The sequence below is a fragment of the Mesoplodon bidens genome (assembly GCF_964165515.1).
Source record: "Mesoplodon bidens genome assembly, contig: HAP1_SCAFFOLD_136, whole genome shotgun sequence".
Taxonomy (NCBI): Eukaryota; Metazoa; Chordata; class Mammalia; order Artiodactyla; family Ziphiidae; genus Mesoplodon; species Mesoplodon bidens.
In genome coordinates, this window is record NW_027671796.1 from 360,200 (window position 1) to 936,915 (window position 576,716).

General features: G+C 42.8%; 1 long non-coding RNA gene across 1 annotated transcript; it reads left to right on the forward strand.

Moving 5' to 3' along the window:
- Positions 1 to 15,406: 15,406 nt before the first annotated feature.
- Positions 15,407 to 430,998, forward strand: LOC308611045. The gene is made up of 2 exons (XR_014014762.1): positions 15,407 to 15,690; positions 430,890 to 430,998. It is a non-coding gene; the product is annotated as an uncharacterized lncRNA (long non-coding RNA).
- The last annotated feature ends 145,718 nt before the right edge of the window (positions 430,999 to 576,716 follow it).

The following is a 576,716-nucleotide window of genomic DNA, read 5'->3' on the forward strand; positions in this document are numbered from 1 at the left end:
CTGCTGACGGGGCAGAGAATATGGAGTCAGGCACAGCTGCAGGGGCTATTGCTGCCTGGAGTGCTGTTTATATTGACCTCAACCCAGGCACACCTGGGGAGGGCTTGCCGGCAGGGTCAGGCTGCCCAGGTCAGCTAATCCTCAGCCCTCAGGGAATCACATTGCAGAAAATGGACCTCGCTAAGACAGAATATTCGCCAAGGAAAAAAAGGACACAATGCCATTTGCAGCACCGTAGATGAGTCTAGAGGTAATCACGTGACTTGGAGTAAGTCAGAAAGTGAAAGACACATATCATATCATATCACTTATAGGTGTTACCTATAAATTGATACCAGGGCAGATATTTCCACGGAGAAGGGCAATCACAGATTCATTAAACAAACTTATGGTTCACCAAAGGAAAGGTGTGAGGATTGAATTCATTACGATATTGGGGTTAACAGACATATACAAACACAGTAGACGTATATAATCACCAAAGACCTACGGAGTACCAAGAGAAGACTACTCAACATTCTGTCATAACGTACATGGGAAAAGGATCCCAGGAAGAACAGGCATATGTATATGTGTAAAAGAACCACCTCTTGCACACCTACAACAAGCTAAACGTTGTACTCAAACTTGCTGTAATAAAAAATAAAAAATTAAATTAAAAACACGAAAAAGAAGTAGTGAGACAAACTTGAGGGGCTTTCTCCTGGCACATTCCGTTCTACATTCCAAACTAGAACGCGAGTTCCATTGAGGCTCTGCTGCCCTAGTAACCAGATTTGGTAAGGGAGAACTGCTGCCACCTTGTGGCCGTTTCACACAACAGCAGCTTTAATCCCAGCGCTAATGGTCAGTGGATATTCCAAATCATTACAGGCCTGTAAATGACACCTGCCCTGAAAACAAATCCTGGGGTCATATATCGACCAAAAAAGTCAAAAGACGTCCATATTTCAAAACGACAGTTTCAAGAGGCATATTTCACGCACATTAGTGTTCTGCTTCTTTTGCTTGCTTTCTTTCTTTGTTAAAAAAACGGGAATGGAAAAAGGCAACCCTCAGAATGGGCGAAAACGTTCACAAACGAATCAATGGACAAAGGTTTAATCTCCAATATATATAAACAGCTCATGCAGCTTAATATTAATAAAACAAACAACCCAATACAAAAATGGGCAGAAGATCTAAATAGACGTTTCTTCAAAGAAGACACAGAGATGGCCAAGACGCACATGACAAGCTGCTCAACATCACTAATTATTAGAGAAATGCAAACCAAAACTACAGTGAGGTAAGACCTCACACCTGTTAGAATCGGCATCATCAGATAATCTACAAACAACAAATTCTGGGGAGGGTGTGGACAAAAGGAACCCTCTTCCGCTATTGGTGGGAATGTAAATTGATACAGTCGCTATGGAGAACAGTATGGAGGTTCTTTTAAAAAACTAAAAAGAGAATTACCATAGGATCCAGCAATCCCACTTCTGGGCATTTACCCAGAGAAAACCATAAATCACAGAGACACATTCACCACAATGTTCATTGCAGCACTATTTACAATAGCCAGGTAATGGAAGCAACCTAAATGCCCACAGACAGACGAATGGATAAAGATGTGGTACATATATAAAATGGAATATTACTCAGCTATAAAAAGGAATGAAACTGGGTCATTTGTAGAGAAGTTGATGGATCTAGAGACTGTCATACAGAGTGAAGTAAGTCAGAAAGAGAAAAACAAATATTGTATATTAATGCCTATATGTGGAACCTAGAAAAATGGTACAGATGAACTGGTTTGCAGGGCAGAAATAGAGACACAGAGGTAGAGAACAAACGTATGGACACAAAGTGTGGGAAGCCATGGGGTGGTGGTGGTGGGATGAGTTGGGAGATTGGGATTGACCTGTATACATGTCTATGCATAAAATAGATAACTAATAATAACCTACTGTATAAAAAAATAAATAAAATTAAATTTCAAAATTTTTAAAAATAAAATGTAAAAATAAAACAGAAAAAAGGTTCTTCCATTCACACTGATGTATTTATAAGAATGAATTATTTCCATGCTTATATCCATAAATACATAAAAGGGGAATAAAATCTAACTTGAAACAAAAAAGAAAAAAAAAGCTGAACCTAACAGTTATACAGAGGGAAACACAACCAAGGCACTTGCTCCAGTGGTAAACAATTCTGAAATCGGTCAGAGGTGGGGAATCATCCCCCATACAGCCAGCAGCCCCGCCCGCCCACGCAAGGAGCGTCCTTATTGCTAAGCTGTGGGACCGTGGCGAGGCCTCTGTGAGTAAACGTGAGCTGAGCCCCAGGCCAGCTGCTGCTGAACTGTTCCCACCCTTCCCAGGTGAAACACCTGAATATGTACAAGGGCTTGAAAGCCTAGAGGAACGGCCGTGGAGCCACACCAGCGACAGCACGCAGGCCAACTTGGTGCCTGCAGGTCAGCCAGGATGGTCCTGGCCACGGGCGCTCTTCTGGAAGCTTTCCATTGCCCTGCCTGAGATACCCCTCCTGTCCCGGCCCCCACTCCTTTTTTTCCTTCCTCACCTCAGCCCGGAGAGATATTCCAGTGGAAGTTATGGGTGACACATCCTCTTCTTTACAGGTGGCAGCCTGGCAACTCCTGCAGAAAGTCCAGCAGAGCCCCACTCACACCGGGCCACCCACAAAGCCGTGGACCCTCACACCCTCCCACCAGCACAGCCCCGAGACTGCTGACGGTGCAGAGAATATGGAGTCAGGCACAGCTGCAGGGGCTATTGCTGCCTGGAGTGCTGTTTATATTGACCTCAACACAGGCACACCTGGGGAGGGCTTGCCGGCAGGGTCAGGCTGCCCAGGTCAGCTAATCCTCAGCCCTCAGGGAATCACATTGCAGAAAATGGACCTCGCTAAGACAGAATATTCGCCAAGGAAAAAAAGGACACAATGCCATTTGCAGCACCGTAGATGAGTCTAGAGGTAATCACGTGACTTGGAGTAAGTCAGAAAGTGAAAGACACATATCATATCATATCACTTATAGGTGTTACCTATAAATTGATACCAGGGCAGATATTTCCACGGAGAAGGGCAATCACAGATTCATTAAACAAACTTATGGTTCACCAAAGGAAAGGTGTGAGGATTGAATTCATTACGATATTGGGGTTAACAGACATATACAAACACAGTAGACGTATATAATCACCAAAGACCTACGGAGTACCAAGAGAAGACTACTCAACATTCTGTCATAACGTACATGGGAAAAGGATCCCAGGAAGAACAGACATATGTATATGTGTAAAAGAACCACCTCTTGCACACCTACAACAAGCTAAACGGTGTACTCAAACTTGCTGCAATAAAAAATAAAAAATTAAATTAAAAACACGAACAAGAAGTAGTGAGACAAACTTGAGGGTCTTTCTCCTGGCACATTCCTTTCTACATTCCAATCTAGAAGGCGACTTCCATTGAGGCTCTGCTGCCCTAGTAACCAGATTTGGTAAGGGAGAACTGCTGCCACCTTGTGGCCTTTTCATACAACAGCAGGTTTAATCCCAGCGCTAATGGTCAGTGGATATTCCAAATCATTACAGGCCTGTAAATGACACCTGCCCTGAAAACAAATCCTGGGGTCATATATCGACCAAAAAATTCCAAAGACGTCCATATTTCAAAACGACAGTTTCAAGAGGCATATTTCACGCACATTAGTGTTCTGCTTCTTTTGCTTGCTTTCTTTCTTTGTTAAAAAAACGGGAATGGAAAAAGGCAACCCTCAGAATGGGCGAAAACATTCACAAACGAATCAATGGACAAAGGTTTAATCTCCAATATATATAAACAGCTCATGCAGCTTAATATTAATAAAACAAACAACCCAATACAAAAATGGGCAGAAGATCTAAATAGACGTTTCTTCAAAGAAGACACAGAGATGGCCAAGACGCACATGACAAGCTGCTCAACATCACTAATTATTAGAGAAATGCAAACCAAAACTACAATGAGGTAAGACCTCACACCTGTTACAATCGGCATCATCAGATAATCTACAAACAACAAATTCTGGGGAGGGTGTGGACAAAAGGAACCCTCTTCCGCTATTGGTGGGAATGTAAATTGATAGTCACTACGGAGAACAGTATGGAGGTTCCTTTAAAAAACTAAAAAGAGAATTACCATAGGATCCAGCAATCCCACTTCTGGGCATTTACCCAGAGAAAACCATAAATCACAGAGACACATTCAGCACAATGTTCATTGCAGCACTATTTACAATAGCCAGGTAATGGAAGCAACCTAAATGTCCACAGACAGACGAATGGATAAAGATGTGGTACATATATAAAATGGAATATTACTCAGCCATAAAAAGGAATGAAACTGGGTCATTTGTAGAGAAGTTGATGGATCTAGAGACTGTCATACAGAGTGAAGTAAGTCAGAAAGAGAAAAACAAATATTGTATATTAATGCCTATATGTGGAACCTAGAAAAATGGTACAGATGAACTGGTTTGCAGGGCAGAAATAGAGACACAGAGGTAGAGAACAAACGTATGGACACAAAGTGGGGGAAGCCATGGCGTGGTGGTGGTGGGATGAGTTGGGAGATTGGGATTGACCTGTATACATGTCTATGCATAAAATAGATAACTATTAATAACCTACTGTATAAAAAAATAAATAAAATTAAATTTCAAAAATTTTAAAAACAAAATGTAAAAATAAAACAGAAAAAATGTTCTTCCATTCACACTGATGTATTTATGAGAATGAATTATTTCCATGCTTATATCCATAAATACATAAAAGAGGAATAAAATCTAACTTGAACCAAAAAAGAAAAAAAAACTGAACCTAACAGTTATACAGAGGAAAACACTACCAAGGCACTTGCTCCAGTGGTAAACAATTCTGAAATTGGTCAGAGGTGGGGAATCATCTCCCATAGAGCCAGCAGCCCCGCCCGCCCACGCAAGGAGCGTCCTTATTGCAAAGCTGTGGGACCGTGGCGAGGCCTCTGTGAGTAAACGTGAGCTGAGCCCCAGGCCAGCTGCTGCTGAACTGTTCCCACCCTTCCCAGGTGAAACACCTGAATATGTACAAGGGCTTGAAAGCCTAGAGGAAGGGCCGTGGAGCCACACCAGCGACAGCACGCAGGCCAACTTGGTGCCTGCAGGGCAGCCAGGATGGTCCTGGCCACGGGCGCTCTTCTGGAAGCTTTCCATTTCCCTGCCTGAGATACCCCTCCTGTCCCGGCCCCCACTCCTTTTTTTCCTTCCTCACCTCAGCCTGCAGAGATATTCCAGTGGAAGTTATGGGTGACACATCCTCTTCTTTACAGGTGGCAGCCTGGCAACTCCTGCAGAAAGTCCAGCAGAGCCCCACTCACACCGGGCCACCCACAAAGCCGTGGACCCTCACACCCTCCCACCAGCACAGCCCCGAGACTGCTCACGGGGCAGAGAATATGGAGTCAGGCACAGCTGCAGGGGCTATTGCTGCCTGGAGTGCTGTTTATATTGACCTCAACCCAGGCACACCTGGGGAGGGCTTGCCGGCAGGGTCAGGCTGCCCAGGTCAGCTAATCCTCAGCCCTCAGGGAATCACATTGCAGAAAATGGACCTCGCTAAGACAGAATATTCGCCAAGGAAAAAAAGGACACAATGCCATTTGCAGCACCGTAGATGAGTCTAGAGGTAATCACGTGACTTGGAGTAAGTCAGAAAGTGAAAGACACATATCATATCATATCACTTATAGGTGTTACCTATAAATTGATACCAGGGCAGATATTTCCACGGAGAAGGGCAATCACAGATTCATTAAACAAACTTATGGTTCACCAAAGGAAAGGTGTGAGGATTGAATTCATTACGATATTGGGGTTAACAGACATATACAAACACAGTAGACGTATATAATCACCAAAGACCTACGGAGTACCAAGAGAAGACTACTCAACATTCTGTCATAACGTACATGGGAAAAGGATCCCAGGAAGAACAGGCATATGTATATGTGTAAAAGAACCACCTCTTGCACACCTACAACAAGCTAAACGTTGTACTCAAACTTGCTGTAATAAAAAATAAAAAATTAAATTAAAAACACGAAAAAGAAGTAGTGAGACAAACTTGAGGGGCTTTCTCCTGGCACATTCCGTTCTACATTCCAAACTAGAACGCGAGTTCCATTGAGGCTCTGCTGCCCTAGTAACCAGATTTGGTAAGGGAGAACTGCTGCCACCTTGTGGCCGTTTCACACAACAGCAGCTTTAATCCCAGCGCTAATGGTCAGTGGATATTCCAAATCATTACAGGCCTGTAAATGACACCTGCCCTGAAAACAAATCCTGGGGTCATATATCGACCAAAAAAGTCAAAAGACGTCCATATTTCAAAACGACAGTTTCAAGAGGCATATTTCACGCACATTAGTGTTCTGCTTCTTTTGCTTGCTTTCTTTCTTTGTTAAAAAAACGGGAATGGAAAAAGGCAACCCTCAGAATGGGCGAAAACGTTCACAAACGAATCAATGGACAAAGGTTTAATCTCCAATATATATAAACAGCTCATGCAGCTTAATATTAATAAAACAAACAACCCAATACAAAAATGGGCAGAAGATCTAAATAGACGTTTCTTCAAAGAAGACACAGAGATGGCCAAGACGCACATGACAAGCTGCTCAACATCACTAATTATTAGAGAAATGCAAACCAAAACTACAGTGAGGTAAGACCTCACACCTGTTAGAATCGGCATCATCAGATAATCTACAAACAACAAATTCTGGGGAGGGTGTGGACAAAAGGAACCCTCTTCCGCTATTGGTGGGAATGTAAATTGATAGTCACTACGGAGAACAGTATGGAGGTTCCTTTAAAAAACTAAAAAGAGAATTACCATAGGATCCAGCAATCCCACTTCTGGGCATTTACCCAGAGAAAACCATAAATCACAGAGACACATTCAGCACAATGTTCATTGCAGCACTATTTACAATAGCCAGGTAATGGAAGCAACCTAAATGTCCACAGACAGACGAATGGATAAAGATGTGGTACATATATAAAATGGAATATTACTCAGCCATAAAAAGGAATGAAACTGGGTCATTTGTAGAGAAGTTGATGGATCTAGAGACTGTCATACAGAGTGAAGTAAGTCAGAAAGAGAAAAACAAATATTGTATATTAATGCCTATATGTGGAACCTAGAAAAATGGTACAGATGAACTGGTTTGCAGGGCAGAAATAGAGACACAGAGGTAGAGAACAAACGTATGGACACAAAGTGGGGGAAGCCATGGCGTGGTGGTGGTGGGATGAGTTGGGAGATTGGGATTGACCTGTATACATGTCTATGCATAAAATAGATAACTATTAATAACCTACTGTATAAAAAAATAAATAAAATTAAATTTCAAAAATTTTAAAAACAAAATGTAAAAATAAAACAGAAAAAATGTTCTTCCATTCACACTGATGTATTTATGAGAATGAATTATTTCCATGCTTATATCCATAAATACATAAAAGAGGAATAAAATCTAACTTGAACCAAAAAAGAAAAAAAAACTGAACCTAACAGTTATACAGAGGAAAACACTACCAAGGCACTTGCTCCAGTGGTAAACAATTCTGAAATTGGTCAGAGGTGGGGAATCATCTCCCATAGAGCCAGCAGCCCCGCCCGCCCACGCAAGGAGCGTCCTTATTGCAAAGCTGTGGGACCGTGGCGAGGCCTCTGTGAGTAAACGTGAGCTGAGCCCCAGGCCAGCTGCTGCTGAACTGTTCCCACCCTTCCCAGGTGAAACACCTGAATATGTACAAGGGCTTGAAAGCCTAGAGGAAGGGCCGTGGAGCCACACCAGCGACAGCACGCAGGCCAACTTGGTGCCTGCAGGGCAGCCAGGATGGTCCTGGCCACGGGCGCTCTTCTGGAAGCTTTCCATTTCCCTGCCTGAGATACCCCTCCTGTCCCGGCCCCCACTCCTTTTTTTCCTTCCTCACCTCAGCCTGCAGAGATATTCCAGTGGAAGTTATGGGTGACACATCCTCTTCTTTACAGGTGGCAGCCTGGCAACTCCTGCAGAAAGTCCAGCAGAGCCCCACTCACACCGGGCCACCCACAAAGCCGTGGACCCTCACACCCTCCCACCAGCACAGCCCCGAGACTGCTCACGGGGCAGAGAATATGGAGTCAGGCACAGCTGCAGGGGCTATTGCTGCCTGGAGTGCTGTTTATATTGACCTCAACCCAGGCACACCTGGGGAGGGCTTGCCGGCAGGGTCAGGCTGCCCAGGTCAGCTAATCCTCAGCCCTCAGGGAATCACATTGCAGAAAATGGACCTCGCTAAGACAGAATATTCGCCAAGGAAAAAAAGGACACAATGCCATTTGCAGCACCGTAGATGAGTCTAGAGGTAATCACGTGACTTGGAGTAAGTCAGAAAGTGAAAGACACATATCATATCATATCACTTATAGGTGTTACCTATAAATTGATACCAGGGCAGATATTTCCACGGAGAAGGGCAATCACAGATTCATTAAACAAACTTATGGTTCACCAAAGGAAAGGTGTGAGGATTGAATTCATTACGATATTGGGGTTAACAGACATATACAAACACAGTAGACGTATATAATCACCAAAGACCTACGGAGTACCAAGAGAAGACTACTCAACATTCTGTCATAACGTACATGGGAAAAGGATCCCAGGAAGAACAGGCATATGTATATGTGTAAAAGAACCACCTCTTGCACACCTACAACAAGCTAAACGTTGTACTCAAACTTGCTGTAATAAAAAATAAAAAATTAAATTAAAAACACGAAAAAGAAGTAGTGAGACAAACTTGAGGGGCTTTCTCCTGGCACATTCCGTTCTACATTCCAAACTAGAACGCGAGTTCCATTGAGGCTCTGCTGCCCTAGTAACCAGATTTGGTAAGGGAGAACTGCTGCCACCTTGTGGCCGTTTCACACAACAGCAGCTTTAATCCCAGCGCTAATGGTCAGTGGATATTCCAAATCATTACAGGCCTGTAAATGACACCTGCCCTGAAAACAAATCCTGGGGTCATATATCGACCAAAAAAGTCAAAAGACGTCCATATTTCAAAACGACAGTTTCAAGAGGCATATTTCACGCACATTAGTGTTCTGCTTCTTTTGCTTGCTTTCTTTCTTTGTTAAAAAAACGGGAATGGAAAAAGGCAACCCTCAGAATGGGCGAAAACGTTCACAAACGAATCAATGGACAAAGGTTTAATCTCCAATATATATAAACAGCTCATGCAGCTTAATATTAATAAAACAAACAACCCAATACAAAAATGGGCAGAAGATCTAAATAGACGTTTCTTCAAAGAAGACACAGAGATGGCCAAGACGCACATGACAAGCTGCTCAACATCACTAATTATTAGAGAAATGCAAACCAAAACTACAGTGAGGTAAGACCTCACACCTGTTAGAATCGGCATCATCAGATAATCTACAAACAACAAATTCTGGGGAGGGTGTGGACAAAAGGAACCCTCTTCCGCTATTGGTGGGAATGTAAATTGATACAGTCGCTATGGAGAACAGTATGGAGGTTCTTTTAAAAAACTAAAAAGAGAATTACCATAGGATCCAGCAATCCCACTTCTGGGCATTTACCCAGAGAAAACCATAAATCACAGAGACACATTCACCACAATGTTCATTGCAGCACTATTTACAATAGCCAGGTAATGGAAGCAACCTAAATGCCCACAGACAGACGAATGGATAAAGATGTGGTACATATATAAAATGGAATATTACTCAGCTATAAAAAGGAATGAAACTGGGTCATTTGTAGAGAAGTTGATGGATCTAGAGACTGTCATACAGAGTGAAGTAAGTCAGAAAGAGAAAAACAAATATTGTATATTAATGCCTATATGTGGAACCTAGAAAAATGGTACAGATGAACTGGTTTGCAGGGCAGAAATAGAGACACAGAGGTAGAGAACAAACGTATGGACACAAAGTGTGGGAAGCCATGGGGTGGTGGTGGTGGGATGAGTTGGGAGATTGGGATTGACCTGTATACATGTCTATGCATAAAATAGATAACTAATAATAACCTACTGTATAAAAAAATAAATAAAATTAAATTTCAAAATTTTTAAAAATAAAATGTAAAAATAAAACAGAAAAAAGGTTCTTCCATTCACACTGATGTATTTATAAGAATGAATTATTTCCATGCTTATATCCATAAATACATAAAAGGGGAATAAAATCTAACTTGAAACAAAAAAGAAAAAAAAAGCTGAACCTAACAGTTATACAGAGGGAAACACAACCAAGGCACTTGCTCCAGTGGTAAACAATTCTGAAATCGGTCAGAGGTGGGGAATCATCCCCCATACAGCCAGCAGCCCCGCCCGCCCACGCAAGGAGCGTCCTTATTGCTAAGCTGTGGGACCGTGGCGAGGCCTCTGTGAGTAAACGTGAGCTGAGCCCCAGGCCAGCTGCTGCTGAACTGTTCCCACCCTTCCCAGGTGAAACACCTGAATATGTACAAGGGCTTGAAAGCCTAGAGGAACGGCCGTGGAGCCACACCAGCGACAGCACGCAGGCCAACTTGGTGCCTGCAGGTCAGCCAGGATGGTCCTGGCCACGGGCGCTCTTCTGGAAGCTTTCCATTGCCCTGCCTGAGATACCCCTCCTGTCCCGGCCCCCACTCCTTTTTTTCCTTCCTCACCTCAGCCCGGAGAGATATTCCAGTGGAAGTTATGGGTGACACATCCTCTTCTTTACAGGTGGCAGCCTGGCAACTCCTGCAGAAAGTCCAGCAGAGCCCCACTCACACCGGGCCACCCACAAAGCCGTGGACCCTCACACCCTCCCACCAGCACAGCCCCGAGACTGCTGACGGTGCAGAGAATATGGAGTCAGGCACAGCTGCAGGGGCTATTGCTGCCTGGAGTGCTGTTTATATTGACCTCAACACAGGCACACCTGGGGAGGGCTTGCCGGCAGGGTCAGGCTGCCCAGGTCAGCTAATCCTCAGCCCTCAGGGAATCACATTGCAGAAAATGGACCTCGCTAAGACAGAATATTCGCCAAGGAAAAAAAGGACACAATGCCATTTGCAGCACCGTAGATGAGTCTAGAGGTAATCACGTGACTTGGAGTAAGTCAGAAAGTGAAAGACACATATCATATCATATCACTTATAGGTGTTACCTATAAATTGATACCAGGGCAGATATTTCCACGGAGAAGGGCAATCACAGATTCATTAAACAAACTTATGGTTCACCAAAGGAAAGGTGTGAGGATTGAATTCATTACGATATTGGGGTTAACAGACATATACAAACACAGTAGACGTATATAATCACCAAAGACCTACGGAGTACCAAGAGAAGACTACTCAACATTCTGTCATAACGTACATGGGAAAAGGATCCCAGGAAGAACAGACATATGTATATGTGTAAAAGAACCACCTCTTGCACACCTACAACAAGCTAAACGGTGTACTCAAACTTGCTGCAATAAAAAATAAAAAATTAAATTAAAAACACGAACAAGAAGTAGTGAGACAAACTTGAGGGTCTTTCTCCTGGCACATTCCTTTCTACATTCCAATCTAGAAGGCGACTTCCATTGAGGCTCTGCTGCCCTAGTAACCAGATTTGGTAAGGGAGAACTGCTGCCACCTTGTGGCCTTTTCATACAACAGCAGGTTTAATCCCAGCGCTAATGGTCAGTGGATATTCCAAATCATTACAGGCCTGTAAATGACACCTGCCCTGAAAACAAATCCTGGGGTCATATATCGACCAAAAAATTCCAAAGACGTCCATATTTCAAAACGACAGTTTCAAGAGGCATATTTCACGCACATTAGTGTTCTGCTTCTTTTGCTTGCTTTCTTTCTTTGTTAAAAAAACGGGAATGGAAAAAGGCAACCCTCAGAATGGGCGAAAACATTCACAAACGAATCAATGGACAAAGGTTTAATCTCCAATATATATAAACAGCTCATGCAGCTTAATATTAATAAAACAAACAACCCAATACAAAAATGGGCAGAAGATCTAAATAGACGTTTCTTCAAAGAAGACACAGAGATGGCCAAGACGCACATGACAAGCTGCTCAACATCACTAATTATTAGAGAAATGCAAACCAAAACTACAATGAGGTAAGACCTCACACCTGTTACAATCGGCATCATCAGATAATCTACAAACAACAAATTCTGGGGAGGGTGTGGACAAAAGGAACCCTCTTCCGCTATTGGTGGGAATGTAAATTGATAGTCACTACGGAGAACAGTATGGAGGTTCCTTTAAAAAACTAAAAAGAGAATTACCATAGGATCCAGCAATCCCACTTCTGGGCATTTACCCAGAGAAAACCATAAATCACAGAGACACATTCAGCACAATGTTCATTGCAGCACTATTTACAATAGCCAGGTAATGGAAGCAACCTAAATGTCCACAGACAGACGAATGGATAAAGATGTGGTACATATATAAAATGGAATATTACTCAGCCATAAAAAGGAATGAAACTGGGTCATTTGTAGAGAAGTTGATGGATCTAGAGACTGTCATACAGAGTGAAGTAAGTCAGAAAGAGAAAAACAAATATTGTATATTAATGCCTATATGTGGAACCTAGAAAAATGGTACAGATGAACTGGTTTGCAGGGCAGAAATAGAGACACAGAGGTAGAGAACAAACGTATGGACACAAAGTGGGGGAAGCCATGGCGTGGTGGTGGTGGGATGAGTTGGGAGATTGGGATTGACCTGTATACATGTCTATGCATAAAATAGATAACTATTAATAACCTACTGTATAAAAAAATAAATAAAATTAAATTTCAAAAATTTTAAAAACAAAATGTAAAAATAAAACAGAAAAAATGTTCTTCCATTCACACTGATGTATTTATGAGAATGAATTATTTCCATGCTTATATCCATAAATACATAAAAGAGGAATAAAATCTAACTTGAACCAAAAAAGAAAAAAAAACTGAACCTAACAGTTATACAGAGGAAAACACTACCAAGGCACTTGCTCCAGTGGTAAACAATTCTGAAATTGGTCAGAGGTGGGGAATCATCTCCCATAGAGCCAGCAGCCCCGCCCGCCCACGCAAGGAGCGTCCTTATTGCAAAGCTGTGGGACCGTGGCGAGGCCTCTGTGAGTAAACGTGAGCTGAGCCCCAGGCCAGCTGCTGCTGAACTGTTCCCACCCTTCCCAGGTGAAACACCTGAATATGTACAAGGGCTTGAAAGCCTAGAGGAAGGGCCGTGGAGCCACACCAGCGACAGCACGCAGGCCAACTTGGTGCCTGCAGGGCAGCCAGGATGGTCCTGGCCACGGGCGCTCTTCTGGAAGCTTTCCATTTCCCTGCCTGAGATACCCCTCCTGTCCCGGCCCCCACTCCTTTTTTTCCTTCCTCACCTCAGCCTGCAGAGATATTCCAGTGGAAGTTATGGGTGACACATCCTCTTCTTTACAGGTGGCAGCCTGGCAACTCCTGCAGAAAGTCCAGCAGAGCCCCACTCACACCGGGCCACCCACAAAGCCGTGGACCCTCACACCCTCCCACCAGCACAGCCCCGAGACTGCTCACGGGGCAGAGAATATGGAGTCAGGCACAGCTGCAGGGGCTATTGCTGCCTGGAGTGCTGTTTATATTGACCTCAACCCAGGCACACCTGGGGAGGGCTTGCCGGCAGGGTCAGGCTGCCCAGGTCAGCTAATCCTCAGCCCTCAGGGAATCACATTGCAGAAAATGGACCTCGCTAAGACAGAATATTCGCCAAGGAAAAAAAGGACACAATGCCATTTGCAGCACCGTAGATGAGTCTAGAGGTAATCACGTGACTTGGAGTAAGTCAGAAAGTGAAAGACACATATCATATCATATCACTTATAGGTGTTACCTATAAATTGCTACCAGGGCAGATATTTCCACGGAGAAGGGCAATCACAGATTCATTAAACAAACTTATGGTTCACCAAAGGAAAGGTGTGAGGATTGAATTCATTACGATATTGGGGTTAACAGACATATACAAACACAGTAGACGTATATAATCACCAAAGACCTACGGAGTACCAAGAGAAGACTACTCAACATTCTGTCATAACGTACATGGGAAAAGGATCCCAGGAAGAACAGACATATGTATATGTGTAAAAGAACCACCTCTTGCACACCTACAACAAGCTAAACGTTGTACTCAAACTTGCTGCAATAAAAAATAAAAAAATTAAATTAAAAACACGAACAAGAAGTAGTGAGGCAAACTAGAGGGTCTTTCTCCTGGCACATTCCTTTCTACATTCCAATCTAGAAGGGGACTTCCATTGAGGCTCTGCTGCCCTAGTAACCAGATTTGGTAAGGGAGAACTGCTGCCACCTTGTGGCCTTTTCATACAACAGCAGGTTTAATCCCAGCGCTAATGGTCAGTGGATATTCCAAATCATTACAGGCCTGTAAATGACACCTGCCCTGAAAACAAATCCTGGGGTCATATATCGACCAAAAAAGTCAAAAGACGTCCATATTTCAAAACGACAGTTTCAAGAGGCATATTTCACGCACATTAGTGTTCTGCTTCTTTTGCTTGCTTTCTTTCTTTGTTAAAAAAACGGGAATGGAAAAAGGCAACCCTCAGAATGGGCGAAAACGTTCACAAACGAATCAATGGACAAAGGTTTAATCTCCAATATATATAAACAGCTCATGCAGCTTAATATGAATAAAACAAACAACCCAATACAAAAATGGGCAGAAGATCTAAATAGACGTTTCTTCAAAGAAGACACAGAGATGGCCAAGACGCACATGACAAGCTGCTCAACATCACTAATTATTAGAGAAATGCAAACCAAAACTACAATGAGGTAAGACCTCACACCTGTTACAATCGGCATCATCAGATAATCTACAAACAACAAATTCTGGGGAGGGTGTGGACAAAAGGAACCCTCTTCCGCTATTGGTGGGAATGTAAATTGATAGTCACTATGGAGAACAGTATGGAGGTTCCTTTAAAAAACTAAAAAGAGAATTACCATAGGATCCAGCAATCCCACTTCTGGGCATTTACCCAGAGAAAACCATAAATCACAGAGACACATTCACCACAATGTTCATTGCAGCACTATTTACAATAGCCAGGTAATGGAAGCAACCTAAATGCCCACAGACAGACGAATGGATAAAGATGTGGTACATATATAAAATGGAATATTACTCAGCCATAAAAAGGAATGAAACTGGGTCATTTGTAGAGAAGTTGATGGATCTAGAGACTGTCATACAGAGTGAAGTAAGTCAGAAAGAGAAAAACAAATATTGTATATTAATGCCTATATGTGGAACCTAGAAAAATGGTACAGATGAACTGGTTTGCAGGGCAGAAATAGAGACACAGAGGTAGAGAACAAACGTATGGACACAAAGTGGGGGAAGCCATGGGGTGGTGGTGGTGGGATGAGTTGGGAGATTGGGATTGACCTGTATACATGTCTATGCATAAAATAGATAACTAATAATAACCTACTGTATAAAAAAATAAATAAAATTAAATTTCAAAATTTTAAAAAAATAAAATGTAAAAATAAAACAGAAAAAAAGTTCTTCCATTCACACTGATGTATTTATAAGAATGAATTATTTCCATGCTTATATCCATAAATACATAAAAGGGGAATAAAATCTAACTTGAACCAAAAAAGAAAAAAAAAAGCTGAACCTAACAGTTATACAGAGGGAAACACAACCAAGGCACTTTCTCCAGTGGTAAACAATTCTGAAATTGGTCAGAGGTGGGGAATCATCCCCCATACAGCCAGCAGCCCCGCCCGCCCACGCAAGGAGCGTCCTTATTGCTAAGCTGTGGGACCGTGGCGAGGCCTCTGTGAGTAAACGTGAGCTGAGCCCCAGGCCAGCTGCTGCTGAACTGTTCCCACCCTTCCCAGGTGAAACACCTGAATATGTACAAGGGCTTGAAAGCCTAGAGGAAGGGCCGTGGAGCCACACCAGCGACAGCACGCAGGCCAACTTGGTGCCTGCAGGTCAGCCAGGATGGTCCTGGCCACGGGCGCTCTTCTGGAAGCTTTCCATTGCCCTGCCTGAGATACCCCTCCTGTCCCGGCCCCCACTCCTTTTTTTCCTTCCTCACCTCAGCCCGGAGAGATATTCCAGTGGAAGTTATGGGTGACACATCCTCTTCTTTACAGGTGGCAGCCTGGCAACTCCTGCAGAAAGTCCAGCAGAGCCCCACTCACATCGGGCCACCCACAAAGCCGTGGACCCTCACACCCTCCCACCAGCACAGCCCCGAGACTGCTGACGGGGCAGAGAATATGGAGTCAGGCACAGCTGCAGGGGCTATTGCTGCCTGGAGTGCTGTTTATATTGACCTCAACCCAGGCACACCTGGGGAGGGCTTTCCGGCAGGGTCAGGCTGCCCAGGTCAGCTAATCCTCAGCCCTCAGGGAATCACATTGCAGAAAATGGACCTCGCTAAGACAGAATATTCGCCAAGGAAAAAAAGGACACAATGCCATTTGCAGCACCGTAGATGAGTCTAGAGGTAATCACGTGACTTGGAGTAAGTCAGAAGGTGAAAGACACATATCATATCATATCACTTATAGGTGTTACCTATAAATTGATACCAGGGCAGATATTTCCACGGAGAAGGGCAATCACAGATTCATTAAACAAACTTATGGTTCACCAAAGGAAAGGTGTGAGGATTGAATTCATTACGATATTGGGGTTAACAGACATATACAAACACAGTAGACGTATATAATCACCAAAGACCTACGGAGTACCAAGAGAAGACTACTCAACATTCTGTCATAACGTACATGGGAAAAGGATCCCAGGAAGAACAGACATATGTATATGTGTAAAAGAACCACCTCTTGCACACCTACAACAAGCTAAACGTTGTACTCAAACTTGCTGCAATAAAAAATAAAAAATTAAATTAAAAACACGAACAAGAAGTAGTGAGACAAACTAGAGGGTCTTTCTCCTGGCACATTCCTTTCTACATTCCAGTCTAGAAGGCGACTTCCATTGAGGCTCTGCTGCCCTAGTAACCAGATTTGGTAAGGGAGAACTGCTGCCACCTTGTGGCCTTTTCATACAACAGCAGGTTTAATCCCAGCGCTAATGGTCAGTGGATATTCCAAATCATTACAGGCCTGTAAATGACACCTGCCCTGAAATCAAATCCTGGGGTCATATATCGACCAAAAAATTCCAAAGACGTCCATATTTCAAAACGACAGTTTCAAGAGGCATATTTCACGCACATTAGTGTTCTGCTTCTTTTGCTTGCTTTCTTTCTTTGTTAAAAAAACGAGAATGGAAAAAGGCAACCCTCAGAATGGGCGAAAACATTCACAAACGAATCAATGGACAAAGGTTTAATCTCCAATATATATAAACAGCTCATGCAGCTTAATATTAATAAAACAAACAACCCAATACAAAAATGGGCAGAAGATCTAAATAGACGTTTCTTCAAAGAAGACACAGAGATGGCCAAGACGCACATGACAAGCTGCTCAACATCACTAATTATTAGAGAAATGCAAACCAAAACTACAATGAGGTAAGACCTCACACCTGTTACAATCGGCATCATCAGATAATCTACAAACAACAAATTCTGGGGAGGGTGTGGACAAAAGGAACCCTCTTCCGCTATTGGTGGGAATGTAAATTGATACAGTCACTATGGAGAACAGTATGGAGGTTCCTTTAAAAAACTGAAAAGAGAATTACCATAGGATCCAGCAATCCCACTTCTGGGCATTTACCCAGAGAAAACCATAAATCACAGAGACACATTCACCACAATGTTCATTGCAGCACTATTTACAATAGCCAGGTAATGGAAGCAACCTAAATGCCCACAGACAGACGAATGGATAAAGATGTGGTACATATATAAAATGGAATATTACTCAGCCATAAAAAGGAATGAAACTGGGTCATTTGTAGAGAAGTTGATGGATCTAGAGACTGTCATACAGAGTGAAGTAAGTCAGAAAGTGAAAAACAAATATTGTATATTAATGCCTATATGTGGAACCTAGAAAAATGGTACAGATGAACTGGTTTGCAGGGCAGAAATAGAGACACAGAGGTAGAGAACAAACGTATGGACACAAAGTGGGGGAAGCCATGGGGTGGTGGTGGTGGGATGAGTTGGGAGATTGGGATTGACCTGTATACATGTCTATGCATAAAATAGATAACTAATAATAACCTACTGTATAAAAAAATAAATAAAATTAAATTTCAAAATTTTTAAAAATGAAATGTAAAAATAAAACAGAAAAAAAGTTCTTCCATTCACACTGATGTATTTATAAGAATGAATTATTTCCATGCTTATATCCATAAATACATAAAAGGGGAATAAAATCTAACTTGAACCAAAAAAGAAAAAAAAAAGCTGAACCTAACAGTTATACAGAGGGAAACACAACCAAGGCACTTGCTCCAGTGGTAAACAATTCTGAAATCGGTCAGAGGTGGGGAATCATCCCCCATACAGCCAGCAGCCCCGCCCGCCCACGCAAGGAGCGTCCTTATTGCTAAGCTGTGGGACCGTGGCGAGGCCTCTGTGAGTAAACGTGAGCTGAGCCCCAGGCCAGCTGCTGCTGAACTGTTCCCACCCTTCCCAGGTGAAACACCTGAATATGTACAAGGGCTTGAAAGCCTAGAGGAAGGGCCGTGGAACCACACCAGCGACAGCACGCAGGCCAACTTGGTGCCTGCAGGTCAGCCAGGATGGTCCTGGCCACGGGCGCTCTTCTGGAAGCTTTCCATTGCCCTGCCTGAGATACCCCTCCTGTCCCGGCCCCCACTCCTTTTTTTCCTTCCTCACCTCAGCCCGGAGAGATATTCCAGTGGAAGTTATGGGTGACACATCCTCTTCTTTACAGGTGGCAGCCTGGCAACTCCTGCAGAAAGTCCAGCAGAGCCCCACTCACATCGGGCCACCCACAAAGCCGTGGACCCTCACACCCTCCCACCAGCACAGCCCCGAGACTGCTGACGGGGCAGAGAATATGGAGTCAGGCACAGCTGCAGGGGCTATTGCTGCCTGGAGTGCTGTTTATATTGACCTCAACCCAGGCACACCTGGGGAGGGCTTGCCGGCAGGGTCAGGCTGCCCAGGTCAGCTAATCCTCAGCCCTCAGGGAATCACATTGCAGAAAATGGACCTCGCTAAGACAGAATATTCGCCAAGGAAAAAAAGGACACAATGCCATTTGCAGCACCGTAGATGAGTCTAGAGGTAATCACGTGACTTGGAGTAAGTCAGAAAGTGAAAGACACATATCATATCATATCACTTATAGGTGTTACCTATAAATTGCTACCAGGGCAGATATTTCCACGGAGAAGGGCAATCACAGATTCATTAAACAAACTTATGGTTCACCAAAGGAAAGGTGTGAGGATTGAATTCATTACGATATTGGGGTTAACAGACATATACAAACACAGTAGACGTATATAATCACCAAAGACCTACGGAGTACCAAGAGAAGACTACTCAACATTCTGTCATAACGTACATGGGAAAAGGATCCCAGGAAGAACAGACATATGTATATGTGTAAAAGAACCACCTCTTGCACACCTACAACAAGCTAAACGGTGTACTCAAACTTGCTGCAATAAAAAATAAAAAATTAAATTAAAAACACGAACAAGAAGTAGTGAGACAAACTTGAGGGTCTTTCTCCTGGCACATTCCTTTCTACATTCCAATCTAGAAGGCGACTTCCATTGAGGCTCTGCTGCCCTAGTAACCAGATTTGGTAAGGGAGAACTGCTGCCACCTTGTGGCCTTTTTATACAACAGCAGGTTTAATCCCAGCGCTAATGGTCAGTGGATATTCCAAATCATTACAGGCCTGTAAATGACACCTGCCCTGAAAACAAATCCTGGGGTCATATATCGACCAAAAAATTCCAAAGACGTCCATATTTCAAAACGACAGTTTCAAGAGGCATATTTCACGCACATTAGTGTTCTGCTTCTTTTGCTTGCTTTCTTTCTTTGTTAAAAAAACGGGAATGGAAAAAGGCAACCCTCAGAATGGGCGAAAACGTTCACAAACGAATCAATGGACAAAGGTTTAATCTCCAATATATATATAAACAGCTCATGCAGCTTAATATTAATAAAACAAACAACCCAATACAAAAATGGGCAGAAGATCTAAATAGACGTTTCTTCAAAGAAGACACAGAGATGGCCAAGACGCACATGACAAGCTGCTCAACATCACTAATTATTAGAGAAATGCAAACCAAAACTACAGTGAGGTAAGACCTCACACCTGTTAGAATCGGCATCATCAGATAATCTACAAACAACAAATTCTGGGGAGGGTGTGGACAAAAGGAACACTCTTCCGCTATTGGTGGGAATGTAAATTGATAGTCACTATGGAGAACAGTATGGAGGTTCCTTTAAAAAACTAAAAAGAGAATTACCATAGGATCCAGCAATCCCACTTCTGGGCATTTACCCAGAGAAAACCATAAATCACAGAGACACATTCAGCACAATGTTCATTGCAGCACTATTTACAATAGCCAGGTAATGGAAGCAACCTAAATGCCCACAGACAGACGAATGGATAAAGATGTGGTACATATATAAAATGGAATATTACTCAGCCATAAAAAGGAATGAAACTGGGTCATTTGTAGAGAAGTTGATGGATCTAGAGACTGTCATACAGAGTGAAGTAAGTCAGAAAGAGAAAAACAAATATTGTATATTAATGCCTATATGTGGAACCTAGAAAAATGGTACAGATGAACTGGTTTGCAGGGCAGAAATAGAGACACAGAGGTAGAGAACTAACGTATGGACACAAAGTGGGGGAAGCCATGGGGTGGTGGTGGTGGGATGAGTTGGGAGATTGGGATTGACCTGTATACATGTCTATGCATAAAATAGATAACTAATAATAACCTACTGTATAAAAAAATAAATAAAATTAAATTTCAAAATTTTTAAAAATGAAATGTAAAAATAAAACAGAAAAAAAGTTCTTCCATTCACACTGATGTATTTATAAGAATGAATTATTTCCATGCTTATATCCATAAATACATAAAAGGGGAATAAAATCTAACTTGAACCAAAAAAGAAAAAAAAAAGCTGAAACTAACAGTTATACAGAGGGAAACACAACCAAGGCACTTGCTCCAGTGGTAAACAATTCTGAAATTGGTCAGAGGTGGGGAATCATCCCCCATACAGCCAGCAGCCCCGCCCGCCCACACAAGGAGCGTCCTTATTGCTAAGCTGTGGGACCGTGGCGAGGCCTCTGTGAGTAAACGTGAGCTGAGCCCCAGGCCAGCTGCTGCTGAACTGTTCCCACCCTTCCCAGGTGAAACACCTGAATATGTACAAGGGCTCGAAAGCCTAGAGGAAGGGCCGTGGAGCCACACCAGCGACAGCACGCAGGCCAACTTGGTGCCTGCAGGTCAGCCAGGATGGTCCTGGTCACGGGCGCTCTTCTGGAAGCTTTCCATTGCCCTGCCTGAGATACCCCTCCTGTCCCGGCCCCCACTCCTTTTTTTCCTTCCTCACCTCAGCCCGGAGAGATATTCCAGTGGAAGTTATGGGTGACACATCCTCTTCTTTACAGGTGGCAGCCTGGCAACTCCTGCAGAAAGTCCAGCAGAGCCCCACTCACACCGGGCCACCCACAAAGCCGTGGACCCTCACACCCTCCCACCAGCACAGCCCCGAGACTGCTGACGGGGCAGAGAATATGGAGTCAGGCACAGCTGCAGGGGCTATTGCTGCCTGGAGTGCTGTTTATATTGACCTCAACCCAGGCACAACTGGGGAGGGCTTTCCGGCAGGGTCAGGCTGCCCAGGTCAGCTAATCCTCAGCCCTCAGGGAATCATATTGCAGAAAATGGACCTCGCTAAGACAGAATATTCGCCAAGGAAAAAAAGGACACAATGCCATTTGCAGCACCGTAGATGAGTCTAGAGGTAATCACGTGACTTGGAGTAAGTCAGAAGGTGAAAGACACATATCATATCATATCACTTATAGGTGTTACCTATAAATTGATACCAGGGCAGATATTTCCACGGAGAAGGGCAATCACAGATTCATTAAACAAACTTATGGTTCACCAAAGGAAAGGTGTGAGGATTGAATTCATTACGATATTGGGGTTAACAGACATATACAAACACAGTAGACGTATATAATCACCAAAGACCTACGGAGTACCAAGAGAAGACTACTCAACATTCTGTCATAACGTACATGGGAAAAGGATCCCAGGAAGAACAGACATATGTATATGTGTAAAAGAACCACCTCTTGCACACCTACAACAAGCTAAACGTTGTACTCAAACTTGCTGCAATAAAAAATAAAAAATTAAATTAAAAACACGAACAAGAAGTAGTGAGACAAACTAGAGGGTCTTTCTCCTGGCACATTCCTTTCTACATTCCAATCTAGAACGCGACTTCCATTGAGGCTCTGCTGCCCTAGTAACCAGATTTGGTAAGGGAGAACTGCTGCCACCTTGTGGCCTTTTCATACAACAGCAGGTTTAATCCCAGCGCTAATGGTCAGTGGATATTCCAAATCATTACAGGCCTGTAAATGACACCTGCCCTGAAATCAAATCCTGGGGTCATATATCGACCAAAAAAGTCAAAAGACGTCCATATTTCAAAACGACAGTTTCAAGAGGCATATTTCACGCACATTAGTGTTCTGCTTCTTTTGCTTGCTTTCTTTCTTTGTTAAAAAAACGGGAATGGAAAAAGGAAACCCTCAGAATGCGCGAAAACGTTCACAAACGAATCAATGGACAAAGGTTTAATCTCCAATATATATATAAACAGCTCATGCAGCTTAATATTAATAAAACAAACAACCCAATACAAAAATGGGCAGAAGATCTAAATAGACGTTTCTTCAAAGAAGACACAGAGATGGCCAAGACGCACATGACAAGCTGCTCAACATCACTAATTATTAGAGAAATGCAAACCAAAACTACAGTGAGGTAAGACCTCACACCTGTTAGAATCGGCATCATCAGATAATCTACAAACATCAAATTCTGGGGAGGGTGTGGACAAAAGGAACCCTCTTCCGCTATTGGTGGGAATGTAAATTGATACAGTCACTATGGAGAACAGTATGGAGGTTCCTTTAAAAAACTAAAAAGAGAATTACCATAGGATCCAGCAATCCCACTTCTGGGCATTTACCCAGAGAAAACCAGAAATCACAGAGACACATTCACCACAATGTTCATTGCAGCACTATTTACAATAGCCAGGTAATGGAAGCAACCTAAATGCCCACAGACAGACGAATGGATAAAGATGTGGTACATATATAAAATGGAATATTACTCAGCCATAAAAAGGAATGAAACTGGGTCATTTGTAGAGAAGTTGATGGATCTAGAGACTGTCATACAGAGTGAAGTAAGTCAGAAAGAGAAAAACAAATATTGTATATTAAAGCCTATATGTGGAACCTAGAAAAATGGTACAGATGAACTGGTTTGCAGGGCAGAAATAGAGACACAGAGGTAGAGAACAAACGTATGGACACAAAGTGGGGGAAGCCATGGGGTGGTGGTGGTGGGATGAGTTGGGAGATTGGGATTGACCTGTATACATGTCTATGCATAAAATAGATAACTAATAATAACCTACTGTATAAAAAAATAAATTTCAAAATTTTTAAAAATAAAATGTAAAAATAAAACAGAAAAAAAGTTCTTCCATTCACACTGATGTATTTATAAGAATGAATTATTTCCATGCTTATATCCATAAATACATAAAAGGGGAATAAAATCTAACTTGAACCAAAAAAGAAAAAAAAAACCTGAACCTAACAGTTATACAGAGGGAAACACAACCAAGGCACTTGCTCCAGTGGTAAAGAATTCTGAAATCGGTCAGAGGTGGGGAATCATCCCCCATACAGCCAGCAGCCCCGCCCGCCCACGCAAGGAGCGTCCTTATTGCTAAGCTGTGGGACCGTGGCGAGGCCTCTGTGACTAAACGTGAGCTGAGCCCCAGGCCAGCTGCTGCTGAACTGTTCCCACCCTTCCCAGGTGAAACACCTGAATATGTACAAGGACTTGAAAGCCTAGAGGAAGGGCCGTGGAGCCACACCAGCGACAGCACGCAGGCCAACTTGGTGCCTGCAGGTCAGCCAGGATGGTCCTGGCCACGGGCGCTCTTCTGGAAGCTTTCCATTGCCCTGCCTGAGATACCCCTCCTGTCCCGGCCCCCACTCCTTTTTTTCCTTCCTCACCTCAGCCCGGAGAGATATTCCAGTGGAAGTTATGGGTGACACATCCTCTTCTTTACAGGTGGCAGCCTGGCAACTCCTGCAGAAAGTCCAGCAGAGCCCCACTCACACCGGGCCACCCACAAAGCCGTGGACCCTCACACCCTCCCACCAGCACAGCCCCGAGACTGCTGACGGGGCAGAGAATATGGAGTCAGGCACAGCTGCAGGGGCTATTGCTGCCTGGAGTGTTGTTTATATTGACCTCAACCCAGGCACACCTGGGGAGGGCTTGCCGGCAGGGTCAGGCTGCCCATGTCAGCTAATCCTCAGCCCTCAGGGAATCACATTGCAGAAAATGGACCTCGCTAAGACAGAATATTCGCCAAGGAAAAAAAGGACACAATGCCATTTGCAGCACCGTAGATGAGTCTAGAGGGAATCACGTGACTTGGAGTAAGTCAGAAAGTGAAAGACACATATCATATCACTTATAGGTGTTACCTATAAATTGATACCAGGGCAGATATTTCCACGGAGAAGGGCAATCACAGATTCATTAAACAAACTTATGGTTCACCAAAGGAAAGGTGTGAGGATTGAATTCATTACGATATTGGGGTTAACAGACATATACAAACACAGTAGACGTATATAATCACCAAAGACCTACGGAGTACCAAGAGAAGACTACTCAACATTCTGTCATAACGTACATGGGAAAAGGATCCCAGGAAGAACAGACATATGTATATGTGTAAAAGAACCACCTCTTGCACACCTACAACAAGCTAAACGTTGTACTCAAACTTGCTGCAATAAAAAGTAAAAAATTAAATTAAAAACACGAACAAGAAGTAGTGAGACAAACTAGAGGGTCTTTCTCCTGGCACATTCCTTTCTACATTCCAATCTAGAACAGGACTTCCATTGAGGCTCTGCTGCCCTAGTAACCAGATTTGGTAAGGGAGAACTGCTGCCACCTTGTGGCCTTTTCATACAACAGCAGGTTTAATCCCAGCGCTAATGGTCAGTGGATATTCCAAATCATTACAGGCCTGTAAATGACACCTGCCCTGAAATCAAATCCTGGGGTCATATATCGACCAAAAAAGTCAAAAGACGTCCATATTTCAAAACGACAGTTTCAAGAGGCGTATTTCACGCACATTAGTGTTCTGCTTCTTTTGCTTGCTTTCTTTCTTTGTTAAAAAAACGGGAATGGAAAAAGGCAACCCTCAGAATGGGCGAAAACGTTCACAAACGAATCAATGGACAAAGGTTTAATCTCCAATATATATAAACAGCTCATGCAGCTTAATATTAATAAAACAAACAACCCAATACAAAAATGGGCAGAAGATCTAAATAGACGTTTCTTCAAAGAAGACACAGAGATGGCCAAGACGCACATGACAAGCTGCTCAACGTCACTAATTATTAGAGAAGTGCAAACCAAAACTACAATGAGGTAAGACCTCACACCTGTTAGAATCGGCATCATCAGATAATCTACAAACAACAAATTCTGGGGAGGGTGTGGACAAAAGGAACCCTCTTCCGCTATTGGTGGGAATGTAAATTGATACAGTCACTATGGAGAACAGTATGGAGGTTCCTTTAAAAAACTAAAAAGAGAATTACCATAGGATCCAGCAATCCCACTTCTGGGCATTTACCCAGAGAAAACCAGAAATCACAGAGACACATTCACCACAATGTTCATTGCAGCACTATTTACAATAGCCAGGTAATGGAAGCAACCTAAATGCCCACAGACAGACGAATGGATAAAGATGTGGTACATATATAAAATGGAATATTACTCAGCCATAAAAAGGAATGAAACTGGGTCATTTGTAGAGAAGTTGATGGATCTAGAGACTGTCATACAGAGTGAAGTAAGTCAGAAAGAGAAAAACAAATATTGTATATTAAAGCCTATATGTGGAACCTAGAAAAATGGTACAGATGAACTGGTTTGCAGGGCAGAAATAGAGACACAGAGGTAGAGAACAAACGTATGGACACAAAGTGGGGGAAGCCATGGGGTGGTGGTGGTGGGATGAGTTGGGAGATTGGGATTGACCTGTATACATGTCTATGCATAAAATAGATAACTAATAATAACCTACTGTATAAAAAAATAAATAAAATTAAATTTCAAAATTTTTAAAAATAAAATGTAAAAATAAAACAGAAAAAAAGTTCTTCCATTCACACTGATGTATTTATAAGAATGAATTATTTCCATGCTTATATCCATAAATACATAAAAGGGGAATAAAATCTAACTTGAACCAAAAAAGAAAAAAAAAGCTGAACCTAACAGTTATACAGAGGGAAACACAACCAAGGCACTTGCTCCAGTGGTAAACAATTCTGAAATTGGTCAGAGGTGGGGAATCATCCCCCATACAGCCAGCAGCCCCGCCCGCCCACGCAAGGAGCGTCCTTATTGCTAAGCTGTGGGACCGTGGCGAGGCCTCTGTGAGTAATCGTGAGCTGAGCCCCAGGCCAGCTGCTGCTGAACTGTTCCCACCCTTCCCAGGTGAAACACCTGAATATGTACAAGGGCTTTAAAGCCTAGAGGAAGGGCCGTGGAGCCACACCAGCGACAGCACGCAGGCCAACTTGGTGCCTGCAGGTCAGCCAGGATGGTCCTGGCCACGGGCGCTCTTCTGGAAGCTTTCCATTGCCCTGCCTGAGATACCCCTCCTGTCCCGGCCCCCACTCCTTTTTTTCCTTCCTCACCTCAGCCCGGAGAGATATTCCAGTGGAAGTTATGGGTGACACATCCTCTTCTTTACAGGTGGCAGCCTGGCAACTCCTGCAGAAAGTCCAGCAGAGCCCCACTCACACCGGGCCACCCACAAAGCCGTGGACCCTCACACCCTCCCACCAGCACAGCCCCGAGACTGCTGACGGGGCAGAGAATATGGAGTCAGGCACAGCTGCAGGGGCTATTGCTGCCTGGAGTGCTGTTTATATTGACCTCAACCCAGGCACACCTGGGGAGGGCTTGCCGGCAGGTTCAGGCTGCCCAGGTCAGCTAATCCTCAGCCCTCAGGGAATCACATTGCAGAAAATGGACCTCGCTAAGACAGAATATTCGCCAAGGAAAAAAAGGACACAATGCCATTTGCAGCACCGTAGATGAGTCTAGAGGTAATCACGTGACTTGGAGTAAGTCAGAAAGTGAAAGACACATATCATATCATATCACTTATAGGTGTTACCTATAAATTGATACCAGGGCAGATATTTCCACGGAGAAGGGCAATCACAGATTCATTAAACAAACTTATGGTTCACCAAAGGAAAGGTGTGAGGATTGAATTCATTACGATATTGGGGTTAACAGACATATACAAACACAGTAGACGTATATAATCACCAAAGACCTACGGAGTACCAAGAGAAGACTACTCAACATTCTGTCATAACGTACATGGGAAAAGGATCCCAGGAAGAACAGACATATGTATATGTGTAAAAGAACCACCTCTCGCACACCTACAACAAGCTAAACGTTGTACTCAAACTTGCTGCAATAAAAAATAAAAAATTAAATTAAAAACACGAACAAGAAGTAGTGAGACAAACTAGAGGGTCTTTCTCCTGGCACATTCCTTTCTACATTCCAATCTAGAACGCGACTTCCATTGAGGCTCTGCTGCCCTAGTAACCAGATTTGGTAAGGGAGAACTGCTGCCACCTTGTGGCCTTTTCATACAACAGCAGGTTTAATCCCAGCGCTAATGGTCAGTGGATATTCCAAATCATTACAGGCCTGTAAATGACACCTGCCCTGAAATAAAATCCTGGGGTCATATATCGACCAAAAAAGTCAAAAGACGTCCATATTTCAAAACGACAGTTTCAAGAGGCATATTTCACGCACATTAGTGTTCTGCTTCTTTTGCTTGCTTTCTTTCTTTGTTAAAAAAACGGGAATGGAAAAAGGCAACCCTCAGAATGGGCGAAAACGTTCACAAACGAATCAATGGACAAAGGTTTAATCTCCAATATATATATAAACAGCTCATGCAGCTTAATATTAATAAAACAAACAACCCAATACAAAAATGGGCAGAAGATCTAAATAGACGTTTCTTCAAAGAAGACACAGAGATGGCCAAGACGCACATGACAAGCTGCTCAACATCACTAATTATTAGAGAAATGCAAACCAAAACTACAATGAGGTAAGACCTCACACCTGTTACAATCGGCATCATCAGATAATCTACAAACAACAAATTCTGGGGAGGGTGTGGACAAAAGGAACCCTCTTCCGCTATTGGTGGGAATGTAAATTGATACAGTCACTATGGAGAACAGTATGGAGGTTCCTTTAAAAAACTAAAAAGAGAATTACCATAGGATCCAGCAATCCCACTTCTGGGCATTTACCCAGAGAAAACCAGAAATCACAGAGACACATTCACCACAATGTTCATTGCAGCACTATGTACAATAGCCAGGTAATGGAAGCAACCTAAATGCCCACAGACAGACGAATGGATAAAGATGTGGTACATATATAAAATGGAATATTACTCAGCCATAAAAAGGAATGAAACTGGGTCATTTGTAGAGAAGTTGATGGATCTAGAGACTGTCATACAGAGTGAAGTAAGTCAGAAAGAGAAAAACAAATATTGTATATTAAAGCCTATATGTGGAACCTAGAAAAATGGTACAGATGAACTGGTTTGCAGGGCAGAAATAGAGACACAGAGGTAGAGAACAAACGTATGGACACAAAGTGGGGGAAGCCATGGGGTGGTGGTGGTGGGATGAGTTGGGAGATTGGGATTGACCTGTATACATGTCTATGCATAAAATAGATAACTAATAATAACCTACTGTATAAAAAAATAAATAAAATTAAATTTCAAAATTTTTAAAAATAAAATGTAAAAATAAAACAGAAAAAAAGTTCTTCCATTCACACTGATGTATTTATAAGAATGAATTATTTCCATGCTTATATCCATAAATACATAAAAGGGGAATAAAATCTAACTTGAACCAAAAAAGAAAAAAAAAACCTGAACCTAACAGTTATACAGAGGGAAACACAACCAAGGCACTTGCTCCAGTGGTAAAGAATTCTGAAATCGGTCAGAGGTGGGGAATCATCCCCCATACAGCCAGCAGCTCCGCCCGCCCACGCAAGGAGCGTCCTTATTGCTAAGCTGTGGGACCGTGGCGAGGCCTCTGTGAGTAAACGTGAGCTGAGCCCCAGGCCAGCTGCTGCTGAACTGTTCCCACCCTTCCCAGGTGAAACACCTGAATATGTACAAGGGCTCGAAAGCCTAGAGGAAGGGCCGTGGAGCCACACCAGCGACAGCACGCAGGCCAACTTGGTGCCTGCAGGTCAGCCAGGATGGTCCTGGCCACGGGCGCTCTTCTGGAAGCTTTCCATTGCCCTGCCTGAGATACCCCTCCTGTCCCGGCCCCCACTCCTTTTTTTCCTTCCTCACCTCAGCCCGGAGAGATATTCCAGTGGAAGTTATGGGTGACACATCCTCTTCTTTACAGGTGGCAGCCTGGCAACTCCTGCAGAAAGTCCAGCAGAGCCCCACTCACACCGGGCCACCCACAAAGCCGTGGACCCTCACACCCTCCCACCAGCACAGCCCCGAGACTGCTGACAGGGCAGAGAATATGGAGTCAGGCACAGCTGCAGGGGCTATTGCTGCCTGGAGTGTTGTTTATATTGACCTCAACACAGGCACACCTGGGGAGGGCTTGCCGGCAGGGTCAGGCTGCCCATGTCAGCTAATCCTCAGCCCTCAGGGAATCACATTGCAGAAAATGGACCTCGCTAAGACAGAATATTCGCCAAGGAAAAAAAGGACACAATGCCATTTGCAGCACCGTAGATGAGTCTAGAGGTAATCACGTGACTTGGAGTAAGTCAGAAAGTGAAAGACACATATCATATCACTTATAGGTGTTACCTATAAATTGATACCAGGGCAGATATTTCCACGGAGAAGGGCAATCACAGATTCATTAAACAAACTTATGGTTCACCAAAGGAAAGGTGTGAGGATTGAATTCATTATGATATTGGGGTTAACAGACATATACAAACACAGTAGACGTATATAATCACCAAAGACCTACGGAGTACCAAGAGAAGACTACTCAACATTCTGTCATAACGTACATGGGAAAAGGATCCCAGGAAGAACAGACATATGTATATGTGTAAAAGAACCACCTCTTGCACACCTACAACAAGCTAAACGTTGTACTCAAACTTGCTGCAATAAAAAATAAAAAATTAAATTAAAAACACGAACAAGAAGTAGTGAGACAAACTAGAGGGTCTTTCTCCTGGCACATTCCTTTCTACATTCCAATCTAGAACGCGACTTCCATTGAGGCTCCGCTGCCCTAGTAACCAGATTTGGTAAGGGAGAACTGCTGCCACCTTGTGGCCGTTTCACACAACAGCAGCTTTAATCCCAGCGCTAATGGTCAGTGGTATTCCAAATCATTACAGGCCTGTAAATGACACCTGCCCTGAAATCAAATCCTGGGGTCATATATCGACCAAAAAAGTCAAAAGACGTCCATATTTCAAAACGACCGTTTCAAGAGGCATATTTCACGCACATTAGTGTTCTGCTTCTTTTGCTTGCTTTCTTTCTTTGTTCAAAAAACGGGAATGGAAAAAGGCAACCCACAGAATGGGCGAAAACGTTCACAAACGAATCAATGGACAAAGGTTTAATCTCCAATATATATAAACAGCTCATGCAGCTTAATATTAATAAAACAAACAACCCAATACAAAAATGGGCAGAAGATCTAAATAGACGTTTCTTCAAAGAAGACACAGAGATGGCCAAGACGCACATGACAAGCTGCTCAACGTCACTAATTATTAGAGAAGTGCAAACCAAAACTACAATGAGGTAAGACCTCACACCTGTTAGAATCGGCATCATCAGATAATCTACAAACAACAAATTCTGGGGAGGGTGTGGACAAAAGGAACCCTCTACCGCTCTTGGTGGGAATGTAAATTGATACAGTCACTATGGAGAACAGTATGGAGGTTCCTTTAAAAAACTAAAAAGAGAATTACCATAGGATCCAGCAATCCCACTTCTGGGCATTTACCCAGAGAAAACCATAAATCACAGAGACACATTCACCACAATGTTCATTGCAGCACTATTTACAATAGCCAGGTAATGGAAGCAACCTAAATGCCCACAGACAGACGAATGGATAAAGATGTGGTACATATATAAAATGGAATATTACTCAGCCATAAAAAGGAATGAAACTGGGTCATTTGTAGAGAAGTTGATGGATCTAGAGACTGTCATACAGAGTGAAGTAAGTCAGAAAGAGAAAAACAAATATTGTATATTAAAGCCTATATGTGGAACCTAGAAAAATGGTACAGATGAACTGGTTTGCAGGGCAGAAATAGAGACACAGAGGTAGAGAACAAACGTATGGACACAAAGTGGGGGAAGCCATGGGGTGGTGGTGGTGGGATGAGTTGGGAGATTGGGATTGACCTGTATACATGTCTATGCATAAAATAGATAACTAATAATAACCTACTGTATAAAAAAATAAATAAAATTAAATTTCAAAATTTTTAAAAATAAAATGTAAAAATAAAACAGAAAAAAAGTTCTTCCATTCACACTGATGTATTTATAAGAATGAATTATTTCCATGCTTATATCCATAAATACATAAAAGGGGAATAAAATCTAACTTGAACCAAAAAAGAAAAAAAAAACCTGAACCTAACAGTTATACAGAGGGAAACACAACCAAGGCACTTGCTCCAGTGGTAAAGAATTCTGAAATCGGTCAGAGGTGGGGAATCATCCCCCATACAGCCAGCAGCTCCGCCCGCCCACGCAAGGAGCGTCCTTATTGCTAAGCTGTGGGACCGTGGCGAGGCCTCTGTGAGTAAACGTGAGCTGAGCCCCAGGCCAGCTGCTGCTGAACTGTTCCCACCCTTCCCAGGTGAAACACCTGAATATGTACAAGGGCTCGAAAGCCTAGAGGAAGGGCCGTGGAGCCACACCAGCGACAGCACGCAGGCCAACTTGGTGCCTGCAGGTCAGCCAGGATGGTCCTGGCCACGGGCGCTCTTCTGGAAGCTTTCCATTGCCCTGCCTGAGATACCCCTCCTGTCCCGGCCCCCACTCCTTTTTTTCCTTCCTCACCTCAGCCCGGAGAGATATTCCAGTGGAAGTTATGGGTGACACATCCTCTTCTTTACAGGTGGCAGCCTGGCAACTCCTGCAGAAAGTCCAGCAGAGCCCCACTCACACCGGGCCACCCACAAAGCCGTGGACCCTCACACCCTCCCACCAGCACAGCCCCGAGACTGCTGACGGGGCAGAGAATATGGAGTCAGGCACAGCTGCAGGGGCTATTGCTGCCTGGAGTGTTGTTTATATTGACCTCAACACAGGCACACCTGGGGAGGGCTTGCCGGCAGGGTCAGGCTGCCCATGTCAGCTAATCCTCAGCCCTCAGGGAATCACATTGCAGAAAATGGACCTCGCTAAGACAGAATATTCGCCAAGGAAAAAATGACACAATGCCATTTGCAGCACCGTAGATGAGTCTAGAGGTAATCACGTGACTTGGAGTAAGTCAGAAAGTGAAAGACACATATCATATCACTTATAGGTGTTACCTATAAATTGATACCAGGGCAGATATTTCCACGGAGAAGGGCAATCACAGATTCATTAAACAAACTTATGGTTCACCAAAGGAAAGGTGTGAGGATTGAATTCATTATGATATTGGGGTTAACAGACATATACAAACACAGTAGACGTATATAATCACCAAAGACCTACGGAGTACCAAGAGAAGACTACTCAACATTCTGTCATAACGTACATGGGAAAAGGATCCCAGGAAGAACAGACATATGTATATGTGTAAAAGAACCACCTCTTGCACACCTACAACAAGCTAAACGTTGTACTCAAACTTGCTGCAATAAAAAATAAAAAATTAAATTAAAAACACGAACAAGAAGTAGTGAGACAAACTAGAGGGTCTTTCTCCTGGCACATTCCTTTCTACATTCCAATCTAGAACGCGACTTCCATTGAGGCTCCGCTGCCCTAGTAACCAGATTTGGTAAGGGAGAACTGCTGCCACCTTGTGGCCGTTTCACACAACAGCAGCTTTAATCCCAGCGCTAATGGTCAGTGGTATTCCAAATCATTACAGGCCTGTAAATGACACCTGCCCTGAAATCAAATCCTGGGGTCATATATCGACCAAAAAAGTCAAAAGACGTCCATATTTCAAAACGACCGTTTCAAGAGGCATATTTCACGCACATTAGTGTTCTGCTTCTTTTGCTTGCTTTCTTTCTTTGTTCAAAAAACGGGAATGGAAAAAGGCAACCCACAGAATGGGCGAAAACGTTCACAAACGAATCAATGGACAAAGGTTTAATCTCCAGTATATATAAACAGCTCATGCAGCTTAATATTAATAAAACAAACAACCCAATACAAAAATGGGCAGAAGATCTAAATAGACGTTTCTTCAAAGAAGACACAGAGATGGCCAAGACGCACATGACAAGCTGCTCAACGTCACTAATTATTAGAGAAGTGCAAACCAAAACTACAATGAGGTAAGACCTCACACCTGTTAGAATCGGCATCATCAGATAATCTACAAACAACAAATTCTGGGGAGGGTGTGGACAAAAGGAACCCTCTTCCGCTATTGGTGGGAATGTAAATTGATACAGTCACTATGGAGAACAGTATGGAGGTTCCTTTAAAAAACTAAAAAGAGAATTACCATAGGATCCAGCAATCCCACTTCTGGGCATTTACCCAGAGAAAACCATAAATCACAGAGACACATTCACCACAATGTTCATTGCAGCACTATTTACAATAGCCAGGTAATGGAAGCAACCTAAATGCCCACAGACAGACGAATGGATAAAGATGTGGTACATATATAAAATGGAATATTACTCAGCCATAAAAAGGAATGAAACTGGGTCATTTGTAGAGAAGTTGATGGATCTAGAGACTGTCATACAGAGTGAAGTAAGTCAGAAAGAGAAAAACAAATATTGTATATTAATGCCTATATGTGGAACCTAGAAAAATGGGACAGATGAACTGGTTTGCAGGGCAGAAATAGAGACACAGAGGTAGAGAACAAACGTATGGACACAAAGTGGGGGAAGCCATGGGGTGGTGGTGGTGGGATGAGTTGGGAGATTGGGATTGACCTGTATACATGTCTATGCATAAAATAGATAACTAATAATAACCTACTGTATAAAAAAATAAATAAAATTAAATTTCAAAATTTTTAAAAATAAAATGTAAAAATAAAACAGAAAAAAAGTTCTTCCATTCACACTGATGTATTTATAAGAATGAATTATTTCCATGCTTATATCCATAAATACATAAAAGGGGAATAAAATCTAACTTGAACCAAAAAAGAAAAAAAAAAACCTGAACCTAACAGTTATACAGAGGGAAACACAACCAAGGCACTTGCTCCAGTGGTAAAGAATTCTGAAATCGGTCAGAGGTGGGGAATCATCCCCCATACAGCCAGCAGCCCCGCCCGCCCACGCAAGGAGCGTCCTTATTGCTAAGCTGTGGGACCGTGGCGAGGCCTCTGTGAGTAAACGTGAGCTGAGCCCCAGGCCAGCTGCTGCTGAACTGTTCCCACCCTTCCCAGGTGAAACACCTGAATATGTACAAGGGCTTGAAAGCCTAGAGGAAGGGCCGTGGAGCCACACCAGCGACAGCACGCAGGCCAACTTGGTGCCTGCAGGTCAGCCAGGATGGTCCTGGCCACGGGCGCTCTTCTGGAAGCTTTCCATTGCCCTGCCTGAGATACCCCTCCTGTCCCGGCCCCCACTCCTTTTTTTCCTTCCTCACCTCAGCCCGGAGAGATATTCCAGTGGAAGTTATGGGTGACACATCCTCTTCTTTACAGGTGGCAGCCTGGCAACTCCTGCAGAAAGTCCAGCAGAGCCCCACTCACACCGGGCCACCCACAAAGCCGTGGACCCTCACACCCTCCCACCAGCACAGCCCCGAGACTGCTGACGGGGCAGAGAATATGGAGTCAGGCACAGCTGCAGGGGCTATTGCTGCCTGGAGTGTTGTTTATATTGACCTCAACCCAGGCACACCTGGGGAGGGCTTGCCGGCAGGGTCAGGCTGCCCATGTCAGCTAATCCTCAGCCCTCAGGGAATCACATTGCAGAAAATGGACCTCGCTAAGACAGAATATTCGCCAAGGATAAAAAGGACACAATGCCATTTGCAGCACCGTAGATGAGTCTAGAGGTAATCACGTGACTTGGAGTAAGTCAGAAAGTGAAAGACACATATCATATCACTTATAGGTGTTACCTATAAATTGATACCAGGGCAGATATTTCCACGGAGAAGGGCAATCACAGATTCATTAAACAAACTTATGGTTCACCAAAGGAAAGGTGTGAGGATTGAATTCATTACGATATTGGTGTTAACAGACATATACAAACACAGTAGACGTATATAATCACCAAAGACCTACGGAGTACCAAGAGAAGACTACTAAACATTCTGTCATAACGTACATGGGAAAAGGATCCCAGGAATAACAGACATATGTATATGTGTAAAAGAACCACCTCTTGCACACCTACAACAAGCTAAACGTTGTACTCAAACTTGCTGCAATAAAAAATAAAAAATTAAATTAAAAACACGAACAAGAAGTAGTGAGACAAACTAGAGGGTCTTTCTCCTGGCACATTCCTTTCTACATTCCAATCTAGAACGCGACTTCCATTGAGGCTCTGCTGCCCTAGTAACCAGATTTGGTAAGGGAGAACTGCTGCCACCTTGTGGCCTTTTCATACAACAGCAGGTTTAATCCCAGCGCTAATGGTCAGTGGATATTCCAAATCATTACAGGCCTGTACATGACACCTGCCCTGAAATCAAATCCTGGGGTCATATATCGACCAAAAAAGTCAAAAGACGTCCATATTTCAAAACGACAGTTTCAAGAGGCATATTTCACGCACATTAGTGTTCTGCTTCTTTTGCTTGCTTTCTTTCTTTGTTAAAAAAACGGGAATGGAAAAAGGCAACCCTCAGAATGGGCGAAAACGTTCACAAACGAATCAATGGACAAAGGTTTAATCTCCAATATATATATAAACAGCTCATGCAGCTTAACATTAATAAAACAAACAAGCCAATACAAAAATGGGCAGAAGATCTAAATAGACGTTTCTTCAAAGAAGACACAGAGATGGCCAAGACGCACATGACAAGCTGCTCAACATCACTAATTATTAGAGAAATGCAAACCAAAACTACAATGAGGTAAGACCTCACACCTGTTAGAATCGGCATCATCAGATAATCTACAAACAACAAATTCTGGGGAGGGTGTGGACAAAAGGAACCCTCTTCCGCTATTGGTGGGAATGTAAATTGATACAGTCACTATGGAGAACAGTATGGAGGTTCCTTTAAAAAACTAAAAAGAGAATTACCATAGGATCCAGCAATCCCACTTCTGGGCATTTACCCAGAGAAAACCAGAAATCACAGAGACACATTCACCACAATGTTCATTGCAGCACTATTTACAATAGCCAGGTAATGGAAGCAACCTAAATGCCCACAGACAGACGAATGGATAAAGATGTGGTACATATATAAAATGGAATATTACTCAGCCATAAAAAGGAATGAAACTGGGTCATTTGTAGAGAAGTTGATGGATCTAGAGACTGTCATACAGAGTGAAGTAAGTCAGAAAGAGAAAAACAAATATTGTATATTAAAGCCTATATGTGGAACCTAGAAAAATGGTACAGATGAACTGGTTTGCAGGGCAGAAATAGAGACACAGAGGTAGAGAACAAACGTATGGACACAAAGTGGGGGAAGCCATGGGGTGGTTGTGGTGGGATAAGTTGGGAGATTGGGATTGACCTGTATACATGTCTATGCATAAAATAGATAACTAATAATAACCTACTGTATAAAAAAATAAATAAAATTAAATTTCAAAATTTTTAAAAATAAAATGTAAAAATAAAACAGAAAAAAAGTTCTTCCATTCACACTGATGTATTTATAAGAATGAATTATTTCCATGCTTATATCCATAAATACATAAAAGGGGAATAAAATCTAACTTGAACCAAAAAAGAAAAAAAAACCTGAACCTAACAGTTATACAGAGGGAAACACAACCAAGGCACTTGCTCCAGGGGTAAAGAATTCTGAAATTGGTCAGAGGTGGGGAATCATCCCCCATACAGCCAGCAGCCCCGACCGCCAACGCAAGGAGCGTCCTTATTGCAAAGCTGTGGGACCGTGGCGAGGCCTCTGTGAGTAAACGTGAGCTGAGCCCCAGGCCAGCTGCTGCTGAACTGTTCCCACCCTTCCCAGGTGAAACACCTGAATATGTACAAGGGCTTGAAAGCCTAGAGGAAGGGCCGTGGAGCCACACCAGCGACAGCACGCAGGCCAACTTGGTGCCTGCAGGTCAGCCAGGATGGTCCTGGCCACGGGCGCTCTTCTGGAAGCTTTCCATTGCCCTGCCTGAGATACCCCTCCTGTCCCGGCCCCCACTCCTTTTTTTCCTTCCTCACCTCAGCCCGGAGAGATATTCCAGTGGAAGTTATGGGTGACACATCCTCTTCTTTACAGGTGGCAGCCTGGCAACTCCTGCAGAAAGTCCAGCAGAGCCCCACTCACACCGGGCCACCCACAAAGCCGTGGACCCTCACACCCTCCCACCAGCACAGCCCCGAGACTGCTGACGGGGCAGAGAATATGGAGTCAGGCACAGCTGCAGGGGCTATTGCTGCCTGGAGTGCTGTTTATATTGACCTCAACCCAGGCACACCTGGGGAGGGCTTGCCGGCAGGGTCAGGCTGCCCAGGTCAGCTAATCCTCAGCCCTCAGGGAATCACATTGCAGAAAATGGACCTCGCTAAGACAGAATATTCGCCAAGGAAAAAAAGGACACAATGCCATTTGCAGCACCGTAGATGAGTCTAGAGGTAATCACGTGACTTGGAGTAAGTCAGAAAGTGAAAGACACATATCATATCATATCACTTATAGGTGTTACCTATAAATTGATACCAGGGCAGATATTTCCACGGAGAAGGGCAATCACAGATTCATTAAACAAACTTATGGTTCACCAAAGGAAAGGTGTGAGGATTGAATTCATTACGATATTGGGGTTAACAGACATATACAAACACAGTAGACGTATATAATCACCAAAGACCTACGGAGTACCAAGAGAAGACTACTCAACATTCTGTCATAACGTACATGGGAAAAGGATCCCAGGAAGAACAGACATATGTATATGTGTAAAAGAACCACCTCTCGCACACCTACAACAAGCTAAACGTTGTACTCAAACTTGCTGCAATAAAAAATAAAAAATTAAATTAAAAACACGAACAAGAAGTAGTGAGACAAACTAGAGGGTCTTTCTCCTGGCACATTCCTTTCTACATTCCAATCTAGAACACGACTTCCATTGAGGCTCTGCTGCCCTAGTAACCAGATTTGGTAAGGGAGAACTGCTGCCACCTTGTGGCCGTTTCACACAACAGCAGCTTTAATCCCAGCGCTAATGGTCAGTGGTATTCCAAATCATTACAGGCCTGTAAATGACACCTGCCCTGAAATCAAATCCTGGGGTCATATATCGACCAAAAAAGTCAAAAGACGTCCATATTTCAAAACGACAGTTTCAAGAGGCATATTTCACGCACATTAGTGTTCTGCTTCTTTTGCTTGCTTTCTTTCTTTGTTAAAAAAACGGGAATGGAAAAAGGCAACCCTCAGAATGGGCGAAAACGTTCACAAACGAATCAATGGACAAAGGTTTAATCTCCAATATATATAAACAGCTCATGCAGCTTAATATTAATAAAACAAACAACCCAATACAAAAATGGGCAGAAGATCTAAATAGACGTTTCTTCAAAGAAGACACAGAGATGGCCAAGACGCACATGACAAGCTGCTCAACGTCACTAATTATTAGAGAAGTGCAAACCAAAACTACAATGAGGTAAGACCTCACACCTGTTAGAATCGGCATCATCAGATAATCTACAAACAACAAATTCTGGGGAGGGTGTGGACAAAAGGAACCCTCTTCCGCTATTGGTGGGAATGTAAATTGATACAGTCACTATGGAGAACAGTATGGAGGTTCCTTTAAAAAACTAAAAAGAGAATTACCATAGGATCCAGCAATCCCACTTCTGGGCATTTACCCAGAGAAAACCAGAAATCACAGAGACACATTCACCACAATGTTCATTGCAGCACTATTTACAATAGCCAGGTAATGGAAGCAACCTAAATGCCCACAGACAGACGAATGGATAAAGATGTGGTACATATATAAAATGGAATATTACTCAGCCATAAAAAGGAATGAAACTGGGTCATTTGTAGAGAAGTTGATGGATCTAGAGACTGTCATACAGAGTGAAGTAAGTCAGAAAGAGAAAAACAAATATTGTATATTAAAGCCTATATGTGGAACCTAGAAAAATGGTACAGATGAACTGGTTTGCAGGGCAGAAATAGAGACACAGAGGTAGAGAACAAACGTATGGACACAAAGTGGGGGAAGCCATGGGGTGGTTGTGGTGGGATAAGTTGGGAGATTGGGATTGACCTGTATACATGTCTATGCATAAAATAGATAACTAATAATAACCTACTGTATAAAAAAATAAATAAAATTAAATTTCAAAATTTTTAAAAATAAAATGTAAAAATAAAACAGAAAAAAAGTTCTTCCATTCACACTGATGTATTTATAAGAATGAATTATTTCCATGCTTATATCCATAAATACATAAAAGGGGAATAAAATCTAACTTGAACCAAAAAAGAAAAAAAAACCTGAACCTAACAGTTATACAGAGGGAAACACAACCAAGGCACTTGCTCCAGGGGTAAAGAATTCTGAAATTGGTCAGAGGTGGGGAATCATCCCCCATACAGCCAGCAGCCCCGACCGCCAACGCAAGGAGCGTCCTTATTGCAAAGCTGTGGGACCGTGGCGAGGCCTCTGTGAGTAAACGTGAGCTGAGCCCCAGGCCAGCTGCTGCTGAACTGTTCCCACCCTTCCCAGGTGAAACACCTGAATATGTACAAGGGCTTGAAAGCCTAGAGGAAGGGCCGTGGAGCCACACCAGCGACAGCACGCAGGCCAACTTGGTGCCTGCAGGTCAGCCAGGATGGTCCTGGCCACGGGCGCTCTTCTGGAAGCTTTCCATTGCCCTGCCTGAGATACCCCTCCTGTCCCGGCCCCCACTCCTTTTTTTCCTTCCTCACCTCAGCCCGGAGAGATATTCCAGTGGAAGTTATGGGTGACACATCCTCTTCTTTACAGGTGGCAGCCTGGCAACTCCTGCAGAAAGTCCAGCAGAGCCCCACTCACACCGGGCCACCCACAAAGCCGTGGACCCTCACACCCTCCCACCAGCACAGCCCCGAGACTGCTGACGGGGCAGAGAATATGGAGTCAGGCACAGCTGCAGGGGCTATTGCTGCCTGGAGTGCTGTTTATATTGACCTCAACCCAGGCACACCTGGGGAGGGCTTGCCGGCAGGGTCAGGCTGCCCAGGTCAGCTAATCCTCAGCCCTCAGGGAATCACATTGCAGAAAATGGACCTCGCTAAGACAGAATATTCGCCAAGGAAAAAAAGGACACAATGCCATTTGCAGCACCGTAGATGAGTCTAGAGGTAATCACGTGACTTGGAGTAAGTCAGAAAGTGAAAGACACATATCATATCATATCACTTATAGGTGTTACCTATAAATTGATACCAGGGCAGATATTTCCACGGAGAAGGGCAATCACAGATTCATTAAACAAACTTATGGTTCACCAAAGGAAAGGTGTGAGGATTGAATTCATTACGATATTGGGGTTAACAGACATATACAAACACAGTAGACGTATATAATCACCAAAGACCTACGGAGTACCAAGAGAAGACTACTCAACATTCTGTCATAACGTACATGGGAAAAGGATCCCAGGAAGAACAGACATATGTATATGTGTAAAAGAACCACCTCTCGCACACCTACAACAAGCTAAACGTTGTACTCAAACTTGCTGCAATAAAAAATAAAAAATTAAATTAAAAACACGAACAAGAAGTAGTGAGACAAACTAGAGGGTCTTTCTCCTGGCACATTCCTTTCTACATTCCAATCTAGAACACGACTTCCATTGAGGCTCTGCTGCCCTAGTAACCAGATTTGGTAAGGGAGAACTGCTGCCACCTTGTGGCCGTTTCACACAACAGCAGCTTTAATCCCAGCGCTAATGGTCAGTGGTATTCCAAATCATTACAGGCCTGTAAATGACACCTGCCCTGAAATCAAATCCTGGGGTCATATATCGACCAAAAAAGTCAAAAGACGTCCATATTTCAAAACGACAGTTTCAAGAGGCATATTTCACGCACATTAGTGTTCTGCTTCTTTTGCTTGCTTTCTTTCTTTGTTAAAAAAACGGGAATGGAAAAAGGCAACCCTCAGAATGGGCGAAAACGTTCACAAACGAATCAATGGACAAAGGTTTAATCTCCAATATATATAAACAGCTCATGCAGCTTAATATTAATAAAACAAACAACCCAATACAAAAATGGGCAGAAGATCTAAATAGACGTTTCTTCAAAGAAGACACAGAGATGGCCAAGACGCACATGACAAGCTGCTCAACGTCACTAATTATTAGAGAAGTGCAAACCAAAACTACAATGAGGTAAGACCTCACACCTGTTAGAATCGGCATCATCAGATAATCTACAAACAACAAATTCTGGGGAGGGTGTGGACAAAAGGAACCCTCTTCCGCTATTGGTGGGAATGTAAATTGATACAGTCACTATGGAGAACAGTATGGAGGTTCCTTTAAAAAACTAAAAAGAGAATTACCATAGGATCCAGCAATCCCACTTCTGGGCATTTACCCAGAGAAAACCATAAATCACAGAGACACATTCACCACAATGTTCATTGCAGCACTATTTACAATAGCCAGGTAATGGAAGCAACCTAAATGCCCACAGACAGGCGAATGGATAAAGATGTGGTACATATATAAAATGGAATATTACTCAGCCATAAAAAGGAATGAAACTGGGTCATTTGTAGAGAAGTTGATGGATCTAGAGACTGTCATACAGAGTGAAGTAAGTCAGAAAGAGAAAAACAAATATTGTATATTAAAGCCTATATGTGGAACCTAGAAAAATGGTACAGATGAACTGGTTTGCAGGGCAGAAATAGAGACACAGAGGTAGAGAACAAACGTATGGACACAAAGTGGGGGAAGCCATGGGGTGGTTGTGGTGGGATAAGTTGGGAGATTGGGATTGACCTGTATACATGTCTATGCATAAAATAGATAACTAATAATAACCTACTGTATAAAAAAATAAATAAAATTAAATTTCAAAATTTTTAAAAATAAAATGTAAAAATAAAACAGAAAAAAAGTTCTTCCATTCACACTGATGTATTTATAAGAATGAATTATTTCCATGCTTATATCCATAAATACATAAAAGGGGAATAAAATCTAACTTGAACCAAAAAAGAAAAAAAAACCTGAACCTAACAGTTATACAGAGGGAAACACAACCAAGGCACTTGCTCCAGGGGTAAAGAATTCTGAAATTGGTCAGAGGTGGGGAATCATCCCCCATACAGCCAGCAGCCCCGACCGCCAACGCAAGGAGCGTCCTTATTGCAAAGCTGTGGGACCGTGGCGAGGCCTCTGTGAGTAAACGTGAGCTGAGCCCCAGGCCAGCTGCTGCTGAACTGTTCCCACCCTTCCCAGGTGAAACACCTGAATATGTACAAGGGCTTGAAAGCCTAGAGGAAGGGCCGTGGAGCCACACCAGCGACAGCACGCAGGCCAACTTGGTGCCTGCAGGTCAGCCAGGATGGTCCTGGCCACGGGCGCTCTTCTGGAAGCTTTCCATTGCCCTGCCTGAGATACCCCTCCTGTCCCGGCCCCCACTCCTTTTTTTCCTTCCTCACCTCAGCCCGGAGAGATATTCCAGTGGAAGTTATGGGTGACACATCCTCTTCTTTACAGGTGGCAGCCTGGCAACTCCTGCAGAAAGTCCAGCAGAGCCCCACTCACACCGGGCCACCCACAAAGCCGTGGACCCTCACACCCTCCCACCAGCACAGCCCCGAGACTGCTGACGGGGCAGAGAATATGGAGTCAGGCACAGCTGCAGGGGCTATTGCTGCCTGGAGTGCTGTTTATATTGACCTCAAGCCAGGCACACCTGGGGAGGGCTTGCCGGCAGGGTCAGGCTGCCCAGGTCAGCTAATCCTCAGCCCTCAGGGAATCACATTGCAGAAAATGGACCTCGCTAAGACAGAATATTCGCCAAGGAAAAAAAGGACACAATGCCATTTGCAGCACCGTAGATGAGTCTAGAGGTAATCACGTGACTTGGAGTAAGTCAGAAAGTGAAAGACACATATCATATCATATCACTTATAGGTGTTACCTATAAATTGATACCAGGGCAGATATTTCCACGGAGAAGGGCAATCACAGATTCATTAAACAAACTTATGGTTCACCAAAGGAAAGGTGTGAGGATTGAATTCATTACGATATTGGGGTTAACAGACATATACAAACACAGTAGACGTATATAATCACCAAAGACCTACGGAGTACCAAGAGAAGACTACTCAACATTCTGTCATAACGTACATGGGAAAAGGATCCCAGGAAGAACAGACATATGTATATGTGTAAAAGAACCACCTCTCGCACACCTACAACAAGCTAAACGTTGTACTCAAACTTGCTGCAATAAAAAATAAAAAATTAAATTAAAAACACGAACAAGAAGTAGTGAGACAAACTAGAGGGTCTTTCTCCTGGCACATTCCTTTCTACATTCCAATCTAGAACACGACTTCCATTGAGGCTCTGCTGCCCTAGTAACCAGATTTGGTAAGGGAGAACTGCTGCCACCTTGTGGCCGTTTCACACAACAGCAGCTTTAATCCCAGCGCTAATGGTCAGTGGTATTCCAAATCATTACAGGCCTGTAAATGACACCTGCCCTGAAATCAAATCCTGGGGTCATATATCGACCAAAAAAGTCAAAAGACGTCCATATTTCAAAACGACAGTTTCAAGAGGCATATTTCACGCACATTAGTGTTCTGCTTCTTTTGCTTGCTTTCTTTCTTTGTTAAAAAAACGGGAATGGAAAAAGGCAACCCTCAGAATGGGCGAAAACGTTCACAAACGAATCAATGGACAAAGGTTTAATCTCCAATATATATAAACAGCTCATGCAGCTTAATATTAATAAAACAAACAACCCAATACAAAAATGGGCAGAAGATCTAAATAGACGTTTCTTCAAAGAAGACACAGAGATGGCCAAGACGCACATGACAAGCTGCTCAACGTCACTAATTATTAGAGAAGTGCAAACCAAAACTACAATGAGGTAAGACCTCACACCTGTTAGAATCGGCATCATCAGATAATCTACAAACAACAAATTCTGGGGAGGGTGTGGACAAAAGGAACCCTCTTCCGCTATTGGTGGGAATGTAAATTGATACAGTCACTATGGAGAACAGTATGGAGGTTCCTTTAAAAAACTAAAAAGAGAATTACCATAGGATCCAGCAATCCCACTTCTGGGCATTTACCCAGAGAAAACCATAAATCACAGAGACACATTCACCACAATGTTCATTGCAGCACTATGTACAATAGCCAGGTAATGGAAGCAACCTAAATGCCCACAGACAGGCGAATGGATAAAGATGTGGTACATATATAAAATGGAATATTACTCAGCCATAAAAAGGAATGAAACTGGGTCATTTGTAGAGAAGTTGATGGATCTAGAGACTGTCATACAGAGTGAAGTAAGTCAGAAAGAGAAAAACAAATATTGTATATTAATGCCTATATGTGGAACCTAGAAAAATGGTACAGATGAACTGGTTTGCAGGGCAGAAATAGAGACACAGAGGTAGAGAACAAACGTATGGACACAAAGTGGGGGAAGCCATGGGGTGGTGGTGGTGGGATGAGTTGGGAGATTGGGATTGACCTGTATACATGTCTATGCATAAAATAGATAACTAATAATAACCTACTGTATAAAAAAATAAATAAAATTAAATTTCAAAATTTTTAAAAATAAAATGTAAAAATAAAACAGAAAAAAAGTTCTTCCATTCACACTGATGTATTTATAAGAATGAATTATTTCCATGCTTATATCCATAAATACATAAAAGGGGAATAAAATCTAACTTGAACCAAAAAAGAAAAAAAAAAACCTGAACTTAACAGTTATACAGAGGGAAACACAACCAAGGCACTTGCTCCAGTGGTAAAGAATTCTGAAATCGGTCAGAGGTGGGGAATCATCCCCCATACAGCCAGCAGCCCCGCCCGCCCACGCAAGGAGCGTCCTTATTGCTAAGCTGTGGGACCGTGGCGAGGCCTCTGTGAGTAAACGTGAGCTGAGCCCCAGGCCAGCTGCTGCTGAACTGTTCCCACCCTTCCCAGGTGAAACACCTGAATATGTACAAGGGCTTGAAAGCCTAGAGGAAGGGCCGTGGAGCCACACCAGCGACAGCACGCAGGCCAACTTGGTGCCTGCAGGTCAGCCAGGATGGTCCTGGCCACGGGCGCTCTTCTGGAAGCTTTCCATTGCCCTGCCTGAGATACCCCTCCTGTCCCGGCCCCCACTCCTTTTTTTCCTTCCTCACCTCAGCCCGGAGAGATATTCCAGTGGAAGTTATGGGTGACACATCCTCTTCTTTACAGGTGGCAGCCTGGCAACTCCTGCAGAAAGTCCAGCAGAGCCCCACTCACACCGGGCCACCCACAAAGCCGTGGACCCTCACACCCTCCCACCAGCACAGCCCCGAGACTGCTGACGGGGCAGAGAATATGGAGTCAGGCACAGCTGCAGGGGCTATTGCTGCCTGGAGTGCTGTTTATATTGACCTCAACCCAGGCACACCTGGGGAGGGCTTGCCGGCAGGGTCAGGCTGCCCAGGTCAGCTAATCCTCAGCCCTCAGGGAATCACATTGCAGAAAATGGACCTCGCTAAGACAGAATATTCGCCAAGGAAAAAAAGGACACAATGCCATTTGCAGCACCGTAGATGAGTCTAGAGGTAATCACGTGACTTGGAGTAAGTCAGAAAGTGAAAGACACATATCATATCATATCACTTATAGGTGTTACCTATAAATTGATACCAGGGCAGATATATCCACGGAGAAGGGCAATCACAGATTCATTAAACAAACTTATGGTTCACCAAAGGAAAGGTGTGAGGATTGAATTCATTACGATATTGGGGTTAACAGACATATACAAACACAGTAGACGTATATAATCACCAAAGACCTACGGAGTACCAAGAGAAGACTACTCAACATTCTGTCATAACGTACATGGGAAAAGGATCCCAGGAAGAACAGACATATGTATATGTGTAAAAGAACCACCTCTTGCACACCTACAACAAGCTAAACGTTGTACTCAAACTTGCTGCAATAAAAAATAAAAAATTAAATTAAAAACACGAACAAGAAGTAGTGAGACAAACTAGAGGGTCTTTCTCCTGGCACATTCCTTTCTACATTCCAATCTAGAACACGACTTCCATTGAGGCTCTGCTGCCCTAGTAACCAGATTTGGTAAGGGAGAACTGCTGCCACCTTGTGGCCGTTTCACACAACAGCAGCTTTAATCCCAGCGCTAATGGTCAGTGGTATTCCAAATCATTACAGGCCTGTAAATGACACCTGCCCTGAAATCAAATCCTAGGGTCATATATCGACCAAAAAAGTGAAAAGACGTCCATATTTCAAAACGACAGTTTCAAGAGGCATATTTCACGCACATTAGTGTTCTGCTTCTTTTGCTTGCTTTCTTTCTTTGTTAAAAAAACGGGAATGGAAAAAGGCAACCCTCAGAATGGGCGAAAACTTTCACAAACGAATCAATGGACAAAGGTTTAATCTCCAATATATATAAACAGCTCATGCAGCTTAATATTAATAAAACAAACAACCCAATACAAAAATGGGCAGAAGATCTAAATAGACGTTTCTTCAAAGAAGACACAGAGATGGCCAAGACGCACATGACAAGCTGCTCAACGTCACTAATTATTAGAGAAGTGCAAACCAAAACTACAATGAGGTAAGACCTCACACCTGTTAGAATCGGCATCATCAGATAATCTACAAACAACAAATTCTGGGGAGGGTGTGGACAAAAGGAACCCTCTTCCGCTATTGGTGGGAATGTAAATTGATACAGTCACTATGGAGAACAGTATGGAGGTTCCTTTAAAAAACTAAAAAGAGAATTACCATAGGATCCAGCAATCCCACTTCTGGGCATTTACCCAGAGAAAACCATAAATCACAGAGACACATTCACCACAATGTTCATTGCAGCACTATTTACAATAGCCAGGTAATGGAAGCAACCTAAATGCCCACAGACAGACGAATGGATAAAGATGTGGTACATATATAAAATGGAATATTACTCAGCCATAAAAAGGAATGAAACTGGGTCATTTGTAGAGAAGTTGATGGATCTAGAGACTGTCATACAGAGTGAAGTAAGTCAGAAAGAGAAAAACAAATATTGTATATTAATGCCTATATGTGGAACCTAGAAAAATGGTACAGATGAACTGGTTTGCAGGGCAGAAATAGAGACACAGAGGTAGAGAACAAACGTATGGACACAAAGTGGGGGAAGCCATGGGGTGGTGGTGGTGGGATGAGTTGGGAGATTGGGATTGACCTGTATACATGTCTATGCATAAAATAGATAACTAATAATAACCTACTGTATAAAAAAATAAATAAAATTAAATTTCAAAATTTTTAAAAATAAAATGTAAAAATAAAACAGAAAAAAAGTTCTTCCATTCACACTGATGTATTTATAAGAATGAATTATTTCCATGCTTATATCCATAAATACATAAAAGGGGAATAAAATCTAACTTGAACCAAAAAAGAAAAAAAAAGCTGAACCTAACAGTTATACAGAGGGAAACACTACCAAGGCACTTGCTCCAGTTGTAAAGAATTCTGAAATCGGTCAGAGGTGGGGAATCATCCCCCATACAGCCAGCAGCCCCGCCCGCCCACGCAAGGAGCGTCCTTATTGCTAAGCTGTGGGACCGTGGCGAGGCCTCTGTGAGTAAACGTGAGCTGAGCCCCAGGCCAGCTGCTGCTGAACTGTTCCCACCCTTCCCAGGTGAAACACCTGAATATGTACAAGGGCTTGAATGCCTAGAGGAAGGGCCGTGGAGCCACACCAGCAACAGCACGCAGGCCAACTTGGTGCCTGCAGGTCAGCCAGGATGGTCCTGGCCACGGGCGCTCTTCTGGAAGCTTTCCATTGCCCTGCCTGAGATACCCCTCCTGTCCCGGCCCCCACTCCTTTTTTTCCTTCCTCACCTCAGCCCGGAGAGATATTCCAGTGGAAGTTATGGGTGACACATCCTCTTCTTTACAGGTGGCAGCCTGGCAACTCCTGCAGAAAGTCCAGCAGAGCCCCACTCACACCGGGCCACCCACAAAGCCGTGGACCCTCACACCCTCCCACCAGCACAGCCCCGAGACTGCTGACGGGGCAGAGAATATGGAGTCAGGCAGAGCTGCAGGGGCTATTGCTGCCTGGAGTGCTGTTTATATTGACCTCAACCCAGGCACACCTGGGGAGGGCTTGCCGGCAGGGTCAGGCTGCCCAGGTCAGCTAATCCTCAGCCCTCAGGGAATCACATTGCAGAAAATGGACCTCGCTAAGACAGAATATTCGCCAAGGAAAAAAAGGACACAATGCCATTTGCAGCACCGTAGATGAGTCTAGAGGTAATCACGTGACTTGGAGTAAGTCAGAAAGTGAAAGACACATATCATATCACTTATAGGTGTTACCTATAAATTGATACCAGGGCAGATATTTCCACGGAGAAGGGCAATCACAGATTCATTAAACAAACTTATGGTTCACCAAAGGAAAGGTGTGAGGATTGAATTCATTACGATATTGGGGTTAACAGACTTATACAAACACAGTAGACGTATATAATCACCAAAGACATACGGAGTACCAAGAGAAGACTACTCAACATTCTGTCATAACGTACATGGGAAAAGGATCCCAGGAAGAACAGACATATGTATATGTGTAAAAGAACCACCTCTTGCACACCTACAACAAGCTAAACGTTGTACTCAAACTTGCTGCAATAAAAAATAAAAAATTAAATTAAAAACACGAACAAGAAGTAGTGAGACAAACTAGAGGGTCTTTCTCCTGGCACATTCCTTTCTACATTCCAATCTAGAACGCGACTTCCATTGAGGCTCTGCTGCCCTAGTAACCAGATTTGGTATGGGAGAACTGCTGCCACCTTGTGGCCTTTTCATACAACAGCAGGTTTAATCCCAGCGCTAATGGTCAGTGGATATTCCAAATCATTACAGGCCTGTAAATGACACCTGCCCTGAAATCAAATCCTGGGGTCATATATCGACCAAAAAAGTCAAAAGACGTCCATATTTCAAAACGACAGTTTCAAGAGGCATATTTCACGCACATTAGTGTTCTGCTTCTTTTGCTTGCTTTCTTTCTTTGTTAAAAAAACGGGAATGGAAAAAGGCAACCCTCAGAATGGGCGAAAACGTTCACAAACGAATCAATGGACAAAGGTTTAATCTCCAATATATATAAACAGCTCATGCAGCTTAATATGAATAAAACAAACAACCCAATACAAAAATGGGCAGAAGATCTAAATAGACGTTTCTTCAAAGAAGACACAGAGATGGCCAAGACGCACATGACAAGCTGCTCAACGTCACTAATTATTAGAGAAGTGCAAACCAAAACTACAATGAGGTAAGACCTCACACCTGTTAGAATCGGCATCATCAGATAATCTACAAACAACAAATTCTGGGGAGGGTGTGGACAAAAGGAACCCTCTTCCGCTATTGGTGGGAATGTAAATTGATACAGTCACTATGGAGAACAGTATGGAGGTTCCTTTAAAAAACTAAAAAGAGAATTACCATAGGATCCAGCAATCCCACTTCTGGGCATTTACCCAGAGAAAACCATAAATCACAGAGACACATTCACCACAATGTTCATTGCAGCACTATTTACAATAGCCAGGTAATGGAAGCAACCTAAATGCCCACAGACAGACGAATGGATAAAGATGTGGTACATATATAAAATGGAATATTACTCAGCCATAAAAAGGAATGAAACTGGGTCATTTGTAGAGAAGTTGATGGATCTAGAGACTGTCATACAGAGTGAAGTAAGTCAGAAAGAGAAAAACAAATATTGTATATTAATGCCTATATGTGGAACCTAGAAAAATGGTACAGATGAACTGGTCTGCAGGGCAGAAATAGAGATACAGAGGTAGAGAACAAACGTATGGACACAAAGTGGGGGAAGCCATGGGGTGGTGGTGGTGGGATGAGTTGGGAGATTGGGATTGACCTGTATACATGTCTATGCATAAAATAGATAACTAATAATAACCTACTGTATAAAAAAATAAATAAAATTAAATTTCAAAAATTTTAAAAATAAAATGTAAAAATAAAACAGAAAAAAAGTTCTTCCATTCACACTGATGTATTTATAAGAATGAATTATTTCCATGCTTATATCCATAAATACATAAAAGGGGAATAAAATCTAACTTGAACCAAAAAAGAAAAAAAAAGCTGAACCTAACAGTTATACAGAGGGAAACACTACCAAGGCACTTGCTCCAGTTGTAAGGAATTCTGAAATTGGTCAGAGGTGGGGAATCATCCCCCATACAGCCAGCAGCCCCGCCCGCCCACGCAAGGAGCGTCCTTATTGCTAAGCTGTGGGACCGTGGCGAGGCCTCTGTGAGTAAACGTGAGCTGAGCCCCAGGCCAGCTGCTGCTGAACTGTTCCCACCCTTCCCAGGTGAAACACCTGAATATGTACAAGGGCTTGAAAGCCTAGAGGAAGGGCCGTGGAGCCACACCAGCGACAGCACGCAGGCCAACTTGGTGCCTGCAGGTCAGCCAGGATGGTCCTGGCCACGGGCGCTCTTCTGGAAGCTTTCCATTGCCCTGCCTGAGATACCCCTCCTGTCCCGGCCCCCACTCCTTTTTTTCCTTCCTCACCTCAGCCCGGAGAGATATTCCAGTGGAAGTTATGGGTGACACATCCTCTTCTTTACAGGTGGCAGCCTGGCAACTCCTGCAGAAAGTCCAGCAGAGCCCCACTCACACCGGGCCACCCACAAAGCCGTGGACCCTCACACCCTCCCACCAGCACAGCCCCGAGACTGCTGACGGGGCAGAGAATATGGAGTCAGGCACAGCTGCAGGGGCTATTGCTGCCTGGAGTGCTGTTTATATTGACCTCAACCCAGGCACACCTGGGGAGGGCTTGCCGGCAGGGTCAGGCTGCCCAGGTCAGCTAATCCTCAGCCCTCAGGGAATCACATTGCAGAAAATGGACCTCGCTAAGACAGAATATTCGCCAAGGAAAAAAAGGACACAATGCCATTTGCAGCACCGTAGATGAGTCTAGAGGTAATCACGTGACTTGGAGTAAGTCAGAAACTGAAAGACACATATCATATCACTTATAGGTGTTACCTATAAATTGATACCAGGGCAGATATTTCCACGGAGAAGGGCAATCACAGATTCATTAAACAAACTTATGGTTCACCAAAGGAAAGGTGTGAGGATTGAATTCATTACGATATTGGGGTTAACAGACTTATACAAACACAGTAGACGTATATAATCACCAAAGACATACGGAGTACCAAGAGAAGACTACTCAACATTCTGTCATAACGTACATGGGAAAAGGATCCCAGGAAGAACAGACATATGTATATGTGTAAAAGAACCACCTCTTGCACACCTACAACAAGCTAAACGTTGTACTCAAACTTGCTGCAATAAAAAATAAAAAATTAAATTAAAAACACGAACAAGAAGTAGTGAGACAAACTAGAGGGTCTTTCTCCTGGCACATTCCTTTCTACATTCCAATCTAGAACGCGACTTCCATTGAGGCTCTGCTGCCCTAGTAACCAGATTTGGTATGGGAGAACTGCTGCCACCTTGTGGCCTTTTCATACAACAGCAGGTTTAATCCCAGCGCTAATGGTCAGTGGATATTCCAAATCATTACAGGCCTGTAAATGACACCTGCCCTGAAATCAAATCCTGGGGTCATATATCGACCAAAAAATTCCAAAGACGTCCATATTTCAAAACGACAGTTTCAAGAGGCATATTTCACGCACATTAGTGTTCTGCTTCTTTTGCTTGCTTTCTTTCTTTGTTAAAAAAACGGGAATGGAAAAAGGCAACCCTCAGAATGGGCGAAAACGTTCACAAACGAATCAATGGACAAAGGTTTAATCTCCAATATATATAAACAGCTCATGCAGCTTAATATGAATAAAACAAACAACCCAATACAAAAATGGGCAGAAGATCTAAATAGACGTTTCTTCAAAGAAGACACAGAGATGGCCAAGACGCACATGAAAAGCTGCTCAACAGCACTAATTATTAGAGAAATGCAAATCAAAACTACAATGAGGTATCACCTCACACTGTTAGAATCAGCATCATCAGAAAATCTACAGACAACAAATTCTGGGGAGGGTGTGGACAAAAGGAGCCCTCTCCCACTATTGGTGGGAATGTAAATTGATACAGTCACTATGGAGAACAGTATGGAGTTTCGTTAAAAAAAAAAACTAGAAATAGAATTACCATCTGATCCAGCAATCCCACTTCTGGGCATATACCCAAAGAACACCATAAATCAAAAAGGCACATTCACCACAATGTTCATTGCAGCACTATTTACAATAGCCAGGTAATGGAAGCAACCTAAATGCCCACAGACAGATGAATGGATAAAGATGTGGTACATGTATAAAATGGAATATTACTCAGCCATAAAACGGAATGAAACTGGGTCATTTGTAGAGACATCGATGGATCTAGAGACTGTCATACAGAATGAAGTAAGTCAGAAAGAGGAAAACAAATATTGTATATTAATGCATATATGTGGAACCTAAAAACTGGTACAGATGAACTGGTTTGCAGGGAAGAAATAGAGACAGAGGTAGAGAACAAACGTATGGACACCAAGTGTGGGAAGCCATGGTGTGGTGGTGGTGGGATGAGTTGGGAGATTGGGATTGACCTGCATACATGTATATGCATAAAATACATAACTAATAATAACCTGCTGTATAAAAAAATAAATAAAATTAAATTTCAAAATTAAAAAAAATAATATTTAAAAATAATACAGAAAAAAGTTCTTCCCTTCACACAGATGTATTTACAGGAATGAATTATTTCCATGCTTATATCTATAAATACATAAAAGAGGAATAAAATCTAACTTGAACCATAAAAGAAAAAAAAAACCTGAACCCACCAGTTATACAGAGGAAAACCCTATCAGGGCACTTGCTCCAGCGGTAAACAATTCTGAAATGGGTCTGAGGTGGGGAATCATCTCCCATACAGCCAGCAACCCACACCCCACGCAAGGAGCGTCCTCATTGCAAAGCTGGGGGATCGTGCAGAGGCATCTCTGAATAAAGGTGAGCTGAGCCCCAGGCCAGCTGCTGCTGAACTGTTCCCACCCTTCCCAGGTAAAACACCTGAATATGTACAAGGGCTTGAAAGACTAGAGGAAGGGCCATGGAGCCACACCAGCAACAGCACGCAGGCCAACTTGATGCCTGCAGGCCAGCCAGGGTGGTCCTGCCCCCGGGCGCTCTTCCGGAAGCTTTCCATTGTCCTGCCTGAGATACCCCACCTGTCCCGGCCCCCACTGCTTTTTTCCTTCCTCACCTCTGTCCGGAGAGAAATTCCAGCGGAAGGTATGGGTGACACATCCTCTTCTTTACAGGTGGCAGCCTGGCAACTCCTGCAGAAAGGCCAGCAGAACCCCACTCACACCGGGCCACCAACAAAGCTGTGGCCCCTCATTCCCTCCCACCAGCACCGCCCCGAGACTGCTGACGGGGCAGAGAATATGGAGTCAGGAACAGCTTCAGGGGCTATTGCTGCCTGGAGCGCTGTTTATATTGACCTCAACCAGGCACACCTGGGGAGGGCTGGGCGGCAGGGTAAGGCTGCCCAGGTCAGCTAATCCACAACACTCAGGCAATCACATTGTTGAAAACGGACCTCGCTAAGGCAGAAGAGAAGCCAAGGAAAAAAAGAACACAATGCCATTTGCACCACCGTAGATGAGTCTAGAGGTAATCACGTGACTTGCAGTAAGTCAGAAAGTGAAAGACACATATCATATCATATCACTTATAGGTGTTACCTAAAAATGGATACCAGGGCAGATATTTCCACCGAGAAGGGCAATCAGAGATTCATTAAACAAACTTATGGTTCACCAATGGAAAGGTGTGAGGATTGGTTTCATTACGATATCGGGGTTAACAGACTTATACAAACACAGGTGACATATATAATCACCAAAGACCTACGGAATACCAAAAGACTCCTCAACATTCTGTCATAACGTACATGAGAAAAGGATCCCAGGAAAAACAGACATGTGTATATGTGTAAAAGAACCACATCTTCCACACCTCCAACAAGCCAAACATTGTAATCAAACTTGCTGTAATAAAAAATAAAAATTAAATTAAAAACACGAACAAGAAGTAGGGAGACAAACTTGAGGGGCTTTCTCCTGGCACATTCCATTCTAAATTCCAATCTAGAACACGACTTCCATTGAGGCTCTCTTGCCCTAGTAACCAGAATTGGTAAGGGAGAACTGCTGCCACCTTGTGGCCGTTTCACACAACAGCAGCTTTAATCCCAGCGCTAATGGTCAGTTGATATTCAAAATCATTGCAGGCCCGTAAATGACACCTGCCCTGAAAACAAATGCTGGGGTCACATATCGACCAAAAAATTCAAAGGACGTCCATATTTCAAAACGACCATTTCAAAAGGCATATTTTATGCACATTAGTTTTCTGCTTCTTTTTCTTTCTTTCTTTTTTGGTTAAAAAAACGGGAATGGAAAAAGGCATCCCTCAGAAGGGGCGAAAAGTTGCAAACGAATCAATGGACAAAGGTTTAATCTCCAATATATATAAACAGCTCATGCAGCTTAATATTAAAAAAAACAAACAACCCAATACAAAAATGGGCAGAAGATCTAAAGATACGTTTCTTCAAAGAAGACACAGAGATGGCCAAGACGCACATGAAAAGCTGCTCAACAGCACTAATTATTAGAGAAATGCAAATCAAAACTACAATGAGGTATCACCTCACACTGTTAGAATCGGCATCATCAGAAAATCTACAGACAACAAATTCTGGGGAGGGTGTGGACAAAAGGAGCCCTCTTCCACTATTGGTGGGAATGTAAATTGATACAGTCACTATGGAGAACAGTATGGAGTTTCGTTAAAAAAAAAACTAGAAATAGAATTACCATCTGATCCAGCAATCCCACTTCTGGGCATATACCCAAAGAACACCATAAATCAAAAAGGCACATTCACCACAATGTTCATTGCAGCACTATTTACAATAGCCAGGTAATGGAAGCAACCTAAATGCCCACAGACAGATGAATGGATAAAGATGTGGTACATGTATAAAATGGAATATTACTCAGCCATAAAACGGAATGAAACTGGGTCATTTGTAGAGACATCGATGGATCTAGAGACTGTCATACAGAATGAAGTAAGTCAGAAAGAGGAAAACAAATATTGTATATTAATGCATATATGTGGAACCTAAAAACTGGTACAGATGAACTGGTTTGCAGGGAAGAAATAGAGACAGAGGTAGAGAACAAACGTATGGACACCAAGTGTGGGAAGCCATGGTGTGGTGGTGGTGGGATGAGTTGGGAGATTGGGATTGACCTGCATACATGTATATGCATAAAATACATAACTAATAATAACCTGCTGTATAAAAAAATAAATAAAATTAAATTTCAAAATTAAAAAAAATAATATTTAAAAATAATACAGAAAAAAGTTCTTCCCTTCACACAGATGTATTTACAGGAATGAATTATTTCCATGCTTATATCTATAAATACATAAAAGAGGAATAAAATCTAACTTGAACCATAAAAGAAAAAAAAAACCTGAACCCACCAGTTATACAGAGGAAAACCCTATCAGGGCACTTGCTCCAGCGGTAAACAATTCTGAAATGGGTCTGAGGTGGGGAATCATCTCCCATACAGCCAGCAACCCACACCCCACGCAAGGAGCGTCCTCATTGCAAAGCTGGGGGATCGTGCAGAGGCATCTCTGAATAAAGGTGAGCTGAGCCCCAGGCCAGCTGCTGCTGAACTGTTCCCACCCTTCCCAGGTAAAACACCTGAATATGTACAAGGGCTTGAAAGACTAGAGGAAGGGCCATGGAGCCACACCACCAACAGCACGCAGGCCAACTTGGTGCCTGCAGGCCAGCCAGGGTGGTCCTGCCCCCGGGCGCTCTTCCGGAAGCTTTCCATTGTCCTGCCTGAGATACCCCACCTGTCCCGGCCCCCACTGCTTTTTTCCTTCCTCACCTCTGTCCGGAGAGAAATTCCAGCGGAAGGTATGGGTGACACATCCTCTTCTTTACAGGTGGCAGCCTGGCAACTCCTGCAGAAAGGCCAGCAGAACCCCACTCACACCGGGCCACCAACAAAGCTGTGGCCCCTCATTCCCTCCCACCAGCACCGCCCCGAGACTGCTGACGGGGCAGAGAATATGGAGTCAGGAACAGCTTCAGGGGCTATTGCTGCCTGGAGCGCTGTTTATATTGACCTCAACCAGGCACACCTGGGGAGGGCTGGGCGGCAGGGTAAGGCTGCCCAGGTCAGCTAATCCACAACACTCAGGCAATCACATTGTTGAAAACGGACCTCGCTAAGGCAGAAGAGAAGCCAAGGAAAAAAAGAACACAATGCCATTTGCACCACCGTAGATGAGTCTAGAGGTAATCACGTGACTTGCAGTAAGTCAGAAAGTGAAAGACACATATCATATCATATCACTTATAGGTGTTACCTAAAAATGGATACCAGGGCAGATATTTCCACCGAGAAGGGCAATCAGAGATTCATTAAACAAACTTATGGTTCACCAATGGAAAGGTGTGAGGATTGGTTTCATTACGATATCGGGGTTAACAGACTTATACAAACACAGGTGACATATATAATCACCAAAGACCTACGGAATACCAAAAGACTCCTCAACATTCTGTCATAACGTACATGAGAAAAGGATCCCAGGAAAAACAGACATGTGTATATGTGTAAAAGAACCACATCTTCCACACCTCCAACAAGCCAAACATTGTAATCAAACTTGCTGTAATAAAAAATAAAAATTAAATTAAAAACACGAACAAGAAGTAGGGAGACAAACTTGAGGGGCTTTCTCCTGGCACATTCCATTCTAAATTCCAATCTAGAACACGACTTCCATTGAGGCTCTCTTGCCCTAGTAACCAGAATTGGTAAGGGAGAACTGCTGCCACCTTGTGGCCGTTTCACACAACAGCAGCTTTAATCCCAGCGCTAATGGTCAGTTGATATTCAAAATCATTGCAGGCCCGTAAATGACACCTGCCCTGAAAACAAATGCTGGGGTCACATATCGACCAAAAAATTCAAAGGACGTCCATATTTCAAAACGACCATTTCAAAAGGCATATTTTATGCACATTAGTTTTCTGCTTCTTTTTCTTTCTTTCCTTTTTGGTTAAAAAAACGGGAATGGAAAAAGGCATCCCTCAGAAGGGGCGAAAAGTTGCAAACGAATCAATGGACAAAGGTTTAATCTCCAATATATATAAACAGCTCATGCAGCTTAATATTAAAAAAAACAAACAACCCAATACAAAAATGGGCAGAAGATCTAAAGATACGTTTCTTCAAAGAAGACACAGAGATGGCCAAGACGCACATGAAAAGCTGCTCAACAGCACTAATTATTAGAGAAATGCAAATCAAAACTACAATGAGGTATCACCTCACACTGTTAGAATCGGCATCATCAGAAAATCTACAGACAACAAATTCTGGGGAGGGTGTGGACAAAAGGAGCCCTCTCCCACTATTGGTGGGAATGTAAATTGATACAGTCACTATGGAGAACAGTATGGAGTTTCGTTAAAAAAAAAAACTAGAAATAGAATTACCATCTGATCCAGCAATCCCACTTCTGGGCATATACCCAAAGAACACCATAAATCAAAAAGGCACATTCACCACAATGTTCATTGCAGCACTATTTACAATAGCCAGGTAATGGAAGCAACCTAAATGCCCACAGACAGATGAATGGATAAAGATGTGGTACATGTATAAAATGGAATATTACTCAGCCATAAAACGGAATGAAACTGGGTCATTTGTAGAGACATCGATGGATCTAGAGACTGTCATACAGAATGAAGTAAGTCAGAAAGAGGAAAACAAATATTGTATATTAATGCATATATGTGGAACCTAAAAACTGGTACAGATGAACTGGTTTGCAGGGAAGAAATAGAGACAGAGGTAGAGAACAAACGTATGGACACCAAGTGTGGGAAGCCATGGTGTGGTGGTGGTGGGATGAGTTGGGAGATTGGGATTGACCTGCATACATGTATATGCATAAAATACATAACTAATAATAACCTGCTGTATAAAAAAATAAATAAAATTAAATTTCAAAATTAAAAAAAATAATATTTAAAAATAATACAGAAAAAAGTTCTTCCCTTCACACAGATGTATTTACAGGAATGAATTATTTCCATGCTTATATCTATAAATACATAAAAGAGGAATAAAATCTAACTTGAACCATAAAAGAAAAAAAAAACCTGAACCCACCAGTTATACAGAGGAAAACCCTATCAGGGCACTTGCTCCAGCGGTAAACAATTCTGAAATGGGTCTGAGGTGGGGAATCATCTCCCATACAGCCAGCAACCCACACCCCACGCAAGGAGCGTCCTCATTGCAAAGCTGGGGGATCGTGCAGAGGCATCTCTGAATAAAGGTGAGCTGAGCCCCAGGCCAGCTGCTGCTGAACTGTTCCCACCCTTCCCAGGTAAAACACCTGAATATGTACAAGGGCTTGAAAGACTAGAGGAAGGGCCATGGAGCCACACCAGCAACAGCACGCAGGCCAACTTGATGCCTGCAGGCCAGCCAGGGTGGTCCTGCCCCCGGGCGCTCTTCCGGAAGCTTTCCATTGTCCTGCCTGAGATACCCCACCTGTCCCGGCCCCCACTGCTTTTTTCCTTCCTCACCTCTGTCCGGAGAGAAATTCCAGCGGAAGGTATGGGTGACACATCCTCTTCTTTACAGGTGGCAGCCTGGCAACTCCTGCAGAAAGGCCAGCAGAACCCCACTCACACCGGGCCACCAACAAAGCTGTGGCCCCTCATTCCCTCCCACCAGCACCGCCCCGAGACTGCTGACGGGGCAGAGAATATGGAGTCAGGAACAGCTTCAGGGGCTATTGCTGCCTGGAGCGCTGTTTATATTGACCTCAACCAGGCACACCTGGGGAGGGCTGGGCGGCAGGGTAAGGCTGCCCAGGTCAGCTAATCCACAACACTCAGGCAATCACATTGTTGAAAACGGACCTCGCTAAGGCAGAAGAGAAGCCAAGGAAAAAAAGAACACAATGCCATTTGCACCACCGTAGATGAGTCTAGAGGTAATCACGTGACTTGCAGTAAGTCAGAAAGTGAAAGACACATATCATATCATATCACTTATAGGTGTTACCTAAAAATGGATACCAGGGCAGATATTTCCACCGAGAAGGGCAATCAGAGATTCATTAAACAAACTTATGGTTCACCAATGGAAAGGTGTGAGGATTGGTTTCATTACGATATCGGGGTTAACAGACTTATACAAACACAGGTGACATATATAATCACCAAAGACCTACGGAATACCAAAAGACTCCTCAACATTCTGTCATAACGTACATGAGAAAAGGATCCCAGGAAAAACAGACATGTGTATATGTGTAAAAGAACCACATCTTCCACACCTCCAACAAGCCAAACATTGTAATCAAACTTGCTGTAATAAAAAATAAAAATTAAATTAAAAACACGAACAAGAAGTAGGGAGACAAACTTGAGGGGCTTTCTCCTGGCACATTCCATTCTAAATTCCAATCTAGAACACGACTTCCATTGAGGCTCTCTTGCCCTAGTAACCAGAATTGGTAAGGGAGAACTGCTGCCACCTTGTGGCCGTTTCACACAACAGCAGCTTTAATCCCAGCGCTAATGGTCAGTTGATATTCAAAATCATTGCAGGCCCGTAAATGACACCTGCCCTGAAAACAAATCCTGGGGTCACATATCGACCAAAAAATTCAAAGGACGTCCATATTTCAAAACGACCATTTCAAAAGGCATATTTTATGCACATTAGTTTTCTGCTTCTTTTTCTTTCTTTCTTTTTTGGTTAAAAAAACGGGAATGGAAAAAGGCATCCCTCAGAAGGGGCGAAAAGTTGCAAACGAATCAATGGACAAAGGTTTAATCTCCAATATATATAAACAGCTCATGCAGCTTAATATTAAAAAAAACAAACAACCCAATACAAAAATGGGCAGAAGATCTAAAGATACGTTTCTTCAAAGAAGACACAGAGATGGCCAAGACGCACATGAAAAGCTGCTCAACAGCACTAATTATTAGAGAAATGCAAATCAAAACTACAATGAGGTATCACCTCACACTCTTAGAATCGGCATCATCAGAAAATCTACAGACAACAAATTCTGGGGAGGGTGTGGACAAAAGGAGCCCTCTCCCACTATTGGTGGGAATGTAAATTGATACAGTCACTATGGAGAACAGTATGGAGTTTCGTTAAAAAAAAAAACTAGAAATAGAATTACCATCTGATCCAGCAATCCCACTTCTGGGCATATACCCAAAGAACACCATAAATCAAAAAGGCACATTCACCACAATGTTCATTGCAGCACTATTTACAATAGCCAGGTAATGGAAGCAACCTAAATGCCCACAGACAGATGAATGGATAAAGATGTGGTACATGTATAAAATGGAATATTACTCAGCCATAAAACGGAATGAAACTGGGTCATTTGTAGAGACATCGATGGATCTAGAGACTGTCATACAGAATGAAGTAAGTCAGAAAGAGGAAAACAAATATTGTATATTAATGCATATATGTGGAACCTAAAAACTGGTACAGATGAACTGGTTTGCAGGGAAGAAATAGAGACAGAGGTAGAGAACAAACGTATGGACACCAAGTGTGGGAAGCCATGGTGTGGTGGTGGTGGGATGAGTTGGGAGATTGGGATTGACCTGCATACATGTATATGCATAAAATACATAACTAATAATAACCTGCTGTATAAAAAAATAAATAAAATTAAATTTCAAAATTAAAAAAATAATATTTAAAAATAATACAGAAAAAAGTTCTTCCCTTCACACAGATGTATTTACAGGAATGAATTATTTCCATGCTTATATCTATAAATACATAAAAGAGGAATAAAATCTAACTTGAACCATAAAAGAAAAAAAAAACCTGAACCCACCAGTTATACAGAGGAAAACCCTATCAGGGCACTTGCTCCAGCGGTAAACAATTCTGAAATGGGTCTGAGGTGGGGAATCATCTCCCATACAGCCAGCAACCCACACCCCACGCAAGGAGCGTCCTCATTGCAAAGCTGGGGGATCGTGCAGAGGCATCTCTGAATAAAGGTGAGCTGAGCCCCAGGCCAGCTGCTGCTGAACTGTTCCCACCCTTCCCAGGTAAAACACCTGAATATGTACAAGGGCTTGAAAGACTAGAGGAAGGGCCATGGAGCCACACCAGCAACAGCACGCAGGCCAACTTGGTGCCTGCAGGCCAGCCAGGGTGGTCCTGCCCCCGGGCGCTCTTCCGGAAGCTTTCCATTGTCCTGCCTGAGATACCCCACCTGTCCCGGCCCCCACTGCTTTTTTCCTTCCTCACCTCTGTCCGGAGAGAAATTCCAGCGGAAGGTATGGGTGACACATCCTCTTCTTTACAGGTGGCAGCCTGGCAACTCCTGCAGAAAGGCCAGCAGAACCCCACTCACACCGGGCCACCAACAAAGCTGTGGCCCCTCATTCCCTCCCACCAGCACCGCCCCGAGACTGCTGACGGGGCAGAGAATATGGAGTCAGGAACAGCTTCAGGGGCTATTGCTGCCTGGAGCGCTGTTTATATTGACCTCAACCAGGCACACCTGGGGAGGGCTGGGCGGCAGGGTAAGGCTGCCCAGGTCAGCTAATCCACAACACTCAGGCAATCACATTGTTGAAAACGGACCTCGCTAAGGCAGAAGAGAAGCCAAGGAAAAAAAGAACACAATGCCATTTGCACCACCGTAGATGAGTCTAGAGGTAATCACGTGACTTGCAGTAAGTCAGAAAGTGAAAGACACATATCATATCATATCACTTATAGGTGTTACCTAAAAATGGATACCAGGGCAGATATTTCCACCGAGAAGGGCAATCAGAGATTCATTAAACAAACTTATGGTTCACCAATGGAAAGGTGTGAGGATTGGTTTCATTACGATATCGGGGTTAACAGACTTATACAAACACAGGTGACATATATAATCACCAAAGACCTACGGAATACCAAAAGACTACTCAACATTCTGTCATAACGTACATGAGAAAAGGATCCCAGGAAAAACAGACATGTGTATATGTGTAAAAGAACCACATCTTCCACACCTCCAACAAGCCAAACATTGTAATCAAACTTGCTGTAATAAAAAATAAAAATTAAATTAAAAACACGAACAAGAAGTAGGGAGACAAACTTGAGGGGCTTTCTCCTGGCACATTCCATTCTAAATTCCAATCTAGAACACGACTTCCATTGAGGCTCTCTTGCCCTAGTAACCAGAATTGGTAAGGGAGAACTGCTGCCACCTTGTGGCCGTTTCACACAACAGCAGCTTTAATCCCAGCGCTAATGGTCAGTTGATATTCAAAATCATTGCAGGCCCGTAAATGACACCTGCCCTGAAAACAAATGCTGGGGTCACATATCGACCAAAAAATTCAAAGGACGTCCATATTTCAAAACGACCATTTCAAAAGGCATATTTTATGCACATTAGTTTTCTGCTTCTTTTTCTTTCTTTCTTTTTTGGTTAAAAAAACGGGAATGGAAAAAGGCATCCCTCAGAAGGGGCGAAAAGTTGCAAACGAATCAATGGACAAAGGTTTAATCTCCAATATATATAAACAGCTCATGCAGCTTAATATTAAAAAAAACAAACAACCCAATACAAAAATGGGCAGAAGATCTAAAGATACGTTTCTTCAAAGAAGACACAGAGATGGCCAAGACGCACATGAAAAGCTGCTCAACAGCACTAATTATTAGAGAAATGCAAATCAAAACTACAATGAGGTATCACCTCACACTGTTAGAATCGGCATCATCAGAAAATCTACAGACAACAAATTCTGGGGAGGGTGTGGACAAAAGGAGCCCTCTCCCACTATTGGTGGGAATGTAAATTGATACAGTCACTATGGAGAACAGTATGGAGTTTCGTTAAAAAAAAAACTAGAAATAGAATTACCATCTGATCCAGCAATCCCACTTCTGGGCATATACCCAAAGAACACCATAAATCAAAAAGGCACATTCACTACAATGTTCATTGCAGCACTATTTACAATAGCCAGGTAATGGAAGCAACCTAAATGCCCACAGACAGATGAATGGATAAAGATGTGGTACATGTATAAAATGGAATATTACTCAGCCATAAAACGGAATGAAACTGGGTCATTTGTAGAGACATCGATGGATCTAGAGACTGTCATACAGAATGAAGTAAGTCAGAAAGAGGAAAACAAATATTGTATATTAATGCATATATGTGGAACCTAAAAACTGGTACAGATGAACTGGTTTGCAGGGAAGAAATAGAGACAGAGGTAGAGAACAAACGTATGGACACCAAGTGTGGGAAGCCATGGTGTGGTGGTGGTGGGATGAGTTGGGAGATTGGGATTGACCTGCATACATGTATATGCATAAAATACATAACTAATAATAACCTGCTGTATAAAAAAATAAATAAAATTAAATTTCAAAATTAAAAAAATAATATTTAAAAATAATACAGAAAAAAGTTCTTCCCTTCACACAGATGTATTTACAGGAATGAATTATTTCCATGCTTATATCTATAAATACATAAAAGAGGAATAAAATCTAACTTGAACCATAAAAGAAAAAAAAAACCTGAACCCACCAGTTATACAGAGGAAAACCCTATCAGGGCACTTGCTCCAGCGGTAAACAATTCTGAAATGGGTCTGAGGTGGGGAATCATCTCCCATACAGCCAGCAACCCACACCCCACGCAAGGAGCGTCCTCATTGCAAAGCTGGGGGATCGTGCAGAGGCATCTCTGAATAAAGGTGAGCTGAGCCCCAGGCCAGCTGCTGCTGAACTGTTCCCACCCTTCCCAGGTAAAACACCTGAATATGTACAAGGGCTTGAAAGACTAGAGGAAGGGCCATGGAGCCACACCAGCAACAGCACGCAGGCCAACTTGGTGCCTGCAGGCCAGCCAGGGTGGTCCTGCCCCCGGGCGCTCTTCCGGAAGCTTTCCATTGTCCTGCCTGAGATACCCCACCTGTCCCGGCCCCCACTGCTTTTTTCCTTCCTCACCTCTGTCCGGAGAGAAATTCCAGCGGAAGGTATGGGTGACACATCCTCTTCTTTACAGGTGGCAGCCTGGCAACTCCTGCAGAAAGGCCAGCAGAACCCCACTCACACCGGGCCACCAACAAAGCTGTGGCCCCTCATTCCCTCCCACCAGCACCGCCCCGAGACTGCTGACGGGGCAGAGAATATGGAGTCAGGAACAGCTTCAGGGGCTATTGCTGCCTGGAGCGCTGTTTATATTGACCTCAACCAGGCACACCTGGGGAGGGCTGGGCGGCAGGGTAAGGCTGCCCAGGTCAGCTAATCCACAACACTCAGGCAATCACATTGTTGAAAACGGACCTCGCTAAGGCAGAAGAGAAGCCAAGGAAAAAAAGAACACAATGCCATTTGCACCACCGTAGATGAGTCTAGAGGTAATCACGTGACTTGCAGTAAGTCAGAAAGTGAAAGACACATATCATATCATATCACTTATAGGTGTTACCTAAAAATGGATACCAGGGCAGATATTTCCACCGAGAAGGGCAATCAGAGATTCATTAAACAAACTTATGGTTCACCAATGGAAAGGTGTGAGGATTGGTTTCATTACGATATCGGGGTTAACAGACTTATACAAACACAGGTGACATATATAATCACCAAAGACCTACGGAATACCAAAAGACTACTCAACATTCTGTCATAACGTACATGAGAAAAGGATCCCAGGAAAAACAGACATGTGTATATGTGTAAAAGAACCACATCTTCCACACCTCCAACAAGCCAAACATTGTAATCAAACTTGCTGTAATAAAAAATAAAAATTAAATTAAAAACACGAACAAGAAGTAGGGAGACAAACTTGAGGGGCTTTCTCCTGGCACATTCCATTCTAAATTCCAATCTAGAACACGACTTCCATTGAGGCTCTCTTGCCCTAGTAACCAGAATTGGTAAGGGAGAACTGCTGCCACCTTGTGGCCGTTTCACACAACAGCAGCTTTAATCCCAGCGCTAATGGTCAGTTGATATTCAAAATCATTGCAGGCCCGTAAATGACACCTGCCCTGAAAACAAATGCTGGGGTCACATATCGACCAAAAAATTCAAAGGACGTCCATATTTCAAAACGACCATTTCAAAAGGCATATTTTATGCACATTAGTTTTCTGCTTCTTTTTCTTTCTTTCTTTTTTGGTTAAAAAAACGGGAATGGAAAAAGGCATCCCTCAGAAGGGGCGAAAAGTTGCAAACGAATCAATGGACAAAGGTTTAATCTCCAATATATATAAACAGCTCATGCAGCTTAATATTAAAAAAAACAAACAACCCAATACAAAAATGGGCAGAAGATCTAAAGATACGTTTCTTCAAAGAAGACACAGAGATGGCCAAGACGCACATGAAAAGCTGCTCAACAGCACTAATTATTAGAGAAATGCAAATCAAAACTACAATGAGGTATCACCTCACACTGTTAGAATCGGCATCATCAGAAAATCTACAGACAACAAATTCTGGGGAGGGTGTGGACAAAAGGAGCCCTCTTCCACTATTGGTGGGAATGTAAATTGATACAGTCACTATGGAGAACAGTATGGAGTTTCGTTAAAAAAAAAACTAGAAATAGAATTACCATCTGATCCAGCAATCCCACTTCTGGGCATATACCCAAAGAACACCATAAATCAAAAAGGCACATTCACTACAATGTTCATTGCAGCACTATTTACAATAGCCAGGTAATGGAAGCAACCTAAATGCCCACAGACAGATGAATGGATAAAGATGTGGTACATGTATAAAATGGAATATTACTCAGCCATAAAACGGAATGAAACTGGGTCATTTGTAGAGACATCGATGGATCTAGAGACTGTCATACAGAATGAAGTAAGTCAGAAAGAGGAAAACAAATATTGTATATTAATGCATATATGTGGAACCTAAAAACTGGTACAGATGAACTGGTTTGCAGGGAAGAAATAGAGACAGAGGTAGAGAACAAACGTATGGACACCAAGTGTGGGAAGCCATGGTGTGGTGGTGGTGGGATGAGTTGGGAGATTGGGATTGACCTGCATACATGTATATGCATAAAATACATAACTAATAATAACCTGCTGTATAAAAAAATAAATAAAATTAAATTTCAAAATTAAAAAAAATAATATTTAAAAATAATACAGAAAAAAGTTCTTCCCTTCACACAGATGTATTTACAGGAATGAATTATTTCCATGCTTATATCTATAAATACATAAAAGAGGAATAAAATCTAACTTGAACCATAAAAGAAAAAAAAAACCTGAACCCACCAGTTATACAGAGGAAAACCCTATCAGGGCACTTGCTCCAGCGGTAAACAATTCTGAAATGGGTCTGAGGTGGGGAATCATCTCCCATACAGCCAGCAACCCACACCCCACGCAAGGAGCGTCCTCATTGCAAAGCTGGGGGATCGTGCAGAGGCATCTCTGAATAAAGGTGAGCTGAGCCCCAGGCCAGCTGCTGCTGAACTGTTCCCACCCTTCCCAGGTAAAACACCTGAATATGTACAAGGGCTTGAAAGACTAGAGGAAGGGCCATGGAGCCACACCAGCAACAGCACGCAGGCCAACTTGGTGCCTGCAGGCCAGCCAGGGTGGTCCTGCCCCCGGGCGCTCTTCCGGAAGCTTTCCATTGTCCTGCCTGAGATACCCCACCTGTCCCGGCCCCCACTGCTTTTTTCCTTCCTCACCTCTGTCCGGAGAGAAATTCCAGCGGAAGGTATGGGTGACACATCCTCTTCTTTACAGGTGGCAGCCTGGCAACTCCTGCAGAAAGGCCAGCAGAACCCCACTCACACCGGGCCACCAACAAAGCTGTGGCCCCTCATTCCCTCCCACCAGCACCGCCCCGAGACTGCTGACGGGGCAGAGAATATGGAGTCAGGAACAGCTTCAGGGGCTATTGCTGCCTGGAGCGCTGTTTATATTGACCTCAACCAGGCACACCTGGGGAGGGCTGGGCGGCAGGGTAAGGCTGCCCAGGTCAGCTAATCCACAACACTCAGGCAATCACATTGTTGAAAACGGACCTCGCTAAGGCAGAAGAGAAGCCAAGGAAAAAAAGAACACAATGCCATTTGCACCACCGTAGATGAGTCTAGAGGTAATCACGTGACTTGCAGTAAGTCAGAAAGTGAAAGACACATATCATATCATATCACTTATAGGTGTTACCTAAAAATGGATACCAGGACAGATATTTCCACCGAGAAGGGCAATCAGAGATTCATTAAACAAACTTATGGTTCACCAATGGAAAGGTGTGAGGATTGGTTTCATTACGATATCGGGGTTAACAGACTTATACAAACACAGGTGACATATATAATCACCAAAGACCTACGGAATACCAAAAGACTACTCAACATTCTGTCATAACGTACATGAGAAAAGGATCCCAGGAAAAACAGACATGTGTATATGTGTAAAAGAACCACATCTTCCACACCTCCAACAAGCCAAACATTGTAATCAAACTTGCTGTAATAAAAAATAAAAATTAAATTAAAAACACGAACAAGAAGTAGGGAGACAAACTTGAGGGGCTTTCTCCTGGCACATTCCATTCTAACTTCCAATCTAGAACACGACTTCCATTGAGGCTCTCTTGCCCTAGTAACCAGAATTGGTAAGGGAGAACTGCTGCCACCTTGTGGCCGTTTCACACAACAGCAGCTTTAATCCCAGCGCTAATGGTCAGTTGATATTCAAAATCATTGCAGGCCCGTAAATGACACCTGCCCTGAAAACAAATGCTGGGGTCACATATCGACCAAAAAATTCAAAGGACGTCCATATTTCAAAACGACCATTTCAAAAGGCATATTTTATGCACATTAGTTTTCTGCTTCTTTTTCTTTCTTTCTTTTTTGGTTAAAAAAACGGGAATGGAAAAAGGCATCCCTCAGAAGGGGCGAAAAGTTGCAAACGAATCAATGGACAAAGGTTTAATCTCCAATATATATAAACAGCTCATGCAGCTTAATATTAAAAAAAACAAACAACCCAATACAAAAATGGGCAGAAGATCTAAAGATACGTTTCTTCAAAGAAGACACAGAGATGGCCAAGACGCACATGAAAAGCTGCTCAACAGCACTAATTATTAGAGAAATGCAAATCAAAACTACAATGAGGTATCACCTCACACTGTTAGAATCGGCATCATCAGAAAATCTACAAACAACAAATTCTGGGGAGGGTGTGGACAAAAGGAGCCCTCTTCCACTATTGGTGGGAATGTAAATTGATACAGTCACTATGGAGAACAGTATGGAGTTTCGTTAAAAAAAAAAAACTAGAAATAGAATTACCATCTGATCCAGCAATCCCACTTCTGGGCATATACCCAAAGAACACCATAAATCAAAAAGGCACATTCACCACAATGTTCATTGCAGCACTATTTACAATAGCCAGGTAATGGAAGCAACCTAAATGCCCACAGACAGATGAATGGATAAAGATGTGGTACATGTATAAAATGGAATATTACTCAGCCATAAAACGGAATGAAACTGGGTCATTTGTAGAGACATCGATGGATCTAGAGACTGTCATACAGAATGAAGTAAGTCAGAAAGAGGAAAACAAATATTGTATATTAATGCATATATGTGGAACCTAAAAACTGGTACAGATGAACTGGTTTGCAGGGAAGAAATAGAGACAGAGGTAGAGAACAAACGTATGGACACCAAGTGTGGGAAGCCATGGTGTGGTGGTGGTGGGATGAGTTGGGAGATTGGGATTGACCTGCATACATGTATATGCATAAAATACATAACTAATAATAACCTGCTGTATAAAAAAATAAATAAAATTAAATTTCAAAATTAAAAAAATAATATTTAAAAATAATACAGAAAAAAGTTCTTCCCTTCACACAGATGTATTTACAGGAATGAATTATTTCCATGCTTATATCTATAAATACATAAAAGAGGAATAAAATCTAACTTGAACCATAAAAGAAAAAAAAACCTGAACCCACCAGTTATACAGAGGAAAACCCTATCAGGGCACTTGCTCCAGCGGTAAACAATTCTGAAATGGGTCTGAGGTGGGGAATCATCTCCCATACAGCCAGCAACCCACACCCCACGCAAGGAGCGTCCTCATTGCAAAGCTGGGGGATCGTGCAGAGGCATCTCTGAATAAAGGTGAGCTGAGCCCCAGGCCAGCTGCTGCTGAACTGTTCCCACCCTTCCCAGGTAAAACACCTGAATATGTACAAGGGCTTGAAAGACTAGAGGAAGGGCCATGGAGCCACACCAGCAACAGCACGCAGGCCAACTTGGTGCCTGCAGGCCAGCCAGGGTGGTCCTGCCCCCGGGCGCTCTTCCGGAAGCTTTCCATTGTCCTGCCTGAGATACCCCACCTGTCCCGGCCCCCACTGCTTTTTTCCTTCCTCACCTCTGTCCGGAGAGAAATTCCAGCGGAAGGTATGGGTGACACATCCTCTTCTTTACAGGTGGCAGCCTGGCAACTCCTGCAGAAAGGCCAGCAGAACCCCACTCACACCGGGCCACCAACAAAGCTGTGGCCCCTCATTCCCTCCCACCAGCACCGCCCCGAGACTGCTGACGGGGCAGAGAATATGGAGTCAGGAACAGCTTCAGGGGCTATTGCTGCCTGGAGCGCTGTTTATATTGACCTCAACCAGGCACACCTGGGGAGGGCTGGGCGGCAGGGTAAGGCTGCCCAGGTCAGCTAATCCACAACACTCAGGCAATCACATTGTTGAAAACGGACCTCGCTAAGGCAGAAGAGAAGCCAAGGAAAAAAAGAACACAATGCCATTTGCACCACCGTAGATGAGTCTAGAGGTAATCACGTGACTTGCAGTAAGTCAGAAAGTGAAAGACACATATCATATCATATCACTTATAGGTGTTACCTAAAAATGGATACCAGGGCAGATATTTCCACCGAGAAGGGCAATCAGAGATTCATTAAACAAACTTATGGTTCACCAATGGAAAGGTGTGAGGATTGGTTTCATTACGATATCGGGGTTAACAGACTTATACAAACACAGGTGACATATATAATCACCAAAGACCTATGGAATACCAAAAGACTACTCAACATTCTGTCATAACGTACATGAGAAAAGGATCCCAGGAAAAACAGACATGTGTATATGTGTAAAAGAACCACATCTTCCACACCTCCAACAAGCCAAACATTGTAATCAAACTTGCTGTAATAAAAAATAAAAATTAAATTAAAAACACGAACAAGAAGTAGGGAGACAAACTTGAGGGGCTTTCTCCTGGCACATTCCATTCTAACTTCCAATCTAGAACACGACTTCCATTGAGGCTCTCTTGCCCTAGTAACCAGAATTGGTAAGGGAGAACTGCTGCCACCTTGTGGCCGTTTCACACAACAGCAGCTTTAATCCCAGCGCTAATGGTCAGTTGATATTCAAAATCATTGCAGGCCCGTAAATGACACCTGCCCTGAAAACAAATGCTGGGGTCACATATCGACCAAAAAATTCAAAGGACGTCCATATTTCAAAACGACCATTTCAAAAGGCATATTTTATGCACATTAGTTTTCTGCTTCTTTTTCTTTCTTTCTTTTTTGGTTAAAAAAACGGGAATGGAAAAAGGCATCCCTCAGAAGGGGCGAAAAGTTGCAAACGAATCAATGGACAAAGGTTTAATCTCCAATATATATAAACAGCTCATGCAGCTTAATATTAAAAAAAACAAACAACCCAATACAAAAATGGGCAGAAGATCTAAAGATACGTTTCTTCAAAGAAGACACAGAGATGGCCAAGACGCACATGAAAAGCTGCTCAACAGCACTAATTATTAGAGAAATGCAAATCAAAACTACAATGAGGTATCACCTCACACTGTTAGAATCGGCATCATCAGAAAATCTACAGACAACAAATTCTGGGGAGGGTGTGGACAAAAGGAGCCCTCTCCCACTATTGGTGGGAATGTAAATTGATACAGTCACTATGGAGAACAGTATGGAGTTTCGTTAAAAAAAAAAACTAGAAATAGAATTACCATCTGATCCAGCAATCCCACTTCTGGGCATATACCCAAAGAACGCCATAAATCAAAAAGGCACATTCACCACAATGTTCATTGCAGCACTATTTACAATAGCCAGGTAATGGAAGCAACCTAAATGCCCACAGACAGATGAATGGATAAAGATGTGGTACATGTATAAAATGGAATATTACTCAGCCATAAAACGGAATGAAACTGGGTCATTTGTAGAGACATCGATGGATCTAGAGACTGTCATACAGAATGAAGTAAGTCAGAAAGAGTAAAACAAATATTGTATATTAATGCATATATGTGGAACCTAAAAACTGGTACAGATGAACTGGTTTGCAGGGAAGAAATAGAGACAGAGGTAGAGAACAAACGTATGGACACCAAGTGTGGGAAGCCATTGTGTGGTGGTGGTGGGATGAGTTGGGAGATTGGGATTGACCTGCATACATGTATATGCATAAAATACATAACTAATAATAACCTGCTGTATAAAAAAATAAATAAAATTAAATTTCAAAATTAAAAAAAATAATATTTAAAAATAATACAGAAAAAAGTTCTTCCCTTCACACAGATGTATTTACAGGAATGAATTATTTCCATGCTTATATCTATAAATACATAAAAGAGGAATAAAATCTAACTTGAACCATAAAAGAAAAAAAAATCTGAACCCACCAGTTATACAGAGGGAAACCCTATCAGGGCACTTGCTCCAGCGGTAAACAATTCTGAAATGGGTCTGAGGTGGGGAATCATCTCCCATACAGCCAGCAACCCACACCCCACGCAAGGAGCGTCCTCATTGCAAAGCTGGGGGATCGTGCAGAGGCATCTCTGAATAAAGGTGAGCTGAGCCCCAGGCCAGCTGCTGCTGAACTGTTCCCACCCTTCCCAGGTAAAACACCTGAATATGTACAAGGGCTTGAAAGACTAGAGGAAGGGCCATGGAGCCACACCAGCAACAGCACGCAGGCCAACTTGGTGCCTGCAGGCCAGCCAGGGTGGTCCTGCCCCCGGGCGCTCTTCCGGAAGCTTTCCATTGTCCTGCCTGAGATACCCCACCTGTCCCGGCCCCCACTGCTTTTTTCCTTCCTCACCTCTGTCCGGAGAGAAATTCCAGCGGAAGGTATGGGTGACACATCCTCTTCTTTACAGGTGGCAGCCTGGCAACTCCTGCAGAAAGGCCAGCAGAACCCCACTCACACCGGGCCACCAACAAAGCTGTGGCCCCTCATTCCCTCCCACCAGCACCGCCCCGAGACTGCTGACGGGGCAGAGAATATGGAGTCAGGAACAGCTTCAGGGGCTATTGCTGCCTGGAGCGCTGTTTATATTGACCTCAACCAGGCACACCTGGGGAGGGCTGGGCGGCAGGGTAAGGCTGCCCAGGTCAGCTAATCCACAACACTCAGGCAATCACATTGTTGAAAACGGACCTCGCTAAGGCAGAAGAGAAGCCAAGGAAAAAAAGAACACAATGCCATTTGCACCACCGTAGATGAGTCTAGAGGTAATCACGTGACTTGCAGTAAGTCAGAAAGTGAAAGACACATATCATATCATATCACTTATAGGTGTTACCTAAAAATGGATACCAGGGCAGATATTTCCACCGAGAAGGGCAATCAGAGATTCATTAAACAAACTTATGGTTCACCAATGGAAAGGTGTGAGGATTGGTTTCATTACGATATCGGGGTTAACAGACTTATACAAACACAGGTGACATATATAATCACCAAAGACCTACGGAATACCAAAAGACTACTCAACATTCTGTCATAACGTACATGAGAAAAGGATCCCAGGAAAAACAGACATGTGTATATGTGTAAAAGAACCACATCTTCCACACCTCCAACAAGCCAAACATTGTAATCAAACTTGCTGTAATAAAAAATAAAAATTAAATTAAAAACACGAACAAGAAGTAGGGAGACAAACTTGAGGGGCTTTCTCCTGGCACATTCCATTCTAAATTCCAATCTAGAACACGACTTCCATTGAGGCTCTCTTGCCCTAGTAACCAGAACTGGTAAGGGAGAACTGCTGCCACCTTGTGGCCGTTTCACACAACAGCAGCTTTAATCCCAGCGCTAATGGTCAGTTGATATTCAAAATCATTGCAGGCCCGTAAATGACACCTGCCCTGAAAACAAATGCTGGGGTCACATATCGACCAAAAATTTCAAAGGACGTCCATATTTCAAAACGACCATTTCAAAAGGCATATTTTATGCACATTAGTTTTCTGCTTCTTTTTCTTTCTTTCTTTTTTGGTTAAAAAAACGGGAATGGAAAAAGGCATCCCTCAGAAGGGGCGAAAAGTTGCAAACGAATCAATGGACAAAGGTTTAATCTCCAATATATATAAACAGCTCATGCAGCTTAATATTAAAAAAAACAAACAACCCAATACAAAAATGGGCAGAAGATCTAAAGATACGTTTCTTCAAAGAAGACACAGAGATGGCCAAGACGCACATGAAAAGCTGCTCAACAGCACTAATTATTAGAGAAATGCAAATCAAAACTACAATGAGGTATCACCTCACTCTCTTAGAATCGGCATCATCAGAAAATCTACAGACAACAAATTCTGGGGAGGGTGTGGACAAAAGGAGCCCTCTTCCACTATTGGTGGGAATGTAAATTGATACAGTCACTATGGAGAACAGTATGGAGTTTCGTTAAAAAAAAAACTAGAAATAGAATTACCATCTGATCCAGCAATCCCACTTCTGGGCATATACCCAAAGAACACCATAAATGAAAAAGGCACATTCACTACAATGTTCATTGCAGCACTATTTACAATAGCCAGGTAATGGAAGCAACCTAAATGCCCACAGACAGATGAATGGATAAAGATGTGGTACATGTATAAAATGGAATATTACTCAGCCATAAAACGGAATGAAACTGGGTCATTTGTAGAGACATCGATGGATCTAGAGACTGTCATACAGAATGAAGTAAGTCAGAAAGAGGAAAACAAATATTGTATATTAATGCATATATGTGGAACCTAAAAACTGGTACAGATGAACTGGTTTGCAGGGAAGAAATAGAGACAGAGGTAGAGAACAAACGTATGGACACCAAGTGTGGGAAGCCATGGTGTGGTGGTGGTGGGATGAGTTGGGAGATTGGGATTGACCTGCATACATGTATATGCATAAAATACATAACTAATAATAACCTGCTGTATAAAAAAATAAATAAAATTAAATTTCAAAATTAAAAAAAATAATATTTAAAAATAATACAGAAAAAAGTTCTTCCCTTCACACAGATGTATTTACAGGAATGAATTATTTCCATGCTTATATCTATAAATACATAAAAGAGGAATAAAATCTAACTTGAACCATAAAAGAAAAAAAAAAACCTGAACCCACCAGTTATACAGAGGAAAACCCTATCAGGGCACTTGCTCCAGCGGTAAACAATTCTGAAATGTGTCTGAGGTGGGGAATCATCTCCCATACAGCCAGCAACCCACACCCCACGCAAGGAGCGTCCTCATTGCAAAGCTGGGGGATCGTGCAGAGGCATCTCTGAATAAAGGTGAGCTGAGCCCCAGGCCAGCTGCTGCTGAACTGTTCCCACCCTTCCCAGGTAAAACACCTGAATATGTACAAGGGCTTGAAAGACTAGAGGAAGGGCCATGGAGCCACACCAGCAACAGCACGCAGGCCAACTTGGTGCCTGCAGGCCAGCCAGGGTGGTCCTGCCCCCGGGCGCTCTTCCGGAAGCTTTCCATTGTCCTGCCTGAGATACCCCACCTGTCCCGGCCCCCACTGCTTTTTTCCTTCCTCACCTCTGTCCGGAGAGAAATTCCAGCGGAAGGTATGGGTGACACATCCTCTTCTTTACAGGTGGCAGCCTGGCAACTCCTGCAGAAAGGCCAGCAGAACCCCACTCACACCGGGCCACCAACAAAGCTGTGGCCCCTCATTCCCTCCCACCAGCACCGCCCCGAGACTGCTGACGGGGCAGAGAATATGGAGTCAGGAACAGCTTCAGGGGCTATTGCTGCCTGGAGCGCTGTTTATATTGACCTCAACCAGGCACACCTGGGGAGGGCTGGGCGGCAGGGTAAGGCTGCCCAGGTCAGCTAATCCACAACACTCAGGCAATCACATTGTTGAAAACGGACCTCGCTAAGGCAGAAGAGAAGCCAAGGAAAAAAAGAACACAATGCCATTTGCACCACCGTAGATGAGTCTAGAGGTAATCACGTGACTTGCAGTAAGTCAGAAAGTGAAAGACACATATCATATCATATCACTTATAGGTGTTACCTAAAAATGGATACCAGGGCAGATATTTCCACCGAGAAGGGCAATCAGAGATTCATTAAACAAACTTATGGTTCACCAATGGAAAGGTGTGAGGATTGGTTTCATTACGATATCGGGGTTAACAGACTTATACAAACACAGGTGACATATATAATCACCAAAGACCTACGGAATACCAAAAGACTACTCAACATTCTGTCATAACGTACATGAGAAAAGGATCCCAGGAAAAACAGACATGTGTATATGTGTAAAAGAACCAACCACATCTTCCACACCTCCAACAAGCCAAACATTGTAATCAAACTTGCTGTAATAAAAAATAAAAATTAAATTAAAAACACGAACAAGAAGTAGGGAGACAAACTTGAGGGGCTTTCTCCTGGCACATTCCATTCTAAATTCCAATCTAGAACACGACTTCCATGAGGCTCTCTTGCCCTAGTAACCAGAATTGGTAAGGGAGAACTGCTGCCACCTAGTGGCCGTTTCACACAACAGCAGCTTTAATCCCAGCGCTAATGGTCAGTTGATATTCAAAATCATTGCAGGCCCGTAAATGACACCTGCCCTGAAAACAAATGCTGGGGTCACATATCGACCAAAAAATTCAAAGGACGTCCATATTTCAAAACGACCATTTCAAAAGGCATATTTTATGCACATTAGTTTTCTGCTTCTTTTTCTTTCTTTCTTTTTTGGTTAAAAAAACGGGAATGGAAAAAGGCATCCCTCAGAAGGGGCGAAAACTTGCAAACGAATCAATGGACAAAGGTTTAATCTCCAATATATATAAACAGCTCATGCAGCTTAATATTAAAAAAAACAAACAACCCAATACAAAAATGGGCAGAAGATCTAAAGATACGTTTCTTCAAAGAAGACACAGAGATGGCCAAGACGCACATGAAAAGCTGCTCAACAGCACTAATTATTAGAGAAATGCAAATCAAAACTACAATGAGGTATCACCTCACACTGTTAGAATCGGCATCATCAGAAAATCTACAGACAACAAATTCTGGGGAGGGTGTGGACAAAAGGAGCCCTCTTCCACTATTGGTGGGAATGTAAATTGATACAGTCACTATGGAGAACAGTATGGAGTTTCGTTAAAAAAAAAACTAGAAATAGAATTACCATCTGATCCAGCAATCCCACTTCTGGGCATATACCCAAAGAACACCATAAATCAAAAAGGCACATTCACCACAATGTTCATTGCAGCACTATTTACAATAGCCAGGTAATGGAAGCAACCTAAATGCCCACAGACAGATGAATGGATAAAGATGTGGTACATGTATAAAATGGAATATTACTCAGCCATAAAACGGAATGAAACTGGGTCATTTGTAGAGACATCGATGGATCTAGAGACTGTCATACAGAATGAAGTAAGTCAGAAAGAGGAAAACAAATATTGTATATTAATGCATATATGTGGAACCTAAAAACTGGTACAGATGAACTGGTTTGCAGGGAAGAAATAGAGACAGAGGTAGAGAACAAACGTATGGACACCAAGTGTGGGAAGCCATGGTGTGGTGGTGGTGGGATGAGTTGGGAGATTGGGATTGACCTGCATACATGTATATGCATAAAATACATAACTAATAATAACCTGCTGTATAAAAAAATAAATAAAATTAAATTTCAAAATTAAAAAAAATAATATTTAAAAATAATACAGAAAAAAGTTCTTCCCTTCACACAGATGTATTTACAGGAATGAATTATTTCCATGCTTATATCTATAAATACATAAAAGAGGAATAAAATCTAACTTGAACCATAAAAGAAAAAAAAAACCTGAACCCACCAGTTATACAGAGGAAAACCCTATCAGGGCACTTGCTCCAGCGGTAAACAATTCTGAAATGGGTCTGAGGTGGGGAATCATCTCCCATACAGCCAGCAACCCACACCCCACGCAAGGAGCGTACTCATTGCAAAGCTGGGGGATCGTGCAGAGGCATCTCTGAATAAAGGTGAGCTGAGCCCCAGGCCAGCTGCTGCTGAACTGTTCCCACCCTTCCCAGGTAAAACACCTGAATATGTACAAGGGCTTGAAAGACTAGAGGAAGGGCCATGGAGCCACACCAGCAACAGCACGCAGGCCAACTTGGTGCCTGCAGGCCAGCCAGGGTGGTCCTGCCCCCGGGCGCTCTTCCGGAAGCTTTCCATTGTCCTGCCTGAGATACCCCACCTGTCCCGGCCCCCACTGCTTTTTTCCTTCCTCACCTCTGTCCGGAGAGAAATTCCAGCGGAAGGTATGGGTGACACATCCTCTTCTTTACAGGTGGCAGCCTGGCAACTCCTGCAGAAAGGCCAGCAGAACCCCACTCACACCGGGCCACCAACAAAGCTGTGGCCCCTCATTCCCTCCCACCAGCACCGCCCCGAGACTGCTGACGGGGCAGAGAATATGGAGTCAGGAACAGCTTCAGGGGCTATTGCTGCCTGGAGCGCTGTTTATATTGACCTCAACCAGGCACACCTGGGGAGGGCTGGGCGGCAGGGTAAGGCTGCCCAGGTCAGCTAATCCACAACACTCAGGCAATCACATTGTTGAAAACGGACCTCGCTAAGGCAGAAGAGAAGCCAAGGAAAAAAAGAACACAATGCCATTTGCACCACCGTAGATGAGTCTAGAGGTAATCACGTGACTTGCAGTAAGTCAGAAAGTGAAAGACACATATCATATCATATCACTTATAGGTGTTACCTAAAAATGGATACCAGGGCAGATATTTCCACCGAGAAGGGCAATCAGAGATTCATTAAACAAACTTATGGTTCACCAATGGAAAGGTGTGAGGATTGGTTTCATTACGATATCGGGGTTAACAGACTTATACAAACACAGGTGACATATATAATCACCAAAGACCTACGGAATACCAAAAGACTACTCAACATTCTGTCATAACGTACATGAGAAAAGGATCCCAGGAAAAACAGACATGTGTATATGTGTAAAAGAACCACATCTTCCACACCTCCAACAAGCCAAACATTGTAATCAAACTTGCTGTAATAAAAAATAAAAATTAAATTAAAAACACGAACAAGAAGTAGGGAGACAAACTTGAGGGGCTTTCTCCTGGCACATTCCATTCTAAATTCCAATCTAGAACACGACTTCCATTGAGGCTCTCTTGCCCTAGTAACCAGAATTGGTAAGGGAGAACTGCTGCCACCTTGTGGCCGTTTCACACAACAGCAGCTTTAATCCCAGCGCTAATGGTCAGTTGATATTCAAAATCATTGCAGGCCCGTAAATGACACCTGCCCTGAAAACAAATGCTGGGGTCACATATCGACCAAAAATTTCAAAGGACGTCCATATTTCAAAACGACCATTTCAAAAGGCATATTTTATGCACATTAGTTTTCTGCTTCTTTTTCTTTCTTTCTTTTTTGGTTAAAAAAACGGGAATGGAAAAAGGCATCCCTCAGAAGGGGCGAAAAGTTGCAAACGAATCAATGGACAAAGGTTTAATCTCCAATATATATAAACAGCTCATGCAGCTTAATATTAAAAAAACAAACAACCCAATACAAAAATGGGCAGAAGATCTAAAGATACGTTTCTTCAAAGAAGACACAGAGATGGCCAAGACGCACATGAAAAGCTGCTCAACAGCACTAATTATTAGAGAAATGCAAATCAAAACTACAATGAGGTATCACCTCACACTGTTAGAATCGGCATCATCAGAAAATCTACAGACAACAAATTCTGGGGAGGGTGTGGACAAAAGGAGCCCTCTTCCACTATTGGTGGGAATGTAAATTGATACAGTCACTATGGAGAACAGTATGGAGTTTCGTTAAAAAAAAAACTAGAAATAGAATTACCATCTGATCCAGCAATCCCACTTCTGGGCATATACCCAAAGAACACCATAAATGAAAAAGGCACATTCACTACAATGTTCATTGCAGCACTATTTACAATAGCCAGGTAATGGAAGCAACCTAAATGCCCACAGACAGATGAATGGATAAAGATGTGGTACATGTATAAAATGGAATATTACTCAGCCATAAAACGGAATGAAACTGGGTCATTTGTAGAGACATCGATGGATCTAGAGACTGTCATACAGAATGAAGTAAGTCAGAAAGAGGAAAACAAATATTGTATATTAATGCATATATGTGGAACCTAAAAACTGGTACAGATGAACTGGTTTGCAGGGAAGAAATAGAGACAGAGGTAGAGAACAAACGTATGGACACCAAGTGTGGGAAGCCATGGTGTGGTGGTGGTGGGATGAGTTGGGAGATTGGGATTGACCTGCATACATGTATATGCATAAAATACATAACTAATAATAACCTGCTGTATAAAAAAATAAATAAAATTAAATTTCAAAATTAAAAAAAATAATATTTAAAAATAATACAGAAAAAAGTTCTTCCCTTCACACAGATGTATTTACAGGAATGAATTATTTCCATGCTTATATCTATAAATACATAAAAGAGGAATAAAATCTAACTTGAACCATAAAAGAAAAAAAAAAACCTGAACCCACCAGTTATACAGAGGAAAACCCTATCAGGGCACTTGCTCCAGCGGTAAACAATTCTGAAATGGGTCTGAGGTGGGGAATCATCTCCCATACAGCCAGCAACCCACACCCCACGCAAGGAGCGTCCTCATTGCAAAGCTGGGGGATCGTGCAGAGGCATCTCTGAATAAAGGTGAGCTGAGCCCCAGGCCAGCTGCTGCTGAACTGTTCCCACCCTTCCCAGGTAAAACACCTGAATATGTACAAGGGCTTGAAAGACTAGAGGAAGGGCCATGGAGCCACACCAGCAACAGCACGCAGGCCAACTTGGTGCCTGCAGGCCAGCCAGGGTGGTCCTGCCCCCGGGCGCTCTTCCGGAAGCTTTCCATTGTCCTGCCTGAGATACCCCACCTGTCCCGGCCCCCACTGCTTTTTTCCTTCCTCACCTCTGTCCGGAGAGAAATTCCAGCGGAAGGTATGGGTGACACATCCTCTTCTTTACAGGTGGCAGCCTGGCAACTCCTGCAGAAAGGCCAGCAGAACCCCACTCACACCGGGCCACCAACAAAGCTGTGGCCCCTCATTCCCTCCCACCAGCACCGCCCCGAGACTGCTGACGGGGCAGAGAATATGGACTCAGGAACAGCTTCAGGGGCTATTGCTGCCTGGAGCGCTGTTTATATTGACCTCAACCAGGCACACCTGGGGAGGGCTGGGCGGCAGGGTAAGGCTGCCCAGGTCAGCTAATCCACAACACTCAGGCAATCACATTGTTGAAAACGGACCTCGCTAAGGCAGAAGAGAAGCCAAGGAAAAAAAGAACACAATGCCATTTGCACCACCGTAGATGAGTCTAGAGGTAATCACGTGACTTGCAGTAAGTCAGAAAGTGAAAGACACATATCATATCATATCACTTATAGGTGTTACCTAAAAATGGATACCAGGGCAGATATTTCCACCGAGAAGGGCAATCAGAGATTCATTAAACAAACTTATGGTTCACCAATGGAAAGGTGTGAGGATTGGTTTCATTACGATATCGGGGTTAACAGACTTATACAAACACAGGTGACATATATAATCACCAAAGACCTACGGAATACCAAAAGACTACTCAACATTCTGTCATAACGTACATGAGAAAAGGATCCCAGGAAAAACAGACATGTGTATATGTGTAAAAGAACCAACCACATCTTCCACACCTCCAACAAGCCAAACATTGTAATCAAACTTGCTGTAATAAAAAATAAAAATTAAATTAAAAACACGAACAAGAAGTAGGGAGACAAACTTGAGGGGCTTTCTCCTGGCACATTCCATTCTAAATTCCAATCTAGAACACGACTTCCATGAGGCTCTCTTGCCCTAGTAACCAGAATTGGTAAGGGAGAACTGCTGCCACCTTGTGGCCGTTTCACACAACAGCAGCTTTAATCCCAGCGCTAATGGTCAGTTGATATTCAAAATCATTGCAGGCCCGTAAATGACACCTGCCCTGAAAACAAATGCTGGGGTCACATATCGACCAAAAATTTCAAAGGACGTCCATATTTCAAAACGACCATTTCAAAAGGCATATTTTATGCACATTAGTTTTCTGCTTCTTTTTCTTTCTTTCTTTTTTGGTTAAAAAAACGGGAATGGAAAAAGGCATCCCTCAGAAGGGGCGAAAAGTTGCAAACGAATCAATGGACAAAGGTTTAATCTCCAATATATATAAACAGCTCATGCAGCTTAATATTAAAAAAAACAAACAACCCAATACAAAAATGGGCAGAAGATCTAAAGATACGTTTCTTCAAAGAAGACACAGAGATGGCCAAGACGCACATGAAAAGCTGCTCAACAGCACTAATTATTAGAGAAATGCAAATCAAAACTACAATGAGGTATCACCTCACACTCTTAGAATCGGCATCATCAGAAAATCTACAGACAACAAATTCTGGGGAGGGTGTGGACAAAAGGAGCCCTCTTCCACTATTGGTGGGAATGTAAATTGATACAGTCACTATGGAGAACAGTATGGAGTTTCGTTAAAAAAAAAAAACTAGAAATAGAATTACCATCTGATCCAGCAATCCCACTTCTGGGCATATACCCAAAGAACACCATAAATCAAAAAGGCACATTCACCACAATGTTCATTGCAGCACTATTTACAATAGCCAGGTAATGGAAGCAACCTAAATGCCCACAGACAGATGAATGGATAAAGATGTGGTACATGTATAAAATGGAATATTACTCAGCCATAAAACGGAATGAAACTGGGTCATTTGTAGAGACATCGATGGATCTAGAGACTGTCATACAGAATGAAGTAAGTCAGAAAGAGGAAAACAAATATTGTATATTAATGCATATATGTGGAACCTAAAAACTGGTACAGATGAACTGGTTTGCAGGGAAGAAATAGAGACAGAGGTAGAGAACAAACGTATGGACACCAAGTGTGGGAAGCCATGGTGTGGTGGTGGTGGGATGAGTTGGGAGATTGGGATTGACCTGCATACATGTATATGCATAAAATACATAACTAATAATAACCTGCTGTATAAAAAAATAAATAAAATTAAATTTCAAAATTAAAAAAAATAATATTTAAAAATAATACAGAAAAAAGTTCTTCCCTTCACACAGATGTATTTACAGGAATGAATTATTTCCATGCTTATATCTATAAATACATAAAAGAGGAATAAAATCTAACTTGAACCATAAAAGAAAAAAAAAACCTGAACCCACCAGTTATACAGAGGAAAACCCTATCAGGGCACTTGCTCCAGCGGTAAACAATTCTGAAATGGGTCTGAGGTGGGGAATCATCTCCCATACAGCCAGCAACCCACACCCCACGCAAGGAGCGTCCTCATTGCAAAGCTGGGGGATCGTGCAGAGGCATCTCTGAATAAAGGTGAGCTGAGCCCCAGGCCAGCTGCTGCTGAACTGTTCCCACCCTTCCCAGGTAAAACACCTGAATATGTACAAGGGCTTGAAAGACTAGAGGAAGGGCCATGGAGCCACACCAGCAACAGCACGCAGGCCAACTTGGTGCCTGCAGGCCAGCCAGGGTGGTCCTGCCCCCGGGCGCTCTTCCGGAAGCTTTCCATTGTCCTGCCTGAGATACCCCACCTGTCCCGGCCCCCACTGCTTTTTTCCTTCCTCACCTCTGTCCGGAGAGAAATTCCAGCGGAAGGTATGGGTGACACATCCTCTTCTTTACAGGTGGCAGCCTGGCAACTCCTGCAGAAAGGCCAGCAGAACCCCACTCACACCGGGCCACCAACAAAGCTGTGGCCCCTCATTCCCTCCCACCAGCACCGCCCCGAGACTGCTGACGGGGCAGAGAATATGGAGTCAGGAACAGCTTCAGGGGCTATTGCTGCCTGGAGCGCTGTTTATATTGACCTCAACCAGGCACACCTGGGGAGGGCTGGGCGGCAGGGTAAGGCTGCCCAGGTCAGCTAATCCACAACACTCAGGCAATCACATTGTTGAAAACGGACCTCGCTAGGGCAGAAGAGAAGCCAAGGAAAAAAAGAACACAATGCCATTTGCACCACCGTAGATGAGTCTAGAGGTAATCACGTGACTTGCAGTAAGTCAGAAAGTGAAAGACACATATCATATCATATCACTTATAGGTGTTACCTAAAAATGGATACCAGGGCAGATATTTCCACCGAGAAGGGCAATCAGAGATTCATTAAACAAACTTATGGTTCACCAATGGAAAGGTGTGAGGATTGGTTTCATTACGATATCGGGGTTAACAGACTTATACAAACACAGGTGACATATATAATCACCAAAGACCTACGGAATACCAAAAGACTACTCAACATTCTGTCATAACGTACATGAGAAAAGGATCCCAGGAAAAACAGACATGTGTATATGTGTAAAAGAACCACATCTTCCACACCTCCAACAAGCCAAACATTGTAATCAAACTTGCTGTAATAAAAAATAAAAAATAAATTAAAAACACGAACAAGAAGTAGGGAGACAAACTTGAGGGGCTTTCTCCTGGCACATTCCATTCTAAATTCCAATCTAGAACACGACTTCCATTGAGGCTCTCTTGCCCTAGTAACCAGAATTGGTAAGGGAGAACTGCTGCCACCTTGTGGCCGTTTCACACAACAGCAGCTTTAATCCCAGCGCTAATGGTCAGTTGATATTCAAAATCATTGCAGGCCCGTAAATGACACCTGCCCTGAAAACAAATGCTGGGGTCACATATCGACCAAAAAATTCAAAGGACGTCCATATTTCAAAACGACCATTTCAAAAGGCATATTTTATGCACATTAGTTTTCTGCTTCTTTTTCTTTCTTTCTTTTTTGGTTAAAAAAACGGGAATGGAAAAAGGCATCCCTCAGAAGGGGCGAAAAGTTGCAAACGAATCAATGGACAAAGGTTTAATCTCCAATATATATAAACAGCTCATGCAGCTTAATATTAAAAAAAACAAACAACCCAATACAAAAATGGGCAGAAGATCTAAAGATACGTTTCTTCAAAGAAGACACAGAGATGGCCAAGACGCACATGAAAAGCTGCTCAACAGCACTAATTATTAGAGAAATGCAAATCAAAACTACAATGAGGTATCACCTCACACTCTTAGAATCGGCATCATCAGAAAATCTACAGACAACAAATTCTGGGGAGGGTGTGGACAAAAGGAGCCCTCTCCCACTATTGGTGGGAATGTAAATTGATACAGTCACTATGGAGAACAGTATGGAGTTTCGTTAAAAAAAAAAACTAGAAATAGAATTACCATCTGATCCAGCAATCCCACTTCTGGGCATATACCCAAAGAACACCATAAATCAAAAAGGCACATTCACCACAATGTTCATTGCAGCACTATTTACAATAGCCAGGTAATGGAAGCAACCTAAATGCCCACAGACAGATGAATGGATAAAGATGTGGTACATGTATAAAATGGAATATTACTCAGCCATAAAACGGAATGAAACTGGGTCATTTGTAGAGACATCGATGGATCTAGAGACTGTCATACAGAATGAAGTAAGTCAGAAAGAGGAAAACAAATATTGTATATTAATGCATATATGTGGAACCTAAAAACTGGTACAGATGAACTGGTTTGCAGGGAAGAAATAGAGACAGAGGTAGAGAACAAACGTATGGACACCAAGTGTGGGAAGCCATGGTGTGGTGGTGGTGGGATGAGTTGGGAGATTGGGATTGACCTGCATACATGTATATGCATAAAATACATAACTAATAATAACCTGCTGTATAAAAAAATAAATAAAATTAAATTTCAAAATTAAAAAAAATAATATTTAAAAATAATACAGAAAAAAGTTCTTCCCTTCACACAGATGTATTTACAGGAATGAATTATTTCCATGCTTATATCTATAAATACATAAAAGAGGAATAAAATCTAACTTGAACCATAAAAGAAAAAAAAAAACCTGAACCCACCAGTTATACAGAGGAAAACCCTATCAGGGCACTTGCTCCAGCGGTAAACAATTCTGAAATGTGTCTGAGGTGGGGAATCATCTCCCATACAGCCAGCAACCCACACCCCACGCAAGGAGCGTCCTCATTGCAAAGCTGGGGGATCGTGCAGAGGCATCTCTGAATAAAGGTGAGCTGAGCCCCAGGCCAGCTGCTGCTGAACTGTTCCCACCCTTCCCAGGTAAAACACCTGAATATGTACAAGGGCTTGAAAGACTAGAGGAAGGGCCATGGAGCCACACCAGCAACAGCACGCAGGCCAACTTGGTGCCTGCAGGCCAGCCAGGGTGGTCCTGCCCCCGGGCGCTCTTCCGGAAGCTTTCCATTGTCCTGCCTGAGATACCCCACCTGTCCCGGCCCCCACTGCTTTTTTCCTTCCTCACCTCTGTCCGGAGAGAAATTCCAGCGGAAGGTATGGGTGACACATCCTCTTCTTTACAGGTGGCAGCCTGGCAACTCCTGCAGAAAGGCCAGCAGAACCCCACTCACACCGGGCCACCAACAAAGCTGTGGCCCCTCATTCCCTCCCACCAGCACCGCCCCGAGACTGCTGACGGGGCAGAGAATATGGAGTCAGGAACAGCTTCAGGGGCTATTGCTGCCTGGAGCGCTGTTTATATTGACCTCAACCAGGCACACCTGGGGAGGGCTGGGCGGCAGGGTAAGGCTGCCCAGGTCAGCTAATCCACAACACTCAGGCAATCACATTGTTGAAAACGGACCTCGCTAGGGCAGAAGAGAAGCCAAGGAAAAAAAGAACACAATGCCATTTGCACCACCGTAGATGAGTCTAGAGGTAATCACGTGACTTGCAGTAAGTCAGAAAGTGAAAGACACATATCATATCATATCACTTATAGGTGTTACCTAAAAATGGATACCAGGGCAGATATTTCCACCGAGAAGGGCAATCAGAGATTCATTAAACAAACTTATGGTTCACCAATGGAAAGGTGTGAGGATTGGTTTCATTACGATATCGGGGTTAACAGACTTATACAAACACAGGTGACATATATAATCACCAAAGACCTACGGAATACCAAAAGACTACTCAACATTCTGTCATAACGTACATGAGAAAAGGATCCCAGGAAAAACAGACATGTGTATATGTGTAAAAGAACCACATCTTCCACACCTCCAACAAGCCAAACATTGTAATCAAACTTGCTGTAATAAAAAATAAAAAATAAATTAAAAACACGAACAAGAAGTAGGGAGACAAACTTGAGGGGCTTTCTCCTGGCACATTCCATTCTAAATTCCAATCTAGAACACGACTTCCATTGAGGCTCTCTTGCCCTAGTAACCAGAATTGGTAAGGGAGAACTGCTGCCACCTTGTGGCCGTTTCACACAACAGCAGCTTTAATCCCAGCGCTAATGGTCAGTTGATATTCAAAATCATTGCAGGCCCGTAAATGACACCTGCCCTGAAAACAAATGCTGGGGTCACATATCGACCAAAAAATTCAAAGGACGTCCATATTTCAAAACGACCATTTCAAAAGGCATATTTTATGCACATTAGTTTTCTGCTTCTTTTTCTTTCTTTCTTTTTTGGTTAAAAAAACGGGAATGGAAAAAGGCATCCCTCAGAAGGGGCGAAAAGTTGCAAACGAATCAATGGACAAAGGTTTAATCTCCAATATATATAAACAGCTCATGCAGCTTAATATTAAAAAAAACAAACAACCCAATACAAAAATGGGCAGAAGATCTAAAGATACGTTTCTTCAAAGAAGACACAGAGATGGCCAAGACGCACATGAAAAGCTGCTCAACAGCACTAATTATTAGAGAAATGCAAATCAAAACTACAATGAGGTATCACCTCACTCTCTTAGAATCGGCATCATCAGAAAATCTACAGACAACAAATTCTGGGGAGGGTGTGGACAAAAGGAGCCCTCTCCCACTATTGGTGGGAATGTAAATTGATACAGTCACTATGGAGAACAGTATGGAGTTTCGTTAAAAAAAAAAACTAGAAATAGAATTACCATCTGATCCAGCAATCCCACTTCTGGGCATATACCCAAAGAACACCATAAATCAAAAAGGCACATTCACCACAATGTTCATTGCAGCACTATTTACAATAGCCAGGTAATGGAAGCAACCTAAATGCCCACAGACAGATGAATGGATAAAGATGTGGTACATGTATAAAATGGAATATTACTCAGCCATAAAACGGAATGAAACTGGGTCATTTGTAGAGACATCGATGGATCTAGAGACTGTCATACAGAATGAAGTAAGTCAGAAAGAGGAAAACAAATATTGTATATTAATGCATATATGTGGAACCTAAAAACTGGTACAGATGAACTGGTTTGCAGGGAAGAAATAGAGACAGAGGTAGAGAACAAACGTATGGACACCAAGTGTGGGAAGCCATGGTGTGGTGGTGGTGGGATGAGTTGGGAGATTGGGATTGACCTGCATACATGTATATGCATAAAATACATAACTAATAATAACCTGCTGTATAAAAAAATAAATAAAATTAAATTTCAAAATTAAAAAAATAATATTTAAAAATAATACAGAAAAAAGTTCTTCCCTTCACACAGATGTATTTACAGGAATGAATTATTTCCATGCTTATATCTATAAATACATAAAAGAGGAATAAAATCTAACTTGAACCATAAAAGAAAAAAAAAACCTGAACCCACCAGTTATACAGAGGAAAACCCTATCAGGGCACTTGCTCCAGCGGTAAACAATTCTGAAATGGGTCTGAGGTGGGGAATCATCTCCCATACAGCCAGCAACCCACAACCCATGCAAGGAGCGTCCTCATTGCAAAGCTGGGGGATCGTGCAGAGGCATCTCTGAATAAAGGTGAGCTGAGCCCCAGGCCAGCTGCTGCTGAACTGTTCCCACCCTTCCCAGGTAAAACACCTGAATATGTACAAGGGCTTGAAAGACTAGAGGAAGGGCCATGGAGCCACACCAGCAACAGCACGCAGGCCAACTTGGTGCCTGCAGGCCAGCCAGGGTGGTCCTGCCCCCGGGCGCTCTTCCGGAAGCTTTCCATTGTCCTGCCTGAGATACCCCACCTGTCCCGGCCCCCACTGCTTTTTTCCTTCCTCACCTCTGTCCGGAGAGAAATTCCAGCGGAAGGTATGGGTGACACATCCTCTTCTTTACAGGTGGCAGCCTGGCAACTCCTGCAGAAAGGCCAGCAGAACCCCACTCACACCGGGCCACCAACAATGCTGTGGCCCCTCATTCCCTCCCACCAGCACCGCCCCGAGACTGCTGACGGGGCAGAGAATATGGAGTCAGGAACAGCTTCAGGGGCTATTGCTGCCTGGAGCGCTGTTTATATTGACCTCAACCAGGCACACCTGGGGAGGGCTGGGCGGCAGGGTAAGGCTGCCCAGGTCAGCTAATCCACAACACTCAGGCAATCACATTGTTGAAAACGGACCTCGCTAAGGCAGAAGAGAAGCCAAGGAAAAAAAGAACACAATGCCATTTGCACCACCGTAGATGAGTCTAGAGGTAATCACGTGACTTGCAGTAAGTCAGAAAGTGAAAGACACATATCATATCATATCACTTATAGGTGTTACCTAAAAATGGATACCAGGGCAGATATTTCCACCGAGAAGGGCAATCAGAGATTCATTAAACAAACTTATGGTTCACCAATGGAAAGGTGTGAGGATTGGTTTCATTACGATATCGGGGTTAACAGACTTATACAAACACAGGTGACATATATAATCACCAAAGACCTACGGAATACCAAAAGACTACTCAACATTCTGTCATAACGTACATGAGAAAAGGATCCCAGGAAAAACAGACATGTGTATATGTGTAAAAGAACCACATCTTCCACACCTCCAACAAGCCAAACATTGTAATCAAACTTGCTGTAATAAAAAATAAAAAATAAATTAAAAACACGAACAAGAAGTAGGGAGACAAACTTGAGGGGCTTTCTCCTGGCACATTCCATTCTAAATTCCAATCTAGAACACGACTTCCATTGAGGCTCTCTTGCCCTAGTAACCAGAATTGGTAAGGGAGAACTGCTGCCACCTTGTGGCCGTTTCACACAACAGCAGCTTTAATCCCAGCGCTAATGGTCAGTTGATATTCAAAATCATTGCAGGCCCGTAAATGACACCTGCCCTGAAAACAAATGCTGGGGTCACATATCGACCAAAAAATTCAAAGGACGTCCATATTTCAAAACGACCATTTCAAAAGGCATATTTTATGCACATTAGTTTTCTGCTTCTTTTTCTTTCTTTCTTTTTTGGTTAAAAAAACGGGAATGGAAAAAGGCATCCCTCAGAAGGGGCGAAAAGTTGCAAACGAATCAATGGACAAAGGTTTAATCTCCAATATATATAAACAGCTCATGCAGCTTAATATTAAAAAAAACAAACAACCCAATACAAAAATGGGCAGAAGATCTAAAGATACGTTTCTTCAAAGAAGACACAGAGATGGCCAAGACGCACATGAAAAGCTGCTCAACAGCACTAATTATTAGAGAAATGCAAATCAAAACTACAATGAGGTATCACCTCACACTGTTAGAATCGGCATCATCAGAAAATCTACAGACAACAAATTCTGGGGAGGGTGTGGACAAAAGGAGCCCTCTTCCACTATTGGTGGGAATGTAAATTGATACAGTCACTATGGAGAACAGTATGGAGTTTCGTTAAAAAAAAAACTAGAAATAGAATTACCATCTGATCCAGCAATCCCACTTCTGGGCATATACCCAAAGAACACCATAAATCAAAAAGGCACATTCACCACAATGTTCATTGCAGCACTATTTACAATAGCCAGGTAATGGAAGCAACCTAAATGCCCACAGACAGATGAATGGATAAAGATGTGGTACATGTATAAAATGGAATATTACTCAGCCATAAAACGGAATGAAACTGGGTCATTTGTAGAGACATCGATGGATCTAGAGACTGTCATACAGAATGAAGTAAGTCAGAAAGAGGAAAACAAATATTGTATATTAATGCATATATGTGGAACCTAAAAACTGGTACAGATGAACTGGTTTGCAGGGAAGAAATAGAGACAGAGGTAGAGAACAAACGTATGGACACCAAGTGTGGGAAGCCATGGTGTGGTGGTGGTGGGATGAGTTGGGAGATTGGGATTGACCTGCATACATGTATATGCATAAAATACATAACTAATAATAACCTGCTGTATAAAAAAATAAATAAAATTAAATTTCAAAATTAAAAAAAATAATATTTAAAAATAATACAGAAAAAAGTTCTTCCCTTCACACAGATGTATTTACAGGAATGAATTATTTCCATGCTTATATCTATAAATACATAAAAGAGGAATAAAATCTAACTTGAACCATAAAAGAAAAAAAAAACCTGAACCCACCAGTTATACAGAGGAAAACCCTATCAGGGCACTTGCTCCAGCGGTAAACAATTCTGAAATGGGTCTGAGGTGGGGAATCATCTCCCATACAGCCAGCAACCCACACCCCACGCAAGGAGCGTCCTCATTGCAAAGCTGGGGGATCGTGCAGAGGCATCTCTGAATAAAGGTGAGCTGAGCCCCAGGCCAGCTGCTGCTGAACTGTTCCCACCCTTCCCAGGTAAAACACCTGAATATGTACAAGGGCTTGAAAGACTAGAGGAAGGGCCATGGAGCCACACCAGCAACAGCACGCAGGCCAACTTGGTGCCTGCAGGCCAGCCAGGGTGGTCCTGCCCCCGGGCGCTCTTCCGGAAGCTTTCCATTGTCCTGCCTGAGATACCCCACCTGTCCCGGCCCCCACTGCTTTTTTCCTTCCTCACCTCTGTCCGGAGAGAAATTCCAGCGGAAGGTATGGGTGACACATCCTCTTCTTTACAGGTGGCAGCCTGGCAACTCCTGCAGAAAGGCCAGCAGAACCCCACTCACACCGGGCCACCAACAAAGCTGTGGCCCCTCATTCCCTCCCACCAGCACCGCCCCGAGACTGCTGACGGGGCAGAGAATATGGAGTCAGGAACAGCTTCAGGGGCTATTGCTGCCTGGAGCGCTGTTTATATTGACCTCAACCAGGCACACCTGGGGAGGGCTGGGCGGCAGGGTAAGGCTGCCCAGGTCAGCTAATCCACAACACTCAGGCAATCACATTGTTGAAAACGGACCTCGCTAGGGCAGAAGAGAAGCCAAGGAAAAAAAGAACACAATGCCATTTGCACCACCGTAGATGAGTCTAGAGGTAATCACGTGACTTGCAGTAAGTCAGAAAGTGAAAGACACATATCATATCATATCACTTATAGGTGTTACCTAAAAATGGATACCAGGGCAGATATTTCCACCGAGAAGGGCAATCAGAGATTCATTAAACAAACTTATGGTTCACCAATGGAAAGGTGTGAGGATTGGTTTCATTACGATATCGGGGTTAACAGACTTATACAAACACAGGTGACATATATAATCACCAAAGACCTACGGAATACCAAAAGACTACTCAACATTCTGTCATAACGTACATGAGAAAAGGATCCCAGGAAAAACAGACATGTGTATATGTGTAAAAGAACCACATCTTCCACACCTCCAACAAGCCAAACATTGTAATCAAACTTGCTGTAATAAAAAATAAAAAATAAATTAAAAACACGAACAAGAAGTAGGGAGACAAACTTGAGGGGCTTTCTCCTGGCACATTCCATTCTAAATTCCAATCTAGAACACGACTTCCATTGAGGCTCTCTTGCCCTAGTAACCAGAATTGGTAAGGGAGAACTGCTGCCACCTTGTGGCCGTTTCACACAACAGCAGCTTTAATCCCAGCGCTAATGGTCAGTTGATATTCAAAATCATTGCAGGCCCGTAAATGACACCTGCCCTGAAAACAAATGCTGGGGTCACATATCGACCAAAAAATTCAAAGGACGTCCATATTTCAAAACGACCATTTCAAAAGGCATATTTTATGCACATTAGTTTTCTGCTTCTTTTTCTTTCTTTCTTTTTTGGTTAAAAAAACGGGAATGGAAAAAGGCATCCCTCAGAAGGGGCGAAAAGTTGCAAACGAATCAATGGACAAAGGTTTAATCTCCAATATATATAAACAGCTCATGCAGCTTAATATTAAAAAAAACAAACAACCCAATACAAAAATGGGCAGAAGATCTAAAGATACGTTTCTTCAAAGAAGACACAGAGATGGCCAAGACGCACATGAAAAGCTGCTCAACAGCACTAATTATTAGAGAAATGCAAATCAAAACTACAATGAGGTATCACCTCACACTGTTAGAATCGGCATCATCAGAAAATCTTCAGACAACAAATTCTGGGGAGGGTGTGGACAAAAGGAGCCCTCTTCCACTATTGGTGGGAATGTAAATTGATACAGTCACTATGGAGAACAGTATGGAGTTTCGTTAAAAAAAAAACTAGAAATAGAATTACCATCTGATCCAGCAATCCCACTTCTGGGCATATACCCAAAGAACACCATAAATCAAAAAGGCACATTCACCACAATGTTCATTGCAGCACTATTTACAATAGCCAGGTAATGGAAGCAACCTAAATGCCCACAGACAGATGAATGGATAAAGATGTGGTACATGTATAAAATGGAATATTACTCAGCCATAAAACGGAATGAAACTGGGTCATTTGTAGAGACATCGATGGATCTAGAGACTGTCATACAGAATGAAGTAAGTCAGAAAGAGGAAAACAAATATTGTATATTAATGCATATATGTGGAACCTAAAAACTGGTACAGATGAACTGGTTTGCAGGGAAGAAATAGAGACAGAGGTAGAGAACAAACGTATGGACACCAAGTGTGGGAAGCCATGGTGTGGTGGTGGTGGGATGAGTTGGGAGATTGGGATTGACCTGCATACATGTATATGCATAAAATACATAACTAATAATAACCTGCTGTATAAAAAAATAAATAAAATTAAATTTCAAAATTAAAAAAAATAATATTTAAAAATAATACAGAAAAAAGTTCTTCCCTTCACACAGGTGTATTTACAGGAATGAATTATTTCCATGCTTATATCTATAAATACATAAAAGAGGAATAAAATCTAACTTGAACCATAAAAGAAAAAAAAAACCTGAACCCACCAGTTATACAGAGGAAAACCCTATCAGGGCACTTGCTCCAGCGGTAAACAATTCTGAAATGGGTCTGAGGTGGGGAATCATCTCCCATACAGCCAGCAACCCACACCCCACGCAAGGAGCGTCCTCATTGCAAAGCTGGGGGATCGTGCAGAGGCATCTCTGAATAAAGGTGAGCTGAGCCCCAGGCCAGCTGCTGCTGAACTGTTCCCACCCTTCCCAGGTAAAACACCTGAATATGTACAAGGGCTTGAAAGACTAGAGGAAGGGCCATGGAGCCACACCAGCAACAGCACGCAGGCCAACTTGGTGCCTGCAGGCCAGCCAGGGTGGTCCTGCCCCCGGGCGCTCTTCCGGAAGCTTTCCATTGTCCTGCCTGAGATACCCCACCTGTCCCGGCCCCCACTGCTTTTTTCCTTCCTCACCTCTGTCCGGAGAGAAATTCCAGCGGAAGGTATGGGTGACACATCCTCTTCTTTACAGGTGGCAGCCTGGCAACTCCTGCAGAAAGGCCAGCAGAACCCCACTCACACCGGGCCACCAACAAAGCTGTGGCCCCTCATTCCCTCCCACCAGCACCGCCCCGAGACTGCTGACGGGGCAGAGAATATGGAGTCAGGAACAGCTTCAGGGGCTATTGCTGCCTGGAGCGCTGTTTATATTGACCTCAACCAGGCACACCTGGGGAGGGCTGGGCGGCAGGGTAAGGCTGCCCAGGTCAGCTAATCCACAACACTCAGGCAATCACATTGTTGAAAACGGACCTCGCTAAGGCAGAAGAGAAGCCAAGGAAAAAAAGAACACAATGCCATTTGCACCACCGTAGATGAGTCTAGAGGTAATCACGTGACTTGCAGTAAGTCAGAAAGTGAAAGACACATATCATATCATATCACTTATAGGTGTTACCTAAAAATGGATACCAGGGCAGATATTTCCACCGAGAAGGGCAATCAGAGATTCATTAAACAAACTTATGGTTCACCAATGGAAAGGTGTGAGGATTGGTTTCATTACGATATCGGGGTTAACAGACTTATACAAACACAGGTGACATATATAATCACCAAAGACCTACGGAATACCAAAAGACTACTCAACATTCTGTCATAACGTACATGAGAAAAGGATCCCAGGAAAAACAGACATGTGTATATGTGTAAAAGAACCAACCACATCTTCCACACCTCCAACAAGCCAAACATTGTAATCAAACTTGCTGTAATAAAAAATAAAAAATAAATTAAAAACACGAACAAGAAGTAGGGAGACAAACTTGAGGGGCTTTCTCCTGGCACATTCCATTCTAAATTCCAATCTAGAACACGACTTCCATTGAGGCTCTCTTGCCCTAGTAACCAGAATTGGTAAGGGAGAACTGCTGCCACCTTGTGGCCGTTTCACACAACAGCAGCTTTAATCCCAGCGCTAATGGTCAGTTGATATTCAAAATCATTGCAGGCCCGTAAATGACACCTGCCCTGAAAACAAATGCTGGGGTCACATATCGACCAAAAATTTCAAAGGACGTCCATATTTCAAAACGACCATTTCAAAAGGCATATTTTATGCACATTAGTTTTCTGCTTCTTTTTCTTTCTTTCCTTTTTGGTTAAAAAAACGGGAATGGAAAAAGGCATCCCTCAGAAGGGGCGAAAAGTTGCAAACGAATCAATGGACAAAGGTTTAATCTCCAATATATATAAACAGCTCATGCAGCTTAATATTAAAAAAAACAAACAACCCAATACAAAAATGGGCAGAAGATCTAAAGATACGTTTCTTCAAAGAAGACACAGAGATGGCCAAGACGCACATGAAAAGCTGCTCAACAGCACTAATTATTAGAGAAATGCAAATCAAAACTACAATGAGGTATCACCTCACACTGTTAGAATCGGCATCATCAGAAAATCTACAGACAACAAATTCTGGGGAGGGTGTGGACAAAAGGAGCCCTCTTCCACTATTGGTGGGAATGTAAATTGATACAGTCACTATGGAGAACAGTATGGAGTTTCGTTAAAAAAAAAACTAGAAATAGAATTACCATCTGATCCAGCAATCCCACTTCTGGGCATATACCCAAAGAACACCATAAATCAAAAAGGCACATTCACCACAATGTTCATTGCAGCACTATTTACAATAGCCAGGTAATGGAAGCAACCTAAATGCCCACAGACAGATGAATGGATAAAGATGTGGTACATGTATAAAATGGAATATTACTCAGCCATAAAACGGAATGAAACTGGGTCATTTGTAGAGACATCGATGGATCTAGAGACTGTCATACAGAATGAAGTAAGTCAGAAAGAGGAAAACAAATATTGTATATTAATGCATATATGTGGAACCTAAAAACTGGTACAGATGAACTGGTTTGCAGGGAAGAAATAGAGACAGAGGTAGAGAACAAACGTATGGACACCAAGTGTGGGAAGCCATGGTGTGGTGGTGGTGGGATGAGTTGGGAGATTGGGATTGACCTGCATACATGTATATGCATAAAATACATAACTAATAATAACCTGCTGTATAAAAAAATAAATAAAATTAAATTTCAAAATTAAAAAAAATAATATTTAAAAATAATACAGAAAAAAGTTCTTCCCTTCACACAGATGTATTTACAGGAATGAATTATTTCCATGCTTATATCTATAAATACATAAAAGAGGAATAAAATCTAACTTGAACCATAAAAGAAAAAAAAAAACCTGAACCCACCAGTTATACAGAGGAAAACCCTATCAGGGCACTTGCTCCAGCGGTAAACAATTCTGAAATGGGTCTGAGGTGGGGAATCATCTCCCATACAGCCAGCAACCCACACCCCACGCAAGGAGCGTCCTCATTGCAAAGCTGGGGGATCGTGCAGAGGCATCTCTGAATAAAGGTGAGCTGAGCCCCAGGCCAGCTGCTGCTGAACTGTTCCCACCCTTCCCAGGTAAAACACCTGAATATGTACAAGGGCTTGAAAGACTAGAGGAAGGGCCATGGAGCCACACCAGCAACAGCACGCAGGCCAACTTGGTGCCTGCAGGCCAGCCAGGGTGGTCCTGCCCCCGGGCGCTCTTCCGGAAGCTTTCCATTGTCCTGCCTGAGATACCCCACCTGTCCCGGCCCCCACTGCTTTTTTCCTTCCTCACCTCTGTCCGGAGAGAAATTCCAGCGGAAGGTATGGGTGACACATCCTCTTCTTTACAGGTGGCAGCCTGGCAACTCCTGCAGAAAGGCCAGCAGAACCCCACTCACACCGGGCCACCAACAAAGCTGTGGCCCCTCATTCCCTCCCACCAGCACCGCCCCGAGACTGCTGACGGGGCAGAGAATATGGAGTCAGGAACAGCTTCAGGGGCTATTGCTGCCTGGAGCGCTGTTTATATTGACCTCAACCAGGCACACCTGGGGAGGGCTGGGCGGCAGGGTAAGGCTGCCCAGGTCAGCTAATCCACAACACTCAGGCAATCACATTGTTGAAAACGGACCTCGCTAAGGCAGAAGAGAAGCCAAGGAAAAAAAGAACACAATGCCATTTGCACCACCGTAGATGAGTCTAGAGGTAATCACGTGACTTGCAGTAAGGCAGAAAGTGAAAGACACATATCATATCATATCACTTATAGGTGTTACCTAAAAATGGATACCAGGGCAGATATTTCCACCGAGAAGGGCAATCAGAGATTCATTAAACAAACTTATGGTTCACCAATGGAAAGGTGTGAGGATTGGTTTCATTACGATATCGGGGTTAACAGACTTATACAAACACAGGTGACATATATAATCACCAAAGACCTACGGAATACCAAAAGACTACTCAACATTCTGTCATAACGTACATGAGAAAAGGATCCCAGGAAAAACAGACATGTGTATATGTGTAAAAGAACCAACCACATCTTCCACACCTCCAACAAGCCAAACATTGTAATCAAACTTGCTGTAATAAAAAATAAAAATTAAATTAAAAACACGAACAAGAAGTAGGGAGACAAACTTGAGGGGCTTTCTCCTGGCACATTCCATTCTAAATTCCAATCTAGAACACGACTTCCATTGAGGCTCTCTTGCCCTAGTAACCAGAATTGGTAAGGGAGAACTGCTGCCACCTTGTGGCCGTTTCACACAACAGCAGCTTTAATCCCAGCGCTAATGGTCAGTTGATATTCAAAATCATTGCAGGCCCGTAAATGACACCTGCCCTGAAAACAAATGCTGGGGTCACATATCGACCAAAAATTTCAAAGGACGTCCATATTTCAAAACGACCATTTCAAAAGGCATATTTTATGCACATTAGTTTTCTGCTTCTTTTTCTTTCTTTCCTTTTTGGTTAAAAAAACGGGAATGGAAAAAGGCATCCCTCAGAAGGGGCGAAAAGTTGCAAACGAATCAATGGACAAAGGTTTAATCTCCAATATATATAAACAGCTCATGCAGCTTAATATTAAAAAAAACAAACAACCCAATACAAAAATGGGCAGAAGATCTAAAGATACGTTTCTTCAAAGAAGACACAGAGATGGCCAAGACGCACATGAAAAGCTGCTCAACAGCACTAATTATTAGAGAAATGCAAATCAAAACTACAATGAGGTATCACCTCACACTGTTAGAATCGGCATCATCAGAAAATCTACAGACAACAAATTCTGGGGAGGGTGTGGACAAAAGGAGCCCTCTTCCACTATTGGTGGGAATGTAAATTGATACAGTCACTATGGAGAACAGTATGGAGTTTCGTTAAAAAAAAAACTAGAAATAGAATTACCATCTGATCCAGCAATCCCACTTCTGGGCATATACCCAAAGAACACCATAAATCAAAAAGGCACATTCACCACAATGTTCATTGCAGCACTATTTACAATAGCCAGGTAATGGAAGCAACCTAAATGCCCACAGACAGATGAATGGATAAAGATGTGGTACATGTATAAAATGGAATATTACTCAGCCATAAAACGGAATGAAACTGGGTCATTTGTAGAGACATCGATGGATCTAGAGACTGTCATACAGAATGAAGTAAGTCAGAAAGAGGAAAACAAATATTGTATATTAATGCATATATGTGGAACCTAAAAACTGGTACAGATGAACTGGTTTGCAGGGAAGAAATAGAGACAGAGGTAGAGAACAAACGTATGGACACCAAGTGTGGGAAGCCATGGTGTGGTGGTGGTGGGATGAGTTGGGAGATTGGGATTGACCTGCATACATGTATATGCATAAAATACATAACTAATAATAACCTGCTGTATAAAAAAATAAATAAAATTAAATTTCAAAATTAAAAAAAATAATATTTAAAAATAATACAGAAAAAAGTTCTTCCCTTCACACAGATGTATTTACAGGAATGAATTATTTCCATGCTTATATCTATAAATACATAAAAGAGGAATAAAATCTAACTTGAACCATAAAAGAAAAAAAAAACCTGAACCCACCAGTTATACAGAGGAAAACCCTATCAGGGCACTTGCTCCAGCGGTAAACAATTCTGAAATGGGTCTGAGGTGGGGAATCATCTCCCATACAGCCAGCAACCCACACCCCACGCAAGGAGCGTCCTCATTGCAAAGCTGGGGGATCGTGCAGAGGCATCTCTGAATAAAGGTGAGCTGAGCCCCAGGCCAGCTGCTGCTGAACTGTTCCCACCCTTCCCAGGTAAAACACCTGAATATGTACAAGGGCTTGAAAGACTAGAGGAAGGGCCATGGAGCCACACCAGCAACAGCACGCAGGCCAACTTGGTGCCTGCAGGCCAGCCAGGGTGGTCCTGCCCCCGGGCGCTCTTCCGGAAGCTTTCCATTGTCCTGCCTGAGATACCCCACCTGTCCCGGCCCCCACTGCTTTTTTCCTTCCTCACCTCTGTCCGGAGAGAAATTCCAGCGGAAGGTATGGGTGACACATCCTCTTCTTTACAGGTGGCAGCCTGGCAACTCCTGCAGAAAGGCCAGCAGAACCCCACTCACACCGGGCCACCAACAAAGCTGTGGCCCCTCATTCCCTCCCACCAGCACCGCCCCGAGACTGCTGACGGGGCAGAGAATATGGAGTCAGGAACAGCTTCAGGGGCTATTGCTGCCTGGAGCGCTGTTTATATTGACCTCAACCAGGCACACCTGGGGAGGGCTGGGCGGCAGGGTAAGGCTGCCCAGGTCAGCTAATCCACAACACTCAGGCAATCACATTGTTGAAAACGGACCTCGCTAAGGCAGAAGAGAAGCCAAGGAAAAAAAGAACACAATGCCATTTGCACCACCGTAGATGAGTCTAGAGGTAATCACGTGACTTGCAGTAAGTCAGAAAGTGAAAGACACATATCATATCATATCACTTATAGGTGTTACCTAAAAATGGATACCAGGGCAGATATTTCCACCGAGAAGGGCAATCAGAGATTCATTAAACAAACTTATGGTTCACCAATGGAAAGGTGTGAGGATTGGTTTCATTACGATATCGGGGTTAACAGACTTATACAAACACAGGTGACATATATAATCACCAAAGACCTACGGAATACCAAAAGACTACTCAACATTCTGTCATAACGTACATGAGAAAAGGATCCCAGGAAAAACAGACATGTGTATATGTGTAAAAGAACCACATCTTCCACACCTCCAACAAGCCAAACATTGTAATCAAACTTGCTGTAATAAAAAATAAAAATTAAATTAAAAACACGAACAAGAAGTAGGGAGACAAACTTGAGGGGCTTTCTCCTGGCACATTCCATTCTAAATTCCAATCTAGAACACGACTTCCATTGAGGCTCTCTTGCCCTAGTAACCAGAATTGGTAAGGGAGAACTGCTGCCACCTTGTGGCCGTTTCACACAACAGCAGCTTTAATCCCAGCGCTAATGGTCAGTTGATATTCAAAATCATTGCAGGCCCGTAAATGACACCTGCCCTGAAAACAAATGCTGGGGTCACATATCGACCAAAAATTTCAAAGGACGTCCATATTTCAAAACGACCATTTCAAAAGGCATATTTTATGCACATTAGTTTTCTGCTTCTTTTTCTTTCTTTCTTTTTTGGTTAAAAAAACGGGAATGGAAAAAGGCATCCCTCAGAAGGGGCGAAAAGTTGCAAACGAATCAATGGACAAAGGTTTAATCTCCAATATATATAAACAGCTCATGCAGCTTAATATTAAAAAAAACAAACAACCCAATACAAAAATGGGCAGAAGATCTAAAGATACGTTTCTTCAAAGAAGACACAGAGATGGCCAAGACGCACATGAAAAGCTGCTCAACAGCACTAATTATTAGAGAAATGCAAATCAAAACTACAATGAGGTATCACCTCACACTCTTAGAATCAGCATCATCAGAAAATCTACAAACAACAAATTCTGGGGAGGGTGTGGACAAAAGGAGCCCTCTCCCACTATTGGTGGGAATGTAAATTGATACAGTCACTATGGAGAACAGTATGGAGTTTCGTTAAAAAAAAAAACTAGAAATAGAATTACCATCTGATCCAGCAATCCCACTTCTGGGCATATACCCAAAGAACACCATAAATCAAAAAGGCACATTCACCACAATGTTCATTGCAGCACTATTTACAATAGCCAGGTAATGGAAGCAACCTAAATGCCCACAGACAGATGAATGGATAAAGATGTGGTACATGTATAAAATGGAATATTACTCAGCCATAAAACGGAATGAAACTGGGTCATTTGTAGAGACATCGATGGATCTAGAGACTGTCATACAGAATGAAGTAAGTCAGAAAGAGGAAAACAAATATTGTATATTAATGCATATATGTGGAACCTAAAAACTGGTACAGATGAACTGGTTTGCAGGGAAGAAATAGAGACAGAGGTAGAGAACAAACGTATGGACACCAAGTGTGGGAAGCCATGGTGTGGTGGTGGTGGGATGAGTTGGGAGATTGGGATTGACCTGCATACATGTATATGCATAAAATACATAACTAATAATAACCTGCTGTATAAAAAAAATAAATAAAATTAAATTTCAAAATTAAAAAAAATAATATTTAAAAATAATACAGAAAAAAGTTCTTCCCTTCACACAGATGTATTTACAGGAATGAATTATTTCCATGCTTATATCTATAAATACATAAAAGAGGAATAAAATCTAACTTGAACCATAAAAGAAAAAAAAAACCTGAACCCACCAGTTATACAGAGGAAAACCCTATCAGGGCACTTGCTCCAGCGGTAAACAATTCTGAAATGGGTCTGAGGTGGGGAATCATCTCCCATACAGCCAGCAACCCACACCCCACGCAAGGAGCGTCCTCATTGCAAAGCTGGGGGATCGTGCAGAGGCATCTCTGAATAAAGGTGAGCTGAGCCCCAGGACAGCTGCTGCTGAACTGTTCCCACCCTTCCCAGGTAAAACACCTGAATATGTACAAGGGCTTGAAAGACTAGAGGAAGGGCCATGGAGCCACACCAGCAACAGCACGCAGGCCAACTTGGTGCCTGCAGGCCAGCCAGGGTGGTCCTGCCCCCGGACGCTCTTCCGGAAGCTTTCCATTGTCCTGCCTGAGATACCCCACCTGTCCCGGCCCCCACTGCTTTTTTCCTTCCTCACCTCTGTCCGGAGAGAAATTCCAGCGGAAGGTATGGGTGACACATCCTCTTCTTTACAGGTGGCAGCCTGGCAACTCCTGCAGAAAGGCCAGCAGAACCCCACTCACACCGGGCCACCAACAAAGCTGTGGCCCCTCATTCCCTCCCACCAGCACCGCCCCGAGACTGCTGACGGGGCAGAGAATATGGAGTCAGGAACAGCTTCAGGGGCTATTGCTGCCTGGAGCGCTGTTTATATTGACCTCAACCAGGCACACCTGGGGAGGGCTGGGCGGCAGGGTAAGGCTGCCCAGGTCAGCTAATCCACAACACTCAGGCAATCACATTGTTGAAAACGGACCTCGCTAAGGCAGAAGAGAAGCCAAGGAAAAAAAGAACACAATGCCATTTGCACCACCGTAGATGAGTCTAGAGGTAATCACGTGACTTGCAGTAAGGCAGAAAGTGAAAGACACATATCATATCATATCACTTATAGGTGTTATCTAAAAATGGATACCAGGGCAGATATTTCCACCGAGAAGGGCAATCAGAGATTCATTAAACAAACTTATGGTTCACCAATGGAAAGGTGTGAGGATTGGTTTCATTACGATATCGGGGTTAACAGACTTATACAAACACAGGTGACATATATAATCACCAAAGACCTACGGAATACCAAAAGACTACTCAACATTCTGTCATAACGTACATGAGAAAAGGATCCCAGGAAAAACAGACATGTGTATATGTGTAAAAGAACCACATCTTCCACACCTCCAACAAGCCAAACATTGTAATCAAACTTGCTGTAATAAAAAATAAAAATTAAATTAAAAACACGAACAAGAAGTAGGGAGACAAACTTGAGGGGCTTTCTCCTGGCACATTCCATTCTAAATTCCAATCTAGAACACGACTTCCATTGAGGCTCTCTTGCCCTAGTAACCAGAATTGGTAAGGGAGAACTGCTGCCACCTTGTGGCCATTTCACACAACAGCAGCTTTAATCCCAGCGCTAATGGTCAGTTGATATTCAAAATCATTGCAGGCCCGTAAATGACACCTGCCCTGAAAACAAATGCTGGGGTCACATATCGACCAAAAAATTCAAAGGACGTCCATATTTCAAAACGACCATTTCAAAAGGCATATTTTATGCACATTAGTTTTCTGCTTCTTTTACTTTCTTTCTTTTTTGGTTAAAAAAACGGGAATGGAAAAAGGCATCCCTCAGAAGGGGCGAAAAGTTGCAAACGAATCAATGGACAAAGGTTTAATCTCCAATATATATAAACAGCTCATGCAGCTTAATATTAAAAAAAACAAACAACCCAATACAAAAATGGGCAGAAGATCTAAAGATACGTTTCTTCAAAGAAGACACAGAGATGGCCAAGACGCACATGAAAAGCTGCTCAACAGCACTAATTATTAGAGAAATGCAAATCAAAACTACAATGAGGTATCACCTCACACTGTTAGAATCAGCATCATCAGAAAATCTACAAACAACAAATTCTGGGGAGGGTGTGGACAAAAGGAGCCCTCTCCCACTATTGGTGGGAATGTAAATTGATACAGTCACTATGGAGAACAGTATGGAGTTTCGTTAAAAAAAAAAACTAGAAATAGAATTACCATCTGATCCAGCAATCCCACTTCTGGGCATATACCCAAAGAACACCATAAATCAAAAAGGCACATTCACCACAATGTTCATTGCAGCACTATTTACAATAGCCAGGTAATGGAAGCAACCTAAATGCCCACAGACAGATGAATGGATAAAGATGTGGTACATGTATAAAATGGAATATTACTCAGCCATAAAACGGAATGAAACTGGGTCATTTGTAGAGACATCGATGGATCTAGAGACTGTCATACAGAATGAAGTAAGTCAGAAAGAGGAAAACAAATATTGTATATTAATGCATATATGTGGAACCTAAAAACTGGTACAGATGAACTGGTTTGCAGGGAAGAAATAGAGACAGAGGTAGAGAACAAACGTATGGACACCAAGTGTGGGAAGCCATGGTGTGGTGGTGGTGGGATGAGTTGGGAGATTGGGATTGACCTGCATACATGTATATGCATAAAATACATAACTAATAATAACCTGCTGTATAAAAAAATAAATAAAATTAAATTTCAAAATTAAAAAAAATAATATTTAAAAATAATACAGAAAAAAGTTCTTCCCTTCACACAGATGTATTTACAGGAATGAATTATTTCCATGCTTATATCTATAAATACATAAAAGAGGAATAAAATCTAACTTGAACCATAAAAGAAAAAAAAAACCTGAACCCACCAGTTATACAGAGGAAAACCCTATCAGGGCACTTGCTCCAGCGGTAAACAATTCTGAAATGGGTCTGAGGTGGGGAATCATCTCCCATACAGCCAGCAACCCACACCCCACGCAAGGAGCGTCCTCATTGCAAAGCTGGGGGATCGTGCAGAGGCATCTCTGAATAAAGGTGAGCTGAGCCCCAGGCCAGCTGCTGCTGAACTGTTCCCACCCTTCCCAGGTAAAACACCTGAATATGTACAAGGGCTTGAAAGACTAGAGGAAGGGCCATGGAGCCACACCAGCAACAGCACGCAGGCCAACTTGGTGCCTGCAGGCCAGCCAGGGTGGTCCTGCCCCCGGGCGCTCTTCCAGAAGCTTTCCATTGTCCTGCCTGAGATACCCCACCTGTCCCGGGCCCCACTGCTTTTTTCCTTCCTCACCTCTGTCCGGAGAGAAATTCCAGCGGAAGGTATGGGTGACACATCCTCTTCTTTACAGGTGGCAGCCTGGCAACTCCTGCAGAAAGGCCAGCAGAACCCCACTCACACCGGGCCACCAACAAAGCTGTGGCCCCTCATTCCCTCCCACCAGCACCGCCCCGAGACTGCTGACGGGGCAGAGAATATGGAGTCAGGAACAGCTTCAGGGGCTATTGCTGCCTGGAGCGCTGTTTATATTGACCTCAACCAGGCACACCTGGGGAGGGCTGGGCGGCAGGGTAAGGCTGCCCAGGTCAGCTAATCCACAACACTCAGGCAATCACATTGTTGAAAACGGACCTCGCTAAGGCAGAAGAGAAGCCAAGGAAAAAAAGAACACAATGCCATTTGCACCACCGTAGATGAGTCTAGAGGTAATCACGTGACTTGCAGTAAGTCAGAAAGTGAAAGACACATATCATATCATATCACTTATAGGTGTTACCTAAAAATGGATACCAGGGCAGATATTTCCACCGAGAAGGGCAATCAGAGATTCATTAAACAAACTTATGGTTCACCAATGGAAAGGTGTGAGGATTGGTTTCATTACGATATCGGGGTTGACAGACTTATACAAACACAGGTGACATATATAATCACCAAAGACCTACGGAATACCAAAAGACTACTCAACATTCTGTCATAACGTACATGAGAAAAGGATCCCAGGAAAAACAGACATGTGTATATGTGTAAAAGAACCACATCTTCCACACCTCCAACAAGCCAAACATTGTAATCAAACTTGCTGTAATAAAAAATAAAAATTAAATTAAAAACACGAACAAGAAGTAGGGAGACAAACTTGAGGGGCTTTCTCCTGGCACATTCCATTCTAAATTCCAATCTAGAACACGACTTCCATTGAGGCTCTCTTGCCCTAGTAACCAGAATTGGTAAGGGAGAACTGCTGCCACCTTGTGGCCGTTTCACACAACAGCAGCTTTAATCCCAGCGCTAATGGTCAGTTGATATTCAAAATCATTGCAGGCCCGTAAATGACACCTGCCCTGAAAACAAATGCTGGGGTCACATATCGACCAAAAAATTCAAAGGACGTCCATATTTCAAAACGACCATTTCAAAAGGCATATTTTATGCACATTAGTTTTCTGCTTCTTTTACTTTCTTTCTTTTTTGGTTAAAAAAACGGGAATGGAAAAAGGCATCCCTCAGAAGGGGCGAAAAGTTGCAAACGAATCAATGGACAAAGGTTTAATCTCCAATATATATAAACAGCTCATGCAGCTTAATATTAAAAAAAACAAACAACCCAATACAAAAATGGGCAGAAGATCTAAAGATACGTTTCTTCAAAGAAGACACAGAGATGGCCAAGACGCACATGAAAAGCTGCTCAACAGCACTAATTATTAGAGAAATGCAAATCAAAACTACAATGAGGTATCACCTCACACTGTTAGAATCAGCATCATCAGAAAATCTACAAACAACAAATTCTGGGGAGGGTGTGGACAAAAGGAGCCCTCTCCCACTATTGGTGGGAATGTAAATTGATACAGTCACTATGGAGAACAGTATGGAGTTTCGTTAAAAAAAAAAACTAGAAATAGAATTACCATCTGATCCAGCAATCCCACTTCTGGGCATATACCCAAAGAACACCATAAATCAAAAAGGCACATTCACCACAATGTTCATTGCAGCACTATTTACAATAGCCAGGTAATGGAAGCAACCTAAATGCCCACAGACAGATGAATGGATAAAGATGTGGTACATGTATAAAATGGAATATTACTCAGCCATAAAACGGAATGAAACTGGGTCATTTGTAGAGACATCGATGGATCTAGAGACTGTCATACAGAATGAAGTAAGTCAGAAAGAGGAAAACAAATATTGTATATTAATGCATATATGTGGAACCTAAAAACTGGTACAGATGAACTGGTTTGCAGGGAAGAAATAGAGACAGAGGTAGAGAACAAACGTATGGACACCAAGTGTGGGAAGCCATGGTGTGGTGGTGGTGGGATGAGTTGGGAGATTGGGATTGACCTGCATACATGTATATGCATAAAATACATAACTAATAATAACCTGCTGTATAAAAAAATAAATAAAATTAAATTTCAAAATTAAAAAAAATAATATTTAAAAATAATACAGAAAAAAGTTCTTCCCTTCACACAGATGTATTTACAGGAATGAATTATTTCCATGCTTATATCTATAAATACATAAAAGAGGAATAAAATCTAACTTGAACCATAAAAGAAAAAAAAAACCTGAACCCACCAGTTATACAGAGGAAAACCCTATCAGGGCACTTGCTCCAGCGGTAAACAATTCTGAAATGGGTCTGAGGTGGGGAATCATCTCCCATACAGCCAGCAACCCACACCCCACGCAAGGAGCGTCCTCATTGCAAAGCTGGGGGATCGTGCAGAGGCATCTCTGAATAAAGGTGAGCTGAGCCCCAGGCCAGCTGCTGCTGAACTGTTCCCACCCTTCCCAGGTAAAACACCTGAATATGTACAAGGGCTTGAAAGACTAGAGGAAGGGCCATGGAGCCACACCAGCAACAGCACGCAGGCCAACTTGGTGCCTGCAGGCCAGCCAGGGTGGTCCTGCCCCCGGGCGCTCTTCCAGAAGCTTTCCATTGTCCTGCCTGAGATACCCCACCTGTCCCGGGCCCCACTGCTTTTTTCCTTCCTCACCTCTGTCCGGAGAGAAATTCCAGCGGAAGGTATGGGTGACACATCCTCTTCTTTACAGGTGGCAGCCTGGCAACTCCTGCAGAAAGGCCAGCAGAACCCCACTCACACCGGGCCACCAACAAAGCTGTGGCCCCTCATTCCCTCCCACCAGCACCGCCCCGAGACTGCTGACGGGGCAGAGAATATGGAGTCAGGAACAGCTTCAGGGGCTATTGCTGCCTGGAGCGCTGTTTATATTGACCTCAACCAGGCACACCTGGGGAGGGCTGGGCGGCAGGGTAAGGCTGCCCAGGTCAGCTAATCCACAACACTCAGGCAATCACATTGTTGAAAACGGACCTCGCTAAGGCAGAAGAGAAGCCAAGGAAAAAAAGAACACAATGCCATTTGCACCACCGTAGATGAGTCTAGAGGTAATCACGTGACTTGCAGTAAGTCAGAAAGTGAAAGACACATATCATATCATATCACTTATAGGTGTTACCTAAAAATGGATACCAGGGCAGATATTTCCACCGAGAAGGGCAATCAGAGATTCATTAAACAAACTTATGGTTCACCAATGGAAAGGTGTGAGGATTGGTTTCATTACGATATCGGGGTTGACAGACTTATACAAACACAGGTGACATATATAATCACCAAAGACCTACGGAATACCAAAAGACTACTCAACATTCTGTCATAACGTACATGAGAAAAGGATCCCAGGAAAAACAGACATGTGTATATGTGTAAAAGATCCACATCTTCCACACCTCCAACAAGCCAAACATTGTAATCAAACTTGCTGTAATAAAAAATAAAAATTAAATTAAAAACACGAACAAGAAGTAGGGAGACAAACTTGAGGGGCTTTCTCCTGGCACATTCCATTCTAAATTCCAATCTAGAACACGACTTCCATTGAGGCTCTCTTGCCCTAGTAACCAGAATTGGTAAGGGAGAACTGCTGCCACCTTGTGGCCGTTTCACACAACAGCAGCTTTAATCCCAGCGCTAATGGTCAGTTGATATTCAAAATCATTGCAGGCCCGTAAATGACACCTGCCCTGAAAACAAATGCTGGGGTCACATATCGACCAAAAAATTCAAAGGACGTCCATATTTCAAAACGACCATTTCAAAAGGCATATTTTATGCACATTAGTTTTCTGCTTCTTTTTCTTTCTTTCTTTTTTGGTTAAAAAAACGGGAATGGAAAAAGGCATCCCTCAGAAGGGGCGAAAAGTTGCAAACGAATCAATGGACAAAGGTTTAATCTCCAATATATATAAACAGCTCATGCAGCTTAATATTAAAAAAAACAAACAACCCAATACAAAAATGGGCAGAAGATCTAAAGATACGTTTCTTCAAAGAAGACACAGAGATGGCCAAGACGCACATGAAAAGCTGCTCAACAGCACTAATTATTAGAGAAATGCAAACCAAAACTACAATGAGGTATCACCTCACACTCTTAGAATCGGCATCATCAGAAAATCTACAGACAACAAATTCTGGGGAGGGTGTGGACAAAAGGAGCCCTCTCCCACTATTGGTGGGAATGTAAATTGATACAGTCACTATGGAGAAAAGTATGGAGTTTCGTTAAAAAAAAAACTAGAAATAGAATTACCATCTGATCCAGCAATCCCACTTCTGGGCATATACCCAAAGAACACCATAAATCAAAAAGGCACATTCACCACAATGTTCATTGCAGCACTATTTACAATAGCCAGGTAATGGAAGCAACCTAAATGCCCACAGACAGATGAATGGATAAAGATGTGGTACATGTATAAAATGGAATATTACTCAGCCATAAAACGGAATGAAACTGGGTCATTTGTAGAGACATCGATGGATCTAGAGACTGTCATACAGAATGAAGTAAGTCAGAAAGAGGAAAACAAATATTGTATATTAATGCATATATGTGGAACCTAAAAACTGGTACAGATGAACTGGTTTGCAGGGAAGAAATAGAGACAGAGGTAGAGAACAAACGTATGGACACCAAGTGTGGGAAGCCATGGTGTGGTGGTGGTGGGATGAGTTGGGAGATTGGGATTGACCTGCATACATGTATATGCATAAAATACATAACTAATAATAACCTGCTGTATAAAAAAATAAATAAAATTAAATTTCAAAATTAAAAAAATAATATTTAAAAATAATACAGAAAAAAGTTCTTCCCTTCACACAGATGTATTTACAGGAATGAATTATTTCCATGCTTATATCTATAAATACATAAAAGAGGAATAAAATCTAACTTGAACCATAAAAGAAAAAAAAAACCTGAACCCACCAGTTATACAGAGGAAAACCCTATCAGGGCACTTGCTCCAGCGGTAAACAATTCTGAAATGGGTCTGAGGTGGGGAATCATCTCCCATACAGCCAGCAACCCACACCCCACGCAAGGAGCGTCCTCATTGCAAAGCTGGGGGATCGTGCAGAGGCATCTCTGAATAAAGGTGAGCTGAGCCCCAGGCCAGCTGCTGCTGAACTGTTCCCACCCTTCCCAGGTAAAACACCTGAATATGTACAAGGGCTTGAAAGACTAGAGGAAGGGCCATGGAGCCACACCAGCAACAGCACGCAGGCCAACTTGGTGCCTGCAGGCCAGCCAGGGTGGTCCTGCCCCCGGACGCTCTTCCGGAAGCTTTCCATTGTCCTGCCTGAGATACCCCACCTGTCCCGGCCCCCACTGCTTTTTTCCTTCCTCACCTCTGTCCGGAGAGAAATTCCAGCGGAAGGTATGGGTGACACATCCTCTTCTTTACAGGTGGCAGCCTGGCAACTCCTGCAGAAAGGCCAGCAGAACCCCACTCACACCGGGCCACCAACAAAGCTGTGGCCCCTCATTCCCTCCCACCAGCACCGCCCCGAGACTGCTGACGGGGCAGAGAATATGGAGTCAGGAACAGCTTCAGGGGCTATTGCTGCCTGGAGCGCTGTTTATATTGACCTCAACCAGGCACACCTGGGGAGGGCTGGGCGGCAGGGTAAGGCTGCCCAGGTCAGCTAATCCACAACACTCAGGCAATCACATTGTTGAAAACGGACCTCGCTAAGGCAGAAGAGAAGCCAAGGAAAAAAAGAACACAATGCCATTTGCACCACCGTAGATGAGTCTAGAGGTAATCACGTGACTTGCAGTAAGTCAGAAAGTGAAAGACACATATCATATCATATCACTTATAGGTGTTATCTAAAAATGGATACCAGGGCAGATATTTCCACCGAGAAGGGCAATCAGAGATTCATTAAACAAACTTATGGTTCACCAATGGAAAGGTGTGAGGATTGGTTTCATTACGATATCGGGGTTAACAGACTTATACAAACACAGGTGACATATATAATCACCAAAGACCTACGGAATACCAAAAGACTACTCAACATTCTGTCATAACGTACATGAGAAAAGGATCCCAGGAAAAACAGACATGTGTATATGTGTAAAAGAACCACATCTTCCACACCTCCAACAAGCCAAACATTGTAATCAAACTTGCTGTAATAAAAAATAAAAATTAAATTAAAAACACGAACAAGAAGTAGGGAGACAAACTTGAGGGGCTTTCTCCTGGCACATTCCATTCTAAATTCCAATCTAGAACACGACTTCCATTGAGGCTCTCTTGCCCTAGTAACCAGAATTGGTAAGGGAGAACTGCTGCCACCTTGTGGCCGTTTCACACAACAGCAGCTTTAATCCCAGCGCTAATGGTCAGTTGATATTCAAAATCATTGCAGGCCCGTAAATGACACCTGCCCTGAAAACAAATGCTGGGGTCACATATCGACCAAAAAATTCAAAGGACGTCCATATTTCAAAACGACCATTTCAAAAGGCATATTTTATGCACATTAGTTTTCTGCTTCTTTTACTTTCTTTCTTTTTTGGTTAAAAAAACGGGAATGGAAAAAGGCATCCCTCAGAAGGGGCGAAAAGTTGCAAACGAATCAATGGACAAAGGTTTAATCTCCAATATATATAAACAGCTCATGCAGCTTAATATTAAAAAAAACAAACAACCCAATACAAAAATGGGCAGAAGATCTAAAGATACGTTTCTTCAAAGAAGACACAGAGATGGCCAAGACGCACATGAAAAGCTGCTCAACAGCACTAATTATTAGAGAAATGCAAATCAAAACTACAATGAGGTATCACCTCACACTGTTAGAATCAGCATCATCAGAAAATCTACAAACAACAAATTCTGGGGAGGGTGTGGACAAAAGGAGCCCTCTCCCACTATTGGTGGGAATGTAAATTGATACAGTCACTATGGAGAACAGTATGGAGTTTCGTTAAAAAAAAAAACTAGAAATAGAATTACCATCTGATCCAGCAATCCCACTTCTGGGCATATACCCAAAGAACACCATAAATCAAAAAGGCACATTCACCACAATGTTCATTGCAGCACTATTTACAATAGCCAGGTAATGGAAGCAACCTAAATGCCCACAGACAGATGAATGGATAAAGATGTGGTACATGTATAAAATGGAATATTACTCAGCCATAAAACGGAATGAAACTGGGTCATTTGTAGAGACATCGATGGATCTAGAGACTGTCATACAGAATGAAGTAAGTCAGAAAGAGGAAAACAAATATTGTATATTAATGCATATATGTGGAACCTAAAAACTGGTACAGATGAACTGGTTTGCAGGGAAGAAATAGAGACAGAGGTAGAGAACAAACGTATGGACACCAAGTGTGGGAAGCCATGGTGTGGTGGTGGTGGGATGAGTTGGGAGATTGGGATTGACCTGCATACATGTATATGCATAAAATACATAACTAATAATAACCTGCTGTATAAAAAAATAAATAAAATTAAATTTCAAAATTAAAAAAAATAATATTTAAAAATAATACAGAAAAAAGTTCTTCCCTTCACACAGATGTATTTACAGGAATGAATTATTTCCATGCTTATATCTATAAATACATAAAAGAGGAATAAAATCTAACTTGAACCATAAAAGAAAAAAAAAAACCTGAACCCACCAGTTATACAGAGGAAAACCCTATCAGGGCACTTGCTCCAGCGGTAAACAATTCTGAAATGGGTCTGAGGTGGGGAATCATCTCCCATACAGCCAGCAACCCACACCCCACGCAAGGAGCGTCCTCATTGCAAAGCTGGGGGATCGTGCAGAGGCATCTCTGAATAAAGGTGAGCTGAGCCCCAGGCCAGCTGCTGCTGAACTGTTCCCACCCTTCCCAGGTAAAACACCTGAATATGTACAAGGGCTTGAAAGACTAGAGGAAGGGCCATGGAGCCACACCAGCAACAGCACGCAGGCCAACTTGGTGCCTGCAGGCCAGCCAGGGTGGTCCTGCCCCCGGGCGCTCTTCCGGAAGCTTTCCATTGTCCTGCCTGAGATACCCCACCTGTCCCGGCCCCCACTGCTTTTTTCCTTCCTCACCTCTGTCCGGAGAGAAATTCCAGCGGAAGGTATGGGTGACACATCCTCTTCTTTACAGGTGGCAGCCTGGCAACTCCTGCAGAAAGGCCAGCAGAACCCCACTCACACCGGGCCACCAACAAAGCTGTGGCCCCTCATTCCCTCCCACCAGCACCGCCCCGAGACTGCTGACGGGGCAGAGAATATGGAGTCAGGAACAGCTTCAGGGGCTATTGCTGCCTGGAGCGCTGTTTATATTGACCTCAACCAGGCACACCTGGGGAGGGCTGGGCGGCAGGGTAAGGCTGCCCAGGTCAGCTAATCCACAACACTCAGGCAATCACATTGTTGAAAACGGACCTCGCTAAGGCAGAAGAGAAGCCAAGGAAAAAAAGAACACAATGCCATTTGCACCACCGTAGATGAGTCTAGAGGTAATCACGTGACTTGCAGTAAGTCAGAAAGTGAAAGACACATATCATATCATATCACTTATAGGTGTTACCTAAAAATGGATACCAGGGCAGATATTTCCACCGAGAAGGGCAATCAGAGATTCATTAAACAAACTTATGGTTCACCAATGGAAAGGTGTGAGGATTGGTTTCATTACGATATCGGGGTTGACAGACTTATACAAACACAGGTGACATATATAATCACCAAAGACCTACGGAATACCAAAAGACTACTCAACATTCTGTCATAACGTACATGAGAAAAGGATCCCAGGAAAAACAGACATGTGTATATGTGTAAAAGAACCACATCTTCCACACCTCCAACAAGCCAAACATTGTAATCAAACTTGCTGTAATAAAAAATAAAAATTAAATTAAAAACACGAACAAGAAGTAGGGAGACAAACTTGAGGGGCTTTCTCCTGGCACATTCCATTCTAAATTCCAATCTAGAACACGACTTCCATTGAGGCTCTCTTGCCCTAGTAACCAGAATTGGTAAGGGAGAACTGCTGCCACCTTGTGGCCGTTTCACACAACAGCAGCTTTAATCCCAGCGCTAATGGTCAGTTGATATTCAAAATCATTGCAGGCCCGTAAATGACACCTGCCCTGAAAACAAATGCTGGGGTCACATATCGACCAAAAAATTCAAAGGACGTCCATATTTCAAAACGACCATTTCAAAAGGCATATTTTATGCACATTAGTTTTCTGCTTCTTTTTCTTTCTTTCTTTTTTGGTTAAAAAAACGGGAATGGAAAAAGGCATCCCTCAGAAGGGGCGAAAAGTTGCAAACGAATCAATGGACAAAGGTTTAATCTCCAATATATATAAACAGCTCATGCAGCTTAATATTAAAAAAAACAAACAACCCAATACAAAAATGGGCAGAAGATCTAAAGATACGTTTCTTCAAAGAAGACACAGAGATGGCCAAGACGCACATGAAAAGCTGCTCAACAGCACTAATTATTAGAGAAATGCAAATCAAAACTACAATGAGGTATCACCTCACACTCTTAGAATCGGCATCATCAGAAAATCTACAGACAACAAATTCTGGGGAGGGTGTGGACAAAAGGAGCCCTCTCCCACTATTGGTGGGAATGTAAATTGATACAGTCACTATGGAGAACAGTATGGAGTTTCGTTAAAAAAAAAAACTAGAAATAGAATTACCATCTGATCCAGCAATCCCACTTCTGGGCATATACCCAAAGAACACCATAAATCAAAAAGGCACATTCACCACAATGTTCATTGCAGCACTATTTACAATAGCCAGGTAATGGAAGCAACCTAAATGCCCACAGACAGATGAATGGATAAAGATGTGGTACATGTATAAAATGGAATATTACTCAGCCATAAAACGGAATGAAACTGGGTCATTTGTAGAGACATCGATGGATCTAGAGACTGTCATACAGAATGAAGTAAGTCAGAAAGAGGAAAACAAATATTGTATATTAATGCATATATGTGGAACCTAAAAACTGGTACAGATGAACTGGTTTGCAGGGAAGAAATAGAGACAGAGGTAGAGAACAAACGTATGGACACCAAGTGTGGGAAGCCATGGTGTGGTGGTGGTGGGATGAGTTGGGAGATTGGGATTGACCTGCATACATGTATATGCATAAAATACATAACTAATAATAACCTGCTGTATAAAAAAATAAATAAAATTAAATTTCAAAATTAAAAAAAATAATATTTAAAAATAATACAGAAAAAAGTTCTTCCCTTCACACAGATGTATTTACAGGAATGAATTATTTCCATGCTTATATCTATAAATACATAAAAGAGGAATAAAATCTAACTTGAACCATAAAAGAAAAAAAAAACCTGAACCCACCAGTTATACAGAGGAAAACCCTATCAGGGCACTTGCTCCAGCGGTAAACAATTCTGAAATGGGTCTGAGGTGGGGAATCATCTCCCATACAGCCAGCAACCCACACCCCACGCAAGGAGCGTCCTCATTGCAAAGCTGGGGGATCGTGCAGAGGCATCTCTGAATAAAGGTGAGCTGAGCCCCAGGCCAGCTGCTGCTGAACTGTTCCCACCCTTCCCAGGTAAAACACCTGAATATGTACAAGGGCTTGAAAGACTAGAGGAAGGGCCATGGAGCCACACCAGCAACAGCACGCAGGCCAACTTGGTGCCTGCAGGCCAGCCAGGGTGGTCCTGCCCCCGGACGCTCTTCCGGAAGCTTTCCATTGTCCTGCCTGAGATACCCCACCTGTCCCGGCCCCCACTGCTTTTTTCCTTCCTCACCTCTGTCCGGAGAGAAATTCCAGCGGAAGGTATGGGTGACACATCCTCTTCTTTACAGGTGGCAGCCTGGCAACTCCTGCAGAAAGGCCAGCAGAACCCCACTCACACCGGGCCACCAACAAAGCTGTGGCCCCTCATTCCCTCCCACCAGCACCGCCCCGAGACTGCTGACGGGGCAGAGAATATGGAGTCAGGAACAGCTTCAGGGGCTATTGCTGCCTGGAGCGCTGTTTATATTGACCTCAACCAGGCACACCTGGGGAGGGCTGGGCGGCAGGGTAAGGCTGCCCAGGTCAGCTAATCCACAACACTCAGGCAATCACATTGTTGAAAACGGACCTCGCTAAGGCAGAAGAGAAGCCAAGGAAAAAAAGAACACAATGCCATTTGCACCACCGTAGATGAGTCTAGAGGTAATCACGTGACTTGCAGTAAGTCAGAAAGTGAAAGACACATATCATATCATATCACTTATAGGTGTTATCTAAAAATGGATACCAGGGCAGATATTTCCACCGAGAAGGGCAATCAGAGATTCATTAAACAAACTTATGGTTCACCAATGGAAAGGTGTGAGGATTGGTTTCATTACGATATCGGGGTTAACAGACTTATACAAACACAGGTGACATATATAATCACCAAAGACCTACGGAATACCAAAAGACTACTCAACATTCTGTCATAACGTACATGAGAAAAGGATCCCAGGAAAAACAGACATGTGTATATGTGTAAAAGAACCACATCTTCCACACCTCCAACAAGCCAAACATTGTAATCAAACTTGCTGTAATAAAAAATAAAAATTAAATTAAAAACACGAACAAGAAGTAGGGAGACAAACTTGAGGGGCTTTCTCCTGGCACATTCCATTCTAAATTCCAATCTAGAACACGACTTCCATTGAGGCTCTCTTGCCCTAGTAACCAGAATTGGTAAGGGAGAACTGCTGCCACCTTGTGGCCGTTTCACACAACAGCAGCTTTAATCCCAGCGCTAATGGTCAGTTGATATTCAAAATCATTGCAGGCCCGTAAATGACACCTGCCCTGAAAACAAATGCTGGGGTCACATATCGACCAAAAATTTCAAAGGACGTCCATATTTCAAAACGACCATTTCAAAAGGCATATTTTATGCACATTAGTTTTCTGCTTCTTTTTCTTTCTTTCCTTTTTGGTTAAAAAAACGGGAATGGAAAAAGGCATCCCTCAGAAGGGGCGAAAAGTTGCAAACGAATCAATGGACAAAGGTTTAATCTCCAATATATATAAACAGCTCATGCAGCTTAATATTAAAAAAAACAAACAACCCAATACAAAAATGGGCAGAAGATCTAAAGATACGTTTCTTCAAAGAAGACACAGAGATGGCCAAGACGCACATGAAAAGCTGCTCAACAGCACTAATTATTAGAGAAATGCAAATCAAAACTACAATGAGGTATCACCTCACACTCTTAGAATCGGCATCATCAGAAAATCTACAGACAACAAATTCTGGGGAGGGTGTGGACAAAAGGAGCCCTCTTCCACTATTGGTGGGAATGTAAATTGATACAGTCACTATGGAGAACAGTATGGAGTTTCGTTAAAAAAAAAACTAGAAATAGAATTACCATCTGATCCAGCAATCCCACTTCTGGGCATATACCCAAAGAACACCATAAATCAAAAAGGCACATTCACCACAATGTTCATTGCAGCACTATTTACAATAGCCAGGTAATGGAAGCAACCTAAATGCCCACAGACAGATGAATGGATAAAGATGTGGTACATGTATAAAATGGAATATTACTCAGCCATAAAACGGAATGAAACTGGGTCATTTGTAGAGACATCGATGGATCTAGAGACTGTCATACAGAATGAAGTAAGTCAGAAAGAGGAAAACAAATATTGTATATTAATGCATATATGTGGAACCTAAAAACTGGTACAGATGAACTGGTTTGCAGGGAAGAAATAGAGACAGAGGTAGAGAACAAACGTATGGACACCAAGTGTGGGAAGCCATGGTGTGGTGGTGGTGGGATGAGTTGGGAGATTGGGATTGACCTGCATACATGTATATGCATAAAATACATAACTAATAATAACCTGCTGTATAAAAAAATAAATAAAATTAAATTTCAAAATTAAAAAAAATAATATTTAAAAATAATACAGAAAAAAGTTCTTCCCTTCACACAGATGTATTTACAGGAATGAATTATTTCCATGCTTATATCTATAAATACATAAAAGAGGAATAAAATCTAACTTGAACCATAAAAGAAAAAAAAAAACCTGAACCCACCAGTTATACAGAGGAAAACCCTATCAGGGCACTTGCTCCAGCGGTAAACAATTCTGAAATGGGTCTGAGGTGGGGAATCATCTCCCATACAGCCAGCAACCCACACCCCACGCAAGGAGCGTCCTCATTGCAAAGCTGGGGGATCGTGCAGAGGCATCTCTGAATAAAGGTGAGCTGAGCCCCAGGCCAGCTGCTGCTGAACTGTTCCCACCCTTCCCAGGTAAAACACCTGAATATGTACAAGGGCTTGAAAGACTAGAGGAAGGGCCATGGAGCCACACCAGCAACAGCACGCAGGCCAACTTGGTGCCTGCAGGCCAGCCAGGGTGGTCCTGCCCCCGGGCGCTCTTCCGGAAGCTTTCCATTGTCCTGCCTGAGATACCCCACCTGTCCCGGCCCCCACTGCTTTTTTCCTTCCTCACCTCTGTCCGGAGAGAAATTCCAGCGGAAGGTATGGGTGACACATCCTCTTCTTTACAGGTGGCAGCCTGGCAACTCCTGCAGAAAGGCCAGCAGAACCCCACTCACACCGGGCCACCAACAAAGCTGTGGCCCCTCATTCCCTCCCACCAGCACCGCCCCGAGACTGCTGACGGGGCAGAGAATATGGAGTCAGGAACAGCTTCAGGGGCTATTGCTGCCTGGAGCGCTGTTTATATTGACCTCAACCAGGCACACCTGGGGAGGGCTGGGCGGCAGGGTAAGGCTGCCCAGGTCAGCTAATCCACAACACTCAGGCAATCACATTGTTGAAAACGGACCTCGCTAAGGCAGAAGAGAAGCCAAGGAAAAAAAGAACACAATGCCATTTGCACCACCGTAGATGAGTCTAGAGGTAATCACGTGACTTGCAGTAAGTCAGAAAGTGAAAGACACATATCATATCATATCACTTATAGGTGTTACCTAAAAATGGATACCAGGGCAGATATTTCCACCGAGAAGGGCAATCAGAGATTCATTAAACAAACTTATGGTTCACCAATGGAAAGGTGTGAGGATTGGTTTCATTACGATATCGGGGTTAACAGACTTATACAAACACAGGTGACATATATAATCACCAAAGACCTACGGAATACCAAAAGACTACTCAACATTCTGTCATAACGTACATGAGAAAAGGATCCCAGGAAAAACAGACATGTGTATATGTGTAAAAGAACCAACCACATCTTCCACACCTCCAACAAGCCAAACATTGTAATCAAACTTGCTGTAATAAAAAATAAAAAATAAATTAAAAACACGAACAAGAAGTAGGGAGACAAACTTGAGGGGCTTTCTCCTGGCACATTCCATTCTAAATTCCAATCTAGAACACGACTTCCATTGAGGCTCTCTTGCCCTAGTAACCAGAATTGGTAAGGGAGAACTGCTGCCACCTTGTGGCCGTTTCACACAACAGCAGCTTTAATCCCAGCGCTAATGGTCAGTTGATATTCAAAATCATTGCAGGCCCGTAAATGACACCTGCCCTGAAAACAAATGCTGGGGTCACATATCGACCAAAAATTTCAAAGGACGTCCATATTTCAAAACGACCATTTCAAAAGGCATATTTTATGCACATTAGTTTTCTGCTTCTTTTTCTTTCTTTCCTTTTTGGTTAAAAAAACGGGAATGGAAAAAGGCATCCCTCAGAAGGGGCGAAAAGTTGCAAACGAATCAATGGACAAAGGTTTAATCTCCAATATATATAAACAGCTCATGCAGCTTAATATTAAAAAAAACAAACAACCCAATACAAAAATGGGCAGAAGATCTAAAGATACGTTTCTTCAAAGAAGACACAGAGATGGCCAAGACGCACATGAAAAGCTGCTCAACAGCACTAATTATTAGAGAAATGCAAATCAAAACTACAATGAGGTATCACCTCACACTGTTAGAATCGGCATCATCAGAAAATCTACAGACAACAAATTCTGGGGAGGGTGTGGACAAAAGGAGCCCTCTTCCACTATTGGTGGGAATGTAAATTGATACAGTCACTATGGAGAACAGTATGGAGTTTCGTTAAAAAAAAAACTAGAAATAGAATTACCATCTGATCCAGCAATCCCACTTCTGGGCATATACCCAAAGAACACCATAAATCAAAAAGGCACATTCACCACAATGTTCATTGCAGCACTATTTACAATAGCCAGGTAATGGAAGCAACCTAAATGCCCACAGACAGATGAATGGATAAAGATGTGGTACATGTATAAAATGGAATATTACTCAGCCATAAAACGGAATGAAACTGGGTCATTTGTAGAGACATCGATGGATCTAGAGACTGTCATACAGAATGAAGTAAGTCAGAAAGAGGAAAACAAATATTGTATATTAATGCATATATGTGGAACCTAAAAACTGGTACAGATGAACTGGTTTGCAGGGAAGAAATAGAGACAGAGGTAGAGAACAAACGTATGGACACCAAGTGTGGGAAGCCATGGTGTGGTGGTGGTGGGATGAGTTGGGAGATTGGGATTGACCTGCATACATGTATATGCATAAAATACATAACTAATAATAACCTGCTGTATAAAAAAATAAATAAAATTAAATTTCAAAATTAAAAAAAATAATATTTAAAAATAATACAGAAAAAAGTTCTTCCCTTCACACAGATGTATTTACAGGAATGAATTATTTCCATGCTTATATCTATAAATACATAAAAGAGGAATAAAATCTAACTTGAACCATAAAAGAAAAAAAAAACCTGAACCCACCAGTTATACAGAGGAAAACCCTATCAGGGCACTTGCTCCAGCGGTAAACAATTCTGAAATGGGTCTGAGGTGGGGAATCATCTCCCATACAGCCAGCAACCCACACCCCACGCAAGGAGCGTCCTCATTGCAAAGCTGGGGGATCGTGCAGAGGCATCTCTGAATAAAGGTGAGCTGAGCCCCAGGCCAGCTGCTGCTGAACTGTTCCCACCCTTCCCAGGTAAAACACCTGAATATGTACAAGGGCTTGAAAGACTAGAGGAAGGGCCATGGAGCCACACCAGCAACAGCACGCAGGCCAACTTGGTGCCTGCAGGCCAGCCAGGGTGGTCCTGCCCCCGGGCGCTCTTCCGGAAGCTTTCCATTGTCCTGCCTGAGATACCCCACCTGTCCCGGCCCCCACTGCTTTTTTCCTTCCTCACCTCTGTCCGGAGAGAAATTCCAGCGGAAGGTATGGGTGACACATCCTCTTCTTTACAGGTGGCAGCCTGGCAACTCCTGCAGAAAGGCCAGCAGAACCCCACTCACACCGGGCCACCAACAAAGCTGTGGCCCCTCATTCCCTCCCACCAGCACCGCCCCGAGACTGCTGACGGGGCAGAGAATATGGAGTCAGGAACAGCTTCAGGGGCTATTGCTGCCTGGAGCGCTGTTTATATTGACCTCAACCAGGCACACCTGGGGAGGGCTGGGCGGCAGGGTAAGGCTGCCCAGGTCAGCTAATCCACAACACTCAGGCAATCACATTGTTGAAAACGGACCTCGCTAAGGCAGAAGAGAAGCCAAGGAAAAAAAGAACACAATGCCATTTGCACCACCGTAGATGAGTCTAGAGGTAATCACGTGACTTGCAGTAAGTCAGAAAGTGAAAGACACATATCATATCATATCACTTATAGGTGTTACCTAAAAATGGATACCAGGGCAGATATTTCCACCGAGAAGGGCAATCAGAGATTCATTAAACAAACTTATGGTTCACCAATGGAAAGGTGTGAGGATTGGTTTCATTACGATATCGGGGTTAACAGACTTATACAAACACAGGTGACATATATAATCACCAAAGACCTACGGAATACCAAAAGACTACTCAACATTCTGTCATAACGTACATGAGAAAAGGATCCCAGGAAAAACAGACATGTGTATATGTGTAAAAGAACCAACCACATCTTCCACACCTCCAACAAGCCAAACATTGTAATCAAACTTGCTGTAATAAAAAATAAAAATTAAATTAAAAACACGAACAAGAAGTAGGGAGACAAACTTGAGGGGCTTTCTCCTGGCACATTCCATTCTAAATTCCAATCTAGAACACGACTTCCATTGAGGCTCTCTTGCCCTAGTAACCAGAATTGGTAAGGGAGAACTGCTGCCACCTTGTGGCCGTTTCACACAACAGCAGCTTTAATCCCAGCGCTAATGGTCAGTTGATATTCAAAATCATTGCAGGCCCGTAAATGACACCTGCCCTGAAAACAAATGCTGGGGTCACATATCGACCAAAAAATTCAAAGGACGTCCATATTTCAAAACGACCATTTCAAAAGGCATATTTTATGCACATTAGTTTTCTGCTTCTTTTACTTTCTTTCTTTTTTGGTTAAAAAAACGGGAATGGAAAAAGGCATCCCTCAGAAGGGGCGAAAAGTTGCAAACGAATCAATGGACAAAGGTTTAATCTCCAATATATATAAACAGCTCATGCAGCTTAATATTAAAAAAAACAAACAACCCAATACAAAAATGGGCAGAAGATCTAAAGATACGTTTCTTCAAAGAAGACACAGAGATGGCCAAGACGCACATGAAAAGCTGCTCAACAGCACTAATTATTAGAGAAATGCAAATCAAAACTACAATGAGGTATCACCTCACACTGTTAGAATCAGCATCATCAGAAAATCTACAAACAACAAATTCTGGGGAGGGTGTGGACAAAAGGAGCCCTCTCCCACTATTGGTGGGAATGTAAATTGATACAGTCACTATGGAGAACAGTATGGAGTTTCGTTAAAAAAAAAAACTAGAAATAGAATTACCATCTGATCCAGCAATCCCACTTCTGGGCATATACCCAAAGAACACCATAAATCAAAAAGGCACATTCACCACAATGTTCATTGCAGCACTATTTACAATAGCCAGGTAATGGAAGCAACCTAAATGCCCACAGACAGATGAATGGATAAAGATGTGGTACATGTATAAAATGGAATATTACTCAGCCATAAAACGGAATGAAACTGGGTCATTTGTAGAGACATCGATGGATCTAGAGACTGTCATACAGAATGAAGTAAGTCAGAAAGAGGAAAACAAATATTGTATATTAATGCATATATGTGGAACCTAAAAACTGGTACAGATGAACTGGTTTGCAGGGAAGAAATAGAGACAGAGGTAGAGAACAAACGTATGGACACCAAGTGTGGGAAGCCATGGTGTGGTGGTGGTGGGATGAGTTGGGAGATTGGGATTGACCTGCATACATGTATATGCATAAAATACATAACTAATAATAACCTGCTGTATAAAAAAATAAATAAAATTAAATTTCAAAATTAAAAAAAATAATATTTAAAAATAATACAGAAAAAAGTTCTTCCCTTCACACAGATGTATTTACAGGAATGAATTATTTCCATGCTTATATCTATAAATACATAAAAGAGGAATAAAATCTAACTTGAACCATAAAAGAAAAAAAAAACCTGAACCCACCAGTTATACAGAGGAAAACCCTATCAGGGCACTTGCTCCAGCGGTAAACAATTCTGAAATGGGTCTGAGGTGGGGAATCATCTCCCATACAGCCAGCAACCCACACCCCACGCAAGGAGCGTCCTCATTGCAAAGCTGGGGGATCGTGCAGAGGCATCTCTGAATAAAGGTGAGCTGAGCCCCAGGCCAGCTGCTGCTGAACTGTTCCCACCCTTCCCAGGTAAAACACCTGAATATGTACAAGGGCTTGAAAGACTAGAGGAAGGGCCATGGAGCCACACCAGCAACAGCACGCAGGCCAACTTGGTGCCTGCAGGCCAGCCAGGGTGGTCCTGCCCCCGGGCGCTCTTCCGGAAGCTTTCCATTGTCCTGCCTGAGATACCCCACCTGTCCCGGCCCCCACTGCTTTTTTCCTTCCTCACCTCTGTCCGGAGAGAAATTCCAGCGGAAGGTATGGGTGACACATCCTCTTCTTTACAGGTGGCAGCCTGGCAACTCCTGCAGAAAGGCCAGCAGAACCCCACTCACACCGGGCCACCAACAAAGCTGTGGCCCCTCATTCCCTCCCACCAGCACCGCCCCGAGACTGCTGACGGGGCAGAGAATATGGAGTCAGGAACAGCTTCAGGGGCTATTGCTGCCTGGAGCGCTGTTTATATTGACCTCAACCAGGCACACCTGGGGAGGGCTGGGCGGCAGGGTAAGGCTGCCCAGGTCAGCTAATCCACAACACTCAGGCAATCACATTGTTGAAAACGGACCTCGCTAAGGCAGAAGAGAAGCCAAGGAAAAAAAGAACACAATGCCATTTGCACCACCGTAGATGAGTCTAGAGGTAATCACGTGACTTGCAGTAAGTCAGAAAGTGAAAGACACATATCATATCATATCACTTATAGGTGTTACCTAAAAATGGATACCAGGGCAGATATTTCCACCGAGAAGGGCAATCAGAGATTCATTAAACAAACTTATGGTTCACCAATGGAAAGGTGTGAGGATTGGTTTCATTACGATATCGGGGTTGACAGACTTATACAAACACAGGTGACATATATAATCACCAAAGACCTACGGAATACCAAAAGACTACTCAACATTCTGTCATAACGTACATGAGAAAAGGATCCCAGGAAAAACAGACATGTGTATATGTGTAAAAGAACCACATCTTCCACACCTCCAACAAGCCAAACATTGTAATCAAACTTGCTGTAATAAAAAATAAAAAATAAATTAAAAACACGAACAAGAAGTAGGGAGACAAACTTGAGGGGCTTTCTCCTGGCACATTCCATTCTAAATTCCAATCTAGAACACGACTTCCATTGAGGCTCTCTTGCCCTAGTAACCAGAATTGGTAAGGGAGAACTGCTGCCACCTTGTGGCCGTTTCACACAACAGCAGCTTTAATCCCAGCGCTAATGGTCAGTTGATATTCAAAATCATTGCAGGCCCGTAAATGACACCTGCCCTGAAAACAAATGCTGGGGTCACATATCGACCAAAAAATTCAAAGGACGTCCATATTTCAAAACGACCATTTCAAAAGGCATATTTTATGCACATTAGTTTTCTGCTTCTTTTTCTTTCTTTCTTTTTTGGTTAAAAAAACGGGAATGGAAAAAGGCATCCCTCAGAAGGGGCGAAAAGTTGCAAACGAATCAATGGACAAAGGTTTAATCTCCAATATATATAAACAGCTCATGCAGCTTAATATTAAAAAAAACAAACAACCCAATACAAAAATGGGCAGAAGATCTAAAGATACGTTTCTTCAAAGAAGACACAGAGATGGCCAAGACGCACATGAAAAGCTGCTCAACAGCACTAATTATTAGAGAAATGCAAATCAAAACTAAAATGAGGTATCACCTCACACTCTTAGAATCGGCATCATCAGAAAATCTACAGACAACAAATTCTGGGGAGGGTGTGGACAAAAGGAGCCCTCTCCCACTATTGGTGGGAATGTAAATTGATACAGTCACTATGGAGAACAGTATGGAGTTTCGTTAAAAAAAAAAACTAGAAATAGAATTACCATCTGATACAGCAATCCCACTTCTGGGCATATACCCAAAGAACACCATAAATCAAAAAGGCACATTCACCACAATGTTCATTGCAGCACTATTTACAATAGCCAGGTAATGGAAGCAACCTAAATGCCCACAGACAGATGAATGGATAAAGATGTGGTACATGTATAAAATGGAATATTACTCAGCCATAAAACGGAATGAAACTGGGTCATTTGTAGAGACATCGATGGATCTAGAGACTGTCATACAGAATGAAGTAAGTCAGAAAGAGGAAAACAAATATTGTATATTAATGCATATATGTGGAACCTAAAAACTGGTACAGATGAACTGGTTTGCAGGGAAGAAATAGAGACAGAGGTAGAGAACAAACGTATGGACACCAAGTGTGGGAAGCCATGGTGTGGTGGTGGTGGGATGAGTTGGGAGATTGGGATTGACCTGCATACATGTATATGCATAAAATACATAACTAATAATAACCTGCTGTATAAAAAAATAAATAAAATTAAATTTCAAAATTAAAAAAAATAATATTTAAAAATAATACAGAAAAAAGTTCTTCCCTTCACACAGATGTATTTACAGGAATGAATTATTTCCATGCTTATATCTATAAATACATAAAAGAGGAATAAAATCTAACTTGAACCATAAAAGAAAAAAAAAACCTGAACCCACCAGTTATACAGAGGAAAACCCTATCAGGGCACTTGCTCCAGCGGTAAACAATTCTGAAATGGGTCTGAGGTGGGGAATCATCTCCCATACAGCCAGCAACCCACACCCCACGCAAGGAGCGTCCTCATTGCAAAGCTGGGGGATCGTGCAGAGGCATCTCTGAATAAAGGTGAGCTGAGCCCCAGGCCAGCTGCTGCTGAACTGTTCCCACCCTTCCCAGGTAAAACACCTGAATATGTACAAGGGCTTGAAAGACTAGAGGAAGGGCCATGGAGCCACACCAGCAACAGCACGCAGGCCAACTTGGTGCCTGCAGGCCAGCCAGGGTGGTCCTGCCCCCGGGCGCTCTTCCGGAAGCTTTCCATTGTCCTGCCTGAGATACCCCACCTGTCCCGGCCCCCACTGCTTTTTTCCTTCCTCACCTCTGTCCGGAGAGAAATTCCAGCGGAAGGTATGGGTGACACATCCTCTTCTTTACAGGTGGCAGCCTGGCAACTCCTGCAGAAAGGCCAGCAGAACCCCACTCACACCGGGCCACCAACAAAGCTGTGGCCCCTCATTCCCTCCCACCAGCACCGCCCCGAGACTGCTGACGGGGCAGAGAATATGGAGTCAGGAACAGCTTCAGGGGCTATTGCTGCCTGGAGCGCTGTTTATATTGACCTCAACCAGGCACACCTGGGGAGGGCTGGGCGGCAGGGTAAGGCTGCCCAGGTCAGCTAATCCACAACACTCAGGCAATCACATTGTTGAAAACGGACCTCGCTAAGGCAGAAGAGAAGCCAAGGAAAAAAAGAACACAATGCCATTTGCACCACCGTAGATGAGTCTAGAGGTAATCACGTGACTTGCAGTAAGTCAGAAAGTGAAAGACACATATCATATCATATCACTTATAGGTGTTACCTAAAAATGGATACCAGGGCAGATATTTCCACCGAGAAGGGCAATCAGAGATTCATTAAACAAACTTATGGTTCACCAATGGAAAGGTGTGAGGATTGGTTTCATTACGATATCGGGGTTAACAGACTTATACAAACACAGGTGACATATATAATCACCAAAGACCTACGGAATACCAAAAGACTACTCAACATTCTGTCATAACGTACATGAGAAAAGGATCCCAGGAAAAACAGACATGTGTATATGTGTAAAAGAACCAACCACATCTTCCACACCTCCAACAAGCCAAACATTGTAATCAAACTTGCTGTAATAAAAAATAAAAAATAAATTAAAAACACGAACAAGAAGTAGGGAGACAAACTTGAGGGGCTTTCTCCTGGCACATTCCATTCTAAATTCCAATCTAGAACACGACTTCCATTGAGGCTCTCTTGCCCTAGTAACCAGAATTGGTAAGGGAGAACTGCTGCCACCTTGTGGCCGTTTCACACAACAGCAGCTTTAATCCCAGCGCTAATGGTCAGTTGATATTCAAAATCATTGCAGGCCCGTAAATGACACCTGCCCTGAAAACAAATGCTGGGGTCACATATCGACCAAAAATTTCAAAGGACGTCCATATTTCAAAACGACCATTTCAAAAGGCATATTTTATGCACATTAGTTTTCTGCTTCTTTTTCTTTCTTTCCTTTTTGGTTAAAAAAACGGGAATGGAAAAAGGCATCCCTCAGAAGGGGCGAAAAGTTGCAAACGAATCAATGGACAAAGGTTTAATCTCCAATATATATAAACAGCTCATGCAGCTTAATATTAAAAAAAACAAACAACCCAATACAAAAATGGGCAGAAGATCTAAAGATACGTTTCTTCAAAGAAGACACAGAGATGGCCAAGACGCACATGAAAAGCTGCTCAACAGCACTAATTATTAGAGAAATGCAAATCAAAACTACAATGAGGTATCACCTCACACTGTTAGAATCGGCATCATCAGAAAATCTACAGACAACAAATTCTGGGGAGGGTGTGGACAAAAGGAGCCCTCTTCCACTATTGGTGGGAATGTAAATTGATACAGTCACTATGGAGAACAGTATGGAGTTTCGTTAAAAAAAAAACTAGAAATAGAATTACCATCTGATCCAGCAATCCCACTTCTGGGCATATACCCAAAGAACACCATAAATCAAAAAGGCACATTCACCACAATGTTCATTGCAGCACTATTTACAATAGCCAGGTAATGGAAGCAACCTAAATGCCCACAGACAGATGAATGGATAAAGATGTGGTACATGTATAAAATGGAATATTACTCAGCCATAAAACGGAATGAAACTGGGTCATTTGTAGAGACATCGATGGATCTAGAGACTGTCATACAGAATGAAGTAAGTCAGAAAGAGGAAAACAAATATTGTATATTAATGCATATATGTGGAACCTAAAAACTGGTACAGATGAACTGGTTTGCAGGGAAGAAATAGAGACAGAGGTAGAGAACAAACGTATGGACACCAAGTGTGGGAAGCCATGGTGTGGTGGTGGTGGGATGAGTTGGGAGATTGGGATTGACCTGCATACATGTATATGCATAAAATACATAACTAATAATAACCTGCTGTATAAAAAAATAAATAAAATTAAATTTCAAAATTAAAAAAAATAATATTTAAAAATAATACAGAAAAAAGTTCTTCCCTTCACACAGATGTATTTACAGGAATGAATTATTTCCATGCTTATATCTATAAATACATAAAAGAGGAATAAAATCTAACTTGAACCATAAAAGAAAAAAAAAAACCTGAACCCACCAGTTATACAGAGGAAAACCCTATCAGGGCACTTGCTCCAGCGGTAAACAATTCTGAAATGGGTCTGAGGTGGGGAATCATCTCCCATACAGCCAGCAACCCACACCCCACGCAAGGAGCGTCCTCATTGCAAAGCTGGGGGATCGTGCAGAGGCATCTCTGAATAAAGGTGAGCTGAGCCCCAGGCCAGCTGCTGCTGAACTGTTCCCACCCTTCCCAGGTAAAACACCTGAATATGTACAAGGGCTTGAAAGACTAGAGGAAGGGCCATGGAGCCACACCAGCAACAGCACGCAGGCCAACTTGGTGCCTGCAGGCCAGCCAGGGTGGTCCTGCCCCCGGGCGCTCTTCCGGAAGCTTTCCATTGTCCTGCCTGAGATACCCCACCTGTCCCGGCCCCCACTGCTTTTTTCCTTCCTCACCTCTGTCCGGAGAGAAATTCCAGCGGAAGGTATGGGTGACACATCCTCTTCTTTACAGGTGGCAGCCTGGCAACTCCTGCAGAAAGGCCAGCAGAACCCCACTCACACCGGGCCACCAACAAAGCTGTGGCCCCTCATTCCCTCCCACCAGCACCGCCCCGAGACTGCTGACGGGGCAGAGAATATGGAGTCAGGAACAGCTTCAGGGGCTATTGCTGCCTGGAGCGCTGTTTATATTGACCTCAACCAGGCACACCTGGGGAGGGCTGGGCGGCAGGGTAAGGCTGCCCAGGTCAGCTAATCCACAACACTCAGGCAATCACATTGTTGAAAACGGACCTCGCTAAGGCAGAAGAGAAGCCAAGGAAAAAAAGAACACAATGCCATTTGCACCACCGTAGATGAGTCTAGAGGTAATCACGTGACTTGCAGTAAGTCAGAAAGTGAAAGACACATATCATATCATATCACTTATAGGTGTTACCTAAAAATGGATACCAGGGCAGATATTTCCACCGAGAAGGGCAATCAGAGATTCATTAAACAAACTTATGGTTCACCAATGGAAAGGTGTGAGGATTGGTTTCATTACGATATCGGGGTTAACAGACTTATACAAACACAGGTGACATATATAATCACCAAAGACCTACGGAATACCAAAAGACTACTCAACATTCTGTCATAACGTACATGAGAAAAGGATCCCAGGAAAAACAGACATGTGTATATGTGTAAAAGAACCAACCACATCTTCCACACCTCCAACAAGCCAAACATTGTAATCAAACTTGCTGTAATAAAAAATAAAAATTAAATTAAAAACACGAACAAGAAGTAGGGAGACAAACTTGAGGGGCTTTCTCCTGGCACATTCCATTCTAAATTCCAATCTAGAACACGACTTCCATTGAGGCTCTCTTGCCCTAGTAACCAGAATTGGTAAGGGAGAACTGCTGCCACCTTGTGGCCGTTTCACACAACAGCAGCTTTAATCCCAGCGCTAATGGTCAGTTGATATTCAAAATCATTGCAGGCCCGTAAATGACACCTGCCCTGAAAACAAATGCTGGGGTCACATATCGACCAAAAAATTCAAAGGACGTCCATATTTCAAAACGACCATTTCAAAAGGCATATTTTATGCACATTAGTTTTCTGCTTCTTTTTCTTTCTTTCCTTTTTGGTTAAAAAAACGGGAATGGAAAAAGGCATCCCTCAGAAGGGGCGAAAAGTTGCAAACGAATCAATGGACAAAGGTTTAATCTCCAATATATATAAACAGCTCATGCAGCTTAATATTAAAAAAAACAAACAACCCAATACAAAAATGGGCAGAAGATCTAAAGATACGTTTCTTCAAAGAAGACACAGAGATGGCCAAGACGCACATGAAAAGCTGCTCAACAGCACTAATTATTAGAGAAATGCAAATCAAAACTACAATGAGGTATCACCTCACACTGTTAGAATCGGCATCATCAGAAAATCTACAGACAACAAATTCTGGGGAGGGTGTGGACAAAAGGAGCCCTCTTCCACTATTGGTGGGAATGTAAATTGATACAGTCACTATGGAGAACAGTATGGAGTTTCGTTAAAAAAAAAACTAGAAATAGAATTACCATCTGATCCAGCAATCCCACTTCTGGGCATATACCCAAAGAACACCATAAATCAAAAAGGCACATTCACCACAATGTTCATTGCAGCACTATTTACAATAGCCAGGTAATGGAAGCAACCTAAATGCCCACAGACAGATGAATGGATAAAGATGTGGTACATGTATAAAATGGAATATTACTCAGCCATAAAACGGAATGAAACTGGGTCATTTGTAGAGACATCGATGGATCTAGAGACTGTCATACAGAATGAAGTAAGTCAGAAAGAGGAAAACAAATATTGTATATTAATGCATATATGTGGAACCTAAAAACTGGTACAGATGAACTGGTTTGCAGGGAAGAAATAGAGACAGAGGTAGAGAACAAACGTATGGACACCAAGTGTGGGAAGCCATGGTGTGGTGGTGGTGGGATGAGTTGGGAGATTGGGATTGACCTGCATACATGTATATGCATAAAATACATAACTAATAATAACCTGCTGTATAAAAAAATAAATAAAATTAAATTTCAAAATTAAAAAAAATAATATTTAAAAATAATACAGAAAAAAGTTCTTCCCTTCACACAGATGTATTTACAGGAATGAATTATTTCCATGCTTATATCTATAAATACATAAAAGAGGAATAAAATCTAACTTGAACCATAAAAGAAAAAAAAAAACCTGAACCCACCAGTTATACAGAGGAAAACCCTATCAGGGCACTTGCTCCAGCGGTAAACAATTCTGAAATGGGTCTGAGGTGGGGAATCATCTCCCATACAGCCAGCAACCCACACCCCACGCAAGGAGCGTCCTCATTGCAAAGCTGGGGGATCGTGCAGAGGCATCTCTGAATAAAGGTGAGCTGAGCCCCAGGCCAGCTGCTGCTGAACTGTTCCCACCCTTCCCAGGTAAAACACCTGAATATGTACAAGGGCTTGAAAGACTAGAGGAAGGGCCATGGAGCCACACCAGCAACAGCACGCAGGCCAACTTGGTGCCTGCAGGCCAGCCAGGGTGGTCCTGCCCCCGGGCGCTCTTCCGGAAGCTTTCCATTGTCCTGCCTGAGATACCCCACCTGTCCCGGCCCCCACTGCTTTTTTCCTTCCTCACCTCTGTCCGGAGAGAAATTCCAGCGGAAGGTATGGGTGACACATCCTCTTCTTTACAGGTGGCAGCCTGGCAACTCCTGCAGAAAGGCCAGCAGAACCCCACTCACACCGGGCCACCAACAAAGCTGTGGCCCCTCATTCCCTCCCACCAGCACCGCCCCGAGACTGCTGACGGGGCAGAGAATATGGAGTCAGGAACAGCTTCAGGGGCTATTGCTGCCTGGAGCGCTGTTTATATTGACCTCAACCAGGCACACCTGGGGAGGGCTGGGCGGCAGGGTAAGGCTGCCCAGGTCAGCTAATCCACAACACTCAGGCAATCACATTGTTGAAAACGGACCTCGCTAAGGCAGAAGAGAAGCCAAGGAAAAAAAGAACACAATGCCATTTGCACCACCGTAGATGAGTCTAGAGGTAATCACGTGACTTGCAGTAAGTCAGAAAGTGAAAGACACATATCATATCATATCACTTATAGGTGTTACCTAAAAATGGATACCAGGGCAGATATTTCCACCGAGAAGGGCAATCAGAGATTCATTAAACAAACTTATGGTTCACCAATGGAAAGGTGTGAGGATTGGTTTCATTACGATATCGGGGTTAACAGACTTATACAAACACAGGTGACATATATAATCACCAAAGACCTACGGAATACCAAAAGACTACTCAACATTCTGTCATAACGTACATGAGAAAAGGATCCCAGGAAAAACAGACATGTGTATATGTGTAAAAGAACCAACCACATCTTCCACACCTCCAACAAGCCAAACATTGTAATCAAACTTGCTGTAATAAAAAATAAAAATTAAATTAAAAACACGAACAAGAAGTAGGGAGACAAACTTGAGGGGCTTTCTCCTGGCACATTCCATTCTAAATTCCAATCTAGAACACGACTTCCATTGAGGCTCTCTTGCCCTAGTAACCAGAATTGGTAAGGGAGAACTGCTGCCACCTTGTGGCCGTTTCACACAACAGCAGCTTTAATCCCAGCGCTAATGGTCAGTTGATATTCAAAATCATTGCAGGCCCGTAAATGACACCTGCCCTGAAAACAAATGCTGGGGTCACATATCGACCAAAAAATTCAAAGGACGTCCATATTTCAAAACGACCATTTCAAAAGGCATATTTTATGCACATTAGTTTTCTGCTTCTTTTTCTTTCTTTCTTTTTTGGTTAAAAAAACGGGAATGGAAAAAGGCATCCCTCAGAAGGGGCGAAAAGTTGCAAACGAATCAATGGACAAAGGTTTAATCTCCAATATATATAAACAGCTCATGCAGCTTAATATTAAAAAAAACAAACAACCCAATACAAAAATGGGCAGAAGATCTAAAGATACGTTTCTTCAAAGAAGACACAGAGATGGCCAAGACGCACATGAAAAGCTGCTCAACAGCACTAATTATTAGAGAAATGCAAATCAAAACTACAATGAGGTATCACCTCACACTGTTAGAATCGGCATCATCAGAAAATCTACAGACAACAAATTCTGGGGAGGGTGTGGACAAAAGGAGCCCTCTTCCACTATTGGTGGGAATGTAAATTGATACAGTCACTATGGAGAACAGTATGGAGTTTCGTTAAAAAAAAAACTAGAAATAGAATTACCATCTGATCCAGCAATCCCACTTCTGGGCATATACCCAAAGAACACCATAAATCAAAAAGGCACATTCACCACAATGTTCATTGCAGCACTATTTACAATAGCCAGGTAATGGAAGCAACCTAAATGCCCACAGACAGATGAATGGATAAAGATGTGGTACATGTATAAAATGGAATATTACTCAGCCATAAAACGGAATGAAACTGGGTCATTTGTAGAGACATCGATGGATCTAGAGACTGTCATACAGAATGAAGTAAGTCAGAAAGAGGAAAACAAATATTGTATATTAATGCATATATGTGGAACCTAAAAACTGGTACAGATGAACTGGTTTGCAGGGAAGAAATAGAGACAGAGGTAGAGAACAAACGTATGGACACCAAGTGTGGGAAGCCATGGTGTGGTGGTGGTGGGATGAGTTGGGAGATTGGGATTGACCTGCATACATGTATATGCATAAAATACATAACTAATAATAACCTGCTGTATAAAAAAATAAATAAAATTAAATTTCAAAATTAAAAAAAATAATATTTAAAAATAATACAGAAAAAAGTTCTTCCCTTCACACAGATGTATTTACAGGAATGAATTATTTCCATGCTTATATCTATAAATACATAAAAGAGGAATAAAATCTAACTTGAACCATAAAAGAAAAAAAAAAACCTGAACCCACCAGTTATACAGAGGAAAACCCTATCAGGGCACTTGCTCCAGCGGTAAACAATTCTGAAATGGGTCTGAGGTGGGGAATCATCTCCCATACAGCCAGCAACCCACACCCCACGCAAGGAGCGTCCTCATTGCAAAGCTGGGGGATCGTGCAGAGGCATCTCTGAATAAAGGTGAGCTGAGCCCCAGGCCAGCTGCTGCTGAACTGTTCCCACCCTTCCCAGGTAAAACACCTGAATATGTACAAGGGCTTGAAAGACTAGAGGAAGGGCCATGGAGCCACACCAGCAACAGCACGCAGGCCAACTTGGTGCCTGCAGGCCAGCCAGGGTGGTCCTGCCCCCGGGCGCTCTTCCGGAAGCTTTCCATTGTCCTGCCTGAGATACCCCACCTGTCCCGGCCCCCACTGCTTTTTTCCTTCCTCACCTCTGTCCGGAGAGAAATTCCAGCGGAAGGTATGGGTGACACATCCTCTTCTTTACAGGTGGCAGCCTGGCAACTCCTGCAGAAAGGCCAGCAGAACCCCACTCACACCGGGCCACCAACAAAGCTGTGGCCCCTCATTCCCTCCCACCAGCACCGCCCCGAGACTGCTGACGGGGCAGAGAATATGGAGTCAGGAACAGCTTCAGGGGCTATTGCTGCCTGGAGCGCTGTTTATATTGACCTCAACCAGGCACACCTGGGGAGGGCTGGGCGGCAGGGTAAGGCTGCCCAGGTCAGCTAATCCACAACACTCAGGCAATCACATTGTTGAAAACGGACCTCGCTAAGGCAGAAGAGAAGCCAAGGAAAAAAAGAACACAATGCCATTTGCACCACCGTAGATGAGTCTAGAGGTAATCACGTGACTTGCAGTAAGTCAGAAAGTGAAAGACACATATCATATCATATCACTTATAGGTGTTACCTAAAAATGGATACCAGGGCAGATATTTCCACCGAGAAGGGCAATCAGAGATTCATTAAACAAACTTATGGTTCACCAATGGAAAGGTGTGAGGATTGGTTTCATTACGATATCGGGGTTAACAGACTTATACAAACACAGGTGACATATATAATCACCAAAGACCTACGGAATACCAAAAGACTACTCAACATTCTGTCATAACGTACATGAGAAAAGGATCCCAGGAAAAACAGACATGTGTATATGTGTAAAAGAACCACATCTTCCACACCTCCAACAAGCCAAACATTGTAATCAAACTTGCTGTAATAAAAAATAAAAATTAAATTAAAAACACGAACAAGAAGTAGGGAGACAAACTTGAGGGGCTTTCTCCTGGCACATTCCATTCTAAATTCCAATCTAGAACACGACTTCCATTGAGGCTCTCTTGCCCTAGTAACCAGAATTGGTAAGGGAGAACTGCTGCCACCTTGTGGCCGTTTCACACAACAGCAGCTTTAATCCCAGCGCTAATGGTCAGTTGATATTCAAAATCATTGCAGGCCCGTAAATGACACCTGCCCTGAAAACAAATGCTGGGGTCACATATCGACCAAAAAATTCAAAGGACGTCCATATTTCAAAACGACCATTTCAAAAGGCATATTTTATGCACATTAGTTTTCTGCTTCTTTTTCTTTCTTTCTTTTTTGGTTAAAAAAACGGGAATGGAAAAAGGCATCCCTCAGAAGGGGCGAAAAGTTGCAAACGAATCAATGGACAAAGGTTTAATCTCCAATATATATAAACAGCTCATGCAGCTTAATATTAAAAAAAACAAACAACCCAATACAAAAATGGGCAGAAGATCTAAAGATACGTTTCTTCAAAGAAGACACAGAGATGGCCAAGACGCACATGAAAAGCTGCTCAACAGCACTAATTATTAGAGAAATGCAAATCAAAACTACAATGAGGTATCACCTCACACTGTTAGAATCAGCATCATCAGAAAATCTACAAACAACAAATTCTGGGGAGGGTGTGGACAAAAGGAGCCCTCTCCCACTATTGGTGGGAATGTAAATTGATACAGTCACTATGGAGAACAGTATGGAGTTTCGTTAAAAAAAAAAACTAGAAATAGAATTACCATCTGATCCAGCAATCCCACTTCTGGGCATATACCCAAAGAACACCATAAATCAAAAAGGCACATTCACCACAATGTTCATTGCAGCACTATTTACAATAGCCAGGTAATGGAAGCAACCTAAATGCCCACAGACAGATGAATGGATAAAGATGTGGTACATGTATAAAATGGAATATTACTCAGCCATAAAACGGAATGAAACTGGGTCATTTGTAGAGACATCGATGGATCTAGAGACTGTCATACAGAATGAAGTAAGTCAGAAAGAGGAAAACAAATATTGTATATTAATGCATATATGTGGAACCTAAAAACTGGTACAGATGAACTGGTTTGCAGGGAAGAAATAGAGACAGAGGTAGAGAACAAACGTATGGACACCAAGTGTGGGAAGCCATGGTGTGGTGGTGGTGGGATGAGTTGGGAGATTGGGATTGACCTGCATACATGTATATGCATAAAATACATAACTAATAATAACCTGCTGTATAAAAAAATAAATAAAATTAAATTTCAAAATTAAAAAAAATAATATTTAAAAATAATACAGAAAAAAGTTCTTCCCTTCACACAGATGTATTTACAGGAATGAATTATTTCCATGCTTATATCTATAAATACATAAAAGAGGAATAAAATCTAACTTGAACCATAAAAGAAAAAAAAAACCTGAACCCACCAGTTATACAGAGGAAAACCCTATCAGGGCACTTGCTCCAGCGGTAAACAATTCTGAAATGGGTCTGAGGTGGGGAATCATCTCCCATACAGCCAGCAACCCACACCCCACGCAAGGAGCGTCCTCATTGCAAAGCTGGGGGATCGTGCAGAGGCATCTCTGAATAAAGGTGAGCTGAGCCCCAGGCCAGCTGCTGCTGAACTGTTCCCACCCTTCCCAGGTAAAACACCTGAATATGTACAAGGGCTTGAAAGACTAGAGGAAGGGCCATGGAGCCACACCAGCAACAGCACGCAGGCCAACTTGGTGCCTGCAGGCCAGCCAGGGTGGTCCTGCCCCCGGGCGCTCTTCCAGAAGCTTTCCATTGTCCTGCCTGAGATACCCCACCTGTCCCGGCCCCCACTGCTTTTTTCCTTCCTCACCTCTGTCCGGAGAGAAATTCCAGCGGAAGGTATGGGTGACACATCCTCTTCTTTACAGGTGGCAGCCTGGCAACTCCTGCAGAAAGGCCAGCAGAACCCCACTCACACCGGGCCACCAACAAAGCTGTGGCCCCTCATTCCCTCCCACCAGCACCGCCCCGAGACTGCTGACGGGGCAGAGAATATGGAGTCAGGAACAGCTTCAGGGGCTATTGCTGCCTGGAGCGCTGTTTATATTGACCTCAACCAGGCACACCTGGGGAGGGCTGGGCGGCAGGGTAAGGCTGCCCAGGTCAGCTAATCCACAACACTCAGGCAATCACATTGTTGAAAACGGACCTCGCTAAGGCAGAAGAGAAGCCAAGGAAAAAAAGAACACAATGCCATTTGCACCACCGTAGATGAGTCTAGAGGTAATCACGTGACTTGCAGTAAGTCAGAAAGTGAAAGACACATATCATATCATATCACTTATAGGTGTTACCTAAAAATGGATACCAGGGCAGATATTTCCACCGAGAAGGGCAATCAGAGATTCATTAAACAAACTTATGGTTCACCAATGGAAAGGTGTGAGGATTGGTTTCATTACGATATCGGGGTTGACAGACTTATACAAACACAGGTGACATATATAATCACCAAAGACCTACGGAATACCAAAAGACTACTCAACATTCTGTCATAACGTACATGAGAAAAGGATCCCAGGAAAAACAGACATGTGTATATGTGTAAAAGAACCACATCTTCCACACCTCCAACAAGCCAAACATTGTAATCAAACTTGCTGTAATAAAAAATAAAAAATAAATTAAAAACACGAACAAGAAGTAGGGAGACAAACTTGAGGGGCTTTCTCCTGGCACATTCCATTCTAAATTCCAATCTAGAACACGACTTCCATTGAGGCTCTCTTGCCCTAGTAACCAGAATTGGTAAGGGAGAACTGCTGCCACCTTGTGGCCGTTTCACACAACAGCAGCTTTAATCCCAGCGCTAATGGTCAGTTGATATTCAAAATCATTGCAGGCCCGTAAATGACACCTGCCCTGAAAACAAATGCTGGGGTCACATATCGACCAAAAAATTCAAAGGACGTCCATATTTCAAAACGACCATTTCAAAAGGCATATTTTATGCACATTAGTTTTCTGCTTCTTTTTCTTTCTTGCTTTTTTGGTTAAAAAAACGGGAATGGAAAAAGGCATCCCTCAGAAGGGGCGAAAAGTTGCAAACGAATCAATGGACAAAGGTTTAATCTCCAATATATATAAACAGCTCATGCAGCTTAATATTAAAAAAAACAAACAACCCAATACAAAAATGGGCAGAAGATCTAAAGATACGTTTCTTCAAAGAAGACACAGAGATGGCCAAGACGCACATGAAAAGCTGCTCAACAGCACTAATTATTAGAGAAATGCAAATCAAAACTACAATGAGGTATCACCTCACACTCTTAGAATCGGCATCATCAGAAAATCTACAGACAACAAATTCTGGGGAGGGTGTGGACAAAAGGAGCCCTCTCCCACTATTGGTGGGAATGTAAATTGATACAGTCACTATGGAGAACAGTATGGAGTTTCGTTAAAAAAAAAAACTAGAAATAGAATTACCATCTGATCCAGCAATCCCACTTCTGGGCATATACCCAAAGAACACCATAAATCAAAAAGGCACATTCACTACAATGTTCATTGCAGCACTATTTACAATAGCCAGGTAATGGAAGCAACCTAAATGCCCACAGACAGATGAATGGATAAAGATGTGGTACATGTATAAAATGGAATATTACTCAGCCATAAAACGGAATGAAACTGGGTCACTTGTAGAGACATCGATGGATCTAGAGACTGTCATACAGAATGAAGTAAGTCAGAAAGAGGAAAACAAATATTGTATATTAATGCATATATGTGGAACCTAAAAACTGGTACAGATGAACTGGTTTGCAGGGAAGAAATAGAGACAGAGGTAGAGAACAAACGTATGGACACCAAGTGTGGGAAGCCATGGTGTGGTGGTGGTGGGATGAGTTGGGAGATTGGGATTGACCTGCATACATGTATATGCATAAAATACATAACTAATAATAACCTGCTGTATAAAAAAATAAATAAAATTAAATTTCAAAATTAAAAAAAATAATATTTAAAAATAATACAGAAAAAAGTTCTTCCCTTCACACAGATGTATTTACAGGAATGAATTATTTCCATGCTTATATCTATAAATACATAAAAGAGGAATAAAATCTAACTTGAACCATAAAAGAAAAAAAAAAACCTGAACCCACCAGTTATACAGAGGAAAACCCTATCAGGGCACTTGCTCCAGCGGTAAACAATTCTGAAATGGGTCTGAGGTGGGGAATCATCTCCCATACAGCCAGCAACCCACACCCCACGCAAGGAGCGTCCTCATTGCAAAGCTGGGGGATCGTGCAGAGGCATCTCTGAATAAAGGTGAGCTGAGCCCCAGGCCAGCTGCTGCTGAACTGTTCCCACCCTTCCCAGGTAAAACACCTGAATATGTACAAGGGCTTGAAAGACTAGAGGAAGGGCCATGGAGCCACACCAGCAACAGCACGCAGGCCAACTTGGTGCCTGCAGGCCAGCCAGGGTGGTCCTGCCCCCGGGCGCTCTTCCGGAAGCTTTCCATTGTCCTGCCTGAGATACCCCACCTGTCCCGGCCCCCACTGCTTTTTTCCTTCCTCACCTCTGTCCGGAGAGAAATTCCAGCGGAAGGTATGGGTGACACATCCTCTTCTTTACAGGTGGCAGCCTGGCAACTCCTGCAGAAAGGCCAGCAGAACCCCACTCACACCGGGCCACCAACAAAGCTGTGGCCCCTCATTCCCTCCCACCAGCACCGCCCCGAGACTGCTGACGGGGCAGAGAATATGGAGTCAGGAACAGCTTCAGGGGCTATTGCTGCCTGGAGCGCTGTTTATATTGACCTCAACCAGGCACACCTGGGGAGGGCTGGGCGGCAGGGTAAGGCTGCCCAGGTCAGCTAATCCACAACACTCAGGCAATCACATTGTTGAAAACGGACCTCGCTAAGGCAGAAGAGAAGCCAAGGAAAAAAAGAACACAATGCCATTTGCACCACCGTAGATGAGTCTAGAGGTAATCACGTGACTTGCAGTAAGTCAGAAAGTGAAAGACACATATCATATCATATCACTTATAGGTGTTACCTAAAAATGGATACCAGGGCAGATATTTCCACCGAGAAGGGCAATCAGAGATTCATTAAACAAACTTATGGTTCACCAATGGAAAGGTGTGAGGATTGGTTTCATTACGATATCGGGGTTAACAGACTTATACAAACACAGGTGACATATATAATCACCAAAGACCTACGGAATACCAAAAGACTACTCAACATTCTGTCATAACGTACATGAGAAAAGGATCCCAGGAAAAACAGACATGTGTATATGTGTAAAAGAACCAACCACATCTTCCACACCTCCAACAAGCCAAACATTGTAATCAAACTTGCTGTAATAAAAAATAAAAATTAAATTAAAAACACGAACAAGAAGTAGGGAGACAAACTTGAGGGGCTTTCTCCTGGCACATTCCATTCTAAATTCCAATCTAGAACACGACTTCCATTGAGGCTCTCTTGCCCTAGTAACCAGAATTGGTAAGGGAGAACTGCTGCCACCTTGTGGCCGTTTCACACAACAGCAGCTTTAATCCCAGCGCTAATGGTCAGTTGATATTCAAAATCATTGCAGGCCCGTAAATGACACCTGCCCTGAAAACAAATGCTGGGGTCACATATCGACCAAAAAATTCAAAGGACGTCCATATTTCAAAACGACCATTTCAAAAGGCATATTTTATGCACATTAGTTTTCTGCTTCTTTTTCTTTCTTTCTTTTTTGGTTAAAAAAACGGGAATGGAAAAAGGCATCCCTCAGAAGGGGCGAAAAGTTGCAAACGAATCAATGGACAAAGGTTTAATCTCCAATATATATAAACAGCTCATGCAGCTTAATATTAAAAAAAACAAACAACCCAATACAAAAATGGGCAGAAGATCTAAAGATACGTTTCTTCAAAGAAGACACAGAGATGGCCAAGACGCACATGAAAAGCTGCTCAACAGCACTAATTATTAGAGAAATGCAAATCAAAACTACAATGAGGTATCACCTCACACTGTTAGAATCGGCATCATCAGAAAATCTACAGACAACAAATTCTGGGGAGGGTGTGGACAAAAGGAGCCCTCTTCCACTATTGGTGGGAATGTAAATTGATACAGTCACTATGGAGAACAGTATGGAGTTTCGTTAAAAAAAAAACTAGAAATAGAATTACCATCTGATCCAGCAATCCCACTTCTGGGCATATACCCAAAGAACACCATAAATCAAAAAGGCACATTCACTACAATGTTCATTGCAGCACTATTTACAATAGCCAGGTAATGGAAGCAACCTAAATGCCCACAGACAGATGAATGGATAAAGATGTGGTACATGTATAAAATGGAATATTACTCAGCCATAAAACGGAATGAAACTGGGTCACTTGTAGAGACATCGATGGATCTAGAGACTGTCATACAGAATGAAGTAAGTCAGAAAGAGGAAAACAAATATTGTATATTAATGCATATATGTGGAACCTAAAAACTGGTACAGATGAACTGGTTTGCAGGGAAGAAATAGAGACAGAGGTAGAGAACAAACGTATGGACACCAAGTGTGGGAAGCCATGGTGTGGTGGTGGTGGGATGAGTTGGGAGATTGGGATTGACCTGCATACATGTATATGCATAAAATACATAACTAATAATAACCTGCTGTATAAAAAAATAAATAAAATTAAATTTCAAAATTAAAAAAAATAATATTTAAAAATAATACAGAAAAAAGTTCTTCCCTTCACACAGATGTATTTACAGGAATGAATTATTTCCATGCTTATATCTATAAATACATAAAAGAGGAATAAAATCTAACTTGAACCATAAAAGAAAAAAAAAAACCTGAACCCACCAGTTATACAGAGGAAAACCCTATCAGGGCACTTGCTCCAGCGGTAAACAATTCTGAAATGGGTCTGAGGTGGGGAATCATCTCCCATACAGCCAGCAACCCACACCCCACGCAAGGAGCGTCCTCATTGCAAAGCTGGGGGATCGTGCAGAGGCATCTCTGAATAAAGGTGAGCTGAGCCCCAGGCCAGCTGCTGCTGAACTGTTCCCACCCTTCCCAGGTAAAACACCTGAATATGTACAAGGGCTTGAAAGACTAGAGGAAGGGCCATGGAGCCACACCAGCAACAGCACGCAGGCCAACTTGGTGCCTGCAGGCCAGCCAGGGTGGTCCTGCCCCCGGGCGCTCTTCCGGAAGCTTTCCATTGTCCTGCCTGAGATACCCCACCTGTCCCGGCCCCCACTGCTTTTTTCCTTCCTCACCTCTGTCCGGAGAGAAATTCCAGCGGAAGGTATGGGTGACACATCCTCTTCTTTACAGGTGGCAGCCTGGCAACTCCTGCAGAAAGGCCAGCAGAACCCCACTCACACCGGGCCACCAACAAAGCTGTGGCCCCTCATTCCCTCCCACCAGCACCGCCCCGAGACTGCTGACGGGGCAGAGAATATGGAGTCAGGAACAGCTTCAGGGGCTATTGCTGCCTGGAGCGCTGTTTATATTGACCTCAACCAGGCACACCTGGGGAGGGCTGGGCGGCAGGGTAAGGCTGCCCAGGTCAGCTAATCCACAACACTCAGGCAATCACATTGTTGAAAACGGACCTCGCTAAGGCAGAAGAGAAGCCAAGGAAAAAAAGAACACAATGCCATTTGCACCACCGTAGATGAGTCTAGAGGTAATCACGTGACTTGCAGTAAGTCAGAAAGTGAAAGACACATATCATATCATATCACTTATAGGTGTTACCTAAAAATGGATACCAGGGCAGATATTTCCACCGAGAAGGGCAATCAGAGATTCATTAAACAAACTTATGGTTCACCAATGGAAAGGTGTGAGGATTGGTTTCATTACGATATCGGGGTTAACAGACTTATACAAACACAGGTGACATATATAATCACCAAAGACCTACGGAATACCAAAAGACTACTCAACATTCTGTCATAACGTACATGAGAAAAGGATCCCAGGAAAAACAGACATGTGTATATGTGTAACAGAACCACATCTTCCACACCTCCAACAAGCCAAACATTGTAATCAAACTTGCTGTAATAAAAAATAAAAATTAAATTAAAAACACGAACAAGAAGTAGGGAGACAAACTTGAGGGGCTTTCTCCTGGCACATTCCATTCTAAATTCCAATCTAGAACACGACTTCCATTGAGGCTCTCTTGCCCTAGTAACCAGAATTGGTAAGGGAGAACTGCTGCCACCTTGTGGCCGTTTCACACAACAGCAGCTTTAATCCCAGCGCTAATGGTCAGTTGATATTCAAAATCATTGCAGGCCCGTAAATGACACCTGCCCTGAAAACAAATGCTGGGGTCACATATCGACCAAAAAATTCAAAGGACGTCCATATTTCAAAACGACCATTTCAAAAGGCATATTTTATGCACATTAGTTTTCTGCTTCTTTTTCTTTCTTTCTTTTTTGGTTAAAAAAACGGGAATGGAAAAAGGCATCCCTCAGAAGGGGCGAAAAGTTGCAAACGAATCAATGGACAAAGGTTTAATCTCCAATATATATAAACAGCTCATGCAGCTTAATATTAAAAAAAACAAACAACCCAATACAAAAATGGGCAGAAGATCTAAAGATACGTTTCTTCAAAGAAGACACAGAGATGGCCAAGACGCACATGAAAAGCTGCTCAACAGCACTAATTATTAGAGAAATGCAAATCAAAACTACAATGAGGTATCACCTCACACTGTTAGAATCGGCATCATCAGAAAATCTACAGACAACAAATTCTGGGGAGGGTGTGGACAAAAGGAGCCCTCTTCCACTATTGGTGGGAATGTAAATTGATACAGTCACTATGGAGAACAGTATGGAGTTTCGTTAAAAAAAAAACTAGAAATAGAATTACCATCTGATCCAGCAATCCCACTTCTGGGCATATACCCAAAGAACACCATAAATCAAAAAGGCACATTCACTACAATGTTCATTGCAGCACTATTTACAATAGCCAGGTAATGGAAGCAACCTAAATGCCCACAGACAGATGAATGGATAAAGATGTGGTACATGTATAAAATGGAATATTACTCAGCCATAAAACGGAATGAAACTGGGTCACTTGTAGAGACATCGATGGATCTAGAGACTGTCATACAGAATGAAGTAAGTCAGAAAGAGGAAAACAAATATTGTATATTAATGCATATATGTGGAACCTAAAAACTGGTACAGATGAACTGGTTTGCAGGGAAGAAATAGAGACAGAGGTAGAGAACAAACGTATGGACACCAAGTGTGGGAAGCCATGGTGTGGTGGTGGTGGGATGAGTTGGGAGATTGGGATTGACCTGCATACATGTATATGCATAAAATACATAACTAATAATAACCTGCTGTATAAAAAAATAAATAAAATTAAATTTCAAAATTAAAAAAAATAATTTTTAAAAATAATACAGAAAAAAGTTCTTCCCTTCACACAGATGTATTTACAGGAATGAATTATTTCCATGCTTATATCTATAAATACATAAAAGAGGAATAAAATCTAACTTGAACCATAAAAGAAAAAAAAAAACCTGAACCCACCAGTTATACAGAGGAAAACCCTATCAGGGCACTTGCTCCAGCGGTAAACAATTCTGAAATGGGTCTGAGGTGGGGAATCATCTCCCATACAGCCAGCAACCCACACCCCACGCAAGGAGCGTCCTCATTGCAAAGCTGGGGGATCGTGCAGAGGCATCTCTGAATAAAGGTGAGCTGAGCCCCAGGCCAGCTGCTGCTGAACTGTTCCCACCCTTCCCAGGTAAAACACCTGAATATGTACAAGGGCTTGAAAGACTAGAGGAAGGGCCATGGAGCCACACCAGCAACAGCACGCAGGCCAACTTGGTGCCTGCAGGCCAGCCAGGGTGGTCCTGCCCCCGGGCGCTCTTCCGGAAGCTTTCCATTGTCCTGCCTGAGATACCCCACCTGTCCCGGCCCCCACTGCTTTTTTCCTTCCTCACCTCTGTCCGGAGAGAAATTCCAGCGGAAGGTATGGGTGACACATCCTCTTCTTTACAGGTGGCAGCCTGGCAACTCCTGCAGAAAGGCCAGCAGAACCCCACTCACACCGGGCCACCAACAAAGCTGTGGCCCCTCATTCCCTCCCACCAGCACCGCCCCGAGACTGCTGACGGGGCAGAGAATATGGAGTCAGGAACAGCTTCAGGGGCTATTGCTGCCTGGAGCGCTGTTTATATTGACCTCAACCAGGCACACCTGGGGAGGGCTGGGCGGCAGGGTAAGGCTGCCCAGGTCAGCTAATCCACAACACTCAGGCAATCACATTGTTGAAAACGGACCTCGCTAAGGCAGAAGAGAAGCCAAGGAAAAAAAGAACACAATGCCATTTGCACCACCGTAGATGAGTCTAGAGGTAATCACGTGACTTGCAGTAAGTCAGAAAGTGAAAGACACATATCATATCATATCACTTATAGGTGTTACCTAAAAATGGATACCAGGGCAGATATTTCCACCGAGAAGGGCAATCAGAGATTCATTAAACAAACTTATGGTTCACCAATGGAAAGGTGTGAGGATTGGTTTCATTACGATATCGGGGTTAACAGACTTATACAAACACAGGTGACATATATAATCACCAAAGACCTACGGAATACCAAAAGACTACTCAACATTCTGTCATAACGTACATGAGAAAAGGATCCCAGGAAAAACAGACATGTGTATATGTGTAAAAGAACCAACCACATCTTCCACACCTCCAACAAGCCAAACATTGTAATCAAACTTGCTGTAATAAAAAATAAAAATTAAATTAAAAACACGAACAAGAAGTAGGGAGACAAACTTGAGGGGCTTTCTCCTGGCACATTCCATTCTAAATTCCAATCTAGAACACGACTTCCATTGAGGCTCTCTTGCCCTAGTAACCAGAATTGGTAAGGGAGAACTGCTGCCACCTTGTGGCCGTTTCACACAACAGCAGCTTTAATCCCAGCGCTAATGGTCAGTTGATATTCAAAATCATTGCAGGCCCGTAAATGACACCTGCCCTGAAAACAAATGCTGGGGTCACATATCGACCAAAAAATTCAAAGGACGTCCATATTTCAAAACGACCATTTCAAAAGGCATATTTTATGCACATTAGTTTTCTGCTTCTTTTTCTTTCTTTCTTTTTTGGTTAAAAAAACGGGAATGGAAAAAGGCATCCCTCAGAAGGGGCGAAAAGTTGCAAACGAATCAATGGACAAAGGTTTAATCTCCAATATATATAAACAGCTCATGCAGCTTAATATTAAAAAAAACAAACAACCCAATACAAAAATGGGCAGAAGATCTAAAGATACGTTTCTTCAAAGAAGACACAGAGATGGCCAAGACGCACATGAAAAGCTGCTCAACAGCACTAATTATTAGAGAAATGCAAATCAAAACTACAATGAGGTATCACCTCACACTGTTAGAATCGGCATCATCAGAAAATCTACAGACAACAAATTCTGGGGAGGGTGTGGACAAAAGGAGCCCTCTTCCACTATTGGTGGGAATGTAAATTGATACAGTCACTATGGAGAACAGTATGGAGTTTCGTTAAAAAAAAAACTAGAAATAGAATTACCATCTGATCCAGCAATCCCACTTCTGGGCATATACCCAAAGAACACCATAAATCAAAAAGGCACATTCACTACAATGTTCATTGCAGCACTATTTACAATAGCCAGGTAATGGAAGCAACCTAAATGCCCACAGACAGATGAATGGATAAAGATGTGGTACATGTATAAAATGGAATATTACTCAGCCATAAAACGGAATGAAACTGGGTCACTTGTAGAGACATCGATGGATCTAGAGACTGTCATACAGAATGAAGTAAGTCAGAAAGAGGAAAACAAATATTGTATATTAATGCATATATGTGGAACCTAAAAACTGGTACAGATGAACTGGTTTGCAGGGAAGAAATAGAGACAGAGGTAGAGAACAAACGTATGGACACCAAGTGTGGGAAGCCATGGTGTGGTGGTGGTGGGATGAGTTGGGAGATTGGGATTGACCTGCATACATGTATATGCATAAAATACATAACTAATAATAACCTGCTGTATAAAAAAATAAATAAAATTAAATTTCAAAATTAAAAAAAATAATATTTAAAAATAATACAGAAAAAAGTTCTTCCCTTCACACAGATGTATTTACAGGAATGAATTATTTCCATGCTTATATCTATAAATACATAAAAGAGGAATAAAATCTAACTTGAACCATAAAAGAAAAAAAAAAACCTGAACCCACCAGTTATACAGAGGAAAACCCTATCAGGGCACTTGCTCCAGCGGTAAACAATTCTGAAATGGGTCTGAGGTGGGGAATCATCTCCCATACAGCCAGCAACCCACACCCCACGCAAGGAGCGTCCTCATTGCAAAGCTGGGGGATCGTGCAGAGGCATCTCTGAATAAAGGTGAGCTGAGCCCCAGGCCAGCTGCTGCTGAACTGTTCCCACCCTTCCCAGGTAAAACACCTGAATATGTACAAGGGCTTGAAAGACTAGAGGAAGGGCCATGGAGCCACACCAGCAACAGCACGCAGGCCAACTTGGTGCCTGCAGGCCAGCCAGGGTGGTCCTGCCCCCGGGCGCTCTTCCGGAAGCTTTCCATTGTCCTGCCTGAGATACCCCACCTGTCCCGGCCCCCACTGCTTTTTTCCTTCCTCACCTCTGTCCGGAGAGAAATTCCAGCGGAAGGTATGGGTGACACATCCTCTTCTTTACAGGTGGCAGCCTGGCAACTCCTGCAGAAAGGCCAGCAGAACCCCACTCACACCGGGCCACCAACAAAGCTGTGGCCCCTCATTCCCTCCCACCAGCACCGCCCCGAGACTGCTGACGGGGCAGAGAATATGGAGTCAGGAACAGCTTCAGGGGCTATTGCTGCCTGGAGCGCTGTTTATATTGACCTCAACCAGGCACACCTGGGGAGGGCTGGGCGGCAGGGTAAGGCTGCCCAGGTCAGCTAATCCACAACACTCAGGCAATCACATTGTTGAAAACGGACCTCGCTAAGGCAGAAGAGAAGCCAAGGAAAAAAAGAACACAATGCCATTTGCACCACCGTAGATGAGTCTAGAGGTAATCACGTGACTTGCAGTAAGTCAGAAAGTGAAAGACACATATCATATCATATCACTTATAGGTGTTACCTAAAAATGGATACCAGGGCAGATATTTCCACCGAGAAGGGCAATCAGAGATTCATTAAACAAACTTATGGTTCACCAATGGAAAGGTGTGAGGATTGGTTTCATTACGATATCGGGGTTAACAGACTTATACAAACACAGGTGACATATATAATCACCAAAGACCTACGGAATACCAAAAGACTACTCAACATTCTGTCATAACGTACATGAGAAAAGGATCCCAGGAAAAACAGACATGTGTATATGTGTAAAAGAACCACATCATCCACACCTCCAACAAGCCAAACATTGTAATCAAACTTGCTGTAATAAAAAATAAAAATTAAATTAAAAACACGAACAAGAAGTAGGGAGACAAACTTGAGGGGCTTTCTCCTGGCACATTCCATTCTAAATTCCAATCTAGAACACGACTTCCATTGAGGCTCTCTTGCCCTAGTAACCAGAATTGGTAAGGGAGAACTGCTGCCACCTTGTGGCCGTTTCACACAACAGCAGCTTTAATCCCAGCGCTAATGGTCAGTTGATATTCAAAATCATTGCAGGCCCGTAAATGACACCTGCCCTGAAAACAAATGCTGGGGTCACATATCGACCAAAAAATTCAAAGGACGTCCATATTTCAAAACGACCATTTCAAAAGGCATATTTTATGCACATTAGTTTTCTGCTTCTTTTTCTTTCTTTCTTTTTTGGTTAAAAAAACGGGAATGGAAAAAGGCATCCCTCAGAAGGGGCGAAAAGTTGCAAACGAATCAATGGACAAAGGTTTAATCTCCAATATATATAAACAGCTCATGCAGCTTAATATTAAAAAAAACAAACAACCCAATACAAAAATGGGCAGAAGATCTAAAGATACGTTTCTTCAAAGAAGACACAGAGATGGCCAAGACGCACATGAAAAGCTGCTCAACAGCACTAATTATTAGAGAAATGCAAATCAAAACTACAATGAGGTATCACCTCACACTGTTAGAATCGGCATCATCAGAAAATCTACAGACAACAAATTCTGGGGAGGGTGTGGACAAAAGGAGCCCTCTTCCACTATTGGTGGGAATGTAAATTGATACAGTCACTATGGAGAACAGTATGGAGTTTCGTTAAAAAAAAAACTAGAAATAGAATTACCATCTGATCCAGCAATCCCACTTCTGGGCATATACCCAAAGAACACCATAAATCAAAAAGGCACATTCACTACAATGTTCATTGCAGCACTATTTACAATAGCCAGGTAATGGAAGCAACCTAAATGCCCACAGACAGATGAATGGATAAAGATGTGGTACATGTATAAAATGGAATATTACTCAGCCATAAAACGGAATGAAACTGGGTCACTTGTAGAGACATCGATGGATCTAGAGACTGTCATACAGAATGAAGTAAGTCAGAAAGAGGAAAACAAATATTGTATATTAATGCATATATGTGGAACCTAAAAACTGGTACAGATGAACTGGTTTGCAGGGAAGAAATAGAGACAGAGGTAGAGAACAAACGTATGGACACCAAGTGTGGGAAGCCATGGTGTGGTGGTGGTGGGATGAGTTGGGAGATTGGGATTGACCTGCATACATGTATATGCATAAAATACATAACTAATAATAACCTGCTGTATAAAAAAATAAATAAAATTAAATTTCAAAATTAAAAAAAATAATATTTAAAAATAATACAGAAAAAAGTTCTTCCCTTCACACAGATGTATTTACAGGAATGAATTATTTCCATGCTTATATCTATAAATACATAAAAGAGGAATAAAATCTAACTTGAACCATAAAAGAAAAAAAAAAACCTGAACCCACCAGTTATACAGAGGAAAACCCTATCAGGGCACTTGCTCCAGCGGTAAACAATTCTGAAATGGGTCTGAGGTGGGGAATCATCTCCCATACAGCCAGCAACCCACACCCCACGCAAGGAGCGTCCTCATTGCAAAGCTGGGGGATCGTGCAGAGGCATCTCTGAATAAAGGTGAGCTGAGCCCCAGGCCAGCTGCTGCTGAACTGTTCCCACCCTTCCCAGGTAAAACACCTGAATATGTACAAGGGCTTGAAAGACTAGAGGAAGGGCCATGGAGCCACACCAGCAACAGCACGCAGGCCAACTTGGTGCCTGCAGGCCAGCCAGGGTGGTCCTGCCCCCGGGCGCTCTTCCGGAAGCTTTCCATTGTCCTGCCTGAGATACCCCACCTGTCCCGGCCCCCACTGCTTTTTTCCTTCCTCACCTCTGTCCGGAGAGAAATTCCAGCGGAAGGTATGGGTGACACATCCTCTTCTTTACAGGTGGCAGCCTGGCAACTCCTGCAGAAAGGCCAGCAGAACCCCACTCACACCGGGCCACCAACAAAGCTGTGGCCCCTCATTCCCTCCCACCAGCACCGCCCCGAGACTGCTGACGGGGCAGAGAATATGGAGTCAGGAACAGCTTCAGGGGCTATTGCTGCCTGGAGCGCTGTTTATATTGACCTCAACCAGGCACACCTGGGGAGGGCTGGGCGGCAGGGTAAGGCTGCCCAGGTCAGCTAATCCACAACACTCAGGCAATCACATTGTTGAAAACGGACCTCGCTAAGGCAGAAGAGAAGCCAAGGAAAAAAAGAACACAATGCCATTTGCACCACCGTAGATGAGTCTAGAGGTAATCACGTGACTTGCAGTAAGTCAGAAAGTGAAAGACACATATCATATCATATCACTTATAGGTGTTACCTAAAAATGGATACCAGGGCAGATATTTCCACCGAGAAGGGCAATCAGAGATTCATTAAACAAACTTATGGTTCACCAATGGAAAGGTGTGAGGATTGGTTTCATTACGATATCGGGGTTAACAGACTTATACAAACACAGGTGACATATATAATCACCAAAGACCTACGGAATACCAAAAGACTACTCAACATTCTGTCATAACGTACATGAGAAAAGGATCCCAGGAAAAACAGACATGTGTATATGTGTAAAAGAACCACATCTTCCACACCTCCAACAAGCCAAACATTGTAATCAAACTTGCTGTAATAAAAAATAAAAATTAAATTAAAAACACGAACAAGAAGTAGGGAGACAAACTTGAGGGGCTTTCTCCTGGCACATTCCATTCTAAATTCCAATCTAGAACACGACTTCCATTGAGGCTCTCTTGCCCTAGTAACCAGAACTGGTAAGGGAGAACTGCTGCCACCTTGTGGCCGTTTCACACAACAGCAGCTTTAATCCCAGCGCTAATGGTCAGTTGATATTCAAAATCATTGCAGGCCCGTAAATGACACCTGCCCTGAAAACAAATGCTGGGGTCACATATCGACCAAAAAATTCAAAGGACGTCCATATTTCAAAACGACCATTTCAAAAGGCATATTTTATGCACATTAGTTTTCTGCTTCTTTTTCTTTCTTTCTTTTTTGGTTAAAAAAACGGGAATGGAAAAAGGCATCCCTCAGAAGGGGCGAAAAGTTGCAAACGAATCAATGGACAAAGGTTTAATCTCCAATATATATAAACAGCTCATGCAGCTTAATATTAAAAAAAACAAACAACCCAATACAAAAATGGGCAGAAGATCTAAAGATACGTTTCTTCAAAGAAGACACAGAGATGGCCAAGACGCACATGAAAAGCTGCTCAACAGCACTAATTATTAGAGAAATGCAAATCAAAACTACAATGAGGTATCACCTCACACTGTTAGAATCGGCATCATCAGAAAATCTACAGACAACAAATTCTGGGGAGGGTGTGGACAAAAGGAGCCCTCTTCCACTATTGGTGGGAATGTAAATTGATACAGTCACTATGGAGAACAGTATGGAGTTTCGTTAAAAAAAAAACTAGAAATAGAATTACCATCTGATCCAGCAATCCCACTTCTGGGCATATACCCAAAGAACACCATAAATCAAAAAGGCACATTCACTACAATGTTCATTGCAGCACTATTTACAATAGCCAGGTAATGGAAGCAACCTAAATGCCCACAGACAGATGAATGGATAAAGATGTGGTACATGTATAAAATGGAATATTACTCAGCCATAAAACGGAATGAAACTGGGTCACTTGTAGAGACATCGATGGATCTAGAGACTGTCATACAGAATGAAGTAAGTCAGAAAGAGGAAAACAAATATTGTATATTAATGCATATATGTGGAACCTAAAAACTGGTACAGATGAACTGGTTTGCAGGGAAGAAATAGAGACAGAGGTAGAGAACAAACGTATGGACACCAAGTGTGGGAAGCCATGGTGTGGTGGTGGTGGGATGAGTTGGGAGATTGGGATTGACCTGCATACATGTATATGCATAAAATACATAACTAATAATAACCTGCTGTATAAAAAAATAAATAAAATTAAATTTCAAAATTAAAAAAAATAATATTTAAAAATAATACAGAAAAAAGTTCTTCCCTTCACACAGATGTATTTACAGGAATGAATTATTTCCATGCTTATATCTATAAATACATAAAAGAGGAATAAAATCTAACTTGAACCATAAAAGAAAAAAAAAAACCTGAACCCACCAGTTATACAGAGGAAAACCCTATCAGGGCACTTGCTCCAGCGGTAAACAATTCTGAAATGGGTCTGAGGTGGGGAATCATCTCCCATACAGCCAGCAACCCACACCCCACGCAAGGAGCGTCCTCATTGCAAAGCTGGGGGATCGTGCAGAGGCATCTCTGAATAAAGGTGAGCTGAGCCCCAGGCCAGCTGCTGCTGAACTGTTCCCACCCTTCCCAGGTAAAACACCTGAATATGTACAAGGGCTTGAAAGACTAGAGGAAGGGCCATGGAGCCACACCAGCAACAGCACGCAGGCCAACTTGGTGCCTGCAGGCCAGCCAGGGTGGTCCTGCCCCCGGGCGCTCTTCCGGAAGCTTTCCATTGTCCTGCCTGAGATACCCCACCTGTCCCGGCCCCCACTGCTTTTTTCCTTCCTCACCTCTGTCCGGAGAGAAATTCCAGCGGAAGGTATGGGTGACACATCCTCTTCTTTACAGGTGGCAGCCTGGCAACTCCTGCAGAAAGGCCAGCAGAACCCCACTCACACCGGGCCACCAACAAAGCTGTGGCCCCTCATTCCCTCCCACCAGCACCGCCCCGAGACTGCTGACGGGGCAGAGAATATGGAGTCAGGAACAGCTTCAGGGGCTATTGCTGCCTGGAGCGCTGTTTATATTGACCTCAACCAGGCACACCTGGGGAGGGCTGGGCGGCAGGGTAAGGCTGCCCAGGTCAGCTAATCCACAACACTCAGGCAATCACATTGTTGAAAACGGACCTCGCTAAGGCAGAAGAGAAGCCAAGGAAAAAAAGAACACAATGCCATTTGCACCACCGTAGATGAGTCTAGAGGTAATCACGTGACTTGCAGTAAGTCAGAAAGTGAAAGACACATATCATATCATATCACTTATAGGTGTTACCTAAAAATGGATACCAGGGCAGATATTTCCACCGAGAAGGGCAATCAGAGATTCATTAAACAAACTTATGGTTCACCAATGGAAAGGTGTGAGGATTGGTTTCATTACGATATCGGGGTTAACAGACTTATACAAACACAGGTGACATATATAATCACCAAAGACCTACGGAATACCAAAAGACTACTCAACATTCTGTCATAACGTACATGAGAAAAGGATCCCAGGAAAAACAGACATGTGTATATGTGTAAAAGAACCACATCATCCACACCTCCAACAAGCCAAACATTGTAATCAAACTTGCTGTAATAAAAAATAAAAATTAAATTAAAAACACGAACAAGAAGTAGGGAGACAAACTTGAGGGGCTTTCTCCTGGCACATTCCATTCTAAATTCCAATCTAGAACACGACTTCCATTGAGGCTCTCTTGCCCTAGTAACCAGAATTGGTAAGGGAGAACTGCTGCCACCTTGTGGCCGTTTCACACAACAGCAGCTTTAATCCCAGCGCTAATGGTCAGTTGATATTCAAAATCATTGCAGGCCCGTAAATGACACCTGCCCTGAAAACAAATGCTGGGGTCACATATCGACCAAAAAATTCAAAGGACGTCCATATTTCAAAACGACCATTTCAAAAGGCATATTTTATGCACATTAGTTTTCTGCTTCTTTTTCTTTCTTTCTTTTTTGGTTAAAAAAACGGGAATGGAAAAAGGCATCCCTCAGAAGGGGCGAAAAGTTGCAAACGAATCAATGGACAAAGGTTTAATCTCCAATATATATAAACAGCTCATGCAGCTTAATATTAAAAAAAACAAACAACCCAATACAAAAATGGGCAGAAGATCTAAAGATACGTTTCTTCAAAGAAGACACAGAGATGGCCAAGACGCACATGAAAAGCTGCTCAACAGCACTAATTATTAGAGAAATGCAAATCAAAACTACAATGAGGTATCACCTCACACTGTTAGAATCGGCATCATCAGAAAATCTACAGACAACAAATTCTGGGGAGGGTGTGGACAAAAGGAGCCCTCTTCCACTATTGGTGGGAATGTAAATTGATACAGTCACTATGGAGAACAGTATGGAGTTTCGTTAAAAAAAAAACTAGAAATAGAATTACCATCTGATCCAGCAATCCCACTTCTGGGCATATACCCAAAGAACACCATAAATCAAAAAGGCACATTCACTACAATGTTCATTGCAGCACTATTTACAATAGCCAGGTAATGGAAGCAACCTAAATGCCCACAGACAGATGAATGGATAAAGATGTGGTACATGTATAAAATGGAATATTACTCAGCCATAAAACGGAATGAAACTGGGTCACTTGTAGAGACATCGATGGATCTAGAGACTGTCATACAGAATGAAGTAAGTCAGAAAGAGGAAAACAAATATTGTATATTAATGCATATATGTGGAACCTAAAAACTGGTACAGATGAACTGGTTTGCAGGGAAGAAATAGAGACAGAGGTAGAGAACAAACGTATGGACACCAAGTGTGGGAAGCCATGGTGTGGTGGTGGTGGGATGAGTTGGGAGATTGGGATTGACCTGCATACATGTATATGCATAAAATACATAACTAATAATAACCTGCTGTATAAAAAAATAAATAAAATTAAATTTCAAAATTAAAAAAAATAATATTTAAAAATAATACAGAAAAAAGTTCTTCCCTTCACACAGATGTATTTACAGGAATGAATTATTTCCATGCTTATATCTATAAATACATAAAAGAGGAATAAAATCTAACTTGAACCATAAAAGAAAAAAAAAAACCTGAACCCACCAGTTATACAGAGGAAAACCCTATCAGGGCACTTGCTCCAGCGGTAAACAATTCTGAAATGGGTCTGAGGTGGGGAATCATCTCCCATACAGCCAGCAACCCACACCCCACGCAAGGAGCGTCCTCATTGCAAAGCTGGGGGATCGTGCAGAGGCATCTCTGAATAAAGGTGAGCTGAGCCCCAGGCCAGCTGCTGCTGAACTGTTCCCACCCTTCCCAGGTAAAACACCTGAATATGTACAAGGGCTTGAAAGACTAGAGGAAGGGCCATGGAGCCACACCAGCAACAGCACGCAGGCCAACTTGGTGCCTGCAGGCCAGCCAGGGTGGTCCTGCCCCCGGGCGCTCTTCCGGAAGCTTTCCATTGTCCTGCCTGAGATACCCCACCTGTCCCGGCCCCCACTGCTTTTTTCCTTCCTCACCTCTGTCCGGAGAGAAATTCCAGCGGAAGGTATGGGTGACACATCCTCTTCTTTACAGGTGGCAGCCTGGCAACTCCTGCAGAAAGGCCAGCAGAACCCCACTCACACCGGGCCACCAACAAAGCTGTGGCCCCTCATTCCCTCCCACCAGCACTGCCCCGAGACTGCTGACGGGGCAGAGAATATGGAGTCAGGAACAGCTTCAGGGGCTATTGCTGCCTGGAGCGCTGTTTATATTGACCTCAACCAGGCACACCTGGGGAGGGCTGGGCGGCAGGGTAAGGCTGCCCAGGTCAGCTAATCCACAACACTCAGGCAATCACATTGTTGAAAACGGACCTCGCTAAGGCAGAAGAGAAGCCAAGGAAAAAAAGAACACAATGCCATTTGCACCACCGTAGATGAGTCTAGAGGTAATCACGTGACTTGCAGTAAGTCAGAAAGTGAAAGACACATATCATATCATATCACTTATAGGTGTTACCTAAAAATGGATACCAGGGCAGATATTTCCACCGAGAAGGGCAATCAGAGATTCATTAAACAAACTTATGGTTCACCAATGGAAAGGTGTGAGGATTGGTTTCATTACGATATCGGGGTTAACAGACTTATACAAACACAGGTGACATATATAATCACCAAAGACCTACGGAATACCAAAAGACTACTCAACATTCTGTCATAACGTACATGAGAAAAGGATCCCAGGAAAAACAGACATGTGTATATGTGTAAAAGAACCACATCTTCCACACCTCCAACAAGCCAAACATTGTAATCAAACTTGCTGTAATAAAAAATAAAAATTAAATTAAAAACACGAACAAGAAGTAGGGAGACAAACTTGAGGGGCTTTCTCCTGGCACATTCCATTCTAAATTCCAATCTAGAACACGACTTCCATTGAGGCTCTCTTGCCCTAGTAACCAGAACTGGTAAGGGAGAACTGCTGCCACCTTGTGGCCGTTTCACACAACAGCAGCTTTAATCCCAGCGCTAATGGTCAGTTGATATTCAAAATCATTGCAGGCCCGTAAATGACACCTGCCCTGAAAACAAATGCTGGGGTCACATATCGACCAAAAAATTCAAAGGACGTCCATATTTCAAAACGACCATTTCAAAAGGCATATTTTATGCACATTAGTTTTCTGCTTCTTTTTCTTTCTTTCTTTTTTGGTTAAAAAAACGGGAATGGAAAAAGGCATCCCTCAGAAGGGGCGAAAAGTTGCAAACGAATCAATGGACAAAGGTTTAATCTCCAATATATATAAACAGCTCATGCAGCTTAATATTAAAAAAAACAAACAACCCAATACAAAAATGGGCAGAAGATCTAAAGATACGTTTCTTCAAAGAAGACACAGAGATGGCCAAGACGCACATGAAAAGCTGCTCAACAGCACTAATTATTAGAGAAATGCAAATCAAAACTACAATGAGGTATCACCTCACACTGTTAGAATCGGCATCATCAGAAAATCTACAGACAACAAATTCTGGGGAGGGTGTGGACAAAAGGAGCCCTCTTCCACTATTGGTGGGAATGTAAATTGATACAGTCACTATGGAGAACAGTATGGAGTTTCGTTAAAAAAAAAACTAGAAATAGAATTACCATCTGATCCAGCAATCCCACTTCTGGGCATATACCCAAAGAACACCATAAATCAAAAAGGCACATTCACTACAATGTTCATTGCAGCACTATTTACAATAGCCAGGTAATGGAAGCAACCTAAATGCCCACAGACAGATGAATGGATAAAGATGTGGTACATGTATAAAATGGAATATTACTCAGCCATAAAACGGAATGAAACTGGGTCACTTGTAGAGACATCGATGGATCTAGAGACTGTCATACAGAATGAAGTAAGTCAGAAAGAGGAAAACAAATATTGTATATTAATGCATATATGTGGAACCTAAAAACTGGTACAGATGAACTGGTTTGCAGGGAAGAAATAGAGACAGAGGTAGAGAACAAACGTATGGACACCAAGTGTGGGAAGCCATGGTGTGGTGGTGGTGGGATGAGTTGGGAGATTGGGATTGACCTGCATACATGTATATGCATAAAATACATAACTAATAATAACCTGCTGTATAAAAAAATAAATAAAATTAAATTTCAAAATTAAAAAAAATAATATTTAAAAATAATACAGAAAAAAGTTCTTCCCTTCACACAGATGTATTTACAGGAATGAATTATTTCCATGCTTATATCTATAAATACATAAAAGAGGAATAAAATCTAACTTGAACCATAAAAGAAAAAAAAAAACCTGAACCCACCAGTTATACAGAGGAAAACCCTATCAGGGCACTTGCTCCAGCGGTAAACAATTCTGAAATGGGTCTGAGGTGGGGAATCATCTCCCATACAGCCAGCAACCCACACCCCACGCAAGGAGCGTCCTCATTGCAAAGCTGGGGGATCGTGCAGAGGCATCTCTGAATAAAGGTGAGCTGAGCCCCAGGCCAGCTGCTGCTGAACTGTTCCCACCCTTCCCAGGTAAAACACCTGAATATGTACAAGGGCTTGAAAGACTAGAGGAAGGGCCATGGAGCCACACCAGCAACAGCACGCAGGCCAACTTGGTGCCTGCAGGCCAGCCAGGGTGGTCCTGCCCCCGGGCGCTCTTCCGGAAGCTTTCCATTGTCCTGCCTGAGATACCCCACCTGTCCCGGCCCCCACTGCTTTTTTCCTTCCTCACCTCTGTCCGGAGAGAAATTCCAGCGGAAGGTATGGGTGACACATCCTCTTCTTTACAGGTGGCAGCCTGGCAACTCCTGCAGAAAGGCCAGCAGAACCCCACTCACACCGGGCCACCAACAAAGCTGTGGCCCCTCATTCCCTCCCACCAGCACCGCCCCGAGACTGCTGACGGGGCAGAGAATATGGAGTCAGGAACAGCTTCAGGGGCTATTGCTGCCTGGAGCGCTGTTTATATTGACCTCAACCAGGCACACCTGGGGAGGGCTGGGCGGCAGGGTAAGGCTGCCCAGGTCAGCTAATCCACAACACTCAGGCAATCACATTGTTGAAAACGGACCTCGCTAAGGCAGAAGAGAAGCCAAGGAAAAAAAGAACACAATGCCATTTGCACCACCGTAGATGAGTCTAGAGGTAATCACGTGACTTGCAGTAAGTCAGAAAGTGAAAGACACATATCATATCATATCACTTATAGGTGTTACCTAAAAATGGATACCAGGGCAGATATTTCCACCGAGAAGGGCAATCAGAGATTCATTAAACAAACTTATGGTTCACCAATGGAAAGGTGTGAGGATTGGTTTCATTACGATATCGGGGTTAACAGACTTATACAAACACAGGTGACATATATAATCACCAAAGACCTACGGAATACCAAAAGACTACTCAACATTCTGTCATAACGTACATGAGAAAAGGATCCCAGGAAAAACAGACATGTGTATATGTGTAAAAGAACCACATCTTCCACACCTCCAACAAGCCAAACATTGTAATCAAACTTGCTGTAATAAAAAATAAAAAATAAATTAAAAACACGAACAAGAAGTAGGGAGACAAACTTGAGGGGCTTTCTCCTGGCACATTCCATTCTAAATTCCAATCTAGAACACGACTTCCATTGAGGCTCTCTTGCCCTAGTAACCAGAATTGGTAAGGGAGAACTGCTGCCACCTTGTGGCCGTTTCACACAACAGCAGCTTTAATCCCAGCGCTAATGGTCAGTTGATATTCAAAATCATTGCAGGCCCGTAAATGACACCTGCCCTGAAAACAAATGCTGGGGTCACATATCGACCAAAAAATTCAAAGGACGTCCATATTTCAAAACGACCATTTCAAAAGGCATATTTTATGCACATTAGTTTTCTGCTTCTTTTTCTTTCTTTCTTTTTTGGTTAAAAAAACGGGAATGGAAAAAGGCATCCCTCAGAAGGGGCGAAAAGTTGCAAACGAATCAATGGACAAAGGTTTAATCTCCAATATATATAAACAGCTCATGCAGCTTAATATTAAAAAAAACAAACAACCCAATACAAAAATGGGCAGAAGATCTAAAGATACGTTTCTTCAAAGAAGACACAGAGATGGCCAAGACGCACATGAAAAGCTGCTCAACAGCACTAATTATTAGAGAAATGCAAATCAAAACTACAATGAGGTATCACCTCACACTGTTAGAATCGGCATCATCAGAAAATCTACAGACAACAAATTCTGGGGAGGGTGTGGACAAAAGGAGCCCTCTTCCACTATTGGTGGGAATGTAAATTGATACAGTCACTATGGAGAACAGTATGGAGTTTCGTTAAAAAAAAAACTAGAAATAGAATTACCATCTGATCCAGCAATCCCACTTCTGGGCATATACCCAAAGAACACCATAAATCAAAAAGGCACATTCACCACAATGTTCATTGCAGCACTATTTACAATAGCCAGGTAATGGAAGCAACCTAAATGCCCACAGACAGATGAATGGATAAAGATGTGGTACATGTATAAAATGGAATATTACTCAGCCATAAAACGGAATGAAACTGGGTCATTTGTAGAGACATCGATGGATCTAGAGACTGTCATACAGAATGAAGTAAGTCAGAAAGAGGAAAACAAATATTGTATATTAATGCATATATGTGGAACCTAAAAACTGGTACAGATGAACTGGTTTGCAGGGAAGAAATAGAGACAGAGGTAGAGAACAAACGTATGGACACCAAGTGTGGGAAGCCATGGTGTGGTGGTGGTGGGATGAGTTGGGAGATTGGGATTGACCTGCATACATGTATATGCATAAAATACATAACTAATAATAACCTGCTGTATAAAAAAATAAATAAAATTAAATTTCAAAATTAAAAAAAATAATATTTAAAAATAATACAGAAAAAAGTTCTTCCCTTCACACAGGTGTATTTACAGGAATGAATTATTTCCATGCTTATATCTATAAATACATAAAAGAGGAATAAAATCTAACTTGAACCATAAAAGAAAAAAAAAACCTGAACCCACCAGTTATACAGAGGAAAACCCTATCAGGGCACTTGCTCCAGCGGTAAACAATTCTGAAATGGGTCTGAGGTGGGGAATCATCTCCCATACAGCCAGCAACCCACACCCCACGCAAGGAGCGTCCTCATTGCAAAGCTGGGGGATCGTGCAGAGGCATCTCTGAATAAAGGTGAGCTGAGCCCCAGGCCAGCTGCTGCTGAACTGTTCCCACCCTTCCCAGGTAAAACACCTGAATATGTACAAGGGCTTGAAAGACTAGAGGAAGGGCCATGGAGCCACACCAGCAACAGCACGCAGGCCAACTTGGTGCCTGCAGGCCAGCCAGGGTGGTCCTGCCCCCGGGCGCTCTTCCGGAAGCTTTCCATTGTCCTGCCTGAGATACCCCACCTGTCCCGGCCCCCACTGCTTTTTTCCTTCCTCACCTCTGTCCGGAGAGAAATTCCAGCGGAAGGTATGGGTGACACATCCTCTTCTTTACAGGTGGCAGCCTGGCAACTCCTGCAGAAAGGCCAGCAGAACCCCACTCACACCGGGCCACCAACAAAGCTGTGGCCCCTCATTCCCTCCCACCAGCACCGCCCCGAGACTGCTGACGGGGCAGAGAATATGGAGTCAGGAACAGCTTCAGGGGCTATTGCTGCCTGGAGCGCTGTTTATATTGACCTCAACCAGGCACACCTGGGGAGGGCTGGGCGGCAGGGTAAGGCTGCCCAGGTCAGCTAATCCACAACACTCAGGCAATCACATTGTTGAAAACGGACCTCGCTAAGGCAGAAGAGAAGCCAAGGAAAAAAAGAACACAATGCCATTTGCACCACCGTAGATGAGTCTAGAGGTAATCACGTGACTTGCAGTAAGTCAGAAAGTGAAAGACACATATCATATCATATCACTTATAGGTGTTACCTAAAAATGGATACCAGGGCAGATATTTCCACCGAGAAGGGCAATCAGAGATTCATTAAACAAACTTATGGTTCACCAATGGAAAGGTGTGAGGATTGGTTTCATTACGATATCGGGGTTAACAGACTTATACAAACACAGGTGACATATATAATCACCAAAGACCTACGGAATACCAAAAGACTACTCAACATTCTGTCATAACGTACATGAGAAAAGGATCCCAGGAAAAACAGACATGTGTATATGTGTAAAAGAACCACATCATCCACACCTCCAACAAGCCAAACATTGTAATCAAACTTGCTGTAATAAAAAATAAAAATTAAATTAAAAACACGAACAAGAAGTAGGGAGACAAACTTGAGGGGCTTTCTCCTGGCACATTCCATTCTAAATTCCAATCTAGAACACGACTTCCATTGAGGCTCTCTTGCCCTAGTAACCAGAATTGGTAAGGGAGAACTGCTGCCACCTTGTGGCCGTTTCACACAACAGCAGCTTTAATCCCAGCGCTAATGGTCAGTTGATATTCAAAATCATTGCAGGCCCGTAAATGACACCTGCCCTGAAAACAAATGCTGGGGTCACATATCGACCAAAAAATTCAAAGGACGTCCATATTTCAAAACGACCATTTCAAAAGGCATATTTTATGCACATTAGTTTTCTGCTTCTTTTTCTTTCTTTCTTTTTTGGTTAAAAAAACGGGAATGGAAAAAGGCATCCCTCAGAAGGGGCGAAAAGTTGCAAACGAATCAATGGACAAAGGTTTAATCTCCAATATATATAAACAGCTCATGCAGCTTAATATTAAAAAAAACAAACAACCCAATACAAAAATGGGCAGAAGATCTAAAGATACGTTTCTTCAAAGAAGACACAGAGATGGCCAAGACGCACATGAAAAGCTGCTCAACAGCACTAATTATTAGAGAAATGCAAATCAAAACTACAATGAGGTATCACCTCACACTGTTAGAATCGGCATCATCAGAAAATCTACAGACAACAAATTCTGGGGAGGGTGTGGACAAAAGGAGCCCTCTTCCACTATTGGTGGGAATGTAAATTGATACAGTCACTATGGAGAACAGTATGGAGTTTCGTTAAAAAAAAAACTAGAAATAGAATTACCATCTGATCCAGCAATCCCACTTCTGGGCATATACCCAAAGAACACCATAAATCAAAAAGGCACATTCACTACAATGTTCATTGCAGCACTATTTACAATAGCCAGGTAATGGAAGCAACCTAAATGCCCACAGACAGATGAATGGATAAAGATGTGGTACATGTATAAAATGGAATATTACTCAGCCATAAAACGGAATGAAACTGGGTCACTTGTAGAGACATCGATGGATCTAGAGACTGTCATACAGAATGAAGTAAGTCAGAAAGAGGAAAACAAATATTGTATATTAATGCATATATGTGGAACCTAAAAACTGGTACAGATGAACTGGTTTGCAGGGAAGAAATAGAGACAGAGGTAGAGAACAAACGTATGGACACCAAGTGTGGGAAGCCATGGTGTGGTGGTGGTGGGATGAGTTGGGAGATTGGGATTGACCTGCATACATGTATATGCATAAAATACATAACTAATAATAACCTGCTGTATAAAAAAATAAATAAAATTAAATTTCAAAATTAAAAAAAATAATATTTAAAAATAATACAGAAAAAAGTTCTTCCCTTCACACAGATGTATTTACAGGAATGAATTATTTCCATGCTTATATCTATAAATACATAAAAGAGGAATAAAATCTAACTTGAACCATAAAAGAAAAAAAAAAACCTGAACCCACCAGTTATACAGAGGAAAACCCTATCAGGGCACTTGCTCCAGCGGTAAACAATTCTGAAATGGGTCTGAGGTGGGGAATCATCTCCCATACAGCCAGCAACCCACACCCCACGCAAGGAGCGTCCTCATTGCAAAGCTGGGGGATCGTGCAGAGGCATCTCTGAATAAAGGTGAGCTGAGCCCCAGGCCAGCTGCTGCTGAACTGTTCCCACCCTTCCCAGGTAAAACACCTGAATATGTACAAGGGCTTGAAAGACTAGAGGAAGGGCCATGGAGCCACACCAGCAACAGCACGCAGGCCAACTTGGTGCCTGCAGGCCAGCCAGGGTGGTCCTGCCCCCGGGCGCTCTTCCGGAAGCTTTCCATTGTCCTGCCTGAGATACCCCACCTGTCCCGGCCCCCACTGCTTTTTTCCTTCCTCACCTCTGTCCGGAGAGAAATTCCAGCGGAAGGTATGGGTGACACATCCTCTTCTTTACAGGTGGCAGCCTGGCAACTCCTGCAGAAAGGCCAGCAGAACCCCACTCACACCGGGCCACCAACAAAGCTGTGGCCCCTCATTCCCTCCCACCAGCACCGCCCCGAGACTGCTGACGGGGCAGAGAATATGGAGTCAGGAACAGCTTCAGGGGCTATTGCTGCCTGGAGCGCTGTTTATATTGACCTCAACCAGGCACACCTGGGGAGGGCTGGGCGGCAGGGTAAGGCTGCCCAGGTCAGCTAATCCACAACACTCAGGCAATCACATTGTTGAAAACGGACCTCGCTAAGGCAGAAGAGAAGCCAAGGAAAAAAAGAACACAATGCCATTTGCACCACCGTAGATGAGTCTAGAGGTAATCACGTGACTTGCAGTAAGTCAGAAAGTGAAAGACACATATCATATCATATCACTTATAGGTGTTACCTAAAAATGGATACCAGGGCAGATATTTCCACCGAGAAGGGCAATCAGAGATTCATTAAACAAACTTATGGTTCACCAATGGAAAGGTGTGAGGATTGGTTTCATTACGATATCGGGGTTAACAGACTTATACAAACACAGGTGACATATATAATCACCAAAGACCTACGGAATACCAAAAGACTACTCAACATTCTGTCATAACGTACATGAGAAAAGGATCCCAGGAAAAACAGACATGTGTATATGTGTAAAAGAACCACATCTTCCACACCTCCAACAAGCCAAACATTGTAATCAAACTTGCTGTAATAAAAAATAAAAAATAAATTAAAAACACGAACAAGAAGTAGGGAGACAAACTTGAGGGGCTTTCTCCTGGCACATTCCATTCTAAATTCCAATCTAGAACACGACTTCCATTGAGGCTCTCTTGCCCTAGTAACCAGAATTGGTAAGGGAGAACTGCTGCCACCTTGTGGCCGTTTCACACAACAGCAGCTTTAATCCCAGCGCTAATGGTCAGTTGATATTCAAAATCATTGCAGGCCCGTAAATGACACCTGCCCTGAAAACAAATGCTGGGGTCACATATCGACCAAAAAATTCAAAGGACGTCCATATTTCAAAACGACCATTTCAAAAGGCATATTTTATGCACATTAGTTTTCTGCTTCTTTTTCTTTCTTTCTTTTTTGGTTAAAAAAACGGGAATGGAAAAAGGCATCCCTCAGAAGGGGCGAAAAGTTGCAAACGAATCAATGGACAAAGGTTTAATCTCCAATATATATAAACAGCTCATGCAGCTTAATATTAAAAAAAACAAACAACCCAATACAAAAATGGGCAGAAGATCTAAAGATACGTTTCTTCAAAGAAGACACAGAGATGGCCAAGACGCACATGAAAAGCTGCTCAACAGCACTAATTATTAGAGAAATGCAAATCAAAACTACAATGAGGTATCACCTCACACTGTTAGAATCGGCATCATCAGAAAATCTACAGACAACAAATTCTGGGGAGGGTGTGGACAAAAGGAGCCCTCTTCCACTATTGGTGGGAATGTAAATTGATACAGTCACTATGGAGAACAGTATGGAGTTTCGTTAAAAAAAAAACTAGAAATAGAATTACCATCTGATCCAGCAATCCCACTTCTGGGCATATACCCAAAGAACACCATAAATCAAAAAGGCACATTCACCACAATGTTCATTGCAGCACTATTTACAATAGCCAGGTAATGGAAGCAACCTAAATGCCCACAGACAGATGAATGGATAAAGATGTGGTACATGTATAAAATGGAATATTACTCAGCCATAAAACGGAATGAAACTGGGTCATTTGTAGAGACATCGATGGATCTAGAGACTGTCATACAGAATGAAGTAAGTCAGAAAGAGGAAAACAAATATTGTATATTAATGCATATATGTGGAACCTAAAAACTGGTACAGATGAACTGGTTTGCAGGGAAGAAATAGAGACAGAGGTAGAGAACAAACGTATGGACACCAAGTGTGGGAAGCCATGGTGTGGTGGTGGTGGGATGAGTTGGGAGATTGGGATTGACCTGCATACATGTATATGCATAAAATACATAACTAATAATAACCTGCTGTATAAAAAAATAAATAAAATTAAATTTCAAAATTAAAAAAAATAATATTTAAAAATAATACAGAAAAAAGTTCTTCCCTTCACACAGGTGTATTTACAGGAATGAATTATTTCCATGCTTATATCTATAAATACATAAAAGAGGAATAAAATCTAACTTGAAACATAAAAGAAAAAAAAAACCTGAACCCACCAGTTATACAGAGGAAAACCCTATCAGGGCACTTGCTCCAGCGGTAAACAATTCTGAAATGGGTCTGAGGTGGGGAATCATCTCCCATACAGCCAGCAACCCACACCCCACGCAAGGAGCGTCCTCATTGCAAAGCTGGGGGATCGTGCAGAGGCATCTCTGAATAAAGGTGAGCTGAGCCCCAGGCCAGCTGCTGCTGAACTGTTCCCACCCTTCCCAGGTAAAACACCTGAATATGTACAAGGGCTTGAAAGACTAGAGGAAGGGCCATGGAGCCACACCAGCAACAGCACGCAGGCCAACTTGGTGCCTGCAGGCCAGCCAGGGTGGTCCTGCCCCCGGGCGCTCTTCCGGAAGCTTTCCATTGTCCTGCCTGAGATACCCCACCTGTCCCGGCCCCCACTGCTTTTTTCCTTCCTCACCTCTGTCCGGAGAGAAATTCCAGCGGAAGGTATGGGTGACACATCCTCTTCTTTACAGGTGGCAGCCTGGCAACTCCTGCAGAAAGGCCAGCAGAACCCCACTCACACCGGGCCACCAACAAAGCTGTGGCCCCTCATTCCCTCCCACCAGCACCGCCCCGAGACTGCTGACGGGGCAGAGAATATGGAGTCAGGAACAGCTTCAGGGGCTATTGCTGCCTGGAGCGCTGTTTATATTGACCTCAACCAGGCACACCTGGGGAGGGCTGGGCGGCAGGGTAAGGCTGCCCAGGTCAGCTAATCCACAACACTCAGGCAATCACATTGTTGAAAACGGACCTCGCTAAGGCAGAAGAGAAGCCAAGGAAAAAAAGAACACAATGCCATTTGCACCACCGTAGATGAGTCTAGAGGTAATCACGTGACTTGCAGTAAGTCAGAAAGTGAAAGACACATATCATATCATATCACTTATAGGTGTTACCTAAAAATGGATACCAGGGCAGATATTTCCACCGAGAAGGGCAATCAGAGATTCATTAAACAAACTTATGGTTCACCAATGGAAAGGTGTGAGGATTGGTTTCATTACGATATCGGGGTTAACAGACTTATACAAACACAGGTGACATATATAATCACCAAAGACCTACGGAATACCAAAAGACTACTCAACATTCTGTCATAACGTACATGAGAAAAGGATCCCAGGAAAAACAGACATGTGTATATGTGTAAAAGAACCACATCATCCACACCTCCAACAAGCCAAACATTGTAATCAAACTTGCTGTAATAAAAAATAAAAATTAAATTAAAAACACGAACAAGAAGTAGGGAGACAAACTTGAGGGGCTTTCTCCTGGCACATTCCATTCTAAATTCCAATCTAGAACACGACTTCCATTGAGGCTCTCTTGCCCTAGTAACCAGAATTGGTAAGGGAGAACTGCTGCCACCTTGTGGCCGTTTCACACAACAGCAGCTTTAATCCCAGCGCTAATGGTCAGTTGATATTCAAAATCATTGCAGGCCCGTAAATGACACCTGCCCTGAAAACAAATGCTGGGGTCACATATCGACCAAAAAATTCAAAGGACGTCCATATTTCAAAACGACCATTTCAAAAGGCATATTTTATGCACATTAGTTTTCTGCTTCTTTTTCTTTCTTTCTTTTTTGGTTAAAAAGACGGGAATGGAAAAAGGCATCCCTCAGAAGGGGCGAAAAGTTGCAAACAAATCAATGGACAAAGGTTTAATCTCCAATATATATAAACAGCTCATGCAGCTTAATATTAAAAAAAACAAACAACCCAATACAAAAATGGGCAGAAGATCTAAAGATACGTTTCTTCAAAGAAGACACAGAGATGGCCAAGACGCACATGAAAAGCTGCTCAACAGCACTAATTATTAGAGAAATGCAAATCAAAACTACAATGAGGTATCACCTCACACTGTTAGAATCGGCATCATCAGAAAATCTACAGACAACAAATTCTGGGGAGGGTGTGGACAAAAGGAGCCCTCTTCCACTATTGGTGGGAATGTAAATTGATACAGTCACTATGGAGAACAGTATGGAGTTTCGTTAAAAAAAAAACTAGAAATAGAATTACCATCTGATCCAGCAATCCCACTTCTGGGCATATACCCAAAGAACACCATAAATCAAAAAGGCACATTCACTACAATGTTCATTGCAGCACTATTTACAATAGCCAGGTAATGGAAGCAACCTAAATGCCCACAGACAGATGAATGGATAAAGATGTGGTACATGTATAAAATGGAATATTACTCAGCCATAAAACGGAATGAAACTGGGTCACTTGTAGAGACATCGATGGATCTAGAGACTGTCATACAGAATGAAGTAAGTCAGAAAGAGGAAAACAAATATTGTATATTAATGCATATATGTGGAACCTAAAAACTGGTACAGATGAACTGGTTTGCAGGGAAGAAATAGAGACAGAGGTAGAGAACAAACGTATGGACACCAAGTGTGGGAAGCCATGGTGTGGTGGTGGTGGGATGAGTTGGGAGATTGGGATTGACCTGCATACATGTATATGCATAAAATACATAACTAATAATAACCTGCTGTATAAAAAAATAAATAATATTAAATTTCAAAATTAAAAAAAATAATATTTAAAAATAATACAGAAAAAAGTTCTTCCCTTCACACAGATGTATTTACAGGAATGAATTATTTCCATGCTTATATCTATAAATACATAAAAGAGGAATAAAATCTAACTTGAACCATAAAAGAAAAAAAAAAACCTGAACCCACCAGTTATACAGAGGAAAACCCTATCAGGGCACTTGCTCCAGCGGTAAACAATTCTGAAATGGGTCTGAGGTGGGGAATCATCTCCCATACAGCCAGCAACCCACACCCCACGCAAGGAGCGTCCTCATTGCAAAGCTGGGGGATCGTGCAGAGGCATCTCTGAATAAAGGTGAGCTGAGCCCCAGGCCAGCTGCTGCTGAACTGTTCCCACCCTTCCCAGGTAAAACACCTGAATATGTACAAGGGCTTGAAAGACTAGAGGAAGGGCCATGGAGCCACACCAGCAACAGCACGCAGGCCAACTTGGTGCCTGCAGGCCAGCCAGGGTGGTCCTGCCCCCGGGCGCTCTTCCGGAAGCTTTCCATTGTCCTGCCTGAGATACCCCACCTGTCCCGGCCCCCACTGCTTTTTTCCTTCCTCACCTCTGTCCGGAGAGAAATTCCAGCGGAAGGTATGGGTGACACATCCTCTTCTTTACAGGTGGCAGCCTGGCAACTCCTGCAGAAAGGCCAGCAGAACCCCACTCACACCGGGCCACCAACAAAGCTGTGGCCCCTCATTCCCTCCCACCAGCACCGCCCCGAGACTGCTGACGGGGCAGAGAATATGGAGTCAGGAACAGCTTCAGGGGCTATTGCTGCCTGGAGCGCTGTTTATATTGACCTCAACCAGGCACACCTGGGGAGGGCTGGGCGGCAGGGTAAGGCTGCCCAGGTCAGCTAATCCACAACACTCAGGCAATCACATTGTTGAAAACGGACCTCGCTAAGGCAGAAGAGAAGCCAAGGAAAAAAAGAACACAATGCCATTTGCACCACCGTAGATGAGTCTAGAGGTAATCACGTGACTTGCAGTAAGTCAGAAAGTGAAAGACACATATCATATCATATCACTTATAGGTGTTACCTAAAAATGGATACCAGGGCAGATATTTCCACCGAGAAGGGCAATCAGAGATTCATTAAACAAACTTATGGTTCACCAATGGAAAGGTGTGAGGATTGGTTTCATTACGATATCGGGGTTAACAGACTTATACAAACACAGGTGACATATATAATCACCAAAGACCTACGGAATACCAAAACACTACTCAACATTCTGTCATAACGTACATGAGAAAAGGATCCCAGGAAAAACAGACATGTGTATATGTGTAAAAGAACCAACCACATCTTCCACACCTCCAACAAGCCAAACATTGTAATCAAACTTGCTGTAATAAAAAATAAAAATTAAATTAAAAACACGAACAAGAAGTAGGGAGACAAACTTGAGGGGCTTTCTCCTGGCACATTCCATTCTAAATTCCAATCTAGAACACGACTTCCATTGAGGCTCTCTTGCCCTAGTAACCAGAATTGGTAAGGGAGAACTGCTGCCACCTTGTGGCCGTTTCACACAACAGCAGCTTTAATCCCAGCGCTAATGGTCAGTTGATATTCAAAATCATTGCAGGCCCGTAAATGACACCTGCCCTGAAAACAAATGCTGGGGTCACATATCGACCAAAAAATTCAAAGGACGTCCATATTTCAAAACGACCATTTCAAAAGGCATATTTTATGCACATTAGTTTTCTGCTTCTTTTTCTTTCTTTCTTTTTTGGTTAAAAAAACGGGAATGGAAAAAGGCATCCCTCAGAAGGGGCGAAAAGTTGCAAACGAATCAATGGACAAAGGTTTAATCTCCAATATATATAAACAGCTCATGCAGCTTAATATTAAAAAAAACAAACAACCCAATACAAAAATGGGCAGAAGATCTAAAGATACGTTTCTTCAAAGAAGACACAGAGATGGCCAAGACGCACATGAAAAGCTGCTCAACAGCACTAATTATTAGAGAAATGCAAATCAAAACTACAATGAGGTATCACCTCACACTGTTAGAATCGGCATCATCAGAAAATCTACAGACAACAAATTCTGGGGAGGGTGTGGACAAAAGGAGCCCTCTTCCACTATTGGTGGGAATGTAAATTGATACAGTCACTATGGAGAACAGTATGGAGTTTCGTTAAAAAAAAAACTAGAAATAGAATTACCATCTGATCCAGCAATCCCACTTCTGGGCATATACCCAAAGAACACCATAAATCAAAAAGGCACATTCACCACAATGTTCATTGCAGCACTATTTACAATAGCCAGGTAATGGAAGCAACCTAAATGCCCACAGACAGATGAATGGATAAAGATGTGGTACATGTATAAAATGGAATATTACTCAGCCATAAAACGGAATGAAACTGGGTCATTTGTAGAGACATCGATGGATCTAGAGACTGTCATACAGAATGAAGTAAGTCAGAAAGAGGAAAACAAATATTGTATATTAATGCATATATGTGGAACCTAAAAACTGGTACAGATGAACTGGTTTGCAGGGAAGAAATAGAGACAGAGGTAGAGAACAAACGTATGGACACCAAGTGTGGGAAGCCATGGTGTGGTGGTGGTGGGATGAGTTGGGAGATTGGGATTGACCTGCATACATGTATATGCATAAAATACATAACTAATAATAACCTGCTGTATAAAAAAATAAATAAAATTAAATTTCAAAATTAAAAAAAATAATATTTAAAAATAATACAGAAAAAAGTTCTTCCCTTCACACAGATGTATTTACAGGAATGAATTATTTCCATGCTTATATCTATAAATACATAAAAGAGGAATAAAATCTAACTTGAACCATAAAAGAAAAAAAAAAACCTGAACCCACCAGTTATACAGAGGAAAACCCTATCAGGGCACTTGCTCCAGTGGTAAACAATTCTGAAATGGGTCTGAGGTGGGGAATCATCTCCCATACAGCCAGCAACCCACACCCCACGCAAGGAGCATCCTCATTGCAAAGCTGGGGGATCGTGCAGAGGCATCTCTGAATAAAGGTGAGCTGAGCCCCAGGCCAGCTGCTGCTGAACTGTTCCCACCCTTCCCAGGTAAAACACCTGAATATGTACAAGGGCTTGAAAGACTAGAGGAAGGGCCATGGAGCCACACCAGCAACAGCACGCAGGCCAACTTGGTGCCTGCAGGCCAGCCAGGGTGGTCCTGCCCCCGGGCGCTCTTCCGGAAGCTTTCCATTGTCCTGCCTGAGATACCCCACCTGTCCCGGCCCCCACTGCTTTTTTCCTTCCTCACCTCTGTCCGGAGAGAAATTCCAGCGGAAGGTATGGGTGACACATCCTCTTCTTTACAGGTGGCAGCCTGGCAACTCCTGCAGAAAGGCCAGCAGAACCCCACTCACACCGGGCCACCAACAAAGCTGTGGCCCCTCATTCCCTCCCACCAGCACCGCCCCGAGACTGCTGACGGGGCAGAGAATATGGAGTCAGGAACAGCTTCAGGGGCTATTGCTGCCTGGAGCGCTGTTTATATTGACCTCAACCAGGCACACCTGGGGAGGGCTGGGCGGCAGGGTAAGGCTGCCCAGGTCAGCTAATCCACAACACTCAGGCAATCACATTGTTGAAAACGGACCTCGCTAAGGCAGAAGAGAAGCCAAGGAAAAAAAGAACACAATGCCATTTGCACCACCGTAGATGAGTCTAGAGGTAATCACGTGACTTGCAGTAAGTCAGAAAGTGAAAGACACATATCATATCATATCACTTATAGGTGTTACCTAAAAATGGATACCAGGGCAGATATTTCCACCGAGAAGGGCAATCAGAGATTCATTAAACAAACTTATGGTTCACCAATGGAAAGGTGTGAGGATTGGTTTCATTACGATATCGGGGTTAACAGACTTATACAAACACAGGTGACATATATAATCACCAAAGACCTACGGAATACCAAAAGACTACTCAACATTCTGTCATAACGTACATGAGAAAAGGATCCCAGGAAAAACAGACATGTGTATATGTGTAAAAGAACCACATCATCCACACCTCCAACAAGCCAAACATTGTAATCAAACTTGCTGTAATAAAAAATAAAAATTAAATTAAAAACACGAACAAGAAGTAGGGAGACAAACTTGAGGGGCTTTCTCCTGGCACATTCCATTCTAAATTCCAATCTAGAACACGACTTCCATTGAGGCTCTCTTGCCCTAGTAACCAGAATTGGTAAGGGAGAACTGCTGCCACCTTGTGGCCGTTTCACACAACAGCAGCTTTAATCCCAGCGCTAATGGTCAGTTGATATTCAAAATCATTGCAGGCCCGTAAATGACACCTGCCCTGAAAACAAATGCTGGGGTCACATATCGACCAAAAAATTCAAAGGACGTCCATATTTCAAAACGACCATTTCAAAAGGCATATTTTATGCACATTAGTTTTCTGCTTCTTTTTCTTTCTTTCTTTTTTGGTTAAAAAAACGGGAATGGAAAAAGGCATCCCTCAGAAGGGGCGAAAAGTTGCAAACGAATCAATGGACAAAGGTTTAATCTCCAATATATATAAACAGCTCATGCAGCTTAATATTAAAAAAAACAAACAACCCAATACAAAAATGGGCAGAAGATCTAAAGATACGTTTCTTCAAAGAAGACACAGAGATGGCCAAGACGCACATGAAAAGCTGCTCAACAGCACTAATTATTAGAGAAATGCAAATCAAAACTACAATGAGGTATCACCTCACACTGTTAGAATCGGCATCATCAGAAAATCTACAGACAACAAATTCTGGGGAGGGTGTGGACAAAAGGAGCCCTCTTCCACTATTGGTGGGAATGTAAATTGATACAGTCACTATGGAGAACAGTATGGAGTTTCGTTAAAAAAAAAACTAGAAATAGAATTACCATCTGATCCAGCAATCCCACTTCTGGGCATATACCCAAAGAACACCATAAATCAAAAAGGCACATTCACTACAATGTTCATTGCAGCACTATTTACAATAGCCAGGTAATGGAAGCAACCTAAATGCCCACAGACAGATGAATGGATAAAGATGTGGTACATGTATAAAATGGAATATTACTCAGCCATAAAACGGAATGAAACTGGGTCACTTGTAGAGACATCGATGGATCTAGAGACTGTCATACAGAATGAAGTAAGTCAGAAAGAGGAAAACAAATATTGTATATTAATGCATATATGTGGAACCTAAAAACTGGTACAGATGAACTGGTTTGCAGGGAAGAAATAGAGACAGAGGTAGAGAACAAACGTATGGACACCAAGTGTGGGAAGCCATGGTGTGGTGGTGGTGGGATGAGTTGGGAGATTGGGATTGACCTGCATACATGTATATGCATAAAATACATAACTAATAATAACCTGCTGTATAAAAAAATAAATAAAATTAAATTTCAAAATTAAAAAAAATAATATTTAAAAATACTACAGAAAAAAGTTCTTCCCTTCACACAGATGTATTTACAGGAATGAATTATTTCCATGCTTATATATATAAATACATAAAAGAGGAATAAAATCTAACTTGAACCATAAAAGAAAAAAAAAAACCTGAACCCACCAGTTATACAGAGGAAAACCCTATCAGGGCACTTGCTCCAGCGGTAAACAATTCTGAAATGGGTCTGAGGTGGGGAATCATCTCCCATACAGCCAGCAACCCACACCCCACGCAAGGAGCGTCCTCATTGCAAAGCTGGGGGATCGTGCAGAGGCATCTCTGAATAAAGGTGAGCTGAGCCCCAGGCCAGCTGCTGCTGAACTGTTCCCACCCTTCCCAGGTAAAACACCTGAATATGTACAAGGGCTTGAAAGACTAGAGGAAGGGCCATGGAGCCACACCAGCAACAGCACGCAGGCCAACTTGGTGCCTGCAGGCCAGCCAGGGTGGTCCTGCCCCCGGGCGCTCTTCCGGAAGCTTTCCATTGTCCTGCCTGAGATACCCCACCTGTCCCGGCCCCCACTGCTTTTTTCCTTCCTCACCTCTGTCCGGAGAGAAATTCCAGCAGAAGGTATGGGTGACACATCCTCTTCTTTACAGGTGGTAGCCTGGCAACTCCTGCAGAAAGGCCAGCAGAACCCCACTCACACCGGGCCACCAACAAAGCTGTGGCCCCTCATTCCCTCCCACCAGCACCGCCCCGAGACTGCTGACGGGGCAGAGAATATGGAGTCAGGAACAGCTTCAGGGGCTATTGCTGCCTGGAGCGCTGTTTATATTGACCTCAACCAGGCACACCTGGGGAGGGCTGGGCGGCAGGGTAAGGCTGCCCAGGTCAGCTAATCCACAACACTCAGGCAATCACATTGTTGAAAACGGACCTCGCTAAGGCAGAAGAGAAGCCAAGGAAAAAAAGAACACAATGCCATTTGCACCACCGTAGATGAGTCTAGAGGTAATCACGTGACTTGCAGTAAGTCAGAAAGTGAAAGACACATATCATATCATATCACTTATAGGTGTTACCTAAAAATGGATACCAGGGCAGATATTTCCACCGAGAAGGGCAATCAGAGATTCATTAAACAAACTTATGGTTCACCAATGGAAAGGTGTGAGGATTGGTTTCATTACGATATCGGGGTTAACAGACTTATACAAACACAGGTGACATATATAATCACCAAAGACCTACGGAATACCAAAACACTACTCAACATTCTGTCATAACGTACATGAGAAAAGGATCCCAGGAAAAACAGACATGTGTATATGTGTAAAAGAACCAACCACATCTTCCACACCTCCAACAAGCCAAACATTGTAATCAAACTTGCTGTAATAAAAAATAAAAATTAAATTAAAAACACGAACAAGAAGTAGGGAGACAAACTTGAGGGGCTTTCTCCTGGCACATTCCATTCTAAATTCCAATCTAGAACACGACTTCCATTGAGGCTCTCTTGCCCTAGTAACCAGAATTGGTAAGGGAGAACTGCTGCCACCTTGTGGCCGTTTCACACAACAGCAGCTTTAATCCCAGCGCTAATGGTCAGTTGATATTCAAAATCATTGCAGGCCCGTAAATGACACCTGCCCTGAAAACAAATGCTGGGGTCACATATCGACCAAAAAATTCAAAGGACCTCCATATTTCAAAACGACCATTTCAAAAGGCATATTTTATGCACATTAGTTTTCTGCTTCTTTTTCTTTCTTTCTTTTTTGGTTAAAAAAACGGGAATGGAAAAAGGCATCCCTCAGAAGGGGCGAAAAGTTGCAAACGAATCAATGGACAAAGGTTTAATCTCCAATATATATAAACAGCTCATGCAGCTTAATATTAAAAAAAACAAACAACCCAATACAAAAATGGGCAGAAGATCTAAAGATACGTTTCTTCAAAGAAGACACAGAGATGGCCAAGACGCACATGAAAAGCTGCTCAACAGCACTAATTATTAGAGAAATGCAAATCAAAACTACAATGAGGTATCACCTCACACTGTTAGAATCGGCATCATCAGAAAATCTACAAACAACAAATTCTGGGGAGGGTGTGGACAAAAGGAGCCCTCTTCCACTATTGGTGGGAATGTAAATTGATACAGTCACTATGGAGAACAGTATGGAGTTTCGTTAAAAAAAAAACTAGAAATAGAATTACCATCTGATCCAGCAATCCCACTTCTGGGCATATACCCAAAGAACACCATAAATCAAAAAGGCACATTCACCACAATGTTCATTGCAGCACTATTTACAATAGCCAGGTAATGGAAGCAACCTAAATGCCCACAGACAGATGAATGGATAAAGATGTGGTACATGTATAAAATGGAATATTACTCAGCCATAAAACGGAATGAAACTGGGTCATTTGTAGAGACATCGATGGATCTAGAGACTGTCATACAGAATGAAGTAAGTCAGAAAGAGGAAAACAAATATTGTATATTAATGCATATATGTGGAACCTAAAAACTGGTACAGATGAACTGGTTTGCAGGGAAGAAATAGAGACAGAGGTAGAGAACAAACGTATGGACACCAAGTGTGGGAAGCCATGGTGTGGTGGTGGTGGGATGAGTTGGGAGATTGGGATTGACCTGCATACATGTATATGCATAAAATACATAACTAATAATAACCTGCTGTATAAAAAAATAAATAAAATTAAATTTCAAAATTAAAAAAAATAATATTTAAAAATAATACAGAAAAAAGTTCTTCCCTTCACACAGATGTATTTACAGGAATGAATTATTTCCATGCTTATATCTATAAATACATAAAAGAGGAATAAAATCTAACTTGAACCATAAAAGAAAAAAAAAAACCTGAACCCACCAGTTATACAGAGGAAAACCCTATCAGGGCACTTGCTCCAGTGGTAAACAATTCTGAAATGGGTCTGAGGTGGGGAATCATCTCCCATACAGCCAGCAACCCACACCCCACGCAAGGAGCATCCTCATTGCAAAGCTGGGGGATCGTGCAGAGGCATCTCTGAATAAAGGTGAGCTGAGCCCCAGGCCAGCTGCTGCTGAACTGTTCCCACCCTTCCCAGGTAAAACACCTGAATATGTACAAGGGCTTGAAAGACTAGAGGAAGGGCCATGGAGCCACACCAGCAACAGCACGCAGGCCAACTTGGTGCCTGCAGGCCAGCCAGGGTGGTCCTGCCCCCGGGCGCTCTTCCGGAAGCTTTCCATTGTCCTGCCTGAGATACCCCACCTGTCCCGGCCCCCACTGCTTTTTTCCTTCCTCACCTCTGTCCGGAGAGAAATTCCAGCGGAAGGTATGGGTGACACATCCTCTTCTTTACAGGTGGCAGCCTGGCAACTCCTGCAGAAAGGCCAGCAGAACCCCACTCACACCGGGCCACCAACAAAGCTGTGGCCCCTCATTCCCTCCCACCAGCACCGCCCCGAGACTGCTGACGGGGCAGAGAATATGGAGTCAGGAACAGCTTCAGGGGCTATTGCTGCCTGGAGCGCTGTTTATATTGACCTCAACCAGGCACACCTGGGGAGGGCTGGGCGGCAGGGTAAGGCTGCCCAGGTCAGCTAATCCACAACACTCAGGCAATCACATTGTTGAAAACGGACCTCGCTAAGGCAGAAGAGAAGCCAAGGAAAAAAAGAACACAATGCCATTTGCACCACCGTAGATGAGTCTAGAGGTAATCACGTGACTTGCAGTAAGTCAGAAAGTGAAAGACACATATCATATCATATCACTTATAGGTGTTACCTAAAAATGGATACCAGGGCAGATATTTCCACCGAGAAGGGCAATCAGAGATTCATTAAACAAACTTATGGTTCACCAATGGAAAGGTGTGAGGATTGGTTTCATTACGATATCGGGGTTAACAGACTTATACAAACACAGGTGACATATATAATCACCAAAGACCTACGGAATACCAAAAGACTACTCAACATTCTGTCATAACGTACATGAGAAAAGGATCCCAGGAAAAACAGACATGTGTATATGTGTAAAAGAACCACATCATCCACACCTCCAACAAGCCAAACATTGTAATCAAACTTGCTGTAATAAAAAATAAAAATTAAATTAAAAACACGAACAAGAAGTAGGGAGACAAACTTGAGGGGCTTTCTCCTGGCACATTCCATTCTAAATTCCAATCTAGAACACGACTTCCATTGAGGCTCTCTTGCCCTAGTAACCAGAATTGGTAAGGGAGAACTGCTGCCACCTTGTGGCCGTTTCACACAACAGCAGCTTTAATCCCAGCGCTAATGGTCAGTTGATATTCAAAATCATTGCAGGCCCGTAAATGACACCTGCCCTGAAAACAAATGCTGGGGTCACATATCGACCAAAAAATTCAAAGGACGTCCATATTTCAAAACGACCATTTCAAAAGGCATATTTTATGCACATTAGTTTTCTGCTTCTTTTTCTTTCTTTCTTTTTTGGTTAAAAAAACGGGAATGGAAAAAGGCATCCCTCAGAAGGGGCGAAAAGTTGCAAACGAATCAATGGACAAAGGTTTAATCTCCAATATATATAAACAGCTCATGCAGCTTAATATTAAAAAAAACAAACAACCCAATACAAAAATGGGCAGAAGATCTAAAGATACGTTTCTTCAAAGAAGACACAGAGATGGCCAAGACGCACATGAAAAGCTGCTCAACAGCACTAATTATTAGAGAAATGCAAATCAAAACTACAATGAGGTATCACCTCACACTGTTAGAATCGGCATCATCAGAAAATCTACAGACAACAAATTCTGGGGAGGGTGTGGACAAAAGGAGCCCTCTTCCACTATTGGTGGGAATGTAAATTGATACAGTCACTATGGAGAACAGTATGGAGTTTCGTTAAAAAAAAAACTAGAAATAGAATTACCATCTGATCCAGCAATCCCACTTCTGGGCATATACCCAAAGAACACCATAAATCAAAAAGGCACATTCACTACAATGTTCATTGCAGCACTATTTACAATAGCCAGGTAATGGAAGCAACCTAAATGCCCACAGACAGATGAATGGATAAAGATGTGGTACATGTATAAAATGGAATATTACTCAGCCATAAAACGGAATGAAACTGGGTCACTTGTAGAGACATCGATGGATCTAGAGACTGTCATACAGAATGAAGTAAGTCAGAAAGAGGAAAACAAATATTGTATATTAATGCATATATGTGGAACCTAAAAACTGGTACAGATGAACTGGTTTGCAGGGAAGAAATAGAGACAGAGGTAGAGAACAAACGTATGGACACCAAGTGTGGGAAGCCATGGTGTGGTGGTGGTGGGATGAGTTGGGAGATTGGGATTGACCTGCATACATGTATATGCATAAAATACATAACTAATAATAACCTGCTGTATAAAAAAATAAATAAAATTAAATTTCAAAATTAAAAAAAATAATATTTAAAAATAATACAGAAAAAAGTTCTTCCCTTCACACAGATGTATTTACAGGAATGAATTATTTCCATGCTTATATCTATAAATACATAAAAGAGGAATAAAATCTAACTTGAACCATAAAAGAAAAAAAAAAACCTGAACCCACCAGTTATACAGAGGAAAACCCTATCAGGGCACTTGCTCCAGCGGTAAACAATTCTGAAATGGGTCTGAGGTGGGGAATCATCTCCCATACAGCCAGCAACCCACACCCCACGCAAGGAGCGTCCTCATTGCAAAGCTGGGGGATCGTGCAGAGGCATCTCTGAATAAAGGTGAGCTGAGCCCCAGGCCAGCTGCTGCTGAACTGTTCCCACCCTTCCCAGGTAAAACACCTGAATATGTACAAGGGCTTGAAAGACTAGAGGAAGGGCCATGGAGCCACACCAGCAACAGCACGCAGGCCAACTTGGTGCCTGCAGGCCAGCCAGGGTGGTCCTGCCCCCGGGCGCTCTTCCGGAAGCTTTCCATTGTCCTGCCTGAGATACCCCACCTGTCCCGGCCCCCACTGCTTTTTTCCTTCCTCACCTCTGTCCGGAGAGAAATTCCAGCAGAAGGTATGGGTGACACATCCTCTTCTTTACAGGTGGTAGCCTGGCAACTCCTGCAGAAAGGCCAGCAGAACCCCACTCACACCGGGCCACCAACAAAGCTGTGGCCCCTCATTCCCTCCCACCAGCACCGCCCCGAGACTGCTGACGGGGCAGAGAATATGGAGTCAGGAACAGCTTCAGGGGCTATTGCTGCCTGGAGCGCTGTTTATATTGACCTCAACCAGGCACACCTGGGGAGGGCTGGGCGGCAGGGTAAGGCTGCCCAGGTCAGCTAATCCACAACACTCAGGCAATCACATTGTTGAAAACGGACCTCGCTAAGGCAGAAGAGAAGCCAAGGAAAAAAAGAACACAATGCCATTTGCACCACCGTAGATGAGTCTAGAGGTAATCACGTGACTTGCAGTAAGTCAGAAAGTGAAAGACACATATCATATCATATCACATATAGGTGTTACCTAAAAATGGATACCAGGGCAGATATTTCCACCGAGAAGGGCAATCAGAGATTCATTAAACAAACTTATGGTTCACCAATGGAAAGGTGTGAGGATTGGTTTCATTACGATATCGGGGTTAACAGACTTATACAAACACAGGTGACATATATAATCACCAAAGACCTACGGAATACCAAAAGACTACTCAACATTCTGTCATAACGTACATGAGAAAAGGATCCCAGGAAAAACAGACATGTGTATATGTGTAAAAGAACCAACCACATCTTCCACACCTCCAACAAGCCAAACATTGTAATCAAACTTGCTGTAATAAAAAATAAAAATTAAATTAAAAACACGAACAAGAAGTAGGGAGACAAACTTGAGGGGCTTTCTCCTGGCACATTCCATTCTAAATTCCAATCTAGAACACGACTTCCATTGAGGCTCTCTTGCCCTAGTAACCAGAATTGGTAAGGGAGAACTGCTGCCACCTTGTGGCCGTTTCACACAACAGCAGCTTTAATCCCAGCGCTAATGGTCAGTTGATATTCAAAATCATTGCAGGCCCGTAAATGACACCTGCCCTGAAAACAAATGCTGGGGTCACATATCGACCAAAAAATTCAAAGGACCTCCATATTTCAAAACGACCATTTCAAAAGGCATATTTTATGCACATTAGTTTTCTGCTTCTTTTTCTTTCTTTCTTTTTTGGTTAAAAAAACGGGAATGGAAAAAGGCATCCCTCAGAAGGGGCGAAAAGTTGCAAACGAATCAATGGACAAAGGTTTAATCTCCAATATATATAAACAGCTCATGCAGCTTAATATTAAAAAAAACAAACAACCCAATACAAAAATGGGCAGAAGATCTAAAGATACGTTTCTTCAAAGAAGACACAGAGATGGCCAAGACGCACATGAAAAGCTGCTCAACAGCACTAATTATTAGAGAAATGCAAATCAAAACTACAATGAGGTATCACCTCACACTGTTAGAATCGGCATCATCAGAAAATCTACAAACAACAAATTCTGGGGAGGGTGTGGACAAAAGGAGCCCTCTTCCACTATTGGTGGGAATGTAAATTGATACAGTCACTATGGAGAACAGTATGGAGTTTCGTTAAAAAAAAAACTAGAAATAGAATTACCATCTGATCCAGCAATCCCACTTCTGGGCATATACCCAAAGAACACCATAAATCAAAAAGGCACATTCACCACAATGTTCATTGCAGCACTATTTACAATAGCCAGGTAATGGAAGCAACCTAAATGCCCACAGACAGATGAATGGATAAAGATGTGGTACATGTATAAAATGGAATATTACTCAGCCATAAAACGGAATGAAACTGGGTCATTTGTAGAGACATCGATGGATCTAGAGACTGTCATACAGAATGAAGTAAGTCAGAAAGAGGAAAACAAATATTGTATATTAATGCATATATGTGGAACCTAAAAACTGGTACAGATGAACTGGTTTGCAGGGAAGAAATAGAGACAGAGGTAGAGAACAAACGTATGGACACCAAGTGTGGGAAGCCATGGTGTGGTGGTGGTGGGATGAGTTGGGAGATTGGGATTGACCTGCATACATGTATATGCATAAAATACATAACTAATAATAACCTGCTGTATAAAAAAATAAATTAAATTAAATTTCAAAATTAAAAAAAATAATATTTAAAAATAATACAGAAAAAAGTTCTTCCCTTCACACAGATGTATTTACAGGAATGAATTATTTCCATGCTTATATCTATAAATACATAAAAGAGGAATAAAATCTAACTTGAACCATAAAAGAAAAAAAAAAACCTGAACCCACCAGTTATACAGAGGAAAACCCTATCAGGGCACTTGCTCCAGTGGTAAACAATTCTGAAATGGGTCTGAGGTGGGGAATCATCTCCCATACAGCCAGCAACCCACACCCCACGCAAGGAGCATCCTCATTGCAAAGCTGGGGGATCGTGCAGAGGCATCTCTGAATAAAGGTGAGCTGAGCCCCAGGCCAGCTGCTGCTGAACTGTTCCCACCCTTCCCAGGTAAAACACCTGAATATGTACAAGGGCTTGAAAGACTAGAGGAAGGGCCATGGAGCCACACCAGCAACAGCACGCAGGCCAACTTGGTGCCTGCAGGCCAGCCAGGGTGGTCCTGCCCCCGGGCGCTCTTCCGGAAGCTTTCCATTGTCCTGCCTGAGATACCCCACCTGTCCCGGCCCCCACTGCTTTTTTCCTTCCTCACCTCTGTCCGGAGAGAAATTCCAGCGGAAGGTATGGGTGACACATCCTCTTCTTTACAGGTGGCAGCCTGGCAACTCCTGCAGAAAGGCCAGCAGAACCCCACTCACACCGGGCCACCAACAAAGCTGTGGCCCCTCATTCCCTCCCACCAGCACCGCCCCGAGACTGCTGACGGGGCAGAGAATATGGAGTCAGGAACAGCTTCAGGGGCTATTGCTGCCTGGAGCGCTGTTTATATTGACCTCAACCAGGCACACCTGGGGAGGGCTGGGCGGCAGGGTAAGGCTGCCCAGGTCAGCTAATCCACAACACTCAGGCAATCACATTGTTGAAAACGGACCTCGCTAAGGCAGAAGAGAAGCCAAGGAAAAAAAGAACACAATGCCATTTGCACCACCGTAGATGAGTCTAGAGGTAATCACGTGACTTGCAGTAAGTCAGAAAGTGAAAGACACATATCATATCATATCACTTATAGGTGTCACCTAAAAATGGATACCAGGGCAGATATTTCCACCGAGAAGGGCAATCAGAGATTCATTAAACAAACTTATGGTTCACCAATGGAAAGGTGTGAGGATTGGTTTCATTACGATATCGGGGTTAACAGACTTATACAAACACAGGTGACATATATAATCACCAAAGACCTACGGAATACCAAAAGACTACTCAACATTCTGTCATAACGTACATGAGAAAAGGATCCCAGGAAAAACAGACATGTGTATATGTGTAAAAGAACCAACCACATCTTCCACACCTCCAACAAGCCAAACATTGTAATCAAACTTGCTGTAATAAAAAATAAAAATTAAATTAAAAACACGAACAAGAAGTAGGGAGACAAACTTGAGGGGCTTTCTCCTGGCACATTCCATTCTAAATTCCAATCTAGAACACGACTTCCATTGAGGCTCTCTTGCCCTAGTAACCAGAATTGGTAAGGGAGAACTGCTGCCACCTTGTGGCCGTTTCACACAACAGCAGCTTTAATCCCAGCGCTAATGGTCAGTTGATATTCAAAATCATTGCAGGCCCGTAAATGACACCTGCCCTGAAAACAAATGCTGGGGTCACATATCGACCAAAAAATTCAAAGGACCTCCATATTTCAAAACGACCATTTCAAAAGGCATATTTTATGCACATTAGTTTTCTGCTTCTTTTTCTTTCTTTCTTTTTTGGTTAAAAAAACGGGAATGGAAAAAGGCATCCCTCAGAAGGGGCGAAAAGTTGCAAACGAATCAATGGACAAAGGTTTAATCTCCAATATATATAAACAGCTCATGCAGCTTAATATTAAAAAAAACAAACAACCCAATACAAAAATGGGCAGAAGATCTAAAGATACGTTTCTTCAAAGAAGACACAGAGATGGCCAAGACGCACATGAAAAGCTGCTCAACAGCACTAATTATTAGAGAAATGCAAATCAAAACTACAATGAGGTATCACCTCACACTGTTAGAATCGGCATCATCAGAAAATCTACAAACAACAAATTCTGGGGAGGGTGTGGACAAAAGGAGCCCTCTTCCACTATTGGTGGGAATGTAAATTGATACAGTCACTATGGAGAACAGTATGGAGTTTCGTTAAAAAAAAAAACTAGAAATAGAATTACCATCTGATCCAGCAATCCCACTTCTGGGCATATACCCAAAGAACACCATAAATCAAAAAGGCACATTCACCACAATGTTCATTGCAGCACTATTTACAATAGCCAGGTAATGGAAGCAACCTAAATGCCCACAGACAGATGAATGGATAAAGATGTGGTACATGTATAAAATGGAATATTACTCAGCCATAAAACGGAATGAAACTGGGTCATTTGTAGAGACATCGATGGATCTAGAGACTGTCATACAGAATGAAGTAAGTCAGAAAGAGGAAAACAAATATTGTATATTAATGCATATATGTGGAACCTAAAAACTGGTACAGATGAACTGGTTTGCAGGGAAGAAATAGAGACAGAGGTAGAGAACAAACGTATGGACACCAAGTGTGGGAAGCCATGGTGTGGTGGTGGTGGGATGAGTTGGGAGATTGGGATTGACCTGCATACATGTATATGCATAAAATACATAACTAATAATAACCTGCTGTATAAAAAAATAAATAAAATTAAATTTCAAAATTAAAAAAAATAATATTTAAAAATAATACAGAAAAAAGTTCTTCCCTTCACACAGATGTATTTACAGGAATGAATTATTTCCATGCTTATATCTATAAATACATAAAAGAGGAATAAAATCTAACCTGAACCATAAAAGAAAAAAAAAAAACCTGAACCCACCAGTTATACAGAGGAAAACCCTATCAGGGCACTTGCTCCAGCGGTAAACAATTCTGAAATGGGTCTGAGGTGGGGAATCATCTCCCATACAGCCAGCAACCCACACCCCACGCAAGGAGCGTCCTCATTGCAAAGCTGGGGGATCGTGCAGAGGCATCTCTGAATAAAGGTGAGCTGAGCCCCAGGCCAGCTGCTGCTGAACTGTTCCCACCCTTCCCAGGTAAAACACCTGAATATGTACAAGGGCTTGAAAGACTAGAGGAAGGGCCATGGAGCCACACCAGCAACAGCACGCAGGCCAACTTGGTGCCTGCAGGCCAGCCAGGGTGGTCCTGCCCCCGGGCGCTCTTCCGGAAGCTTTCCATTGTCCTGCCTGAGATACCCCACCTGTCCCGGCCCCCACTGCTTTTTTCCTTCCTCACCTCTGTCCGGAGAGAAATTCCAGCGGAAGGTATGGGTGACACATCCTCTTCTTTACAGGTGGCAGCCTGGCAACTCCTGCAGAAAGGCCAGCAGAACCCCACTCACACCGGGCCACCAACAAAGCTGTGGCCCCTCATTCCCTCCCACCAGCACCGCCCCGAGACTGCTGACGGGGCAGAGAATATGGAGTCAGGAACAGCTTCAGGGGCTATTGCTGCCTGGAGCGCTGTTTATATTGACCTCAACCAGGCACACCTGGGGAGGGCTGGGCGGCAGGGTAAGGCTGCCCAGGTCAGCTAATCCACAACACTCAGGCAATCACATTGTTGAAAACGGACCTCGCTAAGGCAGAAGAGAAGCCAAGGAAAAAAAGAACACAATGCCATTTGCACCACCGTAGATGAGTCTAGAGGTAATCACGTGACTTGCAGTAAGTCAGAAAGTGAAAGACACATATCATATCATATCACTTATAGGTGTTACCTAAAAATGGATACCAGGGCAGATATTTCCACCGAGAAGGGCAATCAGAGATTCATTAAACAAACTTATGGTTCACCAATGGAAAGGTGTGAGGATTGGTTTCATTACGATATCGGGGTTAACAGACTTATACAAACACAGGTGACATATATAATCACCAAAGACCTACGGAATACCAAAAGACTACTCAACATTCTGTCATAACGTACATGAGAAAAGGATCCCAGGAAAAACAGACATGTGTATATGTGTAAAAGAACCAACCACATCTTCCACACCTCCAACAAGCCAAACATTGTAATCAAACTTGCTGTAATAAAAAATAAAAATTAAATTAAAAACACGAACAAGAAGTAGGGAGACAAACTTGAGGGGCTTTCTCCTGGCACATTCCATTCTAAATTCCAATCTAGAACACGACTTCCATTGAGGCTCTCTTGCCCTAGTAACCAGAATTGGTAAGGGAGAACTGCTGCCACCTTGTGGCCGTTTCACACAACAGCAGCTTTAATCCCAGCGCTAATGGTCAGTTGATATTCAAAATCATTGCAGGCCCGTAAATGACACCTGCCCTGAAAACAAATGCTGGGGTCACATATCGACCAAAAAATTCAAAGGACGTCCATATTTCAAAACGACCATTTCAAAAGGCATATTTTATGCACATTAGTTTTCTGCTTCTTTTTCTTTCTTTCTTTTTTGGTTAAAAAAACGGGAATGGAAAAAGGCATCCCTCAGAAGGGGCGAAAAGTTGCAAACGAATCAATGGACAAAGGTTTAATCTCCAATATATATAAACAGCTCATGCAGCTTAATATTAAAAAAAACAAACAACCCAATACAAAAATGGGCAGAAGATCTAAAGATACGTTTCTTCAAAGAAGACACAGAGATGGCCAAGACGCACATGAAAAGCTGCTCAACAGCACTAATTATTAGAGAAATGCAAATCAAAACTACAATGAGGTATCACCTCACACTGTTAGAATCGGCATCATCAGAAAATCTACAGACAACAAATTCTGGGGAGGGTGTGGACAAAAGGAGCCCTCTCCCACTATTGGTGGGAATGTAAATTGATACAGTCACTATGGAGAACAGTATGGAGTTTCGTTAAAAAAAAAAACTAGAAATAGAATTACCATCTGATCCAGCAATCCCACTTCTGGGCATATACCCAAAGAACACCATAAATCAAAAAGGCACATTCACCACAATGTTCATTGCAGCACTATTTACAATAGCCAGGTAATGGAAGCAACCTAAATGCCCACAGACAGACGAATGGATAAAGATGTGGTACATATATAAAATGGAATATTACTCAGCCATTAAAAGGAATGAAACTGAGTCATTTGTAGAGAAGTTGATGGATCTAGAGACTGTCATACAGAGTGAAGTAAGTCAGAAAGAGAAAAACAAATATTGTATATTAATGCCTATATGTGGAACCTAGAAAAATGCTACAGATGAACTGGTTTGCAGGGCAGAAATAGAGACACAGAGGTAAAGAACAAACGTATGGACACAAAGTGGGGGAAGCCATGGGGTGGTGGTGGTGGGATGAGTTGGGAGATTGGGATTGACCTGTATACATGTCTATGCATAAAATAGATAACTAATAATAACCTAGTGTATAAAAAAATAAATAAAATTAAATTTCAAAATTTTTAAAAATAAAATGTCAAAATAAAACAGAAAAAAGTTCTTCCATTCACACTGATGTATTTATAAGAATGAATTATTTCTATGCTTATATCTATAAATACATAAAAGAGGAATAAAATCTAACTTGAACCCAAAAAGAAAAAAAAAATCTGAACCTAACATTTATACAGAGGAAAACACTACCAAGGCACTTGCTCCAGTGGTAAACAATTCTGAAATTGGTCAGAGGTGGGGAATCATCTCCCATACAGCCAGCAGCCCCACCCGCCCACGCAAGGAGCGTCCTTATTGCAAAGCTGGGGGACCGTGCCGAGGCCTCTGTGAGTAAACGTGAGCTGAGCCCCAGGCCAGCTGCTGCTGAACTGTTCCCACCCTTCCCAGGTGAAACACCTGAATATGTACAAGGGCTTGAAAGCCTAGAGGAAGGGCCGTGGAGCCACACCAGCGAAAGCACGCAGGCCAACTTGGTGCCTGCAGGTCAGCCAGGATGGTCCTGGCCACGGGCGTTCTCCTGGAAGCTTTCCATTGCCCTGCCTGAGATACCCCTCCTGTCCCGGCCCCCACTCCTTTTTTTCCTTACTCACCTCAGCCCGGAGAGATACTCCAGTGGAAGTTATGGGTGACACATCCTCTTCTTTACAGGTGGCAGCCTGGCAACTCCTGCAGAAAGTCCAGCAGAGCCCCACTCACACCGGGCCACCCACAAAGCCGTGGACCCTCACACCCTCCCACCAGCACAGCCGCGAGACTGCTGACGGGGCAGAGAATATGGAGTCAGGCACAGCTGCAGGGACTATTGCTGCCTGGAGTGCTGTTTATATTGACCTCAACCCAGGCACACCTGGGGAGGGCTTGCCGGCAGGGTCAGGCTGCCCAGGTCAGCTAATCCTCAGCCCTCAAGGAATCACATTGCAGAAAATGGACCTCGCTAAGACAGAATATTAGCCAAGGAAAAAAAGCACACAATGCCATTTGCAGCACCGTAGATGAGTCCAGAGGTAATCACGTGACTTGGAGTAAGTCAGAAAGGGAAAGACACATATCATATCATATCACTTATAGGTGTTACCTATAAATGGATACCAGGGCAGATATTTCCACGGAGAAGGGCAATCACAGATTCATTAAACAAACTTATGGTTCACCAAAGGAAAGGTGTGAGGATTGGTTTCATTACAATATCGGGGTTAACAGACATATACAAACACAGTAGACGTATATAATCACCAAAGACCTACGGAGTACCAAGAGAAGGCTACTCAACATTCTGTCATAACGAACATGGGAAAAGGATCCCAGGAAGAACAGACATATGTATATGTGTAAAAGAACCACCTCTTGCACACCTACAACAAGCTAAACGTTGTACTCAAACTTGCTGCAATAAAAAATAAAAAATTAAATTAAAAACACGAACAAGAATTAGTGAGAAAAACTTGAGGGGCTTTCTCCTGGTACATTCCGTTCTACATTCCAATCTAGAACGCGACTTCCATTGAGGCCCTGCTGCCCTAGTAACCAGATTTGGTAAGGGAGAACTGCTGCCACCTTGTGGCCGTTTCACACAACAGCAGCTTTAATCCCAGCGCTAATGGTCAGTGGATATTCCAAATCATTACAGGCCTGTAAATGACACCTGCCCTGAAAACAAATCCTGGGGTCATATATCGACCAAAAAATTCAAAAGACGTCCATATTTCAAAACGACAGTTTCAAGAGGCATATTTCACGCACATTAGTGTTCTGCTTCTTTTGATTTCTTTCTTTCTTTGTTAAAAAAACGGGAATGGAAAAAGGCAACCCTCAGAATGGGCGAAAACGTTCACAAACGAATCAATGGACAAAGGTTTAATCTCCAATATATATAAACAGCTCATGCAGTTTAATATTAATAAAACAAACAAACCAATACAAAAATGGGCAGAAGATCTAAATAGACGTTTCTTCAAAGAAGACACAGAGATGGCCAAGACGCACATGAAAAGCTGCTCAACATCACTAATAATTAGAGAAATGCAAATCAAAACTACAATGAGGTAAGACCCCACACCTGTTAGAATCGGCATCATCCGATAATCTACAAACAACAAATTCTGGGGAGGGTGTGGACAAAAGGAACCCTCTTCCGCTATTTGTGGGAATGTAAATTGATACAGTCACTATGGAGAACAGTATGGAGGTTCCTTTTAAAAACTAAAAACAGAATTACAATAGGATCCAGCAATCCCACTTCTGGGCATATACCCAGAGAAAACCATAAATCACAAAGACACATTCACCACAATGTTCATTGCAGCACTATTTACAATAGCCAGGTAATGGAAGCAACCTAAATGCCCACAGACAGACGAATGGATAAAGATGTGGTACATATATAAAATGGAATATTACTCAGCCATAAAAAGGAATGAAACTGGGTCATTTGTAGAGAAGTTGATGGATCTAGAGACTGTCATACAGAGTGAAGTAAGTCAGAAAGAGAAAAACAAATATTGTATATTAATGCCTATATGTGGAACCTAGAAAAATGCTACAGATGAACTGGTTTGCAGGGCAGAAATAGAGACACAGAGGTAGAGAACAAACGTATGGACACAAAGTGGGGGAAGCCATGGGGTGGTGGTGGTGGGATGAGTTGGGAGATTGGGATTGACCTGTATACATGTCTATGCATAAAATAGATAACTAATAATAAATTACTGTATAAAAAAATAAATAAAATTAAATTTCAAAAAATTTAAAAATAAAATGTAAAAATAAAACAGAAAAAATTTTCTTCCATTCACACTGATGTATTTATAAGAATGAATTCTTTCCATGCTTATATCCATAAATACATAAAAGAGGAATAAAATCTAACTTGAACCAAAAAAGAAAAAAAAAAAACTGAACCTTACAGTTATACAGAGGAAAACACTACCAAGGCACTTGCTCCAGTGGTAAACAATTCCGAAATTGGTCAGAGGTGGGGAATCATCTCCCATAGAGCCAGCAGCCCCGCCCGCCCACGCAAGGAGCGTCCTTGTTGCAAAGCTGGGGGACCGTGCCGAGGCCTCTGTGAGTAAACGTGAGCTGAGCCCCAGGCCAGCTGCTGCTGAACTGTTCCCACCCTTCCCAGGTGAAACACCTGAATATGTACAAGGGCTTGAAAGCCTAGAGGAAGGGCCGTGGAGCCACACCAGCGACAGCACGCAGGCCACCTTGGTGCCTGCATGTCAGCCAGGATGGTCCTGGCCACGGGCGCTCTTCTGGAAGCTTTCCATTGCCCTGCCTGAGATACCCCTCCTGTCCCGGCCCCCACTCCTTTTTTTCCTTCCTCACCTCAGCCCGGAGAGATATTCCAGTGGAAGTTATGGGTGACACATCCTCTTCTTTACAGTTGGCAGCCTGGCAACTCCTGCAGAAAGTCCAGCAGAGCCCCACTCACACCGGGCCACCCACAAAGCCGTGGACCCTCACACCCTCCCACCAGCACAGCCCCGAGACTGCTGACGGGGCAGAGAATATGGAGTCTGGCACAGCTGAAGGGGCTATTGCTGCCTGGAGTGCTGTTTATATTGACCTCAACCCAGGCACACCTGGGGAGGGCTTGCCGGCAGGGTCAGGCTGCCCAGGTCAGCTAATACTCAGCCCTCAGGGAATCACACTGCAGAAAATGGACCTCGCTAAGACAGAATATTCGCCATGGAAAAGAAGCACACAATGCCATTTGCAGCACCGTAGATGAGTCTAGAGGTAATCACGTGACTTGGAGTAAGTCAGAAAGTGAAAGACACATATCATATCATATCACTTATAGGTGTTAACTATAAATTGATACCAGGGCAGATATTTCCACGGAGAAGGGCAATCACAGATTCATTAAACAAACTTATGGTTCACCAAAGGAAAGGTGTGAGGATTGAATTCATTACGATATTGGGGTTAACAGACATATACAAACACAGTAGACATATATAATCACCAAAGACCTACGGAGTACCAAGAGGAGACTACTCAACATTCTGTCATAACGTACATGGGAAAAGGATCCCAGGAAGAACACACATATGTATATGTGTAAAAGAACCACCTCTTGCACACCTACAACAAGCTAAACGTTGTACTCAAACTGGCTGTAATAAAAAATAAAAAATTAAATTAAAAACACGAACAAGAATTAGTGAGAAAAACTTGAGGGGCTTTCTCCTAGTACATTCCGTTCTACATTCCAATCTAGAACGCGACTTCCATTGAGGCTCTGCTGCCCTAGTAACCAGAATTGGTAAGGGAGAACTGCTGCCACCTTGTGGCCGTTTCACACAACAGCAGCTTTAATCCCAGCGCTAATGGTCAGTGGATATTCCAAATCATTACAGGCCTGTAAATGACACCTGCCCTGAAAACAAATCCTGGGGTCTTATATCGACCAAAAAATTCAAAAGACGTCCATATTTCAAAACGACAGTTTCAAGGGGCATATTTCACGCGCATTAGTGTTCTGATTCTTTTGATTTCTTTCTTTCTTTGTTAAAAAAACGGGAATGGAAAAAGGTAACCCTCAGAAGGGGCGAAAACGTTCACAAACGAATCAATGGACAAAGGTTTCATCTCCAATATATATATACAGCACATGCCGCTTAATATTAATACAACAAACAACCCAATACAAAAATGGGCAGAAGATCTAAATAGACGTTTCTTCAAGGAAGACCCAGAGATGGCCAAGACGCACATGAAAAGCTGCTCAACATCACTAATTATTAGAGAAATGCAAATCAAAACTACAATGAGGTAAGACCTCACACCTGTTAGAATCGGCATCATCAGATAATCTACAAACAACAAATTCTGGGGAGGGTGTGGACAAAAGGAACCCTCTTCCGCTATTGGTGGGAATGTAAATTGATACAGTCACTATGGAGAACAGTATGGAGGTTCCTTTAAAAAACTAAAAAGAGAATTACCATAGGATCCAGCAATCCACTTCTGGGCATATACCCAGAGAAAACCATAAATCACAGAGACACATTCACCACAATGTTCATTGCAGCACTATTTACAATAGCCAGGTAATGGAAGCAACCTAAATGCCCACAGACAGACGAATGGATAAAGATGTGGTACATATATAAAATGGAATATTACTCAGCCATAAAAAGGAATGAAACTGAGTCATTTGTAGAGAAGTTGATGGATCTACAGACTGTCATACAGAGTGAAGTAAGTCAGAAAGAGAAAAACAAATATTGTATATTAATGCCTATATGTGGAACCTAGAAAAATGCTACAGATGAACTGGTTTGCAGGGCAGAAATAGAGACACAGAGGTAGAGAACAAACGTATCGACACAAAGTGGGGGAAGCCATGGGGTGGTGGTGGTGGGATGAGTTGGGAGATTGGGATTGACCTGTATACATGTCTATGCATTAAATAGATAACTAAAAATAACCTAATGTATAAAAAAAATAAATAAAATTATATTTCAAAATTTTTAAAAATAAAATGTAAAAATAAAACAGAAAAAAAGTTCTTCCATTCACACTGATGTATTTATAAGAATGAATTATTTCCATGCTTATATCCATAAATACATAAAAGAGGAATAAAATCTACCTTGAACCAAAAAAGAAAAAAAAAACTGAACCTAACAGTTATACAGAGGAAAACACTACCAAGGCACTTGCTCCAGTGGTAAACAATTCTGAAATTGGTCAGAGGTGGGGAATCATCTCCCATAGAGCCAGCAGCCCCGCCCGCCCACGCAAGGAGCGTCCTTATTGCAAAGCTGGGGGACCGTGCCGAGGCCTCTGTGAGTAAACGTGAGCTGAGCCCCAGGCCAGCTGCTGCTGAACTGTTCCCACCCTTCCCAGGTGAAACACCTGAATATGTACAAGGGCTTGAAAGCCTAGAGGAAGGGCCGTGGAGCCACACCAGCGACAGCACGCAGGCCACCTTGGTGCCTGCAGGTCAGCCAGGATGGTCCTGGTCACGGGCGCTCTTCTGGAAGCTTTCCATTGCCCTGCCTGAGATACCCCTCCTGTCCCGGCCCCCACTCCTTTTTTTCCTTCCTCACCTCAGCCCAGAGAGATATTCCAGTGGAAGTTATGGGTGACACATCCTCTTCTTTACAGGTGGCAGCCTGGCAACTCCTGCAGAAAGTCCAGCAGATCCCCACTCACACCGGGCCACCCACAAAGCCGTGGACCCTCCCACCCTCCCACCAGCACAGCCCCGAGACTGCTGACAGGGCAGAGAATATGGAGTCAGGCACAGCTGCAGGGGCTATTGCTGCCTGGAGTGCTGTTTATATTGACCTCAACCCAGGCACACCTGGGGAGGGCTTGCCGGCAGGGTCAGGCTGCCCAGGTCAGCTAATCCTCAGCCCTCAAGGAATCACATTGCAGAAAATGGACCTCGCTAAGACAGAATATTCGCCAAGGAAAAGAAGCACACAATGCCATTTGCAGCACCGTAGATGAGTCTAGAGGTAATCACGTGACTTGGAGTAAGTCAGAAAGTGAAAGACACATATCATATCATATCACTTATAGGTGTTACCTATAAATCGATACCAGGGCAGATATTTCCACGGAGAAGGGCAATCACAGATTAATTAAACAAACTTATGGTTCACCAAAGGAAAGGTGTGAGGATTGAATTCATTACGATATTGGGGTTAACAGACATATACAAACACAGTAGACATATATAATCACCAAAGACCTACGGAGTACCAAGAGAAGACAACTCAACATTCTGTCATAACGTACATGGGAAAAGGATCCCAGGAAGAACAGACATATGTATATGTGTAAAAGAACCACCTCTTGCACACCTACAACAAGCTAAACGTTGTACTCAAACTGGCTGTAATAAAAAATAAAAAATTAAATTAAAAACACGAACAAGAATTAGTGAGAAAAACTTGAGGGGCTTTCTCCTGGTACATTCCGTTCTACATTCCAATCTAGAACGCGACTTCCATTGAGGCTCTGCTGCCCTAGTAACCAGATTTGGTAAGGGAGAACTGCTGCCACCTTGTGGCCGTTTCACACAACAGCAGCTTTAATCCCAGCGCTAATGGTCAGTGGATATTCCAAATCATTACAGGCCTGTAAATGACACCTGCCCTGAAAACAAATCCTGGGGTCATATATCGACCAAAAAATTCAAAAGACGTCCATATTTCAAAACGACAGTTATAAGAGGCATATTTCACGCACATTAGTGTTCTGATTCTTTTGCTTTCTTTCTTTCTTTGTTAAAAAAACGGGAATGGAAAAAGGTAACCCTCAGAAGGGGCGAAAACTTTCACAAACGAATCAATGGACAAAGGTTTAATCTCCAATATATATATACAGCTCATGCAGCTTAATATTAATACAACAAACAACCCAATACAAAAATGGGCAGAAGATCTAAATAGACGTTTCTTCAAAGAAGACACAGAGATGGCCAAGACGCACATGAAAAGCTGCTCAACATCACTAATTATTAGAGAAATGCAAATCAAAAGTACAATGAGGTAAGACCTCACACCTGTTAGAATCGGCATCATCAGATAATCTACAAGCAACAAATTCTGGGGAGGGTGTGGACAAAAGGAACCCTCTTCCGCTATTGGTGGGAATGTAAATTGATACAGTCACTATGGAGAACAGTATGGAGGTTCCTTTAAAAAACTAAAAAGAGAATTACCATAGGATCCAGCAATCCCACTTCTGGGCATATACCCAGAGAAAACGATAAATCACAGAGACACATTCACCACAATGTTCATGGCAGCACTACTTACAATAGCCAGGTAATGGAAGCAACCTAAATGCCCACAGACAGACGAATGGATAAAGATGTGGTACATATATAAAATGGAATATTACTCAGCCATAAAAAGGAATGAAACTGAGTCATTTGTAGAGAAGTTGATGTATCTAGAGACTGTCATACAGAGTGAAGTAAGTTAGAAAGAGAAAAACAAATATTGTATATTAATGCCTATATGTGGAACCTAGAAAAATGCTACAGATGAACTGGTTTGCAGGGCAGAAATAGAGACACATAGGTAGAGAACAAACGTACCGACACAAAGTGGGGGAAGCCATGGGGTGGTGGTGCTGGGATGAGTTGGGAGATTGGGATTGACCTGTATACATGTCTATGCATAAAATAGATAACTAATAATAACCTAGTGTATAAAAAAATAAATAAAATTAAATTTCAAAATTTTTAAAAATAAAATGTAAAAATAAAACAGAAAAAAAGTTCTTCCATTCACACTGATGTATTTATAAGAATGAATTATTTCCATGCTTATATCTATAAATACATAAAAGAGGAATAAAATCTAACTTGAACCAAAAAAGAAAAAAAAACAAACTGAACCTAACAGTTATACAGAGGAAAACACTACCAAGGCATTTGCTCCAGTGGTAAACAATTCTGAAATTGGTCAGAGGTGGGGAATCATCTCCCATAGAGCCAGCAGCCCCGCCCGCCCACGCAAGGAGCGTCCTTATTGCAAAGCTGGGGGACCGTGCCAAGGCCTCTGTGAGTAAACGTGAGCTGAGCCCCAGGCCAGCTGCTGCTGAACTGTTCCCACCCTTCCCAGGTGAAACACCTGAATATGTACAAGGGCATGAAAGCCTAGAGGAAGGGCCGTGGAGCCACACCAGCGACAGCACGCAGGCCACCTTGGTGCCTGCAGGTCAGCCAGGATGGTCATGGCCACGGGCGCTCTTCTGGAAGCTTTCCATTGCCCTGCCTGAGATACCCCTCCTGTCAAGGCCCCCACTCCTATTTTTCCTTCCTCACCTCAGCCCGGAGAGATATTCCTGTGGAAGTTATGGGTGACACATCCTCTTCTTTACAGGTGGCAGCCTGGCAACTCCTGCAGAAAGTCCAGCAGAGCCCCACTCACACCGGGCCACCCACAAAGCCGTGGACCCTCACACCCTCCCACCAGCACAGCCCCGAGACTGCTGACGGGGCAGAGAATATGGAGTCAGGCACAGCTGCAGGGGCTATTGCTGCCTGGAGTGCTGTTTATATTGACCTCAACCCAGGCACACCTGGGGAGGGCTTGCCGGCAGGGTCAGGCTGCCCAGGTCAGCTAATCCTCAGCCCTCAGGGAATCACATTGCAGAAAATGGACCTCGCTAAGACAGAATATTCGCCAAGGAAAAGAAGCACACAATGCCATTTGCAGCACCGTAGATGAGTCTAGAGGTAATCACGTGACTTGGAGTAAGTCAGAAAGTGAAAGACACATCTCATATCATATCACTTATAGGTGTTACCTATAAATTGATACCAGGGCAGATATTTCCACGGAGAAGGGCAATCACAGATTCATTAAACAAACTTATGGTTCACCAAAGGAAAGGTGTGAGGATTGCATTCATTACGATATTGGGGTTAACAGACATATACAATCACAGTAGACATATATAATCACCAAAGACCTACGGAGTACCAAGAGAAGACTACTCAACATTCTGTCATAACGTACATGGGAAAAGGATCCCAGGGAGAACAGACATATGTATATGTGTAACAGAACAACCTCTTGCACACCTACTACAAGCTAAACGTTGTACTCAAATTGCTGTAATAAAAAATAAAAAATTAAATTAAAAACACGAACAAGAAGTAGTGAGACAAACTTGAGGGGCTTTCTCCTGGCACATTCCGTTCTACATTCCAATCTAGAAAGCGACTTCCATTGAGGCTCTGCTGCCCTAGTAACCAGATTTGGTAAGGGAGAACTGCTGCCACCTTGTGGCCGTTTCACACAACAGCAGCTTTAATCCCAGCGCTAATGGTCAGTGGATATTCCAAATCATTACAGGCCTGTAAATGACACCTGCCCTGAAAACAAATCCTGGGGTCATATATCGACCAAAAAATTCAAAAGACGTCCATATTTCAAAACGACAGTTTCAATAGGCATATTTCACGCACATTAGTGTTCTGCTTCTTTTGATTTCTTTCTTTCTTTGTTAAAAAAACGGGAATGGAAAAAGGCAACCCTCAGAATGGGTGAAAACTTTCACAAACGAATCAATGGACAAAGGTTTAATCTCCAATATATATAAACAGCTCATGCAGCTTAATATTAATAAAACAAACAACCCAATACAAAAATGGGCAGAAGATCTAAATAGACGTTTCTTCAAAGAAGACACAGAGATGGCCAAGACGCACATGATAAGCTGCTCAACATCACTAATTATTAGAGAATTGCAAATCAAAACTACAATGATGTAAGACCTCACACCTGTTAGAATCGGCATCATCAGATAATCTACAAACAACAAATTCTGGGGAGGGTGTGGACAAAAGGAACCCTCTTCCGCTATTGGTGGGAATGTAAATTGATACAGTCACTATGGAGAACAGTATGGAGGTTACTTTATAAAACTAAAAACAGTATTACAATAGGATCCAGCAATCCCACTTCTGGGCATATACCCAGAGAAAACCATAAATCACAAAGACACATTCACCACAATGTTCATTGCAGCACTATTTACAATAGCCAGGTAATGGAAGCAACCTAAATGCCCACAGACAGACGAATGGATAAAGATGTGGTACATATATAAAATGGAATATTACTCAGCCATAAAAAGGAATGAAACTGGGTCATTTGTAGAGAAGTTGATGGATTTAGAGGCGGTCATACAGAGTGAAGTAAGTCAGAAATAGAAAAACAAATACTGTATATTAATGCCTATATGTGGAACCTAGAAAAATGCTACAGATGAACTGGTTTGCAGGGCAGAAATAGAGACACAGAGGTAGAGAACAAACGTATGGACACAAAGTGGGGGAAGCCATGGGGTGGTGGTGGTGGGATGAGTGGGAGATTGGGATTGACCTGTATACATGTCTATGCATAAAATAGATATCTAATAATAACCTACTGTATAAAAAAATAAATAAAATTAAATTTCAAAAATTTTAAAAATAAAATGTAAAAATAAAACAGAAAAAATGTTCTTCCATTCACACTGATGTATTTATAAGAATGAATTATTTCCATGCTTATATCCATAAATACATAAAAGAGGAATAAAATCTAACTTGAACCAAAAAAGAAAAAAAAAAACTGAACCTAACAGTTATACAGAGGAAAACACTACCAAGGCCCTTGCTCCAGTGGTAAACAATTCTGAAATTGGTCAGAGGTGGGGAATCATCTCCCATAGAGCCAGCAGCCCCGCCCGCCCACGCAAGGAGCGTCCTTATTGCAAAGCTGGGGGACCGTGCCGAGGCCTCTGTGAGTAAACGTGAGCTGAGCCCCAGGCCAGCTGCTGCTGAACTGTTCCCACCCTTCCCAGGTGAAACACCTGAATATGTACAAGGGCTTGAAAGCCTAGAGGAAGGGCCGTGGAGCCACACCAGCGACAGCACATAGCCCAACTTGGTGCCTGCAGGTCAGCCAGGATGGTCCTGGCCACGGGCGCTCTTCTGGAAGCTTTCCATTGCCCTGCCTGAGATACCCCTCCTGTCCCGGCCCCCACTCCTTTTTTTCCTTCCTCACCTCAGCCCGGAGAGATATTCCAGTGGAAGTTATGGGTGACACATCCTCTTCTTTACAGGTGGCAGCCTGGCAACTCCTGCAGAAAGTCCAGCAGAGCCCCACTCACACCGGGCCACCCACAAAGCCGTGGACCCTCACACCCTCCCACCAGCACAGCCCCGAGACTGCTGACGGGGCAGAGAATATGGAGTCAGGCACAGCTGCAGGGGCTATTGCTGCCTGGAGTGCTGTTTATATTGACCTCAACCCAGGCACACCTGGGGAGGGCTTGCCGGCAGGGTCAGGCTGCCCAGGTCAGCTAATCCTCAGCCCTCAGGGAATCACATTGCAGAAAATGGACCTCGCTAAGACAGAATATTCGCCAAGGAAAAGAAGCACACAATGCCATTTGCAGCACCGTAGATGAGTCTAGAGGTAATCACGTGACTTGGAGTAAGTCAGAAAGTGAAAGACACATCTCATATCATATCACTTATAGGTGTTACCTATAAATTGATACCAGGGCAGATATTTCCACGGAGAAGGGCAATCACAGATTCATTAAACAAACTTATGGTTCACCAAAGGAAAGGTGTGAGGATTGGATTCATTACGATATCGGGGTTAACAGACATATACAAACACAGGTGACATATATAATCACCAAAGACCTACGGAGTACCAAGAGAAGACTACTCAACATACTGTCATAAGGTACATGGGAAAAGGATCCCAGGGAGAACAGACATATGTATATGTGTAAAAGAACCACCTCTTGCACACCTACAACAAGCTAAACGTTGTACTCAAACTTGCTGTAATAAAAAATAAAAAATTAAATTAAAAACACGAACAAGAAGTAGTGAGACAAACTTGAGGGGCTTTCTCCTGGCACATTCCGTTCTACATTCCAATCTAGAACGCGACTTCCATTGAGGCTCTGCTGCCCTAGTAACCAGATTTGGTAAGGGAGAACTGCTGCCACCTTGTGGCCGTTTCACACAACAGCAGCTTTAATCCCAGCGCTAATGGTCAGTGGATATTCCAAATCATTACAGGCCTGTAAATGACACCTGCCCTGAAAACAAATCCTGGGGTCATATATCGACCAAAAAATTCAAAAGACGTCCATATTTCAAAACGACAGTTTCAAGAGGCATATTTAACGCACATTAGTGTTCTGATTCTTTTGCTTTCTTTCTTTCTTTGTTAAAAAAACGGGAATGGAAAAAGGCAACCCTCAGAATGGGTGAATACTTTCACAAACGAATCAATGGACAAAGGTTTAATCTCCAATATATATAAACAGCTCATGCAGCTTAATATTAATATAACAAACAACCCAATACAAAAATGGGCAGAAGATCTAAATAGACGTTTCTTCAAAGAAGACACAGAGATGGCCAAGACGCAAATGAAAAGCTGCTCAACATCACTAATATTAGAGAATTGCAAATCAAAACTACAATGAGGTAAGACCTCACACCTGTTAGAATCGGCATCATCAGATAATCTACAAACAACAAATTCTGGGGAGGGTGTGGAATAAAGGAACCCTCTTCCGCTATTGGTGGGAATGTAAATTGATACAGTCACTATGGAGAACAGTATGGAGGTTCCTTTAAAAAACTAAAAAGAGAATTACCATAGGATCCAGCAATCCCACTTCTGGGCATATACCCAGAGAAAACGATAAATCACAGAGACACATTCACCACAATGTTCATGGCAGCACTACTTACAATAGCCAGGTAATGGAAGCAACCTAAATGCCCACAGACAGACGAATGGATAAAGATGTGGTACATATATAAAATGGAATATTACTCAGCCATAAAAAGGAATGAAACTGAGTCATTTGTAGAGAAGTTGATGTATCTAGAGACTGTCATACAGAGTGAAGTAAGTTAGAAAGAGAAAAACAAATATTGTATATTAATGCCTATATGTGGAACCTAGAAAAATGCTACAGATGAACTGGTTTGCAGGGCAGAAATAGAGACACATAGGTAGAGAACAAACGTACCGACACAAAGTGGGGGAAGCCATGGGGTGGTGGTGGTGGGATGAGTTGGGAGATTGGGATTGACCTGTATACATGTCTATGCATAAAATAGATAACTAATAATAACCTAGTGTATAAAAAAATAAATAAAATTAAATTTCAAAATTTTTAAAAATAAAATGTAAAAATAAAACAGAAAAAAAGTTCTTCCATTCACACTGATGTATTTATAAGAATGAATTATTTCCATGCTTATATCTATAAATACATAAAAGAGGAATAAAATCTAAATTGAACCAAAAAAGAAAAAAAAAACAAACTGAACCTAACAGTTATACAGAGGAAAACACTACCAAGGCACTTGCTCCAGTGGTAAACAATTCTGAAATTGGTCAGAAGTGGGGAATCATCTCCCATAGAGCCAGCAGCCCCGCCCGCCCACGCAAGGAGCGTCCTTATTGCAAAGCTGGGGGACCGTGCCAAGGCCTCTGTGAGTAAACGTGAGCTGAGCCCCAGGCCAGCTGCTGCTGAACTGTTCCCACCCTTCCCAGGTGAAACACCTGAATATGTACAAGGGCTTGAAAGCCTAGAGGAAGGGCCGTGGAGCCACACCAGCGACAGCACGCAGGCCACCTTGGTGCCTGCAGGTCAGCCAGGATGGTCCTGGCCACGGGCGCTCTTCTGGAAGCTTTCCATTGCCCTGCCTGAGATACCCCTCCTGTCCCGGCCCCCACTCCTTTTTTTCCTTCCTCACCTCAGCCCGGAGAGATATTCCAGTGGAAGTTATGGGTGACACATCCTCTTCTTTACAGGTGGCAGCCTGGCAACACCTGCAGAAAGTCCAGCAGAGCCCCAATCACACCGGGCCACCCACAAAGCCGTGGAACCTCACACCCTCCCACCAGCACAGCCCCGAGACTGCTGACGGGGCAGAGAATATGGAGTCAGGCACAGCTGCAGGGGCTATTGCTGCCTGGAGTGCTGTTTATATTGACCTCAACCCAGGCACACCTGGGGAGGGCTTGCCGGCAGGGTCAGGCTGCCCAGGTCAGCTAATCCTCAGCCCTCAGGGAATCACATTGCAGAAAATGGACCTCGCTAAGACAGAATATTCGCCAAGGGAAAGAAGCACACAATGCCATTTTCAGCACCGTAGATGAGTCTAGAGGTAATCACGTGACTTGGAGTAAGTCAGAAAGTGAAAGACACATCTCATATCATATCACTTATAGGTGTTACCTATAAATTGATACCAGGGCAGATATTTCCACGGAGAAGGGCAATCACAGATTCATTAAACAAACTTATGGTTCACCAAAGGAAAGCTGTGAGGATTGAATTCATTATGATATTGGGGTTAACAGACATATACAAACACAGTAGACGTATATAATCACCAAAGACCTACGGAGTACCAAGAGAAGACTACTCAACATTCTGTCATAACGAACATGGGGAAAGGATCCCAGGAAGAACAGACATATGTATATGTGTAAAAGAACCACCTCTTGCACACCTACAACAAGCTAAACGTTGTACTCAAACTTGCTGTAATAAAAAATAAAAAATTAAATTAAAAACACGAACAAGAAGTAGTGAGACAAACTTGAGGGGCTTTCTCCTGGCACATTCCGTTCTACATTCCAATCTAGAACGCGACTTCCATTGAGGCTCTGCTGCCCTAGTAACCAGATTTGGTAAGGGAGAACTGCTGCCACCTTGTGGCCGTTTCACACAACAGCAGCTTTAATCCCAGCGCTAATGGTCAGTGGATATTCCAAATCATTACAGGCCTGTAAATGACACCTGCCCTGAAAACAAATCCTGGGGTCATATATCGACCAAAAAATTCAAAAGACGTCCATATTTCAAAACGACAGTTTCAAGAGGCATATTTCACGCACATTAGTGTTCTGATTCTTTTGCTTTCTTTCTTTCTTTGTTAAAAAAACGGGAATGGAAAAAGGTAACCCTCAGAAGGGGCGAAAACGTTCACAAACGAATCAATGGACAAAGGTTTAATCTCCAATATATATATACAGCTCATGCAGCTTAATATTAATACAACAAACAACCCAATACAAAAATGGGCAGAAGATCTAAATAGACGTTTCTTCAAAGAAGACACAGAGATGGCCAAGACGCACATGAAAAGCTGCTCAACATCACTAATTATTAGAGAAATGCAAATCAAAACTACAGTGAGGTAAGACCTCACACCTGTTAGAATCGGCATCATCAGATAATCTACAAACAACAAATTCTGGGGAGGGTGTGGACAAAAGGAACCCTCTTCCGCTATTGGTGGGAATGTAAATTGATACAGTCACTATGGAGAACAGTATGGAGGTTCCTTTAAAAAACTAAAAAGAGAATTAACATAGGATCCAGCAATCCCACTTCTGGGCATATACCCAGAGAAAACCATAAATCACAGAGACACATTCACCACAATGTTCATTGCAGCACTATTTACAATAGCCAGGTAATGGAAGCAACCTAAATGCCCACAGACAGACGAATGGATAAAGATGTGGTACATATATAAAATGGAATATTACTCAGCCATAAAAAGGAACGAAACTGAGTCATTTGTAGAGAAGTTGATGGATCTAGAGACTGTCATACAGAGTGAAGTAAGTCAGAAAGAGAAAAACAAATATTGTATATTAATGCCTATATGTGGAACCTAGAAAAATGCTACAGATGAACTGGTTTGCAGGGCAGAAATAGAGACACAGAGGTAGAGAACAAACGTATGGACACAAAGTGGGGGAAGCCATGGGGTGGTGGTGGTGGGATGAGTTGGGAGATTGGGATTGACCTGTATACATGTCTATGCATAAAATAGATAACTAATAATAACCTAGTGTATAAAAAAATAAATAATATTAAATTTCAAAATTTTTAAAAACAAAATGTAAAAATAAAACAGAAAAAAAGTTCTTCCATTCACACTGATGTATTTATAAGAATGAATTATTTCCATGCTTATATCTATAAATACATAAAAGAGGAATAAAATCTAACTTGAACCAAAAAAGAAAAAAATAAAACTGAACCTAACAGTTATACAGAGGAAAACACTACCAAGGCACTTGCTCCAGTGGTAAACAATTCTGAAATTGGTCAGAGGTGGGGAATCATCTCCCATACAGCCAGCAGCCCCACCCGCCCACGCAAGGAGCGTCCTTATTGCAAAGCTGGGGGACCGTGCCGAGGCCTCTGTGAGTAAACGTGAGCTGAGCCCCAGGCCAGCTGCTGCTGAACTGTTCCCACCCTTCCCAGGTGAAACACCTGAATATGTACAAGGGCTTGAAAGCCTAGAGGAAGGGCCGTGGAGCCACACCAGCGACAGCACGCAGGCCACCTTGGTGCCTGCAGGTCAGCCAAGATGGTCCTGGCCACGGGCGCTCTTCTGGAAGCTTTCCATTGCCCTGCCTGAGATACCCCTCCTGTCCCGGCCCCCACTCCTTTTTTTTCCTTACTCACCTCAGCCCGGAGAGATACTCCAGTGGAAGTTATGGGTGACACATCCTCTTCTTTACAGGTGGCAGCCTGGCAACTCCTGCAGAAAGTCCAGCAGAGCCCCACTCACACCGGGCCACCCACAAAGCCGTGGACCCTCACACCCTCCCACCAGCACAGCCCCGAGACTGCTGACGGGGCAGAGAATATGGAGTCAGGCACAGCTGCAGGGGCTATTGCTGCCTGGAGTGCTGTTTATATTGACCTCAACCCAGGCACACCTGGGGAGGGCTTGCCGGCAGGGTCAGGCTGCCCAGGTCAGCTAATCCTCAGCCCTCAGGGAATCACATTGCAGAAAATGGACCTCGCTAAGACAGAATATTCGCCAAGGAAAAGAAGCACACAATGCCATTTGCAGCACCGTAGATGAGTCTAGAGGTAATCACGTGACTTGGAGTAAGTCAGAAAGTGAAAGACACATATCATATCATATCACTTATAGGTGTTACCTATAAATTGATACCAGGGCAGATATTTCCACGGAGAAGGGCAATCAAAGATTCATTAAACAAACTTATGGTTCACCAAAGGAAAGGTGTGAGGATTGAATTCATTATGATATTGGGGTTAACAGACATATACAAACACAGTAGACATATATAATCACCAAAGACCTACGGAGTACCAAGAGAAGACTACTCAACATTCTGTCATAACGAACATGGGAAAAGGATCCCAGGAAGAACAGACATATGTATATGTGTAAAAGAACCACCTCTTGCACACCTACAACAAGCTAAACGTTGTACTCAAACTTGCTGTAATAAAAAATAAAAAATTAAATTAAAAACACGAACAAGAAGTAGTGAGACAAACTTGAGGGGCTTTCTCCTGGCACATTCCGTTCTACATTCCAATCTAGAACGCGACTTCCATTGAGGCTCTGCTGCCCTAGTAACCAGATTTGGTAAGGGAGAACTGCTGCCACCTTGTGGCCGTTTCACACAACAGCAGCTTTAATCCCAGCGCTAATGGTCAGTGGATATTCCAAATCATTACAGGCCTGTAAATGACACCTGCCCTGAAAACAAATCCTGGGGTCATATATCGACCAAAAAATTCAAAAGACGTCCATATTTCAAAACGACAGTTTCAAGAGGCATATTTCACGCACATTAGTGTTCTGATTCTTTTGCTTTCTTTCTTTCTTTGTTAAAAAAACGGGAATGGAAAAAGGTAACCCTCAGAAGGGGCGAAAACGTTCACAAACGAATCAATGGACAAAGGTTTAATCTCCAATATATATATACAGCTCATGCAGCTTAATATTAATACAACAAACAACCCAATACAAAAATGGGCAGAAGATCTAAATAGACGTTTCTTCAAAGAAGACACAGAGATGGCCAAGACGCACATGAAAAGCTGCTCAACATCACTAATTATTAGAGAAATGCAAATCAAAACTACAGTGAGGTAAGACCTCACACCTGTTAGAATCGGCATCATCAGATAATCTACAAACAACAAATTCTGGGGAGGGTGTGGACAAAAGGAACCCTCTTCCGCTATTGGTGGGAATGTAAATTGATACAGTCACTATGGAGAACAGTATGGAGTTTCGTTAAAAAAAAAAACTAGAAATAGAATTACCATCTGATCCAGCAATCCCACTTCTGGGCATATACCCAAAGAACACCATAAATCAAAAAGGCACATTCACCACAATGTTCATTGCAGCACTATTTACAATAGCCAGGTAATGGAAGCAACCTAAATGCCCACAGACAGACGAATGGATAAAGATGTGGTACATATATAAAATGGAATATTACTCAGCCAGAAAAAGGAATGAAACTGGGTCATTTTTAGAGAAGTTGTTGGATCTAGAGACTGTCATACAGAGTGAAGTAAGTCAGAAAGAGAAAAACAAATATTGTATATTAATGCCTATATGTGGAACCTAGAAAAATGCTACAGATGAACTGGTTTGCAGGGCAGAAATAGAGACACAGAGGTAGAGAACAAACGTATGGACACAAAGTGGGGGAAGCCATGGGGTGGTGGTGGTGGGATGAGTTGGGAGATTGGGATTGACCTGTATACATGTATATGCATAAAATAGATAACTAATAATAACCTAGTGTATAAAAAAATAAATAATATTAAATTTCAAAATTTTTAAAAACAAAATGTAAAAATAAAACAGAAAAAAAGTTCTTCCATTCACACTGATGTAGTTCTAAGAATGAATTATTTCCATGCTTATATCCATAAATACATAAAAGAGGAATAAAATCTAACTTGAACCAAAAAAGAAAAAAAAAAACTGAACCTAACAGTTATACAGAGGAAAACACTACCAAGGCACTTGTTCCAGTGGTAAACAATTCTGAAATTGGTCAGAGGTGGGGAATCATCTCCCATACAGCCAGCAGCCCCGCCCACCCACGCAAGGAGCGTCCTTATTGCAAAGCTGGGGGACCGTGCCGAGGCCTCTGTGAGTAAACGTGAGCTGAGCCACAGGCCAGCTGCTGCTGAACTGTTCCCACCCTTCCCAGGTGAAACACCTGAATATGTACAAGGGCTTGAAAGCCTAGAGGAAGGGCCGTGGAGCCACACCAGCGACAGTACGCAGGCCACCTTGGTGCCTGCAGGTCAGCCAGGATGGTCCTGGCCACGGGCGCTCTTCTGGAAGCTTTCCATTGCCCTGCCTGAGATACCCCTCCTGTCCCGGCCCCCACTCCTTTTTTTTCCTTACTCACCTCAGCCCGGAGAGATATTCCAGTGGAAGTTATGGGTGACACATCCTCTTCTTTACAGGTGGCAGCCTGGCAACTCCTGCAGAAAGTCCAGCAGAGCCCCACTCACACCGGGCCACCCACAAAGCCGTGGACACTCACACCCTCCCACCAGCACAGCCCCGAGACTGCTGACGGGGCAGAGAATATGGAGTCAGGCACAGCTGCAGGGGCTATTGCTGCCTGGAGTGCTGTTTATATTGACCTCAACCCAGGCACACCTGGGGAGGGCTTGCCGGCAGGGTCAGGCTGCCCAGGTCAGCTTATCCTCAGCCCTCAGGGAATCACATTGCAGAAAATGGACCTCGCTAAGACAGAATATTCGCCAAGGAAAAGAAGCACACAATGCCATTTGCAGCACCGTAGATGAGTCTAGAGGTAATCACGTGACTTGGAGTAAGTCAGAAAGTGAAAGACACATATCATATCATATCACTTATAGGTGTTACCTATAAATTGATACCAGGGCAGATATTTCCACGGAGAAGGGCAATCACAGATTCATTAAACAAACTTATGGTTCACCAAAGGAAAGGTGTGAGGATTGAATTCATTACGATATTGGTGTTAACAGACATATACAAACACAGTAGACATATATAATCACCAAAGACCTATGGAGTACCAAGAGAAGACTACTCAACATTCTGTCATAACGTATATGGGAAAAGGATCCCAGGAAGAACAGACATATGTATATGTGTAAAAGAACCACCTCTTGCACACCTACAACAAGCTAAACGTTGTACTCAAACTTGCTGTAATAAAAAATAAAAAAATTAAATTAAAAACACGAACAAGTAGTAGTGAGACAAACTTGAGGGGCTTTCTCCTGGCACATTCTGTTCTACATTCCAATCTAGAACGCGACTTCCATTGAGGCTCTGCTGCCCTAGTAACCAGATTTGGTAAGGGAGAACTGCTGCCACCTTGTGGCCGTTTCACACAACAGCAGCTTTAATCCCAGCGCTAATGGTCAGTGGATATTCCAAATCATTACAGGCCTGTAAATGACACCTGCCCTGAAAACAAATCCTGGGGTCATATATCGACCAAAAAATTCAAAAGACGTCCATATTTCAAAACGACAGTTTCAAGAGGCATATTTCACGCACATTAGTGTTCTGATTCTTTTGCTTTCTTTCTTTCTTTGTTAAAAAAACGGGAATGGAAAAAGGTAACCTTCAGAAGGGGCGAAAACGTTCACAAACGAATCAATGGACAAAGGTTTAATCTCCAATATATATATACAGCTCATGCAGCTTAATATTAATACAACAAACAACCCAATACAAAAATGGGCAGAAGATCTAAATAGACGTTTCTTCAAAGAAGACACAGAGATGGCCAAGACGCACATGAAAAGCTGCTCAACATCACTAATTATTAGAGAAATGCAAATCAAAACTACAATGAGGTAAGACCTCACACCTGTTAGAATCGGCATCATCAGATAATCTACAAACAACAAATTCTGGGGAGGGTGTGGACAAAAGGAACCCTCTTCCGCTATTGGTGGGAATGTAAATTGATACAGTCACTATGGAGAACAGTATGGAGGTTCCTTTAAAAAACTAAAAAGAGAATTACCATAGGATCCAGCAATCCCACTTCTGGGCATATACCCGGAGAAAACCATAAATCACAGAGACACATCCACCACAATGTTCATTGCAGCACTATTTACAATAGCCAGGTAATGGAATCAACCAAAATGCCCACAGACAGACGAATGGATAAATATGTGGTACATATATAAAATGGAATATTACTCAGCCATAAAAAGGAATGAATCTGAGTCATTTGTAGAGGAGTTGATGGATCTAGAGACTGTCATACAGAGTGAAGTAAGTCAGAAAGAGAAAAACAAATATTGTATATTAATGCCTATATGTGGAACCTAGAAAAATGCTACAGATGAACTGTTTTGCAAGGCAGAAATAGAGACACAGAGGTAGAGAACAAACGTATGGACACAAAGTGGGGGAAGCCATGGGGTGGTGGTGGTGGGATGAGTTGGGTGATTGGGATTGACCTGTATACATGTCTATGCATAAAATAGATAACTAATAATAACCTAGTGTATAAAAAATAAATAAAATTAAATTTCAAAATTTTTAAAAATAAAATGTAAAAATAAAACAGAAAAAAAGTTCTTCCATTCACACTGATGTATTTATAAGAATGAATTATTTCCATGCTTATATCTATAAATACATAAAAGAGGAATAAAATCTAACTTGAACCAAGAAAGAAAAAAAAAACTGAACCTAACAGTCATACAGAGGAAAACACTACCAAGGCACTTGCTCCAGTGGTAAACAATTCTGAAATTGGTCAGAGGTGGGAAATCATCTCCCATACAGCCAGCAGCCCCGACCGCCCACACAAGGAGCGTCCTTATTGCAAAGCTGGGGGACCGTGCCGAGGCCTCTGTGAGTAAACGTGAGCTGAGCCCCAGGCCAGCTGCTGCTGAACTGTTCCCACCCTTCCCAGGTGAAACACCTGAATATGTACAAGGGCTTGAAAGCCTAGAGGAAGGGCCGTGGAGCCACACCAGCGAAAGCACGCAGTCCAACTTGGTGCCTGCAGGTCAGCCAGGATGGTCCTGGCCACGGGCGCTCTTCTGGAAGCTTTCCATTGCCCTGCCTGAGATACCCCTCCTGTCCCGGCCCCCACTCCTTTTTTTCCTTACTCACCTCAGCCCGGAGAGATACTCCAGTGGAAGTTATGGGTGACACATCCTCTTCTTTAGAGGTGGCAGCCTGGCAACTCCTGCAGAAAGTCCAGCAGAGCCCCACTCACACCGGGCCACCCACAAAGCCGTGGATCCTCACACCCTCCCACCAGCACAGCCCCGAGACTGCTGACGGGGCAGAGAATATGGAGTCAGGCACAGCTGCAGGGGCTATTGCTGCCTGGAGTGCTGTTTATATTGACCTCAACCCAGGCACACCTGGGGAGGGCTTGCCGGCAGGGTCAGGCTGCCCAGGTCAGCTAATCCTCAGCCCTCAGGGAATCACATTGCAGAAAATGGACCTCGCTAAGACAGAATATTCGCCAACGAAAAGAAGCACACAATGCCATTTGCAGCACCGTAGAAGAGTCTAGAGGTAATCACGTGACTTGGAGTAAGTCAGAAAGTGAAAGACACATATCATATCATATCACTTATAGGTGTTACCTATAAATTGATACCAGGGCAGATATTTCCACGGAGAAGGGCAATCACAGATTCATTAAACAAACTTATGGTTCACCAAAGGAAAGGTGTGAGGATTGAATTCATTACGATATTGAGGTTAACAGACATATACAAACACAGTAGACATATATAATCACCAAAGACCTACGGAGTACCAAGAGAAGACTACTCAACATTCTGTCATAACGAACATGGGAAAAGGATCCCAGGAAGAACAGACATATGTATATGTGTAAAAGAACCACCTCTTGCACACCTACAACAAGCTAAACGTTGTACTCAAACTTGCTGTAATAAAAAATAAAAAATTAAATTAAAAACACGAACAAGAAGTAGTGAGACAAACTTGAGGGGCTTTCTCCTGGCACATTCCGTTCTACATTCCAATCTAGAACGCGACTTCCATTGAGGCTCTGCTGCCCTAGTAACCAGATTTGGTAAGGGAGAACTGCTGCCACCTTGTGGCCGTTTCACACAACAGCAGCTTTAATCCCAGCGCTAATGGTCAGTGGATATTCCAAATCATTACAGGCCTGTAAATGACACCTGCCCTGAAAACAAATCCTGGGGTCATATATCGACCAAAAAATTCAAAAGACGTCCATATTTCAAAACGACAGTTTCAAGAGGCATATTTCACGCACATTAGTGTTCTGATTCTTTTGCTTTCTTTCTTTCTTTGTTAAAAAAACGGGAATGGAAAAAGGTAACCCTCAGAAGGGGCGAAAACGTTCACAAACGAATCAATGGACAAAGGTTTAATCTCCAATATATATATACAGCTCATGCAGCTTAATATTAATACAACAAACAACCCAATACAAAAATGGGCAGAAGATCTAAATAGACGTTTCTTCAAAGAAGACACAGAGATGGCCAAGACGCACATGAAAAGCTGCTCAACATCACTAATTATTAGAGAAATGCAAATCAAAACTACAGTGAGGTAAGACCTCACACCTGTTAGAATCGGCATCATCAGATAATCTACAAACAACAAATTCTGGGGAGGGTGTGGACAAAAGGAACCCTCTTCCGCTATTGGTGGGAATGTAAATTGATACAGTCACTATGGAGAACAGTATGGAGTTTCGTTAAAAAAAAAAACTAGAAATAGAATTACCATCTGATCCAGCAATCCCACTTCTGGGCATATACCCAAAGAACACCATAAATCAAAAAGGCACATTCACCACAATGTTCATTGCAGCACTATTTACAATAGCCAGGTAATGGAAGCAACCTAAATGCCCACAGACAGACGAATGGATAAAGATGTGGTACATATATAAAATGGAATATTACTCAGCCAGAAAAAGGAATGAAACTGGGTCATTTTTAGAGAAGTTGTTGGATCTAGAGACTGTCATACAGAGTGAAGTAAGTCAGAAAGAGAAAAACAAATATTGTATATTAATGCCTATATGTGGAACCTAGAAAAATGCTACAGATGAACTGGTTTGCAGGGCAGAAATAGAGACACAGAGGTAGAGAACAAACGTATGGACACAAAGTGGGGGAAGCCATGGGGTGGTGGTGGTGGGATGAGTTGGGAGATTGGGATTGACCTGTATACATGTATATGCATAAAATAGATAACTAATAATAACCTAGTGTATAAAAAAATAAATAATATTAAATTTCAAAATTTTTAAAAACAAAATGTAAAAATAAAACAGAAAAAAAGTTCTTCCATTCACACTGATGTAGTTCTAAGAATGAATTATTTCCATGCTTATATCCATAAATACATAAAAGAGGAATAAAATCTAACTTGAACCAAAAAAGAAAAAAAAAAACTGAACCTAACAGTTATACAGAGGAAAACACTACCAAGGCACTTGCTCCAGTGGTAAACAATTCTGAAATTGGTCAGAGGTGGGGAATCATCTCCCATACAGCCAGCAGCCCCGCCCACCCACGCAAGGAGCGTCCTTATTGCAAAGCTGGGGGACCGTGCCGAGGCCTCTGTGAGTAAACGTGAGCTGAGCCACAGGCCAGCTGCTGCTGAACTGTTCCCACCCTTCCCAGGTGAAACACCTGAATATGTACAAGGGCTTGAAAGCCTAGAGGAAGGGCCGTGGAGCCACACCAGCGACAGTATGCAGGCCACCTTGGTGCCTGCAGGTCAGCCAGGATGGTCCTGGCCACGGGCGCTCTTCTGGAAGCTTTCCATTGCCCTGCCTGAGATACCCCTCCTGTCCCGGCCCCCACTCCTTTTTTTTCCTTACTCACCTCAGCCCGGAGAGATATTCCAGTGGAAGTTATGGGTGACACATCCTCTTCTTTACAGGTGGCAGCCTGGCAACTCCTGCAGAAAGTCCAGCAGAGCCCCACTCACACCGGGCCACCCACAAAGCCGTGGACACTCACACCCTCCCACCAGCACAGCCCCGAGACTGCTGACGGGGCAGAGAATATGGAGTCAGGCACAGCTGCAGGGGCTATTGCTGCCTGGAGTGCTGTTTATATTGACCTCAACCCAGGCACACCTGGGGAGGGCTTGCCGGCAGGGTCAGGCTGCCCAGGTCAGCTTATCCTCAGCCCTCAGGGAATCACATTGCAGAAAATGGACCTCGCTAAGACAGAATATTCGCCAAGGAAAAGAAGCACACAATGCCATTTGCAGCACCGTAGATGAGTCTAGAGGTAATCACGTGACTTGGAGTAAGTCAGAAAGTGAAAGACACATATCATATCATATCACTTATAGGTGTTACCTATAAATTGATACCAGGGCAGATATTTCCACGGAGAAGGGCAATCACAGATTCATTAAACAAACTTATGGTTCACCAAAGGAAAGGTGTGAGGATTGAATTCATTACGATATTGGTGTTAACAGACATATACAAACACAGTAGACATATATAATCACCAAAGACCTATGGAGTACCAAGAGAAGACTACTCAACATTCTGTCATAACGTATATGGGAAAAGGATCCCAGGAAGAACAGACATATGTATATGTGTAAAAGAACCACCTCTTGCACACCTACAACAAGCTAAACGTTGTACTCAAACTGGCTGTAATAAAAAATAAAAAATTAAATTAAAAACACGAACAAGAATTAGTGAGAAAAACTTGAGGGGCTTTCTCCTGGTACATTCCGTTCTACATTCCAATCTAGAACGCGACTTCCATTGAGGCTCTGCTGCCCTAGTAACCAGATTTGGTAAGGGAGAACTGCTGCCACCTTGTGGCCGTTTCACACAACAGCAGCTTTAATCCCAGCGCTAATGGTCAGTGGATATTCCAAATCATTACAGGCCTGTAAATGACACCTGCCCTGAAAACAAATCCTGGGGTCATATATCGACCAAAAAATTCAAAAGACGTCCATATTTCAAAACGACAGTTTCAAGAGGCATATTTCACGCACATTAGTGTTCTGATTCTTTTGCTTTCTTTCTTTCTTTGTTAAAAAAACGGGAATGGAAAAAGGTAACCTTCAGAAGGGGCGAAAACGTTCACAAACGAATCAATGGACAAAGGTTTAATCTCCAATATATATATACAGCTCATGCAGCTTAATATTAATACAACAAACAACCCAATACAAAAATGGGCAGAAGATCTAAATAGACGTTTCTTCAAAGAAGACACAGAGATGGCCAAGACGCACATGAAAAGCTGCTCAACATCACTAATTATTAGAGAAATGCAAATCAAAACTTCAATGAGGTAAGACCTCACACCTGTTAGAATCGGCATCATCAGATAATCTACAAACAACAAATTCTGGGGAGGGTGTGGACAAAAGGAACCCTCTTCCGCTATTGGTGGGAATGTAAATTGATACAGTCACTATGGAGAACAGTATGGAGGTTACTTTATAAAACTAAAAACAGTATTACAATAGGATCCAGCAATCCCACTTCTGGGCATATACCCAGAGAAAACCATAAATCACAAAGACACATCCACCACAATGTTCATTGCAGCACTATTTACACTAGCCAGGTAATGGAAGCAAACTAAATACCCACAGACAGACGAATGGATAAAGATGTGGTACATATATAAAATGGAATATTACTCAGCCATAAAAAGGAATGAAACTGGGTCATTTGTACAGAAGTTGATGGATTTAGAGACTGTCATACAGAGTGAAGTAAGTCAGAAAGAGAAAAACAAATACTGTATATTAATGACTATATGTGGAACCTAGAAAAATGCTACAGATGAACTGGTTTGCAGGGCAGAAATAGAGACACAGAGGTAGAGAACAAACGTATGGACACAAAGTGGGGGAAGCCATGGGGTGGTGGTGGTGGGATGAGTGCGAGATTGGGATTGACCTGTATACATGTCTATGCATAAAATAGATATCTAATAATAACCTACTGTATAAAAAAATAAATAAAATTAAATTTCAAAAATTTTAAAAATAAAATGTAAAAATAAAACAGAAAAAATGTTCTTCCATTCACACTGATGTATTTATAAGAATGAATTATTTCCATGCTTATATCCATAAATACATAAAAGAGGAATAAAATCTAACTTGAACCAAAAAAGAAAAAAAATACTGAACCTAACAGTTATACAGAGGAAAACACTACCAAGGCCCTTGCTCCAGTGGTAAACAATTCTGAAATTGGTCAGAGGTGGGGAATCATCTCCCATAGAGCCAGCAGCCCCGCCCGCCCACGCAAGGAGCGTCCTTATTGCAAAGCTGGGGGACCGTGCCGAGGCCTCTGTGAGTAAACGTGAGCTGAGCCCCAGGCCAGCTGCTGCTGAACTGTTCCCACCCTTCCCAGGTGAAACACCTGAATATGTACAAGGACTTGAAAGCCTAGAGGAAGGGCCGTGGAGCCACTCCAGCGACAGCACACAGCCCAACTTGGTGCCTGCATGTCAGCCAGGATGGTCCTGGCCACGGGCGCTCTTCTGGAAGCTTTCCATTGCCCTGCCTGAGATACACCTCCTGTCCCGGCCCCCACTCCTTTTTTTCCTTCCTCACCTCAGCCCGGAGAGATATTCCAGTGGAAGTTATGGGTGACACATCCTCTTCTTTACAGGTGGCAGCCTGGCAACTCCTGCAGAAAGTCCAGCAGAGCCCCACTCACACCGGGCCACCCACAAAGCCGTGGACCCTCACACCCTCCCACCAGCACAGCCCCGAGACTGCTGACGGGGCAGAGAATATGGAGTCAGGCACAGCTGCAGGGGCTATTGCTGCCTGGAGTGCTGTTTATATTGACCTCAACCCAGGCACACCTGGGGAGGGCTTGCCGGCAGGGTCAGGCTGCCCAGGTCAGCTAATCCTCAGCCCTCAGGGAATCACATTGCAGAAAATGGACCTCGCTAAGACAGAATATTCGCCAAGGAAAAGGAGCACACAATGCCATTTGCAGCACCGTAGATGAGTCTAGAGGTAATCACGTGACTTGGAGTAAGTCAGAAAGTGAAAGACACATCTCATATCATATCACTTATAGGTGTTACCTATAAATTGATACCAGGGCAGATATTTCCACGGAGGAGGGCAATCAAAGATTCATTAAACAAACTTATGGTTCACCAAAGGAAAGCTGTGAGGATTGAATTCATTATGATATTGGGGTTAACAGACATATACAAACACAGTAGACGTATATAATCACCAAAGACCTACGGAGTACCAAGAGAAGACTACTCAACATTCTGTCATAACGAACATGGGGAAAGGATCCCAGGAAGAACAGACATATGTATATGTGTAAAAGAACCACCTCTTGCACACCTACAACAAGCTAAACGTTGTACTCAAACTTGCTGTAATAAAAAATAAAAAATTAAATTAAAAACACGAACAAGAAGTAGTGAGACAAACTTGAGGGGCTTTCTCCTGGCACATTCCGTTCTACATTCCAATCTAGAACGCGACTTCCATTGAGGCTCTGCTGCCCTAGTAACCAGATTTGGTAAGGGAGAACTGCTGCCACCTTGTTGCCGTTTCACACAACAGCAGCTTTAATCCCAGCGCTAATGGTCAGTGGATATTCCAAATCATTACAGGCCTGTAAATGACACCTGCCCTGAAAACAAATCCTGGGGTCATATATCGACCAAAAAATTCAAAAGACGTCCATATTTCAAAACGACAGTTTCAAGAGGCATATTTCACGCACATTAGTGTTCTGATTCTTTTGCTTTCTTTCTTTCTTTGTTAAAAAAACGGGAATGGAAAAAGGTAACCCTCAGAAGGGGCGAAAACGTTCACAAACGAATCAATGGACAAAGGTTTAATCTCCAATATATATATACAGCTCATGCAGCTTAATATTAATACAACAAACAACCCAATACAAAAATGGGCAGAAGATCTAAATAGACGTTTCTTCAAAGAAGACACAGAGATGGCCAAGACGCACATGAAAAGCTGCTCAACATCACTAATTATTAGAGAAATGCAAATCAAAACTACAGTGAGGTAAGACCTCACACCTGTTAGAATCGGCATCATCAGATAATCTACAAACAACAAATTCTGGGGAGGGTGTGGACAAAAGGAACCCTCTTCCGCTATTGGTGGGAATGTAAATTGATACAGTCACTATGGAGAACAGTATGGAGGTTCCTTTAAAAAACTAAAAAGAGAATTAACATAGGATCCAGCAATCCCACTTCTGGGCATATACCCAGAGAAAACCATAAATCACAGAGACACATTCACCACAATGTTCATTGCAGCACTATTTACAATAGCCAGGTAATGGAAGCAACCTAAATGCCCACAGACAGACGAATGGATAAAGATGTGGTACATATATAAAATGGAATATTACTCAGCCATAAAAAGGAACGAAACTGAGTCATTTGTAGAGAAGTTGATGGATCTAGAGACTGTCATACAGAGTGAAGTAAGTCAGAAAGAGAAAAACAAATATTGTATATTAATGCCTATATGTGGAACCTAGAAAAATGCTACAGATGAACTGGTTTGCAGGGCAGAAATAGAGACACAGAGGTAGAGAACAAACGTATGGACACAAAGTGGGGGAAGCCATGGGGTGGTGGTGGTGGGATGAGTTGGGAGATTGGGATTGACCTGTATACATGTCTATGCATAAAATAGATAACTAATAATAACCTAGTGTATAAAAAAATAAATAATATTAAATTTCAAAATTTTTAAAAACAAAATGTAAAAATAAAACAGAAAAAAAGTTCTTCCATTCACACTGATGTATTTATAAGAATGAATTATTTCCATGCTTATATCTATAAATACATAAAAGAGGAATAAAATCTAACTTGAACCAAAAAAGAAAAAAATAAAACTGAACCTAACAGTTATACAGAGGAAAACACTACCAAGGCACTTGCTCCAGTGGTAAACAATTCTGAAATTGGTCAGAGGTGGGGAATCATCTCCCATACAGCCAGCAGCCCCACCCGCCCACGCAAGGAGCGTCCTTATTGCAAAGCTGGGGGACCGTGCCGAGGCCTCTGTGAGTAAACGTGAGCTGAGCCCCAGGCCAGCTGCTGCTGAACTGTTCCCACCCTTCCCAGGTGAAACACCTGAATATGTACAAGGGCTTGAAAGCCTAGAGGAAGGGCCGTGGAGCCACACCAGCGACAGCACGCAGGCTACCTTGGTGCCTGCAGGTCAGCCAAGATGGTCCTGGCCACGGGCGCTCTTCTGGAAGCTTTCCATTGCCCTGCCTGAGATACCCCTCCTGTCCCGGCCCCCACTCCTTTTTTTTCCTTACTCACCTCAGCCCGGAGAGATACTCCAGTGGAAGTTATGGGTGACACATCCTCTTCTTTACAGGTGGCAGCCTGGCAACTCCTGCAGAAAGTCCAGCAGAGCCCCACTCACACCGGGCCACCCACAAAGCCGTGGACCCTCACACCCTCCCACCAGCACAGCCCCGAGACTGCTGACGGGGCAGAGAATATGGAGTCAGGCACAGCTGCAGGGGCTATTGCTGCCTGGAGTGCTGTTTATATTGACCTCAACCCAGGCACACCTGGGGAGGGCTTGCCGGCAGGGTCAGGCTGCCCAGGTCAGCTAATCCTCAGCCCTCAGGGAATCACATTGCAGAAAATGGACCTCGCTAAGACAGAATATTCGCCAAGGAAAAGAAGCACACAATGCCATTTGCAGCACCGTAGATGAGTCTAGAGGTAATCACGTGACTTGGAGTAAGTCAGAAAGTGAAAGACACATATCATATCATATCACTTATAGGTGTTACCTATAAATTGATACCAGGGCAGATATTTCCACGGAGAAGGGCAATCAAAGATTCATTAAACAAACTTATGGTTCACCAAAGGAAAGGTGTGAGGATTGAATTCATTATGATATTGGGGTTAACAGACATATACAAACACAGTAGACATATATAATCACCAAAGACCTACGGAGTACCAAGAGAAGACTACTCAACATTCTGTCATAACGAACATGGGAAAAGGATCCCAGGAAGAACAGACATATGTATATGTGTAAAAGAACCACCTCTTGCACACCTACAACAAGCTAAACGTTGTACTCAAACTTGCTGTAATAAAAAATAAAAAATTAAATTAAAAACACGAACAAGAAGTAGTGAGACAAACTTGAGGGGCTTTCTCCTGGCACATTCCGTTCTACATTCCAATCTAGAACGCGACTTCCATTGAGGCTCTGCTGCCCTAGTAACCAGATTTGGTAAGGGAGAACTGCTGCCACCTTGTGGCCGTTTCACACAACAGCAGCTTTAATCCCAGCGCTAATGGTCAGTGGATATTCCAAATCATTACAGGCCTGTAAATGACACCTGCCCTGAAAACAAATCCTGGGGTCATATATCGACCAAAAAATTCAAAAGACGTCCATATTTCAAAACGACAGTTTCAAGAGGCATATTTCACGCACATTAGTGTTCTGATTCTTTTGCTTTCTTTCTTTCTTTGTTAAAAAAACGGGAATGGAAAAAGGTAACCCTCAGAAGGGGCGAAAACGTTCACAAACGAATCAATGGACAAAGGTTTAATCTCCAATATATATATACAGCTCATGCAGCTTAATATTAATACAACAAACAACCCAATACAAAAATGGGCAGAAGATCTAAATAGACGTTTCTTCAAAGAAGACACAGAGATGGCCAAGACGCACATGAAAAGCTGCTCAACATCACTAATTATTAGAGAAATGCAAATCAAAACTACAGTGAGGTAAGACCTCACACCTGTTAGAATCGGCATCATCAGATAATCTACAAACAACAAATTCTGGGGAGGGTGTGGACAAAAGGAACCCTCTTCCGCTATTGGTGGGAATGTAAATTGATACAGTCACTATGGAGAACAGTATGGAGGTTCCTTTAAAAAACTAAAAAGAGAATTAACATAGGATCCAGCAATCCCACTTCTGGGCATATACCCAGAGAAAACCATAAATCACAGAGACACATTCACCACAATGTTCATTGCAGCACTATTTACAATAGCCAGGTAATGGAAGCAACCTAAATGCCCACAGACAGACGAATGGATAAAGATGTGGTACATATATAAAATGGAATATTACTCAGCCATAAAAAGGAACGAAACTGAGTCATTTGTAGAGAAGTTGATGGATCTAGAGACTGTCATACAGAGTGAAGTAAGTCAGAAAGAGAAAAACAAATATTGTATATTAATGCCTATATGTGGAACCTAGAAAAATGCTACAGATGAACTGGTTTGCAGGGCAGAAATAGAGACACAGAGGTAGAGAACAAACGTATGGACACAAAGTGGGGGAAGCAATGGGGTGGTGGTGGTGGGATGAGTTGGGAGATTGGGATTGACCTGTATACATGTATATGCATAAAATAGATAACTAATAATAACCTAGTGTATAAAAAAATAAATAATATTAAATTTCAAAATTTTCAAAAACAAAATGTAAAAATAAAACAGAAAAAAAGTTCTTCCATTCACACTGATGTATTTATAAGAATGAATTATTTCCATGCTTATATCTATAAATACATAAAAGAGGAATAAAATCTAACTTGAACCAAAAAAGAAAAAAATAAAACTGAACCTAACAGTTATACAGAGGAAAACACTACCAAGGCACTTGCTCCAGTGGTAAACAATTCTGAAATTGGTCAGAGGTGGGGAATCATCTCCCATAGAGCCAGCAGCCCCACCCGCCCACGCAAGGAGCGTCCTTATTGCAAAGCTGGGGGACCGTGCCGAGGCCTCTGTGAGTAAACGTGAGCTGAGCCCCAGGCCAGCTGCTGCTGAACTGTTCCCACCCTTCCCAGGTGAAACACCTGAATATGTACAAGGGCTTGAAAGCCTAGAGGAAGGGCCGTGGAGCCACACCAGCGACAGCACGCAGGCCACCTTGGTGCCTGCAGGTCAGCCAGGATGGTCCTGGCCACGGGCGCTCTTCTGGAAGCTTTCCATTGCCCTGCCTGAGATACCCCTCCTGTCCCGGCCCCCACTCCTTTTTTTTCCTTACTCACCTCAGCCCGGAGAGATACTCCAGTGGAAGTTATGGGTGACACATCCTCTTCTTTAGAGGTGGCAGCCTGGCAACTCCTGCAGAAAGTCCAGCAGAGCCCCACTCACACCGGGCCACCCACAAAGCCGTGGACCCTCACACCCTCCCACCAGCACAGCCCCGAGACTGCTGACGGGGCAGAGAATATGGAGTCAGGCACAGCTGCAGGGGCTATTGCTGCCTGGAGTGCTGTTTATATTGACCTCAACCCAGGCACACCTGGGGAGGGCTTGCCGGCAGGGTCAGGCTGCCCAGGTCAGCTAATCCTCAGCCCTCAGGGAATCACATTGCAGAAAATGGACCTCGCTAAGACAGAATATTCGCCAAGGAAAAGAAGCACACAATGCCATTTGCAGCACCGTAGATGAGTCTAGAGGTAATCACGTGACTTGGAGTAAGTCAGAAAGTGAAAGACACATATCATATCATATCACTTATAGGTGTTACCTATAAATTGATACCAGGGCAGATATTTCCACGGAGAAGGGCAATCAAAGATTCATTAAACAAACTTATGGTTCACCAAAGGAAAGGTGTGAGGATTGAATTCATTATGATATTGGGGTTAACAGACATATACAAACACAGTAGACATATATAATCACCAAAGACCTACGGAGTACCAAGAGAAGACTACTCAACATTCTGTCATAACGAACATGGGAAAAGGATCCCAGGAAGAACAGACATATGTATATGTGTAAAAGAACCACCTCTTGCACACCTACAACAAGCTAAACGTTGTACTCAAACTTGCTGTAATAAAAAATAAAAAATTAAATTAAAAACACGAACAAGAAGTAGTGAGACAAACTTGAGGGGCTTTCTCCTGGCACATTCCGTTCTACATTCCAATCTAGAACGCGACTTCCATTGAGGCTCTGCTGCCCTAGTAACCAGATTTGGTAAGGGAGAACTGCTGCCACCTTATTGCCGTTTCACACAACAGCAGCTTTAATCCCAGCGCTAATGGTCAGTGGATATTCCAAATCATTACAGGCCTGTAAATGACACCTGCCCTGAAAACAAATCCTGGGGTCATATATCGACCCAAAAATTCAAAATACGTCCATATTGCAAAACGACAGTTTCAAGAGGCATATTTCACGCATATTAGTGTTCTGATTCTTTTGCTTTCTTTCTTTCTTTGTTAAAAAAACGGGAATGGAAAAAGGTAACCCTGAGAAGGGGCGAAAACGTTCACAAACGAATCAATGGACAAAGGTTTAATCTCCAATATATATATACAGCTCATGCAGCTTAATATTAATACAACAAACAACCCAATACAAAAATGGGCAGAAGATCTAAATAGACGTTTCTTCAAAGAAGACACAGAGATGGCCAAGACGCACATGAAAAGCTGCTCAACATCACTAATTATTAGAGAAATGCAAATCAAAACTACAGTGATGTAAGTCCTCACACCTGTTAGAATCGGCATCATCAGATAATCTACAAACAACAAATTCTGGGGAGGGTGTGGACAAAAGGAACCCACTTCCGCTATTGGTGGGAATGTAAATTGATACAGTCACTATGGAGAACAGTATGGAGGTTCCTTTAAAAAACTAAAAAGAGAATTACCATAGGATCCAGCAATCCCACTTCTGGGCATATACCCAGAGAAAACCATAAATCACAGAGACACATTCACCACAATGTTCATTGCAGCACTATTTACAATAGCCAGGTAATGGAAGCAACCTAAATGCCCACAGACAGACGAATGGATAAAGATGTGGTACATATATAAAATGGAATATTACTCAGCCATAAAAAGGAACGAAACTGAGTCATTTGTAGAGAAGTTGATGGATCTAGAGACTGTCATACAGAGTGAAGTAAGTCAGAAAGAGAAAAACAAATATTGTATATTAATGCCTATATGTGGAACCTAGAAAAATGCTACAGATGAACTGGTTTGCAGGGCAGAAATAGAGACACAGAGGTAGAGAACAAACGTATGGACACAAAGTGGGGGAAGCCATGAGGTGGTGGTGGTGGGATGAGTTGGGAGATTGGGATTGACCTGTATACATGTATATGCATAAAATAGATAACTAATAATAACCTAGTGTATAAAAAAATAAATAATATTAAATTTCAAAATTTTTAAAAACAAAATGTAAAAATAAAACAGAAAAAAATTTCTTCCATTCACACTGATGTATTTATAAGAATGAATTATTTCCATGCTTATATCTATAAATACATAAAAGAGGAATAAAATCTAACTTGAACCAAAAAAGAAAAAACAAAAAAACTGAACCTAACAGTTATACAGAGGAAAACACTACCAAGGCACTTGCTCCAGTGGTAAACAATTCTGAAATTGGTCAGAGGTGGGGAATCATCTCCCATAGAGCCAGCAGCCCCACCCGCCCACGCAAGGAGCGTCCTTATTGCAAAGCTGGGGGACCGTGCCGAGGCCTCTGTGAGTAAACGTGAGCTGAGCCCCAGGCCAGCTGCTGCTGAACTGTTCCCACCCTTCCCAGGTGAAACACCTGAATATATACAAGGGCTTGAAAGCCTAGAGGAAGGGCCGTGGAGCCACACCAGCGACAGCACGCAGGCCACCTTGGTGCCTGCAGGTCAGCCAGGATGGTCCTGGCCACGGGCGCTCTTCTGGAAGCTTTCCATTGCCCTGCCTGAGATACCCCTCCTGTCCCGGCCCCCACTCCTTTTTTTTCCTTACTCACCTCAGCCCGGAGAGATACTCCAGTGGAAGTTATGGGTGACACATCCTCTTCTTTAGAGGTGGCAGCCTGGCAACTCCTGCAGAAAGTCCAGCAGAGCCCCACTCACACCGGGCCACCCACAAAGCCGTGGACCCTCACACCCTCCCACCAGCACAGCCCCGAGACTGCTGACGGGGCAGAGAATATGGAGTCAGGCACAGCTGCAGGGGCTATTGCTGCCTGGAGTGCTGTTTATATTGACCTCAACCCAGGCACACCTGGGGAGGGCTTGCCAGCAGGGTCAGGCTGCCCAGGTCAGCTAATCCTCAGCCCTCAGGGAATCACATTGCAGAAAATGGACCTCGCTAAGACAGAATATTCGCCAAGGAAAAGAAGCACACAATGCCATTTGCAGGACCGTAGATGAGTCTAGAGGTAATCACGTGACTTGGAGTAAGTCAGAAAGTGAAAGACACATATCATATCATATCACTTATAGGTGTTACCTATAAATTGATACCAGGGCAGATATTTCCACGGAGAAGGGCAATCAAAGATTCATTAAACAAACTTATGGTTCACCAAAGGAAAGGTGTGAGGATTGAATTCATTATGATATTGGGGTTAACAGACATATACAAACACAGTAGACGTATATAATCACCAAAGACCTACGGAGTACCAAGAGAAGACTACTCAACATTCTGTCATAACGAACATGGGAAAAGGATCCCAGGAAAAACAGACATATGTATATGTGTAAAAGAACCACCTCTTGCACACCTACAACAAGCTAAACGTTGTACTCAAACTTGCTGTAATAAAAAATAAAAAATTAAATTAAAAACACGAACAAGAATTAGTGAGACAAACTTGAGGGGCTTTCTCCTGGCACATTCCGTTCTACATTCCAATCTAGAACGCGACTTCCATTGAGGCTCTGCTGCCCTAGTAACCAGATTTGGTAAGGGAGAACTGCTGCCACCTTGTGGCCGTTTCACACAACAGCAGCTTTAATCCCAGCGCTAATGGTCAGTGGATATTCCAAATCATTACAGGCCTGTAAATGACACCTGCCCTGAAAACAAATCCTGGGGTCATATATCGACCAAAAAATTCAAAAGACGTCCATATTTCAAAACGACAGTTTCAAGAGGCATATTTCACGCACATTAGTGTTCTGCTTCTTTTGATTTCTTTCTTTCTTTGTTAAAAAAACGGGAATGGAAGAAGGCAACACTCAGAATGGGGGAAAGCTTTCACAAACGAATCAATGGACAAAGGTTTAATCTCCAATATATATAAACAGCTCATTCAGCTTAATATTAATACAACAAACAACCCAATACAAAAATGGGCAGAAGATCTAAATAGACGTTTCTTCAAAGAAGACACAGAGATGGCCAAGACGCACATGCAAAGCTGCTCAACATCACTAATTATTAGAGAAATGCAAATCAAAACTACAATGAGGTAAGACGTCACACCTGTTAGAATCGGCATCATCAGATAATCTACAAACAACAAATTCTGGGGAGGGTGTGGACAAAAGGAACCCTCTTCCGCTATTGGTGGGAATGTAAATTGATACAGTCACTATGGAGAACAGTATGGAGGTTCCTTTAAAAAGCTAAAAACAGAATTACAATAGGATCCAGCAATCCCACTTCTGGGCATATACCCAGAGAAAACCATAAATCACAAAGACACATTCACCACAATGTTCATTGCAGCACTATTTACAATAGCCAGGTAATGGAAGCAACCTAAATGCCCACAGACAGACGAATGGATAAAGATGTGGTACATATATAAAATGGAATATTACTCAGCCATAAAAAGGAATGAAACTGGGTCATTTGTAGAGAAGTTGTTGGATCTAGAGACTGTCATACAGAGTGAAGTCAGTCAGAAAGAGAAAAACAAATATTGTATATTAATGCCTATATGTGGAACCTAGAAAAATGCTACAGATGAACTGGTTTGCAGGGCAGAAATAGAGACACAGAGGTAGAGAACAAACGTATGGACACAAAGTGGGGGAAGCCATGGGGTGGTGGTGGTGGGATGAGTTGGGAGATTGGGATTGACCTGTATACATGTCTATGCATAAAATAGATAACTAAGAATAACCTGCTGTATAAAAATAAATAAATAAAATTAAATTTCAAAAATTTTAAAAATAAAATGTAAAAATAAAACAGAAAAAATGTTCTTCCATTCACACTGATGTATTTATAAGAATGAATTATTTCCATGCTTATATCCATAAATACATAAAAGAGGAATAAAATCTAACTTGAACCAAAAAAGAAAAAAAAAAAACTGAACCTAACCGTTATACAGAGGAAAACACTACCAAGGCACTTGCTCCAGTGGTAAACAATTCTGAAATTGGTCAGAGGTGGGGAATCATCTCCCATAGAGCCAGCAGCCCCGCCCGCCCACGCAAGGAGCGTCCTTATTGCAAAGCTGGGGGACCGTGCCGAGGCCTCTGTGAGTAAACGTGAGCTGAGCCCCAGGCCAGCTGCTGCTGAACTGTTCCCACCCTTCCCAGGTGAAACACCTGAATATGTACAAGGGCTTGAAAGCCTAGAGGAAGAGCCATGGAGCCACACAGGCGACAGCACGCAGGCCACCTTGGTGCCTGCAGGTCAGCCAGGATGGTCCTGGCCACGGGCGCTCTTCTGGAAGCTTTCCATTGCCCTGCCTGAGATACCCCTCCTGTCCCGGCCCCCACTCCTTTTTTTTCCTTACTCACCTCAGCCCGGAGAGATACTCCAGTGGAAGTTATGGGTGACACATCCTCTTCTTTAGAGGTGGCAGCCTGGCAACTCCTGCAGAAAGTCCAGCAGAGCCCCACTCACACCGGGCCACCCACAAAGCCGTGGAACCTCACACCCTCCCACCAGCACAGCCCCGAGACTGCTGACGGGGCAGAGAATATGGAGTCAGGCACAGCTGCAGGGGCTATTGCTGCCTGGAGTGCTGTTTATATTGACCTCAACCCAGGCACACCTGGGGAGGGCTTGCCGGCAGGGTCAGGCTGCCCAGGTCAGCTAATCCTCAGCCCTCAGGGAATCACATTGCAGAAAATGGACCTCGCTAAGACAGAATATTCGCCAAGGAAAAGAAGCACACAATGCCATTTGCAGCACCGTAGATGAGTCTAGAGGTAATCACGTGACTTGGAGTAAGTCAGAAAGTGAAAGACACATATCATATCATATCACTTATAGGTGTTACCTATAAATTGATACCAGGGCAGATATTTCCACGGAGAAGGGCAATCAAAGATTCATTAAACAAACTTATGGTTCACCAAAGGAAAGGTGTGAGGATTGAATTCATTATGATATTGGGGTTAACAGACATATACAAACACAGTAGACGTATATAATCACCAAAGACCTACGGAGTACCAAGAGAAGACTACTCAACATTCTGTCATAACGAACATGGGAAAAGGATCCCAGGAAGAACAGACATATGTATATGTGTAAAAGAACCACCTCTTGCACACCTACAACAAGCTAAACGTTGTACTCAAACTTGCTGTAATAAAAAATAAAAAATTAAATTAAAAACACGAACAAGAATTAGTGAGAAAAACATGAGGGGCTTTCTCCTGGCACATTCCGTTCTACATTCCAATCTAGAACGCGACTTCCATTGAGGCTCTGCTGCCCTAGTAACCAGATTTGGTAAGGGAGAACTGCTGCCACCTTGTGGCCGTTTCACACAACAGCAGCTTTAATCCCAGCGCTAATGGTCAGTGGATATTCCAAATCATTACAGGCCTGTAAATGACACCTGCCCTGAAAACAAATCCTGGGGACATATATCGACCAAAAAATTCAAAAGACGTCCATATTTCAAAACGACAGTTTCAAGAGGCATATTTCACGCACATTAGTGTTCTGCTTCTTTTGATTTCTTTCTTTCTTTGTTAAAAAAACGGGAATGGAAGAAGGCAACCCTCAGAATGGGGGAAAACTTTCACAAACGAATTAATGGACAAAGGTTTAATCTCCAATATATATAAACAGCTCATTCAACTTAATATTAATACAATAAACAACCCAATACAAAAATGGGCAGAAGATCTAAATAGACGTTTCTTCAAAGAAGACACAGAGATGGCCAAGACGCACATGAAAAGCTGCTCAACATCACTAATTATTAGAGAAATGCAAATCAAAACTACAATGAGGTAAGACCTCACACCTGTTAGAATCGGCATCATCAGATAATCTACAAACAACAAATTCTGGGGAGGGTGTGGACAAAAGGAACTCTCTTCTGCTATTGGTGGGAATGTAAATTGATACAGTCACTATGGAGAACAGTATGGAGGTTCCTTGAAAAAACTAAAAACAGCATTACAATAGGATCCAGCAATCCCACTTCTGGGCATATACCCAGAGAAAACCATAAATCACAAAGACACATTCACCACAATGTTCATTGCAGCACTATTTACAATAGCCAGGTAATGGAAGCAACCTAAATGCCCACAGACAGACGCATGGATAAAGATGTGGTACATATATAAAATGGAATATTACTCAGCCATAAAAAGGAATGAAACTGGGTCATTTGTAGAGAAGTTGTTGGATCTAGAGACTGTCATACAGAGTGAAGTCAGTCAGAAAGAGAAAAACAAATATTGTATATTAATGCCTATATGTGGAACCTAGAAAAATGCTACAGATGAACTGGTTTGCAGGGCAGAAATAGAGACACAGAGGTAGAGAACAAACGTATGGACACAAAGTGGGAGAAGCCATGGGGTGGTGGTGGTGGGTTGAGTTGGGATATTGGGATTGACCTGTATACATGTATATGCATAAAATAGATAACTAATAATAACCTAGTTTATTAAAAAATAAATAAAATTAAATTTCAAAATTTTTAAAAATAAAATGTAAAAATAAAACTGAAAAAAAGTTCTTCCATTCACACTGATGTATTTATAAGAATGAATTATTTCCATGCTTATATCTATAAATACATAAAAGAGGAATAAAATCTAACTTGAACCCAAAAAGGAAAAAAAAAACTGAACCTAACAGTTATACAGAGGAAAACACTACCAAGGCACTTGCTCCAGTGGAAAACAATTCTGAAATTGGTCAGAGGTGGGGAATCATCTCCCATAGAGCCAGCAGCCCCACCCGCCCACGCAAGGAGCGTCCTTATTGCAAAGCTGGGGGACCGTGCTGAGGCCTCTGTGAGTAAACTTGAGATGAGCCCCAGGCCAGCTGCTGCTGAACTGTTCCCACCCTTCCCAGGTGAAACACCTGAATATGTACAAGGGCTTGAAAGCCTAGAGGAAGGGCCGTGGAGCCACACCAGCGAAAGCACGCAGGCCAACTTGGTGCCTGCATGTCAGCCAGGATGGTCCTGGCCACGGGCGCTCTTCTGGAAGCTTGCCATTGCCCTGCCTGAGATACCCCTCCTGTCCCGGCCCCCACTCCTTTTTTTTCCTTACTCACCTCAGCCCGGAGAGATACTCCAGTGGAAGTTATGGGTGACACATCCTCTTCTTTACAGGTGGCAGCCTGGCAACTCCTGCAGAAAGTCCAGCAGAGCCCCACTCACACCGGGCCACCCACAAAGCCGTGGACCCTCACACCCTCCCACCAGCACAGCCCCGAGACTGCTGACGGGGCAGAGAATATGGAGTCAGGCACAGCTGCAGGGGCTATTGCTGCCTGGAGTGCTGTTTCTATTGACCTCAAACCAGGCACACCTGGGGAGGGCTTGCCGGCAGGGTCAGGCTGCCCAGGTCAGCTAATCCTCAGCCCTCAGGGAATCACATTGCAGAAAATGGACCTCGCTAAGACAGAATATTAGCCTAGGAAAAAAAGCACACAATGCCATTTGCAGCACCGTAGATGAGTCTAGAGGTAATCACGTGACTTGGAGTAAGTCAGAAAGTGAAAGACACATATCATATCATATCACTTATAGGTGTTACCTATAAATTGATACCAGGGCAGATATTTCCACGGAGAAGGGCAATCACAGATTCATTAAACAAACTTATGGTTCACCAAAAGAAAGGTGTTAGGATTGAATTCATTATGATATTGGGGTTAACAGACATATACAAACACAGTAGACGTATATAATCACCAAAGACCTACGGAGTACCGAGAAGACTACTCAACATTCTGTCATAACGTACATGGGAAAAGGATCCCAGGAAGAACAGACATATGTATATGTGTAAAAGAACCACCTCTTGCACACCTACAACAAGCTAAACGTTGTACTCAAACTTGCTGTAATAAAAAATAAAAAATTAAATTAAAAACACGAACAAGAAGTAGTGAGACAAACTTGAGGGGCTTTCTCCTGGCACATTCCTTTCTACATTCCAATCTAGAACGCGACTTCCATTGAGGCTCTGCTGCCCTAGTAACCAGATTTGGTAAGGGAGAACTGCTGCCACCTTGTGGCCGTTTCACACAACAGCAGCTTTAATCCCAGCGCTAATGGTCAGTGGATATTCCAAATCATTACAGGCCTGTAAATGACACCTGCCCTGAAAACAAATCCTGGGGTCATATATCGACCAAAAAATTCAAAAGACGTCCATATTTCAAAACGACAGTTTCAAGAGGCATATTTCACGCACATTAGTGTTCTGATTCTTTTGCTTTCTTTCTTTCTTTGTTAAAAAAACGGGAATGGAAAAAGGTAACCCTCAGAAGGGGCGAAAACGTTCACAAACGAATCAATGGACAAAGGTTTAATCTCCAATATATATATACAGCTCATGCAGCTTAATATTAATACAACAAACAACCCAATACAAAAATGGGCAGAAGATCTAAATAGACGTTTCTTCAAAGAAGACACAGAGATGGCCAAGACGCACATGAAAAGTTGCTCAACATCACTAATTATTAGAGAAATGCAAATCAAAACTACAATGAGGTAAGACCTCACACCTGTTAGAATCGGCATCATCAGATAATCTACAAACAACAAATTCTGGGGAGGGTGTGGACAAAAGGAACCCTCTTCCGCTATTGGTGGGAATGTAAATTGATACAGTCACTATGGAGAACAGTATGGAGGTTCCTTTAAAAAACTAAAAAGAGAATTACCATAGGATCCAGCAATCCCACTTCTGGGCATATACCCAAAGAAAACCATAAATCACAGAGACACATTCACCACAATGTTCATTGCAGCACTATTTACAATAGACAGGTAATGGAAGCAACCTAAATGCCCACAGACAGACGAATGGATAAAGATGTGGAACATATATAAAATGGAATATTACTCAGCCATAAAAAGGAATGAAACTGAGTCATTTGTAGAGAAGTTGATGGATCTAGAGACTGTCATACAGAGTGAAGTAAGTCAGAAAGAGAAAAACAAATATTGTATATTAATTCCTATATGTGGAACCTTGAAAAATGCTACAGATGAACTGGTTTGCAGGGCAGAAATAGAGACACAGAGGTGGAGAACAAACGTATGGACACAAAGTGGGGGAAGCCATGGGGTGGTGGTGGTGGGATGAGTTGGGAGATTGGGATTGACCTGTATACATGTCTATGCATAAAATAGATAACTAATAATAACCTAGTGTATAAAAAAATAAATAAAATTAAATTTCAAAATTTTTAAAAATAAAATGTAAAAATAAAACTGAAAAAAAGTTCTTCCATTCACACTGATGTATTTATAAGAATGAATTATTTCCATGCTTATATCTATAAATACATAAAAGAGGAATAAAATCTAACTTGAACCAAAAAAGGAAAAAAAAACTGAACCTAACAGTTATACAGAGGAAAACACTACCAAGGCACTTGCTCCAGTGGTAAACAATTCTGAAATTGGTCAGAGGTGGGGAATCATCTCCCATAGAGCCAGCAGCCCCACCCGCCCACGCAAGGAGCGTCCTTATTGCAAAGCTGGGGGACCGTGCCGAGGCCTCTGTGAGTAAACGTGAGCTGAGCCCCAGGCCAGCTGCTGCTGAACTGTTCCCACCCTTCCCAGGTGAAACACCTGAATATGTACAAGGGTTTGAAAGCCTAGAGGAAGGGCCGTGGAGCCACACCGGCGAAAGCACGCAGGCCAACTTGGTGCCTGCAGGTCAGCCAGGATGGTCCTGGCCACGGGCGCTCTTCTGGAAGCTTTCCATTGCCCTGCCTGAGATACACCTCCTGTCACGGCCCCCACTCCTGTTTTTTCCTTACTCACCTCAGCCCGGAGAGATACTCCAGTGGAAGTTATGGGTGACACATCCTCTTCTTTACAGGTGGCAGCCTGGCAACTCCTGCAGAAAGTCCAGCAGAGCCCCACTCACACCGGGCCACCCACAAAGCCGTGGACCCTCACAGCCTCCCACCAGCACAGCCCCGAGACTGCTGATGGGGCAGAAAATATGGAGTCAGGCACAGCTGCAGGGGCTATTGCTGCCTGGAGTGCTGTTTATATTGACCTCAACCCAGGCACACCTGGGGAGGTCTTTCCGGCAGGGTCAGGCTGCCCAGGTCAGCTAATCCTCAGCCCTCAGGGAATCACATTGCAGAAAATGGACCTCGCTAAGACAGAATATTCGCCAAGGAAAAAAAGCACACAATGCCATTTGCAGCACCGTAGATGAGTCTAGAGGTAATCACGTGACTTGGAGTAGGTCAGAAAGTGAAAGACACATATCATATCATATCACCTATAGGTGTTACCTATAAATTGATACCAGGGCAGATATTTCCACGGAGAAGGGCAATCACAGATTCATTAAACAAACTTATGGTTCACCAAAGGAAAGGTGTGAGGATTGAATTCATTACGATATTGGGGTTAACAGACATATACAAACACAGTAGACGTATATAATCACCAAAGACCTACGGAGTACCAAGAGAAGACTACTCAACATTCTGTCATAACGAACATGGGAAAAGGATCCCAGGAAGAACAGACATATGTATATGTGTAAAAGAACCACCTCTTGCACACCTACAACAAGCTAAACGTTGTACTCAAACTTGCTGTAATAAAAAATAAAAAATTAAATTAAAAACACGAACAAGAATTAGTGAGAAAAACTTGAGGGGCTTTCTCCTGGTACATTCCGTTCTACATTCCAATATAGAACGCGACTTCCATTGAGGCTCTGCTGCCCTAGTAACCAGATTTGGTAAGGGAGAACTGCTGCCACCTTGTGGCCGTTTCACACAACAGCAGCTTTAATCCCAGCGCTAATGGTCAGTGGATATTCCAAATCATTACAGGCCTGTAAATGACACCTGCCCTGAAAACAAATCTGGGGTCATATATCGAGCAAAAAATTCAAAAGACGTCCATATTTCAAAACGACAGTTTCTAGAGGCATATTTCACGCACATTAGTGTTCTGCTTCTTTTGATTTCTTTCTTTCTTTGTTAAAAAAACGGGAATGGAAAAAGGCAACCCTCAGAATGGGCGAAAACTTTCTCAAACGAATCAATGGACAAAGGTTTAATCTCCAATATATATAAACAGCTCATGCAGCTTAATATTAATAAAACAAACAACCCAATACAAAAATGGGCAGAAGATCTAAATAGACGTTTCTTCAAAGAAGACACAGAGATGGCCAAGACGCACATGAAAAGCTGCTCAACATCACTAATTATTAGAGAAATGCAAATCAAAACTACAATGAGGTAAGACCTCACACCTGTTAGAATCGGCATCATCAGATAATCTACAAACAACAAATTCTGGGGAGGGTGTGGACAAAAGGAACCCTCTTCCGCTATTGGTGGGAATGTAAATTGATACAGTCACTATGGAGAACAGTATGGAGGTTCCTTTAAAAAACTAAAAAGAGAATTACCATAGGATCCAGCAATCCCACTTCTGGGCATATACCCAGAGAAAACCATAAATCACAAAGACACATTCACCACAATGTTCATTGCAGCACTATTTACAATAGCCGATAATGGAAGCAACCTAAATGCCCACAGACAGACGAATGGATAAAGATGTGGTACATATATAAAATGGAATATTACTCAGCCATAAAAAGGAATGAAACTGGGTCATTTGTAGAGAAGTTGATGGATCTAGAGACTGTCATACAGAGTGAAGTAAGTCAGAAAGAGAAAAACAAATATTGTATATTAATGCCTATATGTGGAACCTAGAAATATGCTACAGATGAACTGGTTTGCAGGGCAGAAATAGAGACACAGAGGTAGAGAACAAACGTATCGACACAAAGTGTGGGAAGCCATGGGGTGGTGGTGGTGGGATGAGTTGGGAGATTGGGATTGACCTGTATACATGTCTATGCATAAAATAGATAACTAAGAATAACCTACTGTATAAAAAAAAATAAATAAAATTAAATTTCAAAAATTTTAATAATAAAATGTAAAAATAAAACAGAAAAAAAGTTCTTCCATTCACACTGATGTATTTATAAGAATGAATTATTTCCATGCTTATATATATAAATACATAAAAGAGGAATAAAATCTAACTTGAACCAAAAAAGAAAAAAAAAAACTGAACCTAACACTTATACAGAGGAAAACACTACCAAGGCACTTGCTCCAGTGGTAAACAATTCTGAAATTGGTCAGAGGTGGGGAATCACCTCCCATACAGCCAGCAGCCCCACCTGCCCACGCAAGGAGCTTCCTTATTGCAAAGCTGGGGGACCGTGCCGAGGCCTCTGTGAGTAAACGTGAGCTGAGCCCCAGGCCAGCTGCTGCTGAACTGTTCCCACCCTTCCCAGGTGAAACACCTGAATATGTACAAGGGCTTGAAAGCCTAGAGGAAGGGCCGTGGAGCCACACCAGCGACAGCACACAGGCCACCTTGGTGCCTGCAGGTCAGCCAGGATGGTCCTGGCCACGGGCGCTCTTCTGGAAGCTTTCCATTGCCCTGCCTGAGATACCCCTCCTGTCCCGGCCCCCACTCCTTTTTTTTCCTTACTCACCTCAGCCCGGAGAGATACTCCAGTGGAAGTTATGGGTGACACATCCTCTTCTTTAGAGGTGGCAGCCTGGCAAATCCTGCAGAAAGTCCAGCAGAGCCCCACTCACACCGGGCCACCCACAAAGCCGTGGACCCTCACACCCTCCCACCAGCACAGCCCCGAGACTGCTGACGGGGCAGAAAATATGGAGTCAGGCACAGCTGCAGGGGCTATTGCTGCCTGGAGTGCTGTTTATATTGACTTCAACCCAGGCACACCTGGGGAGGGCTTGCCGGCAGGGTCAGGCTGCCCAGGTCAGCTAATCCTCAGCCTTCAGGGAATCACATTGCAGAAAATGGACCTCGCTAAGAGAGAATATTCGCCAAGGAAAAAAAGCACACAATGCCATTTGCAGCACCGTGGATGAGTCTAGAGGTAATCACGTGACTTGGAGTAGGTCAGAAAGTGAAAGACACATATCATATCATATCACCTATAGGTGTTACCTATAAATTGATAACAGGGCAGATATTTCCACGGAGAAGGGCAATCACAGATTCATTAAACAAACTTATGGTTCACCAAAGGAAAGGTGTGAGGATTGAATTCATTACGATATTGGGGTTAACAGACATATACAAACACAGTAGACGTATATAATCACCAAAGACCTACGGAGTACCAAGAGAAGACTACTCAACATTCTGTCATAACGAACATGGGAAAAGGATCCCAGGAAGAACAGACATATGTATATGTGTAAAAGAACCACCTCTTGCACACCTACAACAAGCTAAACGTTGTACTCAAACTTGCTGTAATAAAAAATAAAAAATTAAATTAAAAACATGAACAAGAATTAGTGAGAAAAACTTGAGGGGCTTTCTCCTGGTACATTCCGTTCTACATTCCAATATAGAACGCGACTTCCATTGAGGCTCTGCTGCCCTAGTAACCAGATTTGGTAAGGGAGAACTGCTGCCACCTTGTGGCCGTTTCACACAACAGCAGCTTTAATCCCAGCGCTAATGGTCAGTGGATATTCCAAATCATTACAGGCCTGTAAATGACACCTGCCCTGAAAACGAATCCTGGGGTCATATATCGACCAAAAAATTCAAAAGACGTCCATATTTCAAAACGACAGTTTCAAGAGGCATATTTCACGCACATTAGTGTTCTGCTTCTTTTGATTTCTTTCTTTCTTTGTTAAAAAAACGGGAATGGAAAAAGGCAACCCTCAGAATGGGCGAAAACTTTCTCAAACGAATCAATGGACAAAGGTTTAATCTCCAATATATATAAACAGCTCATGCAGCTTAATATTAATATAACAAACAACCCAATACAAAAATGGGCAGAAGATCTAAATAGACGTTTCTTCAAAGAAGACACAGAGATGGCCAAGACGCACATGAAAAGCTGCTCAACATCACTAATTATTAGAGAAATGCAAATCAAAACTACAATGAGGTAAGACCTCACACCTGTTAGAATCGGCATCATCAGATAATCTACAAACAACAAATTCTGGGGAGGGTGTGGACAAAAGGAACCCTCTTCCGCTATTGGTGGGAATGTAAATTGATACAGTCACTATGGAGAACAGTATGGAGGTTCCTTTAAAAAACTAAAAAGAGAATTACCATAGGATCCAGCAATCCCACTTCTGGGCATATACCCAGAGAAAACCATAAATCACAATGACACATTCACCACAATGTTCATTGCAGCACTATTTACAATAGCCGGTAATGGAAGCAACCTAAATGCCCACAGACAGACGAATGGATAAAGATGTGGTACATATATAAAATGGAATATTACTCAGCCATAAAAAGGAATGAAACTGGGTCATTTGTAGAGAAGTTGATGGATCTAGAGACTGTCATACAGAGTGAAGTAAGTCAGAAAGAGAAAAACAAATATTGTATATTAATGCCTATATGTGGAACCTAGAAAAATGCTACAGATGAACTAGTTTGCAGGGCAGAAATAGAGACACAGAGGTAGAGAACAAACGTATCGACACAAAGTGGGGGAAGCCATGGGGTGGTGGTGGTGGGATGAGTTGGGAGATTGGGATTGACCTGTATACATGTCTATGCATAAAATAGATAACTAAGAATAACCTACTGTATAAAAAAAAATAAATAAAATTAAATTTCAAAAATTTTAAAAATAAAATGTAAAAATAAAAAAGAAAAAAAGTTCTTCCATTCACACTGATGTATTTATAAAAATGAAATATTTCCATGCTTATATATATAAATACAAAATACAGGAATAAAATCTAACTTGAACCAAAAAAGAAAAAAAAAAACTGAACCTAACACTTATACAGAGGAAAACACTACCAAGGCACTTCCTCCAGTGGTAAAAAATTCTGAAATTGGTCAGAGGTGGGGAATCATATCCCATACAGCCAGCAGCCCCACCTGCCCACGCAAGGAGCGTCCTTAATGCAAAGCTCGGGGTCCGTGCCGAGGCCTCTGTGAGTAAACGTGAGCTGAGCCCCAGGCCAGCTGCTGCTGAACTGTTCTCACCCTTCCCAGGTGAAACACCTGAATATGTACAAGGGCTTGGAAGCCTAGAGGAAGGGCCGTGGAGCCACACCAGCGAAAGCACGCAGGCCAACTTGGTGCCTGCAGGTCAGCCAGGATGGTCCTGGCCACGGGCGCTCTTCTGGAAGCTTTCCATTGCCCTGCCTGAGATACCCCTCCTGTCCCGGCCCCCACTCCTTTTTTTCCTTCCTCACCTCAGCCCGGAGAGATATTCCAGTGGAAGTTATGGGTGACACATCCTCTTCTTTACAGGTGGCAGCCTGGCAACTCCTGCAGAAAGTCCATCAGAGCCCCACTCACACCGGGCCACCCACAAAGCCGTGGACCCTCACACCCTCCCACCAGCACAGCCCTGAGACTGCTGACGGGGCAGAGAATAATGAGTCAGGCACAGCTGCAGGGGCTATTGCTGCCTGGAGTGCTGTTTATATTGACCTCAACCCAGGCACACCTGGGGAGGGCTTGCCGGCAAGGTCAGGCGGCCCAGGTCAGCTAATCCTCAGCCCTCAGGGAATCACATTGCAGAAAATGGACCTCGCTAAGACAGAATATTCGCCAAGGAAAAGAAGCACACAATGCCATTTGCAGCACCGTAGATGAGTCTAGAGGTAATCACGTGACTTGGAGTAAGTCAGAAAGTGAAAGACACATATCATATCATATCACTTATAGGTGTTACCTATAAATTGATACCAGGGCAGATATTTCCACGGAGAAGGGCAATCACAGATTCATTAAACAAACTTATGGTTCACCGAAGGAAAGGTGTGAGGATTGAATTAATTACGATATTGGGGTTAACAGACATATACAAACACAGTAGACATATATAATCACCAAAAACCTACGGAGTACCAAGAGAAGACAACTCAACATTCTGTCCTAACGTACATGGGAAAAGGATCCCAGAAAGAACAGACATATGTATATGTGTAAAAGAACCTCCTCTTGCACACCTACAACAAGCTAAACGTTGTACTCAAACTTGCTGTAATAAAAAATAAAAAATTAAATTAAAAACACGAACAAGAATTAGTGAGAAAAACTTGAGGGGCTTTCTCCTGGTACATTCCGTTCTACATTCCAATCTAGAACGCGACTTCCATTGAGGCTCTGCTGCCCTAGTAACCAGATTTGGTAAGGGAGAACTGCTGCCACCTTGTGGCCGTTTCACACAACAGCAGCTTTAATCCCAGCGCTAATGGTCAGTGGATATTCCAAATCATTACAGGCCTGTAAATGACACCTGCCCTGAAAACAAATCCTGGGGTCATATATCGACCAAAAAATTCAAAAGACGTCCATATTTCAAAACGACAGTTTCAAGAGGCATATTTCACGCACATTAGTGTTCTGATTCTTTTGCTTTCTTTCTTTCTTTGTTAAAAAAACGGGAATGGAAAAAGGTAACCCTCAGAAGGGGCGAAAACGTTCACAAACGAATCAATGGACAAAGGTTTAATCTCCAATATATATATACAGCCCATGCAGCTTAATATTTTTTTTTTCTTTTTGCGGTCTGCGGGCCTCTCACTGTTGTGGCCTGTCCCTTTGCGGAGCACAGGCTCCGGACGCGCAGGCCCAGAGGCCATGGCTCACGGGCCCAGCCGCTCCGCGGCATATGGGATCCTCCCAGACCGGGGCACGAACCCGTATCCCCTGAATCGGCAGGCGGACTCTCAAACACTGTGCCACCAGGGAGGCCCCAGCTTAATATTAATACAACAAACAACCCAATACAAAAATGGGCAGAAGATCTAAATAGACGTTTCTTCAAAGAAGACACAGAGATGGCCAAGACGCACATGAAAAGCTGCTCAACATCACTAATTATTAGAGAAATGCAAATCAAAACTACAATGAGGTAAGACCTCACACCTGTTAGAATCGGCATCATCAGATAATCTACAAACAACAAATTCTGGGGAGGGTGTGGACAAAAGGAACCATCTCCGGCTATTGATGGGAATGTAAATGGATACAGTCACTATGGAGAACAGTATGGAGGTTCCTTTAAAAAACTAAAAAGAGAATTACCATAGGATCCAGCAATCCCACTTCTGGGCATATACCCAGAGAAAACCATAAATCACAGAGACACATTCACCACAATGTTCATTGCAGCACTATTTACAATAGCCAGGTAATGGAAGCAACCTAAATGCCCACAGACAGACGAATGGATAAAGATGTGGTACATATATAAAATGGAATATTACTCAGCCATAAAAAGGAATGAAACTGAGTCATTTGTAGAGAAGTTGATGGATCTAGAGACTGTCATACAGAGTGAAGTAAGTCAGAAAGAGAAAAACAAATATTGTATATTAATGCCTATATAAGGAACCTAGAAAAATGCTACAGATGAACTGGTTTGCAGGGCAGAAATAGAGACACAGAGGTAGAGAACAAACGTATGGACACAAAGTGGGGGAAGCCATGGGGTGGTGGTGGTGGGATGAGTTGGGAGATTGGGATTGACCTGTATACATGTCTATGCATAAAATAGATAACTAATAATAACCTACTGTATAAAAAAATAAATAAAATTAAATTTCAAATATTTTAAAAATAAAATGTAAAAATAAAACAGAAAAAAAGTTCTTCCATTCACACTGATGTATTTATAATAATGAATTATTTCCATGCTTATATCCATAAATACATAAAAGAGGAATAAAATCTAACTTGAACAAAAAAAGAAAAAAAAAACTGAACCTAACAGTTATACAGAGGAAAACACTACCAAGGCACTTGCTCCAGTGGTAAACAATTCTGAAATTGGTCAGAGGTGGGGAATCATCTCCCATACAGCCAGCAGCCCCGCCCGCCCACGCAAGGAGCGTCCTTATTGCAAAGCTGGGGGACCGTGCTGAGGCCTCTGTGAGTAAACGTGAGCTGAGCCCCAGGCCAGCTGCTGCTGAACTGTTCCCACCCTTCCCAGGTGAAACACCTGAATATGTACAAGGGCTTGAAAGCCTAGAGGAAGGGCCGTGGAGCCACACCAGCGACAGCACGCAGGCCACCTTGGTGCCTGCAGGTCAGCCAGGATGGTCCTGGCCACGGGCGCTCTTCTGGAAGCTTTCCATTGCCCTGCCTGAGATACCCCTCCTGTCCCGGCCCCCACTCCTTTTTTTCCTTCCTCACCTCAGCCCGGAGAGATATTCCAGTGGAAGTTATGGGTGACACATCCTCTTCTTTACAGGTGGCAGCCTGGCAACTCCTGCAGAAAGTCCAGCAGAGCCCCACTCACACCGGGCCACCCACAAAGCCGTGGACCCTCACACCCTCCCACCAGCACAGCCCTGAGACTGTTGACGGGGCAGAGAATAATGAGTCAGGCACAGCTGCAAGGGCTCTTGCTGCCTGGAGTGCTGTTTATATTGACCTCAACCCAGGCACCCCTGGGGAGGGCTTGCCGGCAGGGTCAGGCTGCCCAGGTCAGCTAATCCTCAGCCCTCAGGGAATCACATTGCAGAAAATGGACCTCGCTAAGACAGAATATTCGCCAAGGAAAAGAAGCACACAATGCCATTTGCAGCACCGTAGATGAGTCTAGAGGTAATCACGTGACTTGTAGTAAGTCAGAAAGTGAAAGACATATATCATATCATATCACTTATAGGTGTTACCTATAAATTGATACCAGGGCAGATATTTCCACGGAGAAGGGCAATCACAGATTCATTAAACAAACTTATGGTTCACCAAAGGAAAGGTGTGAGGATTGAATTCATTACGATATTGGGGTTAACAGACATATACAAACACAGTAGACGTATATAATCACCAAAGACCTACGGAGTACCAAGAGAAGACTACTCAACATTCTGTCATAACGAACATGGGAAAAGGATCCCAGGAAGAACAGACATATGTATATGTGTAAAAGAACCACCTCTTGCACACCTACAACAAGCTAAACGTTGTACTCAAACTTGCTGTAATAAAAAATAAAAAATTAAATTAAAAACACGAACAAGAATTAGTGAGAAAAACTTGAGGGGCTTTCTCCTGGTACATTCCGTTCTACATTCCAATCTAGAACGCGACTTCCATTGATGCTCTGCTGCCCTAGTAACCAGATTTGGTAAGGGAGAACTGCTGCCACCTTGTGGCCGTTTCACACAACAGCAGCTTTAATCCCAGCGCTAATGGTCAGTGGATATTCCAAATCATTACAGGCCTGTAAATGACACCTGCCCTGAAAACAAATCCTGGGGTCATATATCGAGCAAAAAATTCAAAAGACGTCCATATTTCAAAACGACAGTTTCTAGAGGCATATTTCACGCACATTAGTGTTCTGCTTCTTTTGATTTCTTTCTTTCTTTGTTAAAAAAACGGGAATGGAAAAAGGCAACCCTCAGAATGGGCGAAAACTTTCTCAAACGAATCAATGGACAAAGGTTTAATCTCCAATATATATAAACAGCTCATGCAGCTTAATATTAATAAAACAAACAACCCAATACAAAAATGGGCAGAAGATCTAAATAGACGTTTCTTCAAAGAAGACACAGAGATGGCCAAGACGCACATGAAAAGCTGCTCAACATCACTAATTATTCGAGAAATGCAAATCAAAACTACAATGAGGTAAGACCTCACACCTGTTAGAATCGGCATCATCAGATAATCTACAAACAACAAATTCTGGGGAGGCTGTGGACAAAAGGAACCCTCTTCCGCTATTGGTGGGAATGTAAATTGATACAGTCACTATGGAGAACAGTATGGAGGTTCCTTTAAAAAACTAAAAAGAGAATTACCATAGGATCCAGCAATCCCACTTCTGGGCATATACCCAGAGAAAACCATAAATCACAAAGACACATTCACCACAATGTTCATTGCAGCACTATTTACAATAGCCGATAATGGAAGCAACCTAAATGCCCACAGACAGACGAATGGATAAAGATGTGGTACATATATAAAATGGAATATTACTCAGCCATAAAAAGGAATGAAACTGGGTCATTTGTAGAGAAGTTGATGGATCTAGAGACTGTCATACAGAGTGAAGTAAGTCAGAAAGAGAAAAACAAATATTGTATATTAATGCCTATATGGGGAACCTAGAAAAATGCTACAGATGAACTGGTTTGCAGGGCAGAAATAGAGACACAGAGGTAGAGAACAAACGTATCAACACAAAGTGTGGGAAGCCATGGGGTGGTGGTGGTGGGATGAGTTGGGAGATTGGGATTGACCTGTATACATGTCTATGCATAAAATAGATAACTAAGAATAACCTACTGTATAAAAAAAAATAAATAAAATTAAATTTCAAAAATTTTAATAATAAAATGTAAAAATAAAACAGAAAAAAGTTCTTCCATTCACACTGATGTATTTATAAGAATGAATTATTTCCATGCTTATATATATAAATACATAAAAGAGGAATAAAATCTAACTTGAACCAAAAAAGAAAAAAAAAACTGAACCTAACACTTATACAGAGGAAAAAACTACCAAGGCACTTGCTCCAGTGGTAAACAATTCTGAAATTGGTCAGAGGTGGGGAATCACCTCCCATACAGCCAGCAGCCCCACCTGCCCACGCAAGGAGCTTCCTTATTGCAAAGCTGGGGGACCGTGCCGAGGCCTCTGTGAGTAAACGTGAGCTGAGCCCCAGGCCAGCTGCTGCTGAACTGTTCCCACCCTTCCCAGGTGAAACACCTGAATATGTACAAGGGCTTGAAAGCCTAGAGGAAGGGCCGTGGAGCCACACCAGCGACAGCACACAGGCCACCTTGGTGCCTGCAGGTCAGCCAGGATGGTCCTGGCCACGGGCGCTCTTCTGGAAGCTTTCCATTGCCCTGCCTGAGATACCCCTCCTGTCCCGGCCCCCACTCCTTTTTTTTCCTTACTCACCTCAGCCCGGAGAGATACTCCAGTGGAAGTTATGGGTGACACATCCTCTTCTTTAGAGGTGGCAGCCTGGCAAATCCTGCAGAAAGTCCAGCAGAGCCCCACTCACACCGGGCCACCCACAAAGCCGTGGACCCTCACACCCTCCCACCAGCACAGCCCCGAGACTGCTGACGGGGCAGAAAATATGGAGTCAGGCACAGCTGCAGGGGCTATTGCTGCCTGGAGTGCTGTTTATATTGGCTTCAACCCAGGCACACCTGGGGAGGGCTTGCCGGCAGGGTCAGGCTGCCCAGGTCAGCTAATCCTCAGCCTTCAGGGAATCACATTGCAGAAAATGGACCTCGCTAAGAGAGAATATTCGCCAAGGAAAAAAAGCACACAATGCCATTTGCAGCACCGTGGATGAGTCTAGAGGTAATCACGTGACTAGGAGTAGGTCAGAAAGTGAAAGACACATATCATATCATATCACCTATAGGTGTTACCTATAAATTGATACCAGGGCAGATATTTCCACGGAGAAGGGCAATCACAGATTCATTAAACAAACTTATGGTTCACCAAAGGAAAGGTGTGAGGATTGAATTCATTACGATATTGGGGTTAACAGACATATACAAACACAGTAGACGTATATAATCACCAAAGACCTACGGAGTACCAAGAGAAGACTACTCAACATTCTGTCATAACGAACATGGGAAAAGGATCCCAGGAAGAACAGACATATGTATATGTGTAAAAGAACCACCTCTTGCACACCTACAACAAGCTAAACGTTGTACTCAAACTTGCTGTAATAAAAAATAAAAAATTAAATTAAAAACACGAACAAGAATTAGTGAGAAAAACTTGAGGGGCTTTCTCCTGGTACATTCCGTTCTACATTCCAATATAGAACGCGACTTCCATTGAGGCTCTGCTGCCCTAGTAACCAGATTTGGTAAGGGAGAACTGCTGCCACCTTGTGGCCGTTTCACACAACAGCAGCTTTAATCCCAGCGCTAATGGTCAGTGGATATTCCAAATCATTACAGGCCTGTAAATGACACCTGCCCTGAAAACGAATCCTGGGGTCATATATCGACCAAAAAATTCAAAAGACGTCCATATTTCAAAACGACAGTTTCAAGAGGCATATTTCACGCACATTAGTGTTCTGCTTCTTTTGATTTCTTTCTTTCTTTGTTAAAAAAACGGGAATGGAAAAAGGCAACCCTCAGAATGGGCGAAAACTTTCTCAAACGAATCAATGGACAAAGGTTTAATCTCCAATATATATAAACAGCTCATGCAGCTTAATATTAATATAACAAACAACCCAATACAAAAATGGGCAGAAGATCTAAATAGACGTTTCTTCAAAGAAGACACAGAGATGGCCAAGACGCACATGAAAAGCTGCTCAACATCACTAATTATTAGAGAAATGCAAATCAAAACTACAATGAGGTAAGACCTCACACCTGTTAGAATCGGCATCATCAGATAATCTACAAACAACAAATTCTGGGGAGGGTGTGGACAAAAGGAACCCTCTTCCGCTATTGGTGGGAATGTAAATTGATACAGTCACTATGGAGAACAGTATGGAGGTTCCTTTAAATAACTAAAAAGAGAATTACCATAGGATCCAGCAATCCCACTTCTGGGCATATACCCAGAGAAAACCATAAATCACAAAGACACATTCACCACAATGTTCATTGCAGCACTATTTACAATAGCCGGTAATGGAAGCAACCTAAATGCCCACAGACAGACGAATGGATAAAGATGTGGTACATATATAAAATGGAATATTACTCAGCCATAAAAAGGAATGAAACTGGGTCATTTGTAGAGAAGTTGATGGATCTAGAGACTGTCATACAGAGTGAAGTAAGTCAGAAAGAGAAAAACAAATATTGTATATTAATGCCTATATGTGGAACCTAGAAAAATGCTACAGATGAACTGGTTTGCAGGGCAGAAATAGAGACACAGAGGTAGAGAACAAACGTATGGACACAAAGTGGGGGAAGCCATGGGGTGGTGGTGGTGGGTTGAGTTGGGAGATTGGGATTGACCTCTTTACATGTCTATGCATAAAATAGATAACTAAGAATAACCTACTGTATAAAAAAAAATAAATAAAATTAAATTTCAAAAATTTTAAAAATAAAATGTAAAAATAAAACAGAAAAAAAGTTCTTCCATTCACACTGATGTATTTATAAAAATGAAATATTTCCAAGCTTATATATATAAATACAAAAAAGAGGAATAAAATCTAACTTGAACCAAAAAAGAAAAAAAAAACTGAACCTAACACTTATACAGAGGAAAACACTACCAAGGCACTTCCTCCAGTGGTAAACAATTCTGAAATTGGTCAGAGGTGGGGAATCATTTCCCATACAGCCAGCAGCCCCACCTGCCCACGCAAGGAGCGTCCTTATTGCAAAGCTCGGGGTCCGTGCCGAGGCCTCTGTGAGTAAACGTGAGCTGAGCCCCAGGCCAGCTGCTGCTGAACTGTTCTCACCCTTCCCAGGTGAAACACCTGAATATGTACAAGGGCTTGAAAGCCTAGAGGAAGGGCCGTGGAGCCACACCAGCGAAAGCACGCAGGCCAACTTGGTGCCTGCAGGTCAGCCAGGATGGTCCTGGCCACGGGCGCTCTTCTGGAAGCTTTCCATTGCCCTGCCTGAGATACCCCTCCTGTCCCGGCCCCCACTCCTTTTTTTCCTTCCTCACCTCAGCCCGGAGAGATATTCCAGTGGAAGTTATGGGTGACACATCCTCTTCTTTACAGGTGGCAGCCTGGCAACTCCTGCAGAAAGTCCATCAGAGCCCCACTCACACCGGGCCACCCACAAAGCCGTGGACCCTCACACCCTCCCACCAGCACAGCCCTGAGACTGCTGACGGGGCAGAGAATAATGAGTCAGGCACAGCTGCAGGGGCTATTGCTGCCTGGAGAGCTGTTTATGTTGACCTCAACCCAGGCACACCTGGGGAGGGCTTGCCGGCAGGGTCAGGCTGCCCAGGTCAGCTAATCCTCAGCCCTCAGGGAATCACATTGCAGAAAATGGACCTCGCTAAGACAGAATATTCGCCAAGGAAAAGAAGCACACAATGCCATTTGCAGCACCGTAGATGAGTCTAGAGGTAATCACGTGACTTGGAGTAAGTCAGAAAGTGAAAGACACATATCATATCATATCACTTATATGTGTTACCTATAAATTGATACCAGGGCAGATATTTCCACGGAGAAGGGCAATCACAGATTCATTAAACAAACTTATGGTTCACCGAAGGAAAGGTGTGAGGATTGAATTAATTACGATATTGGGGTTAACAGACATATACAAACACAGTAGACATATATAATCACCAAAAACCTACGGAGTACCAAGAGAAGACAACTCAACATTCTGTCATAACGTACATGGGAAAAGGATCCCAGAAAGAACAGACATATGTATATGTGTAAAAGAACCTCCTCTTGCACACCTACAACAAGCTAAACGTTGTACTCAAACTGGCTGTAATAAAAAATAAAAAATTAAATTAAAAACACGAACAAGAATTAGTGAGAAAAACTTGAGGGGCTTTCTCCTGGTACATTCCGTTCTACATTCCAATCTAGAACGCGACTTCCATTGAGGCTCTGCTGCCCTAGTAACCAGATTTGGTAAGGGAGAACTGCTGCCACCTTGTGGCCGTTTCACACAACAGCAGCTTTAATCCCAGCGCTAATGGTCAGTGGATATTCCAAATCATTACAGGCCTGTAAATGACACCTGCCCTGAAAACAAATCCTGGGGTCATATATCGACCAAAAAATTCAAAAGACGTCCATATTTCAAAACGAGAGTTTCAAGAGGAATATTTCACGCACATTAGTGTTCTGATTCTTTTGCTTTCTTTCTTTCTTTGTTAAAAAAACGGGAATGGAAAAAGGTAACCCTCAGAAGGGGCGAAAACGTTCACAAACGAATCAATGGACAAAGGTTTAATCTCCAATATATATATACAGCCCATGCAGCTTAATATTTTTTTTTTCTTTTTGCGGTATGCGGGCCTCTTACTGTTGTGGCCTGTCCCGTTGCGGAGCACAGGCTCCGGACGCGCAGGCCCAGAGGCCATGGCTCACGGGCCCAGCCGCTCCGCGGCATATGGGATCCTCCCAGACCGGGGCACGAACCCGTATCCCCTGAATCGGCAGGCGGACTCTCAAACACTGTGCCACCAGGGAGGCCCCAGCTTAATATTAATACAACAAACAACCCAATACAAAAATGGGCAGAAGATCTAAATAGACGTTTCTTCAAAGAAGACACAGAGATGGCCAAGACGCACATGAAAAGCTGCTCAACATCACTAATTATTAGAGAAATGCAAATCAAAACTACAATGAGGTAAGACCTCACACCTGTTAGAATCGGCATCATCAGATAATCTACAAACAACAAATTCTGGGGAGGGTGTGGACAAAAGGAAGCCTCTTCCGCTATTGGTGGGAATGTAAATGGATACAGTCACTATGGAGAACAGTATGGAGGTTCCTTGAAAAAACTAAAAACAGAATTACAATAGGATACAGCAATCCCACTTCTGGGCATATACCCAGAGAAAACCATAAATCACAAAGACACATTCACCACAATGTTCATTGCAGCAGTATTTACAATAGCCAGGTAATGGAAGCAACCTAAATGCCCACAGACAGACGAATGGATAAAGATGTGGTACATATATAAAATGGAATATTACTCAGCCATAAAAAGGAATGAAAGTGGGTCATTTGTAGAGAAGTTGATGCATCTAGAGACTGTCATACAGAGTGAAGTAAGTCAGAAAGAGAAAAACAAATATTGTATATTAATGCCTATATGTGGAACCTAGAAAAATGCTACAGATGAACTGGTTTGCAGGGCAGAAATAGAGACACAGAGGTAGAGAACAAACGTATGGACACAAAGTGGGGGAAGCCATGGGGTGGTGGTGGTGGGATGAGTTGGGAGATTGGGATTGACCTGTATACATGTATATGCATAAAATAGATAACTACTAATAACCTAGTGTATAAAAAAATAAATAAAATTAAATTTCAAAATTTTTAAAAATAAAATGTAAAAATAAAACAGAAAAAAAGTTCTTCCATTCACACTGATGTATTTATAAGAATGAATTATTTCCATGCTTATATCTATAAATACATAAAAGAGGAATAAAATCTAACTTGAACCACAAAAGAAAAAAAAAAACTGAACCTAACAGTTATACAGAGGAAAACACTACCAAGGCACTTGCTCCAGTGGTAAACAATTCTGAAATTGGTCAGAGGTGGGGAATCATCTCCCATAGAGCCAGCAGCCCCGCCCGCCCACGCAAGGAGCGTCCTTATTGCAAAGCTGGGGGACCGTGCCGAGGCCTCTGTGAGTAAACGTGAGCTGAGCCCCAGGCCAGCTGCTGCTGAACTGTTCTCACCCTTCCCAGGTGAAACACCTGAATATGTACAAGGGCTTGAAGGCCTAGAGGAAGGGCCGTGGAGCCACACCAGCGAAAGCACGCAGGCCAACTTGGTGCCTGCAGGTCAGCCAGGATGGTCCTGGCCACGGGCGCTCTTCTGGAAGCTTTCCATTGCCCTGCCTGAGATACCCCTCCTGTCCCGGCCCCCACTCCTTTTTTTCCTTCCTCACCTCAGCCCGGAGAGATATTCCAGTGGAAGTTATGGGTGACACATCCTCTTCTTTACAGGTGGCAGCCTGGCAACTCCTGCAGAAAGTCCATCAGAAACCCCCTCACACCGGGCCACCCACAAAGCCGTGGACCCTCACACCCTCCCACCAGCACAGCCCTGAGACTGCTGACGGGGCAGAGACTAATGAGTCAGGCACAGCTGCAGGGGCTATTGCTGCCTGGAGAGCTGTTTATATTGACCTCAACCCAGGCACACCTGGGGAGGGCTTGCCGGCAGGGTCAGGCTGCCCAGGTCAGCTAATCCTCAGCCCTCAGGGAATCACATTGCAGAAAATGGACCTCGCTAAGACAGAATATTCGCCAAGGAAAAGAAGCACACAATGCCATTTGCAGCACCGTAGATGAGTCTAGAGGTAATCACGTGACTTGGAGTAAGTCAGAAAGTGAAAGACACATATCATATCATATCACTTATATGTGTTCCCTATAAATTGATACCAGGGCAGATATTTCCACGGAGAAGGGCAATCACAGATTCATTAAACAAACTTATGGTTCACCGAAGGAAAGGTGTGAGGATTGAATTAATTACGATATTGGGGTTAACAGACATATACAAACACAGTAGACATATATAATCACCAAAAACCTACGGAGTACCAAGAGAAGACAACTCAACATTCTGTCATAACGTACATGGGAAAAGGATCCCAGAAAGAACAGACATATGTATATGTGTAAAAGAACCTCCTCTTGCACACCTACAACAAGCTAAACGTTGTACTCAAACTGGCTGTAATAAAAAATAAAAAATTAAATTAAAAACACGAACAAGAATTAGTGAGAAAAACTTGAGGGGCTTTCTCCTGGTACATTCCGTTCTACATTCCAATCTAGAACGCGACTTCCATTGAGGCTCTGCTGCCCTAGTAACCAGATTTGGTAAGGGAGAACTGCTGCCACCTTGTGGCCGTTTCACACAACAGCAGCTTTAATCCCAGCGCTAATGGTCAGTGGATATTCCAAATCATTACAGGCCTGTAAATGACACCTGCCCTGAAAACAAATCCTGGGGTCATATATCGACCAAAAAATTCAAAAGACGTCCATATTTCAAAACGAGAGTTTCAAGAGGAATATTTCACGCACATTAGTGTTCTGATTCTTTTGCTTTCTTTCTTTCTTTGTTAAAAAAACGGGAATGGAAAAAGGTAACCCTCAGAAGGGGCGAAAACGTTCACAAACGAATCAATGGACAAAGGTTTAATCTCCAATATATATATACAGCCCATGCAGCTTAATATTTTTTTTTTCTTTTTGCGGTATGCGGGCCTCTTACTTTTGTGGCCTGTCCCGTTGCGGAGCACAGGCTCCGGACGCGCAGGCCCAGAGGCCATGGCTCATGGGCCCAGCCGCTCCGCGGCATATGGGATCCTCCCAGACCGGGGCACGAACCCGTATCCCCTGAATCGGCAGGCGGACTCTCAAACACTGTGCCACCAGGGAGGCCCCAGCTTAATATTAATACAACAAACAACCCAATACAAAAATGGGCAGAAGATCTAAATAGACGTTTCTTCAAAGAAGACACAGAGATGGCCAAGACGCACATGAAAAGCTGCTCAACATCACTAATTATTAGAGAAATGCAAATCAAAACTACAATGAGGTAAGACCTCACACCTGTTAGAATCGGCATCATCAGATAATCTACAAACAACAAATTCTGGGGAGGGTGTGGACAAAAGGAAGCCTCTTCCGCTATTGGTGGGAATGTAAATGGATACAGTCACTATGGAGAACAGTATGGAGGTTCCTTGAAAAAACTAAAAACAGAATTACAATAGGATACAGCAATCCCACTTCTGGGCATATACCCAGAGAAAACCATAAATCACAAAGACACATTCACCACAATGTTCATTGCAGCAGTATTTACAATAGCCAGGTAATGGAAGCAACCTAAATGCCCACAGACAGACGAATGGATAAAGATGTGGTACATATATAAAATGGAATATTACTCAGCCATAAAAAGGAATGAAAGTGGGTCATTTGTAGAGAAGTTGATGGATCTAGAGACTGTCATACAGAGTGAAGTAAGTCAGAAAGAGAAAAACAAATATTGTATATTAATGCCTATATGTGGAACCTAGAAAAATGCTACAGATGAACTGGTTTGCAGGGCAGAAATAGAGACACAGAGGTAGAGAACAAACGTATGGACACAAAGTGGGGGAAGCCATGGGGTGGTGGTGGTGGGATGAGTTGGGAGATTGGGATTGACCTGTATACATGTATATGCATAAAATAGATAACTACTAATAACCTAGTGTATAAAAAAATAAATAAAATTAAATTTCAAAATTTTTAAAAATAAAATGTAAAAATAAAACAGAAAAAAAGTTCTTCCATTCACACTGATGTATTTATAAGAATGAATTATTTCCATGCTTATATCTATAAATACATAAAAGAGGAATAAAATCTAACTTGAACCACAAAAGAAAAAAAAAAACTGAACCTAACAGTTATACAGAGGAAAACACTACCAAGGCACTTGCTCCAGTGGTAAACAATTCTGAAATTGGTCAGAGGTGGGGAATCATCTCCCATAGAGCCAGCAGCCCCGCCCGCCCACGCAAGGAGCGTCCTTATTGCAAAGCTGGGGGACCGTGCCGAGGCCTCTGTGAGTAAACGTGAGCTGAGCCCCAGGCCAGCTGCTGCTGAACTGTTCCCACCCTTCCCAGGTGAAACACCTGAATATGTACAAGGGCATGAAAGCCTAGAGGAAGGGCCGTGGTGCCACACCAGCGACAGCACGCAGGCCACCTTGGTGCCTGCAGGTCAGCCAGGATGGTCCTGGCCACGGGCGCTCTTCTGGAAGCTTTCCATTGCCCTGCCTGAGATACCCCTCCTGTCCCGGCCCCCACTCCTTTTTTTCCTTCCTCACCTCAGCCCGGAGAGATATTCCAGTGGAAGTTATGGGTGACACATCCTCTTCTTTACAGGTGGCAGCCTGGCAACTCCTGCAGAAAATCCAGCAGAGCCCCACTCACACCGGGCCACCCACAAAGCCGTGGACCCTCACACCCTCCCACCAGCACAGCCCCGAGACTGCTGACGGGGCAGAGAATATGGAGTCAGACACAGATGCAGGGGCTATTGCTGCCTGGAGTGCTGTTTATATTGACCTCAACCCAGGCACACCTGGGGAGGGCTTGCCGGCAGGGTCAGGCTGCCCAGGTCAGCTAATCCTCAGCCCTCAGGGAATCACATTGCAGAAAATGGACCTCGCTAAGACAGAATATTCGCCAAGGAAAAGAAGCACACAATGCCATTTGCAGCACCGTAGATGAGTCTAGAGGTAATCACGTGACTTGGAGTAAGTCAGAAAGTGAAAGACACATATCATATCATATCACTTATAGGTGTTACCTAAAAATTGATACCAGGGCAGATATTTCCACGGAGAAGGGCAATCACAGATTCATTAAACAAACTTATGGTTCACCAAAGGAAAGGTGTGAGGATTGAATTCATTACGATATTGGGGTTAACAGACATATACAAACACAGTAGACATATATAATCACCAAAGACCTACGGAGTACCAAGAGAAGACTACTCAACATTCTGTCATAACGAACATGGGAAAAGGATGCCAGGAAGAACAGACATATGTATATGTGTAAAAGAACCACCTCTTGCACACCTACAACAAGCTAAACGTTGTACTCAAACTTGCTGTAATAAAAAATAAAAAATTAAATTAAAAACACGAACAAGAAATAGTGAGACAAACTTGAGGGGCTTTCTCCTGGTACATTCCGTTCTACATTCCAATCTAGAACGCGACTTCCATTGAGGCTCTGCTGCCCTACTAACCAGATTTGGTAAGGGAGAACTGCTGCCACCTTGTGGCCGTTTCACACAACAGCAGCTTTAATCCCAGCGCTAATGGTCAGTGGATATTCCAAATCATTACAGGCCTGTAAATGACACCTGCCCTGAAAACGAATCCTGGGGTCATATATCGACCAAAAAATTCAAAAGACGTCCATATTTCAAAACGACAGTTTCAAGAGGCATATTTCACGCACATTAGTGTTCTGCTTCTTTTGATTTCTTTCTTTCTTTGTTAAAAAAACGGGAATGGAAAAAGGCAACCCTCAGAATGGGCGAAAACTTTCTCAAACGAATCAATGGACAAAGGTTTAATCTCCAATATATATAAACAGCTCATGCAGCTTAATATTAATATAACAAACAACCCAATACAAAAATGGGCAGAAGATCTAAATAGACGTTTCTTCAAAGAAGACACAGAGATGGCCAAGACGCACATGAAAAGCTGCTCAACATCACTAATTATTAGAGAAATGCAAATCAAAACTACAATGAGGTAAGACCTCACACCTGTTAGAATCGGCATCATCAGATAATCTACAAACAACAAATTCTGGGGAGGGTGTGGACAAAAGGAACCCTCTTCCGCTATTGGTGGGAATGTAAATTGATACAGTCACTATGGAGAACAGTATGGAGGTTCCTTTAAAAAACTAAAAAGAGAATTACCATAGGATCCAGCAATCCCACTTCTGGGCATATACCCAGAGAAAACCATAAATCACAATGACACATTCACCACAATGTTCATTGCAGCACTATTTACAATAGCCGGTAATGGAAGCAACCTAAATGCCCACAGACAGACGAATGGATAAAGATGTGGTACATATATAAAATGGAATATTACTCAGCCATAAAAAGGAATGAAACTGGGTCATTTGTAGAGAAGTTGATGGATCTAGAGACTGTCATACAGAGTGAAGTAAGTCAGAAAGAGAAAAACAAATATTGTATATTAATGCCTATATGTGGAACCTAGAAAAATGCTACAGATGAACTAGTTTGCAGGGCAGAAATAGAGACACAGAGGTAGAGAACAAACGTATCGACACAAAGTGGGGGAAGCCATGGGGTGGTGGTGGTGGGATGAGTTGGGAGATTGGGATTGACCTGTATACATGTCTATGCATAAAATAGATAACTAAGAATAACCTACTGTATAAAAAAAAATAAATAAAATTAAATTTCAAAAATTTTAAAAATAAAATGTAAAAATAAAAAAGAAAAAAAGTTCTTCCATTCACACTGATGTATTTATAAAAATGAAATATTTCCATGCTTATATATATAAATACAAAATACAGGAATAAAATCTAACTTGAACCAAAAAAGAAAAAAAAAAACTGAACCTAACACTTATACAGAGGAAAACACTACCAAGGCACTTCCTCCAGTGGTAAAAAATTCTGAAATTGGTCAGAGGTGGGGAATCATATCCCATACAGCCAGCAGCCCCACCTGCCCACGCAAGGAGCGTCCTTAATGCAAAGCTCGGGGTCCGTGCCGAGGCCTCTGTGAGTAAACGTGAGCTGAGCCCCAGGCCAGCTGCTGCTGAACTGTTCTCACCCTTCCCAGGTGAAACACCTGAATATGTACAAGGGCTTGGAAGCCTAGAGGAAGGGCCGTGGAGCCACACCAGCGAAAGCACGCAGGCCAACTTGGTGCCTGCAGGTCAGCCAGGATGGTCCTGGCCACGGGCGCTCTTCTGGAAGCTTTCCATTGCCCTGCCTGAGATACCCCTCCTGTCCCGGCCCCCACTCCTTTTTTTCCTTCCTCACCTCAGCCCGGAGAGATATTCCAGTGGAAGTTATGGGTGACACATCCTCTTCTTTACAGGTGGCAGCCTGGCAACTCCTGCAGAAAGTCCATCAGAGCCCCACTCACACCGGGCCACCCACAAAGCCGTGGACCCTCACACCCTCCCACCAGCACAGCCCTGAGACTGCTGACGGGGCAGAGAATAATGAGTCAGGCACAGCTGCAGGGGCTATTGCTGCCTGGAGTGCTGTTTATATTGACCTCAACCCAGGCACACCTGGGGAGGGCTTGCCGGCAAGGTCAGGCGGCCCAGGTCAGCTAATCCTCAGCCCTCAGGGAATCACATTGCAGAAAATGGACCTCGCTAAGACAGAATATTCGCCAAGGAAAAGAAGCACACAATGCCATTTGCAGCACCGTAGATGAGTCTAGAGGTAATCACGTGACTTGGAGTAAGTCAGAAAGTGAAAGACACATATCATATCATATCACTTATAGGTGTTACCTATAAATTGATACCAGGGCAGATATTTCCACGGAGAAGGGCAATCACAGATTCATTAAACAAACTTATGGTTCACCGAAGGAAAGGTGTGAGGATTGAATTAATTACGATATTGGGGTTAACAGACATATACAAACACAGTAGACATATATAATCACCAAAAACCTACGGAGTACCAAGAGAAGACAACTCAACATTCTGTCCTAACGTACATGGGAAAAGGATCCCAGAAAGAACAGACATATGTATATGTGTAAAAGAACCTCCTCTTGCACACCTACAACAAGCTAAACGTTGTACTCAAACTTGCTGTAATAAAAAATAAAAAATTAAATTAAAAACACGAACAAGAATTAGTGAGAAAAACTTGAGGGGCTTTCTCCTGGTACATTCCGTTCTACATTCCAATCTAGAACGCGACTTCCATTGAGGCTCTGCTGCCCTAGTAACCAGATTTGGTAAGGGAGAACTGCTGCCACCTTGTGGCCGTTTCACACAACAGCAGCTTTAATCCCAGCGCTAATGGTCAGTGGATATTCCAAATCATTACAGGCCTGTAAATGACACCTGCCCTGAAAACAAATCCTGGGGTCATATATCGACCAAAAAATTCAAAAGACGTCCATATTTCAAAACGACAGTTTCAAGAGGCATATTTCACGCACATTAGTGTTCTGATTCTTTTGCTTTCTTTCTTTCTTTGTTAAAAAAACGGGAATGGAAAAAGGTAACCCTCAGAAGGGGCGAAAACGTTCACAAACGAATCAATGGACAAAGGTTTAATCTCCAATATATATATACAGCCCATGCAGCTTAATATTTTTTTTTTCTTTTTGCGGTCTGCGGGCCTCTCACTGTTGTGGCCTGTCCCTTTGCGGAGCACAGGCTCCGGACGCGCAGGCCCAGAGGCCATGGCTCACGGGCCCAGCCGCTCCGCGGCATATGGGATCCTCCCAGACCGGGGCACGAACCCGTATCCCCTGAATCGGCAGGCGGACTCTCAAACACTGTGCCACCAGGGAGGCCCCAGCTTAATATTAATACAACAAACAACCCAATACAAAAATGGGCAGAAGATCTAAATAGACGTTTCTTCAAAGAAGACACAGAGATGGCCAAGACGCACATGAAAAGCTGCTCAACATCACTAATTATTAGAGAAATGCAAATCAAAACTACAATGAGGTAAGACCTCACACCTGTTAGAATCGGCATCATCAGATAATCTACAAACAACAAATTCTGGGGAGGGTGTGGACAAAAGGAACCATCTCCGGCTATTGATGGGAATGTAAATGGATACAGTCACTATGGAGAACAGTATGGAGGTTCCTTTAAAAAACTAAAAAGAGAATTACCATAGGATCCAGCAATCCCACTTCTGGGCATATACCCAGAGAAAACCATAAATCACAGAGACACATTCACCACAATGTTCATTGCAGCACTATTTACAATAGCCAGGTAATGGAAGCAACCTAAATGCCCACAGACAGACGAATGGATAAAGATGTGGTACATATATAAAATGGAATATTACTCAGCCATAAAAAGGAATGAAACTGAGTCATTTGTAGAGAAGTTGATGGATCTAGAGACTGTCATACAGAGTGAAGTAAGTCAGAAAGAGAAAAACAAATATTGTATATTAATGCCTATATAAGGAACCTAGAAAAATGCTACAGATGAACTGGTTTGCAGGGCAGAAATAGAGACACAGAGGTAGAGAACAAACGTATGGACACAAAGTGGGGGAAGCCATGGGGTGGTGGTGGTGGGATGAGTTGGGAGATTGGGATTGACCTGTATACATGTCTATGCATAAAATAGATAACTAATAATAACCTACTGTATAAAAAAATAAATAAAATTAAATTTCAAATATTTTAAAAATAAAATGTAAAAATAAAACAGAAAAAAAGTTCTTCCATTCACACTGATGTATTTATAATAATGAATTATTTCCATGCTTATATCCATAAATACATAAAAGAGGAATAAAATCTAACTTGAACAAAAAAAGAAAAAAAAAACTGAACCTAACAGTTATACAGAGGAAAACACTACCAAGGCACTTGCTCCAGTGGTAAACAATTCTGAAATTGGTCAGAGGTGGGGAATCATCTCCCATACAGCCAGCAGCCCCGCCCGCCCACGCAAGGAGCGTCCTTATTGCAAAGCTGGGGGACCGTGCTGAGGCCTCTGTGAGTAAACGTGAGCTGAGCCCCAGGCCAGCTGCTGCTGAACTGTTCCCACCCTTCCCAGGTGAAACACCTGAATATGTACAAGGGCTTGAAAGCCTAGAGGAAGGGCCGTGGAGCCACACCAGCGACAGCACGCAGGCCACCTTGGTGCCTGCAGGTCAGCCAGGATGGTCCTGGCCACGGGCGCTCTTCTGGAAGCTTTCCATTGCCCTGCCTGAGATACCCCTCCTGTCCCGGCCCCCACTCCTTTTTTTCCTTCCTCACCTCAGCCCGGAGAGATATTCCAGTGGAAGTTATGGGTGACACATCCTCTTCTTTACAGGTGGCAGCCTGGCAACTCCTGCAGAAAGTCCAGCAGAGCCCCACTCACACCGGGCCACCCACAAAGCCGTGGACCCTCACACCCTCCCACCAGCACAGCCCTGAGACTGTTGACGGGGCAGAGAATAATGAGTCAGGCACAGCTGCAAGGGCTCTTGCTGCCTGGAGTGCTGTTTATATTGACCTCAACCCAGGCACCCCTGGGGAGGGCTTGCCGGCAGGGTCAGGCTGCCCAGGTCAGCTAATCCTCAGCCCTCAGGGAATCACATTGCAGAAAATGGACCTCGCTAAGACAGAATATTCGCCAAGGAAAAGAAGCACACAATGCCATTTGCAGCACCGTAGATGAGTCTAGAGGTAATCACGTGACTTGTAGTAAGTCAGAAAGTGAAAGACATATATCATATCATATCACTTATAGGTGTTACCTATAAATTGATACCAGGGCAGATATTTCCACGGAGAAGGGCAATCACAGATTCATTAAACAAACTTATGGTTCACCAAAGGAAAGGTGTGAGGATTGAATTCATTACGATATTGGGGTTAACAGACATATACAAACACAGTAGACGTATATAATCACCAAAGACCTACGGAGTACCAAGAGAAGACTACTCAACATTCTGTCATAACGAACATGGGAAAAGGATCCCAGGAAGAACAGACATATGTATATGTGTAAAAGAACCACCTCTTGCACACCTACAACAAGCTAAACGTTGTACTCAAACTTGCTGTAATAAAAAATAAAAAATTAAATTAAAAACACGAACAAGAATTAGTGAGAAAAACTTGAGGGGCTTTCTCCTGGTACATTCCGTTCTACATTCCAATCTAGAACGCGACTTCCATTGATGCTCTGCTGCCCTAGTAACCAGATTTGGTAAGGGAGAACTGCTGCCACCTTGTGGCCGTTTCACACAACAGCAGCTTTAATCCCAGCGCTAATGGTCAGTGGATATTCCAAATCATTACAGGCCTGTAAATGACACCTGCCCTGAAAACAAATCCTGGGGTCATATATCGAGCAAAAAATTCAAAAGACGTCCATATTTCAAAACGACAGTTTCTAGAGGCATATTTCACGCACATTAGTGTTCTGCTTCTTTTGATTTCTTTCTTTCTTTGTTAAAAAAACGGGAATGGAAAAAGGCAACCCTCAGAATGGGCGAAAACTTTCTCAAACGAATCAATGGACAAAGGTTTAATCTCCAATATATATAAACAGCTCATGCAGCTTAATATTAATAAAACAAACAACCCAATACAAAAATGGGCAGAAGATCTAAATAGACGTTTCTTCAAAGAAGACACAGAGATGGCCAAGACGCACATGAAAAGCTGCTCAACATCACTAATTATTCGAGAAATGCAAATCAAAACTACAATGAGGTAAGACCTCACACCTGTTAGAATCGGCATCATCAGATAATCTACAAACAACAAATTCTGGGGAGGCTGTGGACAAAAGGAACCCTCTTCCGCTATTGGTGGGAATGTAAATTGATACAGTCACTATGGAGAACAGTATGGAGGTTCCTTTAAAAAACTAAAAAGAGAATTACCATAGGATCCAGCAATCCCACTTCTGGGCATATACCCAGAGAAAACCATAAATCACAAAGACACATTCACCACAATGTTCATTGCAGCACTATTTACAATAGCCGATAATGGAAGCAACCTAAATGCCCACAGACAGACGAATGGATAAAGATGTGGTACATATATAAAATGGAATATTACTCAGCCATAAAAAGGAATGAAACTGGGTCATTTGTAGAGAAGTTGATGGATCTAGAGACTGTCATACAGAGTGAAGTAAGTCAGAAAGAGAAAAACAAATATTGTATATTAATGCCTATATGGGGAACCTAGAAAAATGCTACAGATGAACTGGTTTGCAGGGCAGAAATAGAGACACAGAGGTAGAGAACAAACGTATCAACACAAAGTGTGGGAAGCCATGGGGTGGTGGTGGTGGGATGAGTTGGGAGATTGGGATTGACCTGTATACATGTCTATGCATAAAATAGATAACTAAGAATAACCTACTGTATAAAAAAAAATAAATAAAATTAAATTTCAAAAATTTTAATAATAAAATGTAAAAATAAAACAGAAAAAAGTTCTTCCATTCACACTGATGTATTTATAAGAATGAATTATTTCCATGCTTATATATATAAATACATAAAAGAGGAATAAAATCTAACTTGAACCAAAAAAGAAAAAAAAAACTGAACCTAACACTTATACAGAGGAAAAAACTACCAAGGCACTTGCTCCAGTGGTAAACAATTCTGAAATTGGTCAGAGGTGGGGAATCACCTCCCATACAGCCAGCAGCCCCACCTGCCCACGCAAGGAGCTTCCTTATTGCAAAGCTGGGGGACCGTGCCGAGGCCTCTGTGAGTAAACGTGAGCTGAGCCCCAGGCCAGCTGCTGCTGAACTGTTCCCACCCTTCCCAGGTGAAACACCTGAATATGTACAAGGGCTTGAAAGCCTAGAGGAAGGGCCGTGGAGCCACACCAGCGACAGCACACAGGCCACCTTGGTGCCTGCAGGTCAGCCAGGATGGTCCTGGCCACGGGCGCTCTTCTGGAAGCTTTCCATTGCCCTGCCTGAGATACCCCTCCTGTCCCGGCCCCCACTCCTTTTTTTTCCTTACTCACCTCAGCCCGGAGAGATACTCCAGTGGAAGTTATGGGTGACACATCCTCTTCTTTAGAGGTGGCAGCCTGGCAAATCCTGCAGAAAGTCCAGCAGAGCCCCACTCACACCGGGCCACCCACAAAGCCGTGGACCCTCACACCCTCCCACCAGCACAGCCCCGAGACTGCTGACGGGGCAGAAAATATGGAGTCAGGCACAGCTGCAGGGGCTATTGCTGCCTGGAGTGCTGTTTATATTGGCTTCAACCCAGGCACACCTGGGGAGGGCTTGCCGGCAGGGTCAGGCTGCCCAGGTCAGCTAATCCTCAGCCTTCAGGGAATCACATTGCAGAAAATGGACCTCGCTAAGAGAGAATATTCGCCAAGGAAAAAAAGCACACAATGCCATTTGCAGCACCGTGGATGAGTCTAGAGGTAATCACGTGACTAGGAGTAGGTCAGAAAGTGAAAGACACATATCATATCATATCACCTATAGGTGTTACCTATAAATTGATACCAGGGCAGATATTTCCACGGAGAAGGGCAATCACAGATTCATTAAACAAACTTATGGTTCACCAAAGGAAAGGTGTGAGGATTGAATTCATTACGATATTGGGGTTAACAGACATATACAAACACAGTAGACGTATATAATCACCAAAGACCTACGGAGTACCAAGAGAAGACTACTCAACATTCTGTCATAACGAACATGGGAAAAGGATCCCAGGAAGAACAGACATATGTATATGTGTAAAAGAACCACCTCTTGCACACCTACAACAAGCTAAACGTTGTACTCAAACTTGCTGTAATAAAAAATAAAAAATTAAATTAAAAACACGAACAAGAATTAGTGAGAAAAACTTGAGGGGCTTTCTCCTGGTACATTCCGTTCTACATTCCAATATAGAACGCGACTTCCATTGAGGCTCTGCTGCCCTAGTAACCAGATTTGGTAAGGGAGAACTGCTGCCACCTTGTGGCCGTTTCACACAACAGCAGCTTTAATCCCAGCGCTAATGGTCAGTGGATATTCCAAATCATTACAGGCCTGTAAATGACACCTGCCCTGAAAACGAATCCTGGGGTCATATATCGACCAAAAAATTCAAAAGACGTCCATATTTCAAAACGACAGTTTCAAGAGGCATATTTCACGCACATTAGTGTTCTGCTTCTTTTGATTTCTTTCTTTCTTTGTTAAAAAAACGGGAATGGAAAAAGGCAACCCTCAGAATGGGCGAAAACTTTCTCAAACGAATCAATGGACAAAGGTTTAATCTCCAATATATATAAACAGCTCATGCAGCTTAATATTAATATAACAAACAACCCAATACAAAAATGGGCAGAAGATCTAAATAGACGTTTCTTCAAAGAAGACACAGAGATGGCCAAGACGCACATGAAAAGCTGCTCAACATCACTAATTATTAGAGAAATGCAAATCAAAACTACAATGAGGTAAGACCTCACACCTGTTAGAATCGGCATCATCAGATAATCTACAAACAACAAATTCTGGGGAGGGTGTGGACAAAAGGAACCCTCTTCCGCTATTGGTGGGAATGTAAATTGATACAGTCACTATGGAGAACAGTATGGAGGTTCCTTTAAATAACTAAAAAGAGAATTACCATAGGATCCAGCAATCCCACTTCTGGGCATATACCCAGAGAAAACCATAAATCACAAAGACACATTCACCACAATGTTCATTGCAGCACTATTTACAATAGCCGGTAATGGAAGCAACCTAAATGCCCACAGACAGACGAATGGATAAAGATGTGGTACATATATAAAATGGAATATTACTCAGCCATAAAAAGGAATGAAACTGGGTCATTTGTAGAGAAGTTGATGGATCTAGAGACTGTCATACAGAGTGAAGTAAGTCAGAAAGAGAAAAACAAATATTGTATATTAATGCCTATATGTGGAACCTAGAAAAATGCTACAGATGAACTGGTTTGCAGGGCAGAAATAGAGACACAGAGGTAGAGAACAAACGTATGGACACAAAGTGGGGGAAGCCATGGGGTGGTGGTGGTGGGTTGAGTTGGGAGATTGGGATTGACCTCTTTACATGTCTATGCATAAAATAGATAACTAAGAATAACCTACTGTATAAAAAAAAATAAATAAAATTAAATTTCAAAAATTTTAAAAATAAAATGTAAAAATAAAACAGAAAAAAAGTTCTTCCATTCACACTGATGTATTTATAAAAATGAAATATTTCCAAGCTTATATATATAAATACAAAAAAGAGGAATAAAATCTAACTTGAACCAAAAAAGAAAAAAAAAACTGAACCTAACACTTATACAGAGGAAAACACTACCAAGGCACTTCCTCCAGTGGTAAACAATTCTGAAATTGGTCAGAGGTGGGGAATCATTTCCCATACAGCCAGCAGCCCCACCTGCCCACGCAAGGAGCGTCCTTATTGCAAAGCTCGGGGTCCGTGCCGAGGCCTCTGTGAGTAAACGTGAGCTGAGCCCCAGGCCAGCTGCTGCTGAACTGTTCTCACCCTTCCCAGGTGAAACACCTGAATATGTACAAGGGCTTGAAAGCCTAGAGGAAGGGCCGTGGAGCCACACCAGCGAAAGCACGCAGGCCAACTTGGTGCCTGCAGGTCAGCCAGGATGGTCCTGGCCACGGGCGCTCTTCTGGAAGCTTTCCATTGCCCTGCCTGAGATACCCCTCCTGTCCCGGCCCCCACTCCTTTTTTTCCTTCCTCACCTCAGCCCGGAGAGATATTCCAGTGGAAGTTATGGGTGACACATCCTCTTCTTTACAGGTGGCAGCCTGGCAACTCCTGCAGAAAGTCCATCAGAGCCCCACTCACACCGGGCCACCCACAAAGCCGTGGACCCTCACACCCTCCCACCAGCACAGCCCTGAGACTGCTGACGGGGCAGAGAATAATGAGTCAGGCACAGCTGCAGGGGCTATTGCTGCCTGGAGAGCTGTTTATGTTGACCTCAACCCAGGCACACCTGGGGAGGGCTTGCCGGCAGGGTCAGGCTGCCCAGGTCAGCTAATCCTCAGCCCTCAGGGAATCACATTGCAGAAAATGGACCTCGCTAAGACAGAATATTCGCCAAGGAAAAGAAGCACACAATGCCATTTGCAGCACCGTAGATGAGTCTAGAGGTAATCACGTGACTTGGAGTAAGTCAGAAAGTGAAAGACACATATCATATCATATCACTTATATGTGTTACCTATAAATTGATACCAGGGCAGATATTTCCACGGAGAAGGGCAATCACAGATTCATTAAACAAACTTATGGTTCACCGAAGGAAAGGTGTGAGGATTGAATTAATTACGATATTGGGGTTAACAGACATATACAAACACAGTAGACATATATAATCACCAAAAACCTACGGAGTACCAAGAGAAGACAACTCAACATTCTGTCATAACGTACATGGGAAAAGGATCCCAGAAAGAACAGACATATGTATATGTGTAAAAGAACCTCCTCTTGCACACCTACAACAAGCTAAACGTTGTACTCAAACTGGCTGTAATAAAAAATAAAAAATTAAATTAAAAACACGAACAAGAATTAGTGAGAAAAACTTGAGGGGCTTTCTCCTGGTACATTCCGTTCTACATTCCAATCTAGAACGCGACTTCCATTGAGGCTCTGCTGCCCTAGTAACCAGATTTGGTAAGGGAGAACTGCTGCCACCTTGTGGCCGTTTCACACAACAGCAGCTTTAATCCCAGCGCTAATGGTCAGTGGATATTCCAAATCATTACAGGCCTGTAAATGACACCTGCCCTGAAAACAAATCCTGGGGTCATATATCGACCAAAAAATTCAAAAGACGTCCATATTTCAAAACGAGAGTTTCAAGAGGAATATTTCACGCACATTAGTGTTCTGATTCTTTTGCTTTCTTTCTTTCTTTGTTAAAAAAACGGGAATGGAAAAAGGTAACCCTCAGAAGGGGCGAAAACGTTCACAAACGAATCAATGGACAAAGGTTTAATCTCCAATATATATATACAGCCCATGCAGCTTAATATTTTTTTTTTCTTTTTGCGGTATGCGGGCCTCTTACTGTTGTGGCCTGTCCCGTTGCGGAGCACAGGCTCCGGACGCGCAGGCCCAGAGGCCATGGCTCACGGGCCCAGCCGCTCCGCGGCATATGGGATCCTCCCAGACCGGGGCACGAACCCGTATCCCCTGAATCGGCAGGCGGACTCTCAAACACTGTGCCACCAGGGAGGCCCCAGCTTAATATTAATACAACAAACAACCCAATACAAAAATGGGCAGAAGATCTAAATAGACGTTTCTTCAAAGAAGACACAGAGATGGCCAAGACGCACATGAAAAGCTGCTCAACATCACTAATTATTAGAGAAATGCAAATCAAAACTACAATGAGGTAAGACCTCACACCTGTTAGAATCGGCATCATCAGATAATCTACAAACAACAAATTCTGGGGAGGGTGTGGACAAAAGGAAGCCTCTTCCGCTATTGGTGGGAATGTAAATGGATACAGTCACTATGGAGAACAGTATGGAGGTTCCTTGAAAAAACTAAAAACAGAATTACAATAGGATACAGCAATCCCACTTCTGGGCATATACCCAGAGAAAACCATAAATCACAAAGACACATTCACCACAATGTTCATTGCAGCAGTATTTACAATAGCCAGGTAATGGAAGCAACCTAAATGCCCACAGACAGACGAATGGATAAAGATGTGGTACATATATAAAATGGAATATTACTCAGCCATAAAAAGGAATGAAAGTGGGTCATTTGTAGAGAAGTTGATGCATCTAGAGACTGTCATACAGAGTGAAGTAAGTCAGAAAGAGAAAAACAAATATTGTATATTAATGCCTATATGTGGAACCTAGAAAAATGCTACAGATGAACTGGTTTGCAGGGCAGAAATAGAGACACAGAGGTAGAGAACAAACGTATGGACACAAAGTGGGGGAAGCCATGGGGTGGTGGTGGTGGGATGAGTTGGGAGATTGGGATTGACCTGTATACATGTATATGCATAAAATAGATAACTACTAATAACCTAGTGTATAAAAAAATAAATAAAATTAAATTTCAAAATTTTTAAAAATAAAATGTAAAAATAAAACAGAAAAAAAGTTCTTCCATTCACACTGATGTATTTATAAGAATGAATTATTTCCATGCTTATATCTATAAATACATAAAAGAGGAATAAAATCTAACTTGAACCACAAAAGAAAAAAAAAAACTGAACCTAACAGTTATACAGAGGAAAACACTACCAAGGCACTTGCTCCAGTGGTAAACAATTCTGAAATTGGTCAGAGGTGGGGAATCATCTCCCATAGAGCCAGCAGCCCCGCCCGCCCACGCAAGGAGCGTCCTTATTGCAAAGCTGGGGGACCGTGCCGAGGCCTCTGTGAGTAAACGTGAGCTGAGCCCCAGGCCAGCTGCTGCTGAACTGTTCTCACCCTTCCCAGGTGAAACACCTGAATATGTACAAGGGCTTGAAGGCCTAGAGGAAGGGCCGTGGAGCCACACCAGCGAAAGCACGCAGGCCAACTTGGTGCCTGCAGGTCAGCCAGGATGGTCCTGGCCACGGGCGCTCTTCTGGAAGCTTTCCATTGCCCTGCCTGAGATACCCCTCCTGTCCCGGCCCCCACTCCTTTTTTTCCTTCCTCACCTCAGCCCGGAGAGATATTCCAGTGGAAGTTATGGGTGACACATCCTCTTCTTTACAGGTGGCAGCCTGGCAACTCCTGCAGAAAGTCCATCAGAAACCCCCTCACACCGGGCCACCCACAAAGCCGTGGACCCTCACACCCTCCCACCAGCACAGCCCTGAGACTGCTGACGGGGCAGAGACTAATGAGTCAGGCACAGCTGCAGGGGCTATTGCTGCCTGGAGAGCTGTTTATATTGACCTCAACCCAGGCACACCTGGGGAGGGCTTGCCGGCAGGGTCAGGCTGCCCAGGTCAGCTAATCCTCAGCCCTCAGGGAATCACATTGCAGAAAATGGACCTCGCTAAGACAGAATATTCGCCAAGGAAAAGAAGCACACAATGCCATTTGCAGCACCGTAGATGAGTCTAGAGGTAATCACGTGACTTGGAGTAAGTCAGAAAGTGAAAGACACATATCATATCATATCACTTATATGTGTTCCCTATAAATTGATACCAGGGCAGATATTTCCACGGAGAAGGGCAATCACAGATTCATTAAACAAACTTATGGTTCACCGAAGGAAAGGTGTGAGGATTGAATTAATTACGATATTGGGGTTAACAGACATATACAAACACAGTAGACATATATAATCACCAAAAACCTACGGAGTACCAAGAGAAGACAACTCAACATTCTGTCATAACGTACATGGGAAAAGGATCCCAGAAAGAACAGACATATGTATATGTGTAAAAGAACCTCCTCTTGCACACCTACAACAAGCTAAACGTTGTACTCAAACTGGCTGTAATAAAAAATAAAAAATTAAATTAAAAACACGAACAAGAATTAGTGAGAAAAACTTGAGGGGCTTTCTCCTGGTACATTCCGTTCTACATTCCAATCTAGAACGCGACTTCCATTGAGGCTCTGCTGCCCTAGTAACCAGATTTGGTAAGGGAGAACTGCTGCCACCTTGTGGCCGTTTCACACAACAGCAGCTTTAATCCCAGCGCTAATGGTCAGTGGATATTCCAAATCATTACAGGCCTGTAAATGACACCTGCCCTGAAAACAAATCCTGGGGTCATATATCGACCAAAAAATTCAAAAGACGTCCATATTTCAAAACGAGAGTTTCAAGAGGAATATTTCACGCACATTAGTGTTCTGATTCTTTTGCTTTCTTTCTTTCTTTGTTAAAAAAACGGGAATGGAAAAAGGTAACCCTCAGAAGGGGCGAAAACGTTCACAAACGAATCAATGGACAAAGGTTTAATCTCCAATATATATATACAGCCCATGCAGCTTAATATTTTTTTTTTCTTTTTGCGGTATGCGGGCCTCTTACTTTTGTGGCCTGTCCCGTTGCGGAGCACAGGCTCCGGACGCGCAGGCCCAGAGGCCATGGCTCATGGGCCCAGCCGCTCCGCGGCATATGGGATCCTCCCAGACCGGGGCACGAACCCGTATCCCCTGAATCGGCAGGCGGACTCTCAAACACTGTGCCACCAGGGAGGCCCCAGCTTAATATTAATACAACAAACAACCCAATACAAAAATGGGCAGAAGATCTAAATAGACGTTTCTTCAAAGAAGACACAGAGATGGCCAAGACGCACATGAAAAGCTGCTCAACATCACTAATTATTAGAGAAATGCAAATCAAAACTACAATGAGGTAAGACCTCACACCTGTTAGAATCGGCATCATCAGATAATCTACAAACAACAAATTCTGGGGAGGGTGTGGACAAAAGGAAGCCTCTTCCGCTATTGGTGGGAATGTAAATGGATACAGTCACTATGGAGAACAGTATGGAGGTTCCTTGAAAAAACTAAAAACAGAATTACAATAGGATACAGCAATCCCACTTCTGGGCATATACCCAGAGAAAACCATAAATCACAAAGACACATTCACCACAATGTTCATTGCAGCAGTATTTACAATAGCCAGGTAATGGAAGCAACCTAAATGCCCACAGACAGACGAATGGATAAAGATGTGGTACATATATAAAATGGAATATTACTCAGCCATAAAAAGGAATGAAAGTGGGTCATTTGTAGAGAAGTTGATGGATCTAGAGACTGTCATACAGAGTGAAGTAAGTCAGAAAGAGAAAAACAAATATTGTATATTAATGCCTATATGTGGAACCTAGAAAAATGCTACAGATGAACTGGTTTGCAGGGCAGAAATAGAGACACAGAGGTAGAGAACAAACGTATGGACACAAAGTGGGGGAAGCCATGGGGTGGTGGTGGTGGGATGAGTTGGGAGATTGGGATTGACCTGTATACATGTATATGCATAAAATAGATAACTACTAATAACCTAGTGTATAAAAAAATAAATAAAATTAAATTTCAAAATTTTTAAAAATAAAATGTAAAAATAAAACAGAAAAAAAGTTCTTCCATTCACACTGATGTATTTATAAGAATGAATTATTTCCATGCTTATATCTATAAATACATAAAAGAGGAATAAAATCTAACTTGAACCACAAAAGAAAAAAAAAAACTGAACCTAACAGTTATACAGAGGAAAACACTACCAAGGCACTTGCTCCAGTGGTAAACAATTCTGAAATTGGTCAGAGGTGGGGAATCATCTCCCATAGAGCCAGCAGCCCCGCCCGCCCACGCAAGGAGCGTCCTTATTGCAAAGCTGGGGGACCGTGCCGAGGCCTCTGTGAGTAAACGTGAGCTGAGCCCCAGGCCAGCTGCTGCTGAACTGTTCCCACCCTTCCCAGGTGAAACACCTGAATATGTACAAGGGCATGAAAGCCTAGAGGAAGGGCCGTGGTGCCACACCAGCGACAGCACGCAGGCCACCTTGGTGCCTGCAGGTCAGCCAGGATGGTCCTGGCCACGGGCGCTCTTCTGGAAGCTTTCCATTGCCCTGCCTGAGATACCCCTCCTGTCCCGGCCCCCACTCCTTTTTTTCCTTCCTCACCTCAGCCCGGAGAGATATTCCAGTGGAAGTTATGGGTGACACATCCTCTTCTTTACAGGTGGCAGCCTGGCAACTCCTGCAGAAAATCCAGCAGAGCCCCACTCACACCGGGCCACCCACAAAGCCGTGGACCCTCACACCCTCCCACCAGCACAGCCCCGAGACTGCTGACGGGGCAGAGAATATGGAGTCAGACACAGATGCAGGGGCTATTGCTGCCTGGAGTGCTGTTTATATTGACCTCAACCCAGGCACACCTGGGGAGGGCTTGCCGGCAGGGTCAGGCTGCCCAGGTCAGCTAATCCTCAGCCCTCAGGGAATCACATTGCAGAAAATGGACCTCGCTAAGACAGAATATTCGCCAAGGAAAAGAAGCACACAATGCCATTTGCAGCACCGTAGATGAGTCTAGAGGTAATCACGTGACTTGGAGTAAGTCAGAAAGTGAAAGACACATATCATATCATATCACTTATAGGTGTTACCTAAAAATTGATACCAGGGCAGATATTTCCACGGAGAAGGGCAATCACAGATTCATTAAACAAACTTATGGTTCACCAAAGGAAAGGTGTGAGGATTGAATTCATTACGATATTGGGGTTAACAGACATATACAAACACAGTAGACATATATAATCACCAAAGACCTACGGAGTACCAAGAGAAGACTACTCAACATTCTGTCATAACGAACATGGGAAAAGGATGCCAGGAAGAACAGACATATGTATATGTGTAAAAGAACCACCTCTTGCACACCTACAACAAGCTAAACGTTGTACTCAAACTTGCTGTAATAAAAAATAAAAAATTAAATTAAAAACACGAACAAGAAATAGTGAGACAAACTTGAGGGGCTTTCTCCTGGTACATTCCGTTCTACATTCCAATCTAGAACGCGACTTCCATTGAGGCTCTGCTGCCCTACTAACCAGATTTGGTAAGGGAGAACTGCTGCCACCTTGTGGCCGTTTCACACAACAGCAGCTTTAATCCCAGCGCTAATGGTCAGTGGATATTCCAAATCATTACAGGCCTGTAAATGACACCTGCCCTGAAAACAAATCCTGGGGTCATATATCGACCAAAAAATTCAAAAGACGTCCATATTTCAAAACGACAGTTTCAAGAGGCATATTTCACGCACATTAGTGTTCTGCTTCTTTTGCTTTCTTTCTTTCTTTGTTAAAAAAACGGGAATGGAAAAAGGCAACCCTCAGAAGGGGCGAAAACTTTCACAAACGAATCAATGGACAAAGGTTTAATCTCCAATATATATATACAGCTCATGCAGCTTAATATTAATAAAACAAACAAGCCAATACAAAAATGGGCAGAAGATCTAAATAGACGTTTCTTCAAAGAAGACACAGAGATGGCCAAGACGCACATGAAAAGCTGCTCAACATCACTAATTATTAGAGAAATGCAAATCAAAACTACAATGAGGTAAGACCTCACACCTGTTAGAATCGGCATCATCAGATAATCTACAAACAACAAATTCTGGGGAGGGTGTGGACAAAAGGAACCCTCTTCCGCTATTGGTGGGAATGTAAATGGATACAGTCACTATGGAGAACAGTATGGAGGTTCCTTTAAAAAACTAAAAACAGAATTACAATAGGATCCAGCAATCCCACTTCTGGGCATATACCCAGAGAAAACCATAAATCACAAAGACACATTCACCACAATGTTCATTGCAGCACTATTTACAATAGCCAGGTAATGGAAGCAACCTAAATGCCCACAGACAGACGAATGGATAAAGATGTGGTACATATATAAAATGGAATATTACTCAGCCATAAAAAGGAATGAAACTGGGTCATTTGTAGAGAAGTTGATGGATCTAGAGACTGTCATACAGAGTGAAGTAAGTCAGAAAGAGAAAAACAAATATTGTATATTAATGCCTATATGTGGAACCTAGAAAAATGCTACAGATGAACTGGTTTGCAGGGCAGAAATAGAGACACAGAGGTAGAGAACAAACGTATGGACACAAAGTGGGGGAAGCCATGGGGTGGTGGTGGTGGGATGTGTTGGGAGATTGGGATTGACCTGTATACATGTCTATGCATAAAATAGATAACTAATAATAACCTACTGTATAAAAAAAATAAATAAAATTAAATTTCAAAAATTTTAAAAATAAAATGTAAAAATAAAACAGAAAAAATGTTCTTCCATTCACACTGATGTATTTATAAGAATGAATTATTTCCATGCTTATATCCATAAATACATAAAAGAGGAATAAAATCTAACTTGAACCAAAAAAGATAAAAAAAACTGAACCTAACAGTTATACAGAGGCAAACACTACCAAGGCACTTGCTCCAGTGGTAGACAATTCTGAAATTGGTCAGAGGTGGGGAATCATCTCCCATAGAGCCAGCAGCCCCGCCCACCCACGCAAGGAGCGTCCTTATTGCAAAGCTGGGGGACCGTGCCGAGGCCTCTGTGAGTAAACGTGAGCTGAGCCCCAGGCCAGCTGCTGCTGAACTGTTCCCACCCTTCCCAGGTGAAACACCTGAATATGTACAAGGGCATGAAAGCCTAGAGGAAGGGCCGTGGTGCCACACCAGCGACAGCACGCAGGCCACCTTGGTGCCTGCAGGTCAGCCAGGATGGTCCTGGCCACGGGCGCTCTTCTGGAAGCTTTCCATTGCCCTGCCTGAGATACCCCTCCTGTCCCGGCCCCCACTCCTTTTTTTCCTTCCTCACCTCAGCCCGGAGAGATATTCCAGTGGAAGTTATGGGTGACACATCCTCTTCTTTACAGGTGGCAGCCTGGCAACTCCTGCAGAAAGTCCAGCAGAGCCCCACTCACACCGGGCCACCCACAAAGCCGTGGACCCTCACACCCTCCCACCAGCACAGCCCCGAGACTGCTGACGGGGCAGAGAATATGGAGTCAGGCACAGCTGCAGGGGCTATTGCTGCCTGGAGTGCTGTTTATATTGACCTCAACCCAGGCACACCTGGGGAGGGCTTGCCGGCAGGGTCAGGCTGCCCAGGTCAGCTAATCCTCAGCCCTCAGGGAATCACATTGCAGAAAATGGACCTCGCTAAGACAGAATATTCGCCAAGGAAAAGAAGCACACAATGCCATTTGCAGCACCGTAGATGAGTCTAGAGGTAATCACGTGACTTGGAGTAAGTCAGAAAGTGAAAGACACATATCATATCATATCACTTATAGGTGTTACCTATAAATTGATACCAGGGCAGATATTTCCACGGAGAAGGGCAATCACAGATTCATTAAACAAACTTATGGTTCACCAAAGGAAAGGTGTGAGGATTGAATTCATTACGATATTGGGGTTAACAGACATATACAAACACAGTAGACATATATAATCACCAAAGACCTACGGAGTACCAAGAGAAGACTACTAACATTCTGTCATAACGTACATGGGAAAAGGATCCCAGGAAGAACAGACATATGTATATGTGTAAAAGAACCACCTCTTGCACACCTACAACAAGCTAAACGTTGTAATCAAACTTGCTGTAATAAAAAATAAAAAATTAAATTAAAAACACGAACAAGAATTAGTGAGAAAAACTTGAGGGGCTTTCTCCTGGTACATTCCGTTCAACATTCCAATCTAGAACGCGACTTCCATTGAGGCTCTGCTGCCCTAGTAACCAGATTTGGTAAGGGAGAACTGCTGCCACCTTGTGGCCGTTTCACACAACAGCAGCTTTAATCCCAGCGCTAATGGTCAGTGGATATTCCAAATCATTACAGGCCTGTAAATGACACCTGCCCTGAAAACAAATCCTGGGGTCATATACCGTGCAAAAAATTCAATAGACGTCCATATTTCAAAACGACAGTTTCAAGAGGCATATTTCACGCACATTAGTGTTCTGATTCTTTTGCTTTTTTTCTTTCTTTGTTAAAAATATGGGAATGGAAAAAGGTAACCCTCAGAAGGGGCGAAAACGTTCACAAACGAATCAATGGACAAAGGTTTAATCTCCAATATATATATACAGCTCATGCAGCTTAATATTAATAAAACAAACAACCCAATACAAAAATGGGCAGAAGATCTAAATAGACGTTTCTTCAAAGAAGACACAGAGATGGCCAAGACGCACATGAAAAGCTGCTCAACATCACTAATTATTAGAGAAATGCAAATCAAAACTACAATTAGGTAAGACCTCACACCTGTTAGAATCGGCATCATCAGATAATCTACAAACAACAAATTCTGTGGAGGGTGTGGACAAAAGGAACCCTCTTCCGCTATTGGTGGGAATGTAAATGGATACAGTCACTATGGAGAACAGTATGGAGGTTCCTTTAAAAAACTAAAAACAGAATTACAATAGGATCCAGCAATCCCACTTCTGGGCATATACCCAGAGAAAACCATAAATCACAAAGACACATTCACCACAATGTTCATTGCAGCACTATTTACAATAGCCAGGTAATGGAAGCAACCTAAATGGTCACAGACAGACGAATGGATAAAGATGTGGTACATATATAAAATGGAATATTACTCAGCCATAAAAAGGAATGAAACTGGGTCATTTGTAGAGAAGTTGATGGATCTAGAGACTGTCATACAGAGTGAAGTAAGTCAGAAAGAGAAAAACAAATATTGTATATTAATGCCTATATGTGGAACCTAGAAAAATGCTACAGATGAACTGGTTTGCAGGGCAGAAATAGAGACACAGAGGTAGAGAACAAACGTATGGACACAAAGTGGGGGAAGCCATGGGGTGGTGGTGGTGGGATGTGTTGGGAGATTGGGATTGACCTGTATACATGTCTATGCATAAAATAGATAACTAAAAATAACCTACTGTATAAAAAAAAATAAAATTAAATATCAAAAATTTTAAAAATAAAATGTAAAAATGAAACAGAAAAAATGTTCTTCCATTCACACTGATGTATTTATAAGAATGAATTATTTCCATGCTTATATCCATAAATACATAAAAGAGGAATAAAATCTAACTTGAACCAAAAAAGATAAAAAAAACTGAACCTAACAGTTATACAGAGGCAAACACTACCAAGGCACTTGCTCCAGTGGTAAACAATTCTGAAATTGGTCAGAGGTGGGGAATCATCTCCCATAGAGCCAGCAGCCCCGCCCGCCCACGCAAGGAGCGTCCTTATTGCAAAGCTGGGGGACCGTGCCGAGGCCTCTGTGAGTAAACGTGAGCTGAGCCCCAGGCCAGCTGCTGCTGAACTGTTCCCACCCTTCCCAGGTGAAACACCTGAATATGTACAAGGGCATGAAAGCCTAGAGGAAGGGCCGTGGTGCCACACCAGCGACAGCACGCAGGCCACCTTGGTGCCTGCAGGTCAGCCAGGATGGTCCTGGCCACGGGCGCTCTTCTGGAAGCTTTCCATTGCCCTGCCTGAGATACCCCTCCTGTCCCGGCCCCCACTCCTTTTTTTCCTTCCTCACCTCAGCCCGGAGAGATATTCCAGTGGAAGTTATGGGTGACACATCCTCTTCTTTACAGGTGGCAGCCTGGCAACTCCTGCAGAAAGTCCAGCAGAGCCCCACTCACACCGGGCCACCCACAAAGCCGTGGACCCTCACACCCTCCCACCAGCACAGCCCCGAGACTGCTGACGGGGCAGAGAATATGGAGTCAGGCACAGCTGCAGGGGCTATTGCTGCCTGGAGTGCTGTTTATATTGACCTCAACCCAGGCACACCTGGGGAGGGCTTGCCGGCAGGGTCAGGCTGCCCAGGTCAGCTAATCCTCAGCCCTCAGGGAATCACATTGCAGAAAATGGACCTCGCTAAGACAGAATATTCGCCAAGGAAAAGAAGCACACAATGCCATTTGCAGCACCGTAGATGAGTCTAGAGTTAATCACGTGACTTGGAGTAAGTCAGAAAGTGAAAGACACATATCATATCATATCACTTATAGGTGTTACCTATAAATTGATACCAGGGCAGATATTTCCACGGAGAAGGGCAATCACAGATTCATTAAACAAACTTATGGTTCACCAAAGGAAAGGTGTGAGGATTGAATTCATTACGATATTGGGGTTAACAGACATATACAAACACAGTAGACATATATAATCACCAAAGACCTACGGAGTACCAAGAGAAGACTACTCAACATTGTGTCATAACGAACATGGGAAAAGGATCCCAGGAAGAACAGACATATGTATATGTGTAAAAGAACCACCTCTTGCACACCTACAACAAGCTAAACGTTGTACTCAAACTTGCTGTAATAAAAAATAAAAAATTAAATTAAAAACACGAACAAGAATTAGGAGAAAACCTTGAGGGGCTTTCTCCTGGTACATTCCGTTCTACATTCCAATCTAGAACGCGACTTCCATTGAGGCTCTGCTGCCCTAGTAACCAGATTTGGTAAGGGAGAACTGCTGCCACCTTGTGGCCGTTTCACACAACAGCAGCTTTAATCACAGCGCTAATGGTCAGTGGATATTCCAAATCATTACAGGCCTGTAAATGACACCTGCCCTGAAAACAAATCCTGGGGTCATATATCGACCAAAAAATTCAAAAGACGTCCATATTTCAAAACGACAGTTTCAAGAGGCATATTTCACGCACATTAGTGTTCTGCTTCTTTTGCTTTCTTTCTTTCTTTGTTAAAAAAACGGGAATGGAAAAATGCAACCCTCAGAATGGGCGAAAACTTTCACAAACGAATCAATGGACAAAGGTTTAATCTCCAATATATATAAACAGCTCATGCAGCTTAATATTAATAAAACAAACAACCCAATACAAAAATGGGCAGAAGATCTAAATAGACGTTTCTTCAAAGAAGACACAGAGATGGCCAAGACGCACATGAAAAGCTGCTCAACATCACTAATTATTAGAGAAATGCAAATCAAAACTACAATGAGGTAAGACCTCACACCTGTTAGAATCGGCATCATCAGATAATCTACAAACAACAAATTCTGGGGAGGGTGTGGACAAAAGGAACCCTCTTCCGCTATTGGTGGGAATGTAAATTGATACAGTCAAAATGGAGAACAGTATGGAGGTTCCTTTAAAAAACTAAAAACAGAATTACAATAGGATCCAGCAATCCCACTTCTGGGCATATACCCAGAGAAAACCATAAATCACAAAGACACATTCACCACAATGTTCATTGCAGCACTATTTACAGTAGCCAGGTAATGGAAGCAAACTAAATGGCCACAGACAGACGAATGGATAAAGATGTAGTACATATATAAAATGGAATATTACTCAGCCATAAAAAGGAATGAAACTGGGTCATTTGTAGAGAAGTTGATGGATCTAGAGACTGTCATACAGAGTGAAGTAAGTCAGAAAGAGAAAAACAAATATTGTATATTAATGCCTATATGTGGAACCTAGAAAAATGCTACAGATGAACTGGTTTGCAGGGCAGAAATAGAGACACACAGGTAGAGAACAAACGTATGGACACAAAGTGGGGGAAGCCATGGGGCGGTGGTGGTGGGATGAGTTGGGAGATTGGGATTGACCTGTATACATGTCTATGCATAAAATAGATAACTAATAATAACCTACTGTATAAAAAAATAAATAAAATTAAATTTCAAAAATTTTAAAAATAAAATGTAAAAATAAAACAGAAAAAAATTTCTTCAAATCACACTGATGTATTTATAAGAATGAATTATTTCCATGCTTATATCTATAAATACATAAAAGAGGAATAAAATCTAACTTGAACCAAAAAAGAAAAAAAAAAAACTGAACCTAACAGTTATACAGAGGAAAACACTACCAAGGCACTTGCTCCAGTGGTAAACAATTCTGAAATTGGTCAGAGGTGGGGAATCATCTCCCATAGAGCCAGCAGCCCCGCCCGCCCACGCAAGGAGCGTCCTTATTGCAAAGCTGGGGGACCGTGCCGAGGCCTCTGTGAGTAAACGTGAGCTGAGCCCCAGGCCAGCTGCTGCTGAACTGTTCCCACCCTTCCCAGGTGAAACACCTGAATATGTACAAGGGCTTGAAAGCCTAGAGGAAGAGCCATGGAGCCACACAGGCGACAGCACGCAGGCCACCTTGGTGCCTGCAGGTCAGCCAGGATGGTCCTGGCCACGGGCGCTCTTCTGGAAGCTTTCCATTGCCCTGCCTGAGATACCCCTCCTGTCCCGGCCCCCACTCCTTTTTTTCCTTCCTCACCTCAGCCCGGAGAGATATTCCAGTGGAAGTTATGGGTGACACATCCTCTTCTTTACAGGTGGCAGCCTGGCAACTCCTGCAGAAAGTCCAGCAGAGCCCCACTCACACCGGGCCACCCACAAAGCCGTGGACCCTCACACCCTCCCACCAGCACAGCCCCGAGGCTGCTGACGGGGCAGAGAATATGGAGTCAGGCACAGCTGCAGGGGCTATTGCTGCCTGGAGTGCTGTTTATATTGACCTCAACCCAGGCACACCTGGGGAGGGCTTGCCGGCAGGGTCAGGCTGCCCAGGTCAGCTAATCCTCAGCCCTCAGGGAATCACATTGCAGAAAATGGACCTCGCTAAGACAGAATATTCGCCAAGGAAAAGAAGCACACAATGCCATTTGCAGCACCGTAGATGAGTCTAGAGGTAATCACGTGACTTGGAGTAAGTCAGAAAGTGAAAGACACATATCATATCATATCACTTATAGGTGTTACCTATAAATTGATACCAGGGCAGATATTTCCACGGAGAAGGGCAATCACAGATTCATTAAACAAACTTATGGTTCACCAAAGGAAAGGTGTGAGGATTGAATTCATTACGATATTGGGGTTAACAGACATATACAAACACAGTAGACATATATAATCACCAAAGACCTACGGAGTACCAAGAGAAGACTACTCAACATTCTGTCATAACGAACATGGGAAAAGGATCCCAGGAAGAACAGACATATGTATATGTGTAAAAGAACCACCTCTTGCACACCTACAACAAGCTAAACGTTGTACTCAAACTTGCTGTAATAAAAAATAAAAAATTAAATTAAAAACACGAACAAGAATTAGTGAGAAAAACTTGAGGGGCTTTCTCCTGGTACATTCCGTTCTACATTCCAATCTAGAACGCGACTTCCATTGAGGCTCTGCTGCCCTAGTAACCAGATTTGGTAAGGGAGAACTGCTGCCACCTTGTGGCCGTTTCACACAACAGCAGCTTTAATCCCAGCGCTAATGGTCAGTGGATATTCCAAATCATTACAGGCCTGTAAATGACACCTGCCCTGAAAACAAATCCTGGGGTCATATATCGACCAAAAAATTCAAAAGACGTCCATATTTCAAAACGACAGTTTCAAGAGGCATATTTCACGCACATTAGTGTTCTGCTTCTTTTGCTTTCTTTCTTTCTTTGTTAAAAAAACGGGAATGGAAAAATGCAACCCTCAGAATGGGCGAAAACTTTCACAAACGAATCAATGGACAAAGGTTTAATCTCCAATATATATAAACAGCTCATGCAGCTTAATATTAATAAAACAAACAACCCAATACAAAAATGGGCAGAAGATCTAAATAGACGTTTCTTCAAAGAAGACACAGAGATGGCCAAGACGCACATGAAAAGCTGCTCAACATCACTAATTATTAGAGAAATGCAAATCAAAACTACAATGAGGTAAGACCTCACACCTGTTAGAATCGGCATCATCAGATAATCTACAAACAACAAATTCTGGGGAGGGTGTGGACAAAAGGAACCCTCTTCCGCTATTGGTGGGAATGTAAATTGATACAGTCACTATGGAGAACAGTATGGAGGTTCCTTTAAAAAACTAAAAAGAGAATTACCATAGGATCCAGCAATCCCACTTCTGTGCATATACCCAGAGAAAACCATAAATCACACAGACACATTCACCACAATGTTCATTGAAGCACTATTTACAATAGCCAGGTAATGGAAGCAACCTAAATGCCCACAGACAGACGAATGGATAAAGATGTGGTACATATATAAAATGGAATATTACTCAGCCATAAAAAGGAATGAAACTGAGTCATTTGTAGAGAAGTTGATGGATCTAGAGACTGTCATACAGAGTGAAGTAAGTCAGAAAGAGAAAAACAAATATTGTATATTAATGCCTATATGTGGAAGCTAGAAAAATGCTACAGATGAACTGGTTTGCAGGGCAGAAATAGAGACACAGAGGTAGAGAACAAACATATGGACACAAAGTGGGTGAAGCCATGGGGTGGTGGTGGTGGGATGAGTTGGGAGATTGGGATTGACCTGTATACATGTATATGCATAAAATAGATAACTAATAATAACCTAGTGTATAAAAAAATAAATAAAATTAAATTTCAAAATTTTTAAAAATAAAATGTAAAAATAAAACAGAAAAAAAGTTCTTCCATTCACACTGATGTATTTATAAGAATGAATTATTTCCATGCTTATATCTATAAATACATAAAAGAGGAATAAAATCTAACTTGAACCAAAAAAGAAAAAAAAAAAACTGAACCTAACAGTTATACAGAGGAAAACACTACCAAGGCACTTGCTCCAGTGGTAAACAATTCTGAAATTGGTCAGAGGTGGGGAATCATCTCCCATAGAGCCAGCAGCCCCGCCCGCCCACGCAAGGAGCGTCCTTATTGCAAAGCTGGGGGACCGTGCCGAGGCCTCTGTGAGTAAACGTGAGCTGAGCCCCAGGCCAGCTGCTGCTGAACTGTTCCCACCCTTCCCAGGTGAAACACCTGAATATGTACAAGGGCTTGAAAGCCTAGAGGAAGAGCCATGGAGCCACACAGGCGACAGCACGCAGGCCACCTTGGTGCCTGCAGGTCAGCCAGGATGGTCCTGGCCACGGGCTCTCTTCTGGAAGCTTTCCATTGCCCTGCCTGAGATACCCCTCCTGTCCCGGCCCCCACTCCTTTTTTTCCTTCCTCACCTCAGCCCGGAGAGATATTCCAGTGGAAGTTATGGGTGACACATCCTCTTCTTTACAGGTGGCAGCCTGGCAACTCCTGCAGAAAGTCCAGCAGAGCCCCACTCACACCGGGCCACCCACAAAGCCGTGGACCCTCACACCCTCCCACCAGCACAGCCCCGAGACTGCCGACGGGGCGGAGAATATGGAGTCAGGCACAGCTGCAGGGGCTATTGCTGCCTGGAGTGCTGTTTATATTGACCTCAACCCAGACACACCTGGGGAGGGCTTGCCGGCAGGGTCAGGCTGCCCAGGTCAGCTAATCCTCAGCCCTCAGGGAATCACATTGCAGAAAATGGACCTCGCTAAGACAGAATATTCGCCAAGGAAAAGAAGCACACAATGCCATTTGCAGCACCGTAGATGAGTCTAGAGGTAATCACGTGACTTGGAGTAAGTCAGAAAGTGAAAGACACATATCATATCATATCACTTATAGGTGTTACCTATAAATTGATACCAGGGCAGATATTTCCACGGAGAAGGGCAATCACAGATTCATTAAACAAACTTATGGTTCACCAAAGGAAAGGTGTGAGGATTGAATTCATTACGATATTGGGGTTAACAGACATATACAAACACAGTAGACATATATAATCACCAAAGACCTACGGAGTACCAAGAGAAGACTACTCAACATTGTGTCATAACGAACATGGGAAAAGGATCCCAGGAAGAACAGACATCTGTATATGTGTAAAAGAACCACCTGTTGCACACCTACAACAAGCTAAACGTTGTACTCAAACTTGCTGTAATAAAAAATAAAAAATTAAATTAAAAACACGAACAAGAATTAGTGAGAAAAACTTGAGGGGCTTTCTCCTGGTACATTCCGTTCTACATTCCAATCTAGAACGCGACTTCCATTGAGGCTCTGCTGCCCTAGTAACCAGATTTGGTAAGGGAGAACTGCTGCCACCTTGTGGCCGTTTCACACAACAGCAGCTTTAATCCCAGCGCTAATGGTCAGTGGATATTCCAAATCATTACAGGCCTGTAAATGACACCTGCCCTGAAAACAAATCCTGGGGTCATATATCGACCAAAAAATTCAAAAGACGTCCATATTTCAAAACGACAGTTTCAAGAGGCATATTTCACGCACATTAGTGTTCTGCTTCTTTTGCTTTCTTTCTTTCTTTGTTAAAAAAACGGTAATGGAAAAATGCAACCCTCAGAATGGGCGAAAACTTTCACAAACGAATCAATGGAAAAAGGTTTAATCTCCAATATATATATACAGCTCATGCAGCTTAATATTAATACAACAAACAACCCAATACAAAAATGGGCAGAAGATCTAAATAGACGTTTCTTCAAAGAAGACACAGAGATGGCCAAGACGCACATGAAAAGCTGCTCAACATCACTAATTATTAGAGAAATGCAAATCAAAACTACAATTAGGTAAGACCTCACACCTGTTAGAATCGGCATCATCAGATAATCTACAAACAACAAATTCTGGGGAGGCTGTGGACAAAAGGAACCCTCTTCCGCTATTGGTGGGAATGTAAATTGATACAGTCACTATGGAGAACAGTATGGAGGTTCCTTTAAAAAACTAAAAAGAGAATTACCATAGGATCCAGCAATCCCACTTCTGGGCATATACCCAGAGAAAACCATAAATCACAGAGACACATTCACCACAATGTTCATTGCAGCACTATTTACAATAGCCAGGTAATGGAAGCAACCTAAATGTCCACAGACAGACGAATGGATAAAGATGTGGTACATATATAAAATGGAATATTACTCAGCCATAAAAAGGAATGAAACTGAGTCATTTGTAGAGAAGTTGATGGATCTAGAGACTGTCATACAGAGTGAAGTAAGTCAGAAAGAGAAAAACAAATATTGTATATTAATGCCTATATGTGGAACCTAGAAAAATGCTACAGATGAACTGGTTTGCAGGGCAGAAATAGAGACACAGAGGTAGAGAACAAACGTATGGACACAAAGTGGGGGAAGCCATGGGGTGGTGGTGGTGGGATGAGTTGGGAGATTGGGATTGACCTGTATACATGTGTATGCATAAAATAGATAACTAATAATAACCTAGTGTATAAAAAAATAAATAAAATTAAATTTCAAAATTTTTAAAAATAAAATGTAAAAATAAAACAGAAAAAAAGTCCTTCCATTCACACTGATGTATTTATAAGAATGAATTATTTCCATGCTTATATCTATAAATACATAAAAGAGGAATAAAATCTAACTTGAACCAAAAAAGAAAAAAAAAAACTGAACCTAACAGTTATACAGAGGAAAACACTACCAAGGCACTTGCTCCAGTGGTAAACAATTCTGAAATTGGTCAGAGGTGGGGAATCATCTCCCATAGAGCCAGCAGCCCCGCCCGCCCACGCAAGGAGCGTCCTTATTGCAAAGCTGGGGGACCGTGCCGTGGCCTCTGTGAGTAAACGTGAGCTGAGCCCCAGGCCAGCTGCTGCTGAACTGTTCCCACCCTTCCCAGGTGAAACACCTGAATATGTACAAGGGCTTGAAAGCCTAGAGGAAGGGCCATGGAGCCACACCAGCGACAGCACGCAGGCCACCTTGGTGCCTGCAGGTCAGCCAGGATGGTCCTGGCCACGGGCGCTCTTCTGGAAGCTTTCCATTGCCCTGCCTGAGATACCCCTCCTGTCCCGGCCCCCACTCCTTTTTTTCCTTCCTCACCTCAGCCCGGAGAGATATTCCAGTGGAAGTTATGGGTGACACATCCTCTTCTTTACAGGTGGCAGCCTGGCAACTCCTGCAGAAAGTCCAGCAGAGCCCCACTCACACCGGGCCACCCACAAAGCCGTGGACCCTCACACCCTCCCACCAGCACAGCCCCGAGACTGCTGACGGGGCAGAGAATATGGAGTCAGGCACAGCTGCAGGGGCTATTGCTGCCTGGAGTGCTGTTTATATTGACCTCAACCCAGGCACACCTGGGGAGGGCTTGCCGGCAGGGTCAGGCTGCCCAGGTCAGCTAATCCTCAGCCCTCAGGGAATCACATTGCAGAAAATGGACCTCGCTAAGACAGAATATTCGCCAAGGAAAAGAAGCACACAATGCCATTTGCAGCACCGTAGATGAGTCTAGAGGTAATCACGTGACTTGGAGTAAGTCAGAAAGTGAAAGACACATATCATATCATATCACTTATAGGTGTTACCTATAAATTGATACCAGGGCAGATATTTCCACGGAGAAGGGCAATCACAGATTCATTAAACAAACTTATGGTTCACCAAAGGAAAGGTGTGAGGATTGAATTCATTACGATATTGGGGTTAACAGACATATACAAACACAGTAGACATATATAATCACCAAAGACCTACGGAGTACCAAGAGAAGACTACTCAACATTCTGTCATAACGAACATGGGAAAAGGATCCCAGGAAGAACAGACATATGTATATGTGTAAAAGAACCACCTCTTGCACACCTACAACAAGCTAAACGTTGTACTCAAACTTGCTGTAATAAAAAATAAAAAATTAAATTAAAAACACGAACAAGAATTAGTGAGACAAACTTGAGGGGCTTTCTCCTGGCACATTCCGTTCTACATTCCAATGTAGAACGTGACTTCCATTGAGGCTCTGCTGCCCTTGTAACCAGATTTGGTAAGGGTGAACTGCTGCCACCTTGTGGCCGTTTCACACAACAGCAGCTTTAATCCCAGCGCTAATGGTCAGTGGATATTCCAAATCATTACAGGCCTGTAAATGACACCTGCCCTGAAAACAAATCCTGGGGTCATATATCGACCAAAAAATTCAAAAGACGTCCATATTTCAAAACGACAGTTTCAAGAGGCATATTTCACGCACATTAGTGTTCTGCTTCTTTTGCTTTCTTTCTTTCTTTGTTAAAAAAACGGGAATGGAAAAAGGCAACCCTCAGAATGGGTGAAAACTTTCACAAACGAATCAATGGACAAAGGTTTAATCTCCAATATATATAAACAGCTCATGCAGCTTAATATTAATAAAACAAACAACCCAATACAAAAATGGGCAGAAGATCTAAATAGACGTTTCTTCAAAGAAGACACAGAGATGGCCAAGACGCACATGAAAAGCTGCTCAACATCACTAATTATTAGAGAAATGCAAATCAAAACTACAATGAGGTAAGACCTCACACCTGTTAGAATCGGCATCATCAGATAATCTACAAACAACAAATTCTGGGGAGGGTGTGGACAAAAGGAACCCTCTTCCGCTATTGGTGGGAATGTAAATTGATACAGTCACAATGGAGAACAGTATGGAGGTTCCTTTAAAAAACTAAAAACAGAATTACAATAGGATCCAGCAATCCCACTTCTGGGCATATACCCAGAGAAAACCATAAATCACAAAGACACATTCACCACAATGTTCATTGCAGCACTATTTACAGTAGCCAGGTAATGGAAGCAAACTAAATGGCCACAGACAGACGAATGGATAAAGATGTAGTACATATATAAAATGGAATATTACTCAGCCATAAAAAGGAATGAAACTGGGTCATTTGTAGAGAAGTTGATGGATCTAGAGACTGTCATACAGAGTGAAGTAAGTCAGAAAGAGAAAAACAAATATTGTATATTAATGCCTATATGTGGAACCTAGAAAAATGCTACAGATGAACTGGTTTGCAGGGCAGAAATAGAGACACACAGGTAGAGAACAAACGTATGGACACAAAGTGGGGGAAGCCATGGGGCGGTGGTGGTGGGATGAGTTGGGAGATTGGGATTGACCTGTATACATGTCTATGCATAAAATAGATAACTAATAATAACCTACTGTATAAAAAAAATAAATAAAATTAAATTTCAAAAATTTTAAAAATAAAATGTAAAAATAAAACAGAAAAAAATTTCTTCAAATCACACTGATGTATTTATAAGAATGAATTATTTCCATGCTTATATCTATAAATACATAAAAGAGGAATAAAATCTAACTTGAACCAAAAAAGATAAAAAAAACTGAAACTAACAGTTATACAGAGGCAAACACTACCAAGGCACTTGCTCCAGTGGTAAAAAATTCTGAAATTGGTCAGAGGTGGGGAATCATCTCCCATAGAGCCAGCAGCCCCGCCCGCCCACGCAAGGAGCGTCCTTATTGCAAAGATGGGGGACCGTGCCGAGGCCTCTGTGAGTAAACGTGAGCTGAGCCCCAGGCCAGCTGCTGCTGAACTGTTCCCACCCTTCCCAGGTGAAACACCTGAATATGTACAAGGGCATGAAAGCCTAGAGGAAGGGCCATGGAGCCACACCAGCGACAGCACGCAGGCCACCTTGGTGCCTGCAGGTCAGCCAGGATGGTCCTGGCCACGGGCGCTCTTTTGGAAGCTTTCCATTGCCCTGCCTGAGATACCCCTCCTGTCCCGGCGCCCACTCCTATTTTTCCTTCCTCACCTCAGCCCGGAGAGATATTCCAGTGGAAGTTATGGGTGACACATCCTCTTCTTTACGGGTGGCAGCCTGGCAACTCCTGCAGAAAGTCCAGCAGAGCCCCACTCACACCGGTCCACCCACAAAGCCGTGGACCCTCACACCCTCCCACCAGCACAGCCCCAAGACTGCTGACGGGGCAGAGAATATGGAGTCAGGCACAGCTGCAGGGGCTATTGCTGCCTGGAGTGCTGTTTATATTGACCTCAACCCAGGCACACCTGGGGAGGGCTTGCCGGCAGGGTCAGGCTGCCCAGGTCAGCTAATCCTCAGCCCTCAGGGAATCACATTGCAGAAAATGGACCTCGCTAAGACAGAATATTTGCCAAGGAAAAGAAGCACACAATGCCATTTGCAGCACCGTAGATGAGTCTAGAGGTAATCACGTGACTTGGAGTAAGTCAGAAAGTGAAAGACACATATCATATCATATCACTTATAGGTGTTACCTATAAATTGATACCAGGGCAGATATTTCCACGGAGAAGGGCAATCACAGATTCATTAAACAAACTTATGGTTCACCAAAGGAAAGGTGTGAGGATTGAATTCATTACGATATTGGGGTTAACAGACATATACAAACACAGTAGACATATATAATCACCAAAGACCTACGGAGTACCAAGAGAAGACTACTCAACATTCTGTCATAACGAACATGGGAAAAGGATCCCAGGAAGAACAGACATATGTATATGTGTAAAAGAACCACCTCTTGCACACCTACAACAAGCTAAACGTTGTACTCAAACTTGCTGTAATAAAAAATAAAAAATTAAATTAAAAACACGAACAAGAAGTAGTGAGACAAACTTGAAGGGCTTTCTCCTGGCACATTCCGTTCTACATTCCAATCTAGAACGCGACTTCCATTGAGGCTCTGCTGCCCTAGTAACCAGATTTGGTAAGGGAGAACTGCTGCCACCTTGTGGCCGTTTCACACAACAGCAGCTTTAATCCCAGCGCTAATGGTCAGTGGATATTCCAAATCATTACAGGCCTGTAAATGACACCTGCCCTGAAAACAAATCCTGGGGTCATATATCGACCAAAAAATTCAAAAGACGTCCATATTTCAAAACGACAGTTTCAAGAGGCATATTTCACGCACATTAGTGTTCTGATTCTTTTGCTTTCTTTCTTTCTTTGTTAAAAATACGGGAATGGAAAATGGTAACCCTCAGAAGGGGCGAAAACGTTCACAAACGAATCAATGGACAAAGGTTTAATCTCCAATATATATATACAGCTCATGCAGCTTAATATTAATACAACAAACAACCCAATACAAAAATGGGCAGAAGATCTAAATAGACGTTTCTTCAAAGAAGACACAGAGATGGCCAAGACGCACATGAAAAGCTGCTCAACATCACTAATTATTAGAGAAATGCAAATCAAACCTACAATGAGGTAAGACCTCACACCTGTTAGAATCGGCATCATCAGATAATCTACAAACAACAAATTCTGGGGAGGTGTGGACAAAAGGAACCCTCTTCCGCTATTGGTGGGAATGTAAATTGATACAGTCACTATGGAGAACAGTATGGAGGTTCCTTTAAAAAACTAAAAAGAGAATTACAATAGGAATCAGCAATCCCACTTCTGGGCATATACCCAGAGAAAACCATAAATCACAGAGACACATTCACCACAATGTTCATTGCAGCACTATTTACAATAGCCAGGTAATGGAAGCAACCTAAATGGCCACAGACAGACGAATGGATAAAGATGTGGTACATATATAAAATGGAATATTACTCAGCCATAAAAAGGAATGAAACTGGGTCATTTGTAGAGAATTTGATGGATCTAGAGACTGTCATACAGAGTGAAGTAAGTCAGAAAGAGAAAAACAAATATTGTATATTAATGTCTATATGTGGAACCTAGAAAAATGCTACAGATGAACTGGTTTGCAGGGCAGAAATAGAGACACAGAGGTAGAGAACAAACGTATGGACACAAAGTGGGGGAAGCCAAGGGGTGGTGGTGGTGGGATGTGTTGGGAGATTGGGATTGACCTGTATACATGTCTATGCATAAAATAGATAAATAAAAATAACCTACTGTATAAAAAAAATAAATAAAATTAAATTTCAAAAATTTTAAAAATAAAATGTTAAAATAAAACAGAAAAAATATTCTTCCATTCACACTGATGTATTTATAAGAATGAATTATTTCCATGCTTATATCCATAAATACATAAAAGAGGAATAAAATCTAACTTGAACCAAAAAAGATAAAAAAACTGAACCTAACAGTTATACAGAGGAAAACACTACCAAGGCACTTGCTCCAGTGGTAAACAATTCTGAAATTGGTCAGAGGTGTGGAATCATCTCCCATAGAGCCAGCAGCCCCGCCCGCCCACGCAAGGAGCGTCCTTATTGCAAAGCTGGGGGACCGTGCCGAGGCCTCTGTGAGTAAACGTGAGCTGAGCCCAAGGCCAGCTGCTGCTGAACTGTTCCCATCCTTCCCAGGTGAAACACCTGAATATGTACAAGGGCATGAAAGCCTAGAGGAAGGGCCGTGGTGCCACACCAGCGACAGCACGCAGGCCACCTTGGTGCCTGCAGGTCAGCCAGGATGGTCCTGGCCATGGGCGCTCTTCTGGAAGCTTTCCATTGCCCTGCCTGAGATACCCCTCCTGTCCCGGCCCCCACTCCTTTTTTTCCTTCCTCACCTCAGCCCCTAGAGATATTAGAGTTGAAGTTATGGGTGACACATCCTCTTCTTTACAGGTGGCAGCCTGGCAACTCCTGCAGAAAGTCCAGCAGAGCCCCACTCACACCAGGCCACCCACAAAGCCGTGGACCCTCACACCCTCCGACCAGCACAGCCCCAAGACTGCTGACGGGGCAGAGAATATGGAGTCAGGCACAGCTGCAGGGGCTATTGCTGCCTGGAGTGCTGTTTATATTGACCTCAACGCAGGCACACCTGGGGAGGGCTTGCCGGCAGGGTCAGGCTGCCCAGGTCAGCTAATCCTCAGCCCTCAGGGAATCACATTGCAGAAAATGGACCTCGCTGAGACAGAATATTCGCCAAGGAAAAGAAGCACACAATGCCATTTGCAGCACCGTAGATGAGTCTAGAGCTAATCACGTGACTTGGAGTAAGTCAGAAAGTGAAAGACACATATCATATCATATCACTTATAGGTGTTACCTATAAATTGATACCAGGGCAGATATTTCCACGGAGAAGGGCAATCACAGATTCATTAAACAAACTTATGGTTCACCAAAGGAAAGGTGTGAGGATTGAATTCATTACGATATTGGGGTTAACAGACATATACAAACACAGTAGACATATATAATCACCAAAGACCTACGGAGTACCAAGAGAAGACTACTCAACATTCTGTCATAACGTACATGGGAAAAGGATCCCAGGAAGAACAAACATATGTATATGTGTAAAAGAACCACCTCTTGCACACCTACAACAAGCTAAACGTTGTACTCAAACTTGCTGTAATAAAAAATTAAAAATTAAATTAAAAACACGAACAAGAAGTAGTGAGACAAACTTGAGGGGCTTTCTCCTGGCACATTCCGTTCTACATTCCAATCTAGAACGCGACTTCCATTGAGGCTCTGCTGCCCTAGTAACCAGATTTGGTAAGGGAGAACTGCTGCCACCTTGTGGCCGTTTCACACAACAGCAGCTTTAATCCCAGCGCTAATGGTCAGTGGATATTCCAAATCATTACAGGCCTGTAAATGACACCTGCCCTGAAAACAAATCCTGGGGTCATATATCGACCAAAAAATTCAAAAGACGTCCATATTTCAAAACGACAGTTTCAAGAGGCATATTTCACGCACATTAGTGTTCTGCTTCTTTTGCTTTCTTTCTTTCTTTGTTAAAAAAACGGGAATGGAAAAAGGCAACCCTCAGAATGGGCGAAAACTTTCACAAACGAATCAATGGACAAAGGTTTAATCTCCAATATATATAAACAGCTCATGCAGCTTAATATTAATAAAACAAACAACCCAATACAAAAATGGGCAGAACATCTAAATAGACGTTTCTTCAAAGAAGACACAGAGATGGCCAAGACGCACATGAAAACCTGCTCAACATCACTAATTATTAGAGAAATGCAAATCAAAACTACAATGAGGTAAGACCTCACACCTGTTAGAATCGGCATCATCAGATAATCTACAAACAACAAATTCTGGTGAGGGTGTGGACAAAAGGAACCCTCTTCCGCTATTGGTGGGAATGTAAAAGGATACAGTCACTATGGAGAACAGTATGGAGGTTCCTTTAAAAAACTAAAAAGAGAATTACCATAGGATCCAGCAATCTCACTTCTGGGCATATACCCAGAGAAAACCAAAAATCACAAAGACACATTCACCACAATGTTCATTGCAGCACTATTTACAATAGCCAGGTAATGGAAGCAACCTAAATGCCCACAGACAGACGAATGGATAAAGATGTGGTACATATATAAAATGGAATATTACTCAGCCATAAAAAGGAATGAAACTGGGTCATTTGTAGAGAAGTTGATGGATCTAGAGACTGTCATACAGAGTGAAGTAAGTCAGAAAGAGAAAAACAAATATTGTATATTAATGCCTATATGTGGAACCTAGAAAAATGCTACAGATGAACTGGTTTGCAGGGCAGAAATAGAGACACAGACGTAGAGAACAAACGTATGGACACAAAGTGGGGGAAGCCATGGGGTGGTGGTGGTGGGATGAGTTGGGAGATTGGGATTGACCTGTATACATGTCTATGCATAAAATAGATAACTAATAATAACCTACTGTATAAAAAAATAAATAAAATTAAATTTCAAAAATTTTAAAAATAAAATGTAAAAATAAAACAGAAAAAATGTTCTTCCATTCACACTGATGTATTTATAAGAATGAATTATTTCCATGCTTATATCCATAAATACATAAAAGAGGAATAAAATCTAACTTGAACCAAAAAAGATAAAAAAAAAAACTGAACCTAACAGTTATACAGAGGAAAACACTACCAAGGCACTTGCTCCAGTGGTAAAGAATTCTGAAATTGGTCAGAGGTGGGGAATCATCTCCCATAGAGCCAGCAGCCCCGCCCGCCCACGCAAGGAGCGTCCTTATTGCAAAGCTGGGGGACCGTGCCGAGGCCTCTGTGAGTAAACGTGAGCTGAGCCCCAGGCCAGCTGCTGCTGAACTGTTCCCACCCTTCCCAGGTGAAACACCTGAATATGTACAAGGGCATGAAAGCCTAGAGGAAGGGCCATGGAGCCACACCAGCGACAGCACGCAGGCCACCTTGGTGCCTGCAGGTCAGCCAGGATGGTCCTGGCCACGGGCGCTCTTCTGGAAGCTTTCCATTGCCCTGCCTGAGATACCCCTCCTGTCACGGCCCCCACTCCTTTTTTTCCTTCCTCACCTCAGACCGGAGAGATATTCCAGTGGAAGTAATGGGTGACACATCCTCTTCTTTACAGGTGGCAGCCTGGCAACTCCTGCAGAAAGTCCAGCAGACCCCACTCACACCGGGCCACCCACAAAGCCGTGGACCCTCACACCCTCCCACCAGCACAGCCCCAAGACTGCTGACGGGGCAGAGAATATGGAGTCAGGCACAGCTGCAGGGGCTATTGCTGCCTGGAGTGCTGTTTATATTGACCTCAACCCAGGCACACCTGGGGAGGGCTTGCCGGCAGGGTCAGGCTGCCCAGGTCAGCTAATCCTCAGCCCTCAGGGAATCACATTGCAGAAAATGGACCTCGCTAAGACAGAATATTCGCCAAGGAAAAGAAGCACACAATGCCATTTGCAGCACCGTAGATGAGTCTAGAGGTAATCACGTGACTTGGAGTAAGTCAGAAAGTGAAAGACACATATCATATCATATCACTTATAGGTGTTACCTATAAATTGATACCAGGGCAGATATTTCCACGGAGAAGGGCAATCACAGATTCATTAAACAAACTTATGGTTCACCAAAGGAAAGGTGTGAGGATTGAATTCATTACGATATTGGGGTTAACAGACATATACAAACACAGTAGACATATATAATCACCAAAGACCTACGGAGTACCAAGAGAAGACTACTCAACATTCTGTCATAACGAACATGGGAAAAGGATCCCAGGAAGAACAGACATATGTATATGTGTAAAAGAACCACCTCTTGCACACCTACAACATGCTAAACGTTGTACTCAAACTTGCTGTAATAAAAAATAAAAAATTAAATTAAAAACACGAACAAGAAGTAGTGAGACAAACTTGAGGGGCTTTCTCCTGGTACATTCCGTTCTACATTCCAATCTAGAACGCGACTTCCATTGAGGCTCTGCTGCCCTAGTAACCAGATTTGGTAAGGGAGAACTGCTGCCACCTTGTGGCCGTTTCACACAACAGCAGCTTTAATCCCAGCGCTAATGGTCAGTGGATATTCCAAATCATTACAGGCCTGTAAATGACACCTGCCCTGAAAACAAATCCTGGGGTCATATATCGACCAAAAAATTCAAAAGACGTCCATATTTCAAAACGACAGTTTCAAGAGGCATATTTCACGCACATTAGTGTTCTGATTCTTTTGCTTTCTTTCTTTCTTTGTTAAAAATACGGGAATGGAAAAAGGTAACCCTCAGAAGGGGCGAAAACTTTCACAAACGAATCAATGGACAAAGGTTTAATCTCCAATATATATATACAGCTCATGCAGCTTAATATTAATACAACAAACAACCCAATACAAAAATGGGCAGAAGATCTAAATAGACGTTTCTTCAAAGAAGACACAGAGATGGCCAAGACGCACATGAAAAGCTGCTCAACATCACTAATTATTAGAGAAATGCAAATCAAAACTACAATGAGGTAAGACCTCACACCTGTTAGAATCGGCATCATCAGATAATCTACAAACAACAAATTCTGGGGAGGTGTGGACAACAGGAACCCTCTTCCGCTATTGGTGGGAATGTAAATTGATACAGTCACTATGGAGAACAGTATGGAGGTTCCTTTAAAAAACTAAAAAGAGAATTACCATAGGATCCAGCAAACCCACTTCTGGGCATATACCCAGAGAAAACCATAAATCACAGAGACACATTCACCACAATGTTCATTGCAGCACTATTTACAATAGCCAGGTAATGGAAGCAACCTAAATGCCCACAGACAGACGAATGGATAAAGATGTGGTACATATATAAAATGGAATATTACTCAGCCATAAAAAGGAATGAAACTGAGTCATTTGTAGAGAAGTTGATGGATCTAGAGACTGTCATACAGAGTGAAGTAAGTCAGAAAGAGAAAAACAAATATTGTATATTAATGCCTATATGTGGAACCTAGAAAAATGCTACAGATGAACTGGTTTGCAGGGCAGAAATAGAGACACAGAGGTAGAGAACAAACGTATGGACACAAAGTGTGGGTAGCCATGGGGTGGTAGTGGTGGGATGAGTTGGGAGATTGGGATTGACCTGTATACATGTATATGCATAAAATAGATAACTAATAATAACCTAGTGTATAAAAAAATAAATAAAATTAAATTTCAAAATTTTTAAAAATAAAATGTAAAAATAAAACAGAAAAAAAGTTCTTCCATTCACACTGATGTATTTATAAGAATGAATTATTTCCATGCTTATATCTATAAATACATAAAAGAGGAATAAAATCTAACTTGAACCAAAAAAGAAAAAAAAAACTGAACCTAACAGTTATACAGAGGAAAACACTACCAAGGCACTTGCTCCAGTGGTAAACAATTCTGAAATTGGTCAGAGGTGGGGAATCATCTCCCATAGAGCCAGCAGCCACGCCCGCCCACGCAAGGAGCGTCCTTATTGCAAAGCTGGGGGACCGTGCCGAGGCCTCTGTGAGTAAACGTGAGCTGAGCCCCAGGCCAGCTGCTGCTGAACTGTTCCCACCCTTCCCAGGTGAAACACCTGAATATGTACAAGGGCTTGAAAGCCTAGAGGAAGGGCCATGGAGCCACACCAGGGACAGCACGCAGGCCACCTTGGTGCCTGCAGGTCAGCCAGGATGGTCCTGGCCACGGGCGCTCTTCTGGAAGCTTTCCATTGCCCTGCCTGAGATACCCCTCCTGTCCCGGCCCCCACTCCTTTTTTTCCTTCATCACCTCAGCCCGGAGAGATATTCCAGTGGAAGTTATGGGTGACACATCCTCTTCTTTACAGGTGGCAGCCTGGCAACTCCTGCAGAAAGTCCAGCAGAGCCCCACTCACACCGGGCCACCCACAAAGCCGTGGACCCTCACACACTCCCACCAGCACAGCCCCGAGACTGCTGACGGGGCAGAGAATATGGAGTCAGGCACAGCTGCAGGGGCTATTGCTGCCTGGAGTGCTGTTTATATTGACCTCAACCCAGGCACACCTGGGGAGGGCTTGCCGGCAGGGTCAGGCTGCCCAGGTCAGCTAATCCTCAGCCCTCAGGGAATCACATTGCAGAAAATGGACCTCGCTAAGACAGAATATTCGCCAAGGAAAAGAAGCACACAATGCCATTTGCAGCACCGTAGATGAGTCTAGAGGTAATCACGTGACTTGGAGTAAGTCAGAAAGTGAAAGACACATATCATGTCATATCACTTATAGGTGATACCTATAAATTGATACCAGGGCAGATATTTCCACGGAGAAGGGCAATCACAGATTCATTAAACAAACTTATGGTTCACCAAAGGAAAGGTGTGAGGATTGAATTCATTACGATATTGGGGTTAACAGACATATACAAACACAGTAGACATATATAATCACCAAAGACCTACGGAGTACCAAGAGAAGACTACTGAACATTCTGTCATAACGAACATGGGAAAAGGATCCCAGGAAGAACAGACATATGTATATGTGTAAAAGAACCACCTCTTGCACACCTACAACAAGCTAAACGTTGTACTCAAACTTGCTGTAATAAAAAATAAAAAAATTAAATTAAAAACACGAACAAGAAGTAGTGACACAAACTTGAGGGGCTTTCTCCTGGCACATTCCGTTCTAAATTCCAATCTAGAACGCGACTTTCATTGAGGCTCTGCTGCCCTAGTAACCAGATTTGGTAAGGGAGAACTGCTGCCACCTTGTGGCCGTTTCACACAACAGCAGCTTTAATCCCAGCGCTAATGGTCAGTGGATATTCCAAATCATTACAGGCCTGTAAATGACACCTGCCCTGAAAACAAATCCTGGGGTCATATATCGACCAAAAAATTCAAAAGACGTCCATATTTCAAAACGACAGTTTCAAGAGGCATATTTCAGGCACATTAGTGTTCTGATTCTTTTGCTTTCTTTCTTTCTTTGTTAAAAATACGGGAATGGGTCCTCCCTGGTGGCGCAGTGGTTGAGAGTCCGCCTGCCGATGCAGGGGATACGGGTTCATGCCCCGGTCTGGGAGGATCCCATATGCCGCGGAGCGGCTGGGCCCGTGAGCCATGGCCGCTGAGCCTGCGCATCCGGAGCCTGTGCTCCGCAACGGGAGAGGCCACAACAGTGAGAGGCCCGCATACCGCAAAAAGAAAAAAAAAAATAAGGGAATGGAAAAAGGTAACCCTCAGAAGGGGCGAAAACTTTCACAAACGAATCAATGGACAAAGGTTTAATCTCCAATATATATAAACAGCTCATGCAGCTTAATATTAATACAACAAACAACCCAATACAAAAATGGGCAGAAGATCTAAATAGACGTTTCTTCAAAGAAGACACAGAGATGGCCAAGACGCACATGAAAAGCTGCTCAACATCACTAATTATTAGAGAAATGCAAATCAAAACTACAATGAGGTAAGACCTCACACCTGTTAGAAACGGCATCATCAGATAATCTACAAACAACAAATTCTGGGGAGGTGTGGACAACAGGAACCCTCTTCCGCTATTGGTGGGAATGTAAATTGATACAGTCACTATGGAGAACAGTATGGAGGTTCCTTTAAAAAACTAAAAAGAGAATTACCATAGGATCCAGCAATCCCACTTCTGGGCATATACCCAGAGAAAACCATAAATCACAGAGACACATTCACCACAATGTTCATTGCAGCACTATTTACAATAGCCAGGTAATGGAAGCAACCTAAATGCCCACAGACAGACGAATGGATAAAGATGTGGTACATATATAAAATGGAATATTACTCAGCCATAAAAAGGAATGAAACTGAGTCATTTGTAGAGAAGTTGATGGATCTAGAGACTGTCATACAGAGTGAAGTAAGTCAGAAAGAGAAAAACAAATATTGTATATTAATGCCTATATGTGGAACCTAGAAAAATGCTACAGATGAACTGGTTTGCAAGGCAGAAATAGAGACACAGAGGTAGAGAACAAACGTATGGACACAAAGTGAGGGAAGCCATGGGGTGGTGGTGGTGGGATGAGTTGGGAGATTGGGATTGACCTGTATACATGTATATGCATAAAATAGATAACTAATAATAACCTAGTGTATAAAAAAATAAATAAAATTAAATTTCAAAATTTTTAAAAATAAAATGTAAAAATAAAACAGAAAAAAAGTTCTTCCATTCACACTGATGTATTTATAAGAATGAATTATTTCCATGCTTATATCTATAAATACATAAAAGAGGAATAAAATCTAACTTGAACCAAAAAGAAAAAAAAAAATGAACCTAACAGTTATACAGAGGAAAACACTACCAAGGCACTTGCTCCAGTTGTAAACAATTCTGAAATTGGTCAGAGGTGGGGAATCATCTCCCATACAGCCAGCAGCCCCGCCCGCCCACACAAGGAGCGTCCTTATTGCAAAGCTGGGGGACCGAGCCGAGGCCTCTGTGAGTAAACGTGAGCTGAGCCCCAGGCCAGCTGCTGCTGAACTGTTCCCACCCTTCCCAGGTGAAACACCTGAATATGTACAAGGGCTTGAAAGCCTAGAGGAAGGGCCGTGGAGCCACACCAGCGAAAGCTCGCAGGCCAACTTGGAGCCTGCAGGTCAGCCAGGATGGTCCTGGCCACGGGCGCTCTTCTGGAAGCTTTCCATTGCCCTGCCTGAGATACCCCTCCTGTACCGGCCCCCACTTCTTTTTTTCCTTCCTCACCTCTGCCCAGAGAGATACTCCAGTGGAAGTTATGGGTGACACATCCTCTTCTTTACAGGTGGCAGCCTGGCAACTCCTGCAGAAAGTCCAGCAGAGCCCCACTCACACCGGGCCACCCACAAAGCCGTGGACCCTCACACCCTCCCACCAGCACAGCCCCGAGACTGCTGACGGGGCAGAGAATATGGAGTCAGGCACAGATGCAGGGGCTATTGCTGCCTGGAGTGCTGTTTATATTGACCTCAACCCAGGCACACCTGGGGAGGTCTTGCCGGCAGGGTCAGTCTGCCCAGGTCAGCTAATCCTCAGCCCTCAGGGAATCACATTGCAGAAAATGGACCTCGCAATGACAGAATATTCGCCAAGGAAAAGAAGCACACAATGCCATTTGCAGCACCGTAGATGAGTCTAGAGCTAATCACGTGACTTGGAGTAAGTCAGAAAGTGAAAGACACATATCATATCATATCACTTATAGGTGTTACCTATAAATTGATACCAGGGCAGATATTTCCACGGAGAAGGGCAATCACAGATTCATTAAACAAACTTATGGTTCACCAAAGGAAAGGTGTGAGGATTGAATTCATTACGATATTGGGGTTAACAGACATATACAAACAGAGTAGACATATATAATCACCAAAGACCTACGGAGTACCAAGAGAAGACTACTCAACATTCTGTCATAACGAACATGGGAAAAGGATCCCAGGAAGAACAGACATATGTATATGTGTAAAAGAACCACCTCTTGCACACCTACAACAAGCTAAACGTTGTACTCAAACTTGCTGTAATAAAAAATAAAAAATTAAATTAAAAACACGAACAAGAAGTAGTGAGACAAACTTGAAGGGCTTTCTCCTGGCACATTCCGTTCTACATTCCAATCTAGAACGTGACTTACATTGAGGCTCTGCTGCCCTAGTAACCAGATTTGGTAAGGGAGAACTGCTGCCACCTTGTGGCCGTTTCACACAACAGCAGCTTTAATCCCAGCGCTAATGGTCAGTGGATATTCCAAATCATTACAGGCCTGTAAATGACACCTGACCTGAAAACAAATCCTGGGGTCATATATCGACCAAAAAATTCAAAAGACGTCCATATTTCAAAACGACAGTTTCAAGAGACATATTTCACGCACATTAGTGTTCTGATTCTTTTGCTTTCTTTCTTTCTTTGTTAAAAATACGGGAATGGAAAAAGGTAACCCTCAGAAGGGGCGAAAACGTTCACAAACGAATCAATGGACAAAGGTTTAATCTCCAATATATATATACAGCTCATGCAGCTTAATATTAATACAACAAACAACCCAATACAAAAATGGGCAGAAGATCTAAATAGACGTTTCTTCAAAGAAGACACAGAGATGGCCAAGACGCACATGAAAAGCTGCTCAACATCACTAATTATTAGAGAAATGCAAATCAAAACTACAATGAGGTAAGACCTCACACCTGTTAGAATCGGCATCATCAGATAATCTACAAACAACAAATTCTGGGGAGGTGTGGACAAAAGGAACCCTCTTCCGCTATTGGTGGGAATGTAAATTGATACAGTCACTATGGAGAACAGTATGGAGGTTCCTTTAAAAAACTAAAAAGAGAATTACAATAGGATCCAGCAATCCAACTTCTGGGCATATACCCAGAGAAAACTAGAAATCACAGAGACACATTCACCACAATGTTCATTGCAGCACTATTTACAATAGCCAGGTAATGGAAGCAACCTAAATGCCCACAGACAGACGAATGGATAAAGATGTGGTACATATATAAAATGGAATATTACTCAGCCATAAAAAGGAATGAAACTGGGTCATTTGTAGAGAAGTTGATGGATCTAGAGACTGTCATACAGAGTGAAGTAAGTCAGAAAGAGAAAAACAAATATTGTATATTAATGTCTATATGTGGAACCTAGAAAAATGCTACAGATGAACTGGTTTGCAGGGCAGAAATAGAGACACAGAGGTAGAGAACAAACGTATGGACACAAAGTGGGGGAAGCCAAGGGGTGGTGGTGGTGGGATGTGTTGGGAGATTGGGATTGACCTGTATACATGTCTATGCATAAAATAGACAAATAAAAATAACCTACTGTATAAAAAAAATAAATAAAATTAAATTTCAAAAATTTTAAAAATAAAATGTTAAAATAAAACAGAAAAAATATTCTTCCATTCACACTGATGTATTTATAAGAATGAATTATTTCCATGCTTATATCCATAAATACATAAAAGAGGAATAAAATCTAACTTGAACCAAAAAGATAAAAAAAACAGAACCTAACAGTTATACAGAGGAAAACACTACCAAGGCACTTGCTCCAGTGGTAAACAATTCTGAAATTGGTCAGAGGTGGGGAATCATCTCCCATACAGCCAGCAGCCCCGCCCGCCCACGCAAGGAGCGTCCTTATTGCAAAGCTGGGGGACCGTGCCGAGGCCTCTGTGAGTAAACGTGAGCTGAGCCCCAGGCCAGCTGCTGCTGAACTGTTCCCATCCTTCCCAGGTGAAACACCTGAATATGTACAAGGGCATGAAAGCCTAGAGGAAGGGCCGTGGTGCCACACCAGCGACAGCACGCAGGCCACCTTGGTGCCTGCAGGTCAGCCAGGATGGTCCTGGCCATGGGCGCTCTTCTGGAAGCTTTCCATTGCCCTGCCTGAGATACCCCTCCTGTCCCGGCCCCCACTCCTTTTTTTCCTTCCTCACCTCAGCCCCTAGAGATATTCCAGTTGAAGTTATGGGTGACACATCCTCTTCTTTACAGGTGGCAGCCTGGCAACTCCTGCAGAAAGTCCAGCAGAGCCCCACTCACACCAGGCCACCCACAATGCCGTGGACCCTCACACCCTCCCACCAGCACAGCCCCAAGACTGCTGACGGGGCAGAGAATATGGAGTCAGGCACAGCTGCAGGGGCTATTGCTGCCTGGAGTGCTGTTTATATTGACCTCAACGCAGGCACACCTGGGGAGGGCTTGCCGGCAGGGTCAGGCTGCCCAGGTCAGCTAATCCTCAGCCCTCAGGGAATCACATTGCAGAAAATGGACCTCGCTGAGACAGAATATTCGCCAAGGAAAAGAAGCACACAATGCCATTTGCAGCACCGTAGATGAGTCTAGAGGTAATCACGTGACTTGGAGTAAGTCAGAAAGTGAAAGACACATATCATATCATATCACTTATAGGTGTTACCTATAAATTGATACCAGGGCAGATATTTCCACGGAGAAGGGCAATCACAGATTCATTAAACAAACTTATGGTTCACCAAAGGAAAGGTGTGAGGATTGAATTCATTACGATATTGGGGTTAACAGACATATACAAACACAGTAGACATATATAATCACCAAAGACCTACGGAGTACCAAGAGAAGACTACTCAACATTCTGTCATAACGTACATGGGAAAAGGATCCCAGGAAGAACAGACATATGTATATGTGTAAAAGAACCACCTCTTGCACACCTACAACAAGCTAAACGTTGTACTCAAACTTGCTGTAATAAAAAATTAAAAATTAAATTAAAAACACGAACAAGAAGTAGTGAGACAAACTTGAGGGGCTTTCTCCTGGCACATTCCGTTCTACATTCCAATCTAGAACGCGACTTCCATTGAGGCTCTGCTGCCCTAGTAACCAGATTTGGTAAGGGAGAACTGCTGCCACCTTGTGGCCGTTTCACACAACAGCAGCTTTAATCCCAGCGCTAATGGTCAGTGGATATTCCAAATCATTACAGGCCTGTAAATGACACCTGCCCTGAAAACAAATCCTGGGGTCATATATCGACCAAAAAATTCAAAAGACGTCCATATTTCAAAACGACAGTTTCAAGAGGCATATTTCACGCACATTAGTGTTCTGCTTCTTTGGATTTCTTTCTTTCTTTGTTAAAAAAACGGGAATGGAATAAGGCAACCCTCAGAATGGGCGAAAACTTTCACAAACGAATCAATGGACAAAGGTTTAATCTCCAATATATATAAACAGCTCATGCAGCTTAATATTAATAAAACAAACAACCCAATACAAAAATGGGCAGAAGATCTAAATAGACGTTTCTTCAAAGAAGACACAGAGATGGCCAAGACGCACATGAAAACCTGCTCAACATCACTAATTATTAGAGAAATGCAAATCAAAACTACAATGAGGTAAGACCTCACACCTGTTAGAATCGGCATCATCAGATAATCTACAAACAACAAATTCTGGGGAGGGTGTGGACAAAAGGAACCCTCTTCCGCTATTGGTGGGAATGTAAATGGATACAGTCACTATGGAGAACAGTATGGAGGTTCCTTTAAAAAACTAAAAAGAGAATTACCATAGGATCCAGCAATCCCACTTCTGGGCATATACCCAGAGAAAACCAAAAATCACAAAGACACATTCACCACAATGTTCATTGCAGCACTATTTACAATAGCCAGGTAATGGAAGCAACCTAAATGCCCACAGACAGACGAATGGATAAAGATGTGGTACATATATAAAATGGAATATTACTCAGCCATAAAAAGGAATGAAACTGGGTCATTTGTAGAGAAGTTGATGGATCTAGAGACTGTCATACAGAGTGAAGTAAGTCAGAAAGAGAAAAACAAATATTGTATATTAATGCCTATATGTGGAACCTAGAAAAATGCTACAGATGAACTGGTTTGCAGGGCAGAAATAGAGACACAGACGTAGAGAACAAACGTATGGACACAAAGTGGGGGAAGCCATGGGGTGGTGGTGGTGGGATGTGTTGGGAGATTGGGATTGACCTGTATACATGTCTATGCATAAAATAGACAAATAAAAATAACCTACTGTATAAAAAAAATAAATAAAATTAAATTTCAAAAATTTTAAAAATAAAATGTAAAAATAAAACAGAAAAAATGTTCTTCCATTCACACTGATGTATTTATAAGAATGAATTATTTCCATGCTTATATCCATAAATACATAAAAGAGGAATAAAATCTAACTTGAACCAAAAAAGATAAAAAAAAAAACTGAACCCAACAGTTATACAGAGGAAAACACTACCAAGGCACTTGCTCCAGTGGTAAACAATTCTGAAATTGGTCAGAGGTGGGGAATCATCTCCCATAGAGCCAGCAGCCCCGCCCGCCCACGCAAGGAGCGTCCTTATTGCAAAGCTGGGGGACCGTGCCGAGGCCTCTGTGAGTAAACGTGAGCTGAGCCCCAGGCCAGCTGCTGCTGAACTGTTCCCACCCTTCCCAGGTGAAACACCTGAATATGTACAAGGGCATGAAAGCCTAGAGGAAGGGCCATGGAGCCACACCAGCGACAGCACGCAGGCCACCTTGGTGCCTGCAGGTCAGCCAGGATGGTCCTGGCCACGGGCGCTCTTCTGGAAGCTTTCCATTGCCCTGCCTGAGATACCCCTCCTGTCACGGCCCCCACTCCTTTTTTTCCTTCCTCACCTCAGACCGGAGAGATATTCCAGTGGAAGTAATGGGTGACACATCCTCTTCTTTACAGGTGGCAGCCTGGCAACTCCTGCAGAAAGTCCAGCAGACCCCACTCACACCGGGCCACCCACAAAGCCGTGGACCCTCACACCCTCCCACCAGCACAGCCCCGAGACTTCTGACGGGGCAGAGAATATGGAGTCAGGCACAGCTGCAGGGGCTATTGCTGCCTGGAGTGCTGTTTATATTGACCTCAACCCAGGCACACCTGGGGAGGGCTTGCCGGCAGGGTCAGGCTGCCCAGGTCAGCTAATCCTCAGCCCTCAGGGAATCACATTGCAGAAAATGGACCTCGCTAAGACAGAATATTCGCCAAGGAAAAGAAGCACACAATGCCATTTGCAGCACCGTCCTTGAGTCTAGAGGTAATCACGTGACTTGGAGTAAGTCAGAAAGTGATAGACACATATCATATCATATCACTTATAGGTGTTACCTATAAATTGATACCAGGGCAGATATTTCCACGGAGAAGGGCAATCACAGATTCATTAAACAAACTTATGGTTCACCAAAGGAAAGGTGTGAGGATTGAATTCATTACGATATTGGGGTTAACAGACATATACAAACACAGTAGACATATATAATCCCCAAAGACCTACGGAGTACCAAGAGAAGACTACTCAACATTCTATCATAACGAACATGGGAAAAGGATCCCAGGAAGAATAGACATATGTATATGTGTAAAAGAACCACAACTTGCACACCTACAACAAGCTAAACGTTGTACTCAAACTTGCTGTAATAAAAAATAAAAAAATAAATTAAAAACACGAACAAGAAGTAGTGAGACAATCTTGAGGGGCTTTCTCCTGGCACATTCCGTTCTACATTCCAATCTAGAACGCGACTTCCATTGAGGCTCTGCTGCCCTAGTAACCAGATTTGGTAAGGGAGAACTGCTGCCACCTTGTGGCAGTTTCACACAACAGCAGCTTTAATCCCAGCGCTAATGGTCAGTGGATATTCCAAATCATTACAGGCCTGTAAATGACACCTGCCCTGAAAACAAATCCTGGGGTCATATATCGACCAAAAAATTCAAAAGACGTCCATATTTCAAAACGACAGTTTCAAGAGGCATATTTCACGCACATTAGTGTTCTGCTTCTTTGGATTTCTTTCTTTCTTTGTTAAAAAAACGGGAATGGAATAAGGCAACCCTCAGAATGGGCGAAAACTTTCACAAACGAATCAATGGACAAAGGTTTAATCTCCAATATATATAAACAGCTCATGCAGCTTAATATTAATACAACAAACAACCCAATACAAAAATGGGCAGAAGATCTAAATAGACGTTTCTTCACAGAAGACACATAGATGGCCAAGACGCACATGAAAACCTGCTCAACATCACTAATTATTAGAGAAATGCAAATCAAAACTACAATGAGGTAAGACCTCACACCTGTTAGAATCGGCATCAAAAGATAATCTACAAACAACAAATTCTGGGGAGGGTGTAGACAAAAGGAACCCTCTTCCGCTATTGGTGGGAATGTAAATGGATACAGTCACTATGGAGAACAGTATGGAGGTTCCTTTAAAAAACTAAAGAGAGAATTATCATAGGATCCAGCAATCCCACTTCTGGGCATATACCCAGAGAAAACCATAAATCACAGAGACACATTCACCACAATGTTCATTGCAGCACTATTTACAATAGCCAGGTAATGGAAGCAACCTAAATGCCCACAGACAGACGAATGGATAAAGATGTGGTACATATATAAAATGGAATATTACTCAGCCATAAAAAGGAATGAAACTGGGTCATTTGTAGAGAAGTTGATGGATCTAGAGACTGTCATACAGAGTGAAGTAAGTCAGAAAGAGAAAAACAAATATTGTATATTAATGCCTATATGTGGAACCTAGAAAAATGCTACAGATGAACTGGTTTGCAGGGCAGAAATAGAGACACAGAGGTAGAGAACAAACGTATGGACACAAAGTGGGGGAAGCCATGGGGTGGTGGTGGTGGGATGAGTTGGGAGATTGGGATTGACCTGTATACATGTCTATGCATAAAATAGATAACTAATAATAACCTACTGTATAAATAAATAAATAATATTAAATTTCAAAATTTTTAAAAATAAAATGTATAAATAAAACAGAAAAAAAGTTCTTCCATTCACACTGATGTATTTATAAGAATGAATTATTTCCATGCTTATATCTATAAATACATAAAAGAGGAATAAAATCTAACTTGAACCAAAAAAGAAAAAAAAAAACTGAACCTAATAGTTATACAGAGGAAAACACTACCAAGGCACTTGCTACAGTGGTAAACAATTATGAAATTGGTCAGAGGTGGGGAATAATCTCCCATAGAGCCAGCAGCCCCACCCGCCCACGCAAGGAGCGTCCTTATTGCAAAGCTGGGGGACCGTGCCGAGGCCTCTGTGAGTAAACGTGAGCTGAGCCCCAGGCCAGCTGCTGCTGAACTGTTCCCACCCTTCCCAGGTGAAACACCTGAATATGTACAAGGGCTTGAAAGCCTAGAGGAAGGGCCATGGAGCCACACCAGCGACAGCACGCAGGCCACCTTGGTGCCTGCAGGTCAGCCAGGATGGTCCTGGCCACGGGTGCTCTTCTGGAAGCTTTCCATTGCCCTGCCTGAGATACCCCTCCTGTCCCGGCCCCCACTCCTTTTTTTCCTTCCTCACCTCAGCCCGGAGAGATATTCCAGTGGAAGTTATGGGTGACACATCCTCTTCTTTACAGGTGGCAGCCTGGCAACTCCTGCAGAAAGTCCAGCAGAGCCCCACTCACACCGGGCCACCCACAAAGCCGTGGACCCTCACACCCTCCCACCAGCACAGCCCCGAGACTGCTGACGGGGCAGAGAATATGGAGTCAGGCACAGCTGCAGGGGCTATTGCTGCCTGGAGTGCTGTTTATATTGACCTCAACCCAGGCACACCTGGGGAGGGCTTGCCGGGAGGGTCAGGCTGCCCAGGTCAGCTAATCCTCAGCCCTCAGGGAATCACATTGCAGAAAAAGGACCTCGCTAAGACAGAATATTCGCCAAGGAAAAGAAGCACACAATGCCATTTGCAGCACCGTCGATGAGTCTAGAGGTAATCACGTGACTTGGAGTAAGTCAGAAAGTGATAGACACATATCATATCATATCACTTATAGGTGTTACCTATAAATTGATACCAGGGCAGATATTTCCACGGAGAAGTGCAATCACAGATTCATTAAACAAACTTATGGTTCACCAAAGGAAAGGTGTGAGGATTGAATTCATTACGATATTGGGGTTAACAGACATATACAAACACAGTAGACATATATAATCACCAAAGACCTACGGAGTACCAAGAGAAGACTACTCAACATTCTGTCATAACGAACATGGGAAAAGGATCCCAGGAAGAATAGACATATGTATATGTGTAAAAGAACCACAACTTGCACACCTACAACAAGCTAAACGTTGTACTCAAACTTGCTGTAATAAAAAATAAAAAAATAAATTAAAAACACGAACAAGAAGTAGTGAGACAAACTTGAGGGGCTTTCTCCTGGCACATTCCGTTCTACATTCCAATCTAGAACGCGACTTCCATTGAGGCTCTGCTGCCCTAGTAACCAGATTTGGTAAGGGAGAACTGCTGCCACCTTGTGGCCGTTTCACACAACAGCAGCTTTAATCCCAGCACTAATGGTCAGTGGATATTCCAAATCATTACAGGCCTGTAAATGACACCTGCCCTGAAAACAAATCCTGGGGTCATATATCGACCAAAAAATTCAAAAGACGTCCATATTTCAAAACGACAGTTTCAAGAGGCATATTTCACGCACATTAGTGTTCTGCTTCTTTGGATTTCTTTCTTTCTTTGTTAAAAAAACGGGAATGGAATAAGGCAACCCTCAGAATGGGCGAAAACTTTCACAAACGAATCAATGGACAAAGATTTAATCTCCAATATATATAAACAGCTCATGCAGCTTAATATTAATACAACAAACAACCCAATACAAAAATGGGCAGAAGATCTAAATAGACGTTTCTTCAAAGAAGACACAGAGATGGCCAAGACGCACATGAAAACCTGCTCAACATCACTAATTATTAGAGAAATGCAAATCAAAACTACAATGAGGTAAGACCTCACACCTGTTAGAATCGGCATCATCAGATAATCTACAAACAACAAATTCTGGGGATGTGTGGACAACAGGAACCCTCTTCCGCTATTGGTGGGAATGTAAATGGATACAGTCACTATGGAGAACAGTATGGAGGTTCCTTTAAAAAACTAAAAAGAGAATTACCATAGGATCCAGCAATCCCACTTCTGGGCATATACCCAGAGAAAACCATAAATCACAGAGACACATTCACCACAATGTTCATTGCAGCACTATTTACAATAGCCAGGTAATGGAAGCAACCTAAATGCCCACAGACAGACGAATGGATAAAGATGTGGTACATATATAAAATGGAATATTACTCAGCCATAAAAAGGAATGAAACTGAGTCATTTGTAGAGAAGTTGATGGATCTAGAGACTGTCATACAGAGTGAAGTAAGTCAGAAAGAGAAAAACAAATATTGTATATTAATGCCTATATGTGGAACCTAGAAAAATGGTACAGATGAACTGGTTTGCAGGGCAGAAATAGAGACACAGAGGTAGAGAACAAACGTATGGACACAAAGTGGGGGAAGCCATGGGGTGGTGGTGGTGGGATGAGTTGGGAGATTGGGATTGACCTGTATACATGTATATGCATAAAATAGATAACTAATAATAACCTAGTGTATAAAAAAATAAATAAAATTAAATTTCAAAATTTTTAAAAATAAAATGTAAAAATAAAACAGAAAAAAAGTTCTTCCATTCACACTGATGTATTTATAAGAATGAATTATTTCCATGCTTATATCTATAAATACATAAAAGAGGAATAAAATCTAACTTGAACCAAAAAAGAAAAAAAAAAAACTGAACCTAACAGTTATACAGAGGAAAACACTACCAAGGCACTTGCTCCAGTGGTAAACAATTCTGAAATTGGTCAGAGGTGGGGAATCATCTCCCATAGAGCCAGCAGCCCCGCCCGCCCACGCAAGGAGCGTCCTTATTGCAAAGCTGGGGGACCATGCCGAGGCCTCTGTGAGTAAACGTGAGCTGAGCCCCAGGCCATCTGCTGCTGAACTGTTCCCACCCTTCCCAGGTGAAACACCTGAATATGTACAAGGGCTTGAAAGCCTAGAGGAAGGGCCATGGAGCCACACCAGGGACAGCACGCAGGCCACCTTGGTGCCTGCAGGTCAGCCAGGATGGTCCTGGCCACGGGCGCTCTTCTGGAAGCTTTCCATTGCCCTGCCTGTGATACCCCTCCTGTCCCGGCCCCCACTCCTTTTTTTCCTTCCTCACCTCAGCCCGGAGAGATATTCCAGTGGAAGTTATGGGTGACACATCCTCTTCTTTACAGGTGGCAGCCTGGCAACTCCTGCAGAAAGTCCAGCAGAGCCCCACTCACACCGGGCCACCCACAAAGCCGTGGACCCTCACACCCTCCCACCAGCACAGCCCCGAGACTGCTGACGGGGCAGAGAATATGGAGTCAGGCACAGATGCAGGGGCTATTGCTGCCTGGAGTGCTGTTTATATTGACCTCAACCCAGGCACACCTGGGGAGGCCTTGCCGGCAGGGTCAGGCTGCCCAGGTCAGCTAATCCTCAGCCCTCAGGGAATCACATTGCAGAAAATGGACCTCGCTAAGACAGAATATTCGCCAAGGAAAAGAAGCACACAATGCCATTTGCAGCACCGTAGATGAGTCTAGAGGTAATCACGTGACTTGGAGTAAGTCAGAAAGTGAAAGACACATATCATATCATATCACTTATAGGTGATACCTATAAATTGATACCAGGGCAGATATTTCCACGGAGAAGGGCAATCACAGATTCATTAAACAAACTTATGGTTCACCAAAGGAAAGGTGTGAGGATTGAATTCATTACGATATTGGGGTTAATAGACATATACAAACACAGTAGACATATATAATCACCAAAGACCTACGGAGTACCAAGAGAAGACTACTGAACATTCTGTCATAACGAACATGGGAAAAGGATCCCAGGAAGAACAGACATATGTATATGTGTAAAAGAACCACCTCTTGCACACCTACAACAAGGTAAACGTTGTACTCAAACTTGCTGTAATAAAAAATAAAAAAATTAAATTAAAAACACGAACAAGAAGTAGTGAGACAAACTTGAGGCGCTTTCTCCTGGCACATTCCGTTCTAAATTCCAATCTAGAACGCGACTTCCATTGAGGCTCTGCTGCCCTAGTAACCAGATTTGGTAAGGGAGAACTGCTGCCACCTTGTGGCCGTTTCACACAACAGCAGCTTTAATCCCAGCGCTAATGGTCAGTGGATATTCCAAATCATTACAGGCCTGTAAATGACACCTGCCCTGAAAACAAATCCTGGGGTCATATATCGACCAAAAAATTCAAAAGACGTCCATATTTCAAAACGACAGTTTCAAGAGGCATATTTCAGGCACATTAGTGTTCTGATTCTTTTGCTTTCTTTCTTTCTTTGTTAAAAATACGGGAATGGGTCCTCCCTGGTGGCGCAGTGGTTGAGAGTCCGCCTGCCGATGCAGGGGATACGGGTTCGTGCCCTGGTCTGGGAGGATCCCATATGCCGCAGAGCGGCTGGGCCCGTGAGCCATGGCCGCTGAGCCTGCGCATCCGGAGCCTGTGCTCCGCAACGGGAGAGGCCACAACAGTGAGAGGCCCGCATACCGCAAAAAGAAAAAAAAAATACGGGAATGGAGAAAGGTAACCCTCAGAATGGGCGAAAACGTTCACAAACGAATCAATGGACAAAGGTTTAATCTCCAATATATATAAACAGCTCATACAGCTTACTATTAATACAACAAACAACCCAATACAAAAATGGGCAGAAGATCTAAATAGACGTTTCTTCAAAGAAGACACAGAGATGGCCAAGACGCACATGAAAAGCTGCTCAACATCACTAATTATTAGAGAAATGCAAATCAAAACTACAATGAGGTAAGACCTCACACCTGTTAGAATCGGCATCATCAGATACTCTACAAACAACAAATTCTGGGGAGGGTGTAGACAAAAGGAACCCTCTTCCGCTATTGGTGGGAATGTAAATGGATACAGTCACTATGGAGAACAGTATGGAGGTTCCTTTAAAAAACTAAAGAGAGAATTATCATAGGATCCAGCAATCCCACTTCTGGGCATATACCCAGAGAAAACCATAAATCACAGAGACACATTCACCACAATGTTCATTGCAGCACTATTTACAATAGCCAGGTAATGGAAGCAACCTAAATGCCCACAGACAGACGAATGGATAAAGATGTGGTACATATATAAAATGGAATATTACTCAGCCATAAAAAGGAATGAAACTGGGTCATTTGTAGAGAAGTTGATGGATCTAGAGACTGTCATACAGAGTGAAGTAAGTCAGAAAGAGAAAAACAAATATTGTATATTAATGCCTATATGTGGAACCTAGAAAAATGGTACAGATGAACTGGTTTGCAGGGCAGAAATAGAGACACAGAGGTAGAGAACAAACGTATGGACACAAAGTGGGGGAAGCCATGGGGTGGTGGTGGTGGGATGAGTTGGGAGATTGGGATTGACCTGTATACATGTATATGCATAAAATAGATAACTAATAATAACCTACTGTATAAATAAATAAATAATATTAAATTTCAAAATTTTTAAAAATAAAATGTATAAATAAAACAGAAAAAAAGTTCTTCCATTCACACTGATGTATTTATAAGAATGAATTATTTCCATGCTTATATCTATAAATACATAAAAGAGGAATAAAATCTAACTTGAACCAAAAAAGAAAAAAAAAAACTGAACCTAACAGTTAAACAGAGGAAAACACTACCAAGGCACTTGCTCCAGTTGTAAACATTTCTGAAATTGGTCAGAGGTGGGGAATCATCTCCCATACAGCCAGCAGCCCCGCCCGCCCACGCAAGGAGCGTCCTTATTGCAAAGCTGGGGGACCGTGCCGAGGCCTCTGTGAGTAAACGTGAGCTGAGCCCCAGGCCAGCTGCTGCTGAACTGTTCCCACCCTTCCCAGGTGAAACACCTGAATATGTACAAGGGCTTGAAAGCCTAGAGGAAGGGCCGTGGAGCCACACCAGCGAAAGCTCGCAGGCCAACTTGGAGCCTGCAGGTCAGCCAGGATGGTCCTGGCCACGGGCGCTCTTCTGGAAGCTTTCCATTGCCCTGCCTGAGATACCCCTCCTGTCCCGGCCCCCACTTCTTTTTTTCCTTCCTCACCTCTGCCCAGAGAGATACTCCAGTGGAAGTTATGGGTGACACATCCTCTTCTTTACAGGTGGCAGCCTGGCAACTCCTGCAGAAAGTCCAGCAGAGCCCCACTCACACCGGGCCACCCACAAAGCAGTGGACCCTCACACCCTCCCACCAGCACAGCCCCGAGACTGCTGACGGGGCAGAGAATATGGAGTCAGGCACAGATGCAGGGGCTATTGCTGCCTGGAGTGCTGTTTATATTGACCTCAACCCAGGCACACCTGGGGAGGGCTTGCCGGCAGGGTCAGGCTGCCCAGGTCAGCTAATCCTCAGCCCTCAGGGAATCACATTGCAGAAAATGGACCTCGCAATGACAGAATATTCGCCAAGGAAAAGAAGCACACAATGCCATTTGCAGCACCGTAGATGAGTCTAGAGGTAATCACGTGACTTGGAGTAAGTCAGAAAGTGAAAGACACATATCATATCATATCACTTATAGGTGTTACCTATAAATTGATACCAGGGCAGATATTTCCACGGAGAAGGGCAATCACAGATTCATTAAACAAACTTATGGTTCACCAATGGAAAGGTGTGAGGATTGAATTCATTATGATATTGGGGTTAACAGACATATACAAACACAGTAGACGTATATAATCACCAAAGACCTACGGAGTACCAAGAGAAGACTACTCAACATTCTGTCATAACGAACATGGGAAAAGGATCCCAGGAAGAACAGACATATGTATATGTGTAAAAGAACCACCTCTTGCACACCTACAACAAGGTAAACGTTGTACTCAAACTTGCTGTAATAAAAAATAAAAAAATTAAATTAAAAACACGAACAAGAAGTAGTGAGACAAACTAGAGGGGCTTTCTCCTGGCACATTCCTTTCTAAATTCCAATCTAGAACGGGACTTCCATTGAGGCTCTGCTGCCCTAGTAACCAGATTTGGTAAGGGAGAACTGCTGCCACCTTGTGGCTGTTTCACACAACAGCAGCTTTAATCCCAGCGCTAATGGTCAGTGGATATTCCAAATCATTACAGGCCTGTAAATGACACCTGCCCTGAAAACAAATCCTGGGGTCATATATCGACCAAAAAATTCAAAAGACGTCCATATTTCAAAACGACAGTATCAAGAGGCATATTTCACGCACATTAGTGTTCTGATTCTTTTGCTTTCTTTCTTTCTTTGTTAAAAATACGGGAATGGATGGAAAAATGTAACCCTCAGAAGGGGCGAAAACGTTCACAAACGAATCAACGGACAAAGGTTTAATCTCCAATATATATATACAGCTCATGCAGCTTAATATTAATACAACAAACAACCCAATACTAAAATGGGCAGAAGATCTAAATAGACGTTTCTTCAAAGAAGACACAGAGATGGCCAAGACGCACATGAAAAGCTGCTCAACATCACTAATTATTAGAGAAATGCAAATCAAAACTACAATGAGGTAAGACCTCACACCTGTTAGAATCGGCATCATCAGATAATCTACAAACAACAAATTCTGGGGAGGGTGTGGACAAAAGGAACCCTCTTCCGCTATTGGTGGGAATGTAAATGGTTACAGTCACTATGGAGAACTGTATGGAGGTTCCTTTAAAAAACTAAAAACAGAATTACCATAGGATCCAGCAATCCCACTTCTGGGCATATACCCAGAGAAAACCATAAATCACAGAGACACATTCACCACAATGTTCATTGCAGCACTATTTACAATAGCCAGGTAATGAAAGCAACCTAAATGCCCACAGAGAGACGAATGGATAAAGATGTGGTACATATATAAAATGGAATATTGCTCAGCCATAAAAAGGAATGAACCTGGGTCATTTGTAGAGAAGTTGATGGATCTAGAGACTGTCATACAGAGTGAAGTAAGTCAGAAAGCGAAAAACAAATATTGTATATTAATGCCTATATGTGGAACCTAGAAAAATGCTACAGATGAACTGGTTTGCAGGGCAGAAATAGAGACACACAGGTAGAGAACAAACGTATCGACACAAAGTGGGGGAAGCCATGGGGCGGTGGTGGTGGGATGAGTTGGGAGATTGGGATTGACCTGTATACATGTCTATGCATAAAATAGATAACTAATAATAACCTACTGTATAAAAAAAATAAATAAAATTAAATTTCAAAAATTTTAAAAATAAAATGTAAAATTAAAACAGAAAAAATGTTCTTCCATTCACACTGATGTATTTATAAGAATGAATTATTTCCATGCTTATATCCATAAATACATAAAAGAGGAATAAAATCTAACTTGAACCAAAAAAGATAAAAAAAACTGAACCTAACAGTTATACAGAGGAAAACACTACCAAGGCACTTGCTCCAGTGGTAAACAATTCTGAAATTGGTCAGAGGTGGGGAATCATCTCCCATAGAGCCAGCAGCCCCGCCCGCCCACGCAAGGAGCGTCCTTATTGCAAAGCTGGGGGACCGTGCCGAGGCCTCTGTGAGTAAACGTGAGCTGAGCCCCAGGCCAGCTGCTGCTGAACTGTTCCCACCCTTCCCAGGTGAAACACCTGAATATGTACAAGGGCATGAAAGCCTAGAGGAAGGGCCGTGGTGCCACACCAGCGACAGCACGCAGGCCACGTTGGTGCCTGCAGGTCAGCCAGGATGGTCCTGGCCACGGGCGCTCTTCTGGAAGCTTTCCATTGCCCTGCCTGAGATACCCCTCCTGTCCCGGCCCCCACTCCTTTTTTTCCTTCTCACCTCAGCCCGGAGAGATATTCCAGTGGAAGTTATGGGTGACACATCCTCTTCTTTACAGGTGGCAGCCTGGCAACTCCTGCAGAAAGTCCAGCAGAGCCCCACTCACACCGGGCCACCCACAAAGCCGTGGACCCTCACACCCTCCCACCAGCACAGCCCCGAGACTGCTGACGGGGCAGAGAATATGGAGTCACGCACAGCTGCAGGGGCTATTGCTGCCTGGAGTGCTGTTTATATTGACCTCAACCCAGGCACACCTGGGGAGGGCTTGCCGGCAGGGTCAGGCTGCCCAGGTCAGCTAATCCTCAGCCCTCGGGGAATCACATTGCAGAAAATGGACCTCGCTAAGACAGAATATTCGCCAACGAAAAGAAGCACACAATGCCATTTGCAGCACCGTAGATGAGTCTAGAGGTAATCACGTGACTTGGAGTAAGTCAGAAAGTGAAAGACACATATCATATCATATCACTTATAGGTGTTACCTATAAATTGATACCAGGGCAGATATTTCCTCGGAGAAGGGCAATCACAGATTCATTAAACAAACTTATGGTTCACCAAAGGAAAGGTGTGAGGATTGAATTCATTATGATATTGGGGTTAACAGACATATACAAACACAGTAGACGCATATAATCACCAAAGACCTACGGAGTACCAAGAGAAGACTACTCAACATTCTGTCATAACGTACATGAGAAAAGGATCCCAGGAAGAACAGACATATGTATATGTGTAAAAGAACCACCTCTTGCACACCTACAACAAGCTAAACGTTGTACTCAAACTTGCTGTAATAAAAAATAAAAAATTAAATTAAAAACACGAACAAGAAGTAGTGAGACAAACTTGAGGGGCTTTCTCCTGGCACATTCTGTTCTAAATTCCAATCTAGAATGCGACTTCCATTGAGGCTCTCCTGCCCTAGTAACCAGATTGGGTAAGGGAGAACTGCTGCCACCTTGTGGCCGTTTCACACAACAGCAGCTTTAATCCCAGCGCTAATGGTCAGTGGATATTCCAAATCATTACAGGCCTGTAAATGACACCTGCCCTGAAAACAAATCCTGGGGTCATATATCGACCAAAAAATTCAAAAGACGTCCATATTTCAAAACGACAGTTTCAAGAGGCATATTTCACGCACATTAGTGTTCTGCTTCTTTTGCTTTCTTTCTTTCTTTGTTAAAAAAACGGGAATGGAAAAAGGTAACCCTCAGAAGGGGCGAAAACGTTCACAAACGAATCAATGGACAAAGGTTTAATCTGCAATATATATATACAGCTCATGCAGCTTAATATTAATACAACAAACAACCCAATACAAAAATGGGCAGAAGATCTAAATAGACGTTTCTTCAAAGAATACACAGAGATGGCCAAGACGCACATGAAAAGCTGCTCAACATCACTAATTATTAGAGAAATGCAAATCAAAACTACAATGAGGTAAGACCTCACACCTGTTAGAATCGGCATCATCAGATAATCTACAAACAACAAATTCTGGGGAGGGTGTGGACAAAAGGAACCCTCTTCCGCTATTGGTGGGAATGTAAATTGATACAGTCACTATGGAGAACAGTATGGAGGTTCCTTTAAAAAACTAAAAAGAGAATTACCATAGGATCCAGCAATCACACTTCTGGGCATATACCCAGAGAAAACCAAAAATCACAAAGACACATTCACCACAATGTTCATTGCAGCACTATTTACAATAGCCAGGTAATGGAAGCAACCTAAATGCCCACAGACAGACGAATGGATAAAGATGTGGTACATATATAAAATGGAATATTACTCAGCCATAAAAAGGAATGAAACTGGGTCATTTGTAGAGAAGTTGATGGATCTAGAGACTGTCATACAGAGTGAAGTAAGTCAGAAAGAGAAAAACAAATATTGTATATTAATGCCTATATGTGGAACCTAGAAAAATGCTACAGATGAACTGGTTTGCAGGGCAGAAATAGAGACACAGAGGTAGAGAACAAACGTATGGACACAAAGTGTGGGAAGCCATGGGGTGGTGGTGGTGGGATGAGTTGCCAGATTGCGATTGACCTGTATACATGTCTATGCATAAAATAGATAACTAATAATAACCTAGTGTATAAAAAAATAAATAAAATTAAATTTCAAAATTTTTAAAAATAAAATGTAAAAATAAAACAGAAAAAATGTTCTTCCATTCACACTGATGTATTTATAAGAATGAATTATTTCCATGCTTATATCTATAAATACATAAAAGAGGAATAAAATCTAACTTGAACCAAAAAAGAAAAAAAAAACTGAACCTAACAGTTATACAGAGGAAAACACTACCAAGGCACTTGCTCCAGTGGTAAACAATTCTGAAATTGGTCAGAGGTGGGGAATCATCTCCCATACAGCCAGCAGCCCCACCCGCCCACGCAAAGAGCGTCCTTATTGCAAAGCTGGGGGACCGTGCCGAGGCCTCTGTGAGTAAACGTGAGCTGAGCCCCAGGCCAGCCGCTGCTGAACTGTTCCCACCCTTCCCAGGTGAAACACCTGAATATGTACAAGGGCTTGAAAGCCTAGAGGAAGGGCCTTGGAGCCACACCAGCGAAAGCACGCAGGCCAACTTGGTGCCTGCAGGTCAGCCAGGATGGTCCTGGCCACGGGCGCTCTTCTGGAAGCTTTCCATTGCCCTGCCTGAGATACCCCTCCTGTCCCGGCCCCCACTCCATTTTTTCCTTACTCACCTCAGCCCGGAGAGATACTCCAGTGGAAGTTATGGGTGACACATCCTCTTCTTTACAGGTGGCAGCCTGGCAACTACTGCAGAAAGTCCAGCAGAGCCCCACTCACACTGGGACACCCACAAAGCCGTGGACCCTCGCACCCTCCCACCAGCACAGCCCCGAGACTGCTGACGGGGCAGAGAATATGGAGTCAGGCACAGCTGCAGGGGCTACTGCTGCCTGGAGTGCTGTTTATATTGACGTCAACCCAGGCACACCTGGGGAGGGCTTGCCGGCAGGGTCAGGCTGCCCAGGTCAGCTAATCCTCAGCCCTCAGGGAATCACATTGCAGAAAATGGACCTCGCTAAGACAGAATATTAGCCAAGGAAAAAAAGCACACAATGCCATTTGCAGCACCGTAGATGAGTCTAGAGGTAATCACGTGACTTGGAGTAAGTCAGAAAGTGAAAGACACATATCATATCATATCAGTTATAGGTGTTACCTATAAATTGATACCAGGGCAGATATTTCCACGGAGAAGGGCAATCACAGATTCATTAAACAAACTTATGGTTCACCAACGGAAAGGTGTGAGGATTGAATTCATTATGATATTGGGGTTAACAGACATATACAAACACAGTAGACGTATATAATCACCAAAGACCTATGGAGTACCAAGAGAAGACTACTCAATATTCTGTCATAACCAACATGGGAAAAGGATCCCAGGAAGAACAGACATATGTATATGTGTAAAAGAACCACCTCTTGCACACCTACAACAAGGTAAACGTTGTACTCAAACTTTATGTAATAAAAAATAAAAAAATTAAATTAAAAACACGAACAAGAAGTAGTGAGACAAACTTGAGGGGCTTTCTCCTGGCACATTCCGTTCTAAATTCCAATCTAGAAGGCGACTTCCATTGCGTCTCTGCTGCCCTAGTAACCAGATTTGGTAAGGGAGAACTGCGGCCACCTTGTGGCCGTTTCACACAACAGCAGCTTTAATCCCAGCGCTAATGGTCAGTGGATATTCCAAATCATTTCAGGCCTGTAAATGACACCTGCCCTGAAAACAAATCCTGGGGTCATATATCGACCAAAAAATTCAAAAGACGTCCATATTTCAAAACGACAGTTTCAAGAGGCATATTTCACGCACATTAGTGTTCTGCTTCTTTTGATTTCTTTCTTTCTTTGTTAAAAAAACGGGAATGGAAAAAGGCAACCCTCAGAATGGGCGAAAACTTTCACAAACGAATCAATGGACAAAGGTTTAATCTCCAATATATATAAACAGCTCATGCAGCTTAATATTAATACAACAAACAACCCAATACAAAAATGGGCAGAAGATCTAAATAGACGTTTCTTCAAAGAAGACACAGAGATGGCCAAGACGCACATGAAAAGCTGCTCAACATCACTAATTATTAGAGAAATGCAAATCAAAACTACAATGAGGTAAGACCTCACACCTGTTAGAATCGGCATCATCAGATAATCTACAAACAACAAATTCTGGGGAGGGTGTGGACAAAAGGAACCCTCTTCCGCTATTGGTGGGAATGTAAATTGATACAGTCACTATGGAGAACAGTATGGAAGTTCCTTTAAAAAACTAAAAAGAGAATTACCATAGGATCCAGCAATCCCACTTCTGGGCATATACCCAGAGAAAACCATAAATCACAGAGACACATTCACCACAATGTTCATTGCAGCACTATTTACAATAGCCAGGTAATTGAAGCAACCTAAATGCCCACAGACAGACGAATGGATAAAGATGTGGTACATATATAAAATGGAATATTACTCAGCCATAAAAAGGAATGAAACTGGGTCATTTGTAGAGAAGTTGATGGATCTAGAGACTGTCATACAGAGTGAAGTAAGTCAGAAAGAGAAAAACAAATATTGTATATTAATGCCTATATGTGGAACCTAGAAAAATACTATAGATGAACTGGTTTGCAGGGCAGAAATAGAGACACAGAGGTAGAGAACAAACGTATGGACACAAAGTGGGGGAAGCCATGGGGTGGTGGTGGTGGGATGAGTTGGGAGATTGGGATTGACCTGTATACATGTCTATGCATAAAATAGATAACTAATAATAACCTACTGTATAAAAAAAATAAATAAAATTAAATTTCAAAAATTTTAAAAATAAAATGTAAAAATAAAACAGAAAAAATGTTCTTCCATTCACACTGATGTATTTATAAGAATGAATTATTTCCATGCTTATATCCATAAATACATAAAAGAGGAATAAAATCTAACTTGAACCAAAAAAGAAAAAATAAAACTGAACCTAACAGTTATACAGAGGAAAACACTACCAAGGCACTTGCTCCAGTGGTAAACAATTCTGAAATTGGTCAGAGGTGGGGAATCATCTCCCATAGAGCCAGCAGCCCCGCCCGCCCACGCAAGGAGCGTAGTTATTGCAAAGCAGGGGGACCGTGCCGTGGCCTCTGTGAGTAAACGTGAGCTGAGCCCCAGGCCAGCTGCTGCTGAACTGTTCCCACCCTTCCCAGGTGAAACACCTGAATATGTACAAGGGCTTGAAAGCCTAGAGGAAGGGCCGTGGAGCCACACCAGCGACAGCACGCAGGCCACCTTGGTGCCTGCAGGTCAGCCAGGATGGTCCTGGCCACGGGCGCTCTTCTGGAAGCTTTCCATTGCCCTTCCTGAGATACCCCTCCTGTCCCGGCCCCCACTCCTTTTTTTCCTTCCTCACCTCAGCCCGGAGAGATATTCCAGTGGAAGTTATGGGTGACACATCCTCTTCTTTACAGGTGGCAGCCTGGCAACTCCTGCAGAAAGTCCAGCAGAGCCCCACTCACACCGGGCCACCCACAAAGCCGTGGACCCTCACACCCTCCCACCAGCACAGCCCCGAGACTGCTGACGGGGCAGAGAATATGGAGTCAGGCACAGCTGCAGGGGCTATTGCTGCCTGGAGTGCTGTTTATATTGACCTCAACCCAGGCTCACCTGGGGAGGGCTTGCCGGCAGGGTCAGGCTGCCCAGGTCAGCTAATCCTCAGCCCTCGGGGAATCACATTGCAGAAAATGGACCTCGCTAAGACAGAATATTCGCCAACGAAAAGAAGCACACAATGCCATTTGCAGCACCGTAGATGAGTCTAGAGGTAATCACGTGACTTGGAGTAAGTCAGAAAGTGAAAGACACATATCATATCATATCACTTATAGGTGTTACCTATAAATTGATACCAGGGCAGATATTTCCACGGAGAAGGGCAATCACAGATTCATTAAACAAACTTATGGTTCACCAAAGGAAAGGTGTGAGGATTGAATTCATTATGATATTGGGGTTAACAGACATATACAAACACAGTAGACGTATATAATCACCAAAGACCTACGGAGTACCAAGAGAAGACTACTCAACATTCTGTCATAACAAACATGGGAAAAGGATCCCAGGAAGAACAGACATATGTATATGTGTAAAAGAACCACCTCTTGCACACCTACAACAAGCTAAACGTTGTACTCAAACTTGCTGTAATAAAAAATAAAAAATTAAATTAAAAACACGAACAAGAATTAGTGAGAAAAACTTGAGGGGCTTTCTCCTGGTACATTCCGTTCTACATTCCAATCTAGAACGCGACTTCCATTGAGGCTATGCTGCCCTGGTAACCAGATTTGGTAAGGGAGAACTGCTGCCACCTTGTGGCCGTTTCACACAACAGCAGCTTTAATCCCAGCGCTAATGGTCAGTGGATATTCCAAATCATTACAGGCCTGTAAATGACACCTGCCCTGAAAACAAATCCTGGGGTCATATATCGACCAAAAAATTCAAAAGACGTCCATATTTCAAAACGACAAAAAAAAAAAAAAGACAGTTTCAAGAGGCATATTTCACGCACATTAGTGTTCTGCTTCTTTTGATTTCTTTCTTTCTTTGTTAAAAAAACGGCAATGGAAAAAGGCAACCCTCAGAATGGGCGAAAACTTTCACAAACGAATCAATGGACAAAGGTTTAATCTCCAATATATATAAACAGCTCATGCAGCTTAATATTAATAAAACAAACAACCCAATACAAAAATGGGCAGAAGATCTAAATAGACGTTTCTTCAAAGAAGACACAGAGATGGCCAAGACGCACATGAAAAGCTGCTCAACATCACTAATTATTAGAGAAATGCAAATCAAAACTACAATGAGGTAAGACCTCACACCTGTTAGAATCGTCATCATCAGATAATCTACAAACAACAAATTCTGGGGAGGGTGTGGACAAAAGGAACCCTCTACCGCTCTTGGTGGGAATGTAAATTGATACAGTCACTATGGAGAACAGTATGGAGGTTCCCTTAAAAAACTAAAAAGAGAATTACCATAGGATCCAGCAATCCCACTTCTGGGCATATACCCAGAGAAAATCATAAATCACAAAGACACATTCACCACAATGTTCATTGCAGCACTATTTACAATAGCCAGGTAATGGAAGCAACCTAAATGGCCACAGACAGACGAATGGATAAAGATGTGGTACATATATTAAATGGAATATTACTCAGCCATAAAAAGGAATGAAACTGGGTCATTTGTAGAGAAGTTGATGGATCTAGAGACTGTCATACAGAGTGAAGTAAGTCAGAAAGAGAAAAACAAATATTGTATATTAATGCCTATATGTGGAACCTAGAAAAATGGTACAGATGAACTGGTTTGCAGGGCAGAAATAGAGACACAGAGGTAGAGAACAAACGTATGGACACAAAGTGGGGGAAGCCATGGGGTGGTGGTGGTGGGATGAGTTGGGAGATTGGGATTGACCTGTATACATGTCTATGCATAAAATAGATAACTAATAATAACCTACTGTATAAAAAAATAAATAAAATTAAATTTCAAAAATTTTAAAAATAAAATGTAAATATAAAACAGAAAAAATGTTCTTCCATTCACACTGATGTATTTATAAGAATGAATTATTTCCATGCTTATATCCATAAATACATAAAAGAGGAATAAAATCTAACTTGAACCAAAAAAGAAAAAATAAAAAACTAAACCTAACAGTTATACAGAGGAAAACACTACCAAGGCACTTGCTCCATTGGTCAAAAATTCTGAAATTGGTCAGAGGTGGGGAATCATCTCCCATAGAGCCAGCAGCCCCGCCCGCCCACGCAAGGAGCGTCCGTATTGCAAAGCTGGGGGACCGTGCCCAGGCCTCTGTGAGTAAACGTGAGCTGAGCCCCAGGCCAGCTGCTGCTGAACTGTTCCCACCCTTCCCAGGTGAAACACCTGAATATGTACAAGGGCTTGAAAGCCTAGAGGAAGGGCCGTGGAGCCACACCAGCGACAGCACGCAGGCCACCTTGGTGCCTGCAGGTCAGCCAGGATGGTCCTGGCCACGGGCGCTCTTCTGGAAGCTTTCCATTGCCCTGCCTGAGATACCCCTCCTGTCCCGGCCCCCACTCCTTTTTTTCCTTCCTCACCTCAGCCCGGAGAGATATTCCAGTGGAAGTTATGGGTGACACATCCTCTTCTTTACAGGTGGCAGCCTGGCAACTCCTGCAGAAAGTCCAGCAGAGCCCCACTCACACCGGGCCACCCACAAAGCCGTGGACCCTCACACCCTCCCACCAGCACAGCCCCGAGACTGCTGACGGGGCAGAGAATATGGAGTCAGGCACAGCTGCAGGGGCTATTGCTGCCTGGAGTGCTGTTTATATTGACCTCAACCCAGGCACACCTGGGGAGGGCTTGCCGGCAGGGTCAGGCTGCCCAGGTCAGCTAATCCTCAGCCCTCGGGGAATCACATTGCAGAAAATGGACCTCTCTAAGACAGAATATTCGCCAACGAAAAGAAGCACACAATGCCATTTGCAGCACCGTAGATGAGTCTAGAGGTAATCACGTGACTTGGAGTAAGTCAGAAAGTGAAAGACACATATCATATCATATCACTTATAGGTGTTACCTATAAATTGATACCAGGGCAGATATTTCCACGGAGAAGGGCAATCACAGATTCATTAAACAAACTTATGGTTCACCAAAGGAAAGGTGTGAGGATTGAATTCATTATGATATTGGGGTTAACAGACATATACAAACACAGTAGACCTATATAATCACCAAAGACCTACGGAGTACCAAGAGAAGACTACTCAACATTCTGTCATAACGAACATGGGAAAAGGATCCCAGGAAGAACAGACATATGTATATGTGTAAAAGAACCACCTCTTGCACACCTACAACAAGCTAAACGTTGTACTCAAACTTGCTGTAATAAAAAATAAAAAATTAAATTAAAAACACGAACAAGAATTAGTGAGAAAAACTTGAGGGGCTTTCTCCTGGTACATTCCGTTCTACATTCCAATCTAGAACGCGACTTCCATTGAGGCTCTGCTGCCCTACTAACCAGATTTGGTAAGGGAGAACTGCTGCCACCTTGTGGCCGTTTCACACAACAGCAGCTTTAATCCCAGCGCTAATGGTCAGTGGATATTCCAAATCATTACAGGCCTGTAAATGACCCCTGCCCTGAAAACCAATCCTGGGGTCATTTATCGACCAAAAAATTCAAAAGACGTCCATATTTCACAACGACAGTTTCAAGAGGCATATTTCACGCACATTAGTGTTCTGCTTCTTTTGATTTCATTCCTTCTTTGTTAAAAAAACGGGAATGGAAAAAGGCAACCCTCAGAATGGGCGAAAACTTTCACAAACGAATCAATGGACAAAGGTTAAATCTCCAATATATATGAACAGCTCATGCAGCTTAATATTAATACAACAAACAACCCAATACAAAAATGGGCAGAAGATCTAAATAGACGTTTCTTCAAAGAAGACACAGAGATGGCCAAGACGCACATGAAAAGCTGCTCAACATCACTAATTATTAGAGAAATGCAAATCAAAACTACAATGAGGTAAGACCTCACACCTGTTAGAATCGGCATCATCAGATAATCTACAAGCAACAAATTCTGGGGAGGGTGTGGACAAAAGGAACCCTCTTCCGCTCTTGGTGGGAATGTAAATTGATACAGTCACTATGGAGAACAGTATGGAGGTTTCCTTAAAAAACTAAAAAGAGAATTACCATAGGATCCAGCAATCCCACTTCTGGGCATATACCCAGAGAAAACCATAAATCACAAAGACACATTCACCACAATGTTCATTGCAGCACTATTTACAATAGCCAGGTAATGGAAGCAACCTAAATGCCCACAGACAGACGAATGGATAAAGATGTGGTACATATATAAAATGGAATATTACTCAGCCATAAAAAGGAATGAAACTGGGTCATTTGTAGAGAAGTTGATGGATCTAGAGACTGTCATACAGAGTGAAGTAAGTCAGAAAGAGAAAAACAAATATTGTATATTAATGCCTATATGTGGAACCTAGAAAAATGGTACAGATGAACTGGTTTGCAGGGCAGAAATAGAGACACAGAGGTAGAGAACAAACGTATGGACACAAAGTGGGGGAAGCCATGGGGTTGTGGTGGTGGGATGAGTAGGGAGATTGGGATTGACCTGTATACATGTCTATGCATAAAATAGATAACTAATAATAACCTACTGTATAAAAAAAATAAATAAAATTAAATTTCAAAAATTTTAAAAATAAAATGTAAAAATAAAACAGAAAATATGTTCTTCCATTCACACTGATGTATTTATAAGAATGAATTATTTCCATGCTTATATCCATAAATACATAAAAGAGGAATAAAATCTAACTTGAACCAAAAAAGCAAAAAAAAAACTAAACCTAACAGTTATACAGAGGAAAACACTACCAAGGCACTTGCTCCAGTGGTAAACAATTCTGAAATTGGTCAGAGGTGGGGAATCATCTCCCATAGAGCCAGCAGCCCCGCCCGCCCACGCAAGGAGCGTCCTTATTGCAAAGCTGGGGGACCGTGCCGAGGCCTCTGTGAGTAAACGTGAGCTGAGCCCCAGGCCAGCTGCTGCTGAACTGTTCCCACCCTTCCCAGGTGAAACACCTGAATATGTACAAGGGCTTGAAAGCCTAGAGGAAGGGCCGTGGAGCCACACCAGCGACAGCACGCAGGCCACCTTGGTGCCTGCAGGTCAGCCAGGATGGTCCTGGCCACGGGCGCTCTTCTGGAAGCTTTCCATTGCCCTTCCTGAGATACCCCTCCTGTCCCGGCCCCCACTCCTTTTTTTCCTTCCTCACCTCAGCCCGGAGAGATATTCCAGTGGAAGTTATGGGTGACACATCCTCTTCTTTACAGGTGGCAGCCTGGCAACTCCTGCAGAAAGTCCAGCAGAGCCCCACTCACACCGGGCCACCCACAAAGCCGTGGACCCTCACACCCTCCCACCAGCACAGCCCCGAGACTGCTGACGGGGCAGAGAATATGGAGTCAGGCACAGCTGCAGGGGCTATTGCTGCCTGGAGTGCTGTTTATATTGACCTCAACCCAGGCACACCTGGGGAGGGCTTGCCGGCAGGGTCAGGCTGCCCAGGTCAGCTAATCCTCAGCCCTCGGGGAATCACATTGCAGAAAATGGACCTCGCTAAGACAGAATATTCGCCAACGAAAAGAAGCACACAATGCCATTTGCAGCACCGTAGATGAGTCTAGAGGTAATCACGTGACTTGGAGTAAGTCAGAAAGTGAAAGACACATATCATATCATATCACTTATAGGTGTTACCTATAAATTGATACCAGGGCAGATATTTCCACGGAGAAGGGCAATCACAGATTCATTAAACAAACTTATGGTTCACCAAAGGAAAGGTGTGAGGATTGAATTCATTATGATATTGGGGTTAACAGACATATACAAACACAGTAGACGTATATAATCACCAAAGACCTACGGAGTACCAAGAGAAGACTACTCAACATTCTGTCATAACAAACATGGGAAAAGGATCCCAGGAAGAACAGACATATGTATATGTGTAAAAGAACCACCTCTTGCACACCTACAACAAGCTAAACGTTGTACTCAAACTTGCTGTAATAAAAAATAAAAAATTAAATTAAAAACACGAACAAGAATTAGTGAGAAAAACTTGAGGGGCTTTCTCCTGGTACATTCCGTTCTACATTCCAATCTAGAACGCGACTTCCATTGAGGCTATGCTGCCCTGGTAACCAGATTTGGTAAGGGAGAACTGCTGCCACCTTGTGGCCGTTTCACACAACAGCAGCTTTAATCCCAGCGCTAATGGTCAGTGGATATTCCAAATCATTACAGGCCTGTAAATGACACCTGCCCTGAAAACAAATCCTGGGGTCATATATCGACCAAAAAATTCAAAAGACGTCCATATTTCAAAACGACAAAAAAAAAAAAAAGACAGTTTCAAGAGGCATATTTCACGCACATTAGTGTTCTGCTTCTTTTGATTTCATTCCTTCTTTGTTAAAAAAACGGGAATGGAAAAAGGCAACCCTCAGAATGGGCGAAAACTTTCACAAACGAATCAATGGACAAAGGTTTAATCTCCAATATATATGAACAGCTCATGCAGCTTAATATTAATACAACAAACAACCCAATACAAAAATGGGCAGAAGATCTAAATAGACGTTTCTTCAAAGAAGACACAGAGATGGCCAAGACGCACATGAAAACCTGCTCAACATCACTAATTATTAGAGAAATGCAAATCAAAACTACAATGAGGTAAGACCTCACACCTGTTAGAATCGGCATCATCAGATAATCTACAAACAACAAATTCTGGGGAGGGTGTGGACAAAAGGAACCCTCTTCCGCTATTGGTGGGAATGTAAATTGATACAGTCACTATGGAGAACAGTATGGAGGTTCCTTTAAAAAACTAAAAAGAGAATTACCATAGGATCCAGCAATCCCACTTCTGGGCATATACCCAGAGAAAACCATAAATCACAGAGACACATTCACCACAATGTTCATTGCAGCACTATTTACAATAGCCAGGTAATGGAAGCAACCTAAATGCCCACAGACAGACGAATGGATAAAGATGTGGTACATATATAAAATGGAATATTACTCAGCCATAAAAAGGAATGAATCTGGGTCATTTGTAGAGAAGTTGATGGATCTAGAGACTGTCATACAGAGTGAAGTAAGTCAGAAATAGAAAAACAAATATTGTATATTAATGCCTATATGTGGAACCTAGAAAAATGCTACAGATGAACTGGTTTGCAGGGCAGAAATAGAGACACAGAGGTAGAGAACAAACGTATGGACACAAAGTGGGGGAAGCCATGGGGTGGTGGTGGTGGGATGAGTTGGGAGATTGGGATTGACCTGTACACATGTCTATGCATAAAATAGATAACTAATAATAACCTACTGTATAAAAAAAATAAATAAAATTAAATTTCAAAAATTTTAAAAATAAAATGTAAAAATAAAACAGAAAAAATGTTCTTCCATTCACACTGATGTATTTATAAGAATGAATTATTTCCATGCTTATATCCATAAATACATAAAAGAGGAATAAAATCTAACTTGAACCAAAAAAGAAAAAATAAAACTGAACCTAACAGTTATACAGAGGAAAACACTACCAAGGCACTTGCTCCAGTGGTAAACAATTCTGAAATTGGTCAGAGGTGGGGAATCATCTCCCATAGAGCCAGCAGCCCCGCCCGCCCACGCAAGGAGCGTCCTTATTGCAAAGCTGGGGGACCGTGCCGAGGCCTCTGTGAGTAAACGTGAGCTGAGCCCCAGGCCAGCTGCTGCTGAACTGTTCCCACCCTTCCCAGGTGAAACACCTGAATATGTACAAGGGCTTGAAAGCCTAGAGGAAGGGCCGTGGAGCCACACCAGCGACAGCACGCAGGCCTCCTTGGTGCCTGCAGGTCAGCCAGGATGGTCCTGGCCACGGGCGCTCTTCTGGAAGCTTTCCATTGCCCTGCCTGAGATACCCCTCCTGTCCCGGCCCCCACTCCTTTTTTTCCTTCCTCACCTCAGCCCGGAGAGATATTCCAGTGGAAGTTATGGGTGACACATCCTCTTCTTTACAGGTGGCAGCCTGGCAACTCCTGCAGAAAGTCCAGCAGAGCCCCACTCACACCGGGCCACCCACAAAGCCGTGGACCCTCACACCCTCCCACCAGCACAGCCCCGAGACTGCTGACGGGGCAGAGAATATGGAGTCAGGCACAGCTGCAGGGGCTATTGCTGCCTGGAGTGCTGTTTATATTGACCTCAACCCAGGCACACCTGGGGAGGGCTTGCCGGCAGGGTCAGGCTGCCCAGGTCAGCTAATCCTCAGCCCTCGGGGAATCACATTGCAGAAAATGGACCTCGCTAAGACAGAATATTCGCCAAGGAAAAGAAGCACACAATGCCATTTGCAGCACCGTAGATGAGTCTAGAGGTAATCACGTGACTTGGAGTAAGTCAGAAAGTGAAAGACACATATCATATCATATCACTTATAGGTGTTACCTATAAATTGATACCAGGGCAGATATTTCCACGGAGAAGGGCAATCACAGATTCATTAAACAAACTTATGGTTCACCAAAGGAAAGGTGTGAGGATTGAATTCATTATGATATTGGGGTTAACAGACATATACAAACACAGTAGACGTATATAATCACCAAAGACCTACGGAGTACCAAGAGAAGACTACTCAACATTCTGTCATAACGAACATGGGAAAAGGATCCCAGGAGGAACAGACATATGTATATGTGTAAAAGAACCACCTCTTGCACACCTACAACAAGCTAAACGTTGTACTCAAACTTGCTGTAATAAAAAATAAAAAATTAAATTAAAAACACGAACAAGAATTAGTGAGAAAAACTTGAGGGGCTTTCTCCTGGTACATTCCGTTCTACATTCCAATCTAGAACGCGACTTCCATTGAGGCTCTGCTGCCCTAGTAACCAGATTTGGTAAGGGAGAACTGCTGCCACCTTGTGGCCGTTTCACACAACAGCAGCTTTAATCCCAGCGCTAATGGTCAGTGGATATTCCAAATCATTACAGGCCTGTAAATGACCCCTGCCCTGAAAACCAATCCTGGGGTCATTTATCGACCAAAAAATTCAAAAGACGTCCATATTTCAAAACGACAGTTTCAAGAGGCATATTTCACGCACATTAGTGTTCTGCTTCTTTTGATTTCATTCCTTCTTTGTTAAAAAAACGGGAATGGAAAAAGGCAACCCTCAGAATGGGCGAAAACTTTCACAAACGAATCAATGGACAAAGGTTAAATCTCCAATATATATGAACAGCTCATGCAGCTTAATATTAATACAACAAACAACCCAATACAAAAATGGGCAGAAGATCTAAATAGACGTTTCTTCAAAGAAGACACACAGATGGCCAAGACGCACATGAAAAGCTGCTCAACATCACTAATTATTAGAGAAATGCAAATCAAAACTACAATGAGGTAAGACCTCACACCTGTTAGAATCGGCATCATCAGATAATCTACAAGCAACAAATTCTGGGGAGGGTGTGGACAAAAGGAACCCTCTTCCGCTCTTGGTGGGAATGTAAATTGATACAGTCACTATGGAGAACAGTATGGAGGTTTCCTTAAAAAACTAAAAAGAGAATTACCATAGGATCCAGCAATCCCACTTCTGGGCATATACCCAGAGAAAACCATAAATCACAAAGACACATTCACCACAATGTTCATTGCAGCACTATTTACAATAGCCAGGTAATGGAAGCAACCTAAATGCCCACAGACAGACGAATGGATAAAGATGTGGTACATATATAAAATGGAATATTACTCAGCCATAAAAAGGAATGAAACTGGGTCATTTGTAGAGAAGTTGATGGATCTAGAGACTGTCATACAGAGTGAAGTAAGTCAGAAAGAGAAAAACAAATATTGTATATTAATGCCTATATGTGGAACCTAGAAAAATGCTACAGATGAACTGGTTTGCAGGGCAGAAATAGAGACACAGAGGTAGAGAACAAACGTATGGACACAAAGTGGGGGAAGCCATGGGGTTGTGGTGGTGGGATGAGTAGGGAGATTGGGATTGACCTGTATACATGTCTATGCATAAAATAGATAACTAATAATAACCTAGTGTATAAAAAAAATAAATAAAATTAAATTTCAAAAATTTTAAAAATAAAATGTAAAAATAAAACAGAAAATATGTTCTTCCATTCACACTGATGTATTTATAAGAATGAATTATTTCCATGCTTATATCCATAAATACATAAAAGAGGAATAAAATCTAACTTGAACCAAAAAAGCAAAAAAAAAACTAAACCTAACAGTTATACAGAGGAAAACACTACCAAGGCACTTGCTCCAGTGGTAAACAATTCTGAAATTGGTCAGAGGTGGGGAATCATCTCCCATAGAGCCAGCAGCCCCGCCCGCCCACGCAAGGAGCGTCCTTATTGCAAAGCTGGGGGACCGTGCCGAGGCCTCTGTGAGTAAACGTGAGCTGAGCCCCAGGCCAGCTGCTGCTGAACTGTTCCCACCCTTCCCAGGTGAAACACCTGAATATGTACAAGGGCTTGAAAGCCTAGAGGAAGGGCCGTGGAGCCACACCAGCGACAGCACGCAGGCCACCTTGGTGCCTGCAGGTCAGCCAGGATGGTCCTGGCCACGGGCGCTCTTCTGGAAGCTTTCCATTGCCCTGCCTGAGATACCCCTCCTGTCCCGGCCCCCACTCCTTTTTTTCCTTCCTCACCTCAGCCCGGAGAGATATTCCAGTGGAAGTTATGGGTGACACATCCTCTTCTTTACAGGTGGCAGCCTGGCAACTCCTGCAGAAAGTCCAGCAGAGCCCCACTCACACCGGGCCACCCACAAAGCCGTGGACCCTCACACCCTCCCACCAGCACAGCCCCGAGGCTGCTGACGGGGCAGAGAATATGGAGTCAGGCACAGCTGCAGGGGCTATTGCTGCCTGGAGTGCTGTTTATATTGACCTCAAACCAGGCACACCTGGGGAGGGCTTGCCGGCAGGGTCAGGCTGCCCAGGTCAGCTAATCCTCAGCCCTCAGGGAATCACATTGCAGAAAATGGACCTCGCTAAGACAGAATATTCGCCAACGAAAAGAAGCACACAATGCCATTTGCAGCACCGTAGATGAGTCTAGAGGTAATCACGTGACTTGGAGTAAGTCAGAAAGTGAAAGACACATATCATATCATATCACTTATAGGTGTTACCTATAAATTGATACCAGGGCAGATATTTCCACAGAGAAGGGCAATCACAGATTCATTAAACAAACTTATGGTTCAACAAAGGAAAGGTGTGAGGATTGAATTCATTACGATATAGGGGTTAACAGAAATATACAAACACAGTAGACATATATAATCACCAAAGACCTACGGAGTACCAAGAGAAGACTACTCAACATTCTGTCATAACGTACATGGGAAAAGGATCCCAGGAAGAACAGACATATGTATATGTGTAAAAGAGCAACCTCTTGCACACCTACAACAAGCTAAACGTTGTACTCAAAGTTGCTGTAATAAAAAATAAAAAATTAAATTAAAAACACGAACAAGAATTAGTGAGAAAAACTTGAGGGGCTTTCTCCTGGTACATTCCGTTCTACATTCCAATCTAGAACGCGACTTCCATTGAGGCTCTGCTGCCCTAGTAACCAGATTTGGTAAGGGAGAACTGCTGCCACCTTGTGGCCGTTTCACACAACAGCAGCTTTAATCCCAGCGCTAATGGTCAGTGGATATTCCAAATCATTACAGGCCTGTAAATGACCCCTGCCCTGAAAACCAATCCTGGGGTCATTTATCGACCAAAAAATTCAAAAGACGTCCATATTTCAAAACGACAGTTTCAAGAGGCATATTTCACGCACATTAGTGTTCTGCTTCTTTTGATTTCATTCCTTCTTTGTTAAAAAAACGGGAATGGAAAAAGGCAACCCTCAGAATGGGCGAAAACTTTCACAAACGAATCAATGGACAAAGGTTTAATCTCCAATATATATGAACAGCTCATGCAGCTTAATATTAATACAACAAACAACCCAATACAAAAATGGGCAGAAGATCTAAATAGACGTTTCTTCAAAGAAGACACAGAGATGGCCAAGACGCACATGAAAAGCTGCTCAACATCACTAATTATTAGAGAAATGCAAATCAAAACTACAATGAGGTAAGACCTCACACCTGTTAGAATCGGCATCATCAGATAATCTACAAGCAACAAATTCTGGGGAGGGTGTGGACAAAAGGAACCCTCTTCCGCTATTGGTGGGAATGTAAATTGATACAGTCACTATGGAGAACAGTATGGAGGTTCGTTTAAAAAACTAAAAAGAGAATTACCATAGGATCCAGCAATCCCACTTCTGGGCATATACCCAGAGAAAACCATAAATCACAGAGACACATTCACCACAATGTTCATTGCAGCACTATTTACAATAGCCAGGTAATGGAAGCAACCTAAATGCCCACAGACAGACGAATGGATAAAGATGTGGTTCATATATAAAATGGAATATTACTCAGCCATAAAAAGGAATGAAACTGGGTCATTTGTAGAGAAGTTGATGGATCTAGAGACTGTCATACAGAGTGAAGTAAGTCAGAAAGAGAAAAACAAATATTGTATATTAATGCCTATATGTGGAACCTAGAAAAATGCTACAGATGAACTGGTTTGCAGGGCAGAAATAGAGACACAGAGGTAGAGAACAAACGTATGGACACAAAGTGGGGGAAGCCACGGGGTGGTGGTGGTGGGATGAGTTGGGAGATTGGGATTGACCTGTATACATGTCTATGCATAAAATAGATAACTAATAATAACCTACTGTATAAAAAAAATAAATAAAATTAAATTTCAAAAATTTTAAAAATAAAATGTAAAAATAAAACAGAAAAAATGTTCTTCCATTCACACTGATGTATTTATAAGAATGAATTATTTCCATGCTTATATCCATAAATACATAAAAGAGGAATAAAATCTAACTTGAACCAAAAAAGAAAAAATAAAACTGAACCTAACAGTTATACAGAGGAAAACACTACCAAGGCACTTGCTCCAGTGGTAAACAATTCTGAAATTGGTCAGAGGTGGGGAATCATCTCCCATAGAGCCAGCAGCCCCGCCCGCCCACGCAAGGAGCGTCCTTATTGCAAAGCTGGGGGACCGTGCCGAGGCCTCTGTGAGTAAACGTGAGTTGAGCCCCAGGCCAGCTGCTGCTGAACTGTTCCCACCCTTCCCAGGTGAAACACCTGAATATGTACAAGGGCTTGAAAGCCTAGAGGAAGGGCCGTGGAGCCACACCAGCGACAGCACGCAGGCCACCTTGGTGCCTGCAGGTCAGCCAGGATGGTCCTGGCCACGGGCGCTCTTCTGGAAGCTTTCCATTGCCCTGCCTGAGATACCCCTCCTGTCCCGGCCCCCACTCCTTTTTTTCCTTCCTCACCTCAGCCCGGAGAGATATTCCAGTGGAAGTTATGGGTGACACATCCTCTTCTTTACAGGTGGCAGCCTGGCAACTCCTGCAGAAAGTCCAGCAGAGCCCCACTCACACCGGGCCACCCACAAAGCCGTGGACCCTCACACCCTCCCACCAGCACAGCCCCGAGGCTGCTGACGGGGCAGAGAATATGGAGTCAGGCACAGCTGCAGGGGCTATTGCTGCCTGGAGTGCTGTTTATATTGACCTCAAACCAGGCACACCTGGGGAGGGCTTGCCGGCAGGGTCAGGCTGCCCAGGTCAGCTAATCCTCAGCCCTCAGGGAATCACATTGCAGAAAATGGACCTCGCTAAGACAGAATATTCGCCAACGAAAAGAAGCACACAATGCCATTTGCAGCACCGTAGATGAGTCTAGAGGTAATCACGTGACTTGGAGTAAGTCAGAAAGTGAAAGACACATATCATATCATATCACTTATAGGTGTTACCTATAAATTGATACCAGGGCAGATATTTCCACAGAGAAGGGCAATCACAGATTCATTAAACAAACTTATGGTTCACCAAAGGAAAGGTGTGAGGATTGAATTCATTACGATATTGGGGTTAACGGAAATATACAAACACAGTAGACATATATAATCACCAAAGACCTACGGAGTACCAAGAGAAGACTACTCAACATTCTGTCATAACGTACATGGGAAAAGGATCCCAGGAAGAACAGACATATGTATATGTGTAAAAGAGCAACCTCTTGCACACCTACAACAAGCTAAACGTTGTACTCAAAGTTGCTGTAATAAAAAATAAAAAATTAAATTAAAAACACGAACAAGAATTAGTGAGAAAAACTTGAGGGGCTTTCTCCTGGTACATTCCGTTCTACATTCCAATCTAGAACGCGACTTCCATTGAGGCTCTGCTGCCCTAGTAACCAGATTTGGTAAGGGAGAACTGCTGCCACCTTGTGGCCGTTTCACACAACAGCAGCTTTAATCCCAGCGCTAATGGTCAGTGGATATTCCAAATCATTACAGGCCTGTAAATGACCCCTGCCCTGAAAACCAATCCTGGGGTCATTTATCGACCAAAAAATTCAAAAGACGTCCATATTTCAAAACGACAGTTTCAAGAGGCATATTTCACGCACATTACTGTTCTGCTTCTTTTGATTTCATTCCTTCTTTGTTAAAAAAACGGGAATGGAAAAAGGCAACCCTCAGAATGGGCGAAAACTTTCACAAACGAATCAATGGACAAAGGTTTAATCTCCAATATATATGAACAGCTCATGCAGCTTAATATTAATACAACAAACAACCCAATACAAAAATGGGCAGAAGATCTAAATAGACGTTTCTTCAAAGAAGACACAGAGATGGCCAAGACGCACATGAAAAGCTGCTCAACATCACTAATTATTAGAGAAATGCAAATCAAAACTACAATGAGGTAAGACCTCACACCTGTTAGAATCGGCATCATCAGATAATCTACAAACAACAAATTCTGGGGAGGGTGTGGACAAAAGGAACCCTCTTCCGCTATTGGTGGGAATGTAAATTGATACAGTCACTATGGGGAACAGTATGGAGGTTCCTTTAAAAAACTAAAAAGAGAATTACCATAGGATCCAGCAATCCCACTTCTGGGCATATACCCAGAGAAAACCATAAATCACAGAGACACATTCACCACAATGTTCATTGCAGCACTATTTACAATAGCCAGGTAATGGAAGCAACCTAAATGCCCACAGACAGACGAATGGATAAAGATGTGGTACATATATAAAATGGAATATTACTCAGCCATAAAAAGGAATGAAACTGGGTCATTTGTAGAGAAGTTGATGGATCTAGAGACTGTCATACAGAGTGAAGTAAGTCAGAAAGAGAAAAACAAATATTGTATATTAATGCCTATATGTGGAACCTAGAAAAATGCTACAGATGAACTGGTTTGCAGGGCAGAAATAGAGACACAGAGGTAGAGAACAAACGTATGGACACAAAGTGGGGGAAGCCATGGGGTGGTGGTGGTGGGATGAGTTGGGAGATTGGGATTGACCTGTATACATGTCTATGCATAAAATAGATAACTAAGAATAACCTACTGTATAAAAAAAATAAATAAAATTAAATTTCAAAAATTTTAAAAATAAAATGTAAAAATAAAACAGAAAAAATGTTCTTCCATTCACACTGATGTATTTATAAGAATGAATTATTTCCATGCTTATATCCATAAATACACAAAAGAGGAATAAAATCTAACTTGAACCAAAGAAGAAAAAATAAAACTGAACCTAACAGTTATACAGAGGAAAACACTACCAAGGCACTTGCTCCAGTGGTAAACAATTCTGAAATTGGTCAGAGGTGGGGAATCATCTCCCATAGAGCCAGCAGCCCCGCCCGCCCACGCAAGGAGCGTCCTTATTGCAAAGCTGGGGGACCGTGCCGAGGCCTCTGTGAGTAAACGTGAGCTGAGCCCCAGGCCAGCTGCTGCTGAACTGTTCCCACCCTTCCCAGGTGAAACACCTGAATATGTACAAGGGCTTGAAAGCCTAGAGGAAGGGCCGTGGAGCCACACCAGCGACAGCTCGCAGGCCAACTTGGAGCCTGCAGGTCAGCCAGGATGGTCCTGGCCACGGGCGCTCTTCTGGAAGCTTTCCATTGCCCTGCCTGAGATACCCCTCCTGTCCCGGCCCCCACTCCTTTTTTTCCTTCCTCACCTCAGCCCGGAGAGATATTCCAGTGGAAGTTATGGGTGACACATCCTCTTCTTTACAGGTGGCAGCCTGGCAACTCCTGCAGAAAGTCCAGCAGAGCCCCACTCACACCGGGCCACCCACAAAGCCGTGGACCCTCACACCCTCCCACCAGCACAGCCCCGAGACTGCTGACGGGGCAGAGAATATGGAGTCAGGCACAGCTGCAGGGGCTATTGCTGCCTGGAGTGCTGTTTATATTGACCTCAACCCAGGCACACCTGGGGAGGGCTTGCCGGCAGGGTCAGGCTGCCCAGGTCAGCTAATCCTCAGCCCTCGGGGAATCACATTGCAGAAAATGGACCTCGCTAAGACAGAATATTCGCCAAGGAAAAGAAGCACACAATGCCATTTGCAGCACCGTAGATGAGTCTAGAGGTAATCACGTGACTTGGAGTAAGTCAGAAAGTGAAAGACACATATCATATCATATCACTTATAGGTGTTACCTATAAATTGATACCAGGGCAGATATTTCCACGGAGAAGGGCAATCACAGATTCATTAAACAAACTTATGGTTCACCAAAGGAAAGGTGTGAGGATTGAATTCATTATGATATTGGGGTTAACAGACATATACAAACACAGTAGACGTATATAATCACCAAAGACCTACGGAGTACCAAGAGAAGACTACTCAACATTCTGTCATAACGAACATGGGAAAAGGATCCCAGGAAGAACAGACATATGTATATGTGTAAAAGAACCACCTCTTGCACACCTACAAAAAGCTAAACGTTGTACTCAAACTTGCTGTAATAAAAAATAAAAAATTAAATTAAAAACACGAACAAGAATTAGTGAGAAAAACTTGAGGGGCTTTCTCCTGGTACATTCCGTTCTACATTCCAATCTAGAACGCGACTTCCATTGAGGCTCTGCTGCCCTAGTAACCAGATTTGGTAAGGGAGAACTGCTGCCACCTTGTGGCCGTTTCACACAACAGCAGCTTTAATCCCAGCGCTAATGGTCAGTGGATATTCCAAATCATTACAGGCCTGTAAATGACCCCTGCCCTGAAAACCAATCCTGGGGTCATTTATCGACCAAAAAATTCAAAAGACGTCCATATTTCAAAACGACAGTTTCAAGAGGCATATTTCACGCACATTAGTGTTCTGCTTCTTTTGATTTCTTTCTTTCTTTGTTAAAAAAACGGGAATGGAAAAAGGCAACCCTCAGAATGGGCGAAAACTTTCACAAACGAATCAATGGACAAAGGTTTAATCTCCAATATATATAAACAGCTCATGCAGCTTAATATCAATAAAACAAACAACCCAATACAAAAATGGGCAGAAGATCTAAATAGACGTTTCTTCAAAGAAGACACAGAGATGGCCAAGACGCACATGAAAAGCTGCTCAACATCACTAATTATTAGAGAAATGCAAATCAAAACTACAATGAGGTAAGACCTCACACCTGTTAGAATCGGCATCATCAGATAATCTACAAACAACAAATTCTGGGGAGGGTGTGGACAAAAGGAACCCTCTTCCGCTCTTGGTGGGAATGTAAATTGATACAGTCACTATGGAGAACAGTATGGAGGTTCCCTTAAAAAACTAAAAAGAGAATTACCATAGGATCCAGCAATCCCACTTCTGGGCATATACCCAGAGAAAATCATAAATCACAAAGACACATTCACCACAATGTTCATTGCAGCACTATTTACAATAGCCAGGTAATGGAAGCAACCTAAATGGCCACAGACAGACGAATGGATAAAGATGTGGTACATATATAAAATGGAATATTACTCAGCCATAAAAAGGAATGAAACTGGGTCATTTGTAGAGAAGTTGATGGATCTAGAGACTGTCATACAGAGTGAAGTAAGTCAGAAAGAGAAAAACAAATATTGTATATTAATGCCTATATGTGGAACCTAGAAAAATGCTACAGATGAACTGGTTTGCAGGGCAGAAATAGAGACACAGAGGTAGAGAACAAACGTATGGACACAAAGTGGGGGAAGCCATGGGGTGGTGGTGGTGGGATGAGTTGGGAGATTGGGATTGACCTGTATACATGTCTATGCATAAAATAGATAACTAATAATAACCTACTGTATAAAAAAATAAATAAAATTAAACTTCAAAAATTTTAAAAATAAAATGTAAATATAAAACAGAAAAAATGTTCTTCCATTCACACTGATGTATTTATAAGAATGAATTATTTCCATGCTTATATCCATAAATACATAAAAGAGGAATAAAATCTAACTTGAACCAAAAAAGAAAAAATAAAAAACTAAACCTAACAGTTATACAGAGGAAAACACTACCAAGGCATTTGCTCCATTGGTAAAAAATTCTGAAATTGGTCAGAGGTGGGGAATCATCTCCCATAGAGCCAGCAGCCCCGCCCGCCCACGCAAGGAGCGTCCTTATTGCAAAGCTGGGGGACCGTGCCCAGGCCTCTGTGAGTAAACGTGAGCTGAGCCCCAGGCCAGCTGCTGCTGAACTGTTCCCACCCTTCCCAGGTGAAACACCTGAATATGTACAAGGGCTTGAAAGCCTAGAGGAAGGGCCGTGGAGCCACACCAGCGACAGCACGCAGGCCACCTTGGTGCCTGCAGGTCAGCCAGGATGGTCCTGGCCACGGGCGCTCTTCTGGAAGCTTTCCATTGCCCTGCCTGAGATACCCCTCCTGTCCCGGCCCCCACTCCTTTTTTTCCTTCCTCACCTCAGCCCGGAGAGATATTCCAGTGGAAGTTATGGGTGACACATCCTCTTCTTTACAGGTGGCAGCCTGGCAACTCCTGCAGAAAGTCCAGCAGAGCCCCACTCACACCGGGCCACCCACAAAACCGTGGACCCTCACACCCTCCCACCAGCACAGCCCCGAGACTGCTGACGGGGCAGAGAATATGGAGTCAGGCACAGCTGCAGGGGCTATTGCTGCCTGGAGTGCTGTTTATATTGACCTCAACCCAGGCACACCTGGGGAGGGCTTGCCGGCAGGGTCAGGCTGCCCAGGTCAGCTAATCCTCAGCCCTCGGGGAATCACATTGCAGAAAATGGACCTCGCTAAGACAGAATATTCGCCAACGAAAAGAAGCACACAATGCCATTTGCAGCACCGTAGATGAGTCTAGAGGTAATCACGTGACTTGGAGTAAGTCAGAAAGTGAAAGACACATATCATATCATATCACTTATAGGTGTTACCTATAAATTGATACCAGGGCAGATATTTCCACGGAGAAGGGCAATCACAGATTCATTAAACAAACTTATGGTTCACCAAAGGAAAGGTGTGAGGATTGAATTCATTATGATATTGGGGTTAACAGACATATACAAACACAGTAGACGTATATAATCACCAAAGACCTACGGAGTACCAAGAGAAGACTACTCAACATTCTGTCATAACGAACATGGGAAAAGGATCCCAGGAAGAACAGACATATGTATATGTGTAAAAGAACCACCTCTTGCACACCTACAACAAGCTAAACGTTGTACTCAAACTTGCTGCAATAAAAAATAAAAAATTAAATTAAAAACACGAACAAGAATTAGTGAGAAAAACTTGAGGGGCTTTCTCCTGGTACATTCCGTTCTACATTCCAATCTAGAACGCGACTTCCATTGAGGCTCTGCTGCCCTAGTAACCAGATTTGGTAAGGGAGAACTGCTGCCACCTTGTGGCCGTTTCACACAACAGCAGCTTTAATCCCAGCGCTAATGGTCAGTGGATATTCCAAATCATTACAGGCCTGTAAATGACCCCTGCCCTGAAAACCAATCCTGGGGTCATTTATCGACCAAAAAATTCAAAAGACGTCCATATTTCAAAACGACAGTTTCAAGAGGCATATTTCACGCACATTAGTGTTCTGCTTCTTTTGATTTCTTTCCTTCTTTGATAAAAAAAGGGGAATGGAAAAAGGCAACCCTCAGAATGGGCGAAAACTTTCACAAACGAATCAATGGACAAAGGTTTAATCTCCAATATATATGAACAGCTCATGCAGCTTAATATTAATACAACAAACAACCCAATACAAAAATGGGCAGAAGATCTAAATAGACGTTTCTTCAAAGAAGACACAGAGATGGCCAAGACGCACATGAAAAGCTGCTCAACATCACTAATTATTAGAGAAATGCAAATCAAAACTACAATGAGGTAAGACCTCACACCTGTTAGAATCGGCATCATCAGATAATCTACAAACAACAAATTCTGGGGAGGGTGTGGACAAAAGGAACCCTCTTCCGCTATTGGTGGGAATGTAAATTGATACAGTCACTATGGAGAACAGTATGGAGGTTCCTTTAAAAAACTAAAAAGAGAATTTCCATAGGATCCAGCAATCCCACTTCTGGGCATATACCCAGAGAAAACCATAAATCACAGAGACACATTCACCACAATGTTCATTGCAGCACTATTTACAATAGCCAGGTAATGGAAGCAACCTAAATGCCCACAGACAGACGAATGGATAAAGATGTGGTACATATATAAAATGGAATATTACTCAGCCATAAAAAGGAATGAAACTGGGTCATTTGTAGAGAAGTTGATGGATCTAGAGACTGTCATACAGAGTGAAGTAAGTCAGAAAGAGAAAAACAAATATTGTATATTAATGCCTATATGTGGAACCTAGAAAAATGCTACAGATGAACTGGTTTGCAGGGCAGAAATAGAGACACAGAGGTAGAGAACAAACGTATGGACACAAAGTGGGGGAAGCCATGGGGTGGTGGTGGTGGGATGAGTTGGGAGATTGGGATTGACCTGTATACATGTCTATGCATAAAATAGATAACTAATAATAACCTACTGTATAAAAAAATAAATAAAATTAAATTTCAAAAATTTTAAAAATAAAATGTAAATATAAAACAGAAAAAATGTTCTTCCATTCACACTGATGTATTTATAAGAATGAATTATTTCCATGCTTATATCCATAAATACATAAAAGAGGAATAAAATCTAACTAGAACCAAAAAAGAAAAAATAAAAAACTAAACCTAACAGTTACACAGAGGAAAACACTACCAAGGCACTTGCTCCATTGGTAAAAAATTCTGAAATTGGTCAGAGGTGGGGAATCATCTCCCATAGAGCCAGCAGCCCCGCCCGCCCACGCAAGGAGCGTCCTTATTGCAAAGCTGGGGGACCGTGCCCAGGCCTCTGTGAGTAAACGTGAGCTGAGCCCCAGGCCAGCTGCTGCTGAACTGTTCCCACCCTTCCCAGGTGAAACACCTGAATATGTACAAGGGCTTGAAAGCCTAGAGGAAGGGCCGTGGAGCCACACCAGCGACAGCACGCAGGCCACCTTGGTGCCTGCAGGTCAGCCAGGATGGTCCTGGCCACGGGCGCTCTTCTGGAAGCTTTCCATTGCCCTGCCTGAGATACCCCTCCTGCCCCGGCCCCCACTCCTTTTTTTCCTTCCTCACCTCAGCCCGGAGAGATATTCCAGTGGAAGTTATGGGTGACACATCCTCTTCTTTACAGGTGGCAGCCTGGCAACTCCTGCAGAAAGTCCAGCAGAGCCCCACTCACACCGGGCCACCCACAAAGCCGTGGACCCTCACACCCTCCCACCAGCACAGCCCCGAGACTGCTGACGGGGCAGAGAATATGGAGTCAGGCACAGCTGCAGGGGCTATTGCTGCCTGGAGTGCTGTTTATATTGACCTCAACCCAGGCACACCTGGGGAGGGCTTGCCGGCAGGGTCAGGCTGCCCAGGTCAGCTAATCCTCAGCCCTCGGGGAATCACATTGCAGAAAATGGACCTCGCTAAGACAGAATATTCGCCAACGAAAAGAAGCACACAATGCCATTTGCAGCACCGTAGATGAGTCTAGAGGTAATCACGTGAGTTGGAGTAAGTCAGAAAGTGAAAGACACATATCATATCATATCACTTATAGGTGTTACCTATAAATTGATACCAGGGCAGATATTTCCACGGAGAAGGGCAATCACAGATTCATTAAACAAACTTATGGTTCACCAAAGGAAAGGTGTGAGGATTGAATTCATTATGATATTGGGGTTAACAGACATATACAAACACAGTAGACGTATATAATCACCAAAGACCTACGGAGTACCAAGAGAAGACTACTCAACATTCTGTCATAACGAACATGGGAAAAGGATCCCAGGAAGAACAGACATATGTATATGTGTAAAAGAACCACCTCTTGCACACCTACAACAAGCTAAACGTTGTACTCAAACTTGCTGTAATAAAAAATAAAAAATTAAATTAAAAACACGAACAAGAATTAGTGAGAAAAACTTGAGGGGCTTTCTCCTGGTACATTCCGTTCTACATTCCAATCTAGAACGCGACTTCCATTGAGGCTCTGCTGCCCTAGTAACCAGATTTGGTAAGGGAGAACTGCTGCCACCTTGTGGCCGTTTCACACAACAGCAGCTTTAATCCCAGCGCTAATGGTCAGTGGATATTCCAAATCATTACAGGCCTGTAAATGACCCCTGCCCTGAAAACCAATCCTGGGGTCATTTATCGACCAAAAAATTCAAAAGACGTCCATATTTCAAAACGACAGTTTCAAGAGGCATATTTCAGGCACATTAGTGTTCTGCTTCTTTTGATTTCATTCCTTCTTCGTTAAAAAAACGGGAATGGAAAAAGGCAACCCTCAGAATGGGCGAAAACTTTCACAAACGAATCAATGGACAAAGGTTTAATCTCCAATATATATGAACAGCTCATGCAGCTTAATATTAATACAACAAACAACCCAATACAAAAATGGGCAGAAGATCTAAATAGACGTTTCTTCAAAGAAGACACAGAGATGGCCAAGACGCACATGAAAAGCTGCTCAACATCACTAATTATTAGAGAAATGCAAATCAAAACTACAATGAGGTAAGACCTCACACCTGTTAGAATCGGCATCATCAGATAATCTACAAACAACAAATTCTGGGGAGGGTGTGGACAAAAGGAACCCTCTTCCGCTATTGGTGGGAATGTAAATTGATACAGTCACTATGGAGAACGGTATGGAGGTTCCTTTAAAAAACTAAAAAGAGAATTACCATAGGATCCAGCAATCCCACTTCTGGGCATATACCCAGAGAAAACCATAAATCACAGAGACACATTCCCCACAATGTTCATTGCAGCACTATTTACAATAGCCAGGTAATGGAAGCAACCTAAATGCCCACAGACAGACGAATGGATAAAGATGTGGTTCATATATAAAATGGAATATTACTCAGCCATAAAAAGGAATGAAACTGGGTCATTTGTAGAGAAGTTGATGGATCTAGAGACTGTCATACAGAGTGAAGTAAGTCAGAAAGAGAAAAACAAATATTGTATATTAATGCCTATATGTGGAACCTAGAAAAATGCTACAGATGAACTGGTTTGCAGGGCAGAAATAGAGACACAGAGGTAGAGAACAAACGTATGGACACAAAGTGGGGGAAGCCACGGGGTGGTGGTGGTGGGATGAGTTGGGAGATTGGGATTGACCTGTATACATGTCTATGCATAAAATAGATAACTAATAATAACCTACTGTATAAAAAAAATAAATAAAATTAAATTTCAAAAATTTTAAAAATAAAATGTAAAAATAAAACAGAAAAAATGTTCTTCCATTCACACTGATGTATTTATAAGAATGAATTATTTCCATGCTTATATCCATAAATACATAAAAGAGGAATAAAATCTAACTTGAACCAAAAAAGAAAAAATAAAACTGAACCTAACAGTTATACAGAGGAAAACACTACCAAGGCACTTGCTCCAGTGGTAAACAATTCTGAAATTGGTCAGAGGTGGGGAATCATCTCCCATAGAGCCAGCAGCCCTGCCCGCCCACGCAAGGAGCGTCCTTATTGCAAAGCTGGGGGACCGTGCCGAGGCCTCTGTGAGTAAACGTGAGCTGAGCCCCAGGCCAGCTGCTGCTGAACTGTTCCCACCCTTCCCAGGTGAAACACCTGAATATGTACAAGGGCTTTAAAGCCTAGAGGAAGGGCCGTGGAGCCACACCAGCGACAGCACGCAGGCCACCTTGGTGCCTGCAGGTCAGCCAGGATGGTCCTGGCCACGGGCGCTCTTCTGGAAGCTTTCCATTGCCCTGCCTGAGATACCCCTCCTGTCCCGGCCCCCACTCCTTTTTTTCCTTCCTCACCTCAGCCCGGAGAGATATTCCAGTGGAAGTTATGGGTGACACATCCTCTTCTTTAGAGGTGGCAGCCTGGCAACTCCTGCAGAAAGTCCAGCAGAGCCCCACTCACACCGGGCCACCCACAAAGCCGTGGACCCTCACACCCTCCCACCAGCACAGCCCCGAGACTGCTGACGGGGCAGAGAATATGGAGTCAGGCACAGCTGCAGGGGCTATTGCTGCCTGGAGTGCTGTTTATATTGACCTCAACCCAGGCACACCTGGGGAGGGCTTGCCGGCAGGGTCAGGCTGCCCAGGTCAGCTAATCCTCAGCCCTCGGGGAATCACATTGCAGAAAATGGACCTCGCTAAGACAGAATATTCGCCAACGAAAAGAAGCACACAATGCCATTTGCAGCACCGTAGATGAGTCTAGAGGTAATCACGTGACTTGGAGTAAGTCAGAAAGTGAAAGACACATATCATATCATATCACTTATAGGTGTTACCTATAAATTGATACCAGGGCAGATATTTCCACGGAGAAGGGCAATCACAGATTCATTAAACAAACTTATGGTTCACCAAAGGAAAGTTGTGAGGATTGAATTCATTATGATATTGGGGTTAACAGACATATACAAACACAGTAGACGTATATAATCACCAAAGACCTACGGAGTACCAAGAGAAGACTACTCAACATTCTGTCATAACGAACATGGGAAAAGGATCCCAGGAAGAACAGACATATGTATATGTGTAAAAGAACCACCTCTTGCACACCTACAACAAGCTAAACGTTGTACTCAAAGTTGCTGTAATAAAAAATAAAAAATTAAATTAAAAACACGAACAAGAATTAGTGAGAAAAACTTGAGGGGCTTTCTCCTGGTACATTCCGTTCTACATTCCAATCTAGAACGCGACTTCCATTGAGGCTCTGCTGCCCTAGTAACCAGATTTGGTAAGGGAGAACTGCTGCCACCTTGTGGCCGTTTCACACAACAGCAGCTTTAATCCCAGCGCTAATGGTCAGTGGATATTCCAAATCATTACAGGCCTGTAAATGACCCCTGCCCTGAAAACCAATCCTGGGGTCATTTATCGACCAAAAAATTCAAAGACGTCCATATTTCAAAACGACAGTTTCAAGAGGCATATTTCACGCACATTAGTGTTCTGCTTTTTGATTTCATTCCTTCTTTGTTAAAAAAACGGGAATGGAAAAAGGCAACCCTCAGAATGGGCGAAAACTTTCACAAACGAATCAATGGACAAAGGTTTAATCTCCAATATATATGAACAGCTCATGCAGCTTAATATTAATACAACAAACAACCAAATACAAAAATGGGCAGAAGATCTAAATAGACGTTTCTTCAAAGAAGACACAGAGATGGCCAAGACGCACATGAAAAGCTGCTCAACATCACTAATTATTAGAGAAATGCAAATCAAAACTACAATGAGGTAAGACCTCACAGCTGTTAGAATCGGCATCATCAGATAATCTACAAACAACAAATTCTGGGGAGGGTGTGGACAAAAGGAACCCTCTTCCGCTCTTGGTGGGAATGTAAATTGATACAGTCACTATGGAGAACAGTATGGAGGTTCCCTTAAAAAACTAAAAAGAGAATTACCATAGGATCCAGCAATCCCACTTCTGGGCATATACCCAGAGAAAATCATAAATCACAGAGACACATTCACCACAATGTTCATTGCAGCACTATTTACAATAGCCAGGTAATGGAAGCAACCTAAATGGCCACAGACAGACGAATGGATAAAGATGTGTTACATATATAAAATGGAATATTACTCAGCCATAAAAAGGAATGAAACTGGGTCATTTGTAGAGAAGTTGATGGATCTAGCGACTGTCATACAGAGTGAAGTAAGTCAGAAAGAGAAAAACAAATATTGTATATTAATGCCTATATGTGGAACCTAGAAAAATGCTACAGATGAACTGGTTTGCAGGGCAGAAATAGAGACACAGAGGTAGAGAACAAACGTATGGACACAAAGTGGGGGAAGCCATGGGGTGGTGGTGGTGGGATGAGTTGGGAGATTGGGATTGACCTGTATACATGTCTATGCATAAAATAGATAACTAATAATAACCTACTGTATAAAAAAAATAAATAAAATTAAATTTCAAAAATTTTAAAAATAAAATGTAAAAATAAAACAGAATATATGTTCTTCCATTCACACTGATGTATTTATAAGAATGAATTATTTCCATGCTTATATCCATAAATACATAAAAGAGGAATAAAATCTAACTTGAACCAAAAAAGAAAAAAAAAAAACTAAACCTAACAGTTATACAGAGGAAAACACTACCAAGGCACTTGCTCCAGTGGTAAACAATTCTGAAATTGGTCAGAGGTGGGGAATCATCTCCCATAGAGCCAGCAGCCCCGCCCGCCCACGCAAGGAGCGTCCTTATTGCAAAGCTGGGGGACAGTGCCAAGGCCTCTGTGAGTAAACGTGAGCTGAGCCCCAGGCCAGCTGCTGCTGAACTGTTCCCACCCTTCCCAGGTGAAACACCTGAATATGTACAAGGGCTTGAAAGCCTAGAGGAAGGGCCGTGGAGCCACACCAGCGACAGCACGCAGGCCACCTTGGTGCCTGCAGGTCAGCCAGGATGGTCCTGGCCACGGGCGCTCTTCTGGAAGCTTTCCATTGCCCTGCCTGAGATACCCCTCCTGTCCCGGCCCCCACTCCTTTTTTTCCTTCCTCACCTCAGCCCGGAGAGATATTCCAGTGGAAGTTATGGGTGACACATCCTCTTCTTTACAGGTGGCAGCCTGGCAACTCCTGCAGAAAGTCCAGCAGAGCCCCACTCACACCGGGCCACCCACAAAGCCGTGGACCCTCACACCCTCCCACCAGCACAGCCCCGAGACTGCTGACGGGGCAGAGAATATGGAGTCAGGCACAGCTGCAGGGGCTATTGCTGCCTGGAGTGCTGTTTATATTGACCTCAACCCAGGCACACCTGGGGAGGGCTTGCCGGCAGGGTCAGGCTGCCCAGGTCAGCTAATCCTCAGCCCTCGGGGAATCACATTGCAGAAAATGGACCTCGCTAAGACAGAATATTCGCCAACGAAAAGAAGCACACAATGCCATTTGCAGCACCGTAGATGAGTCTAGAGGTAATCACGTGACTTGGAGTAAGTCAGAAATTGAAAGACACATATCATATCATATCACTTATAGGTGTTACCTATAAATTGATACCAGGGCAGATATTTCCACGGAGAAGGTCAATCACAGATTCATTAAACAAACTTATGGTTCACCAAAGGAAAGGTGTGAGGATTGAATTCATTATTATATTGGGGTTAACAGACATATACAAACACAGTAGACGTATATAATCACCAAAGACCTACGGAGTACCAAGAGAAGACTACTCAACATTCTGTCATAACGAACATGGGAAAAGGATCCCAGGAAGAACAGACATATGTATATGTGTAAAAGAACCACCTCTTGCACACCTACAACAAGCTAAACGTTGTACTCAAAGTTGCTGTAATAAAAAATAAAAAATTAAATTAAAAACACGAACAAGAATTAGTGAGAAAAACTTGAGGGGCTTTCTCCTGGTACATTCCGTTCTACATTCCAATCTAGAACGCGACTTCCATTGAGGCTCTGCTGCCCTAGTAACCAGATTTGGTAAGGGAGAACTGCTGCCACCTTGTGGCCGTTTCACACAACAGCAGCTTTAATCCCAGCGCTAATGGTCAGTGGATATTCCAAATCATTACAGGCCTGTAAATGACCCCTGCCCTGAAAACCAATCCTGGGGTCATTTATCGACCAAAAAATTCAAAAGACGTCCATATTTCAAAACGACAGTTTCAAGAGGCATATTTCAGGCACATTAGTGTTCTGCTTCTTTTGATTTCATTCCTTCTTTGTTAAAAAAACGGGAATGGAAAAAGGCAACCCTCAGAATGGGCGAAAACTTTCACAAACGAATCAATGGACAAAGGTTTAATCTCCAATATATATGAACAGCTCATGCAGCTTAATATTAATACAACAAACAACCCAATACAAAAATGGGCAGAAGATCTAAATAGACGTTTCTTCAAAGAAGACACAGAGATGGCCAAGACGCACATGAAAAGCTGCTCAACATCACTAATTATTAGAGAAATGCAAATCAAAACTACAATGAGGTAAGACCTCACACCTGTTAGAATCGGCATCATCAGATAATCTACAAACAACAAATTCTGGGGAGGGTGTGGACAAAAGGAACCCTCTTCCGCTATTGGTGGGAATGTAAATTGATACAGTCACTATGGAGAACAGTATGGAGGTTCCTTTAAAAAACTAAAAAGAGAATTACCATAGGATCCAGCAATCCCACTTCTGGGCATATACCCAGAGAAAACCATAAATCACAGAGACACATTCACCACAATGTTCATTGCAGCACTATTTACAATAGCCAGGTAATGGAAGCAACCTAAATGCCCACAGACAGACGAATGGATAAAGATGTGGTACATATATAAAATGGAATATTACTCAGCCATAAAAAGGAATGAAACTGGGTCATTTGTAGAGAAGTTGATGGATCTAGAGACTGTCATACAGAGTGAAGTCAGTCAGAAAGAGAAAAACAAATATTGTATATTAATGCCTATATGTGGAACCTAGAAAAATGCTACAGATGAACTGGTTTGCAGGGCAGAAATAGAGACACAGAGGTAGAGAACAAACGTATGGACACAAAGTGGGGGAAGCCATGGGGTGGTGGTGGTGGGATGAGTTGGGAGATTGGGATTGACCTGTATACATGTCTATGCATAAAATAGATAACTAATAATAACCTACTGTATAAAAAAAATAAATAAAATTAAATTTCAAAAATTTTAAAAATAAAATGTAAAAATAAAACAGAAAAAATGTTCTTCCATTCACACTGATGTATTTATAAGAATGAATTATTTCCATGCTTATATCCATAAATACATAAAAGAGGAATAAAATCTAACTTGAAGCAAAAAAGAAAAAATAAAACTGAACCTAACAGTTATACAGAGGAAAACACTACCAAGGCACTTGCTCCAGTGGTAAACAATTCTGAAATTGGTCAGAGGTGGGGAATCATCTCCCATAGAGCCAGCAGCCCCGCCCGCCCACGCAAGGAGCGTCCTTATTGCAAAGCTGGGGGACCGTGCCGAGGCCTCTGTGAGTAAACGTGAGCTGAGCCCCAGGCCAGCTGCTGCTGAACTGTTCCCACCCTTCCCAGGTGAAACACCTGAATATGTACAAGGGCTTGAAAGCCTAGAGGAAGGGCCGTGGAGCCACACCAGCGACAGCACGCAGGCCACCTTGGTGCCTGCAGGTCAGCCAGGATGGTCCTGGCCACGGGCGCTCTTCTGGAAGCTTTCCATTGCCCTGCCTGAGATACCCCTCCTGTCCCGGCCCCCACTCCTTTTTTTCCTTCCTCACCTCAGCCCGGAGAGATATTCCAGTGGAAGTTATGGGTGACACATCCTCTTCTTTACAGGTGGCAGCCTGGCAACTCCTGCAGAAAGTCCAGCAGAGCCCCACTCACACCGGGCCACCCACAAAGCCGTGGACCCTCACACCCTCCCACCAGCACAGCCCCGAGACTGCTGACGGGGCAGAGAATATGGAGTCAGGCACAGCTGCAGGGGCTATTGCTGCCTGGAGTGCTGTTTATATTGACCTCAACCCAGGCACACCTGGGGTGGGCTTGCCGGCAGGGTCAGGCTGCCCAGGTCAGCTAATCCTCAGCCCTCGGGGAATCACATTGCAGAAAATGGACCTCGCTAAGACAGAATATTCGCCAACGAAAAGAAGCACACAATGCCATTTGCAGCACCGTAGATGAGTCTAGAGGTAATCACGTGACTTGGAGTAAGTCAGAAAGTGAAAGACACATATCATATCATATCACTTATAGGTGTTACCTATAAATTGATACCAGGGCAGATATTTCCACGGAGAAGGGCAATCACAGATTCATTAAACAAACTTATGGTTCACCAAAGGAAAGGTGTGAGGATTGAATTCATTACGATATTGGGGTTAACAGACATATACAAACACAGTAGACATATATAATCACCAAAGACCTACGGAGTACCAAGAGAAGACTACTCAACATTCTGTCATAACGTACATGGGAAAAGGATCCCAGGAAGAACAGACATATGTATATGTGTAAAAGAGCAACCTCTTGCACACCTACAACAAGCTAAACGTTGTACTCAAAGTTGCTGTAATAAAAAATAAAAAATTAAATTAAAAACACGAACAAGAATTAGTGAGAAAAACTTGAGGGGCTTTCTCCTGGTACATTCCGTTCTACATTCCAATCTAGAACGCGACTTCCATTGAGGCTCTGCTGCCCTAGTAACCAGATTTGGTAAGGGAGAACTGCTGCCACCTTGTGGCCGTTTCACACAACAGCAGCTTTAATCCCAGCGCTAATGGTCAGTGGATATTCCAAATCATTACAAGCCTGTAAATGACCCCTGCCCTGAAAACCAATCCTGGGGTCATTTATCGACCAAAAAATTCAAAAGACGTCCATATTTCAAAACGACAGTTTCAAGAGGCATATTTCACGCACATTAGTGTTCTGCTTCTTTTGATTTCATTCCTTCTTTGTTAAAAAAACGGGAATGGAAAAAGGCAACCCTCAGAATGGGCGAAAACTTTCACAAACGAATCAATGGACAAAGGTTTAATCTCCAATATATATGAACAGCTCATGCAGCTTAATATTAATACAACAAACAACCCAATACAAAAATGGGCAGAAGATCTAAATAGACGTTTCTTCAAAGAAGACACAGAGATGGCCAAGACGCACATGAAAAGCTGCTCAACATCACTAATTATTAGAGAAATGCAAATCAAAACTACAATGAGGTAAGACCTCACACCTGTTAGAATCGGCATCATCAGATAATCTACAAACAACAAATTCTGGGGAGGGTGTGGACAAAAGGAACCCTCTTCCGCTATTGGTGGGAATGTAAATTGATACAGTCACTATGGAGAACAGTATGGAGGTTCCTTTAAAAAACTAAAAAGAGAATTACCATAGGATCCAGCAATCCCACTTCTGGGCATATACCCAGAGAAAACCATAAATCACAGAGACACATTCACCACAATGTTCATTGCAGCACTATTTTCAATAGCCAGGTAATGGAAGCAACCTAAATGCCCACAGACAGACGAATGGATAAAGATGTGGTACATATATAAAATGGAATATTACTCAGCCATAAAAAGGAATGAAACTGGGTCATTTGTAGAGAAGTTGATGGATCTAGAGACTGTCATACAGAGTGAAGTAAGTCAGAAAGAGAAAAACAAATATTGTATATTAATGCCTATATGTGGAACCTAGAAAAATGCTACAGATGAACTGGTTTGCAGGGCAGATATAGAGACACAGAGGTAGAGAACAAACGTATGGACACAAAGTGGGGGAAGCCACGGGGTGGTGGTGGTGGGATGAGTTGGGAGATTGGGATTGACCTGTATACATGTCTATGCATAAAATAGATAACTAATAATAACCTACTGTTTAAAAAAAATAAATAAAATTAAATTTCAAAAATTTTAAAAATAAAATGTAAAAATAAAACAGAAAAAATGTTCTTCCATTCACACTGATGTATTTATAAGAATGAATTATTTCCATGCTTATATCCATAAATACATAAAAGAGGAATAAAATCTAACTTGAAGCAAAAAAGAAAAAATAAAACTGAACCTAACAGTTATACAGAGGAAAACACTACCAAGGCACTTGCTCCAGTGGTAAACAATTCTGAAATTGGTCAGAGGTGGGGAATCATCTCCCATAGAGCCAGCAGCCCCGCCCGCCCACGCAAGGAGCGTCCTTATTGCAAAGTTGGGGGACCGTGCCGAGGCCTCTGTGAGTAAACGTGAGCTGAGCCCCAGGCCAGCTGCTGCTGAACTGTTCCCACCCTTCCCAGGTGAAACACCTGAATATGTACAAGGGCTTGAAAGCCTACAGGAAGGGCCGTGGAGCCACACCAGCGACAGCACGCAGGCCACCTTGGTGCCTGCAGGTCAGCCAGGATGGTCCTGGCCACGGGCGCTCTTCTGGAAGCTTTCCATTGCCCTGCCTGAGATACCCCTCCTGTCCCGGCCCCCACTCCTTTTTTTCCTTCCTCACCTCAGCCCGGAGAGATATTCCAGTGGAAGTTATGGGTGACACATCCTCTTCTTTACAGGTGGCAGCCTGGCAACTCCTGCAGAAAGTCCAGCAGAGCCCCACTCACACCGGGCCACCCACAAAGCCGTGGACCCTCACAGCCTCCCACCAGCACAGCCCCGAGACTGCTGACGGGGCAGAGAATATGGAGTCAGGCACAGCTGCAGGGGCTATTGCTGCCTGGAGTGCTGTTTATATTGACCTCAACCCAGGCACACCTGGGGAGGGCTTGCCGGCAGGGTCAGGCTGCCCAGGTCAGCTAATCCTCAGCCCTCGGGGAATCACATTGCAGAAAATGGACCTCGCTAAGACAGAATATTCGCCAAGGAAAAGAAGCACACAATGCCATTTGCAGCACCGTAGATGAGTCTAGAGGTAATCACGTGACTTGGAGTAAGTCAGAAAGTGAAAGACACATATCATATCATATCACTTATAGGTGTTACCTATAAATTGATACCAGGGCAGATATTTCCACGGAGAAGGGCAATCACAGATTCATTAAACAAACTTATGGTTCACCAAAGGAAAGGTGTGAGGATTGAATTCATTATGATATTGGGGTTAACAGACATATACAAACACAGTAGACGTATATAATCACCAAAGACCTACGGAGTACCAAGAGAAGACTACTCAACATTCTGTCATAACGAACATGGGAAAAGGATCCCAGGAAGAACAGACATATGTATATGTGTAAAAGAACCACCTCTTGCACACCTACAACAAGCTAAACGTTGTACTCAAACTTGCTGTAATAAAAAATAAAAAATTAAATTAAAAACACGAACAAGAATTAGTGAGAAAAACTTGAGGGGCTTTCTCCTGGTACATTCCGTTCTACATTCCAATCTAGAACGCGACTTCCATTGAGGCTCTGCTGCCCTAGTAACCAGATTTGGTAAGGGAGAACTGCTGCCACCTTGTGGCCGTTTCACACAACAGCAGCTTTAATCCCAGCGCTAATGGTCAGTGGATATTCCAAATCATTACAGGCCTGTAAATGACCCCTGCCCTGAAAACAAATCCTGGGGTCATATATCGACCAAAAAATTCAAAAGACGTCCATATTTCAAAACGACAGTTTCAAGAGGCATATTTCACGCACATTAGTGTTCTGCTTCTTTTGATTTCTTTCTTTCTTTGTTAAAAAAACGGGAATGGAAAAAGGCAACCCTCAGAATGGGCGAAAACTTTCACAAACGAATCAATGGACAAAGGTTTAATCTCCAATATATATAAACAGCTCATGCAGCTTAATATTAATACAACAAACAACCCAATACAAAAATGGGCAGAAGATCTAAATAGACGTTTCTTCAAAGAAGACACAGAGATGGCCAAGACGCACATGAAAAGCTGCTCAACATCACTAATTATTAGAGAAATGCAAATCAAAACTACAATGAGGTAAGACCTCACACCTGTTAGAATCGGCATCATCAGATAATCTACAAACAACAAATTCTGGGGAGGGTGTGGACAAAAGGAACCCTCTTCCGCTCTTGGTGGGAATGTAAATTGATACAGTCACTATGGAGAACAGTATGGAGGTTCCCTTAAAAAACTAAAAAGAGAATTACCATAGGATCCAGCAATCCCACTTCTGGGCATATACCCAGAGAAAATCATAAATCACAGAGACACATTCACCACAATGTTCATTGCAGCACTATTTACAAGAGCCAGGTAATGGAAGCAACGTAAATGCCCACAAACAGACGAATGGATAAAGATGTGGTACATATATAAAATGGAATATTACTCAGCCGTAAAAAGTAATGAAACTGGGTCATTTGTAGAGAAGTTGATGGATCTAGAGACTGTCATACAGAGTGAAGTAAGTCAGAAAGAGAAAAACAAATATTGTATATTAATGCCTATATGTGGAACCTAGAAAAATGCTACAGATGAACTGGTTTGCAGGGCAGAAATAGAGACACAGAGGTAGAGAACAAACGTATGGACACAAAGTGGGGGAAGCCATGGGGTGGTTGTGGTGGGATGAGTTGGGAGATTGGGATTGACCTGTATACATGTCTATGCATAAAATAGATAACTAATAATAACCTACTGTATAAAAAAAATAAATAAAATTAAATTTCAAAAATTTTAAAAATAAAATGTAAAAATAAAACAGAAAAAATGTTCTTCCATTCACACTGATGTATTTATAAGAATGAATTATTTCCATGCTTATATCCATAAATACATAAAAGAGGAATAAAATCTAACTTGAACCAAAAAAAAAAAAAAACTGAACCTAACAGTTATACAGAGGAAAACACTACCAAGGCACTTGCTCCTGTGGTAAACCATTCTGAAATTGGGCAGAGGAGGGGAATCATCTCCCATACAGCCAGCAGCCCCACCCGCCCACGCAAGGAGCGTCCTTATTGCAAAGCTGGGGGACCGTGCCGAGGCCTCTGTGAGTAAACGTGAGCTGAGCCCCAGGCCAGCTGCTGCTGAACTGTTCCCACCCTTCCCAGGTGAAACACCTGAATATGTACAAGTGCTTGAAAGCCTAGAGGAAGGGCCGTGGAGCCACACCAGCGAAAGCACGCAGGCCAACTTGGTGCCTGCAGGTCAGCCAGGATGGTCCTGGCCACGGGCGCTCTTCTGGAAGCTTTCCATTGCCCTGCCTGAGATACCCCTCCTGTCTCGGCCGTCACTCCTTTTTTTTCTTACTCACCTCCGCCCGGAGAGATACTCCAGTGGAAGTTATGGGTGACACATCCTCTTCTTTACAGGTGGCAGCCTGGCAACTCCTGCAGAAAGTCCAGCAGAGCCCCACTCACACCGGGCCACACACAAAGTCGTGGACCCTCACACCCTCCCACCAGCACAGACCCGAGACTCCTGACGGGTCAGAGAATATGGAGTCAGGCACAGCTGCAGGGGCTATTGCTGCCTGGAGTGCTGTTTATATTGACCTCAACCCAGGCACACCTGGGGAGGGCTTGCCGGCAGGGTCAGGCTGCCCAGGTCAGCTAATCCTCAGCCCTCAGGGAATCACTTTGCAGAAAATGGACCTCGCTAAGACAGAATATTCGCCAAGGAAAAAAAGCACACAATGCCATTTGCAGCACCGTAGATGAGTCTAGAGGAAATCACGTGACTTGGAGTAAGTCTGAAAGTGAAAGACACATATCATATCATATCACTTATAGGTGTTACCTATAAATTGATACCAGGGCAGATATTTCCACGGAGAAGGGCAATCACAGATTCATTAAACAAACTTATGGTTCACCAAAGGAAAGGTGTGAGGATTGAATTCATTATGATATTGGGGTTAACAGACATATACAAACACAGTAGACGTATATAATCACCAAAGACCTACGGAGTACCAAGAGAAGACTACTCAACATTCTGTCATAACGAACATGGGAAAAGGATCCCAGGAAGAACAGACATATGTATATGTGTAAAAGAACCACCTCTTGCACACCTACAACAAGCTAAACGTTGTACTCAAACTTGCTGTAATAAAAAATAAAAAATTAAATTAAAAACACGAACAAGAATTAGTGAGAATAACTTGAGGGGCTTTCTCCTGGTACATTCCGTTCTATCTTCCAATCTAGAACGCGACTTCCATTGAGGCTCTGCTGCCCTATTAACCAGATTTGGTAAGGGAGAACTGCTGCCACCTTGTGGCCGTTTCACACAACAGCAGCTTTAATCCTAGCGCTAATGGTCAGTGGATATTCCAAATCATTAGAGACCTGTAAATGACACCTGCCCTGAAAACAAATCCTGGGGTCATATATCGACCAAAAAATTCAAAAGACGTCCATATTACAAAACGACAGTTTCAAGAGGCATATTTCACGCACATTAGTGTTCTGCTTCTTTTGATTTCTTTCTTTCTTTGTTAAAAAAACGGGAATGGAGGGCTTCCCTGGTGGCGCAGTGGTTGAGAGTCCGCCTGCCGATGCAGAGGACACGGGTTCGTGCCCCTATCCCGGAAGATCCCACATGCCGCGCAGTGGCTGGGCCCGCGAGCCATGGCCGCGGAGCCTGTGGGTCCGGAGCCTGTGCTCCACAACGGGAGAGGCCTCAGCAGTGAGAGGCCCGCGTACAGCAAAAAAAATAAAAATAAAAATAAATAAATAAATAAATAAATAAAACGGGAATGGAAAAAGGCAACCCTCAGAATGGGCGAAAACTTTCACAAACGAATCAATGGACAAAGGTTTAATCTCCAATATATATAAACAGCTCATTCAGCTTAATATTAATACAACAAACAACCCAATACAAAAATGGGCAGAAGATCTAAATAGACGTTTCTTCAAAGAAGACACAGAGATGGCCAAGACGCACATGAAAAGCTGCTCAACATCACTAATTATTAGAGAAATGCAAATCAAAACTACAATGAGGTAAGACCTCACACCTGTTAGAATCGGCATCATCAGATAATCTACAAACAACAAATTCTGGGGAGGGTGTGGACAAAAGGAACCCTCTTCCGCTATTGGTGGGAATGTAAATTGATACAGTCACTATGGAGAACAGTATGGAGGTTCCTTTAAAAAGCTAAAAACAGAATTACAATAGGATCCAGCAATCCCACTTCTGGGCATATACCCAGAGAAAACCATAAATCACAAAGACACATTCACCACAATGTTCATTGCAGCACTATTTACAATAGCCAGGTAATGGAAGCAACCTAAATGCCCACAGACAGACGAATGGATAAAGATGTGGTACATATATAAAATGGAATATTACTCAGCCATAAAAAGGAATGAAACTGGGTCATTTGTAGAGAAGTTGTTGGATCTAGAGACTGTCATACAGAGTGAAGTCAGTCAGAAAGAGAAAAACAAATATTGTATATTAATGCCTATATGTGGAACCTAGAAAAATGCTACAGATGAACTGGTTTGCAGGGAAGAAATAGAGACACAGAGGTAGAGAACAAACGTATGGACACAAAGTGGGGGAAGCCATGGGGTGGTGGTGGTGGGATGAGTTGGGAGATTGGGATTGACCTGTATACATGTCTATGCATAAAATAGATAACTAAGAATAACCTACTGTATAAAAAATAAATAAATAAAATTAAATTTCAAAAATTTTAAAAATAAAATGTAAAAATAAAACAGAAAAAATATTCTTCCATTCACACTGATGTATTTATAAGAATGAATTATTTCCATGCTTATATCCATAAATACATAAAAGAGGAATAAAATCTAACTTGAACCAAAAAAGAAAAAAAAAACTGAACCTAACAGTTATACAGAGGAAAACACTACCAAGGCACTTGCTCCAGTGGAAAACAATTCTGAAATTGGTCAGAGGTGGGGAATCATCTCCCATACAGCCAGCAGCCCCACCCGCCCACGCAAGGAGCGTCCTTATTGCAAAGCTGGGGGACCGTGCCGAGGCCTCTGTGAGTAAACGTGAGCTGAGCCCCAGGCCAGCTGCTGCTGAACTGTTCCCACCCTTCCCAGGTGAAACACCTGAATATGTACAAGGGCTTGAAAGCCTAGAGGAAGGGCCGTGGAGCCACACCAGCGACAGCACGCAGGCCACCTTGGTGCCTGCAGGTCAGCCAGGATGGTCCTGGCCACGGGCGCTCTTCTGGAAGCTTTCCATTGCCCTGCCTGAGATACCCCTCCTGTCCCGGCCCCCACTCCTTTTTTTTCCTTACTCACCTCAGCCCGGAGAGATACTCCAGTGGAAGTTATGGGTGACACATCCTCTTCTTTAGAGGTGGCAGCCTGGCAACTCCTGCAGAAAGTCCAGCAGAGCCCCACTCACACCGGGCCACCCACAAAGCCGTGGACCCTCACACCCTCCCACCAGCACAGCCCCGAGACTGCTGACGGGGCAGAGAATATGGAGTCAGGCACAGCTGCAGGGGCTATTGCTGCCTGGAGTGCTGTTTATATTGACCTCAACCCAGGCACACCTGGGGAGGGCTTGCCGGCAGGGTCAGGCTGCCCAGGTCAGCTAATCCTCAGCCCTCAGGGAATCACATTGCAGAAAATGGACCTCGCTAAGACAGAATATTCGCCAAGGAAAAGAAGCACACAATGCCATTTGCAGCACCGTAGATGAGTCTAGAGGTAATCACGTGACTTGGAGTAAGTCAGAAAGTGAAAGACACATATCATATCATATCACTTATAGGTGTTACCTATAAATTGATACCAGGGCAGATATTTCCACGGAGAAGGGCAATCAAAGATTCATTAAACAAACTTATGGTTCACCAAAGGAAAGGTGTGAGGATTGAATTCATTATGATATTGGGGTTAACAGACATATACAAACACAGTAGACGTATATAATCACCAAAGACCTACGGAGTACCAAGAGAAGACTACTAAACATTCTGTCATAACGAACATGGGAAAAGGATCCCAGGAAAAACAGACATATGTATATGTGTAAAAGAACCACCTCTTGCACACCTACAACAAGCTAAACGTTGTACTCAAACTTGCTGTAATAAAAAATAAAAAATTAAATTAAAAACACGAACAAGAATTAGTGAGAAAAACTTGAGGGGCTTTCTCCTGGCACATTCCGTTCTACATTCCAATCTAGAACGCGACTTCCATTGAGGCTCTGCTGCCCTAGTAACCAGATTTGGTAAGGGAGAACTGCTGCCACCTTGTGGCCGTTTCACACAACAGCAGCTTTAATCCCAGCGCTAATGGTCAGTGGATATTCCAAATCATTACAGGCCTGTAAATGACACCTGCCCTGAAAACAAATCCTGGGGTCATATATCGACCAAAAAATTCAAAAGACGTCCATATTTCAAAACGACAGTTTCAAGAGGCATATTTCACGCACATTAGTGTTCTGCTTCTTTTGATTTCTTTCTTTCTTTGTTAAAAAAACGGGAATGGAAAAAGGCAACCCTCAGAATGGGGGAAAACTTTCACAAACGAATCAATGGACAAAGGTTTAATCTCCAATATATATAAACAGCTCATTCAGCTTAATATTAATACAACAAACAACCCAATACAAAAATGGGCAGAAGATCTAAATAGACGTTTCTTCAAAGAAGACACAGAGATGGCCAAGACGCACATGAAAAGCTGCTCAACATCACTAATTATTAGAGAAATGCAAATCAAAACTACAATGAGGTAAGACCTCACACCTGTTAGAATCGGCATCATCAGATAATCTACAAACAACAAATTCTGGGGAGGGTGTGGACAAAAGGATCCCTCTTCCGCTATTGGTGGGAATGTAAATTGATACAGTCACTATGGAGAACAGTATGGAGGTTCCTTTAAAAAGCTAAAAACAGAATTACAATAGGATCCAGGAATCCCACTTCTGGGCATATACCCAGAGAAAACCATAAATCACAAAGACACATTCACCACAATGTTCATTGCAGCACTATTTACAATAGCCAGGTAATGGAAGCAACCTAAATGCCCACAGACAGACGAATGGATAAATATGTGGTACATATATAAAATGGAATATTACTCAGCCATAAAAAGGAATGAAACTGGGTCATTTGTAGAGAAGTTGTTGGATCTAGAGACTGTCATACAGAGTGAAGTCAGTCAGAAAGAGAAAAACAAATATTGTATATTAATGCCTATATGTGGAACCTAGAAAAATGCTACAGATGAACTGGTTTGCAGGGCAGAAATAGAGACACAGAGGTAGAGAACAAACGTATGGACACAAAGTGGGGGCAGCCATGGGGTGGTGGTGGTGGGATGAGTTGGGAGATTGGGATTGACCTGTATACATGTCTATGCATAAAATAGATAACTAAGAATAACCTACTGTATAAAAATAAATAAATAAAATTAAATTTCAAAAATTTTAAAAATAAAATGTAAAAATAAAACAGAAAAAATGTTCTTCCATTCACACTGATGTATTTATAAGAATGAATTATTTCCATGCTTATATCCATAAATACATAAAAGAGGAATAAAATCTAACTTGAACCAAAAAAGAAAAAAAAAAACTGAACCTAACAGTTATACAGAGGAAAACACTACCAAGGCACTTGCTCCAGTGGAAAACAATTCTGAAATTGGTCAGAGGTGGGGAATCATCTCCCATACAGCCAGCAGCCCCACCCGCCCATGCAAGGAGCGTCCTTATTGCAAAGCTGGGGGACCGTGCCGAGGCCTCTGTGAGTAAACGTGAGCTGAGCCCCAGGCCAGCTGCTGCTGAACTGTTCCCACCCTTCCCAGGTGAAACACCTGAATATGTACAAGGGCTTGAAAGCCTAGAGGAAGGGCCGTGGAGCCACACCAGCGACAGCACGCAGGCCACCTTGGTGCCTGCAGGTCAGCCAGGATGGTCCTGGCCACGGGCGCTCTTCTGGAAGCTTTCCATTGCCCTGCCTGAGATACCCCTCCTGTCCCGGCCCCCACTCCTTTTTTTTCCTTACTCACCTCAGCCCGGAGAGATACTCCAGTGGAAGTTATGGGTGACACATCCTCTTCTTTAGAGGTGGCAGCCTGGCAACTCCTGCAGAAAGTCCAGCAGAGCCCCACTCACACCGGGCCACCCACAAAGCCGTGGACCCTCACACCCTCCCACCAGCACAGCCCCGAGACTGCTGACGGGGCAGAGAATATGGAGTCAGGCACAGCTGCAGGGGCTATTGCTGCCTGGAGTGCTGTTTATATTGACCTCAACCCAGGCACACCTGGGGAGGGCTTGCCGGCAGGGTCAGGCTGCCCAGGTCAGCTAATCCTCAGCCCTCAGGGAATCACATTGCAGAAAATGGACCTCGCTAAGACAGAATATTCGCCAAGGAAAAGAAGCACACAATGCCATTTGCAGCACCGTAGATGAGTCTAGAGGTAATCACGTGACTTGGAGTAAGTCAGAAAGTGAAAGACACATATCATATCATATCACTTATAGGTGTTACCTATAAATTGATACCAGGGCAGATATTTCCACGGAGAAGGGCAATCAAAGATTCATTAAACAAACTTATGGTTCACCAAAGGAAAGGTGTGAGGATTGAATTCATTATGATATTGGGGTTAACAGACATATACAAACACAGTAGACGTATATAATCACCAAAGACCTACGGAGTACCAAGAGAAGACTACTCAACATTCTGTCATAACGAACATGGGAAAAGGATCCCAGGAAAAACAGACATATGTATATGTGTAAAAGAACCACCTCTTGCACACCTACAACAAGCTAAACGTTGTACTCAAACTTGCTGTAATAAAAAATAAAAAATTAAATTAAAAACACGAACAAGAATTAGTGAGAAAAACTTGAGGGGCTTTCTCCTGGCACATTCCGTTCTACATTCCAATCTAGAACGCGACTTCCATTGAGGCTCTGCTGCCCTAGTAACCAGATTTGGTAAGGGAGAACTGCTGCCACCTTGTGGCCGTTTCACACAACAGCAGCTTTAATCCCAGCGCTAATGGTCAGTGGATATTCCAAATCATTACAGGCCTGTAAATGACACCTGCCCTGAAAACAAATCCTGGGGTCATATATCGACCAAAAAATTCAAAAGACGTCCATATTTCAAAACGACAGTTTCAAGAGGCATATTTCACGCACATTAGTGTTCTGCTTCTTTTGATTTCTTTCTTTCTTTGTTAAAAAAACGGGAATGGAAAAAGGCAACCCTCAGAATGGGGGAAAACTTTCACAAACGAATCAATGGACAAAGGTTTAATCTCCAATATATATAAACAGCTCATTCAGCTTAATATTAATACAACAAACAACCCAATACAAAAATGGGCAGAAGATCTAAATAGACGTTTCTTCAAAGAAGACACAGAGATGGCCAAGACGCACATGAAAAGCTGCTCAACATCACTAATTATTAGAGAAATGCAAATCAAAACTACAATGAGGTAAGACCTCACACCTGTTAGAATCGGCATCATCAGATAATCTACAAACAACAAATTCTGGGGAGGGTGTGGACAAAAGGATCCCTCTTCCGCTATTGGTGGGAATGTAAATTGATACAGTCACTATGGAGAACAGTATGGAGGTTCCTTTAAAAAGCTAAAAACAGAATTACAATAGGATCCAGGAATCCCACTTCTGGGCATATACCCAGAGAAAACCATAAATCACAAAGACACATTCACCACAATGTTCATTGCAGCACTATTTACAATAGCCAGGTAATGGAAGCAACCTAAATGCCCACAGACAGACGAATGGATAAATATGTGGTACATATATAAAATGAAATATTACTCAGCCATAAAAAGGAATGAAACTGGGTCATTTGTAGAGAAGTTGTTGGATCTAGAGACTGTCATACAGAGTGAAGTCAGTCAGAAAGAGAAAAACAAATATTGTATATTAATGCCTATATGTGGAACCTAGAAAAATGCTACAGATGAACTGGTTTGCAGGGCAGAAATAGAGACACAGAGGTAGAGAACAAACGTATGGACACAAAGTGGGGGCAGCCATGGGGTGGTGGTGGTGGGATGAGTTGGGAGATTGGGATTGACCTGTATACATGTCTATGCATAAAATAGATAACTAAGAATAACCTACTGTATAAAAATAAATAAATAAAATTAAATTTCAAAAATTTTAAAAATAAAATGTAAAAATAAAACAGAAAAAATGTTCTTCCATTCACACTGATGTATTTATAAGAATGAATTATTTCCATGCTTATATCCATAAATACATAAAAGAGGAATAAAATCTAACTTGAACCAAAAAAGAAAAAAAAAAACTGAACCTAACAGTTATACAGAGGAAAACACTACCAAGGCACTTGCTCCAGTGGAAAACAATTCTGAAATTGGTCAGAGGTGGGGAATCATCTCCCATACAGCCAGCAGCCCCACCCGCCCATGCAAGGAGCGTCCTTATTGCAAAGCTGGGGGACCGTGCCGAGGCCTCTGTGAGTAAACGTGAGCTGAGCCCCAGGCCAGCTGCTGCTGAACTGTTCCCACCCTTCCCAGGTGAAACACCTGAATATGTACAAGGGCTTGAAAGCCTAGAGGAAGGGCCGTGGAGCCACACCAGCGACAGCACGCAGGCCACCTTGGTGCCTGCAGGTCAGCCAGGATGGTCCTGGCCACGGGCGCTCTTCTGGAAGCTTTCCATTGCCCTGCCTGAGATACCCCTCCTGTCCCGGCCCCCACTCCTTTTTTTTCCTTACTCACCTCAGCCCGGAGAGATACTCCAGTGGAAGTTATGGGTGACACATCCTCTTCTTTAGAGGTGGCAGCCTGGCAACTCCTGCAGAAAGTCCAGCAGAGCCCCACTCACACCGGGCCACCCACAAAGCCGTGGACCCTCACACCCTCCCACCAGCACAGCCCCGAGACTGCTGACGGGGCAGAGAATATGGAGTCAGGCACAGCTGCAGGGGCAATTGCTGCCTGGAGTGCTGTTTATATTGACCTCAACCCAGGCACACCTGGGGAGGGCTTGCCGGCAGGGTCAGGCTGCCCAGGTCAGCTAATCCTCAGCCCTCAGGGAATCACATTGCAGAAAATGGACCTCGCTAAGACAGAATATTCGCCAAGGAAAAGAAGCACACAATGCCATTTGCAGCACCGTAGATGAGTCTAGAGGTAATCACGTGACTTGGAGTAAGTCAGAAAGTGAAAGACACATATCATATCATATCACTTATAGGTGTTACCTATAAATTGATACCAGGGCAGATATTTCCACGGAGAAGGGCAATCAAAGATTCATTAAACAAACTTATGGTTCACCAAAGGAAAGGTGTGAGGATTGAATTCATTATGATATTGGGGTTAACAGACATATACAAACACAGTAGACGTATATAATCACCAAAGACCTACGGAGTACCAAGAGAAGACTACTCAACATTCTGTCATAACGAACATGGGAAAAGGATCCCAGGAAAAACAGACATATGTATATGTGTAAAAGAACCACCTCTTGCACACCTACAACAAGCTAAACGTTGTACTCAAACTTGCTGTAATAAAAAATAAAAAATTAAATTAAAAACACGAACAAGAATTAGTGAGAAAAACTTGAGGGGCTTTCTCCTGGCACATTCCGTTCTACATTCCAATCTAGAACGCGACTTCCATTGAGGCTCTGCTGCCCTAGTAACCAGATTTGGTAAGGGAGAACTGCTGCCACCTTGTGGCCGTTTCACACAACAGCAGCTTTAATCCCAGCGCTAATGGTCAGTGGATATTCCAAATCATTACAGGCCTGTAAATGACACCTGCCCTGAAAACAAATCCTGGGGTCATATATCGACCAAAAAATTCAAAAGACGTCCATATTTCAAAACGACAGTTTCAAGAGGCATATTTCACGCACATTAGTGTTCTGCTTCTTTTGATTTCTTTCTTTCTTTGTTAAAAAAACGGGAATGGAAAAAGGCAACCCTCAGAATGGGGGAAAACTTTCACAAACGAATCAATGGACAAAGGTTTAATCTCCAATATATATAAACAGCTCATGCAGCTTAATATTAATACAACAAACAACCCAATACAAAAATGGGCAGAAGATCTAAATAGACGTTTCTTCAAAGAAGACACAGAGATGGCCAAGACGCACATGAAAAGCTGCTCAACATCACTAATTATTAGAGAAATGCAAATCAAAAGTACAATGAGGTAAGACCTCACACCTGTTAGAATCGGCATCATCAGATAATCTACAAACAACAAATTCTGGGGAGGGTGTGGACAAAAGGAACCCTCTTCCGCTATTGGTGGGAATGTAAATTGATACAGTCACTATGGAGAACAGTATGGAGGTTCCTTTAAAAAGCTAAAAACAGAATTACAATAGGATCCAGCAATCCCACTTCTGGGCATATACCCAGAGAAAACCATAAATCACAAAGACACATTCACCACAATGTTCATTGCAGCACTATTTACAATAGCCAGGTAATGGAAGCAACCTAAATGCCCACAGACAGACGAATGGATAAAGATGTGGTACATATATAAAATGGAATATTACTCAGCCATAAAAAGGAATGACACTGGGTCATTTGTAGAGAAGTTGTTGGATCTAGAGACTGTCATACAGAGTGAAGTCAGTCAGAAAGAGAAAAACAAATATTGTATATTAATGCCTATATGTGGAACCTAGAAAAATGCTACAGATGAACTGGTTTGCAGGGCAGAAATAGAGACACAGAGGTAGAGAACAAACGTATGGACACAAAGTGGGGGAAGCCATGGGGTGGTGGTGGTGGGATGAGTTGGGAGATTGGGATTGACCTGTATACATGTCTATGCATAAAATAGATAACTAAGAATAACCTACTGTATAAAAATAAATAAATAAAATTAAATTTCAAAAATTTTAAAAATAAAATGTAAAAATAAAACAGAAAAAATATTCTTCCATTCACACTGATGTATTTATAAGAATGAATTATTTCCATGCTTATATCCATAAATACATAAAAGAGGAATAAAATCTAACTTGAACCAAAAAAGAAAAAAAAAACTGAACCTAACAGTTATACAGAGGAAAACACTACCAAGGCACTTGCTCCAGTGGAAAACAATTCTGAAATTGGTCAGAGGTGGGGAATCATCTCCCATACAGCCAGCAGCCCCACCCGCCCACGCAAGGAGCGTCCTTATTGCAAAGCTGGGGGACCGTGCCGAGGCCTCTGTGAGTAAACGTGAGCTGAGCCCCAGGCCAGCTGCTGCTGAACTGTTCCCACCCTTCCCAGGTGAAACACCTGAATATGTACAAGGGCTTGAAAGCCTAGAGGAAGGGCCGTGGAGCCACACCAGCGACAGCACGCAGGCCACCTTGGTGCCTGCAGGTCAGCCAGGATGGTCCTGGCCACGGGCGCTCTTCTGGAAGCTTTCCATTGCCCTGCCTGAGATACCCCTCCTGTCCCGGCCCCCACTCCTTTTTTTTCCTTACTCACCTCAGCCCGGAGAGATACTCCAGTGGAAGTTATGGGTGACACATCCTCTTCTTTAGAGGTGGCAGCCTGGCAACTCCTGCAGAAAGTCCAGCAGAGCCGCACTCACACCGGGCCACCCACAAAGCCGTGGACCCTCACACCCTCCCACCAGCACAGCCCCGAGACTGCTGACGGGGCAGAGAATGTGGAGTCAGGCACAGCTGCAGGGGCTATTGCTGCCTGGAGTGCTGTTTATATTGACCTCAACCCAGGCACACCTGGGGAGGGCTTGCCGGCAGGGTCAGGCTGCCCAGGTCAGCTAATCCTCAGCCCTCAGGGAATCACATTGCAGAAAATGGACCTCGCTAAGACAGAATATTCGCCAAGGAAAAGAAGCACACAATGCCATTTGCAGCACCGTAGATGAGTCTAGAGGTAATCACGTGACTTGGAGTAAGTCAGAAAGTGAAAGACACATATCATATCATATCACTTATAGGTGTTACCTATAAATTGATACCAGGGCAGATATTTCCACGGAGAAGGGCAATCAAAGATTCATTAAACAAACTTATGGTTCACCAAAGGAAAGGTGTGAGGATTGAATTCATTATGATATTGGGGTTAACAGACATATACAAACACAGTAGACGTATATAATCACCAAAGACCTACGGAGTACCAAGAGAAGACTACTCAACATTCTGTCATAACGAACATGGGAAAAGGATCCCAGGAAAAACAGACATATGTATATGTGTAAAAGAACCACCTCTTGCACACCTACAACAAGCTAAACGTTGTACTCAAACTTGCTGTAATAAAAAATAAAAAATTAAATTAAAAACACGAACAAGAATTAGTGAGAAAAACTTGAGGGGCTTTCTCCTGGCACATTCCGTTCTACATTCCAATCTAGAACGCGACTTCCATTGAGGCTCTGCTGCCCTAGTAACCAGATTTGGTAAGGGAGAACTGCTGCCACCTTGTGGCCGTTTCACACAACAGCAGCTTTAATCCCAGCGCTAATGGTCAGTGGATATTCCAAATCATTACAGGCCTGTAAATGACACCTGCCCTGAAAACAAATCCTGGGGTCATATATCGACCAAAAAATTCAAAAGACGTCCATATTTCAAAACGACAGTTTCAAGAGGCATATTTCACGCACATTAGTGTTCTGCTTCTTTTGATTTCTTTCTTTCTTTGTTAAAAAAACGGGAATGGAAAAAGGCAACCCTCAGAATGGGGGAAAACTTTCACAAACGAATCAATGGACAAAGGTTTAATCTCCAATATATATAAACAGCTCATGCAGCTTAATATTAATACAACAAACAACCCAATACAAAAATGGGCAGAAGATCTAAATAGACGTTTCTTCAAAGAAGACACAGAGATGGCCAAGACGCACATGAAAAGCTGCTCAACATCACTAATTATTAGAGAAATGCAAATCAAAACTACAATGAGGTAAGACCTCACACCTGTTAGAATCGGCATCATCAGATAATCTACAAACAACAAATTCTGGGGAGGGTGTGGACAAAAGGAACCCTCTTCCGCTATTTGTGGGAATGTAAATTGATACAGTCACTATGGAGAACAGTATGGAGGTTCCTTTAAAAAGCTAAAAACAGAATTACAATAGGATCCAGCAATCCCACTTCTGGGCATATACCCAGAGAAAACCATAAATCACAAAGACACATTCACCACAATGTTCATTGCAGCACTATTTACAATAGCCAGGTAATGGAAGCAACCTAAATGCCCACAGACAGACGAATGGATAAAGATGTGGTACATATATAAAATGGAATATTACTCAGCCATAAAAAGGAATGAAACTGGGTCATTTGTAGAGAAGTTGTTGGATCTAGAGACTGTCATACAGAGTGAAGTCAGTCAGAAAGAGAAAAACAAATATTGTATATTAATGCCTATATGTGGAACCTAGAAAAATGCTACAGATGAACTGGTTTGCAGGGCAGAAATAGAGACACAGAGGTAGAGAACAAACGTATGGACACAAAGTGGGGGAAGCCATGGGGTGGTGGTGGTGGGATGAGTTGGGAGATTGGGATTGACCTGTATACATGTCTATGCATAAAATAGATAACTAAGAATAACCTACTGTATAAAAATAAATAAATAAAATTAAATTTCAAAAATTTTAAAAATAAAATGTAAAAATAAAACAGAAAAAATGTTCTTCCATTCACACTGATGTATTTATAAGAATGAATTATTTCCATGCTTATATCCATAAATACATAAAAGAGGAATAAAATCTAACTTGAACCAAAAAAGAAAAAAAAAACTGAACCTAACAGTTATACAGAGGAAAACACTACCAAGGCACTTGCTCCAGTGGAAAACAATTCTGAAATTGGTCAGAGGTGGGGAATCATCTCCCATACAGCCAGCAGCCCCATCCGCCCACGCAAGGAGCGTCCTTATTGCAAAGCTGGGGGACTGTGCCGTGGCCTCTGTGAGTAAACGTGAGCTGAGCCCCAGGCCAGCTGCTGCTGAACTGTTCCCACCCTTCCCAGGTGAAACACCTGAATATGTACAAGGGCTTGAAAGCCTAGAGGAAGGGCCGTGGAGCCACACCAGCGACAGCACGCAGGCCACCTTGGTGCCTGCAGGTCAGCCAGGATGGTCCTGGCCATGGGCGCTCTTCTGGAAGCTTTCCATTGCCCTGCCTGAGATACCCCTCCTGTCCCGGCCCCCACTCCTTTTTTTTCCTTACTCACCTCAGCCCGGAGAGATACTCCAGTGGAAGTTATGGGTGACACATCCTCTTCTTTACACGTGGCAGCCTGGCAACTCCTGCAGAAAGTCCAGCAGAGCCCCACTCACACCGGGCCACCCACAAAGCCGTGGACCCTCACACCCTCCCACCAGCACAGCCCCGAGACTGCTGACGGGGCAGAGAATATGGAGTCAGGCACAGCTGCAGGGGCTATTGCTGCCTGGAGTGCTGTTTATATTGACCTCAACCCAGGCACACCTGGGGAGGGCTTGCCGGCAGGGTCAGGCTGCCCAGGTCAGCTAATCCTCAGCCCTCAGGGAATCACATTGCAGAAAATGGACCTCGCTAAGACAGAATATTCGCCAAGGAAAAGAAGCACACAATGCCATTTGCAGCACCGTAGATGAGTCTAGAGGTAATCACGTGACTTGGAGTAAGTCAGAAAGTGAAAGACACATATCATATCATATCACTTATAGGTGTTACCTATAAATTGATAACAGGGCAGATATTTCCACGGAGAAGGGCAATCAAAGACTCATTAAACAAACTTATGGTTCACCAAAGGAAAGGTGTGAGGATTGAATTCATTATGATATTGGGGTTAACAGACATATACAAACACAGTAGACGTATATAATCACCAAATTCCTACGGAGTACCAAGAGAAGACTACTCAACATTCTGTCATAACGAACATGGGAAAAGGATCCCAGGAAAAACAGACATATGTATATGTGTAAAAGAACCACCTCTTGCACACCTACAACAAGCTAAACGTTGTACTCAAACTTGCTGTAATAAAAAATAAAAAATTAAATTAAAAACACGAACAAGAATTAGTGAGAAAAACTTGAGGGGCTTTCTCCTGGCACATTCCGTTCTACATTCCAATCTAGAACGCGACTTCCATTGAGGCTCTGCTGCCCTAGTAACCAGATTTGGTAAGGGAGAACTGCTGCCACCTTGTGGCCGTTTCACACAACAGCAGCTTTAATCCCAGCGCTAATGGTCAGTGGATATTCCAAATCATTACAGGCCTGTAAATGACACCTGCCCTGAAAACAAATCCTGGGGTCATATATCGACCAAAAAATTCAAAAGACGTCCATATTTCAAAACGACAGTTTCAAGAGGCATATTTCACGCACATTAGTGTTCTGCTTCTTTTGATTTCTTTCTTTCTTTGTTAAAAAAACGGGAATGGAAAAAGGCAACCCTCAGAATGGGGGAAAACTTTCACAAACGAATCAATGGACAAAGGTTTAATCTCCAATATATATAAACAGCTCATGCAGCTTAATATTAATACAACAAACAACCCAATACAAAAATGGGCAGAAGATCTAAATAGACGTTTCTTCAAAGAAGACACAGAGATGGCCAAGACGCACATGAAAAGCTGCTCAACATCACTAATTATTAGAGAAATGCAAATCAAAAGTACAATGAGGTAAGACCTCACACCTGTTAGAATCGGCATCATCAGATAATCTACAAACAACAAATTCTGGGGAGGGTGTGGACAAAAGGAACCCTCTTCCGCTATTGGTGGGAATGTAAATTGATACAGTCACTATGGAGAACAGTATGGAGGTTCCTTTAAAAAGCTAAAAACAGAATTACAATAGGATCCAGCAATCCCACTTCTGGGCGTATACCCAGAGAAAACCATAAATCACAAAGACACATTCACCACAATGTTCATTGCAGCACTATTTACAATAGCCAGGTAATGGAAGCAACCTAAATGCCCACAGACAGACGAATGGATAAAGATGTGGTACATATATAAAATGGAATATTACTCAGCCATAAAAAGGAATGAAACTGGGTCATTTGTAGAGAAGTTGTTGGATCTAGAGACTGTCATACAGAGTGAAGTCAGTCAGAAAGAGAAAAACAAATATTGTATATTAATGCCTATATGTGGAACCTAGAAAAATGCTACAGATGAACTGGTTTGCAGGGCAGAAATAGAGACACAGAGGTAGAGAACAAACGTATGGACACAAAGTGGGGGAAGCCATGGGGTGGTGGTGGTGGGATGAGTTGGGAGATTGGGATTGACCTGTATACATGTCTATGCATAAAATAGATAACTAAGAATAACCTACTGTATAAAAATAAATAAATAAAATTAAATTTCAAAAATTTTAAAAATAAAATGTAAAAATAAAACAGAAAAAATGTTCTTCCATTCACACTGATGTATTTATAAGAATGAATTATTTCCATGCTTATATCCATAAATACATAAAAGAGGAATAAAATCTAACTTGAACCAAAAAAGAAAAAAAAAAAACTGAACCTAACAGTTATACAGAGGAAAACACTACCAAGGCACTTGCTCCAGTGGAAAACAATTCTGAAATTGGTCAGAGGTGGGGAATCATCTCCCATACAGCCAGCAGCCCCATCCGCCCACGCAAGGAGCGTCCTTATTGCAAAGCTGGGGGACTGTGCCGAGGCCTCTGTGAGTAAACGTGAGCTGAGCCCCAGGCCAGCTGCTGCTGAACTGTTCCCAACCTTCCCAGGTGAAACACCTGAATATGTACAAGGGCTTGAAAGCCTAGAGGAAGGGCCGTGGAGCCACACCAGCGACAGCACGCAGGCCACCTTGGTGCCTGCAGGTCAGCCAGGATGGTCCTGGCCATGGGCGCTCTTCTGGAAGCTTTCCATTGCCCTGCCTGAGATACCCCTCCTGTCCCGGCCCCCACTCCTTTTTTTTCCTTACTCACCTCAGCCCGGAGAGATACTCCAGTGGAAGTTATGGGTGACACATCCTCTTCTTTACACGTGGCAGCCTGGCAACTCCTGCAGAAAGTCCAGCAGAGCCCCACTCACACCGTGCCACCCACAAAGCCGTGGACCCTCACACCCTCCCACCAGCACAGCCCCGAGACTGCTGACGGGGCAGAGAATATGGAGTCAGGCACAGCTGCAGGGGCTATTGCTGCCTGGAGTGCTGTTTATATTGACCTCAACCCAGGCACACCTGGGGAGGGCTTGCCGGCAGGGTCAGGCTGCCCAGGTCAGCTAATCCTCAGCCCTCAGGGAATCACATTGCAGAAAATGGACCTCGCTAAGACAAATATTCGCCAAGGAAAAGAAGCACACAATGCCATTTGCAGCACCGTAGATGAGTCTAGAGGTAATCACGTGACTTGGAGTAAGTCAGAAAGTGAAAGACACATATCATATCATATCACTTATAGGTGTTACCTATAAATTGATACCAGGGCAGATATTTCCACGGAGAAGGGCAATCAAAGATTCATTAAACAAACTTATGGTTCACCAAAGGAAAGGTGTGAGGATTGAATTCATTATGATATTGGGGTTAACAGACATATACAAACACAGTAGACGTATATAATCACCAAAGACCTACGGAGTACCAAGAGAAGACTACTCAACATTCTGTCATAACGAACATGGGAAAAGGATCCCAGGAAGAACAGACATATGTATATGTGTAAAAGAACCACCTCTTGCACACCTACAACAAGCTAAACGTTGTACTCAAACTTGCTGTAATAAAAAATAAAAAATTAAATTAAAAACACGAACAAGAAGTAGTGAGACAAACTTGAGGGGCTTTCTCCTGGCACATTCCGTTCTACATTCCAATCTAGAACGCGACTTCCATTGAGGCTCTGCTGCCCTAGTAACCAGATTTGGTAAGGGAGAACTGCTGCCACCTTGTTGCCGTTTCACACAACAGCAGCTTTAATCCCAGCGCTAATGGTCAGTGGATATTCCAAATCATTACAGGCCTGTAAATGACACCTGCCCTGAAAACAAATCCTGGGGTCATATATCGACCAAAAAATTCAAAAGACGTCCATATTTCAAAACGACAGTTTCAAGAGGCATATTTCACGCACATTAGTGTTCTGCTTCTTTTGATTTCTTTCTTTCTTTGTTAAAAAAACGGGAATGGAAAAAGGCAACCCTCAGAATGGGGGAAAACTTTCACAAACGAATCAATGGACAAAGGTTTAATCTCCAATATATATAAACAGCTCATGCAGCTTAATATTAATACAACAAACAACCCAATACAAAAATGGGCAGAAGATCTAAATAGACGTTTCTTCAAAGAAGACACAGAGATGGCCAAGACGCACATGAAAAGCTGCTCAACATCACTAATTATTAGAGAAATGCAAATCAAAAGTACAATGAGGTAAGACCTCACACCTGTTAGAATCGGCATCATCAGATAATCTACAAAGAACAAATTCTGGGGAGGGTGTGGACAAAAGGAACCCTCTTCCGCTATTGGTGGGAATGTAAATTGATACAGTCACTATGGAGAACAGTATGGAGGTTCCTTTAAAAAGCTAAAAACAGAATTACAATAGGATCCAGCAATCCCACTTCTGGGCATATACCCAGAGAAAACCATAAATCACAAAGACACATTCACCACAATGTTCATTGCAGCACTATTTACAATAGCCAGGTAATGGAAGCAACCTAAATGCCCACAGACAGACGAATGGATAAAGATGTGGTACATATATAAAATGGAATATTACTCAGCCATAAAAAGGAATGAAACTGGGTCATTTGTAGAGAAGTTGTTGGATCTAGAGACTGTCATACAGAGTGAAGTCAGTCAGAAAGAGAAAAACAAATATTGTATATTAATGCCTATATGTGGAACCTAGAAAAATGCTACAGATGAACTGGTTTGCAGGGCAGAAATAGAGACACAGAGGTAGAGAACAAACGTATGGACACAAAGTGGGGGAAGCCATGGGGTGGTGGTGGTGGGATGAGTTGGGAGATTGGGATTGACCTGTATACATGTCTATGCATAAAATAGATAACTAAGAATAACCTACTGTATAAAAATAAATAAATAAAATTAAATTTCAAAAATTTTAAAAATAAAATGTAAAAATAAAACAGAAAAAATATTCTTCCATTCACACTGATGTATTTATAAGAATGAATTATTTCCATGCTTATATCCATAAATACATAAAAGAGGAAGAAAATCTAACTTGAACCAAAAAAGAAAAAAAAAACTGAACCTAACAGTTATACAGAGGAAAACACTACCAAGGCACTTGCTCCAGTGGAAAACAATTCTGAAATTGGTCAGAGGTGGGGAATCATCTCCCATACAGCCAGCAGCCCCACCCGCCCACGCAAGGAGCATCCTTATTGCAAAGCTGGGGGACCGTGCCGAGGCCTCTGTGAGTAAACGTGAGCTGAGCCCCAGGCCAGCTGCTGCTGAACTGTTCCCACCCTTCCCAGGTGAAACACATGAATATGTACAAGGGCTTGAAAGCCTAGAGGAAGGGCCGTGGAGCCACACCAGCGACAGCACGCAGGCCACCTTGGTGCCTGCAGGTCAGCCAGGATGGTCCTGGCCACGGGCGCTCTTCTGGAAGCTTTCCATTGCCCTGCCTGAGATACCCCTCCTGTCCCGGCCCCCACTCCTTTTTTTTCCTTACTCACCTCAGCCCGGAGAGATACTCCAGTGGAAGTTATGGGTGACACATCCTCTTCTTTAGAGGTGGCAGCCTGGCAACTCCTGCAGAAAGTCCAGCAGAGCCCCACTCACACCGGGCCACCCACAAAGCCGTGGACCCTCACACCCTCCCACCAGCACAGCCCCGAGACTGCTGACGGGGCAGAGAATGTGGAGTCAGGCACAGCTGCAGGGGCTATTGCTGCCTGGAGTGCTGTTTATATTGACCTCAACCCAGGCACACCTGGGGAGGGCTTGCCGGCAGGGTCAGGCTGCCCAGGTCAGCTAATCCTCAGCCCTCAGGGAATCACATTGCAGAAAATGGACCTCGCTAAGACAGAATATTCGCCAAGGAAAAGAAGCACACAATGCCATTTGCAGCACCGTAGATGAGTCTAGAGGTAATCACGTGACTTGGAGTAAGTCAGAAAGTGAAAGACACATATCATATCATATCACTTATAGGTGTTACCTATAAATTGATACCAGGGCAGATATTTCCACGGAGAAGGGCAATCAAAGATTCATTAAACAAACTTATGGTTCACCAAAGGAAAGGTGTGAGGATTGAATTCATTATGATATTGGGGTTAACAGACTTATACAAACACAGTAGACGTATATAATCACCAAAGACCTACGGAGTACCAAGAGAAGACTACTCAACATTCTGTCATAACGAACATGGGAAAAGGATCCCAGGAAAAACAGACATATGTATATGTGTAAAAGAACCACCTCTTGCACACCTACAACAAGCTAAACGTTGTACTCAAACTTGCTGTAATAAAAAATAAAAAATTAAATTAAAAACACGAACAAGAATTAGTGAGAAAAACTTGAGGGGCTTTCTCCTGGCACATTCCGTTCTACATTCCAATCTAGAACGCGACTTCCATTGAGGCTCTGCTGCCCTAGTAACCAGATTTGGTAAGGGAGAACTGCTGCCACCTTGTGGCCGTTTCACACAACAGCAGCTTTAATCCCAGCGCTAATGGTCAGTGGATATTCCAAATCATTACAGGCCTGTAAATGACACCTGCCCTGAAAACAAATCCTGGGGTCATATATCGACCAAAAAATTCAAAAGACGTCCATATTTCAAAACGACAGTTTCAAGAGGCATATTTCACGCACATTAGTGTTCTGCTTCTTTTGATTTCTTTCTTTCTTTGTTAAAAAAACGGGAATGGAAAAAGGCAACCCTCAGAATGGGGGAAAACTTTCACAAACGAATCAATGGACAAAGGTTTAATCTCCAATATATATAAACAGCTCATGCAGCTTAATATTAATACAACAAACAACCCAATACAAAAATGGGCAGAAGATCTAAATAGACGTTTCTTCAAAGAAGACACAGAGATGGCCAAGACGCACATGAAAAGCTGCTCAACATCACTAATTATTAGAGAAATGCAAATCAAAACTACAATGAGGTAAGACCTCACACCTGTTAGAATCGGCATCATCAGATAATCTACAAAGAACAAATTCTGGGGAGGGTGTGGACAAAAGGAACCCTCTTCCGCTATTGGTGGGAATGTAAATTGATACAGTCACTATGGAGAACAGTATGGAGGTTCCTTTAAAAAGCTAAAAACAGAATTACAATAGGATCCAGCAATCCCACTTCTGGGCATATACCCAGAGAAAACCATAAATCACAAAGACACATTCACCACAATGTTCATTGCAGCACTATTTACAATAGCCAGGTAATGGAAGCAACCTAAATGCCCACAGACAGACGAATGGATAAAGATGTGGTACATATATAAAATGGAATATTACTCAGCCATAAAAAGGAATGAAACTGGGTCATTTGTAGAGAAGTTGTTGGATCTAGAGACTGTCATACAGAGTGAAGTCAGTCAGAAAGAGAAAAACAAATATTGTATATTAATGCCTATATGTGGAACCTAGAAAAATGCTACAGATGAACTGGTTTGCAGGGCAGAAATAGAGACACAGAGGTAGAGAACAAACGTATGGACACAAAGTGGGGGAAGCCATGGGGTGGTGGTGGTGGGATGAGTTGGGAGATTGGGATTGACCTGTATACATGTCTATGCATAAAATAGATAACTAAGAATAACCTACTGTATAAAAATAAATAAATAAAATTAAATTTCAAAAATTTTAAAAATAAAATGTAAAAATAAAACAGAAAAAATGTTCTTCCATTCACACTGATGTATTTATAAGAATGAATTATTTCCATGCTTATATCCATAAATACATAAAAGAGGAATAAAATCTAACTTGAACCAAAAAAGAAAAAAAAAAAACTGAACCTAACAGTTATACAGAGGAAAACACTACCAAGGCACTTGCTCCAGTGGAAAACAATTCTGAAATTGGTCAGAGGTGGGGAATCATCTCCCATACAGCCAGCAGCCCCATCCGCCCACGCAAGGAGCGTCCTTATTGCAAAGCTGGGGGACTGTGCCGTGGCCTCTGTGAGTAAACGTGAGCTGAGCCCCAGGCCAGCTGCTGCTGAACTGTTCCCACCCTTCCCAGGTGAAACACCTGAATATGTACAAGGGCTTGAAAGCCTAGAGGAAGGGCCGTGGAGCCACACCAGCGACAGCACGCAGGCCACCTTGGTGCCTGCAGGTCAGCCAGGATGGTCCTGGCCATGGGCGCTCTTCTGGAAGCTTTCCATTGCCCTGCCTGAGATACCCCTCCTGTCCCGGCCCCCACTCCTTTTTTTTCCTTACTCACCTCAGCCCGGAGAGATACTCCAGTGGAAGTTATGGGTGACACATCCTCTTCTTTACACGTGGCAGCCTGGCAACTCCTGCAGAAAGTCCAGCAGAGCCGCACTCACACCGGGCCACCCACAAAGCCGTGGACCCTCACACCCTCCCACCAGCACAGCCCCGAGACTGCTGACGGGGCAGAGAATATGGAGTCAGGCACAGCTGCAGGGGCTATTGCTGCCTGGAGTGCTGTTTATATTGACCTCAACCCAGGCACACCTGGGGAGGGCTTGCCGGCAGGGTCAGGCTGCCCAGGTCAGCTAATCCTCAGCCCTCAGGGAATCACATTGCAGAAAATGGACCTCGCTAAGACAGAATATTCGCCAAGGAAAAGAAGCACACAATGCCATTTGCAGCACCGTAGATGAGTCTAGAGGTAATCACGTGACTTGGAGTAAGTCAGAAAGTGAAAGACACATATCATATCATATCACTTATAGGTGTTACCTATAAATTGATACCAGGGCAGATATTTCCACGGAGAAGGGCAATCAAAGATTCATTAAACAAACTTATGGTTCACCAAAGGAAAGGTGTGAGGATTGAATTCATTATGATATTGGGGTTAACAGACATATACAAACACAGTAGACGTATATAATCACCAAAGACCTACGGAGTACCAAGAGAAGACTACTCAACATTCTGTCATAACGAACATGGGAAAAGGATCCCAGGAAAAACAGACATATGTATATGTGTAAAAGAACCACCTCTTGCACACCTACAACAAGCTAAACGTTGTACTCAAACTTGCTGTAATAAAAAATAAAAAATTAAATTAAAAACACGAACAAGAATTAGTGAGAAAAACTTGAGGGGCTTTCTCCTGGCACATTCCGTTCTACATTCCAATCTAGAACGCGACTTCCATTGAGGCTCTGCTGCCCTAGTAACCAGATTTGGTAAGGGAGAACTGCTGCCACCTTGTGGCCGTTTCACACAACAGCAGCTTTAATCCCAGCGCTAATGGTCAGTGGATATTCCAAATCATTACAGGCCTGTAAATGACACCTGCCCTGAAAACAAATCCTGGGGTCATATATCGACCAAAAAATTCAAAAGACGTCCATATTTCAAAACGACAGTTTCAAGAGGCATATTTCACGCACATTAGTGTTCTGCTTCTTTTGATTTCTTTCTTTCTTTGTTAAAAAAACGGGAATGGAAAAAGGCAACCCTCAGAATGGGGGAAAACTTTCACAAACGAATCAATGGACAAAGGTTTAATCTCCAATATATATAAACAGCTCATGCAGCTTAATATTAATACAACAAACAACCCAATACAAAAATGGGCAGAAGATCTAAATAGACGTTTCTTCAAAGAAGACACAGAGATGGCCAAGACGCACATGAAAAGCTGCTCAACATCACTAATTATTAGAGAAATGCAAATCAAAACTACAATGAGGTAAGACCTCACACCTGTTAGAATCGGCATCATCAGATAATCTACAAAGAACAAATTCTGGGGAGGGTGTGGACAAAAGGAACCCTCTTCCGCTATTGGTGGGAATGTAAATTGATACAGTCACTATGGAGAACAGTATGGAGGTTCCTTTAAAAAGCTAAAAACAGAATTACAATAGGATCCAGCAATCCCACTTCTGGGCATATACCCAGAGAAAACCATAAATCACAAAGACACATTCACCACAATGTTCATTGCAGCACTATTTACAATAGCCAGGTAATGGAAGCAACCTAAATGCCCACAGACAGACGAATGGATAAAGATGTGGTACATATATAAAATGGAATATTACTCAGCCATAAAAAGGAATGAAACTGGGTCATTTGTAGAGAAGTTGTTGGATCTAGAGACTGTCATACAGAGTGAAGTCAGTCAGAAAGAGAAAAACAAATATTGTATATTAATGCCTATATGTGGAACCTAGAAAAATGCTACAGATGAACTGGTTTGCAGGGCAGAAATAGAGACACAGAGGTAGAGAACAAACGTATGGACACAAAGTGGGGGAAGCCATGGGGTGGTGGTGGTGGGATGAGTTGGGAGATTGGGATTGACCTGTATACATGTCTATGCATAAAATAGATAACTAAGAATAACCTACTGTATAAAAATAAATAAATAAAATTAAATTTCAAAAATTTTAAAAATAAAATGTAAAAATAAAACAGAAAAAATGTTCTTCCATTCACACTGATGTATTTATAAGAATGAATTATTTCCATGCTTATATCCATAAATACATAAAAGAGGAATAAAATCTAACTTGAACCAAAAAAGAAAAAAAAAAAACTGAACCTAACAGTTATACAGAGGAAAACACTACCAAGGCACTTGCTCCAGTGGAAAACAATTCTGAAATTGGTCAGAGGTGGGGAATCATCTCCCATACAGCCAGCAGCCCCATCCGCCCACGCAAGGAGCGTCCTTATTGCAAAGCTGGGGGACTGTGCCGTGGCCTCTGTGAGTAAACGTGAGCTGAGCCCCAGGCCAGCTGCTGCTGAACTGTTCCCACCCTTCCCAGGTGAAACACCTGAATATGTACAAGGGCTTGAAAGCCTAGAGGAAGGGCCGTGGAGCCACACCAGCGACAGCACGCAGGCCACCTTGGTGCCTGCAGGTCAGCCAGGATGGTCCTGGCCATGGGCGCTCTTCTGGAAGCTTTCCATTGCCCTGCCTGAGATACCCCTCCTGTCCCGGCCCCCACTCCTTTTTTTTCCTTACTCACCTCAGCCCGGAGAGATACTCCAGTGGAAGTTATGGGTGACACATCCTCTTCTTTACACGTGGCAGCCTGGCAACTCCTGCAGAAAGTCCAGCAGAGCCCCACTCACACCGGGCCACCCACAAAGCCGTGGACCCTCACACCCTCCCACCAGCACAGCCCCGAGACTGCTGACGGGGCAGAGAATATGGAGTCAGGCACAGCTGCAGGGGCTATTGCTGCCTGGAGTGCTGTTTATATTGACCTCAACCCAGGCACACCTGGGGAGGGCTTGCCGGCAGGGTCAGGCTGCCCAGGTCAGCTAATCCTCAGCCCTCAGGGAATCACATTGCAGAAAATGGACCTCGCTAAGACAGAATATTCGCCAAGGAAAAGAAGCACACAATGCCATTTGCAGCACCGTAGATGAGTCTAGAGGTAATCACGTGACTTGGAGTAAGTCAGAAAGTGAAAGACACATATCATATCATATCACTTATAGGTGTTACCTATAAATTGATAACAGGGCAGATATTTCCACGGAGAAGGGCAATCAAAGACTCATTAAACAAACTTATGGTTCACCAAAGGAAAGGTGTGAGGATTGAATTCATTATGATATTGGGGTTAACAGACATATACAAACACAGTAGACGTATATAATCACCAAATTCCTACGGAGTACCAAGAGAAGACTACTCAACATTCTGTCATAACGAACATGGGAAAAGGATCCCAGGAAAAACAGACATATGTATATGTGTAAAAGAACCACCTCTTGCACACCTACAACAAGCTAAACGTTGTACTCAAACTTGCTGTAATAAAAAATAAAAAATTAAATTAAAAACACGAACAAGAATTAGTGAGAAAAACTTGAGGGGCTTTCTCCTGGCACATTCCGTTCTACATTCCAATCTAGAACGCGACTTCCATTGAGGCTCTGCTGCCCTAGTAACCAGATTTGGTAAGGGAGAACTGCTGCCACCTTGTGGCCGTTTCACACAACAGCAGCTTTAATCCCAGCGCTAATGGTCAGTGGATATTCCAAATCATTACAGGCCTGTAAATGACACCTGCCCTGAAAACAAATCCTGGGGTCATATATCGACCAAAAAATTCAAAAGACGTCCATATTTCAAAACGACAGTTTCAAGAGGCATATTTCACGCACATTAGTGTTCTGCTTCTTTTGATTTCTTTCTTTCTTTGTTAAAAATACGGGAATGGAAAAAGGCAACCCTCAGAATGGGGGAAAACTTTCACAAACGAATCAATGGACAAAGGTTTAATCTCCAATATATATAAACAGCTCATTCAGCTTAATATTAATACAACAAACAACCCAATACAAAAATGGGCAGAAGATCTAAATAGACGTTTCCTCAAAGAAGACACAGAGATGGCCAAGACGCACATGAAAAGCTGCTCAACATCACTAATTATTAGAGAAATGCAAATCAAAACTACAATGAGGTAAGACCTCACACCTGTTAGAATCGGCATCATCAGATAATCTACAAACAACAAATTCTGGGGAGGGTGTGGACAAAAGGAACCCTCTTCCGCTATTGGTGGGAATGTAAATTGATACAGTCACTATGGAGAACAGTATGGAGGTTCCTTTAAAAAGCTAAAAACAGAATTACAATAGGATCCAGCAATCCCACTTCTGGGCGTATACCCAGAGAAAACCATAAATCACAAAGACACATTCACCACAATGTTCATTGCAGCACTATTTACAATAGCCAGGTAATGGAAGCAACCTAAATGCCCACAGACAGACGAATGGATAAAGATGTGGTACATATATAAAATGGAATATTACTCAGCCATAAAAAGGAATGAAACTGGGTCATTTGTAGAGAAGTTGATGGATCTAGAGACTGTCATACAGAGTGAAGTCAGTCAGAAAGAGAAAAACAAATATTGTATATTAATGCCTATATGTGGAACCTAGAAAAATGCTACAGATGAACTGGTTTGCAGGGCAGAAATAGAGACACAGAGGTAGAGAACAAACGTATGGACACAAAGTGGGGGAAGCCATGGGGTGGTGGTGGTGGGATGAGTTGGGAGATTGGGATTGACCTGTATACATGTCTATGCATAAAATAGATAACTAAGAATAACCTACTGTATAAAAATAAATAAATAAAATTAAATTTCAAAAATTTTAAAAATAAAATGTAAAAATAAAACAGAAAAAATGTTCTTCCATTCACACTGATGTATTTATAAGAATGAATTATTTCCATGCTTATATCCATAAATACATAAAAGAGGAATAAAATCTAACTTGAACCAAAAAAGAAAAAAAAAAAAACTGAACCTAACAGTTATACAGAGGAAAACACTACCAAGGCACTTGCTCCAGTGGAAAACAATTCTGAAATTGGTCAGAGGTGGGGAATCATCTCCCATACAGCCAGCAGCCCCACCCGCCCATGCAAGGAGCGTCCTTATTGCAAAGCTGGGGGACCGTGCCGAGGCCTCTGTGAGTAAACGTGAGCTGAGCCCCAGGCCAGCTGCTGCTGAACTGTTCCCACCCTTCCCAGGTGAAACACCTGAATATGTACAAGGGCTTGAAAGCCTAGAGGAAGGGCCGTGGAGCCACACCAGCGACAGCACGCAGGCCACCTTGGTGCCTGCAGGTCAGCCAGGATGGTCCTGGCCACGGGCGCTCTTCTGGAAGCTTTCCATTGCCCTGCCTGAGATACCCCTCCTGTCCCGGCCCCCACTCCTTTTTTTCCTTACTCACCTCAGCCCGGAGAGATACTCCAGTGGAAGTTATGGGTGACACATCCTCTTCTTTAGAGGTGGCAGCCTGGCAACTCCTGCAGAAAGTCCAGCAGAGCCCCACTCACACCGGGCCACCCACAAAGCCGTGGACCCTCACACCCTCCCACCAGCACAGCCCCGAGACTGCTGACGGGGCAGAGAATATGGAGTCAGGCACAGCTGCAGGGGCTATTGCTGCCTGGAGTGCTGTTTATATTGACCTCAACCCAGGCACACCTGGGGAGGGCTTGCCGGCAGGGTCAGGCTGCCCAGGTCAGCTAATCCTCAGCCCTCAGGGAATCACATTGCAGAAAATGGACCTCGCTAAGACAGAATATTCGCCAAGGAAAAGAAGCACACAATGCCATTTGCAGCACCGTAGATGAGTCTAGAGGTAATCACGTGACTTGGAGTAAGTCAGAAAGTGAAAGACACATATCATATCATATCACTTATAGGTGTTACCTATAAATTGATACCAGGGCAGATATTTCCACGGAGAAGGGCAATCAAAGATTCATTAAACAAACTTATGGTTCACCAAAGGAAAGGTGTGAGGATTGAATTCATTATGATATTGGGGTTAACAGACATATACAAACACAGTAGACGTATATAATCACCAAATTCCTACGGAGTACCAAGAGAAGACTACTCAACATTCTGTCATAACGAACATGGGAAAAGGATCCCAGGAAAAACAGACATATGTATATGTGTAAAAGAACCACCTCTTGCACACCTACAACAAGCTAAACGTTGTACTCAAACTTGCTGTAATAAAAAATAAAAAATTAAATTAAAAACACGAACAAGAATTAGTGAGAAAAACTTGAGGGGCTTTCTCCTGGCACATTCCGTTCTACATTCCAATCTAGAACGCGACTTCCATTGAGGCTCTGCTGCCCTAGTAACCAGATTTGGTAAGGGAGAACTGCTGCCACCTTGTGGCCGTTTCAAACAACAGCAGCTTTAATCCCAGCGCTAATGGTCAGTGGATATTCCAAATCATTACAGGCCTGTAAATGACACCTGCCCTGAAAACAAATCCTGGGGTCATATATCGACCAAAAAATTCAAAAGACGTCCATATTTCAAAACGACAGTTTCAAGAGGCATATTTCACGCACATTAGTGTTCTGCTTCTTTTGATTTCTTTCTTTCTTTGTTAAAAATACGGGAATGGAAAAAGGCAACCCTCAGAATGGGGGAAAACTTTCACAAACGAATCAATGGACAAAGGTTTAATCTCCAATATATATAAACAGCTCATTCAGCTTAATATTAATACAACAAACAACCCAATACAAAAATGGGCAGAAGATCTAAATAGACGTTTCTTCAAAGAAGACACAGAGATGGCCAAGACGCACATGAAAAGCTGCTCAACATCACTAATTATTAGAGAAATGCAAATCAAAACTACAATGAGGTAAGACCTCACACCTGTTAGAATCGGCATCATCAGATAATCTACAAAGAACAAATTCTGGGGAGGGTGTGGACAAAAGGAACCCTCTTCCGCTATTGGTGGGAATGTAAATTGATACAGTCACTATGGAGAACAGTATGGAGGTTCCTTTAAAAAGCTAAAAACAGAATTACAATAGGATCCAGCAATCCCACTTCTGGGCGTATACCCAGAGAAAACCATAAATCACAAAGACACATTCACCACAATGTTCATTGCAGCACTATTTACAATAGCCAGGTAATGGAAGCAACCTAAATGCCCACAGACAGACGAATGGATAAAGATGTGGTACATATATAAAATGGAATATTACTCAGCCATAAAAGGAATGAAACTGGGTCATTTGTAGAGAAGTTGATGGATCTAGAGACTGTCATACAGAGTGAAGTCAGTCGGAAAGAGAAAAACAAATATTGTATATTAATGCCTATATGTGGAACCTAGAAAAATGCTACAGATGAACTGGTTTGCAGGGCAGAAATAGAGACACAGAGGTAGAGAACAAACGTATGGACACAAAGTGGGGGAAGCCATGGGGTGGTGGTGGTGGGATGAGTTGGGAGATTGGGATTGACCTGTATACATGTCTATGCATAAAATAGATAACTAAGAATAACCTACTGTATAAAAATAAATAAATAAAATTAAATTTCAAAAATTTTAAAAATAAAATGTAAAAATAAAACAGAAAAAATGTTCTTCCATTCACACTGATGTATTTATAAGAATGAATTATTTCCATGCTTATATCCATAAATACATAAAAGAGGAATAAAATCTAACTTGAACCAAAAAAGATAAAAAAAAAACTGAACCTAACAGTTATACAGAGGAAAACACTACCAAGGCACTTGCTCCAGTGGAAAACAATTCTGAAATTGGTCAGAGGTGGGGAATCATCTCCCATACAGCCAGCAGCCCCACCCGCCCATGCAAGGAGCGTCCTTATTGCAAAGCTGGGGGACCGTGCCGAGGCCTCTGTGAGTAAACGTGAGCTGAGCCCCAGGCCAGCTGCTGCTGAACTGTTCCCACCCTTCCCAGGTGAAACACCTGAATATGTACAAGGGCTTGAAAGCCTAGAGGAAGGGCCGTGGAGCCACACCAGCGACAGCACGCAGGCCACCTTGGTGCCTGCAGGTCAGCCAGGATGGTCCTGGCCACGGGCGCTCTTCTGGAAGCTTTCCATTGCCCTGCCTGAGATACCCCTCCTGTCCCGGCCCCCACTCCTTTTTTTTCCTTACTCACCTCAGCCCGGAGAGATACTCCAGTGGAAGTTATGGGTGACACATCCTCTTCTTTAGAGGTGGCAGCCTGGCAACTCATGCAGAAAGTCCAGCAGAGCCCCACTCACACCGGGCCACCCACAAAGCCGTGGACCCTCACACCCTCCCACCAGCACAGCCCCGAGACTGCTGACGGGGCAGAGAATATGGAGTCAGGCACAGCTGCAGGGGCTATTGCTGCCTGGAGTGCTGTTTATATTGACCTCAACCCAGGCACACCTGGGGAGGGCTTGCCGGCAGGGTCAGGCTGCCCAGGTCAGCTAATCCTCAGCCCTCAGGGAATCACATTGCAGAAAATGGACCTCGCTAAGACAGAATATTCGCCAAGGAAAAGAAGCACACAATGCCATTTGCAGCACCGTAGATGAGTCTAGAGGTAATCACGTGACTTGGAGTAAGTCAGAAAGTGAAAGACACATATCATATCATATCACTTATAGGTGTTACCTATAAATTGATACCAGGGCAGATATTTCCACGGAGAAGGGCAATCAAAGATTCATTAAACAAACTTATGGTTCACCAAAGGAAAGGTGTGAGGATTGAATTCATTATGATATTGGGGTTAACAGACATATACAAACACAGTAGACGTATATAATCACCAAATTCCTACGGAGTACCAAGAGAAGACTACTCAACATTCTGTCATAACGAACATGGGAAAAGGATCCCAGGAAAAACAGACATATGTATATGTGTAAAAGAACCACCTCTTGCACACCTACAACAAGCTAAACGTTGTACTCAAACTTGCTGTAATAAAAAATAAAAAATTAAATTAAAAACACGAACAAGAATTAGTGAGAAAAACTTGAGGGGCTTTCTCCTGGCACATTCCGTTCTACATTCCAATCTAGAACGCGACTTCCATTGAGGCTCTGCTGCCCTAGTAACCAGATTTGGTAAGGGAGAACTGCTGCCACCTTGTGGCCGTTTCAAACAACAGCAGCTTTAATCCCAGCGCTAATGGTCAGTGGATATTCCAAATCATTACAGGCCTGTAAATGACACCTGCCCTGAAAACAAATCCTGGGGTCATATATCGACCAAAAAATTCAAAAGACGTCCATATTTCAAAACGACAGTTTCAAGAGGCATATTTCACGCACATTAGTGTTCTGCTTCTTTTGATTTCTTTCTTTCTTTGTTAAAAAAACGGGAATGGAAAAAGGCAACCCTCAGAATGGGGGAAAACTTTCACAAACGAATCAATGGACAAAGGTTTAATCTCCAATATATATAAACAGCTCATTCAGCTTAATATTAATACAACAAACAACCCAATACAAAAATGGGCAGAAGATCTAAATAGACGTTTCTTCAAAGAAGACACAGAGATGGCCAAGAGGCACATGAAAAGCTGCTCAACATCACTAATTATTAGAGAAATGCAAATCAAAACTACAATGAGGTAAGACCTCACACCTGTTAGAATCGGCATCATCAGATAATCTACAAAGAACAAATTCTGGGGAGGGTGTGGACAAAAGGAACCCTCTTCCGCTATTGGTGGGAATGTAAATTGATACAGTCACTATGGAGAACAGTATGGAGGTTCCTTTAAAAAGCTAAAAACAGAATTACAATAGGATCCAGCAATCCCACTTCTGGGCGTATACCCAGAGAAAACCATAAATCACAAAGACACATTCACCACAATGTTCATTGCAGCACTATTTACAATAGCCAGGTAATGGAAGCAACCTAAATGCCCACAGACAGACGAATGGATAAAGATGTGGTACATATATAAAATGGAATATTACTCAGCCATAAAAGGAATGAAACTGGGTCATTTGTAGAGAAGTTGATGGATCTAGAGACTGTCATACAGAGTGAAGTCAGTCAGAAAGAGAAAAACAAATATTGTATATTAATGCCTATATGTGGAACCTAGAAAAATGCTACAGATGAACTGGTTTGCAGGGCAGAAATAGAGACACAGAGGTAGAGAACAAACGTATGGACACAAAGTGGGGGAAGCCATGGGGTGGTGGTGGTGGGATGAGTTGGGAGATTGGGATTGACCTGTATACATGTCTATGCATAAAATAGATAACTAAGAATAACCTACTGTATAAAAATAAATAAATAAAATTAAATTTCAAAAATTTTAAAAATAAAATGTAAAAATAAAACAGAAAAAATGTTCTTCCATTCACACTGATGTATTTATAAGAATGAATTATTTCCATGCTTATATCCATAAATACATAAAAGAGGAATAAAATCTAACTTGAACCAAAAAAGAAAAAAAAAAAACTGAACCTAACAGTTATACAGAGGAAAACACTACCAAGGCACTTGCTCCAGTGGAAAACAATTCTGAAATTGGTCAGAGGTGGGGAATCATCTCCCATACAGCCAGCAGCCCCACCCGCCCATGCAAGGAGCGTCCTTATTGCAAAGCTGGGGGACCGTGCCGAGGCCTCTGTGAGTAAACGTGAGCTGAGCCCCAGGCCAGCTGCTGCTGAACTGTTCCCACCCTTCCCAGGTGAAACACCTGAATATGTACAAGGGCTTGAAAGCCTAGAGGAAGGGCCGTGGAGCCACACCAGCGACAGCACGCAGGCCACCTTGGTGCCTGCAGGTCAGCCAGGATGGTCCTGGCCATGGGCGCTCTTCTGGAAGCTTTCCATTGCCCTGCCTGAGATACCCCTCCTGTCCCGGCCCCCACTCCTTTTTTTTCCTTACTCACCTCAGCCCGGAGAGATACTCCAGTGGAAGTTATGGGTGACACATCCTCTTCTTTAGAGGTGGCAGCCTGGCAACTCATGCAGAAAGTCCAGCAGAGCCCCACTCACACCGGGCCACCCACAAAGCCGTGGACCCTCACACCCTCCCACCAGCACAGCCCCGAGACTGCTGACGGGGCAGAGAATATGGAGTCAGGCACAGCTGCAGGGGCTATTGCTGCCTGGAGTGCTGTTTATATTGACCTCAACCCAGGCACACCTGGGGAGGGCTTGCCGGCAGGGTCAGGCTGCCCAGGTCAGCTAATCCTCAGCCCTCAGGGAATCACATTGCAGAAAATGGACCTCGCTAAGACAGAATATTCGCCAAGGAAAAGAAGCACACAATGCCATTTGCAGCACCGTAGATGAGTCTAGAGGTAATCACGTGACTTGGAGTAAGTCAGAAAGTGAAAGACACATATCATATCATATCACTTATAGGTGTTACCTATAAATTGATACCAGGGCAGATATTTCCACGGAGAAGGGCAATCAAAGATTCATTAAACAAACTTATGGTTCACCAAAGGAAAGGTGTGAGGATTGAATTCATTATGATATTGGGGTTAACAGACATATACAAACACAGTAGACGTATATAATCACCAAAGACCTACGGAGTACCAAGAGAAGACTACTCAACATTCTGTCATAACGAACATGGGAAAAGGATCCCAGGAAAAACAGACATATGTATATGTGTAAAAGAACCACCTCTTGCACACCTACAACAAGCTAAACGTTGTACTCAAACTTGCTGTAATAAAAAATAAAAAATTAAATTAAAAACACGAACAAGAATTAGTGAGAAAAACTTGAGGGGCTTTCTCCTGGCACATTCCGTTCTACATTCCAATCTAGAACGCGACTTCCATTGAGGCTCTGCTGCCCTAGTAACCAGATTTGGTAAGGGAGAACTGCTGCCACCTTGTGGCCGTTTCACACAACAGCAGCTTTAATCCCAGCGCTAATGGTCAGTGGATATTCCAAATCATTACAGGCCTGTAAATGACACCTGCCCTGAAAACAAATCCTGGGGTCATATATCGACCAAAAAATTCAAAAGACGTCCATATTTCAAAACGACAGTTTCAAGAGGCATATTTCACGCACATTAGTGTTCTGCTTCTTTTGATTTCTTTCTTTCTTTGTTAAAAAAACGGGAATGGAAAAAGGCAACCCTCAGAATGGGGGAAAACTTTCACAAACGAATCAATGGACAAAGGTTTAATCTCCAATATATATAAACAGCTCATTCAGCTTAATATTAATACAACAAACAACCCAATACAAAAATGGGCAGAAGATCTAAATAGACGTTTCTTCAAAGAAGACACAGAGATGGCCAAGAGGCACATGAAAAGCTGCTCAACATCACTAATTATTAGAGAAATGCAAATCAAAACTACAATGAGGTAAGACCTCACACCTGTTAGAATCGGCATCATCAGATAATCTACAAAGAACAAATTCTGGGGAGGGTGTGGACAAAAGGAACCCTCTTCCGCTATTGGTGGGAATGTAAATTGATACAGTCACTATGGAGAACAGTATGGAGGTTCCTTTAAAAAGCTAAAAACAGAATTACAATAGGATCCAGCAATCCCACTTCTGGGCATATACCCAGAGAAAACCATAAATCACAAAGACACATTCACCACAATGTTCATTGCAGCACTATTTACAATAGCCAGGTAATGGAAGCAACCTAAATGCCCACAGACAGACGAATGGATAAAGATGTGGTACATATATAAAATGGAATATTACTCAGCCATAAAAAGGAATGAAACTGGGTCATTTGTAGAGAAGTTGTTGGATCTAGAGACTGTCATACAGAGTGAAGTCAGTCAGAAAGAGAAAAACAAATATTGTATATTAATGCCTATATGTGGAACCTAGAAAAATGCTACAGATGAACTGGTTTGCAGGGCAGAAATAGAGACACAGAGGTAGAGAACAAACGTATGGACACAAAGTGGGGGAAGCCATGGGGTGGTGGTGGTGGGATGAGTTGGGAGATTGGGATTGACCTGTATACATGTCTATGCATAAAATAGATAACTAAGAATAACCTACTGTATAAAAATAAATAAATAAAATTAAATTTCAAAAATTTTAAAAATAAAATGTAAAAATAAAACAGAAAAAATGTTCTTCCATTCACACTGATGTATTTATAAGAATGAATTATTTCCATGCTTATATCCATAAATACATAAAAGAGGAATAAAATCTAACTTGAACCAAAAAAGAAAAAAAAAAAACTGAACCTAACAGTTATACAGAGGAAAACACTACCAAGGCACTTGCTCCAGTGGAAAACAATTCTGAAATTGGTCAGAGGTGGGGAATCATCTCCCATACAGCCAGCAGCCCCATCCGCCCACGCAAGGAGCGTCCTTATTGCAAAGCTGGGGGACTGTGCCGTGGCCTCTGTGAGTAAACGTGAGCTGAGCCCCAGGCCAGCTGCTGCTGAACTGTTCCCACCCTTCCCAGGTGAAACACCTGAATATGTACAAGGGCTTGAAAGCCTAGAGGAAGGGCCGTGGAGCCACACCAGCGACAGCACGCAGGCCACCTTGGTGCCTGCAGGTCAGCCAGGATGGTCCTGGCCATGGGCGCTCTTCTGGAAGCTTTCCATTGCCCTGCCTGAGATACCCCTCCTGTCCCGGCCCCCACTCCTTTTTTTTCCTTACTCACCTCAGCCCGGAGAGATACTCCAGTGGAAGTTATGGGTGACACATCCTCTTCTTTACACGTGGCAGCCTGGCAACTCCTGCAGAAAGTCCAGCAGAGCCCCACTCACACCGGGCCACCCACAAAGCCGTGGACCCTCACACCCTCCCACCAGCACAGCCCCGAGACTGCTGACGGGGCAGAGAATATGGAGTCAGGCACAGCTGCAGGGGCTATTGCTGCCTGGAGTGCTGTTTATATTGACCTCAACCCAGGCACACCTGGGGAGGGCTTGCCGGCAGGGTCAGGCTGCCCAGGTCAGCTAATCCTCAGCCCTCAGGGAATCACATTGCAGAAAATGGACCTCGCTAAGACAGAATATTCGCCAAGGAAAAGAAGCACACAATGCCATTTGCAGCACCGTAGATGAGTCTAGAGGTAATCACGTGACTTGGAGTAAGTCAGAAAGTGAAAGACACATATCATATCATATCACTTATAGGTGTTACCTATAAATTGATAACAGGGCAGATATTTCCACGGAGAAGGGCAATCAAAGACTCATTAAACAAACTTATGGTTCACCAAAGGAAAGGTGTGAGGATTGAATTCATTATGATATTGGGGTTAACAGACATATACAAACACAGTAGACGTATATAATCACCAAATTCCTACGGAGTACCAAGAGAAGACTACTCAACATTCTGTCATAACGAACATGGGAAAAGGATCCCAGGAAAAACAGACATATGTATATGTGTAAAAGAACCACCTCTTGCACACCTACAACAAGCTAAACGTTGTACTCAAACTTGCTGTAATAAAAAATAAAAAATTAAATTAAAAACACGAACAAGAATTAGTGAGAAAAACTTGAGGGGCTTTCTCCTGGCACATTCCGTTCTACATTCCAATCTAGAACGCGACTTCCATTGAGGCTCTGCTGCCCTAGTAACCAGATTTGGTAAGGGAGAACTGCTGCCACCTTGTGGCCGTTTCACACAACAGCAGCTTTAATCCCAGCGCTAATGGTCAGTGGATATTCCAAATCATTACAGGCCTGTAAATGACACCTGCCCTGAAAACAAATCCTGGGGTCATATATCGACCAAAAAATTCAAAAGACGTCCATATTTCAAAACGACAGTTTCAAGAGGCATATTTCACGCACATTAGTGTTCTGCTTCTTTTGATTTCTTTCTTTCTTTGTTAAAAAAACGGGAATGGAAAAAGGCAACCCTCAGAATGGGGGAAAACTTTCACAAACGAATCAATGGACAAAGGTTTAATCTCCAATATATATAAACAGCTCATTCAGCTTAATATTAATACAACAAACAACCCAATACAAAAATGGGCAGAAGATCTAAATAGACGTTTCTTCAAAGAAGACACAGAGATGGCCAAGACGCACATGAAAAGCTGCTCAACATCACTAATTATTAGAGAAATGCAAATCAAAACTACAATGAGGTAAGACCTCACACCTGTTAGAATCGGCATCATCAGATAATCTACAAAGAACAAATTCTGGGGAGGGTGTGGACAAAAGGAACCCTCTTCCGCTATTGGTGGGAATGTAAATTGATACAGTCACTATGGAGAACAGTATGGAGGTTCCTTTAAAAAGCTAAAAACAGAATTACAATAGGATCCAGCAATCCCACTTCTGGGCGTATACCCAGAGAAAACCATAAATCACAAAGACACATTCACCACAATGTTCATTGCAGCACTATTTACAATAGCCAGGTAATGGAAGCAACCTAAATGCCCACAGACAGACGAATGGATAAAGATGTGGTACATATATAAAATGGAATATTACTCAGCCATAAAAAGGAATGAAACTGGGTCATTTGTAGAGAAGTTGATGGATCTAGAGACTGTCATACAGAGTGAAGTCAGTCAGAAAGAGAAAAACAAATATTGTATATTAATGCCTATATGTGGAACCTAGAAAAATGCTACAGATGAACTGGTTTGCAGGGCAGAAATAGAGACACAGAGGTAGAGAACAAACGTATGGACACAAAGTGGGGGAAGCCATGGGGTGGTGGTGGTGGGATGAGTTGGGAGATTGGGATTGACCTGTATACATGTCTATGCATAAAATAGATAACTAAGAATAACCTACTGTATAAAAATAAATAAATAAAATTAAATTTCAAAAATTTTAAAAATAAAATGTAAAAATAAAACAGAAAAAATGTTCTTCCATTCACACTGATGTATTTATAAGAATGAATTATTTCCATGCTTATATCCATAAATACATAAAAGAGGAATAAAATCTAACTTGAACCAAAAAAGAAAAAAAAAAAAACTGAACCTAACAGTTATACAGAGGAAAACACTACCAAGGCACTTGCTCCAGTGGAAAACAATTCTGAAATTGGTCAGAGGTGGGGAATCATCTCCCATACAGCCAGCAGCCCCACCCGCCCATGCAAGGAGCGTCCTTATTGCAAAGCTGGGGGACCGTGCCGAGGCCTCTGTGAGTAAACGTGAGCTGAGCCCCAGGCCAGCTGCTGCTGAACTGTTCCCACCCTTCCCAGGTGAAACACCTGAATATGTACAAGGGCTTGAAAGCCTAGAGGAAGGGCCGTGGAGCCACACCAGCGACAGCACGCAGGCCACCTTGGTGCCTGCAGGTCAGCCAGGATGGTCCTGGCCACGGGCGCTCTTCTGGAAGCTTTCCATTGCCCTGCCTGAGATACCCCTCCTGTCCCGGCCCCCACTCCTTTTTTTCCTTACTCACCTCAGCCCGGAGAGATACTCCAGTGGAAGTTATGGGTGACACATCCTCTTCTTTAGAGGTGGCAGCCTGGCAACTCCTGCAGAAAGTCCAGCAGAGCCCCACTCACACCGGGCCACCCACAAAGCCGTGGACCCTCACACCCTCCCACCAGCACAGCCCCGAGACTGCTGACGGGGCAGAGAATATGGAGTCAGGCACAGCTGCAGGGGCTATTGCTGCCTGGAGTGCTGTTTATATTGACCTCAACCCAGGCACACCTGGGGAGGGCTTGCCGGCAGGGTCAGGCTGCCCAGGTCAGCTAATCCTCAGCCCTCAGGGAATCACATTGCAGAAAATGGACCTCGCTAAGACAGAATATTCGCCAAGGAAAAGAAGCACACAATGCCATTTGCAGCACCGTAGATGAGTCTAGAGGTAATCACGTGACTTGGAGTAAGTCAGAAAGTGAAAGACACATATCATATCATATCACTTATAGGTGTTACCTATAAATTGATACCAGGGCAGATATTTCCACGGAGAAGGGCAATCAAAGATTCATTAAACAAACTTATGGTTCACCAAAGGAAAGGTGTGAGGATTGAATTCATTATGATATTGGGGTTAACAGACATATACAAACACAGTAGACGTATATAATCACCAAATTCCTACGGAGTACCAAGAGAAGACTACTCAACATTCTGTCATAACGAACATGGGAAAAGGATCCCAGGAAAAACAGACATATGTATATGTGTAAAAGAACCACCTCTTGCACACCTACAACAAGCTAAACGTTGTACTCAAACTTGCTGTAATAAAAAATAAAAAATTAAATTAAAAACACGAACAAGAATTAGTGAGAAAAACTTGAGGGGCTTTCTCCTGGCACATTCCGTTCTACATTCCAATCTAGAACGCGACTTCCATTGAGGCTCTGCTGCCCTAGTAACCAGATTTGGTAAGGGAGAACTGCTGCCACCTTGTGGCCGTTTCAAACAACAGCAGCTTTAATCCCAGCGCTAATGGTCAGTGGATATTCCAAATCATTACAGGCCTGTAAATGACACCTGCCCTGAAAACAAATCCTGGGGTCATATATCGACCAAAAAATTCAAAAGACGTCCATATTTCAAAACGACAGTTTCAAGAGGCATATTTCACGCACATTAGTGTTCTGCTTCTTTTGATTTCTTTCTTTCTTTGTTAAAAATACGGGAATGGAAAAAGGCAACCCTCAGAATGGGGGAAAACTTTCACAAACGAATCAATGGACAAAGGTTTAATCTCCAATATATATAAACAGCTCATTCAGCTTAATATTAATACAACAAACAACCCAATACAAAAATGGGCAGAAGATCTAAATAGACGTTTCTTCAAAGAAGACACAGAGATGGCCAAGACGCACATGAAAAGCTGCTCAACATCACTAATTATTAGAGAAATGCAAATCAAAACTACAATGAGGTAAGACCTCACACCTGTTAGAATCGGCATCATCAGATAATCTACAAAGAACAAATTCTGGGGAGGGTGTGGACAAAAGGAACCCTCTTCCGCTATTGGTGGGAATGTAAATTGATACAGTCACTATGGAGAACAGTATGGAGGTTCCTTTAAAAAGCTAAAAACAGAATTACAATAGGATCCAGCAATCCCACTTCTGGGCGTATACCCAGAGAAAACCATAAATCACAAAGACACATTCACCACAATGTTCATTGCAGCACTATTTACAATAGCCAGGTAATGGAAGCAACCTAAATGCCCACAGACAGACGAATGGATAAAGATGTGGTACATATATAAAATGGAATATTACTCAGCCATAAAAGGAATGAAACTGGGTCATTTGTAGAGAAGTTGATGGATCTAGAGACTGTCATACAGAGTGAAGTCAGTCGGAAAGAGAAAAACAAATATTGTATATTAATGCCTATATGTGGAACCTAGAAAAATGCTACAGATGAACTGGTTTGCAGGGCAGAAATAGAGACACAGAGGTAGAGAACAAACGTATGGACACAAAGTGGGGGAAGCCATGGGGTGGTGGTGGTGGGATGAGTTGGGAGATTGGGATTGACCTGTATACATGTCTATGCATAAAATAGATAACTAAGAATAACCTACTGTATAAAAATAAATAAATAAAATTAAATTTCAAAAATTTTAAAAATAAAATGTAAAAATAAAACAGAAAAAATGTTCTTCCATTCACACTGATGTATTTATAAGAATGAATTATTTCCATGCTTATATCCATAAATACATAAAAGAGGAATAAAATCTAACTTGAACCAAAAAAGAAAAAAAAAAAACTGAACCTAACAGTTATACAGAGGAAAACACTACCAAGGCACTTGCTCCAGTGGAAAACAATTCTGAAATTGGTCAGAGGTGGGGAATCATCTCCCATACAGCCAGCAGCCCCACCCGCCCATGCAAGGAGCGTCCTTATTGCAAAGCTGGGGGACCGTGCCGAGGCCTCTGTGAGTAAACGTGAGCTGAGCCCCAGGCCAGCTGCTGCTGAACTGTTCCCACCCTTCCCAGGTGAAACACCTGAATATGTACAAGGGCTTGAAAGCCTAGAGGAAGGGCCGTGGAGCCACACCAGCGACAGCACGCAGGCCACCTTGGTGCCTGCAGGTCAGCCAGGATGGTCCTGGCCACGGGCGCTCTTCTGGAAGCTTTCCATTGCCCTGCCTGAGATACCCCTCCTGTCCCGGCCCCCACTCCTTTTTTTTCCTTACTCACCTCAGCCCGGAGAGATACTCCAGTGGAAGTTATGGGTGACACATCCTCTTCTTTAGAGGTGGCAGCCTGGCAACTCATGCAGAAAGTCCAGCAGAGCCCCACTCACACCGGGCCACCCACAAAGCCGTGGACCCTCACACCCTCCCACCAGCACAGCCCCGAGACTGCTGACGGGGCAGAGAATATGGAGTCAGGCACAGCTGCAGGGGCTATTGCTGCCTGGAGTGCTGTTTATATTGACCTCAACCCAGGCACACCTGGGGAGGGCTTGCCGGCAGGGTCAGGCTGCCCAGGTCAGCTAATCCTCAGCCCTCAGGGAATCACATTGCAGAAAATGGACCTCGCTAAGACAGAATATTCGCCAAGGAAAAGAAGCACACAATGCCATTTGCAGCACCGTAGATGAGTCTAGAGGTAATCACGTGACTTGGAGTAAGTCAGAAAGTGAAAGACACATATCATATCATATCACTTATAGGTGTTACCTATAAATTGATACCAGGGCAGATATTTCCACGGAGAAGGGCAATCAAAGATTCATTAAACAAACTTATGGTTCACCAAAGGAAAGGTGTGAGGATTGAATTCATTATGATATTGGGGTTAACAGACATATACAAACACAGTAGACGTATATAATCACCAAATTCCTACGGAGTACCAAGAGAAGACTACTCAACATTCTGTCATAACGAACATGGGAAAAGGATCCCAGGAAAAACAGACATATGTATATGTGTAAAAGAACCACCTCTTGCACACCTACAACAAGCTAAACGTTGTACTCAAACTTGCTGTAATAAAAAATAAAAAATTAAATTAAAAACACGAACAAGAATTAGTGAGAAAAACTTGAGGGGCTTTCTCCTGGCACATTCCGTTCTACATTCCAATCTAGAACGCGACTTCCATTGAGGCTCTGCTGCCCTAGTAACCAGATTTGGTAAGGGAGAACTGCTGCCACCTTGTGGCCGTTTCAAACAACAGCAGCTTTAATCCCAGCGCTAATGGTCAGTGGATATTCCAAATCATTACAGGCCTGTAAATGACACCTGCCCTGAAAACAAATCCTGGGGTCATATATCGACCAAAAAATTCAAAAGACGTCCATATTTCAAAACGACAGTTTCAAGAGGCATATTTCACGCACATTAGTGTTCTGCTTCTTTTGATTTCTTTCTTTCTTTGTTAAAAATACGGGAATGGAAAAAGGCAACCCTCAGAATGGGGGAAAACTTTCACAAACGAATCAATGGACAAAGGTTTAATCTCCAATATATATAAACAGCTCATTCAGCTTAATATTAATACAACAAACAACCCAATACAAAAATGGGCAGAAGATCTAAATAGACGTTTCTTCAAAGAAGACACAGAGATGGCCAAGACGCACATGAAAAGCTGCTCAACATCACTAATTATTAGAGAAATGCAAATCAAAACTACAATGAGGTAAGACCTCACACCTGTTAGAATCGGCATCATCAGATAATCTACAAAGAACAAATTCTGGGGAGGGTGTGGACAAAAGGAACCCTCTTCCGCTATTGGTGGGAATGTAAATTGATACAGTCACTATGGAGAACAGTATGGAGGTTCCTTTAAAAAGCTAAAAACAGAATTACAATAGGATCCAGCAATCCCACTTCTGGGCGTATACCCAGAGAAAACCATAAATCACAAAGACACATTCACCACAATGTTCATTGCAGCACTATTTACAATAGCCAGGTAATGGAAGCAACCTAAATGCCCACAGACAGACGAATGGATAAAGATGTGGTACATATATAAAATGGAATATTACTCAGCCATAAAAGGAATGAAACTGGGTCATTTGTAGAGAAGTTGATGGATCTAGAGACTGTCATACAGAGTGAAGTCAGTCAGAAAGAGAAAAACAAATATTGTATATTAATGCCTATATGTGGAACCTAGAAAAATGCTACAGATGAACTGGTTTGCAGGGCAGAAATAGAGACACAGAGGTAGAGAACAAACGTATGGACACAAAGTGGGGGAAGCCATGGGGTGGTGGTGGTGGGATGAGTTGGGAGATTGGGATTGACCTGTATACATGTCTATGCATAAAATAGATAACTAAGAATAACCTACTGTATAAAAATAAATAAATAAAATTAAATTTCAAAAATTTTAAAAATAAAATGTAAAAATAAAACAGAAAAAATGTTCTTCCATTCACACTGATGTATTTATAAGAATGAATTATTTCCATGCTTATATCCATAAATACATAAAAGAGGAATAAAATCTAACTTGAACCAAAAAAGAAAAAAAAAAAACTGAACCTAACAGTTATACAGAGGAAAACACTACCAAGGCACTTGCTCCAGTGGAAAACAATTCTGAAATTGGTCAGAGGTGGGGAATCATCTCCCATACAGCCAGCAGCCCCACCCGCCCATGCAAGGAGCGTCCTTATTGCAAAGCTGGGGGACCGTGCCGAGGCCTCTGTGAGTAAACGTGAGCTGAGCCCCAGGCCAGCTGCTGCTGAACTGTTCCCACCCTTCCCAGGTGAAACACCTGAATATGTACAAGGGCTTGAAAGCCTAGAGGAAGGGCCGTGGAGCCACACCAGCGACAGCACGCAGGCCACCTTGGTGCCTGCAGGTCAGCCAGGATGGTCCTGGCCATGGGCGCTCTTCTGGAAGCTTTCCATTGCCCTGCCTGAGATACCCCTCCTGTCCCGGCCCCCACTCCTTTTTTTTCCTTACTCACCTCAGCCCGGAGAGATACTCCAGTGGAAGTTATGGGTGACACATCCTCTTCTTTAGAGGTGGCAGCCTGGCAACTCATGCAGAAAGTCCAGCAGAGCCCCACTCACACCGGGCCACCCACAAAGCCGTGGACCCTCACACCCTCCCACCAGCACAGCCCCGAGACTGCTGACGGGGCAGAGAATATGGAGTCAGGCACAGCTGCAGGGGCTATTGCTGCCTGGAGTGCTGTTTATATTGACCTCAACCCAGGCACACCTGGGGAGGGCTTGCCGGCAGGGTCAGGCTGCCCAGGTCAGCTAATCCTCAGCCCTCAGGGAATCACATTGCAGAAAATGGACCTCGCTAAGACAGAATATTCGCCAAGGAAAAGAAGCACACAATGCCATTTGCAGCACCGTAGATGAGTCTAGAGGTAATCACGTGACTTGGAGTAAGTCAGAAAGTGAAAGACACATATCATATCATATCACTTATAGGTGTTACCTATAAATTGATACCAGGGCAGATATTTCCACGGAGAAGGGCAATCAAAGATTCATTAAACAAACTTATGGTTCACCAAAGGAAAGGTGTGAGGATTGAATTCATTATGATATTGGGGTTAACAGACATATACAAACACAGTAGACGTATATAATCACCAAAGACCTACGGAGTACCAAGAGAAGACTACTCAACATTCTGTCATAACGAACATGGGAAAAGGATCCCAGGAAAAACAGACATATGTATATGTGTAAAAGAACCACCTCTTGCACACCTACAACAAGCTAAACGTTGTAATCAAACTTGCTGTAATAAAAAATAAAAAATTAAATTAAAAACACGAACAAGAAGTAGTGAGAAAAACTTGAGGGGCTTTCTCCTGGCACATTCCGTTCTACATTCCAATCTAGAATGCGACTTCCATTGAGGCTCTGCTGCCCTAGTAACCAGATTTGGTAAGGGAGAACTGCTGCCACCTTGTGGCCGTTTCACACAACAGCAGCTTTAATCCCAGCGCTAATGGTCAGTGGATATTCCAAATCATTACAGGCCTGTAAATGACACCTGCCCTGAAAACAAATCCTGGGGTCATATATCGACCAAAAAATTCAAAAGACGTCCATATTTCAAAACGACAGTTTCAAGAGGCATATTTCACGCACATTAGTGTTCTGCTTCTTTTGATTTCTTTCTTTCTTTGTTAAAAAAACGGGAATGGAAAAAGGCAACCCTCAGAATGGGGGAAAACTTTCACAAACGAATCAATGGACAAAGGTTTAATCTCCAATATATATAAACAGCTCATTCAGCTTAATATTAATACAACAAACAACCCAATACAAAAATGGGCAGAAGATCTAAATAGACGTTTCTTCAAAGAAGACACAGAGATGGCCAAGAGGCACATGAAAAGCTGCTCAACATCACTAATTATTAGAGAAATGCAAATCAAAACTACAATGAGGTAAGACCTCACACCTGTTAAAATCGGCATCATCAGATAATCTACAAACAACAAATTCTGGGGAGGGTGTGGACAAAAGGAACCCTCTTCCGCTATTGGTGGGAATGTAAATTGATACAGTCACTATGGAGAACAGTATGGAGGTTCCTTTAAAAAGCTAAAAACAGAATTACAATAGGATCCAGCAATCCCACTTCTGGGCATATACCCAGAGAAAACCATAAATCACAAAGACACATTCACCACAATGTTCATTGCAGCACTATTTACAATAGCCAGGTAATGGAAGCAACCTAAATGCCCACAGACAGACGAATGGATAAAGATGTGGTACATATATAAAATGGAATATTACTCAGCCATAAAAAGGAATGAAACTGGGTCATTTGTAGAGAAGTTGTTGGATCTAGAGACTGTCATACAGAGTGAAGTCAGTCAGAAAGAGAAAAACAAATATTGTATATTAATGCCTATATGTGGAACCTAGAAAAATGCTACAGATGAACTGGTTTGCAGGGCAGAAATAGAGACACAGAGGTAGAGAACAAACGTATGGACACAAAGTGGGGGAAGCCATGGGGTGGTGGTGGTGGGATGAGTTGGGAGATTGGGATTGACCTGTATACATGTCTATGCATAAAATAGATAACTAATAATAACCTACTGTATAAAAATAAATAAATAAAATTAAATTTCAAAAATTTTAAAAATAAAATGTAAAAATAAAACAGAAAAAATGTTCTTCCATTCACACTGATGTATTTATAAGAATGAATTATTTCCATGCTTATATCCATAAATACATAAAAGAGGAATAAAATCTAACTTGAACCAAAAAAGAAAAAAAAAACTGAACCTAACAGTTATACAGAGGAAAACACTACCAAGGCACTTGCTCCAGTGGAAAACAATTCTGAAATTGGTCAGAGGTGGGGAATCATCTCCCATACAGCCAGCAGCCCCACCCGCCCATGCAAGGAGCGTCCTTATTGCAAAGCTGGGGGACCGTGCCGAGGCCTCTGTGAGTAAACGTGAGCTGAGCCCCAGGCCAGCTGCTGCTGAACTGTTCCCACCCTTCCCAGGTGAAACACCTGAATATGTACAAGGGCTTGAAAGCCTAGAGGAAGGGCCGTGGAGCCACACCAGCGACAGCACGCAGGCCACCTTGGTGCCTGCAGGTCAGCCAGGATGGTCCTGGCCACGGGCGCTCTTCTGGAAGCTTTCCATTGCCCTGCCTGAGATACCCCTCCTGTCCCGGCCCCCACTCCTTTTTTTTCCTTACTCACCTCAGCCCGGAGAGATACTCCAGTGGAAGTTATGGGTGACACATCCTCTTCTTTAGAGGTGGCAGCCTGGCAACTCCTGCAGAAAGTCCAGCAGAGCCCCACTCACACCGGGCCACCCACAAAGCCGTGGACCCTCACACCCTCCCACCAGCACAGCCCCGAGACTGCTGACGGGGCAGAGAATATGGAGTCAGGCACAGCTGCAGGGGCTATTGCTGCCTGGAGTGCTGTTTATATTGACCTCAACCCAGGCACACCTGGGGAGGGCTTGCCGGCAGGGTCAGGCTGCCCAGGTCAGCTAATCCTCAGCCCTCAGGGAATCACATTGCAGAAAATGGACCTCGCTAAGACAGAATATTCGCCAAGGAAAAGAAGCACACAATGCCATTTGCAGCACCGTAGATGAGTCTAGAGGTAATCACGTGACTTGGAGTAAGTCAGAAAGTGAAAGACACATATCATATCATATCACTTATAGGTGTTACCTATAAATTGATACCAGGGCAGATATTTCCACGGAGAAGGGCAATCACAGATTCATTAAACAAACTTATGGTTCACCAAAGGAAAGGTGTGAGGATTGAATTCATTATGATATTGGGGTTAACAGACATATACAAACACAGTAGACGTATATAATCACCAAAGACCTACGGAGTACCAAGAGAAGACTACTCAACATTCTGTCATAACGAACATGGGAAAAGGATCCCAGGAAGAACAGACATATGTATATGTGTAAAAGAACCACCTCTTGCACACCTACAACAAGCTAAACGTTGTACTCAAACTTGCTGTAATAAAAAATAAAAAATTAAATTAAAAACACGAACAAGAAGTAGTGAGACAAACTTAGGGGCTTTCTCCTGGCACATTCCGTTCTACATTCCAATCTAGAACGCGACTTCCATTGAGGCTCTGCTGCCCTAGTAACCAGATTTGGTAAGGGAGAACTGCTGCCACCTTGTGGCCATTTCACACAACAGCAGCTTTAATCCCAGCGCTAATGGTCAGTGGATATTCCAAATCATTACAGGCCTGTAAATGACATCTGCCCTGAAAACAAATCCTGGGGTCATATATCGACCAAAAAATACAAAACACGTCCATATTTCAAAACGACAGTTTCAAGAGGCATATTTCACGCACATTAGTGTTCTGCTTCTTTTGATTTCTTTCTTTCTTTGTTAAAAAACGGGAATGGAAAAAGGCAACCCTCAGAATGGGGGAAAACATTCACAAACGAATCAATGGACAAAGGTTTAATCTCCAATATATATAAACAGCTCATTCAGCTTAATATTAATACAACAAACAACCCAATACAAAAATGGGCAGAAGATCTAAATAGACGTTTCTTCAAAGAAAACACAGAGATGGCCAAGACGCACATGAAAAGCTGCTCAACGTCACTAATTATTAGAGAAATGCAAATCAAAACTACAATGAGTTAAGACCTCACACCTGTTAGAATCGGCAGCATCAGATAATCTACAAACAACAAATTCTGGGGAGGGTGTGGACAAAAGGAACCCTCTTCCGCTATTGGTGGGAATGTAAATTGATACAGTCACTATGGAGAACAGTATGGAGGTTCCTTTAAAAAACTAAAAACAGAATTACAATAGGATCCAGCTATCCCACTTCTGGGCATATACCCAGAGAAAACCATAAATCACAAAGACACATTCACCACAATGTTCATTGCAGCACTATTTACAATAACCAGGTAATTGAAGCAACCTAAATGCCCACAGACAGACGAATGGATAAAGATGTGGTACATATATAAAATGGAATATTACTCAGCCATAAAAAGGAATGAAACTGAGTCATTTGTAGAGAAGTTGATGGATCTAGAGACTGTCATACAGAGTGAAGTAAGTCAGAAAGAGAAAAACAAATATTGTATATTAATGCCTATATGTGGAACCTAGAAAAATGCTACAGATGAACTGGTTTGCAGGGCAGAAATAGAGACACAGAGGTAGAGAACAAACGTATCGACACAAAGTGGGGGAAGCCATGGGGTGGTGGTGGTGGGATGAGTTGGGACATTGGGCTTGACCTGTATACATGTCTATGCATAAAATAGATAACTAAGAATAACCTACTGTATAAAAACAAATAAATAAAATTAAATTTCAAAAATTTTAAAAATAAAATGTAAAAGTAAAACAGAAAAAATGTTCTTCCATTCACACTGATGTATTTATAAGAATGAATTATTTCCATGCTTATATCCATAAATACATAAAAGAGGAATAAAATCTAACTTGAACCAAAAAAGAAAAAAAAAAACTGAACCTAACAGTTATACAGAGGAAAACACTACCAAGGCACTTGCTCCAGTGGTAAACAATCCTGAAATTGGTCAGAGGTGGGGAATCATCTCCCATACAGCCAGCAGCCCCGCCCACCCACGCAAGGAGCGTCCTTATTGCAAAGCTGGGGGACCGTGCCGAGGCCTCTGTGAGTAAACGTGAGCTGAGCCCCAGGCCAGCTGCTGCTGAACTGTTCCCACCCTTCCCAGGTGAAACACCTGAATATGTACAAGGGCTTGAAAGCCTAGAGGAAGGGCCGTGGAGCCACACCAGCGACAGCACGCAGGCCACCTTGGTGCCTGCAGGTCAGCCAGGATGGTCCTGGCCACGGGCGCTCTTCTGGAAGCTTTCCATTGCCCTGCCTGAGATACCCCTCCTGTCCCGGCCCCCACTCCTTTTTTTTCCTTACTCACCTCAGCCCGGAGAGATACTCCAGTGGAAGTTATGGGTGACACATCCTCTTCTTTAGAGGTGGCAGCCTGGCAACTCCTGCAGAAAGTCCAGCAGAGCCCCACTCACACCGGGCCACCCACAAAGCCGTGGACCCTCACACCCTCCCACCAGCACAGCCCCGAGACTGCTGACGGGGCAGAGAATATGGAGTCAGGCACAGCTGCAGGGGCTATTGCTGCCTGGAGTGCTGTTTATATTGACCTCAACCCAGGCACACCTGGGGAGGGCTTGCCGGCAGGGTCAGGCTGCCCAGGTCAGCTAATCCTCAGCCCTCAGGGAATCACATTGCAGAAAATGGACCTCGCCAAGACAGAATATTCGCCAAGGAAAAGAAGCACACAATGCCATTTGCAGCACCGTAGATGAGTCTAGAGGTAATCACGTGACTTGGAGTAAGTCAGAAAGTGAAAGACACATATCATATCATATCACTTATAGGTGTTACCTATAAATTGATACCAGGGCAGATATTTCCACGGAGAAGGGCAATCAGAGATTCATTAAACAAACATATGGTTCACCAAAGGAAAGGTGTGAGGACTGAATTCATTATGATATTGGGGTTAACAGACATATACAAACACAGTAGACGTATATAATCACCAAAGACCTACGGAGTACCAAGAGAAGACTACTCAACATTCTGTCATAACGAACATGGGAAAAGGATCCCAGGAAGAACAGACATATGTATATGTGTAAAAGAACCACCTCTTGCACACCTACAACAAGCTAAACGTTGTACTCAAACTTGCTGTAATAAAAAATAAAAAATTAAATTAAAAACACGAACAAGAAGTAGTGAGACAAACTTAGGGGCTTTCTCCTGGCACATTCCGTTCTACATTCCAATCTAGAACGCGACTTCCATTGAGGCTCTGCTGCCCTAGTAACCAGATTTGGTAAGGGAGAACTGCTGCCACCTTGTGGCCATTTCACACAACAGCAGCTTTAATCCCAGCGCTAATGGTCAGTGGATATTCCAAATCATTACAGGCCTGTAAATGACATCTGCCCTGAAAACAAATCCTGGGGTCATATATCGACCAAAAAATACAAAAGACGTCCATATTTCAAAACGACAGTTTCAAGAGGCATATTTCACGCACATTAGTGTTCTGCTTCTTTTGATTTCTTTCTTTCTTTGTTAAAAAAAGGGAATGGAAAAAGGCAACCCTCAGAATGGGGGAAAACTTTCACAAACGAATCAATGGACAAAGGTTTAATCTCCAATATATATAAACAGCTCATTCAGCTTAATATTAATACAACAAACAACCCAATACAAAAATGGGCAGAAGATCTAAATAGACGTTTCTTCAAAGAAGACACAGAGATGGCCAAGACGCACATGAAAAGCTGCTCAACATCACTAATTATTAGAGAAATGCAAATCAAAACTACAATGAGGTAAGACCTCACACCTGTTAGAATCGGCATCATCAGATAATCTACAAACAACAAATTCTGGGGAGGGTGTGGACAAAAGGAACCCTCTTCCGCTATTGGTGGGAATGTAAATTGATACAGTCACTATGGAGAACAGTATGGAGGTTCCTTTAAAAAACTAAAAACAGAATTACAATAGGATCCAGCAATCCCACCTCTGGGCATATACCCAGAGAAAACCATAAATCACAAAGACACATTCACCACAATGTTCATTGCAGCACTATTTACAATAACCAGGTAATTGAAGCAACCTAAATGCCCACAGACAGACGAATGGATAAAGATGTGGTACATATATAAAATGGAATATTACTCAGCCATAAAAAGGAATGAAACTGAGTCATTTGTAGAGAAGTTGATGGATCTAGAGACTGTCATACAGAGTGAAGTAAGTCAGAAAGAGAAAAACAAATATTGTATATTAATGCCTATATGTGGAACCTAGAAAAATGCTACAGATGAACTGGTTTGCAGGGCAGAAATAGAGACACAGAGGTAGAGAACTAACGTATCGACACAAAGTGGGGGAAGCCATGGGGTGGTGGTGGTGGGATGAGTTGGGAGATTGGGCTTGACCTGTATACATGTCTATGCATAAAATAGATAACTAAGAATAACCTACTGTATAAAAACAAATAAATAAAATTAAATTTCAAAAATTTTAAAAATAAAAGGTAAAAATAAAACAGAAAAAATGTTCTTCCATTCACACTGATGTATTTCTAAGAATGAATTATTTCCATGCTTATATCCATAAATACATAAAAGAGGAATAAAATCTAACTTGAACCAAAAAAGAAAAAAAAAAACTGAACCTAACAGTTATACAGAGGAAAACACTACCAAGGCACTTGCTCCAGTGGTAAACAATTCTGAAATTGGTCAGAGGTGGGGAATCATCTCCCATACAGCCAGCAGCCCCGCCCACCCACGCAAGGAGCATCCTTATTGCAAAGCTGGGGGACCGTGCCGAGGCCTCTGTGAGTAAACGTGAGCTGAGCCACAGGCCAGCTGCTGCTGAACTGTTCCCACCCTTCCCAGGTGAAACACCTGAATATGTACAAGGGCTTGAAAGCCTAGAGGAAGGGCCGTGGAGCCACACCAGCGACAGCACGCAGGCCACCTTGGTGCCTGCAGGTCAGCCAGGATGGTCCTGGCCACGGGCGCTCTTCTGGAAGCTTTCCATTGCCCTGCCTGAGATACCCCTCCTGTCCCGGCCCCCACTCCTTTTTTTCCTTCCTCACCTCAGCCCGGAGAGATATTCCAGTGGAAGTTATGGGTGACACATCGTCTTCTTTACAGGTGGCAGCCTGGCAACTCCTGCAGAAAGTCCAGCAGAGCCCCACTCACACCGGGCCACCCACAAAGCCGTGGACCCTCACACCCTCCCACCAGCACAGCCCCGAGACTGCTGACGGGGCAGAGAATATGGAGTCAGGCACAGCTGCAGGGGCTATTGCTGCCTGGAGTGCTGTTTATATTGACCTCAACCCAGGCACACCTGGGGAGGGCTTGCCGGCAGGGTCAGGCTGCCCAGGTCAGCTAATCCTCAGCCCTCAGGGAATCACATTGCAGAAAATGGACCTCGCTAAGACAGAATATTCGCCAAGGAAAAGAAGCACACAATGCCATTTGCAGCACCGTAGATGAGTCTAGAGGTAATCACGTGACTTGGAGTATGTCAGAAAGTGAAAGACACATATCATATCATATCACTTATAGGTGTTACCTATAAATTGATACCAGGGCAGATATTTCCACGGAGAAGGGCAATCACAGATTCATTAAACAAACTTATGGTTCACCAAAGGAAAGGTGTGAGGATTGAATTCATTACGATATTGGGGTTAACAGACATATACAAACACAGTAGACATATATAATCACCAAAGACCTATGGAGTACCAAGAGAAGACTACTCAACATTCTGTCATAACGTACAAGGGAAAAGGATCCCAGGAAGAACAGACATATGTATATGTGTAAAAGAACCACCTCTTGCACACCTACAACAAGCTAAACGTTGTACTCAAACTTGCTGTAATAAAAAATAAAAAAATTAAATTAAAAACACGAACAAGTAGTAGTGAGACAAACTTGAGGGGCTTTCTCCTGGCACATTCTGTTCTACATTCCAATCTAGAACGCGACTTCCATTGAGGCTCTGCTGCCCTAGTAACCAGATTTGGTAAGGGAGAACTGCTGCCACCTTGTGGCCGTTTCACACAACAGCAGCTTTAATCCCAGCGCTAATGGTCAGTGGATATTCCAAATCATTACAGGCCTGTAAATGACACCTGACCTGAAAACAAATCCTGGGGTCATATATCGACCAAAAAATTCAAAAGACGTCCATATTTCAAAACGACAGTTTCAAGAGGCATATTTCACCCACATTAGTGTTCTGATTCTTTTGCTTTCTTTCTTTCTTTGTTAAAAAAACGGGAATGGAAAAAGGTAACCTTCAGAAGGGGCGAAAACGTTCACAAACGAATCAATGGACAAAGGTTTAATCTCCAATATATATATACAGCTCATGCAGCTTAATATTAATACAACAAACAACCCAATACAAAAATGGGCAGAAGATCTAAATAGACGTTTCTTCAAAGAAGACACAGAGATGGCCAAGACGCACATGAAAAGCTGCTCAACATCACTAATTATTAGAGAAATGCAAATCAAAACTACAATGAGGTAAGACCTCACACATGTTAGAATCGGCATCATCAGATAATCTACAAACAACAAATTCTGGGGAGGGTGTGGACAAAAGGAACCCTCTTCCGCTATTGGTGGGAATGTAAATTGATACAGTCACTATGGAGAACAGTATGGAGGTTCCTTTAAAAAACTAAAAAGAGAATTACCATAGGATCCAGCAATCCCACTTCTGGGCATATACCCGGAGAAAACCATAAATCACAGAGACACATTCACCACAATGTTCATTGCAGCACTATTTACAATAGCCAGGTAATGGAAGCAACCTAAATGCCCACAGACAGACGAATGGATAAATATGTGGTACATATATAAAATGGAATATTACTCAGCCATAAAAAGGAATGAAACTGAGTCATTTGTAGAGGAGTTGATGGATCTAGAGACTGTCATACAGAGTGAAGTAAGTCAGAAAGAGAAAAACAAATATTGTATATTAATGCCTATATGTGGAACCTAGAAAAATGCTACAGATGAACTGTTTTGCAAGGCTGAAATAGAGACACAGAGGTAGAGAACAAACGTATGGACACAAAGTGGGGGAAGCCATGGGGTGGTGGTAGTGGGATGAGTTGGGTGATTGGGATTGACCTGTATACATGTCTATGCATAAAATAGATAACTAATAATAACCTAGTGTATAAAAAATAAATAAAATTAAATTTCAAAAATTTTAAAAATAAAATGTAAAAATAAAACAGAAAAAAAGTTCTTCCATTCACACTGATGTATTTATAAGAATGAATTATTTCCATGCTTATATCTATAAATACATAAAAGAGGAATAAAATCTAACTTGAACCAAAAAAGAAAAAAAAAACTGAACCTAACAGTCATACAGAGGAAAACACTACCAAGGCACTTGCTCCAGTGGTAAACAATTCTGAAATTGGTCAGAGGTGGGGAATCATCTCCCATACAGCCAGCAGCCCCGACCGCCCACGCAAGGAGCGTCCTTATTGCAAAGCTGGGGGACCGTGCCGAGGCCTCTGTGAGTAAACGTGAGCTGAGCCCCAGGCCAGCTGCTGCTGAACTGTTCCCACCCTTCCCAGGTGAAACACCTGAATATGTACAAGGGCTTGAAAGCCTAGAGGAAGGGCCGTGGAGCCACACCAGCGAAAGCACGCAGTCCAACTTGGTGCCTGCAGGTCAGCCAGGATGGTCCTGGCCACGGGCGCTCTTCTGGAAGCTTTCCATTGCCCTGCCTGAGATACCCCTCCTGTCCCGGCCCCCACTCCTTTTTTTCCTTACTCACCTCAGCCCGGAGAGATACTCCAGTGGAAGTTATGGGTGACACATCCTCTTCTTTAGAGGTGGCAGCCTGGCAACTCCTGCAGAAAGTCCAGCAGAGCCCCACTCACACCGGGCCACCCACAAAGCCGTGGACCCTCACACACTCCCACCAGCACAGCCCCGAGACTGCTGACGGGGCAGAGAATATGGAGTCAGGCACAGCTGCAGGGGCTATTGCTGCCTGGAGTGCTGTTTATATTGACCTCAACCCAGGCACACCTGGGGAGGGCTTGCCGGCAGGGTCAGGCTGCCCAGGTCAGCTAATCCTCAGCCCTCAGGGAATCACATTGCAGAAAATGGACCTCGCTAAGACAGAATATTCGCCAAGGAAAAGAAGCACACAATGCCATTTGCAGCACCGTAGATGAGTCTAGAGGTAATCACGTGACTTGGAGTAAGTCAGAAAGTGAAAGACACATATCATATCATATCACTTATAGGTGTTACCTATAAATTGATACCAGGGCAGATATTTCCACGGAGAAGGGCAATCACAGATTCATTAAACAAACTTATGGTTCACCAAAGGAAAGGTGTGAGGATTGAATTCATTACGATATTGAGGTTAACAGACATATACAAACACAGTAGACATATATAATCACCAAAGACCTACGGGGTACCAAGAGAAGACTACTCAACATTCTGTCATAACGTAAATGGGAAAAGGATCCCAGGAAGAACAGACATATGTATATGTGTAAAAGAACCACCTCTTGCACACCTACAACAAGCTAAACGTTGTACTCAAACTTGCTGAAATAAAAAATAAAAAATTAAATTAAAAACACGAACAAGAAGTAGTGAGACAAACTTGAGGGGCTTTCTCCTGGCACATTCCGTTCTACATTCCAATCTAGAACGCGACTTCCATTGAGGCTCTGCTGCCCTAGTAACCAGATTTGGTAAGGGAGAACTGCTGCCACCTTGTGGCCGTTTCACACAACAGCAGCTTTAATCCCAGCGCTAATGGTCAGTGGATATTCCAAATCATTACAGGCCTGTAAATGACACCTGCCCTGAAAACAAATCCTGGGGTCATATATCGACCAAAAAATTCAAAAGACGTCCATATTTCAAAACGACAGTTTCAAGAGGCATATTTCACGCACATTAGTGTTCTGATTCTTTTGCTTTCTTTCTTTCTTTGTTAAAAAAACGGGAATGGAAAAAGGTAACCCTCAGAAGGGGCGAAAACGTTCACAAACGAATCAATGGACAAAGGTTTAATCTCCAATATATATATACAGCTCATGCAGCTTAATATTAATACAACAAACAACCCAATACAAAAATGGGCAGAAGATCTAAATAGACGTTTCTTCAAAGAAGACACAGAGATGGCCAAGACGCACATGAAAAGCTGCTCAACATCACTAATTATTAGAGAACTGCAAATCAAAACTACAATGAGGTAAGACCTCACACCTGTTAGAATCGGCATCATCAGATAATTTACAAACAACAAATTCTGGGGAGGGTGTGGACAAAAGGAACCCTCTTCCGCTATTGGTGGGAATGTAAATTGATACAGTCACTATGGAGAACAGTATGGAGGTTCCTTTAAAAAACTAAAAAGAGAATTACCATAGGATCCAGCAATCCCACTTCTGGACATATACCCGGAGAAAACCATAAATCACAGAGACACATTCACCACAATGTTCATTGCAGCACTATTTACAATAGCCAGGTAATGGAAGCAACCTAAATGCCCACAGACAGACGAATGGATAAATATGTGGTACATATATAAAATGGAATATTACTCAGCCATAAAAAGGAATGAACCAGAGTCATTTGTAGAGGAGTTGATGGATCTAGAGACTGTCATACAGAGTGAAGTAAGTCAGAAAGAGAAAAACAAATATTGTGTATTAATGCCTATATGTGGAACCTAGAAAAATGCTACAGATGAACTGGTTTGCAGGGCAGAAATAGAGACACAGAGGTAGAGAACAAACGTATCGACACAAAGTGGGGGAAGCCATGGGGTGGTGGTGGTGGGATGAGTTGGGAGATTGGGCTTGACCTGTATACATGTCTATGCATAAAATAGATAACTAAGAATAACCTACTGTATAAAAACAAATAAATAAAATTAAATTTCAAAAATTTTAAAAATAAAATGTAAAAATAAAACAGAAAAAATGTTCTTCCATTCACACTGATGTATTTCTAAGAATGAATTATTTCCATGCTTATATCCATAAATACATAAAAGAGGAATAAAATCTAACTTGAACCAAAAAAGAAAAATAAAAACTGAACCTAACAGTTATACAGAGGAAAACACTACCAAGGCACTTGCTCCAGTGGTAAACAATTCTGAAATTGGTCAGAGGTGGGGAATCATCTCCCATACAGCCAGCAGCCCCGCCCACCCACGCAAGGAGCGTCCTTATTGCAAAGCTGGGGGACCGTGCCGAGGCCTCTGTGAGTAAACGTGAGCTGAGCCACAGGCCAGCTGCTGCTGAACTGTTCCCACCCTTCCCAGGTGAAACACCTGAATGTGTACAAGGGCTTGAAAGCCTAGAGGAAGGGCCGTGGAGCCACACCAGCGACAGTACGCAGGCCACCTTGGTGCCTGCAGGTCAGCCAGGATGGTCCTGGCCACGGGCGCTCTTCTGGAAGCTTTCCATTGCCCTGCCTGAGATACCCCTCCTGTCCCGGCCCCCACTCCTTTTTTTCCTTCCTCACCTCAGCCCGGAGAGATATTCCAGTGGAAGTTATGGGTGACACATCCTCTTCTTTACAGGTGGCAGCCTGGCAACTCCTGCAGAAAGTCCAGCAGAGCCCCACTCACACCGGGCCACCCACAAAGCCGTGGACCCTCACACCCTCCCACCAGCACAGCCCCGAGACTGCTGACGGGGCAGAGAATATGGAGTCAGGCACAGCTGCAGGGGCTATTGCTGCCTGGAGTGCTGTTTATATTGACCTCAACCCAGGCACACCTGGGGAGGGCTTGCCGGCAGGGTCAGGCTGCCCAGGTCAGCTAATCCTCAGCCCTCAGGGAATCACATTGCAGAAAATGGACCTCGCTAAGACAGAATATTCGCCAAGGAAAAGAAGCACACAATGCCATTTGCAGCACCGTAGATGAGTCTAGAGGTAATCACGTGACTTGGAGTAAGTCAGAAAGTGAAAGACACATATCATATCATATCACTTATAGGTGTTACCTATAAATTGATACCAGGGCAGATATTTCCACGGAGAAGGTTAATCACAGATTCATTAAACAAACTTATGGTTCACCAAAGGAAAGGTGTGAGGATTGAATTCATTACGATATTGAGGTTAACAGACATATACAAACACAGTAGACATATATAATCACCAAAGACCTACGGAGTACCAAGAGAAGACTACTCAACATTCTGTCATAACGTAAATGGGAAAAGGATCCCAGGAAGAACAGACATATGTATATGTGTAAAAGAACCACCTCTTGCACACCTACAACAAGCTAAACGTTGTACTCAAACTTGCTGTAATAAAAAATAAAAAATTAAATTAAAAACACGAACAAGAATTAGTGAGAAAAACTTGAGGGGCTTTCTCCTGGCACATTCCGTTCTACATTCCAATCTAGAACGCGACTTCCATTGAGGCTCTGCTGCCCTAGTAACCAGATTTGGTAAGGGAGAACTGCTGCCACCTTGTGGCCGTTTCACACAACAGCAGCTTTAATCCCAGCGCTAATGGTCAGTGGATATTCCAAATCATTACAGGCCTGTAAATGACACCTGCCCTGAAAACAAATCCTGGGGTCATATATCGACCAAAAAATTCAAAAGACGTCCATATTTCAAAACGACAGTTTCAAGAGGCATATTTCACGCACATTAGTGTTCTGATTCTTTTGCTTTCTTTCTTTCTTTGTTAAAAAAACGGGAATGGAAAAAGGTAACCCTCAGAAGGGGCGAAAACGTTCACAAACGAATCAATGGACAAAGGTTTAATCTCCAATATATATATACAGCTCATGCAGCTTAATATTAATACAACAAACAACCCAATACAAAAATGGGCAGAAGATCTAAATAGACGTTTCTTCAAAGAAGACACAGAGATGGCCAAGACGCACATGAAAAGCTGCTCAACATCACTAATTATTAGAGAAATGCAAATCAAAACTACAATGAGGTAAGACCTCACACCTGTTAGAATCGGCATCATCAGATAATCTACAAACAACAAATTCTGGGGAGGGTGTGGACAAAAGGAACCCTCTTCCGCTATTGGTGGGAATGTAAATTGATACAGTCACTATGGAGAACAGTATGGAGGTTCCTTTAAAAAACTAAAAAGAGAATTACCATAGGATCCAGCAATCCCACTTCTGGGCATATACCCGGAGAAAACCATAAATCACAGAGACACATTCACCACAATGTTCATTGCAGCACTATTTACAATAGCCAGGTAATGGAAGCAACCTAAATGCCCACAGACAGACGAATGGATAAATATGTGGTACATATATAAAATGGAATATTACTCAGCCATAAAAAGGAATGAACCAGAGTCATTTGTAGAGGAGTTGATGGATCTAGAGACTGTCATACAGAGTGAAGTAAGTCAGAAAGAGAAAAACAAATATTGTGTATTAATGCCTATATGTGGAACCTAGAAAAATGCTACAGATGAACTGTTTTGCAAGGCAGAAATAGAGACACAGAGGTAGAGAACAAACGTATGGACACAAAGTGGGGGAAGCCATGGGGTGGTGGTGGTGGGATGAGTTGGGTGATTGGGATTGACCTGTATACATGTCTATGCATAAAATAGATAACTAATAATAACCTAGTGTATAAAAAATAAATAAAATTAAATTTCAAAATTTTTAAAAATAAAATGTAAAAATAAAACAGAAAAAAGTTCTTCCATTCACACTGATGTATTTATAAGAATGAATTATTTCCATGCTTATATCTATAAATACATAAAAGAGGAATAAAATCTAACTTGAACCAAAAAAGAAAAAAAAACTGAACCTAACAGTCATACAGAGGAAAACACTACCAAGGCACTTGCTCCAGTGGTAAACAATTCTGAAATTGGTCAGAGGTGGGAAATCATCTCCCATACAGCCAGCAGCCCCGACCGCCCACGCAAGGAGCGTCCTTATTGCAAAGCTGGGGGACCGTGCCGAGGCCTCTGTGAGTAAACGTGAGCTGAGCCCCAGGCCAGCTGCTGCTGAACTGTTCCCACCCTTCCCAGGTGAAACACCTGAATATGTACAAGGGCTTGAAAGCCTAGAGGAAGGGCCGTGGAGCCACACCAGCGAAAGCACGCAGTCCAACTTGGTGCCTGCAGGTCAGCCAGGATGGTCCTGGCCACGGGCGCTCTTCTGGAAGCTTTCCATTGCCCTGCCTGAGATACCCCTCCTGTCCCGGCCCCCACTCCTTTTTTTCCTTACTCACCTCAGCCCGGAGAGATACTCCAGTGGAAGTTATGGGTGACACATCCTCTTCTTTAGAGGTGGCAGCCTGGCAACTCCTGCAGAAAGTCCAGCAGAGCCCCACTCACACCGGGCCACCCACAAAGCCGTGGACCCTCACACCCTCCCACCAGCACAGCCCCGAGACTGCTGACGGGGCAGAGAATATGGAGTCAGGCACAGCTGCAGGGGCTATTGCTGCCTGGAGTGCTGTTTATATTGACCTCAACCCAGGCACACCTGGGGAGTGCTTGCCGGCAGGGTCAGGCTGCCCAGGTCAGCTAATCCTCAGCCCTCAGGGAATCACATTGCAGAAAATGGACCTCGCTAAGACAGAATATTCGCCAAGGAAAAGAAGCACACAATGCCATTTGCAGCACCGTAGATGAGTCTAGAGGTAATCACGTGACTTGGAGTAAGTCAGAAAGTGAAAGACACATATCATATCATATCACTTATAGGTGTTACCTATAAATTGATACCAGGGCAGATATTTCCACGGAGAAGGGCAATCACAGATTCATTAAACAAACTTATGGTTCACCAAAGGAAAGGTGTGAGGATTGAATTCATTACGATATTGAGGTTAACAGACATATACAAACACAGTAGACATATATAATCACCAAAGACCTACGGAGTACCAAGAGAAGACTACTCAACATTCTGTCATAACGTAAATGGGAAAAGGATCCCAGGAAGAACAGACATATGTATATGTGTAAAAGAACCACCTCTTGCACACCTACAACAAGCTAAACGTTGTACTCAAACTTGCTGTAATAAAAAATAAAAAATTAAATTAAAAACACGAACAAGAATTAGTGAGAAAAACTTGAGGGGCTTTCTCCTGGCACATTCCGTTCTACATTCCAATCTAGAACGCGACTTCCATTGAGGCTCTGCTGCCCTAGTAACCAGATTTGGTAAGGGAGAACTGCTGCCACCTTGTGGCCGTTTCACACAACAGCAGCTTTAATCCCAGCGCTAATGGTCAGTGGATATTCCAAATCATTACAGGCCTGTAAATGACACCTGCCCTGAAAACAAATCCTGGGGTCATATATCGACCAAAAAATTCAAAAGACGTCCATATTTCAAAACGACAGTTTCAAGAGGCATATTTCACGCACATTAGTGTTCTGATTCTTTTGCTTTCTTTCTTTCTTTGTTAAAAAAACGGGAATGGAAAAAGGTAACCCTCAGAAGGGGCGAAAACGTTCACAAACGAATCAATGGACAAAGGTTTAATCTCCAATATATATATACAGCTCATGCAGCTTAATATTAATACAACAAACAACCCAATACAAAAATGGGCAGAAGATCTAAATAGACGTTTCTTCAAAGAAGACACAGAGATGGCCAAGACGCACATGAAAAGCTGCTCAACATCACTAATTATTAGAGAAATGCAAATCAAAACTACAGTGAGGTAAGACCTCACACCTGTTAGAATCAGCATCATCAGATAATCTACAAACAACAAATTCTGGGGAGGGTGTGGACAAAAGGAACCCTCTTCCGCTATTGGTGGGAATGTAAATTGATACAGTCACTATGGAGAACAGTATGGAGGTTCCTTTAAAAAACTAAAAAGAGAATTACCATAGGATCCAGCAATCCAACTTCTGGGCATATACCCGGAGGAAACCATAAATCACAGAGACACATTCACCACAATGTTCATTGCAGCACTATTTACAATAGCCAGGTAATGGAAGCAACCTAAATGCCCACAGACAGACGAATGGATAAAGATGTGGTACATATATAAAATGGAATATTACTCAGCCATAAAAAGGAATGAAACTGGGTCATTTTTAGAGAAGTTGTTGGATCTAGAGACTGTCATACAGAGTGAAGTAAGTCAGAAAGAGAAAAACAAATATTGTATATTAATGCCTATATGTGGAACCTAGAAAAATGCTACAGATGAACTTGTTTGCAGGGCAGAAATAGAGACACAGAGGTAGAGAACAAACTTATGGACACAAAGTGGGGGAAGCCATGGGGTGGTGGTGGTGGGATGAGATGGGAGATTGGGATAGACCTGTATACATGTCTATGCATAAAATAGATAACTAAGAATAACCTACTGTATAAAAAAAATAAATAAAATTAAATTTCAAAAATTTTAAAAATAAAATGTAAAAATAAAACAGAAAAAAAGTTCTTCCTTTCACACTGATGTATTTATAAGAATGAATTATTTCCATGCTTATATCTATAAATACATAAAAGAGGAATAAAATCTAACTTGAACCAAAAAAGAAAAATATAAAACTGAACCTAACAGTTATACAGAGGAAAACACTACCAAGGCACTTGCTCCAGTGGAAAACAATTCTGAAATTGGTCAGAGGTGGGGAATCATCTCCCATACAGCCAGCAGCCCCACCCGCCCACGCAAGGAGCGTCCTTATTGCAAAGCTGGGGGACCGTGCCGAGGCCTCTGTGAGTAAACGTGAGCTGAGCCCCAGGCCAGCTGCTGCTGAACTGTTCCCACCCTTCCCAGGTGAAACACCTGAATATGTACAAGGGCTTGAAAGCCTAGAGGAAGGGCCGTGGAGCCACACCAGCGACAGCACGCAGGCCACCTTGGTGCCTGCAGGTCAGCCAGGATGGTCCTGGCCACGGGCGCTCTTCTGGAAGCTTTCCATTGCCCTGCCTGAGATACCCCTCCTGTCCCGGCCCCCACTCCTTTTTTTTCCTTACTCACCTCAGCCCGGAGAGATACTCCAGTGGAAGTTATGGGTGACACATCCTCTTCTTTACAGGTGGCAGCCTGGCAACTCCTGCAGAAAGTCCAGCAGAGCCCCACTCACACCGGGCCACCCACAAAGCCGTGGACCCTCACACCCTCCCACCAGCACAGCCCCGAGACTGCTGACGGGGCAGAGAATATGGAGTCAGGCACAGCTGCAGGGGCTATTGCTGCCTGGAGTGCTGTTTATATTGACCTCAACCCAGGCACACCTGGGGAGGGCTTGCCGGCAGGGTCAGGCTGCCCAGGTCAGCTAATCCTCAGCCCTCAGGGAATCACATTGCAGAAAATGGACCTCGCTAAGACAGAATATTCGCCAAGGAAAAGAAGCACACAATGCCATTTGCAGCACCGTAGATGAGTCTAGCGGTAATCACGTGACTTGCAGTAAGTCAGAAAGTGAAAGACACATATCATATCATATCACTTATAGGTGTTACCTATAAATTGATACCAGGGCAGATATTTCCACGGAGAAGGGCAATCACAGATTCATTAAACAAACTTATGGTTCACCAAAGGAAAGTTGTGAGGATTGAATTCATTATGATATTGGGGTTAACAGACATATACAAACACAGTAGACATATATAATCACCAAAGACCTACGGAGTACCAAGAGAAGACTACTCAACATTCTGTCATAACGAACATGGGTAAAGGATCCCATGAAGAACAGACATATGTATATGTGTAAAAGAACCACCTCTTGCACACCTACAACAAGCTAAACGTTGTACTCAAACTTGCTGTAATAAAAAATAAAAAATTAAATTAAAAACACAAACAAGAAGTAGTGAGACAAACTTGAGGGGCTTTCTCCTGGCACATTCCGTTCTACATTCCAATCTAGAACGCGACTTCCATTGAGGCTCTGCTGCCCTAGTAACCAGATTTGGTAAGGGAGAACTGCTGCCACCTTGTGGCCGTTTCACACAACAGCAGCTTTAATCCCAGCGCTAATGGTCAGTGGATATTCCAAATCATTACAGGCCTGTAAATGACACCTGCCCTGAAAACAAATCCTGGGGTCATATATCGACCAAAAAATTCAAAAGACGTCCATATTTCAAAACGACAGTTTCAAGAGGCATATTTCACGCACATTAGTGTTCTGATTCTTTTGCTTTCTTTCTTTCTTTGTTAAAAAAACGGGAATGGAAAAAGGTAACCCTCAGAAGGGGCGAAAACGTTCACAAACGAATCAATGGACAAACGTTTAATCTCCAATATATATATACAGCTCATGCAGCTTAATATTAATACAACAAACAACCCAATACAAAAATGGGCAGAAGATCTAAATAGACGTTTCTTCAAAGAAGACACAGAGATGGCCAAGACGCACATGAAAAGCTGCTCAACATCACTAATTATTAGAGAAATGCAAATCAAAACTACAGTGAGGTAAGACCTCACACCTGTTAGAATCGGCATCATCAGATAATCTACAAACAACAAATTTTGGGGAGGGTGTGGACAAAAGGAATCCTCTTCCGCTATTGGTGGGAATGTAAATTGATACAGTCACTATGGAGAACAGTATGGAGGTTCCTTTAAAAAACAAAAAAAAGAATTACCATAGGATCCAGCAATCCCACTTCTGGGCATATACCCATAGAAAACCATAAATCACAGAGACACATTCACCACAATGTTCATTGCAGCACTATTTACAATAGCCAGGTAATGGAAGCAACCTAAATGCCCACAGAGAGACGAATGGATAAAGATGTGGTACATATATAAAATGGAATATAACTCAGCCATAAAAAGGAACGAAACTGAGTCATTTGTAGAGAAGTTGATGGATCTAGAGACTGTCATACAGAGTGAAGTAAGTCAGAAAGAGAAAAACAAATATTGTATATTAATGCCTATATGTGGAACCTAGAAAAATGCTACAGATGAACTGGTTTGCAGGGCAGAAATAGAGACACAGAGGTAGAGAACAAACGTATGGACACAAAGTGGGGGAAGCCATGGGGTGGTGGTGGTGGGATGAGTTGGGAGATTGGGATTGACCTGTATACATGTATATGCATAAAATAGATAACTAATAATATCCTAGTGTATAAAAAAATAAATAATATTAAATTTCAAAATTTTTAAAAACAAAATGTAAAAATAAAACAGAAAAAAAGTTCTTCCATTCACACTGATGTATTTATAAGAATGAATTATTTCCATGCTTATATCTATAAATACATAAAAGAGGAATAAAATCTAACTTGAACCAAAAAAGAAAAAAAAAAACTGAACCTAACAGTTATACAGAGGAAAACACTACCAAGGCACTTGCTCCAGTGGTAAACAATTCTGAAATTGGTCAGAGGTGGGGAATCATCTCCCATAGAGCCAGCAGCCCCACCCGCCCACGCAAGGAGCGTCCTTATTGCAAAGCTGGGGGACCGTGCCGAGGCCTCTGTGAGTAAACGTGAGCTGAGCCCCAGGCCAGCTGCTGCTGAACTGTTCCCACCCTTCCCAGGTGAAACACCTGAATATGTACAAGGGCTTGAAAGCCTAGAGGAAGGGCCGTGGAGCCACACCAGCGACAGCACGCAGGCCACCTTGGTGCCTGCAGGTCAGCCAGGATGGTCCTGGCCATGGGCGCTCTTCTGGAAGCTTTCCATTGCCCTGCCTGAGATACCCCTCCTGTCCCGGCCCCCACTCCTTTTTTTTCCTTACTCACCTCAGCCCGGAGAGATACTCCAGTGGAAGTTATGGGTGACACATCCTCTTCTTTAGAGGTGGCAACCTGGCAACTCCTGCAGAAAGTCCAGCAGAGCCCCACTCACACCGGGCCACCCACAAAGCCGTGGACCCTCACACCCTCCCACCAGCACAGCCCTGAGACTGCTGACGGGGCAGAGAATAATGAGTCAGGCACAGCTGCAGGGGCTATTGCTGCCTGGAGTGCTGTTTATATTGACCTCAACCCAGGCACACCTGGGGAGGGCTTGCCGGCAGGGTCAGGCTGCCCAGGTAAGCTAATCCTCAGCCCTCAGGGAATCACATTGCAGAAAATGGACCTCGCTAAGACAGAATATTCGCCAAGGAAAAGAAGCACACAATGCCATTTGCAGCACCGTAGATGAGTCTAGAGGTAATCACGTGACTTGGAGTAAGTCAGAAAGTGAAAGACACATATCATATCATATCACTTATAGGTGTTACCTATAAATTGATACCAGGGCAGATATTTCCACGGAGAAGGGCAATCACAGATTCATTAAACAAACTTATGGTTCACCGAAGGAAAGGTGTGAGGATTGAATTAATTACGATATTGGGGTTAACAGACATATACAAACACAGTAGACATATATAATCACCAAAAACCTACGGAGTACCAAGAGAAGACAACTCAACATTCTGTCCTAACGTACATGGGAAAAGGATCCCAGAAAGAACAGACATATGTATATGTGTAAAAGAACCTCCTCTTGCACACCTACAACAAGCTAAACGTTGTACTCAAACTGGCTGTAATAAAAAATAAAAAATTAAATTAAAAACACGAACAAGAATTAGTGAGAAAAACTTGAGGGGCTTTCTCCTGGTACATTCCGTTCTACATTCCAATCTAGAACGCGACTTCCATTGAGGCTCTGCTGCCCTAGTAACCAGGTTTGGTAAGGGAGAACTGCTGCCCCCTTGTGGCCGTTTCACACAACAGCAGCTTTAATCCCAGCGCTAATGGTCAGTGGATATTCCAAATCATTACAGGCCTGTAAATGACACCTGCCCTGAAAACAAATCCTGGGGTCATATATCGACCAAAAAATTCAAAAGACGTCCATATTTCAAAACGACAGTTTCAAGAGGCATATTTCACGCACATTAGTGTTCTGATTCTTTTGCTTTCTTTCTTTCTTTGTTAAAAAAACGGGAATGGAAAAAGGTAACCCTCAGAAGGGGCGAAAACGTTCACAAACGAATCAATGGACAAAGGTTTAATCTCCAATATATATATACAGCCCATGCAGCTTAATATTTTTTTTTCTTTTTGCGGTATGCGGGCCTCTCACTGTTGTGGCCTGTCCCTTTGCGGAGCACAGGCTCCGGACGCGCAGGCCCAGAGGCCATGGCTCACGGGCCCAGCCGCTCCGCGGCATATGGGATCCTCCCAGACCGGGGCACGAACCCGTATCCCCTGAATCGGCAGGCGGACTCTCAAACACTGTGCCACCAGGGAGGCCCCAGCTTAATATTAATACAACAAACAACCCAATACAAAAATGGGCAGAAGATCTAAATAGACGTTTCTTCAAAGAAGACACAGAGATGGCCAAGACGCACATGAAAAGCTGCTCAACATCACTAATTATTAGAGAAATGCAAATCAAAACTACAATGAGGTAAGACCTCACACCTGTTAGAATCGGCATCATCAGATAATCTACAAACAACAAATTCTGGGGAGGGTGTGGACAAAAGGAACCATCTTCCGCTATTGATGGGAATGTAAATTGATACAGTCACTATGGAGAACAGTATGGAGGTTCCTTTAAAAAACTAAAAAGAGAATTACCATAGGATCCAGCAATCCCACTTCTGGGCATATACCCAGAGAAAACCATAAATCACAGAGACACATTCACCACAATGTTCATTGCAGCACTATTTACAATAGCCAGGTAATGGAAGCAACCTAAATGCCCACAGACAGACGAATGGATAAAGATGTGGTACATATATAAAATGGAATATTACTCAGCCATAAAAAGGAATGAAACTGAGTCATTTGTAGAGAAGTTGATGGATCTAGAGACTGTCATACAGAGTGAAGTAAGTCAGAAAGAGAAAAACAAATATTGTATATTAATGCCTATATAAGGAACCTAGAAAAATGCTACAGATGAACTGGTTTGCAGGGCAGAAATAGAGACACAGAGGTAGAGAACAAACGTATGGACACAAAGTGGGGGAAGCCATGGGGTGGTGGTGGTGGGATGAGTTGGGAGATTGGGATTGACCTGTATACATGTCTATGCATAAAATTGATAACTAATAATAACCTAGTGTATAAAAAAATAAATAAAATTAAATTTCAAATATTTTAAAAATAAAATGTAAAAATAAAACAGAAAAAAAGTTCTTCCATTCACACTGATGTATTTATAATAATGAATTATTTCCATGCTTATATCCATAAATACATAAAAGAGGAATAAAATCTAACTTGAACAAAAAAAGAAAAAAAAACTGAACCTAACAGTTATACAGAGGAAAACACTACCAAGGCACTTGCTCCAGTGGTAAACAATTCTGAAATTGGTCAGAGGTGGGGAATCATCTCCCATACAGCCAGCAGCCCCGCCCGCCCACGCAAGGAGCGTCCTTATTGCAAAGCTGGGGGACCGTGCTGAGGCCTCTGTGAGTAAACGTGAGCTGAGCCCCAGGCCAGCTGCTGCTGAACTGTTCCCACCCTTCCCAGGTGAAACACCTGAATATGTACAAGGGCTTGAAAGCCTAGAGGAAGGGCCGTGGAGCCACACCAGCGACAGCACGCAGGCCACCTTGGTGCCTGCAGGTCAGCCAGGATGGTCCTGGCCACGGGCGCTCTTCTGGAAGCTTTCCATTGCCCTGCCTGAGATACCCCTCCTGTCCCGGCCCCCACTCCTTTTTTTCCTTCCTCACCTCAGCCCGGAGAGATATTCCAGTGGAAGTTATGGGTGACACATCCTCTTCTTTACAGGTGGCAGCCTGGCAACTCCTGCAGAAAGTCCAGCAGAGCCCCACTCACACCGGGCCACCCACAAAGCCGTGGACCCTCACACCCTCCCACCAGCACAGCCCTGAGACTGCTGACGGGGCAGAGAATAATGAGTCAGGCACAGCTGCAGGGGCTATTGCTGCCTGGAGTGCTGTTTATATTGACCTCAACCCAGGCACACCTGGGGAGGGCTTGCCGGCAGGGTCAGGCTGCCCAGGTCAGCTAATCCTCAGCCCTCAGGGAATCACATTGCAGAAAATGGACCTCGCTAAGACAGAATATTCGCCAAGGAAAAGAAGCACACAATGCCATTTGCAGCACCGTAGATGAGTCTAGAGGTAATCACGTGACTTGGAGTAAGTCAGAAAGTGAAAGACACATATCATATCATATCACTTATAGGTGTTACCTATAAATTGATACCAGGGCAGATATTTCCACGGAGAAGGGCAATCACAGATTCATTAAACAAACTTATGGTTCACCAAAGGAAAGGTGTGAGGATTGAATTCATTACGATATTGGGGTTAACAGACATATACAAACACAGTAGACGTATATAATCACCAAAGACCTACGGAGTACCAAGAGAAGACTACTCAACATTCTGTCATAACGAACATGGGAAAAGGATCCCAGGAAGAACAGACATATGTATATGTGTAAAAGAACCACCTCTTGCACACCTACAACAAGCTAAACGTTGTACTCAAACTTGCTGTAATAAAAAATAAAAAATTAAATTAAAAACACGAACAAGAATTAGTGAGAAAAACTTGAGGGGCTTTCTCCTGGTACATTCCGTTCTACATTCCAATCTAGAACGCGACTTCCATTGAGGCTCTGCTGCCCTAGTAACCAGATTTGGTAAGGGAGAACTGCTGCCACCTTGTGGCCGTTTCACACAACAGCAGCTTTAATCCCAGCGCTAATGGTCAGTGGATATTCCAAATCATTACAGGCCTGTAAATGACACCTGCCCTGAAAACCAATCCTGGGGTCATATATCGAGCAAAAAATTCAAAAGACGTCCATATTTCAAAACGACAGTTTCTAGAGGCATATTTCACGCACATTAGTGTTCTGCTTCTTTTGATTTCTTTCTTTCTTTGTTAAAAAAACGGGAATGGAAAAAGGCAACCCACAGAATGGGCGAAAACTTTCTCAAACGAATCAATGGACAAAGGTTTAATCTCCAATATATATAAACAGCTCATGCAGCTTAATATTAATAAAACAAACAACCCAATACAAAAATGGGCAGAAGATCTAAATAGACGTTTCTTCAAAGAAGACACAGAGATGGCCAAGACGCACATGAAAAGCTGCTCAACATCACTAATTATTAGAGAAATGCAAATCAAAACTACAATGAGGTAAGACCTCACACCTGTTAGAATCGGCATCATCAGATAATCTACAAACAACAAATTCTGGGGAGGGTGTGGACAAAAGGAACCCTCTTCCGCTATTGGTGGGAATGTAAATTGATACAGTCACTATGGAGAACAGTATGGAGGTTCCTTTAAAAAACTAAAAAGAGAATTACCATAGGATCCAGCAATCCCACTTCTGGGCATATACCCAGAGAAAACCATAAATCACAAAGACACATTCACCACAATGTTCATTGCAGCACTATTTACAATAGCCGATCATGGAAGCAACCTAAATGCCCACAGACAGACGAATGGATAAACATGTGGTACATATATAAAATGGAATATTACTCAGCCATAAAAAGGAATGAAACTGGGTCATTTGTAGAGAAGTTGATGGATCTAGAGACTGTCATACCGAGTGAATTAAGTCAAAAAGAGAAAAACAAATATTGTATATTAATGCCTATATGTGGAACCTAGAAAAATGCTACAGATGAACTGGTTTGCAGGGCAGAAATAGAGACACAGAGGTAGAGAACAAACGTATCGACACAAAGTGTGGGAAGCCATGGGGTGGTGGTGGTGGGATGAGTTGGGAGATTGGGATTGACCTGTATACATGTCTATGCATAAAATAGATAACTAAGAATAACCTACTGTATAAAAAAAAATAAATAAAATTAAATTTCAAAAATTTTAATAATAAAATGTAAAAATAAAACAGAAAAAAGTTCTTCCATTCACACTGATGTATTTATAAGAATGAATTATTTCCATGCTTATATATATAAATACATAAAAGAGGAATAAAATCTAACTTGAACCAAAAAAGAAAAAAAAAACTGAACCTAACACTTATACAGAGGAAAACACTACCAAGGCACTTGATCCAGTGGTAAACAATTCTGAAATTGGTCAGAGGTGGGGAATCACCTCCCATACAGCCAGCAGCCCCACCTGCCCACGCAAGGAGCTTCCTTATTGCAAAGCTGGGGGACCGTGCCGAGGCCTCTGTGAGTAAACGTGAGCTGAGCCCCAGGCCAGCTGCTGCTGAACTGTTACCACCCCTCCCAGGTGAAACACCTGAATATGTACAAGGGCTTGAAAGCCTAGAGGAAGGGCCGTGGAGCCACACCAGCGACAGCACACAGGCCACCTTGGTGCCTGCAGGTCAGCCAGGATGGTCCTGGCCACGTGCGCTCTTCTGGAAGCTTTCCATTGCCCTGCCTGAGATACCCCTCCTGTCCCTGCCCCCACTCCTTTTTTTTCCTTACTCACCTCAGCCCGGAGAGATACTCCAGTGGAAGTTATGGGTGACACATCCTCTTCTTTAGAGGTGGCAGCCTGGCAAATCCTGCAGAAAGTCCAGCAGAGCCCCACTCACACCGGGCCACCCACAAAGCCGTGGACCCTCACACCCTCCCACCAGCACAGCCCCGAGACTGCTGACGGGGCAGAAAATATGGAGTCAGGCACAGCTGCAGGGGCTATTGCTGCCTGGAGTGCTGTTTATATTGACTTCAACCCAGGCACACCTGGGGAGGGCTTGCCGGCAGGGTCAGGCTGCCCAGGTCAGCTAATCCTCAGCCTTCAGGGAATCACATTGCAGAAAATGGACCTCGCTAAGAGAGAATATTCGCCAAGGAAAAAAAGCACACAATGCCATTTGCAGCACCGTGGATGAGTCTAGAGGTAATCACGTGACTTGGAGTAGGTCAGAAAGTGAAAGACACATATCATATCATATCACCTATAGGTGTTACCTATAAATTGATACCAGGGCAGATATTTCCACGGAGAAGGGCAATCACAGATTCATTAAACAAACTTATGGTTCACCAAAGGAAAGGTGTGAGGATTGAATTCATTACGATATTGGGGTTAACAGACATATACAAACACAGTAGACGTATATAATCACCAAAGACCTACGGAGTACCAAGAGAAGACTACTCAACATTCTGTCATAACGAACATGGGAAAAGGATCCCAGGAAGAACAGACATATGTATATGTGTAAAAGAACCACCTCTTGCACACCTACAACAAGCTAAACGTTGTACTCAAACTTGCTGTAATAAAAAATAAAAAATTAAATTAAAAACACGAACAAGAATTAGTGAGAAAAACTTGAGGGGCTTTCTCCTGGTACATTCCGTTCTACATTCCAATCTAGAACGCGACTTCCATTGAGGCTCTGCTGCCCTAGTAACCAGATTTGGTAAGGGAGAACTGCTGCCACCTTGTGGCCGTTTCACACAACAGCAGCTTTAATCCCAGCGCTAATGGTCAGTGGATATTCCAAATCATTACAGGCCTGTAAATGACACCTGCCCTGAAAACGAATCCTGGGGTCATATATCGACCAAAAAATTCAAAAGACGTCCATATTTCAAAACGACAGTTTCAAGAGGCATATTTCACGCACATTAGTGTTCTGCTTCTTTTGATTTCTTTCTTTCTTTGTTAAAAAAACGGGAATGGAAAAAGGCAACCCTCAGAATGGGCGAAAACTTTCTCAAACGAATCAATGGACAAAGGTTTAATCTCCAATATATATAAACAGCTCATGCAGCTTAATATTAAAAAAACAAACAACCCAATACAAAAATGGGCAGAAGATATAAAGATACGTTTCTTCAAAGAAGACACAGAGATGGCCAAGACGCACATGAAAAGCTGCTCTACAGCACTAATTATTAGAGAAATGCAAATCAAAACTACAATGAGGTATCACCTCACACCTGTTAGAATCGGCATCATCAGAAAATCTACAAACAACAAATTCTGGGGAGGGTGTGGACAAAAGGAACCCTCTTCCGCTATTGGTGGGAATGTAAATTGATACAGTCACTATGGAGAACAGTATGGAGGATCCTTTAAAAAACTAAAAAGAGAATTACCATAGGATCCAGCAATCCCACTTCTGGGCATTTACCCAGGGAAAACCATAAATCACAGAGACACATTCACCACAATGTTCATTGCAGCACTATTTACAATAGCCAGGTAATGGAAGCAACCTAAATGCCCACAGACAGATGAATGGATAAAGATGGGGTACATATATAAAATGGAATATTACTCAGACATAAAAAGGAATGAACCTGGGTCATTTGTAGAGACATCGATGGATCTAGAGACTGTCATACAGAATGAAGTAAGTCAGAAAGAGGAAAACAAATATTGTATATTAATGCATATATGTGGAACCTAAAAAATGGTACAGATGAACTGGTTTGCAGGGAAGAAATAGAGACACACAGGTAGAGAACAAACGTATGGACACCAAGTGTGGGAAGCCATGGGGTGGTGGTGGTGAGACGAGTTGGGAGATTGAGATTGACCTGTATATATGTATATGCATAAAATACATAACTAATAATAACCTGCTGTAATATAAAAGTAAATAAAATTAAATTTAAATTTTTTTTTTTTTTTTTTTTTTTTTTTTGCTGTATGCGGGCCTCTCACTGTTGTGGCCTCTCCCGTTGCGGAGCACAGGCTCCGGACGCGCAGGCCCAACGGCCATGGCTCACGGGCCAGGCCGCTCCGCGGCATGTGGGATCTTCCTGGACCGGGGCACGAACCCGTGTCCCCTGCATCGGCAGGCGGACTCTCAACCACTGCGCCACCAGGGAAGCCCAATATCAAAATTTTAAAAAATAAAATTTAAATATAAAACAGAAAAAAGTTCTTCCCTTCACACAGATGTATTTATAGGAATGAATTATTTCCATGCTTATATCTATAAATATATAAAAGAGGAATAAAATCAAACTTGAACCATAAAAGAAAAAAAACCTGAACCCACCAGTTATACGGAGAAAAACACTATCAGGGCACTTGCTCCACCGGCAAACAATTCTGAAATTGGTCAGAGGTGGGGAATCATCTCCCATACAGCCAGCAACCCACCCCCCACGCAAGGAGCGTCCTCATTGCAAAGCTGGGGGACCGAGCCGAGGCATCTCTGAATAAAGGTGAGCTGAGCCCCAGGCCAGCTGCTGCTGAACTCTCACCACCCTTCCCAGGTAAAACACCTGAATATGTACAAGGGCGTGAAAGACTAGTGGAAGGGCAGTGGAGCCACACCAGGGAAAGCACGCAGGCCAACATGATGCCTGCAGCACAGCCAGGGTGGTCCTGGCCCCGGGCGCTCTTCTGGAAGCTTTCCATTGTCCTGCCTGAGATACCCCACCAGTCCCGGCAGAGAATATGGAGTCAGGAACAGCTTCAGGGGCTATTGCTGCCTGGAGCACTGTTTATATTGACCTCAACCAGGCACACCTGGGGAGGGCCGGCCGGCAGGATAAGGCTGCCCACGTCAGCTAATCCACAACCCTCAGGGAATCACAGTGTTGAAAATGGACCTCGCTAAAGCAGAATAGAAGCCAAGGAAAAAAAGGACACAATGCCATTTGCAGCACCGTAGATGAGCCTAGAGGTTATCACGTGACTTGTAGTAAGTCAGAAAGTGAAAGACACATATCATATCATATCACTTATAGGTGTTACCTAAAAATGGATACCAGGGCAGATATTTCCACCGAGAAGGGCAATCAGAGATTCATTAAACAAACTTATGGTTCACCAATGGAAAGGTGTGAGGATTGGTTTCATTACGATATCGGGGTTAACAGACTTATACAAACACAGGTGACATATATAATCACCAAAGACCTACGGAATACCAAAAGACTACTCAACATTCTGTCATAACGTACATGAGAAAAGGATCCCAGGAAAAACAGACATGTGTATATGTGTAAAAGAACCACATCTTCCACACCTCCAACAAGCCAAACATTGTAATCAAACTTGCTGTTATAAAAAATAAAAATTAAATTAAAAACACGAACAAGAAGTAGGGAGACAAACTTGAGGGGCTTTCTCCTGGCACATTCCATTCTAAATTCCAATCTAGAACACGACTTCCATTGAGGCTCTCTTGCCCTAGTAACCAGAATTGGTAAGGGAGAACTGCTGCCACCTTGTGGCCGTTTCACACAACAGCAGCTTTAATCCCAGCGCTAATGGTCAGTTGATATTCAAAATCATTGCAGGCCCGTAAATGACACCTGCCCTGAAAACAAATCCTGGGGTCACATATCGAACAAAAATTTCAAAGGACGTCCATATTTCAAAACGACCATTTCAAAAGGCATATTTTATGCACATTAGTTTTCTGCTTCTTTTTCTTTCTTTCTTTTTTGGTTAAAAAAACGGGAATGGAAAAAGGCATCCCTCAGAAGGGGCGAAAAGTTGCAAACGAATCAATGGACAAAGGTGTAATCTCCAATATATATAAACAGCTCATGCAGCTTAATATTAAAAACAACAAACAACCCAATACAAAAATGGGCAGAAGATCTAAAGATACGTTTCTTCAAAGAAGACACAGAGATGGCCAAGACGCACATGAAAAGCTGCTCAACAGCACTAATTATTAGAGAAATGCAAATCAAAACTACAATGAGGTATCACCTCACACTGTTAGAATCGGCATCATCAGAAAATCTACAAACAACAAATTCTGGGGAGGGTGTGGACAAAAGGAGCCCTCTTCCACTATTGGTGGGAATGTAAATTGATACAGTCACTATGGAGAACAGTATGGAGTTTCGTTAAAAAAAAACTAGAAATAGAATTACCATCTGATCCAGCAATCCCACTTCTGGGCATATACCCAAAGAAAACCATAAATCAAAAAGGCACATTCACCACAATGTTCATTGCAGCACTATTTACAATAGCCAGGTAATGGAAGCAACCTAAATGCCCACAGACAGATGAATGGATAAAGATGTGGTACATGTATAAAATGGAATATTACTCAGCCATAAAACGGAATGAAACTGGGTCATTTGTAGAGACATCGATGGATCTAGAGACTGTCATACAGAATGAAGTAAGTCAGAAAGAGGAAAACAAATATTGTATATTAATGCATATATGTGGAACCTAAAAACTGGTACAGATGAACTGGTTTGCAGGGAAGAAATAGAGACAGAGGTAGAGAACAAACGTATGGACACCAAGTGTGGGAAGCCATGGTGTGGTGGTGGTGGGATGAGTTGGGAGATTGGGAATGACCTGCATACATGTATATGCATAAAATACATAACTAATAATAACCTGCTGTATAAAAAAATAAATAAAATTAAATTTCAAAATTAAAAAAAATAATATTTAAAAATAATACAGAAAAAAGTTCTTCCCTTCACACAGATGTATTTACAGGAATGAATTATTTCCATGCTTGTATCTATAAATACATAAAAGAGGAATAAAATCTAACTTGAACCATAAAAGAAAAAAAAAACCTGAACCCACCAGTTATACAGAGGAAAACCCTATCAGGGCACTTGCTCCAGCAGTAAACAATTCTGAAATGGGTCTGAGGTGGGGAATCATCTCCCATACAGCCAGCAACCCACACCCCACGCAAGGAGCGTCCTCATTGCAAAGCTGGGGGATCGTGCAGAGGCATCTCTGAATAAAGGTGAGCTGAGCCCCAGGCCAGCTGCTGCTGAACTGTTCCCACCCTTCCCAGGTAAAACACCTGAATATGTACAATGGCTTGAAAGACTAGAGGAAGGGCCATGGAGCCACACCAGCAACAGCACGCAGGCCAACTTGGTGCCTGCAGGCCAGCCAGGGTGGTTCTGCCCCCGGGCGCTCTTCCGGAAGCTTTCCATTGTCCTGCCTGAGATACCCCACCTGTCCCGGCCCCCACTGCTTTTTTCCTTCCTCACCTCTGTCCGGAGAGAAATTCCAGCGGAAGGTATGGGTGACACATCCTCTTCTTTAGAGGTGGCAGCCTGGCAACTCCTGCAGAAAGGCCAGCAGAACCCCACTCACACCGGGCCACCAACAAAGCTGTGGCCCCTCATTCCCTCCCACCAGCACCGCCCCGAGACTGCTGACGGGGCAGAGAATATGGAGTCAGGAACAGCTTCAGGGGCTATTGCTGCCTGGAGCGCTGTTTATATTGACCTCAACCAGGCACACCTGGGGAGGGCTGGGCGGCAGGGTAAGGCTGCCCAGGTCAGCTAATCCACAACACTCAGGCAATCACATTGTTGAAAACGGACCTCGCTATGGCAGAAGAGAAGCCAAGGAAAAAAAGAACACAATGCCATTTGCACCACCGAAGATGAGTCTAGAGGTAATCACGTGACTTGCAGTAAGTCAGAAAGTGAAAGACACATATCATATCATATCACTTATAGGTGTTACCTAAAAATGGATACCAGGGCAGATATTTCCACCGAGAAGGGCAATCAGAGATTCATTAAACAAACTTATGGTTCACCAATGGAAAGGTGTGAGGATTGGTTTCATTACGATATCGGGGTTAACAGACTTATACAAACACAGGTGACATATATAATCACCAAAGACCTACGGAATACCAAAAGACTACTCAACATTCTGTCATAACGTACATGAGAAAAGGATCCCAGGAAAAACAGACATGTGTATATGTGTAAAAGAACCACATCTTCCACACCTCCAACAAGCCAAACATTGTAATCAAACTTGCTGTAATAAAAAATAAAAATTAAATTAAAAACACGAACAAGAAGTAGGGAGACAAACTTGAGGGGCTTTCTCCTGGCACATTCCATTCTAAATTCCAATCTAGAACACGACTTCCATTGAGGCTCTCTTGCCCTAGTAACCAGAATTGGTAAGGGAGAACTGCTGCCACCTTGTGGCCGTTTCACACAACAGCAGCTTTAATCCCAGCGCTAATGGTCAGTTGATATTCAAAATCATTGCAGGCCCGTAAATGACACCTGCCCTGAAAACAAATCCTGGGGTCACATATCGACCAAAAAATTCAAAGGACGTCCATATTTCAAAACGACCATTTCAAAAGGCATATTTTATGCACATTAGTTTTCTGCTTCTTTTTCTTTCTTTCTTTTTTGGTTAAAAAAACGGGAATGGAAAAAGGCATCCCTCAGAAGGGGCGAAAAGTTGCAAACGAATCAATGGACAAAGGTTTAATCTCCAATATATATAAACAGCTCATGCAGCTTAATATTAAAAAAAACAAACAACCCAATACAAAAACGGGCAGAAGATCTAAAGATACGTTTCTTCAAAGAAGACACAGAGATGGCCAAGACGCACATGAAAAGCTGCTCAACAGCACTAATTATTAGAGAAATGCAAATCAAAACTACAATGAGGTATCACCTCACACTGTTAGAATCGGCATCATCAGAAAATCTACAAACAACAAATTCTGGGGAGGGTGTGGACAAAAGGAGCCCTCTTCCACTATTGGTGGGAATGTAAATTGATACAGTCACTATGGAGAACAGTATGGAGTTTCGTTAAAAAAAAACTAGAAATAGAATTACCATCTGATCCAGCAATCCCACTTCTGGGCATATACCCAAAGAAAACCATAAATCAAAAAGGCACATTCACCACAATGTTCATTGCAGCACTATTTACAATAGCCAGGTAATGGAAGCAACCTAAATGCCCACAGACAGATGAATGGATAAAGATGTGGTACATGTATAAAATGGAATATTACTCAGCCATAAAACGGAATGAAACTGGGTCATTTGTAGAGACATCGATGGATCTAGAGACTGTCATACAGAATGAAGTAAGTCAGAAAGAGGAAAACAAATATTGTATATTAATGCATATATGTGGAACCTAAAAACTGGTACAGATGAACTGGTTTGCAGGGAAGAAATAGAGACAGAGGTAGAGAACAAACGTATGGACACCAAGTGTGGGAAGCCATGGTGTGGTGGTGGTGGGATGAGTTGGGAGATTGGGATTGACCTGCATACATGTATATGCATAAAATACATAACTAATAATAACCTGCTGTATAAAAAAATAAATAAAATTAAATTTCAAAATTAAAAAAAATAATATTTAAAAATAATACAGAAAAAAGTTCTTCCCTTCACACAGATGTATTTACAGGAATGAATTATTTCCATGCTTGTATCTATAAATACATAAAAGAGGAATAAAATCTAACTTGAACCATAAAAGAAAAAAAAAACCTGAACCCACCAGTTATACAGAGGAAAACCCTATCAGGGCACTTGCTCCAGCGGTAAACATTTCTGAAATGGGTCTGAGGTGGGGAATCATCTCCCATACAGCCAGCAACCCACACCCCACGCAAGGAGCGTCCTCATTGCAAAGCTGGGGGATCGTGCAGAGGCATCTCTGAATAAAGGTGAGCTGAGCCCCAGGCCAGCTGCTGCTGAACTGTTCCCACCCTTCCCAGGTAAAACACCTGAATATGTACAAGGGCTTGAAAGACTAGAGGAAGGGCCATGGAGCCACACCAGCAACAGCACGCAGGCCAACTTGGTGCCTGCAGGCCAGCCAGGGTGGTCCTGCCCCCGGGCGCTCTTCCGGAAGCTTTCCATTATCCTGCCTGAGATACCCAACCTGTCCCGGCCCCCACTGCTTTTTTCCTTCCTCACCTCTGTCCGGAGAGAAATTCCAGCGGAAGGTATGGGTGACACATCCTCTTCTTTACAGGTGGCAGCCTGGCAACTCCTGCAGAAAGGCCAGCAGAACCCCACTCACACCGGGCCACCAACAAAGCTGTGGCCCCTCATTCCCTCCCACCAGCACTGCCCCGAGACTGCTGACGGGGCAGAGAATATGGAGTCAGGAACAGCTTCAGGGGCTATTGCTGCCTGGAGCACTGTTTATATTGACCTCAACCAGGCACACCTGGGGAGGGCTGGGCGGCAGGGTAAGGCTGCCCAGGTCAGCTAATCCACAACACTCAGGCAATCACATTGTTGAAAACGGACCTCGCTAAGGCAGAAGAGAAGCCAAGGAAAAAAAGAACACAATGCCATTTGCACCACCGTAGATGAGTCTAGAGGTAATCACGTGACTTGCAGTAAGTCAGAAAGTGAAAGACACATATCATATCATATCACTTATAGGTGTTACCTAAAAATGGATACCAGGGCAGATATTTCCACCGAGAAGGGCAATCAGAGATTCATTAAACAAACTTATGGTTCACCAATGGAAAGGTGTGAGGATTGGTTTCATTACGATATCGGGGTTAACAGACTTATACAAACACAGGTGACATATATAATCACCAAAGACCTACGGAATACCAAAAGACTACTCAACATTCTGTCATAACGTACATGAGAAAAGGATCCCAGGAAAAACAGACATGTGTATATGTGTAAAAGAACCACATCTTCCACACCTCCAACAAGCCAAACATTGTAATCAAACTTGCTGTAATAAAAAATAAAAATTAAATTAAAAACACGAACAAGAAGTAGGGAGACAAATTGAGGGGCTTTCTCCTGGCACATTCCATTCTAAATTCCAATCTAGAACACGACTTCCATTGAGGCTCTCTTGCCCTAGTAACCAGAATTGGTAAGGGAGAACTGCTGCCACCTTGTGGCCGTTTCACACAACAGCAGCTTTAATCCCAGCGCTAATGGTCAGTTGATATTCAAAATCATTGCAGGCCCGTAAATGACACCTGCCCTGAAAACAAATCCTGGGGTCACATATCGACCAAAAAATTCAAAGGACGTCCATATTTCAAAACGCCCATTTCAAAAGGCATATTTTATGCACATTAGTTTTCTGCTTCTTTTTCTTTCTTTCTTTTTTGGTTAAAAAAAACGGGAATGGAAAAAGGCATCCCTCAGAACGGGCGAAAAGTTGCAAACGAATCAATGGACAAAGGTTTAATCTCCAATATATATAAACAGCTCATGCAGCTTAATATTAAAAAAAACAAACAACCCAATACAAAAACGGGCAGAAGATCTAAAGATACGTTTCTTCAAAGAAGACACAGAGATGGCCAAGACGCACATGAAAAGCTGCTCAACAGCACTAATTATTAGAGAAATGCAAATCAAAACTACAATGAGGTATCACCTCACACTGTTAGAATCGGCATCATCAGAAAATCTACAAACAACAAATTCTGGGGAGGGTGTGGACAAAAGGAGCCCTCTTCCACTATTGGTGGGAATGTAAATTGATACAGTCACTATGGAGAACAGTATGGAGTTTCGTTAAAAAAAAGAAACTAGAAATAGAATTACCATCTGATCCAGCAATCCCACTTCTGGGCATATACCCAAAGAAAACCATAAATCAAAAAGGCACATTCACCACAATGTTCATTGCAGCACTATTTACAATAGCCAGGTAATGGAAGCAACCTAAATGCCCACAGACAGATGAATGGATAAAGATGTGGTACATGTATAAAATGGAATATTACTCAGCCATAAAACGGAATGAAACTGGGTCATTTGTAGAGACATCGATGGATCTAGAGACTGTCATACAGAATGAAGTAAGTCAGAAAGAGGAAAACAAATATTGTATATTAATGCATATATGTGGAACCTAAAAACTGGTACAGATGAACTGGTTTGCAGGGAAGAAATAGAGACAGAGGTAGAGAACAAACGTATGGACACCAAGTGTGGGAAGCCATGGTGTGGTGGTGGTGGGATGAGTTGGGAGATTGGGATTGACCTGCATACATGTATATGCATAAAATACATAACTAATAATAACCTGCTGTATAAAAAAATAAATAAAATTAAATTTCAAAATTAAAAAAAATAATATTTAAAAATAATACAGAAAAAAGTTCTTCCCTTCACACAGATGTATTTACAGGAATGAATTATTTCCATGCTTATATCTATAAATACATAAAAGAGGAATAAAATCTAACTTGAACCATAAAAGAAAAAAAAAAACCTGAACCCACCAGTTATACAGAGGAAAACCCTATCAGGGCACTTGCTCCAGCGGTAAACAATTCTGAAATGGGTCTGAGGTGGGGAATCATCTCCCATACAGCCAGCAACCCACACCCCACGCAAGGAGCGTCCTCATTGCAAAGCTGGGGGATCGTGCAGAGGCATCTCTGAATAAAGGTGAGCTGAGCCCCAGGCCAGCTGCTGCTGAACTGTTCCCACCCTTCCCAGGTAAAACACCTGAATATGTACAAGGGCTTGAAAGACTAGAGGAAGGGCCATGGAGCCACACCAGCAACAGCACGCAGGCCAACTTGGTGCCTGCAGGCCAGCCAGGGTGGTCCTGCCCCCGGGCGCTCTTCCGGAAGCTTTCCATTGTCCTGCCTGAGATACCCCACCTGTCCCGGCCCCCACTGCTTTTTTCCTTCCTCACCTCTGTCCGGAGAGAAATTCCAGCGGAAGGTATGGGTGACACATCCTCTTCTTTACAGGTGGCAGCCTGGCAACTCCTGCAGAAAGGCCAGCAGAACCCCACTCACACCGGGCCACCAACAAAGCTGTGGCCCCTCATTCCCTCCCACCAGCACCGCCCCGAGACTGCTGACGGGGCAGAGAATATGGAGTCAGGAACAGCTTCAGGGGCTATTGCTGCCTGGAGCGCTGTTTATATTGACCTCAACCAGGCACACCTGGGAAGGGCTGGGCGGCAGGGTAAGGCTGCCCAGGTCAGCTAATCCACAACACTCAGGGAATCACATTGTTGAAAACGGACCTCGCTAAGGCAGAAGAGAAGCCAAGGAAAAAAAGAACACAATGCCATTTGCACCACCGTAGATGAGTCTAGAGGTAATCACGTGACTTGCAGTAAGTCAGAAAGTGAAAGACACATATCATATCATATCACTTATAGGTGTTACCTAAGAATGGATACCAGGGCAGATATTTCCACCGAGAAGGGCAATCAGAGATTCATTAAACAAACTTATCGTTCACCAATGGAAAGGTGTGAGGATTGGTTTCATTACGATATTCGGGTTAACAGACTTATACAAACACAGGTGACATATATAATCACCAAAGACCTACGGAATACCAAAAGACTACTCAACATTCTGTCATAACGTACATGGGAAAAGGATCCCAGGAAAAACAGACATGTGTATATGTGTAAAAGAACCAACCACATCTTCCACACCTCCAACAAGCCAAACATTGTAATCAAACTTGCTGTAATAAAAAATAAAAATTAAATTAAAAACACGAACAAGAAGTAGGGAGACAAACTTGAGGGGCTTTCTCCTGGCACATTCCATTCTAAATTCCAATCTAGAACACGACTTCCATTGAGGCTCTCTTGCCCTAGTAACCAGAATTGGTAAGGGAGAACTGCTGCCACCTTGTGGCCGTTTCACACAACAGCAGCTTTAATCCCAGCGCTAATGGTCAGTTGATATTCAAAATCATTGCAGGCCCGTAAATGACACCTGCCCTGAAAACAAATCCTGGGGTCACATATCGACCAAAAAATTCAAAGGACGTCCATATTTCAAAACGACCATTTCAAAAGGCATATTTTATGCACATTAGTTTTCTGCTTCTTTTTCTTTCTTTCTTTTTTGGTTAAAAAAACGGGAATGGAAAAAGGCATCCCTCAGAAGGGGCGAAAAGTTGCAAACGAATCAATGGACAAAGGTTTAATCTCCAATATATATAAACAGCTCATGCAGCTTAATATTAAAAAAAACAAACAACCCAATACAAAAACGGGCAGAAGATCTAAAGATACGTTTCTTCAAAGAAGACACAGAGATGGCCAAGACGCACATGAAAAGCTGCTCAACAGCACTAATTATTAGAGAAATGCAAATCAAAACTACAATGAGGTATCACCTCACACTGTTAGAATCGGCATCATCAGAAAATCTACAAACAACAAATTCTGGGGAGGGTGCGGACAAAAGGAGCCCTCTTCCACTATTGGTGGGAATGTAAATTGATACAGTCACTATGGAGAACAGTATGGAGTTTCGTTAAAAAAAAAACTAGAAATAGAATTACCATCTGATCCAGCAATCCCACTTCTGGGCATATACCCAAAGAAAACCATAAATCAAAAAGGCACATTCACCACAATGTTCATTGCAGCACTATTTACAATAGCCAGGTAATGGAAGCAACCTAAATGCCCACAGACAGATGAATGGATAAAGATGTGGTACATGTATAAAATGGAATATTACTCAGCCATAAAACGGAATGAAACTGGGTCATTTGTAGAGACATCGATGGATCTAGAGACTGTCATACAGAATGAAGTAAGTCAGAAAGAGGAAAACAAATATTGTATATTAATGCATATATGTGGAACCTAAAAACTGGTACAGATGAACTGGTTTGCAGGGAAGAAATAGAGACAGAGGTAGAGAACAAACGTATGGACACCAAGTGTGGGAAGCCATGGTGTGGTGGTGGTGGGATGAGTTGGGAGATTGGGATTGACCTGCATACATGTATATGCATAAAATACATAACTAATAATAACCTGCTGTATAAAAAAATAAATAAAATTAAATTTCAAAATTAAAAAAAATAATATTTAAAAATAATACAGAAAAAAGTTCTTCCCTTCACACAGATGTATTTACAGGAATGAATTATTTCCATGCTTATATCTATAAATACATAAAAGAGGAATAAAATCTAACTTGAACCATAAAAGAAAAAAAAAACCTGAACCCACCAGTTATACAGAGGAAAACCCTATCAGGGCACTTGCTCCAGCGGTAAACAATTCTGAAATGGGTCTGAGGTGGGGAATCATCTCCCATAGAGCCAGCAACCCTCACCCCACGCAAGGAGCATCCTCATTGCAAAGCTGGGGGATCGTGCAGAGGCATCTCTGAATAAAGGTGAGCTGAGCCCCAGGCCAGCTGCTGCTGAACTGTTCCCACCCTTCCCAGGTAAAACACCTGAATATGTACAAGGGCTTGAAAGACTAGAGGAAGGGCCATGGAGCCACACCAGCAACAGCACGCAGGCCAACTTGGTGCCTGCAGGCCAGCCAGGGTGGTCCTGCCCCCGGGTGCTCTTCCAGAAGCTTTCCATTGTCCTGCCTGAGATACCCCACCTGTCCCGGCCCCCACTGCTTTTTTCCTTCCTCACCTCTGTCCGGAGAGAAATTCCAGCGGAAGGTATGGGTGACACATCCTCTTCTTTACAGGTGGCAGCCTGGCAACTCCTGCAGAAAGGCCAGCAGAACCCCACTCACACCGGGCCACCAACAAAGCTGTGGCCCCTCATTCCCTCCCACCAGCACCGCCCCAAGACTGCTGACGGGGCAGAGAATATGGAGTCAGGAACAGCTTCAGGGGCTATTGCTGCCTGGAGCGCTGTTTATATTGACCTCAACCAGGCACACCTGGGGAGGGCTGGGCGGCAGGGTAAGGCTGCCCAGGTCAGCTAACCCACAACACTCAGGGAATCACATTGTTGAAAACGGACCTCGCTAAGGCAGAAGAGAAGCCAAGGAAAAAAGGAACACAATGCCATTTGCACCACCGTAGATGAGTCTAGAGGTAATCACGTGACTTGCAGTAAGTCAGAAAGTGAAAGACACATATCATATCATATCACTTATAGGAGTTACCTAAAAATGGATACCAGGGCAGATATTTCCACCGAGAAGGGCAATCAGAGATTCATTAAACAAACTTATGGTTCACCAATGGAAAGGTGTGAGGATTGGTTTCATTACGATATCGGGGTTAACAGACTTATACAAACACAGGTGACATATATAATCACCAAAGACCTACGGAATACCAAAAGACTACTCAACATTCTGTCATAACGTACATGAGAAAAGGATCCCAGGAAAAACAGACATGTGTATATGTGTAAAAGAACCACATCTTCCACACCTCCAACAAGCCAAACATTGTAATCAAACTTGCTGTAATAAAAAATAAAAATTAAATTAAAAACACGAACAAGAAGTAGGGAGACAAACTTGAGGGGCTTTCTCCTGGCACATTCCATTCTAAATTCCAATCTAGAACACGACTTCCATTGAGGCTCTCTTGCCCTAGTAACCAGAATTGGTAAGGGAGAACTGCTGCCACCTTGTGGCCGTTTCACACAACAGCAGCTTTAATCCCAGCGCTAATGGTCAGTTGATATTCAAAATCATTGCAGGCCCGTAAATGACACCTGCCCTGAAAACAAATCCTGGGGTCACATATCGACCAAAAAATTCAAAGGACGTCCATATTTCAAAACGACCATTTCAAAAGGCATATTTTATGCACATTAGTTTTCTGCTTCTTTTTCTTTCTTTCTTTTTTGGTTAAAAAAACGGGAATGGAAAAAGGCATCCCTCAGAAGGGGCGAAAAGTTGCAAACGAATCAATGGACAAAGGTTTAATCTCCAATATATATAAACAGCTCATGCAGCTTAATATTAAAAAAAACAAACAACCCAATACAAAAACGGGCAGAAGATCTAAAGATACGTTTCTTCAAAGAAGACACAGAGATGGCCAAGACGCACATGAAAAGCTGCTCAACAGCACTAATTATTAGAGAAATGCAAATCAAAACTACAATGAGGTATCACCTCACACTGTTAGAATCGGCATCATCAGAAAATCTACAAACAACAAATTCTGGGGAGGGTGTGGACAAAAGGAGCCCTCTTCCACTATTGGTGGGAATGTAAATTGATACAGTCACTATGGAGAACAGTATGGAGTTTCGTTAAAAAAAAACTAGAAATAGAATTACCATCTGATCCAGCAATCCCACTTCTGGGCATATACCCAAAGAAAACCATAAATCAAAAAGGCACATTCACCACAATGTTCATTGCAGCACTATTTACAATAGCCAGGTAATGGAAGCAACCTAAATGCCCACAGACAGATGAATGGATAAAGATGTGGTACATGTATAAAATGGAATATTACTCAGCCATAAAACGGAATGAAACTGGGTCATTTGTAGAGACATCGATGGATCTAGAGACTGTCATACAGAATGAAGTAAGTCAGAAAGAGGAAAACAAATATTGTATATTAATGCATATATGTGGAACCTAAAAACTGGTACAGATGAACTGGTTTGCAGGGAAGAAATAGAGACAGAGGTAGAGAACAAACGTATGGACACCAAGTGTGGGAAGCCATGGTGTGGTGGTGGTGGGATGAGTTGGGAGATTGGGATTGACCTGCATACATGTATATGCATAAAATACATAACTAATAATAACCTGCTGTATAAAAAAATAAATAAAATTAAATTTCAAAATTAAAAAAAATAATATTTAAAAATAATACAGAAAAAAGTTCTTCCCTTCACACAGATGTATTTACAGGAATGAATTATTTCCATGCTTATATCTATAAATACATTAAAGAGGAATAAAATCTAACTTGAACCATAAAAGAAAAAAAAAACCTGAACCCACCAGTTATACAGAGGAAAACCCTATCAGGGCACTTGCTCCAGCGGTAAACAATTCTGAAATGGGTCTGAGGTGGGGAATCATCTCCCATACAGCCAGCAACCCACACCCCACGCAAGGAGCGTCCTCATTGCAAAGCTGGGGGATCGTGCAGAGGCATCTCTGAATAAAGGTGAGCTGAGCCCCAGGCCAGCTGCTGCTGAACTGTTCCCACCCTTCCCAGGTAAAACACCTGAATATGTACAAGGGCTTGAAAGACTAGAGGAAGGGCCATGGAGCCACACCAGCAACAGCACGCAGGCCAACTTGGTGCCTGCAGGCCAGCCAGGGTGGTCCTGCCCCCGGGCGCTCTTCCGGAAGCTTTCCATTGTCCTGCCTGAGATACCCCACCTGTCCCGGCCCCCACTGCTTTTTTCCTTCCTCACCTCTGTCCGGAGAGAAATTCCAGCGGTAGGTATGGGTGACACATCCTCTTCTTTACAGGTGGCAGCCTGGCAACTCCTGCAGAAAGGCCAGCAGAACCCCACTCACACCGGGCCACCAACAAAGCTGTGGCCCCTCATTCCCTCCCACCAGCACCGCCCCAAGACTGCTGACGGGGCAGAGAATATGGAGTCAGGAACAGCTTCAGGGGCTATTGCTGCCTGGAGCGCTGTTTATATTGACCTCAACCAGGCACACCTGGGGAGGGCTGGGCGGCAGGGTAAGGCTGCCCAGGTCAGCTAACCCACAACACTCAGGGAATCACATTGTTGAAAACGGACCTCGCTAAGGCAGAAGAGAAGCCAAGGAAAAAAGGAACACAATGCCATTTGCACCACCGTAGATGAGTCTAGAGGTAATCACGTGACTTGCAGTAAGTCAGAAAGTGAAAGACACATATCATATCATATCACTTATAGGAGTTACCTAAAAATGGATACCAGGGCAGATATTTCCACCGAGAAGGGCAATCAGAGATTCATTAAACAAACTTATGGTTCACCAATGGAAAGGTGTGAGGATTGGTTTCATTACGATATCGGGGTTAACAGACTTATACAAACACAGGTGACATATATAATCACCAAAGACCTACGGAATACCAAAAGACTACTCAACATTCTGTCATAACGTACATGAGAAAAGGATCCCAGGAAAAACAGACATGTGTATATGTGTAAAAGAACCACATCTTCCACACCTCCAACAAGCCAAACATTGTAATCAAACTTGCTGTAATAAAAAATAAAAATTAAATTAAAAACACGAACAAGAAGTAGGGAGACAAACTTGAGGGGCTTTCTCCTGGCACATTCCATTCTAAATTCCAATCTAGAACACGACTTCCATTGAGGCTCTCTTGCCCTAGTAACCAGAATTGGTAAGGGAGAACTGCTGCCACCTTGTGGCCGTTTCACACAACAGCAGCTTTAATCCCAGCGCTAATGGTCAGTTGATATTCAAAATCATTGCAGGCCCGTAAATGACACCTGCCCTGAAAACAAATCCTGGGGTCACATATCGACCAAAAAATTCAAAGGACGTCCATATTTCAAAACGACCATTTCAAAAGGCATATTTTATGCACATTAGTTTTCTGCTTCTTTTTCTTTCTTTCTTTTTTGGTTAAAAAAACGGGAATGGAAAAAGGCATCCCTCAGAAGGGGCGAAAAGTTGCAAACGAATCAATGGACAAAGGTTTAATCTCCAATATATATAAACAGCTCATGCAGCTTAATATTAAAAAAAACAAACACCCCAATACAAAAATGGGCAGAAGATCTAAAGATACGTTTCTTCAAAGAAGACACAGAGATGGCCAAGACGCACATGAAAAGCTGCTCAACAGCACTAATTATTAGAGAAATGCAAATCAAAACTACAATGAGGTATCACCTCACACTGTTAGAATCGGCATCATCAGAAAATCTACAAACAACAAATTCTGGGGAGGGTGTGGACAAAAGGAGCCCTCTTCCACTATTGGTGGGAATGTAAATTGATACAGTCACTATGGAGAACAGTATGCAGTTTCGTTAAAAAAAAAAAAACTAGAAATAGAATTACCATCTGATCCAGCAATCCCACTTCTGGGCATATACCCAAAGAAAACCATAAATCAAAAAGGCACATTCACCACAATGTTCATTGCAGCACTATTTACAATAGCCAGGTAATGGAAGCAACCTAAATGCCCACAGACAGATGAATGGATAAAGATGTGGTACATGTATAAAATGGAATATTACTCAGCCATAAAACGGAATGAAACTGGGTCATTTGTAGAGACATCGATGGATCTAGAGACTGTCATACAGAATGAAGTAAGTCAGAAAGAGGAAAACAAATATTGTATATTAATGCATATATGTGGAACCTAAAAACTGGTACAGATGAACTGGTTTGCAGGGAAGAAATAGAGACAGAGGTAGAGAACAAACGTATGGACACCAAGTGTGGGAAGCCATGGTGTGGTGGTGGTGGGATGAGTTGGGAGATTGGGATTGACCTGCATACATGTATATGCATAAAATACATAACTAATAATAACCTGCTGTATAAAAAAATAAATAAAATTAAATTTCAAAATTAAAAAAAATAATATTTAAAAATAATACAGAAAAAAGTTCTTCCCTTCACACAGATGTATTTACAGGAATGAATTATTTCCATGCTTATATCTATAAATACATAAAAGAGGAATAAAATCTAACTTGAACCATAAAAGAAAAAAAAAACCTGAACCCACCAGTTATACAGAGGAAAACCCTATCAGGGCACTTGCTCCAGCGGTAAACAATTCTGAAATGGGTCTGAGGTGGGGAATCATCTCCCATACAGCCAGCAACCCACACCCCACGCAAGGAGCGTCCTCATTGCAAAGCTGGGGGATCGTGCAGAGGCATCTCTGAATAAAGGTGAGCTGAGCCCCAGGCCAGCTGCTGCTGAACTGTTCCCACCCTTCCCAGGTAAAACACCTGAATATGTACAAGGGCTTGAAAGACTAGAGGAAGGGCCATGGAGCCACACCAGCAACAGCACGCAGGCCAACTTGGTGCCTGCAGGCCAGCCAGGGTGGTCCTGCCCCCGGGCGCTCTTCCGGAAACTTTCCATTGTCCTGCCTGAGATACCCCACCTGTCCCGGCCCACACTGCTTTTTTCCTTCCTCACCTCTGTCCGGAGAGAAATTCCAGCGGAAGGTATGGGTGACACATCCTCTTCTTTACAGGTGGCAGCCTGGCAACTCCTGCAGAAAGGCCAGCAGAACCCCACTCACACCGGGCCACCAACAAAGCTGTGGCCCCTCATTCCCTCCCACCAGCACCGCCCCGAGACTGCTGACGGGGCAGAGAATATGGAGTCAGGAACAGCTTCAGGGGCTATTGTTGCCTGGAGCGCTGTTTATATTGACCTCAACCAGGCACACCTGGGGAGGGCTGGGCGGCAGGGTAAGGCTGCCCAGGTCAGCTAATCCACAACACTCAGGGAATCACATTGTTGAAAACGGACCTCGCTAAGGCAGAAGAGAAGCCAAGGAAAAAAAGAACACAATGCCATTTGCACCACCGTAGATGAGTCTAGAGGTAATCACGTGACTTGCAGTAAGTCAGAAAGTGAAAGACACATATCATATGATATCACTTATAGGTGTTACCTAAAAATGGATACCAGGGCAGATATTTCCACCGAGAAGGGCAATCAGAGATTCATTAAACAAACTTATGGTTCACCAATGGAAAGGTGTGAGGATTGGTTTCATTACGATATTCGGGTTAACAGACTTATACAAACACAGGTGACATATATAATCACCAAAGACCTACGGAATACCAAAAGACTACTCAACATTCTGTCATAACGTACATGGGAAAAGGATCCCAGGAAAAACAGACATGTGTATATGTGTAAAAGAACCAACCACATCTTCCACACCTCCAACAAGCCAAACATTGTAATCAAACTTGCTGTAATAAAAAATAAAAATTAAATTAAAAACACGAACAAGAAGTAGGGAGACAAACTTGAGGGGCTTTCTCCTGGCACATTCCATTCTAAATTCCAATCTAGAACACGACTTCCATTGAGGCTCTCTTGCCCTAGTAACCAGAATTGGTAAGGGAGAACTGCTGCCACCTTGTGGCCGTTTCACACAACAGCAGCTTTAATCCCAGCGCTAATGGTCAGTTGATATTCAAAATCATTGCAGGCCCGTAAATGACACCTGCCCTGAAAACAAATGCTGGGGTCACATATCGACCAAAAAATTCAAAGGACGTCCATATTTCAAAACGACCATTTCAAAAGGCATATTTTATGCACATTAGTTTTCTGCTTCTTTTTCTTTCTTTCTTTTTTGGTTAAAAAAACGGGAATGGAAAAAGGCATCCCTCAGAAGGGGCGAAAAGTTGCAAACGAATCAATGGACAAAGGTTTAATCTCCAATATATATAAACAGCTCATGCAGCTTAATATTAAAAAAAACAAACAACCCAATACAAAAACGGGCAGAAGATCTAAAGATACGTTTCTTCAAAGAAGACACAGAGATGGCCAAGACGCACATGAAAAGCTGCTCAACAGCACTAATTATTAGAGAAATGCAAATCAAAACTACAATGAGGTATCACCTCACACTGTTAGAATCGGCATCATCAGAAAATCTACAAACAACAAATTCTGGGGAGGGTGTGGACAAAAGGAGCCCTCTTCCACTATTGGTGGGAATGTAAATTGATACAGTCACTATGGAGAACAGTATGGAGTTTCGTTAAAAAAAAAAAAACTAGAAATAGAATTACCATCTGATCCAGCAATCCCACTTCTGGGCATATACCCAAAGAAAACCATAAATCAAAAAGGCACATTCACCACAATGTTCATTGCAGCACTATTTACAATAGCCAGGTAATGGAAGCAACCTAAATGCCCACAGACAGATGAATGGATAAAGATGTGGTACATGTATAAAATGGAATATTACTCAGCCATAAAACGGAATGAAACTGGGTCATTTGTAGAGACATCGATGGATCTAGAGACTGTCATACAGAATGAAGTAAGTCAGAAAGAGGAAAACAAATATTGTATATTAATGCATATATGTGGAACCTAAAAACTGGTACAGATGAACTGGTTTGCAGGGAAGAAATAGAGACAGAGGTAGAGAACAAACGTATGGACACCAAGTGTGGGAAGCCATGGTGTGGTGGTGGTGGGATGAGTTGGGAGATTGGGATTGACCTGCATACATGTATATGCATAAAATACATAACTAATAATAACCTGCTGTATAAAAAAATAAATAAAATTAAATTTCAAAATTAAAAAAAATAATATTTAAAAATAATACAGAAAAAAGTTCTTCCCTTCACACAGATGTATTTACAGGAATGAATTATTTCCATGCTTATATCTATAAATACATAAAAGAGGAATAAAATCTAACTTGAACCATAAAAGAAAAAAAAAACCTGAACCCACCAGTTATACAGAGGAAAACCCTATCAGGGCACTTGCTCCAGCGGTAAACAATTCTGAAATGGGTCTGAGGTGGGGAATCATCTCCCATACAGCCAGCAACCCACACCCCACGCAAGGAGCGTCCTCATTGCAAAGCTGGGGGATCGTGCAGAGGCATCTCTGAATAAAGGTGAGCTGAGCCCCAGGCCAGCTGCTGCTGAACTGTTCCCACCCTTCCCAGGTAAAACACCTGAATATGTACAAGGGCTTGAAAGACTAGAGGAAGGGCCATGGAGCCACACCAGCAACAGCACGCAGGCCAACTTGGTGCCTGCAGGCCAGCCAGGGTGGTCCTGCCCCCGGGCGCTCTTCCGGAAACTTTCCATTGTCCTGCCTGAGATACCCCACCTGTCCCGGCCCACACTGCTTTTTTCCTTCCTCACCTCTGTCCGGAGAGAAATTCCAGCGGAAGGTATGGGTGACACATCCTCTTCTTTACAGGTGGCAGCCTGGCAACTCCTGCAGAAAGGCCAGCAGAACCCCACTCACACCGGGCCACCAACAAAGCTGTGGCCCCTCATTCCCTCCCACCAGCACCGCCCCGAGACTGCTGACGGGGCAGAGAATATGGAGTCAGGAACAGCTTCAGGGGCTATTGTTGCCTGGAGCGCTGTTTATATTGACCTCAACCAGGCACACCTGGGGAGGGCTGGGCGGCAGGGTAAGGCTGCCCAGGTCAGCTAATCCACAACACTCAGGGAATCACATTGTTGAAAACGGACCTCGCTAAGGCAGAAGAGAAGCCAAGGAAAAAAAGAACACAATGCCATTTGCACCACCGTAGATGAGTCTAGAGGTAATCACGTGACTTGCAGTAAGTCAGAAAGTGAAAGACACATATCATATCATATCACTTATAGGTGTTACCTAAAAATGGATACCAGGGCAGATATTTCCACCGAGAAGGGCAATCAGAGATTCATTAAACAAACTTATGGTTCACCAATGGAAAGGTGTGAGGATTGGTTTCATTACGATATCGGGGTTAACAGACTTATACAAACACAGGTGACATATATAATCACCAAAGACCTACGGAATACCAAAAGACTACCCAACATTCTGTCATAACGTACATGAGAAAAGGATCCCAGGAAAAACAGACATGTGTATATGTGTAAAAGAACCACATCTTCCACACCTCCAACAAGCCAAACATTGTAATCAAACTTGCTGTAATAAAAAATAAAAATTAAATTAAAAACACGAACAAGAAGTAGGGAGACAAACTTGAGGGGCTTTCTCCTGGCACATTCCATTCTAAATTCCAATCTAGAACACGACTTCCATTGAGGCTCTCTTGCCCTAGTAACCAGAATTGGTAAGGGAGAACTGCTGCCACCTTGTGGCCGTTTCACACAACAGCAGCTTTAATCCCAGCGCTAATGGTCAGTTGATATTCAAAATCATTGCAGGCCCGTAAATGACACCTGCCCTGAAAACAAATGCTGGGGTCACATATCGACCAAAAAATTCAAAGGACGTCCATATTTCAAAACGACCATTGCAAAAGGCATATTTTATGCACATTAGTTTTCTGCTTCTTTTTCTTTCTTTCTTTTTTGGTTAAAAAAACGGGAATGGAAAAAGGCATCCCTCAGAAGGGGCGAAAAGTTGCAAACGAATCAATGGACAAAGGTTTAATCTCCAATATATATAAACAGCTCATGCAGCTTAATATTAAAAAAAACAAACAACCCAATACAAAAATGGGCAGAAGATCTAAAGATACGTTTCTTCAAAGAAGACACAGAGATGGCCAAGACGCACATGAAAAGCTGCTCAACAGCACTAATTATTAGAGAAATGCAAATCAAAACTACAATGAGGTATCACCTCACACTGTTAGAATCGGCATCATCAGAAAATCTACAAACAACAAATTCTGGGGAGGGTGTGGACAAAAGGAGCCCTCTTCCACTATTGGTGGGAATGTAAATTGATACAGTCACTATGGAGAACAGTATGGAGTTTCGTTAAAAAAAAAACTAGAAATAGAATTACCATCTGATCCAGCAATCCCACTTCTGGGCATATACCCAAAGAACACCATAAATCAAAAAGGCACATTCACCACAATGTTCATTGCAGCACTATTTACAATAGCCAGGTAATGGAAGCAACCTAAATGCCCACAGACAGATGAATGGATAAAGATGTGGTACATGTATAAAATGGAATATTACTCAGCCATAAAACGGAATGAAACTGGGTCATTTGTAGAGACATCGATGGATCTAGAGACTGTCATACAGAATGAAGTAAGTCAGAAAGAGGAAAACAAATATTGTATATTAATGCATATATGTGGAACCTAAAAACTGGTACAGATGAACTGGTTTGCAGGGAAGAAATAGAGACAGAGGTAGAGAACAAACGTATGGACACCAAGTGTGGGAAGCCATGGTGTGGTGGTGGTGGGATGAGTTGGGAGATTGGGATTGACCTGCATACATGTATATGCATAAAATACATAACTAATAATAACCTGCTGTATAAAAAAATAAATAAAATTAAATTTCAAAATTAAAAAAAATAATATTTAAAAATAATACAGAAAAAATTCTTCCCTTCACACAGGTGTATTTACAGGAATGAATTATTTCCATGCTTATATCTATAAATACATTAAAGAGGAATAAAATCTAACTTGAACCATAAAAGAAAAAAAAAACCTGAACCCACCAGTTATACAGAGGAAAACCCTATCAGGGCACTTGCTCCAGCGGTAAACAATTCTGAAATGGGTCTGAGGTGGGGAATCATCTCCCATACAGCCAGCAACCCACACCCCACGCAAGGAGCGTCCTCATTGCAAAGCTGGGGGATCGTGCAGAGGCATCTCTGAATAAAGGTGAGCTGAGCCCCAGGCCAGCTGCTGCTGAACTGTTCCCACCCTTCCCAGGTAAAACACCTGAATATGTACAAGGGCTTGAAAGACTAGAGGAAGGGCCATGGAGCCACACCAGCAACAGCACGCAGGCCAACTTGGTGCCTGCAGGCCAGCCAGGGTGGTCCTGCCCCCGGGCGCTCTTCCGGAAGCTTTCCATTGTCCTGCCTGAGATACCCCACCTGTCCCGGCCCCCACTGCTTTTTTCCTTCCTCACCTCTGTCCGGAGAGAAATTCCAGCGGAAGGTATGGGTGACACATCCTCTTCTTTACAGGTGGCAGCCTGGCAACTCCTGCAGAAAGGCCAGCAGAACCCCACTCACACCGGGCCACCAACAAAGCTGTGGCCCCTCATTCCCTCCCACCAGCACCGCCCCAAGACTGCTGACGGGGCAGAGAATATGGAGTCAGGAACAGCTTCAGGGGCTATTGCTGCCTGGAGCGCTGTTTATATTGACCTCAACCAGGCACACCTGGGGAGGGCTGGGCGGCAGGGTAAGGCTGCCCAGGTCAGCTAATCCACAACACTCAGGCAATCACATTGTTGAAAACGGACCTCGCTAAGGCAGAAGAGAAGCCAAGGAAAAAAAGAACACAATGCCATTTGCACCACCGTAGATGAGTCTAGAGGTAATCACGTGACTTGCAGTAAGTCAGAAAGTGAAAGACACATATCATATCATATCACTTATAGGTGTTACCTAAAAATGGATACCAGGGCAGATATTTCCACCGAGAAGGGCAATCAGAGATTCATTAAACAAACTTATGGTTCACCAATGGAAAGGTGTGAGGATTGGTTTCATTACGATATCGGGGTTAACAGACTTATACAAACACAGGTGACATATATAATCACCAAAGACCTACGGAATACCAAAAGACTACTCAACATTCTGTCATAACGTACATGAGAAAAGGATCCCAGGAAAAACAGACATGTGTATATGTGTAAAAGAACCAACCACATCTTCCACACCTCCAACAAGCCAAACATTGTAATCAAACTTGCTGTAATAAAAAATAAAAATTAAATTAAAAACACGAACAAGAAGTAGGGAGACAAACTTGAGGGGCTTTCTCCTGGCACATTCCATTCTAAATTCCAATCTAGAACACGACTTCCATTGAGGCTCTCTTGCCCTAGTAACCAGAATTGGTAAGGGAGAACTGCTGCCACCTTGTGGCCGTTTCACACAACAGCAGCATTAATCCCAGCGCTAATGGTCAGTTGATATTCAAAATCATTGCAGGCCCGTAAATGACACCTGCCCTGAAAACAAATGCTGGGGTCACATATCGACCAAAAAATTCAAAGGACGTCCATATTTCAAAACGACCATTTCAAAAGGCATATTTTATGCACATTAGTTTTCTGCTTCTTTTTCTTTCTTTCTTTTTTGGTTAAAAAAACGGGAATGGAAAAAGGCATCCCTCAGAAGGGGCGAAAAGTTGCAAACGAATCAATGGACAAAGGTTTAATCTCCAATATATATAAACAGCTCATGCAGCTTAATATTAAAAAAAACAAACAACCCAATACAAAAACGGGCAGAAGATCTAAAGATACGTTTCTTCAAAGAAGACACAGAGATGGCCAAGACGCACATGAAAAGCTGCTCAACAGCACTAATTATTAGAGAAATGCAAATCAAAACTACAATGAGGTATCACCTCACACTGTTAGAATCGGCATCATCAGAAAATCTACAAACAACAAATTCTGGGGAGGGTGTGGACAAAAGGAGCCCTCTTCCACTATTGGTGGGAATGTAAATTGATACAGTCACTATGGAGAACAGTATGGAGTTTCGTTAAAAAAAAAACTAGAAATAGAATTACCATCTGATCCAGCAATCCCACTTCTGGGCATATACCCAAAGAAAACCATAAATCAAAAAGGCACATTCACCACAATGTTCATTGCAGCACTATTTACAATAGCCAGGTAATGGAAGCAACCTAAATGCCCACAGACAGATGAATGGATAAAGATGTGGTACATGTATAAAATGGAATATTACTCAGCCATAAAACGGAATGAAACTGGGTCATTTGTAGAGACATCGATGGATCTAGAGACTGTCATACAGAATGAAGTAAGTCAGAAAGAGGAAAACAAATATTGTATATTAATGCATATATGTGGAACCTAAAAACTGGTACAGATGAACTGGTTTGCAGGGAAGAAATAGAGACAGAGGTAGAGAACAAACGTATGGACACCAAGTGTGGGAAGCCATGGTGTGGTGGTGGTGGGATGAGTTGGGAGATTGGGATTGACCTGCATACATGTATATGCATAAAATACATAACTAATAATAACCTGCTGTATAAAAAAATAAATAAAATTAAATTTCAAAATTAAAAAAAATAATATTTAAAAATAATACAGAAAAAAGTTCTTCCCTTCACACAGATGTATTTACAGGAATGAATTATTTCCATGCTTATATCTATAAATACATAAAAGAGGAATAAAATCTAACTTGAACCATAAAAGAAAAAAAAAACCTGAACCCACCAGTTATACAGAGGAAAACCCTATCAGGGCACTTGCTCCAGCGGTAAACAATTCTGAAATGGGTCTGAGGTGGGGAATCATCTCCCATACAGCCAGCAACCCACACCCCACGCAAGGAGCGTCCTCATTGCAAAGCTGGGGGATCGTGCAGAGGCATCTCTGAATAAAGGTGAGCTGAGCCCCAGGCCAGCTGCTGCTGAACTGTTCCCACCCTTCCCAGGTAAAACACCTGAATATGTACAAGGGCTTGAAAGACTAGAGGAAGGGCCATGGAGCCACACCAGCAACAGCACGCAGGCCAACTTGGTGCCTGCAGGCCAGCCAGGGTGGTCCTGCCCCCGGGCGCTCTTCCGGAAGCTTTCCATTGTCCTGCCTGAGATACCCCACCTGTCCCGGCCCCCACTGCTTTTTTCCTTCCTCACCTCTGTCCGGAGAGAAATTCCAGCGGAAGGTATGGGTGACACATCCTCTTCTTTACAGGTGGCAGCCTGGCAACTCCTGCAGAAAGGCCAGCAGAACCCCACTCACACCGGGCCACCAACAAAGCTGTGGCCCCTCATTCCCTCCCACCAGCACCGCCCCAAGACTGCTGACGGGGCAGAGAATATGGAGTCAGGAACAGCTTCAGGGGCTATTGCTGCCTGGAGCGCTGTTTATATTGACCTCAACCAGGCACACCTGGGGAGGGCTGGGCGGCAGGGTAAGGCTGCCCAGGTCAGCTAACCCACAACACTCAGGGAATCACATTGTTGAAAACGGACCTCGCTAAGGCAGAAGAGAAGCCAAGGAAAAAAGGAACACAATGCCATTTGCACCACCGTAGATGAGTCTAGAGGTAATCACGTGACTTGCAGTAAGTCAGAAAGTGAAAGACACATATCATATCATATCACTTATAGGAGTTACCTAAAAATGGATACCAGGGCAGATATTTCCACCGAGAAGGGCAATCAGAGATTCATTAAACAAACTTATGGTTCACCAATGGAAAGGTGTGAGGATTGGTTTCATTACGATATCGGGGTTAACAGACTTATACAAACACAGGTGACATATATAATCACCAAAGACCTACGGAATACCAAAAGACTACTCAACATTCTGTCATAACGTACATGAGAAAAGGATCCCAGGAAAAACAGACATGTGTATATGTGTAAAAGAACCACATCTTCCACACCTCCAACAAGCCAAACATTGTAATCAAACTTGCTGTAATAAAAAATAAAAATTAAATTAAAAACACGAACAAGAAGTAGGGAGACAAACTTGAGGGGCTTTCTCCTGGCACATTCCATTCTAAATTCCAATCTAGAACACGACTTCCATTGAGGCTCTCTTGCCCTAGTAACCAGAATTGGTAAGGGAGAACTGCTGCCACCTTGTGGCCGTTTCACACAACAGCAGCTTTAATCCCAGCGCTAATGGTCAGTTGATATTCAAAATCATTGCAGGCCCGTAAATGACACCTGCCCTGAAAACAAATCCTGGGGTCACATATCGACCAAAAAATTCAAAGGACGTCCATATTTCAAAACGACCATTTCAAAAGGCATATTTTATGCACATTAGTTTTCTGCTTCTTTTTCTTTCTTTCTTTTTTGGTTAAAAAAACGGGAATGGAAAAAGGCATCCCTCAGAAGGGGCGAAAAGTTGCAAACGAATCAATGGACAAAGGTTTAATCTCCAATATATATAAACAGCTCATGCAGCTTAATATTAAAAAAAACAAACAACCCAATACAAAAACGGGCAGAAGATCTAAAGATACGTTTCTTCAAAGAAGACACAGAGATGGCCAAGACGCACATGAAAAGCTGCTCAACAGCACTAATTATTAGAGAAATGCAAATCAAAACTACAATGAGGTATCACCTCACACTGTTAGAATCGGCATCATCAGAAAATCTACAAACAACAAATTCTGGGGAGGGTGTGGACAAAAGGAGCCCTCTTCCACTATTGGTGGGAATGTAAATTGATACAGTCACTATGGAGAACAGTATGGAGTTTCGTTAAAAAAAAAACTAGAAATAGAATTACCATCTGATCCAGCAATCCCACTTCTGGGCATATACCCAAAGAAAACCATAAATCAAAAAGGCACATTCACCACAATGTTCATTGCAGCACTATTTACAATAGCCAGGTAATGGAAGCAACCTAAATGCCCACAGACAGATGAATGGATAAAGATGTGGTACATGTATAAAATGGAATATTACTCAGCCATAAAACGGAATGAAACTGGGTCATTTGTAGAGACATCGATGGATCTAGAGACTGTCATACAGAATGAAGTAAGTCAGAAAGAGGAAAACAAATATTGTATATTAATGCATATATGTGGAACCTAAAAACTGGTACAGATGAACTGGTTTGCAGGGAAGAAATAGAGACAGAGGTAGAGAACAAACGTATGGACACCAAGTGTGGGAAGCCATGGTGTGGTGGTGGTGGGATGAGTTGGGAGATTGGGATTGACCTGCATACATGTATATGCATAAAATACATAACTAATAATAACCTGCTGTATAAAAAAATAAATAAAATTAAATTTCAAAATTAAAAAAAATAATATTTAAAAATAATACAGAAAAAAGTTCTTCCCTTCACACAGATGTATTTACAGGAATGAATTATTTCCATGCTTATATCTATAAATACATAAAAGAGGAATAAAATCTAACTTGAACCATAAAAGAAAAAAAAAACCTGAACCCACCAGTTATACAGAGGAAAACCCTATCAGGGCACTTGCTCCAGCGGTAAACAATTCTGAAATGGGTCTGAGGTGGGGAATCATCTCCCATACAGCCAGCAACCCACACCCCACGCAAGGAGCGTCCTCATTGCAAAGCTGGGGGATCGTGCAGAGGCATCTCTGAATAAAGGTGAGCTGAGCCCCAGGCCAGCTGCTGCTGAACTGTTCCCACCCTTCCCAGGTAAAACACCTGAATATGTACAAGGGCTTGAAAGACTAGAGGAAGGGCCATGGAGCCACACCAGCAACAGCACGCAGGCCAACTTGGTGCCTGCAGGCCAGCCAGGGTGGTCCTGCCCCCGGGCGCTCTTCCGGAAGCTTTCCATTGTCCTGCCTGAGATACCCCACCTGTCCCGGCCCCCACTGCTTTTTTCCTTCCTCACCTCTGTCCGGAGAGAAATTCCAGCGGAAGGTATGGGTGACACATCCTCTTCTTTACAGGTGGCAGCCTGGCAACTCCTGCAGAAAGGCCAGCAGAACCCCACTCACACCGGGCCACCAACAAAGCTGTGGCCCCTCATTCCCTCCCACCAGCACCGCCCCAAGACTGCTGACGGGGCAGAGAATATGGAGTCAGGAACAGCTTCAGGGGCTATTGCTGCCTGGAGCGCTGTTTATATTGACCTCAACCAGGCACACCTGGGGAGGGCTGGGCGGCAGGGTAAGGCTGCCCAGGTCAGCTAACCCACAACACTCAGGGAATCACATTGTTGAAAACGGACCTCGCTAAGGCAGAAGAGAAGCCAAGGAAAAAAAGAACACAATGCCATTTGCACCACCGTAGATGAGTCTAGAGGTAATCACGTGACTTGCAGTAAGTCAGAAAGTGAAAGACACATATCATATCATATCACTTATAGGAGTTACCTAAAAATGGATACCAGGGCAGATATTTCCACCGAGAAGGGCAATCAGAGATTCATTAAACAAACTTATGGTTCACCAATGGAAAGGTGTGAGGATTGGTTTCATTACGATATCGGGGTTAACAGACTTATACAAACACAGGTGACATATATAATCACCAAAGACCTACGGAATACCAAAAGACTACTCAACATTCTGTCATAACGTACATGAGAAAAGGATCCCAGGAAAAACAGACATGTGTATATGTGTAAAAGAACCACATCTTCCACACCTCCAACAAGCCAAACATTGTAATCAAACTTGCTGTAATAAAAAATAAAAATTAAATTAAAAACACGAACAAGAAGTAGGGAGACAAACTTGAGGGGCTTTCTCCTGGCACATTCCATTCTAAATTCCAATCTAGAACACGACTTCCATTGAGGCTCTCTTGCCCTAGTAACCAGAATTGGTAAGGGAGAACTGCTGCCACCTTGTGGCCGTTTCACACAACAGCAGCTTTAATCCCAGCGCTAATGGTCAGTTGATATTCAAAATCATTGCAGGCCCGTAAATGACACCTGCCCTGAAAACAAATGCTGGGGTCACATATCGACCAAAAAATTCAAAGGACGTCCATATTTCAAAACGACCATTTCAAAAGGCATATTTTATGCACATTAGTTTTCTGCTTCTTTTTCTTTCTTTCTTTTTTGGTTAAAAAAACGGGAATGGAAAAAGGCATCCCTCAGAAGGGGCGAAAAGTTGCAAACGAATCAATGGACAAAGGTTTAATCTCCAATATATATAAACAGCTCATGCAGCTTAATATTAAAAAAAACAAACAACCCAATACAAAAACGGGCAGAAGATCTAAAGATACGTTTCTTCAAAGAAGACACAGAGATGGCCAAGACGCACATGAAAAGCTGCTCAACAGCACTAATTATTAGAGAAATGCAAATCAAAACTACAATGAGGTATCACCTCACACTGTTAGAATCGGCATCATCAGAAAATCTACAAAAAACAAATTCTGGGGAGGGTGTGGACAAAAGGAGCCCTCTTCCACTATTGGTGGGAATGTAAATTGATACAGTCACTATGGAGAACAGTATGGAGTTTCGTTAAAAAAAAAACTAGAAATAGAATTACCATCTGATCCAGCAATCCCACTTCTGGGCATATACCCAAAGAAAACCATAAATCAAAAAAGCACATTCACCACAATGTTCATTGTAGCACTATTCACAATAGCCAGGTAATGGAAGCAACCTAAAAGCCCACAGACAGATGAATGGATAAAGATGTGGTACATGTATAAAATGGAATATTACTCAGCCATAAAACGGAATGAAACTGGGTCATTTGTAGAGACATCGATGGATCTAGAGACTGTCATACAGAATGAAGTAAGTCAGAAAGAGGAAAACAAATATTGTATATTAATGCATATATGTGGAACCTAAAAACTGGTACAGATGAACTGGTTTGCAGGGAAGAAATAGAGACAGAGGAAGAGAACAAACGTATGGACACCAAGTGTGGGAAGCCATGGTGTGGTGGTGGTGGGATGAGTTGGGAGATTGGGATTGACCTGCATACATGTATATGCATAAAATACATAACTAATAATAACCTGCTGTATAAAAAAATAAATAAAATTAAATTTCAAAATTAAAAAAAATAATATTTAAAAATAATACAGAAAAAAGTTCTTCCCTTCACACAGATGTATTTACAGGAATGAATTATTTCCATGCTTATATCTATAAATACATAAAAGAGGAATAAAATCTAACTTGAACCATAAAAGAAAAAAAAAAACCTGAACCCACCAGTTATACAGAGGAAAACCCTATCAGGGCACTTGCTCCAGCGGTAAACAATTCTGAAATGGGTCTGAGGTGGGGAATCATCTCCCATAGAGCCAGCAACCCTCACCCCACGCAAGGAGCATCCTCATTGCAAAGCTGGGGGATCGTGCAGAGGCATCTCTGAATAAAGGTGAGCTGAGCCCCAGGCCAGCTGCTGCTGAACTGTTCCCACCCTTCCCAGGTAAAACACCTGAATATGTACAAGGGCTTGAAAGACTAGAGGAAGGGCCATGGAGCCACACCAGCAACAGCACGCAGGCCAACTTGGTGCCTGCAGGCCAGCCAGGGTGGTCCTGCCCCCGGGCGCTCTTCCGGAAGCTTTCCATTGTCCTGCCTGAGATACCCCACCTGTCCCGGCCCCCACTGCTTTTTTCCTTCCTCACCTCTGTCCGGAGAGAAATTCCAGCGGAAGGTATGGGTGACACATCCTCTTCTTTACAGGTGGCAGCCTGGCAACTCCTGCAGAAAGGCCAGCAGAACCCCACTCACACCGGGCCACCAACAAAGCTGTGGCCCCTCATTCCCTCCCACCAGCACCGCCCCGAGACTGCTGACGGGCAGAGAATATGGAGTCAGGAACAGCTTCAGGGGCTATTGCTGCCTGGAGCGCTGTTTATATTGACCTCAACCAGGCACACCTGGGGAGGGCTGGGCAGCAGGGTAAGGCTGCCCAGGTCAGCTAATCCACAACACTCAGGGAATCACAGTGTTGAAAACGGACCTCGCTAAGGCAGAAGAGAAGCCAAGGAAAAAAAGAACACAATGCCATTTGCACCACCGTAGATGAGTCTAGAGGTAATCACGTGACTTGCAGTAAGTCAGAAAGTGAAAGACACATATCATATCATATCACTTATAGGTGTTACCTAAAAATGGATACCAGGGCAGATATTTCCACCGAGAAGGGCAATCAGAGATTCATTAAACAAACTTATGGTTCACCAATGGAAAGGTGTGAGGATTGGTTTCATTACGATATCGGGGTTAACAGACTTATACAAACACAGGTGACATATATAATCACCAAAGACCTACGGAATACCAAAAGACTACTCAACATTCTGTCATAACGTACATGAGAAAAGGATCCCAGGAAAAACAGACATGTGTATATGTGTAAAAGAACCACATCTTCCACACCTCCAACAAGCCAAACATTGTAATCAAACTTGCTGTAATAAAAAATAAAAATTAAATTAAAAACACGAACAAGAAGTAGGGAGACAAACTTGAGGGGCTTTCTCCTGGCACATTCCATTCTAAATTCCAATCTAGAACACGACTTCCATTGAGGCTCTCTTGCCCTAGTAACCAGAATTGGTAAGGGAGAACTGCTGCCACCTTGTGGCCGTTTCACACAACAGCAGCTTTAATCCCAGCGCTAATGGTCAGTTGATATTCAAAATCATTGCAGGCCCGTAAATGACACCTGCCCTGAAAACAAATGCTGGGGTCACATATCGACCAAAAAATTCAAAGGACGTCCATATTTCAAAACGACCATTTCAAAAGGCATATTTTATGCACATTAGTTTTCTGCTTCTTTTTCTTTCTTTCTTTTTTGGTTAAAAAAACGGGAATGGAAAAAGGCATCCCTCAGAAGGGGCGAAAAGTTGCAAACGAATCAATGGACAAAGGTTTAATCTCCAATATATATAAACAGCTCATGCAGCTTAATATTAAAAAAAACAAACAACCCAATACAAAAACGGGCAGAAGATCTAAAGATACGTTTCTTCAAAGAAGACACAGAGATGGCCAAGACGCACATGAAAAGCTGCTCAACAGCACTAATTATTAGAGAAATGCAAATCAAAACTACAATGAGGTATCACCTCACACTGTTAGAATCGGCATCATCAGAAAATCTACAAACAACAAATTCTGGGGAGGGTGTGGACAAAAGGAGCCCTCTTCCACTATTGGTGGGAATGTAAATTGATACAGTCACTATGGAGAACAGTATGGAGTTTCGTTAAAAAAAAAACTAGAAATAGAATTACCATCTGATCCAGCAATCCCACTTCTGGGCATATACCCAAAGAAAACCATAAATCAAAAAAGCACATTCACCACAATGTTCATTGCAGCACTATTTACAATAGCCAGGTAATGGAAGCAACCTAAAAGCCCACAGACAGATGAATGGATAAAGATGTGGTACATGTATAAAATGGAATATTACTCAGCCATAAAACGGAATGAAACTGGGTCATTTGTAGAGACATCGATGGATCTAGAGACTGTCATACAGAATGAAGTAAGTCAGAAAGAGGAAAACAAATATTGTATATTAATGCATATATGTGGAACCTAAAAACTGGTACAGATGAACTGGTTTGCAGGGAAGAAATAGAGACAGAGGTAGAGAACAAACGTATGGACACCAAGTGTGGGAAGCCATGGTGTGGTGGTGGTGGGATGAGTTGGGAGATTGGGATTGACCTGCATACATGTATATGCATAAAATACATAACTAATAATAACCTGCTGTATAAAAAAATAAATAAAATTAAATTTCAAAATTAAAAAAAATAATATTTAAAAATAATACAGAAAAAAGTTCTTCCCTTCACACAGATGTATTTACAGGAATGAATTATTTCCATGCTTATATCTATAAATACATAAAAGAGGAATAAAATCTAACTTGAACCATAAAAGAAAAAAAAAAACCTGAACCCACCAGTTATACAGAGGAAAACCCTATCAGGGCACTTGCTCCAGCGGTAAACAATTCTGAAATGGGTCTGAGGTGGGGAATCATCTCCCATACAGCCAGCAACCCTCACCCCACGCAAGGAGCATCCTCATTGCAAAGCTGGGGGATCGTGCAGAGGCATCTCTGAATAAAGGTGAGCTGAGCCCCAGGCCAGCTGCTGCTGAACTGTTCCCACCCTTCCCAGGTAAAACACCTGAATATGTACAAGGGCTTGAAAGACTAGAGGAAGGGCCATGGAGCCACACCAGCAACAGCACGCAGGCCAACTTGGTGCCTGCAGGCCAGCCAGGGTGGTCCTGCCCCCGGGCGCTCTTCCGGAAGCTTTCCATTGTCCTGCATGAGATACCCCACCTGTCCCGGCCCCCACTGCTTTTTTCCTTCCTCACCTCTGTCCGGAGAGAAATTCCAGCGGAAGGTATGGGTGACACATCCTCTTCTTTACAGGTGGCAGCCTGGCAACTCCTGCAGAAAGGCCAGCAGAACCCCACTCACACCGGGCCACCAACAAAGCTGTGGCCCCTCATTCCCTCCCACCAGCACCGCCCCGAGACTGCTGACGGGGCAGAGAATATGGAGTCAGGAACAGCTTCAGGGGCTATTGCTGCCTGGAGCGCTGTTTATATTGACCTCAACCAGGCACACCTGGGGAGGGCTGGGCGGCAGGGTAAGGCTGCCCAGGTCAGCTAATCCACAACACTCAGGCAATCACATTGTTGAAAACGGACCTCGCTAAGGCAGAAGAGAAGCCAAGGAAAAAAAGAACACAATGCCATTTGCACCACCGTAGATGAGTCTAGAGGTAATCACGTGACTTGCAGTAAGTCAGAAAGTGAAAGACACATATCATATCATATCACTTATAGGTGTTACCTAAAAATGGATACCAGGGCAGATATTTCCACCGAGAAGGGCAATCAGAGATTCATTAAACAAACTTATGGTTCACCAATGGAAAGGTGTGAGGATTGGTTTCATTACGATATCGGGGTTAACAGACTTATACAAACACAGGTGACATATATAATCACCAAAGACCTACGGAATACCAAAAGACTACTCAACATTCTGTCATAACGTACATGAGAAAAGGATCCCAGGAAAAACAGACATGTGTATATGTGTAAAAGAACCACATCTTCCACACCTCCAACAAGCCAAACATTGTAATCAAACTTGCTGTAATAAAAAATAAAAATTAAATTAAAAACACGAACAAGAAGTAGGGAGACAAACTTGAGGGGCTTTCTCCTGGCACATTCCATTCTAAATTCCAATCTAGAACACGACTTCCATTGAGGCTCTCTTGCCCTAGTAACCAGAATTGGTAAGGGAGAACTGCTGCCACCTTGTGGCCGTTTCACACAACAGCAGCTTTAATCCCAGCGCTAATGGTCAGTTGATATTCAAAATCATTGCAGGCCCGTAAATGACACCTGCCCTGAAAACAAATGCTGGGGTCACATATCGACCAAAAAATTCAAAGGACGTCCATATTTCAAAACGACCATTTCAAAAGGCATATTTTATGCACATTAGTTTTCTGCTTCTTTTTCTTTCTTTCTTTTTTGGTTAAAAAAACGGGAATGGAAAAAGGCATCCCTCAGAAGGGGCGAAAAGTTGCAAACGAATCAATGGACAAAGGTTTAATCTCCAATATATATAAACAGCTCATGCAGCTTAATATTAAAAAAAACAAACAACCCAATACAAAAACGGGCAGAAGATCTAAAGATACGTTTCTTCAAAGAAGACACAGAGATGGCCAAGACGCACATGAAAAGCTGCTCAACAGCACTAATTATTAGAGAAATGCAAATCAAAACTACAATGAGGTATCACCTCACACTGTTAGAATCGGCATCATCAGAAAATCTACAAACAACAAATTCTGGGGAGGGTGTGGACAAAAGGAGCCCTCTTCCACTATTGGTGGGAATGTAAATTGATACAGTCACTATGGAGAACAGTATGGAGTTTCGTTAAAAAAAAAACTAGAAATAGAATTACCATCTGATCCAGCAATCCCACTTCTGGGCATATACCCAAAGAAAACCATAAATCAAAAAAGCACATTCACCACAATGTTCATTGCAGCACTATTTACAATAGCCAGGTAATGGAAGCAACCTAAAAGCCCACAGACAGATGAATGGATAAAGATGTGGTACATGTATAAAATGGAATATTACTCAGCCATAAAACGGAATGAAACTGGGTCATTTGTAGAGACATCGATGGATCTAGAGACTGTCATACAGAATGAAGTAAGTCAGAAAGAGGAAAACAAATATTGTATATTAATGCATATATGTGGAACCTAAAATCTGGTACAGATGAACTGGTTTGCAGGGAAGAAATAGAGACAGAGGTAGAGAACAAACGTATGGACACCAAGTGTGGGAAGCCATGGTGTGGTGGTGGTGGGATGAGTTGGGAGATTGGGATTGACCTGCATACATGTATATGCATAAAATACATAACTAATAATAACCTGCTGTATAAAAAAATAAATAAAATTAAATTTCAAAATTAAAAAAATAATATTTAAAAATAATACAGAAAAAAGTTCTTCCCTTCACACAGATGTATTTACAGGAATGAATTATTTCCATGCTTATATCTATAAATACATAAAAGAGGAATAAAATCTAACTTAAACCATAAAAGAAAAAAAAAAACCTGAACCCACCAGTTATACAGAGGAAAACCCTATCAGGGCACTTGCTCCAGCGGTAAACAATTCTGAAATGGGTCTGAGGTGGGGAATCATCACCCATACAGCCAGCAACCCTCACCCCACGCAAGGAGCATCCTCATTGCAAAGCTGGGGGATCGTGCAGAGGCATCTCTGAATAAAGGTGAGCTGAGCCCCAGGCCAGCTGCTGCTGAACTGTTCCCACCCTTCCCAGGTAAAACACCTGAATATGTACAAGGGCTTGAAAGACTAGAGGAAGGGCCATGGAGCCACACCAGCAACAGCACGCAGGCCAACTTGGTGCCTGCAGGCCCGCCAGGGTGGTCCTGCCCCCGGGCGCTCTTCCGGAAGCTTTCCATTGTCCTGCATGAGATACCCCACCTGTCCCGGCCCCCACTGCTTTTTTCCTTCCTCACCTCTGTCCGGAGAGAAATTCCAGCGGAAGGTATGGGTGACACATCCTCTTCTTTACAGGTGGCAGCCTGGCAACTCCTGCAGAAAGTCCAGCAGAACCCCACTCACACCGGGCCACCAACAAAGCTGTGGCCCCTCATTCCCTCCCACCAGCACCGCCCCGAGACTGCTGACGGGGCAGAGAATATGGAGTCAGGAACAGCTTCAGGGGCTATTGCTGCCTGGAGCGCTGTTTATATTGACCTCAACCAGGCACACCTGGGGAGGGCTGGGCGGCAGGGTAAGGCTGCCCAGGTCAGCTAATCCACAACACTCAGGGAATCACATTGTTGAAAACGGACCTCGCTAAGGCAGAAGAGAAGCCAAGGAAAAAAAGAACACAATGCCATTTGCACCACCGTAGATGAGTCTAGAGGTAATCACGTGACTTGCAGTAAGTCAGAAAGTGAAAGACACATATCATATCATATCACTTATAGGTGTTACCTAAAAATGGATACCAGGGCAGATATTTCCACCGAGAAGGGCAATCAGAGATTCATTAAACAAACTTATGGTTCACCAAAGGAAAGGTGTGAGGATTGGTTTCATTACGATATCGGGGTTAACAGACTTATACAAACACAGGTGACATATATAATCACCAAAGACCTACGGAATACCAAAAGACTACTCAACATTCTGTCATAACGTACATGAGAAAAGGATCCCAGGAAAAACAGACATGTGTATATGTGTAAAAGAACCACATCTTCCACACCTCCAACAAGCCAAACATTGTAATCAAACTTGCTGTAATAAAAAATAAAAATTAAATTAAAAACACGAACAAGAAGTAGGGAGACAAACTTGAGGGGCTTTCTCCTGGCACATTCCATTCTAAATTCCAATCTAGAACACGACTTCCATTGAGGCTCTCTTGCCCTAGTAACCAGAATTGGTAAGGGAGAACTGCTGCCACCTTGTGGCCGTTTCACACAACAGCAGCTTTAATCCCAGCGCTAATGGTCAGTTGATATTCAAAATCATTGCAGGCCCGTAAATGACACCTGCCCTGAAAACAAATGCTGGGGTCACATATCGACCAAAAAATTCAAAGGACGTCCATATTTCAAAACGACCATTTCAAAAGGCATATTTTATGCACATTAGTTTTCTGCTTCTTTTTCTTTCTTTCTTTTTTGGTTAAAAAAACGGGAATGGAAAAAGGCATCCCTCAGAAGGGGCGAGAAGTTGCAAACGAATCAATGGACAAAGGTTTAATCTCCAATATATATAAACAGCTCATGCAGCTTAATATTAAAAAAAACAAACAACCCAATACAAAAACGGGCAGAAGATCTAAAGATACGTTTCTTCAAAGAAGACACAGAGATGGCCAAGACGCACATGAAAAGCTGCTCAACAGCACTAATTATTAGAGAAATGCAAATCAAAACTACAATGAGGTATCACCTCACACTGTTAGAATCGGCATCATCAGAAAATCTACAAACAACAAATTCTGGGGAGGGTGTGGACAAAAGGAGCCCTCTTCCACTATTGGTGGGAATGTAAATTGATACAGTCACTATGGAGAACAGTATGGAGTTTCGTTAAAAAAAAAACTAGAAATAGAATTACCATCTGATCCAGCAATCCCACTTCTGGGCATATACCCAAAGAAAACCATAAATCAAAAAGGCACATTCACCACAATGTTCATTGCAGCACTATTTACAATAGCCAGGTAATGGAAGCAACCTAAATGCCCACAGACAGATGAATGGATAAAGATGTGGTACATGTATAAAATGGAATATTACTCAGCCATAAAACGGAATGAAACTGGGTCATTTGTAGAGACATCGATGGATCTAGAGACTGTCATACAGAATGAAGTAAGTCAGAAAGAGGAAAACAAATATTGTATATTAATGCATATATGTGGAACCTAAAAACTGGTACAGATGAACTGGTTTGCAGGGAAGAAATAGAGACAGAGGTAGAGAACAAACGTATGGACACCAAGTGTGGGAAGCCATGGTGTGGTGGTGGTGGGATGAGTTGGGAGATTGGGATTGACCTGCATACATGTATATGCATAAAATACATAACTAATAATAACCTGCTGTATAAAAAAATAAATAAAATTAAATTTCAAAATTAAAAAAAATAATATTTAAAAATAATACAGAAAAAAGTTCTTCCCTTCACACAGATGTATTTACAGGAATGAATTATTTCCATGCTTATATCTATAAATACATAAAAGAGGAATAAAATCTAACTTGAACCATAAAAGAAAAAAAAAAACCTGAACCCACCAGTTATACAGAGGAAAACCCTATCAGGGCACTTGCTCCAGCGGTAAACAATTCTGAAATGGGTCTGAGGTGGGGAATCATCTCCCATACAGCCAGCAACCCACACCCCACGCAAGGAGCGTCCTCATTGCAAAGCTGGGGGATCGTGCAGAGGCATCTCTGAATAAAGGTGAGCTGAGCCCCAGGCCAGCTGCTGCTGAACTGTTCCCACCCTTCCCAGGTAAAACACCTGAATATGTACAAGGGCTTGAAAGACTAGAGGAAGGGCCATGGAGCCACACCAGCAACAGCACGCAGGCCAACTTGGTGCCTGCAGGCCAGCCAGGGTGGTCCTGCCCCCGGGCGCTCTTCCGGAAGCTTTCCATTGTCCTGCCTGAGATACCCCACCTGTCCCGGCCCCCACTGCTTTTTTCCTTCCTCACCTCTGTCCGGAGAGAAATTCCAGCGGAAGGTATGGGTGACACATCCTCTTCTTTACAGGTGGCAGCCTGGCAACTCCTGCAGAAAGGCCAGCAGAACCCCACTCACACCGGGCCACCAACAAAGCTGTGGCCCCTCATTCCCTCCCACCAGCACCGCCCCGAGACTGCTGACGGGGCAGAGAATATGGAGTCAGGAACAGCTTCAGGGGTTATTGCTGCCTGGAGCGCTGTTTATATTGACCTCAACCAGGCACACCTGGGGAGGGCTGGGCGGCAGGGTAAGGCTGCCCAGGTCAGCTAATCCACAACACTCAGGGAATCACATTGTTGAAAACGGACCTCGCTAAGGCAGAAGAGAAGCCAAGGAAAAAAAGAACACAATGCCATTTGCACCACCGTAGATGAGTCTAGAGGTAATCACGTGACTTGCAGTAAGTCAGAAAGTGAAAGACACATATCATATCATATCACTTATAGGAGTTACCTAAAAATGGATACCAGGGCAGATATTTCCACCGAGAAGGGCAATCAGAGATTCATTAAACAAACTTATGGTTCACCAATGGAAAGGTGTGAGGATTGGTTTCATTACGATATCGGGGTTAACAGACTTATACAAACACAGGTGACATATATAATCACCAAAGACCTACGGAATACCAAAAGACTACTCAACATTCTGTCATAACGTACATGAGAAAAGGATCCCAGGAAAAACAGACATGTGTATATGTGTAAAAGAACCACATCTTCGACACCTCCAACAAGCCAAACATTGTAATCAAACTTGCTGTAATAAAAAATAAAAATTAAATTAAAAACACGAACAAGAAGTAGGGAGACAAACATGAGGGGCTTTCTCCTGGCACATTCCATTCTAAATTCCAATCTAGAACACGACTTCCATTGAGGCTCTCTTGCCCTAGTAACCAGAATTGGTAAGGGAGAACTGCTGCCACCTTGTGGCCGTTTCACACAACAGCAGCTTTAATCCCAGCGCTAATGGTCAGTTGATATTCAAAATCATTGCAGGCCCGTAAAAGACACCTGCCCTGAAAACAAATCCTGGGGTCACATATCGACCAAAAAATTCAAAGGACGTCCATATTTCAAAACGACCATTTCAAAAGGCATATTTTATGCACATTAGTTTTCTGCTTCTTTTTCTTTCTTTCTTTTTTGGTTAAAAAAACGGGAATGGAAAAAGGCGTCCCTCAGAAGGGGCGAAAAGTTGCAAACGAATCAATGGACAAAGGTTTAATCTTCAATATATATAAACAGCTCATGCAGCTTAATATTAAAAAAAACAAACAACCCAATACAAAAACGGGCAGAAGATCTAAAGATACGTTTCTTCAAAGAAGACACAGAGATGGCCAAGACGCACATGAAAAGCTGCTCAACAGCACTAATTATTAGAGAAATGCAAATCAAAACTACAATGAGGTATCACCTCACACTGTTAGAATCGGCATCATCAGAAAATCTACAAACAACAAATTCTGGGGAGGGTGTGGACAAAAGGAGCCCTCTTCCACTATTGGTGGGAATGTAAATTGATACAGTCACTATGGAGAACAGTATGGAGTTTCGTTAAAAAAAAAACTAGAAATAGAATTACCATCTGATCCAGCAATCCCACTTCTGGGCATATACCCAAAGAAAACCATAAATCAAAAAGGCACATTCACCACAATGTTCATTGCAGCACTATTTACAATAGCCAGGTAATGGAAGCAACCTAAATGCCCACAGACAGATGAATGGATAAAGATGTGGTACATGTATAAAATGGAATATTACTCAGCCATAAAACGGAATGAAACTGGGTCATTTGTAGAGACATCGATGGATCTAGAGACTGTCATACAGAATGAAGTAAGTCAGAAAGAGGAAAACAAATATTGTATATTAATGCATATATGTGGAACCTAAAAACTGGTACAGATGAACTGGTTTGCAGGGAAGAAATAGAGACAGAGGTAGAGAACAAACGTATGGACACCAAGTGTGGGAAGCCATGGTGTGGTGGTGGTGGGATGAGTTGGGAGATTGGGATTGACCTGCATACATGTATATGCATAAAATACATAACTAATAATAACCTGCTGTATAAAAAAATAAATAAAATTAAATTTCAAAATTAAAAAAAAATAATATTTAAAAATAATACAGAAAAAAGTTCTTCCCTTCACACAGATGTATTTACAGGAATGAATTATTTCCATGCTTATATCTATAAATACATAAAAGAGGAATAAAATCTAACTTGAACCATAAAAGAAAAAAAAAACCTGAACCCACCAGTTATACAGAGGAAAACCCTATCAGGGCACTTGCTCCAGCGGTAAACAATTCTGAAATGGGTCTGAGGTGGGGAATCATCTCCCATACAGCCAGCAACCCACACCCCACGCAAGGAGCGTCCTCATTGCAAAGCTGGGGGATCGTGCAGAGGCATCTCTGAATAAAGGTGAGCTGAGCCCCAGGCCAGCTGCTGCTGAACTGTTCCCACCCTTCCCAGGTAAAACACCTGAATATGTACAAGGGCTTGAAAGACTAGAGGAAGGGCCATGGAGCCACACCAGCAACAGCACGCAGGCCAACTTGGTGCCTGCAGGCCAGCCAGGGTGGTCCTGCCCCCGGGCGCTCTTCCGGAAGCTTTCCATTGTCCTGCCTGAGATACCCCACCTGTCCCGGCCCCCACTGCTTTTTTCCTTCCTCACCTCTGTCCGGAGAGAAATTCCAGCGGAAGGTATGGGTGACACATCCTCTTCTTTACAGGTGGCAGCCTGGCAACTCCTGCAGAAAGGCCAGCAGAACCCCACTCACACCGGGCCACCAACAAAGCTGTGGCCCCTCATTCCCTCCCACCAGCACCGCCCCGAGACTGCTGACGGGGCAGAGAATATGGTGTCAGGAACAGCTTCAGGGGTTATTGCTGCCTGGAGCGCTGTTTATATTGACCTCAACCAGGCACACCTGGGGAGGGCTGGGCGGCAGGGTAAGGCTGCCCAGGTCAGCTAATCCACAACACTCAGGGAATCACATTGTTGAAAACGGACCTCGCTAAGGCAGAAGAGAAGCCAAGGAAAAAAATCACACAATGCCATTTGCACCACCGTAGATGAGTCTAGAGGTAATCACGTGACTTGCAGTAAGTCAGAAAGTGAAAGACACATATCATATCATATCACTTATAGGAGTTACCTAAAAATGGATACCAGGGCAGATATTTCCACCGAGCAGGGCAATCAGAGATTCATTAAACAAACTTATGGTTCACCAATGGAAAGGTGTGAGGATTGGTTTCATTACGATATCGGGGTTAACAGACTTATACAAACACAGGTGACATATATAATCACCAAAGACCTACGGAATACCAAAAGACTACTCAACATTCTGTCATAACGTACATGAGAAAAGGATCCCAGGAAAAACAGACATGTGTATATGTGTAAAAGAACCACATCTTCCACACCTCCAACAAGCCAAACATTGTAATCAAACTTGCTGTAATAAAAAATAAAAATTAAATTAAAAACACGAACAAGAAGTAGGGAGACAAACTTGAGGGGCTTTCTCCTGGCACATTCCATTCTAAATTCCAATCTAGAACACGACTTCCATTGAGGCTCTCTTGCCCTAGTAACCAGAATTGGTAAGGGAGAACTGCTGCCACCTTGTGGCCGTTTCACACAACAGCAGCTTTAATCCCAGCGCTAATGGTCAGTTGATATTCAAAATCATTGCAGGCCCGTAAAAGACACCTGCCCTGAAAACAAATCCTGGGGTCACATATCGACCAAAAAATTCAAAGGACGTCCATATTTCAAAACGACCATTTCAAAAGGCATATTTTATGCACATTAGTTTTCTGCTTCTTTTTCTTTCTTTCTTTTTTGGTTAAAAAAACGGGAATGGAAAAAGGCATCCCTCAGAAGGGGCGAAAAGTTGCAAACGAATCAATGGACAAAGGTTTAATCTCCAATATATATAAACAGCTCATGCAGCTTAATATTAAAAAAAACAAACAACCCAATACAAAAACGGGCAGAAGATCTAAAGATACGTTTCTTCAAAGAAGACACAGAGATGGCCAAGACGCACATGAAAAGCTGCTCAACAGCACTAATTATTAGAGAAATGCAAATCAAAACTACAATGAGGTATCACCTCACACTGTTAGAATCGGCATCATCAGAAAATCTACAAACAACAAATTCTGGGGAGGGTGTGGACAAAAGGAGCCCTCTTCCACTATTGGTGGGAATGTAAATTGATACAGTCACTATGGAGAACAGTATGGAGTTTCGTTAAAAAAAAAACTAGAAATAGAATTACCATCTGATCCAGCAATCCCACTTCTGGGCATATACCCAAAGAAAACCATAAATCAAAAAGGCACATTCACCACAATGTTCATTGCAGCACTATTTACAATAGCCAGGTAATGGAAGCAACCTAAATGCCCACAGACAGATGAATGGATAAAGATGTGGTACATGTATAAAATGGAATATTACTCAGCCATAAAACGGAATGAAACTGGGTCATTTGTAGAGACATCGATGGATCTAGAGACTGTCATACAGAATGAAGTAAGTCAGAAAGAGGAAAACAAATATTGTATATTAATGCATATATGTGGAACCTAAAAACTGGTACAGATGAACTGGTTTGCAGGGAAGAAATAGAGACAGAGGTAGAGAACAAACGTATGGACACCAAGTGTGGGAAGCCATGGTGTGGTGGTGGTGGGATGAGTTGGGAGATTGGGATTGACCTGCATACATGTATATGCATAAAATACATAACTAATAATAACCTGCTGTATAAAAAATAAATAAAATTAAATTTCAAAATTAAAAAATAATAATATTTAAAAATAATACAGAAAAAAGTTCTTCCCTTCACACAGATGTATTTACAGGAATGAATTATTTCCATGCTTATATCTATAAATACATAAAAGAGGAATAAAATCTAACTTGAACCATAAAAGAAAAAAAAAACCTGAACCCACCAGTTATACAGAGGAAAACCCTATCAGGGCACTTGCTCCAGCGGTAAACAATTCTGAAATGGGTCTGAGGTGGGGAATCATCTCCCATACAGCCAGCAACCCACACCCCACGCAAGGAGCGTCCTCATTGCAAAGCTGGGGGATCGTGCAGAGGCATCTCTGAATAAAGGTGAGCTGAGCCCCAGGCCAGCTGCTGCTGAACTGTTCCCACCCTTCCCAGGTGAAACACCTGAATATGTACAAGGGCTTGAAAGACTAGAGGAAGGGCCATGGAGCCACACCAGCAACAGCACGCAGGCCAACTTGGTGCCTGCAGGCCAGCCAGGGTGGTCCTGCCCCCGGGCGCTCTTCCGGAAGCTTTCCATTGTCCTGCCTGAGATACCCCACCTGTCCCGGCCCCCACTGCTTTTTTCCTTCCTCACCTCTGTCCGGAGAGAAATTCCAGCGGAAGGTATGGGTGACACATCCTCTTCTTTACAGGTGGCAGCCTGGCAACTCCTGCAGAAAGGCCAGCAGAACCCCACTCACACCGGGCCACCAACAAAGCTGTGGCCCCTCATTCCCTCCCACCAGCACCGCCCCGAGACTGCTGACGGGGCAGAGAATATGGAGTCAGGAACAGCTTCAGGGGCTATTGCTGCCTGGAGCGCTGTTTATATTGACCTCAACCAGGCACACCTGGGAAGGGCTGGGCGGCAGGGTAAGGCTGCCCAGGTCAGCTAATCCACAACACTCAGGGAATCACATTGTTGAAAACGGACCTCGCTAAGGCAGAAGAGAAGCCAAGGAAAAAAAGAACACAATGCCATTTGCACCACCGTAGATGAGTCTAGAGGTAATCACGTGACTTGCAGTAAGTCAGAAAGTGAAAGACACATATCATATCATATCACTTATAGGTGTTACCTAAGAATGGATACCAGGGCAGATATTTCCACCGAGAAGGGCAATCAGAGATTCATTAAACAAACTTATGGTTCACCAATGGAAAGGTGTGAGGATTGGTTTCATTACGATATTCGGGTTAACAGACTTATACAAACACAGGTGACATATATAATCACCAAAGACCTACGGAATACCAAAAGACTACTCAACATTATGTCATAACGTACATGGGAAAAGGATCCCAGGAAAAACAGACATGTGTATATGTGTAAAAGAACCATCCACATCTTCCACACCTCCAACAAGCCAAACATTGTAATCAAACTTGCTGTAATAAAAAATAAAAATTAAATTAAAAACACGAACAAGAAGTAGGGAGACAAACTTGAGGGGCTTTCTCCTGGCACATTCCATTCTAAATTCCAATCTAGAACACGACTTCCATTGAGGCTCTCTTGCCCTAGTAACCAGAATTGGTAAGGGAGAACTGCTGCCACCTTGTGGCCGTTTCACACAACAGCAGCTTTAATCCCAGCGCTAATGGTCAGTTGATATTCAAAATCATTGCAGGCCCGTAAATGACACCTGCCCTGAAAACAAATGCTGGGGTCACATATCGACCAAAAAATTCAAAGGACGTCCATATTTCAAAACGACCATTTCAAAAGGCATATTTTATGCACATTAGTTTTCTGCTTCTTTTTCTTTCTTTCTTTTTTGGTTAAAAAAACGGGAATGGAAAAAGGCATCCCTCAGAAGGGGCGAAAAGTTGCAAACGAATCAATGGACAAAGGTTTAATCTCCAATATATATAAACAGCTCATGCAGCTTAATATTAAAAAAAACAAACAACCCAATACAAAAATGGGCAGAAGATCTAAAGATACGTTTCTTCAAAGAAGACACAGAGATGGCCAAGACGCACATGAAAAGCTGCTCAACAGCACTAATTATTAGAGAAATGCAAATCAAAACTACAATGAGGTATCACCTCACACTGTTAGAATCGGCATCATCAGAAAATCTACAAACAACAAATTCTGGGGAGGGTGTGGACAAAAGGAGCCCTCTTCCACTATTGGTGGGAATGTAAATTGATACAGTCACTATGGAGAACAGTATGGAGTTTCGTTAAAAAAAAAACTAGAAATAGAATTACCATCTGATCCAGCAATCCCACTTCTGGGCATATACCCAAAGAAAACCATAAATCAAAAAGGCACATTCACCACAATGTTCATTGCAGCACTATTTACAATAGCCAGGTAATGGAAGCAACCTAAATGCCCACAGACAGATGAATGGATAAAGATGTGGTACATGTATAAAATGGAATATTACTCAGCCATAAAACGGAATGAAACTGGGTCATTTGTAGAGACATCGATGGATCTAGAGACTGTCATACAGAATGAAGTAAGTCAGAAAGAGGAAAACAAATATTGTATATTAATGCATATATGTGGAACCTAAAAACTGGTACAGATGAACTGGTTTGCAGGGAAGAAATAGAGACAGAGGTAGAGAACAAACGTATGGACACCAAGTGTGGGAAGCCATGGTGTGGTGGTGGTGGGATGAGTTGGGAGATTGGGATTGACCTGCATACATGTATATGCATAAAGTACATAACTAATAATAACCTGCTGTATAAAAAAATAAATAAAATTAAATTTCAAAATTAAAAAAATAATATTTAAAAATAATACAGAAAAAAGTTCTTCCCTTCACACAGATGTATTTACAGGAATGAATTATTTCCATGCTTATATCTATAAATACATAAAAGAGGAATAAAATCTAACTTGAACCATAAAAGAAAAAAAAAACCTGAACCCACCAGTTATACAGAGGAAAACCCTATCAGGGCACTTGCTCCAGCGGTAAACAATTCTGAAATGGGTCTGAGGTGGGGAATCATCTCCCATACAGCCAGCAACCCACACCCCACGCAAGGAGCGTCCTCATTGCAAAGCTGGGGGATCGTGCAGAGGCATCTCTGAATAAAGGTGAGCTGAGCCCCAGGCCAGCTGCTGCTGAACTGTTCCCACCCTTCCCAGGTGAAACACCTGAATATGTACAAGGGCTTGAAAGACTAGAGGAAGGGCCATGGAGCCACACCAGCAACAGCACGCAGGCCAACTTGGTGCCTGCAGGCCAGCCAGGGTGGTCCTGCCCCCGGGCGCTCTTCCGGAAGCTTTCCATTGTCCTGCCTGAGATACCCCACCTGTCCCGGCCCCCACTGCTTTTTTCCTTCCTCACCTCTGTCCGGAGAGAAATTCCAGCGGAAGGTATGGGTGACACATCCTCTTCTTTACAGGTGGCAGCCTGGCAACTCCTGCAGAAAGGCCAGCAGAACCCCACTCACACCGGGCCACCAACAAAGCTGTGGCCCCTCATTCCCTCCCACCAGCACCGCCCCGAGACTGCTGACGGGGCAGAGAATATGGTGTCAGGAACAGCTTCAGGGGCTATTGCTGCCTGGAGCGCTGTTTATATTGACCTCAACCAGGCACACCTGGGGAGGGCTGGGCGGCAGGGTAAGGCTGCCCAGGTCAGCTAATCCACAACACTCAGGCAATCACATTGTTGAAAACGGACCTCGCTAAGGCAGAAGAGAGGCCAAGGAAAAAAAGAACACAATGCCATTTGCACCACCGTAGATGAGTCTAGAGGTAATCACGTGACTTGCAGTAAGTCAGAAAGTGAAAGACACATATCATATCATATCACTTATAGGTGTTACCTAAAAATGGATACCAGGGCAGATATTTCCACCGAGAAGGGCAATCAGAGATTCATTAAACAAACTTATGGTTCACCAATGGAAAGGTGTGAGGATTGGTTTCATTACGATATCGGGGTTAACAGACTTATACAAACACAGGTGACATATATAATCACCAAAGACCTACGGAATACCAAAAGACTACTCAACATTCTGTCATAACGTACATGAGAAAAGGATCCCAGGAAAAACAGACATGTGTATATGTGTAAAAGAACCAACCACATCTTCCACACCTCCAACAAGCCAAACATTGTAATCAAACTTGCTGTAATAAAAAATAAAAATTAAATTAAAAACACGAACAAGAAGTAGGGAGACAAACTTGAGGGGCTTTCTCCTGGCACATTCCATTCTAAATTCCAATCTAGAACACGACTTCCATTGAGGCTCTCTTGCCCTAGTAACCAGAATTGGTAAGGGAGAACTGCTGCCACCTTGTGGCCGTTTCACACAACAGCAGCTTTAATCCCAGCGCTAATGGTCAGTTGATATTCAAAATCATTGCAGGCCCGTAAATGACACCTGCCCTGAAAACAAATGCTGGGGTCACATATCGACCAAAAATTTCAAAGGACGTCCATATTTCAAAACGACCATTTCAAAAGGCATATTTTATGCACATTACTTTTCTGCTTCTTTTTCTTTCTTTCTTTTTTGGTTAAAAAAACGGGAATGGAAAAAGGCATCCCTCAGAAGGGGCGAAAAGTTGCAAACGAATCAATGGACAAAGGTTTAATCTCCAATATATATAAACAGCTCATGCAGCTTAATATTAAAAAAAACAAACAACCCAATACAAAAATGGGCAGAAGATCTAAAGATACGTTTCTTCAAAGAAGACACAGAGATGGCCAAGACGCACATGAAAAGCTGCTCAACAGCACTAATTATTAGAGAAATGCAAATCAAAACTACAATGAGGTATCACCTCACACTGTTAGAATCGGCATCATCAGAAAATCTACAAACAACAAATTCTGGGGAGGGTGTGGACAAAAGGAGCCCTCTTCCACTATTGGTGGGAATGTAAATTGATACAGTCACTATGGAGAACAGTATGCAGTTTCGTTAAAAAAAAAACTAGAAATAGAATTACCATCTGATCCAGCAATCCCACTTCTGGGCATATACCCAAAGAAAACCATAAATCAAAAAGGCACATTCACCACAATGTTCATTGCAGCACTATTTACAATAGCCAGGTAATGGAAGCAACCTAAATGCCCACAGACAGATGAATGGATAAAGATGTGGTACATGTATAAAATGGAATATTACTCAGCCATAAAACGGAATGAAACTGGGTCATTTGTAGAGACATCGATGGATCTAGAGACTGTCATACAGAATGAAGTAAGTCAGAAAGAGGAAAACAAATATTGTATATTAATGCATATATGTGGAACCTAAAAACTGGTACAGATGAACTGGTTTGCAGGGAAGAAATAGAAACAGAGGTAGAGAACAAACGTATGGACACCAAGTGTGGGAAGCCATGGTGTGGTGGTGGTGGGATGAGTTGGGAGATTGGGATTGACCTGCATACATGTATATGCACAAAGTACATAACTAATAATAACCTGCTGTATAAAAAAATAAATAAAATTAAATTTCAAAATTAAAAAAAATAATATTTAAAAATAATACAGAAAAAAGTTCTTCCCTTCACACAGATGTATTTACAGGAATGAATTATTTCCATGCTTATATCTATAAATACATAAAAGAGGAATAAAATCTAACTTGAACCATAAAAGAAAAATAAACCTGAACCCACCAGTTATACAGAGGAAAACCCTATCAGGGCACTTGCTCCAGCGGTAAACAATTCTGAAATGGGTCTGAGGTGGGGAATCATCTCCCATACAGCCAGCAACCCACACCCCACGCAAGGAGCGTCCTCATTGCAAAGCTGGGGGATCGTGCAGAGGCATCTCTGAATAAAGGTGAGCTGAGCCCCAGGCCAGCTGCTGCTGAACTGTTCCCACCCTTCCCAGGTAAAACACCTGAATATGTACAAGGGCTTGAAAGACTAGAGGAAGGGCCATGGAGCCACACCAGCAACAGCACGCAGGCCAACTTGGTGCCTGCAGGCCAGCCAGGGTGGTCCTGCCCCCGGGCGCTCTTCCGGAAGCTTTCCATTGTCCTGCCTGAGATACCCCACCTGTCCCGGCCCCCACTGCTTTTTTCCTTCCTCACCTCTGTCCGGAGAGAAATTCCAGCGGAAGGTATGGGTGACACATCCTCTTCTTTACAGGTGGCAGCCTGGCAACTCCTGCAGAAAGGCCAGCAGAACCCCACTCACACCGGGCCACCAACAAAGCTGTGGCCCCTCATTCCCTCCCACCAGCACCGCCCCGAGACTGCTGACGGGGCAGAGAATATGGAGTCAGGAACAGCTTCAGGGGCTATTGCTGCCTGGAGCGCTGTTTATATTGACCTCAACCAGGCACACCTGGGGAGGGCTGGGCGGCAGGGTAAGGCTGCCCAGGTCAGCTAATCCACAACACTCAGGCAATCACATTGTTGAAAACGGACCTCGCTAAGGCAGAAGAGAAGCCAAGGAAAAAAATCACACAATGCCATTTGCACCACCGTAGATGAGTCTAGAGGTAATCACGTGACTTGCAGTAAGTCAGAAAGTGAAAGACACATATCATATCATATCACTTATAGGTGTTACCTAAAAATGGATACCAGGGCAGATATTTCCACCGAGAAGGGCAATCAGAGATTCATTAAACAAACTTATGGTTCACCAATGGAAAGGTGTGAGGATTGGTTTCATTACGATATCGGGGTTAACAGACTTATACAAACACAGGTGACATATATAATCACCAAAGACCTACGGAATACCAAAAGACTACTCAACATTCTGTCATAACGTACATGAGAAAAGGATCCCAGGAAAAACAGACATGTGTATATGTGTAAAAGAACCACATCTTCCACACCTCCAACAAGCCAAACATTGTAATCAAACTTGCTGTAATAAAAAATAAAAATTAAATTAAAAACACGAACAAGAAGTAGGGAGACAAACTTGAGGGGCTTTCTCCTGGCACATTCCATTCTAAATTCCAATCTAGAACACGACTTCCATTGAGGCTCTCTTGCCCTAGTAACCAGAATTGGTAAGGGAGAACTGCTGCCACCTTGTGGCCGTTTCACACAACAGCAGCTTTAATCCCAGCGCTAATGGTCAGTTGATATTCAAAATCATTGCAGGCCCGTAAATGACACCTGCCCTGAAAACAAATGCTGGGGTCACATATCGACCAAAAATTTCAAAGGACGTCCATATTTCAAAACGACCATTTCAAAAGGCATATTTTATGCACATTAGTTTTCTGCTTCTTTTTCTTTCTTTCTTTTTTGGTTAAAAAAACGGGAATGGAAAAAGGCATCCCTCAGAAGGGGCGAAAAGTTGCAAACGAATCAATGGACAAAGGTTTAATCTCCAATATATATAAACAGCTCATGCAGCTTAATATTAAAAAAAACAAACAACCCAATACAAAAATGGGCAGAAGATCTAAAGATACGTTTCTTCAAAGAAGACACAGAGATGGCCAAGAGGCACATGAAAAGCTGCTCAACAGCACTAATTATTAGAGAAATGCAAATCAAAACTACAATGAGGTATCACCTCACACTGTTAGAATCGGCATCATCAGAAAATCTACAAACAACAAATTCTGGGGAGGGTGTGGACAAAAGGAGCCCTCTTCCACTATTGGTGGGAATGTAAATTGATACAGTCACTATGGAGAACAGTATGGAGTTTCGTTAAAAAAAAAACTAGAAATAGAATTACCATCTGATCCAGCAATCCCACTTCTGGGCATATACCCAAAGAAAACCATAAATCAAAAAGGCACATTCACCACAATGTTCATTGCAGCACTATTTACAATAGCCAGGTAATGGAAGCAACCTAAATGCCCACAGACAGATGAATGGATAAAGATGTGGTACATGTATAAAATGGAATATTACTCAGCCATAAAACGGAATGAAACTGGGTCATTTGTAGAGACATCGATGGATCTAGAGACTGTCATACAGAATGAAGTAAGTCAGAAAGAGGAAAACAAATATTGTATATTAATGCATATATGTGGAACCTAAAAACTGGTACAGATGAACTGGTTTGCAGGGAAGAAATAGAGACAGAGGTAGAGAACAAACGTATGGACACCAAGTGTGGGAAGCCATGGTGTGGTGGTGGTGGGATGAGTTGGGAGATTGGGATTGACCTGCATACATGTATATGCATAAAGTACATAACTAATAATAACCTGCTGTATAAAAAAATAAATAAAATTAAATTTCAAAATTAAAAAAATAATATTTAAAAATAATACAGAAAAAAGTTCTTCCCTTCACACAGATGTATTTACAGGAATGAATTATTTCCATGCTTATATCTATAAATACATAAAAGAGGAATAAAATCTAACTTGAACCATAAAAGAAAAAAAAAACCTGAACCCACCAGTTATACAGAGGAAAACCCTATCAGGGCACTTGCTCCAGCGGTAAACAATTCTGAAATGGGTCTGAGGTGGGGAATCATCTCCCATACAGCCAGCAACCCACACCCCACGCAAGGAGCGTCCTCATTGCAAAGCTGGGGGATCGTGCAGAGGCATCTCTGAATAAAGGTGAGCTGAGCCCCAGGCCAGCTGCTGCTGAACTGTTCCCACCCTTCCCAGGTGAAACACCTGAATATGTACAAGGGCTTGAAAGACTAGAGGAAGGGCCATGGAGCCACACCAGCAACAGCACGCAGGCCAACTTGGTGCCTGCAGGCCAGCCAGGGTGGTCCTGCCCCCGGGCGCTCTTCCGGAAGCTTTCCATTGTCCTGCCTGAGATACCCCACCTGTCCCGGCCCCCACTGCTTTTTTCCTTCCTCACCTCTGTCCGGAGAGAAATTCCAGCGGAAGGTATGGGTGACACATCCTCTTCTTTACAGGTGGCAGCCTGGCAACTCCTGCAGAAAGGCCAGCAGAACCCCACTCACACCGGGCCACCAACAAAGCTGTGGCCCCTCATTCCCTCCCACCAGCACCGCCCCGAGACTGCTGACGGGGCAGAGAATATGGAGTCAGGAACAGCTTCAGGGGCTATTGCTGCCTGGAGCGCTGTTTATATTGACCTCAACCAGGCACACCTGGGGAGGGCTGGGCGGCAGGGTAAGGCTGCCCAGGTCAGCTAATCCACAACACTCAGGCAATCACATTGTTGAAAACGGACCTCGCTAAGGCAGAAGAGAAGCCAAGGAAAAAAAGAACACAATGCCATTTGCACCACCGTAGATGAGTCTAGAGGTAATCACGTGACTTGCAGTAAGTCAGAAAGTGAAAGACACATATCATATCATATCACTTATAGGTGTTACCTAAAAATGGATACCAGGGCAGATATTTCCACCGAGAAGGGCAATCAGAGATTCATTAAACAAACTTATGGTTCACCAATGGAAAGGTGTGAGGATTGGTTTCATTACGATATCGGGGTTAACAGACTTATACAAACACAGGTGACATATATAATCACCAAAGACCTACGGAATACCAAAAGACTACTCAACATTCTGTCATAACGTACATGAGAAAAGGATCCCAGGAAAAACAGACATGTGTATATGTGTAAAAGAACCAACCACATCTTCCACACCTCCAACAAGCCAAACATTGTAATCAAACTTGCTGTAATAAAAAATAAAAATTAAATTAAAAACACGAACAAGAAGTAGGGAGACAAACTTGAGGGGCTTTCTCCTGGCACATTCCATTCTAAATTCCAATCTAGAACACGACTTCCATTGAGGCTCTCTTGCCCTAGTAACCAGAATTGGTAAGGGAGAACTGCTGCCACCTTGTGGCCGTTTCACACAACAGCAGCTTTAATCCCAGCGCTAATGGTCAGTTGATATTCAAAATCATTGCAGGCCCGTAAATGACACCTGCCCTGAAAACAAATGCTGGGGTCACATATCGACCAAAAATTTCAAAGGACGTCCATATTTCAAAACGACCATTTCAAAAGGCATATTTTATGCACATTACTTTTCTGCTTCTTTTTCTTTCTTTCTTTTTTGGTTAAAAAAACGGGAATGGAAAAAGGCATCCCTCAGAAGGGGCGAAAAGTTGCAAACGAATCAATGGACAAAGGTTTAATCTCCAATATATATAAACAGCTCATGCAGCTTAATATTAAGAAAAACAAACAACCTAATACAAAAATGGGCAGAAGATCTAAAGATACGTTTCTTCAAAGAAGACACAGAGATGGCCAAGAGGCACATGAAAAGCTGCTCAACAGCACTAATTATTAGAGAAATGCAAATCAAAACTACAATGAGGTATCACCTCACACTGTTAGAATCGGCATCATCAGAAAATCTACAAACAACAAATTCTGGGGAGGGTGTGGACAAAAGGAGCCCTCTTCCACTATTGGTGGGAATGTAAATTGATACAGTCACTATGGAGAACAGTATGCAGTTTCGTTAAAAAAAAAACTAGAAATAGAATTACCATCTGATCCAGCAATCCCACTTCTGGGCATATACCCAAAGAAAACCATAAATCATAAAGGCACATTCACCACAATGCTCATTGCAGCACTATTTACAATAGCCAGGTAATGGAAGCAACCTAAATGCCCACAGACAGATGAATGGATAAAGATGTGGTACATGTATAAAATGGAATATTACTCAGCCATAAAACGGAATGAAACTGGGTCATTTGTAGAGACATCGATGGATCTAGAGACTGTCATACAGAATGAAGTAAGTCAGAAAGAGGAAAACAAATATTGTATATTAATGCATATATGTGGAACCTAAAAACTGGTACAGATGAACTGGTTTGCAGGGAAGAAATAGAAACAGAGGTAGAGAACAAACGTATGGACACCAAGTGTGGGAAGCCATGGTGTGGTGGTGGTGGGATGAGTTGGGAGATTGGGATTGACCTGCATACATGTATATGCATAAAGTACATAACTAATAATAACCTGCTGTATAAAAAAATAAATAAAATTAAATTTCAAAATTAAAAAAAATAATATTTAAAAATAATACAGAAAAAAGTTCTTCCCTTCACACAGATGTATTTACAGGAATGAATTATTTCCATGCTTATATCTATAAATACATAAAAGAGGAATAAAATCTAACTTGAACCATAAAAGAAAAAAAAAACCTGAACCCACCAGTTATACAGAGGAAAACCCTATCAGGGCACTTGCTCCAGCGGTAAACAATTCTGAAATGGGTCTGAGGTGGGGAATCATCTCCCATACAGCCAGCAACCCACACCCCACGCAAGGAGCGTCCTCATTGCAAAGCTGGGGGATCGTGCAGAGGCATCTCTGAATAAAGGTGAGCTGAGCCCCAGGCCAGCTGCTGCTGAACTGTTCCCACCCTTCCCAGGTGAAACACCTGAATATGTACAAGGGCTTGAAAGACTAGAGGAAGGGCCATGGAGCCACACCAGCAACAGCACGCAGGCCAACTTGGTGCCTGCAGGCCAGCCAGGGTGGTCCTGCCCCCGGGCGCTCTTCCGGAAGCTTTCCATTGTCCTGCCTGAGATACCCCACCTGTCCCGGCCCCCACTGCTTTTTTCCTTCCTCACCTCTGTCCGGAGAGAAATTCCAGCGGAAGGTATGGGTGACACATCCTCTTCTTTACAGGTGGCAGCCTGGCAACTCCTGCAGAAAGGCCAGCAGAACCCCACTCACACCGGGCCACCAACAAAGCTGTGGCCCCTCATTCCCTCCCACCAGCACCGCCCCGAGACTGCTGACGGGGCAGAGAATATGGAGTCAGGAACAGCTTCAGGGGCTATTGCTGCCTGGAGCGCTGTTTATATTGACCTCAACCAGGCACACCTGGGGAGGGCTGGGCGGCAGGGTAAGGCTGCCCAGGTCAGCTAATCCACAACACTCAGGCAATCACATTGTTGAAAACGGACCTCGCTAAGGCAGAAGAGAAGCCAAGGAAAAAAAGAACACAATGCCATTTGCACCACCGTAGATGAGTCTAGAGGTAATCACGTGACTTGCAGTAAGTCAGAAAGTGAAAGACACATATCATATCATATCACTTATAGGTGTTACCTAAAAATGGATACCAGGGCAGATATTTCCACCGAGAAGGGCAATCAGAGATTCATTAAACAAACTTATGGTTCACCAATGGAAAGGTGTGAGGATTGGTTTCATTACGATATCGGGGTTAACAGACTTATACAAACACAGGTGACATATATAATCACCAAAGACCTACGGAATACCAAAAGACTACTCAACATTCTGTCATAACGTACATGAGAAAAGGATCCCAGGAAAAACAGACATGTGTATATGTGTAAAAGAACCACATCTTCCACACCTCCAACAAGCCAAACATTGTAATCAAACTTGCTGTAATAAAAAATAAAAATTAAACTAAAAACACGAACAAGAAGTAGGGAGACAAACTTGAGGGGCTTTCTCCTGGCACATTCCATTCTAAATTCCAATCTAGAACACGACTTCCATTGAGGCTCTCTTGCCCTAGTAACCAGAATTGGTAAGGGAGAACTGCTGCCACCTTGTGGCCGTTTCACACAACAGCAGCTTTAATCCCAGCGCTAATGGTCAGTTGATATTCAAAATCATTGCAGGCCCGTAAATGACACCTGCCCTGAAAACAAATGCTGGGGTCACATATCGACCAAAAAATTCAAAGGACGTCCATATTTCAAAATGACCATTTCAAAAGGCATATTTTATGCACATTAGTTTTCTGCTTCTTTTTCTTTCTTTCTTTTTTGGTTAAAAAAACGGGAATGGAAAAAGGCATCCCTCAGAAGGGGCGAAAAGTTGCAAACGAATCAATGGACAAAGGTTTAATCTCCAATATATATAAACAGCTCATGCAGCTTAATATTAAAAAAAACAAACAACCCAATACAAAAATGGGCAGAAGATCTAAAGATACGTTTCTTCAAAGAAGACACAGAGATGGCCAAGACGCACATGAAAAGCTGCTCAACAGCACTAATTATTAGAGAAATGCAAATCAAAACTACAATGAGGTATCACCTCACACTGTTAGAATCGGCATCATCAGAAAATCTACAAACAACAAATTCTGGGGAGGGTGTGGACAAAAGGAGCCCTCTTCCACTATTGGTGGGAATGTAAATTGATACAGTCACTATGGAGAACAGTATGGAGTTTCGTTAAAAAAAAAACTAGAAATAGAATTACCATCTGATCCAGCAATCCCACTTCTGGGCATATACCCAAAGAAAACCATAAATCAAAAAGGCACATTCACCACAATGTTCATTGCAGCACTATTTACAATAGCCAGGTAATGGAAGCAACCTAAATGCCCACAGACAGATGAATGGATAAAGATGTGGTACATGTATAAAATGGAATATTACTCAGCCATAAAACGGAATGAAACTGGGTCATTTGTAGAGACATCGATGGATCTAGAGACTGTCATACAGAATGAAGTAAGTCAGAAAGAGGAAAACAAATATTGTATATTAATGCATATATGTGGAACCTAAAAACTGGTACAGATGAACTGGTTTGCAGGGAAGAAATAGAGACAGAGGTAGAGAACAAACGTATGGACACCAAGTGTGGGAAGCCATGGTGTGGTGGTGGTGGGATGAGTTGGGAGATTGGGATTGACCTGCATACATGTATATGCATAAAATACATAACTAATAATAACCTGCTGTATAAAAAAATAAATAAAATTAAATTTCAAAATTAAAAAAATAATATTTAAAAATAATACAGAAAAAAGTTCTTCCCTTCACACAGATGTATTTACAGGAATGAATTATTTCCATGCTTATATCTATAAATACATAAAAGAGGAATAAAATCTAACTTGAACCATAAAAGAAAAAAAAAACCTGAACCCACCAGTTATACAGAGGAAAACCCTATCAGGGCACTTGCTCCAGCGGTAAACAATTCTGAAATGGGTCTGAGGTGGGGAATCATCTCCCATACAGCCAGCAACCCACACCCCACGCAAGGAGCGTCCTCATTGCAAAGCTGGGGGATCGTGCAGAGGCATCTCTGAATAAAGGTGAGCTGAGCCCCAGGCCAGCTGCTGCTGAACTGTTCCCACCCTTCCCAGGTGAAACACCTGAATATGTACAAGGGCTTGAAAGACTAGAGGAAGGGCCATGGAGCCACACCAGCAACAGCACGCAGGCCAACTTGGTGCCTGCAGGCCAGCCAGGGTGGTCCTGCCCCCGGGCGCTCTTCCGGAAGCTTTCCATTGTCCTGCCTGAGATACCCCACCTGTCCCGGCCCCCACTGCTTTTTTCCTTCCTCACCTCTGTCCGGAGAGAAATTCCAGCGGAAGGTATGGGTGACACATCCTCTTCTTTACAGGTGGCAGCCTGGCAACTCCTGCAGAAAGGCCAGCAGAACCCCACTCACACCGGGCCACCAACAAAGCTGTGGCCCCTCATTCCCTCCCACCAGCACCGCCCCGAGACTGCTGACGGGGCAGAGAATATGGAGTCAGGAACAGCTTCAGGGGCTATTGCTGCCTGGAGCGCTGTTTATATTGACCTCAACCAGGCACACCTGGGGAGGGCTGGGCGGCAGGGTAAGGCTGCCCAGGTCAGCTAATCCACAACACTCAGGCAATCACATTGTTGAAAACGGACCTCGCTAAGGCAGAAGAGAAGCCAAGGAAAAAAAGAACACAATGCCATTTGCACCACCGTAGATGAGTCTAGAGGTAATCACGTGACTTGCAGTAAGTCAGAAAGTGAAAGACACATATCATATCATATCACTTATAGGTGTTACCTAAAAATGGATACCAGGGCAGATATTTCCACCGAGAAGGGCAATCAGAGATTCATTAAACAAACTTATGGTTCACCAATGGAAAGGTGTGAGGATTGGTTTCATTACGATATCGGGGTTAACAGACTTATACAAACACAGGTGACATATATAATCACCAAAGACCTACGGAATACCAAAAGACTACTCAACATTCTGTCATAACGTACATGAGAAAAGGATCCCAGGAAAAACAGACATGTGTATATGTGTAAAAGAACCAACCACATCTTCCACACCTCCAACAAGCCAAACATTGTAATCAAACTTGCTGTAATAAAAAATAAAAATTAAATTAAAAACACGAACAAGAAGTAGGGAGACAAACTTGAGGGGCTTTCTCCTGGCACATTCCATTCTAAATTCCAATCTAGAACACGACTTCCATTGAGGCTCCCTTGCCCTAGTAACCAGAATTGGTAAGGGAGAACTGCTGCCACCTTGTGGCCGTTTCACACAACAGCAGCTTTAATCCCAGCGCTAATGGTCAGTTGATATTCAAAATCATTGCAGGCCCGTAAATGACACCTGCCCTGAAAACAAATGCTGGGGTCACATATCGACCAAAAATTTCAAAGGACGTCCATATTTCAAAACGACCATTTCAAAAGGCATATTTTATGCACATTACTTTTCTGCTTCTTTTTCTTTCTTTCTTTTTTGGTTAAAAAAACGGGAATGGAAAAAGGCATCCCTCAGAAGGGGCGAAAAGTTGCAAACGAATCAATGGACAAAGGTTTAATCTCCAATATATATAAACAGCTCATGCAGCTTAATATTAAAAAAAACAAACAACCCAATACAAAAATGGGCAGAAGATCTAAAGATACGTTTCTTCAAAGAAGACACAGAGATGGCCAAGAGGCACATGAAAAGCTGCTCAACAGCACTAATTATTAGAGAAATGCAAATCAAAACTACAATGAGGTATCACCTCACACTGTTAGAATCGGCATCATCAGAAAATCTACAAACAACAAATTCTGGGGAGGGTGTGGACAAAAGGAGCCCTCTTCCACTATTGGTGGGAATGTAAATTGATACAGTCACTATGGAGAACAGTATGGAGTTTCGTTAAAAAAAAAAAACTAGAAATAGAATTACCATCTGATCCAGCAATCCCACTTCTGGGCATATACCCAAAGAAAACCATAAATCAAAAAGGCACATTCACCACAATGTTCATTGCAGCACTATTTACAATAGCCAGGTAATGGAAGCAACCTAAATGCCCACAGACAGATGAATGGATAAAGATGTGGTACATATATAAAATGGAATATTACTCAGCCATAAAACGGAATGAAACTGGGTCATTTGTAGAGACATCGATGGATCTAGAGACTGTCATACAGAATGAAGTAAGTCAGAAAGAGGAAAACAAATATTGTATATTAATGCATATATGTGGAACCTAAAAACTGGTACAGATGAACTGGTTTGCAGGGAAGAAATAGAGACAGAGGTAGAGAACAAACGTATGGACACCAAGTGTGGGAAGCCATGGTGTGGTGGTGGTGGGATGAGTTGGGAGATTGGGATTGACCTGCATACATGTATATGCATAAAATACATAACTAATAATAACCTGCTGTATAAAAAAATAAATAAAATTAAATTTCAAAATTAAAAAAAATAATATTTAAAAATAATACAGAAAAAAGTTCTTCCCTTCACACAGATGTATTTACAGGAATGAATTATTTCCATGCTTATATCTATAAATACATAAAAGAGGAATAAAACCTAACTTGAACCATAAAAGAAAAAAAAAACCTGAACCCACCAGTTATACAGAGGAAAACCCTATCAGGGCACTTGCTCCAGCGGTAAACAATTCTGAAATGGGTCTGAGGTGGGGAATCATCTCCCATACAGCCAGCAACCCACACCCCACGCAAGGAGCGTCCTCATTGCAAAGCTGGGGGATCGTGCAGAGGCATCTCTGAATAAAGGTGAGCTGAGCCCCAGGCCAGCTGCTGCTGAACTGTTCCCACCCTTCCCAGGTAAAACACCTGAATATGTACAAGGGCTTGAAAGACTAGAGGAAGGGCCATGGAGCCACACCAGCAACAGCACGCAGGCCAACTTGGTGCCTGCAGGCCAGCCAGGGTGGTCCTGCCCCCGGGCGCTCTTCCGGAAGCTTTCCATTGTCCTGCCTGAGATACCCCACCTGTCCCGGCCCCCACTGCTTTTTTCCTTCCTCACCTCTGTCCGGAGAGAAATTCCAGCGGAAGGTATGGGTGACACATCCTCTTCTTTACAGGTGGCAGCCTGGCAACTCCTGCAGAAAGGCCAGCAGAACCCCACTCACACCGGGCCACCAACAAAGCTGTGGCCCCTCATTCCCTCCCACCAGCACCGCCCCGAGACTGCTGACGGGGCAGAGAATATGGAGTCAGGAACAGCTTCAGGGGCTATTGCTGCCTGGAGCGCTGTTTATATTGACCTCAACCAGGCACACCTGGGGAGGGCTGGGCGGCAGGGTAAGGCTGCCCAGGTCAGCTAATCCACAACACTCAGGCAATCACATTGTTGAAAACGGACCTCGCTAAGGCAGAAGAGAAGCCAAGGAAAAAAAGAACACAATGCCATTTGCACCACCGTAGATGAGTCTAGAGGTAATCACGTGACTTGCAGTAAGTCAGAAAGTGAAAGACACATATCATATCATATCACTTATAGGTGTTACCTAAAAATGGATACCAGGGCAGATATTTCCACCGAGAAGGGCAATCAGAGATTCATTAAACAAACTTATGGTTCACCAATGGAAAGGTGTGAGGATTGGTTTCATTACGATATCGGGGTTAACAGACTTATACAAACACAGGTGACATATATAATCACCAAAGACCTACGGAATACCAAAAGACTACTCAACATTCTGTCATAACGTACATGAGAAAAGGATCCCAGGAAAAACAGACATGTGTATATGTGTAAAAGAACCAACCACATCTTCCACACCTCCAACAAGCCAAACATTGTAATCAAACTTGCTGTAATAAAAAATAAAAATTAAATTAAAAACACGAACAAGAAGTAGGGAGACAAACTTGAGGGGCTTTCTCCTGGCACATTCCATTCTAAATTCCAATCTAGAACACGACTTCCATTGAGGCTCTCTTGCCCTAGTAACCAGAATTGGTAAGGGAGAACTGCTGCCACCTTGTGGCCGTTTCACACAACAGCAGCTTTAATCCCAGCGCTAATGGTCAGTTGATATTCAAAATCATTGCAGGCCCGTAAATGACACCTGCCCTGAAAACAAATGCTGGGGTCACATATCGACCAAAAATTTCAAAGGACGTCCATATTTCAAAACGACCATTTCAAAAGGCATATTTTATGCACATTACTTTTCTGCTTCTTTTTCTTTCTTTCTTTTTTGGTTAAAAAAACGGGAATGGAAAAAGGCATCCCTCAGAAGGGGCGAAAAGTTGCAAACGAATCAATGGACAAAGGTTTAATCTCCAATATATATAAACAGCTCATGCAGCTTAATATTAAGAAAAACAAACAACCCAATACAAAAATGGGCAGAAGATCTAAAGATACGTTTCTTCAAAGAAGACACAGAGATGGCCAAGACGCACATGAAAAGCTGCTCAACAGCACTAATTATTAGAGAAATGCAAATCAAAACTACAATGAGGTATCACCTCACACTGTTAGAATCGGCATCATCAGAAAATCTACAGACAACAAATTCTGGGGAGGGTGTGGACAAAAGGAGCCCTCTTCCACTATTGGTGGGAATGTAAATTGATACAGTCACTATGGAGAACAGTATGGAGTTTCGTTAAAAAAAAAACTAGAAATAGAATTACCATCTGATCCAGCAATCCCACTTCTGGGCATAAACCCAAAGAACACCATAAATCAAAAAGGCACATTCACCACAATGTTCATTGCAGCACTATTTACAATAGCCAGGTAATGGAAGCAACCTAAATGCCCACAGACATATGAATGGATAAAGATGTGGTACATGTATAAAATGGAATATTACTCAGCCATAAAACGGAATGAAACTGGGTCATTTGTAGAGACATCGATGGATCTAGAGACTGTCATACAGAATGAAGTAAGTCAGAAAGAGGAAAACAAATATTGTATATTAATGCATATATGTGGAACCTAAAAACTGGTACAGATGAACTGGTTTGCAGGGAAGAAATAGAGACAGAGGTAGAGAACAAACGTATGGACACCAAGTGTGGGAAGCCATGGTGTGGTGGTGGTGGGATGAGTTGGGAGATTGGGATTGACCTGCATACATGTATATGCATAAAATACATAACTAATAATAACCTGCTGTATAAAAAAATAAATAAAATTAAATTTCAAAATTAAAAAAAATAATATTTAAAAATAATACAGAAAAAAGTTCTTCCCTTCACACAGATGTATTTACAGGAATGAATTATTTCCATGCTTATATCTATAAATACATAAAAGAGGAATAAAATCTAACTTGAACCATAAAAGAAAAAAAAAATCTGAACCCACCAGTTATACAGAGGAAAACCCTATCAGGGCACTTGCTCCAGCGGTAAACAATTCTGAAATGGGTCTGAGGTGGGGAATCATCTCCCATACAGCCAGCAACCCACACCCCACGCAAGGAGCGTCCTCATTGCAAAGCTGGGGGATCGTGCAGAGGCATCTCTGAATAAAGGTGAGCTGAGCCCCAGGCCAGCTGCTGCTGAACTGTTCCCACCCTTCCCAGGTAAAACACCTGAATATGTACAAGGGCTTGAAAGACTAGAGGAAGGGCCATGGAGCCACACCAGCAACAGCACGCAGGCCAACTTGGTGCCTGCAGGCCAGCCAGGGTGGTCCTGCCCCCGGGCGCTCTTCCGGAAGCTTTCCATTGTCCTGCCTGAGATACCCCACCTGTCCCGGCCCCCACTGCTTTTTTCCTTCCTCACCTCTGTCCGGAGAGAAATTCCAGCGGAAGGTATGGGTGACACATCCTCTTCTTTACAGGTGGCAGCCTGGCAACTCCTGCAGAAAGGCCAGCAGAACCCCACTCACACCGGGCCACCAACAGAGCTGTGGCCCCTCATTCCCTCCCACCAGCACCGCCCCGAGACTGCTGACGGGGCAGAGAATATGGAGTCAGGAACAGCTTCAGGGGCTATTGCTGCCTGGAGCGCTGTTTATATTGACCTCAACCAGGCACACCTGGGGAGGGCTGGGCGGCAGGGTAAGGCTGCCCAGGTCAGCTAATCCACAACACTCAGGGAATCACATTGTTGAAAACGGACCTCGCTAAGGCAGAAGAGAAGCCAAGGAAAAAAAGAACACAATGCCATTTGCACCACCGTAGATGAGTCTAGAGGTAATCACGTGACTTGCAGTAAGTCAGAAAGTGAAAGACACATATCATATCATATCACTTATAGGTGTTACCTAAAAATGGATACCAGGGCAGATATTTCCACCGAGAAGGGCAATCAGAGATTCATTAAACAAACTTATGGTTCACCAATGGAAAGGTGTGAGGATTGGTTTCATTACGATATCGGGGTTAACAGACTTATACAAACACAGGTGACATATATAATCACCAAAGACCTACGGAATACCAAAAGACTACTCAACATTCTGTCATAACGTACATGAGAAAAGGATCCCAGGAAAAACAGACATGTGTATATGTGTAAAAGAACCACATCTTCCACACCTCCAACAAGCCAAACATTGTAATCAAACTTGCTGTAATAAAAAATAAAAATTAAATTAAAAACACGAACAAGAAGTAGGGAGACAAACTTGAGGGGCTTTCTCCTGGCACATTCCATTCTAAATTCCAATCTAGAACACGACTTCCATTGAGGCTCTCTTGCCCTAGTAACCAGAATTGGTAAGGGAGAACTGCTGCCACCTAGTGGCCGTTTCACACAACAGCAGCTTTAATCCCAGCGCTAATGGTCAGTTGATATTCAAAATCATTGCAGGCCCGTAAATGACACCTGCCCTGAAAACAAATGCTGGGGTCACATATCGACCAAAAAATTCAAAGGACGTCCATATTTCAAAACGACCATTTCAAAAGGCATATTTTATGCACATTAGTTTTCTGCTTCTTTTTCTTTCTTTCTTTTTTGGTTAAAAAAACGGGAATGGAAAAAGGCATCCCTCAGAAGGGGCGAAAAGTTGCAAATGAATCAATGGACAAAGGTTTAATCTCCAATATATATAAACAGCTCATGCAGCTTAATATTAAAAAAAACAAACAACCCAATACAAAAATGGGCAGAAGATCTAAAGATACGTTTCTTCAAAGAAGACACAGAGATGGCCAAGACGCACATGAAAAGCTGCTCCACAGCACTAATTATTAGAGAAATGCAAATCAAAACTACAATGAGGTATCACCTCACACTGTTAGAATCGGCATCATCAGAAAATCTACAAACAACAAATTCTGGGGAGGGTGTGGACAAAAGGAGCCCTCTTCCACTATTGGTGGGAATGTAAATTGATACAGTCACTATGGAGAACAGTATGGAGTTTTGTTAAAAAAAAAACTAGAAATAGAATTACCATCTGATCCAGCAATCCCACTTCTGGGCATATACCCAAAGAACACCATAAATCAAAAAGGCACATTCACCACAATGTTCATTGCAGCACTATTTACAATAGCCAGGTAATGGAAGCAACCTAAATGCCCACAGACAGATGAATGGATAAAGATGTGGTACATGTATAAAATGGAATATTACTCAGCCATAAAACGGAATGAAACTGGGTCATTTGTAGAGACATCGATGGATCTAGAGACTGTCATACAGAATGAAGTAAGTCAGAAAGAGGAAAACAAATATTGTATATTAATGCATATATGTGGAACCTAAAAACTGGTACAGATGAACTGGTTTGCAGGGAAGAAATAGAGACAGAGGTAGAGAACAAACGTATGGACACCAAGTGTGGGAAGCCATGGTGTGGTGGTGGTGGGATGAGTTGGGAGATTGGGATTGACCTGCATACATGTATATGCATAAAATACATAACTAATAATAACCTGCTGTATAAAAAAATAAATAAAATTAAATTTCAAAATTAAAAAAAAAATATTTATAAATAATACAGAAAAAAGTTCTTCCCTTCACACAGATGTATTTACAGGAATGAATTATTTCCATGCTTATATCTATAAATACATAAAAGAGGAATAAAATCTAACTTGAACCATAAAAGAAAAAAAAACCTGAACCCACCAGTTATACAGAGGAAAACCCTATCAGGGCACTTGCTCCAGCGGTAAACAATTCTGAAATGGGTCTGAGGTGGGGAATCATCTCCCATACAGCCAGCAACCCACACCCCACGCAAGGAGCGTCCTCATTGCAAAGCTGGGGGATCGTGCAGAGGCATCTCTGAATAAAGGTGAGCTGAGCCCCAGGCCAGCTGCTGCTGAACTGTTCCCACCCTTCCCAGGTGAAACACCTGAATATGTACAAGGGCTTGAAAGACTAGAGGAAGGGCCATGGAGCCACACCAGCAACAGCACGCAGGCCAACTTGGTGCCTGCAGGCCAGCCAGGGTGGTCCTGCCCCCGGGCGCTCTTCCGGAAGCTTTCCATTGTCCTGCCTGAGATACCCCACCTGTCCCGGCCCCCACTGCTTTTTTCCTTCCTCACCTCTGTCCGGAGAGAAATTCCAGCGGAAGGTATGGGTGACACATCCTCTTCTTTACAGGTGGCAGCCTGGCAACTCCTGCAGAAAGGCCAGCAGAACCCCACTCACACCGGGCCACCAACAAAGCTGTGGCCCCTCATTCCCTCCCACCAGCACCGCCCCGAGACTGCTGACGGGGCAGAGAATATGGAGTCAGGAACAGCTTCAGGGGCTATTGCTGCCTGGAGCGCTGTTTATATTGACCTCAACCAGGCACACCTGGGGAGGGCTGGGCGGCAGGGTAAGGCTGCCCAGGTCAGCTAATCCACAACACTCAGGCAATCACATTGTTGAAAACGGACCTCGCTAAGGCAGAAGAGAAGCCAAGGAAAAAAAGAACACAATGCCATTTGCACCACCGTAGATGAGTCTAGAGGTAATCACGTGACTTGCAGTAAGTCAGAAAGTGAAAGACACATATCATATCATATCACTTATAGGTGTTACCTAAAAATGGATACCAGGGCAGATATTTCCACCGAGAAGGGCAATCAGAGATTCATTAAACAAACTTATGGTTCACCAATGGAAAGGTGTGAGGATTGGTTTCATTACGATATCGGGGTTAACAGACTTATACAAACACAGGTGACATATATAATCACCAAAGACCTACGGAATACCAAAAGACTACTCAACATTCTGTCATAACGTACATGAGAAAAGGATCCCAGGAAAAACAGACATGTGTATATGTGTAAAAGAACCAACCACATCTTCCACACCTCCAACAAGCCAAACATTGTAATCAAACTTGCTGTAATAAAAAATAAAAATTAAATTAAAAACACGAACAAGAAGTAGGGAGACAAACTTGAGGGGCTTTCTCCTGGCACATTCCATTCTAAATTCCAATCTAGAACACGACTTCCATTGAGGCTCTCTTGCCCTAGTAACCAGAATTGGTAAGGGAGAACTGCTGCCACCTTGTGGCCGTTTCACACAACAGCAGCTTTAATCCCAGCGCTAATGGTCAGTTGATATTCAAAATCATTGCAGGCCCGTAAATGACACCTGCCCTGAAAACAAATGCTGGGGTCACATATCGACCAAAAATTTCAAAGGACGTCCATATTTCAAAACGACCATTTCAAAAGGCATATTTTATGCACATTAGTTTTCTGCTTCTTTTTCTTTCTTTCTTTTTTGGTTAAAAAAACGGGAATGGAAAAAGGCATCCCTCAGAAGGGGCGAAAAGTTGCAAACGAATCAATGGACAAAGGTTTAATCTCCAATATATATAAACAGCTCATGCAGCTTAATATTAAAAAAAACAAACAACCCAATACAAAAATGGGCAGAAGATCTAAAGATACGTTTCTTCAAAGAAGACACAGAGATGGCCAAGACGCACATGAAAAGCTGCTCAACAGCACTAATTATTAGAGAAATGCAAATCAAAACTACAATGAGGTATCACCTCACACTGTTAGAATCGGCATCATCAGAAAATCTACAGACAACAAATTCTGGGGAGGGTGTGGACAAAAGGAGCCCTCTTCCACTATTGGTGGGAATGTAAATTGATACAGTCACTATGGAGAACAGTATGGAGTTTCGTTAAAAAAAAAAACTAGAAATAGAATTACCATCTGATCCAGCAATCCCACTTCTGGGCATATACCCAAAGAACACCATAAATCAAAAAGGCACATTCACCACAATGTTCATTGCAGCACTATTTACAATAGCCAGGTAATGGAAGCAACCTAAATGCCCACAGACAGATGAATGGATAAAGATGTGGTACATGTATAAAATGGAATATTACTCAGCCATAAAACGGAATGAAACTGGGTCATTTGTAGAGACATCGATGGATCTAGAGACTGTCATACAGAATGAAGTAAGTCAGAAAGAGGAAAACAAATATTGTATATTAATGCATATATGTGGAACCTAAAAACTGGTACAGATGAACTGGTTTGCAGGGAAGAAATAGAGACAGAGGTAGAGAACAAACGTATGGACACCAAGTGTGGGAAGCCATGGTGTGGTGGTGGTGGGATGAGTTGGGAGATTGGGATTGACCTGCATACATGTATATGCATAAAATACATAACTAATAATAACCTGCTGTATAAAAAAATAAATAAAATTAAATTTCAAAATTAAAAAAAATAATATTTAAAAATAATACAGAAAAAAGTTCTTCCCTTCACACAGATGTATTTACAGGAATGAATTATTTCCATGCTTATATCTATAAATACATAAAAGAGGAATAAAATCTAACTTGAACCATAAAAGAAAAAAAAAACCTGAACCCACCAGTTATACAGAGGAAAACCCTATCAGGGCACGTGCTCCAGCGGTAAACAATTCTGAAATGGGTCTGAGGTGGGGAATCATCTCCCATACAGCCAGCAACCCACACCCCACGCAAGGAGCGTCCTCATTGCAAAGCTGGGGGATCGTGCAGAGGCATCTCTGAATAAAGGTGAGCTGAGCCCCAGGCCAGCTGCTGCTGAACTGTTCCCACCCTTCCCAGGTGAAACACCTGAATATGTACAAGGGCTTGAAAGACTAGAGGAAGGGCCATGGAGCCACACCAGCAACAGCACGCAGGCCAACTTGGTGCCTGCAGGCCAGCCAGGGTGGTCCTGCCCCCGGGCGCTCTTCCGGAAGCTTTCCATTGTCCTGCCTGAGATACCCCACCTGTCCCGGCCCCCACTGCTTTTTTCCTTCCTCACCTCTGTCCGGAGAGAAATTCCAGCGGAAGGTATGGGTGACACATCCTCTTCTTTACAGGTGGCAGCCTGGCAACTCCTGCAGAAAGGCCAGCAGAACCCCACTCACACCGGGCCACCAACAAAGCTGTGGCCCCTCATTCCCTCCCACCAGCACCGCCCCGAGACTGCTGACGGGGCAGAGAATATGGAGTCAGGAACAGCTTCAGGGGCTATTGCTGCCTGGAGCGCTGTTTATATTGACCTCAACCAGGCACACCTGGGGAGGGCTGGGCGGCAGGGTAAGGCTGCCCAGGTCAGCTAATCCACAACACTCAGGCAATCACATTGTTGAAAACGGACCTCGCTAAGGCAGAAGAGAAGCCAAGGAAAAAAAGAACACAATGCCATTTGCACCACCGTAGATGAGTCTAGAGGTAATCACGTGACTTGCAGTAAGTCAGAAAGTGAAAGACACATATCATATCATATCACTTATAGGTGTTACCTAAAAATGGATACCAGGGCAGATATTTCCACCGAGAAGGGCAATCAGAGATTCATTAAACAAACTTATGGTTCACCAATGGAAAGGTGTGAGGATTGGTTTCATTACGATATCGGGGTTAACAGACTTATACAAACACAGGTGACATATATAATCACCAAAGACCTACGGAATACCAAAAGACTACTCAACATTCTGTCATAACGTACATGAGAAAAGGATCCCAGGAAAAACAGACATGTGTATATGTGTAAAAGAACCAACCACATCTTCCACACCTCCAACAAGCCAAACATTGTAATCAAACTTGCTGTAATAAAAAATAAAAATTAAATTAAAAACACGAACAAGAAGTAGGGAGACAAACTTGAGGGGCTTTCTCCTGGCACATTCCATTCTAAATTCCAATCTAGAACACGACTTCCATTGAGGCTCTCTTGCCCTAGTAACCAGAATTGGTAAGGGAGAACTGCTGCCACCTTGTGGCCGTTTCACACAACAGCAGCTTTAATCCCAGCGCTAATGGTCAGTTGATATTCAAAATCATTGCAGGCCCGTAAATGACACCTGCCCTGAAAACAAATGCTGGGGTCACATATCGACCAAAAATTTCAAAGGACGTCCATATTTCAAAACGACCATTTCAAAAGGCATATTTTATGCACATTAGTTTTCTGCTTCTTTTTCTTTCTTTCTTTTTTGGTTAAAAAAACGGGAATGGAAAAAGGCATCCCTCAGAAGGGGCGAAAAGTTGCAAACGAATCAATGGACAAAGGTTTAATCTCCAATATATATAAACAGCTCATGCAGCTTAATATTAAAAAAAACAAACAACCCAATACAAAAATGGGCAGAAGATCTAAAGATACGTTTCTTCAAAGAAGACACAGAGATGGCCAAGACGCACATGAAAAGCTGCTCAACAGCACTAATTATTAGAGAAATGCAAATCAAAACTACAATGAGGTATCACCTCACACTGTTAGAATCGGCATCATCAGAAAATCTACAGACAACAAATTCTGGGGAGGGTGTGGACAAAAGGAGCCCTCTTCCACTATTGGTGGGAATGTAAATTGATACAGTCACTATGGAGAACAGTATGGAGTTTCGTTAAAAAAAAAAACTAGAAATAGAATTACCATCTGATCCAGCAATCCCACTTCTGGGCATATACCCAAAGAACACCATAAATCAAAAAGGCACATTCACCACAATGTTCATTGCAGCACTATTTACAATAGCCAGGTAATGGAAGCAACCTAAATGCCCACAGACAGATGAATGGATAAAGATGTGGTACATGTATAAAATGGAATATTACTCAGCCATAAAACGGAATGAAACTGGGTCATTTGTAGAGACATCGATGGATCTAGAGACTGTCATACAGAATGAAGTAAGTCAGAAAGAGGAAAACAAATATTGTATATTAATGCATATATGTGGAACCTAAAAACTGGTACAGATGAACTGGTTTGCAGGGAAGAAATAGAGACAGAGGTAGAGAACAAACGTATGGACACCAAGTGTGGGAAGCCATGGTGTGGTGGTGGTGGGATGAGTTGGGAGATTGGGATTGACCTGCATACATGTATATGCATAAAATACATAACTAATAATAACCTGCTGTATAAAAAAATAAATAAAATTAAATTTCAAAATTAAAAAAAATAATATTTAAAAATAATACAGAAAAAAGTTCTTCCCTTCACACAGATGTATTTACAGGAATGAATTATTTCCATGCTTATATCTATAAATACATAAAAGAGGAATAAAATCTAACTTGAACCATAAAAGAAAAAAAAAACCTGAACCCACCAGTTATACAGAGGAAAACCCTATCAGGGCACGTGCTCCAGCGGTAAACAATTCTGAAATGGGTCTGAGGTGGGGAATCATCTCCCATACAGCCAGCAACCCACACCCCACGCAAGGAGCGTCCTCATTGCAAAGCTGGGGGATCGTGCAGAGGCATCTCTGAATAAAGGTGAGCTGAGCCCCAGGCCAGCTGCTGCTGAACTGTTCCCACCCTTCCCAGGTGAAACACCTGAATATGTACAAGGGCTTGAAAGACTAGAGGAAGGGCCATGGAGCCACACCAGCAACAGCACGCAGGCCAACTTGGTGCCTGCAGGCCAGCCAGGGTGGTCCTGCCCCCGGGCGCTCTTCCGGAAGCTTTCCATTGTCCTGCCTGAGATACCCCACCTGTCCCGGCCCCCACTGCTTTTTTCCTTCCTCACCTCTGTCCGGAGAGAAATTCCAGCGGAAGGTATGGGTGACACATCCTCTTCTTTACAGGTGGCAGCCTGGCAACTCCTGCAGAAAGGCCAGCAGAACCCCACTCACACCGGGCCACCAACAAAGCTGTGGCCCCTCATTCCCTCCCACCAGCACCGCCCCGAGACTGCTGACGGGGCAGAGAATATGGAGTCAGGAACAGCTTCAGGGGCTATTGCTGCCTGGAGCGCTGTTTATATTGACCTCAACCAGGCACACCTGGGGAGGGCTGGGTGGCAGGGTAAGGCTGCCCAGGTCAGCTAATCCACAACACTCAGGCAATCACATTGTTGAAAACGGACCTCGCTAAGGCAGAAGAGAAGCCAAGGAAAAAAAGAACACAATGCCATTTGCACCACCGTAGATGAGTCTAGAGGTAATCACGTGACTTGCAGTAAGTCAGAAAGTGAAAGACACATATCATATCATATCACTTATAGGTGTTACCTAAAAATGGATACCAGGGCAGATATTTCCACCGAGAAGGGCAATCAGAGATTCATTAAACAAACTTATGGTTCACCAATGGAAAGGTGTGAGGATTGGTTTCATTACGATATCGGGGTTAACAGACTTATACAAACACAGGTGACATATATAATCACCAAAGACCTACGGAATACCAAAAGACTACTCAACATTCTGTCATAACGTACATGAGAAAAGGATCCCAGGAAAAACAGACATGTGTATATGTGTAAAAGAACCAACCACATCTTCCACACCTCCAACAAGCCAAACATTGTAATCAAACTTGCTGTAATAAAAAATAAAAATTAAATTAAAAACACGAACAAGAAGTAGGGAGACAAACTTGAGGGGCTTTCTCCTGGCACATTCCATTCTAAATTCCAATCTAGAACACGACTTCCATTGAGGCTCTCTTGCCCTAGTAACCAGAATTGGTAAGGGAGAACTGCTGCCACCTTGTGGCCGTTTCACACAACAGCAGCTTTAATCCCAGCGCTAATGGTCAGTTGATATTCAAAATCATTGCAGGCCCGTAAATGACACCTGCCCTGAAAACAAATGCTGGGGTCACATATCGACCAAAAATTTCAAAGGACGTCCATATTTCAAAACGACCATTTCAAAAGGCATATTTTATGCACATTAGTTTTCTGCTTCTTTTTCTTTCTTTCTTTTTTGGTTAAAAAAACGGGAATGGAAAAAGGCATCCCTCAGAAGGGGCGAAAAGTTGCAAACGAATCAATGGACAAAGGTTTAATCTCCAATATATATAAACAGCTCATGCAGCTTAATATTAAAAAAAACAAACAACCCAATACAAAAATGGGCAGAAGATCTAAAGATACGTTTCTTCAAAGAAGACACAGAGATGGCCAAGACGCACATGAAAAGCTGCTCAACAGCACTAATTATTAGAGAAATGCAAATCAAAACTACAATGAGGTATCACCTCACACTGTTAGAATCGGCATCATCAGAAAATCTACAAACAACAAATTCTGGGGAGGGTGTGGACAAAAGGAGCCCTCTTCCACTATTGGTGGGAATGTAAATTGATACAGTCACTATGGAGAACAGTATGGAGTTTCGTTAAAAAAAAAAAAACTAGAAATAGAATTACCATCTGATCCAGCAATCCCACTTCTGGGCATATACCCAAAGAAAACCATAAATCAAAAAGGCACATTCACCACAATGTTCATTGCAGCACTATTTACAATAGCCAGGTAATGGAAGCAACCTAAATGCCCACAGACAGATGAATGGATAAAGATGTGGTACATGTATAAAATGGAATATTACTCAGCCATAAAACGGAATGAAACTGGGTCATTTGTAGAGACATCGATGGATCTAGAGACTGTCATACAGAATGAAGTAAGTCAGAAAGAGGAAAACAAATATTGTATATTAATGCATATATGTGGAACCTAAAAACTGGTACAGATGAACTGGTTTGCAGGGAAGAAATAGAGACAGAGGTAGAGAACAAACGTATGGACACCAAGTGTGGGAAGCCATGGTGTGGTGGTGGTGGGATGAGTTGGGAGATTGGGATTGACCTGCATACATGTATATGCATAAAATACATAACTAATAATAACCTGCTGTATAAAAAAATAAATAAAATTAAATTTCAAAATTAAAAAAAATAATATTTAAAAATAATACAGAAAAAAGTTCTTCCCTTCACACAGATGTATTTACAGGAATGAATTATTTCCATGCTTATATCTATAAATACATAAAAGAGGAATAAAATCTAACTTGAACCATAAAAGAAAAAAAAAACCTGAACCCACCAGTTATACAGAGGAAAACCCTATCAGGGCACTTGCTCCAGCGGTAAACAATTCTGAAATGGGTCTGAGGTGGGGAATCATCTCCCATACAGCCAGCAACCCACACCCCACGCAAGGAGCGTCCTCATTGCAAAGCTGGGGGATCGTGCAGAGGCATCTCTGAATAAAGGTGAGCTGAGCCCCAGGCCAGCTGCTGCTGAACTGTTCCCACCCTTCCCAGGTGAAACACCTGAATATGTACAAGGGCTTGAAAGACTAGAGGAAGGGCCATGGAGCCACACCAGCAACAGCACGCAGGCCAACTTGGTGCCTGCAGGCCAGCCAGGGTGGTCCTGCCCCCGGGCGCTCTTCCGGAAGCTTTCCATTGTCCTGCCTGAGATACCCCACCTGTCCCGGCCCCCACTGCTTTTTTCCTTCCTCACCTCTGTCCGGAGAGAAATTCCAGCGGAAGGTATGGGTGACACATCCTCTTCTTTACAGGTGGCAGCCTGGCAACTCCTGCAGAAAGGCCAGCAGAACCCCACTCACACCGGGCCACCAACAAAGCTGTGGCCCCTCATTCCCTCCCACCAGCACCGCCCCGAGACTGCTGACGGGGCAGAGAATATGGAGTCAGGAACAGCTTCAGGGGCTATTGCTGCCTGGAGCGCTGTTTATATTGACCTCAACCAGGCACACCTGGGGAGGGCTGGGCGGCAGGGTAAGGCTGCCCAGGTCAGCTAATCCACAACACTCAGGCAATCACATTGTTGAAAACGGACCTCGCTAAGGCAGAAGAGAAGCCAAGGAAAAAAAGAACACAATGCCATTTGCACCACCGTAGATGAGTCTAGAGGTAATCACGTGACTTGCAGTAAGTCAGAAAGTGAAAGACACATATCATATCATATCACTTATAGGTGTTACCTAAAAATGGATACCAGGGCAGATATTTCCACCGAGAAGGGCAATCAGAGATTCATTAAACAAACTTATGGTTCACCAATGGAAAGGTGTGAGGATTGGTTTCATTACGATATCGGGGTTAACAGACTTATACAAACACAGGTGACATATATAATCACCAAAGACCTACGGAATACCAAAAGACTACTCAACATTCTGTCATAACGTACATGAGAAAAGGATCCCAGGAAAAACAGACATGTGTATATGTGTAAAAGAACCAACCACATCTTCCACACCTCCAACAAGCCAAACATTGTAATCAAACTTGCTGTAATAAAAAATAAAAATTAAATTAAAAACACGAACAAGAAGTAGGGAGACAAACTTGAGGGGCTTTCTCCTGGCACATTCCATTCTAAATTCCAATCTAGAACACGACTTCCATTGAGGCTCTCTTGCCCTAGTAACCAGAATTGGTAAGGGAGAACTGCTGCCACCTTGTGGCCGTTTCACACAACAGCAGCTTTAATCCCAGCGCTAATGGTCAGTTGATATTCAAAATCATTGCAGGCCCGTAAATGACACCTGCCCTGAAAACAAATGCTGGGGTCACATATCGACCAAAAATTTCAAAGGACGTCCATATTTCAAAACGACCATTTCAAAAGGCATATTTTATGCACATTAGTTTTCTGCTTCTTTTTCTTTCTTTCTTTTTTGGTTAAAAAAACGGGAATGGAAAAAGGCATCCCTCAGAAGGGGCGAAAAGTTGCAAACGAATCAATGGACAAAGGTTTAATCTCCAATATATATAAACAGCTCATGCAGCTTAATATTAAAAAAAACAAACAACCCAATACAAAAATGGGCAGAAGATCTAAAGATACGTTTCTTCAAAGAAGACACAGAGATGGCCAAGACGCACATGAAAAGCTGCTCAACAGCACTAATTATTAGAGAAATGCAAATCAAAACTACAATGAGGTATCACCTCACACTGTTAGAATCGGCATCATCAGAAAATCTACAAACAACAAATTCTGGGGAGGGTGTGGACAAAAGGAGCCCTCTTCCACTATTGGTGGGAATGTAAATTGATACAGTCACTATGGAGAACAGTATGGAGTTTCGTTAAAAAAAAAAACTAGAAATAGAATTACCATCTGATCCAGCAATCCCACTTCTGGGCATATACCCAAAGAACACCATAAATCAAAAAGGCACATTCACCACAATGTTCATTGCAGCACTATTTACAATAGCCAGGTAATGGAAGCAACCTAAATGCCCACAGACAGATGAATGGATAAAGATGTGGTACATGTATAAAATGGAATATTACTCAGCCATAAAACGGAATGAAACTGGGTCATTTGTAGAGACATCGATGGATCTAGAGACTGTCATACAGAATGAAGTAAGTCAGAAAGAGGAAAACAAATATTGTATATTAATGCATATATGTGGAACCTAAAAACTGGTACAGATGAACTGGTTTGCAGGGAAGAAATAGAGACAGAGGTAGAGAACAAACGTATGGACACCAAGTGTGGGAAGCCATGGTGTGGTGGTGGTGGGATGAGTTGGGAGATTGGGATTGACCTGCATACATGTATATGCATAAAATACATAACTAATAATAACCTGCTGTATAAAAAAATAAATAAAATTAAATTTCAAAATTAAAAAAAATAATATTTAAAAATAATACAGAAAAAAGTTCTTCCCTTCACACAGATGTATTTACAGGAATGAATTATTTCCATGCTTATATCTATAAATACATAAAAGAGGAATAAAATCTAACTTGAACCATAAAAGAAAAAAAAAAACCTGAACCCACCAGTTATACAGAGGAAAACCCTATCAGGGCACTTGCTCCAGCGGTAAACAATTCTGAAATGGGTCTGAGGTGGGGAATCATCTCCCATACAGCCAGCAACCCACACCCCACGCAAGGAGCGTCCTCATTGCAAAGCTGGGGGATCGTGCAGAGGCATCTCTGAATAAAGGTGAGCTGAGCCCCAGGCCAGCTGCTGCTGAACTGTTCCCACCCTTCCCAGGTAAAACACCTGAATATGTACAAGGGCTTGAAAGACTAGAGGAAGGGCCATGGAGCCACACCAGCAACAGCACGCAGGCCAACTTGGTGCCTGCAGGCCAGCCAGGGTGGTCCTGCCCCCGGGCGCTCTTCCGGAAGCTTTCCATTGTCCTGCCTGAGATACCCCACCTGTCCCGGCCCCCACTGCTTTTTTCCTTCCTCACCTCTGTCCGGAGAGAAATTCCAGCGGAAGGTATGGGTGACACATCCTCTTCTTTACAGGTGGCAGCCTGGCAACTCCTGCAGAAAGGCCAGCAGAACCCCACTCACACCGGGCCACCAACAAAGCTGTGGCCCCTCATTCCCTCCCACCAGCACCGCCCCGAGACTGCTGACGGGGCAGAGAATATGGAGTCAGGAACAGCTTCAGGGGCTATTGCTGCCTGGAGCGCTGTTTATATTGACCTCAACCAGGCACACCTGGGGAGGGCTGGGCGGCAGGGTAAGGCTGCCCAGGTCAGCTAATCCACAACACTCAGGCAATCACATTGTTGAAAACGGACCTCGCTAAGGCAGAAGAGAAGCCAAGGAAAAAAAGAACACAATGCCATTTGCACCACCGTAGATGAGTCTAGAGGTAATCACGTGACTTGCAGTAAGTCAGAAAGTGAAAGACACATATCATATCATATCACTTATAGGTGTTACCTAAAAATGGATACCAGGGCAGATATTTCCACCGAGAAGGGCAATCAGAGATTCATTAAACAAACTTATGGTTCACCAATGGAAAGGTGTGAGGATTGGTTTCATTACGATATCGGGGTTAACAGACTTATACAAACACAGGTGACATATATAATCACCAAAGACCTACGGAATACCAAAAGACTACTCAACATTCTGTCATAACGTACATGAGAAAAGGATCCCAGGAAAAACAGACATGTGTATATGTGTAAAAGAACCAACCACATCTTCCACACCTCCAACAAGCCAAACATTGTAATCAAACTTGCTGTAATAAAAAATAAAAATTAAATTAAAAACACGAACAAGAAGTAGGGAGACAAACTTGAGGGGCTTTCTCCTGGCACATTCCATTCTAAATTCCAATCTAGAACACGACTTCCATTGAGGCTCTCTTGCCCTAGTAACCAGAATTGGTAAGGGAGAACTGCTGCCACCTTGTGGCCGTTTCACACAACAGCAGCTTTAATCCCAGCGCTAATGGTCAGTTGATATTCAAAATCATTGCAGGCCCGTAAATGACACCTGCCCTGAAAACAAATGCTGGGGTCACATATCGACGAAAAATTTCAAAGGACGTCCATATTTCAAAACGACCATTTCAAAAGGCATATTTTATGCACATTAGTTTTCTGCTTCTTTTTCTTTCTTTATTTTTTGGTTAAAAAAACGGGAATGGAAAAAGGCATCCCTCAGAAGGGGCGAAAAGTTGCAAACGAATCAATGGACAAAGGTTTAATCTCCAATATATATAAACAGCTCATGCAGCTTAATATTAAAAAAAACAAACAACCCAATACAAAAATGGGCAGAAGATCTAAAGATACGTTTCTTCAAAGAAGACACAGAGATGGCCAAGACGCACATGAAAAGCTGCTCAACAGCACTAATTATTAGAGAAATGCAAATCAAAACTACAATGAGGTATCACCTCACACTGTTAGAATCGGCATCATCAGAAAATCTACAAACAACAAATTCTGGGGAGGGTGTGGACAAAAGGAGCCCTCTTCCACTATTGGTGGGAAGGTAAATTGATACAGTCACTATGGAGAACAGTATGGAGTTTCGTTAAAAAAAAAAACTAGAAATAGAATTACCATCTGATCCAGCAATCCCACTTCTGGGCATATACCCAAAGAACACCATAAATCAAAAAGGCACATTCACCACAATGTTCATTGCAGCACTATTTACAATAGCCAGGTAATGGAAGCAACCTAAATGCCCACAGACAGATGAATGGATAAAGATGTGGTACATGTATAAAATGGAATATTACTCAGCCATAAAACGGAATGAAACTGGGTCATTTGTAGAGACATCGATGGATCTAGAGACTGTCATACAGAATGAAGTAAGTCAGAAAGAGGAAAACAAATATTGTATATTAATGCATATATGTGGAACCTAAAAACTGGTACAGATGAACTGGTTTGCAGGGAAGAAATAGAGACAGAGGTAGAGAACAAACGTATGGACACCAAGTGTGGGAAGCCATGGTGTGGTGGTGGTGGGATGAGTTGGGAGATTGGGATTGACCTGCATACATGTATATGCATAAAATACATAACTAATAATAACCTGCTGTATAAAAAAATAAATATTTTAAATTTCAAAATTAAAAAAAATAATATTTAAAAATAATACAGAAAAAAGTTCTTCCCTTCACACAGATGTATTTACAGGAATGAATTATTTCCATGCTTATATCTATAAATACATAAAAGAGGAATAAAATCTAACTTGAACCATAAAAGAAAAAAAAAAACCTGAACCCACCAGTTATACAGAGGAAAACCCTATCAGGGCACTTGCTCCAGCGGTAAACAATTCTGAAATGGGTCTGAGGTGGGGAATCATCTCCCATACAGCCAGCAACCCACACCCCACGCAAGGAGCGTCCTCATTGCAAAGCTGGGGGATCGTGCAGAGGCATCTCTGAATAAAGGTGAGCTGAGCCCCAGGCCAGCTGCTGCTGAACTGTTCCCACCCTTCCCAGGTAAAACACCTGAATATGTACAAGGGCTTGAAAGACTAGAGGAAGGGCCATGGAGCCACACCAGCAACAGCACGCAGGCCAACTTGGTGCCTGCAGGCCAGCCAGGGTGGTCCTGCCCCCGGGCGCTCTTCCGGAAGCTTTCCATTGTCCTGCCTGAGATACCCCACCTGTCCCGGCCCCCACTGCTTTTTTCCTTCCTCACCTCTGTCCGGAGAGAAATTCCAGCGGAAGGTATGGGTGACACATCCTCTTCTTTACAGGTGGCAGCCTGGCAACTCCTGCAGAAAGGCCAGCAGAACCCCACTCACACCGGGCCACCAACAAAGCTGTGGCCCCTCATTCCCTCCCACCAGCACCGCCCCGAGACTGCTGACGGGGCAGAGAATATGGAGTCAGGAACAGCTTCAGGGGCTATTGCTGCTTGGAGCGCTGTTTATATTGACCTCAACCAGGCACACCTGGGGAGGGCCGGGCGGCAGGGTAAGGCTTCCCAGGTCAGCTAATCCACAACACTCAGGGAATCACATTGTTGAAAATGGACCTCGCTAAGGCAGAAGAGAAGCCAAGGAAAAAAAGAACACAATGCCATTTGCACCACCGTAGATGGGTCTAGATGTAATCACGTGACTTGTAGTAAGTCAGAAAGTGAAAGACACATATCATATCATATCACTTATAGGTGTTACCTAAAAATGGATACCAGGGCAGATATTTCCACCGAGAAGGGCAATCAGAGATTCATTAAACAAACTTATGGTTCACCAATGGAAAGGTGTGAGGATTGGTTTCATTACGATATCGGGGTTAACAGACTTATACAAACACAGGTGACATATATAATCACCAAAGACCTACGGAATACCAAAAGACTACTCAACATTCTGTCATAACGTACATGAGAAAAGGATCCCAGGAAAAACAGACATGTGTATATGTGTAAAAGAACCAACCACATCTTCCACACCTCCAACAAGCCAAACATTGTAATCAAACTTGCTGTAATAAAAAATAAAAATTAAATTAAAAACACGAACAAGAAGTAGGGAGACAAACTTGAGGGGCTTTCTCCTGGCACATTCCATTCTAAATTCCAATCTAGAACACGACTTCCATTGAGGCTCTCTTGCCCTAGTAACCAGAATTGGTAAGGGAGAACTGCTGCCACCTTGTGGCCGTTTCACACAACAGCAGCTTTAATCCCAGCGCTAATGGTCAGTTGATATTCAAAATCATTGCAGGCCCGTAAATGACACCTGCCCTGAAAACAAATGCTGGGGTCACATATCGACCAAAAATTTCAAAGGACGTCCATATTTCAAAACGACCATTTCAAAAGGCATATTTTATGCACATTAGTTTTCTGCTTCTTTTTCTTTCTTTCTTTTTTGGTTAAAAAAACGGGAATGGAAAAAGGCATCCCTCAGAAGGGGCGAAAAGTTGCAAACGAATCAATGGACAAAGGTTTAATCTCCAATATATATAAACAGCTCATGCAGCTTAATATTAAAAAAAACAAACAACCCAATACAAAAATGGGCAGAAGATCTAAAGATACGTTTCTTCAAAGAAGACACAGAGATGGCCAAGACGCACATGAAAAGCTGCTCAACAGCACTAATTATTAGAGAAATGCAAATCAAAACTACAATGAGGTATCACCTCACACTGTTAGAATCGGCATCATCAGAAAATCTACAAACAACAAATTCTGGGGAGGGTGTGGACAAAAGGAGCCCTCTTCCACTATTGGTGGGAATGTAAATTGATACAGTCACTATGGAGAACAGTATGGAGTTTCGTTAAAAAAAAAAACTAGAAATAGAATTACCATCTGATCCAGCAATCCCACTTCTGGGCATATACCCAAAGAAAACCATAAATCAAAAAGGCACATTCACCACAATGTTCATTGCAGCACTATTTACAATAGCCAGGTAATGGAAGCAACCTAAATGCCCACAGACAGATGAATGGATAAAGATGTGGTACATGTATAAAATGGAATATTACTCAGCCATAAAACGGAATGAAACTGGGTCATTTGTAGAGACATCGATGGATCTAGAGACTGTCATACAGAATGAAGTAAGTCAGAAAGAGGAAAACAAATATTGTATATTAATGCATATATGTGGAACCTAAAAACTGGTACAGATGAACTGGTTTGCAGGGAAGAAATAGAGACAGAGGTAGAGAACAAACGTATGGACACCAAGTGTGGGAAGCCATGGTGTGGTGGTGGTGGGATGAGTTGGGCGATTGGGATTGACCTGCATACATGTATATGCATAAAATACATAACTAATAATAACCTGCTGTATAAAAAAATAAATAAAATTAAATTTCAAAATTAAAAAAAATAATATTTAAAAATAATACAGAAAAAAGTTCTTCCCTTCACACAGATGTATTTACAGGAATGAATTATTTCCATGCTTATATCTATAAATACATAAAAGAGGAATAAAATCTAACCTGAACCATAAAAGAAAAAAAAAAACCTGAACCCACCAGTTATACAGAGGAAAACCCTATCAGGGCACTTGCTCCAGCGGTAAACAATTCTGAAATGGGTCTGAGGTGGGGAATCATCTCCCATACAGCCAGCAACCCACACCCCACGCAAGGAGCGTCCTCATTGCAAAGCTGGGGGATCGTGCAGAGGCATCTCTGAATAAAGGTGAGCTGAGCCCCAGGCCAGCTGCTGCTGAACTGTTCCCACCCTTCCCAGGTGAAACACCTGAATATGTACAAGGGCTTGAAAGACTAGAGGAAGGGCCATGGAGCCACACCAGCAACAGCACGCAGGCCAACTTGGTGCCTGCAGGCCAGCCAGGGTGGTCCTGCCCCCGGGCGCTCTTCCGGAAGCTTTCCATTGTCCTGCCTGAGATACCCCACCTGTCCCGGCCCCCACTGCTTTTTTCCTTCCTCACCTCTGTCCGGAGAGAAATTCCAGCGGAAGGTATGGGTGACACATCCTCTTCTTTACAGGTGGCAGCCTGGCAACTCCTGCAGAAAGGCCAGCAGAACCCCACTCACACCGGGCCACCAACAAAGCTGTGGCCCCTCATTCCCTCCCACCAGCACCGCCCCGAGACTGCTGACGGGGCAGAGAATATGGAGTCAGGAACAGCTTCAGGGGCTATTGCTGCCTGGAGCGCTGTTTATATTGACCTCAACCAGGCACACCTGGGGAGGGCTGGGAGGCAGGGTAAGGCTGCCCAGGTCAGCTAATCCACAACACTCAGGCAATCACATTGTTGAAAACGGACCTCGCTAAGGCAGAAGAGAAGCCAAGGAAAAAAAGAACACAATGCCATTTGCACCACCGTAGATGAGTCTAGAGGTAATCACGTGACTTGCAGTAAGTCAGAAAGTGAAAGACACATATCATATCATATCACTTATAGGTGTTACCTAAAAATGGATACCAGGGCAGATATTTCCACCGAGAAGGGCAATCAGAGATTCATTAAACAAACTTATGGTTCACCAATGGAAAGGTGTGAGGATTGGTTTCATTACGATATCGGGGTTAACAGACTTATACAAACACAGGTGACATATATAATCACCAAAGACCTACGGAATACCAAAAGACTACTCAACATTCTGTCATAACGTACATGAGAAAAGGATCCCAGGAAAAACAGACATGTGTATATGTGTAAAAGAACCAACCACATCTTCCACACCTCCAACAAGCCAAACATTGTAATCAAACTTGCTGTAATAAAAAATAAAAATTAAATTAAAAACACGAACAAGAAGTAGGGAGACAAACTTGAGGGGCTTTCTCCTGGCACATTCCATTCTAAATTCCAATCTAGAACACGACTTCCATTGAGGCTCTCTTGCCCTAGTAACCAGAATTGGTAAGGGAGAACTGCTGCCACCTTGTGGCCGTTTCACACAACAGCAGCTTTAATCCCAGCGCTAATGGTCAGTTGATATTCAAAATCATTGCAGGCCCGTAAATGACACCTGCCCTGAAAACAAATGCTGGGGTCACATATCGACCAAAAATTTCAAAGGACGTCCATATTTCAAAACGACCATTTCAAAAGGCATATTTTATGCACATTAGTTTTCTGCTTCTTTTTCTTTCTTTCTTTTTTGGTTAAAAAAACGGGAATGGAAAAAGGCATCCCTCAGAAGGGGCGAAAAGTTGCAAACGAATCAATGGACAAAGGTTTAATCTCCAATATATATAAACAGCTCATGCAGCTTAATATTAAAAAAAACAAACAACCCAATACAAAAATGGGCAGAAGATCTAAAGATACGTTTCTTCAAAGAAGACACAGAGATGGCCAAGACGCACATGAAAAGCTGCTCAACAGCACTAATTATTAGAGAAATGCAAATCAAAACTACAATGAGGTATCACCTCACACTGTTAGAATCGGCATCATCAGAAAATCTACAAACAACAAATTCTGGGGAGGGTGTGGACAAAAGGAGCCCTCTTCCACTATTGGTGGGAATGTAAATTGATACAGTCACTATGGAGAACAGTATGGAGTTTCGTTAAAAAAAAAAAACTAGAAATAGAATTACCATCTGATCCAGCAATCCCACTTCTGGGCATATACCCAAAGAACACCATAAATCAAAAAGGCACATTCACCACAATGTTCATTGCAGCACTATTTACAATAGCCAGGTAATGGAAGCAACCTAAATGCCCACAGACAGATGAATGGATAAAGATGTGGTACATGTATAAAATGGAATATTACTCAGCCATAAAACGGAATGAAACTGGGTCATTTGTAGAGACATCGATGGATCTAGAGACTGTCATACAGAATGAAGTAAGTCAGAAAGAGGAAAACAAATATTGTATATTAATGCATATATGTGGAACCTAAAAACTGGTACAGATGAACTGGTTTGCAGGGAAGAAATAGAGACAGAGGTAGAGAACAAACGTATGGACACCAAGTGTGGGAAGCCATGGTGTGGTGGTGGTGGGATGAGTTGGGAGATTGGGATTGACCTGCATACATGTATATGCATAAAATACATAACTAATAATAACCTGCTGTATAAAAAAATAAATAAAATTAAATTTCAAAATTAAAAAAAATAATATTTAAAAATAATACAGAAAAAAGTTCTTCCCTTCACACAGATGTATTTACAGGAATGAATTATTTCCATGCTTATATCTATAAATACATAAAAGAGGAATAAAATCTAACTTGAACCATAAAAGAAAAAAAAAAAACCTGAACCCACCAGTTATACAGAGGAAAACCCTATCAGGGCACTTGCTCCAGCGGTAAACAATTCTGAAATGGGTCTGAGGTGGGGAATCATCTCCCATACAGCCAGCAACCCACACCCCACGCAAGGAGCGTCCTCATTGCAAAGCTGGGGGATCGTGCAGAGGCATCTCTGAATAAAGGTGAGCTGAGCCCCAGGCCAGCTGCTGCTGAACTGTTCCCACCCTTCCCAGGTAAAACACCTGAATATGTACAAGGGCTTGAAAGACTAGAGGAAGGGCCATGGAGCCACACCAGCAACAGCACGCAGGCCAACTTGGTGCCTGCAGGCCAGCCAGGGTGGTCCTGCCCCCGGGCGCTCTTCCGGAAGCTTTCCATTGTCCTGCCTGAGATACCCCACCTGTCCCGGCCCCCACTGCTTTTTTCCTTCCTCACCTCTGTCCGGAGAGAAATTCCAGCGGAAGGTATGGGTGACACATCCTCTTCTTTACAGGTGGCAGCCTGGCAACTCCTGCAGAAAGGCCAGCAGAACCCCACTCACACCGGGCCACCAACAAAGCTGTGGCCCCTCATTCCCTCCCACCAGCACCGCCCCAAGACTGCTGACGGGGCAGAGAATATGGAGTCAGGAACAGCTTCAGGGGCTATTGCTGCCTGGAGCGCTGTTTATATTGACCTCAACCAGGCACACCTGGGGAGGGCTGGGCGGCAGGGTAAGGCTGCCCAGGTCAGCTAATCCACAACACTCAGGCAATCACATTGTTGAAAACGGACCTCGCTAAGGCAGAAGAGAAGCCAAGGAAAAAAAGAACACAATGCCATTTGCACCACCGTAGATGAGTCTAGAGGTAATCACGTGACTTGCAGTAAGTCAGAAAGTGAAAGACACATATCATATCATATCACTTATAGGTGTTACCTAAAAATGGATACCAGGGCAGATATTTCCACCGAGAAGGGCAATCAGAGATTCATTAAACAAACTTATGGTTCACCAATGGAAAGGTGTGAGGATTGGTTTCATTACGATATCGGGGTTAACAGACTTATACAAACACAGGTGACATATATAATCACCAAAGACCTACGGAATACCAAAAGACTACTCAACATTCTGTCATAACGTACATGAGAAAAGGATCCCAGGAAAAACAGACATGTGTATATGTGTAAAAGAACCAACCACATCTTCCACACCTCCAACAAGCCAAACATTGTAATCAAACTTGCTGTAATAAAAAATAAAAATTAAATTAAAAACACGAACAAGAAGTAGGGAGACAAACTTGAGGGGCTTTCTCCTGGCACATTCCATTCTAAATTCCAATCTAGAACACGACTTCCATTGAGGCTCTCTTGCCCTAGTAACCAGAATTGGTAAGGGAGAACTGCTGCCACCTTGTGGCCGTTTCACACAACAGCAGCTTTAATCCCAGCGCTAATGGTCAGTTGATATTCAAAATCATTGCAGGCCCGTAAATGACACCTGCCCTGAAAACAAATGCTGGGGTCACATATCGACCAAAAATTTCAAAGGACGTCCATATTTCAAAACGACCATTTCAAAAGGCATATTTTATGCACATTACTTTTCTGCTTCTTTTTCTTTCTTTCTTTTTTGGTTAAAAAAACGGGAATGGAAAAAGGCATCCCTCAGAAGGGGCGAAAAGTTGCAAACGAATCAATGGACAAAGGTTTAATCTCCAATATATATAAACAGCTCATGCAGCTTAATATTAAAAAAAACAAACAACCCAATACAAAAATGGGCAGAAGATCTAAAGATACGTTTCTTCAAAGAAGACACAGAGATGGCCAAGACGCACATGAAAAGCTGCTCAACAGCACTAATTATTAGAGAAATGCAAATCAAAACTACAATGAGGTATCACCTCACACTGTTAGAATCGGCATCATCAGAAAATCTACAGACAACAAATTCTGGGGAGGGTGTGGACAAAAGGAGCCCTCTTCCACTATTGGTGGGAATGTAAATTGATACAGTCACTATGGAGAACAGTATGGAGTTTCGTTAAAAAAAAAACTAGAAATAGAATTACCATCTGATCCAGCAATCCCACTTCTGGGCATATACCCAAAGAACACCATAAATCAAAAAGGCACATTCACCACAATGTTCATTGCAGCACTATTTACAATAGCCAGGTAATGGAAGCAACCTAAATGCCCACAGACAGATGAATGGATAAAGATGTGGTACATGTATAAAATGGAATATTACTCAGCCATAAAACGGAATGAAACTGGGTCATTTGTAGAGACATCGATGGATCTAGAGACTGTCATACAGAATGAAGTAAGTCAGAAAGAGGAAAACAAATATTGTATATTAATGCATATATGTGGAACCTAAAAACTGGTACAGATGAACTGGTTTGCAGGGAAGAAATAGAGACAGAGGTAGAGAACAAACGTATGGACACCAAGTGTGGGAAGCCATGGTGTGGTGGTGGTGGGATGAGTTGGGAGATTGGGATTGACCTGTATACATGTATATGCATAAAATACATAACTAATAATAACCTGCTGTATAAAAAAATAAATAAAATTAAATTTCAAAATTAAAAAAAATAATATTTAAAAATAATACAGAAAAAAGTTCTTCCCTTCACACAGATGTATTTACAGGAATGAATTATTTCCATGCTTATATCTATAAATACATAAAAGAGGAATAAAATCTAACTTGAACCATAAAAGAAAAAAAAAAACCTGAACCCACCAGTTATACAGAAGAAAACCCTATCAGGGCACTTGCTCCAGCGGTAAACAATTCTGAAATGGGTCTGAGGTGGGGAATCATCTCCCATACAGCCAGCAACCCACACCCCACGCAAGGAGCGTCCTCATTGCAAAGCTGGGGGATCGTGCAGAGGCATCTCTGAATAAAGGTGAGCTGAGCCCCAGGCCAGCTGCTGCTGAACTGTTCCCACCCTTCCCAGGTAAAACACCTGAATATGTACAAGGGCTTGAAAGACTAGAGGAAGGGCCATGGAGCCACACCAGCAACAGCACGCAGGCCAACTTGGTGCCTGCAGGCCAGCCAGGGTGGTCCTGCCCCCGGGCGCTCTTCCGGAAGCTTTCCATTGTCCTGCCTGAGATACCCCACCTGTCCCGGCCCCCACTGCTTTTTTCCTTCCTCACCTCTGTCCGGAGAGAAATTCCAGCGGAAGGTATGGGTGACACACCCTCTTCTTTACAGGTGGCAGCCTGGCAACTCCTGCAGAAAGGCCAGCAGAACCCCACTCACACCGGGCCACCAACAAAGCTGTGGCCCCTCATTCCCTCCCACCAGCACCGCCCCGAGACTGCTGACGGGGCAGAGAATATGGAGTCAGGAACAGCTTCAGGGGCTATTGCTGCCTGGAGCGCTGTTTATATTGACCTCAACCAGGCACACCTGGGGAGGGCTGGGCGGCAGGGTAAGGCTGCCCAGGTCAGCTAATCCACAACACTCAGGCAATCACATTGTTGAAAACGGACCTCGCTAAGGCAGAAGAGAAGCCAAGGAAAAAAAGAACACAATGCCATTTGCACCACCGTAGATGAGTCTAGAGGTAATCACGTGACTTGCAGTAAGTCAGAAAGTGAAAGACACATATCATATCATATCACTTATAGGTGTTACCTAAAAATGGATACCAGGGCAGATATTTCCACCGAGAAGGGCAATCAGAGATTCATTAAACAAACTTATGGTTCACCAATGGAAAGGTGTGAGGATTGGTTTCATTACGATATCGGGGTTAACAGACTTATACAAACACAGGTGACATATATAATCACCAAAGACCTACGGAATACCAAAAGACTACTCAACATTCTGTCATAACGTACATGAGAAAAGGATCCCAGGAAAAACAGACATGTGTATATGTGTAAAAGAACCAACCACATCTTCCACACCTCCAACAAGCCAAACATTGTAATCAAACTTGCTGTAATAAAAAATAAAAATTAAATTAAAAACACGAACAAGAAGTAGGGAGACAAACTTGAGGGGCTTTCTCCTGGCACATTCCATTCTAAATTCCAATCTAGAACACGACTTCCATTGAGGCTCTCTTGCCCTAGTAACCAGAATTGGTAAGGGAGAACTGCTGCCACCTTGTGGCCGTTTCACACAACAGCAGCTTTAATCCCAGCGCTAATGGTCAGTTGATATTCAAAATCATTGCAGGCCCGTAAATGACACCTGCCCTGAAAACAAATGCTGGGGTCACATATCGACCAAAAATTTCAAAGGACGTCCATATTTCAAAACGACCATTTCAAAAGGCATATTTTATGCACATTAGTTTTCTGCTGCTTTTTCTTTCTTTCTTTTTTGGTTAAAAAAACGGGAATGGAAAAAGGCATCCCTCAGAAGGGGCGAAAAGTTGCAAACGAATCAATGGACAAAGGTTTAATCTCCAATATATATAAACAGCTCATGCAGCTTAATATTAAAAAAAACAAACAACCCAATACAAAAATGGGCAGAAGATCTAAAGATACGTTTCTTCAAAGAAGACACAGAGATGGCCAAGACGCACATGAAAAGCTGCTCAACAGCACTAATTATTAGAGAAATGCAAATCAAAACTACAATGAGGTATCACCTCACACTGTTAGAATCGGCATCATCAGAAAATCTACAGACAACAAATTCTGGGGAGGGTGTGGACAAAAGGAGCCCTCTTCCACTATTGGTGGGAATGTAAATTGATACAGTCACTATGGAGAACAGTATGGAGTTTCGTTAAAAAAAAAACTAGAAATAGAATTACCATCTGATCCAGCAATCCCACTTCTGGGCATATACCCAAAGAACACCATAAATCAAAAAGGCACATTCACCACAATGTTCATTGCAGCACTATTTACAATAGCCAGGTAATGGAAGCAACCTAAATGCCCACAGACAGATGAATGGATAAAGATGTGGTACATGTATAAAATGGAATATTACTCAGCCATAAAACGGAATGAAACTGGGTCATTTGTAGAGACATCGATGGATCTAGAGACTGTCATACAGAATGAAGTAAGTCAGAAAGAGGAAAACAAATATTGTATATTAATGCATATATGTGGAACCTAAAAACTGGTACAGATGAACTGGTTTGCAGGGAAGAAATAGAGACAGAGGTAGAGAACAAACGTATGGACACCAAGTGTGGGAAGCCATGGTGTGGTGGTGGTGGGATGAGTTGGGAGATTGGGATTGACCTGCATACATGTATATGCATAAAATACATAACTAATAATAACCTGCTGTATAAAAAAATAAATAAAATTAAATTTCAAAATTAAAAAAAATAATATTTAAAAATAATACAGAAAAAAGTTCTTCCCTTCACACAGATGTATTTACAGGAATGAATTATTTCCATGCTTATATCTATAAATACATAAAAGAGGAATAAAATCTAACTTGAACCATAAAAGAAAAAAAAAAACCTGAACCCACCAGTTATACAGAGGAAAACCCTATCAGGGCACTTGCTCCAGCGGTAAACAATTCTGAAATGGGTCTGAGGTGGGGAATCATCTCCCATACAGCCAGCAACCCACACCCCACGCAAGGAGCGTCCTCATTGCAAAGCTGGGGGATCGTGCAGAGGCATCTCTGAATAAAGGTGAGCTGAGCCCCAGGCCAGCTGCTGCTGAACTGTTCCCACCCTTCCCAGGTAAAACACCTGAATATGTACAAGGGCTTGAAAGACTAGAGGAAGGGCCATGGAGCCACACCAGCAACAGCACGCAGGCCAACTTGGTGCCTGCAGGCCAGCCAGGGTGGTCCTGCCCCCGGGCGCTCTTCCGGAAGCTTTCCATTGTCCTGCCTGAGATACCCCACCTGTCCCGGCCCCCACTGCTTTTTTCCTTCCTCACCTCTGTCCGGAGAGAAATTCCAGCGGAAGGTATGGGTGACACATCCTCTTCTTTACAGGTGGCAGCCTGGCAACTCCTGCAGAAAGGCCAGCAGAACCCCACTCACACCGGGCCACCAACAAAGCTGTGGCCCCTCATTCCCTCCCACCAGCACCGCCCCGAGACTGCTGACGGGGCAGAGAATATGGAGTCAGGAACAGCTTCAGGGGCTATTGCTGCCTGGAGCGCTGTTTATATTGACCTCAACCAGGCACACCTGGGGAGGGCTGGGCGGCAGGGTAAGGCTGCCCAGGTCAGCTAATCCACAACACTCAGGCAATCACATTGTTGAAAACGGACCTCGCTAAGGCAGAAGAGAAGCCAAGGAAAAAAAGAACACAATGCCATTTGCACCACCGTAGATGAGTCTAGAGGTAATCACGTGACTTGCAGTAAGTCAGAAAGTGAAAGACACATATCATATCATATCACTTATAGGTGTTACCTAAAAATGGATACCAGGGCAGATATTTCCACCGAGAAGGGCAATCAGAGATTCATTAAACAAACTTATGGTTCACCAATGGAAAGGTGTGAGGATTGGTTTCATTACGATATCGGGGTTAACAGACTTATACAAACACAGGTGACATATATAATCACCAAAGACCTACGGAATACCAAAAGACTACTCAACATTCTGTCATAACGTACATGAGAAAAGGATCCCAGGAAAAACAGACATGTGTATATGTGTAAAAGAACCAACCACATCTTCCACACCTCCAACAAGCCAAACATTGTAATCAAACTTGCTGTAATAAAAAATAAAAATTAAATTAAAAACACGAACAAGAAGTAGGGAGACAAACTTGAGGGGCTTTCTCCTGGCACATTCCATTCTAAATTCCAATCTAGAACACGACTTCCATTGAGGCTCTCTTGCCCTAGTAACCAGAATTGGTAAGGGAGAACTGCTGCCACCTTGTGGCCGTTTCACACAACAGCAGCTTTAATCCCAGCGCTAATGGTCAGTTGATATTCAAAATCATTGCAGGCCCGTAAATGACACCTGCCCTGAAAACAAATGCTGGGGTCACATATCGACCAAAAATTTCAAAGGACGTCCATATTTCAAAACGACCATTTCAAAAGGCATATTTTATGCACATTAGTTTTCTGCTTCTTTTTCTTTCTTTCTTTTTTGGTTAAAAAAACGGGAATGGAAAAAGGCATCCCTCAGAAGGGGCGAAAAGTTGCAAACGAATCAATGGACAAAGGTTTAATCTCCAATATATATAAACAGCTCATGCAGCTTAATATTAAAAAAAACAAACAACCCAATACAAAAATGGGCAGAAGATCTAAAGATACGTTTCTTCAAAGAAGACACAGAGATGGCCAAGACGCACATGAAAAGCTGCTCAACAGCACTAATTATTAGAGAAATGCAAATCAAAACTACAATGAGGTATCACCTCACACTGTTAGAATCGGCATCATCAGAAAATCTACAGACAACAAATTCTGGGGAGGGTGTGGACAAAAGGAGCCCTCTTCCACTATTGGTGGGAATGTAAATTGATACAGTCACTATGGAGAACAGTATGGAGTTTCGTTAAAAAAAAAACTAGAAATAGAATTACCATCTGATCCAGCAATCCCACTTCTGGGCATATACCCAAAGAACACCATAAATCAAAAAGGCACATTCACCACAATGTTCATTGCAGCACTATTTACAATAGCCAGGTAATGGAAGCAACCTAAATGCCCACAGACAGATGAATGGATAAAGATGTGGTACATGTATAAAATGGAATATTACTCAGCCATAAAACGGAATGAAACTGGGTCATTTGTAGAGACATCGATGGATCTAGAGACTGTCATACAGAATGAAGTAAGTCAGAAAGAGGAAAACAAATATTGTATATTAATGCATATATGTGGAACCTAAAAACTGGTACAGATGAACTGGTTTGCAGGGAAGAAATAGAGACAGAGGTAGAGAACAAACGTATGGACACCAAGTGTGGGAAGCCATGGTGTGGTGGTGGTGGGATGAGTTGGGAGATTGGGATTGACCTGCATACATGTATATGCATAAAATACATAACTAATAATAACCTGCTGTATAAAAAAATAAATAAAATTAAATTTCAAAATTAAAAAAAATAATATTTAAAAATAATACAGAAAAAAGTTCTTCCCTTCACACAGATGTATTTACAGGAATGAATTATTTCCATGCTTATATCTATAAATACATAAAAGAGGAATAAAATCTAACTTGAACCATAAAAGAAAAAAAAAAACCTGAACCCACCAGTTATACAGAGGAAAACCCTATCAGGGCACTTGCTCCAGCGGTAAACAATTCTGAAATGGGTCTGAGGTGGGGAATCATCTCCCATACAGCCAGCAACCCACACCCCACGCAAGGAGCGTCCTCATTGCAAAGCTGGGGGATCGTGCAGAGGCATCTCTGAATAAAGGTGAGCTGAGCCCCAGGCCAGCTGCTGCTGAACTGTTCCCACCCTTCCCAGGTAAAACACCTGAATATGTACAAGGGCTTGAAAGACTAGAGGAAGGGCCATGGAGCCACACCAGCAACAGCACGCAGGCCAACTTGGTGCCTGCAGGCCAGCCAGGGTGGTCCTGCCCCCGGGCGCTCTTCCGGAAGCTTTCCATTGTCCTGCCTGAGATACCCCACCTGTCCCGGCCCCCACTGCTTTTTTCCTTCCTCACCTCTGTCCGGAGAGAAATTCCAGCGGAAGGTATGGGTGACACATCCTCTTCTTTACAGGTGGCAGCCTGGCAACTCCTGCAGAAAGGCCAGCAGAACCCCACTCACACCGGGCCACCAACAAAGCTGTGGCCCCTCATTCCCTCCCACCAGCACCGCCCCGAGACTGCTGACGGGGCAGAGAATATGGAGTCAGGAACAGCTTCAGGGGCTATTGCTGCCTGGAGCGCTGTTTATATTGACCTCAACCAGGCACACCTGGGGAGGGCTGGGCGGCAGGGTAAGGCTGCCCTGGTCAGCTAATCCACAACACTCAGGCAATCACATTGTTGAAAACGGACCTCGCTAAGGCAGAAGAGAAGCCAAGGAAAAAAAGAACACAATGCCATTTGCACCACCGTAGATGAGTCTAGAGGTAATCACGTGACTTGCAGTAAGTCAGAAAGTGAAAGACACATATCATATCATATCACTTATAGGTGTTACCTAAAAATGGATACCAGGGCAGATATTTCCACCGAGAAGGGCAATCAGAGATTCATTAAACAAACTTATGGTTCACCAATGGAAAGGTGTGAGGATTGGTTTCATTACGATATCGGGGTTAACAGACTTATACAAACACAGGTGACATATATAATCACCAAAGACCTACGGAATACCAAAAGACTACTCAACATTCTGTCATAACGTACATGAGAAAAGGATCCCAGGAAAAACAGACATGTGTATATGTGTAAAAGAACCACATCTTCCACACCTCCAACAAGCCAAACATTGTAATCAAACTTGCTGTAATAAAAAATAAAAATTAAATTAAAAACACGAACAAGAAGTAGGGAGACAAACTTGAGGGGCTTTCTCCTGGCACATTCCATTCTAAATTCCAATCTAGAACACGACTTCCATTGAGGCTCTCTTGCCCTAGTAACCAGAATTGGTAAGGGAGAACTGCTGCCACCTTGTGGCCGTTTCACACAACAGCAGCTTTAATCCCAGCGCTAATGGTCAGTTGATATTCAAAATCATTGCAGGCCCGTAAATGACACCTGCCCTGAAAACAAATGCTGGGGTCACATATCGACCAAAAATTTCAAAGGACGTCCATATTTCAAAACGACCATTTCAAAAGGCATATTTTATGCACATTAGTTTTCTGCTTCTTTTTCTTTCTTTCTTTTTTGGTTAAAAAAACGGGAATGGAAAAAGGCATCCCTCAGAAGGGGCGAAAAGTTGCAAACGAATCAATGGACAAAGGTTTAATCTCCAATATATATAAACAGCTCATGCAGCTTAATATTAAAAAAAACAAACAACCCAATACAAAAATGGGCAGAAGATCTAAAGATACGTTTCTTCAAAGAAGACACAGAGATGGCCAAGACGCACATGAAAAGCTGCTCAACAGCACTAATTATTAGAGAAATGCAAATCAAAACTACAATGAGGTATCACCTCACACTGTTAGAATCGGCATCATCAGAAAATCTACAAACAACAAATTCTGGGGAGGGTGTGGACAAAAGGAGCCCTCTTCCACTATTGGTGGGAATGTAAATTGATACAGTCACTATGGAGAACAGTATGGAGTTTCGTTAAAAAAAAAACTAGAAATAGAATTACCATCTGATCCAGCAATCCCACTTCTGGGCATATACCCAAAGAACACCATAAATCAAAAAGGCACATTCACCACAATGTTCATTGCAGCACTATTTACAATAGCCAGGTAATGGAAGCAACCTAAATGCCCACAGACAGATGAATGGATAAAGATGTGGTACATGTATAAAATGGAATATTACTCAGCCATAAAACGGAATGAAACTGGGTCATTTGTAGAGACATCGATGGATCTAGAGACTGTCATACAGAATGAAGTAAGTCAGAAAGAGGAAAACAAATATTGTATATTAATGCATATATGTGGAACCTAAAAACTGGTACAGATGAACTGGTTTGCAGGGAAGAAATAGAGACAGAGGTAGAGAACAAACGTATGGACACCAAGTGTGGGAAGCCATGGTGTGGTGGTGGTGGGATGAGTTGGGAGATTGGGATTGACCTGCATACATGTATATGCATAAAATACATAACTAATAATAACCTGCTGTATAAAAAATAAATAAAATTAAATTTCAAAATTTTAAAAAAGAAAATTTAAAAATAATACAGAAAAAAGTTATTCCCTTCACACAGATGTATTTATAGGAATGAATTATTTCCATGCTTATAAATACATAAAAGAGGAATAAAATCTAACTTGAACCATAAAAGAAAAAAAAACCTGAACCCACCAGTTATACAGAGGAAAACCCTATCAGGGCACTTGCTCCAGCGGTAAACAATTCTGAAATTGGTAATAGGTGGGGAATCTTCTCCCATACAGCCAGCAAACCACACGCCACGCAAGGAGCGTCCTCATTGCAAAGCTGGGGGATCGTGCAGAGGCATCTCTGAATAAAGGTGAGCTGAGCCCCAGGCCAGCTGCTGCTGAACTGTTCCCACCCTTCCCAGGTAAAACACCTGAATATGTACAAGGGCTTGAAAGACTAGAGGAAGGGCCGTGGAGCCACACCAGTGACAGCACGCAGGCCAACTTGGTGCCTGCAGGCCAGCCAGGGTGGTCCTGCCCCCGGGCGCTCTTCTGGAAGCTTTCCATTGTCCTGCCTGAGATACCCCACATGTCCCGGCCCCCACTGCTTTTTTCCTTCCTCACCTCTGTCCGGAGAGAAATTCCAGCGGAAGGTATGGGTGACACATCCTCTTCTTTACAGGTGGCAGCCTGGCAACTCCTGCAGAAAGGCCAGCAGAACCCCACTCACACCGGGCCACCAACAAAGCTGTGGCCCCTCATTCCCTCCCACCAGCACAGCCCCGAGACTGCTGACGGGGCAGAGAATATGGAGTCATGCAGAGCTTCACGGGCTATTGCTGCTTGGAGCGCTGTTTATATTGACCTCAACCAGGCACACCTGGGGAGGGCCGGGCGGCAGGGTAAGGCTGCCCAGGTCAGCTAATCCACAACACTCAGGGAATCACATTGTTGAAAATGGACCTCGCTAAGGCAGAAGAGAAGCCAAGGAAAAAAAGAACACAATGCCATTTGCACCACCGTAGATGGGTCTAGAGGTAATCACGTGACTTGTAGTAAGTCAGAAAGTGAAAGACACATATCATATCATATCACTTATAGCTGTTACCTAAAAATGGATAAGAGGCCAGATATTTCCACCGAGAAGGGCAATCAGAGATTCATTAAACAAACTTATGGTTCACCAATGGAAAGGTGTGAGGATTGGTTTCATTACGATATTGGGGTTAACAGACTTATACAAACACAGGTGACATATATTATCACCAAAGACCTACGGAATACCAAAAGACTACTCAACATTCTGTCATAACATACATGGGAAAAGGATCCCAGGAAAAACAGACATGTGTATATGTGTAAAAGAACCAACCACATCTTCCACACCTCCAACAAGCCAAACATTGTAATCAAACTTGCTGTAATAAAAAATAAAAATTAAATTAAAAACACGAACAAGAAGTAGGGAGACAAACTTGAGGGGCTTTCTCCTGGCACATTCCATTCTAAATTCCAATCGAGAACACGACTTCCATTGAGGCTCTCTTGCCCTAGTAACCAGAATTGGTAAGGGAGAACTGCTGCCACCTTGTGGCCGTTTCACACAACAGCAGCTTTAATCCCAGCGCTAATGGTCAGTTGATATTCAAAATCATTGCAGGCCCGTAAATGACACCTGCCCTGAAAACAAATCCTGGGGTCACATATCGACCAAAAAATTCAAAGGACGTCCATATTTCAAAACGACCATTTCAAAAGGCATATTTTATGCACATTAGTTTTCTGCTTCTTTTTCTTTCTTTCTTTTTTGGTTAAAAAAACGGGAATGGAAAAAGGCATCCCTCAGAAGGGGCGAAAAGTTGCAAACGAATCAATGGACAAAGGTTTAATCTCCAATATATATAAACAGCTCATGCAGCTTAATATTAAAAAAAACAAACAACCCAATACAAAAATGGGCAGAAGATCTAAAGATACGTTTCTTCAAAGAAGACACAGAAATGGCCAAGACGCACATGAAAAGCTGCTCAACAGCACTAATTATTAGAGAAATGCAAATCAAAACTACAATGAGGTATCACCTCACACTGTTAGAATCGGCATCATCAGAAAATCTACAAACAACAAATTCTGGGGAGGGTGGGGACAAAAGGATCCCTCTTCCACTATTGGTGGGAATGTAAATTGATACAGTCACTATGGAGAACACTATGGAGTTTCCTTAAAAAAACTAGAAATAGAATTACCATCTGATCCAGCAATCCCACTTCTGGGCATATACCCAGAGAAAACCATAAATCAAAAAGGCACATTCACCACAATGTTCATTGCAGCACTATTTACAATAGCCAGGTAATGGAAGCAACCTAAATGCCCACAGACAGATGAATGGATAAAGATGTGGTACATGTATAAAATGGAATATTACTCAGCCATAAAAAGGAATGAAACTGGGTCATTTGTAGAGACATCGATGGATCTAGAGACTGTCATACAGAATGAAGTAAGTCAGAAAGAGGAAAACTAATATTGTATATTAATGCATATATGTGGAACCTAAAAACTGGTACAGATGAACTGGTTTGCAGGGAAGAAATAGAGACAGAGGTAGAGAACAAACGTATGGACACCAAGTGTGGGAAGCCATGGTGTGGTGGTGGTGGGATGAGTTGGGAGATTGGGATTGACCTGCATACATGTATATGCATAAAATACATAACTAATAATAACTTGCTGTATAAAAAAATAAATAACATTAAATTTCAAAATTTTAAAAAAGAAAATTTAAAAATAATACAGAAAAAAGTTCTTCCCTTCACACAGATGTATTTATAGGAATGAATTATTTCCATGCTTATATCTATAAATACATAAAAGAGGAATAAAATCTAACTTGAACCATAAAAGAAAAAACAAACCTGAACCCACCAGTTATACAGAGGAAAACCCTATCAGGGCACTTGCTCCAGCGGTAAACAATTCTGAAATTGGTCAGAGGTGGGGAATCTTCTCCCATACAGCCAGCAACCCACACCCCACGCAAGGAGCGTCCTCATTGCAAAGCTGGGGGATCGTGCAGAGGCATCTCTGAATAAAGGTGAGCTGAGCCCCAGGCCAGCTGCTGCTGAACTGTTCCCACCCTTCCCAGGTAAAACACCTGAATATGTACAAGGGCTTGAAAGACTAGAGGAAGGGCCGTGGAGCCACACCAGCAACAGCACACTGGCCAACTTGGTGCCTGCAGGCCAGCCAGGGTGGTCCTGCCCCCGGGCGCTCTTCCGGAAGCTTTCCATTGTCCTGCCTGAGATACCCCACCTGTCCCGGCCCCCACTGCTTTTTTCCTTCCTCACCTCTGTCCGGAGAGAAATTCCCGCGGAAGGTATGGGTGACACATCCTCTTCTTTACAGGTGGCAGCCTGGCAACTCCTGCAGAAAGGCCAGCAGAACCCCACTCACACCGGGCCACCAACAAAGCTGTGGCCCCTATTCCCTCCCACCAGCACAGCCCCGAAACTGCTGACGGGGCAGAGAATATGGAGTCAGGCACGGCTTCAGGGGCTATTGCTGCCTGGAGCACTGTTTATATTGACCTCAACCAGGCACACCTGGGGAGGGCCGGGCGGCAGGGTAAGGCTCCCCAGGTCAGCTAATCCACAACACTCAGGGAATCACATTGTTGTAAATGGACCTCGCTAAGGCAGAAGAGAAGCCAAGGACAAAGAGAACACAATGCCATTTACACCACCGTAGATGAGTCTAGAGGTAATCACGTGACTTGTAGTAAGTCAGAAAGTGAAAGACACATATCATATCATATCACTTATAGGTGTTACCTAAAAATGGATTCCAGGGCAGATATTTCCACCGAGAAGGGCAATCAGAGATTCATTAAACAAACTCATGCTTCACCAATGGAAAGGTGTGAGGATTGGTTTCATTACGATATCAGGGTTAACAGACTTATACAAACACAGGTGACATATATAATCACCAAAGACCTACGGAATACCAAAAGACTACTCAACATTCTGTCATAACGTACATGGGAAAAGGATCCCAGGAAAAACGACATGGGTATATGTGTAAAAGAACCACATCTTCCACACCTCCAACAAGCCAAACATTGTAATCAAACTTGCTGTAATAAAAAATAAAAAATTAAATTAAAAACACGAACAAGAAGTAGTGAGACAAACTTGAGGGGCTTTCTCCTGGCACATTCCATTCTAAATTCCAATCTAGAACACGACTTCCATTGAGGCTCTGTTGCACTAATAACCAGATTTGAAAGAGAGAACTGCTGCCACCTTGTGGCCGTTTCACACAACAGCAGCTTTAATCCCAGCGCTAAATTTCAGTTGATACTCAAAATCATTGCAGGCCTGTAAATGACACCTGCCCTGAAAACCAATCCTGGGGTCACATATCGACCAAAAAATTCAAAGGACGTCCATATTTCAAAACGACCGTTTCAAAAGCCATATTTTACGCACATTAGTGTTCTGCTTCTTTGTCTTTCTTTCTTTTTTGGTTAAAAAAACGGGAATGGAAAAAGGCATCCCTCAGAAAGGGCGAAAATCGTTGCAAACGAATCAATGGACAAAGGTTTACTCTCCAATATATAAAAACAGCTCATGCGGCTTAATATTAAAAAAAACAAACAACCCAATACAAAAATGGCCAGAAGATCTAAAGAGACGTTTCTTCAAAGAAGACACAGAGATGGCCAAGACGCACATGAAAAGCTGCTCTAGAGCACTAATTATTAGAGAAATGCAAATCAAAACTACAATGAGGTATCACCTCACACCTGTTAGAATCGGCATCATCAGAAAATCTACAAACAACAAACTCTGGGGAGGGTGGGGACAAAAGGATCCCTCTTCCACTATTGGTGGGAATGTAACTTGATACATTCACTATGGAGAACACTATGGAGTTTCCTTAAAAAAACTAGAAATAGAATTTCCATCTGATCCATCAATCCCACTTCTGGGCATATACCCAGAGAAAACCATAAATCAAAAAGGCACATTCACCACAATGTTCATTGCAGCACTATTTACAATAGCCAGGTAATGGAAGCAACCTAAATGCCCACAGACAGATGAATGGATAAAGATGTGGTACATGTATAAAATGGAATATTACTCAGCCATTAAACGGAATGAAACTGGGTCATTTGTAGAGACATCGATGGATCTAGAGACTGTCATACAGAATGAAGTAAGTCAGAAAGAGGACAAATATTGTATATTAATGCATATATGTGGAACCTAAAAACTGGTACAGATGAACTGGTTTGCAGGAAAGAAATAGAGACAGAGGTAGACAACAAACGTATGGACACCAAGTGTGGGAAGCCATGGTGTGGTGGTGGTGGGATGAGTTGGGAGATTGGGATTGACCTGCATACATGTATATGCATAAAATACATAACTAATAATAACTTGCTGTATAAAAAAATAAATAACATTAAATTTCAAAATTTTAAAAAAGAAAATTTAAAAATAATACAGAAAAAAGTTCTTCCCTTCACACAGATGTATTTATAGGAATGAATTATTTCCATGCTTATATCTATAAATACATAAAAGAGGAATAAAATCTAACTTGAACCATAAAAGAAAAAACAAACCTGAACCCACCAGTTATACAGAGGAAAACCCTATCAGGGCACTTGCTCCAGCGGTAAACAATTCTGAAATTGGTCAGAGGTGGGGAATCTTCTCCCATACAGCCAGCAACCCACACCCCACGCAAGGAGCGTCCTCATTGCAAAGCTGGGGGATCGTGCAGAGGCATCTCTGAATAAAGGTGAGCTGAGCCCCAGGCCAGCTGCTGCTGAACTGTTCCCACCCTTCCCAGGTAAAACACCTGAATATGTACAAGGGCTTGAAAGACTAGAGGAAGGGCCGTGGAGCCACACCAGCAACAGCACACTGGCCAACTTGGTGCCTGCAGGCCAGCCAGGGTGGTCCTGCCCCCGGGCGCTCTTCCGGAAGCTTTCCATTGTCCTGCCTGAGATACCCCACCTGTCCCGGCCCCCACTGATTTTTTCCTTCCTCACCTCTGTCCGGAGAGAAATTCCCGCGGAAGGTATGGGTGACACATCCTCTTCTTTACAGGTGGCAGCCTGGCAACTCCTGCAGAAAGGCCAGCAGAACCCCACTCACACCGGGCCACCAACAAAGCTTTGGCCCCTCATTCCCTCCCACCAGCACAGCCCCGAGACTGCTGACGGGGCAGAGAATATGGAGTCAGGCACAGCTTCAGGGGCTATTGCTGCCTGGAGCGCTGTTTATATTGACCTCAACCAGGCACACCTGGGGAGGGCCGGGTGGCAGGGTAAGGCTGCCCAGGTCAGCTAATCCACAACACTCAGGGAATCACATTGTTGAAAATGGACCTCGCTAAGGCAGAAGAGAAGCCAAGGAAAAAAAGAACACAATGCCATTTGCACCACCGTAGATGAGTCTAGAGGTAATCACGTGACTTGTAGTAAGTCAGAAAGTGAAAGACACATATCATATCATATCACTTATAGGTGTTACCTAAAAATGGATACCAGGGCAGATATTTCCACCGAGAAGGGCAATCAGAGATTCATTAAACAAACTTATGGTTCACCAATGGAAAGGTGTGAGGATTGGTTTCATTACGATATTGGGGTTAACAGACTTATACAAACACAGGTGACATATATAATCACCAAAGACCTACGGAGTACCAAGAGAAGACTACTCAACATTTTGTCATAACGTACATGGGAAAAGGATCCCAGGAAAAACAGACATGTGTATATGTGTAAAAGAACCAACCACATCTTCCACACCTCCAACAAGCCAAACATTGTAATCAAACTTGCTGTAATAAAAAATAAAAATTAAATTAAAAACACGAACAAGAAGTAGGGAGACAAACTTGAGGGGCTTTCTCCTGGCACATTCCATTCTAAATTCCAATCTAGAACACGACTTCCATTGAGGCTCTCTTGCCCTAGTAACCAGAATTGGTAAGGGAGAACTGCTGCCACCTTGTGGCCGTTTCACACAACAGCAGCTTTAATCCCAGCGCTAATGGTCAGTTGATATTCAAAATCATTGCAGGCCCGTAAATGACACCTGCCCTGAAAACAAATCCTGGGGTCACATATCGACGAAAAAATTCAAAGGACGTCCATATTTCAAAACGACCATTTCAAAAGGCATATTTTACGCACATTAGTGTTCTGCTTCTTTGTCTTTCTTTCTTTTTTGGTTAAAAAAACGGGAATGGAAAAAGGCATCCCTCAGAAAGGGCAAAAATCGTTGCAAACGAATCAATGGACAAAGGTTTACTCTCCAATATATAAAAACAGCTCATGCGGCTTAATATTAAAAAAAACAAACAACCCAATACAAAAATGGGCAGAAGATCTAAAGAGACGTTTCTTCAAAGAAGACACAGAGATGGCCAAGACGCACATGAAAAGCTGCTCTAGAGCACTAATTATTAGAGAAATGCAAATCAAAACTACAATGAGGTATCACCTCACACCTGTTAGAATCGGCATCATCAGAAAATCTACAAACAACAAATTCTGGGGAGGGTGGGGACAAAAGGATCCCTCTTCCACTATTGGTGGGAATGTAAATTGATACATTCACTATGGAGAACACTATGGAGTTTCCTTAAAAAAAATAGAAATAGAATTTCCATCTGATCCAGCAATCCAACTTCTGGGCATATACCCAGAGAAAACCATAAATCAAAAAGGCACATTCACCACAATGTTCATTGCAGCACTATTTACAATAGCCAGGTAATGGAAGCAACCTAAATGCCCACAGACAGATGAATGGATAAAGATGTGGTACATATATAAAATGGAATATTACTCAGCCATAAAAAGGAATGAACCTGGGTCATTTGTAGAGAAGTCTATGGATCTACAGACTGTCATACAGTGTGAAGTAAGTCAGAAAGAGAAAAACAAATATTGTATATTAATGCCTATATGTGGAACCTAGAAAAATGCTACAGATGAACTGGTTTGCCGGGCAGAAATAGAGACACAGAGGTAGAGAACAAACGTATGGACACAAAGTGGGGGAAGCCATGGGGTGGTGGTGGTGGGATGAGTTGGGAGATTGGGATTGACCTGTATACATGTCTATGCATAAAATAGATAACTAATAATAACCTACTGTATAAAAATAAATAAATAAAATTAAATTTCAAAAATTTTAAAAATAAAATGTAAAAATGAAACAGAAAAAATGTTCTTCCATTCACACTGATGTATTTTTAAGAATGAACTATTTCCATGCTTATATCCATAAATACATAAAAGAGGAATAAAATCTAACTTGAACCAAAAAAGAAAAAAAAAACTGAACCTAACAGTTATACAGAGGAAAACACTACCAAGGCACTTGCTCCAGTGGTAAACAATTCTGAAATTGGTCAGAAGTGGGGAATCATCTCCCATAGAGCCAGCAGCCCCGCCCGCCCACGCAAGGAGCATCCTTATTGCAAAGCTGGGGGACCGTGCCGAGGCCTCTGTGAGTAAACATGAGCTGAGCCCCAGGCCAGCTGCTGCTGAAGTGTTCCCACCCTTCCCAGGTGAAACACCTGAATATGTACAAGGGCTTGAAAGCCTAGAGGAAGGGCCGTGGACCCACACCAGCGACAGCACGCAGGCCACCTTGGTGCCTGCAGGTCAGCCAGGATGGTCCTGGCCACGGGCGCTCTTCTGGAAACTTTCCATTGCCCTGCCTGAGATACCCCTCCTGTCCCGGCCCCCACTCCTTTTTTTCCTTCCTCACCTCAGCCCGGAGAGATATTCCAGTGGAAGTTATGGGTGACACATCCTCTTCTTTACAGGTGGCAGCCTGGCAACTCATGCAGAAAGTCCAGCAGAGCCCCACTCACACCGGGCCACCCACAAAGCCGTGGACCCTCACACCCTCCCACCAGCACAGCCCCGAGACTGCTGACGGGGCAGAGAATATGGAGTCAGGCACAGCGGCAGGGGCTATTGCTGCCTGGAGTGCTGTTTATATTGACCTCAACCCAGGCACACTTGGGGAGGGCTTGCCGGCAGGGTCAGGCTGCCCAGGTCAGCTAATCCTCAGCCCTCAGGGAATCACATTGCAGAAAATGGACCTCGCTAAGACAGAATATTAGCCAAGGAAAAAAAGCACACAATGCCATTTGCAGCACCGTAGATGAGTCTAGAGTTAATCACGTGACTTGGAGTAAGTCAGAAAGTGAAAGGCACATATCATATCATATCACTTATAGGTGTTACCTATAAATTGATACCAGGGCAGATATTTCCACGGAGAAGGGCCATCAAAGATTCATTAAACAAACTTATGGTTCACTAAAGGAAAGGTGTGAGGATTGAATTCATTATGATATTGGGGTTAACAGACATATACAAACACAGTAGACGTATATAATCACCAAAGACCTACGGAGTACCAAGAGAAGACTACTCAACATTCTGTCATAACGAACATGGGAAAAGGATCCCAGGAAGAACAGACATATGTATATGTGTAAAAGAACCACCTCTTGCACACCTACAACAAGCTAAACGTTGTACTCCAACTTGCTGTAATAAAAAATAAAAAATTAAATTAAAAACACGAACAAGAATTTGTGAGAAAAACTTGAGGGGCTTTCTCCTGGTACATTCCGTTCTACATTCCAATCTAGAAGGCGACTTCCATTGAGGCTCTGCTGCCCTAGTAACCAGATTTGGTAAGTGAGAACTGCTGCCACCTTGTGGCCGTTTCACACAACAGCAGCTTTAATCCCAGCGCTAATGGTCAGTGGATATTCCAAATCATTACAGGCCTGTAAATGACACCTGCCCTGAAAACAAATCCTGGGGTCATATATCGACCAAAAAATTCAAAAGACGTCTATATTTCAAAACGACAGTTTCAAGAGGCATATTTCACGCACATTAGTGTTCTGCTTCTTTTGATTTCTTTCTTTCTTTGTTAAAAAACGGGAATGGAAAAAGTTAACCCTCAGAAGGGGCGAAAACGTTCACAAACGAATCAATGGACAAAGGTTTAATCTCCAATATATATATACAGCTCATGCAGCTTAATATTAATACAACAAACAACCCAATACAAAAATGGGCAGAAGATCTAAATAGACGTTTCTTCAAAGACACAGAGATGGCCAAGACGCACATGAAAAGCTGCTCAACATCACTAATTATTAGAGAAATGCAAATCAAACCTACAATGAGGTAAGACCTCACACCTGTTAGAATCAGCATCATCAGATAATCTACAAACAACAAATTCTGGGGAGGGTGTGGACAAAAGGAACCCTCTTCCGCTATTGGGGGTAATGTAAATTGATACAGTCACTATGGAGAACAGTATGGACGTTCCTTTAAAAAACTAAAAAGCGAATTACCATAGGATCCAGCAATCCCACTTCTGGGCATATACCCAGAGAAAACCATAAATCACAGAGACACATTCACCACAATGTTCATTGCAGCACTATTTACAATAGCCAGGTAATGGAAGCAACCTAAATGCCCACAGACAGACGAATGGATAAAGATGTGGTACATATATAAAATGGAATATTACTCAGCCATAAAAAGGAATGAAACTGAGTCATTTGTAGAGAAGTTGATGGATCTAGAGACTGTCATGCAGAGTGAAGTAAGTCAGAAAGAGGAAAACAAATATTGTATATTAATGCCTATATGTGGAACCTAGAAAAATGCTATAGATGAACTGGTTTGCAGGGCAGAAATAGAGACACAGAGGTAGAGAACAAACGTATGGACACAAAGTGGGGGAAGCCATGGGGTGGTGGTGGTGGGATGAGTTGGGAGATTGGGATTGACCTGTATACATGTATATGCATAAAATAGATAACTAATAATAACCTAGTGTATAAAAAAATAAATAACATTAAATTTCAAAATTTTAAAAAAGAAAATTTAAAAATAATACAGAAAAAAGTTCTTCCCTTCACACAGATGTATTTATAGGAATGAATTATTTCCATGCTTATATCTATAAATACATAAAAGAGGAATAAAATCTAACTTGAACCATAAAAGAAAAAACAAACCTGAACCCACCAGTTATACAGAGGAAAACCCTATCAGGGCACTTGCTCCAGCGGTAAACAATTCTGAAATTGGTCAGAGGTGGGGAATCTTCTCCCATACAGCCAGCAACCCACACCCCACGCAAGGAGCGTCCTCATTGCAAAGCTGGGGGATCGTGCAGAGGCATCTCTGAATAAAGGTGAGCTGAGCCCCAGGCCAGCTGCTGCTGAACTGTTCCCACCCTTCCCAGGTAAAACACCTGAATATGTACAAGGGCTTGAAAGACTAGAGGAAGGGCCGTGGAGCCACACCAGCAACAGCACACTGGCCAACTTGGTGCCTGCAGGCCAGCCAGGGTGGTCCTGCCCCCGGGCGCTCTTCCGGAAGCTTTCCATTGTCCTGCCTGAGATACCCCACCTGTCCCGGCCCCCACTGATTTTTTCCTTCCTCACCTCTGTCCGGAGAGAAATTCCCGCGGAAGGTATGGGTGACACATCCTCTTCTTTACAGGTGGCAGCCTGGCAACTCCTGCAGAAAGGCCAGCAGAACCCCACTCACACCGGGCCACCAACAAAGCTTTGGCCCCTCATTCCCTCCCACCAGCACAGCCCCGAGACTGCTGACGGGGCAGAGAATATGGAGTCAGGCACAGCTTCAGGGGCTATTGCTGCCTGGAGCGCTGTTTATATTGACCTCAACCAGGCACACCTGGGGAGGGCCGGGTGGCAGGGTAAGGCTGCCCAGGTCAGCTAATCCACAACACTCAGGGAATCACATTGTTGAAAATGGACCTCGCTAAGGCAGAAGAGAAGCCAAGGAAAAAAAGAACACAATGCCATTTGCACCACCGTAGATGAGTCTAGAGGTAATCACGTGACTTGTAGTAAGTCAGAAAGTGAAAGACACATATCATATCATATCACTTATAGGTGTTACCTAAAAATGGATACCAGGGCAGATATTTCCACCGAGAAGGGCAATCAGAGATTCATTAAACAAACTTATGGTTCACCAATGGAAAGGTGTGAGGATTGGTTTCATTACGATATTGGGGTTAACAGACTTATACAAACACAGGTGACATATATAATCACCAAAGACCTACGGAGTACCAAGAGAAGACTACTCAACATTTTGTCATAACGTACATGGGAAAAGGATCCCAGGAAAAACAGACATGTGTATATGTGTAAAAGAACCAACCACATCTTCCACACCTCCAACAAGCCAAACATTGTAATCAAACTTGCTGTAATAAAAAATAAAAATTAAATTAAAAACACGAACAAGAAGTAGGGAGACAAACTTGAGGGGCTTTCTCCTGGCACATTCCATTCTAAATTCCAATCTAGAACACGACTTCCATTGAGGCTCTCTTGCCCTAGTAACCAGAATTGGTAAGGGAGAACTGCTGCCACCTTGTGGCCGTTTCACACAACAGCAGCTTTAATCCCAGCGCTAATGGTCAGTTGATATTCAAAATCATTGCAGGCCCGTAAATGACACCTGCCCTGAAAACAAATCCTGGGGTCACATATCGACGAAAAAATTCAAAGGACGTCCATATTTCAAAACGACCATTTCAAAAGGCATATTTTACGCACATTAGTGTTCTGCTTCTTTGTCTTTCTTTCTTTTTTGGTTAAAAAAACGGGAATGGAAAAAGGCATCCCTCAGAAAGGGCAAAAATCGTTGCAAACGAATCAATGGACAAAGGTTTACTCTCCAATATATAAAAACAGCTCATGCGGCTTAATATTAAAAAAAACAAACAACCCAATACAAAAATGGGCAGAAGATCTAAAGAGACGTTTCTTCAAAGAAGACACAGAGATGGCCAAGACGCACATGAAAAGCTGCTCTAGAGCACTAATTATTAGAGAAATGCAAATCAAAACTACAATGAGGTATCACCTCACACCTGTTAGAATCGGCATCATCAGAAAATCTACAAACAACAAATTCTGGGGAGGGTGGGGACAAAAGGATCCCTCTTCCACTATTGGTGGGAATGTAAATTGATACATTCACTATGGAGAACACTATGGAGTTTCCTTAAAAAAAATAGAAATAGAATTTCCATCTGATCCAGCAATCCAACTTCTGGGCATATACCCAGAGAAAACCATAAATCAAAAAGGCACATTCACCACAATGTTCATTGCAGCACTATTTACAATAGCCAGGTAATGGAAGCAACCTAAATGCCCACAGACAGATGAATGGATAAAGATGTGGTACATATATAAAATGGAATATTACTCAGCCATAAAAAGGAATGAACCTGGGTCATTTGTAGAGAAGTCTATGGATCTACAGACTGTCATACAGTGTGAAGTAAGTCAGAAAGAGAAAAACAAATATTGTATATTAATGCCTATATGTGGAACCTAGAAAAATGCTACAGATGAACTGGTTTGCCGGGCAGAAATAGAGACACAGAGGTAGAGAACAAACGTATGGACACAAAGTGGGGGAAGCCATGGGGTGGTGGTGGTGGGATGAGTTGGGAGATTGGGATTGACCTGTATACATGTCTATGCATAAAATAGATAACTAATAATAACCTACTGTATAAAAATAAATAAATAAAATTAAATTTCAAAAATTTTAAAAATAAAATGTAAAAATGAAACAGAAAAAATGTTCTTCCATTCACACTGATGTATTTTTAAGAATGAACTATTTCCATGCTTATATCCATAAATACATAAAAGAGGAATAAAATCTAACTTGAACCAAAAAAGAAAAAAAAAACTGAACCTAACAGTTATACAGAGGAAAACACTACCAAGGCACTTGCTCCAGTGGTAAACAATTCTGAAATTGGTCAGAAGTGGGGAATCATCTCCCATAGAGCCAGCAGCCCCGCCCGCCCACGCAAGGAGCATCCTTATTGCAAAGCTGGGGGACCGTGCCGAGGCCTCTGTGAGTAAACATGAGCTGAGCCCCAGGCCAGCTGCTGCTGAAGTGTTCCCACCCTTCCCAGGTGAAACACCTGAATATGTACAAGGGCTTGAAAGCCTAGAGGAAGGGCCGTGGACCCACACCAGCGACAGCACGCAGGCCACCTTGGTGCCTGCAGGTCAGCCAGGATGGTCCTGGCCACGGGCGCTCTTCTGGAAACTTTCCATTGCCCTGCCTGAGATACCCCTCCTGTCCCGGCCCCCACTCCTTTTTTTCCTTCCTCACCTCAGCCCGGAGAGATATTCCAGTGGAAGTTATGGGTGACACATCCTCTTCTTTACAGGTGGCAGCCTGGCAACTCATGCAGAAAGTCCAGCAGAGCCCCACTCACACCGGGCCACCCACAAAGCCGTGGACCCTCACACCCTCCCACCAGCACAGCCCCGAGACTGCTGACGGGGCAGAGAATATGGAGTCAGGCACAGCGGCAGGGGCTATTGCTGCCTGGAGTGCTGTTTATATTGACCTCAACCCAGGCACACTTGGGGAGGGCTTGCCGGCAGGGTCAGGCTGCCCAGGTCAGCTAATCCTCAGCCCTCAGGGAATCACATTGCAGAAAATGGACCTCGCTAAGACAGAATATTAGCCAAGGAAAAAAAGCACACAATGCCATTTGCAGCACCGTAGATGAGTCTAGAGTTAATCACGTGACTTGGAGTAAGTCAGAAAGTGAAAGGCACATATCATATCATATCACTTATAGGTGTTACCTATAAATTGATACCAGGGCAGATATTTCCACGGAGAAGGGCCATCAAAGATTCATTAAACAAACTTATGGTTCACTAAAGGAAAGGTGTGAGGATTGAATTCATTATGATATTGGGGTTAACAGACATATACAAACACAGTAGACGTATATAATCACCAAAGACCTACGGAGTACCAAGAGAAGACTACTCAACATTCTGTCATAACGAACATGGGAAAAGGATCCCAGGAAGAACAGACATATGTATATGTGTAAAAGAACCACCTCTTGCACACCTACAACAAGCTAAACGTTGTACTCCAACTTGCTGTAATAAAAAATAAAAAATTAAATTAAAAACACGAACAAGAATTTGTGAGAAAAACTTGAGGGGCTTTCTCCTGGTACATTCCGTTCTACATTCCAATCTAGAAGGCGACTTCCATTGAGGCTCTGCTGCCCTAGTAACCAGATTTGGTAAGTGAGAACTGCTGCCACCTTGTGGCCGTTTCACACAACAGCAGCTTTAATCCCAGCGCTAATGGTCAGTGGATATTCCAAATCATTACAGGCCTGTAAATGACACCTGCCCTGAAAACAAATCCTGGGGTCATATATCGACCAAAAAATTCAAAAGACGTCTATATTTCAAAACGACAGTTTCAAGAGGCATATTTCACGCACATTAGTGTTCTGCTTCTTTTGATTTCTTTCTTTCTTTGTTAAAAAACGGGAATGGAAAAAGTTAACCCTCAGAAGGGGCGAAAACGTTCACAAACGAATCAATGGACAAAGGTTTAATCTCCAATATATATATACAGCTCATGCAGCTTAATATTAATACAACAAACAACCCAATACAAAAATGGGCAGAAGATCTAAATAGACGTTTCTTCAAAGACACAGAGATGGCCAAGACGCACATGAAAAGCTGCTCAACATCACTAATTATTAGAGAAATGCAAATCAAACCTACAATGAGGTAAGACCTCACACCTGTTAGAATCAGCATCATCAGATAATCTACAAACAACAAATTCTGGGGAGGGTGTGGACAAAAGGAACCCTCTTCCGCTATTGGGGGTAATGTAAATTGATACAGTCACTATGGAGAACAGTATGGACGTTCCTTTAAAAAACTAAAAAGCGAATTACCATAGGATCCAGCAATCCCACTTCTGGGCATATACCCAGAGAAAACCATAAATCACAGAGACACATTCACCACAATGTTCATTGCAGCACTATTTACAATAGCCAGGTAATGGAAGCAACCTAAATGCCCACAGACAGACGAATGGATAAAGATGTGGTACATATATAAAATGGAATATTACTCAGCCATAAAAAGGAATGAAACTGAGTCATTTGTAGAGAAGTTGATGGATCTAGAGACTGTCATGCAGAGTGAAGTAAGTCAGAAAGAGGAAAACAAATATTGTATATTAATGCCTATATGTGGAACCTAGAAAAATGCTATAGATGAACTGGTTTGCAGGGCAGAAATAGAGACACAGAGGTAGAGAACAAACGTATGGACACAAAGTGGGGGAAGCCATGGGGTGGTGGTGGTGGGATGAGTTGGGAGATTGGGATTGACCTGTATACATGTATATGCATAAAATAGATAACTAATAATAACCTAGTGTATAAAAAAATAAATAACATTAAATTTCAAAATTTTAAAAAAGAAAATTTAAAAATAATACAGAAAAAAGTTCTTCCCTTCACACAGATGTATTTATAGGAATGAATTATTTCCATGCTTATATCTATAAATACATAAAAGAGGAATAAAATCTAACTTGAACCATAAAAGAAAAAACAAACCTGAACCCACCAGTTATACAGAGGAAAACCCTATCAGGGCACTTGCTCCAGCGGTAAACAATTCTGAAATTGGTCAGAGGTGGGGAATCTTCTCCCATACAGCCAGCAACCCACACCCCACGCAAGGAGCGTCCTCATTGCAAAGCTGGGGGATCGTGCAGAGGCATCTCTGAATAAAGGTGAGCTGAGCCCCAGGCCAGCTGCTGCTGAACTGTTCCCACCCTTCCCAGGTAAAACACCTGAATATGTACAAGGGCTTGAAAGACTAGAGGAAGGGCCGTGGAGCCACACCAGCAACAGCACACTGGCCAACTTGGTGCCTGCAGGCCAGCCAGGGTGGTCCTGCCCCCGGGCGCTCTTCCGGAAGCTTTCCATTGTCCTGCCTGAGATACCCCACCTGTCCCGGCCCCCACTGATTTTTTCCTTCCTCACCTCTGTCCGGAGAGAAATTCCCGCGGAAGGTATGGGTGACACATCCTCTTCTTTACAGGTGGCAGCCTGGCAACTCCTGCAGAAAGGCCAGCAGAACCCCACTCACACCGGGCCACCAACAAAGCTTTGGCCCCTCATTCCCTCCCACCAGCACAGCCCCGAGACTGCTGACGGGGCAGAGAATATGGAGTCAGGCACAGCTTCAGGGGCTATTGCTGCCTGGAGCGCTGTTTATATTGACCTCAACCAGGCACACCTGGGGAGGGCCGGGTGGCAGGGTAAGGCTGCCCAGGTCAGCTAATCCACAACACTCAGGGAATCACATTGTTGAAAATGGACCTCGCTAAGGCAGAAGAGAAGCCAAGGAAAAAAAGAACACAATGCCATTTGCACCACCGTAGATGAGTCTAGAGGTAATCACGTGACTTGTAGTAAGTCAGAAAGTGAAAGACACATATCATATCATATCACTTATAGGTGTTACCTAAAAATGGATACCAGGGCAGATATTTCCACCGAGAAGGGCAATCAGAGATTCATTAAACAAACTTATGGTTCACCAATGGAAAGGTGTGAGGATTGGTTTCATTACGATATTGGGGTTAACAGACTTATACAAACACAGGTGACATATATAATCACCAAAGACCTACGGAGTACCAAGAGAAGACTACTCAACATTTTGTCATAACGTACATGGGAAAAGGATCCCAGGAAAAACAGACATGTGTATATGTGTAAAAGAACCAACCACATCTTCCACACCTCCAACAAGCCAAACATTGTAATCAAACTTGCTGTAATAAAAAATAAAAATTAAATTAAAAACACGAACAAGAAGTAGGGAGACAAACTTGAGGGGCTTTCTCCTGGCACATTCCATTCTAAATTCCAATCTAGAACACGACTTCCATTGAGGCTCTCTTGCCCTAGTAACCAGAATTGGTAAGGGAGAACTGCTGCCACCTTGTGGCCGTTTCACACAACAGCAGCTTTAATCCCAGCGCTAATGGTCAGTTGATATTCAAAATCATTGCAGGCCCGTAAATGACACCTGCCCTGAAAACAAATCCTGGGGTCACATATCGACGAAAAAATTCAAAGGACGTCCATATTTCAAAACGACCATTTCAAAAGGCATATTTTACGCACATTAGTGTTCTGCTTCTTTGTCTTTCTTTCTTTTTTGGTTAAAAAAACGGGAATGGAAAAAGGCATCCCTCAGAAAGGGCAAAAATCGTTGCAAACGAATCAATGGACAAAGGTTTACTCTCCAATATATAAAAACAGCTCATGCGGCTTAATATTAAAAAAAACAAACAACCCAATACAAAAATGGGCAGAAGATCTAAAGAGACGTTTCTTCAAAGAAGACACAGAGATGGCCAAGACGCACATGAAAAGCTGCTCTAGAGCACTAATTATTAGAGAAATGCAAATCAAAACTACAATGAGGTATCACCTCACACCTGTTAGAATCGGCATCATCAGAAAATCTACAAACAACAAATTCTGGGGAGGGTGGGGACAAAAGGATCCCTCTTCCACTATTGGTGGGAATGTAAATTGATACATTCACTATGGAGAACACTATGGAGTTTCCTTAAAAAAAATAGAAATAGAATTTCCATCTGATCCAGCAATCCAACTTCTGGGCATATACCCAGAGAAAACCATAAATCAAAAAGGCACATTCACCACAATGTTCATTGCAGCACTATTTACAATAGCCAGGTAATGGAAGCAACCTAAATGCCCACAGACAGATGAATGGATAAAGATGTGGTACATATATAAAATGGAATATTACTCAGCCATAAAAAGGAATGAACCTGGGTCATTTGTAGAGAAGTCTATGGATCTACAGACTGTCATACAGTGTGAAGTAAGTCAGAAAGAGAAAAACAAATATTGTATATTAATGCCTATATGTGGAACCTAGAAAAATGCTACAGATGAACTGGTTTGCCGGGCAGAAATAGAGACACAGAGGTAGAGAACAAACGTATGGACACAAAGTGGGGGAAGCCATGGGGTGGTGGTGGTGGGATGAGTTGGGAGATTGGGATTGACCTGTATACATGTCTATGCATAAAATAGATAACTAATAATAACCTACTGTATAAAAATAAATAAATAAAATTAAATTTCAAAAATTTTAAAAATAAAATGTAAAAATGAAACAGAAAAAATGTTCTTCCATTCACACTGATGTATTTTTAAGAATGAACTATTTCCATGCTTATATCCATAAATACATAAAAGAGGAATAAAATCTAACTTGAACCAAAAAAGAAAAAAAAAACTGAACCTAACAGTTATACAGAGGAAAACACTACCAAGGCACTTGCTCCAGTGGTAAACAATTCTGAAATTGGTCAGAGGTGGGGAATCATCTCCCATAGAGCCAGCAGCCCCCCCCGCCCACGCAAGGAGCATCCTTATTGCAAAGCTGGGGGACCGTGCCGAGGCCTCTGTGAGTAAACATGAGCTGAGCCCCAGGCCAGCTGCTGCTGAAGTGTTCCCACCCTTCCCAGGTGAAACACCTGAATATGTACAAGGGCTTGAAAGCCTAGAGGAAGGGCCGTGGACCCACACCAGCGACAGCACGCAGGCCACCTTGGTGCCTGCAGGTCAGCCAGGATGGTCCTGGCCACGGGCGCTCTTCTGGAAGCTTTCCATTGCCCTGCCTGAGATACCCCTCCTGTCCCGGCCCCCACTCCTTTTTTTCCTTCCTCACCTCAGCCCGGAGAGATATTCCAGTGGAAGTTATGGGTGACACATCCTCTTCTTTACAGGTGGCAGCCTGGCAACTCCTGCAGAAAGTCCAGCAGAGCCCCACTCACACCGGGCCACCCACAAAGCCGTGGACCCTCACACCCTCCCACCAGCACAGCCCCGAGACTGCTGACGGGCAGAGAATATGGAGTCAGGCACAGCGGCAGGGGCTATTGTTTCCTGGATTGCTGTTTATATTGACCTCAGCCCAGGCACACCTGGGGAGGGCTTGCCGGCAGGGTCAGACTGCCAAGGTCAGCTAATCCTCAGCCCTCAGGGAATCACATTGCAGAAAATGGACCTCGCTAAGACAGAATATTAGCCAAGGAAAAAAAGCACACAATGCCATTTGCAGCACCGTAGATGAGTCTAGAGGTAATCACGTGACTTGGAGTAAGTCAGAAAGTGAAAGGCACATATCATATCATATCACTTATAGGTGTTACCTATAAATTGATACCAGGGCAGATATTTCAACAGAGAAGGGCAATCAAAGATTCATTAAACAAACTAATGGTTCACCAAAGGAAAGGTGTGAGGACTGAATTCATTATGATATTGGGGTTAACAGACATATACAAACACAGTAGACGTATATAATCACCAAAGACCTACGGAGTACCAAGAGAAGACTACTCAACATTCTGTCATAACGAACATGGGAAAAGGATCCCAGGAAGAACAGACATATGTATATGTGTAAAAGAACCACCTCTTGCACACCTACAACAAGCTAAACGTTGTACTCAAACTTGCTGTAATAAAAAATAAAAAATTAAATAAAAAACACGAACAAGAATTAGTGAGAAAAACATGAGGGGCTTTCTCCTGGTACATTCCGTTCTACATTCCAATCTAGAACGCGACTTCCATTGAGGCTCTGCTGCCCTAGTAACCAGATTTGGTAAGGGAGAACTGCTGCCACCTTGTGGCCGTTTCACACAACAGCAGCTTTAATCCCAGCGCTAATGGTCAGTGGATATTCCAAATCATTACAGGCCTGTAAATGACACCTGCCCTGAAAACAAATCCTGGGGTCATATATCGACCAAAAAATTCAAAAGACGTCCATATTTCAAAACGACAGTTTCAAGAGGCATATTTCACGCACATTAGTGTTCTGCTTCTTTTGATTTCTTTCTTTCTTTGTTAAAAAAACGGGAATGGAAAAAGGCAACCCTCAGAATGGGCGAAAACTTTCACAAACGAATCAATGGACAAAGGTTTAATCTCCAATATATATAAACAGCTCATGCAGCTTAATATTAATAAAACAAACAACCCAATACAAAAATGGGCAGAAGATCTAAATAGACGTTTCTTCAAAGAAGACACAGAGATGGCCAAGACGCACATGAAAAGCTGCTCAACATCACTAATTATTAGAGAAATGCAAATCAAAACTACAATGAGGTAAGACCTCACACCTGTTAGAATCGGCATCATCAGATAATCTACAAACAACAAATTCTGGGGAGGGTGTGGACAAAAGGAACCCTCTTCCACTATTGGTGGGAATGTAAATTGATACAGTCACTATGGAGAACAGTATGGAGGTTCCTTTAAAAAACTAAAAAGAGAATTACCATAGGATCCAGCAATCCCACTTCTGGGCATATACCCAGAGAAAACCATAAATCACAAAGACACATTCAGCACAATGTTCATTGCAGCACTATTTACAATAGCCAGGTAATGGAAGCAACCTAAATGCCCACCGACAGACGAATGGATAAAGATGTGGTACATATATAAAATGGAATATTACTCAGCCATAAAAAGGAATGAACCTGTGTCATTTGTAGAGAAGTTGATGGATCTAGAGACTGTCATACAGAGTGAAGTAAGTCAGAAAGAGAAAAACAAATATTGTATATTAATGCCTATATGTGGAACCTAGAAAAATGCTACAGATGAACTGGTTTGCAGGGCAGAAATAGAGACACATAGGTAGAGAACAAACGTATGGACACAAAGTGGGGGAAGCCATGGGGTGGTGGTGGTGGGATGAGTTGGGAGATTGGGATTGACCTGTATACATGTCTATGCATAAAATAGATAACTATTAATAACCTACTGTATAAAAAAAGATAAATAAAATTAAATTTCAAAAATTTTAAAAATAAAATGTAAAAATAAAACAGAAAAAATGTTCTTCCATTCACACTGATGTATTTATAAGAATGAATTATTTCCATGCTTATATCCATAAATACATAAAAGAGGAATAAAATCTAACTTGAACCAAAAAAGAAAAAAAAAAAACTGAACCCACCAGTTATACAGAGGAAAACACTACCAAGGCACTTGCTCCAGTGGTAAACAATTCTGAAATTGGTCAGAGGTGGGGAATCATCTCCCATAGAGCCAGCAGCCCCGCCCGCCCACGCAAGGAGCGTCCTTATTGCAAAGCTGGGGGACCGTGCCGAGGCCTCTGTGAGTAAACGTGAGCTGAGCCCCAGGCCAGCTGCTGCTGAAGTGTTCCCACCCTTCCCAGGTGAAACACCTGAATATGTACAAGGGCTTGAAAGCCTAGAGGAAGGGCCGTGGAGCCACACCAGTGACAGCACGCAGGCCACCTTGGTGCCTGCAGGTCAGCCAGGATGGTCCTGGCCACGGGCGCTCTTCTGGAAGCTTTCCATTGCCCTGCCTGAGATACCCCTCCTGTCCCGGCCCCCACTCCTATTTTTCCTTCCTCACCTCAGCCCGGAGAGATATTCCAGTGGAAGTTATGGGTGACACATCCCCTTCTTTACAGGTGGCAGCCTGGCAACTCCTGCAGAAAGTCCAGCAGAGACCCACTCACACCGGGCCACCCACAAAGCCGTGGACCCTCACACCCTCCCAGCAGCACAGCCCCGAGACTGCTGACGGGGCAGAGAATATGGAGTCCAGCACAGCGGCAGGGGCTATTGCTGCCTGGAGTGCTGTTTATATTGACCTCAACACAGGCACACCTGGGGAGGGCTCGCCGGCAGGGTCAGGCTGCCCAGGTCAGCTAATCCTCAGCCCTCAGGGAATCACATTGCAGAAAATGGACCTCGCTAAGACAGAATATTCGCCAAGGAAAAGAAGCACACAATGCCATTTGCAGCACCGTAGATGAGTCTAGAGGTAATCACGTGACTTGGAGTAAGTCAGAAAGTGAAAGACACATATCATATCATATCACTTATAGGTGTTACCTATAAATTGATACCAGGGCAGATATTTCCATGGAGAAGGGCAATCACAGATTCATTAAACAAACTTATGGTTCACCAAAGGAAAGGTGTGAGGATTGAATTCATTACGATATTGGGGTTAACAGACATATACAAACACAGTAGACATATATAATCACCAAAGACCTACGGAGTACCAAGAGAAGACTACTCAACATTCTGTCATAACGTACATGGGAAAAGGATCCCAGGAAGAACAGACATATGTATATGTGTAAAAGAACCACCTCTTGCACACCTACAACAAGCTAAACGTTGTACTCAAACTTGCTGTAATAAAAATAAAAAATTAAATTAAAAACACGAACAAGAAGTAGTGAGACAAACTTGAGGGGCTTTCTCCTGGCACATTCCGTTCTACATTCCAATCTAGAACGCGACTTCCATTGAGGCTCTGCTGCCCTAGTAACCAGATTTGGTAAGGGAGAACTGCTGCCACCTTGTGGCCGTTTCACACAACAGCAGCTTTAATCCCAGCGCTAATGGTCAGTGGATATTCCAAATCATTACAGGCCTGTAAATGACACCTGTCCTGAAAACAAATCCTGGGGTCATATATCGACCAAAAAATTCAAAAGACGTCCATATTTCAAAACGACAGTTTCAAGAGGCATATTTCACGCACATTAGTGTTCTGATTCTTTTGCTTTCTTTCTTTCTTTGTTAAAAAAACGGGAATGGAAAAAGGTAACCCTCAGAAGGGGCGAAAACGTTCACAAACGAATCAATGGACAAAGGTTTAATCTCCAATATATATATACAGCTCATGCAGCTTAATATTAATACAACAAACAACCCAATACAAAAATGGGCAGAAGATCTAAATAGACGTTCCTTCAAAGAAGACACAGAGATGGCCAAGACGCACATGAAAAGCTGCTCAACATCACCAATTATTAGAGAAATGCAAATCAAAACTACAATGAGGTAAGACCTCACACCTGTTAGAATCGGCATCATCAGATAATCTACAAACAACAAATTCTGGGGAGGGTGTGGACAAAAGGAACCCTCTTCCGCTATTGGTGGGAATGTAAATTGATACAGTCACTATGGAGAACAGTATGGAGGTTCCTTTAAAAAACTAAAAAGAGAATTACCATAGGATCCAGCAATCCCACTTCTGGGCATATACCCAGAGAAAACCATAAATCACAGAGACACATTCACCACAATGTTCATTGCAGCACTATTTACAATAGCCAGGTAATGGAAGCAACCTAAATGCCCACAGACAGACGAATGGATAAAGATGTGGTACATATATAAAATGGAATATTACTCAGCCATAAAAAGGAATGAACCTGGGTCATTTGTAGAGAAGTTGATGGATCTAGAGACTGTCATACAGAGTGAAGCAAGTCAGAAAGAGAAAAACAAATATTGTATATTAATGCCTATATGTGGAACCTAGAAAAATGCTACAGATGAACTGGTTTGCAGGGCAGAAATAGAGACACAGAGGTAGAGAACAAACGTATGGACACAAAGTGGGGGAAGCCATGGGGTGGTGGTGGTGGGATGAGTTGGGAGATTGGGATTGACCTGTATACATGTCTATGCATAAAATAGATAACTAATAATAACCTACTGTATAAAAAAGATAAATAAAATTAAATTTCAAAAATTTTAAAAATAAAATGTAAAAATAAAACAGAAAAAATGTTCTTCCATTCACACTGATGTATTTATAAGAATGAATTATTTCCATGCTTATATCCATAAATACATAAAAGAGGAATAAAATCTAACTTGAACCAAAAAAGAAAAAACAAAATTGAACCTAACAGTTATACAGAGGAAAACACTACCAAGGCAGTTGCTCCAGTGGTAAACAATTCTGAAATTGGTCAGAGGTGGGGAATCATCTCCCATAGAGCCAGCAGCCCCGCCCGCCCACGCAAGGAGCGTCCTTATTGCAAAGCTGGGGTACCGTGCCGAGGCTTCTGTGAGTAAACGTGAGCTGAGCCCCAGGCCAGCTGCTGCTGAAGTGTTCCCACCCTTCCCAGGTGAAACACCTGAATATGTACAAGGGCTTGAAAGCCTAGAGGAAGGGCCGTGGAGCCACACCAGCGACAGCACGCAGGCCACCTTGGTGCCTGCAAGTCAGCCAGGATGGTCCTGGCCACGGGCGCTCTTCTGGAAGCTTTCCATTGCCCTGCCTGAGATACCCCTCCTGTCCCGGCCCCCACTCCTTTTTTTCCTTCCTCACCTCAGCCCGGAGAGATATTCCAGTGGAAGTTATGGGTGACACATCCTCTTCTTTACAGGTGGCAGCCTGGCAACTCCTGCAGAAAGTCCAGCAGAGCCCCACTCACACCGGGCCACCCACAAAGCCGTGGACCCTCACACCCTCCCACCAGCACAGCCCCGAGACTGCTGACCGGGCAGAGAATATGGAGTCAGGCACAGCGGCAGGGGCTATTGCTGCTTGGAGTGCTGTTTATATTGACCTCAACCCAGGCACACCTGGGGAGGGCTTACCGGCAGGGTCAGGCTGCCCAGGTCAGCTAATCCTCAGCCCTCAGGGAATCACATTGCAGAAAATGGACCTCGCTAAGACAGAATATTCGCCAAGGAAAAGAAGCACACAATGCCATTTGCAGCACCGTAGATGAGTCTAGAGGTAATCACGTGACTTGGAGTAAGTCAGAAAGTGAAAGACACATATCATATCATATCACTTATAGGTGTTACCTATAAATTGATACCAGGGCAGATATTTCCACAGAGAAGGGCAATCACAGATTCATTAAACAAACTTATGGTTCACCAAAGGAAAGGTGTGAGGATTGAATTCATTACGATATTGGGGTTAACAGACATATACAAACACAGTAGACATATATAATCACCAAAGACCTACGGAGTACCAAGAGAAGACTACTCAACATTCTGTCATAACGTACATGGGAAAAGGATCCCAGGAAGAACAGACATATGTATATGTGTAAAAGAACCACCTCTTGCACACCTACAAAAAGCTAAACGTTGTACTCAAACTTGCTGTTATAAAAATAAAAAATTAAATTAAAAACACGAACAAGAAGTAGTGAGACAAACTTGAGGGGCTTTCTCCTGGCACATTCCGTTCTACATTCCAATCTAGAACGCGACTTCCATTGAGGCTCTGCTGCCCTAGTAACCAGATTTGGTAAGGGAGAACTGCTGCCACCTTGTGGCCGTTTCACACAACAGCAGCTTTAATCCCAGCGCTAATGGTCAGTGGATATTCCAAATCATTACAGGCCTGTATATGACACCTGTCCTGAAAACAAATCCTGGGGTCATATATCGACCAAAAAATTCAAAAGACGTCCATATTTCAAAACGACAGTTTCAAGAGGCATATTTCACGCACATTAGTGTTCTGATTCTTTTGCTTTCTTTCTTTCTTTGTTAAAAAAACGGGAATGGAAAAAGGTAACCCTCAGAAGGGGCGAAAACGTTCACAAACGAATCAATGGACAAAGGTTTAATCTCCAATATATATATACAGCTCATGCAGCTTAATATTAATACAACAAACAACCCAATACAAAAATGGGCAGAAGATCTAAAAAGACGTTTCTTCAAAGAAGACACAGAGATGGCCAAGACGCACATGAAAACCTGCTCAACATCACTAATAATTAGAGAAATGCAAATCAAAACTACAATGAGGTAAGACCTCACACCTATTAGAATCGGCATCATCAGATAATCTACAAACAACAAATTCTTGGGAGGGTGTGGACAAAAGGAACCCTCTTCCGCTATTGGTGGGAATGTAAATTGATACAGTCACTATGGAGAACAGTATGGAGGTTCATTTAAAAAACTAAAAAGAGAATTACCATAGGATCCAGCAATCCCACTTCTGGGCATATACCCAGAGAAAACCATAAATCACAGAGACACATTCACCACAATGTTCATTGCAGCAGTATTTACAATAGCCAGGTAATGGAAGCAACCTAAATGCCCACAGACAGACGAATGGATAAAGATGTGGTACATATATAAAATGGAATATTACTCAGCCATAAAAAGGAATGAAACTGAGTCATTTGTAGAGAAGTTGATGGATCTAGAGACTGTCATACAGAGTGAAGTAAGTCAGAAAGAGAAAAAACAAATATTGTATATTAATGCCTATATGTGGAACCTAGAAAAATTCTACAGATGAACTGGTTTGCAGGGCAGAAATAGAGACACAGAGGTAGAGAACAAACGTATCGACACAAAGAGGGGGAAGCCATGGGGTGGTGGTGGTGGGATGAGTTGGGAGATTGGGATGGACTTGTATACATGTATATGCATAAAATATATAACTAATAATAACCTAGTGTATAAAAAAATAAATAAAATTAAATTTCAAAATTTTTAAAAATAAAATGTAAAAATAAAACATAAAAAAAGTTCTTCCATTCTCACTGATGTATTTATAAGAATGAATTATTTCCATGCTTATATCTATAAATACATAAAAGAGGAATAAAATCTAACATGAACCAAAAAAGAAAAAAAAAACTGAACCTAAGAGTTATACAGAGGAAAACACTACCAAGGCACTTCCTCTAGTGGTAAACAATTCTGAAATTGGTCAGAGGTGGGGAATCATCTCCCATAGAGCCAGCAGCCCAACCCGCCCACGCAAGGAGCGTCCTTATTGCAAAGCTGGGGGACCGTGCCGAGGCCTCTGTGAGTAAACGTGAGCTGAGCCCCAGGCCAGATGCTGCTGAACTGTTCCCACCCTTCCCAGGTGAAACACCTGAATATGTACAAGGGCTTGAAAGCCTAGAGGAAGGGCCGTGGAGCCACACAAGCGAAAGCACGCAGGCCAACTTGGTGCCTGCAGGTCAGCCAGGATGGTCCTGGCCACGGGCGCTCTTCTGGAAGCTTTCCATTGCCCTGCCTGAGATACCCCTCCTGTCCCGGCCCCTACTCCTTTTTTTCCTTACTCACCTCAGCCCGGAGAGATACTCCAGTGGAAGTTATGGGTGACACATCCTCTTCTTTACAGGTGGCAGCCTGGCAACTCCTGCAGAAAGTCCAGCAGAGCCCCATTCACAGCGGGCCACCCACAAAGCCGTGGACCCTCACACCCTCCCACCAGCACAGCCCCGAGACTGCTGACGGGGCAGAGAATATGGAGTCAGGCACAGCTGCAGGGGCTATTGCTGCCTGGAGTGCTGTTTATATTGACCTCAACCCAGGCACACCTGGGGAGGGCTTGCCGGCAGGGTCAGGCTGCCCAGGTCAGCTAATCCTCAGCCCTCAGGGAATCACATTGCAGAAAATGGGCCTCGCTAAGACAGAATATTCGCCAAGGAAAAAAAGGACACAATGCCATTTGCAGCACCCTAGATGAGTCTAGAGGTAATCACGTGACTTGGAGAAAGTCAGAAAGTGAAAGACACATATCATATCATATCCTTATAGGTGTTACGTATAAATTGATACCAGGGCAGATATTTCCACGGAGAAGGGCAATCACAGATTCATTAAACAAACTTATGGATCACCAAAGGAAAGGTGTGAGGATTGAATTCATTACGATATTGGGGTTAACAGACATATACAAACACAGTAGACGTATATAATCACCAAAGACCTACGGAGTACCAAGAGAAGACTACTCAACATTCTGTCATAACGTACATGGGAAAAGGATCCCAGGAAGAACAGACATATGTATATGTGTAAAAGAACCACCTCTTGCACACCTACAACAAGCTAAACGTTGTACTCAAACTTGCTGTAATAAAAAATAAAAAATTAAATTAAAAACACGAACAAGAAATAGTGAGAGAAACTTGAGGAGCTTTCTCCTGGCACATTCCGTTCTACATTCCAATCTAGAACGCGACTTCCATTGAGGCTCTGCTGCCCTAGTATCCAGATTTGGTAAGGGAGAACTGCTGCCACCTTGAGGCCGTTTCACATAACAGCAGCTTTAATCCCAGCGCTAATGGTCAGTGGATATTCCAAATCATTACAGGCCTGTAAATGACACCTGCCCTGAAAACAAATCCTGGGGTCATATATCGACCAAAAAATTCAAAAGACGTCCATATTTCAAAACGACAGTTTCAAGAGGCATATTTCACGCACATTAGTGTTCTGCTCCTTTTGCTTGCTTTCTTTCTTTGTTAAAAAAACGGGAATGGAAAAAGGCAACCCTCAGAATGGGCGAAAATGTTCACCAACCAATCAATGGACAAAGGTTTAATCTCCAATATATATAAACAGCTCATGCAGCTTAATATTAGTAAAACAAACAACCCAATAAAAAAATGGGCAGAAGATCTAAATAGACGTTTCTTCAAAGAAGACACAGAGATGGCCAAGACGCACATGACAAGCTGCTCAACATCACTAATTATTAGAGAAATGCAAATCAAAACTACAATGAGGTAAGACCTCACACCTGTTAGAATCGGCATCATCAGATATTCTACAAACAACAAATTCTGGGGAGGGTGTGGACAAAAGGAACCCTCTTCCGCTATTGGTGGGAATGTAAATTGATACAGTCACTATGGAGAACAGTATGGAGGTTCCTTTAAAAAACTAAAAAGAGAATTACCATAGGATCCAGCAATCCCACTTCTGGGCATTTACCCAGGGAAAACCATAAATCACAGAGACACATTCACCACAATGTTCATTTCAGCACTATTTACAATAGCCAGGTAATGGAAGCAACCAAAATGGCCACAGACAGACGAATGGATAAAGATGTGGTACATATATAAAATGGAATATTACTCAGCCATAAAAAGGAATGAAACTGCGTCATTTGTAGAGAAGTTGATGAATCTAGACACTGTCATACAGAGTGAAGAAGTCAGAAAGAGAAAAACAAATATTGTATATTAATGCCTATATGTGGAACCTAGAAAAACGGTACAGATGAACTGGTTTGCAGGGCAGAAATAGAGACACAGATGCAGAGAACAAACGTATGGACACAAAGTGGGGAAAGCCATGGGGTGGTGGTGGTGGGATGAGTTGGGAGATTGGGATTGACCTGTATACATGTCTATGCATAAAATAGATAACTAATAATAACCTACTGTATAAAAAATAAATAAAATTAAATTTCAAAATTTTTTAAAATAAAATGTAAAAATAAAACAGAAAAAAAGTTCTTCCATTCACACTGATGTATTTATAAGCATGAATTATTTCCATGCTTATATCCATAAATACATAAAAGAGGAATAAAATCTAACTTGAACCAAAAAAGAAAAAAATACTGAACATAACAGTAATACAGAGGGAAACACAACCAAGGCACTTGCTCCAGTGGTAAACAATTCTGAAATTGGTCAGAGGTGGGGAATCATCCCCCATACAGCCAACAGCCCCGCCCGCCCATGCAAGGAGCGTCCTTATTGCAAAGCTGTGGGACCGTGGCGAGGCCTCTGTGAGTAAACGTGAGCTGAGCCCCAGGCCAGCTGCTGCTGAACTGTTCCCACCCTTCCCAGGTGAAACACCTGAATATGTACAAGGGCTTGAAAGCCTAGAGGAAGGGCCATGGAGCCACACCAGCGACAGCACGCAGGCCACCTTGGTGCCTGCAGGTCAGCCAGGATGGTCCTGGCCACGGGCGCTCTTCTGGAAGCTTTCCATTGCCCTGCCTGAGATACCGCTCCTGTCCTGGCCCCCACTCCTTTTTTTCCTTCCTCACCTCAGCCTGGAGAGATATTCCAGTGGAAGTTATGGGTGACACATCCTCTTCTTTACAGGTGGCAGCCTGGCAACTCCTGCAGAAAGTCCAGCAGAGCCCCACTCACAACGGGCCGCCCACAAAGCCGTGGACCCTCACACCCTCCCACCAGCACAGCCCCGAGACTGCTGACGGGGCAGAGAATATGGAGTCAGGCACAGCTGCAGGGGCTATTGCTGCCTGGAGTGCTGTTTATATTGACCTCAACCCAGGCACAGCTGGGGAGGGCTTGCCGGCAGGGTCAGGCTGCCCAGGTCAGCTAATCCTCAGCCCTCAGGGAATCACATTGCAGAAAATGGACCTCGCTAAGACAGAATATTCGCCAAGGAAAAAAAGGACACAATGCCATTTGCAGCACCGTAGATGAGTCTAGAGGTAATCACGTGACTTGGAGTAAGTCAGAAAGTGAAAGACACATATCATATCATATCACTTATAGGTGTTACGTATAAATTGATACCAGGGCAGATATTTACACGGAGAAGGGCAATCACAGATTCATTAAACAAACATATGGTTCACCAAAGGAAAGGTGTGAGGATTGAATTCATTACGATATTGGGGTTAACAGACATATACAAACACAGCAGACGTATATAATCACCAAAGACCTACGGAGTACCAAGGGAAGACTACTCAACATTCTGTCATAACGTACATGGGAAAAGGATCCCAGGAAGAACAGACATATGTAGATGTGTAAAAGAAGCACCTCTTGCACAGCTACAACAAGCTAAACTTTGTACTCAAACTTGCTGTAATAAAAAATAAAAAATTAAATTAAGAACACGAACAAGAAGTAGTGAGACAAACTTGAGGGGCTTTCTCCTGGCACATTCCGTTCTATATTCCAATCTAGAACGCGACTTCCATTGAGGCTCTGCTGCCCTAGTAACCAGGTTTGGTAAGGGAGAACTGCTGCCACTTTGTTGCCGTTTCACACAACAGCAGCTTTTATCCCAGCCCTATGGTCAGTGGATATTCCAAATCATTTCAGGCCTGTAAATGACACCTGCCCTGAAAACAAATCCTGGGGTCATATATCGACCAAAAAATTCAAAAGACGTCCATATTTCAAAACGACAGTTTCAAGAGGCATATTTCACGTACATTAGTGTTCTGCTTCTTTTGCTTGCATTCTTTCTTTGTTAAAAAAACGGGAATGGAAAAAGGCAGCCCTCAGAATGGGCGAAAACGTTCACAAACGAATCAATGGACAAAGGTTTAATCTCCAATATATATAAACAGCTCATGCAGCTTAATATTAATAAAACAAACAACCCAATACAAAAATGGGCAGAAGATCTAAATAGACGTTTCTTCAAAGAAGACAGAGAGATGGCCAAGACGCACATGACAAGATGCTCAACATCACTAATTATTAGAGAAATGCAAATCAAAACTACAATGAGGTAAGACCTCACACCTGTTAGAATCGGCATCATCAGATATTCTACAAACAACAAATTCTGGGGAGGGTGTGGACAAAAGGAACCCTCTTCCGCTATTGGTGGGAATGTAAATTGATACAGTCACTATGGAGAACAGTATGGAGGTTCCTTTAAAAAACTAAAAAGAGAATTACCATAGGATCCAGCAATCCCACTTCTGGGCATTTACCCAGAGAAAACCATAAATCAAAGAGACACATTCACCACAATGTTCATTGCAGCACTATTTACAATAGCCAGGTAATGGAAGCAACCTAAATGCCCACAGACACACGAATGGATAAAGATGTGGTACATATATAAAATGGAATATTACTCAGCCATAAAAAGGAATGAAACTGCGTCATTTGTAGAGAAGTTGATGAATCTAGACACTGTCATACAGAGTGAAGTAAGTCAGAAAGAGAAAAACAAATATTGTATATTAATGCCTATATGTGGAACCTAGAAAAACGGTACAGATGAACTGGTTTGCAGGGCAGAAATAGAGACACAGATGCAGAGAACAAACGTATGGACACAAAGTGGGGAAAGCCATGGGGTGGTGGTGGTGGGATGAGTTGGGAGATTGGGATAGACCTGTATACATGTCTATGCATAAAATAGATAACTAATAATAACCTAGTGTATAAAAAAATAAATAAAATTAAATTTTAACATTTTTAAAAATAAAATGTAAAAATAAAACAGAAAAAAAGTTCTTCCATTCACACTGATGTATTTATAAGAATGAATTATTTCCATGCTTATATCCATAAATACATAAAAGAGGAATAAAATCTAACTTGAACCAAAAAAGAAAAAAAAACAACTGAACCTAACAGTTATACAGAGGAAAACAATACCAAGGCACTTGCTCCAGTGGTTAACAATTCTGAAATTGGTCAGAGGTGGGGAATCATCTCCCATAGAGCCAGCAGCCCCACCCGCCCACGCAAGGAGCGTCCTTATTGCAAAGCTGGGGGACCGTGCCGAGGCCTCTGTGAGTAAACGTGAGCTGAGCCCCAGGCCAGCTGCTGCTGAACTGTTCGCACCCTTCCCAGGTGAAACACCTGAATATGTACAAGGGCTTGAAAGCCTAGAGGAAGGGCCGTGGAGCCACACCAGCGACAGCACGCAGGCCACCTTGGTGCCTGCAGGTCAGCCAGGATGCTCCTGGCCACGGGCACTCTTCTGGAAGCTTTTCATTGCCCTGCCTGAGATACCCCTCCTGTCCCGGCCCCCACTCCTTTTTTTCCTTACTCACCTCAGCCCGGAGAGATACTCCAGTGGAAGTTATGGGTGACACATCCTCTTCTTTACAGGTGGCAGCCTGGCAACTCCTGCAGAAAGTCCAGCAGAGCCCCACTCACACCGGGCCACCCACAAAGCCGTGGACCCTCACACCCTCCCACCAGCACAGCCCCGAGACTGCTGACGGGGCAGAGAATATGGAGTCAGGCACAGCTGCAGGGGCTATTGCTGCCTGGAGTGCTGTTTCTATTGACCTCAACCCAGGCACACCTGGGGAGGGCTTGCCGGCAGGGTCAGGCTGCCCAGGTCAGCTAATCCTCAGCCCTCAGGGAATCACATTGCAGAAAATGGACCTCGCTAAGACAGAATATTAGCCAAGGAAAAAAAGCACACAATGCCATTTGCAGCACCGTAGATGAGTCTAGAGGTAATCACGTGACTTGGAGTAAGTCAGAAAGTGAAAGACACATATCATATCATATCACTTATAGGTGTTACGTATAAATTGATACCAGGGCAGATATTTACACGGAGAAGGGCAATCACAGATTCATTAAACAAACTTATGGTTCACCAAAGGAAAGGTGTGAGGATTGAATTCATTACGATATTGGGGTTAACAGACATATACAAACACAGTAGACATATATAATCACCAAAGACCTACGGAGTACCAAGAGAAGACTACTCAACATTCTGTCATAACGTACATGGGAAAAGGATCCCAGGAAGAACAGACATATGTATATGTGTAAAAGAACCACCTCTTGCACACCTACAACAAGCTAAACGTTGTACTCAAACTTGCTGTAATAAAAAATAAAAAATTAAATTAAAAATACGAACAAGAAGTAGTGAGACAAACTTGAGGGGCTTTCTCCTGGCACATTCCGTTCTACATTCCAATCTAGAATGCGACTTCCATTGAGGCTCTGCTGCCCTAGTAACCAGATTTGGTAAGGGAGAACTGCTGCCACCTTGTGGCCGTTTCACACAACAGCAGCTTTAATCCCAGCGCAATGGTCAGTGGATATTCCAAATCATTACAGGCCTGTAAATGACACCTGCCCTGAAAACAAATCCTGGGGTCATATATCAACCAAAAAATTCAAAAGGCGTCCATATTTCAAAACGACAGTTTCAAGAGGCATATTTCACGCACATTAGTGTTCTGATTCTTTTGCTTTCTTTCTTTGTTAAAAAAACGGGAATGGAAAAAGGTAACCCTCAGAAGGGGCGAAAACGTTCACAAACGAATCAATGGACAAAGGTTTAATCTCCAATATATATATACAGCTCATGCAGCTTAATATTAATACAACAAACAACCCAATACAAAAATGGGCAGAAGATCTAAATAGACGTTTCTTCAAAGAAGACACATAGATGGCCAACACGCACATGAAAAGCTGCTCAACATCACTAATTATTAGAGAAATGCAAATCAAAACTACAATGAGGTAAGACGTCACACCTGTTAGAATCGGCATCATCCGATAATCTACAAACAACAAATTCTGGGGAGGGTGTGGACAAAAGGAACCCTCTTCCGCTATTGGTGGGAATGTAAATTGATACAGTCACTATGGAGAACAGTATGGAGGTTCCTTTAAAAAACTAAAAAGAGAATTACCATAGGATCCAGCAATCCCACTTCTGGGCATATACCCAGAGAAAACCATAAATCACAGAGACACATTCACCACAATGTTCATTGCAGCACTATTTACAATAGCCAGGTAATGGAAGCAACCTAAATGCCCACAGACAGATGAATGGATAAAGATGTGGTACATATATAAAATGGAATATTACTCAGCCATAAAAAGGAATGAAACTGAGTCATTTGTAGAGAAGTTGATGGATCTAGAGACTGTCATACAGAGTGAAGTAAGTCAGAAAGAGAAAAACAAATTTTGTATATTAATGACTATATGTGGAACCTAGAAAAATGCTACAGATGAACTGGTTTGCAGGGCAGAAATAGAGACACAGAGGTAGAGAACAAACGTATGGACACAAAGTGGGGGAAGCCATGGGGTGGTGGTGGTGGGATGAGTTGGGAGATTGGGATTGACCTGTATACATGTATATGCATAAAATAGATAACTAATAATAACCTAGTGTATAAAAAAATAAATAAAATTAAATTTCAAAATTTTTAAAAATAAAATGTAAAAATAAAACAGAAAAAAAGTTCTTCCATTCACACTGATGTATTTATAAGAATGAATTATTTCCATGCTTATATCTATAAATACATAAAAGAGGAATAAAATCTAACTTGAACCAAAAAACAAAAAAAAAACTGAACATAACAGTTATACAGAGGAAAACACTACCAAGGCACTTGCTCCAGTGGTAAACAATTCTGAAATTGGTCAGAGGTGGGGAATCATCTCCCATACAGCCAGCAGCCCCACCCGCCCACGCAAGGAGCGTCCTTATTGCAAAGCTGGGGGACCGTGCCGAGGCCTCTGTGAGTAAACGTGAGCTGAGCCCCAGGCCAGCTGCTGCTGAACTGTTCCCACCCTTCCCAGGTGAAACACCTGAATATGTACAAGGGCTTGAAAGCCTAGAGGAAGGGCCGTGGAGCCACACCAGCGAAAGCACGCAGGCCAACTTGGTGCCTGCAGGTCAGCCAGGATGGTCCTGGCCACGGGCGCTCTTCTGGAAGCTTTCCATTGCCCTGCCTGAGATACCCCTCCTGTCACGGCCCCCACTCCTTTTTTTCCTTCCTCACCTCAGCCCGGAGAGATACTCCAGTGGAAGTTATGGGTGACACATCCTCTTCTTTACAGGTGCAGCCTGGCAACTCCTGCAGAAAGTCCAGCAGAGCCCCACTCACACCGGGCCACCCACAAAGCCGTGGACCCTCACAACCTCCCACCAGCACAGCCGCGAGACTGCTGACGGGGCAGAGAATATGGAGTCAGGCACAGCTGCAGGGTCTATTGCTGCCTGGAGTGCTGTTTATATTGACCTCAACCCAGGCACACCTGGGGAGGGCTTGCCGGCAGTGTCAGGCTGCACAGGTCAGCTAATCCTCAGCCCTCAGGGAATCACATTGCAGAAAATGGACCTCGCTAAGACATAATATTCGCCAAGGAAAAGAAGCACACAATGCCATTTGCAGCACCGTAGATGAGTCTAGAGGTAATCACGTGACTTGGAGTAAGTCACAAAGTGAAAGACACATATCATATCATATCACTTATAGGTGTTACGTATAAATTGATACCAGGGCAGATATTTCCACGGAGAAGGGCCATCACAGATTCATTAAACAAACTTATGGTTCACCAAAGGAAAGGTGTGAGGATTGAATTCATTACGATATTGGTGTTAACAGACATATACAAACACAGTAGACGTATATAATCACCAAAGACCTACGGAGTACCAAGAGAAGACTACTCAACATTCTGTCATAACGTACATGGGAAAAGGATCCCAGGAAGAACAGACATATGCATATGTGTAAAAGAACCACCTCTTGCACACCTACAAAAAGCTAAACGTTGTACTCAAACTTGCTGTAATAAAAAATTAAAAATTAAATTAAAAACACGAACAAGAAGTAGTGAGACAAACTTGAGGGGCTTTCTCCTGGCACATTCCGTTCTACATTCCAATCTAGAACGCGACTTCCATTGAGGCTCTGCTGCCCTAGTAACCAGATTTGGTAAGGGAGAACTGCTGCCACCTTGTGGCCGTTTCACACAACAGCAGCATTAATCCCAGCGCCAAAGGTCAGTGGATATTCCAAATCATTACAGGCCTGTAAATGACACCTGCCCTGAAAACAAATCCTGGGGTCATATATCGACCAAAAAATTCAAAAGACGTCCATATTTCAAAACGACAGTTTCAAGAGGCATATTTCACGCACATTAGTGTTCTGATTCTTTTGCTTTCTTTCTTTCTTTGTTAAAAAAACGGGAATGGAAAAAGGTAACCCTCAGAAGGGGCGAAAACGTTCACAAACGAATCAATGGACAAAGGTTTAATCTCCAATATATATATACAGCTCATGCAGCTTAATATTAATAAAACAAACAACCCAATACAAAAATGGGCAGAAGATCTAAATAGACGTTTCTTCAAAGAAGACACAGAGATGGCCAAGACGCACCTGAAAAGCTGCTCAACATCACAAATTATTAGAGAAATGCAAATCAAAACTACAATGAGGTAAGACGTCACACCTGTTAGAATCGGCATCATCATATAATCTACAAACAACAAATTCTGGGGAGGGTGTGGACAAAAGGAACCCTCTTCCGCTATTGGTGGGAATGTAAATTGATACAGTCACTATGGAGAACAGTATGGAGGTTCCTTTAAAAAACTAAAAAGAGAATTACCATAGGATCCAGCAATCCCACTTCTGGGCATATACCCAGAGAAAACCATAAATCACAGAGACACATTCACCACAATGTTCATTGCAGCACTATTTACAATAGCCAGATAATGGAAGCAACCTAAATGCCCTCAGACAGAGGAATGGATAAAGATGAGGTACATATATAAAATGGAATATTACTCAGCCATAAAAAGCAATGAAACTGAGTCATTTGTAGAGAAGTTGATGGATCTAGAGACTGTCATACAGAGTGAAGTAAGTCAGAAAGAGAAAAACAAATATTGTATATTAATGCCTATATGTGGAACCTAGAAAAATGCTACAGATGAACTGGTTTGCAGGGCAGAAATAGAGACACAGAGGTAGAGAACAAACGTATCGACACAAAGTGGGGGAAGCCATGGGGTGGTGGTGGTGGGATGAGTTGGGAGATTGGGATTGACCTGTATACATGTCTATGCATAAAATAGATAACTAATAATAACCTACTGTATAAAAAAATAAATAAAATTAAATTTCAAAAATTTTAAAAATATAATGTAAAAATAAAACAGAAATAATGTTCTTCCATTCACACTGATGTATTTATAAGAATGAATTATTTCCATGCGTATATCCATAAATACATAAAAGAGGAATAAAATCTAACTTGAACCAAAAAAGAAAAAAAAAAACTGAACCTAACAGTTATACAGAGGAAAACACTACCAAGGCACTTGCTCCAGTGGTAATCAATACTGAAATTGGTCAGAGGTGGGGAATCATCTCCCATAGAGCCAGCAGCCCCGCCCGCCCACGCAAGGAGCGTCCTTATTGCAAAGCTGGTGTACCGTGCCGAGGCTTCTGTGAGTAAACGTGAGCTGAGCCCCAGGTCAGCTGCTGCTGAACTGTTCCCACCCTTCCCAGGTGAAACACCTGAATATGTACAAGTGCTTGAAAGCCTAGAGGTAGGCCCGTGGAGCCACACCAGCGACAGCACACAGGCCACCTTGGTGCCTGCAGGTCAGCCAGGATGGTCCTGGCCACGGGCGCTCTTCTGGAAGCTTTCCATTGCCCTGCCTGAGATACCCCTCCTGTCCCGGCCCCCACTCCTTTTTTTCCTTCCTCACCTCAGCCCGGAGAGATATTCCAGTGGAAGTTATGGGTGACACATCCTCTTCTTTACAGGTGGCAGCCTGGCAACTCCTGCAGAAAGTCCAGCAGAGCCCCACTCACACCGGGCCACCCACAAAGCCGTGGACCCTCACACCCTCCCACCAGCACAGCCCCGAGACTGATGACGGGGCAGAGAATATGGAGTCAGGCACAGCTGCAGGGGCTATTGCTGCCTGGAGTGCTGTTTATATTGACCTCAACCCAGGCACACCTGGGGAGGGCTTGCCGGCAGGGTCAGGCTGCCCATGTCAGCTAATCCTCAGCCCTCAGGGAATCACATTGCAGAAAATGGACCTCGCTAAGACAGAATATTCGCCAAGGAAAAGAAGCACACAATGCCATTTGCAGCACCGTAGATGAGTCTAGAGGTAATCACGTGACTTGGAGTAAGTCAGAAAGTGAAAGACACATATCATATCATATCACTTATAGGTGTTACCTATAAATTGATACCAGGGCAGATATTTCCACGGAGAAGGGCAATCACAGATTCATTAAACAAACTTATGGTTCACCAAAGGAAAGGTGTGAGGATTGAATTCATTACGATATTGAGGTTAACAGACATATACAAACACAGTAGACATATATAATCACCAAAGACCTACGGAGTACCAAGAGAAGACTACTCAACATTCTGTCATAACGAACATGGGAAAAGGATCCCAGGAAGAACAGACATATGTATATGTGTAAAAGAACCACCTCTTGCACACCTACAACAAGCTAAACGTTGTACTCAAACTTGCTGTAATAAAAAATAAAAAATTAATTAAAAACACGAACAAGAAGTAGTGAGACAAACTTGAGGGGCTTTCTCCTGGCACATTCCGTTCTACATTCCAATCTAGAACGCGACTTCCATTGAGGCTCTGCTGCCGTAGTAACCAGATTTGGTAAGGGAGAACTGCTGCCACCTTGTGGCCGTTTCACACAACAGCAGCTTTAATCCCAGCGCTAATGGTCGGGGGATATTCCAAATCATTACAGGCCTGTAAATGACACCTGCCCTGAAAACAAATCCTGGGGTCATATATCGACCAAAAAATTCAAAAGACGTCCATATTTCAAAACGACAGTTTCAAGAGGCATATTTCACGCACATTAGTGTTCTGATTCTTTTGCTTTCTTTCTTTCTTTGTTAAAAAAACGGGAATCGAAAAAGGTAACCCTCAGAAGGGGCGAAAACGTTCACAAACGAATCAATGGACAAAGGTTTAATCGCCAATATATATATACAGCTCATGCAGTTTAATATTAATACAACAAACAACCCAATACAAAAATGGTCAGAAGATCTAAATAGACGTTTCTTCCAAGAAGACACAGAGATGGCCAAGACGCACATGAAAAGCTGCTCAACATCACTAATTATTAGAGAAATGCAAATCAAAACTACAATGAGGTAAGACCTCACACCTGTTAGAATCGGCATCATCAGATAATCTACAAACAACAAATTCTGGGGAGGGTGTGGACAAAAGGAACCCTCTTCCGCTATTGGTGGGAATGTAAATTGATACAGTCACTATGGAGAACAGTATGGAGATTCCTTTAAAAAACTAAAAACAGAATTACAATAGGATCCAGCAATCCCACTTCTGGGCATATACCCAGAGAAAACCATAAATCACAAAGACACATTCACCACAATGTTCATTGCAGCACTATTTACAATAGCCAGGTAATGGAAGCAACCTAAATGCCCAGAGACAGACGAATGGATAAAGATGTGGTACATATATAAAATGGAATATTACTCAGCCATAAAAAGGAATGAAACTGGGTCATTTGTAGAGAAGTTGATGGATCTAGAGACTGTCATACAGAGTGAAGTAAGTCAGAAAGAGAAAAACAAATATTGTATATTAATGCCTATATGTGGAACCTAGAAAAATGCTACAGATGAACTGGTTTGCAGGGCAGAAATAGAGACACAGAGGTAGAGAACAAACGTATGGACACAAAGTGGGGGAAGCCATGGGGTGGTGGTGGTGGGATGAGTTGGGAGATTGGGATTGACCTGTATACATGTCTATGCATAAAATAGATAACTAATAATAACCTACTGTATAAAAAAGATAAATAAAATTAAATTTCAAAAATTTTTAAAATAAAATGTAAAAGTAAAACAGATAAAATGTTCTTCCATTCACACTGATGTATTTATCAGAATGAATTATTTCCATGCTTATATCCATAAATACATAAAAGAGGAATAAAATCTAACTTGAACCAAAAAAGAAAAAAAAAACTGAACCTAACAGTTATACAGAGGAAAACACTACCAAGGCACTTGCTCCAGTGGTAAACAATTCTGAAATTGGTCAGAGGTGGGGAATCATCTCCCATAGAGCCAGCAGCCCCACCCGCCCACGCAAGGAGCGTCCTTATTGCAAAGCTGGGGGACCGTGCCGAGGCCTCTGTGAGTAAACGTGAGCTGAGCCCCAGGCCAGCTGCTGCTGAACTGTTCCCAACCTTCCCAGGTGAAACACCTGAATATGTACAAGGGCTTGAAAGCCTAGAGGAAGGGCAGTGGAACCACACCAGCGAAAGCACGCAGGCCAACTTGGTGCCTGCAGGTCAGCCAGGATGGTCCTGGCCACGGGCGCTCTTCTGGAAGCTTTCCATTGCCCTGCCTGAGATACCTCTCCTGTCCCGGCCCCTACTCCTTTTTTTCCTTACTCACCTCAGCCCGGAGAGATACTCCAGTGGAAGTTATGGGTGACACATCCTCTTCTTTACAGGTGGCAGCCTGGCAACTCCTGCAGAACGTCCAGCAGAGCCCCACTCACACCGAGCCACCCACAAAGCTTTGGACCCTCACACCCTCCCACCAGCACAGCCCCGAGACTGCTGACGGGGCAGAGAATATGGAGTCAGGCACAGCTGCAGGGGCTATTGCTGCCTGGAGTGCTGTTTATATTGACCTCAACCCAGGCACACCTGGGGAGGGCTTGCCGGCAGGGTCAGGCTGCCCAGGTCAGCTAATCCTCAGCCCTCAGGGAATCACATTGCAGAAAATGGACCTCGCTAAGACAGAATATTAGCCAAGGAAAAAAAGCACACAATGCCATTTGCAGCACCGTAGATGAGTCTAGAGGTAATCACGTGACTTGGAGTAAGTCAGAAAGTGAAAGACACATATCATATCATATCACTTATAGGTGTTACCTATAAATTGATACCAGGGCAGATATTTCCACGGAGAAGGGCAATCACAGATTCATTAAACAAACGTATGGTTCACCAAAGGAAAGGTGTGAGGACTGAATTCATTATGATATTGGTGTTAACAGACATATACAAACACAGTAGACGTATATAATCACCAAAGACGTACGGAGTACCAAGAGAAGACTACTCAACATTCTGTCATAACGTACATGGGAAAAGGAACCCAGGAAGAACAGACATATGTATATGTGTAAAAGAACCACCTCTTGCACACCTACAACAAGCTAAACGTTGTACTCAAACTTGCTGTAATAAAAAATAAAAAAATTAAATTAAAAACACGAACAAGAATTAGTGAGAAAAACTTGAGGGGCTTTCTCCTGGTACATTCCGTTCTACATTCCAATCTAGAACGCAACTTCCATTGAGGCTCTGCTGCCCTAGTAACCAGATTTGGTAAGGGAGAACTGCTGACACCTTGTGGCCGTTTGACATAACAGCAGCTTTAATCCCAGTGCTAATGGTCAGTGGATATTCCAAATCATTACAGGCCTGTAAATGACACCTGCCCTGAAAACAAATCCTGGGGTCATATATCGACCAAAAAATTCAAAAGACGTCCATATTTCAAAACGACAGTTTCAAGAGGCATATTTCACGCACATTAGTGTTCTGCTTCTTTTGATTTCTTTCTTTCTTTGTTAAAAAAAACGGGAATGGAAAAAGGCAACCCTCAGAATGGGTGAAAACGTTCACAAACGAATCAATGGACAAAGGTTTAATCTCCAATATATATAAACAGCTCATGCAGCTTAATATTAATAAAACAAACAACCCAATACAAAAATGGGCAGAAGATCTAAATAGACGTTTCTTCAAAGAAGACACAGAGATGGCCAAGACGCACATGAAAAGCTGCTCAACATCACTAATTATTAGAGAAATGCAAATCAAAACTACAATGAGGTAAGACCTCACACCTGTTAGAATCGGCATCATCAGATAATCTACAAACAACAAATTCTGGGGAGGGTGTGGACAAAAGGAACCCTCTTCCGCTATTGGTGGGAATGTAAATTGATACAATCACTATGGAGAACAGTATGGAGGTTCCTTTAAAAAACTAAAAACAGAATTACAATAGGATCCAGCAATCCCACTTCTAGGCATATACCCAGAGAACACCATAAATCACAAAGACACATTCACCACAATGTTCATTGCAGCACTATTTACAATAGCCAGGTAATGGAAGCAACCTAAATGCCCACAGACAGACGAATGGATAAAGATGTGGTACATATATAAAATGGAATATTACTCAGCCATAAAAAGGAATGAAACTGGGTCATTTGTAGAGAAGTTGATGGATCTAGAGACTGTCATACAGAGTGAAGTAAGTCAGAAAGAGAAAAACAAATATTGTATATTAATGCCTATATGTGGAACCTAGAAAAATGCTACAGATGAACTGGTTTGCAGGGCAGAAATAGAGACACAGAGGTAGAGAACAAACGTATGGACACAAAGTGGGGGAAGCCATGGGGTGGTGGTCGTGGGATGAGTTGGGAGATTGGGATTGACCTGTATACATGTCTATGCATAAAATAGATAACTAATAATAACCTACTGTATAAAAAAAATAAAATTAAATTTCAAAAATTTTAAAAATAAAATGTAAAAATAAAACAGAAAAAATGTTCTTCCATTCACACTGATGTATTTATAAGAATGAATTATTTCCATGCTTATATCCATAAATACATAAAAGAGGAATAAAATCTAACTTGAACCAAAAAAGAAAAAAAAAACTGAACCTAACAGTTATACAGAGGAAAACACTACCAAGGCACTTGCTCCAGTGGTAAACAATTCTGAAATTGGTCAGAGGTGGGGAATCTTCTCCCATAGAGTCAGCAGCCCCACCCGCCCACGCAAGGAGCGACCTTATTGCAAAGCTGGGGGACCGTGCCGAGGTCTCTGTGAGTAAACGTGAGCTGAGCCCCAGGCCAGCTGCTGCTGAACTGTTCCCACCCTTCCCAGGTGAAACACCTGAATATGTACAAGGGCTTGAAAGCCTAGAGAAGGGGCCGTGGAGCCACACCAGCGACAGCACGCAGGCCACCTTGGTGCCTGCAGGTCAGCCAGGATGGTCCTGGCCACGGGCGCTCTTCTGGAAGCTTTCCATTGCCCTGCCTGAGATACCCCTCCTGTCCCGACCCCCACTCTTTTTTTCCTTCCTCACCTCAGCCCGGAGAGATATTCCAGTGGAAGTTATGGGTGATACATCCTCTTCTTTACAGTTGGCAGCCTGGCAACTCCTGCAGAAAGTCCAGCAGAGCCCCACTCACACCGGGCCACCCACAAAGCCGTGGACCCTCACACCCTCCCACCAGCACAGCCCCGAGACTGCTGACGGGGCAGAGAATATGGAGTCAGGCACAGCTGCAGGGGCTATTGCTGCCTGGAGTGCTGTTTATATTGACCTCAACCCAGGCACACCTGGGGAGGGCTTGCCGGCAGGGTCAGGCTGCCCAGGTCAGCTAATCCTCAGCCCTCAGGGAATCACATTGCAGAAAATGGACCTCGCTAAGACAGAATATTCGCCAAGGAAAAGAAGCACACAATGCCATTTGCAGCACCGTAGATGAGTCTAGAGGTAATCACGTGACTTGGAGTAAGTCAGAAAGTGAAAGACACATATCATATCATATCACTTATAGGTGTTACCTATAAATTGATACCAGGGCAGATATTTCCATGGAGAAGGGCAATCACAGATTCATTAAACAAACTTATGGTTCACCAAAGGAAAGGTGTGAGGATTGAATTCATTACGATATTGGGGTTAACAGACATATACAAACACAGTAGACATATATAATCACCAAAGACCTACGGAGTACCAAGAGAAGACTACTGAACATTCTGTCATAACGTACATGGGAAAAGGATCCCAGGAAGAACAGACATATGTATATGTGTAAAAGAACCACCTGTTGCACACCTACAACAAGCTAAACGTTGTACTCAAACTTGCTGTAATAAAAAATAAAAAATTAAATTAAAAACACGAACAAGAAGTAGTGAGACAAACTTGAGGGGCTTTCTCCTGGCACATTCCGTTCTACATTCCAATCTAGAACGCGACTTCCATTGAGGCTCTGCTGCCCTAGTAACCAGATTTGGTAAGGGAGAACTGCTGCCACCTTGTGGCCGTTTCACACAACAGCAGCTTTAATCCCAGCGCTAATGGTCAGAGGATATTCCAAATCATTACAGGCCTGTAAATGACACCTGCCCTGAAATCAAATCCTGGGGTCATATATCGACCAAAAAATTCAAAAGACGTCCATATTTCAAAACGACAGTTTCAAGAGGCATATTTCACGCACATTAGTGTTCTGCTTCTTTTGCTTTCTTTCTTTCTTTGTTAAAAAAACGGGAATGGAAAGAGTTAACCCTCAGAAGGGGCGTAAACGTTCACAAACGAATCAATGGACAAAGGTTTAATCTCCAATATATATATACAGCTCATGCAGCTTAATATTAATACAACAAACAAACCAATACAAAAATGGGCAGAAGATCTATATAGACGTTTCTTCAAAGAAGACACAGAGATGGCCAAGACGCACATGAAAAGCTGCTCAACATCACTAATTATTAGAGAATTGCAAATCAAAACTACAATGAGGTAAGACCTCACACCTGTTAGAATCGGCATCATCAGATAATCTACAAACAACAAATTCTGGGGAGGGTGTGGACAAAAGGAACCCTCTTCCGCTATTGGTGGGAATGTAAAATGATACAGTCACTATGGAGAACAGTATGGAGGTTCCTTTAAAAAACTAAAAAGAGAATTACCATAGGATCCAGCAATCCCACTTCTGGGCATATACCCAGAGAAAACCATAAATCACAGAGACACATTCACCACAATGTTCATTGCAGCACTATTTACAATAGCCAGGTAATGGAAGCAACCTAAATGCCCACAGACAGACGAATGGATAAAGATGTGGTACATATATAAAATGGAATATTACTCAGCCATAAAAAGGAATGAAACTGAGTCATTTGTAGAGAAGTTGAAGGACCTAGAGACTGTCATACAGAGTGAAGTAAGTCAGAAAGAGAAAAACAAATATTATATATTAATGCCTATATGTGGAACCTAGAAAAATGCTACAGATGAACTGGTTTGCAGGGCAGAAATAGAGACACAGAGGTAGAGAACAAACGTACCGACACAAAGTGGGGGAAGCCATGGGCTGGTGGTGGTGGGATGAGTTGCGAGATTGGGATTGACCTGTATACATGTCTATGCATAAAATAGATAACTAATAATAACCTAGTGTATAAAAAAATAAATAAAATTAAATTTCAAAATTTTTAAAAATAAAATGTAAAAATAAACCAGAAAAAAAGTTCTTCCATTCACACTGATGTATTTATAAAAATGAATTATTTCCATGCTTATATCTATAAATACATAAAAGAGGAATAAAATCTAACTTGAACCAAAAAAGAAAAAAAAAACTAAACCTAACAGTTATACAGAGGAAAACACTACCAAGGCACTTGCTCCAGTGGTAAACAATTCTGAAATTGGTCAGAGGTGGGGAATCATCTCCCATACAGCCAGCAGCCCCACCCGCCCCCGCAAGGAGCGTCCTTATTGCAAAGCTGGGGTACCATGCCGAGGCCTCTGTGAGTAAACGTGAGCTGAGCCCCAGGCCAGCTGCTGCTGAACTGTTCCCACCCTTCCCAGGTGAAACACCTGAATATGTACAAGGGCTTGAAAGCCTAGAGGAAGGGCAGTGGAACCACACAAGCGAAAGCACGCAGGCCTACTTGGTGCCTGCAGGTCAGCCAGGATGGTCCTGGCCACGGGCGCTCTTCTGGAAGCTTTCCATTGCCCTGCCTGAGATACCCCTCCTGTCCCGGCCCCCACTCCTTTTTTTCCTTACTCACCTCAGCCCGGAGAGATACTCCAGTGGAAGTTATGGGTGACACATCCTCTTCTTTACAGGTGGCAGCCTGGCAACTCCTGCAGAAAGTCCAGCAGAGCCCCACTCACACCGGGCCACCCACAAAGCCGTGGACCCTCACACCCTCCCACCAGCACAGCCCCGAGACTGCTGACGGGGCAGAGAATATGGAGTCAGGCACAGCTGCAGGGGCTATTGCTGCCTGGAGTGCTGTTTATATTGACCTCAACCCAGGCACACCTGGGGAGGGCTTGCCGGCAGGGTCAGGCTGCCCAGGTCAGCTAATCCTCAGCCCTCAGGGAATCACATTGCAGAAAATGGACCTCGCTAAGACAGAATATTCGCCAAGGAAAAGAAGCACACAGTGCCATTTGCAGCACCGTAGATGAGTCTAGAGGTAATCACGTGACTTGGAGTAAGTCAGAAAGTGAAAGACACATATCATATCATATCACTTATAGGTGTTACCTATAAATTGATACCAGGGCAGATATTTCCACGGAGAAGGGCCATCACAGATTCATTAAACAAACTTATGGTTCACCAAAGGAAAGGTGTGAGGATTGAATTCATTAGGATATTGTGGTTAACAGACATATACAAACACAGTAGACATATATAATCACCAAAGACCTACGGAGTACCAAGAGAAGACTACTCAACATTCTGTCATAACGTACATGGAAAAGGAACCCAGGAAGAACAGACATATGTATATGTGTAAAAGAACCACCTCTTGCACACCTACAAAAAGCTAAACGTTGTACTCAAACTTGCTGTAATAAAAAATAAAAAAATTAAATTAAAAACACGAACAAGAATTAGTGAGAAAAACTTGAGGGGCTTTCTCCTGGTACATTCCGTTCTACATTCCAATCTAGAACGCCACTTCCATTGAGGCTCTGCTGCCCTAGTAACCAGATTTGGTAAGGGAGAACTGCTGCCACCTTGTGGCCGTTTCACATAACAGCAGCTTTAATCCCAGCGCTAATGGTCAGTGGATATTTCAAATCATTACAGGCCTGTAAATGACACCTGCCCTGAAAACAAATCCTGGGGTCATATATCGACCAAAAAATTCAAAAGATGTCCATATTTCAAAACGACAGTTTCAAGAGGCATATTTCACGCACATTAGTGTTCTGCTTCTTTTGATTTCTTTCTTTCTTTGTTAAAAAAAACGGGAATGGAAAAAGGCAACCCTCAGAATGGGTGAAAACTTTCACAAACGAATCAATGGACAAAGGTTTAAACTCTAATATATATAAACAGCTCATGCAGCTTAATATTAATAAAACAAACAAACCAATACCAAAATGGGCAGAAGATCTAAATAGACGTTTCTTCAAAGAAGACACAGAGATGGCCAAGACGCACATGAAAAGCTGCTCAACATCACTAATTATTAGAGAATTGCAAATCAAAACTACAATGAGGTAAGACCTCACACCTGTTAGAATCGGCATCATCAGATAATCTACAAACAACAAATTCTGGGGAGCGTGTGGACAAAAGGAACCCTCTTCCGCTATTGGTCTGAATGTAAATTGATACAGTCACTATGGAGAACAGTATGGAGGTTCCTTTAAAAAACTAAAAACAGAATTACAATAGGATCCAGCAATCCCACTTCTGGGCATATACCCAGAGAAAACCGTAAATCACAAAGACACATTCACCACAATGTTCATTGCAGTACTATTTACAATAGCCAGGTAATGGAAGCAACCTAAATGCCCACCGACAGACGAATGGATAAAGATGTGGTACATATATAAAATGGAATATTACTCAGCCACAAAAAGGAAAGAAACTGGGTCATTTGTAGAGAAGTTGATGGATCTAGAGACTGTCATACAGAGTGAAGTAAGTCAGAAAGAGAAAAACAAATATTGTATATTAATGCCTATATGTGGAACCTAGAAAAATGCTACAGATGAACTGGTTTGCAGGGCAGAAATAGAGACACAGAGGTAGAGAACAAACGTATGGACACAAAGTGTGGGAAGCCATGGGGTGGTGGTGGTGGGATGAGTTGGGAGATTGGGATTGACCTGTATACATGTCTATGCATAAAATAGATAACTAATAATAACCTACTGTATAAAAATAAATAAATAAAATTAAATTTCAAAAATTTTAAAAATAAAATGTAAAAATAAAACAGAAAAAATGTTCTTCCATTCACACTGATGTATTTATAAGAATGAATTATTTCCATGCTTATATCCATAAATACATAAAAGAGGAATAAAATCTAACTTGAACCAAAAAAGAAAAATAAAAACTGAACCTAACAGTTATACAGAGGAAAACACTACCAAGGCACTTGCTCCAGTGGTAAACAATTCTGAAATTGGTCAGAGGTGGGGAATCATCTCCCATAGAGCCAGCAGCCCCGCCCGCCCACGCAAGGAGCGTCCTTATTGCAAAGCTGGGGGACCGTGCCGAGGCCTATGTGAGTAAACGTGAGCTGAGCCCCAGGCCAGCTGCTGCTGAACTGTTCCCACCCTTCCCAGGTGAAACACCTGAATATGTACAAGGGCTTGAAAGCCTAGAGGAAGGGCCGTGGAGCCACATCAGCGACAGCACGCAGGCCAACTTGGTGCCTGCAAGTCAGCCAGGATGGTCCTGGCCACGGGCGCTCTTCTGGAAGCTTTCCATTGCCCTGCCTGAGATACCCCTCCTGTCCCGGCCCCCACTCCTTTTTTTCCTTCCTCACCTCAGCCCGGAGAGATACTCCAGTGGAAGTTATGGGTGACACATCCTCTTCTTTACAGGTGGCAGCCTGGCAACTCCTGCAGAAATTCCAGCAGAGCCCCACTCACACCGGGCCACCCACAAAGCCGTGGACCCTCACACCCTCCCACCAGCACAGCCCCGAGACTGCTGACGGGGCAGAGAATATGGAGTCAGGCACAGCTGCAGGGGCTAATGCTGCCTGGAGTGCTGTTTATATTGACCTCAACCCAGGCACACCTGGGCAGGGCTTGCCGGCAGGGTCAGGCTGCCCAGGTCAGCTAATCCTCAGACCTCAGGGAATCACGTTGCAGAAAATGGACCTCGCTAAGACAGAATATTCGCCAAGGAAAAGAAGCACACAATGCCATTTGCAGCACCGAAGATGAGTCTAGAGGTAATCACGTGACTTGGAGTAAGTCAGAAAGTGAAAGACACATATCATATCATATCACTTATAGGTGTTACCTATAAATTGATACCAGGGCAGATATTTCCACAGAGAAGGGCAATCACAGATTCATTAAACAAACTTATGGTTCACCAAAGGAAAGTTGTGAGGATTGAATTCATTACGATATTGGGGTTAACAGACATATACAAACACAGTAGACATATATAATCACCAAAGACCTACGGAGTACCAAGAGAAGACTACTCAACATTCTGTCATAACGTACATGGGAAAAGGATCCCAGGAAGAACAGACATATGTATATGTGTAAAAGAACCACCTCTTGCACACCTACAACAAGCTAAACGTTGTACTCAAACTTGCTGTAATAAAAAATAAAAAAATTAAATT